This window comes from Bubalus kerabau, chromosome 4 (assembly GCF_029407905.1).
Source record: "Bubalus kerabau isolate K-KA32 ecotype Philippines breed swamp buffalo chromosome 4, PCC_UOA_SB_1v2, whole genome shotgun sequence".
In the NCBI taxonomy this organism is placed as follows: domain Eukaryota; kingdom Metazoa; phylum Chordata; class Mammalia; order Artiodactyla; family Bovidae; genus Bubalus; species Bubalus kerabau.
Genome location: NC_073627.1, coordinates 79,154,093 through 79,730,808, shown reverse-complemented (window position 1 = coordinate 79,730,808; position 576,716 = coordinate 79,154,093). Strand labels below are relative to the sequence as shown.

At 36.9% G+C, this 576,716-nt stretch overlaps 2 long non-coding RNA genes across 6 annotated transcripts; both read right to left on the bottom strand.

Moving 5' to 3' along the window:
• Window positions 1-236,525: 236,525 nt before the first annotated feature.
• Window positions 236,526-508,425, bottom strand: LOC129649877 (uncharacterized). 5 transcript variants are annotated; one of them, XR_008713346.1, is made up of 3 exons: window positions 508,158-508,425; window positions 344,622-344,737; window positions 236,526-236,751 (listed from the first exon to the last, which is right to left on the bottom strand). It is a non-coding gene; the product is annotated as an uncharacterized LOC129649877 (long non-coding RNA). The 5 variants fall into 5 exon arrangements; XR_008713342.1 differs by lacking the exon at window positions 236,526-236,751 and adding an exon at window positions 297,897-298,976; XR_008713345.1 differs by lacking the exon at window positions 236,526-236,751 and adding an exon at window positions 324,423-325,549.
• Window positions 508,426-526,376: 17,951 nt separating this feature from the next.
• Window positions 526,377-541,690, bottom strand: LOC129651476 (uncharacterized). The gene is made up of 3 exons (XR_008714167.1): window positions 541,502-541,690; window positions 530,711-530,788; window positions 526,377-526,690 (listed from the first exon to the last, which is right to left on the bottom strand). It is a non-coding gene; the product is annotated as an uncharacterized LOC129651476 (long non-coding RNA).
• Window positions 541,691-576,716: the final 35,026 nt, after the last annotated feature.

Here is a 576,716-nt window from a genome sequence, read left to right as displayed (position 1 = left end):
GAACCAGAGATCTAATTGCCAACATTCATTAGATCATGGAGAAAAAAAGAGAATTCCAGAAAAAAAAAATCTACTTCTGCTTAATTGACTATGCTAAAGTTTTTGACTATGTGTATCACAACAAACTGGAAAATTCTTCAAGAGATGGGAATACCAGACCACCTTACTTCCCTCCTGAGAAATCTGTATACCGGTCAAGAAGCAACAGTTAAAACTGGACATGGAACAACAGACTGATTCTAAACTGGGAAAAGAGTATGTCAAAGCTGTATATTGTCACCCTGCTTATTTAACTTATATGAAGAATACATCATGCAAAACACTGGACTGGATGAATCACAAGTTTTAATGAAGACTGCTGGAAAAACATTGACAGCCTCTGATATGCAGATGATTCCACTCTAATAGCAGAACATGAAGAGGAACTAAACAGTTTCTTGATGAAGGTGAAAGAGGAGAGTGAAAGAGCTGGCTTGAAACTGAACATTCAAAAAACTGAGATCATGGCACCCAGGCCCATCACTTCATGGCAAATAGAAGGGGAAAAAGTGAAAGCAGTAACAGATTTTACTTTCTTGTGCTCCAAAATCACTGAGGAGGATGCATGCAGCCATGAAATTAAAAGATGCTTGCTCCTTAAGAGGAAAGCTATGAAAAACCTAGACAGCATATTTAAAAGCAAAGATATCACTTTGCCAACAATGGTCTATCTAGTCAAAACTATGGGTTTTCTCGCAGTTATGTACAGATGTGAGATTTGGACCATAAAGAAGGCTGAGCACCAAAGAACTGAGGCTTTTGGACTGTGGTACTGGAGAAGACTCCCATTGAGAGAGTCCCTTGGATAGCAAGGAGATCAAATCAGTCAATCTTAAAGGAAATCAACCCTGAATATTAATTGGAAGGACTGATGTTGAGGCTGAAGTTCCAATACTTTAGTCACCTGAGGTGAAGAGTTGACTCATTGGAAAAGACCCTGATTCTGGGAAAGATTGAAGGCAAAAGAAGAATGGGGTGACAGAGGATAAGATGTTTAGATAGCACAAACAACTCAATAGACATGAATTTGAGGAGACTCTGGGAGATAGTGAAGGAAAGAGGAGCTGGGTGTGCTACAGTCCATGGGTCAAAAGAGCTGGACACAACTTAGTGACTGCACTACAACAGAACTGAATTAGAATGTATTAATAGCGTTATGTGTTAGAAATGTATTAGAATATATTAGTAGTGTTAGTATAAACTCCTGAAATTTTGTTCCTTTTACCTACATGTATACATCTATCTTTTTACAGTCTGTTTTTCTCTCTCTCTATCCCTCTCTTCCACATACAGGATTCATGTATCATGTTGTCTGATGATTATATATATATACACACACACAAACATTTCCTTCTCCAGGAGATCTTCCCAACCCAGGGATCAAACCTGGGTCTCCCATATTGCAAGCAGACGCTTTACCATCTGAGCTACCAGGGAAGTCCATATATATATATATATATATATATATATATACATACATACATACACACACACACACACACAATGGAATATTAGCCATAAAAATAATGCCATTTCTAGCAATATGGATGGACCTGGAGATTATTATATTAAGTAAAGTCAGAGAAAGACAAATATAGTTTTGCTTATATGTGGAATTTAAAAAAAATGTTACAAATGAACAGACTCACTGACTTAGACAATGAATTTATGATTACTGGTGGGGAGGGTGTGAGTGGGATAGGAGTTTGGGATTGTCATATACGTACTACTTTACTTAACATAGATAATCAACAAGTACTTAGTGTAAAACACAGGGAACAGTGCTTAATATTCTATAATAATCTTAAATTGGAAAAAAAATTTGGAAAAAAAAAGATACATGCATATGTATTAACTGAACCACTTTGCTGCACACCTAAAACTAACAGCAATGTTAAAGAACTATGCTCCAATATAAAATAAACATTTTTCAAAGGTCACTGGAATTTCTCCAATTAAAAGAAAGTGACTGAATAAAAGAAAACAACAAGATCTACCAAAAATTTACAGAAGAGTTAACACCTATCCTACTCAAACTCTTCCAGAAAATTGCAGAGGAAGGTAAACTTCCAAACTCATTCTATGAGGCCACCATCACCCTAATACCAAAATTTGACAAAGATGCCACAAAAAAAGAAAACTACAGGCCAATATCACTGATGAACATAGATGCAAAAATCCTTAACAAAATTCTAGCAATCAGAATCCAACAACACATTAAAAAGATCATACACCAGGACCAAGTGGGCTTTATCCCAGGGATGCAAGGATTCTTCTTTTTTTTTTTTTTTTAAATTTTATTTTATTTTTAAACTTTACATAACTGTATTAGATTTGCCAAATATCAAAATGAATCCGCCACAGGTATACATGTGTTCCCCATCCTGAACCCTCCTCCCTCCTCCCTCCCCATTCCATCCCTCTGGGTCGTCCCAGTGCACCAGCCCCAAGCATCCAGTATCGTGCATCGAACCTGGACTGGCAACTCATTTCATACATGATATTTACATGTTTCAATGCCATTCTCCCAAATCTTCCCACCCTCTCCCTCTCCCACAGAGTCCATAAGACTGTTCTATACATCAGTGTCTCTTTTGCTGTCTCGTACACAGGGTTATTGTTACCATCTTTCTAAATTCCATATATATGTGTTAGTATACTGTATTGGTGTTTTTCTTTCTGGCTTACTTCACTCTGTATAATAGGCTCCAGTTTCATCCACCTCATTAGAACTGATTCAAATGTATTCTTTTTAATGGCTGAATAATACTCCATTGTGTATATGTACCACAGCTTTCTTATCCATTCATCTGCTGATGGACATCTAGGTTGCTTCCATGTCCTGGCTATTATAAACAGTGCTGCGATGAACATTGGGGTACTCGTGTCTCTTTCCCTTCTGGTTTTCTCAGTGTGTATGCCCAGCAGTGGGATTGCTGGATCATAAGGCATGTCTATTTCCAGTTTTTTAAGGAATCTCCACACTGTTCTCCATAGTGGCTGCACTAGTTTGCATTCCCACCAACAGTGTAAGAGGGTTCCCTTTTCTCCACACCCTCTCCAGCATTTATTACTTGTAGACTTTTGGATTGCAGCCATTCTGACTGGCGTGAAATGGTACCTCATAGTGGTTTTGATTTGCATTTCTCTGATAATGAGTGATGTTGAGCATCTTTTCATGTGTTTGTTAGCCATCTTTATGTCTTCTTTGGAGAAATGTCTATTTAGTTCTTTGGCCCATTTTTTGATTGGGTCATTTATTTTTCTGGAGTTGAGCTGTAGGAGTTGCTTGTATATTCTCGAGATTAGTTGTTTGTCAGTTGCTTCATTTGCTATTATCTTCTCCCATTCTGAAGGCTGTCTTTTCACCTTGCTAATAGTTTCCTTTGATGTGCAGAAGCTTTTAAGGTTAATTAGGTCCCATTTGTTTATTTTTGCTTTTATTTCCAATATTCTGGGAGGTGGGTCATAGAGGATCCTGCTGTGATGTATGTCAGAGAGTGTTTTGCCTATGTTCTCCTCTAGGAGTTTTATAGTTTCTGGTCTTACGTTTAGATCTTTAATCCATTTTGAGTTTATTTTTGTGTATGGTGTTAGAAAGTGTTCTAGTTTCATTCTTTTACAAGTGGTTGACCAGAGTTCCCAGCACCACTTGTTAAAGAGATTGTCTTTAATCCATTGTATATTCTTGCCTCCTTTGTCGAAGATAAGGTGTCCATATGTGCGTGGATTTATCTCTGGGCTTTCTATTTTGTTCCATTGATCTATATTTCTGTCTTTGTGCCAGTACCATACTGTCTTGATAACTGTGGCTTTGTAGTAGAGCCTGAAGTCAGGTAGGTTGATTCCTCCAGTTCCATTCTTCTTTCTCAAGATCGCTTTGGCTATTCGAGGTTTTTTGTTTTTCCATACAAATTGTGAAATTATTTGTTCTAGCTCTGTGAAGAATGCTGTTGGTAGCTTGATAGGGATTGCATTGAATCTATAGATTGCTTTGGGTAGTATACTCATTTTCACTACATTGATTCTTCCAATCCATGAACATGGTATATTTCTCCATCTGTTAGTGTCCTCTTTGATTTCTTTCACCAGTGTTTTATAGTTTTCTATATATAGGTCTTTAGATTCTTTAGGTAGATATATTCCTAAGTATTTTATTCTTTCCGTTGCAATGGTGAATGGAATTGTTTCCTTAATTTCTCTTTCTGTTTTCTCATTATTAGTGTATAGGAATGCAAGGGATTTCTGTGTGTTGATTTTATATCCTGCAACTTTACTATAGTCATTGATTAGTTCTAGTAATTTTCTGGTGGAGTCTTTAGGGTTTTCTATGTAGAGGATCATGTCATCTGCAAACAGTGAGAGCTTTACTTCTTCTTTTCCAATTTGGATTCCTTTTATTTCTTTTTCTGCTCTGATTGCTGTGGCCAAAACTTCCAAAACTATGTTGAATAGTAATGGTGAAAGTGGGCACCCTTGTCTTGTTCCTGACTTTAGAGGAAATGCTTTCAATTTTTCACCATTGAGGATAATGTTTGCTGTGGGTTTGTCATATATAGCTTTGATTATGTTGAGGTAGGTTCCTTCTATTCCTGCTTTCTGGAGAGTTTTGATCATAAATGGATGTTGAATTTTGTCAAAGGCTTTCTCTGCATCTATTGAGATAATCATATGGTTTTTATTTTTCAATTTGTTAATGTGGTGTATTACATTGATTGATTTGCGGATATTGAAGAATCCTTGCATCCCTGGGATAAAGCCCACTTGGTCATGGTGTATGATCTTTTTAATGTGTTGTTGGATTCTGATTGCTAGAATTTTGTTAAGGATTTTTGCATCTATGTTCATCAGTGATATTGGCCTGTAGTTTTCTTTTTTTGTGGGATCTTTGTCAGGTTTTGGTATTAGGGTGATGGTGGCCTCATAGAATGAGTTTGGAAGTTTACCATCCTCTGCAATTTTCTGGAAGAGTTTGAGCAGGATAGGTGTTAGCTCTTCTCTAAATTTTTGGTAGAATTCAGCTGTGAAGCCGTCTGGACCTGGGCTTTTGTTTGCTGGAAGATTTTTGATTACAGTTTCAATTTCCGTGCTTGTGATGGGTCTGTTAAGATTTTCTATTTCTTCCTGATCGAGTTTTGGAAAGTTGTACTTTTCTAAGAATTTGTCCATTTCTTCCACGTTGTCCATTTTATTGGCATATAATTGTTGATAGTAGTCTCTTATGATCCTTTGTATTTCTGTGTTGTCTGTTGTGATCTCTCCATTTTCATTTCTAATTTTATTGATTTGATTTTTCTCCCTTTGTTTCTTGATGAGTCTGGCTAATGGTTTGTCAATTTTATTAAGGATTCTTCAATATCCGCAAATCGATCAATGTAATACACCACATTAACAAATTGAAAAATAAAAACCATATGATTATCTAAATAGATGCAGAGAAAGCCTTTGACAAAATTCAACATCCATTTATGATCAAAACTCTCCAGAAAGCAGGAATAGAAGGAACATACCTCAACATAATCAAAGCTATATATGACAAACCCACAGCAAACATTATCCTCAATGGTGAAAAATTGAAAGCATTTCCTCTAAAATCAGGAACAAGACAAGGGTGCCCACGTTCACCATTACTATTCAACATAGTTTTGGAAGTTTTGGCCACAGCAATCAGAGCAGAAAAAGAAACAAAAGGAATCCAAATTGGAAAAGAAGAAGTAAAACTCTCAGTGTTTGCAGATGACATGATCCTTTACATAGAAAACCCTAAAGACTCCACCAGAAAATTACTAGAACTAATCAATGACTATATTAAAGTTGCAGGATATAAAATCAACACACAGAAATCCTTTGCATTCCTATACACTAATAATGAGAGAACAGAGAAATTAAGGAAACAATTCCATTCACCATTGCAACGAAAAGAATAAAATACTTAGGAATATATCTACCTAAAGAAACTAAAGACCTATATATAGAAAACTATAAAACACTGGTGAAAGAAATCAAAGAGGACACTAACAGATGGAGAAATATACCATGTTCATGGATTGGAAGAATCAATATAGTGAAAATGAGTATACTACCCAAATCAATTTATAGATTCAATGCAATCCCTATCAAGCTACCAATGGTATTCTTCACAGAGCTAGAACAAATAATTTCACAATTTGTATGGAAATACAAAAAACCTCGAATAGCCAAAGCTATCTTGAGAAAGAAGAATGGAACTGGAGGAATCAACCTACCTGACTTCAGGCTCTACTACAAAGCCAGTCATCAAGACAGTATGGTACTGGCACAAAGACAGAAATATAGATCAATGGAACAAAATAGAAAGCCCAGAGATAAATCCACGCACATATGGACAACTTATCTTTGACAAAGGAGGCAAGAATATACAATGGCTTAAAGATAATCTCTTTAACAAGTGGTGCTGGGAAAACTGGTCAACCACTTGTAAAAGAATGAAACTAGACCACTTTCTAACACCATACACAAAAATAAACTCAAAATGGATTAAATATCTAAACGTAAGACCAGAGACTATAAAATTCCTAGAGGAGAACATAGGCAAAACACTCTCCGACATACATCACAGCAGGATCCTCTATGACCCACCTCCCAGAATATTGGAAATAAAAGCAAAAATAAACAAATGGGACCTAATTAAACTTAAAAGCTTCCACACAACAAAGGAAACTATAAGCAAGGTGAAAAGACAGCCTTCAGAATGGGAGAAGATAATAGCAAATGAAGCAACTGACAAACAACTAATCTCAAAAATATACAAGCAACTCCTACAGCTCAGTTCCAGAAAAATAAATGACCCAATCAAAAAATGGGCCAAAGAACTAAATAGACATTTCTCCAAAGAAGACATACAGATGGCTAACAAACACATGAAAAGATGCTCAACATCACTCATTATCAGAGAAATGCAAATCAAAACCACAATGAGGTACCATTTCATGCCGGTCAGAATGGCTGGGATCCAAAAATCTACAAGCAATAAATGCTGCAGAGGGTGTGGAGAAAAGGGAACCCTCTTACACTGTTGGTGGGAATGCAAACTAGTACAGCCACTATGGAGAACAGTGTGGAGATTCCTTAAAAAACTGGAAATAGAACTGCCTTATGATCCAGCAATCCCACTGCTGGGCATACACACTGAGGAAACCAGAAGGGAAAGAGACACGTGCACCCCAATGTTCATCGCAGCACTGTTTCTAATAGCCAGGACATCTAAGCAACCTAGGTGTCCATCAGCAGATGAATGGATAAGAAAGCTGTGGTACATATACACAATGGAGTATTACTCAGCCATTAAAAAGAATACATTTGAATCAGTTCTAATGAGGTGGATGAAACTGGAGCCTATTATACAGAGTGAAGTAAGCCAGAAAGAAAAACACCAATACAATATACTAATGCATATATATGGAATTTAGAAAGATGGTAACAATAACCCTGTATATGAGACAGCAAAAGAGACACTGATGTATAGAACAGTCTTATGGACTCTGTGGGAGAGGGAGAGGGTGGGAAGATCTGGGAGAATGGCATTGAAAGATGTATAATATCATGTATGAAACAAGTCGCCAGTCCAGATTCGATGCACGATACTGGATGCTTGGGGCTGGTGCACTGGGACGACCCAGAGGGATGGTATGGGGAGGGAGGAGGGAGGAGGGTTCAGGATAGGGAACACATGTATACCTGTGGCAGATTCATTTCAATATTTGGCAAAACCAATACAATATTGTAAAGTTTAAAAAAAAAAAAACAACAGTATGCTGCCTAGAAGAAACTTAGTTTAACTTAAAGACACAAAGACTGAAAGTGACAAGATGGAAAATGGTCTTGCAGGTAAATGTAACCAAAAAAATCAGGGGTAGGTATATTTTTTTCAGACAGAATATACTTTAAAATGATTTTGAAAAGTAACAAAGAAGGTTTTTATGTAATGAAGAATGGGTCAATCCATCAAGAAGTTATAACAGTGGTAAATATATGGTCAATATTGAAACACCTAAATAGATAAAACAGAAACTAACAGATATAACAAGAAAACATTAACATAACAGTAGTGGGTATGGATGTGAGAGTTGGACTGTGAAGAAGGCTGAGCGCAGAAGAATTGATGCTTTTGAACTGTGGTGTTGGAGAAGACTCTTGAGAGTCCCTTGGACTGCAAGGAGATCCAACCAGTCTATTCTGAAGGAGATCAGCCCTGGGATTTCTTTGGAAGGAATGATGCTAAAGCTGAAACTCCAATACTTTGGCCACCTCAGGCGAAGAGTTGACTCATTGGAAAAGACTCTGATGCTGATGCTTGGAGGGATTGGGGGGGCAGGCGGAGAAGGGGACGACAGAGGATGAGATGGCTGGATGGCATCACTGACTTGATGGACGTGAGTCTGGGTGAACTCCGGGAGTTGGTGATGGACAGGGAGGCCTGGCATGCTCCAATTCATGGGGTCGCAAAGAGTCAGACACAACTGAGTGACTGAACTGAACTGAAGTGAGTGGGTAATTTAATACTCTACTCTCAAAAATGAATTGATCATTCAGACAGAGAATATAAAAAACAAAACACACAGATCTGAATAAAACTATAAACCACATGAACCTATCAAGCATATGCAGAATATTCTACGTAACAGCAGTGGGATATACATGCTTTTTAAACCCACATGGAACATTTTCTAGGATAGATCACATGTTAGGCATAAAACATACCTTTGCAAATTTAAAAAGATTAAAATCTCACCAAGTATCTTTTCTGACCAGAATGACATGAAAGAAGAAATAAGTAGTAGGGGGGAAACTGGAAAAATCATGAACACATGACTATTAAACACTATGCTAAACAACAAATGGGCCAGAAAAAAAAAGGGGGGGAATTTTAGAAGTACTTGAGACATGTGTAAATGAAAACACAAGATACAAAATTTATGAGATGCAGCAAGAACAGTTATAAGATGGATATTTATAACCACAAACACTAATATGAAAAATAGAAATATCTCAACCAACTTAACTTTAGACTTATGAAACTAGGAAAAAACCAATTACATCAAAGTTAAAAATGAAGAGACACAAAAGTGTTATTCATAAGAGAAGGAATAAATAGAACAGGAAAACAGAAGAAAAGATTAAAAGAACCAAAAGATGATTCTTTGAAAAGATAAACAAAACTGATAAACCTTTAGTTAGATGAATGAAGAGAAAAAAGAGAGGACCCAAATCAATAACATTATAAATGAAAGAAGAGATATTACAACCAATATCAGACATGCAAAGGATAATAGAGGCTACTATGAACAACTATATGCCATCAAACTGGACAACCTAGAAATTCTTAGAAACCTAGAAAGTCTTACAAACTTACAACTTAACAAGACTGAATCAGGATGAAATAGAAATTCTGAATAGACCAGTTGCTAGTAAGAAGACCAAATCATGAAACACAAATCTCCAAACACAAAATGCCCAGGAACAGATGGTTCTGCTATCAAATATGTAAAGAATTAAATCCAGTCTTTCTCAAACTTTCTAAGAAAAATCAAAGAGGAGGTTACACTCCTGAACTCATTTTACAAGGGAACCATTACCCTGGTACAAAGTCAGATAAGACATTACAAGGAAAGAAAACTACAGGCCAATATTCTTCATAGATATGGATAGAAAAATTCTCAACAAAATATTAGCATACTGAATTCAGCAGCACACCAAAAGCATCTATAACGTGTTAAAGTGGGATTCATGCTTGGATTGCAAGAATGGTTCAACACAGGCAAATCAATAACTGTGATACACCACATTGACAGAAGGAAAGATAAAATTTGTATGATCTCAGTGTATACAGAAAAAAAATTGAAACATTTCATAAAATTCAATAACCATTCTTAAAATAAACTTTCAACCAGTTAGATACAGAAGAAACCTGAACATAAAGAAAGCCACAGAAGAGAAAGCCCACAGCTAACATAGTACTCACCAGTAAAAGTCTGAAGGTCTTCTCTCTAAGATCAGAAACAATAGTGTCTACTTTTACCAGTCTTACTAAATATAGTTAGACTTCAGAATTGGAAAGAAAGAAGTAAAATTATCTCTATCTGCACTACATGATTTTATATACAGAAAAATCTAAGGATTCTACCACAAAAGTTGCTAGAAGCAGCCAACAAAGTTAGTAGTTTCAGCACAAAAAATTGACATACAAAAATCAGTAGTATTCCCATACACTAAAACAAGGTATCTGAATAAGTAAAATGACTTCATTTACAATAGCTACAAGAGAATACATAAAAATAAATTAAACCAAAGAGGTAAACATCTCTACATTGAAAACTATAAGATATTGATAAAAGACAGAAGAATACACACATAAAATACAAAGATGTCTTATGTCATGGGTTAGAGGAATTAGTGTCATCAAAGTTTTTATACTATACACAGTCATCTATTGATAGGGATTATACTGAATCTACTGGAGATGATGGAATTCCAGTTGAGCTTTTTTAAATCCTAAAAGATGATGCTGGTAAAGAACTGCACTCAATATGTCAGCAAATTTGGAACATTCAGCTGTGGCCACAGGACTAGAACAAGTCAGTTTTCTTTCCAGTCCCAAAGAAGGGCAATGCCAAGAAATGTTCAAACTACTGCACAATTGCACTCATTTCACATGCTGGCAAAGTAATGCTCAAAATTCTCCAGGCTAAGCTTCAACAGTACGTGAACCCAGAACTTCCAGATGTTCATGCTGGATTTATAAAAGGCAGAGGAGTCAGAGGTCAATTTGCCAACATCTGCTGGATCATAGAAAAAGCAAGACAATTCCAGAAAAACATCTACTTCTGCATCATTGACTATGCCAAAGCCTTTGACTGTGTGGATCACAACAAACTGGAAAATTCTTCAAGAGATGGGAATACCAGACTACCTTGCCTACATCCTGAGAAATCTGTATACAGGTCAAGAAGCAACAGTTAGAACCAGGCATGGAAAAATGGACTGGTTCCAAATTGGGAAAGGAGTACATCAAGCTTCTATATTGTCACCCTGCTTATTTGACTTATATGTAGAGTATATCATACAAAATGCCAGGCTAGATGAAGCGCAAGCTGGAATCAAGACTGCTGGGAGAAATATCAATAACCTCATATATGCAGATGATACCACCCTTCTGGCAGAAAATGAAGAGTAACTAAAGAGCCTCTTGATGAGGGTGAAAGAGGAGAGTGAAAACAGTTGGCTTAAAACTCAACGTTCAAAAAAAAAAGTAGATCATGGCACCTGGTCCCATCACTTCATGGCAAGTAGATGGGGAAAAAATAGAAACAGTGGGAGACTTTATTTTCTTGGGCTCCAAAATCACTGTGGATGGTGACTGCAGCCATGAGATTAAAAGATGCTTGCTCCTTGGAAGAAGAGTTATGACAAACCTAGAAAGTGTATTAATAAGCAGAGACATTAATTTGCTAAGAAAGATCTGTATAGTCAAAGCTATGGTTTTTCTATTAGTCATGTATAGATGTGAGAATTGGACTGTAAGAAAAAGGCTGAGTGACCAAAGAACTGATGCTTTTGAACTGTGGTGTTGGAGAAGACTCTTGAGAGTCCCTTGGACTGCAAGGAGATCCAACCAGTCTATCCTAAAGGAAATCAGTCCTGAATATTTATTGGAAGGACTGATGCTGAAGCTGAAGCTCCAATACGTTGGTCACCTGATGCAAAGAGCCAACACATTGGAAAAGACCCTGATGCTGGAAAGATTGAAGGCAGGAGGAAAAGTGGATGACAGAGGATGAGATGCTTGGATGATATCGCCAACTCAATGCACATGAGTTTGAGCAAGTTCTGGAAGTTGGTGAAGGACAGGAAATCCTGGTGTGCTGCAGTCCATGGGGTTGCAGTCAGACATGACTGAGTGACTGAACAACAACAAATTCTTTGTGTAGAAAGTAGTCTGCTTTGACATTCATGACAAAGCCAGAAGGCTATTTTTCTCCCTCAAAATGAGTATATTAATTTTTATAAATTAACAGTGAAACTCTTTTGCAACCATGTCAACAACACATTTTGATTTTGTAGGTACATTCAGAGATGTTTCAACCTTATATTAATCAAAGTAGATATTTATGTGTTTCTGAGTAAGTTCCAAGACCTCCTAAATTTTGTTATAGTGCCTGTTTTTCATCAGTAAATAATCATTCTATTTTGTCCTAGAATCAAAGAATTTTAGCCAAACAAACATAAATCAGTTCCATACTCAATTTCAAGAGTTTTCTATAGCAAGTTTAAGTTAAATAATTATCTGCTATACGTCTCCTATAGTTTGAAGATTTTATAAAGACCTGTTTTTGTTTTTCTGAAAATATATGTCAATGTCCCATACTCCTAATCTTTCCCTAAAACATTGGCTCAAATAATTTAACATTCTTATCTGATTGATCTGTTTCAGGTGAATAAAAATCATGCTTGTCACAACACCTCAGTTCTAAAAAATATCATGTATATTTATACTTTTAATAGTTTTTAATAAGTTAGAGACGAAATTGCCAACATCCTCTGGATCATGGAAAAAGCACGAGAGTTCCAGAAAAACATCTATTTCTGCTTTATTGACTATGCCAAAGCCTTTGACTGTGTGGATCACAATAAACTGTGGAAAATTCTGAAAGAGATGGGAATACCAGACCACCTGACCCGCATCTTGAGAAATTTGTATGCAGGTCAGGAAGCAACAGTTTGAACTGGACACATAACAACAGACTGGTTCCAAATAGGAAAAGGAGTTCGTCAAGGCTGTATATTGTCACCCTGCTTATTTAACTTATATGCAGAGTACATCATGAGAAATGCTGGGCTGGAAGAAGCACAAGTGGAATCAAGATTGCTGGGAGAAATATCAACAACTTCAGATATGCAGATGACACCACCCTTATGGCAGAAAGTGAAGAGGAACTAAAAAGCCTCTTGATGAAGGTGAAAGAAGAGAGTGAAAAAGTTGGCTTAAAACTCAACATTCAGAAAATGAAGATTATGGCATCTGGTCCCATCACTTCATGGGAAATAGATGGGGAAACAGTGGAAACACTGTCAGACTTTATTTTTTGGGGCTCCAAAATCACTGCAGATGGTGACTGCAGCCATGAAATTAAAAGACGCTTCCTCCTTGGAAGGAAAGTTATGACCAACCTAGATAGCATATTCAAAAGCAGGGACATTACTTTGCCAACAAAGGTCTGTCTAGTCAAGGCTATGGTTTTTCCAGTAGTCATGTACAGATGTGAGAGTTGGACTGTGAAGAAGGATGAGCACCAAAGAATTGCTGCCTTTGAACTGTGGTGTTGGAGAAGACTCTTGAGAGTCCCTTGGACTGCAAGGAGATCCAACCAGTCCCTTCTGAAGGAGATCAGCCCTGGGATTTCTTTGGAAGGAATGATGTTAAAGCTGAAACTCCAGTACTTTGGCCACCTCATGCGAAGAGTTGACTCACTGGAAAAGACTCTGATGCTGGGAGGGATTGGGGGCAGGAGGAGAAGGGGACGACAGAGGATGAGATGGCTGAATGGCATCACTGACTCGATGGACGTGAGTCTGAGTGAACTCCGGGAGTTGGTGATGGACAGGGAGGCCTGGCGTGCTGCGATTCATGGGGTCGCAAAGAGTTGGACACGACTGAGCGACTGAACTGAACTGATAATGCTTTCTTTTTCTTAATTTTCATAGAGATTCTTTGTAACATGACAATAAGAGATGAGGCTGATGTGAAAAGATCTTTGGAGTTTTATATCATTCACTTACTGGCTGCTGCTAAGTCACTTCAGTTGTGTCCGACTCTGTGTGACCCCATATATGGCAGCCCACCAGGCTCCTCCATCCCTGGGATTCTCCAGGCAAGAACACTGGAGTAGGGTGCCATTGCCTTCTCCCACTTACTGGCAGGTGAACCTATTAAATATTGTTTACTATTCACAATATTTTTATTACTGATAATTTCATATAATTTTGATAAACCATTAGTATTTATCCTTAACTGGCTTATTTAAATAGCAAAGTAATGGAAAAACCTATGAATGTTTAAATTTTTCATTTTTAATATAAATTATTGAATCATATCACCAGCCATTTTAAATGTTTGTCATATATCAAATAGATAAACAGTGAATATAAGAGTGTGTGATTTTAATCCTGAACTCCTAGTTTTATCCCTTTCCCTGCTTTCCCCATTGACAGCCATGTTTGTTTTCTATGTTTGTGAGTCTATTTCTGTTTTGTAAATACACATCTGCTGCTGCTGCTGCTGCTAAGTCGCTTCGGTCGTGTCCGACTCTGTGCGACCCCACAGATGGCAGCCCACCAGGCTCCCCCGTCCCTGGGATTCTCCAGGCAAGAACACTGGAGTGGGTTGCCATTTCCTTCTCCAATGAATGAAAGTGAAAAGTGAAAAGGAAGTCGCTCAGTTGTGTCTGACTCCTAGCAACCCCATGGACTACAGCCCACCAGGCCCCTCCATCCATGGGATTTTCCAGGCAAGAGTACTGGAGTGGGGTGCCATTGCCTTCTTCGAAATGCACACTACTTTATATAAAATGAGTAAACAGCAAGGACTTATAGCACAGGGAACCAGACAAGATATCTTGTAATAACCAATACTGGAAAAGAATCTATAAAAAGAATAGATATATATGTATCATTTGGGAATCAAACTGAATCATGTTGCTGTACACCCAAAATTAATACAACATTGTAAATCAACTGTATTTGAAAAAATTAAATAAAAAAAACACTAGATAATGAATGGAAAGAAGAGAGAAAACTAAAGAGAATTTACTCATTATCATGATGCAAGTGTCTTTACTACAGCTTTAACATAACTAAATGTACAACAACAGAATCTTATGCCTTCAACTATCAACCTAGTTAGTGTTCTTTCATATGTACCATAGTATCTCTAAAGATACTTTGGGAAGAACAAAAACAGCTGAAGTTTGGGAAAGAATGTAAAGGTGGCCTTTAAATTAATTTGTGTTTTTAGTTGAAGCAATAAAGTAAAAAAAGAAAAAGGATATGTATAATCCTACCAGAACTGTTTTCTTTGCTTATTTCAAATAAATTAAACAAACACAGACACACACACACACACACCTATCCAATTGTTTATTGACATCAAAATATCATGAGAAGAAAGACACTTGAAAAGTATTAAGGCATAAGAGAAGGAAGATCAAGTTTTGACTATCTTCAAGGAAAAAAGGGAAGGAAAAGAAAAGAACTCAGTACAAACATTTAAAAAAGAGGTTCAGATAAGAGTAATTAAGAAAGGTTTGGAATCTAAAAGGTTTCTATATATCATCACAGATTTACAGTATTATGTATAAAAAGTATTCAAAAGTCAATTGGGCCTTGCATTTATTTTGTATCTCTTTTATTCCTCTGTAGAAAACAGTAATAATAATAATAATAATAATAAAAACCTGGTAAAACCACATGCTCAGTCAGATATGATTACAAAAATCTCAACAAATTAATTGGAAAGAAATTACATTTTCTACCCAGATATGTAGGCAATAGCAGTGAAAAGGGGCTTTACCATAGACTTGCTTTACTATACACTTAAAAAAATGTGCTTAATGACTTTCAGTTAAATATATATATATATATATATATATATATATATATATATGTAGTGTTGTGCTTTTATATTTAAAATATAAGTCTCAAGATGCTTAGTTTGAATCATAATATCTTACTTATCCCATTCTCCCCTTAATTAGAAAAAAGGATATAAGTTAGAAAATTTCACCAGGATATGGGCAATTATCAAAGAAGCCATGATAAAATCTGGATCAGAAGATGATCTCACTTTGTTGTCTGTGTAGTGAAACAGTGACATGCTCTGGATGGTTACTTAAATATGTTTCCAAATAGATAGGTGTTCTGCTAGTAAGATTGGACCAATCCCTTGCTTGAATAATTTTATTGTAAGCACTCGCTATGCTGAGAATTTACATGAAATGCAATATTCTTGACCATTCTAAGTGGTTTTATCCTGTCAATTATAGAGTGTTAAATTACTATGTGTGACTTCTTTGGATGCACACATATACAATATAATTAGGTCTAGGGAAATAATTCTGAAGGCATTCCACATATCAAGATTTCTAGTTTTATACAAAATATCACTTTTATATGTTCTTAGATCTGCTTTTAACCAGTGATGTGCAGTACTGGGCAAATTATGTAAATGTTACACTTTAACTCAAATATTCTTTCACACCTTAAAGTTTTTGAAAACTCATTGTCGTTTTTAGATTGAGTGGAAGAAACCTAGCCAATTATCCTGTAAATGAAAATAACCTATCATATTCTCCCCTTGTCATCATCACACAATGAACCAAGGCATTTTCTGGTAAATTCATATAAGTGTTAGCTTTCCATACAAATCATTAAAGCTCATTGGTTTATAATCAGAGTGAAGAAGAACGCCAACTGAAGTGATGAAAATCAATTTAAAACATGATTTAAAAACTTGTCTCAAAAGAATATGCTATTCATTGCTAAATAGTCTGTTTTATTGTTAAATTTAAATAATACAAAAAGCCACAAAGAAAGTTTGTCACCTCAACACCACCCAGAGAAAATGACTGCTAACAGAGATGGTCCCTGTCCTTGCAGAACACCTAATTCTATATTTATTTATTACGTGCTATCCATCTAGAGATACATATCTTTCACATTAATAAGATCTTCAGTTTTAGCATCATTCTGGGACGCTATTACCTTGAATGACCTTGAGGCACTGTGCAATGAGGAAGCGAAAGCCAAGAAATAACTGTGAACTGCTCACTGAATGTTCAAAGTGTGCTCAAATAAATAGAGCTCTTTTTAAAAGACTGGGTATTTGGCAAAACTAATACAATTATGTAAAGTTTAAAAATAAAATAAAATTAAAAAAAAATAAAAAATAAATGACTGGGAGATGATTTGGTCCCTGAAACCTAAGAAAATCTTTTTTTCTGTTCATTAGCTGATCACTAAGATAGATAGAACAGAAACTCCAGAGGTCACAAATGACAAAAATTTAGACTGTAAAATTTGTTCAGGAAAGCCACCAAACAGTAACAATAAACAATGAAAAAGAGGAAGACAATATGATTACCAGTTTACAAAATATAATGTTCAGAAAGTCCACTTTTCAGCAACAACAGCACGGAAGGTCCACTGCTGTATGGTCCACATACGGAGAATGAAGCAATTAGGAGAAATTGTCTATGAAGGAGCTGAGACATTAGGTGTAATAGTAAAAACTTAAAATATTTAACTCTCTTCAAACAATTAATGCAAATCATATCTAAAGAACTAAAAGATTCCAAGAGAATAATGTCCCTTCATATAGAAAATATCAATGAGAATACAGAAATTCTAAAAAGGATGTCTATATAAATACAAATGTGTGTATTTATATTGTACACAAATATATGTACACACACACATCATGAAGTTGCTCAAGTCTTGTTCGATTCTTTGTGACCCCATGGACTGTAGCCTGCCAGGCTCCTCCATCCGTAAAATTTTCCAGGCAAGAATACAGAAATTCTAAAAAGGATGTCTATATAAATACAAATGTGTGTATTTGTATTGTATACAAATACAAATATATATACACACACACATAGTGAAGTCGCTCAAGTCTTGTTTGATTCTTTGTGACCCCATGGACTGTAGCCTGCCAGGCTCCTCCATCCATGGAATTTTCCAGGCAAGAACACTGGAATGGGTTGCCATTTCCTTCTCCAGGAGATCTTCCAGACCCAGGCATCAAACCTGGGTCTCCCATACTGCAGGAAGACTCTTTACCATCTGAGCCACCAAATAATAGAGTTGGGAAGTACCGTAACTGGAATAAAAAAATTCACTAGGAGTGCAATGGACGATATGAGCAGGCAGAATAAAGATTTAGTGGACTTCAATATAAATTCTTTCAAATTATATCTGATCTGAGGAACTGAAAAAATATGAATGAAGATAAGTGAACACTCAGACCTGTAGGGCACCATGAAGCACACTAACTCATGACTGGACAAATTCCCAGAGATGTGAAAATATCCAAAATGATTCATACAGTAATACATGACATGAAAATGTCTATGAAAAGAGAATGAATCATTAATTAAATACTACAATCAAAGAAAAGCCCAGGACTGGATAGTGTCACTGGCTACAGTCATTTAAAGAGGATTCAGCATCTAACTTTCACTGTAAACACAGGTAAAGATGGTCATCATCATTAGTCAATCTGTTCAGTTCAGTCATTCAGTTGTGTCTGACTCTTTGCGACCCCATGGACTACAGCACACCAGGATTCCTTGGTGTGATGGACACCATCACCAAATCCTGGAAATTGCTCAAACTCCTCTCCATTGATTCAGTGATGCAATCCAACCATCCCATCCTCTGTTGTCCTCTTCTCCTCATGCCTTCAATCTTTCCCAGCATCAGGGTCTTTTCCAATGAGTCAGTTCTTTGCATCAGGTGGCCAAAGTATTGGCGTTTCAGCTTCAGCATCAGTCCTTCCAATGAATACTCAGGAGTGATTTCCTTGAGGATTGACAGGTTTGATCTCCTTGCAGTCCAAGGGACTCTCAAGAGTCTTCTCCAACATCACAGTTCAAAAGCATCGATTCTTTGGCACTCAGCTTTCTTTTTGGTCCAAATCTCACATTCATACATGACTACTGGAAAAACCATAGCTTTGACTAGATGGAACTTTGTCAGCAAAGTAATGTCTCTGCTTTTTAATATGCTGTCTAGGTTGATTATAGCTTTTCTTCCAAGGAACAAGCACCTTTTAATTTCATGGCTGCAGTCACCATATGCAGTAATTTTGGAGCCCCAAGAAAATAAAGTTTGTCACTGTTTCCATTGTTTCCCCATCTATTTGCCAAGAAGTGATGCTTATTTAACTTATATGCAGAGTACATCATGAGAAACTCTGGTCTGGAAGAAGCACAAACTGGAATCAAGATTGCCGGGAGAAATATCAATAACCTCAGATATGCAGATGACACCACCCTTATGGCAGAAAGGGAAGAACTAAAAAGCCTCTTGATGAAAGTGAAAGTGGAGAGTGAAAAAGTTGGCTTAAAGCTCAACATTCAGAAAACGAAGATCATGGCATCCGGTCCCACCACTTCATGGGAAATAGATGGGGAAACAGTGGAAACAGTGTCAGACTTTATTTTTCTGGGCTCCAAAATCACTGCAGATGGTGATTGCAGCCATGAAATTAAAAGACACTTGCTCCTTGGAAGAAAAATTATGACCAACCTAGATAGCATACTGAAAAGAAGAGACATTACTTTGCCATCAAAGGTTTGTCTAGTCAAGGCTATGGTTTTTCCAGTAATCATGTATGGATGTGAAAGTTGGACTATAAAGAAGGCTGAGTGCCAAATTGACACCTTCGAACTGTAGTGCTGGAAATACACTTCAGAATTCCTTGAAGAGCTAGGAGATCAAATCATCAGTCTTAAAGGAAATGAATCCTGAATATTCATTGAAAGGACTGATGCTGAAGCTGAAGTTCCAATACTCTGGCAACCTGATGGGAAGAGCTGACTCATTGGAAGAGACCCTGAGGCTGGGAAAGACTGAAGGCAAAAGAAGAAGAGGGTGACAGAGGATGAGATGGTTAGATAGCATCACTGACTCAATGAATATGAATTTGAGCAAACTCCAAGAGACAGTGGAGGGCCGAGGAGTCTGGCATGCTGCAGTCCATGTAGTTGTGAAGATTGGAGATGACTTAGGGACTGAACAAGAACAAACAGATGCAAAACTGGTGGACTTGAGTACCGTCAAATCCTTTGACGTTACTCAATATGCCAGTATCATTATTGTGATTCATAGAATAGGCCTTCTCTGTGTTATTTCTTATAACTCATGAGATTCTACAACTATGCCAAAACAAAGAGCTAAAAAAAATTGGTAGAAAAAAAATAGTGAAGTGGTCCACTCATTTAGGGGTAATGTCATTGTTTAGGGGTAGTAAGAAAACATAAAAAGGAAAATCAGCCCTCTTCTTCTTAGTATTATGAAATCTATTTCTTAAGATACATACATATACCTCCTGAAATGGAAACACATATAAATAGTTTCCATTTATATAAAATACCATTGTGGATTTGCATGTTAAAAGCATTGTTTTGGAAATATATATATATATATATATATATTTTTTTTTTTTTAACAGAAATGAGTATTTCTGTAATAAATCAAACTTATTTGCAGAAACTAACTGCTTCACAATTGGGAAAGGAATACGTCAAGGCTGTATATTGTCCCCCTGCTCACTTAACTTATATGCAGAGAACATCATGTGAAATGCCAGGCTGGATGAATCACAAGCTGGAATCAATATTGCTGGGAGAAATATCAATAACCTCATATGGAGATAATACCACCCTTATGGCAGAAAGTAAAGAGGAAATAAAGAGTATCTTGATGAGGGTGAAAGAGGAGAGTGATAAGTCTGGCTTAAGCCTCAACATTCAACAAACTACGATCATGGCATCCAGTCCCATCAGTTCATGGCAAGTAGATAGGGAAACAATGGAAACAGTGACAAGCTTTATTTGCTTGGGCTTCAAAATCACTGCAGATGGTGACTGCAGCCATGAAATTAAAAGACACTTGCTCTTTGGAAGGAAAGCTATAACAAACCTAGACAGCATATTAAAAAGCAGAGACATTACTTTGCCAACAAAGGTCCATCTAGTCAAAGCTATGGTTTTTCTAATAGTCATTTATGGATGTGAAATTTGGACTATAATGAAGGCTGAGTGCAGAAGATTTGATGCTATTGAGCTGTAGTGTTGGAGAAGACTCTTGAGAGTCTCTTGGACTGTAAGGATATCAAACCAGTCCATCCATAAGGAAATCAGTCCTGAATATTCATTGGAAGGAATGATGCTGAAACTGAAAGTGAAAGTGAAGTCACTCAGTCGTGTCCGACTCTTTGCGACCCCATGGACTGTAGCCCATCAGCCTCCTCCGTCCATGGGATTCTCCAGGCAAGAATACTGGAGTGGGTTGCTATTTCCTTCTCCAGGGGATCTTCCTGACCCAGGGATCGAACCTGGGTCTCCCACATTGCAGGCAGATGCTTTAACCTCTGAGCCACCAGGGAAGCTGAAACTGAAGCTCCAGTAATTTGGCAACCTGATGTGAAGAAATGACTCATTGAAAAAGACACTGATGCTGGAAAGGATTGAAGGCAGGAGGAGAAGGGGACAACAGAGGACGAGATAGTTGGATGGCTTCACCAACTCAATGGACATGACTTTGAGCAAACTCCAGGAGATAGTGAAGGATAGGGAAGCCTGGTGTGCTCCATTACATGGGTTGGCAAATAGTTGGACATGACTGAGAAACTGAACAAAAACAATTGGCAGGGAATTCTATAGATGTTCCATTTGAATTATAGTATTCCAAAATAACATACTTTTATTATTGCCTAGCATCCTGATTCCTTACTGGATGCAAAATTTCATACCCAAAGGAAAAGTAGGAAGTCAAGTGATATCTGAAGTAACAGGCAAATTTGGCCTTGGAGTACAAAATGGGGCATGGCAAAGGCTAACAAAGATTACCAAGAGAACATACTGGTCAAAGCAAACACCCTCTTCCAACAACACAAGGAAAGACTCTTCACATGGCCATCAGCAGATGGTCAATACTGAAATCAGACTGATTATATTCATTGCAGCCAAAGATGGAGAAGCTCTTACAGTCAGCAAAAATAAGACCAAGAGCTGATTGTGGCTTAGATCATGGACTCCTTATTGCCAAATTCAGACTTAAATTGAAGAAAGTAGGGAAAACCAATAGACCATTCAGGTATGACCTAAATCAAATCCCTTATGATTATACAGTGGAAGCGACAAATAGATTCAAGCAATTAGATCTGATAGAGTGCCTGAAGAACTATGGATGTAGGATGGTGACATGGGTCAGGAGGCAGTGATCAAGACCATCTCCAAGAAAAAGAAATGCAAAGGCAAAATGGTTGTCTGAGGATGCCTTACAAATAGCTGAGAAAAGAAAAGAAGATAAAGGCAAATGAGAAAAGGAAAGATATACCCATTTGAATGCAGAGTTCCAAAGAATAGCAAGGAGAGATAAGAAAGCATTCCTCAGTGATCAATGCAAAGAAATAGAGGAAAACAATAGAATGGGAAAGACTAGAGATCTCTTCAAGAAAATGAGAGCTACCAAGGGAACATTTCATGCAATGCAGGCACAATAAAAGACAAAAATTGTATGGACCTAACGGAAGCAGAAGATATTGAGAAGAGGTGGCAAGAATTCACAGAGTAACTACACAAACTCTTTTGTGTAGTCATCTTCATGACCCAGATAACCATGATGGTATGGTCAGTTATCTAGAGCCAGACATCCTGGAATGTGAAGTCAAGTGGGCCTTAGGAAGCATCACTATGAACAAAAGTAGTGGATGTGACAGAATTCCAGTTGAGCTATATCAAATCCTAAAAGATGATGCTGTGAAAGTGCTGCACTCAAATCTGGAAAACTCAGTAAATCTGGATATGCCAGCAAATCTGGAAAACTCAACAGTGGCCACAGGACTGGAAAAGGTCAGTTTTCATTCCAATCCAAAAGAAAGGCAATGCTAAAGCATGTTCAAATTGCTCATCTCACACACTAGCAAAGTAATGCTCAACATTTTTCAAGCCAGACTTCAACAGCATGTGAACCATGAACTTCCAGATGTTCAAGCTGGATTTAGAAAAAGAGGAACCAGAGATCAAATGCCAACATCTGTTGCATCATAGAAAAAGCAAGGAGTTCCAGAGAAACATTTGCTTTATTGACTATGCCAAAGCCTTTGACTATGTGGATCACAACAAACTGTGGTCCATTCTTCAAGAGATGGGAATGCCAGACCACCTGAGCTGCCTCCTGAGAAATCTGTATGCAGGTCAACAAGCAACAGTTAGAACTGGACATGGAACAACAGACTTGGTTCCACATCAGGAAAGGAGTACATCATGCTGTATATCGTCATCCTGCTTATTTAACTTACATGCAGAGTACATCATGCGAAATGCTGGGCTGGATGAAGCACGAGATGGAATCAATATTGCCAGGAAAAATATCAGTAATCTGAGATATGCAGATGACACCATCCTTATAGCAGAAAATGAAGAAGAACTAAAGAGCCTCTTGATGAAGGTGAAGAGGAGATTGAAAAAGCTGGCCTAAAACTCAATATTCAGAAACTAAGATCATAGCATCCAGTCTCATCACTTCATGGCAAATAGATGGGGAAACAATGGTAACAGTGAGAGACTTTATTTATTTATTTTGGTCTCTAAAATCACTGCAGATGGTGACTGCAGCCATGTAATTAAAAGATACTCACTCCTTGTTAGAAAAGCTATGACCAACCTAGACAGCATATTAAAAAGCAGAGACATTACTTTGCCAACAAAGGTCCATCTAATCAAAGCTGTGTTTTTTCCACTAGTCATGTATGGATGTGAGAGTTGGACCATAAAGAAAGCCAAGCACCAAAGAATTGATGCTTTTGAATTTGGTGATGGAGAAGACTCTTGCAGTCCAATCCTTTGGACTTCAATGATATCCAACCAGTAAATCCTAAAGGAAACCAGTCTTGAATATTCACTGGTAGGACTGATGCTGAAGCTGAAACTCCAATACTTTGGCCACCTGATGCAAACAATTTACTTATTAGAAAATTCCCTGATGCTGGAAGAGATTGAAGGCAGGAGGAGAAGGGGATGACAGAGGATGAGATGTTTGGATGGCATCACTGACTCCATGTACATGGGTTTGAGCAAGCTCCAGGAGTTGGGGGTGGACAGTGATGCCTGGCATGCTGCAGTCCATGGGGTCACAAATAGTTGGACACAACTGAGCAACTGAACTGAACTGAACCTGAAAGACTTGAAATTTAAAATTCCATTTAAAATCTTACAATTTGCTATTTTAAACTTGCATGAAATGGCTTCTTTTTAAGACATTCTATTGAAGCCAGGCGCAGCAGCTGGGAGGAGATATGCCACGCCCCAAGCCCGAGGCCAGGGGTGGCAGCCGGGAGGAGCAACCCCATGCCTGAGGCCAGGGGTGGTGGCTGGGAGGACCAACCCCACGTCCAAGGAGCCATGGCTGCAGGGATGCAGGAGGGCCTAGAGGAGCTATTCCACGTTGAAGGTCAGGAAGGGCGGCGGTGAGGAGATACCCCTTGTCCAAGGTAAGGAGCAATGGCTGCTCTTTGCTGGAGCAGCCGTGAAGAGATACCCCATGCCCAAGATAAGAGAAACCCAAGTAAGACGGTAGGTGTTGTAAGAGGGCAAACACTGAAATCATACTCACAGAAAACTAGTCAATCTAATCACACTAGGACCACAGCTTTGTCTAACTAAATGAAACTAAGCCATGCCCGTGGGGCAACCCAAGATGGGTGGGTCATGGTGGAGAGATATGACAGAGTGTGGTCCACTGGAGAAGGGAATGGCAAACCACTTCAGTATTCTTGCCTTGAGAACCCCATGAACAGTATGAAAAGGCAAAATGATAGGATACTGAAAGAGAAACTCCCCAGGTAAGTAGGTGCCCAATATGCTACTGGAGACCAGTGGAGAAATAACTCCAGAAAGAATGAAGGGATGGAGCCAAAGCAAAAACAATACCCAGCTGTGGATGTGACTGGTGATAGAAGCAAGGTCCGATGCTGTAATGAGCAATACTGCATAGGAACCTGGAATGTCAGGTCCATGAATCAAGGCAAATTGGAAGTGGTTAAACAAGAGATGGCAAAAGTGAATGTTGACATTCTAGGAATCAGCGGACTAAAATGGACTGGAATGGGTGAATTTAACTCAGATGACCATTATATCTACTACTGCAGGCAGGAATCCCTCAGAAGAAATGGAGTGGCCATCATGGTCAACAAAAGAGTCTGAAATGCAGTACTTGGATGCAATCTCAAAAACGACAGAATGATCTCTGTTTGCAAACCATTCAATATCAAAGTAATCCAAGTCTATGCCCCAACCAGTAATGCTGAAGAAGCTGAAGTTGAACGGTTCTATGAAGACCTACAAGACATTTTAGAACTAACGCCCAAAAAAGATGTCCTTTTCATTATAGGGGACTGGAATGCAAAAGTAGGAAGTCAAGAAACACCTGGAGTAACAGGCAAATTTGGCCTTGGAATACAGAATGAAGCAGGGCAAAGACGAATAGAGTTTTGTCAAGAAAATGCACTGGTCATAACAAACACCCTCTTCCAACAACACAAGAGAAGACTCTACACATGGACATCACCAGATGGTCAACACCGAAATCAGATTGATTATATTTTTTTGCAGCCAAAGATGGAGAAGCTCTATATGGTCAGCAAAAACAAGACCAGGAGCTGACTGTGGCTCAGACCATGAACTCCTTATTGCCAAATTCAGACTGAAATTGAAGAAAGTAGGGAAAACCACTAGACCATTCAGGTATGACCTAAATCAAATCCCTTATGATTACACAGTGGAAGTGAGAAATAGATTTAAGGGCCTAGATCTGATAGATAGAGTGCCTGATGCACTATGGAATGAGGTTTGTGACACTGTACAGGAGACAGGGATCAAGACCATCCCCATGGAAAAGAAATGCAAAAAAGCAAAATGGCTGTCTGGGGAGGCCTTACATATAGCTGTGAAAAGAAGAGAAGCAAAAAGCAAAGGAGAAAAGGAAAGATATAAGCATCTGAATGCAGAGTTCCAAAGAATAGCAAGAAGAGATAAGAAAACCTTCTTCAGCGATCAATGCAAGGAAATAGAGGAAAACAACAGAATGCGAAAGACTAGGGATCTCTTCAAGAAAATCAGAGATACCAAAGGAACATTTCATGCAAAGATGGGCTCGATAAAGGACAGAAATGGTATGGACCTAACAGAAGCAGAAGATATTAAGAAGAGATGGCAAGAATACGCAGAAGAACTGTACAAAAAAGATCTTCACGACCCAGATAATCACGATGGTGTGATCACTCACCTAGAGCCAGACATCTTGGAATGTGAAGTCAAGTGGGACTTAGAAAGCATCACTACGAACAAAGCTAGTGGAGGTGATGGAATTCCAGCTGAGCTATTCCAAATCCTGAAAGATGATGCTGTGAAAGTGCTGCACTCAATATGCCAACACATTTGGAAAACTCAGCAGTGGCCACAGGACTGGAAAAGGTCAGTTTTCATTCCAATCCCAAAGAACAGCAATGCCAAAGAATGCTCAAACTACCGTACAATTGCACTTATCTCACGCGCTAGTAAAGTGATGCTCAAAATTCTCCAAGTCAGGCTTCAGCAATATGTGAACCGTGAACTTCCTGATGTTCAAGCTGGATTTAGAAAAGGCAGAGGAACCAGAGATCAAATTGCCAACATCCGCCTGATCATGGAAAAAGCAAGAGAGTTCCAGAAAAACATCTATTTCTGCTTTCTTGACTATGCCAAAGCCTTTGACTGTGTGGATCACAATAAACTGTGGAAAATTCTGAAAGAGATGGGAATACCAGACCACCTGATCTGCCTCTTCAGAAACCTATATGCAGGTCAAGAAGCAACAGTTAGAACTGGACATGGAACAACAGACTGGTTCCAAATAGGAAAAGGAGTTCGTCAAGGCTGTATATTGTCACCCTGTTATTTAAGTTATATGCAGAGTACATCATGAGAAACGCTGGACTGGAAGAAACACAAGCTGGAATCAAGATTGCTGAGAGAAATATCAATAACCTCAGATATGCAGATGACACCACCCTTATGGCAGAAAGTGAAGAGGAACTCAAAAGCCTCTTGATGAAAGTGAAAGTGGAGAGTGAAAAAGTTGGCTTAAAGCTCAACATTCAGAAAATGAAGATCATGGCATCCGGTCCCATCACTTCATGGGAAATAGATGGGGAAACAGTGGAAACAGTGTCGGACTTTATTTTTTGGGCTCCAAAACCACTACAGATGGTGACTGCAGCCATGAAATTAAAAGACACTTACTCCTTGGAAGAAAAGTTATGACCAACCTAGATAGCATATTGAAAAGCAGAGACATTACTTTGCCAACAAAGGTCCGTCTAGTCAAGGCTATGGTTTTTCCTGTGGTCATGTATGGATGTGAGAGTTGGACTGTGAAGAAGGATGAGCACCGAAGAATTGATGCTTTAGAACTGTCGTGTTGGAGAAGACTCTTGAGAATCCCTTTGACTGCAAGGAGATCCAACCAGTCCATCCTGAAGGAGATCAGCCCTGGGGTTTCTTTGGAAGGAATGATGCTAAAGCTGAAACTCCAGTACTTTGGCCACCTCATGAGAAGAGTTGACTCATTGGAAAAGACTCTGATGCTGGGAGAGATTGGGGGCAGGGGGAGAAGGGGATGACAGAAGATGAAATGGCTGGATGGCATCACTGACTTAATGGACGTGAGTCTCAGTGAACTCTGGGAGTTGGTGATGGACAGGGAGGCCTGGCATGATGCGATTCATGGGGTTGCAAAGAGTCGGACATGACTGCGTGACTGATCTGATCTGATTGAAGCCATCAACAGGTTTATTGCAATCTCTATCAAGATTCCAATGGCATTTTTTCAAGAAGTTGAAAAAAAAATCCTTCAGTTTGTTAAGAACCACAAAGAACCGTGCTTAAGCAAAGCAATTATTAAGAATATTGAATGTAGCTTTACGTTTCATAATTCCTGAAATTTAAACTATATTACAAGGCTATTTTAATCAAGAGTGTGGCACTCATGTAAAAATAGACAACGCAGACAATGGAACATAATTGAACTCTTTGAAATGAATTCCTATATGCATGGCAACGAAAATTTGACACCTGAGCCAAGGAATATTGGAGAAAAGACAGTCTCTTTTAATAATAAAAGACAATGGAAAAATACGATATTCACATGTGAAAGAATGACTCTAGACCCTATCTTTCACCACTTACAAAAGTTAACTTGAAATGAATTAAAGATTGAAATATTATACCTGAAACTATACGACTTCCAGAAGGAAATACAGAGAAAACATTTCTTGACATGGGTCTTGGTAGTAATTTTTTCTATGTGACACCCATAGAAAAAACAACAAAATTAAACTGATGAGACTACATCAAACTAAAAAGTGTCTATAAAATGAAACAATCAATAAAATGAAAGGTAGCCTATTGAGTAGGCAAAAATATTTGCAAACCATGTATCTGATAAGGAGTTAATATCCAAATACATAAAAAACTCATACAATTGAATAACAATTAAACAAATTATCAGGTTTAAAAATAAGCGAAGAACCTGAATATACATTTTTCCAAAAACACATTCAAATGGCCAGTAGTAGATGAAAAGATGCCTAACATCACCAATTATCATTGGAATGCAAATCAAAACTACAATGAGGGGGCTTCCCTGGTGGTTCAGTGATAGTCTGCCTGCAAATGCAGAAATACAGGTTCTATCCCAGATTTGGGAAGATCCCCACTTGCCACAGGGGAACTAAGCCCATGTGCCACAACTATTGAGCCTGTGCCGTAGAGCCTGGGAGTCATAAATACTGAAGCCCAATGCCATAACTACCTAAGCCAGCTTGCCCTGCTCTGCAACAAAAGAAGCCACCGTAATGACAAGCCTGCACACTGCAACTAGAGAATAGCCCTTGGTCACCACAACTAGAGAACAGCCCATTCAGCATGAAGACCCAACACAGCCAAAAATAAATAAAATTATTAAAATAGAAAACACAAGGAGATATCACCTCATGCCTATTAGAATGGCTATTGTCAAGAAGACAAAAATAACAAACGCTGGTAAAGATATGGAGAAAAGGGAACATTTATTTACTCTTGGTGTAAATGTTAACTCTTATAACCAGCATAGAAAACAGTAGAGAAGTTCCTCAAAAAGTTAAAAACATAACTATCATACGATGTAGTAATTCTGAGTACTTTTCCAAAGAAAATTTTAAAAATTTGAGAAGATATATGTACCTTATTTTCTTACAGCATTATTTACAATAGCCAAGACAGGGAAACTACATAAGTTTCCATCATGAGATGGACAGGTAAAGAAATTGTAGTACTATTCAGTTGACCATTTAACAAGAAATGTCTGAAAATGTTGGGTCCACCTATACTAAGATTGTTTTCAATGGTATTCAGTAGTACTACTAGAGTAGTATATGATCCAAGTTTGGCTGAACCCACAAATGCAGAGTGCAGGTATGAGAAACCAAGTACAGGGAGGGCTGACTATATGTTACACATCAACTTTCAACTGTGCGTTTTCAACTCTGTGAAGCGTCAATGTCTCTAACCTCTGACATGTTTGTCAGTTATATATGCAACAGAATGCTCTTCATCCATTGAAAAGAAGGACAGCCTGTCTTTTGTGACAACATAGATCTTGAGATCATTATATAAATGAGATAAGTCAGAAAGACAAAAATAAATAGTGCATAATCTTAATTTTATATATGGAATCTAAAGAAATATAACTCCTAGAAAAAGAGAACAGACCTGTGGTTTCCAGAGATAAGGGGTGGGGAGAGGGGAATTGGGTGAATTTGGTCAAAAAGTACAAATTGCTAGTTATAGAATAACTAAGTACTGGGGATGTAATATACAGCATGGTGACTGGTTAACACTGCTGTATGGTATGTTTGAAAGTTGGTAAGAAAATAAGTCCTAGAAGCTCTCATCACAGATAAAAAAAAAATTTTTTTCTAACTATGTGAGGTTATGGATGTTCCCTAAACTTGTAGTAATCATTTTACAGTATATGTAAGTCAAGCCATTATACTCTATACCTTAAACTTATAACAGTGTTGGATGTCAATTATATTTCAATACAACTGAAAGAAAAAACAAACTATTCAGAGGTACTTACCCTTCATTAGGTGGCCATATGGTTTGTTCATCTTCTTTTCTCTCTATACTGATAAATGCAAAATATTGCATTATGGTATGTCACGTTGGTAATCATAAAAACTTGGTTGTCTAACCACATGTCTGTTTTATCTTGAATACATATGAGGCCATGACTGCAAAATTTCTTTGCTCTGTGTTTCTACTTTCTACTAGGTTAGAAACTCAAAGTATGGTTATTATTACAATACTTCATCATTCTAATTTTTATTCCAAAGCATGTAAAATTTAGAAATAGTTTTCTCTTGTCCACCCACTTCAGACAGTAAGAACTCTGGAAGTTTCTTTAGTAGACAAGGTATGAGGCTATACTTCATTGTGTAGCTTGTGATACTCAGTATAGCTTCTTTTAGGGTAACTTACCTTGTTTAGTTGACAAGCACTCTAAATTTTACAACCATAATTTAAACATATCTGAATTCAACTACTTTGTGTGAAAGAGGAGCTCAACCTCATCTATATCCTCTTCTAATTATTTCAATCCGTCAATTTAATTTCAAATCAATGTATATTTCTTGTGTTTTCTACATGTCAGGCACTAGTTAAAAGTGAAAGTGTTAGTCACTCAGTTGTGTCTGACTCTTTGTGACCCCATGGACTGTAGCCCGCCAGGCTCCTGTGTCCATGATATTCTCCAGGTGAGAATACTGGAGTGGGTTGTCATTTCCTTCTCCAGCAGATCTTCCTGGCTCAGGGATGGAACCTGGGTCTCCCACATTGCAGACAGATTCTTTACTATCTGAGCCACCAGGGAAGCCCTGTCAGGCACTATACTAGACAACAAAAACAAATAGAAAAATCTGCTTCCTAATTTCTAAAATATGTAGAAACTACCCAGGAAAAAAAATTATATTGCACAGATATTTAAAATGAAGTATGGTAAACGTTATAAGAGAAAGAAACCTCTTGCTTTTATGTTGATTACCCTTTAGTCTTATGCCAGTCCTGGATCCTAAATTCATAGTCTGTACATAATACTAAATATATTAAATCAGTATGGTAGATAAATTGAAGACAACCCTGTAATAATTTACTGATATCTTGTGAAATTCTGCTTGAGAAAAACATAGAAAAAAGTAAAACCATGATAACCCTTAAAATTTTACCTTAATAATGGATCTCTTTTTTGATACTTCTTTTTCTCATTTTGCTGAAAATGGAATTCAAGGCCACATAGAGAGAGAGAGTCAATTTCTTCTAAAATTTTAATCATCTCTCTTTCAATCTTCAATAAAAGAAGAACCTATACTCTTTTTCTTCATTGTATTCTTTAGAATGACTTCCTAGATGTTTGGTGGGAGGAATTCCAGGCTCCATTTTTTATTGCATATTAATATGTTAATTTCTAAGAATATATATTTTTGGATTCTTGGTATTAGTAAGGCAAGTACTGGCGATACAAAGGTCATAATGAGGTAGGAATTTGCTTATATTTATATATTATTTAATCCTACTGTATTTATTAGCTGTATTGTTTAATCTTCATAACAACCCCAAGTTTTGATATTTTGCATGTTTCTCATTATAAAACTAAGGCTATATTACTTAAGTTAAAATATAATCTATAAAATAAAACAATAATATGAAATAAAATACTAGAGTAAGTCAATAAGAAAAATTTTCTAGCAGAAGAAGTCACTTTTTTTTTTTTTTTAACAAATGACAGACCTGGGATTAAAAACAAAGTTCTGTTTGATGTTGAAATCTTCCTGGTATACTAAATGCATTGACAGCTCTCTAGTCACCTTAAATAAAGATGTATGCTTTGAAATCTAAAGATTCTAAAATAGAGCTAACCAATCTTTTCTGGTGAAGTCCTATAATCATTTGGAACTCATGGATCCAAATGCTTATTGTAATTTTGTATTAGCTACTTGATGTTCTTCCTTAATACAAGGTAAGCAAAAGAGCACCCTGTGGGGCAGAGTGACTTGTCCAAGGACAGAATCCATTTGATGTAATCTGAACTAACACATACAAAATAATCTAGTAAGAATAATGTAATATGGAAGGAATAGTTTTTCTTTTTTGTTTTTGAAGATGAAGTGATTTTTGGAAATTCTATTAATCCTGGCATCTTCCAAGACAGGGTTTGAGAATAGTATGTATTTTGGGGGGCATTGATACTTTGCAATTAGATCTGGTATATACAGATATAATTTACTCATTCATTTTTTTTTAGTGTGAAAAACTGTGGTTTTAACACAGTTAAATGTTAACACACTTAATTATTACATGTTCAGATCACTCAAACATGAATGTTTATAAATTAGGAAAATAGCCTGATGACATAGTCTGAAATTTCTACCTAACTTTATTTATGAAAGAATTATATTCCAACAACTTCAGAGCTTTGTAACATCTTTATTTTGTCTCTGTCAAACAAAAGTCCTAGCATATCATCCTGAAAACTTAGATATCATGTCACAGTTCATAAGAGTCATTCACTTAACACATGCTTATTGATCACTTTATATATAATGTGCTGGGGAAGGGTCTGAAGAGGCATTTATGCCTCTTGTTTCAATACTTCATTAGTTCAGTCTTCCTGCTGCGCACAGTTTAATGCCTACACTATAGCACCTTTGACATGATAAAGGTATAATTTAATAAATGAAATCTAGATGAATGTACATTTCTTTCTGAGAAAGAGTTAAAACCTGAGTGAATCACAGAATTCAGGGCAATGCCTTTTTAATGATTCTCCTTAAAAACACTGAGGGTTTCCCAGGTGGCATTAGTGATAAATAATCTGCCTGCCAAGCTGGAAGATGTAAGCAACACCCTTGGTTGGGAAGATCCCCTGGAGTAGGAAATGGCACCCCACTCTAGTATTCTTGCCTGGAAAATGCCATGGGCAGAGGAGCCTGGCAGGTTACTGTCCATGGGGCCACAAAGATTCAGACACAACTGAGTGACTGAACACACATTTTAAGCATAGAAGGGTTATCTGTGATCTTAGAACAGTCTAAATCTCCTAAGGCTTCCTGATCCCTTCTGTCTGTGGGTAACTGCCTTCAGTAGTCTTCAGAAAACAAGGTAGACCATTTCACATTGACAATTTCAGAATGCCTAAGCATTCAGAGGGATAGCTTCATGTGAATTTTGAAAGTTGAAGTGTATTTTACCAGGTGGCCATTGCTCCAGAGGGATTAGAAGAGGTCTTTTGCAGAAGCAGGAACTGATGAATTAGGTTCATCTGAAATCACGTTGGCTGTAAAAGATGCTCCTTTAATAATCAGGATGTTAGCTCTAGCATCCTGGAGACAATCCAGTTCTGCAATTATTTCTGCCTACCTCCTTTCCTCTCTGAAATTTCAATGGAATTCTTTTTCTTTGTCGTTTCTGGAAAGAAAATGAAAAAGATAATAAGGCCATGTCTAATTAAAGCAACACTACTACGATTTAATAACATTTACTGAACTTTTAAGAATAAAGTTAATTTAAATTCTTTATAAAAGATTTAATTATGTGCTTCAAATAAGATACTTACTTATGTAACAGTAATTACAAACAGACAGTTCAATAAATATGAAATACATGTGGAAATTTGAAATTTTCTATTTACAGTATCATTTTGAGAAAAAAATCAGCAAATGCAATTTTAACTTCATAACAATGCTTTATTCTGAATAGTATTAATATGTTTAGCAAGTCATGCCTCTGAGTTCTTTGGATTATTTAGATTTACCCATGTCTTTAATAATCTTGATGCTAGTGACAAAGTTACAATAGTCTATAGGTGAATTAACACATTTTAAGAAATGTAACATCATCAATTCACTTTATGCTTCAATATGTAAAGAACTGCAAAGTTTCAAAGACAGCTTTTATATTGCTCTGGCCTATTCTGAGGAACTAAAAAGTTTTTAAAATACTTGCATTTACTAAAGGTCAGCAGAAAAAAAAAAAAAGAAAAATTGCTCAGAATTTTTTTTTCTTTACATTTTGAGTTATCATCAATTTACAAGGTGCAAACTCATTGTTGTTTGCCAATTAAATTTATCATCATATATATTATAAACTAAATATTTTTATTAATGCCTTATATGACATCAATGAAAATGTAACAAGAATTATATCACAAATCATACTATTTTGTAAAAACAAAGCTTTTCACCATGTTACCAGAAACATAATCTAGAGATGAAAGTGTCATTGTTCTGCCACCATCTTATTCTTACTGAGCTTGTTACTCATACAAGTTATTTCTTGCTACCACATTTCTCAATTTCTCAGCCATGTGACAAGTGCATTCTAGAAACCATAACTTGGAGAATAATTTGGGAAGCACTGTCGAAGGACTGCCTGAAGATCATTTGAAGGGGTTGAGGAGGAAAAGCCATAGCTATAGGAGAGTCGCTTTGGATCAGAGACAATGCTTGTCAATGATTGGGTTAATGATTAAAGATGCTTGGAGGTTGACGTGAATATCATTAACTATCTTCTGCCAATGTTAATAGTATAGTACAGTATATAGTATAAAGTGGAAGCATTCTTTTTACAATGTGTTTTTTCATAGGATGCTTGAAATAGTCTCTAAAAATATCAGTGATCTTCTATGAAGATTAATAAACACAAAATGAATTCTAGATTTAAGACACTGGCCAGTGAGAATGAGGCATTCATCTCCAGCACAACTATATTTTAATCAGTGCTTTCGCTGGTTGATTTTTTGGTTGCTTCCTAGGTTGGAAATTTGGTTCCTAAAGCTGAAGACTCAGTGGCATTTTCTTGATCTTGAAACAGGAAGTGCAGGTATTTCAGGGATAACTGCTATCCTCATTCACCTTGATAACATCCATACTTCCACTTGCTCAGGCATTCCTGAATTATTTCTGAGCTCAAGTTTCTGTGTCTTCAATATGTCTGTTTGTTAAAATGCTGACTGATTCTACACATCCATTGCTTTCAAATATCTAATAAATAATACAGAATTTAATATTGGGGCCCTATAGGGCCCTTTAGGTAACTTTGTATATAAAGCTGTCATTTTTTTTTTTAGTTATAGAAATTAGGAGCCTTACTAAAATGATTTGGCCTGATTCACAGAGCTGGAGAGAATCTATCAAAGAACACTGAGTAAATGTCAAAAATTAAGGTAAAATGAGCTTCATTAAGATGATGATGTGAAGGTAAAGAAATATGCAGCTTATGGCAGAAGATCAAAGCACATTAGAATTCTATTATATATTGACAGTTGATATATAAATATATCGGAGAAGGCAATGGCACCCCACTCCAGTACTCTTGCCTGGAAAATCCCATGGATGGAGGAGCCTGGTAGGCTGCAGTCCATGGGGTCGCTAAGAGTCAGACACGACTGAGCAACTTCACTTTCACTTTTCACTTTCATGCCTTGGAGAAGGAAATGGCAACCCACTCCAGTGTTCTTGCCTGGAGAATCCCAGGGATGGGTGAGCCTGGTGGGCTTCTGTCTTTGGGGTCGCACAGAGTCGGACACGACTGACGCGACTTAGCAGCAGCAGCAGCAGCAGCATATAAATATATTTAGCATGCTCCTTGGAAGAAAAGCTATGACAAACCTAGACAGCATACTAAAAAGTGGAGATATTACTTTGCCAAAAAAGATCCATCTAGTCAAAACTATAGTTTTTCTAGTAGTCATGTATGGATGTGAGAGTTGAACCATAAAGAATGCTGAGTGCTGAAGACTTGATACTTTTGAACTGTGGTGTTGGAGAAGACTCTTGATAGTCCCTTGGACTTCAAGGAGATACAACCAGTCCATCCTAAAGGAAATCAGTACTGAACATTCATTGGAAGGACTGCTGCTGAAGCTCCGATACTTTGGCCATCTGATGGGAAGGGCGGGTGGACTCATTGGAAAAGACCCTGATGCTAGGAAAGATAAACGGCAGGAAGAGAAGGGGATGACAGAGGATGAGATGGTTGGATAGCATCAACAACTCAATGGACATGGGTTTGAACATGCTCTGGGGGATAGTGAAGGACAAGGAAGCCTGGCATGCTATAATTCATAGGTCTGCAGAGTCAGACATGATCAAGCTCTGAACAACAACAATATTTACTGGTATAAAGTAAAATATATCAGTGCTAATGGCTTGCTCATTTATTTCTTCGGAAATATAGATTAATTTATCTATAAATTTATTTACAGTTAGCAGGCTAGTAGAGTGAGTTTCAGTCTACCTAGAATGATACCCCAGGAAGCAGCCTCTCAGTAGATCTGAGGGAATTGCTCCCAGGAATCTAACTGATTTTACTAAGTGAAGTTTGGAGACACAGATGAATATAATATAAAACATACAGATTATTGCCCACCTGCTCTGAATATTAACTTTGCTTACTATAAATGGTGGTGTTGGTTTAGTCACAAACTCACATCCAACTTTTGGGAACCCATGGGCTATAGCCTCCAGGCTTCTCTGTCTATCCAATTTCCAAGGCAAGAATACTAGAGTGGGTTGCCATTTCCTCTTCCAGGGGATCGATCCAGTGGATCGAAACCATGTCTTCTACTTTGCAGGCTGATTCTTTACCACGGAGTCGCCAGGGAAGATGCCTATTACATATTACATTTAATAGGCATCTATATGGATGGAGGAGCCTGGTAGGCTGCAGTCCATGGGGTTGCTAAGAGTTGGACATGACTGAGCGGCTTCAATTTCACTTTTCACTTTCATTCATTGGAGAGGGAAATGGCAACCCACTCCAGTGTTCTTGCCTAGAGAATCCCAGGGACAGGGGAGCCTGGTGGGCTGCCGTCTATGGGGTCGCACAGAGTTGGACACGACTGAAGTGACTTAGCAGCAGCAGCAGCAGCATATGTTTTAATATTCCACAAACCTCTTGACTCCCCTGAGACTCAAGACACATTTGAACTAAATCATTTTTCCTAGTTCTGATATGTTGTAACACTCTATAAGGGAAAACCTTTATTTATTTAAAATACATACACATTTTAGGACTTCCCTGGTGGTACAATAGATAGAAACCCACATGCAGCAATGAAGACCTGGTGCAACCAAAAATAAAATAAATACATTATTTAATTTAAAAAATGCATAAACATTTTATACATCAGGAGCCAATTCAGTTTATTTATTGTGTTAACTTAACAGCTATAACTGATTTGAAATATGTTCCTTAAGTTTACATTTTATTTTTTACTTAACATGTACCTGGGGTATTAGATGAACATCATGCGTAGTTAATCTTTACTAATTAATTAATCTAAAAAATTAATCACACACTTAAACTTAAATTTTCAAGGATATGAAAAGAACCTAGAATAGCCAAAATGTTTTCTTTTTTTTCCCAGTTTTTTTTTAATTTTTTAACTTTACAATATTGTATTGGTTTTGTAATATATCAAAATGAATCTGCCACAGTATACATGTGTTCCCCATCCTGAACCCTCCTCCCTCCCCATACCATTTCTCTGGGTCATCCCAGCACACCAGCCCCAAGCATCCAGCATCGTGCTTTGAACCTGGACTGGCAACTCATTTCATACATGACATTATACATGTTTCAATGCCATTCTCCCAAATCATCCTATGCTCTCCCTCTCCCACAGAGTCCAAAACTTCTATACATCAGTGTCTCTTTTGCTGTTTCTCATACATGCTTATTGTTACCATCTTTCTAAATTCCATATATATGCATTAGTACACTGTATTGGTGTTTTTCTTTCTGGCTTACTTCACTCTGTATAATAGGCTCCAGTTTCATCCACCTCATTAGAATTGATTCAAATGTATTCTTTTTAATGGCTGAATAATACTCCATTGTGTATATGTACCATTGCTTTCTTATCCATTCATCTGCTGATGGACATCTAGGTTGCTTCCATGTCCTGGCTATTATAAACAGTGCTGCAATGAACATTGGGGTGCACGTGTCTCTTTCCCTTCTGGTTTCCTCAGTGTGTATGCCCAGCAGTGGGATTGCTGGATCATAAGGCAGTTCTATTTCCAGTTTTTTAAGGAATCTTCACACTGTTCTCCATAGTGGCTGTACTAGTTTGCATTCCCACCAACAGTGTAAGAGTGTTCCCTTTTCTCCACACCCTCTCCAGCATTTATTGCTTGTAGACTTTTGGATCGCAACCATTCTGACTGGCGTGAAATGGTACCCCATTGTGGTTTTGATTTGCATTTCTCTGGTAATGAGTGATGATGAGCATCTTTTCATGTGTTTGTTAGCCATCTGTATGTCTTCTTTGGAGAAATGTCTATTTAGTTCTTTGGCTCATTTTTTGATTGGGTCATTTATTTTTCTGGAATTGAGCTGTAGGAATTGCTTGTATATTTTTAAGATTAGTTGTTTGTCAGTTGCTTCATTTGCTATTATTTTCTCCCATTTGCTATTATTTTTCACCTTGCTTATAATTTCCTTTGTTTTGCAGAAGCTTTTAAGGTTAATTAGGTCCCATTTGTTTATTTTTGCTTTTATTTCCAATATTCTGGAAGGTGGCTCATAGAGGATCCTGCTGTGATGTATGTCGGAGAGTGTTTTGCCTATGTTCTCCTCTAGGAGTTTTATAGTTTCTGGTCTTACATTGAGATCTTTAATCCATTTTGAGTTTATTTTTGTGTATGGTGTTAGAAAGTGCTCTAGTTTCATTCTTTTACAAGTGGTTGACCAGTTTTCCCAGCACCACTTGTTAAAGAGATTGTCTTTAATCCATTGTATATTCTTGCCTCCTTTGTCAAAGATAAGGTGTCCATATGTGTGTGGCTTTATCTCTGGGCTTTCTATTTTGTTCCATTGATCTATATTTCTGTCTTTGTGCCAGTACCATACTGTCTTGATGACTGTGGTTTTGTAGTAGAGCCTGAAGTCAGGCAGGTTGATTCCTCCAGTTCCATTTTTCTTTCTCAAGATTGCTTTGGCTATTTGAGGTTTTTTGTATTTCCATACAAATTGTGAAATTATTTGTTCTAGCTCTGTGAAGAATACCATTGGTAGCTTGATAGGGATTGCATTGAATCTATAGATTGCTTTGGGTAGTATACTCATTTTCACTATATTGATTCTTCTGATCCATGAACATGGTATATTTCTCCATCTATTAGTGTCCTCTTTGATTTCTTTCACCAGTGTTTTATAGTTTTCTCTATGTAGGTCTTTAGTTTCTTTAGGTAGATTTATTCCTAAGTATTTTATTCTTTTCGTTGCAATGGTGAATGGAATTGTTTCCTTAATTTCTCTTTCTATTTCCTCATTATTAGTGTATAGGAATGCAAGGGATTTCTGTGTGTTGATTTTATATCCTGCAACTTTAATATATTCATTGATTAGTTCTAGTAATTTTCTGGTGGAGTCTTTATGGTTTTCTATGTAGAGGATCATGTCATCTGCAAACAGTGAGAGTTCTACTTCTTCTTTTCCAATTTGGATTCCTTTTGTTTCTTTTTCTGCTCTGATTGCTGTGGCCAAAACATCCAAAACTATGTTGAATAGTAATGGTGAAAGTGGGCACCCTTGTCTTGTTCCTGACTTTAGAGGAAATGCTTTCAATTTTTCACGATTGAGGATAATGTTTGCTGTGGGTTTGTCATATATAGCTTTGATTATGTTGAGGTATGTTCCTTCTATTCCTGCTTTCTGGAGAGTTTTTATCATAAATGGATGTTGAATTTTGTCAAAGGCTTTCTCTGCATCTATTGAGATAATCATATGGTTTTTATTTTTCAATTTGCTACTGTGGTGTATTACATTGATTTGCGGATATTGAAGAATCCTTGCATCCCTGGGATAAAGCCCACTTGGTCCTGGTGTATGATCTTTTTAATGTGTTGTTGGATTCTGATTGCTCGAATTTTGTTAAGGATTTTTGCATCTATGTTCATCAGTGATATTGGCCTGTAGTTTTCTTTTTTTGTGGGATCTTTGTCAGGTTTTGGTATTAGGGTGATGGTGGCCTCATAGAATGAATTTGGAAGTTTACCTCCCTCTGCAATTTTCTGGAAGAGTTTGAGTAGGATAGGTGTTAGCTCTTCTCTAAATTTTTGGTAGAATTCAGCTGTGAAGCCGTCTGGACATGGGCTTAGTTTGCTGGAAGATTTCTGATTACAGTTTCAATTTCTGTGCTTGTGATGGGTCTGTTAAAATTTTCTATTTCTTCCTGGTCCAGTTTTGGAAAGTTGTACTTTTCTAAGAATTTATCCATTTCTTCCACATTGTCCATTTTATTGGCATATAATTGCTGATAGTAGTCTCTTATGATCCTTTGTATTTCTGTGTTGTGATCTCTCCATTTTCATTTCTAATTTTATTGATTAGATTTTTCTCCCTTTGTTTCTTGATGAGTCTGGCTAATGGTTTGTCAATTTTATTTATCCTCTCAAAGAACCAGCTTTTGGCTTTGTTGATTTTTGCTATGGTCTCTTTTGTTTCTTTTGCATTTATTTCTGCCTTAATTTTTAAGATTTCTTTCCTTCTACTAACCCTGGGGTTCTTCATTTCTTCCTTTTCTAGTTGCTTCATTTCACGCCTTTTTTCTTGTTTTTTTGAGGTATGCCTGTATTGCTATGAACTTTCCCCTTAGGACTGCTTTTACAGTGTCCCACAGGTTTGGTGTTGTTGTGTTTTCTTTTTCATTTGTTTCTATGCAAATTTTTATTTCTTTTTGATTTCTTCTGTGATTTGTTGGTTATTCAGCAGCGTGTTGTTCAGCCTCCATATGTTGGAATTTTTAATAGTTTTTCTCCTGTAATTGAGATCTAATCTTACTGCATTGTGGTCAGAAAAGATGCTTGGAATGATTTCAATTTTTTTGAATTTACCAAGGCTAGATTTATGGCCCAGGATGTGATCTATCCTGGAGAAGGTTCCGTGTGCACTTGAGAAAAAGGTGAAATTCATTGTTTTGGGATGAAATGTCCTATATATATCAATTAGGTCTAACTGGTCTATTGTATCATTGAAAGTTTGTGTTTCCTTGTTAATTTTCTGTTTTGTTGATCTATCCATAGGTGTGAGTGGGGTATTAAAGTCTCCCACTATTATTGTGTTATTGTTCATTTCTCCTTTCATACTTGTTAGCATTTGTCTTACATATTGTGGTGCTCCTATGTTGGGTGCATACATATTTATAATTGTTATATCTTCATCTTGGATTGATCCTTTGATCATTATGTAGTGACCTTCTTTGTCTCTTTTCACAGCCTTTGTTTTAAAGTCTATTTTATCTGATATGAGTATTGCTACTCCTGCTTTCTTTTGGTCTCTATTTGCATGGAATATCTTTTTCCAGCCCTTCACTTTCAGTCTATATGTGTCCCCTGTTTTGAGGTGGGTCTCTTGTAGACAACCTATGTAGGGGTCTTGTTTTTGTATCTATTCAGCCAGTCTTTGTCTTTTGGTTGGGGCATTCAACCCATTTACGTTTAAGGTAATTATTAATATGTATGATCCCATTGCCATTTACTTTATTGCTTTGGGTTCGAATTTATACACCATTTTTGTGTTTCCTGTCTAGAGAATATCCTTTAGTATTTGTTGGAGAGCTGGTTTGGTGGTGCTGAATTCTCTCAGCTTTTGCTTGTCTGTAAAGCTTTTGATTTCTCCTTCATATTTGAATGAGATCCTTGCTGGGTACAATAATCTGGGCTGTAGGTTATTTTCTTTCATCACTTTAAGTATGTCTTGCCATTCCCTCCTGGCTTGAAGAGTTTCTATTGAAAGATCAGCTGTTATCCTTATGCGAATTCCCTTGTGTGTTATTTGTTGTTTTTCTCTTGCTGCTTTTAATATTTGTTCTTTGTGTTTGATCTTTGTTAATTTGATTAATATGTCTTGGGGTGTTTCGCCTTGGGTTTATCCTGTTTGGGACTCTCTGGGTTTCTTGGACTTGAGTGATTATTTCCTTCCCCATTTTAGGGAAGTTTTCAACTATCATCTCCTCAAGTATTTTCTCATGGTCTTTTTTTTTGTCTTCTTCTTCTGGGACTCCTATGATTCGAATGTTTAGCGTTTAATATTGTCCTGGAAGTCTCTGAGATTGTCCTCATTTCTTTTAATTCGTTTTTCTTTTTCCCTCTCTGATTCATTTATTTCTACCATTCTGTCTTCTAATTTACTAATCCTATCTTCTGACTCTGTTATTCTATTTGTTGCCTCCAGAGTGTTTTTTATCTCATTTATTGCATTATTCATTATATATTGACTCTTTTTTATTTCTTCTAGGTCCTTGTTAAACCTTTCTTGCATCTTCTCAATCTTTGTCTCCAGGCTATTTATCTGTGATTCCATTTTGATTTCAAGATTTTGGATCAATTTCACTATCATTATTCGGAATTCTTTATCAGGTAGATTCCCTATCTTTTCCTCTTTTGTTTGGTTTGGTGGGCATTTATCCTGTTCCTTTACCTGCTGGGTATTCCTCTGTCTCTTCATCTTCTTTATATTGCTGAGTTTGGGGTGTCCTTTCTGTATTCTGGCAGTTTGTGGAGTTGTCTTTATTGTGGAGTTTCCTCACTGTGTGTGGGTTTGTACAGGTGGCTTGTCAAGGTTTCTTGGTTAGGGAAGCTTGTGTCGCTGTTCTGGTGGGTGGAGATGGATTTCTTCTCTCTGGAGTGCATTGAAGTGTCCAGTTATTAGTTATGAGATGTCTATGATTTTGGAGTAACTTTGGGCAGCCTGTATATTGGAGCTCAGGGCTGTGTTTCTGTGTTGCTGGAGAATTTGCTTTGTATGTCTTGCCCTGGAACTTGTTGTCCCTTGTGTGGTGCTTGATTTCAGTGTAGGTATGGAGGCATTTGATGAGCTCCTGTCAATTAATGTTCCCTGGAGTTAGGAGTTCCCTGGAATCAGGGTTTGGACTTAAGCCTCCTGCTTCCAGTTATCGGTCTTATTTTTACAGTAGTCTCAAAACTTCTCCTTCTATACAGCACCATTGATAAAACATCTATGTTAAAGATGAAAAGTTTCTCCACCATGAGGGTCACCCAGAAAGGGTCACAGCGTTACATGGAGAAGAGAAGAGGGAGGAGGGAGTTAGAGGTGACCCAAATGAGATGAGGTGGAATCAATAGAGGAGAGAGCGGGCTAGCCAGTAATCACTTCCTTTTATGCACTCCACAACTGGACCACTCAGAGATGTTCACAGAGTTATACAGAGAAGAGAAGAGGGAGGAAGGAGACAGAGGTGGCCAGAAGGATAAAAGGGGGGAATGAAAAGGAGAGAGACAGATCCAGCCAGTAATCAGTTCCCTAAGTGTTCTCCACCGTCTGGAACACACAGAAATTCACAGAGTTGAGTAGAGTAGAGAGGGGTTAAGGAGGAGGCACAGGCGACCTGGTGGAGAAAAAGGAGGGTCCAAAGGGGGAGAGAGCAGCCAAGCCAGTAATCTCACTCCCAAGTAAAAAATGGGTACTGAAGATTGGGTTCTTAAAGGTACAAAATTGGTAACAAATACCTAAGAGCAAAAATTAAAAATCTAGAGTAGAGTTTGGAATTTCAAAAATACAATGTTAAAGAAAAGAAGAAGGAAAAGAAAGAGAGAAAAAGAAAAAAGAAGTCACAAAAATTATAAAGAAAATATAGGTACAAAATTGATAACAAATACCAAAAAGCATAAATTAAAAATGTAGAGTAGAGTTTGGAATTTCAGAAATACAATATTAAAGAAAAGAAGAAGAGAAGGAAAGAAAGGGAAAAAAAGTCACAAAAATTATATAAAAAAATATAGGTACAAAATTGATAACAAATACCAAAAAGCTAAAATTAAAAATCTAGAGTAGAGTTTGGAATTTCAAAAATACAATGTTAAAGAAAAGAATAAAAAAAAAAGAAAAGAAAAGAAAGAAAGAGAAAAAGAAAAAAAAAACAAGGTCACAAAAACTATAAAAAATATATATATGAAGTTTGCTTTAAAAAATCGTGTCTTTTTTTTTTTTTCAAATAGTAGGTTATAAAAGTGAAAATTAAAGGAGTTATAGAGGACCTAAATATTTTAAAAAAATTAAAAGAAAATAAAAAAAGAAAGAATGATCATAAAAATAGTAAAAATATATCTAGAACTTTCTCTGGTGTTGCTGTGGGTATTGTGGGATCAGTTCATTTTTGGCTAGTTCCTTGGTCCGTCTTATATTTCTCAAGATCTATAGGCCCCTTCCTATGTAGTCAGTACTAATGACAGGGTTTTAATCTATTGCCTGTTGCTTCCAAGGCAGTTCCCTCTGTTAAAGCTTCTTCGGTTTGCTGGTCTCTTCAGTGTTTGGTTTCCGCCCTGATACAAAGGGGGCGCTGGTGGACACTTTTTTTTTTTAGGCTCACTTGTTCAGTCGCGCTGTGGGGAGGGAGGGAGGGATGCTGCAAACAAATAACACTGGCATGTGCTTGCAGTGCCTCAGCCACACTGGGTCTTCCCCTGCTCATGGCGCGTGTAGCCTCCCTGCCCACACTGCTCAGCTCTAGGTTGCTCTGCAGGGAACCATCCGAGGCCGGCCCTGGGCTGCTTGCACCTTCCAGGTCTAAGCTGCTCAGGTTCAGGCACTCAGGTAGTCCTCAGAGGCGCAGACTTGGTTGGGCCTGCGTTTTGTGCCCTTTCCAGGTCTGAGCAGCTCAGGTGATGAGGTGTTTGGTGAGCGCAGTTGCTGCAACTTATTGCCTCCCCGCCACTCGGTTTTCTGGGTGTACAACCGGCACACCTTCTCAGGAGGATGTTAACTGTCCAGAACCCCAAGAAGTCTTAGTTAGCAAAGAAGCCTGCTTAAAGTTTTGTAGATAATGTCTGTCTGGGGCTGCAATCGACCCTTTCCGGCTCTGGCTGCCTATCACCGGAGGGGCATGGTCTGCAGTCGGCTATCTCTGTTCAGTCCTTTGTTCCGCGCGCGGGCCTGGCAGTGTCTTAGGTTAGGGCTGGCTTTTCGCGTGGTAGATATCCTACAGTCTGGTTTGCTAGCCCAAATTAGTTCGCTCAGATAGCGCTCCGGGCATTCAGGCCAGATCCTTACTCTAAGCGATGCAGCCTGCGCCTGCCTGCCCAGCCCCCGCTTTCTAGTGGCGTGTGCAGGCATCTGCACTGCTTCTCCACTGGGGGAGTTACCGTTGGACTCGTAATCTCTGGGTTTTAATTGTTTATATATTTTTCCTCCCTGTTATGTTGCCCTCTGTGCTTCCAAGGCTTGGCACAGACTTGGCAGTGAGAGTGTTTCCTGGTGTTTGGAAACTTCTCTCTTTTTAAGACTCCCTTCCCGGGACAGAGCTCTGTCCCTCCTTCTTTTGTCTCTTTTTTTGTCTTTTGTATTTTTTCTGACCTCTTTTCGAAACAATGGGTTGCTTTTCTGGGTGCCTGATGTCCTCTGCCAGCATTCAGAAGTTGTTTTGCGGAATTTACTCAGTGTTTAAATGTTCTTTTGATGAATTTGTGGGGGAGAAAGTGGTCTCCCCATCCTATTCCTCCGCCATCTTAGCTCCTCCCAAAATGTTTTCAAAAAGATAAAGTTGGAGGACTAAAGCTAGTGATATCAATACTTATAATGGTGCAATAATCAATGCAGTGCAGAATTGGTATACAGACCAATAAACAGAATCAGTTGAACAAAACTGAATAAAGAATAAAGACTCCAGAACTATTCTTGCATCTATATGGCAGCTGATATTTTACAAAAACAAAAAAAAGTTAAAAAGTACTTCAGTAGCTGGAACACTTGACAATCATATGCAAAACAAACTAAATAAACCCTTTTGATCCAGATTTCTCACCTTGCACAAATATTTACTCAAAGTGAATCATGGATCACTTTTATTTTTTATTTTTTTAATTTTATTTTATTTTTAAACTTTACATAATTGTATTAGTTTTGCCAAATATCAAAATGAATCCGCCACAGGTATACATGTGTTCCCCATCCTGAACCCTCCTCCCTCCTCCCTCCCCATTCCATCCCTCTGGGATCACTTTTAAAACCTTTAACTAGAAAACTTCCATTAAAATGTGTAGAGGAAAGCCTTTTGACCTTGGGCTATACAAATACATTTTATATTTTAGATATATTACCTAAAATGAAGCCCATAAAAGAATAAATTGACAAATTGGACTTCATTAAAATTAAAAGCATCTGTTCTTTGAAAGGAAGTGCAAAAAATATTTTTATAAAGCAAACAAGCTATAGACTGGTAGAAAACTTACAAATCATATTGCTGATAAAGGACTTATATCCAGAACTCTCAAAATAACTCAATCTAAAATAAATGGCAAAAGATTTCAACAAGACCTTTACCAAAGAAGACATAGAGTTAGTAAGCATTTGAAAAGATACTCAATATCAATAATCATTAGAAGATGAAAGTTGCAATCACAATAAGATTCCATCTCATATATTTTAGGATGGCAAAAATCAAAGAGACCGATTATTCTAAATGTTGGCAAGGATAAGGTAGAACTAAAATTCTCATACACTGATGGCCCATTTCTTTGAAAGTAAACATACACTTTCTGCATGATCTAGACATTCTATGTCTAGGATTTACCCAAGATAAAAAGAAATATATGTATATATTAAGATTTGCATGCAAATAATCATAATAGCTTTCATTATAATAGCTGGATATGCTGCTAAGTAGCTTCAGTCGTGTCTGACTCTGTGCGACCCCATAGGCTCCTGCGTCCCTGGGATTCTCCAGGCAAGAACAGTGGAGTGGGTTGTCATTTCCTTCTCCAGTGCATGAAAGTGAAAAATGAAAGTGAAGTCGCTCAGTCATGTCTGACTCTTAGAGACCCTGTGGACTGCAGACTACCAGGCTCCTCTGCCCATGGGATTCTCCAGGCAAGAGTACTGGAGTGGGTTGCCATTGCCTTCTCCAAGCTGGATATTAGATGCAATCCAAATAACCCAATGAATGAACTAGTAAACAAACTGGTATATCTACAAAATTTAATATGATTCAATAATAACAATGAAAAAGCTATTAGAACATATTTATAGCAACATGGATAAATTTAAAACTAAATACTGTACAGTAGATTAAGAGTACAATTATTCCATTTATATGATACTACAATTAGAAAATGTGAATGCATCTATAGAAAGTTTGTAGAAAGCTCATCCATGATTTCTCCAGGGATGGGGGAAGGGAATTGTTCAGAAAGAGGAAGGAGAAAGAGAACATGTGGACATTTTTAAGAATTATAAATATGACTATAAAAATTTTGGTAATGGTTTCTTGAGCATATACACATGTCAAAACCTATAAAATATACTTTAAATGTGTAACTATATCTCAAAACTGTTGTTTAAAAATGATATATGAGAATGATTATTCAGACCTAATCACTGAATGCACATTCCTGGCAATATTATTAGTAAGAAATATACACTGGTGAAAAACTGGAGGAAAAAAAACAGTTTTATATAAAAACTAACACATACATAGACATGTGGGTTTCTTGCATAGCTCAGTCAGTAAAGCATATGCCTGCAATGCAGGATACCTGGGTTCAATTCCTGGATTGGGAAGATATCCTGGAGAAGGAACTGGCAAATCACTCCAGTATTCTTGCCTGGAGAATCCCATGGACAGAGGAGCCTGGTGGGCTATAGTCCATGAGGTCTCAAGAGTCAGACATGACTTAGTGCTATTTTTCTTTTTTTTCTTTCTTTCATACATATACATATAAGGAAGTTAGTAATGCAAAATAATTGAAAAAATTTAAATCAAGCTTTAAAGGACAATGTAAATGTAGGGCAAAATGGAGACCGAATGGGCAAGACAGAACCAGTAATAAATATATTTAATTAGCACTATACTTTACTATAAATTTAAAAGAAGCAGTTTCATTAACCTCCTATTTGTTTTATTGTAAAATGGTTGTTGAATATTTTAACTACAGACCACACAAGGTCAAGTAATATTGCTTATGGTCTCTAGAGTTCTGGCAGTTTTCACCGCACATTGGAAAACCAATATGTTAATGCTTTGCAGTGTGTGTAGTGTTTAAGGAAAAGAAAACATCTGGGGTGTCATAAAATGAGAGACATAACTACAAAAAATTAATCAGCTGCTATTTTTCATTATTGTAAGACTGAATGACTTTCATAAGAGCAGGGGATCTGTGTTTATTTGGACATTAACAGTAAAATGTTTTATATATATTACAGAATTACTCTGACCTAACAATTTGCTTTATTGAAAAAATATATTATACTATGAAAAACAATACTCAGGAAGAAAGTGAGAATACCCAGGGGAAAGTCTATCAACCCTCATTTCCTTTTGCCAGGAAATATGTTATTCTAATTGTGGCAACTAAGTGGTAAACATGAAAATATTTTACAGGTTATTTTATTATACTGTATTATGCTATATTTTATCATATAAGAATTCTCTCACCTAGAATATTCTTTTTAAAGCTTTTGTTTCTGGGCTTTTATCCCTTAGCCTTTTTTGGCCATTTAAATCCTCTTCTTCAAAACTCAGCATAAGCATGATCTCTTCTAAAAATAGTCTCAAATCTCCAGGCTGGTTTTAGTACTCCTTCTGTGTGTTAAACATGTTATCTCATGTTTACCACTTCTATAGAATTTAGTCCACTACATTACATGTTATCTCTTCTATCTCCTCCACTGGTACAACCTACACCAGTAACCATGCAACTTTCACTTATAGTCATGTACATGCATGCTGCTGTTGCTGCTACTAAGTCACTCAGTCCTGTTTGACTCTTCGCGACCCCATAGACTGCAGCCTACCAGGCTCCTCCGTCCATGGGATTTTCCAGGCAAGAGTACCGAAGTGGGGTGTCATTGCCTTCTCTGTGTACATGCATAGAAGCTACTAAGTACCAGAGCTTCCCAGGGGTGCTAGTGGTAAAAAAAAAAAAAACAACCACTTGCCAATGCAGGAGATATAAGAGACACAGGTTCAATCCATGTTTGGGAAGCTCCTTTGTAGAAGGGCATGGCAACACATTCCAGTATTCTTGCCTGGGGAATCCCATTGACAGAGGAGCCTGGTGGTCTAGAGTCCATAGTCACAAAGAGTAAGACATGGTTGAAGTGACAGCACAGCACTTAATACCCAACAAATATTTGATTCAAAGGAAAGGATGCAATGCTTTTGTTTCAAACTCTTATTAAAAAGGTATGCTGAAAACCTGAAATATAAGAAATGTATAGCTTCCCAAATAACCAGGGAAGTCACCCAGTTATTTATATCAAAGAATTTTGGAAATTAAAGAGCTCTTTTGTTCAAATCAACAACATGTTTAATATAGCCAGAGGAATCAGCAAGCAGAACTAGAAGGGCTAACGAAATAAGGTATATTGATAAAACAAGACAGCCCTGGACCATGCCTGGAAGCCATTAGCTAGAGTTTATAGCATGCGTCTGAAATGGGAACTCACTGGCTAATCCTCCTTCTTCCATACAAAAACAGCTCTACCGTGGTTTACTGACAGGGTAAGTATACCTGCTGCTTCTGCTGCTAAGTCGCTTCAGGCGTGTCAGACTCTGTGCGACCCCATAGACGGCAGCCCACCAGGCTCCCCCATCCCTGGGATTCTCCAGGCAAGAACACTGGAGTGGGTTGCCATTTCCTTCTCCAATGCATGAAAGTGAAAAGTAAAAGTGAAGTTGCTCAGTCGTGTCCGACTCTTAGCGACCCCATGAACTGCAGCACACCAGGCTCCTCCGTCCATGGGATTTTCCAGGCAAGAGTACTGGGGTGGGTGCCACTGCCTTTTCTTAAGTATACCTAGTGTCAACTAAAACAAAAATGCACAATATGAGAGTTGCAAGTTAAGTTTTATTTGGGGCAATCTGAGGATTGCAGCCCAGGAGACAGCACCTCAGATAGATCTGAGAAACTGTTCCAAAGAGGTAGGGGGGAAAGACAGTATATATGTGATTTTGGTGAACGTGGAGTACGTGCAATAAAGCACATATTTTTTGTAGAAAGTTTCTGCTGGTCTCATGAAGCATCTGCTAGTCATGAGCAACAATCATCATCATGAAGTATTTTAGTGCTTTTCCAGATATGAAGACATGTAAGAATTGAGCTCATAAAATCAGCTCCTGAGAATATCTAATTATCTAAAGACCTGTCCTACCAGTTTCCTGGAGCACAGAGTGCCTCATTTTGCTCTCCACCCTGAACTTCTTCAGTGGGTGTTGGAAGTCACAGCTGCAGTGGCACATGATTTAATCCTTGTAGAGGTAGACAGAAGCAACCATGGCAAGGGCCGATTTGTGGTTGACACTAGAAGACCATCCCTCAAGTCAAAATGAAGAATTTGTGCATGGAGTCCCCTAGAAAGTAGGATCAGATCAGACCAGTCAGTCAGTCATGTCCGACTCTTTGTGACCCCATGAATCGCAGCACGCCAGGCCTCCCTGTCCATCACCAACTCCCAGAGTTCACTCAGACTCACGTCCATCGAGTCAGTGATGCCATCCAGCCATCTCATCCTCTGTCGTCCACTTCTCCTCTTGCCCCCAATCCCTCCCAGCATCAGAGTCTTTTCCAATGAGTCAACTCTTCGCATGAGGTAGCCAAAGTACTGGAGTTTCAGCTTTAGCATCATTCCTTCCAAAGAAATCCCAGGGCTGATCTCCTTCAGAATGGACTGGTTGGATCTCCTTGCAGTCCAAGGGACTCTCAAGAGTCTTCTCCAACACCACAGTTCCAAAGCATCAATTCTTCGGCACTCAGCCTTCTTCACAGTCCAACTCTCATATCCATACATGACCACAGGAAAACCATAGCCTTGACTAGATGAACCTTTGTCAGCAAAGTAATGTCTCTGCTTTTGAATATGCTATCTAGGTTGGTCATAACTTTTCTTCCAAGGAGTAAGCGTCTTTTAATTTCATGGCTGCAGTCACCATCTGCAGTGATTTTGGAGCCCAGAAAAATAAAGTCTGACGCTGTTTCCCCATCTATTTCCCATGAAGTGATGGGACCAGATGCCATGATCTTCATTTTCTCAAGGTTGAGTTTTAAGCCAACTTTTTCACTAAAAAGACGCTTTTTAGTTCCTCTTCACTTTCTGCCATAAGGGTGGTGTCATCTGCATCTCTGAGGTTATTGATATTTCTCCCAGAAATCTTGATTCCAGCTTGTGTTTCTTCCAGTCCAGCATTTCTCATGATGTACTCTGCATATAAGTTAAATAAACAGGGTGACAATATACAGCCTTAATGTACTCCTTTTCCTATTTGGAACCAGTCTGTTGTTCCATGTCCAGTTCTAACTGTTGCTTCCTGACCTGCATAAAGATTTCTCAAGAGGCAGATCAGGTGGTCTGGTATTCCTATCTCTTTCAGAATTTTCCACAGTTTATTGTGATCCACACAGTCAAAGGCTTTGGCATAGTCAAGAAAAAAGAAATAGATGTTTTTCTGGAACTCTCTTGCTTTTTCCATGATCCAGCGGATGTTGGCAATTTGATCTCGGGTTCCTCTGCCTTTTCTAAAACCAGCTTGAACATCAGGAAGTTCACGTTTCACATATTGCTGAAGCCTGGCTTGGAGAATTTTGAGCATTACTTTACTAGCATGTGAGATGAGTGCAATTGTGCGGTAGTTTGAGCATTCTTTGGCATTCCCTTTCTTTGGGATTGGAATGAAAACTGACCTTTTCCAGTCCTGTGGCCACTGCTGAGTTTTCCAAATGTGTTGGCATATTGAGTGCAGCACTTTCACAGCATCATCTTTCAGGATTTGTAATAGCTCAACTGGAATTCCATCACCTCCACTAGCTTTGTTCGTAGTGATGCTTTCTAAGGCCCACTTGACTTCACATTCCAGGATGTCTGGCTCTAAGTCAGTGATCACACCATTGTGATTATCTGGGTCATGAAGATCTTCTTTGTACAGTTCTTCTGCGTATTCTTGCCACCTGTTCTTAATAGCTTCTGCTTCTCTTAGGTCCATACCATTTCTGTCCTTTATCAAGCCCATCTTTGCATGAAATGTTCCTTTGGTATCTCTGATTTTCTTGAAGAGATCCCTAGTCTTTCCCATTCTGTTGTTTTCCTCTATTTCTTTGCATTGATCGCTGAAGAAGGCTTTCTTATCTCTTCTTGCTATTCTTTGGAACTCTGCATTCAGATGCTTATATCTTTCCTTTTCTCCTTTGCTTTTCACTTCTCTTCTTTTCACAGCTGTTTGTAAGGCCTCCCCAGACAGCCATTTTGCTTTTTTGCATTTCTTTTCCATGGGGATGCTCTTGATCCCTGTCTCCTGTACAATGTCATGAACCTCATTCCATAGTTCATCAGGCACTCTATCTATCAGATCTAGGCCCTTAAAGCTATTTCTCACTTCCACTGTATAATCATAAGGGATTTGGTTTAGGTCATACCTGAATATTCTAGTGGTTTTCCATACTTTCTTCAATTTAAATCTGAATAGAAAGTAGGATATGGTTACAAAAAAAAATAAGATAGTATTTTGGGTCACTTGAATCTGTTCCAAGTGGTGTATAAAGCTCACAGACTGAAAAACACCTCAGCTACTTATCACAGTTAGGGTTTCTCCATTTGCAACTTCATTTCCTGCTAGACAATGAATGATACATTAGTTTATAATACTGAAAATTTATTATGAATAATTATTACTGATCACTATTATCTACATGAATGGACAAAAAATTATCGCTAGATATGTGAGGACAATGAAGAGAGGGTAAACAGGAAACAAGTCAAACAAACAAAGAAACCAAAAATGTCTAGTTTATGTCATCAGAAATTCAAGAAAAGTTCATGTTCATAAAACAAAAATAGGCTTCTCTGAGTAAAAGAACATTTGTTGTTCCTTTCCATCTGTTTTATAGATAGATCTTTGGTAGATCTTGCAACTTTTTCTGTGCTTATAACAGTGCCTGGCGATGTATGTACTAAGTTTTTTCTGCCCATCTGGTCTTTTATTGCAATGTAGTCTAAAGCATTAAGAAATAGCATGCTAACTTCTTCAATGGATAAAGTGGTAAGATTTAAGCATTTATTATTCAACAAAGGAATCCATTCATTAAATATTTATTAAGCACGAATGTGTGTCAAACACTTCTGCAGTTTCTAAGAATGCATCACTGGGAGAAAAAAAAAGATTACTTATTTCCTTCATGGAACTTACATTTTACTGAGATAAAACTGAAATTATTAGATGTGATAAGTTCAAAGAGGAAAAGTAAGGGAGGTAATAGAAAGAGAGAAGATGTGTAGTTTGATTGCGTTCCTGAGGAAGAGTTTTAGACTGAAATCATCTTTAGTGTTGACTTGAGAACAAAGAGCTTGTGAGCCATGAGCAGAAGTAACAGCAAGTGTAAATCCTGTGGCAAAAATTCCTGTGATATGTTCTTGTCATGTTCAAATACTAAGTTGAAGTAGTAGTGGGAAGTGTAGTAAGAGCTAAATCAGGCCACTAACGAACAGTTGTATAAGGCGGCCTAACCACTGACTTTGAGAATCCATTCTGATGGGGCAAGGGCGGAGGCAAGGAGGATAGTCATAAAGTCACTGCAATAACCCTTTGATCTCTGGCCCTCAGATTCTGGATATATTGTGAAAGGAGAGCTAACAGAATTGGATGTGAAGTGTGAAATAAAGTGGGCAAGATTTAATGCTATTTTCCTGTCATTCTCCAAGGTACATAGTTACACACTTCACAATTGGAACTTTCTTGGATGAAGGGAGGATCAGGAGGCAGGGGAAAGAAAACAATAAGGATAGCTAACCTTTATTGAACATGCATTTTGTGCTAGCAAACTTCCAAGTGCAGTCTTGTATCATATCATTAGATATTCACAATAATTCTCTGAGATAGATACTATTATTAACTACAGCTTCAGATAAAGAAATATAATCTTAGAGATGATAGATACCAAGCTTTAAGATAGTATACCTAGCAACTGGAGACAGATGACGACATCAAAGTACTTGATTTCTGGTCCAAAATAATAACAGTATGGTGAAGAATCAAGACTTGGAGTAAAGTAAAATCCTATACACTGTTGGTGGGAAAGTAAATTGGTGGAAGCACTATGGAGAACAGTCTGGAAGTCTCTCAAAGAACTAAAAATAGGACTGCCATATGACTCAGCAGTTGACTCCTGGATATATATGGGGAAAAAAAATAAAAGACAAAAACCCCATTAATTTGAAAAGATACATGCATCCAAATTTTCACTGAATAATGATTTACAATTGCCAAGATATGGAAGCAATGTAAAGTGTACCTCAACAACAGAGAATGGATAAAGAAGATGAATATAGTAGAGTAGTACTATATATGTTGTATGTGTGTGTGTGTGTGTGTGTGTGTGTGTAAAATGGAGTAGTACTCAGCCATAAAAAGAAAGCAATTTTGCTATTTTCAGCATCATGGAGGGACTTGGGGGGCATTATGGACTCTGAAAAACACAATGAACTAGGGAATATAACAAAAGAAGCAGATTCACAGATGCAGAGAACAAACTATCAGTTAGCAGTGAGGAGAGAGGAAGAGGGAGGGCATTTTAGGGGAGGAGATGAAGAGGTACAAACTATTGATGAAAGTGTTGTGAGCCTGTTTGTGGCTCAGTTGTGTCCAACTCTTTTTGACCCCATGGACTGTACCTGCCAGTCTCCTCTGTCCATGGGATTTTCCAGGCAAGAATAGTAGGGCGGATTGCTGTTCCCTTCTCCAGGGAGTCTTCCTGACCCAGGGATCAAACCCAGGTCTCACAATGCAAGCAAATTCTTTATCATCTGAGCCACCAGGGAAGCCTACAAACTATTGACATTATATATAAAATAAGCTACAAGGATATATTATAAAAACATGGGGAATATAGTCAATAATTTCTAATAACTGTACATGGAGTTTAACCTTTAAAAATCCTACAATAAACAAATACAATGGATTTTTATAAAACAGCAACAAAAATAGTCCAACTAGTTTGTCAAAAAAGGCTATCTGCCAGGCACTTTACAAAGGCACTCCTGTTTAATCATCACTATGAGGTAACCACGTGGAAACTGATACTTAGGATATTAAACTTAACAAAATATCAGAGGTTTCAAACATTGATAATTATATTTATAGTTTAAAGTAATAAATTAGAGATACCAAGGGAACATTTCATGCAAAGATGGGCACAATAAAGGACAGAAAATGTATGGACCTAATAGAAGCAGAGAAGATTAAGAACTGGTAAGAATACACAGAGTAACTGTACAAAAAAAATGTCTTAATGACCAAGATAACCACTATGGTGTGATGACTCACCTAGAGCCAGAAATACTGGAGTATGAAGTCAAGTGGGTCTTAGGAAGCATTACTATGAGCAAAGCTAGTGGAAGTGATAGAATTCCAGCTGAGCTATTTGAAATCCTAAAAGATGATGCTGTTAAAGTGCTGCACTCAATATGCTAGCAAATTTGGAAAACTGCAGTGGCCATAGGACTGAAAAGGTCAGATTTCATTCCAATCCCAAAGAGGGGCAATGTCAACTATTGTTTAAACTACCATACAACTGTCCTCATTTCACATGATAATAAGGTAATGCTCAAAATCCTTCAAGTTAGGCTTCAACAGTACATGAACCTAGAACTTCCAGATATATAAGCTGAATTTAGAAAAGGCAGAGGAACCAGAGATCAAATTGCCAACATCCGTTAGATCATAGAAAAAGCAAGTGAATTCCAGGTAAACAACTACTTTAGAGACTACAATAAAGCCTTTGACTGTGTGGATCACAACAACCAGCTTACCTGTCTCTAAGGTAACCTGGATGCAGGTCAAGAAGCAACAGTTAGAACTGGACATGTAACAATGGACTGGTTCAAAACTGGGAAAGGAGTACATGAAGGCTGTATATTGTCACCCTGCTTATTTAACTTATATGTAGAGTACATCAAGGGAAATTCCAGGCTGGATTAAGTACAAGCTGGAATCAAGATTGCCAGGAGAAATATGAACAACCTCAGATATGCAGATGATAGCACCCTTAAGTCTGAAAACGAAGAGGAACTAAAGAGCCTCTTTTTTTTTTTTTCTTTTTTTTTTTAATTTTATTTTATTTTTAAACTTTACATAACTGTAAAGAGCCTCTTGATGATGCTGAAGAACAGTGAAAAAGCTGGCTTAAAACTCAACATTCAAAAGACTAAGATCATGGCATCTAGTCCCATCACTACATGGCAAATAGATGGGCAAACAATGGAAATAGTGACAGACTATTTTCCTGGGCTCCAAAATCAATAGGACAGTGACTCCAGCCATGAAATTAAAAGATACTTGCTCTTTGAAAGAAAAACTCTGACAAAGGTCCATCTAGTCAAAGCTGTGGTTTTTCCAGTAGTCATATATGGATGTGAGAGTTGGACCATAAAGAAGGCTGAACACTGAAGAATTATGTTTTTGAACTGTGGTGTTGGAGAAGACTCTTGAGAATCCATTGGACAGCAAGGAGATCTAACCAGTCAATCCTAAAGGGAATCAACCCTGAATATTCATTGGCAGGGCTGATACTGAAGCTGAGCCTCCAATTCTTTGACCAGTTGATGCAAAGAGCCTACTCATTGGAAAATACCTGGATAATGGAAAAATTGAGGGCAGGAGGAGAAGGGGACAACAGAGGATGAGATGGTTGGATGGCATTACCGACTCAATGAACATGAGTTTCAACAAAATCTGGGAGATAGTGAGGGACAGGGAAGCCTGGTATGCTGCCGTTCATGGGGTCACAAAGAGTCAGAGATGACTGCAACTGAATAACAACAACAAATATGATATTAATTGAGCTGTTACCAAAAAAAGAGGGAGACTTTATATTCAGATGTTTCAAGAAATGCTAAATTAGTTTGTTCTATTGACCGCAGTGCATGGGTGCTAAGTTGCTTCACTCACGTCTGACTCTTTGCAACCCTATGGACTATAGTCCACCAGGGCCCTCTATCCATGGGATTCTCCAGCCAAGAATATTGGAGTGGGTTGCCATGCCCTCCCCTAGGGGGTCTTCCCGACCCAGGGATCAAACATGTGCCTATTATGTCTCCTGCATTAGCAGGTGGGTTCTTTACGACCACCACCACCTGGGAAGGTGGGAATTCCTTGGGGATTTTGGCATAATTTGGAAGAGAATTTATAGAGTTGTGAAGGGCTTCACAGGGGTCCTGTACAATAACTTCAACCACATCATTTTCCTTGAAAGATATAGAAAACACCCCAAGTTGACAAAGAGTGGAGAGGGGAAAGAAACTTGCTATAATTCCCACCATCTGCAGCCAAGACAGAACATGATCAAATGTGTCCCATTCACACCCTATATGTGTTGAAATATGGGTATATTCACTGACTCATCAATACTGTTATTCATCAAATGGGTAACTGGCTACAAATATTTATTTTCATTGTTTGTATGGACTCAAATATTCCTTGAGAACTATCTCAAGCCCTGAAAGATGAATCAATTATTGATATAAATTGGGCCACTCGTAACTTTAACAGTCATTTTGACTCTGTAAGCCACAACACACAAAACATGTTTATAAATTTTTTTGGTAGGTATCAGTATCTACATTTCTAAGAGAAGAAGAATTCCACAGGCTGAAAAATGAGATCTGAGATAGTTCAGCTGCTAAAACACTGATTTATATCTGAGACTAATTGGTGACAATAATTGTCACAAAATGTACCAGGCTTTGTTACTTACTTGCCATGTGACATCAGCCAGGTGAATAATGATAGTACCGACCTTATAGGCTTGTGAGGCAGATGACTGATGATAATGAAGAAGATGAAGAGGGAGTGGAGGAAGAACTACTATAACTACTACTTAGAATAGACCATGATATATTGCATGTCGTATGAGTCCTAGTTATATTTAAAAAATCATTAATTCATGAATATATCATAGTAATACTATAGACAAAGTATAAATATTTGAAGTAATTATATTCCAGATATCGTTTTTAAAATCTATAAACCTCTAAAGGGTGAAGCAAATATTAACATGCTACTAACCTCTCACAATTGAGAAAAACACAATTTATAAAATAACTTTTCTAATAATGGTTTACTGGAAGAAAACACAAGTGGGTGCTTTGACTGAATTAGATAATTTTGGATGATGGCCCTACTTGAAATTTGCCCTGACACATAGCCATTAAATATTGAGTTTTTGAAATGGTTTTTGTATAATTTATAAAAACCTCTGCATTTGGAATATTTATATAATTATTGATCTGAACTAGATATTCTTTGAAGCACTAGCCCCTTCTAAGTATGTATACTAATTTAGAAAATTTCTGCTTAAAATAGAATACAGTATTAGAATAGAGGAATGATAACGTTGCTTGTAAGTTATTGTGGTGCTTATCCCTTGAATCTCACAGAAAGAAACATGAACGGGGAGTGATGTTACCCTAATTCTTTATTGTATGGCTTGTGGTTTGTTTCTTAAGCTAGCAGTGCCCCAGGATTGGATTATACACAGGCACTTTCAAAGGATGTATAATCTGGTGCCCCTTTCAGGTATGAGTTAGAAATGAAATCAGCAGTTCTGTCATATAATTATGTTCTGATGCCTGGCAGCATGGTGAAGGCAGGAAAACCGGTTGACTTTGTATCTCACATACCTTTATTCCTTATATTTTGAAACAATGGAATGAAACTGCTGGGTTTAGAAACACATAAAATTAATAAATAAACTAGTGGTAAAAATAAATTGGTTTTAATTCATACATACAATTATTTCAAGTCTGAGAAGATAATTTAAGACATAAAAATAAATATATGGTAACAATAGTCTAGTTCAGGAACTGAATTTAAATAAGGCTCTACTTCAAAAATATGTGTCTGTTGACTGTCTTTTGTTTTTAATATACCATATTCTAAAATGCTTTCATTATTTTCTGAAAACTGATTACAATTTTCTCCAGATAGACAGATAAATGGACTGACAAACTTGTTTAAAAGTGATGGTCTCTCCTCTTTCCCTGTGTGTTTTTTAAAAGGAATTATAACCCAAATTGTACTAAGGTAAACCTAATTCCTTATGTTACACCAGATTCTCAGTTCAGTTCAGTCGCTCAGTTGTGTCCAACTCTGTGACCCCATGGACTGCAGCACACCAGGCTTCCCCATCTATCACCAACTCCCGGAGTTTACTCAAATTCATGTACATTGAGTCGGTGATGCCATCCAACCATCTCATCCTCTGTCGTCCCATTCTCCTCTTGCCTTCAATCTTTCCAAGCATCAGGGTCTTTTCCAGGAGTCAATACTTCACTTCAGGTGGCCAAAGTATTGGAGGATCAGCTTCAGCATCAGTCCTTTGAATGAATATTCAGGACTGATTTCATTTAGGATGGACTGGATGGCACTCCTTGCAGTCCAAGGGACTCTCAAGAGTCTTCTCCAACACCACAGTTCAAAAGCATCAATTCTTCATCACACAGCTTTATTTATAGTCCAACTCTCACATCCATACATGACTACTGGAAAAACCATAGTTTTGACTAGATGGAACTTTGTTGGCAAAATAATGTCTCTGATTTTTAATATGCTGTCTAGGTTGGTCAAAGCTTTTCTTCCAAGGAGCAAGTGTCTTTTAATTTCATGGCTGCAGTCACTATCTGCATTGATTTTAGAGACCAAAGAAATAAAGTCTGTCACTGTTTCTACCATCTATTTGCCATGAAGTGATGGGACTGGATGCCATGATCTTCGTTTCTAGAACGTTGAGTTTTTAGTCAGCTTTTTCACTCTCTTTCACTATCATCAAGAGGCTCTTAAGTTCTTCTTTGCTTTCTGCCATAAGGGTGGTATCATCTGCACATCAGAGATTATTGATATTTCTCCTGACAACTTTGATTCTAGCATGTGCTTCATCCAGTCTGGTGTTTCACAATATGTACTCTGCATATAAGTTAAATAACCAGGGGGACAATATACAGCCTTGATGTACTCCTTTCCCAATTTGGAATCAGTGTGTTGTTCCATGTCCAATTCTAACAGTTGCTTCTTGACCTGCATACAGATTTCTCAGGAAGCAGGTAAGGTGGTCTGGTATTTCCATCTCTTGAAGAACGTACCACAGTTTGTTGTGATCCACACAGTCAAATGCTTTGGTGTAGTCAATAAAGCAAAATTAGATGTTTTCCTGTCATTCTCTTGCTTTGGGTATGATGCAACAGATGTTGGCAATTTGATCTCTGGTTCCTCTGCCTTTTCTAAATCCAACTTGAGCATCTGGAAGTTCATGGTTCATGTACTATTGAAGCCTGGCTTGGAGGATTTTGAGCATTACTTTGCTAGCATGTGAGATGAGTGCAATTGTTCAGTAGCTTCAACATTCTTTGGTATTGCCTTTCTTTGGAATGGAATGAAGACTGACTTTCTCCAGTCCTGTGGCCACTACTGAGTTTTCCAGATTTGCTGACATTTTGAGTGCAGCACTTTCACAGCATCATCTTTCATGATTTGAAATAGCTCAGCTGGAATTCCATCACTTCCACTAGCTTTGTTCATAGTGAAGTTTCCTAAGGCCCACTTGACTTTGCATTCCAGGATGTCTGACTCTAGGTGAGTGATCACACCACTGTGGTTACCTGGGTCATGTAGATCTTTTTTATATAGTTTTTCTATGTATTCTTGGCATCTCATTTTAATATCTTCTGTTTCTGTTAGGTCCATACAATTTCTGTCCTTTATCGAGCCCATCTTTGCATGAAATGATCCCTTGGTATCTGTAATTTTCTTGAAGAGATCTCTAGTTCTTGCCATTCTATTGTTTTCCTCTATTTCTTTGCATTGATCACTGAGGAAGGCTTTCTTATTTCTCCTTACTATTCTTTGGAACTCTGCATTTAAATGGGTATATCTTTCCTTTTACCTCTAAGTCACTTCAGTCGTGTCTGACTCTGTGCAACCCCATAGATGGCAGCCCACCAGGCTCTGCCGTCCCTGGGATTCTCCAGGCAAGAACACTGGAGTGGGTTGCCATTTCCTTCTCCAATTCATGAAAGTGAAAAGTGAAAGGGAAGTCACTCAGTCATGTCCGACTCTTAGCGACCCCATGGACTGCAGCCTACAAGGCTCCTTTGTCCATAGGATTTTCCAGGCAAGAGTACTGGAGTGGGTTGCCTTTTCCTATCCTCCTTTGCCTTTAAATTCTCTTCTTTTGTAAGGCATCCTCAGACAACTGTTTTTCCCTTTTATATTTGTTTTTCTTGGGGATGATCTTGATCACTGTGAACCTCCATCCATAGTTCTTCAGGCACTCTGTTTATCAATCTAATCCTTGAATCTGTTTGTCACTTCCACCGTATAATTGCAAGGGATATGATTTAGGTCATATCTGAATGATCTAGTGGGTTTCCCTGCTGCTGCTGCTGCTGCTGTGCCGCTTCAGTCGTGTCTGACTCTGTGCGACCCCATAGACAGCAGCCCACCAGGCTCCGCCGTCCCTGGGATTCTCCAGGCAATAACACTGGAGTGGGTTGCCATTTCCTTCTCCAATGCATGAAAGTGAAAGTGAAGTCGCTCAGTCGTGTCCGACTCTTAGCGACCCCATGGACTGCAGCCTACCATGCTCCTCTGTCCATGGGATTTTCCAGGCAAGAGTACTGGAGTGGGGTGCCATTGCCTTCTCCAGTGGGTTTCCCTACTCTTATCAATTTCAGTCTGAATTTGGCAATAAGGAGTTCATGATCTAAGCCACAGTCAGCTCCCAGTCTTGTTTTTGCTGACTTTTTCTCCATCTTTGGCTGCAAAGAATATAATCAATCTGATTTTGGTATTGACCATCTCTTGATGTCCATATGTAGAGTCTTCTCTTGTATTATTGGAAGAGGGTGTTTGCTATCACCAGTGCTTTCTCTTGCAAACCAGCTTCTAGCTGTATTTTTATCTAGACCCTCCACCATTACTTTTTAATATGAAATCTTAGGAACCTTACAGCAGTATTTTTCAAACTGTGAACTGCCCTATCAGTGAGTTTCAATGGAGTGCTGAGTTATGAGATCAAGTTAAGGATTAGGCAACAGTTTTTTTTTAATAGAATAGGATAGTACAAAACAGTAAAAACTAGAGTTTACAACATATAGTATACATGTATATGTATTGTCTCATGAACATTTTATTTCCTTTGTGTACATAAGTGTGTTCATGCACATAAAGTTGTTAAAGATATTTATACTATGCATAGATATTTAAAGTTTTGATAGCCATTGTGCCTATTTGTGGTTGTACCTTACCTATTTCACATGCCCTAAAAATAGCCTTCAAAATTCTCTGTTTATGCACATTTTCTGGGGAAAAGTGTTTTGGCATTCATCTGATGTTTATAATTTTTTTTTCCAAAATGTTCACAAGATGAACTTATTCTAAAACAATTTCAATTATTATCATTGTAGTTTTAGAACAGGTATAGTTTGAAATATAAAAATAATATAACATATTTATATGCCTCTCTATTATATAAATAGATGTACTCCAAAATAACTGATTTTTGTTCCCAACTTAATGTTCTAATTAGATTACATACAAAACTTATTCTTGTTCCTAAAAATTAAAGAACATTTAGATTTATAAAGGTGTAAGTAAAGCATATTATTTATTTTATTCTTAAAATAATTTACTTCTTAAAACAACAGCCTTTCATGAATTAAATTTATCTAAATATTATATTTCTATGCTAATAATAATTAGATATATAACATAATAAGTTATTAGACTTCCTGGTATAGCTCCTGGTACAGCTCAGTCAGTAAAAAATCTATATTCAATTCACGAGACTGCCTCCAGTACAGGAGACTCAGGTTTGATCCCTGGGTCAGGAAGATGCCCTGGAGAAGGAAATGGCAACCCACCCCAGTATTCTTACCTGGAAAATTCAGGGGAGATAGGAGCTTGGTGGGCCACAGTCCATGGATCACAAGAGTCGGACACCACTTAGCGACTAAACCACCACAAGTATAGAATGAGGATGGTGACCTATGAAAGGATACAGTTAAGAAAAAGAGAGATAAAGGATTATTTCTTAAAGATCTAAAAATGACCTAAGAGAACAAAAAAATTAATGCTTCTGAACAATAATTTTGTGCCACTCAGGGTGCTAAAGATTATATATCACTGTTTTTCATCACAGAGGCAACCTTGTGAAGTAGATGGTATTTAAATTTTGCAAATAGGGAAACTGAGGCTCAATGTAGTTAAGGTTTCTTTGCTATGAGTCACAAATAGTAAGCTTTGCATAGGATAATAAAAGAGGGAGAAAGAAATCTCAATTCTAATTCTCATCCACAGATCACTTAGGAATGACAGGACTGGCTTCTCTTTTACTGACACAATGCCATTCTAGGGACTAAACTGGAAGTTGAATTAATGTTGAAAACAATCTGCCCTTTACAAGGAAAATTACGTTCTTTAGTTTCATCCTATTTATTCGAGTACACTGAGGTCTCAAATGAGAAAGGGGTGATTTAGTGGGATTTGTTAAGAGGGGTGATTGAATGGAACTGGAAGAGATACAAATAAACAAGGAAGCCCATGTTCAATTTTAATGCAAATTTTTGGTGACAGAGGTATGTCTTGTCTGGGCAAACACCATCACCAGAGAAACTGATAAGACATAAAGAATAGCAAAGAACAGATCTAAGAAATCAAAATCTGGAGTAGTCGCTGTTGTGATTCACTTCCCAGATTCTTATTCAAGACAGAAGGGCTTATTTCCCCATCTGCTGTGAGTACTGCTGCCTGATGATTCTCAAACGCCAGCCCTCTCTGGAAGTTACTATGGGTTAAGAGACTGCCTGACTTCTCTGTGGGCAGCCTACAATCAATGATTGGTAGCTTCTATAGCATAAAGGCCTGGTTCTTTCTCTGTAGCACAGAATAATCTGTCTGTGGGTTCATTGGCTTCAGAAACTTCTCCTCTAACATCTTTCATAACCTGAGGCTTCTGTTATGACTACCTTGAAGCCTGATCTTTTTCTCTGTGCAACCCTGCTGTTTCTTTCCTTCCTCTCCTACAGTGATGATCTCCAAAACATTCCCTTGTTACTTCCTAGAATGTACGCTCCACCTCACACTCTGGGGAACTGAAACTTCAAGAAGATCTACCATAATCTGAGTCCATATCCACTGTCAGCTACCAAAGGATCCATAGGGATTGAGCAATCAAGACTAATTAGTCAAATAAGAAGACAAATGGTCACATGCATTCAAAAGACTAAACATGTAGGCGTAGGACAGCAATTACTCAAAGAAGAAAAAGGAAAAGCCCTGGATAGTAGTCAAGTCTGTTCAGATGAGGCCAAGTAGGGAGAAGAATGTCGCCTAAAATTGTCCACATCATAATCTCCAGAACTTATGAACATGGGACCTTATATGGCAAAAGGGACTTTGCCAATATGATTAATGTTAAGGACCATGAAATGGGGAGATAGCACTGGATTTCCAGGGAACCCAATATAATCATAGAGATCCACAGATGCACAAAGCTTTTCCTAACTGTGATCAGAAATGGAGTTGTGAGAATGGTTAGAGGGATGCAGTATTATTGGATTTAAGATAAAAGATCAGGTACAAGAGCCAAAGAATATGGTTAGCCATTAAAAGCTGGGAAAGTCAAGGATACATTCTTCCCAAGAGACACTACAAAAATAACAAAGCTCTGCTGGCATGTTAATTTTAGCCCAATAAGGTTTCTGTTTCAATTCTAACCTATAGAGCTATAAGCTAATAAATCTGCATTATTTCAACACCTTTTTTTTTCACAATTTGTTACAGCAACAATAATAAGCTAATATATATATTTGGTACCAGGAGTGAGGTGCTCCTGTAACAAATATCTAAAAATGCGAAAATGTACTTGGAATTGGGCAACAGGGAGAGACTGGAAGGATTTTGTCGAGAATGATAGAAAAAGGCTAGATTTGTTTGAGGAAACTGTTGGTAGAACTATTGATAGGAACTATTCTCAATGAGGGTTAAGAAAGAAGTGAGGAGCAGGACTGAGAAAACATAAAGCATCTTACAGAATCCAAAATCATTGTGAACAGAGTGTTAAAAAGATGGACATCAAAGGAACAGCTGGTGAAGGCTGAGAATGAAATGAAGAACATGTTATTGGAAACTAGAGTAGAGAACACCGTTGCTGCGTAGTGGTGGGATGCTCAGCAGAAGTGTGTCCTCCAGTTACGTGGAGAGCAGAACTGGTAAGTGATGAAACTGTTCATTTAACAGGGTATTTCTAAGTGAAGTGTTGAAGATATAGCTTTATTTCTTGCTGCTTACAGTAAAATATTAGAGGAAGGGGGATAACTAAGGAAGAACTACTACCATAACAAAAAAAAAAAAAAAAAAAAGAGAGAGAAAAAAAAAAGCATAAAAAGTACCCCAGTATTAGAAGAGTTTAGAAATTCTAAGCTTATTCAGATTGAAAAAAAAAAAATTACCAAAAAGATTCACTGCCTGGAAATCATGATCTATAGCCAAACCAAGCATGAATCTATACTTTTTTTTTTTTTTTTTTTACTAATACCTCAGAACAAGCAAAAGGTCATAATGTTCATTCATACAAATGTCTCCTTGAGTTATTAAGCTCTGTCTCAGGGATCACTCTCATCTAACTGGAAAGCATTTAGAAAGCTTTAGGGCATTATCCTTCAGTCATCCTCCCAAAATAGAAATCTAAACTAGAAACTGGGTTATCTGGAAGGATCTGTGAAGGAACTTCTCTAATGGAGTAACTCCCATGACACATGGGAGAGCCACCAGAGTCTGCAGAACTGTAGGCAGCAGAAGTACTGCTAGCTGGGAATTAAAGAGATACCATACAAAATTACAGATGGCTGACACAGCCATAAACTTCAACAGACAGAAAATAAGCTGGTAAAACTAGCCAGCTGCAAACATGTACTACCATTTATGAAAATGGAGGATGCCTAGTGGGCAGAGACAAGAGCCCAAACAACTGAGTCATATAGGCTTAATTCCAGGACTTAAAATTTAATGGAGCTTCTCAGCTAGGTTTTGAAACTGCTTGGGACTAGTGACTCTTTTCGCTTCCGATTTTGACTATCTTGAACCAGAATTTCTGTAACTTTTATCCTGTGTGCATCTCACCATAATACGTTAGGAACATATACCTTGCTCTTTAAGTTCCATGAGTCCATAGGTGGAGAGGAGGCTGCAGTATTATTACCAAGTTATCACTCATACCTAATTTAGGTTACTTAGATAATGAGATTTTAGACTTTGGGGCTAACAAGGTTTAGATGAGATTTTTGAACTTTAGTTGATACTGCAATGGGGTGAGACTTTTTATAATGCTGTGACGGGCTGAATATTTTTTGTATATGGGAAGAATGAAAACCTTTGTAGGGGAAGAAAGTGGACTAAAGGTAAGTGGAGTAATGCCTAAATATGCCCCACATCATTATCATTGGAACATGTAATCAGGATCTGACATGGAGAAATGGATTTTGAATATGTGATTAACATTAAGGATCTTGAGGTGGGAGATTATTCCGTATTATCTAGAGAGACCCAATCTAATCATATCAGTCTTTAAAAGAACTCTTCCTGTCTGAGATCAGAATCAGAGGGCAATTTGACTTCAAAAGAATGATCAGAGAGATGCAAGGCTGAGAAAGTGGGCGCAGAGCCAGGGAATGTAAGTGTTCATTGGAAGCTGGGAAATAGATGAAAATGTATTCTCTGCTAGAACCTCCAGGAAGAAACACAACCTTCCTCACACATTGATTTTAGTCCACTGATACCTGTGTAGGACTTTTCAACTACAGAACTATCAGACAGCAAATCTGCATTGTTTTAAACCATGAATTTTGTATAATTTTTCTGGCAATAATAGAAATATAATACAACATTTTAAACTGTAACACACTATAGTATTTCAGGATCCCCAGGTGGAACAGGGGTAAAAAAATCTGCCTGCCAAGGCAGGAGGTGCAAGATGCATGGGTTCAATCCCAGGGTTGGAAAGATCTCCTGGAGTAGGAAATGCCAACTTGTTCCAGTATTCTTGCCTGGAAAATTCCATGGACAGAGGAGCCTGGTGGGTTACAGTCCATGGGGTTGCAAAGACTTGGACACAACCTAGTGGGCATACGCACATGCACACATGTGCATGCGCGCGCGCGCGCACACACACACACACACACACACACGTATTTGGGACACCAGTGAGAGGGAGTATAGGCTTAAGTATGGCAACTGAAAATGTAATGATGAATAAATCTTAGGAGTCAATATGGTGCCTCCTTCAGAACATCTTCTCTAAAGAAAAAACAGAGAAGGAAAAAAAATCCAGATTTATGAAAATGTAAATTATGTTTTATGTGTCACTAATCCTAAATTCAAATCTTAGGTATATGTTGTAAATCTCCCTTCTCACTTTCGATCTAAATTATTCCCATGAAATCTGGGGTGCTTCTTTGTACAGATAAAGAATTCATATTCACTTTCAATACAGTTTTTTTTGTATATGGAGTATGAATGGGATTATCTCATCCTTATCATAATAATAGGTACTTCACCGACTGTAATGATAGATTTTCTTTTATAGAACACTTTTTATTTTCACTAAATTCAAAAGAAATTGCTTCTTTAATCTCATCTGATTTGACCAAAACTTATATTGTGAAAATGCTGACAGACTGTTCCTCAGAAAGAAAAATGCCACTTTTTGGGTTTGGAGGGTAGGTTGGGAGGAAAGCTTATAGAGAGTGGAGTTTCACTGTTGTGAAATTCATTGTTCTGAAGTAACTGAATATAAATAACAAGTAAATTTGGAGTAGTTATTAAATTTATACATAATCCATGTTGCTGGAAATGTTTCATACAAATACTCTGAGCATAAGATAGTCTTAACCTATCATGTAAACAGAAATGCAGAATGTTTTAAAAGCAGTGTGTCTATATCTGTATAAAAGTAAACATACACGTTTGAAGAAAAATTTTCCAATCTTTAAGGTAAGGTGAAATTTTCTGTAATCCATTTCATGATTTATTGATGTCTCAACTATAATTCATATTCAACTATAATTATTTTCTATGATATTTCAAGTCCTTTTCCAGTTTTTCACCATATAATCTCCGGTAATTTTTTAAAATATGAAGGATATGGGTGGATTCACTTCACTGAAAACAAACATGTGCACATGCTTAAGTGCTAAGTCACTTTAATTCTGTCCTACTGTGTGACCCTGTGGGGAAGGCAATGGCACCCCACTCCAGTACTCTTGCCTGGAAAATTCCATGGACGGAGGAGCCTGGTACGCTGCAGCCCGTGGGGTTGCGAAGAGTCAGACATGACTGAGCTACTTCACTTTTCACTTTCATGCATTGGAGAAGGAAATGGGCAACCCACTCCAATGTTCCTGCCTGGAGAATCCCAGGGACGGGGGAGCCTGGGGTTGCACAGAGTCGGACACAACTGTAGTGACTTCGCAGCTTAGCAGTGTGACCCTATGGGTTGCAGTCTGCCAGGCTCCTCTGTCCATGGGATTCTCCAGGCAAGAATACTGGAGTGAATTGCCATGCTCTTCTCCGTGGGACGGAGAAGGCAATGGCACCCTACTCCAGTACTCTTGCCTAGAAAATCCCATGGACGGAGGATCCTGGAAGGCTGCAGTCCATGGGGTCGCTGAGGGTCTGACATGACTGAGTGACTTCACTTTCACTTTTCACTTTCATGCATTGGAGAAGGAAATGGCAACCCACTCCAGTGTTCTTGCCTGGAGAATCCCAGGGACGGGGGAGCCTGGTGGGCTGCCGTCTATGGGGTCGCACAGAGTCGGACATGACTGAAGTGACTTAGCAGCAGTAGCAGTCTCCGTGGGATTTTCCTGACCTAGGGATGGAAACCACGTCTTTTACATCTAACCTGCATTGGCTGGTGGGTTCTTTATCACTAATGCAACTTGGGAAGCCCCTTATATGTGCACACACACATAAAAATACGGTTTTTGATTGTTATTTTAGCTAGAAAAATTTTAGAACAAATTAATTTTCTCAGAATCTTAAAGAAAATTTAACATTACTTTCTATCTTAATGTGTTATTGATTAGATGTTATGCCGATGACTTGCATTCACTTGTAGATAACCAATTTCATCCTCCTGAAAATAGTATCACAACTGAACTCATTTCACATGCTAGCAAAAGTAATGCTCAAAGGCTTCATTAGTATTTGAACTGAGAACTTCCAGATGCTCAAGCTGGATTTAGAAAAGGCAGATCAAATTGCCAACATCCACTGCATCAGAGAAAAAGCAAGAGAATTCCACAAAAACATCCACTTCTGCTTCATTGACTACACTAAAGCCTTTGACTGTGTGAATCCCAACAAACTGCAGAAAAGTCTTCAAGAGATGGGAATATCAGACCACCTCATCTGCCTCCTGAGAAACCTGTATTCAGGCCAAGAAGCAACAGTTAGAACTGGACATGGAACAACCGACTGGTTCCAAATTGGGAAAGGAGTATGTCAAGGCTATATATGGTCACTCGGCTTATTAAACTTATATGCAGAGTACATCATGAGAAATGCTGGGCTGGATGAAGCACAAGTTGGAATCAAGTTGCTGGGAGAATTATCAGTGACCTCAGATATGCAGATGACACCACCCTTATGGCAGAAAGTGAAGAGGAACTAAAGTAAAGTAAAAACGTAAAGAGTCTCTTGATGAAAGTGAAAGAGGAGAGGGAAAAAACCTGGCTTAAAACACGACATTTTTTTTTTTAAAGATCATGGGCAAATAAATGGGGTAACAGAGGAAACAGTGACAGACTTTATTTTCTTGGGCTCCAAAATCACTGCAGATGGTGACTGCAACCATGAAATTTAAAGATGATTGCTCCTTGGAAGAAAAGTTATGACAAACTTATCATATTAAAAAGCAGGGACATTACTTTGTCAACAAAGGTCCGTTTATTCAAAGCTATGATTTTTCCAGTAGTCATGCATGAATGTGAGTTAGACCATAAAGGAGTCTCAGTGCTGAAGAACTGATGCTTTTAAACTGTGGTATTGAAAAAGACTCTTGAGGGTCCCTTTTACTGCAAGGAGAACAAACCAGTCAATCTTAAAGGAAATCAGTCCTGAATATTGATTGGAAGGGCTGAAACTGAAGCTCTGATACTTTGGCCACCTGATGTAAAGAGCCGATTCATTAGAAAAGACCCTGGGAAAGATAAGAAAAGACTGGGAAAGATTAGAAAAGACTGGGAAAGATTGAAGGCAGGAGGAGAAGGGGACGACAGAGGATGAGATGTTTGGATGGCATCACCAATTTGATGCACATGAGTTTGAGCAAGCTCCATGAGATGGTGAAGGACAGGGAAGCCTGGCATGCTGCAGTCTATGGGATCACAAAGAGCTGGACATGACTGAGCAACTGAACAACAGGAAACAAAATTTCATCCTCCTGAAAACAGTATCGTCATAAATGGAAAAAATATATAATTGCATATTATTTATCATTCCTTCTATCTATGACAATAAGATGTTTCAGCCAATAAAAATACTTTTCTGTCACTGCTTCCAGACCCACTATAAAGTGTATTAATGCTTCATGTCTCAACGTTTTCATATTTTCCATTGTTTTCTTCTTGTCTTAGATTCTAAGATTTTTTTTCCCCCAGCAAAATGTGTGATAGCTGCATTCATTCTATTGATATCTACCCATTCTATTTGAGTATTATTTTATAGTTTTATTGAGATTTCAAGAACATTTTTTGTTGTGATTTTTCACTCCTTCTTTCATAGAGACAATGATTATTCACATCTTTCTGAGTATATTCTTGCCTGGAAAATCCCATGGACCGCGGAGCCTGGTAGGTCCATGGGGTCACAAAGAGTCAGACACGACTGAGCGACTTCACTTTCACTTTTCTGAGTATACAGACTAGAGTTTTTAAATTTTTTTTTTTTTCCCCCAAATTGCCAGGTAATCAGGACTGTTTGTCCTGTATTTGAGTGGAAAATCAGGCTGATCATTAGACACCTGCTATGTGTTTTCCCAGCAGGTATGCAGGTCTCTTTTCCTAATAGTTCTCTCCCCTGGATAAGCATAAATAGCAGATTCTATTAAAGTGTGTGTTAAGTTTATAAAGTGTAAATGTTAAAGTCTTAGTTGCTCAGTCATGTCTGATTCTTTGCCCATCAGGCTCCTCTGTTCATGGAATTTCCCAGGCTAGAATACTGCAGTGGGTTGCCATTCCCTTCTCCAGGGGATCTTTCTGACCCAGGGATCGAACCTGTGTCTCCTATATTACAGGCAGATTCTTTACCGTCAGAGCCACCAGGGAATAATAAATGCCAAAAAATGGATTTTGCTCTAGTATGTTATGTATCAGACAAACTAGAAGACCATTAGGTTCCAAAACAAGAAGGTAAATTTCTTTTATGTAAAGACCTCTTTTTTTCTTTTTTTGACATTTAGAAAGTCCAGCTCTGCCCGCTTTTTCTTCAGATCTTAATACCTGCATATGGGCCCATCCTTTGGATAGAACTTAGACTTGCTTTAGAAAGAAAATGTTCATGGGACAGTAAGGTAGATACAGCTTTTAAGAGTAGAATATATTTTATCTAGAACTGAGTATATCCAAAAATGTCTTTTCGTTTTGCTGACATTTGCTCCAGCTTCTGTTGTGGTATTGGAGCTATGAGGCTTTTGCTTTGCTTTTCATCTAATCTCATTTGCCTGCTATATTTCAGAAATTCTTTAATTTTCTGGCTCACTAGTGGCATCTCTTTTTATTATGGAGACATATTCTGTCACAATAGTGGAAGTTCGGGATGTCATAATTTAATTCCCACAAAACTCTGGGAAAATTAAAACAATAACTTTTAGTCAAGAGACTGACGGTCAGATAAACGTCTATGTGTCAGTTTTTGAGTGATTAAGCTATGTTTTGACCTCAGATTCTGTCTCCATATCCTGATCTCTCATCCCTAACCAGAGAAAATTTTTGAATTCCATTTCATTTTAATCAATTCCACTGATTTCACCAAAACATATTCTGAATATCTGCAATGTGACAATTCTATACAAGTAGGGAAAACACAGATTTGGCCAAGACAAACAGCATGTCTTCAACTGATTCACAATTTTGTATGTGGAATTTATTGAAGAAGGAAAATAAGGGAAAATAAAGACTAAATTTACTTACTATGCCATTTTACCTGAGATTGTCCTGGTATGGATAAATTAAAAAGCAAATATAAATTGAAAAAGCATTCACTATGAATACTCTATATATGTTGGTGAAAATAATGATCATGTTTTTTTTTTATGTCTTGATATAATTTATAAAATAGTGCCTATTTGAAGTAATATGCAAATGATAGAAATAAACCTACTCATATACACATTATAAGGATTAATTTCTTTAACTTACTTCCTACTAGTCAGAGTTAATTTGCAGCAAGGAGGCAACTGGAATAACAAGTAGTGTTATTCATAAATAAAATGCATAAAAATATATCCTGGAAAGCCAATGCTGTTTGCTTAACTATCTCATTTATACCTTACCTGTATCTGTTTGAGGTTGTTTTCAAAGTTCCATAAAATGTGAGGTTTTAGAGAATACTTAGTTGCCTGTCTTTATTTACAGGAAACTAAAATGAAAGAAAGACTTGTTCTGAAATATACACAGATGTAGAGGCATCTCCATGCCTACCCCACAAGGCACTTCTCCTAATCCCTTGTCTTAATGGAGTGGGAGAATGGGAGATCTTGAGTCACTTAACTTTCCACATTTTTTCCTTGAGGGAAATTTTTCTTCACTGTTATGGGAATATGATATCCCAGTCTATTATTCTGATTCCCTCACAAAACAACGTGGGATAAGAAAGGCTACATAATAATAAAACAAGGAGAACCTGAAGAGATTTTTTTTACTTATACATAATCAAATTAGTGTCATTAAAGGCACAGACTGGAGGGTATCTAATAAAATCACTGAGGCTTTTTTGGTTGCTGATATCTATCATATTGAAAGGAATACTGCCAATGTTTCCCCATCAGGATTTGTGCAGGAAACAGACTCATATCCTCTTATTGTACAGTACAGTCTTATTTTTCACTCATTCTTCTCTAGTTGCAACACAAATTAGGTGGCTGAGAAAAGTAAGACACTATTATTGACTGAAGGTAAGTAGTATTTTTCAAGGAATTCAATGCTGATTAAAGGAGAGAACAATATTACATTTCCTATAAGTACTGAGAATCTGAGGAAGTTAAAAAAAAAAACCAAACACTTGCGTCTTGTGAAATGTATGTGCCCTATTTACAAAAGATTCAAATTACATTTCAGTACAATATCAGCACTCAGCAAACACCCCAGACATAATAGCTGTAGACCGGACCCACCAAAGGTAGTAGGTGAATATTTGAGAAGAAACAAGATATTATCATAATTTCAAAGCATCTATTCCAAGACAGTTATTAACTACAAATGGAAAGATGGTAACCCACAAACACTATTTAACCAAGGGATAAAGTTAACATCACCAGTAAAAGGGCATATCAATATTATTTTCGATATCCTGTGCCTGGAGAATTCCATGCACAGAGGAGCCTGGTGGGCTATAGTCCATGGGGTTGCAAAGGATCAGACATGACTAGCAAATAACACTTTCACTTTTCATTGAGAACTGAGGGCACATTGTCATTTCTGTGGTTGTTATGCCCGTCATACTAGTCTAGTCATGAAGAAACATCAGACAAATGCAAATTGAAGGACATTCTACAAAATAATTAAACAGTAATACTATTCAGAAGTGTCAAGACCATAAAACAACAAGGAAAGAGTAAGGAACTGCTGCATATAGAGACTAATGGGAAAAAAATGCAATGCAGGATCCTATGTTGGATCCTGAAACAGAAAGAGGACATTAGTAGGAAAACTGGTGAAATTTGTATGCAATCTATAGTTAATTAATAGTATTGTAACAATGCTTATTTCTTGGTATTGATCATTTTACTATGATATGTCAAATGTTAACTTTAGCAGAAGCTGATGAGAGATGTACAGGAACCCGTTCATAGCTTATATAAGGCTGACATTTCAAAATCAAAAGTCAAAAGAAACTCATTTTATCATAAGTTTACAGATTTTTGAGGGAATACACTTTCTCCATCTAACTTTTAAAATTTCACAAATAGAAGAAGACTAGAGTTAGGGGGCTGCTGTTTAGTTCTATCAGGATATACAAATATTTATGTGAGGAAGGAAATTAGACCTATAGGGAGAGTGGGTGAGAGAAACCCAGAAGTTTTGAAGGCTTTTTCTTGCAAGGGTATGTCTACTTACCATTCTTCATCACAAATGGAAGGTGGTGTCCCGGAAAAATTACATGGAGCTCCAAGGGACAGAGGCAGCATGAAGTAGAGCTTCAAGGAAGCAGCATACAGAAAAAGATGGTAAGCTTCAGAAGCAGACCAATCACTTTCAAATCCTGAATCTTCTACTTGATAAGTGTCATACCAGTTTGACCATAAGTTACTACCATCACCACCACTAACACTACTACTGCTCTCCTCCATTTTTATCTTAGATAACAGTACTTTTCTTGCAGGTTTCACAGATTACTAATGTAATGTAAATACTGTATAAGAAATATTAACCCCATGTCTATTTAAAGCCATGCATTTCTTATTAAACTAATCATTACATAAAGTTTAAAAGAAGAGAAAAATCACATACGTTGTCATTTACAAAAGGTATGTGCAATCACTTTAAGTTTTATGGTTACATGTTTTAACATGATTGTGATTTTAGTGTATCATTTTTATCTTGCATTTCCCCCACATTATTTATGATTTTTTTCATGTTTGTATAATATATTTAAATATCTCCTTACAAAAGAGAAGAATTTGATTCTGATTTTTTTAAATATTGCAAACCATGCATGTTGCATTTAAAAATGTTTTTTAACTTGGATTATTCCTTTTATAAAGAAACATGCATTAATATTTGTTGTTGTTTAGTCACTAAGTCATGTCCAACTCTTTGTGACCTTGTAGACTGTAGCACATCAAACTCCTCTGTTCATGGGACAGAGGCGAGGATACTAGAGTTGGTTGCCATTTGTACCTTAGGTGATTTTCCTGGATCAGGGATCCAACCTGCCTCTCCAGCACTGGCACATAGATTCTGTACTACTGAGCCACCAGGGAAGTCCTCATTAAAATTTATAGCTTTTGTAAATTAGTTAAAATTGACCTTTTTCATAAATGCTTATTTTTTTCCTCTTACTTTATAAATATTTGAACACATGAATCTTAAATCACTGAATTTTCCTGATATTATCAGAAGTACTGATTCATCACTGGTAGACAAAACAAGGTGGATTGGCATGATCTTTCCTTCAAGAATAGAACTACAACATTGGTGGAGAAACTGTATAACTGCCACTGTTTAGATATAAGAGGCATGACGAATGCTATGCAACTTGTTAGTTCTCATTATTAATTATTCATATTGGCCTGGTGCTGAAGGGAAAGAGTAACTTTACCAGTTATTCTTACTCATGCTGTCAGCCTTCTTTAGTATAGGTTGCCACTAGTGGAGGAGCTAAGAATACCAAGTAGATGAGGTCCCTCATGTGGGAAAGTTCATCACAGCATCCCTCATTTCCCAGGGTTAGCACAGTACGAATGTCCCATTAGGTCTTTGGGTTTTGACCAGTGACTGCTTAGCTTGTCCATTTTCCTTGATCTTTCAGTTCAGTTCAGTTCAGCCACTCAGTTGTGTCCAACTCTTTGCAACTCCATGAATCACAGCATGCCAGGCCTCCCTGTCCATCACCAACTCCTGGAGTTCACTCAAACTCATGTCTGTCAAGTTGGTGATGCCATCCAGCCGTCTCATCCTGTCGTCCCCTTCTCCTCCTTCCCCCAATCCCTCCCAGCAACAGGGTCTTTCCCAATGCGTCAACTCTTTGCATGAGGTGGCCAAAGTACTGGAGTTTCAGCTTTAGCATCATTCCTTCCAAAGAACACCCAGGACTGATCTCCTCTAGAATGGACTGGTTGGATCTCCTTGCAGTCCACGGGACTCTCAAGAGTCTTCTCCAACACCGCAGTTCAAAGGCATCAATTCTTCAGCCCTCAGCTTTCTTCACAGTTCAACTGTCACATCCATACATGACCACTGGAAAAACCATAGCCTTGACTAGACAGACCTTTGTTGGCAAAGTAATGCCTCTGCTTTTTAATATGCTCTCTAGGTTGGTCATAAATTTCCTTCCAAGGGATGTCTTTTAATTTCATGGCTGCAGTCACCATCTGCAGTGATTTTGGAGCCCCCCAAAATAAAGTATGACACTATTTCCACTGTTTCCCCATCTATTTCCCATGAAGTGATGGGACCAGATGCCATGGTCTTAGTTTTCTGAATGTTGAGCTTTAAGCCAACCTTGTCACTCTCCTCTTTCACTTTCATCAAGAGGCTTTTTAGTTCCTCTTCACTTTCTGCCATAAAGGGGGTGTCATCTGCATATGTGAGGTTATTGGTATTTCTCCTGGCAATCTTGATTCCAGCTTGTGCTTTTTCCAGCCCAGCATTTCTCATGATGTACTCTGCATATAAGTTAAATAAGCAGGGTAACAATGTACAGCCTTGACATACTCCTTTTCCTATTTGGAACCAGTCTGTTGTTCCATGTCCAATTCTAACTGTTGCTTCCTGACCTGCATACAGGTTTCTCAAGAGGCAGGTCAGGTGGTCTGGGATTCCCATCTCTTGAAGAATTTTCAAAAGTTTGCTGTGGTCCACACAGTCAAAACCTTTGGCATAGTCAATAAAGTAGAAGTACATGTTTTTCTGGAACTCTCTTGCTTTTTTGATGATCCAGCGGATGTTGGCAATTTGATCTCGGGTTCCTCTGCCTTTTCTAAAACCAGCTTGAACATCTGGAAGTTCACAGTTTACGTATTGCTGAAGCCTGGCTTGGAGAATTTTGAGCATTACTTTAGTAGCATGTGAGATGAGTGCAATTGTGCGGTAGTTGGAGCATTCTTTGGCATTGCCTTTCTTTGGGATTGGAATGAAAACTGACCTTTTCCAGTCCTGTGGCCACTGCTGAGTTTTCCAAATTTGCTGGCATATTGAGTGCAACACTTTCGCAGCATCATCTTTCAGGATTTGAAATAGCTCAACTGGAATTCCATCACCTCCACTAGCTTTGTTTGTAGTGATGCTTTCTAAAGCCCACTTGACTTCACATTCCAGGATGTCTGGCTCTAGATCAGTGATCACACCATCGTGATTATCTGGGTCATGAAGATCTTTTTTATACAGTTTTTCTTTGTATTCTTGCCACCTCTTCTTAATATCTTCTTCTTCTGTTAGACTATACCATTTCTGTCCTTTATTGAGCCCATCTTTGCATGAAATGTTCCCTTGGTATCTCTAATTTTCTTGAAGAGATCTATAGTCTTTCCAATTCTGTTGTTTCCCTCTCTTTCTCTGCATTGATCGCTGAAGAAGTCTTTCTTATCTCTCCTTGCTATTCTTTGGAACTCTGCATTCAGATGCTTATATCTTTCCTTTTCTCCTTTGCTTTTTGCTTCTCTTCTTTTCACAGCTATTTGTAAGGCCTCCCCAGACAGCCATTTTGCTTTTTTCCATTTCTTTTCCATGGGGATGCTCTTGATCCCTGTCTCCTGTACAATGTCATGAACCTTCGTCCATAGTTCATCAGGCACACTATCTATCTGATCTAGGCCCTTAAATCTATTTCTCACTTCCACTGTATAATCATAAGGGATTTGATTTAGGTCATACCTGAATGGTCTAGTGGTTATCCCTACTTCCTTCAATTTAAGTCTGAATTTGGCAATAAGGAGTTCATGATCTAAGCCACAGTCAGCTCCTGGTCTTGTTTTTGCTGACCTTGATCTTTCAGTTCAGTTCAGTCGCTCAGTTGTGTCTGACTCTTTGTGACCCCATGAATTGCAGCACACCAGGCCTCCCTGTCCATCACCAACTCCCGGAGTTCACTCAAACTCAAGTCCATCGAGTCGGTGATGCCATCCAGCCATCTCATCCTCTGTCGTCCCCTTCTCGTCCTGCCCCCAATCCTTCCCAGCAGCAGAGTCTTTTCCAACGAGTCAAATCTTCACATGAGGTGGCCAAAGTACTGGAGTTTCAGCTTCAGCATCAGTCCTTCCAAAGAACACTCAGGACTGATCTCCTTTAGGATGGACTGGTTGCATCTCCTGGGGTCCAAGAGACTCTCAAGAATCTTCTCCAACACCACAGTTCAAAAGCATCAATTCTTCGGTGCTCAGCTTTCTTCACAGTCCAACTCTCACATCCATACATGACTACTGGAAAAACCATAGCCTTGACTAGACAGACCTTTGTTGGCAAAGTAACGGGTCTTTGTTGGCAAAGATCAAAAAATCTTGATCTTTAGGTTCTGCATATTTCTGGCTTGTGAGTGTTCACATAGACCTCCTACTATACTCTGAACTCTGGTTTTATGTTTTTTGTTGCTTACTTTTGTGATCTCAGATTCATGGTGATCCCAGTAGGGTCTTTCTTTTGTAGCTGGCTCTCGTGTCTTGTTTCCTTGTTCAGCTCTTAATAAATATGTTGCCATTCTTGATCCAGTACAGAAAATTTGGTCTACAGCGCCCCTGGTGGCTCAATGGTAAAGAATTTTCCTGCCAATGCAGGAGGCAGGGGTTCAATTCCTGAGTGGGAAAGATCCTCTGGAGAAGGAGATGGCAACCCACTCCAGTATTCTTGCCTGGGAAATCACATGGACTGAGGAGTCTCGTGGGCTATAGTCCATGGTTTCACAAGGGTCGGTCACATCCTAGTGACTAAACAACACAATGAAAATTAGATGTATTGGAGAACATTATTTGTTTATCAGTTTACTAGAGAGAGAAGAGAGAAAAGGTTAAGGAAATAAAGCAGATGCTATGGCTTTCTTATGCATTTCCTCAATCTGGGAAGGAAAAGTGAAGCACCCCTCCAAGTTAGAACACATGCTGTTAGTTTTTAAGTAGAAATAACAAAACTAATTTCGACTGTGTTGTTTTATTAGTATCCTGTTAAAATACATAAGACATTTACCATTTACAATATTGTAAGTGTACTGTTCAGTAACACTAAATACTTTCATATTGTTGTGCAAATGTCACCATTATCCACCTCCAGGACTATTCATTTTTCCAAGGTGAAACTCTAAATCCATTTATCAGTAACTCCCCATTACCTCTGTCCCAGACCTTAGCAACCACGTTGATAGCTTCCATCACTGTTACTACTCTAAGTGCCTAGACTAATGCAGCACTTTTTCTTTTGTGATTAGATTCATCACTTAGCATCACGTTTTCAAAGTTCATCCATTTTGTAGCACGTGTCATGACATCCTTTTTAAGGCTGAATAATTTTTCATTGAATGTATACCATTTTGTTTGTCCATCCATCCATATATGGACACTTGAGCTGCTTCTACCTTTTAGTTACCATGAATAATGCTGCTATGAACATGTGTGTACAAATATGAATCCCTACTTTTATTGCTTTTGGGTATATAATTTTGCCAATATGCAGCATGCTATTTTCTGTTTGTTTTAATACTAGCTAGTCTTATGGGTGAGAGGTAGTATCTCATTGTGGTTTTGGTTTGTATTTTCCTAGTTATTAGTCATGTTGAGTATCTTTTCATGTGGTTATTGACCATTTGTTGATCTTCTTTGGAGAAATGTCTGTCCTTTCAAGTTCTTTGCCTGCTTTAACTGGGCTTTTTTCTTGTCCACTCTAGTCTTCATTATAAAGGATTTAAACATTGAATCAAAATGTGAAGATGGGGAAGGAACAGGAGAGATGTGATAAAGAACTCTGGCCTCATTCCAATATATTTGGCTTTGACTCTATATATTTTTCATGTGTTAATCAAAAGGATTGTGTGAATTGCTGTTATTTCACAGGTAGTACTATATAATAGCTGAAGTAATGGGTTACAAAGACTCCACAGGTTATAGGGAAATTACAATATCTGGGTGCCTCCCACCCCCAATCAGAGCAGATGGCTGTTTCCCAAGGGTTATAAAAGTAACTACTTTCCTTAAATAAGCCATCTGTCTGAATAATCATTTTCACCAATTAATAAAGAAGGCATTTGAAGGGCTGAGAAATTTGTTAATTCTAAACACAGGAAGGAGAAAAGTACTATGTTTTATCCAGTTGTAAAATAATATCATTTCTAAGAAATAGGATCTACTTTTGTTGCCCTTTCTGAAACAGTCTGTGGAGCTAGATAAATTGGTAAAAAGCAAATCAATAGTTGAAACTAGTCTGTGATGACAAATTTGACTTGCTTGACAGCAGTGTATATTATTATTGATCACCAAGATCAATCAAATCAGGCAGACCGAGCAAGTCACATGCTCATATGGTAAAACAAAGCCCCAACTCATAGAGTTAATCTGATGGTGAATTTCAGTAAGGCAGACAATTGTATTTTATCTTTATGTTGTTTAACTGTAAAAATATTGATTAAACCTCAACCTACCACCTTGTCCTCCCTTCACTCCTTAAGCTTCAGCCATAAACATACATTTACAGTTCCCCTCCCCAATTTTTTATACTAACAAGAACATGTAGGTGTCAGCCCCCAGTGACCTCCACTTTGACAAACTGGAAAACCTTCCTCATTTCTTCAGATTCCAGCTCAAGCATCTTCTCTGTGATGAACTGTTTTATCAGCCAAGAAAGCTGATATTTCCACTTTAGCCTCCTTGGTGTTTCCAACATGCATTGACAGTACAGAAATTTTCTCACTGAACTAATTCACTGTAAAACATGGACTGTCTCATTAGAGTGTTATTACATGAGGAAAGAGACCATATCCTGCTTACCTATATAGTGCTAGTTCCTGAAAATGAAAGTTAAAGAAGAAATTGCTAATGCAAAAAATGGTTTAGAAATACTCTTGATGACAGCTTGCTTTAAAAAATCCTAATATATGATAATTTTATTAAAGCTTTAACTCCTTTTTGCTCGCAGTGAAAAACTATAGATAAAATTAGTTATTATTAATTTTGAAACACATATCAAAAATAAATTTTAATTAAAAAATAACTAGAAACAAAGATATTGAGATTACAAGTCTGATTTTGGGGATTTAGGGTTGGTGTTTATTCAACAGAGTTTGCTGGAATCAGTAATCCAACTTTGAACCTGGAATTTCATGGGCTCATAAATGTTTATTCCTTGTGAATTCCTTTAGCTTTGTGGCTTTGCTGCTGTACTGTGCTTATATACTCAGTCGTGTCTGACTCTTTGCGACCCCATGAACTGTAGCCCACCAGGCTCCTCTGTCCATGGAATTCTTCAGGCAGGAATACTGGAGTGGATTGCCATGCCCTTCTCAAGGGGATCTTCCCAACCAGGGATCGAACTAAGGTCTCCTGCATTACAGGCCAATTCTTTATTATTTGAGCCACCAGGGAAGCTAGTAGTGGGGAAAAGTTTTTTTCCTGATGATCAAAGTGGGTAATCTAGCATCACACATAGTTTCTTTAATTATTCTCAATGACACAAGATATTAAAAAATCCTTATACTTATCATTCTTGGTCGGCTTACAGTGCAGCTACAGGTTCATAATATTTCTGTCTCTGCCCCACTCAAATTTCCTAGAGCCAGACACATAGGGTGCAACGACATTTTAGAGTAAAGCTTGAACACCAATGTAAAGTAACAGTGTTATACAGCAAAATGCACACCTTAGCTTCCAAAACAAAGAAATTAGTTCTTAAATGATGAGTCAGAACTTACAAGTTTAGCTATATTTATAAAAGATGGCTCATTGCAATGTGGATTCAATTTGGTTCTCTCTCTCTCTCCCCTTAAATATAATTACAAATATACTTTGATATTTACCTTTGCCAAAACAGTACAGAGAGGTCTCTTTCTCTCTCTCTCTCTCTCTCTCTCTTTTTTTTTGTATTTTATCTCAAATGTTTACTCATCAGTCTTTTCCTATTTTCTTCCCCTACATTTTTTCCTCAGTAATTTTTTGATGAGTGAGCCTTTTGTTTATTGCACCCCTTAATGATGTCGCTTAAGGGAAGAAGTGCTGGGGATGAATTTTGTGTCTGCTTGCTTTAGCCAAGTAGAAAAGTACTTCGCATCCCTTTCTTAGACTAGTCCCCTTCATGCTGCAATCTAGCCCAGCTGACGGATTGTTTCGTGTCTGCAGTGACTAACCACAGTGTTTTTCAGTCTGGCTACTTACACATTAACTCACGCTCTCTCATTGTCCTGTCCTTTTAATTTAAATGCTTGTCTCCTTGCCTCTCAGTCTAATAGCTCATTTCTTCTCCTCCCCTATTACCCGGCATTGTTTCTCTATCATATCACTTGCAATTTCCAGGATGACGTATTTTACTTCAGATCATAGCTCATTTAGTCTTTTCTCCTGCTGGTATGCTAATAACATCTCAAGCTAATCATTAATTTCCACCCTGTGGTTTCAATAATTCCTTCCATGCTAAATCTTGCACAAGAAAATTGTTTTAGGCTTGGCACCTTAATTTAGTCTAAGGGAAAGATGAGCCAGAAGATGCCAAGTCACTGCAAGTGGTCCCCTCTGGTCAACGGGGGTTTTATTGCTCACCTAGTTCAAGGCTTGATTTTTTTAACAGGTGGAAGAATGAAAGGCACAGAAACAACTTTGCCTCTGTGACTTCATGTGTGTTTAATTAATGTCTTTTGGAAATAGAAGAATTTGGAAGTATTGTGCAAAATTATTGTTTATGTGACCCAGTAAAATATATTATTGTGTATATAAAAATATCAAAAGGAGGAAAATTTTTAAATATTAGTGCTAGAAGGATCTTCAGAGATCAAGTACAAGCTCTTCCTTTTTATAAATGAGACTAGTGAGGCCCATGAAGTTTCAAAGATTCGCCATGTCTGCCATGAACTGGGCTGACAAGATGTTTGCTCTACATCCCTCTATAGCCATGAAGCTAAGTTCTTGACTTTGAATTTCTGATGCCGCTCACACACACAAAACAAACATCATTATGGTGATGCTTCCCAGAGAAGTCATAAATCTGCTTCATATTTTCTTTGCTTTCAATATTAAATGCTAGTGCTTTGGCTTGGTTTAATGTAGATAAAGTACAGAATCTGAACTGTAACGAGACTTGGAAAAATAGCTTTTGGTGTTCCGTCCACCACTAAAGTGCAGTAAGGAACATTGCAAGGGAATCAGAATGGAGTTGAGTGAGCTTCTATAAAATATCTTTCATCTTCTGTCTGTGTGTAACTGAAATTCCATTAATACACACTTTCTATGGATTTACATGTGTATATGTCAGTTCTTCTTGATTAGGGGTGATTCTGCCCCTTTGGGGACATTTGACCACACCTTAGTTTTGACTGTCATCTGGAGTTTGGTGCTGACATCTAGGGCAAATAATTCTTCGACAGAGGCAAAGGATGCTGCTAAATATTCTACAATGCACAGTACAGTCTCCAGCAATAAATACTAACAGTGCTGGTTTAGAAACCCTAATATGTGAGAATACATGAAAAATGAGCAACTAATAACTATAATTATCTTTTGGGAAGAGAGACAAGGACTGGATTTAAGAATGATGATTAAAGGGACTTAGCCTTTATTTTATTCTTTTCTATTGTTTTATTTATTTTCATGAAGAGAATGTGTATCATAGTATAGTTAAAGATAAGTTAAAAAATAACAAAACATACTGAACAGGAACCAAAATGGGGAGCAGGAATATTCAAAACAGTACATTATTCAAAAATATTAAAAAAAAGTATAGATCTTTAAAGGTCCTTTGTTCTTATATATTTCAATTGAAATATTAATTTACATGGTCATTTTAGCAATAAATCAAAGTGTCTGCCCTAACTCCTGTTTCTCCACCATCCTCCACATTTAATCTATAATCAACCCAACCCATTCTAATGGTGAATAAGTTCTCTGAACCATCATTCCCTCTTCATCTCCACTTAAAATTTTAATATATGCTTTTTTCTCTCCAGTCTGGACTACAACAATCTCATTATTAGCTCTTTACTCCCTGCCTTTAAACTCTCTTTTTCCAAATAATTTCCTACATCATTGACAATTTCATTCATACATAATACATCATCATTCACAATGTCCCTTAACAAGGACCTCAATTTATTTCTTCTTGGATCAAGGATGATAAAGACAGCACTTAGTACCAGTCTCATTTCCTAGGTTCAAGGGAGCTATCACTCATAGCATTGATTAATCTCAGTAATCTTTCTGTCTGATATATAACAACTCTGACTTCAGACTCCCTCCTAACTGGATCCATGTGGCCATTCAAATTGCCTGGAGTCTGTGTGAAGATGAAACCTACCAAATGTTCTTCCACCAGTGAACTGCTGCATATTTAATACTTTTTTTTTTTTTCCTTTCAGTGGCTATTTCCATGCTGAAGAATATAAATAATGAGGGGTTACTAGCAACTTAAAGAATGGAATCAGAAACTCAAGAACATCAATTGAGTGTTCCTTTAAGATACTTTACTCTGATTATGAAAATTTAAAAACCTTAGTCACAATAATTGATCCGTACTTAACCCTATTTACTAATGCCTAGTTTCCAAGAATAGAGTCTGCTGGAAGCTGACATTTAACAGTACCAGATTTGAAAGTACTATTGCAATAAAACCTTAGAATGTTACCTAATTATAAATGGGTATTGTCTAAATGTAAAAGAGAAAACTAAATAAAGATACCTTCAGGATACAGCAGTTAAGAGAAAAATTAGGGAATAGTCAAAAAGGATAGAAAAGGGCAAAAAAATTATTCTGGACAAGTTTAAATATATAGTTGTCAAGACAATGTGTTGGAAATTACTTCAGAATAAGCAAAACTACCATATAAAATAGAATGTCATGGGGTAGAAAAATAGATCGAGGATTTATCATGATTATGAAAATGTCATCCTAAAAACATCAAATAAAATAAGCAGTGAGAAAGAACACAAAAATATAAAGGTAAAGAAGTATACAATTGAATCAGTTCTTAATAGGAATTTAATTTCTAAACACATGAAAAAATAGGAAAGAAACTAGTGAAAAAATGTGAAGTGTCAAGTGCGCCTAGGAGAAGAATAGTATGAAGAAAATAACATCAGAAATAATAAAAAAGAGGAGATATGACATTTTAAGGAAATTATTTCAAATCTTCCTCTGGAGAAAGACTATATTTTAAAAAGGATTTGTTTTCAACAACACATTTTAAGTTAATTTTATGTGGCTTCCCTGGTGGCTCAGATGGTAAAGAATCTGCTTGCAATATGGAAAACCCAGGTTCATTTCCTGGGTAGGGAAGATACCCTGGAAAAGGGAATGATTACCCACTCCAGTAGTCTTGCCTGGAGAATTCCATGGATGGAAGGGCCTGGTGGATTACAGTCCATTGGGTCACAAAGATTTGGACAGGACTGAGCAATAAACACTTCCACAGAGGCTGTGTAAATCATAATTTGGTTTCAATAACATTGTTTTTAGGAAAAAAATCATACTTTGATTATTTTTTATTATTTTACCTTAATATAGAACTGAAAAAGGAAAAAAATGTATATTCGACATTCAAACTTTTATAAAATGCCATTCATCAATGTCACCACCAGTTATGGAATCAGCACCCAACACAGCAATAGTATTTTCTGGATGAAGCTTCCAAGCTGAGTTTTTACAATGTTAATAAGTCCAGTCTCAAAGGTTTCTTGAGGTTCCCTAGACTTACAATTCATTTAGTTGGTACAATTTTCATTATTTCTTTTAACACCTCACTACAGAATCAGACAGAATAATAGCTGGGAAGAAAAGTTGGATGGCCTGAACTTTTCATCTTAGAAATAAAAACTAAGGTGTTAAAGTTTATAACTTTAAACTTTTAGTATTTTTCATACAATCACATAATGATGACATAGGAGGAGGAAATGAAAGTAAGCATAAAACCAATAGGGTTACAAAGGTTAGAGCCTACCAATATTGAGATTGATTTTTTATACAGACTGATTAAACTACCACTGTCCCCTTACATATGAATTCTTTGAACTCCAACTGTCCGCTTTTACTTCAAAAAATTGCTGAAAGAAATAAAAAGAAACAAGATCGTGACAAAGGAGACTCCGGAGTGCTGCTTCTCCCGGGGACATACAGAACCTACAGGTACATATGGAACAGTTCTCTCTGAAAAAAAAAAAAAAAAAAATTCAAAAAGTAGCCTAGAGATTCCTACATAGTGGGACAATGACAAAAAACCTATATGGAAAAGTGTAGTAAAGAGTGAATCGTGTCATAAACTTCATCCTCAACATGATAACACATGCCTAGGAGGGAACTCACCATTCCAGCTTCTCCCTGGAGCAGAAGGTTTGGACACCACATCTGGTGTCCTGGCTTTTATAACCTCCACCTGAGAGATGCCCGCCTCACCCCCCTGCCCCTCTCCCCCGACCCCACACACAACTAGCTCTGAAGGCTGAGACCCACAAGGATATAGCAAACTAAGTTCTTACTCGGCTTGTGAGGACTCTGTGGCTATTCCTCAAGCCTGCTTCCAACCCCTAACACCAGGGCCCAGTGCAGAGGCTACAGACATAAACTTGCCCAGAAGTTCCATGAAAGAGGCCTATTTGCTTATTTTAAAAGCAGTAGCCTGACAGTTAAGTTTCTAAATGAATACACATCTAGGATCCAACTGCATTCTCTCCACAATCCAGGCTGGCCAGTACTATCTTTGTGCTCTCCCTCTTCCCCATCTCAGGTCATTGGTATCCCCAAGAAAGGTGTCTGTACACACAGCTGGCACCAAGGATGCATCCCTTGAAAGCCTGCCTCTGTTGCCAGAAAGGCTGTATTGATGGGTTTAACAGATGGTAGTAAACAAAGAAATAGTTCTTAACTGGCAAAGTGCAGAGGAGTTTGAAACATCTATTTACCAGTCTTCCCCTGAATGAAGAGTATTTATATACTTTAAAAGCTGCTGCCTGAGAGTCTAGCTTCCAATAAGCCTCCATCTAGGTGCTAATTGAGATCCTCTTATTTATGACTTGCCTGGTCTTGGCACATACTCAACTATTGATAGCCATTAAGAACAAAGAATGTTGTTTGAACATTCACATAGGTTTGAGAGATAACCAAGAACTAAGGCAGTGTTGCATGCTAAGTTTCATCTTCTATAAAAAGCCACTCCTTCAAGACTGGGAGAAGAGGCTGTGTCATGTAATGTATAGGAAACAAATATATGTATTTTTCTTTCACAAAGAAAGTGAAGAAATAGAGGAAAATATTTCAAAACAATAAATAAAACCACAGAAAAACACCTTACTGAAAAGGGGATACATTATTTATCTGAAAAAAATGTACAAAAAAGGTCATGAGAATGCTCTCAAAGTCAGGAAAACAATGCACAAAGAGAATTTCAACAAAGAGATACTGTAAGAATGTACCAAGTGAAAATCACAGAGCTAAACAATACAATAACAAAAATTCAGTGAAAGGATTCAACAGAAGATTCGATGAAGTAAAAGACTCAGAATCTCCATGATAGGAGAGTGGAATTAATTTGATTTGGATGAACAAAAAGAGAAAAGAATAAAAGAGAGTAAGGATAGCTTTAGGGATTATGTAACATAAACACGTGGATCTTCCATTATAGCAGTCCCAGAAGGAGAAGAGAGGGAGAAAGAAGTAGAAAGTTTACTGGAAGAAATAATGTCAGAAAACTTTCTTAACTTGGAGAAAGGAACAGATTTCTGGATCTAGGAAACCCCTAGATTCCAAGGAAGATGAAACTAATGAGACCCACACCAAAAAATGCATTCTAATTAGAGTGTTGAAAGTAAAGACAAGGAGAAGGGGACTTCCCAGTGGTTAAGACTCTGTCTTTCCACTGTGGAGGGCATGGGTTCAATCCAGATCTATTGTCAGGGAACTAAGATCTTGTATACCATGTGGCACAGCCAAAAATAAAAATTAAAAAAAAATATATATATATATATATTTTTATAAAAAGACAAGGAGAGGATCTTAAAAGCAGAAAGACAAAAAACTAATTGTTACATACATGTAAACCCAAGAAGACTATCAGCAGTTTTTTCACCAGAAATATTGGAGCCCAGAAGGGAATGACACAATATATTCAAAGTTTTGAAAAAAAAAGAAACCTCCAAACCTTGCCAACTAAGAGTACTCTACCTAGCAAAGCTGTCTTTCAGGATTGAAGGAGAAATAAGACTTTTTTTTTTTTTTTTAAACTTTACATAATTGTATTAGTTTTGCCAAATATCAAAATGAATCCGCCACAGGTATACATGTGTTCCCCATCCTGAACCCTCCTCCCTCCTCCCTCCCCATTCCATCCCTCTGGGTCGTCCCAGTGCACCAGCCCCAAGCATCCAGTATCGTGCATTGAACCTGGACTGGCAACTCGTTTCATACATGATATTTTACATGTTTCAATGCCATTCTCCCAAATCTTCCCACCCTCTCCCTCTCTCACAGAGTCCATAAGACTGTTCTATACATCAGTGTCTCTTTTGCTGTCTCGTACACAGGGTTATTGTTACCATCTTTCTAAATTCCATATATAATGCGTTAGTATACTGTATTGGTGTTTTTCTTTCTGGCTTACTTCACTCTGTATAATAGGCTCCAGTTTCATCCACCTCATTAGAACTGATTCAAATGTATTCTTTTTAATGGCTGAGTAATACTCCATTGTGTATATGTACCACTGCTTTCTTATCCATTCATCTGCTGATGGACACCTGGGTTGCTTCCATGTCCTGGCTATTATAAACAGTGCTGCGATGAACATTGGGGTGCACGTGTCTCTTTCTCTTCTGGTTTCCTCAGTGTGTATGCCCAGCAGTGGGATTGCTGGATCATAAGGCAGTTCTAATTCCAGTTTTTTAAGGAATCTCCACACTGTTCTCCATAGTGGCTGTACTAGTTTGCATTCCCACCAACAGTGCAAGAGGGTTCCCTTTTCTCCACACCCTCTCCAGCATTTATTGCTTGTAGACTTTTGGATCACAGTCATTCTGACTGGTGTGAAATGGTACCTCATAGTGGTTTTGATTTTCATTTCTCTGATAATGAGTGATGTTGAGCATCCTTTCATGTGTTTGTTAGCCATCTGTATGTCTTCTTTGGAGAAATGTCTATTTAGTTCTTTGGCCCATTTTTTGATTGGGTCATTTATTTTTCTGGAGTTGAGCTGTAGGAGTTGCTTGTATATTCTCAAGATTAGTTGTTTGTCAGTTGCTTCATTTGCTATTATCTTCTCCCATTCTGAAGCCTGTCTTTTCTCCTTGCTAATAGTTTCCTTTGATGTGCAGAAGCTTTTAAGCTTATTTAGGTCCCATTTGTTTATTTTTGCTTTTATTTCCAATATTCTGGGAGGTGGGTCATAGAGGATCCTGCTGTGATGTATGTCGGAGAGTGTTTTGCCTATGTTCTCCTCTAGGAGTTTTATAGTTTCTGGTCTTACCTTTAGATCTTTAATCCATTTTGAGTTTATTTTTGTGTATGGTGTTAGAAAGTGTTCTAGTTTCATTCTTTTACAAGTGGTTGACCAGAGTTCCCAGCACCACTTGTTAAAGAGATTGTCTTTAATCCATTGTATATTCTTGCCTCCTTTGTCAAAGATAAGGTGTCCATATGTGCATGGATTTATCTGTGGGCTTTCTATTTTGTTCCATTGATCTATATTTCTGTCTTTGTGCCAGTACCATACTGTCTTGATAACTGTGGCTTTGTAGTAGAGCCTGAAGTCAGGTAGGTTGATTCCTCCAGTTCCATTCTTCTTTATCAAGATAGCTTTGGCTATTCGAGGTTTTTTGTATTTCCATACAAATTGTGAAATTATTTGTTCTAGCTCTGTGAAGAATGCTGTTGGTAGCTTGATAGGGATTGCATTGAATCTATAAATTGCTTTGGGTAGTATACTCATTTTCACTATATTGATTCTTCCAATCCATGAACATGGTATATTTCTCCATCTATTAGTGTCCTCTTTGATTTCTTTCACCAGTGTTTTATAGTTTTCTATATAAAGGTCTTTAGTTTCTTTAGGTAGATATATTCCTAAGTATTTTATTCTTTCCGTTGCAATGGTGAATGGAATTGTTTCCTTAATTTTTCTTTCTGTTTTCTCATTATTAGTGTATAGGAATGCAAGGGATTTCTGTGTGTTGATTTTATATCCTGCAACTTTACTATAGTCATTGATTAGTTCTAGTAATTTTCTGGTGGAGTCTTTAGGGTTTTCTATGTAGAGGATCATGTCATCTGCAAACAGTGAGAGCTTTACTTCTTCTTTTCCAATTTGGATTCCTTTTGTTTCTTTTTCTGCTCTGATTGCTGTGGCCAAAACTTCCAAAACTATGTTGAATAGTAATGGTGAAAGTGGGCACCCTTGTCTTGTTCCTGACTTTAGAGGAAATGCTTTCAGTTTTTCACCATTGAGGATAATGTTTGCTGTGGGTTTGTCATATATAGCTTTGATTATGTTGAGGTATGTTCCTTCTATTCCTGCTTTCTGGAGAGTTTTTATCATAAATGGATGTTGAATTTTGTCAAAGGCTTTCTCCGCATCTATTGAGATAATCATATGGTTTTTATTTTTCAATTTGTTAATGTGGTGTATTACATTGATTGATTTGCGGATATTGAAGAATCCTTGCATCCCTGGGATAAAGCCCACTTGGTCATGGTGTATGATCTTTTTAACGTGTTGTTGGATTCTGATTGCTAGAATTTTGTTAAGGATTTTTGCATCTATGTTCATCAGTGATATTGGCCTGTAGTTTTCTTTTTTTTGTGGGATCTTTGTCAGGTTTTGGTATTAGGGTGATGGTGGCCTCATAGAATGAGTTTGGAAGTTTGCCATCCTCTACAATTTTCTGAAAGAGTTTGAGCAGGATAGGTGTTAGCTCTTCTCTAAATTTTTGGTAGAATTCAGCTGTGAAACCGTCTGGACCTGGGCTTTTGTTTGCTGGAAGATTTTTGATTACAGTTTCAATTTCCGTGCTTGTGATAGGTCTGTTAAGATTTTCTATTTCGTCCTGATTGAGTTTTGGAAAGTTGTACTTTTCTAAGAATTTCTCCATTTCTTCCACGTTGTCCATTTTATTGGCATATAATTGTTGATAGTACTCTCTTATGATCCTTTGTATTTCTGTGTTGTCTGTTGTGATCTCTCCATTTTCATTTCTAATTTTATTGATTTGATTTTTCTCCCTTTGTTTCTTGATGAGTCTGGCTAATGGTTTGTCAATTTTATGTATCCTTTCAAAGAACCAGCTTTTGGTTTTGTTGATTTTTGCTATGATCTCTTTTGTTTCTTTTGCATTTATTTCTGCTCTAAGTTTTAAGATTTCTTTCCTTCTACTAACCCTGGGGTTCTTCATTTCTTCCTTTTCTAGCTGCTTTAGGTGTAGAGTTAGGTTATTTATTTGACTTTTTTCTTGTTTCTTGAGGTGTGCCTGTATTGCTATGAACTTTCCCCTTAGGACTGCTTTTACCGTGTCCCACAGGTTTTGGGTTGCTGTGTTTTCATTTTCATTCGTTTCTATGCAAATTTTGATTTCTTTTTTGATTTCTTTAGTGATTTGTTGGTTATTCAGCAGCGTGTTGTTCAGCCTCCATATGTTGGAATTTTTAATATTTTTTCTCCTGTAATTGAGATCTAATCTTACTGCATTGTGGTCAGAAAAGATGCTTGGAATGATTTCTATTTTTCTGAATTTACCAAGGCTAGATTTATGGCCCAGGATGTGATCTATCCTGGAGAAGGTTCCATGTGCACTTGAGAAATGGTGAAATTCATTTTTTGGGGATGAAATGTCCTATAGATATCAATTAGGTCTAACTGGTCTATTGTATCATTTAAAGTTTGTGTTTCCTTGTTAATTTTCTGTTTAGTTGATCTATCCATAGGTGTGAGTGGGGTATTAAAGTCTCCCACTATTATTGTGTTATTGGTAATTTCTCCTTTCATACTTGTTAGCATTTGTCTTACATACTGTGGTGCTCCCGTGTTGGGGGTATATATATTTATAATTGTTATATCTTCTTCTTGGATTGATCCTTTGATCATTATGTAGTGACCATCTTTGTCTCTTTTCACAGTCTTTGTTTTAAAGTCTATTTTATCTGATATGAGTATTGCTACTCCTGCTTTCTTTTGGTACCTATTTGCATGGAAAATCTTTTTCCAGCCCTTCACTTTCAGTCTGTATGTGTCCCCTGTTTTCAGGTGGGTCTCTTGTAGACAACCTATGTAGGGGTCTTGTTTTTGTATCTATTCAGTTAGTCTTTGTCTTTTGGTTGGGGCATTCAACCCATTTACGTTTAAGGTAATTACTGATAAGTATGATCCCGTTGCCATTTACTTTATTGTTTTGGGTTCGAATTTATACACCATTTTTGTGTTTCCTGTCTAGAGAATATCCTTTAGTATTTGTTGGAGAGCTGGTTTGGTGGTGCTGAATTCTCTCAGCTTTTGCTTGTCTGTAAAGCTTTTGATTTCTCCTTCATACTTGAATGAGATCCTTGCTGGGTACAATAATCTGGGCTGTAGGTTATTTTCTTTCATCATTTTAAGTATGTCTTGCCATTCACTCCTGGCTTGAAGAGCTTCTATTGAAAGATCAGCTGTTATCCTTATGGGTATTCCCTTGTGTGTTATTTGTTGTTTTTCCCTTGCTGCTTTTAATATTTGTTCTTTGTGTTTGATCTTTGTTAATTTGATTACTATGTGTCTTGGGGTGTTTCGCCTTGGGTTTATCCTGTTTGGGACTCTCTGGGTTTCTTGGACTTGGGTGATTATTCCCTTCCCCATTTTAAGGAAGTTTTCAACTATTATCTCCTCAAGTATTTTCTCATGGTCTTTCTTTTTGTCTTCTTCTTCTGGGACCCCTATGATTCGAATGTTGTAGCGTTTAATATTGTCCTGGAGGTCTCTGAGATTGTCCTCATTTCTTTTAATTCGTTTTTCTTTTATCCTCTCTGATTCATTTATTTCTACCATTCTATCTTCTAATTCACTAATCCTATCTTCTGCCTCTGTTCTTCTACTATTTGTTGCCTCCAGAGTGTTTTTAATTTCACTTATTGCATTATTCATTATATATTGACTCTTTTTTATTTCTTCTAAGTCCTTGTTAAACCTTTCTTGCATCTTCTCAATCCTTGCCTCCAGGCTATTTATCTGTGATTCCATTTTAATTTCAAGATTTTGGATCAATTTCACTATCATTATTTGGAATTCTTTATCAGGTAAATTCCCTATCTCTTCCTCTTTTGTTTGGTTTGGTGGACATTTATCCTGTTCCTTTATCTGCTGGCTATTCCTCGGTCTCTTCATCTTGTTTAAATTGCTGAGTTTGGGGTGTCCTTTCTGTATTCTGGCAGTTTGTGGAGTTCTCTTTATTGTGGCGTTTCCTCACTGTGTGTGGGTTTGTACAGGTGGCTTGTCACGGTTTCCTGGTTAGGGAAGCTTGTGTCGATGTTCTGGTGGATGGAGCTGCATTTCTTCTCTCTGGAGTGTACTGAAATGTCCAGTAATGTGTTATGAGATGTCTGTGGTTTTGGGGTGACTTTGGGCAGCCTGTATCTTGAAGCTCAGGGCTGTGTTCCTTTGTTGCTGGAGAATTTGCTTGGTATGTCTTGCCCTGGAACTTGTTGGCCCTTGTGTGGTGCTTGGTTTCTGTGTCGGTATGGAGGTGTTTGATGAGCTCCAGTCAATTAATGTTCCTTGGAGTCAGGAGTTCCCTGGAGTCAGGGTTTGGACTTAAGCCTCCTACTTCCAGTTATCGGTCTTATTTTTACAGTAGTTTCAAAACTTCTCCTTCTATACAGCACCATTGATAAAACATCTACGTTAAAGATGAAAAGTTTCTCTACTGTGAGGGTCACTCAGAGAGGTTCACAGCGTTACATGGAGAAGAGAAGAGGGAGGAGGGAGTTAGAGGTGACCCAAATGAGATGAGGTAGAATCAATAGTGGAGAGAGTGGGCTAGCCAGTAGTCACTTCCTTATGTGCACTCCACAACTGGACCGCTCAGAGATGTTCACGGATTTATACAGAGAAGAGAAGAAGGAGGCAGGAGATAGAGGTGGCCAGAAGGATAAAAGGGGGAAATGAAAAGGAGGGAGACAGATCCAGCCAGTAATCAGTTCCCTAAGTGTTCTCCACCGTCTGGAACACACAGAAATTCACAGAGTTGGGTAGAGAGGGGTTAGGGAGGAGATACAGGCGACCTGGTGGAGAAAACGGAGAGTCCAAAGGGAGAGAGAGCAGTCAAGCCAGTAATCTCGTTCCCTAGTGTAAAATGGGTCCTGAAGATTGGGTTCTTAAAGGTACAAAATTGGCAACAAATACATAAAAGCAAAAATTAAAAATCTAGAGTAGAGTTTGGAATTTCAAAAATGCGATTTTAATGAAAAGAAGAAGGAAAAGAAAGAGAGAAAAAACGAACAAAGAAAAACAAACAAGGTTGCGAAAATTATAAAGAAACTACAGGTACAAAATTGATAACTAATACCAAAAAGCAAAAATTAAAAATCTAGAGTAGAGTTTGGAATTTCAAAAATACAATGTTAAAAAAAAAAAAGAAGAAGAAAAATAAAGAGAGAAAACAAACAAACCAACAAAAACAATGTCACAAAAATTATAAAGAAAATACAGGTACAAAATTGATATCAAATACCAAAAAGCATAAATTAAAAATCTTGAGTAGAGTTTGGAATTGCAGATATACGATGTTATATAAAAGAAGAAGAGAAAGAAACAGAGGGGAAAAAAAAAGTCACAGAAATTATTTAAAAATCTATATGTACAAAATTGAAAACATATACCAAAAGGCTAAAATTAAAAATCTAGAGTAGAGTTTGGAATTTCAAAAATACGATGTTAAAGAAAAGAAGAAGGAAAAGAAAGAGGGAAAAAATGAACAAAGAAAAATAGACAGGTCGCGAAAATTATAAAGAAACTACAGGTACAAAATTGAAAACTAATACCAAAAAGCAAAAGTTAAAAATCTAGAGTAGAGTTTGGAATTTCAAAAATACAATGTTAAAAAAAAGAAGAAGAAAAATAAAGAGAGAAAACAAACAAACCAACAAAAACAATGTCGCAAAAATTATAAAGAAAATGCAGGTACAAAATTGATATCAAATACCAAAAAGCATAGATTAAAAATCTTGAGTAGAGTTTGGAATTGCAGATATACGATGTTATACAAAAGAAGAAGAGAAAGAAACAGAGGGAAAAAAAGTCACAGAAATTATGAAAAAAAACTATAGGTACAAAATTGATAACATATAACAAAAGGCTAAAATTAAAAATCTAGAGTAGAGTTTGGAATTTCAAAAATACAATGTTAAAGAAAAGAAGAAAAAGAAAAAAACAAAACAAAACACGGTCAAAAAATTATAAAATATATATATGAAGTTTGCTGAAGAAAAGAAAAAAAAAATAGTCTTTTTTTTTTTTTTGCAAAGTAATAGTTATAAAAGTGAAAATTAAAGGACAATAGAGGACTTAAAATTTTTTTTTAATTAAAAAAAAAGAAAGAAAGATTGATCGTAAAAATAGTAAAAATATATCTAGGTCTTTCTCTGGTTTTGTTGTGAGTATTGTGGGTTCAGTTCATTTTTGGCTAGTTCCTTGGTCCGACTTATATTTCTCAAGATCTATAGGCCCCTTCCTATGTAGTTCGTAGTAACCACAGGGTTTTAATCTATGGCCTGTATGTATCTTCCAAGGCATTTCCCTCTGTTATAGCTTCTTCTGTTTGCTGGTCTCTTCAGTGTCTGGTTCCCGCCCTGACACAAAGGGGACGGTGGAGGACACTATTTTTTTTATTTTATTTAGGCTCACTTGTTCAGCCGCGCTGTGGGGAGGGAGGGAGGGATGCTGCAAACAGATAACACTGGCGTGCGCTCGCAGTGCCTCAGCCACACTGGGTCTGCCCCCGCTCACGGCGCGTGTAGCCTCCCTGCCCACACTGCTCGGGCTCTAGGTTGTTCCGCTGGGAACAATCAGAGGCCAGCCCTGGGCTGAGCTCCCAGGTCCAAGCCGCTCAGGTTCAGGCACTCGGGTAGTCCTCAGAGGCGCAGACTCGGTTGGGCCTGCGTTTTGTGCTCTTCCCAGATCCGAGCAGCTCAGGTGATGAGGTGTTTGGCGGGCGCCAATGCTGCGACTTATCGCCTCCCCACCACTCGGTTATCTGGGTGTAAAACCGGCGCACCTTCTCAGGCAGATGTTGACCGTCCAGACCCCCAAGAAGTTTTAGTCAGCAAAGAAGCCTGCTTACAGTTTTATAGATAGTGTCTATCTTGGGCTGCGATTGCCCCCTTACGGCTCTGGCTGCCTGTCACCGGAGGGGGAAGGTCTGCAACCGGCTATCTCTGTTCAGTCCTTTGTTGTGCGGGGGCCTGGCGGTGTCTTAGGTTAGGGCTGGCTTTTCGCGTGGTAGATATCCCACAGTCTGGTTTGCTAGCCCGAATTATTTTGCTCAGATAGCGCTCAGGACATTCGGCCCGATTCTTACTCTAAGGGACACAGCCCGCGCCCCGCTTCCCTGCCCAGCCCCCGCTTGCTAATGCCGTGTGCAGGCATCTGCGCTGCTTCTCCGCTGGGGGAGTTACCATAGGGCTCACAATCTGCGATTTTTAATTGTTTATTTAATTTTTTTCTCCCTTTTTATGTTGCCCTCTGTGCTTCCAAAGCTCGGCACAGATTCAGCAGTGAGAAGGTTTCCTGGTGTTTGGAAACTTCTCTCTTTTTAAGACTCCCTTCCCGGGACAGAACTCCGTCCCTCCCTCTTTTGTCTCTTTTTTTGTCTTTTATATTTTTTCCTACCTCCTTTCGAAGAGTTGGGTTGCTTTTCTGGGTGCCTGATGTCCTCTGCCGGCATTCAGAAGATGTTTTGTGGAATTTACTCGACGTTTAAATGCTCTTTTGATGAATTTGTGGGGGAGAAAGTGTTCTCCCCATCCTACTCCTCCGCCATCTTGGCTCCTCCCCAAGAAAGAAGAGTTTTGCAGACAGTCTAAAGCTAAAGGACTTCAACATCACTGCTGCTGCTGCTGCTGCTGAGTCACTTCAGTCGTGTCTGACTCTGTGCGACCCCATAGATGGCAGCCCACCAGGCTCCCCCGTCCCTGGGACTCTCCAGGTAAGAACACTGGAGTGGGTTGCCATTTCCTTCTCCAGTGCATGAAAGTGAAAAGTGAAAGTGAAGTCGCTCAGTCTGTCTGACTCCCAGCGACCCCATGGACTGCAGCCTATAAGGCTCCTCCATCCATGGGATTTTCCAGGCAAGAGCACTAGAATAGTCACAGGAAAAAAATGCTAAATGGACTTCTTTAGCTGAAAAGAAAGGGTGCTAACAGGAAAACATAATACAAATATCACTGGAAAATATCAATATACATTGACCCTTGAGCAACATGGGTTTGATCTCCAAACTGGAGAGACAGAGGTCTGACTATAAAGTTACATACAGATTTTAAACTGCAAGGAGAGTGAGGTCCCTAACTCCCACATTATTCAAAGGTCAAGTGTACTTTAAAATGCAGAATAATCTAATGTTGTGATGATTCTTTGCTTATAAATCTAGCATGAAAATTGAAAGACAAAGGAAGCAAAATAACAATGAAAAAGTTTCTTCAGACCAGATCAGATCAGATCAGATCAGTCGCTCAGTCGTGTCCGACTCTTTGCGACCCCATGAATCGCAGCACGCCAGGCCTCCCTGTCCATCACCAACTCCCGGAGTTCACTGAGACTCACGTCCATCTATTTCTGCTTTATTGACTATGCCAAAGCCTTTGACTGTGTGGATAACAATAAACTGGGGAAAATTCTGAAAGAGATGGGAATACCAGACCACCTGATCTGCCTCTTGAGAAATTTGTATGCAGGTCAGGAAGCAACAGTTAAAACTGGACATGGAACAACAGACTGGTTCCAAATAGGAAAAGGAGTTTGTCAAGCCTATACATTGTCACCCTGTTTATTTAACTTATATGCAGAGTACATCATGAGAAACGCTGGGCTGGAAGAAACACAAACTGGAATCAAGATTGCCGGAAGAAAAAGCTTCTTAATGAATACAAAAGGTAAGAAGAAATAAATTGTGAAATAAAAAACATAAAACATGAAAGGGTTCTAAAATTGTAGAGCTTTACAATGCATACAAACTTTTTAAAAGACTAAAACAGAATGTTACAGTTATTTTCTGGAAGCCTCATGGTAATCACAAAGCAAAAATATATAGTAAACATGTTTAAGAGATAAAGAGAAAGGAATCAAAAATACCACTAAAGAAAATGATCAAATGACAATGAAAGAGAGTAAGAGAAGATGAAAATAACAAAGAAACTAGAAAAACATCCAGAAGATGATTTTTTAAAGTGGCATTAAGTCCCTACCTATAAATAAATATTTCAAATTAAATGGACTATATTCTCCATCAAAAGACGCAATGGGTGAATAGATTAAAAAAGAAAATCAAGACCCAAGTATATGCTGCCTACAAGAGACTCACTTCAGTGTTAAGGATGCTCAGAGACTGACAAAAGGGATAGAAAAAGATACTTCAATGCAAATGGAAACCAAAAGAAATCTGGGTTAGCTATTCAGAAAAAATAGGGGTAAACCCAAAACTGTAACAACAAAGTTATTATATAAAGATAAAGGGGACTATCCAACATAAGAATATAATATTTGCTTACATTTATGCACCCGAGGTAGGAGCACCTAACTGTATAAAGCAAATATTAACAGACCTAGGGGAAAAGAGACGGCAATGTGATAATGGTGGGGGAATCCAATATCTTTGTTTCATCAATAAATAGATCATACAGATAGAAATCAATAGGAAAATATTGGCCTTAAATTACATGCTAGAAAAGATGAACTTAAGAGTTATTTATAGAAGATTCCATCCCAAAGCAGCAGAATACATTTTTTCCAGCATACATGTAACATTTTCTATGAGAGATCATATATTAGGCCACAAAATTTTTTAATAAACTTAAGAAGATTGAAATCATATCAATCCTCTTTTCCAACCACAGTGGTAAGAACTAGATATTAATTACAAGAAAAAGATGGAAAATTAAAAAAGAATGTGGAGATTCTACAACATGCTACTGAACAATCAATGTGTCAAGTAAGAATGCAAAAGAGAAATTAAAAATATCGAGACAAATGAAAATGGAAACATAGAGTATCAAAACTTACAGGAGGCAGCAAAAGTAATTTTAGGAAGGAAGTTCACAGTAGTAAAAGCAAACAGTCATATAAAGAAATATCCCAAACAACCTAACTTTAACCTGCAGGGAACTAGGAAAAAAAAAAAAGAACAAACTAAGCTCAGAATCAGTAGATGGAAGCAAATAACAAAGACTGGAGCAATAAGCAAATAAATTTATTGGAGAAATAAATGAAATAGAGACTAGAAATATAGTTAAAAAATCAGTGAAACCAAGAACTGATGTTTTGGAAAGATAAATAAAGGTTTTTAGCTAGATCACCAATAAAAATGAGAGGAATCAAAAATAGAAATGAAAGAGAAAATATTACAACAGATATCATGGATATTCAAAACATGATTAAAACAACTACTATAAAAGGTTGTACACCAAATTGGACAACTAGAATAAATAGATAAACTATGAGAAAAAAAATAAGTTACCAAAACTGAATCATGAAGAAACAGAAAAGTAGCTAAACAGACCTATGACTAATAAGGAGATTAAAAGTCCAGGGAAAGATGGCTTTACTGGTGAATTCTATAAAATATTTAAAGGGAATTAGTACCAATCCTTCTCAAATTTCTCCAAAAACAGAAAGAGAGGCGATGCTTTCAAGTGCATTTTAGAAGATCAACAGTATCTGATGTCAAAACCAGACAAGCGTGCCACAGGAAAGAAAATTACAGGCTAATATCCCTGATGAACACAGACGTAAAAATCTTCAACAAAATACTAGCAAACTGAATTCAACACTATGATCACACAACACAATCATGTGATATTTATTTCAGGGATGCAAGACAGTTCAATATTCACAAATCAATCTATGAGATGTACAACATTAACCAAATAATTTTTATAACTATATGACCTTCTCAATAGATGCAAAAAAAAAAAAAAAAGAGCTTTTGACAAAATGTAACTCCATGTATGATTAAAAACACTCAACAAAGTGGGTTTAGAAGGAATGGCAATAATAAAGGCTATATTTGAAAAGCCTATAGCTAACAGCATACTCAGTTGTGCAAAACTGAAAGCTTTGCTTCTAAGATCAGGAACAAGACAAGGATGTCCACTATCACCGCTATTATTCAACACCATATGCTGGAAGTCCTTGCTGGAGCAGTTAGGTAAGTCTACAACATGCTACTGAACAATCAATGTGTCAAGTAAGAATGCAAAAGAGAAATTAAAAATATCGAGACAAATGAAAATGGAAACATAGAGTATCAAAACTTACAGGAGGCAGCAAAAGTAATTTTAGGAAGGAAGTTCACAGTAGTAAAAGCAAACAGTCATATAAAGAAATATCCCAAACAACTTAACTTTAACCTGCAGGGAACTAGGAAAAAAAAAAAAAAGAACAAACTAAGCTCAGAATCAGTAGATGGAAGCAGATGGAAGTAGATGTAGAAAAATAAATAGAGGCATCCAAAGTAGAAAGGAAGAAGTAAAACAATCTCTATTTGCAGATGACAAGATATTATGTATAGAAAACCTAAACTCTATTTTAAAAAGTTAGAACTAATAAATAAGTTCATTATAATTGCAGGATATAATCTCAATGTACGAAAATGACTTGCATTTAAATTCCAGTTGAGCTATTCCAAATCCTGAAAGATAATACTGTGAAAGTGCTGCATTCAATATGCCAGCAAATTTGAAAACTCAGCAGTGGCCACAGGACTGGAAAAGGTCATTTTTCATTCCAATCCCAAAGAAAGGCAATGCCAAAGAATGCTCAAACTACCGCACAATTGCACTCATCTCACACGCTAGTAAAGTAATGCTCAAAATTCTCCAAGCCAGGCCTCAGCAATACATGAACCGTGAACTTCCTGATGTTCAAGCTGGTTTTAGAAAAGGCAGAGGAACCAGAGACCAATTTGCCAACATCCGCTGGATCATCAAAAAAGCAAGAGAGTTCCAGAAAAGCATCTATTTCTGCTTTATTGACTATGCCAAAGCCTTTGATTTTGTGGATCACAATAAACTGTGGAAAATTCTAAAAGAGATGGGAGTGGGGAGGGAGGAGGGAGGAGGGTTCAGGATGGGGAGCACATGTATACCTGTGGCGGATTCGTTTTGATGTTTGGCAAAACTAATACAGTGTTTGAGGTTTGAAAATAAAATAAAATTTTAAAAATAAATAAATAAATAAAGACATTTTTCTGAAAATAAATAAATAAATAAATAAAAGAGATGGGAATACCAGACCACCTGACCTTCCTCTTGAGAAACCTATATGCAGGTCAGGAAGCAACAGAACTGGACATGGACCAACAGACTGGTTCCAAATAGGAAAAGGAGTACGTCACGGCTGTATATTGTCACCCTGCTTTGCCGGGGTCCAGCCCCGGCTGATCCAGGGTATTCGAAGCGGGGACGGCGTCGGCGACCTATTTAATTATTTATTCATCAAAGATATAAAGAGTAATAGAATGAGGATAGCTCAGTGAAGAAATTCAGTGGAGAAAAGCGGCTGAAATAAGGATAGCTCAGTAGGAAAATTCAGTGGAGAAAAGAAGCTGAGTGGCTTGGTTTACGCGGAAAATCAATATAACCCGTGACACCAGGTTAGCTCTGACCACGGAGGCCGCAGGCGCCCTCTCGAATAGCGGAAGGTGCCCCACCTTAGACACCTTCTCGAGTGGGTCTTAGAAGCCCAGGCAAATAAATGGTCGCAGAGGACATCCGCGCTCCAGATGGACACTCAGCTGGAATTTGGGAGAGAGAGTGACATGGGGAGACCAAGTTTCAGTGAACAAGGCCCGCACTTTATTTTCCAAAGTAGTTTTTATACCTTAAGTTATGCATAGAGGATAATGGGGGAAGGGGTAGAGTCATGCAGCAAGCCAGGCTTTTTTCCTGTAAACTTATCATATGCAAAAGTTCAGGTGATAGACATCATCTTCTGGCCAGGAGGCCTGTTAACATTTTAAGAAACTTATCTTTCTCTAAAGGTGATTATTCCAAAGTCAGGCGCCAGCCTTCCAAAAAGCATTGGACAAAGCTGCATTTTACATTTCTATACACCCATTATATCAATCAATACACTGCCAAGGACACAGTAGGTAAGGAGTATGGAGACTTAGCAGTAAACATTGGCCCAACAAGTGAAAAACCCTTCACCAATACAATTTCTAATCAATCTTTTAACTACTCAAAGGAATCTGTGTTTAGGCAGTTTAGAACATCTCCTGCCTCTCACAGTTGGGAGGCTCTGAACAATCACATGTGGCCGGAAAAACCTATTCAGGCAGGCTAGAGGATTTCCAAAGGAGTTTGTAGGTTAAACACTGTCACACCCAGGAATTATTAACTGGAGCTGTAAGCTAACTCTTTTTCCAGAGAGAGGCAGTGGGAGACAGCCCCCCGTAAAGTCAGAGGTGTAGGTGAAAGCACAAAGCAGAAAGTAGGCAGACTCTGGTTTTGGGGGTAGATGCTCGAGAATTTCCAGGGGGACTCCTGAGGCTCGATCCCGCCTTTGCGTATGCCGAGCCTCCTTCCTCATGACCTTTGTCATGGGCGGAGTGCTCACGCTGGCTCCCGGCAGTGATAGAATTCCAGTTGAGCTATTACAGATCCTCACTCAATATGCAATATGCCGGCTCCCAGCACTGCTTATTTAACTTCTATGCAGAGTACATCATGAAAAATGCTGGGCTGGAAGAAGCACAAGCTGGAATCAAGATTGCTGGGAGAAATATCAATCACCTCAGATATGCAGATGACACCACCCTTATGGCAGACAGTGAATAGAAACTAAAAAGCCTCTTGATGAAGGTGAAAGAGGAGAGTGAAGAAGTTGGCTTAAAACTCAACATTCAGAAAATGAAGATCATGGCATCTGGTCCCATCACTTCATGGGAAATAGATGGGGAAACAGTGGAAACAGTGTCAGACTTTATTTTTTTGGGCTGCAAAATCACTGCAGATGGTGACTGCAGCCATGAAATTAAAAGACACTTACTCCTTGGAAGGAAAGTTATGACCAACATATTGAAAAGCAGAGACATTACTTTGCCAACAAAGGTCCGTCTAGTCAAGGCTATGGTTTTTCCAGTGATCATGTATGGATGTGAGAGTTGGACTGTGAAGAAAGCTGAGAGCCGAAGAATTGATGCTTTTTTTTTTAAATCTAACTACATTTAGTATTTAATTTCATTAAACATACTAATTAAAACATTAGTTACATTATATGTAAATGGACTGAATACTCCAATTAAAGGATAATATTGTTAGAGTGATTAAAAAAACCTCAACAGTATACTACTGACAAGATGTATATTATAATACAAGTACATAGACTGACTCAAATTAAAACAATGAAAAAATATATACCATTTATACAATAACTAAAAAATCCAGTGTTAAATATCAGATGAAAGTTTTATGGACAAAAGCATTGCTAGAGACAATGACAATTTACAATGTTAAAGAGATAAATTCACCAATATGTTACAATAATTCAAAATTTTAAGTATCTAATATTTGTAACTTCAAAATATGCAAAACAATAATGAACAGAATTCAAATGAGATAAATTTATAATCTCAAAGAGAATTGATGCTTTTGAACTGTGGTGTTGGAGAAGACTCTTGAGAGTCCCTTGGACTGCAAGGAGATCCAACCAGTCCATTCTGAAGGAGATCAGCCCTGGGATTTCTTTGAAGGAATGATGCTAAAGCTGAAACTCCAGTACTTTGGCCACCTCATGCGAAGTGTTGACTCATTGGAAAAGATTCTGATGCTGGGAGGGATTGGGGGCAGGAGGAGAAGGGGACGACAGAGGATGAGATGGCTGGATGGCATCACTGACTCGATGGACGTGAGTCTGAGTGAACTCCGGGAGTTGGTGATGGACAGGGAGGCCTGGGGTGCTGCGGTTCATGGCGTCACTAGGAGTTGGACACAACTGAGCGACTGAACTGAACTGAACTGAATAGTGAAATATCAGAGACAGAGAAATTTTTAAAAATTCCATTTAATTGTATTAAAAAAAATACCAGAAATACACTTAACCAAGGAGATGAAACACCTGTACTTTGAAAACTGTAAGACATTACAGAAGGAGACTGAAGATGACACAAATAAATGAAAAGAGATTTTATGTTCATGGATTCAGAGAATTAACATTATTAAAATATCCATACCAGCAAAAGCAATCTACAGATTGCCAATACAATCTCTATCAAAATTCCAAAAGAATACTTCACTAAAATAGATCAAACTAATCTAAAATTTGATTGGAGCCACAAGAGTCTCTGAATAACCAAAGAATATTGAGAAAGAGGAATGAAGATGAAGTATATCACACTCCCTGATATCTAACAGTATTTTAAACCTATATTTATAAAAAAAGTATGATATTATCATTGAAACAGAAACTTAGATCAATGGAAAATAATAGAGTGCCCTGAAATAAATGCATGCATATATGGCCAACTAATTTATGACAAAGAAGCCAGGAATACACAATGGATACAGAATTGTCTCTTCAATAAATGGTTCTGGAAAATCTGAACAGCCACATGGCAAAAGAATAAAATGGGATCAGTGTCTTATATGAGACACACCAATTAACTAAAAATTAAAAATTTGAATGTAAGACTTGCAACAGTAAAACAACTATAAGAAAATGTAGGGGTTTACTCCTTTACATCAGTAGTGGCAATAATTTTTTTTGGATTTGACCCAAATCAAAGATTTTCCCTTTTATTAAAGGAAAAATAAACAAGCAGGATTATGTCAAATAAAAAGTTTCTGTATAGCAAAGGAAGCCATCAAAAAAGTGAAAAGGAAACCTAAGTAGTGAGATAAAATATTTACAAACTGTACATCTGATTTGGGCATGAAAAGGTTTTGAATATCACAAATCATCAGGGAAATGCAAATCAAAACCACAATGGGATATCACCCTATACTAATGGCTATTATCCAAAAAGACAAGACATAACAAGTGTTGTGGAGGAGATGAAGAATTTCCATGGTGGGAATGTAAGTGGTGCACCTACTATGCAAAATAATATGAAGGTTCCTCAAAAATTCAAAAATTTACATAACTATAATATGATTAAGCAATTCCACTTCTGGGTATTTGTCTGAAGGAAACAAAAAAAGTTTTTGTTAGGAAGAGGTATTGGCACTTCTTTGTTCACTGTGGCATTATTGGAATAACCAAGACATAGAAACCTTGGGGTCCATTAATAGACAGATGAAAAAAAATATGCTATATATACATATTTTTAAATTTATTTTTAACTGGAGGATAATGGATTTACAATGTAGTATTGGTTTCCACCATATAACAACTTGAGACAGTAAGCCTCCCTATAATTCTATTTGATGTTAATAGCTAACACAGCCAAAGTAATTTACATGAGAAAATGCAAGTTATCTTTTATAGTATTTTGTATATTTCATCAAGTTGTTCATTATATGATAATAAACACACTGCTTGGATGGCCATAACTTTTTGTTTTTGTTGCAAGGTAGGATGGTGATTTTATTTTCAAATGTCAATTAGGTTACCTTTAAATCTGCATTTTTATGTAATAAAAATTCCATGTTATCAACCCCATTGAGGTAAAATGAAAAAAGAAAATTTATGCAATGAACCCACTGTAACATGAAAAAACTTAGGTATTGTTTTTCTAGATCACAAAATATTTCAGTAATATATAAAATTCATTTCCAGAATGAGTTCTAGTACTGCCTCTGTTATTATCTAGATCAAATTTAATTCTAAAATAAACATAAAATCTATCAAATTCTCTTCATGTCCATCTTACCCTCATCTAAAGTGCCATCATCTCTCTTCTGAAATAACATAACACTAAATTTGGTTGGATTGTCAGCCTATTTCTGTGCTTAACATTCTTCAGTTTATTCTTCACACTATTACTAAGGCAAAGATTTGAAAAATTATGTAAATAAAAGTGAATCACATCCCTGCTTTTGATTCTTCAGTGATTCCTTACTAAATTTGTATAAAATTCAATCTGTATAGCCCCACATGATCTAGCACTGTCCATATTGTCAAAATTATTCTAAGCCACTTCCCACATTCTTTGATCATTACAAAGTGAACTAATGTCAGTTCTTACTACCTCAAACTTAAAAAAAAAAAAAAAAATCTCTGTCATTGTATTGTTTTCTGATCCTAGATCTATCTTTTCACTGTGTATTACTATACTTTTTAAAATCATCCTTTGGATCTCCAGTTTATTATCTGACTATTTATATGAAGTTATTCTTCCCACCCTCTTTGGTATTCTTTGTCACAACAGTCTATTTAATTGCACTGACATCAATCTGTAGGCTTTATTATTGTTAAAGAATGTTTTCTCCATGAGATGTAGGTCTACCTTATTTATCTTTATAGACACCCAGATATCTGATAGTTACATTACTGAAAACAGAGTTTAAGATGAAATCTAAAAAGCAGAAAAACATATGTATAGGGAGAACATATATTTGAATTTTATGTGTTTGTCATCAGAAATAGTGGAAGACAGAAAACAACAAAAGAGTATCTTTAAAATACAGAGAGAAAAAAAAATGTAATCTAAAATTTCTATATCTAGCAAAAATTCACTTCAACAATACAGTAAAAGAGACATTTTTAGAGCAAAAGAAAACCAAGATAACTTTTCACCAACTGACTTCTACTACAGGAAACACTGAAAGAATTTCTCCAGGGTGAAGGCAATCATACCAGATAGAAATTTGTATCTTCAGGAAAAAAATGAAGAAAGGTAAAAATATTGACAGAGGAATTGTATGTTAATTGCTCAGTCATGTCAGACTCTGCAACCTCATGGTCTGCAGCCCCAGGCTCTTCTATCCATAGAATTCTCCAGACAAGAGTACTGGATTGGGTAGTCATTTCCTTCTCCAGGGGATCTTCCCAATCCAGGGACTAAAACCAGATCTCCTGCATTGCAAGCAGATTCTTTACCTTCTGAGCCACCAGGGGTATATATGATAATTTCCTTAATATCTTTCTAATAATTATGACTAACTAATGGGAAAATTATAACATTGTTTTGTGGAGTTTATAATATGTGTAGATGTAGTAGAAGAAGGAAATGGCAATCCACTCCGGTATTCCTGCTTGGAGAATCCTGTGGACAGAGGAGCGTGGTGGGCTGCTGCCTATGGGGTCGCACAGAGTCGGATAGGACTGAAGCAACTTAGCATGCATGCATGCATTGGAGAAGGAAATGACAACCCACTCCAGTATTCTTGCCTGGAGAATCCTAGGGACAGAGGAGCGTGGTGGGCTGCTGTCTAAGGGGTCGCATAGAGTCAGACATGACTAAAGCGACTTAGCAGCAGCAGCAGCAGCAGTAGATGTAGTACAGATACAACTACAGCATAAAGGAATAAGGTAAATGGACTTTTTAGAAAAATCTTTATACATTACATCAGTTCAGTTCAGTCACTCAGTCGTGTCCGACTCTTTGCGACCCCATGAATCACAGCATGCCAGGCCTCCCTGTCCATCACCAACTCCCGGAGTTCACTCAGACTCACGCCCATCGAGTCATGATGCCATCCAGCCTTCTCATCCTCTGTCGTCCCCGTCTCCTCCTGCCCCCAATCCCTCCCAGCATCAGAGTCTTTTCCAATGAGTCAACTCGTCACATGAGGTGACCAAAGTACTGGAGTTTCAGCTTTAGCATCATTCCTTCCAAAGAACACCCAGGGCTGATCTCCTTTAGAATGGACTAGTTGGATCTCCTTGCAGTCCAAGGGATTCTCAAGAGTCTTCTCCAACACCACAGTTCAAAAGCATCAATTCTTCAGCGCTCAGCTTTCTTCACAGTCCAACTCTCATATCCATACATGACCACTGGAAAAACCATAGCCTTGACTAGACAGACATTTGTTGGCAAAGTAATGTCTCTGCTTTTCAATATGCTATCTAGGTTGGTCATAACTTTTCTTCCAAGGAGTAAGCGTCGTTTAATTTCATGGCTGCAGTCACCATCTGCAGTGATTCTGGAGCCCAAAAAAATAAAGTCTGGCACTGTTTCCACTGTTTCCCTATCTATTTCCCATAAAGTGATGGGACCGGATGCCATGATCTTCGTTTTCTGAGTGTTGAACTTTAAGCCAACCTTTTCACTCTCCTCTTTCATTTTCATCAAGAGGCTCTTTAGTTCCTCTTCACTTTCTGCCATAAGGGTGGTGTCATCTGCATATCTGAGGTTATTGATATTTCTTCTGGCAATCTTGATTCCAGCTTGTGCTTCTTCCAGTCCAGCATTTCTCATGATGTACTCTGCATAATTAGTACAATAAAAATTAGACTGTGAAAGGTTAAAGATGTATATTGTAATTGCAAGTAAAGAAAAAAAGCAAGGATATATAACAAAGAAGAATAATTAAATAGAATTATAAGACATATCTAAGTAACCCAAAACAGAAAAGTTTAAAAAAAAAATCAGTGTATCAAAAAACAGATTGAGACAGAAACGTAACAATAAAAAAGTGGAGTTAAATCTAATCATATACCAATTTACATTAAAGTTTAATGGACTAAACACTTCAATTAACAGGCTGAGATTAAAAACATGAGTATTAAGAACATAACCCCCTTTTGTGCTTTCTCAGTCAGTTCAGTTCAGTTGCTCCGTTGTGTCCAACTCTTTGCCACCCTGTGGAGGGCAGCATGCCAGGCCTCCCTGTTACTCACCAACTCCCAGAGTTTACCCAAACATATGTCCATTGAGTCACTGATGCCATCCAACCTAAAATGGCGTAATTTGAATGTAAAAATACAGATGAGTTCATTTTAAATGGAAATAATTATACACATACACTTATATATAGATATAGATATACATATATAAAACATGCAAATAAGTATAAAAGATTAGTATAGAGATTTATACTAATGTAAAAATATGGAATTCAAGGCAAATAATTTAAAAAAGACAAGCCTTTAAATAATGGCAAAGGGTAAATTTATCAAGCAAAGAAAACAATCATAAGTGTATGTGGCCATAAAAGAAATGAAAAATATATAAGGAGGTTTTCAAGTCAAGGCAAGGTAGTATATTCTTGTTTTCTCCTCTTCATTGCTCAGTAGAGCAATAAAGACTAGAAAGAATTAAATAGGCAGTTAAAGTAGAACTAGCAAAGGAAGAGTGAGAAAAGCAATCTTTTTAGGAACCCAAGACTAGAGAAACGACATAGCAGCAGCAGATTTTATGAATCCTAACACAAGAGGGTGACCCAAGCCTGGCATTTCCCAATAACCAACCTGCAATAGAAGACTATTAAGGTAGGCTAGATAATCACATGGCCAGAGGAGTCTGACAGGTTACAGTCAGTGGGGTCGCAAGAGTCAGACACTACTTAGCGACTAAACCACAACCACCACTTTCTTCAACCAAATCGAACCTGAATGCTGACAGAAACTTCAGATGAATATGGCATCTCATGTCACAACTAGGATGTGACCCATGAAGTCTCTCTGTCCTTGTAGATTTGAGACTCCTTTCTCCCTGGGAAGCATTGGGATGAATGGATTATAGCAGCAAGAGATATAGTAATCCAATGCTCAGCCTACTAAGTCCCTTTGTCTCTATGACCTTGGGAATTTTAAACCACCAAGAAACAAAGGGTATTGATGCAGAACCTGAAAAATGACAATATTTGAACCCATGGCAACTGGCTTGGCCTGGGAAGCCTTTTTTATCTCTTGAGAGTCTGACACTACCTACTCCCACTGAAATAAACCAGGTGTCAATAGCAAAGATTCTACGAAAACAACTGGATTGGGAAGCTACATCATCCCCAAAGGTCTACAACCCTATCTACTCAAAAACACCAGGAAATTAGAAGGCACTCAAAAGAGAATCACAATACAAGAAATATCCCTGCAAGCACTCTCCTTCTCTAAATTACAGGACTTGTCCTACCATAAAAAGTTCAAACATTTTCCAAGAAAAAAATCTCAGAAGTGCTCACTTTTCCCATCTTGTCTGAGGTTCTACTGTTTCACAGGGATACCAATTTACCTGGGGTCAATGGCAAAGTTAAGCTGCCTCAAGAAATCCAGGCTAAGCACCCTCTTTATCACCAAAGGCCTGAGACATTCATTTCCTACCTAGAGACATAGTGCTGGGAAGTTAGCAATGGTCCCGAAATAAGATTCAAGAATGACTTAATATTAATACAATTGACAAAACCTCCAGCTACAGTAGAGAATAACCTACCAGACCACAAACCAAAAAATTCTGAACTTTAAAGATAAGAGAAAATGATGTAATGCCAACAGTGAGCTAAATCAGATGTTGGAATTATCTGACATATTTTAAATCTGACATCACAAAATGCTCAACCAAACATTAAAAATGATCTTGAAACAAATAGAAAAAAAATCTCAGGTAAAAAAAAATTATTAAAAAAAAAAAGATACAGAAGTTATAGAACCAAGAAACATAGTACCACAAACAAATAATACACTGAATAGACTCAGTAATACAGTGAAGATGACAGAGAATAGAATCATGAAATGTGGGGGTAAATCAATGTAATTCCCAGGGGAAAAAAAGTGAACTGAAAATATATGAATAGAACCTTAGAAACATATGGGACAATAAGCAAAGATCTCAAACTTGTATCATTAAAATCCCAGAGGAGAAGAAAAAGGGAGTATGGGATAAAAAACATTCAATGAAATAAAGATTGAAAACTTTTCCAAATAGGTTCAGTTCAGTCCAGTCCCTTAGTCGTGTCCGACTCTTTGTGACCCCATGAATTGCAGAAAGCCAGGCCTCCCTGTCCATCATCAAATCCCAGAGTTTTACACAAACTCATGTCCACTGAGTCGGTGACGCCATCCAGCCATCTCATCTTCTGTCATCCCCTTCTCCTCCTGCACTCAATCTTTCCCAGCATCAGGGTCTTTTCCAAGGAGTCAACTCTTCACATGAGGTGGCCAAAGTATTGGAGTTTCAGCTCTAACATCAGTCCTTCCAATGAACACCCAGGACTGATCTTTAGAATGGACTGGTTGGATCTCCTTTCAGTCCAAGGGACTCTCAAGAGTCTTCTCTAACACCACAGTTCAAAAGCATCAGTACTGGGATGACCCAGAGGGATGGAATGGGGAGGGAGGAGGGAGGAGGGTTCAGGATGGGGAACACATGTATACCTGTGGCGGATTCATTTTGATATTTGGCAAAACTAATACAGTTATGTAAAGTTTAAAAATAAAAAAAAAAAAAAAGAATCAAATTCCAACAACAACAGCAACAAAAAAAACAAAAGCATCAGTACTTCAACACTCAGCTTTCTTCAAAGTCCAACTCTCATATCCATACATGACCACAGGAAAAACCATAGCCTTGACTAGACGGACCTTTGTTGGCAAAGTAATGTCTCTGCTTTTGAATATGTTATCTAGGTTGGTCATAACTTTCCTCCAAGGACTAAGCATCTTTTAATTTTATGGCTGCAGTCACCATCTGCAGTGATTCTGTAGGCCCCCAAAAATAAAGTCTGATACTATTTCCACTGTTCCTCCATCTATTTCCCATGAAGTGATGGGACCAGATGCCATGATCTTCGTTTTCTGAATGTTGAGCTTTAAGTCAACTTTTTGATTCTCCTCTTTCACTTTCATCAAGAGGCTCTTTAGTTCCTCCTCACTTTCTGCAATAAGGGTGGTGTCCTCTGCATATGTGAGGTTATTGATATGTTTCCCAGCAATCTTGATTCCAGCTTGTGCTTCTTCCAGCCCAGCATTTCTCATGATGTACTCTGCATAGAAGTTAAACAAGCAGTGTGACATGATACAGCCTTGACATACTTCTTTTCCTATTTGGAATCAGTTTGTTGTTCCATGTCCAGTTCTAACTGTTGCTTCCTGACCTGCATACAGGTTTTTCAAGAGGCAAGTCAGGTGGTCTGGTATGCCCATCTCTTTCAGAATTTTCAAAATTTTATCGTGATCCACACAGTCAAAGGCTTTGGCATAGTCAATAAAGCAAAAATAGATGTTTTTCTGGAACTCTCTTGCTTTTTTGATGATCCAGTGGATGTTGGCAAGTTGATCTCTGGTTCCTCTGCCTTTTCTAAAACCAGCTTGAACATCTGGAATTTCATGGTTCATGTATTGCTGAAGCCTGGCTTGGAGAATTTGGGCATTACATTACTAGCATGTGAGATGAGTGCAATTTTGCAGTAGTTTGAGCATTCATGACCCAAGATGCAAGGGTCATGGTGGAGAGGTCTTACAGAATGTGGTCCACTGGAGAAGGGAATGGCAAACCACTTCAGTATTCTTGCCTTGAGAACCCCATGAACAGTATGAAAAGACAAAAAGATAGGATACTGAAAGAGGAACTCCCCAGGTCAGTAAGTGCCCAGTATGCTACTGGAGATCAGTGGAGAAATAACTTCAGAAAGAATGAAGGGATGGAACCGAAGCAAAAGCAACACCCAGTTGTGGATGGGACTAGTGATAGAAGCAAGGTCCAATGCTGTAAAGAGCAATATTGCATAGGAACCTGGAATGTTAGGTCCATGAATTAAGGCAAATTGGCAGTGGTCAAACAGGAGATGGCAAGAGTGAACGTCAATATTCAAGGAATCAGTGAACTAACATGCACTGGAATGGGTGAATTTAATTCAGATGACCATTACATCTACTACTGTGGGCAGGTATCCCTTAGAAGAAATGGAGTAGCCATCATGGTCAACAAAAGAGTCCAAAATGCAGTACTTGGATGCAATCTCAAAAACGACAGAATGAACTCTGTTCATTTCCAAGGTAAACCATTCAATATCACAGTAATCCAAGCCTATGCCCCAACCAGTAATGCTGAAGAAGCTGAAGTTGAACGGTTCTGAAAGGTTGTTTTTGAATCACGCAAAGACAGCAGGATTCTTGGCCCCCAGAGGAGAAGAATTCAATCCGAGGCTAGAGACGAGGCTTGATTGCTCAGAGCTTTTGTGTAATAAAGTTTTATTAAAGTATAAAGGAGATAGAGAAAGCTTCTGACATAGGCATCATAAGGGGGCAGAAAGAGTACCTCTCTGCTAGTCTTCAGCTGGGTGTTATATAGTCACTAGCAGTCTGTTAATGAAAGAAAGGAATGTCTTAAAACTCAGAATGGCACCAGGCCCCTCACCCATAAGATGCATTTTGGGATAATCTTGGCACCAAATGGTTTATCCTGGGCCATAAAATGATTAACTTGAATCTTGAAGAAGGGCAGACCACCATACAAATAGTTTCATTTACATAGATTAGGGGAACAATATCTGAGTATAACATACTGGTTTGTCAAGTAGGTTCTGAGCTAAGAGGCAGAACCCACTTGAAGACAGAGTTTGGGGGTAAATTCATAGTACATTAGCATAGCTTAAGACAAACATTTCCATAAGAAAAAGGCATTGGTTATCTCTAGGTTTGAGAATAGTTAACTTCAGGTGAAACCAGGTGTCATTATGGCAACACAGTATTTTAAGAAAACCTCCTTTTAAATTTGTATAGAGAAGGAAAAAATATCCCTAGTTTGTTTCCTCCTGCCGCTTAAGAGAGATAAAAATGTCTGATACTTGCAGGCTATTTCCTCCGTTTGGAGACCCCTGGCCTTCCTGCCTGTTACCCTCTCAGTTCTATGAAGACCTACAAGACCTTTTAGAACTAACACCCCCCAAAAAATGTCTTGTTCATTATAGGGGACTGGAATGCAAAAGTAGGAAGTCAAGAAACACCTGGAGTAACAGGCAAATTTGGCCTTGGAGTACAGAATGAAGCAGGGCAAAGGCTAATAGAGTTTTGCCAAGAGAAAGCACTGGTCATAGGAAACACCCTCTTCCAACAGCACAAGAGAAGACTACACATGGACATCACCAGATGGTCAACACCGAAATCAGAGTGATTATATTCTTTGCAGCCAAAGATGGAGAAGCTCTATACAGTCAGCAAAAACAAGACTGGGAACTGACTGTGGCTCAGATCATGAACTCCTTATTGCCAAATTCAGACTTAAATTGAAGAAAGTCGGGAAAACCACTAGACCATTCAGGTATAACCTAAATCAAATCCCTTATGATTATACAGTGGAAATGAGAAATAGATATAAGGGCCTAGATCTGATAGAGAGAGTGCCTGATGAACTATGGAATGAGGTTCGTGACATTGTACAGTAGACAGGGATCAAGACCATCCCCATGGAAAAGAAATGCAAAAAACCAAAATGGCTGTCTGAGGAGGCCTTACAAATAGCTGTGAAAAGAAGAGAAGCAAAAAGCAAAGGAGAAAAGGAAAGATATAAGCATCTGAATGCAGAGTTCCAAAGAATAGCAAGGAGAGATAAGAAAGCCTTCTTCAGTGATCAATGCAAAGAAATAGAGGAAAACGACAGAATGGGAAAGACTAGAGATCTCTTCAAGAAAATTAGAGATACCAAAGGAACATTTCATGCAAAGATGGGCTCAATAAAGGACAGAAATGGTATGGACCTAACAGAAGCAGAAGATATTAAGAAGAGGTGGCAAGAATACACAGATGAACTGTACAAAAAAGATCTTCATGACCAAGATAATCACAATGGTGTGATCACTAACCTAGAGTCAGACATCCTGGAATGTAAAGTCAAGTGGGCCTTAGAAAGCATCACTATGAACAAAGCTAGTGGAGGTGATGGAATTCCAGTGGAGCTATTTCAAATCCTTTAAGATGATGCTGTGAAAGTGCTGCACTCAATATGCCAGCAAATTTGGAAAACTCAGCAGTGACCACAGGACTGGAAAAGATCAGTTTTCATTCCAATCCCAAAGAAAGGCAATGCAAAGAATGCTCCAAATAGGTAAAAGATACAAAATACATATTCAAGAAACTAAATGTACTCCAAACAGGATAAACCTAAAAGAATACACATTCAGATACATCATAGTTAGATTTCTGAAAAATAAAGACAAAAATAATAGCATAAGCCATCAGGTAAAAACAGCCCACTGCCATAGGGGAACACCAATTTGAACGATGACAGGTTTCTCCTATGAAACAGTGGTTAGAAAAAAAGTGGCATATTTTTAAAGTGTTAAAATAATTATCAACTGTAAATTCTGTATCTGGGAAAATTATCCTTCAAACATGAAGGGGAAATATGTTACTACTGAAAGAAAACGTAAAAAAAAAAAAAATTCTGATGATCAAGCCTTCCCTTAAAGAATGGATAAGCAAAGTTGTTCAAACAGGAAACAATAAAAGCAGGAATACCGCAGAATCAGGAAGGAAGGCATAAGAATCAAAAGCAGAGACATTGTTATATATGCAGTGAGTATTCTTCTTTGTTAGTTTTATAAATTATATTTGATTATTGAAGTGAAGAGTTTAACACTAACTTATGTTCAAGAAAATATATCTGAAACTGTGAAAGTTAAAGAGGAATTTAAATGGAAATGAGGTTTCCATACTTGAAGTGAGTTGTTGTTAACACCAGTAGACTATGGTGAGTCACAGTAATACCTAGACTAACCACTATAAAAGGTAGATAAAGTGATATACTCACAGTACTAAAAAAAAGAAAAAAGAAGAAGAAGAAGAAGAAGGAAAGAAAAAAATCATGAAGAAATTCTAAAAGATGCTCCAGTAACCAACAGAAAAAAAAAAAGAGTCAAGAGAGAGAAAGGGAAAAGAAAACAAATAATGAAAACTTTGACATTAAAATGTGAAAACTTTAGTTTTGACAAGTCAATAATTACATATATATGGAATATGCATGAGTGCTAAGTCACTTCAGTCATGTCCGACCCTTTGTTAAAAGGCACAGATTGGCATAGTGAATAAAAAGCATGATCCACCATATTCTGTTTATATAATTCACTGCAAATTTATTAAAATATTAGATAACTGATTTTAACAACATATAGAAAGAATTACACACCACGAACAATTCGCATTTGTTTCAGGTATGCAAGGCTATTTCAGCATTTTTATATTAATCAATAGAAGTCACCCTAATGACAGCTAAAGAAGAAAAAAAATAACACTATCAATTGATGCAGAAAATATATGTGTCATTCCATATATAAGAAATGTATAAGTTATACATGATTTAAAAGCTTAGAAAATTATTAATAGGATTAGAAGGAAATTATTTCAACATAATAAAAGTATCTCTAAAAGCAGACTGCTAACATCATAATGAATGTAAAAGACTGAAACCTTTCTCTGTAAGATCAAGAACAAGTCAAAGATGTCTTATCACTTTGGTCTCTGTACTGAAAACTCTAGCCACTGCAGTAAGGAAGTATAAAGACATAAAAGGCAAAAGTTAGAAAGGATGAAATAAAACCGTCCCTATTTTCAGATGACATAACTGCATTTCTAGAAAATTTCAAGGATATACCTAAAAGTAATACACTAGTATATGTAAGTATATTTTAATAATAAAAAATAAAATCAGTCCAGCAAGTTTGAAGAATAAAGATCATCAAACAAAAATCAGTCATGTTTCCAACTACTAAAAATGAGCATATGGATACTGAATAAAAACACAGTGTTTTGTACAATGACTCTAAAGAAATACAATTAGATGTAAAATTAAAAGACCTAAATAAATGCATAGACATATCATGTTCATGGATTGAAATAATCAACATATAAAGATGTCAATCTCTCCAAACTAATTTATAAGTTTAATACAATAAAATTTCTATTCAAATACCACGAGTTACTTTGTTTATTGGTTTTGTAGTTTTGCTGGTTTTTTGGACATAGGCATTATTCAAAACCTTATATGGGACAGTAGAGTCTTAGCATAGTTGAAAAAACCTTGAAAAGGAAGAATAAACTGGGTGATATCACTCTATCGATATTACGTCTTTCAGTGTAGCTGCAGCAATCAAGACTGTAACACAGCAGATTAAACAGAGAACAGAGAAAGAGATTAAACACAAAACACGAATATGTCCAACTAATTTTTGACAAGGGTGCAAAATTATTTAAGGGAGGAAGGATAGATTTTTGTGTATCCAGGGAGCAAGTGGACATCTATAGGTAAAAATATGAAATGCAAATATAACACCTTATATGGAAATTAGTAAAAATTAAATCACAGACTTAAATGTAAAATGTGAAACAATAAAAATTTAGGAAAAGCATAGGGAACTATTTAGGTTAATGGTTGGTCAAATAGTTCTTAGACTTGACACCAAAATCATGATCTACAAAAAAATATTAATTGAACCTCATCAAACTGAAAAACTTTTGCTATGTAAAAGACACCACAGATAAGATCAAAAGCAAGATACAGACCAGGGGAAAATATTTACAAACCACCTATCCTATAGAAGACTAGTACCTGCAATATATAAAGAAAAACAAACCTCAAACTTAAAAGAAAATCTTGTTACAATGGGCAAAAGGCATGAAAAACTATTCCACATATCTATCCTTAAGAATTAACACTGAAAACTAGAAACTATATTGATTCCTGTAGACTGAAAAACAACTCTGATCAAATAAACACATAGCGACAGATGAACTTAAACTTTGTTTTGCCCTGCATTTTAAATCTCAGTGTTCTTTTATTCTTATAAGTGAAATAGAAAATTCAGAGTCTCACCTCGTTTATATTTTAAACATGGAAATATATTTTAGTTGCTGCTGTATTCAGTTCAGTTCAGTCACTCAGTCGTGTCCGACTCTTTGCGACCCCATGAATTGCAGCACACCAGGCCTCCCTGTCCATCACCAATTCCCGGAGTTCACTCAAACTCACATCCATCGAGTTGGTGATGCCATCCAGTCATCTCATTCTCTCATCCCCTTCTCCTCCTGCCCCCAATCCCTCCCAGCATCAGAGTATTCTCCAATGAGTCAACACTTCGCGTGAGGTGGCCAAAGTATTGGAGTTTAAGCTTTAGCATCAGTCCTTCCAAAGAACACCCAGGACTGATCTCCTTTAGAATGGACTGGTTGGATCTCCTTGCAGTCCAAGGGACTCTCAAGAGTCTTTTCCAACACCACAGTTCAAAACCATCAATTCTTCAGTGCTCAGCTTTCTTCACAGTCCAACTCTCATATCCATACATGACCACTGGAAAAACCATAGCCTTGACTAGATGGACCTTTGTTGGCAAAGTAATGTCTCTGCTTTTGAATATGCTATCTAGGTTGGTCATAACTTTCCTTCAAAGGAGTAAGCGTCTTCTAATTTCATGGCTGCAGTCACCATCTGCAGTGATTTTGGAGCCAAAAAAAAAAAAAAAAAAAAAGTCTGACACTGTTTCCACATCTATTTCCCATGAAATGATGGGACCAGATTCCATGGTCTTAGTTTTCTGAATGTTGAGCTTTAAGCCAACTTCTTGACTCTCTTTCACTTTCATCAAGAGGCTTTTCAGTTCATCTTCACTTTCTGCCATAAGAGTGGTGTCATCTGCATATCTGAGGTTATTGATATTTCTGCCCGCAATCTTGATTCCAGCTTGTGTTTCTTCCAGCCCAATGTTTCTCATGATGTACTATGCATAGAAGTTAAATAAGCAGGTGACAGTATACAGGCTTGACGTGCTCCTTTTCCTATTTGGAACCAGTCTGTTGTTCCATGTCCAGTTCTAACTGTTGCTTCCTGACCTGCATACAGGTTTCTCAAGAGGCAGGTCAGGTGGTCTGGTATTCCCATCTCTTTCAGAATTTTCAAGAGTTTGTTGTGGTCCACACAGTATAGATCACATTAATTAGGGAGATGGTAAATTTTATCTTTTAATAGATACAATAGCTTCTAACATCTTTCCTGACACTCTTCTATTCAAACTGGAATCTTGATTACACCCTCTTATTTGCTTTTTAAATATATAATTGTGCTGCAAAGAGTAATGTAGTAAGCAAAGATTAATTCCCTTTTTATTATTCAGAGTCGTGTGTAGTATGATTCCTGTGTTGGAAAAAGGCCCAGGAACACATATCTTTTCCATTACATTACACTTTTATTACAAGTATTTTTAGCACTCAGAACATTTTTATTTATGGCTTTAGAAATAAAATATGAAGTTTAATTTTCCTGATTACAGAGGTAACATATGAATGTTTAGAAAATGTAAAAATGAGTAAAGAATAAAATTTAAATAGCTTTCCCCCCACCTCTAAGGGGTCCTTACTATTGTTTTCATAGTGAATTAATTACTGATAAAGGCAAAAGATTAACAAGGACAAATGACTACACTGTATAGATGAGATAATAAGATGAGGGCATGGTGGGTGGTGTTTTTGCTTTACATTGCAGTTAGTATTGTCAAAATGCACTTTAAAAAACCTCTCCATTTAGAGGTGACTCAGTTATTACTTTGTATTCCCATTAATTAGCAAACTTGCTTAGAATAAAATGTTGATATGCAATTTGTCATTCGTCCTGATGCATCCAATTATCACTTTTACCATAAAGTCATTAATAATTATGTCATATTCTTATGATTATGATTGGTGATTCAATCAATTGTTTTTAAATGTTAAATTAATTTTCAAAAATATTTATTTTATGGTTGTAAATGTGTTCTATACTTCTCTATTTTTATAATGATATCAATTACCAACTGCAGCATACAACTCCTGTTTTTGAAGCTGAGAAGAGATTAGGTTCATAACAATTATTTCTTTGTTGTATTAGGTTTGTTTAGGTATTCTTTTGCTTTTTTGTATTTTTTCTGTTATTTTTTCAAATTCATCCCATTTTTCACTTTGCTTTTGATTTTAAGACCATAGCTAGGTAATTTTTATAATACCCAAGAAATGTTTCAAAATTACTTAAAACTGAGGTTATAAGCCACAGAATCCTAGAAAGTTAAGCAACTTAGAAATATCCAAGAATAGTGATTCTAAAATTTCTTAATTATGCAAAAGTTAAAAAAATATAAACAGATTAATATTTTATTGGTACACTTGATATAGCAAATATATTGCCCTAAAACAAGTGCTTAGGTTTTTTGATACTATTTATGAAGCAAAATGTGCTACGTCCAAGGGTTCACATTTTTCTAAATCTGAAGGTAATGAGATTTGATATTTGGAGGTCAACCTATTCAATTATTGTTGGTGATGAAATACTGATACTCATTATACTCTTTGGGAAAATCTTAACTAACTTTCATAGGTTTATCACTATCAATGTCAAAATTATGTTGGTAATTTTAACAAGCTTTCACTATTGATAGTCTATAAATATTGCATATTTTTACTTTGGAAACATACTTTTCTAAATTCTGATAAGATTTACATATATTTGCATTTAATTATTATTTTTATTATCTTAGTGAACATTATTTAACAATATCATACTAATATAGTAGCAATATGCTACTGCTGCTACTGCTAAGTCGCATCAGTCGTGTCTGACTCTGTGCGACCCCATAGACGACGGCCCACCAGGCTCCCCCGTCCCTGGGATTCTCCAGGCAAGAACACTGGAGTGGGTTGCCATTTCCTTCTCCAATGCATACAAGTTAACAGTGAAAGTGAAGTCGCTCAGTCATGTCCAACTCTTAGTGACCCCATGGACTACAGCCCACCAGGCTCCATCCATGGGATTTTCCAGGCAAGAGTAGTGGAGTGGGGTGCCATTGCCTTCTCCAATATGCTACTACTTGAGTTTAAAATGATCTCTTTCTGAAATGAGTCCTTCTAACATGTAGATTGGGTTAAAAAGGTAAATAGTATTTATTTGATATGTTTGGAAAAATCATATATATATGCAAACCAGTTTAATTTTATTGATGAAGTTGACTGGATCAACTTCTAAATTTTATTTACCAGTGGACCATGAAAGATAACCAAACAGCCTGGGATTTAGGGAAGTTAAGTAGATATTTGGGTAACAAATATATTAGCATGCCTGTTCCAAAATAGATAACTGAATCATTATCATCTGCAAAGTCACTGTACAATTAATTGTTTTGAATATAGTCAATTATTAAAATCTTGACATACTTTTGACTCAAAATGGACCTCGCAACATGATTAATTTGATTATGGCCTAACTTTCCACCTAGTGTACTATGGGCATAAGTTTATCTACTAACATATATTTTACTTGTTCTCTTTCTCCTTTCTATCTTAATGTAATGTGTGCATGCTCAGTTGTGTCTGACTCTTTGTTGAGACCCCGTGGACTATAACCCATCAGGTTCCTGTTTATGGAATTTTCCAGGCAAGAATACTGGAGTGGGTTGCCTTTTCATCCTCCAGGGGATCTTCTCAAATCAGGGATCAAACCTGCATTTCCTATGTCTCCTGCACTGGAAGGTGAATTCTTTACCACTGTGCCAGCTGGGAAGCCCAATGTCATGTTACCTGAACTCAATGTTTAATTCTGAGCAGATTGATTAAACTAAAAGGCACTTTAATATGACATGAATTCTATGTCCTCCTCCTCCCCAAACCCCCACCAACACAGAGGAAGGAAGGAAAGCAAGCAGACAGGCAGGAAAAAAAGAGCAGCCGGTGTGCTAAGGAAAAGTTGAGATATTTGTTTAAGAACTTTGCAATCTGTATGAATTACTTATTCCAAAGTTTTCTTTGTAGCTGATTTCATAGGATTGTTGGAGTATAATCTAGGAATACTGTTGGGGGGCGGGAAGACATCACTCTGAAATGTTTACCTTTTGTATTTCACAAAATAACATAAAACTGTTCCTTAGTACTGTTCTGATACTCTGCACATTTTCTAGTAAACATTTAGGTGCAATGTTATCTTCACAATTAAGATGCAAATATAAATATATCTTTGTAAGCTCTGAGCATAGTGAACACTCAATTCTATTTGTACCTCTTTTTAATTGCCACAAATGTTATTATTTATTAACAGTGATAAAATGAACCATCTTTTTAATCTCATTACTTTAACTATTCCAACAGATGATTTGTGACATCTAAGATAGTGACTACATAATTTTACTGACATTAACCAGAAGAATCCATGATTAAAATATAATTACATTAGCAAAATTGTAAGATTATATCAGTAAGAATATCATATTATTTAGAGTACTATCCTAGGGGGCAGGAGTCCTGTATGACTCTCTGCGACCTCTTGGACAGGAGCCCACCAGGCTCCTCTGTCCATGGGGTTTTCCAGGAAAGATTACTGGAGTTGGTTGTTATTTCCTATTCCAGGGGCTCTTCCTGGCCCAGAGATGGAACCTGCATCTTCAACATTGGCAGGCAGACAATTTACCACTGTGCCACCTGGGACGCTGGAATGACTGACATCAGTTCAGTTCAGTTCAGTTCAGTCGCTCAGTCGTGTCCGACTCTTTGCGACCCCATGAATCTTAGATTGAAGAATGAGCTGACAAATTTCAATATCTTGCTAAGTCTCCCCAACCTGTATTTTTGCCATGATCAACAAAGGCAACCACACGTTTTAAGAGCCAGAAAAATTTGCCACAGCCTCAAAAGTTTGCATGGAGAAAAAGTTTGCTTTGGGGAAACAATTTTACTTCTCAAGTTGGTAACACTGATTTATCTTATCATATTAAGGAAGAAATATTATAGGAAACACCATAAAAATCTTAATATTATCCAATATCCAAACAAAAGAGTTTTTAATGTTTAGGTAATTAGAAATCATACATTAGCCCTCTTCACTTTTCTATGAAAAAAGTCTCTGTAAATGAAACATCACTTTTTATCTGAAATAGTATGATTTTTAGAGTTAGAAAATTCTGGGCTCCCATTTTTACTATTTACTAGTTTGATGGTATTGGACATCTACTGAATCTCTTCAAGCCTCAGCTTTCTCACCTGTAACATTTAATTTTATTGGATGTTGTGAATATAAGCTAACACAATATATGTTATAGGACAAAGAAAACTTGAGAATGACTAGCTGCTAATTAATGCATTTTTTAAATTTAGGTGAGGGCCTGTAATTAGGATTTTGAAGCTATGGGACATGGGCGTAGAAAATGTACACTCTCCCACTTTCAGTTCATTACAATAAATTTTTCATGTAACTCCCTCCCTTTTTCCCCCTTTTCTTGGTACAGGAAAACTTTGTTGAAAATGGCAAATTTCTTGTCAGTTTGGGTACCTAAATGACTAACTTGTGTGCGTGTATGCCTGCTCACTCCTGTATGACTCTCTGTGACCCCTTGGACAGGATCCCACCAGGCTCCTCTGTCCATGGGGTTTTCCAGGAAAGATTACTGGAGTTGGCTGTTATTTCCTACTCCAGGGGATCTTCCTGGCCCAGAGATGGAACCTGCATTTTCAACATTGGCAGGCAGACACTTTACCACTGTGCCACCTGGGAAGCTGGAATGACTGACATCAGTTCAGTTCAGTCGCTCAGGTGTGTCCGACTCTTTGCAACCCCGTGAATCGCAGCATGCCAGGCCTCTCTGTCCATCAACAACTCCCAGAGTTCACCCAGACTCACGTCCATTGAATCAGTGATGCCATCCAGCCATCTCATCCTCTGTCGTCCCCTTCTCCTCCTGCCCCCAATCCCTCCCAGCATCAGAGTCTTCTCCAATGAGTCAAGTCTTCACATGAGGTGGCCAAAGGACTGGAGTTTCAGCTTTAGCATCATTCCTTCCAAAGAAATCCCAGGGCTGATCTCCTTCAGAATGGACTGGTTGGATCTCCTTGCAGTCCAAGGGACTCTCAAGAGTCTTCTCCAACACCACAGTTCAAAAGCATCAATTCTTTGGTGCTCAGCCTTCTTCACAGTCCAACTCTCACATCCATACATGACCACAGGAAAAACCATAGCCTTGACTAGACGGACCTTTGTTGGCAAAGTAATGTCTCTGTTTTTGAATATGCTATCTAGGTTGGTCATAACTTTCCTTCCAAGGAGTAAGCATCTTTTAATATCATGGCTGTAGTCACCATCTGTAGTGATTTTGGAGCCCCAAAATAAAGTCTGACACTGTTTCCACTGTTTCCCCATCTATTTCCCATGAAGTGATGGAACCGGATGCCATGATCTTCGTTTTCTGAAAGTTGAGCTTTAAGCCAACTCTCTCACTCTCCACTTTCACTTCCATAAAGAGGCTTTTGAGTTCCTCTTCACTTTCTGCCATAAGGGTGGTATCATCTGCATATCTGAGGTGATTGATATTTCTCCCGGCAATCTTGATTCCAGCTTGTGTTTCTTCCAGTCCAGCGTTTCTCATGATGTACTCTGCATATAACTTAAATAAGCAGGGTGACAATATACAGCCTTGACATACTCCTTTTCCTATTTGGAACCAGTCTGTTGTCTATGTCCAGTTCAAGCTGTTGCTTCCTGACCTGCATACAAATTTCTCAAGAGACAGATCAGGTGGTCTGGTATTCCCATCTCTTTCAGAATTTTCCACAGTTTATTGTGCTCCATACAGTCAAAGGCTTGGCTTTGGCATAGTCAATAAAGCAGAAATAGATGTTTTTCTGGAACTCTCTTGCTTTTTCCATGATCCAGCAGATGTTGGCAATTTGGTCTCTGGTTCCTCTGCCTTTTCTAAAACCAGCTTGAACATCAGGAAGTTCACAGTTCACATATTGCTGAAGCCTGGTTTGGAGAATTTTGAGCATTACTTTACTAGCGTGTGAGATGAGTGCTATTGTGGGGTAGTTTGAGCATTCTTTGGCACTGCCTTTCTTTGGGATGGGAATGAAAACTGACCTTTTCCAGTCCTGTGGCCACTGCTGAGTTTTCCAAATTTGCTGGCATATTGAGTGCAGCACTTTCACAGCATCATCTTTCAGGATTTGAAATAGCTCAACTGGAATTCCATCACCTCCACTAGCTTTGTTTGTATGCACAGTCAAAAACTCAGACTTTACTGGGAGAGAAATAAACTTTGATTTCTTTTTAAACTACTGTTTTCAAAATTTCCTGTTATTTTACCAGCATTAGCTTAACTTACAAGGATCTGAACATTACTGGTTGCTCTCCAGTAAGAAAGAAGAGAAAAATATATATTTTAAATATACAGAGAGTCTATACAAACGTATAAACAAGGCACTCACTATAAATACAAAGTTATTCACCATGTTGGCTCTTTTTGCACAAATATCACCAAAACATAATCCAGTAGAAAAGACTACCCGCTGGTTTATATTATACATGCCAAAGCTCAGATCCCATGGGCATTACATTTATATGACATTTTCCCCTGATTATAGGATCAAAGTCTCGCTCTAATGCTTTAACTTCAAAAGAACTTTTTGGTACCAAAGACCAAAGACTATTTGTAAAGAGCAAAGAATATTTGGCTGTTGAATAGGTATGTCAAAAAGAGAGATGTCTGAAACTTAGAATTTTCATTTACCTGATACTTTACATTTTTAAATAGCCTATAATTCCAGACATTTATTCATTTAACTGCCCAAATTAAATGCAATTATGATAAATATTGTTAGGAAATCATAGATACCAAATTGAGTATCAGATTGTAACAAGGAAATATGCATGTATACACAGGTACACACACATATAGATACATAGAACATAAAACTTACTATCTGAACCATTTTTAAATGTAGAGCTCAGTGGTGTTAAAGATATTCACATTGCTGTGTGACCATCATCACCATCCTTCTCCAGAAAGATTTTCATTTTGCAAAACAGAAACTCTGAAGGAATAAATAAATCCCCATGACTCTATCCCGTCAACCCTGGAAAACACCATTCTATTTTCTCTCTTCATTAGTATTATTTTTTAATCTCTTTCCCCCTATATCTCAGCCTCTGGTAACCACTATTCTGATTTCTGTTACTATGTTAAGTTTTATTGTATTTAATTTTTTAAAATATTCCACGTATTAGTATGATTGTACAATCTTTGTTTTTTTATGTCTTGTTTATTTCACTTAGCATAATGTGCTCCAAATTCATCCATGTTGTTGGAAATGTTAGGAATTGCTTCTTTTTAAAGCTTGAATAATAGCTTATATATATATATATATGAAGTGAAGTGAAGTCCCTCAGTCATGCCTGACTCTTTGCGACCCATGAACTGCAGCTTACTCCTCTCCTCCGCCCATGGGATTTTCCAGGCAAGAGTACTAGAGTGGGGTGCCATTTCCTTCTCATATATGTATATATATATATACCCTATATTTTCTTTATCCATTCACCAATGGACACAAGCTTGTTTTCATATTTTGGCTACTGAGAATAAGACTGTAATGAACATGGAGGTATAGTTATCTTTTCAAGTTAGTGTTTATTTCCTTTGGATAAATATCTGGAAGTGAAATTTTTGGATCAATTCTGTTTTTTATTTCTTAAGGAACTTCTATACTGTTTTCCATAGTGGTTGTACCAAGTTACATTCCTATCAACAGTATGCAAGGATCCTCTTTTCTCCATATCCTTATGAACACTTATTATCTCTTGCTTTTTGAGAACAGCTGTGTCAACAGGTATGAAGTGATAACTCATTTTGTTTCTTATTTGCATTTCCCTGATGATTAGTGATGTTGAACATGTTTTCATATACCTGTTGGCAATTTTATCTCCTCTTTAAAAAAATGACTTTATTTTTTTCTTTTTATTTTTTAACTTTACAATATTGTATTGGTTTTGCCATATATCAACATGAATCCGCCACAGGTATACACGTGTTCCCCATCCTGAACCCTCCTCCCTCCTCCCTCCTAGTACCATCCCTCTGGGTCATCCCAGTGCACCAGCCCCAAGCATCCAGTATCGTGCATCGAACCTGGACTGGCGACTCGTTTCATATATGATATTATACATGTTTCAAGGCCATTCTCCTAAATCATCCCACCCTCTCCCTCTCCCACAGAGTCCAGAAGACCGTTCTATACATCAGTGTCACCAATGCAGTATACTAACGCATAATATGGAATTTAGAAAGATGGTAACAACAACCCTGTATATGAGACAGCAAAAGAGACACTGATGTAAAAAATTACTTCAAAAACAGCCTATTTGTTTTATGTGGTCCTTGTGAGTGAAAGTGAAAGTGTTGGTTGCTCAATTGTGTTCGACTCTTTGTGACCCTATGGACTGTAGCTTGCCAGGTGTCTCTGTCCATGGGATTCTCCAGGCAAGAATACAGGAATGGGTTGCCATGTCCTTCTTCAGGGGATCTTCCCAATCCAGGGATTGAACATGGGTCTCCTGAATTGCAGGCAGACTCTTGTGGTCACTGGGGACTCAACAATGCCAGGCTCCATTGGCCTTGACGCTAGGGGATTTAGGAGCCAGTTCCTCAGGTGGCACTCATAAAAGTCAGGGGCTAATATTCCAGGGAGATGCTGCTGCTGCTGCTGCTGCTAAGTCACGTCAGTCGTGTTCAACTCTGTGCGACCACATAGATGGCAGCCCACCAGGCTCCGCCGACCCTGGGATTCTCCAGGCAAAAGTACTGGAGTGGGTTGCCATTGCCTTCTCCAATGCATGAAAGTGAAGTTGCTCAGTCGTGCCCGACTCTTGGCGACCCCATGGACTGCAGCCTACCAGGCTCCTCTGCCCATGAGATTTTCCAGGCAAGAGTACTGGAGTGGGGTGCCATTGCCTTCTCCAGGGAGATGCTGAGGGTTAGAAATTCTCTCTTGATACTCTGGCACTGTCCCAGGGGTGGGATTTATGGCCAGAGTAAGTCTCATCTTTTCTTACCTGTTTAAATATGGGTATTTTCTCAGTTGCCCAATGTATAGGAGTCACACAAGTAGTTTCTGGACTTTTTCTCAGATAGTTCTGATCTATAAATATATTTGGTGAGTCCATGGAGGAGAGAGCATCAGTAGTAGTCTCCTATTCCACCATTTTGCTGATGTTTCTATATATGGATTTTTATAAAAGTGTTTTTCTCTCAGTTTGGAAGGAAAATGATAAAATAGTACCATAGGAAGCCATCTATCAGTGACTCAGGCTAAGTGGTGATACTCTGGTAATTCAAGGTTATTGGTCTAGAATCTCATAGAAGACAGATTTAGTTAGTTGGATCCTGTCAGGATTCTTACATTCCAGCTCTACATAAGTTACTTAAAATAGTAACCCTCCACCTTTTCTTTCCACTTGATTTATAAGGAAAAGTTTTTTTTTCTTTTATTTTTTTATTGAAGGATAATTGCTTTACAGAATTAGTTGTTTTCTATCAAATCTCAACATGAATCAGCCTTAGGCATACATATATCTCCTCCCTTTTGAATCTCCCTCCCATCTCCCACCCCATCTCACCCCTCTAGATTGATACAGAGCCCCTGTTTGAGTTTCCTGAGCCAAACAGCAAATCCCCATTGGCTATCAATTTTACATATGGGAATGTAAGTTTCCATGTTACTCTTTCCATATATCTCACCCTCTCCTGCCCTCTCCCCATGTCCATAAGTCTATTCTCTATGTCTGTTTCTCCATTGCTGCCCTGTAAATAAATTCTTCAGTACCATTTTTCTAGATTCTGTATATATGCATTAGAACATGACATTTATCTTTCTCTTTCTGACTCACTTCACCCTGCATAATAGGTTCTAGGTTTATCCACCTCATCAGAACTAACTCAAATGTGTTCCTTTTTATGGCTGAGTAATATTCCATTGTGTATATGTATCCAAACTTCTTTATCGATTCATTTGGCGATGGTCATCTTACACCAGTCAGAATGGCCATCATAAATAAGTCTACAAACAATAAATTCTGGATAGGGTTGTGGAGAAAAGGGAATGCTCTTGCACTGTTGGTGGGAGTGTAAACTGATACAGCCCCTATGGAAGATGGTATGGAGATTCCTTAAAAAACTAGGAATAAAACCACCATATGACCCAGCAATCCCACTCGTAGGTATATACCCTGAGGAAACCAAAATTGAAAAAGACACATGTATCCCATTGTTCATTGCAGCACTGTTTACAATAGCTAGAACATGGAAGCAACCTAGATTTATAAGGAAAATTTTTATACATCCTAATTTCCAAAACTCAAAACTATATAACTCAATATTTAAGGAGGTTATCAAGATGTTGGTAATGTTTTATGACTTTCATATAACTCTAACTTGATCAAAGTTGATAAATGCTTCTTTAAAATGACAGGAAAATGTTTTTTGTGAGATTGTTGTACATTATACCTAGAAAGTAAAAATAAAGAGATGAAGGACATCCTATTCTAGAAAGGAGGCATAGACAATTTTTTTTCCTATCCTTCTAAGTATAGCTAAGAAACATAAACATAATACATAAAACAAATAAAAGATGTCTCTAAAATATGGAGAAAAGAAAAATTGACTAGGGTCCCCAGGTTCCCCAGGTTTAAAATTCCCCAGGAATAAAATGAGTATTTTGGGTTCTGTTTTTACTATATATAACCTAGACTTGGACCTGAGGAATCTGACAACTTGAAAATGCCAACAAATAAATGGACAAATGAGAAATAAATTAACCCACAAGTATAGCTAGAGACTTCATACTTCTCACTCAACAAAAGATACAGCAACTAGACAGAGAATTGGTAAAAATATGAAAGAACTTAACATTACCAACTTATCAACCAATGGAACTGAATTAATATTTTTATAACATCCCAGTCAGTGACAGCAAAATACACATTCTTTTCAAGTGTTTACAGAACATATACCAAGATAGACCATATCTTAGACAAGAAATCAAATCTAAACAAATTTACAATAGTGAAGTCACATGCCATGTTTTCTCCACGGTGTAATAAAACTAGAAATTAGTTACAGAAAGATAAAAGGATAAAACTTCTAACACTTGGAAACTATACATCACACTTCTAAGCAATCCATGCATCAAAAAGGAACTATCAAGAGAAAATTTTAAATATACTTAAATAAATGACAGGTAAAATGCAATACATCAAAATTTGTGTGACACAGCTAAAGCAATTTTGCAAAGGAAATTTATAGCCATAAGTGTACACCTCAGAATAGAGAAGTCTTAAATCAATAATCTAAGCTCCCACCTTAAGAACTTAAAAAATACAGAGCAAAATAGCCTCAACCCAGTAGAGGAAAGGAGGCAATAAGAGCACAAGTCAGCAACACTGAAAACAAAAAAAGCAATAGAGAAAAATCAATGAAACAACATTGAATAAACAACAAGCCCAATGCGTCTCATGAATACAGATGCAAAATTTCTTAATAAAGTATTATCAAATAGTAATCTGCATATATACATACAAAAATAAAATATAATATGACCAAGATAGAATTAATTCCAAGAATGCAAGGTTCATTCTATACACTAAATTTTAAAAATTGTAATCCACTATATTGACATGCTAAAAAATAAAACTCACACAGTTACATAAAACCATGCGGAAAAAGCATTTAATAAAATTCAACACAAATTCAAGTCATTGCTTTTGTAGGGGTGCAAAGTCTGGAGATAACCTGCTCTGCCGTCTTGCAGACCCTGCTAAGATTCTTTTAAATTCTATTTTCTAGCTATTTATTACTGATATTAAAAACAACAACTTTTTCAATATGCATTTAGTGTTTTGCTATCTTAGTAAACTATATTATCAATTATAAAATGTATTTGTTGATTCTGTTTTTCTACATATCAACAGATGAATTGTATGATTTGCAGATATTCCCACCTCTTACTTTGTTTTTGCTAATAAGTGACATGTTGTATTTATGTTTTGTTGATATTTTCCACCATACTTTTTATGTTTTTGCTTCCAAAAATTAGCTCTTTATTTTATTGAACACTTTCAGCATTTTTCCTCATCTGATTATACCTTTCATTCAATTTTTCTTTTATTTGTTGATTTTTATTTTAATGAAATGATTGCTTGTTTTGTAACTTTTAAATTTTGATTTCTAACCATCAATATTTAAATTTGTATGGACATTATGCTGCATCCAGCTGTGGCATTTCTTTTATTCCACTGTAGAGTGTATGGATTATAATATTTATTATTATATTGAAAGTATGTGAACTTCTGTATGACCACTCTTGGTGGAGTGATACTCATGGACAGCTGAAAACACTGCACTCTGTAGACTACATTATTACTTACATAAGTGTGGATGCATGTATTTATAATAAAGGATGCTGCTAAAATTAATACAATCTTATATGTATACTTATTTACAACCTATCTATAAAATTCTTAGAGAAATTAGTTATTCTTAAGTCTTGAGTAGTCTTAAGAATCAGTAAGTATAAGAGAGCCACTCTAATCCTTCTCATTGTCTCTCTGAAAGTAAGAAATAAATCTCTCCTGTGAGAGATGCACACCCATCTTCTGGAGCTGGAAGGGCACTCTTATCACCAGAGACAGGGAATCTGGTGTGGGAACCCTGTATGAACAAATCTTGTTATTCTGTAATTTACTACCCCAAGCCCAAATTCAATTTATATTCTTTGCTAATTGAGCATTCAAAATCTAAGCTTCTTCATTCTGTTAATTCCTCACAGATTTATTGTTTCTTTATCTAAAAAATATAAAACCTGCCTTCTTGGTCAACTTCCTAGGGCCTCCTTTTATGAGACCTCCTCACACACAAAATTTGTTTCTTTTTCTCCTGATAATCTGCCTTGTGTCAATTTTATTCTTAGTGGACTTCCTTGGTGGTATAATGAATAAGAATCCACCTGCCAAGAAACCCCATGCAGGGGACATGGGTTTGGTCCCTAGTCCAGGAAGATTCCACATGGCACAGAGCAACAGGGCCTATGCACCATTAACTACTGAGTCTGTGCGCCTAAAGCCTATTCTAGGCAACGAGAAGTCACTGCAACGAGAAGCCCTCGCATTGCAATGAAGAGTAGACTTCACTTGCCACAACTAGAAAAAAGCCTGCAGCAACAAAGATCCACTGCAGCCAAAAAGAAATAAATACATACATAAAATTTATTCTTAGTCCATCTACAAGAATTTAACAGAGGCAGAGAGGGAAATTTACCCTTGATAGATAATACTACAAATTTGAAAATCATAAATCATAAATCAGTAATATTACTGATAAATCAAATTCATTAATATAAAATAGCTTTATTTAAACTATATATTGCTCTGTTTAATTCTATTGTCTTGAAATAATTTTGCTTACCTCACACTTTTGTACCTGACTACTTTAACTTTGATCATTCCTGAAATTTTAACTCTTCCAATATGTAAGGTAATTATCCAATTTACTTTTATTATGATAACACTCAACTTTGTGCATGTATTTAATTTTCTGTTTTGGTTTATAATATTTTGCTTTTTTAAAAAAAATTTCCCATTGTGTTTTGTATAATTTTGTTCAAATGTCTTTTATCTCTCTTTCCTTCTCATTATTAGTGAAAACCACATCCCACATTTTGTATCAATATCAATAATAAATTAGGATAAATGGCAACATACTTCTGAAATTCAAAGTTGTGCGTTTATCATGGTTTTCCTTACATTATCTCAAAAGTTTTGTCCTTAATGTTAATTATATTGTCTCCTGCAATTTCTAAAGTGTTATTGCTTTGAATTTAAAAGGATGTGGCCATTGTACTTGCAGACTCATAAGTGAGTTTTTTTTTTTTTAAAGAGAGTACAAGCAAGACATTGACATCACAAGCAAATGAGTTGGCACCACAATGACTAATGTGAATTCTAGATGATTTAAAAATATATATAAAATTAAAAAAATTAAAATTCAAATAAAAAAATATATATAAAGCTCTACCTAAGTGGATCAGGTGTGGGCTCTGGGCTCTTGGAAGGATTAACTAATTATTGAGGCAATGCTTGCAATGGGAGTCAGAAGAAGAAGACATTCCATGTAAAGGGAGCAGGACGTTCAAAGGCCTGGAACCATTAGACTTGAAAGCACACTAAAATATAAATATTATAATTTGATGTGGTTGGATTAATGATTACACAGTGCAGAATCATAGAACATACTACTCCTACTACTACTGGCAGTTTTCCTAGTGATTTATTCATAGCATCATGCTTAATCATCACAAAAATCTTTTGAAGTAGTTACTATTATAATGATCACTTTATGACAGGAAATTGAAAAGACTTTAATAACTTATTAAAAAATTTATATTAATAAATACTTGTTCAGGGTCAATTGTTTGGCCTTAAAATCTATGTAAGATGGTAACATTTCAAAAATACCTTAACTTTAGAAAAGCTTCTCATAAAAAAATTAAATAAAATTAGTTCTTATCTTAAAATTTATAATATTCCTCAAGGATTATTCATAGTTACAAATATATGGCACTATTTCAAGGGTTAATTTTTATCTTTTTACAGATTTTTTCACTTCTCTCTTAATCTGTATTCCAAGAAAGATTTTGGGTTTTCCACAATCCAACAGAACTCTTTAGATAAAAAGCTCAGTAAGATGGCTTTGTTGTAAACTAATTCATGGCTGGGTTTCCCAGGTGGCTCATTGGTAAAGAAGCTGCCTGCTTCTGCAGGAGATGCAAGAGACGTGGGTTTGATCCCTGGGTCAGGAAGATCCCCTGGAGAATGAAATGACAATCTACTCCAGTATTCCTGCCTGGAAAATCACATGGACAGAGGAGTCTCATGGGCTATGACCCCCATCCCAGTCCATGGGGTCCCAAAGAATTGGATGCAACTAAGCACTCACACACACACAGCACACTGCTAGGGGAGATGGGTCAAGTAAAGTTAATTGGCCTTGTTTCCCAAGTAAGGCAAAAATGACAAAAGATAAATAAAGTCAAGTTATCTATTCTAGGATGGTATTCTCCTGATTCTGAGAAATATGTGCCATGTCTCCGACTTCTATTTATAGACACTCAATTTATGGGCTTTTTGGTGATATCAATACGAGTTTTTAAATGGAATAACATTTGCATTGTTCTTTAAATTTATTTTTATCTGCTCTATTGCTTCAGAGGGCAAATAATTCATAGTTCACATGTTGATAATAATCTTAACTAGAATGTTGGCCAAAGGTAGAACCTATTACTGATTTTAATAGTATATTAAATTGAGATTATCCATAGATTGAGACAACACTGGGATAATCAACATTTTTGTTTAGAATGGTTGTAAACGCTGAGAGAACTTCTGTAGTTATGCGAGTGTGTTTGTGCAAGGAAGAGTTAGAAGAAGCCTGACAAATGAGCCAGAAATTGTATTTGGACTGATGTTATAAAAATTCTGTGAAATAAATATTATCTCAGTTCACTGATGAGTACAATAAATGATTTGTCCTCAGACAAAACTAATAAGCAGTGGTTACAATACTCAAACAAAGACTAAGCTTTTTGCACTTGAACTTGATACCATTCATTCATCCTGTGTGAAGGATTTCCCCTATAAAGATGATCTCCTTCATAAGAATACTTGTTATGCAAATTTTTCCTCAAACTTAAAAGGCATGTGTACAGGTTAAGGATTTTTATTCCACTTCACCACTAAGTATTGAGCATTTACTATGAGCCAAAATTATTTCTGAGGTTAGAAGTTGAGAAAGCACTGTTCTTGTCCTTCCAACTGTTCACTTGACTCAACAACAACAACAAAAATACAATTTAAAAAAATGGGCAAAGACAGAAATTGACATTTCTCCAAATAAGGCATGTAAATGGCCAATAGGCACATGAAAAGATGCACAACATTGATAATTGTTGCTGCTGCTGCTGCTTCTGCTAAGTCGCTTCAGTCGTGTCCGACTCTGTGCAACCCCACAGACGGCAGCCCCCCAGGCTCACCCGTCCCTGGGATTCTCCAGGCAAGAACACTGGAGTGGGTGGCCATTTCCTTCTCCAAAGTATGAAAGTGAAAAGTGAAAATGAAGTCGCTCAGTTGTGTCCGACCTTCAGCGACCCCATGGACTGCAGCCTACCAGGCTCATCCATCCATGGGATTTCCCAGGCAAGAGTACTGGAGTGGGGTGCCATAGCCTACTCTGATGCTAATTGTTAGAGAGATGCAAATCAAATCTACAATGAAGCACTTCTCTGGTGGCTCAGTGATAAGGAGTCTACCTGGCAATACACAGGTTCAATCTCTGGTCCAGGAAAATCTCACATACCTCAGAGCAGCTAAACCCATAAATCAAAACTATGTAGCCTGTGCTCTAGAGTCCAGGAGCCTCAACTACTAAGTCCACATGCCTCAACCACTGAAGCCGGCATGCCCTAGAGTCCATGCTCTGCACAGGGAGTCCGTGCTCTGCACAGGAGAAGCCACCGCAATGAGAAACCTGTGCACTGCAACTAGAGTGTAGCCCCCACTCACCAGCAGCTAGAGGAAAGCCTCTGCAGAAACGAGGACCAAGAACAGCCAAAAATAAAAATAAATAAAATTCCAAAAAACTACAATGAAGTATCATCTCACACTGGTCAGAACAGCCATCCATAAAAGGTCTACAAATAATAAATGCCAGAGAGTATGGAGAAAAAGGAACCCTCCCTACACTTTTAGTGGGAATTTAGCTGTTGCAGCTACTATGGAGAATAGTATGGGATGTTCCTTTAAAAATTAAAATTAGAGTTACCGTATGATCCAGCAATCCCATTCCTGGGCATACATTCAGAGAAAACTCTAACTTGGAAAGATATACACATCCAAAGTCTCATAGCAACACTATTTACAATAGCCAGGATAGGGAAGCAATCTACTGTCCATACATAGGTGAACGGACAAAGTAGATGTCACACACACACACACACACACACAATACTACTCAGCAAAATGAAATAATGCCATTTTCAGCAACATGGATGAACCTAAAAATTATACCAAGTAAAGTAAGTCAAAGACAAATAATATGATATCGCTTATATGTAGAATCTAAAATACAATACAAATGAACTTATTTACAAAACAGAAACAGATTCATAGACAGAAAACAAATATGATTGCCAAATGGGAAAGTAGAGAAGGGATAAAATAAGAATTTGGATTAGCAGATACAAACTACTACATATGAAATAAATAATAAGTTCCTAAAAGGTATAGTATAGGGAGTTACATTCAATATCTTGTAAAATACTATAGTAAAAAAGAATGTGGAAAAATATATCAAATATATCTGAACCTATTTGCTGTACACCAAAAACTAACACTTTAAATCAACTATACTTCAATTAAAAAAAAAGAAATTGAGTAAGCCAAACACATAACTGCTATTAATGAAATGTGTTACTTATTGGGAAAAACCGGAGAGATTAATGCATATTACCAAAGACAATATTATGGTGGTGTATAGCTATATCTATATTGCCTTCTTCTCACATAAACGAAAAATAGTTCTAAAGTTTTGATGTATCCATATATTAAATGAGCTAAAATATCTTTTAAGACTTAGTGAGAAATTAGGGCTGTTTTATAGTTAAAAATGCATCATAGCATGAGACACAAACGTCTGGCTGACTGTTCATTAGTGATGCATAAAGAGGTTATTTTATTATAATTATCAGATCAGATCAGATCAGTCGCTCAGTCGTGTCCGACTCTCTGTGACCCCATGAATCACAGCACGCCAGGCCTCCCTGTCCATCACCAACTCCCAGAGTTCACTCAGACTCACGTCCATCGAGTCATGATGCCATCCAGCCATCTCATCCTCTTTCGTCCCCTTCTCCTCCTGCCCCCAATCCCTCCCAGCATCAGAATCTTTTCCAATGAGTCAACTCTTCGCACGAGGTGGCCAAAGTACTGGAGTTTCAGCTCTAGCATCATTCCTTCCAAAGAAATCCCAGGGCTGATCTCCTTCAGAATGGACTGGTTGAATCTCCTTGCAGTCCAAGGGACTCTCAAGAGTCTTCTCCAACACCACAGTTCAAAAGCATCAATTCTTCGGTGCTCAGCCTTCTTCACAGTCCAACTCTCATATCCATACATGATCACAGGAAAAACCATAGCCTTGACTAGATGAACCTTTGTTGGCAAAATAATGTCTCTGATTTTGAACATGCTATCTAGGTTGGTCATAACTTTCCTTCCAAGGAGCAAGCGTCTTTTAATTTCATGGCTGCAATCACCATCTACAGTGATTTTGGAGCCCAGAAAAATAAAGTCTGACACTGTTTCCACTGTTTCCCCATCTATTTCCCATGAAGTGGTGGGACCAGATGCCATGATCTTCATTTTCTGAATAACCTCAGATATGCAGATGACACCACCCTTATGGCAGAAAGTGAAGAGAAACTAACAAGTCTCTTGATGAAAGTGAAAGAGGAGAGTGAAAAGGTTGGCTTAAAGCTCAACATTCAGAAAACGAAGATCAGTGGAAACAGTGTCAGACTTTATTTTGGGGGGCTCCAAAATCACTGCAGATGGTGATTGCAGCCGTGAAATTAAAAGACGCTTACTCCTTGGAAGGAAAGTTATGACCAACCTAGATAGCATATTCAAAAGCAGAGACATTACTTTGCTAGCAAAGGTCCATCTAGTCAAGGCTATGGTTTTTCCAGTGGTCATGTATGGATGTGAGAGTTGGACTGTGAAGAAAGCTGAGCGCCAAAGAATTGATGCTTTTGAAGTGTAGTGCTGGAGAAGACTCTTGAGAGTCCCTTGGACTGCAAGGAGATCCAAGCAGTCCATCCTAAAGGAGATCAGTTCTGGGTGTTCATTGGAAAGACTGATGCTGAAGCTGAAACTCTAATACTTTGGCCACGTCATGTGAAGAGTTGACTCATGGGAAAAGACCCTGATGCTGGGAGGGATTGGGGGCAGGAGGAGACAGGGACGACAGAGGATGAGATGGCTGGATGGCATCACAGACTCAATGAACATGAGTTTAGGTGAACTCTGGGAGTTGTTGATGGACAGGGAGGCCTGGTGTGCTGTGATTCATGGGATCACAAACAGTTGGACATGACTGAGGGACTGAACTTAACTGAACACCTTTATTATGTAACTTGTAACTAAAAATCATTTCTACAACTTGTATAATATTTTGGTATCATATGAATGTGTCTATTTTGCTTTTAAACATGTAACTAAGGCTCTTAACACCACTTGGCAACTTTTGTCTAAGTAAATATATTCAATTGGTGGTATATAAAGATAATATTCTACTGTAAGCAAGAATTTAATTACCTCAAATCTTTTCTTTGTCTAATTTCCAAAACAGTTACCCTACCCTATAATTTCTTGTAAGACTATATATTTTGAGTACACAGATATCAGTATTTCATAATATTTTAGTTTAATTTTAACTATGGTATTTTCACTTAATCTACTTGATTTTATAATTGCATTTCATTTATACTGAACATATTTATTCATAACATAATTAATGTAATTACTTTATTCTCCATTGTAAGGGAATTTTAAAATTAAAATATTGAGATTACTACAAACAACCAAAGTACTGAGTGAAGTACAAAACTTCCTTGTGTTCTTTTAATTCCTAGAATTTTCCACTCATTCAAATCCCGAGGGTAGTATGATAGGAGTGATCAAATCTGACTGTAGGTAACAAAGGTATGCTTTTTAGAGAATTTTAGATTAATAATTACATTTACTAACACCTAATCTACTTTTTATTATCATTAGGTGTCAGCAGTTTCAATACTGTAAGCAAGAATTTAATTACCTCAAATCTTTTCTTTGTCTAATTTTCTAAAGAGTTACCCTACCATTGAGATTTAATTGCATACACATAAATATGCTTCCCAATAACACATATATTACTTATCTTTAATAAATATTTTATCCTTGGAAATTACTTTAGAGAACTCTGTTGTATAACTGGCCTGGAAATGTGCAGACTCAGCCACATGTAATCCTTTCAAGAGTAAACTTGTAATGTTTCAAAATCATTCTAGGTATCATCTGACTTCCCTGGTGGCTCAGTTGGTAAAGAATCTTCCTGCAATGTAGGAGACCTGGGTTTGATCCCTGGTTGGAAAGATCCCCTGAAGAAGGGAATGGCAACCCACTCCAGTATTCTTGCCTAAAGAATTCCATGAACAGAGGAGCCTGGCAGGCTACAGTTCAGGGGTCGCAAAGAGTTGGATACAACTGAGCAACTAACACTATCTATCATCTGATTCAGTTTGTATCTCTAATCTTGGTGGTATCACATGGCCTTTTCTGTAAACAACAAATTTAAATGAACAATGAGTGCAGCAATTGTAAAGCCAAAGATGCAGATCTTGAAATACTCTAACGCAGTTCTGCAGTGTGACCATGTTGCAGATTACTGATGTAAAAGTAAAGGACCTTCCCACAAAAGCTGCAGCGCTGCGAACACCAGAGAGAAAAATTTGGCAGAGTTCATCTCAACCTTTGAAGCCCTGTTATCCAAAATAAAATTTGCATGCAAAAGAACTGGGTCAGTTTTTTCTGCTCTCTATACGTGATTTTGTCTTTCTGAGTTATTATGTTTTCCCCTGGGATACAGTTTTATAATACTTGTAAGGGGCCAAATGAGTCTTTTTAAAGTGAACTATCAAGATTTAAAACTGCTCCTTGAAGAATGAAAAGCAGAAATTAAATAGAAGACCATTCATTTTGTAATGACAACAACATCACAGAAGAAAGAGAGAGTTATAGGTACACAATAAGAATCAAATTTCCAAAGATACCAGAAAAACAATGAAAGAAGTTTGTCTTAAATTTCCAGTCCTAGATACTCATTGTAAAGCAACAAATCATCTCCATGTTTACTGTCATTTAGCTGCTTCCTCTTGCTTTTTTTCTCCCCGCTCAGAGAAAGAACAGTTTCGAAAGTTTTTTTTAAATCTCCAAGATATGATAGAATATGTTGGACTATGGAGATATAGAAAAGCCAAGGGAAACAATCCAGAAGAAGCAAAGACATCAGAGACCAAGACAGTGCTGCATTACCAATTTCTAGAATTTATTATGAAATGGGAATTTAAGCAATTTCTGCCAAGCTTATTTATATATGATTTTGCTATTCATTTGTATATCCGTTTCTTTCTGCTAAAAAAAATCCAACAAATTTTTTCAAACTGTTCTTTGATCAACTATTAGTGAAGATGGAAAAACATGCAAACTATATTTTCTAAGAAACATGAATATTTGAAGATCATTGGACAATTTACAGAAGTTTTGAAAACAGGAATTATATTATTATATTACTGTTAATGACAGATTATCATACCTCTGTTTCCTTTTTACTTTCTATCAACATATCTTCATCAATGTGTTTTAGAACTAGTTCATTATTTTTAGTATTTTATATTAGTTTTTATTTTACCTACATGATTATAAAAACTTCAAAAAATTGTCTGAATCTCTTTTCTGATCATTATATTCTTCATTTTATTTCATTATTATTGACATAAAAGATATTTGTCACATAAACAAAGGGATATTAAAAATGAGTATTCTAGATGTTTGAATTCTTCTCCAAACTCCTTTAGTTTTTTGTTATTCTTTCATAGTTCCAATGCATGTATATTTAAATTGAAGCTATGGCCTGTTAGTTTTTCCTTTATTTCATTTCAGCTTTTCTTTGGTGATTTATTTTTTTCTTCATGGTGAAAATCTCCAAATTTATTTATCTATTTTCTTCTGCTTTTATTTATTATTTTATTTTTGCATCAGTTTCTGCTGTACAACTAAGTATCAATTATACATATATCCACTCTTTTTTTAGAGTGTTTTCCCAGATAAATCATTACAGAATATTGAGAAGAATTCCTTATGCTATATAGTAGGTCCTTATTAGTTATTTTATATATATTACTGTGTATGTCAATTCCAACCTCCCAATTTGTCTCTCCCTTCTTCCTCAATAAGTTTTCTACATATGTGATTCTACTTCTCTTTTGTTAATAAATTTGTACCATTTCCCATTTTTTTCAGATTGCACATATCAGTGATATCATAAATTTGTCTTTCTCTGACTTCACTCAGTAGGACAATCTCTAGGTCCATCCGTGTTGCTGCAAATGGCATTATTTACTTTTAATCTTTAAAAATATCTTTGTATGGTCATGAATGTTTTTAAAACATGTATCCATATTTAAATAATTCATATTTACATGCTTAGGACTTTCTGGATCTCTTGGAGGAGGAGGGGAGAGATTTAAAGATCTCGAGAACTTTTTCTGTTGCTCACATGATGGGCAGTCTTTAATATCAGGTCCTCTTTTGCCATTTTTTTTTTTTTTTCTGTACGTTATCATACCTCTTCCCCTTAAGCCATTTTCAAGAACTCCTTTGCTGTCCTATTCTCAGAATTAAGTCACTTTCTCCTGGGGGTGTGAGTTCAACTTGTGGCGTTCCCTGGCAACTACTTTCACTAGGTCTGCTTGAGACCTGCATTTTCCCCATGAGATCTGCTACACCATCATAGATACTGGCCGTAGTTCTGTGAGGTTTGGATATCTCTGTCTTTTGGATCACTTACATCTTAACTGGGGATTTTCTGGAATCCCTGCCTCCATCTTACTCATGGTATATATTGCGGGACTTGTTTTCATTCCCATGGTTGGTATCTATTGCCATTAGGTGAGGAAGTAGAGAATCGCCTCAAAGCTGCTTCCTTGCTCTTGAGAAATATGGAAACTCTAAGAATATTGTTCAAAATAAAAATTATAGTCAAGAGAGTGACTCAAAAAATAAGTATTAGAATCATGAAGGAAGAGAAGTGGCTGAGGAACAAGAAGATGAAAGTTAATTTTTATTAGGGAGAAAATAGTTTATTATTGAAAGTTTAAAATATTTAGCAACATGGAATTAGGTATCAGGGAAGCAGAAAATCCAAATTAATAAAAGTTAGTTAGCTGCCAGTGGGAAGAAGAAAAGTGGTAAAGGAATGTAGCAGAGGGGCTTTTAAGTTTTCTTCAGAAACTATTCTTCACTACATATTTCAGATAATGTGCTTGTGTTGCTATATTCTCTCTCTTTCTTTCTTTTTGCCTCTGTCTGTGTTCCTCTCTGTATTTCAGGTCATCTGTCTTTGAAATGGTTTGGGGCATTCTGATCCTGAAATAAGGAAATAGAGAGACTGATTTCATATGTAACTAGGAGATTTTATGGCTGTCATGACGCTTTGCCAGACACCATACAAGCCAAGGTCATGGACAATTACTCATCTGAATTTCAATGACAGACTTTTATTTCAAAGACATTATGAATTATTTAAAAGACCTAAATGCCTTTTCCTGTGATATCTAATAATTCAGGTATCATTGAATATTTTCAATTCAGATAATCCTGTGATCAGTTTTGAGACATTTCTCTAAACACATTTAATTATCACTGTGTATTCTCAAATCCACATATATTATATTTGTGGGTATATGTTAAACATTTAGTTGTTGAAAACTCATTGATCTCCTGAGTGGTCTATTACTCTTAAGGCAGATTCATATAGTTTGATGTAGCTGTGTCATTACCATGCCAGTCAGATTTAATTTTTCTTAAATGATGTTTAGACTTTGGCCATTTAGGGTTTGTGTGTGTGAGTGAACCTGACCAGTCATTTTTAGACAGTTATTCTGGACCTGTTTTCTCCCTCACAGTAAAACAATATATCTTAAAATCAAGAGAGATGATAAATTCTATAAAATGTCATCTATCAAATTTGGAAACATTTAAAATCTGTGATATTCTGTTTGGTAGGTCTAAGTCCCGTTCAAGACATATGTTGGCATTTATAAGACATATAATCAAGTCACTTATATTGAATGTTAAAATACTGGATAATCGAAGAGACTTTTGTCTTTATTACAATAGGAAAACTTAATTTTGTTGACTACCAGAATAAAGTTCTGCTTTAGTCAGAGGCTCATTGTGAAGGTCATACTGGAATTTCTCTATTTGCAAGAATATAGGGACAATGTGGTTCATTATATTTCCCATCATATTTAAAAAAACAAATATAGATTTTTCAGCAAATCTTTTTTTTTTAATTTTATTTTATTTTTAAACTTTACATAATTGTATTAGTTTTGCCAAATCTTTTCGTAACTGAGGCATATTTCCAATTCAGTTTTTGGCACTGTCAATTCTCATTTTTATTCTTCCCAGTTGTCAACTTTAAGCTGGGGGGGGGGGTGGGGGAGGCATGCAACTGATATGTCTTCATCCTCCCTCCAGTTTTTCTCATGACTGTCCTTAGAATGATCCCTAGCCTGTTAATATAGATCCATTGTCTTCTTTAATTTTACTAATGATGCTAAATTGTTCTCTGTCTCTTCCCGTGGTTCATGCAGTGGATGATTTTTGGAGTTATAATCTTTTTTTACATTTTCAAGATTCTCTTTTCCTTTCTTATTTTGTAGTTCAACTCAATCCTGTGCTCCAAAGATTTGGTGTTTTCCGAGAGACCAATAAATTAATGCCTTTTTTATTTACAATTTCAGTGAGTGATAGTTGGCTTTAATATCTAGTCTGTAAGTTAGAAGCATAAATAAACATAGTTCCCAACTAAAAATATTTTACTATTCAAATTTTCCCCCTTTCTATATTCTCTGATTCATTCATATAAGGCCATCAACACACTGAATCAGGCCATCATCATAAGCTCACCTAAACCAGACCGTGACCTTGTCTTCTTGCAGCAAATCTTGTATCACTGAGTCTATATACATTATGATCTGGCCCTGCCTATCCCCCCAGATTCATTTTACCTACTTTTATTAATACTTTGTATCCAGTATATCTTTCAGTTTTTCAAATATGCCATGCATCTTCTGGGCTAAGTTTTAACCTTGCATAGAGTCTTATTTTCTCCTCTTTTTCTCACTTCTTGTCACTACATACATACGGCCTGGGCCAACTCATATCCACCTCTGGTACAATTTTAGCAAAGCTGAATGATTTCCTCAGATCACTACAATAAGTTAGAATGTAAGTAATAAATACATAAATAGTACCCTTGGAACTAAATCTCTGTTTGTTTAGTCTGTTTTTCCCATTTAATTTTATACAATTATGTATAACTTATCCATAGAAATTCAAGGAAATAACCAAAGTTACAGATAAAATGAAATTCAATGCAACCTCCTTAAGACTATATACTTTTTCTCACATTCATCCCTGAATCCAAAGATTCTAGACATTATTTAGTATCTAACAACACTGTGCTTATGCTCAGTTGCTAAGTTGTGTGCCACTCTTTGAGACCCCATGGACTGTAGCCCACCAGGCTCCTCTGTCCATGGGATTTCCCAGACAAGAATACTAGAGTGGGTTGCCATTTCCTCCTCCAGGGGATCTTCCTGACCCAGGGGTTGAACCCATGTTTCTTGCATTGTCAGGTGTATTCTTTACCACTGAGTTACCTGGGAAGCTCCAATAACAACACATTCATTCTATAAGAAAATGTCTTCTTACAAATCTCCTTGTAAAATCTAACTCTTTGCAATTAAAATAGCTCAGATATGTCTGCCATAGTTTTAAGAAATTCTCCTGACTCAGATCTTAAAAATACATTTACACTGAAATATTTTTAATGTATGTAGTTAATTTTGAGTATCTGTCCATTATCTGGTGATTAAAAATACATTACTAACAAGTATTATTTCAGACAAAGTTGTATAAAAGCATGTAAATCTAATAAAAAGCTGCTGTATCTAGCATTTATTAACTGTAGATCTCCATGCAGTTGTTCATCTACACATCTGTAGTCAAATAATGATTAATATTCACAAGGCTAATTAAAGACACAACAGGATTCTGGGGTAGCTTCTAGTGATCAAAGATAGGTTTAAATAGTGTTTATCAGAGTTCTAATGGCCATCATCATAATAATAGCTGCTGTAAGTGTTCCACGAGCCAGACTCACAAAATTTTATCTCATCTTTACGAACACATTGATATATACGCAACAGCATGCCCATTTTCTACAGGAAGACAGCCCCAACACCGCACAGCTGGGAAGTGGCAAGATCGAAAGTCAAACCCAGGCTTGTCTGATTACAAAGTTCTGGCTCTTAAGAACTAGTGCACTGGGACAACCCAGAGGGATGGCATGGGGAGGGAGGAGGGAGGAGGGTTCAGGATGGGGAACACATGTATACCTGTGGCGGATTCATTTTGATATTTGGCAAAACTAATACAATTATGTAAAGTTTAATAAAAAAAAATGAAAAAAAAAAAAGAACTAAAAAGCCAGAGGCATTAGAATCAGGTGAACCAAAGTTGTTAGATAGAGTCTCCCTGGGAATCCATTTCATACTGGGTCCAGGATCTGTCTTTCAGCATTTTAGGATTAGGAAAAATGTTGATCAAGTCAGCTCCCTTAGGGATGATTTCATAAAATAAAACTCATGAGAGACTTGTTTATAGAACAGAATGACAATTTATTATTTTACCCTGAGAAATATTACCGTCAAGCTGGCTTCAATACTCATGTCTGGTTGTTTGTGTATGTTTTTATGACAAATTCTATGCTAGGCTATAAAGCCTAATCCTTTGAGAACTGTCTGTTAACTTGAATGACTAGAAGAAACTGGCATACTTAAGTGCTTTTTTTTTGGATGATGCTGATAACTGATATCTCCTTAGAAATAATTCTCTTCACTAGCATTTTTACATAATTCTCAGATAATTGTAGGAAACATTGCCTTTATATTACTCCTTTCTTTCCAATATTCAAATTGAAAAAAAAAAAGATTTGAATTCTATAATGAAGTGAATGTCATTCTGTCTTACAGGCTTAAAAATATAATTGCCTCAGATCTTAAAAGCGGTTCTACCCTAAAGGGCCAGATAACCATTCACCAGCTTATAGGACTGATTTATCATTCAGAATATCTTCTGTCCTGTATTTTAAAATGCAAACACACATACAGGTACAGCATACCATTTCTCTGCATAAACTAGTGCATTCTTCCCTACAGGCAGAATAACAAACACAAATCAAAGTTGTAAAGTTGCTGGATGAGCATCTAATGTGAATAAAAGGTCTTAGTGAGATGTATTAAATGTTTAGCAGCACCAGAATAAGGTAGCCTCTTTTGTCCTACACATTTGGAATGATGTTAATAATGCGCCTAAATTTTAAAATAGTCTGAACACCCAGGGTTGGACACTGCTCGTCATCATTTCCTTTATTGAACTCCTTTTTCTTTTTGCCTAGGCAGATTCCACACACTCTCTCTCTTTTTTGTTCCATTTTTAAAGATTGCCTACATTATCTTCCATTTAAAATTGGAACACTGTATCTGGTCACTGAAAATGTTCCAAACTCTCTTCTGGCTCACATTGTGATGATTTACAGTTTAACTCTCAGAATGTCACATATGCATTTTCAAGGTTTTTCTGACCAATTCTATGCAGTCTCCATGCATAGATATATGTAGGCACCATTACCTACATTCACTACACAGATACCACATGAGACTGTCCTGATTCAAATCCTTAATATATCACTTTTTAAATTAAACTTGGGGTGTTGATCTTTCTGTACTTGTGTTTTCCTACCTGTAAAATGGGGGAATATATTATAGAAGCAAGAAACAAAACAGTTAAAGAGACATTAACAGAGAAACAACTTATGGAGGTATATTTAGAGTTAAAAATAAACAAGGGGTGATGAGGCAGAAAAATCTAACCAAGGACGAAAGCTGTTATCATCATTGTGATTGATGGAACAAGCAGACAAAGTAGTTGGAGACCAGTGGAAGCACATCTATAAATCTGAGCCACATCGCAGAAGATTATTTCAAGGAAGGATGCATCCAAGTAAGTGACACCATGGCTAAGCAGGAACAGAGTTGGAAATGAAAACCCTGACTGCTCTGTCTTTTCTCCCTAAACCAAGTTCTTACCATTGCCTCATTCTGCCTTAGAGGGCACAAAGGGAGGCAAACAACAGGTTAGGCAAAGAGGAGAATAGAGAATAATCAACATACCCTATATTCACAGCAATTTAAGAGATTAGAATGAGAAACAAATGGGCTAATGTATGTGAATTGGTTTATAAACTGTTCCGCTAAGGACAGAAGGCAATCACAATGTTTATGTGGGTGAGGCTGATATAACAGAACTTTGCAACATAGGAGGGAAATTGAATAAGGGGAAACACTGACTCTTAGCAGCCCCTCAATGATTGGGCCTCTTTTCAATCATGGTTCATGTCTCCAATATCAACCCCTCTATAATTCTCATTTTGTTTCCCAGTGTACTAGACTTTTTTGAGGAATGCTGTGAATTCATGAAAATGATAAAATTTCCATGATAAAAAATGTCATGATTTCTGTATTAGTAGAGGACAATTAAGTTGCTTGTGAATGAGACAGCCAAGATCTAAAGGATTACACAGATATAGATATATATCTCACATACATACTAAAAATGATCCAAGTGAGTATCCCAAGTCTAGATGTCTCTGCTCCCTCAGATCATTTATGCCCTCAAGTTCTTTCTGTCCTATTTCTCTGTCATCCCCTGAGGAACCATATCTGGTGGTATGACTAGAGTTACATCCTGCTGCTGCTGCTGCTGCTGCTAAGTCGCTTCAGTTGTGTCCAACTCTGTGCAACCCCATAGATGGCAGCCCTGTCCTTGGCATTCTCCAGGCAAGAACACTGGAATGGGGTGCCATTTCCTAGGCCTCCACATATTAGCTTCAGAGGAAGGCGCATGGTGGAAGGAGTGTTTTGTTTGAAAGTGCTGGCATAGAAATGACACTCATTGTTTCTGTTCATATTCCACCACCAAAAACTGTATCATTTAATCTCATTGCCACACCAAATGATAGGGAGGCTAGGAAATATGTAGCTTATTAGGCATGTACCTATTTTTTTCAAAATAGTATTTAAGTAAGGAGTGTGAACGAATGATGATGTCTGACAGCCATCTCTCTGATATTACTTGTCTTTTTTGATCCTCTTTGAAGGAATAATTAATACTGTCTGAGACATGAGTATACATACTTCAGCTTACTCAAAGAATGCATTTCAGAAATTTCTGAGATACAGATTATTTGGTTCAAGGTAATTAAACTAGATGGTCTATAAAGGAGGGGTATGTTGAAAGCATATAGCATATATACTGAATGTATATATAAGGATTTTAAAGAACACCTCCCCCAAGCAAAAGCCCTTCCTGCCTTCCCTCCCTTCTTCCTGATGACAGTCTGCAGTTTTTCCTTTGTTTTTTTGTAGTCATATTCATTCTTTTCTCATTGAAAGTTACTCTATGTGTTCCACTTGAACGTATAGATTCCTGATTGACTCACTTGAGTCAATTTTATATCCCAGTCCTTATCACTTGTGAGACTAGTGCCATATGCAGTCTACAACCTATTAATTAATGATCATGGGGGAGAATCACATATGATTATATGTGAGAGGTGGCCCACTGCCATGTTTCAATAAACTACTTTATTACTTTATACTTAATTGGAGTGACATCTCTAAATGTTAGCAATTTATTGAGAGGAAAAAAGCATGACTATACCTTTTGAGAGTTAAATGAAGGAATTTAAATCAGTGCTATTAATTTGGAGAACAGAGATACCACTGTGGGTTTCCATGGACTTTGATGGCTTCGTGAAGCAGTATATACCATGATGCATTTTTGTGAACAGATTGAGATTTGAACAGGTAGAAAAAGGAGGAGAAGATACTCAATGGTTAGTGAATAGAACATGTATAGACAGAACATAGATGAAAGAAGTTGTATGCATAGAAAAGTCAGATCCTACTATAGCAAAACAGCTCATGTAGGTAAATAATATATGAATGATAGAAATATTGAATGTTTAATTCAATTGACATAAATATATTTTGCCTTGTAATATTCTAGTGCTTTCACAGATATTTTAAAATATCATTTTATTTAATTTTTTAAACAGCCCTTTTAGTCTGTTTCATATTACTCTTTCTCTTCAAATGATGAAAGAACTGTTCAAAGTGGTAAAAATAACTAGCCCAAGTAAAACAGCTAGTGAGTGACAAAATCAGAATTTGAATTCCATTATTTTGACTCATTCAGTGGACAATGGCATTTGCCTAACATCAAAAATACTGCTTTTCTTCTCTGGCTTAGATTTATTCATCAAATATGCCTAAATGTCCTACAAAATCTAATGAATTTAGAACATATTACATTTCAAAAGACTTCCCCATAGTACATCTTGGTTATGTGGGCTGTGACAAGATATTTCATGACAATATTTGACAAAATATTCAAAGAAGAGATCATCATTATGTTCACTACTATATGCATATTTATGGAAATCACTGGCTTTCAAATGAAGCAGTTTTCTATTTTTAATTGTTTATTGTTTTCAATTTTATATAATATTATTCAGCTTTTTTTGGTAAGAAATTATTTAGATAAGGATATATCTCACCATTTTAAGACTCCACACACTCCAATATAGAAATATTAATAATAATAACAAAAATAATACTTTAAAAGCCTATAAAATTTAATGTTCACCAAAGTTTAGAAAGAAAAGAAGGCATTATGTAAACAGACTTTAGCATTTTTAAAACAGTATACTTATTTAATATGTCTACTCATCTGTTTGGTTTATTTTTCATATTGGAAAGATAGTAGTATCTGAAAGTTAAAATGTTCTTAAAAATTAAAGGGACAATCCATATTTATAAGAGCATTAAATGAAATGCTCCTTGTACTTTGCTTTTAATGGTTTATTAATAAATACTTCAGAGAGAAGATACAACAAAGCATGAATTACTCTTATTCAGTGCTTACTGTTTTCATTCTTTAACATATATTAGGCATGCCCAAGTGCGCAGAGTGCTATATAGAATGAATAAAAATAGAGTGATTATTAGGCTATATTCTGCGGAGGAATTTACAATAGGTGGTTGATAAATGTGATTTGGCCTCCAATTTTTATGCTAATGTTAAAGGGAGGTCAATAATATCTGAACAGGAATGTGGAAGAAAACTCCAGGTTCATTGTGGAAAAAGGAATTCTATATTTTGATTCACAGATAACATGACATAAGCCTCTTAATTTTCAAAGCAGTAAAAAAAGTTTAACAGACTGTAAGTCCACATCCCAAATTCCTTCATAAAACTTTTGATTCTGGTTCCTTTCCTCATATAAGCAAGACCCAGCTAGTTCATATGAAAGATATAGAGCTCCTTCAACAGCTCACAATGGAAGACCTCATTTTCTTGCAACATCAGCTTAAACAAGGGGTAGGAGGTGGTAGAATCATCTCTGTAGTTAACCACCTCCCAACTTTGGACTTGGAGAAGGCAATGGCACCCTACTCCAGTACTTTTGCTTGGAAAATCTCAAGGATGGAGGAGCCTGGTAGGCTGTGGTCCACAGGGTCGCTAAGAGTCAGACATGACTGAGGGACTTCACTTTCACTTTTCACTTTCATGCACTGGAGAAGGAAATGGCAACCCACTCCAGTGTTCTTGCCTGGAGAATCCCAGGGATGGGGGAGCCTGGTGGGCTGCCGTCTATGGGGTCGCAGAGAGTCGGACACAACTGCAGCGACTTAGCAGCAGCAGCAGCAACTTTGAACTATGTATCTTTGGGCCTCTTATTTAAACCCTGAAGTCAGTGTTTTCACTTGCATTAAAAAGTGATAATAATCAATTCTGAGAAAGACTGAAAGAATTAAATGAGAGAACGTATGGGGTAGTATCTCCTAGAATGGTCATTTAGTAAGTGCTTGCTCAGTATTGAAAATAAAATGAAGAATTTAGTCTTCAGAGACAGAAAGTTCTTGAATGACTGACTTTATGTGATCTCCCTCACTCCTGATGTATAAAACCCATTCTTCTTTACTCTCATTCAATTTCTCTCCACGTGTTTTTATTCAAGGTGTTATATTACTGAACAATATATTCATCTGTTTTTCAGTGTACAATGTAATGACTTTTGATGGAGTTTAAACCCATAAAACCATACTAAGAACTTCACTCATATGCATTGCATTACCCCATACCATAACTAATATTTCATGTAAGATTTGACTTCTGCCACTATACTTGGTAATTTTTGTTTGTACAGTTTTATATTAATGAAATCATATACTTGGCTTATTTCTCTTATTTAGACTTCTTTGGCCTAATATAATTTTGAAACTTCATCAATTTTGCATGCACCAAAAGTTTCTTCCTTTAACTTGCTAAATACTTTTCATTTTAAGAATAGTCATAATTTATCATTTTACCTGGAGATGAATATCTGAATCATTTTCAGAGTTTAATTTTTATGAATAAAGCTGTTCTGAATATTTATGTAAGTCTTTGAAGGGGTATATGTTTTCCTTTCTTCTGAGTAAATACCTAAGAATGAAGTTTCTGGATCCTATAGTATATATTTAAATTTTAAGAAACTGCCAAATGCTTTTCTTAAGTAGTATTAATATTACACAATGGTAATGGTAGCAATTTACTAGAGTTCCAGTTGCTATACATTATTATGCTTGATATTATTTAATATTTTAAATGTATGTGAAGTGATAGCTTTAGCTGAGCTTTGCCCATTCATAATGATTAATGATGTTATGCATCTTTTCATACACTTCTTGTGCATTTGAACATCTTAATTAGTGAAAGCTTTTGTTTAAATTATGTATCTTATTTTAATGGATTATCTGTTGTTTCATTATTTAGTTAGAAGAGTTAATATTCACCAAACAAGTCCCTTGTGGATTGCATTACCAACATGAAAAGTTACCATTACTAATTATCAGGAAAATGCAAATCAAAATCACAATGGGCTATCACCTCACATCTGTTAGAATGACTATTATTAAAAATATAAGAAACAGCAATTGTTGGTAAGGATGTGGAGCAAAGGGAATCCCCATGGGATGTCAATGGGAATGTAAATTGGTGTAGACACCAAGGAAAACATACAGAGTTCCTAAAAATTAGATCAAAAATAAAACTGCCATATGATGCAACAGTTCCACTTCTGAGATTTTATTCAAAGGAAAAAAAAAAAAACTCTAACTGAAAGAGATAATCTGTATCCCCATTTTCATTGCAGTATTATTCATATTAGCCGAGAGATGAAAACAACCGGTGGCCATGTATGAATGGATTAAAAATGTTGTATATATACACAATAGAATAATATTCATCTTATCTCATTTTCTATTCATTTAATTTCATTCAAAGAAACAAAATCCTTGCATTTGCAACAACATGAATGGGTATGGAGTGCATTCTCTTGAGATAAGTCAAAGAAACACACACACTGTATGATCTCACTTATAAGTAGAATCTAAAACATATACACACACACAAAATTCATAGATACAGGAACAGATTGAAGTGTGTGTGTGGGGGAAATGGGTAAAGGTCAAAAGGTCCAAATTTCCAGATATAAGTAAACCCTGTAGATGTAAGGAACAGCATAGAAAGTCTGAAAAATGAATACATAAGCTATCAAAACTGACAGGATTCAACAAAAGTAGTTTAAAATATAGCAATACATGTCTACAGGGAGAAAAAAAGAAAGATCTCAAAGAACAATCTAATTTTACACTTTAAAGAACTAGAAAAAGAACAACAAATTAAGCCCAAATTAGTAGAAGAAATAAAGAGAGCAGAAATAAAAACTAAAAAGACAACAGAGGGAGTGGGAGGGAAGCTTAAGAGAGAGGGTAAATACGTGTATATATTTCTAACGGATTCATTTTGTCGTACAGAAGAAACTAGCAACATTGTAAAGCAATTATATACTCTAATATAAAAAGACAATAGAAAAAAAAAAGAGCTGACTTTTCAAAAAAATTAAAAAAAAATACCTTTACCTAAACTAAGTAAAAAGTATTTAAAATTATAATTGAAAACTAAGTAAAAAGTATTCAAAATTATAATTGAAAGTGAAGACATTATAATTGCTATTACATAAATAAAAAAGGATCATAAGATTCTTCTATGAACAATTATACATGAATACATTGTACGACCTGCAAGAGTTGAATGAATTCCTAGAAACTTTCAACCTACTAAGAATAAATCATGAGAAGTACAAAATCTGAACATACATATTAATAATAGGGAAACTGAATCAGTAATCAATAAATTCCCAAAGAAAAGTCCACTCTCAGAAGGCTTCATTGATGAACTCTACTGAATATTTAAATAATTTATACCAATACTTTGCAAGCTCTTCAAAAAACTAGTGAAGGAAAGAACAGTCCCAAGCTAATTTTAGAAGGCCAACTCCACCCTGATACCAAAACCAGGCAATGTCAGTTACAGTACAATTACAGTACAGTATCTTTAATGAAATGTAGATGCAAAAATTCTCAAACTATTAGAATAACAATTTCAACTATATGTTGAAAGGACTGCATGTCATAATTAAGTGGGACTTACATCAGTGATGAAAGGATGAATCAACACTCTGTGAATCAATCAATATGATACACCACATTAACAAAATGGAGGTAAAAGTAATATGATCATCTCAAATGATACAAAAAAGCACCTAACAAAATTCAACATCTGTTAATAATAAAACTGCCAATAATGAGGTATGGAAGGGACATTAATGTTTTTGTTTATTCGTTGTCTTGTCAGACTCTTTGCTACCCCAGGACTTGACAGGACCCCAGACTCTTTGGACACCAGGCTCCTCTGTCCATAGGAGTTCCCAGGAAAGAATACTATGGTGGGTTGCCATTTCCTTCTCCAGGGGATTTTCCCGATCTAGGGGCTGAATCCATATCTCCTGTGTTGGCAAGTGGATTCTTTACCATTGGGCTACCAGGGAAGCCCCCTAGAAGGGACATACCTATAATAATAAACAACTTTTATAAGAAGCCCACAACTAACATTATACTCAGTAGTTAAATGTTGAAAAGTTTTCCTCTATGATCAGGTACAGGGCAAGGATGTGTACTCTGACCAATTTTATTCAAAGTGGTACTGGAATTGATGACAATTAGGCAAGGCAAAGAAATGGCAAGTATATCATAAAGGAAGAAGCAAAGCTCTATTTGCGGATGACGTGATATTAAATATAGAAAACCCTAAAGACTCCACCAAAAAGCTGTTGGAATAAATAAAATCAATAAAGTTGCAAGATACAAAATCAACTATAAAAATCTGATGCATCTTTATGCACTAGCAAGAACTTTTCAGAAAGAAAAACTTAGGTAATAATCCCCTATACAATTGCACCAAAAATTGTAAAATATTAGTAATGAATTTAATAAATGAGATGAAAGATCTATACATAAAATCTCTAAGACAGTTGATGAAAGAAACTGTAGAAAATACAAATAAGTAGAAATATATTCCATGTTCTTAGAGTGGAGGAATTAATACTGTTACCTGTCCATATTGCCCAAAGCTATCTACAGATTCAATGCCATGCCTAATCCAATTCTAGTGGCATTTTTCACAAAATTAGGAGAGAAATTCTAAGATTTGTATGACACCAAATATTGACAAATAATTCTTAGGAAGATACTTGGAGTCATCACAGTTCCTGACTTTAACCAAATAGCAAAACTATAGTAATCAAAACAGGATAGTAGAAACCTAAAACAAATACAATGATCAAAAGAACAGAACAGAGAGCCCAGAAATAAACTCATGCATATCTGAACAATTAATTTTAATGAAGAAGTCAAGAAAATAAGGCAGAGAAAGCACAAATGGTGATGAGAAAGCTGGACAGCCAGTTGCAAGAGAATGAAATAGGTACCCTATTTTAAATCACTCACAAAAATTAACTTGGAAAGAATTAAAAACTCAATCATAAGACATAAAAGATTAAAACTTTTAGAAGAAAATATTAGGGAAAAAAGTCCTTGATTTTGGTCTTAGAAATGAGTTTTGGGAAAACACACCAAAACCACAAGCAGAAAGGCAAAAATCTCCAAGTGACCCAATGTCAAGCTAAGAAGCTCCCATTCAGAAGTAACAAACAAAAAAGCAGCCTACAGAATGGGAGAAAAAAAAAAAAAACTGCAAATCTTTTATTGAGTTAAAGGTTAATATCTTAACTATATAAAAACTCATATGAATAAAAAAAATCTGATTTGAAAGTGGCAGAGAAGAACAAGATGGCAGAGGAATAGGTGGACATGGAGTACATCTCTCTACATGGATACATCAGGAATACACCTTCAGACACAGAAGTTCATACAGAACACCAGCTGAGAATGGACAGGAGTACCTGACCTGTGGAAAAGAATATATAAACCACACAAAACTCGGTAGGACAAAGGAACTAGGGGGAAAAACCCAGGAGTGTTAGTAGGATTGGACCTGCTCTCAGTGGGTAGGGGAACTGAAGCTGGGGTCTGATCCCCACATCCAGGGCAACTCTCTGAGTGAAGGAGAAACATTTAAGGCTGAGAGTGAAACAGCTGATCTGTGGCAGCCTAAATGAATGAGAATCAGACAGTCATTGCTGCAGCCATACATACCCCTGGACAGGGATGCAGGTCCTCTGGAAGGCACAGTGGCCAGGAGCTGGAATTTAGGGATTGTGGAGCAATCCCAGGGTGAGGGCTGCTGTTGACTGCGGAGAGATGGGTCGAAGGGATGTGGGGAGGAGACTGTGGTGTGAAATGCCTGTGGAGGAAAGCCGGGCAGCCATGGAAGCAAGGCGATACTGCTGAGTCACACTGCTGTATCATACTGCTGAGTAGGGGATGGAGCTATCACCATAGCCTCTCCCTCTCCACACACCAGCCAGCATCGCAGATGAACAATAGAGAGGCAGGCCCATCAAACACCTGACACACTGAACTAAAGAGTAGGAGCCTACCCAGGGTGCTCCCTTAAGTGACTGAAGTGTCGATCTACAGAGTAGGACCCCAGCCGGAGGGGGGGCCCTCTATGTGCCTGATGTGCTTAACAACAGAGAAGCACCCCAGGCAAGGGAGTCCTCTAAGTGCCTGAATGGGCAGAGCTACGGAGAAAGACTGGCCAAAGAGGCCTTCTGATTGCCAGCTACAAGAGGCTCAAAAAAAGACTCAAGATAAAGCCATAACTCCAAGGGAGGAGGCAGACCATGTCCCTCCACACTTTGAGCCACCAGGATCCCTGCAAGACAAGCAGCTGCACCACCTTCACACTTAAATCTCACTGGGACAGAGCTGCCACAGGCAAAAAATAAATTCTTGAGTCTATACATGCAGGGTCAATTTGTTCTTATCTAACTCTTTGTGACCCTGTAGACTGTGGCTTGCCAGGCTTCTCAGCCAGGGGGCTTCTCAAGGCAAGAATACTGGAGCATATTGTCCAATACTGGTTGTCATTCCCTTCTAGAGCACTGCATTTCCTGCTGCCCTAGCTGCCAACTCCCCTGAGTACCTGGTGCTGCCAGAACCCCTGCAATCCAAGCAGCTGCACCACGTCCACACCTGGCTCTCATGGGGGCAAACCTAAGTCCACCAGGGCAGCCTCAGTAGCAAACCCCAGTGGACAACCCACATGCAGAGGTAGAAATAAAACCACAATTGAAACCCAGGAGCAGTGTGGCTAGGGAAGAAGATCCAAAACCTTCCCACCAGCTGTACAAGCTGCAGATTAAATGCACACAATCAACGAGGCAGACTGTGTCTATGGAATATATAAAAGGACATGGAGAGCTCCCACAAAAGAAAACACACTAGTTCTGGTAGCTGTGGACATTGGAGGCAAGAAAACACAGGAGCAGGACCAAGTTAGAACCTGAGCTGCCGCCATAACAGGTCCAGAGATCAGCACAGTGTTGGAGGGTATCCTAGGGAGGTAAGGTGGGCTGTGACGCCCAGCTAGGGAAAGGACTCTGGCAGCAGTGACTGAAAAAAAAAAAAAAAAACCAACAACAACAATTTATTATTCTCATATTTTCATTTGTCCTGTAGATTCTTTTGAATTTTTTCCCCTTCCCCCCCTCTTTTTCCCCCTCTGTTTAGTTGTCAATTTTATTGGCACTATGAAATCTAATTCAACTTTTGAGCTTTTTTTTTTCCCCTCAGTCACATTTCTTATTGTTGTCATAAACCTCTGCCTCTATGTTGGACTTCTGCATTTCAGTGGCGTCTTTATTTTTTTCTTTCTTATTTTCTTCTCTTTTTTTATAATTTTAATTTTTTAAACCTATTATATTTTTTCTACACTTATTCATTTGTTTACCTATCCTACTGTCTGTTTCCCCTTGCAGTTAGTTATATTTAATGTATATAAACCTTCTTCATCTACCTCTATTTAACTTTGCATATCTATCTTGATTTCTTTTCTTTCTTTCCTTTCCTCTCAACATATTTGTTAGTTTTGTTTTCATTGCTTTACTCCTCACTTGGCACCATGTTTTATTTTTGTTTTCTGGTTCACGCTTTAGTTAGTTTTCTTCTTAACTGGTAAATATAATTTTTGATATCCTTTGTTCACTGGATCAATCTACTGTACTTTATTTTTGTTGAACTGTTTTCACTTTGCTCATGGGTGTATATGTATATATGTATATTCCATTATTTTAATTATTATTTGCCTGATTTTGTAACTGCCATTTGTCTGGGGTTCACCTTTGGGTTTTTGTTTTTGGGTATTTGTTTTAATCTCACTTAATGCTATAACAAATAATTTGTGCAATCTTCATTCCAGACCAGAGATCAAGCCCTGAATCTTTGGAGTGGGAGCACTGACTCCAAGACCCTAGACTACCAGAGAACTAACCTTCAGTTCAGTTCAGTCGCTCAGTCATGTCTGACTCTGCAACCCCATGAATCGCAGCACACCAGGCCTCCCTGTCCATCACCAACTCCCGGAGTTCACTCAGACTCACGTCCATTGAGTTAGTGATGCCATCCAGCCATCTCATCCTCTGTCATCCCCTTCTCCTCCTGCCCCCAATCCCTTCCAGGATCAGAGTCTTTTCCAATGAATCAACTCTTCGCATGAGGTGGCCAAAGTACTGGAGTTTCACCTTCAGCATCATTCCCTCCAAAGAAATCCCAGGGCTGATCTCCTTCAGAATGGACTGGTTGGATCTCCTTGCAGTCCAAGGGACTCTCAAGACTGAGAACTCACACGAAGGAAACCATTTGAACACAAGACCCAGCATCACCCAACCACCAATAGCACACTCTGCAGGACACCTCATCTAAATAACAAACAAAACAAAAATACAAACCCAATTATCAGCAGACAGGATTACTACATCACACAGCCCTGACCATCAGAGGGAAAACAAACAAACAAACAAAAAAACTCAGCACAAATCTTACCATATACAAGCTTACACAAACCACTGGACCAACCTTAGGAGGAAGAAAGAATTCAACCCTGAAGCCTGGGAAAAGGAGACCTCAAACACTGTAAGTTAAAAAAAAAAAAAAAAGAAAAGGCAGAGAAATACTACACAAATGAAGGAACAAATTAGAAACACAGAAGTCCAAATAAATGAAGAGGAAATAGGCAAACTACCTGAAAAAAGAATTCAGAATAATGATAGTAAAGATGATCAAAAGCCTTAAAAACAAAACCGAGAAAATGAAAGAATCAATTAACAAAGGCCTAGAAGAATTAAAGAATAAACATACAGAGACAAACACAGTTTGTCTGTGTTTGTCACATACAGAGACAGACACAGTTACTGAAATTAAAAATACTCTAGAAGGAATCAATAACTCAATATTGAAGCAGAAGAACAAATTGGTGAGCTGGAAGATAAAATGGTGGAAATAACTTCTGAAGAGTAGAATAAAGTAAAAAGAATTAAAAGAACTGAGATAGTCTCATAGACTTCTGGGACAATATCAAATGCAACAACATTGGAATTATAGGAATCCTAGAAGAAGAAGAGGAAAAGAAAGTGTATGAGAAAATTTCTGAAGAGATTATAGTTGAAAATTTCCCTAATACAGAAAAGGAAATAGCCAATCAAGTCCAAGAGGCACAAATAGTCCCATACAGGAAAAACCCAAGGAGAAGCATGCCAAGACACATACTAATCAATCTAACAAAGACTAAACACAAAGAAAGAATATTAAAAGCAGCAAGGGAAAAGCAACAAGTAAAATACAAGGAAAACCTGATATGTTTCACAGCTGATCTTTCAGCAGAAACTTGCAGGCCAGAAGGGAATGGCAGGATATATTTAAAGTACTGAAAGGGAAAAATCTACAACCAAGAGTACTGTACCCAGCAAGAATCTCACTCAAAATTGATGGAGAAATAAAAAGCTTTTCAGACAAGTAAAAGTTAAGAGAATTCAGTACCACCAAACCAGCTTTACAAAAAACGTTAAAGGGACCTATATAGTCAAGAAATACAAAAGGAGAAAAAAACTCTACAAAATCAACCCCAAACAATTAGAAAATTGCAATAGGAACATAAATATTAATAATTACTTTAAATGTAAATGGATCAAATGCTCCAACAAAAAGAAACAGACTGGCTGAATGGATATGAAAACAAGACCCCTATATATGCTGTCTACAAGAAACCCACTTCAGACATCAAGACACATATAGACTGAAAGTGAGAGGATGGAAAAATATATTCCATGTAAATGGGAAGCAAAAGAAAGCTGGAGTAGCAATCCTCATCAGACAAAACAGACCTTAAAATGAAGATTATAAGACAGAAGGAAGGACACTACATAATGATCAAGGAATCAATCAAAGAGAAAGATATAACAATTGTAAATATCTATACACCCAACATAGGAGCATCTCAATTCATAAGACAAACACTAACAGACATAAAAAGAGAAATTGACAGTAACACAATAATAGTAGGAGATTTTAACACCCCACCCACACCAATGGACAGATCAAACAGAAAATTAATAAAGAAATACAAGTCTTAAATGATATATTAGATGAGATGGATCTCACTGATGTCATCAGGACATTCCATCCAAATGCAGAATACACCTTCTTCTCAAGTGCACACGAAACATTCTCCAGGATACATCACATCTTGTGTCACAAATCAAATCTCAGTAAATTTAAGAAAACTGAAATAGTATCAAGCATTTTCTCCAACCTCAATGCTATGAGACTAGATATCAATTACATGAAAAAAAATGTAAAAAAAAAAAACACATGGAGATTAAACATTCCTATGTAACCAACAGGTTACTGAAGAAATCAAAAGGGAAATTAAAAAAAAAATCTAGAAACAAATGACAATAAAAACACGACAACTCAAAACCTGTGGGATGCAGCAAGAGCAGTTCTAGGAGTGGAGTTTATAGCAATACAATCCCAGTTCAAGAAAAAAGAAAAACATCAAATAGACAACCTAACTTTACACCTAAAACAACTGGAAAAAGAAGAAGAACAACAACAACAAAACCCCCACAAAATTAGTAGAAGGAAAAAAATCATGAAGATTCAAGCAGAAATACATGAAAAAGAAATGAAAGAAACAATAGTAAAGATAATAAAACTAAAAGCTGGTTCTTTGAGAAGATAAACAAAATTGACAAACCTTTAGCCAGACTCATCAAGAAAAAAAGAGAGAAGAATCAAGTCAACAAAATTAAAAATGAAAAAGGAGAGGTTACAACAGATGATGCAGAAATGCAAAGGATTATAAGAGACTATTATGAACAACTATATGGCAATAAAATGGATAAACTGGAAGAAATGGACAGATTCTTAGAAAAGTTTAATCTTCCAAGACTGAATCAGGAAGAAATAGAAATTATGAACAACCCAAATACAAGCACTGAAATTAAAGCTGTGATCACAAATCTCCCCAAAAGCAAAAGCCCAGGACCAGATTGCTTCACAGGAGAATTCTATCAAACATTAGAGAAGACCTAATGCCTATCCTTCTAAAACCTCTTTCAAAAAATTGCAGAGGAAGGAGCACTTCCAAACTCATTCTATGAGGCCACCATCACCCTGATACCAATACCAGACAAAGATAACACACAAAGAAGAAAACTGCAGGCCAATGTCACTGATGAACATAGATGTAAAAATCCTTGACAAAATTTTAGCGAACAGAATTCGCCAACATATCAAAAAGCTCATACACCATGATCAAGTTGGGTTTATTCCAGGGATGCAAGGATTGTTCAATATACACAAATCAATCAATGTGATACACCATATTAACAAATTGAAAGGTTAAAACCGTATAATTTCAATAGATGCAGAAAAAGCCTTTGACAAAATTCAGCATGCATTTATGATTAAAACTCTTTAAAAAATGGCCATAGAGGAAATCTACCTCAACATAGTAAAGGCCCTATAAAATAAGCCTACAGCAAACATTTTTCTCAATGGTGAAAAAGTGAAAGCATTCCCCCTAAGTTCGTGAACAAGACAAGAGTGTCCACTTTCACCAATATTATTCAACATAGTTCTGGAAGTCCTAGCTATAGCAATCAGAGAAGAAAAAGAAATAAAAGGAATCCAGATTGGAAAAGAAGAAGTAAAGCTCTTACTGTCTGCAGATGACATGATTCTGTACATAAAAAACCCTAAAGATAGTATTGGAAAATTGCTAGAGTTAATCAGTGAATTTAGCAAGTTTCAGGATACAAAATCAATACACAGAAATCACTTGCATTTCTATATACTAACAATGAAAAATCAGAAAGAGAAATTAAGGAATCAATCCCATTCAGCATTGCAACAAAAATAATTAACTATCTAGGAATAAGCTTACCTAAGGAAACAAAAGAAGTGTACACAGAGAATTATAAGATACTAATGAAAGAAATCAAAGATGACATAAACAGATGGAGAGATATTCCATGTTCCTGGGTAGGAAGAATCAATATTGTGAAAATGACTATATTACTCAATGCAATCTACAGATACAATGCGATCCCTATCAAATTACCAAAGACATTTTTCATATAACCAGAACAAAAAATTTCAAAACTCATATGGAAACACAAAAGACCCTGAATAGCCAAAGCAGTCTTGAGAAAGAAGAACAGAGCTGGAAGAATCAACCTTCCTGACTTCAGATTATACTACAATGCTAGAGTCATCAAGACAGTATGGTACTGGCACAAAAACAGAAATATAGACCAATGGAACAAGATAAAAATCCCAGAAATAAACCCATGCACCTATAGGTACCTTACTTTTGACAAAGGAGCCAAGAATATACAAAGGAGTAAAGAGAGCCTCTTCCATAAATGGTGCTAGGAAAGCTGGACAGCTACATGAAAAAGAACGAAATTAGAATACTTCTGGATTCATTTCAATATTTGGCAAAACCAATACAATATTGTAAAATTAAAAAAAAAAAAAAGAATACTTCCTAACACCATACACAAAGATAAACTCAAAATGGATTAAAGATCTAAATGTAAGACCAGAAACTATAAAACTCTTAGAGGAAAACACTGGCTGAACACTTGATGACATAAACCAAATCAAGATCCTCCATGACTCACCTCCTAGAGTAATGAAAATAAAAACAAAAGTAAACAAGTGGGACCTGATTAAACATAAAAGCTTTTGTGCAGCAGAGAAAACATTAATCAAGGTGAAAAGACAACCCTCATAATGCGAGAAAATAAAAGCAAATGAAACAACTGACAAAGGTTTAACTTCCAAAATATACAAGCAGCTCATACTACTCAATACCAGAAAAACAAACAACCCAATCAAAAAGTGGGAAAAAGACCTAAACAGGCATTTCTCCAAAGAAGACATACAGATGTATAATAAAAACATGAAAAGATGCTCAACATCATTCATTATTAGAGAAATGCAAATCAAAACTGCAATGAGATATCACCTCAAAGCAGTCAGAAAGACCATCATTAAAAAGTTTACAAACAATAAATGCTGGAGAGGGTATGGAGAAAAGGGAATGCTCTTGCACTGTTGGTAGGAATGTAAATTGATACAGCCACTGTAGAAGACAGTATGGGGATTCCTTGAAAAACTAGGAATAAAACCACCATATGACCCAGCAATCCCACTCCTAGGTATATACCCTGAACAAAGCAAAATTGTATCCCATTATACAAACCATGTATCCCATTATTCATTGCAGCACTATTTAAATAGCTAGAACATGGAAGCAACTTAGATGTCCATCAACAGATGAATGGATAAAGAACTTGTGGTATATACACACAATGGAATATTACTCAGCGATAAAAAGGAACACCTCTGAGTCAGTTCTAATGAGGTGGATGAACCTAGAACCTATTATATAGAGTGAAGGAAGTCAGAAAGAGAAAGATAAATATTGTATTCTAACGCATATGTGCTTCCCTTGTGGCTCAGCTGGGAAAGAATTTGCCTGCAATGCGAGAGACCTGGGTTCAATCCCTGGGTTGGGAAGATCCCCTGGAGGAGGGAAAGGCTACCACTTCAAGAGAGCTTCCCTGGTGGCTCAGACGGTAAAAGTGTCTGTTTGCAATGTGGGAGACCTGGGTTCGATCTCTGGGTGGGGAAGACCCACTGGGGAAGGAAATGGCAACCCATTTCAGTATTCTTGCCTGGAAAATCTCATGGACTGAGGAGACTGGTGGGCTGCAGTCCATAGGGTCACAAAGAGTTGGACACAACTGAGCTACTTCACTTTCATTTTTTCAATGCATATGTACAGAATCTAATAAAATGGTACTGAAGAATTTACTTACAGGGCAGCAGAGGAGAAACAGACATAGAGAATAGACGTATGGACATGGGAAGTGGGGAGGAGAGGGTGAGATGTATGGAAAGAATAACATGGAAACTCACATTACCATATGTAAAATATATAGCCAATGGGAATTTGCTGTATGGCTAAGGAAACTCAAACAGGGTCTCTGTATCAACCTAGAGGGGTGGGATTGGGGAAGAGATTGGAGGAAAGTTCAAAAGGGAGAGGATATATGTATATCTATGGCTGATTCATGTTGAGGTTTGAGAGAAAACAATAAAATTCTGTAAAGCAATTATACTTCAATAAAAAAGTAATTAAAAAATAAAAATAAAAGAAATAAAGTGGCAGAGAACCTAAATATTTGTCCAAAGAAGACATACAAATGGTCAAGATGTATATGAAAAAATGCCCAACATCACTAATCATTAGAAAAATGCAAATTAAAAGTTACAGTGAGATATCACTGCATACCTGTTGTTATTGTTGTTCAGTCACCAAGTTGTGTCTGACTCTGTGAAACCTCATGGACCACACTCAGCATGCCAGGCCTCCCTGTCCCTCACCATCTCCTGGAGGTTGCTCTAGTTCATGTCCATTGAATCACTGATGCCATCTGACCATCCTGTTCTCTGTCACCCTCTTCTCCATTAGAATACCTAATTATCAAGACAAGAGATAACAAGTGTTAGCAAAGATGTATAGAAAAGGAAAGATTGTGCACTACTGGTAGGAATGTAAATTGGTTCAGCCACTATGTAAAACAGTACAGAGGTTCCCCCAAAAATTAAAAATAAAAATACTATATGATCCAACCATCCCATATTTGGATATATATTCAATGAAATAAAAACAAGATATCAAAAAGATAATTGAACTCCCATGTTTATTGTGGCATTATTCACAACAGCCAATCTGTGTCTGAGAATGGATTAATAAAGAAGGTATGGTATATATTTTACACACACACACACACACAAAGAGGAATTTTATTCAGGCATCATAAAAGGAAAATCCTACCATTTGCAACAACATGGATGGAACTTGAGTGTATTATGTTAAGGAAAATAAGTCAGTGAACAATATGATGTGTACATGAAATCTAAAAAATAAGAGTATAACTTATATAAACAGATAGTAGAAAAATGGCTATAAGGGACTGGACACAGGGAAAATATGGATGTTCTAAACAGTGCAAACTCCCCCCAGCTTAGTTGATATCATTATTACTGCAATATTATACTATTTTTGATATTGATATTACCATTGTGATATTATCTCCCCATCTCTGATTCTAGCAATAGAGGAATACATAAATGAACTGTTTGCAAACTCAAAATCACAGGATAAAAGTTACATAAGAGAAATAACCATCTTCAAAGGGGATTTTAGTCACTTTAAGAATGAATATGGAATCTAGCATCATAGGTAATCTCAATGGGAATGCATCCTCATCATTATGTTCTTCCTGTGACAGATTTAAAGAGGGCTTCTCATTGGCCATTGGTATAGAGAAAAATTTAACTCCAGCTGTAGGCTCTCCATAATAAGTAAATAATTCACTCTCTTAATTTCTTCAGCCTTGAGACAAGTATCTAACTTCCAAGTTTATTTGTGTTTAGAAAGTTAAAATGCTGGGAAACAAACCACTTGAGAAACCAGAAATGGCACTGAGAGATACAACATTGGTGTTGATCTTGTTTGTTTTACTGATTTGATTCCAACATATTCATTTTACTTTAAATACTTAAAAAAAAATAAGTAAATGAAGCAACTGCTTATAGAAATCATCTAGGTTTGAGTACTTAAAGCAGAAGTATTATTTCCAAGTGGTCTTTTCATTGCTATTGATTTATCTTCAGCAATTGTGACTGTAGCAAGGATATGACAGAATGCCCTGTGATAGAAGGAATACATACATATCTTAAAAATGTCAAAGTACTTCAAGCACTTCCTAAGTGTTTGATACTATGCTAAGTGTAGGAAACACAGTAATGAAAGAGTGAAGAAGACTGATAAATATTTGCAGTGCAGTGTGACACAGTTAGGTGCTGTAGGTTGAACAACGGCCCCCAAAGATACCCATTTCCTAATCATCAGAACCTGTGAATGCTACATTAAATGGGAAAAGATTTTGCAGATGTGACTAAGGATCTTGAAAGGGGAGATTTCCTGTATTGTCCATCTGGGTCTGATATAATCACAAGGTTTCTGTTGGTAAGAAGAGAATTTTTCCTCTACCCTTCTAAGTTCCTCTGGACAGTCTAAATTAAATTGACCTGAATTAAACTGATGTAAGGGCTTCCCTGGTGGCTCAGTGGTAAAGAATCTACCTGCAACGCAAGAGACACAGGTTCAATCTCTGGGTCAGTAAGATCCCCTGGAGGAGGAAATGGCTATCCACTCCAGTATTCTCCCTGGGAAAATCCCATGGACAGAGGAGCCTGACGGACGACAACCCATGGGTTACAAAAGAGCAGGACAAGACTTAGTGACTAAATAACAACAACAAACACACGAGAGAGACTCAGGAAAAGTAACCTGTCAAAACGGCCAAAACCTTCATCTTAAATATCATCTTGAATGAAACACAAAATAGAATGTTGAAGGTAGTGGTTTGGGACTTCAAATGGGAGGAAGTCAATTCATCAGAAGATGGAAAAGCAAAAGTTGAGCGAACAAGTGTTTGCTGGACCCTACAGAGATAATGGGACACAGAATGGACCCCAAGCTCTAGGTTCTGTTTCCCCCACCACACGTAGCTTATATTCTTTACATGTATCTCAGGTGACAGCTTTATTCCAGGAACAGGCCCTCTAAGATCTTTTAGGCAGTGAGGGGAAGGAATGAATGTTCTCCCTGAGTCTTTTGGGCTTCGATTCTTTTCTGTGCACAATTATCTACATGCCAAAGAGACATTCTGAAGCCGCAAATTTTTCTCTCCTACAGTGCTAAAAAGAGGCAGACACTGGGAGTTTGGGCACTGAAGACCATGTGACTACAGAAGCAAGATGTTATTTCTCTTGGCCTTCAGTACAGGAGAAAGGCAGCATGAACCAAGGACCATGGGGAATACAGCTCTAAAAGCTATACAAGGGCAAGGAAGTTGCCTTTCTCTTAGAGCCCCCAGTAGGAATCAGACTCTGCAGACACCTTGACTTCAACCCAGCAGAACTTGTTTTAAACATGTGCCCTCCAAAATTTTATAAACACATGTTGTTTTCAGTCAATTCTGTATTAAATTGTTAGGACAGTCATAGGAAAGTAATGCATAAGACTATAGCATATTTTAAAATCTCTACTCCAAAGCTCTTTCACTATATTTTAATGGCTATTTTTATTCTCTTAAAATAGCTCAGCTGGAATTCCATCACCTCTGCCAGCTTCGTTTGTAGTACTGTTTCCTAAGGCCTATTTGACTTCACAACCAGGACATCTGGTTCTAGTTGAGTGCCTTTCAGAAAAGTGCAGAAGAAGGAAAGGTGTTGGTCATTTGGCTCACCAAGAATTTTGCTTTACAAAGTGCTAACTATATTACCGGCTCAATGGACCCTCATAATCATAGGAAAGTGGCATAACCCTGTGGGAAGGGAATTTGGAAACAGAAAGATCTACAAATTCTGACTGTTCTATGATATAACCAACTTTGGTTGGCCTCTGATGCATTTGTAAAATGGAGGCAATACCTATAATATATCAGTACATGTTAGACTTCCAATATCTATAGCTATATATAAGGTGGAAGGGAAATCTGTTACTGATGCACTCATTTAATGATTGGGGAATGTGGAAGCAGAGAGAAATTGTTACATGAATAGTTGAGAGCAGAGCTGGGGCTGGATCTGAGGTCTTCTGATGAGAATTACAGAAAGTTACCTGCCAATAATTATGGGCCAAATTTTTAACTAAATTTAAGTTCAAGAAAAAGAGTCCTCTTCAAGGTGAAACTTCCAAACACAAAGAAACATAAATTATATATTTTATTTTTCAAATGAACTCTGAAACCATTAACAATCAGAGTCCATACTTTAAAAAGGCTCTTGTTTTCAAGGAAAAAGTTCAGATGAAGGAACTTCATGCCAGATCTTTGTTGAAGATGGAATCCATAGAAAGAGTAGCAAAAAAAGGGCAGTGTTTTTTCTGATATAATATTTGTAGATATTTATTTAGAGTAAGGCACCTAAACTGCTTTACTGAGTGACATATTCATATTAGTAAAGGTAAATCTAACTGTTTAAAGTTATTTCAATTACTTCTTACTGAAGAAAATGCCAAAGAATGCTCAAACTACCACACAATTGCACTCATCTCACATGCTAGCAAAATAACACTGAAAATTCTGTAAGCCAGGCTTCAACAGTACGTGAACTGTGAATTTCCAGATGTTCAAGCTGGATTTATAAAAGGCAGAGGAACCAGAGATAAAATTGCCAACATTCATTGGCTCTGTTGGATCGTTGAAAAAGCTAGAGACTTCCAGAAAAACATCTACTTCTGCTTTATTGACTATGCCAAAGCCTTTGACTGTGGATCACAACAAACTGTGGAAAATTCTGAAAGAGATGGGAATACCAGACCACCTGACCTGCCTCTTGAGAAATGTGTATGCTGGTCAAGAAGCAACAGTTAGAACTGGACATGGAACAACAGACTGGTTCCAAATCGGGAAAGGAGTACATCAAGGCTGTATATTGTCACCCTGCTTCTTTAACTTATGTGCAGAGTACATCATGAGAAACACTGGGCTGGATGAAGCACAAGCTGGAATCAAGATGCTGCAAGAAATATCAATAACCTCAGATATGCAGAGGACACCAGACTTTTGGCAGAAAGCGAAGACAGACCAAAAAGGCTCTTGATGAAAGTGAAAGAGGAGAGTAAAAAAGTTGGCTTAAAACTCAAGATTCAAAAAACTAAGATCATGGCATCCAGTCCCATCACTTCATGTCAAATAGATGGGGAAGCAATGGAAACAGTGACAGACTTTATTTTGGGGGGCTCCAAAATCACTTCAGATGGTGACTGCAGCCATGAAATTAAAAGATGCTTGCTCTTTGGAAGAAAAGTTATGACAAAATTAGACAGCATATTAAAAAGCAGGGACATTACTTTATCACCAAAGGTCCGTCTAGTCAAAGTTATGGTTTTTCCAGTGATCATGTATGGATGAGAGTTCAACTATAAAGAAAGCTGAGTGTCAAAGAATTGATGCTTTTGAACTGTGGTGTTGGAGAAGACTTTTGAGAGTCTCTTCGACAGCAAGGAGATCCAACCAGTCCATCCTAAAGGAAATCAGTCCTGAATATTTATTGGAAGGACTGATGCTAAAACTGAAACTCCAATACTTTGGCCACCTGATGCAAAGAACTGGCTCACTGGAAAGACTGAAGGCGGGAGGAGGAGGGGTTGACAGAGGATGAGACGGTTGGATGGCATCACCGACTCAATTGGCATGAGTTTGAGTAAACTCTGGGAGTTGATGATGGACTGGGAAGCCTGGCGTGCTGCAGTCCATGAGGTCTCAAATAGTTGGACACAACTGAGCAACTTAACTTAACTGATGAAAATGTTTTATTAGCAAAAGGTGAAAAGTGTAAAAGTGTTAGTCCATCAGTTCTATTTGCGAACCTACGGACTGTAGCCTGCCAGGCTCCTCTGTCCGTGGAATTCTCCAAGCAAGAATACTGGAGTGGGTAGGATCAAGCCCAGGTCTCCTACATTGCAAATGAATTGTTTACTGTTGGAGACAGCACAGAAGCAGAAAAAGTTGAGGGGTTATTTTAAGGGAACATCTTTTGGTGTGTGTGATTTCGCTTTGTGTAAGTAGTTTAGATGAACTATGTGCATTTCTATTCTACAGGGTTAGTGTGAAGTCATTGATGCTGTGAGCTGTATTGATAAAATTCTGTGCAATGACAGCCTAATATCTTCATGTGTACTATATGTCTCCAATATAGGAATAAGAATAGGCATTCTGAAAAACCTTTCAAGCATGTTTTTCAACCTTTTACCTCTTAACATGTAAAATATATATCTATGTTCTTTTCATAAGTTACAAGTAAAATACAAATATCTAAGTGTGATACATTAAGCTTGGGCATATTTTATTTAGGGCACTTTTCAGGGTGAACTGATTTAGAATTACCTATTTTCACTTTTATTTCCTTAAAAATTTATTTTAATATCAAATGTATGCACACTGGAAATTTAAAAAAATGTTCACTGTGCTAATGTTACTACCTCTGATAATACTGAGTGTTTAGTAGATACAAAATGTTTTAAAATGTCAAATTAAAACAAAAAATTCTAATGCATGCTTTTATAGTAAGAAATAGAGGAGGGGTTCATAACTAGTTATTGCAAACCATATATTTATTATGCTTATTTGCTACTATATCTGAATGATGAGTTGGGGAATTTATTTCAAAGAGAAATTAAACACAGAGTTGCAGCTCTAAGGCATGAACCAGCTTCAGATCCTCTCATACATTAGTATATTTTGGGTCTCTGGCATTGCAGGAGGATTCTTTACCATCTGAGTCACCAGGGGAGCCCTATGAAGATCCACAGTACTTGTCAAAGCATTGGAACTGTTTTCTTATTTTACTAGAGTTGTATACATATTTGAATTAAACAGTTCTGCTTTAACATTTGCTGTAAATACAAATTCAAGAATCTAGCTGCATCTTCATACAAAATTTTTTAAATATTAGGTTTTGCAGGTAATAGAGTCAATATTTTTTTCAATGCTGAATACAGATAGGATTGCAGTGGGTACAGTGGTTAAGAAAACCAATTTTAGAATCAGACTGTTTGGGATCAAATCCAGGCTCAAATACTTCTTCCCAAATCTGAATGAGCTTCCAACTTGGCGAAGGAGGGTGAAATCCTTTATATGGTTTTAGCAGGAGGGAATAAGCAGTATTCACCTTATTTCAGGATTAGTTGGTCAAGGTCAATTCTCAGGAAATGGACAAATGTTTCTTGTCGATTTATCAGCCATTGCTTGGACACTTAAATTTTACCAACAGGCAAGAGAAGATTTAGTGACTAAGTCATGCATGAGTGAATTCAGAGACACAGGCCACAAAAGAAAAACAGACACAATGGATTGCATCAAGATAAAAACTCCAGTGCATCAAAAAACGTAGCCAACAGAGTGAAAAGGCAAACTATGGAATGACAGAAAACATTTGAAAATCCTATGTTTGATAAGGGATTGGTGTTCAGAAAATAAAAAGAACTCCTACAACTCAATAATAACAAACAAGCTGAGTAAAAACTAGGCAAAGGACTTGACTAGACATTTCTTCAAAAATGTATACAAGTGAATAACTGGCACAGAAAAACATGCTCAACATCGCTTGTCAGGAAAATGCAAACCATAAATACAATAAGACACTACCTATATCTTTAAAAGATGGCTACTTGAAATAAAAAGCACAAAATAGGAAGTATTGGTAAGGATATGGAGAAACTGGAACTCTTGTGCCTTGTTCAGTTCAGTTCAGTCGCTCAGTCGTGTCCAACTCTTTGCGACCCCATGAATTGCAGCACACCAGGCCTCCCTGTCCATCACCAACTCCCGGAGTTCACTCAAACTCATGTCCAGCGAGTCAGTGATGCCATCCAGCCATCTCATCCTCTGTCATCCCCTTTTCCTCTTGCCCCCAATCCCTCCCATCATCAGAGTCTTTTCCAATGAGTCAACTCTTCGCATGAGGTGGCCAAAGTATTGGAGTTTCAGCTTTAGCATCATTCCTTCCAAAGAACACCCAGGACTGATCTCCTTTAGAATGGACTGGTTGGATCTCCTTGCAGTTCAAGGGACTCTCAAGAGTCTTCCCCAACACCACAGTTCAAAAGCAGCATTTCTTCGGCACTCAGCTTTCTTCACAGTCCAACTTTCACATCCATACATGACCACTGGAAAAACCATAACCTTGACTAGATGGACCTTTGTTGGCAAAGTGATGTCTCTGCTATTGAATATGCTATCTAGATTGGTCATAACTTTCCTTCCAATCAGTAAGCATGTTTTAATTTCATGGCTGCAATCACCATCTGCAGTGATTTTGGAGCCCACAAAAATTAAGTCTGACACTGTTTCCGCTGTTTCCCCATATATTTCCCATGAAGTGATGGGACCAGATGCCATGATCTTCGTTTTCTGAATGTTGAGCTTTAAGCCAACTTTTTCACTCTCCTCTTTCACTTTCATCAAGAGGCTTTTTAGTTCCTCTTCACTTTCTGCCATAAGGGTGGTGTCATCTGCATATCTGAGGTTATTGATATTTCTCCTGGCAATCTTGATTCTAGCTTGTGCTTCTTCCAGCCCACCATTTCTCATGATGTACTCTGCATAGAAGTTAAATAATCAGGGTGACAGTATACAGCCTTGATGTAATCCTTTTCCTATTTGTTACCAGTCTGTTGTTCTATGTCCAGTTCTAATGGTTGCTTCCTGATGTGCATATAGGTTTCTCAAGAGGCAGGTCAGGTGGTCTGGTATTCCCATATCTTTCAGAATTTTCCACAGTTTATTGTGATCCATGCAGTCAAAAGCTTGGTGGGGGTATAAAATCCTACAGCTGCTATGTAAAACAATATGGTGGTTATTCAAAAAATAAGCAGTAGAATTCCCATCAGTTCCGTTCAGTTACTCAGTCATGTCTGAATCTTTGCGACCCCCTGCAATTCCACTTTTGGGGACATTTATTGCTAAAAGAATTGAAAGCTGAGTCTCAGAGAATTGAACAGCCATGTTCACAGCAACATTCATGATGAGGTAGAGGCAAACCATTACTTTGCTAACAATGGTCCATATAGTCAATGCTATGGTTTACCAGTAGACAGGTATGGACGTGAGAGTTGGACCATAAAGAAAGCTGAGGGCTGAAAAATTGATGCTTTTGAACTGTGGTGTTGGAGAAGACTCTTGAGAGTCCCTTGGACTGCAAGGAGCTTCAACAAGTCCATCCTAAAGGAAATCAGTCCTGAATATTCATTGGAAGGACTGATGCTGAAGCTAAAATTCAAATGCTTTGGCCACATGATGCAAAGAACTGACTCACTGGAAAAGACTCTGATGCTGGGAAAGATGAAGGCAGAAGGAGAAGGGGATGGCAGAGGATGAAATGGTTGGATGGCATCACTGACTCAATGGACATGAGTTTGAGTAAGCTCTGGGAGTTGGGGATGGACAGAGAGGCCTGGTGTGCTGCAGTTCATGGGATCACAAACAGTTGGACACGACTGAGTGACTGAACTGACTGAGAGGCAGACCAAGTATTAATTTATGGATGAGTGAAGTGAAGTGAAGTGAAACTCACTCAGCCTTGTCTGACTTTTTTTGATGCCGTGGACTAGTCCATGGATTTCTCTAGGCCAGAATACTGGAGTGGGTAGCCTTTCCCTTCTCCAATAGATATTCCCAACCCAGGGATTGAACACAGTTCTCCCACATTGCAGGTGGATTCTTTACCAGCTGAGCCACAAGGGAAGCCACCTGACAGCTCAGTTGGTAAAAAACCCACCTGCAATTCAGGAGACCCTGGTTCAATTCCTGGGTTGGGATGATCCACTGGAGAAGTGATAGGCTACCCACTCCAGTATTCTTGGGCTTCCCTTGTGGCTCAACTGGTAAAGAATCTGCCTGCAATGTGGGAGACCTGGGTTTGGTCTCTCAGATGGAAAGATACCCTGGAGAAGGGAAAGGCTACTCACTCCAGTATTCTGGCTTGGAGAATTCCATGGACTGTATAGTCCATGGGGTTGCAAAGAGTCGGACACGACTGAGCAACTTTCATTATGCATGAGAGGATAAATTAAAAGTGGTATATTTATGCATTGATTATCATTTAGCATTAAAAGGGAAAGACATTCTGACACATACTATGATACGTGTGAAACTTGAGGATATTATGCTAATTAGCCAGTCACAAAAAGACAAACACATTTCCACCCGTATTCTGTATCTAGAGCAATCAAATTCATGACAGAAAATGGAGTGAATATTACAAGGACTGGGGAGAAAGGAAAGAAGAGTTGTTTAAAGGGTATAGAGTTGGTTTTTTAAGATAAAAAGACTTCTGAAGATTGGCTTCACAACAATGTAAAGGTACCTAATATTACTGAACTGTACACTTGAAAATGATTGAGACGGTAAAGTTTTTGTTATGTGTATTTCACTACAATTAAAGAAAAAAAATGGGTGAAAGAAAAATGAAGTGTAGGTGGGGACCTTCTGTTATCTCTCAAGGCACTATTAGGCAAGCTATTCAGCTCTCTGCCTTAGTTTTCTCATATTTAAAAGAATAGCATCTTCCTTGTTGAGAAGATTAATGAGTTTATACAGGTAACATTCAAACAATTTCTGAACACAATAGCACTACAAAACTGTTCACAGTTACCACTACTATTCAAACAAAATTACTTTCAGCAGTAGAGGACAGCTGTAGGGAAAATTGCCTATGGATGCAAGAGGAGTGAAAACCATTAAAAGTTGGATCATCATCTCAGTAGTATCAAAAAAGTTATCTCCTCAAGTATCTTTTATCAATTTATGATGAACTTTTTATTTGTTAAAAGTAATCTGCTTAGCTTCTAAGATACTTATCAAAATATGTTGGGCAATACTTCATTCCAAACTTCAAATTTCTCTTAAAGCTTACTTAGTATGTCAAAAGAACTTTACACCCGAATTTGATTTCTATTTAATTCACTGTGGATAGAAGTTTCCATGAGTCTGTTTTGGAGGTCAATTTTCCATTGTGAGGGAAAAAAAAAATAGTGCCAATAGTATTTTCAGAGAAGCAAAGTTTGGGAATGTAACTGTTTGCTATCACAGAAATTCAGTACATGGCAACTGGTCACAGAACCACACAATTCTCCAAGGAAACATCCTTGCAGAACATTATGGCAGGAGTAACTATGACTCTTTTAAGGTACCCAAATTCCTGGTCATCCAATTAGTGTGCACATGAATGGACGAAGAGCTTCCCAGGTGGTGCTATTAGAAAAGAAACCTCCTGCCAGTGCAGCACATAAGAGACATGGGTTCAGTCCCTGGGTCAGGAAGATCTCTTGGAGAAGGAAATGGCAACCCACTCCAGTATTCTTGCCTGGAGAATCCCATGGACAGAGAAGCGTGGCAGGCTACAGTCCATAGGGTCACAAAGAGTCAGACACAACTGAAGCAACTTAGCACACAACATAATGCAGAGGGGGACATAATTTATAGGGGGATATTTCTGTGAGTTTTAACATGGCCAAATTTTCCTAAAATTTGAAAATAGTGTAAGTGAACTAAAGATGTAACAGGTAAGATGTAAACATGTAAATAGCTTTATAGTATTTGTATCACTTTAGGAAAAGGTCGCATTAATCTGTTTGTAAATGCTATCTCATTTTCTAAGTGCTGTGCTTAGTCGCTCAGCAGTAATCTCAATAATAATGAATGACTTCATATACCTTCAGAAGCTGTAATTAGTACTATTGCTTTGGGGATGAAAATAGTGGGCTTTAGCATGCTTTTTTCCTCATAATTTTTTCTTGCAATATAAAAAAAATTAGCTGTTCATTACAATTTTAAAAGAAGTAATTTTTGAAAACCACCATTTACTTTTATCCATCCTATAAAATTCAGCATTGCCTTTCATTAAATGTTTTCATAAGTCCATAAAAAGAACTGAATTGATTGTTTCATCTTATTTCCTGTATTTACCCTTTGACAGAGGTGCTAATGAGCAACAAATTGGTGCTAAAAACAATCCTTAGGAGGAAGGAAGCTGGAGTCTGAAGACTGGTTTGAAAAAGTTATCAACAGAGTAATCAGTCCCTAAATAAAATATGCAGTTTATTCCAAATTAAAGTCAAGAATTTCTGTGCTTCATTTGTTTTTTTTTTTTTTTTTTTTTTTTTTTTAAATTCATAAAGTATTTTATATTTTTTGTGGCAAAGATTCAGACATGACTTAAGAGACTGAACAACAACAAATGGCATAAGGATTATATCTCAGTGAAGCTGTTACCAAACCCCCCCACAAAAACCAAAAAACCAAACATGTTTTTCCCTCTAAAGCATTATGGTAAAACAAGTTTCATAGGGAGAATTTTATTTAAGCTTTTCATATCCATATTTACCTGTGATGTGTGATTGTGTGCTCAGTTTAACTCTGCAATCCCATGGACTGTAGCCCTGCTAGGCTCCTTTGTCCATAGGATTTCCCAGGCAAGAATACTGGAGTGGGTTGCCATTTGCTTCTCCAGGGGATCTTCTCTAACCAGGGATTGAACCTGTGTCTCTTGCATTGGCAGACAGATTCTTTACCACTGAGCCACCAGGGAAGCCCCTCATTTGTGATATGTGCTTATAATTTTCTTTTTGTGTGTTTTATTATTATCAGACTTTAGGAAGAAGATCATGCTTGCTTAATGGACCTTAACGTAGTCTTACCTCTTTTTGCATTCTGGATGTTTTATACAATATCGAAACCATCTGTTTCTTAAAAGGATGAAAATTGTTCTGGTGGAAACATTGGGACAAGCTGCATTTTTTTATTGTTATCAAATAATTTCTTCATTTTCTTCCTTGCTTATTATTCTTTTCTGATGTATATTTCTTGAGTTATTTTTAGTAATCTGTATCTTTCTAGAAATTATTCATTTTATGGAGCATTTCAGCTTGTTTGCCTACAAGTGTGCATAACATTCTCTTTGGGTTTAGAGAAAAAAATCTATTTTCTGTATTTTGTCCTATCTCCTTTCTCATTTCTAATTAAAAATGTTCCCCTTAATTATATTTGTCAGAGGTTTGTTTATTTTAGTAGACTTATCAAAAAACCAACATTTGAACTAATTTATCATTCTACAGCTTTATGTTTTACAATGTATTTATTTCAGCTTTTATCTTCATCTATTGCCTCTTTTGAAATTACTTTGCTTCATTTGGAATTACATAAACAGAGAATTAAATGGCCTGAGTGACATTTTACTTTTTTTGGAATTTTTCTGACTTGACCATCATTGACATCATCCCTCAAGAGAAAACAGGTTCTATTATGTAAAAAAACAGGGCTATTGTTTCACTCAGGGAGTTCTCAAGGAGGGAGACCAAGATATCTGCTATTAACATATCCAAAAATGTCTCACAGTTTGGGCTATCCTATTTTTGCAATATTACAACCAGAATATCTAATGAACATGGAATTAACAGTCGAGCCTGGTTCATCTCTAGGTAAATTCCACCATTAAGTTGTATCTAGTGATCACATCCCTCATTTTTATGTTCTGTGCCATTTTACACATTATACGGAACACTCTTCTCTTCTTCCAGAGATTTAGAATCTTTGTGTTTTTGTTTGTTTGTTGCTGTACTGCACAGCTTGTGGGATCTTAGTTCCCTGACCAGGGATCGAACTCAGGCCCTTGGCAGTGAGACCACTGGACCACAGGGAATTCCCAATCTCTGTGCTTTTTAAAATTGTGACACTTTTCTCTTTGCCTTGTATATATTTTCAAACCCTGTTGTCCCCAGTAGCATCTTTTACTAGCCACATATTTATGAGTATATATTCAGATTACCAGTAGTTTTCACCAATGTCTAACTGTAACATAAAACATTCTTTTTTTTTTAATTTTATTTTATTTTTAAACTTTACAATACTGTATTAGTTTTGCCAAACATCGAAATGAATCCGCCACAGGTATACCCATACTCCCCATCCTGAACCCTCCTCCCTCCCCATACCCTCCCTCTGGGTCGTCCCAGTGCACCAGCCCCAAGCATCCAGTATCGTGCATCGAACCTGGACTGGCGACTCGTTTCATACATGATATTATACATGTTTCAATGTCATTCTCCCAAGTCTCCCTACCCTCTCCCTCTCCCACAGAGTCCATAAGACTGATCTATACATCAGTGTCTCTTCTGCTGTCTCGTACACAGGGTTATTGTTACCATCTTTCTAAATTCCATATATATGTGTTAGTATACTGTATTGGTGTTTTTCTTTCTGGCTTACTTCACTCTGTATAATAGATTCCAGTTTCATCCACCTCATTAGAACTGATTCAAATGTATTCTTTTTAATGGCTGAGTAATACTCCATTGTGTATATGTACCACTGCTTTCTTATCCATTCATCTGCTGGTGGACATCTAGGTTGCTTCCATGTCCTGGCTATTATAAACAGTGCTGCGATGAACATTGGGGTGCACGTGTCCCTTTCCCTTCTGGTTTCCTCAGTGTGTATGCCCAGCAGTGGGATTGCTGGATCATAAGGCAGTTCTATTTCCAGTTTTTTAAGGAATCTCCACACTGTTCTCCATAGTGGCTGTACTAGTTTGCATTTCCACCAAGAGTGTAAGAGGGTTCCCTTTTCTCCACACCCTCTCCAGCATTTATTGCTTGTAGACTTTCGGATTGCAGCCATTCTGACTGGCGTGAAATGGTGCCTCATAGTGGTTTTGATTTGCATTTCTCTGATAATGAGTGATGTTGAGCATCTTTTCATGTGTTTGTTAGCCATCTGTATGTCTTCTTTGGAGAAATGTCTATTTAATTCTTTGGCCCATTTTTTGATTGGGTCATTTATTTTTCTGGAGTTGAGCTGTAGGAGTTGCTTGTATATTCTCGAGATTGGTTGTTTGTCAGTTGCTTCATTTGCTATTATTTTCTCCCATTCTTAAGGCTGTCTTTTCACCTTGCTAATCGTTTCCTTTGTTGTGCGGAAGCTTTTAAGTTTAAGTAGGTCCCATTTGTTTATTTTTGCTTGTATTTCCAATATTCTGGGAGGTGGGTCATAGAGGATCCTGCTGTGATGTATGTCAGAGAGTGTTTTGCCTATGTTCTCCTCTAGGGGTTTTATAGTTTCTGGTCTTACATTGAGATCTTTAATCCATTTTGAGTTTATTTTTGTGTATGGTGTTAGAAAGTGGTCTAGTTTCATTCTTTTACAAGTGGTTGACCAGTTTTCCCAGCACCACTTGTTAAAGAGATTGTCTTTAATCCATTGTATATTCTTGACTCCTTTGTCAAAGATAAGGTATCCATATGTGCATGGATTTATCTCTGGGCTTTCTATTTTGTTCCATTGATCAATATTTCTGTCTTTGTGCCAGTACCATACTGTCTTGATAACTGTGGCTTTGTAATAGAGCCTGAAGTCAGGTAGGTTGATTCCTCCAGTTCCCTTCTTCTTTCTCAAGATAGCTTTGGCTATTCGAGGTTTTTTTGTATTTCCATACAAATTGTGAAATTATTTGTTCTAGCTCTGTGAAGAATACCGTTGGTAGCTTGATGGGGATTGCATTGAATCTATAAATTGCTTTAGGTAGTATACTCATTTTCACTATATTGATTCTTCCAATCCATGAACATGGTATATTTCTCCATCTATTAGTGTCCTCTTTGATTTCTTTCACCAGTGTTTTATATTTTTCTATATATAGGTCTTTAGTTTCTTTAGGTAGATATATTCCTAAGTATTTTATTCTTTCCATTGCAATAGTGAATGGAATTGTTTCCTTAATTTCTCTTTCTGTTTTCTGATTATTAGTGTATAGGAATGCAAGGGATTTCTGTAAAACATTCATCTTTATAAAAATATTTACAGTCATAAAAATGCAACAGAATTTTTGTACAGATGCTACTGTGGAATACATTGTTTCCTTCTACCCCTTAAAGGTGTAGGTTTAAGTCACAATACCCCAGTACCTCAGAATATAATTGTATTTGGACACAGAAGCTCTAAATGAAGTGATTGCATGCATGTGTGGTCAGTCACACAGTCATGTCCTACTGTTTACAACCCCATGGACTGTAGTCCACCAGGCTCCTCTGTCCATGGGATTCTCCAGACAAGAATATGAAGTGCATTGTCATTTCCTTCTCCAAGGGATCTTCCTGACTCAGGGATTGAACCTATGTCTCTTGCATTTTATGCATTGGCAGATGGATTCTTTACCACTGCACCACCTGGTAAGCCTCACATGATGTGATTAGGGTGGGACCAAATCTAATATAATTGGTGTCCTGTAAAATGATGACAATGTGAAGACAGGGAGAAGACAACCATCTATAAACTATGGACAAAAGCCTAGCAGAGATCCTTCCCTCGGGGCTATAAGAAAAAACCAAAACTGCTGACAGCTTGATCTTGGACTTTAAGCTTCCAGTCTGAGACAATAAATTTGTTGTTTAAGCTACCTAGTCAGTGGTGCTTTGTTAATGGTAGACCCAGCAAAGAAGCAAAATCACCCATTTCAATATTCCTGAAAACACATCACAAAGGTCACAGCCTGGTATGTCTATAAGTGCAGACAAAACTCTTCAGGGAGGCAGGCATTGCAGTCTCCTATTCTTGTGTATATACAACTCCGTGGGATAAAATTAAATAAATATATATTTATTTAGTGTATATTGTGTTTAAAACAGAACAACACCATAGAGGATAAAAATTTCCTCCTCTCAAGAAACACAAGCCCAAATGAGAATGAAAAACATGCAAATCATTCATTTATTCTTAAATATGTACAATTTTAGAACAATGTTGATGGCAATAAACTTACTACAAGGCAGATCAAAGCTACCTGAGAAGAGTAGTTATTGTAAAAGGATTGGGGGAAAGATTATTTCCAAATGGATATATCTAGCTATGCTTTCTAGAAAGGGTATCTAAACTGAAACTTATGAACAATTTTCCACTTCTTAAGAATTATGGAATAGACAAAAAGAATGGCCTGTGATAAACTATAGGTATTAAATTAAGGAGGGCATGTTTAAGAAAACAAAGTAAGGATAGTCATTTGGAGAAATAATGAAAAAAAAAAGAATGAAAATATCAATACTTCAGAATACTTAAATTTACTAGGAATAAGGCAAAGAATAAGGGAGTGAGTAAGATACTAGAGAGATGAAATACTATTCAGTATTAAGTATTAAACAATATTTTTATCAACAGTGTTTTTTAAATCTTATAGAAGTTGTTTACAAAAGCAGCTGTCTGCCTTTCACATACAAAATAAAATTCAGGTAAACGTATGTATTTGTGGAGCTTCCCTAGTGGTCCAGTGGTTAAAAATCTGCCTTGCAATGCAGGCAACATGGGTTCAGTCCCTAGCTGGGGAACTAAGATCCCTCATTCCCCAGAGCATCTAAGCCCAGGTGCTAGAGAGAAGCCTGATCAACTCAACGAAAGATCCTGCATGATGCAACTAAGACCCAACGAGTCAAATAAACAGACTACCTAGGCTACTTACAAAGAATCTATTTGCCTTGCAACGCTGTATTGAAACCATGCCCCATTTCTGTGACTGAGAGAAATCCTTGAGCTTGTTTTATAGGACAGCAGAAAAGGAAGGAGCTTTTGAAACTCCCTCCTCTTGCAATATGACAAATCTGGCTGAAACTGGTAGGAACCAGTATAGCTGATTGGAGTCTGCACAGAACAAATGTGCTTATCCAATGGGTGACGTTTTGACATCTCAGCCTGAATTGCCTCATGTTACATATGAACCCTCACTTCCGACGTGCACACGTGATTCCTGAAGAGGCATAAAAAGCAATGGTGCCTGTGCAGGAAACACTTGAAACTCACAAATTCCTTTCTACCAATCATTTCTGAGCCACCTTCTGCCCACTTACTCCTTGCTTCCAAGATAAATATCGCACTCAATGGAGGATCTTAGCTTCGCCCCTGTCCCCTGGCTTGTCTGCCCTTTAATAAATCCTCTTCTCTCGGCAAAAGACTAGTATCTCAGTGTCTGGTCTTGTGCAGCACGCAGTGAGCCCCTGCTCTGTAACAATAACAAGGCAAGCTTTCTGTACCAAGATTGGAAGCTTCCTATAGAGACATTAATCTTGATTTTGTTATTTAAAAGAGCGTTTGGGAGTAAAATCAGCGTATCTAAGTAATGATAATAATGTTTGTAGGAAAGTTGTGTCTTTACTGTCTTTATGCATATTTTCTCATTGTGGATTTAATAAGTTTAACAGAGACTTTGAATTATATTCATACTAAAATTCACATAATAGGGATATACATAATTTTGGTACAAGCTTTTGTTTCTGTTGTCTAGGTTTCCTTAGTATATCTTAGGTACTTGATATAAAAGAAATACATTCACATAAGGCAAGGTAATACCCAAGGCTGGTTTGGTAACCATATATTTGGCTAAGTGATACTAATAAGAAACTATTTATTCAGCCTTGGTAACTACTAACCTGACAAATATTTAAATCGGCCTTCTTGTAACTAAACCTTTAAAAAAAATTATGTGGCAAGATTTCAATGTCATGAGAGAAGAAGGCTAAGTAATCCTTCATTGGAAGAAGAGTAAAAGTCATCATTGGGACAATTAACCAAATGGATTATGAAGGATAGTTGAAAGAATGTTCTCGGTTTAACTTGTTGAATTTGGTAATTGTAGAGAGGTTGTATATGGAAATATCCTTACTCTTGGAATTGCCATTCTCATGCAGTCTGTGTAAAAATAAGTGATATGAGCAATGTACACTCAAACACAAGGGGGGTGGGTTGCTTACATGTCTCGGCTATTGTAAACAGTACCGCAAAGAACAACCAACAAAAACGTCCATCAGCAAATGACTGGTAAAGAAGATGCAGTGCATATCTATACAAGTAAAGATATGTGTGTACACACACACACACACACACACACACAATGGAATATTACTCAGCCATTGAAAAGAATGAATCAATGTCATTTGTAGTGACATGGATCAATCTGGAGATTATCAAACTAAGAGAAGCAAATCAGACAGAGGAACAAATATATGATCTCACTTATGTGGGATCTAAAAAAATGGTAAAAATGAACTTACTTTACAAAACAGAATTAGACTCCCAGACTTAGAAAACAAGCTTATAGTTACCAAAGTAGAAAGGTTGGGGGAGGGATAATTTAGAAGCTTGGCATTGACATGTACACACTATTATATCTTAAATAAATAACCAACAAGGACTTAGTCGATAGCCCTGGGGAATTCTCAATATTCTGTAACAACCAGAATGGGAAAAGAATGAACAAGAATAGATACATGTGTATGTATAAGTGAGTCACTTTGCTGTACACCCGAAACTAATACAACATTTTAAATCAACTATACTCCATTATAAAACATTATAAAAAAAGATAAGAAAATATATAAGGATGGAGGAGAAGTAGAGAGAAGGGAAGGGACAAAGAATGTGGCAAAACAGTAAAAGTTGATAAGTCTGGTTAAAGGGTACCTAGGAGCTCTTTATTATTCTGTCAAAATTTCTCTAAGTATAGAATTACTTCAAAAATCAAAGCATAATCATGGTATGGCAATATCTACCATCAGACAAAGTGAGAAATGCTTCTCACAACTTCCTCTTTTGTGACTCTGCTCCTTGTCATCCAACCTTGCATGATGTTTTTGACCACTTAAACTTATTGACGGACAGTTTTAAGAACAAAAGCTAATAAAAGAAATGAAAGCTCCAAAGGCTTCTGAGTTATTGTTATGAAAAGGCAAAGCTTTTGCAATTTCTCTATCTTGGTGGATAACTCCTATTGCTTTTCTCAGACCATCTAAACTTGTCAATTAAAAGCTCAGATTAAAGTTTCAAGAAGGTACAAATGTTTGCTGTTTTGGAAAAATCTATTTGGAATTGCATACCTCATTATTTTTTTTAAAGCAGTAAAATAACAACAATACAATTATCCTGGACTCTTATGGTGCTTACTTTATGTTTGGTATTTTAAAACATTTGGCATTTGAAGTCATTGTAAATGAGACACTTTTTGACTTGTCTTGCATTTAGTATTCTAACTGAAAACTTGCTGTCATCATAAAACATTTTTATCCTGAAGATTATTTCATGAGTGGGTGCACTGGAGCTGGAGCTCTGAGGGGGGGGGGGGGGAATAAAAAAGAGAGAGAGAGAAAGAGAGAGATTATGTGAATTCTGACATTTTTAGCCTATCTGTAACACAGACCTCTTTCACCTCTGTTTAAAAAATAGACTTGACCCATTACTAACTTAATGAGTCTGATACATTTAGTTTCTTTCTCATGATGGAATTATTTCTTGAAAAATAACAGAAGGCAAATTGAATGACTTATCTCCCACTTCATTCAAAAAAGAAAAAAAAAAAAAGATACAAAGCTCAAGTGGTTTATACGATTGGAAAAACTTTACTAAATTTGATTACAGTCACTCCCATATTTTCTCATAATACAAATATTTGTCTTACTAAAGTGTTTAATAGAACTTTAAATAAGGAAATTAAGCCATAGTCAAAAAGATAATGGAAAAAATGTCTCTCCAGACTGGAAAATGAGCCTGGCATCAGAAAAAAATGCAATACTTTTTCCAATAAGAATATGTAGTTTCAAGTCTTTCCATCAGCAGATGACTCAGATTCTCATATAAGCATACTTCGCCTGTGTTTTTAGAATGCTATGACTGCAGAAATAAGGTTCAAAAATTTATAGCTAGAGCAGTTTATAACAGGACAGCATGAGGAGCTCTATAGATCAACTCCACATTGAATTGGTGAAAATTTTTAACAAAAGAAAAAATAACTCAAGTTCTCTATAAATGGTTTTAAGTGATACAGAAAATGAAGAGACACCTATTCAAGAAAGTTTGATTAAATTCATTAAAAAAAAGAGAGAGAGAGAGTCTGTAGTATTTAACCCAAGACTGCTCCTTCGGGCCACCTGTCAGCAAGATGAAAACCCCAGACTAGTGTATCCAAGAACAGAGGGCTCCCTCTCCTGCTAGCTCCCAACTAGAGGCTTTATTCCTGGCAAGATTGAGACATCAATATGTCTCAGCCTCTCCTATTACCTACTGGTGAGGCCTAGTTCAGGGTTTGTACGGTTGAAAGAATGGCACTCTTTCCTTCTGTCCAGACTCCACTTATAGAAGAGAACGTCAACCTACCCTTAGCACCATGAGAACACTGGGCCCTTAAACAGCCACTCCCTGGCTTCTAAGACTGGTTCCATGGCAAATAAAACAAGCCAAGAAGACCTCAGGCTATTGTCCACATCCCTTCCCCCACTGAAGGATTAAAAATTAAAGACAGAGTTTCACTCGAAGAAAAGTATGATGTTCCCATTTCCAGAGTCTTTGACTTGTCTCTGCAATTTCATCTAGGGTGAGAAACAGGACATACAACCAAGAGAGCCTACTGTATGGCACAGGGAACTCTACTCAATCAATGTTCTGTGGGACCTAAACAGGAAAGAAATCTAAAAAACAGTAGATATACGTGTGTGAATGTGCACAGTTGTGTCCAACTCTTTGCGACCCTATGGATTATAGCCTTCCAGGCCCTCAGTACATGGAATTTTCCAGGCACAAATACTATAGTGGGTTGTCATTTCCTACTCTAGGGGATCTTCCCCACCCAGGGGTTGAAACACAGTCTCTTGTGTCTCCTGCATTGGCAGGCAGATTCTTTCCAACTGAGCCACCTGGGAAGCCCACGGATATATGTGTAGGTATAGCTGATTTCCTGGTGGTTTAGCGAGCAGTAAAGAATCTGCCTGCCAATGCAGTAGACACTGGTTTGAATCCCTGGAGAAGGAAATGGCAATCCACACCAGTATTCTTGCTTGGGAAATCCCATGGACAGAGGAGCCTGGTGGGCTACAGCCCATGGGGTCACAAAAGAGTAAGATGTGACTTAGCGACTAAATAAGCAATGACAAAATACAAACAAAAAAATCAGCTGATTCACTTTGCTGTGCAGCAGAGACTAACACAACATTGTAAAGCAACTTTCTGCATGCTCAGTTGCTCGGTCTTGTCTGACTCTTTGCAAATATACAACAACAACAAAAAATTAAAAATAAACAACAACAAAAACAGCTCCTAATCTCTTTCCAAAGGATCCAATTTAATTTACAATAGGACCTAAAGAATTTCAAGATTAAGGATACTCCATATTAACTGAAGGTTGAGGTGAAAAGCAATTGGGAGGAAATTCCCAGATTACTAAAGATTCAGGATAAATTGGAGGCTGGCTAATTTGCAAGAGAGAACCACTGAAGGCATCTGGGAGGAGCCTTCATGGGATCTGAATAAATATCAAACATCTTGTGGAAGAATAATTTAATGAACTTAAATATTATGTTATACAATCTGAAGATTGTATAAGTACAAGATTGTATAGTATAAGATATTATGCAATCTGAAGAACAGAGAGAAACAAGAATGCAGAGAGATAAATGGAGATTCAGAGAAATATGGGACACTGCTGCTGATGGACAGGAGTTTTTGCAAACTCTGGGAGGTAGTGAAGGACAGGGAGGCCTGGCATCCTGCAGTCCATGGGGTTGCAAAGAGTGGTGCATGACTTAAAGATTGAACAACAATAACCGAATGCACCACATATACACAATAAGAGTAGCAGAGGCCAGGAGACAAATAAAGCAGAAAAAAAATATTGAAGGAATAAGGCTGAAAACTTTTCAAAACATACTGAGCAAAAAATCTGCATATATGAAAAGCTTAATGAACTCAAAGAAGGATAAATACAGAGATCCACAACACTTCATCATAAACATACTGACAGTAAAAGACAAGGAGAAACTCTGGAAACTAGCTGGAGATGAAGGGCCCATCACTTACAAGGGAATATGCTAATAAGGATAACAGCTCTCTTCTTAGAAACAATGTAGATCAGAGGATGTATCATAACCTATTCAGAGAGATTAAAGAAACAAACTGACAGCCGGCAAAGCTATCTTTCAAAAACGAAAGCAAAATGAACACATTTGCAGGCAAAAACTGGGAGCATTTGTTGCTAGTTTATCTCTAACTTACAAGCAATATTTAAAGAAGTTCTGTGGGCTAAAAGCAACTGACTCAGATATTAATTTAGATCCACACAAAAAAATGAAGAGCATCAGTGAAATAAATCATATATTATAAAATACAGCATAAATGCAAACTCTCTCTACCTAATGTAAAAATCAATTATATAAAATAATATGTATATAATGTCATTGGATCCATGATATGCAGAACAGTAATTTATGTATAAAATACTTGCCAGTAAAAACATGAAAGACATAGGTAGGAGCAAAGCTAAAGAAATGACTACAAATGGTATGGTAATAATTATAAGAATATATTGTTGCATTTGCAATGCTAACAGATATAACATAAATATAACAAAATATCACAGAAGGATGATAAAGTAATAGTGATATATTGGAGTTACATTTCTTCATCACACTGATATTAAGCTAATATAAAGCTGTTGCCAAAGATATAGATATGAAATGAGATACATATGGTAAGCTCTATGTTAGCCACTACAAAATGACTAAAAAATAATTAAGGTAAAATGCTTCCTGGGAAAATACTCAGAATGTAAGCAAAGTAGTAAAGGAGAGATAGAGGAACCCAACAAAATCCTGGAAAAACAGAACAGATATAAAATATTTTTATATTTCCAAATAAAATATAAAAAATAATTAGACCATTTTCTCACACCATAATTAAAAATAAACTCAAATGGATAAAAGATATAAATATAAAACCGGAAATCTTAAAGCTTCTAGAAGAAAACTTAGAACATACTTTAAAATAAATTGTACCAATAATTTTTGAAACCTGTCTTCTAAGCCAAAAGAAACAAACAGATGGGACCTAGTTAAACTAAAATCTTCTGCACAGCAAATAAAATCGTCAACAAAATGAAAAAACAACCTAACGAATGGGAGGGGATATTTCCAAATGATATGACCTATAAGGTGTCAATATCCAAATTATATAAATGACTCATAAAACTCACCATCAAAAAATCAAACAAAATGGGCAGAGGTCCTAAATAGACATTTTCCCAAAGAAGACCATTAGGTACATGAAATGATGCTCAACATGGCTAACCAGAGAAATACAAATTAAAACTACAATGAAGTATCACCCTACACTTGTCAGAATAGTAGTGTTAGTGTTAGTCACTCAGTTGTGTCTGACTCTTTGCAACTCCACAGACTATAGCCCACCAGGGTCCTCTGTCTGTTGGATTCTCCAGACAAGAATATTGAAGTGGGTTGCCACTCCCTTCTCCAGAGGGTCTTCCCAACCCAGGGTCTCCTGCATTACAGGAAGATTACATTACATTACATTATCATATGAGCTACAGAGAAGTCCCACTTGTCATGATGGTTCCCATCAAAAAGCCACATATAACAAATATTGGTGAGGATGTGGAGAAAGGCAACCTTCGTACTCTGTTGGTAGAAATGTCAATTGGTACAGCCACTATGGAAAAAGAGAACAGTTTTCTCAAAAAAGAAAAAAAAAAAGAAATAAAACTACGATATGATCTAGCAGTTTCACTTTTGGATATATATTTGAAGAAAACAAAACACTATTGAAATATTATATTCACCACAATGTTCATAGCAACATTATTTATAATAGCAACCTAACTATCCATCAATAGATGAATGAATACAAAAGATGTTGTGTGTATGTCTATGTATACATATAGACACAGAGTGGAATACTACTCAGCCATAAGAATGAAATTCTGACATTAGCAAACATGGACGGACCTCAAAGATATTATGCTTTGTGAAATAAGTGAGACAGAGAAGACAAATTGTGTATATTGTCACTTACAAATGGAAAACAAAAAATAAAATGAGTGAATATAACACAACAGAAATAGCATAACAGATACAGAATACAGCCTAGTGTTTGCCAGTGGGGAGAGGAACACAGGAAAGGGCAGTATAGGGTTAGTGGCTTAAGAGGTACAAACTATCATGGATAAAATCAATAAGCTGTAATAAGATTACATTGTAAGCACAAGGAAATTGAGCCACTACTTTATTATGGAGTATAATCCATAAAAATATTGAATTATTATATTATACACTAGAAGCTATAATATTGTAAATTGACTATAATTACAAAAAAAAAGAGAAATCAGCAAGAAAGATAAAAAGATTTTGGAAACTCACCGATATCTGAAATTAAAACAATCTTAGGAATGTTATTAAATTATTAATGAGTCAAATATGATATCAAAAAAGTAAATCAGAAAATATCTTGAAATGGATGGAAATGAAGGCAAAGCATACTAAAATTTAGTCAAATATAATTCAAGAGGTTTTCACCCAAAAATTCATAGCTACAAATAGATATATTAAGACAAACATATTTTTAATCTAGCGTAATTCCCTCAAGGTCCATCCAGGTTGTTGCAAATGGTGGGATTTCCTTTTCTCCTTTCTATTTACTGCAGAATAATATTTCATTATATCTCTCTCACATTTTCTTCATCCATTTATCCACCAATAAGCACTTATGTTGTTTCCGTGTCTCGGGCAGTGAACATGTCCATACAGATATCTTTGAGTTAGTGTTGATTTTCCTTCCTCTGATGTTTACTGGTTTGAGCATTATTTCAGATACCTGTTAGCCATTTTTATATCTTCTTTAGGTAAAATGGAGATTTAGATCCTGTGCTCATTTTTTAAAATCGCATTCTATTTTTGCCATTGAGTTGAAAAAAAATTTAATCGATAATTAACCTTCTACACAGAGACACTGGGAGAATGAGAAACCTAAAACTAAAACAAACATAAGCAAGGAAATAATAAAGACAGGCAAAATGATTAAAGAGAGAATACAAAAGTAGAGGGAAATCAGAGACCAAAAGTTTATTTTTTTAAAGAGAACAAAATTAACAAAATGTTAGCTACATTAACAAGGAAAAAGGGAAAGCCTAAAATGACTGTTATCAACTATGAAAAAGACAATACTACTGACAATAAAGAAAACATTGAGAAGAAATAGTATAAACAATTATGTACCAATAAATGAGATAATTTAAATTGAATGGATGTTTTTAATAAAGACACAACTACCAGAACTGGCTCTAAAAGTCATAGACTTGTAACAAGTGAAGAGACTGAATTATTACTATTGCTACTACTACTATTATTACTACTACTATTATTACTTATACTACTAATAAAACTACCCACAAAGAAAATTCAAATGCATAGACTTCACTGCTATAATCTAGCAAACATTTAAGGAACAATTTATACCAATTATTGAAAAATTCTTTCAGAAACCAGAGAAGACAATTCCAACTCTATCTCTAGGTGTTACCTTGATACCAGAGCCAGAAAAAGGCATCACAAGAAAGAAAAATTACAAACCATTATCTCTTATGAATAAGGCAAAATCTTTAACAAAATACTAGCAAACTGAATCCAGTAACCTATAAAAATAATTTTACTAGTAGAATTTATTTTATCAATGCAAGGTTGGTTTAACATCTGAAAATTAATGCAATACATCATATCAGTAGAATAAAACAAATTGTGTGATCCTCTCAATAGATACAGAGGGACAAACCTAAAGTGACTAATGAAAAGACTCTTGATATGTTATTATCCTATTGTTGCTATAATAAACTACAACAACATATTTATTATCTTAGAGTTCTGGAGGACATGAGCCCCAAATGACTAAAAGTCTAAAATCAAGGTGTCCATTGGATCCTTCAGGAAGCTCTAGAGGATAACTTGTCTTCCTTGCTTTTTTCAGATTCTGGAGACTGCCCACATTCTTTGTCTTGCAATCCCACAGAACTTTGACCTCTGTTTCTACCATCACATCATGTTCTTTCTCTCTGTTTCTATTACCACACTGCCATCTCTCTACCTCCCTCAGTTCAACATTACTGTTTCTTCTGGTACTGCATTCTCAAGAATATTGTCTGTGTAAGTCACAGGACACAGTTCATTTGCTAAGAGGCTTCTCCACAGACCTCTTGTGGATAATCCTATCCTTATTCCCGGGTTCTGCTTAAGTGACTGAGGGGAGCCAAGAATGACACTCAGAATCTCTATAAAAAGCTCCCTGTGTGGATACTCTATTTGATTCTACCAAAGCACCAAGAAAATGTTGTTCAGCTACACCTTCAACTTTCTCTTAAGAGCACACTCACTTTTATGCCATTCCTCATTATATTTCTTTTTGTAAGCTTAATAGGCTTGAAGTGAAGTAAAGTCGCTCAGTCGTGTCTAACTGTTTGCAACCCCATGTACTGTAGCCTACTGGGATCCTCCATCCATGGGATTCTGCATGCAAGAATACTGGAGTGGGTTGCCATTTCCTTCTCCAGGAGATCTTCCCGACCCAGGGATTGAACGCAGGTCTCCCGCATTGTAGGCAGACGCTTTACCGTCTAAATTTCCCCGTTTCTCTAATTATCAAGTTCTAGTTTCTTTTTGCTTAACATTTCTTCTCTCTCTCTCTCTCTCTTTTTTTAATCTTTCCTGTTGTATTTTACTCTAAGCAGTAAGACCACCACAGGTCACAGTTTCAATAATTTATTTGGAAATTTCCTTAGCTGAATAACTACTTTCACTGCTTGCTGCTAAGTCGCTTCAGTCGTGTCCAAGTCTGTGTGACTCCAGAGACGGCAGCCTACCAGGCTCCCCCGTCCCCGGGATTCTCCAGGCAAGAACACTGGAGTGGGTTGCCATTTCCTTCTCCAATGCATGAAAGTGAAAAGTGAAAGTGAAGTCGCTCAATCTCTCCGACTCTTAGCGACCCCATGGACTACAGCCTACCAGGTTCCTCCGTCCATGGGATTTTCCAGGCAAGAACACTGGAGTGAGGTGCCATAAGTTCACTGCTTACAAGTCTTTATTTCTACTTTAACTAGGTGGTGCAGTGGTAAAGAATCTACCTGCCACTGTAGAAGAGGCAGGAGACAGATGTGGGTTTGATCCCTGGGTTGGAAAGATCCCCTAGAGTAGGAAATGGCAACCTACTGCAGAATTCTTGCCTGGAAAATTCCGTAGACAGAGGAGCCTGGTGGGCTACAGGCCATGGGGTTGCAAAGAGTTGGACACGACTGAGCACGCACGCATACTAGGGCACACAACGCAATTCAACCAAGGCTTCTATCACTATATAACAAGGATACCCTTTCCTCCAGTTCCAATAGCATGTTAACTCTTTTCCTTCTGAGCTCCTACCAGCAGTGTCTTTATCATCGTGTTTAGCAGTTTGTTCAAGGAAATCTGACTTTTTCTATTATGCCCCTCAAAAATCCTTCTGCCTTTGCCAACTGATCAATTTCAAAATCACTTGAACATATTCAGATTTCTGTTGTAGCAGCACTCATTTCCAGGTACTAAAAATCTGATTAGACTTCAACTAGAGAAACAGAACAAATTTTGATATATGGTAAAAAAAATTTATTGTACATAACTGGCATACACAATTGTGGGGCTGCCAAGGCAAGTCTGAAATTCACAGAGCAGGCTGTCATAAAGGGCAGGATGGAACTCTCAGGCATAATCTGGCCTACTGTCTTAGTCTGTTTGAGCTGCTATAACAAAACACCACAGGATGGATAGTTTATAAATGACAGGAATTTATTTCTCACAGGTCTGAGGGCTGAGATCAGGTATCAGGGTGGTCAGGAAGGATCCTCTTCTGGGATGTAACTTCTTTTATGTTCACATGGTGAAAGTGGGTGAGGATGCTTTCTCAGGCTTTTTTTTTTTTTTTTTTTTTTTTTACTACGTGCATGTTCAGTCATGTCTGACTCTTTATGAGCCCCTGGATAGTAACCCACCAGGCACCTCTATTCTTTTATAGGGGCACTAATCCCATTCGTGAGGGTCCTGCCTTCATAACATAATCATCTCCTAAAGGTGCCCACATCCTTGGGGTATTAGCATTCCTTGAGCATGTTAATTTTAGGGGAAAATTCAGAGCATAGTGTACATCTACAGTTATTCAAACATTTTTTCTAGCTATTGCTGTCAAGTTATTTTATAAATGAAACTAAAGTCCATAATCAGCTGATTTCAATAAGGAAGATTATTCAAGATAATCTTGGGGATCATTCAATCAACTGAAAGGCCTTACAAAGCAGAGCAGAAGTTTCCAGAAAAATTGTCTGTAAAATGAAGGTGTAGTCCCCAACTGAAAAATCTAACCTGTCCTTCCTGGCAGTCTGCCCATATGGATCTCAGGGTTATGGAGCTAGCACCTACAATTTCATAAGTCAATTCCTTATAGTAACTTTTATTTATTTTTTTTTAAATTTTATTTTTAGACTTTACATAACTGTATTAGTTTATAGTAACTTTTAAAACACATATCCGCTACTGGCTATTTCTCTGATTGAACCCTGACAGATGGACCTGAATTTAGATCAAAAATTTGTTTTCATAAACTAAACTAAAATCAGTTTGAATAGATGACAAATGCTTCCAATAATCAGCATCTTACTTGAATTTGACTTAGAATACTTGAGTTTTGAAGACATAAAATACCTACATGTAAAGGCCAATTCAGAGTTAGTATTATTCTTCAGATTTAATGTTAATAAAGTGATATAACCAGCTTCTGAATGGTCCTGTTTTATCATGAAAAGTAATCATTGAAACCCCTATAAATGTCTTTGAATGTTAGCAGAGAGTCTATATTTGTGTCTTACATAGACTTATTTTATTCAAAATGGTATAATGAGTCACAAAAACTCAATGCCATTTTTCAAAATAAGTGATCTAGAGGCCTTTAAAATGATCCTATAAAGATCATCTTGGATTGAGTATTTTCAAGTGAAGAACCATTTAGATCCAATGTTATTTCATGATTTTAATGAGGAAAACCAAACAACCTTTTCTAACTATTAACGTTTTTCACTGCCTGAGGCAGCATAGGCTTCTTGATGGACTGTGACTAAAACAAAGCAGCAGCAAAGTTTCTTATTTTTCCTAGAGAAACAATTTAATTTTTTGTAATGAGCCAAATTTAGAGAACATTAAAACTCCAAATATAAGCATGTAAACTATGATTATTTAAGCTCTATTTTTTTATAAGCAGTTAAATAACAAATTTCAAAATTTCAGATAAAATTTGAAAAACATTAGTAATAGTGTTTAGCCATTTTAGACCAAAAAAATAAGCTATTATAGATGGAGGTTATTTGTTGGGGGATTCTGATGATGTCAAGATAGTTTTATGGAACAGGAAACAAAATGTTATTCTATACAACCAATATATATTGAACATTTTAGATAGAAAAATATGCATAAGTCTGCTTTCAGATAAGACACTGATATTATATTTTTTTTTAGGAAACAAACAACTCTAATGCAAGGCAACATATCTGAGGCACTTGCTTGCAGGTCATGAACAGCAGGCAACACAGGACTACGATTCTTACAAAACGAAAAACACAAGAGATAAGCTTCATGTAAATCATATTAACCTCCTGCATGGGATGCTTTTCTGAGATGAGTAAAGGAGAACCTTGACTGAACTAAGCAGGGAGATGTTAGAGTTCCAATTAAAATGATAGGATTCCCAGGAAAGATAAAGCCATGCATGATGCTGCATAGGACTTGAAGGCTGTTTCTCAAGTGCTGGCACAGACTCCAGGTACCTTTTATTTCTGGGCAGAGAACTTACTGATGATATCAGAAGTTATGCATCCCTGAGGAATGGATATTGGAGTTCTGAGATAGTGTAAGCAGAGTCTTTGCTCAGTGCCATATATTCAGATTAAACCCCAAATAAAGGCACGCCTAATACTCTAGTATTAGGCCTTACTACTCCAATAGTAAAGGCCATTCCCTAGGAGTCAACCTCAAATTATTGTACATTTTCTCTAACAAAGAATATAAATCTATCAGAGAGGAGCCAAAATATCTTCTAGTAATTTCATGACCAGTGAAAACACGTCTCCTCACTCCTCACAATAAGAAGACTTAATCCAGATGCCTTATGGGAGGTATATCACTGTATCAAAGCAGTTCATAGAAAGGACCAAAAGTTTCCCCAGATATTCAAATTAGGAGGCACTGAATTTGAGACACATACTATAATATCCCCAAGAATATTACAGAAAACTTGATCATAACAAGTGAACAATAAGGAATTCAAATAGAGAAACATAAATTAAAACAAAACAAAACCAAAATCTAGACCTGAGTTGAACATGTCATTTACTGGGCTTAACAGCAATGAAGAGAGTAAAATACATTTTTAGTGAAATTGAAGCCATACCAATATAAAGCCTTCAGTCTAAAGATACTTATACCTCAGTGATCATTGTAGCACTATTTACAATAGGTAGAACATGGAAGCAACCTAAATGTCCAACAACATGAGGATAAAGAAGATGTGATCCATATATACAATGAAACATAACTCAGCAATAAAAAAGACATAATGCCATTTGTAGCAGCATGGAAGAACATAGAGATTGTCATAGTGAATAAAGTCTTACAGAGAAAGCCATATATATATCATTTATATGTGGAATCTAAAAAAAAAAAATGGTACCAATGAGCTTATCTACAAAACAGAAATAGATTCACAGCTGTAAAGGGTGTGGTATAAATTGGGAGATTGGGGTTGACATATACATACTACTATATTCATAAAATAGATATCAAATATGGATCTACTGTATAGCACAGAAGGCTTCCCTGGTGGCTCAGATGGCAAAAAATCTGCCTGCAGTGCAGGAGACCCAGGTTCTGTACCTGGGTTAGGAAGACCCCCCTGAAGAAGGGAATACAGCACAGGGAACTCTACTCAGTACTCTGTAACCTATATGAGAAAAGAATCTAAAAAAAGAGTGGATATATGTGTAACTGATTCATTTTGCTGTAAATCTGAAACTAACATGACATTGTAAATCAACTAAAGAGTATATAGTCAACTATAAGGAGGATATAAATCAATTAAGGAGGATAGAGTGTAAGGAGATTGAAAAATATGAAGAGTCTCAGTGACTCCTGGTATCGTATCAAGTCAAATATATGGGTAATTTAATTTCAAGGTGGAAATGATACAGAATAGGGAAAAGTGACTGAGAATATATTTATGCAATGCATTTGAAAGTTTATTTTAATTTATCTAACATCTAGGTATTTTGCACTAGAAAGACTATTTTTAGTCTTTCTAGTTTTTTGTCTAGTCTTTCCATTTTTGTCTAGTCTTCCATACTGTTACAAGTAGAAGTTCAATATGTTAACTTCTGAATTGATGTTAGTTTGTTGCAATATTTTTATACCTGCCCATTTCTACCCTTCAGAATATTATAGATGGTAGACAGATAAAAAATAATTGGTGCATTTTCATAACATGCCAATAAGGGATAAAGTGGGTGCTTGATGAACCAAATCTCTTTGGGCAGCAAGTGACGGATATTCTAATCTCAGTATTTTTTGCCAATGGAAAATTAGGCTATCAATTGTCATGTTCCAAACTGTGCATGTCTTATGTACAATAATGATACTTATGACTCATGGTTAGGGGAAATCTATGTGAATTGCTTTTCTAGTAAGAAGCAAAAGACATTTGGTGATAAGCCAAAGATATTGCTATAAATTTGCAAATACTGTTTCAGATCACCTTCCTGTCTTCATCCTTGACATGGAGGTAAGAAGACAGTGTGACTCCAGATGTGCCCCCATTTTTGACACTAGAGTATTATTAAAAATATACTATATAAGACTCAATTCATTTCTATAAAAGTACCACTTGTAAATAGTTAACAAAATCATTAGGCATTAATTATATTTTGGCTCTAGAAATTTTCAAAATAGGTATTTTTTTCTTTCTGTTCATATTACTGAGTGCCTAAGACAGTGGGTCTCAGACTGTGATCCTACCAAGGTTTCTTGGTGACATCCTAGGATGCAAAGTATGACTATGCATACTATCCTATTCTCCTTGAGAAGAAAAACACAACTGAGATACTAATCTAAACAATATATACTATGGCATGGAATAAAATGCAAAATTAATCTTCATATTCTGAAATAAAATACAGTGTTCAAAGGCATTCTTGCAACAGAAGCTTAGACTATACCATTGTTTTTCTTTTTTTTTAAGATTTTTTTGATGTGGACCATTTTTAAAGTCTTTATTGAATTCATTACATTGCTTCTGTCTTATGTTTGGGATTTTGGTCTCAAAGCACATGGAATCTTAGCCGACCCGACCAAGGATTGAACCCACACCCAATGCACTGCAAGTTTTAACCACTGGACCACCAGGTAAGTCCCATAGACTATACCTTTAAATGGTCAGAGAAGGCATTTACTTTGCTTATAGAGATACTTTAAAAGCAACATTTAAAAAGTCCTTGGTTAAGAGACTATATTCCATTTTGTTATTAAATTTTTATTTAAAAAATATTGAAGTGTTTTTAATAAATATACTGTATAGTATAGTATGACTATGAAATGCAGAATTAGTAATTTTTAAAAGATGATTTCATTAAAACCAATAAAAATATCAGGGTAAGAACAATATCTTTCCCTCTGACTTGGACCTGATCATCTCAAACAGAGAATTTTTTTTTTTTTTAAGATTATGTCATAGTCTGGGTCTTTAAGGGTATGTATACAGAAAGAGTGAAAAGGTTGGCTTAAAGCTCAACATTCAGAAAACGAAGATCATGGCACCCAGTCCCATCACTTCATGGGAAATAGATGGGGAAACAGTGTCAGACTTTATTTTTCTGGGCTCCAAAATCACTACAGATGGTGACTGCAGCCATGAAATTAAAAGACGCTTACTCCTTGGAAGGAAAGTTATGACCAACCTAGATAGCATATTCAAAAGCAGAGACATTACTTTGCCAACAAAGGTTCGTCTAGTCAAGGCTATGCTTTTTCTTGTGGTCATGTTGGATGTGAGAGTTGGACTGTGAAGAAGGCTGAGCACCGAAGAAATGATGCTTTTGAGCTGTGGTGTTGGAGAAGACTCTTGAGAGTCCCTTGGACTGCAAGGAGATCCAACGAGTCCATTCTGAAGGAGATCAGCCCTGGGACTTCTTTGGAAGGACTGATGCTAAAGCTGAAACTCCAGTACTTTGGCCACCTCATGTGAAGAGTTGACTCACTGGAAAAGACTCTGATGCTGGGAGGGATTGGGGGCAGGAGGAGAAGGGGACGACAGAGGATGAGATGGCTGGATGGCATCAGTGACTCAATGGACGTGAGTCTCGGTGAACTCCAGGAGTTGGTGATGGATAGGGAGGCCTGGCGTGCTGCAATTCATGGGGTCACAAAGAGTCGGACACGACTGAGCGACTGACCTGATCTGATCTGATCTGATACAGAAGATCATGTCATCTGGTCCCATCACTTCATGGGAAATAGATAGGGAAACAGTGGAAACAGTGTCAGACTTTATTTTTCTGGGCTCCAAAACCACTGCAGATGGTGACTGCAGCCATGAAATTAAAAGACACTTACTCCTTGGAAGGAAAGTTATGACCAACCTAGACAGCATATTCAAAAGCAGAGACATTACTTTGCAACAAAGATCTGTCTAGTCAAGGCTATGGTTTTTCCTGTGGTCATGTATGGATGTGAGAGTTGGACTGTGAAGAAGGCTGAGTGCCGAAGAATTGATGCTTTTGAACTGTGGTGTTGGAGAAGACTCTTGAGAGTCCTTTGGACTGCAAGGAGATTCAACCAGTCCATTCTGAAGGAGATCAGCCCTGGGACTTCTTTGGAATGAATGATGCTAAAGCTGAAACTCCAGTACTTTGGCCACCCCATGTGAAGAGTTGACTCATTGGAAGAGACTCTGATGCTGGGAGAGATTGGGGGCAGGAGGAGAAGGGGAGGACAGAGGATGAGATGGCTGGATGGCATCACCGAGTTGATGGACATGAGTTTGGGCAAACTCCGGGAGTTGGTGATGGACAGGGAGGCCTGGCTTGCTGCAATTCATGGGGTTGACAAAGAGTCGGACAGGACTGAGCGACTGAACTGAACTGAACTGATACAGTATGTAGGCAGAAATGCTCTTCAAAATCCTCACCCAGAAGCAAGTTGAGTAGATTTTTTGCAAAACATATTAATAATTTTTCTGTTTATGCATCTCCTTTTAGGAAGCTTGAAGGTGATTAATCTCACATAAAAGTGAAAACATTTACACTAAGTGAAAATAAGAGCCTTTAAGTTAGTTATATATACTTGTTATCCCCTTACAAGAAATCTCAGCTGAGTGATAAAATAAAGAAGAGCTCATAAACCACATTTCCTTAAGGATTGTTGGTTGATGCTATTTAATTTAGCCCTGAGAATAGAATTTTAGCTGATAGCCAATTATGTTTATTTTCTCTGACTTAATGCAGACTCAGGAAGAGACTCATAGATACTGACCTACACTTACTGGTAGCAAGAAAAATAAAATCAATAAACAGAATTTACCATAAGAGGTCAAGAAACAACATCCATTATTTTGCCTATTGCCAAAAAGTTAAAATAGATGTTTAAGAATAATATTATATAAAGCCATTCCATATTTTAAAAGCTAAGTCAAAGTAAATGCAGCACTCTGTGCTGGAAAAAAAAAAAAAAAAGTCCACATGCATTTTAAAAGGACCTTCAGTTCTCCAAGTCATAACTTGGTAAGTTTTGCAGGGTTCTTAAAGTTCATTAGTAAGCAGTCTTAAGGTTAATTAATAATAGCAGTAATTTTTGATAGACATTAACTTTTGCTAACAGCTGATGAGTTACTATCAATGGGGTTAAAACTGAACCTTATTCAACTATATACTTATAGATAAATACAGAAAAATATCCCTTTTGAATATACTTATCTATCACAGGTACCAGTGAGAAATATACATATATTTTGAAGAGTAGGTATACAAGAAATGTGACCTTTAGTTTGAAATACTCTATATTCAAATTTAAATATTAAATTGATTCATACTCTTCTTAGTTATGATTTGCTCAAATGTAACAAACCCCCATAGTGTTTGGGTTATTCCTGTTGCGTAGTAATTTCTTGCTGTAAACCAGTTTCAAGACTCTTCTTACTTTCACTTTGGGCTCAAGAGCATAAAATATGTCAACCACTGCTAATCTTCTCTTTTGATTTCATGACTTTACACATGGGTATCCATTATGCACTTCTCAGTAAATTTTCTACTTTGGCCTAAGATTGTCACAAATAGCAGTAATCAAAAAGGATTCATGTACTTATCAGTATCAGAAAAAGGATTAATATAAACATAACCAGTCTGTGACCAATTCAATTTCAACTGAATTGAACAACATAAAGACATAGGTTATTTTTTGTGCATATGTTCATGATGGAGGAGAGAAAGGTAGGAGTAGGAGCTTCTAATTCTTTTTTTACTCATGAATTGAAGTGAGATTAACTATTGTGTCTATATCAACATTGTCTCCTCAACTGAAGCTATAATCAGTGTCAGTATAGGGCACAATGTATGCTGATGATTCCTTCCAGCACAAGGAATAAATTCCATCTTTTCCAGACCAAAATCTAAGTGGCCAGCTGCAGAGACACAAAACTTATAATCAGTCAACTCCGACACGTATTTGTCCTTCTGTTATCCTTGAGAAATAAAAATGAATCAAAGTCCTGACTGATATTTCTGCATGAAACTGAAATACATTTAAAAATTTGTGAGGCACACTTAGTTTTTTAGTTATTGAATATTTTTTGTGAAGTGAATATCACAACATGCTTACCTATAAAATCAGATCACTCTTTCTGAAGAGAACATTGCTGTACAAATGTGGCTTATGATTATCATAAATAACGAACACAGATAAAATTGTTATGAATACTTTAGAGCAACTGATCAAAAACTACTTGATAAAATAAATACATTGCAAAAACAAACAGAAATTAACTGCCTTTGTACAAGAAAATACCACTTCTCAATTTTCAACATTTTCTTCATTTGGTGAACAAGCGCTTAGCGCAAGCACATTTTTTTTTTTACTTTTTAGTGGAACATACGTATTGGTGTCCTTACAAAAAATGATGCTTTTAATTCAATTGAACTTATGGTATTCTATACTAACTAAAAGATTTTTGAACTTGAAAAGCAACATATATAGTGGAGAAATTAAGATGTTCTAGGATCAGGCCGGTTATATCTTGCAATGTATTGATTGTTGCAGTGGAGTTGGTAGGAGGCTAGACAACGCCAATAGTGTGATTTTAACAAATGACATAAACTTCTAGAAAGTGATACTAGTATAGTCAAGGACAAAATAAAAATTTGCCTTTGGATAAAAGGAGGGATGTACTTTCTCTCCATATGGAATGGAAGTTGGAGAAGTGAAGAAAAATGGTGAAGCAGGGATAATTAGGAAATATAAATCATAACTACTGGTTATTTTATGAGAAACAAGGTCATAATCTGAGGACCAGGGCAGCTCTAGGCATAAAGCTGGGAAAATGTGGTTCATAATTGGATTCTCCTGTTAGACCAAGAATCTTAAAACAATGTTTTGTGAGGCCCTGGTCAGCATTACTTAAAGGACAGCCACAGTCCTTTTGGGGAAAGTGCTGAGAAGGAGGCCTCCAGGGGCTCTCCATTCATGGCCTGTATAATTCTCTCTGATGCAACCTGTCATATTCCAGTCAATAAAACAGAAGCCCTAAGGCTATTATTGAAAAAGAACAAAAATCGGTTATGGTACTTTTTAGACGAATGGTTGTGTATAAATTCAATCTAATTAAAGTATTTGTTCTTTTTTGCTGTTTATTTGCTAAGTCATGTCCAACTCATGGACATGACTGTAGCCCTCCAGGCTTTTCTGTCCACGGGATTTTCCAGTCAAGAACACTGGAGAATGTTCTATTGCCTCCTTCAGGGTATCTTCCCAACCTAGGGATCGGTTGATTCTTTACCACTGAGCCAACAAGGAGGCCCAGTTAAAGTATGTCTCTACCCAACACAAACCTTAATACCAGCAGTCACTGCCTGCTGTTTTTAATCACTTTCTCCCCTTTGCCATAGCCCAGGAGGACTGGGCCTGCTTACAGTGGGGAGAACTGGAAAGTAACTTCCTACATTAAGCAACTCAACTGCTCATGGAAAGAGTTCTGTTTATATTATGGGGTCTTGGGCCCATAATAATGAGATAATGAGAGAGTGCCATCCAAATATATATATATATATATATATATATGACTTTCTTTGAGACTTACAATGATTCTTCCATTTTTTTTTTAATCTAAAAACGCTTTAGGATTCTATGAAGGGTCAAGTGATGCTTTTGCATGCCTTGCCCACTGGTACCTTTGGGAACTGCAAATTTTGTGTGTTGCCTGCTTTAGCAGAAGTGGAGCAGAAAAGATGTTTGACCCATGGTTGGCAATTGGAAAGGCAGTGGCTAGAATGAGTGAGGCCATCCTGCGAACTAACGAATGTACCAGTGATGCAACTTATTACGTGGTTTAGGCTGTGTGGATTGAAAAGTAAAATCGGAACATGCTTGGATTTGTAGGAGAAAATGAAGTAATCAAGTGGATAAAATTCTTGGAGTAGGTATAGTAAGACAAAGTAATGAGTGAAAAGCCTGAGCAGTAATTTGTGCCCCTTAATTTGAACTTGTAAGAAATTAAGCAAGAAGCATAATGACCTCCTTTAGAGAACTTAGAACAGATAGGAAGAGAAAACTGGCTGGGATTTGGCAGTTGTATACCCATCAAGTTGGTTATATACAGGCTGAATCATAGTCCACTATCAGTAAGTTGCGTCAGAGAAAAAAAACATGTAAGAAAAAAGAATTTCAGCAGAGTGATCTAAAGAGTCACTGGATTTCATGCTCATTAAGCAAAGTTGAAAAACCAGCTTTTTCCTCTTCAGTGAAGTCACTCAGTCATGTCCGACTCTCTGCGACTTCATGGACTGTAGCCTAGCAGGCTCCTCCATCCACGGGAGGAGGATGGAGTACTATTTTCCAGGCAATAGTACTGGAGTGAGTTGCCATTTCCTTCTCCAGGAGATCTTCCCAACCCAGGGATCGAACTCGGGTCTCCCGCATTGTAGACAGATGCTTTACCATCTGAGCCACCAGGGAAGTCCTAGCTTTTTCCTCTAGCACAGCTTAAAGAGTAGCATTGTGTATGATATCCACCTATTCTCCTGTATGGTCCAGATGGAATTTCTATAGGAATCATAGGAATTCTATTTAAATCCTGATCCCCAGAAGTCACTGATTTTCTGAAAATGGCCATAATAATTTCCAACTTCACAGTAACCCATTCATATAATATAAACCCTATTAACAATTTTAGCTGTCCATTTAAGACAAACTGAAGCAGTTTTTTTCCCCACTGTGTTGGATATTTTTTAAATGAATACTTTGCTTGTTTGTTTGCACTAATTCACTGATGAATTTACTTGAAATGGTCAATCCAGCTGTATAATTATGCAAAGCTAATGGATTTCTTGGACTAGGTCATTAGATAATTATATTAGTTAATGTTCTTTGGGTTGTAAACAATGAAAGCTGACTCTCTTAGCTCAGATGAAAGAGGAACCTCAATGGCAAGACATTGAAATAGTTTATGTCATCAAAGGAACAGTTGTGCAAATAAGACTTAAAAAGGGATTGAACCAGGACAGCTCTTTTTTTAGTGTTTTCTACTTAACATTTTTTTCTTAATTAAAAATACCCATGGTTCTCTCCTCTAGACTATAGTAAGCAATTTATTTCTTCCTCCACAAAGAGACAAATAGAAAACATTATGCTTTGTGGACGATGCAGACTTTGTTATATTAATCATTGCTACCAATGCAGTGAAAGCAGCCAATCACAATGCACAAATAAATGAGTATCTGTGTGCCAATAAAACTATTTATATACACTGAAATATAAATGCTACAGAATTTTCATGTACCATGAAACACCATTCTATTTAAAATTTTTTTTTCCATTAAAAAATCCAAAAACCATCCTTGCCTGCTGATCAGACAAAAACAAGCAGCAGGCTGGACTGGCCTGTGTATCTTACTCTGTCCACTTTTTCTCTAGAAGGCTGCATGAATGCTCAACAACTTTCAACCTCTCTCTGTTCAAAGTTTAAAATTCTGGGACAGATAATCCTATTAACATTTTTTGAGTCAGTTTCTACTCCTTGCTCAAATGTTCTCTGCCAGATGGGAAGGGCTACACAAGGCAGACATGGTCTCTAAAAGTCTATCAGGGAGTACTAGGTACAGTTTTTTTAAAAGATTGGGCAGGGATTATTTGTAGCTAAGAAGCCCCTCAACAAAAAACCTACTGCAATAATACTATTTCTTTTTATTTGTCTTCATGTGCTGTGCTGTGCTTAGTCACCCAGTCGTGTCTTGGATTGTAGCCCACCAGGCTCCTCTGTCCATGGGGATTCTCCAGGCAAGGATACTGGAGTGGGTTGCCATATCCTCCTCCAGGGGATCTTCCCAACCCAGGGATTGAATCCCAAGTCTCTCGCATTGCAGGCAGATTCTTTAACATCTGAGCCACCAAGGAAGCCCAAGAAAAACTGGAGTGGGTAGCCTGTACCTTCTCCAGGGGATCTTCCAGACCCAGGAATTGAACGGAGAAGGCGATGGCACCCCACTCCAGTACTCTTGCCTGGAAAATCCCATGGACGGAGGAGCCTGGTGGGCTGCAGTCCATGGGGTCGCTGAGGGTCTGACACGACTGAGCGACTTCACTTTCACTTTTCACTTTCATGCATTGGAGAAGGAAATGGCAACCCACTCCAGCGTTCTTGCCTGGAGAATCCCAGGGACGGGGGAGCCTGGTGGGCTGCCATCTGTGAGGTTGCACAGAGTCGGACATGACTGAAGCGACTTAGCAGCAGCAGTAGCAGCTCCTGCCTTGCAGGCAGATTCTTTTCCAGTTGAACTGCCAGGGAAGCCTATTTGTCTTCATACTACTAAGTAAATGTACATATTTAGTAGGTAGGGACTTGGTTAATCAGTGCGTCCACACTTAGACTTTGTTTGGCTCTTTATGTTTGCTTTACTTTGAGGTAATAAAGAAGTTTCACAGATGGGATGATAAGAGGTCCAAACAATACATAAAGACAGCCTTTCTTTGAGATACTCCAAGCTCCATGAGATCTTAATTTAAAAATTTCAAAAGTTAAAAAAAAATTCAACTGCTTAAAGATATTTAAAGCTTCTTCTTACATGAAAACACTGAACTTGTGGAGAATGACATAGAGAGCCTTTATCAGTTTAGTTCAGTCACTCAGTCATGTCCGACTCTTTGCCACCCCATGGACTGCAGCACGCCAGGCTTCCCTGTCCATCATCAACTCCTGGAACTTGTTCAGACTCATGGCCATCAAGTTGATGTTGCCATCTTTCATAATCTGACCTCAACATAGAGTAGTATTCTGTCAACACGCAGTAGTATTCCGTCACCCAAGATATGTTCCACGTATCTGCCCACGTATCTGTTTGTGCTTAGTTGCTCAGTCATGTCTGACTTTTTGCAACCCTATGGATTGTAGTCCACCAGGCTCCTCTGTCTGTGAGAGTTTCCAGGCAAGAATACTGGAAACTATTCTTGCCAACCCTTCTCCAGGGCATCTTCCTGACCCTGGGATCAAATCCATGTCACCTGTGTCTCCTCCATTGCAGGCAGATTCTTTAACAATGAGACATCTGTGAAGCCCCCACATTCCTGCCCTACTGTTCTCTAAACAGACTGTACACAGCTTTGTATCTTGCAGCAAAATCTATCCAAAACACATTTTCTCCTTTTTACCTGAGAACTCCTGCTTGGAATTCCTTAACCCACACAGTTGTTTCCCATCCTCTGTGCTTTTAAAGCAGTTAGCTCTTATTATAGATTTATCACACCTGCCCAAATTTCTTTGAAATATTGAAGTATTACTATTGGTTTAAACTTTTATTATTTGCTTCCCCTTTGGTCTTTCCCACCCACATGCATTTTGATTAAGTACAAGATGCTCTTACTTCTACATTGTGCCATTAACACCCTCCCGTCTTAATCTGAGTTGAGATCAGTTCAGTCGCTCAGTCGTGTCCAACTTTTTGTGACCCCATGGACTGCAGCACACCAGGCCTCCCTGTCCATCATCAACTCCCGGGCTTGCTCAAACTCATGTCCATTGAGTTGGTGATGCCATCCAACCATCTCATCCTCTGTCATCTCCTTCTCCTCCCACCTTCAATCTTTCCCAGCATCAGGGTCTTTTCCAATGAGTCAGTCCTTCATATCGGGAGGCCAAAGTTTTGGAGTTTCAGCTTTAGCATCAGTCCTTCCAATGAATATTCAGGACTGATTTCCCTTAGGATGAACTGGTTGGATCTCCTTGCAGTCCAAGGGACTCTCAAGAGTCTTCTCCAACACCACAGTTCAAAAGCATCAATTCTTTGGTGATCTGAGTTCCATAATAACAAAAATAATTATTGATAATATTTGGAATTATATTTGAACTACCTAAAAAATAAGAAATAGGTCATTTTTTCCCTGCCTATAGGCTTCAAGTTTAAAATGAATGTGGGTTAATAACCTTATTTTTGTATAACCTATTGCAGTAGGCATAATTCTAAAATGGCCTCTAAGATTTCAATCTCCTCCTATACACATTACATGCATTACTGCTGGGTTGGCCAAAAAATTTGCTAGGGATTTTTGGTACCATATTAGGGAAAATCCCAAACCCACTTCTTGGCCAAACTAATACATCCATTTAAGTGTGAGCTCTACCTGTGTATATCATGTATTATCATTGTTATGATATGTTACCTGAATAAAGAAATTCTGCAGATATACTTAAGATCCTTATTTAGGTGACTCTGATCTAGTAAAAGAGTGATGTTATCCTGGGCAGGCTTGCCTTAATTGAGTGTGTCCTTTAAAAGAGAGAGATCTCAGAGAAATGCACTTATGCTGGCCTTGAAACAATGAATGGATAAATTACAAGTATACTGAATAACTAACTGTATTCTTTTGGCAGGAAAATGATCCAGAAACAGCCAATTCTAATTTTATTATACAATTCTCCTCTATTGTTTTTCCCCCCCCCAGTATCTTGACATCACCACACACACACACACACACACACACACACACACACACACAGTAAATGGGATATCGTCTAGCCATAAAGAAGAGGTAAAGCCTGTCATTTATGACAACATGGACGAAATGGAAGCACATTATGCTAAATGAAATAAACCAAGCACAGAAAGACAAATACTGTATATGTGGAGACTGATGGGGGAAAAGGCCAAGTTGATAGAAATAAAGAGTAGAATGGTGGTTACCAGATGCTGGGGGGTGAGCAGAGGAAATGGGAAGATGTGGTCAAGGATACAACCTATCAATTACAAAATAAAGAAGTTCAGGGGATCTAATGTATAGTATGGAAATCACAATAATACTGTATTATAGACTTGAAACTTACTAAGAGAATAGATCTTAAGTGTTTGAGACATACACACACACACACAAATTACTATGTGAGGTGATACATGTGTTAACTTGATTATACTAATCATTTCACAACATGCATGCATATCAAATCTACATAGTGTACACTTTAAATATCTACAATTTTATTTACCAATATCACTTTAGTAAAGTTGGGGGGGGGGGAGAGTGGAAAATGAAGCCATTTTCCATTTTCAATAGGCTCTGTGAATGGGACCAGGTAGACAAAACCAACGGACAGAAACTGTCTCAGGGAGCTGTATATTAAAGGACTACATCTAGGAGCTACAACTGCATCTGATTTATTATAATAAATAATTAATCACTATGTAGATGGTTATGAGATTTGGGTCACTGAATTAGTGATATTTAACTTTGATTTTAGACTTTGAGTTGGAAATAATGGGATTTAGACTTAGATGACAAGATATGGGATTTTGAGCCAAAAATGTGATAGAATGAGAGTCAGGAATTTTGATAGATGGTGGAAATATTTTGCATTTGTGAAGTATGTGCATCTTTGGGGGGAATGGAGGGAGATTGTAGTAACCAGGATTCTGTAGAGCTCCCAAGATTCCCACCACCTGATGTGTATGTTTTGTATTATCATCTTCCCTTTAGTGTAGACAAAATGTGTGGATCTGATGAAATATTGCTCTAATGATAAGGTGACATGGAAAAGGTAAATGAATTTTCACATGCGATTAGGTATTTAATTAGTTGACTTTGACCTTGAAGGAGATTATCCCAGGTGGTGCTAGTGGTAAAGAATCCTCCTGCCAATGCAAGAGACATAAGAGACGAGGGTTTGATCCCTGGGTCGGGAAGATTCCCTGGAGGAGGCCAGGGCAACCCACTCCAGTATTCTTGCCTGGAGAATCCCATGGACAGAGGAGCTTGGTGGCCTACAATCCATAGGGTCACAAAGAGTTGGACGTGACTAAAGTGATTAGGCACAGCACAGCACGTCCATAGTGGGGCTGACCTAATTAGGTAAGTTGTTTTAAAAGAATAACATCCTTACTGATGTAAAAGAAAAGAAATAACCATGTCATGAACTGCCTATGGAGGGGCCACGTGGATAGCTTCTGAGGGACGAATGGAGCTGAGAGTGGTACCTGCTAAGTCACTTCAGTCGTGTCCGACTCTGTGCGACCCCACAGATGGCAGCCCACCAGACTCCCCCATCCCTGGGATTCTCCAGGCAAGAACACTGGAGTGGATTGCCATTCCCTTCTCCAATGTATGAAAGTGAAAAGTGAAAGTTAAGTCGCTCAGTCATGTCCGACTCTTCGCGACCCCAAGGACTGCAGCCTACCAGGCTCCCCCGTCCATGGGATTCTCCAGGCAAGAGTACTGGAGTGGTACCTAGCTGACAGGAAAAAAAGGAAATATCAGATGTCTAGCTACAAGAAATTGAATTTTGCCAATAACCACAAGAGCTTAGAAGAGAACCCTAAACACCAAAAAGGAATGGAACCCCAGCTACCATTTTGATTTAAGCCTAGTGGGAGCTCTGCAGAGGATTCAGGTAAGCAGTATTCAAACTTCTGACCTGCAGAAACTGAGATAGTGTATGACATGTGTGTTCAATCATGTCCGACTGTTTGTGACTCCATAGACTAGAACCCACCAGGCTCTTCTGTCCATGGAATTTTCCAGGCAAGAATACCAGAGTTGGTTTCCATGTCCTTCTCCAGGGGATCTTCCTGACTCAGGGATCAAACTCACATCTCTTGCCTCTCCTGCACTGGCAGGCAGATTCTTTACCACTGAGCCACCTAGAAAGCCTGAGATAATAAACAGATGTTGTTTGTGGTATCACTTAAGTTTGTGATAATTCGTTGCATAGCAATAGAAAGCTAATACAACTGTGTTGCAATTACTAGTCTCAGTTCCCAGATGCCAGCCTGATGTGCTTGTTGACAGTATTTTATAATCTATATCTAATTGTAAGTTTTACCAAGAAAATTTAGTACACATTTGCATAATTCCCTCACTAGTAAATTGAATACATTGTTCCTCTCACTCATTCCTTTATAGGAAAGCTCAGGTCTTTCTATATTCATTGTCTATTCATTGTTTCTATCTTTGCACTGAAATTAGTATTATTTTTCATTGTTGTCTTTTTTCTTCACAATCTGATAAATGTTTATGTTTGTTTAACTGCTAATCCAAAAAAAAAAAAAACATATTAGAACTTTCATTTGTATATGAGACTATTTTATGTCCCTGTTGCATAGAACAACTAACTATATTCCCTTAGCAGGAAAAAGATCCAGAAAGAGAGTCAATTCTGATTTCATTATACACTTGTCCTCTATTAGTTTTCTTCAGTATCTTGAAACCACTAACTGTGCCTGAGTTCATTTCACCAATTATTGCTTCAGCCAAAAAGCAGGAGCTAATATCCTCAAGCACCAAAACATTTCAAAATTCAAATATATAAAAGAAAGCCTATTACAAAATGATTCACAAAAATAAACTCACAAAGTAGAATAAATTATATTACAGTTATAAACCATCTTTTCTGAGCTTTTAAATAAAGCTATTCTTGAAATATCCATAGAATAAGTATATCTGAAGGATTTTTTTTAAAAAATAATTACACGTGATTTTCACTAGAATATGTACTTTGCATTTCCTTAAGCATTAATAATGGATATTAATAGTTATTATAAAAATGAATGACATTTTAAGATTGAAAATATTTCTGTAAAAGAAGGTACAGAGTCTGGAATGGTAATTATCATTGTTAGTAAAATCTGGAGTTTTCTGTTTGTTTTCTTAAGGTGGCATGGATTGGATCATGAGGAGAACGCACAGTTCCAAACATTTTCTGACATATACATGTGTGAGATTGTTAGGGTGAAGCCAGAAGAAGATTTATTAAGGCCCATAATTCTTCCCATGTCAAGGGGAAGGATACTGGTGAACCCCATCAGTAATGGCAGCCTTGCTATCCCTAAGCCAGTCCCATGACAGCTGTCTTATCCTTTTATTGAGGTACTAGGATTTTGTGTCCAATTACACTAGGTTTTACTTTGATCTTGGGTTCTAAGTCCCATTTTCACTCACAGCATCTTAGATCTAATTGCCTCCTACTCCTATCCTAAGGAGCATGGTGAAGTGCGGGTCTGACCACATGTTGCTTCTAGTCTCACTCCTTGAATACTGATGATGGCCTGACTGGGTCTCATGTCTGAGTCTGAGCTGATTCTGCAGCTACCTGCTTTGTTGCCCAGATCTTAGTCCTGGGTCTCCGCTTCCATGTGGCTGACTTCTCTCTGTAACACTCACCTCACATACATTTTCATCCATTGTCTCCATGTACCACTAACACAAGCGAAAAATTCTGATGAAATATATGGGGGCTTAGGAGGAATTTTAAATAGTGAAAAAATATTAGAATCAAATTCCAAGCTTCCTAACCTTGCCTTAGGTCAATTTTCCTTGCAAGGTTTCTCCCATATTATTTTCCTTTTCTAGGTAAGACTTCATATCCCTGATATTTTAAAATACTGAATAGTTACAGTTTTCATTCTCTGTCTTCTGCATCCTGATCTCAATCCACTTAATTGATTTCACAATGCACTGAGTTTGGCTTGCAGTCTGTAGAAAAATTTTCAGATCAAGCCACAAATTCCTCACCTATCATGACAAAAAATATTTTTTCCCCAAAATATCCAAGTCATCTGCCTCTGAAATGAATCCAGCTGCTGTATCTAGAATATAGAATTAGTAGATTTATTATTAGAATATTAAAAATATTTTTCTTTCTTTTAGATTACTTTTATTGTTGGACTTGTTATTGTCATTGCTGCTGCTGCTACTATTATCATGGTTACTACCACAGGGCTTCTTTGGTGGCTCAGATGGTGAAGAATCTGCTTGCAATGTGGGAGACTTGAGTTCAGTCCCTGGGTTGGGAAGATCCTCTGGAATAAGGCATGGCAACACACTCTAGCATTATTTCCTGGAGAATCCCATGGACAGAGGAGCCTGGTGGGCTGTAGTCCATAGGGTTGCAATGAGTCAGACATGACTGAGCAACTAAGCACAGCACAGCACCACAGCTCGTATCTTTACTATATTTACCATTCATTATTACACCTGATTCCACAGTAAAACTTAGGTCTCTGATTGCTCCACTGTTTTAAGAAATCTGTAATTAGCAACTATACTAGGCAGCCTCTAAAATGGCTCTTAATGTTTCCTGATTCCTGGTACTTATGACCTTGTATAATCTGCACGCTCCCCTCCGCCCACACCTGTGCATTTAAAAGAGAGTGTATGGCCCACTTCTAAACACTAGAATACAGCGATAGAAAACAAATGTCACATCCAAAGTCAAGTTACAAAAGACTGGTTTATGTTTTGCTGGCCTTCTCTTGCTCTCTTATTTCTGACTTTGATGGAATCCAGCTGACATTTTGTGAGCTGAGCTACAGAGAGACCCAATGGAAATGACTGAGACTGGCTTCCAGCTACCAACCACAGGCCTGAAGTTCTCAGATCAATGGCCTACAAGAAACCAATTCCTGCTAACAACTCTGTGATTGAGTTTGGATATGAATTCTCCCTCAGCTGAACTCCAAGATGATTATCAGTTCAGTTCAGTCACTCAGTCGTGTCTGACTCTTTAAGACCCCATGAATTGCAGCACGCCAGACCTCCCTATCCATCACCAACTCCCTGAGTTCACCCAGACTCACGTCCATCGAGTCAGTGATGACATCCAGCCATCTCATCCTCTGTCGTCCCCTTCTCCTCCTGCCCCCAATCCCTCCCAGCATCAGAGTCTTTTCCAATGAGTCTACTTTTCACATGAGGTGGCCAAAATACTGGAGTTTCAGCTTTAGCATCATTCCTTCCAAAGAAATCCCAGGGCTGATCTCCTTCAGAATGGACTGGTTGGATCTCCTTGCAGTCTAAGGGACTCTCAAGAGTCTTCTCTAACACCACAGTTCAAAAGCATCAATTCTTTGGTGCTAGCCTTTTTCACAGTCCAACTCTCACATCCATACATGACCACAGGAAAAACCATAGCCTTGACTAGACAGACCTTTGTTGGCAAAGTAAAGTCTCTGCTTTTGAATATGCTGTCTAGGTTGGTCATAACTTTCCTTCCAAGGAGTAAGCATCTTTTAATTTCATGGCTGCAGTCACCATCTGCAGTGATTTTGGAGCCCAGAAAAATAAAGTCTGACACTGTTTCCACTGTTTCCCCATCTATTTCCCATGAAGTGATGGGACCAGATGCCATGATCTTCGTTTTCTGAATGTTGAGCTTTAAGCCAACTTTTTCACTCTCCACTTTCACTTTCATCAAGAGGCTTTTTAGTTCCTCTTCACTTTCTGCCATAAGGGTGGTGTCATCTGCATATCTGAGGGTATTGATATTTCTCCCGGCAATCTTGATTCCAGCTTGTATTTCTTCCAGTCCAGAGTTTCTCATGATGTACTCTGCATAGAAGTTAAATAAACAGGGTGACAATATACAGCCTTGACGTACTCCTTTTCCTATTTGGAACCAGTCTGTTGTTCCATGTCCACTTCTAACTGTTGCTTCCTGATCTGCATACAGATTTCTCAAGAGGCAGGTCAGGTGGTCTGGTATTCCCATCTCTTTCAGAATTTCCCACAGTTTATTGTGATCCACACAAAGGCTTTGGCATAGTCAATAAAGCAGAAATGGATGTTTTTCTGGAACTCTCTTGCTTTTTCCATGATCCAGTGGATGTTGGCAATTTGATCTCTGGTTCTTCTGCCTTTTCTAAAACCAGCTTGAACATCAGGAAGTTCATGGTTCACGAGATGATTATAACCCTAGCTTATAACTTATGTGCAGCCATGGGAGAAATTCTGAGTAAGGGATTCAGCTACATGGTGTGTAGACTTCTGACCAACAGAAGCTCTGTTGTTTCAATCTACTATGGTTTGAGGTATTTAATTATGCAGCAGTAGATAACCAATAAAACATTGCACCTAACTGATTTTTTTTGTCTCTTTCATGGCTCTGTAACTCCATATATTATCCCATCAATAGTAGTTATCAGTTACAATAGTAATTGATATTTATTTCTCCAACTAACCTATACGACATTAAGCAGAATAGGAACTGCCCTGATTACTTCTGCGATCAGCTCTGTATTCTGTCACTATCCCCTCAGAACTCTACCAAGTATGACTTAGTCAGTTAACAGGAATCCAGTAAATATTACAAAAAAGATGAAGTTGTCTAATATGTATCAGCTATAATAACAGTACTTTCTTCTCAGATACCTGATACGAGGAACTGACTCACTGGAAAAGACCCTGATGCTGGGAAAGATTGAAGGCAGGAGGAGAAGGGGATAACAAAGGAAGAGAAGGTTGGATGGCATCACCGACTCGATGAACATGAATTTGAGCAAGCTCCAGGAGTTGGTGATGGGCAGGGAAGCCTGGTGTGCTGCAGTCCATGGAGTCGCAAAGAGTTGGACATGACTGAGCAACTGGATTGAACTGAATGACTCAGAAATTGGATAATGTGAAAAGAGAAAGAAAGACTATCTTGCTACCTATTTTAGATTCATAGGATAAAGAAATAAAGAGAATGTTTTCTCATGTGAGAGACAGAGAAATGTCATCAGATAAAAGTGGCAGTGTAGAGTTTAATCTCGAAGTGAAGAAATCTGAATCAGATGGTGCAATTCAACTACTGGTAGTTCTCTAATGTTTTTTAAGACCACCACTTTTGTCAGCATTCTGAGATTGAGTTATGTACTTGCTAAGCATCTGGTTTCTTATGTTCCAGGTGTCCTGCTAAGGTTATAATTATTCTCTTCTCAGTTCTGTCCTTTTAGTCACTCCCATATTAGATTTTAAGAATGATTCACAATGATACAGAAAGGAAAATGGATATTCAAACGATATGGTTTTCTCAGACTGACACTGCATCTGCTTCTACTGGAACCCTGTTTAGCAAAGTAGTTTAAGGTCTGTCAGCTTCTCTTTCTAATGAAAACTCCCAGGAATATAATCCCTGATGCTACTAAAAGCAGCAGCTCCCTGTTGCTTCTTGTGATGAGTTTCATTTCCTCCTCAATTCCTGATCAGTTTCATCTTTCACCACACATTTCAGTATTGCTCTTTAAGCACTATTCAACAATTGTCCCAATAGCTGAAATCTATTATCAGACTTCTCTCTTACATATTCTGATTCTGTAGGATATGTATGTTTGACAAATATCAAGGTGAGTCTTACTTGGCAGGGAAGTTTCAAAATCACAAGACGACAGCTTAAAACTAAGACCATGCTGAAACTATCTAGAAATAACAAGGGTGCTATGTAGTTTTATCAAATAATCTATTTCAAGCAATTTAAACTTTGAATCTCTTTTAACTCTACACAATTGAAACAATCCTAAAAGGTTACATTTTAATAGTCACAAAACTAAAATTCAATGCATTTATTCTACAGGCACTAGAGCACTTTGGGATACAGAAGAGTCAGACATATTCCCTCTCCTTGAGGAGCTCAACCAAGACAGTTGAAATCAATGTGGAAATGGAGATAAAATCCTTCAGATAAAGGAAAATCAGAAGTATTAAAAATTTCATGCCAGGGTATGTGATCCAAACCATGTGTAAACATGGTAATTACATCTAGATTTCCTAAAATCTAATGCAAAAATAAATAGATAAAACCATATAATTTTCATGGAAGGAGGGGGAAACTAAAGTCCTGTGGAACTTATCTTTATTTCACCCTAGACACTGCAAGGAGTTAAATTCTTGGCTTTTTTTTTAAATACAAAGAATATTAAATGACATACGTTGTACTTATAATGAAAGACAGGGTTATTCCTGATGGTTTCGACTCTTATCTAGGAAAAAAATGTCAGCCAGGAGGAAGAACAGTGGTAAAGAGACAGTTAAATACTGAAGAGTAGGATCTGTTTTAAAAGGTGCTTGCAAGTCATGTGTCTGTAATTCAGCCAAGCAAACATACTTATTACATGCTAATAAGCTTGTCAATAACAGAAGTTGATATGAGCAGAAGATCAGAGGCTTTACTTTGTAAGTGTCTAACCCTGAATTCTAAAAAGCGACTCTGACATTAGCTTTAACTGTACATTTTGCCAAGTGACACATAATTATGATCATTATAACATTAGGCTGTGTCATTGTCTCTATTTAAAATTTACAGGATATGGATGGCTTTTTGAGTAAAATTCTCTGAGCATATCAGTAAAATGCCCACTGACTTTTGGGATGTAGCTGTGTCCTTCACATAGTGTCATTTCAGAGAGACCTTATTTCACAACCAAATGAAGATTCATTGGTGAGTCTCTACCAATGGTTTATTAAATCTAAATCCTGGATTTGCAGAGGTACAGCATTCCCATACAGTACTTTGTGCAAAATGGATTGGAAATCTGCTATGGTCTTACATCTCTTTGACAGTCAATTTTGTGCCTTATTCGCAAATGTAGCACTTGGTGTGAAGTCGTTCACCATCAATGTTACAAATCCTAATGAAGTGTTTTACCTCCTACCAGATTTCAGTGGGGAAGGCTTTCAAATGCATTTCCATTTATATATGCCTGCTTTTTACTCTCAGTGCACAGTGAAATCCTTCTGAATAATGTGCTTTATTTTCTATTTCCTTTCTTTGGGAATGTGTGTTGAAAGACAGAAAGTAGATTGGTGTTATAAACGCAAAGAGAGAAGCAATTAAGTCATAAACAATTGGGTAGGCTCTGCCTAATATAGATGTATTGTTATAAATCAGCGAGTCAACTTTGGGATTTTGTTCTCCATGCCACTGGTTTCAGTTTTCTATCAATGTTGAGGAGGCAAGGACTCTGTTTTCTTTTTTTTTTTTGCTAGACCTCAAAAACGATATATACAAGCTTGTGTGCTAAGTCATTGCGATCCCATGGACTGTAGCCCGCCAGGCTCCTCTGTACATAGGATCCTCCAGGCAAGAATACTAGAGAGGGTTGCCATGCCCTCCTCCAGGGGATCTTCCCAACCCGCATCTCCTGCATTGGCAGGCTGGTTATTTGCCATTAGCACTACCTGGGAAGCCCTATACAAGCCTGTAGTTTCAGTGTTTTAGAGCGCTCATTCTGTATTTTTCATCTTTCAAGCTGAATGCCATTAAGAGGCATAAAGTTTAGGTACTAAAGGGAGAGTGTTAACCAAAAAAAAAAGATAAATTGTGTCAAAAAATAGTAACAAATATAACAGAAAAAATTAAATAAAGCTACTTGTTTTGCTTTCAGACTAGTCAGCACAATTTGATATAATGATAATAAGTTAACATTTATTTACATTAGTTTGGTAAACAACAAAGGCTTGACAATTATATATGTGACTTGTATCTTTCAATATTTTCAAAATAAGTTACAAGGTATCTTAATTGATTGTGAACATGATTTTGATTTAAACTACCATATTTAGTCACTGATAAAATGGCACCCCACTCCAGTACTCTTGCCTGGAAAATCCCATGGACAGAGGAGCCTGGTAGGCTGCAGCCCATGGGGTCGCTGAGAGTTGGGCATGACTGAGCGACTTTACTTTGCTTTTTGCTTTTATGCATTGGAGAAAGAAATGGCAACCCACTCCAGTGTTCTTGCCTGGAGAATCCCAGGGACGGAGGAGCCTGGTGGGCTGCCATCTGTGGGGTCGCACAGAGTCAGACACGACGGAAGCGACTTAGCAGCAGTAGCAAAATGATTTTATCACCCAGCACTAGTAACATTTAAAACCATGCTAATAAACCACGAGTTTTAGCATTTATTCATTTCTATAATTATTGCTATCATTTGAAAACTTACTAAGGAAGGCATGTATCTTTTGCCTCTGTTGCTACAAGTATGATCAAGATGTAATAAAAATGCTGACTGCAGATTTCAAAGCAATTGGTACAATATTATACCCTTGGGTTTCAAAGATAATAATAGCCCTAAACTCTATGCCAGGAGCTGTCCTAATTGCTTCTTTGTCGTTTTATTGCACATTCTCAAGGTATCATTATACAGATGAAGAAAGTAAGCCCTAGAGAGTGACTCAAGGTCTCCAACACATCCAGTAAAAAGACAAAACAAAACAAAACAACCTGGGATTTAAATCCAGACAGCTTGTCCCCAACATCAAGTCTGTATAAGTGCTATCATCTGCCACCTCTCCCGTTCCCTCAAACCCTTACCTAATATCCATTACTACAGCTTCAGCAGTCAAGGCAAGAAGGAATGAAAAAACTTACAAGCTGGGATCTACTCAAGCACTGATAGTTAGGCTTATTGGACTGCCTTGTAGCAATGATGAATGAGCTTAAAAAAAAAGGAATTATTTTTTAATAAAGCACTGGGACAGCAACTCATAATAAGCCCCTACTATCTTCCCCTTGGAGAAGGCAATGGCAACCCACTCCAGTACTCTTGCCTGGAAAATCCCATGGACAGAGGAGCCTGGTAGGCTGCTGTCTATGGGGTCGCATAGAGTCAGACACGACTGAACGACTTCACTTTCACTTTTCATTTTTTCATGCATTGGAGAAGGAAATGGCAGCTCACTCCAGTGTTCTTGCCTGGAGAATCCCAGGGAGGGCGGAGCCTGGTGGGCTGCTGTCTCTGGGGTCGCACAGAGTTGGACACGACTGAAGCGACTTAGCAGCAGCATCTTCCCCTTAACGTATTTGTGCAGACACAGAAAAGAGTGAAAACACACAGCATTTTTAATAGATCAGATATATAGGCCATTTATTGCCGTGATCTCTGAGAAATTTTATCAGCCATTGAAAATAGCTGAATACACATGACCTTCACATCACAGGACTGGTGTAGAAAAAGGAGGAAGGGGAATATAATATTCCCATGGACAATGTGCTATGGATTCTTATTTAGTCTCAGCTCTTCTGGTCATTAGATATTGTCAGTAGTTTATAGGGTCTATAAAATAACTGAAAACAAAAAGAGTATCATCCATAAAATACAAAATAAAGAAAATAAAGTGCAAAGTTCGAAAATATACAACTAACATATTTGTATATTACATATGAATGGGTTAGAATTTAACTGCATTTTTAACGCACAAGTACATAAGCTATATTTATGCGGGTAGGAAGACTAATAGAGTGGCCATGGATTCCTGGAGACATCCTTGGATTGAATAAAACTTTGCCAGATTCTCAGCTCCTGATTCTGCCACCCTTAGTTCCTCACACTCAGTCCTAATGACCTCCTGTCCTACAGGTTCAGTATCACTGTTTCCAAGGTCAAATGGAACTCACAAAACCAGAAAGAAAGGCACTCTCATCTTCTCTGAAATTTTGCAGTAATTTTAAATTATTCTGGGGCATGGGGTAGAAGTGGTTTACTGTATGTAAAAGAGAGAGCCAGTGGGAGTTTGCAGAATGACTAAGGGAACTGAAAGCTAGGCTCTGTGATAACCTAGAGGGGTGGGAGGGGTATTCAAGATGGGAGGGAGGTAGGAGGGGGTTCAAGAGGAGGGGACATTTGTATCCCTATGGCCATTTCATATTGATGCATGGAAAAAAAAAATCACAATATTGTGAAGTATTTACCCTCTAATTAAAAATAAAATAATAAAAAAAGAAGATAAGACAAAACTAGGCCCAAGTTGGTAGAATATTTGGCTCCCACACTTAGCAGCAGCAGCAGCAGACCTTGAGCCTTAGTATAAGTACATTGTAATATATTAGCATGTGCTCAATAACCCATAGGTGCCATGAGAGTTTGGAGAAGGCAATGGCACCCCACTCCAGTACTCTTGCCTGGAAAATCCATGGACAGAGGGGCCTGGTAGGCTGCAGTCCATGGGGTCACTAAGAGTCGGGAATGACTGAGCGACTTCACTTTCACTTTTCACTTTCATGCATTGGAGAAGGAAATGGCAACCCACTCCAGTGTTCTTGCCTGGAGAATCCCAGGGACGGGGAAGCCTGGTGGGCTGCCGTCTCTGGGGTCACACAGAGTCAGGCATGACTGAAGCGACTTAGCAGCAGCAGCAGCCATGAGAGTTCAGAGGTCTACCAGGAAAGACCAAAAAGTGGGTGTTGCCTCAATTCCTGGAAATCCCAGCCCTCTATTCAGAATAGTTAGCCTTTGAAATTACTCAACTCATAAAAACGAATACCCCCACACCTCAGGCTCCCTCTCACTTTCTGAGATGGATCCCATTCTGTCTATTGAATGTGTTTCTCAATAATTATTGAATTATTTCCTGTGCAAAGCCAAGGGCCCTCAGTTGGCAGCCCATTCTAGGGACACACTTGAGACTTGATACATGACCATCCTCTGGTGACCCATTTTTCCTACAAAAATCCTTGGCCACATCTCTGTACCACATCAGAACTAAGCATTAGATTTCAGCTATAGCTGACAATTTAATTTTTTTCTTTTTCTTTTTTTTTTTTTTTTTTTTTTACTGACAGGTCCACAGTAACACAGCTTCTCTGAAAAGATTGGTGCTAATATACTGTTAACTCTTGTGCTCCAAGTCCCTCACTGTGTCCCAATCTGGACAAAGCTTCTCTGGTGATCTCTAAGTGTTGTTTGGATGGCCCATCCACCACCAGAATATCGTTCCTCTTACTTGACCTTTTACCTCCTATAGATTCAGAACATGACCCCTAGAGTTCTGTTATACCTGGGCTAGAGCGATTCACAAATCACTTTAAGGTTCAGCTGCTGCATTTTGGATCTCTGGAGATCTCCATTCATCTAACTTATTATGATGGGAGAGGATGGTCATCCTTGTCCAGATGAATCTCTGGTCAGCCAGGCTCAAAGGCATTTGTAGCAGAAGAGCAGATTCCAAGCTTTATCTATTCCTGGATATAACTTTCCATAAACAAAAAGCATGATTTCCTGACACTTCCCAAGATTATACTTGGGAACTCTCTTCTGTAGATGAATATATAACTGAACTCTCTTCTGTAGATGAAGGTGAAGATACATGTCTTCGTTCTCCTTTACCTCATTTTTGGGAGCACATCAGTCATTCTGCTCTATTTAGTGAGAGGCATACTCTCAAGGTTTTTACTAATTTCTTGAGAACAAATTTAAAACAGTGATAGCTAAGGCTTCTTCTTTTCTTTTTTAATGGGTAACATGGTATTGTATAAAGTAATTTTTAAAAATGTTTCTTAAAGTTTATTAGGCTTGGGATTTAGAATGACTTCCTAGGTCAATGAATCATGATTTTTTTTAAAAAAGAGGAGAGGAAAAAGAACATTTAAAAACCTTTGAAGCTTTGAGTTACCACAGTTGTGGAGGGTATAAGGGTATACCAATATATACTTCCAATGAATATTCAGGACTGATTTGCTCTAGGATGGACAGGTTGGATATCTCTGCAGTCCAAGGGACTCTCAAGAGTCTTCTCCAACACCACAGTTCAAAAGTTACCACAGTTGTAGAGGGTAAAGAGACTTCAAGAGAAAAAACAAGTCATTATCTCATAGCAGGGGTGAAATATGGGCCTCGAATAGGGAAGATATTTCTTATATACTTTCTTAACTGAATTTCTTGCCCTTTTCCATGTCTTATGTGTGGCCATCAGTTCAGTTCTGTTCACTCAGTTGTGTCCAACTCTTTGCCACCCCATGGACTGCAGCATGCCAGGCCTCCATGTCCATCACCAACTCCAGGAGCTTACTCAAACTCATGTCCATTGAGTTGGTGATGCCTTGCAACCATCTCACCCTCTATTGTCCCCTTCTCCTCCTGTCTTCAATCTTTCCAGCATCAGGGTCTTTTCCAATGAGTCAGTTCTTTGCATCAGGTGGCCAAAGTATTGGAGTTTCAGCTTCAGCATCAGTCCTTCCAATGAATATTCAGGACTGATTTCCTTTAGGATTGACTGGTTTGATCTCCTTGCAGTCTAAGGGACTCTCAATAGTCTTATCCAATACCACAGTTCAAAAGCATCAATTCTTCAGCATTCAGCTTTCTTTATAGTCCAAATCTCATATCCACACATGACTACTGGAAAAATCACATGTGGTCATTATATATCCTTTTTATCATAGTGATTAATTGGTAATTTAGAGGGTTATAGTTAAGGTAGCAAAGGGTTATAGTGAAGGGTTAAGGTAGCTTAGAGGATTATAGTTTATGGTAGGAAAGATTCAAATGGCCTAAACACAGAGAAAAGCTGTATCTTTATTATTCAGTTCTCCATTTTGGCTTAAGTCTAAATAAACAAGCAATAAAATTGGATAGACTGTCTATGTACTGCAGACTGTGGTTAGTTTAGGGTGTAAGTGAAAGTATAGTTATAAGAACGTTGACTCGAGGCCCTATTTTCTACCCACTTGTTTTCTTTTCTAGTTTCTTTAAAGTACAAAATATTATCAGTAGACATTGATACGAGGTATGCTGGCCTCTGGTTATTTTATACCTCAGCAAAGAGGATACTGCTGAGATGTGCACTGTTGTAACAATTCTGTCCTACATAAATGCATCTAGACTTTCTTACACATTTTTTTTATGTTCCCAGAGAACTGGGCTGACCTTATGAGCTTTTTAATCTTGTGTGTGTGTGTGTGTTATATAAACTCCAAGGCCACTGTAAAAACCTGTAACTATACTTATAATTTTTTCAAGGCAGTATTACTTTCAAAAATCAAAAAAAGCCTTCTTATAAATAAATTAACAGCAGAAATATTTCCCTTGCACAGTTCTGAGAAAAGATTTCAGATGAATTCAGAAGAAGCTGATCAGAAGAGACGTAAAACAATCAAATAAACAATCATAATAGAATTTTCTCTATTCATTAACATGATGTGGCAATTTAAACATTTCACACAAGAAAAGCTTATATGTTTATCAGCTGTTTGTGATAAATACTTTGAGTTTCTTTCTTTGGGGGGCAAATGCCTTTTTGCAAATGATTTCTTTATTTCTAATTTTATTTTATTTTTAAACTTTACAATATTGTATTAGTTTTGCCAAATATCAAAATGAATCCGCCACAGGTATACCTGTGTTCCCCATCCTGAACCCTCCTCCCTCCTCCCTCCCCATACCCTCCCTCTGGGTCGTCCCAGTGCACCAGCCCCAAGCATCCAGTATCGTGCATCGAACCTGGACTGGCGACTCGTTTCATACATGATATTATACATGTTTCAATGCCATTCTCCCAAATCTCCCCACCCTCTCCCTCTCCCACAGAGTCCATAAGACTGATCTATACATCAGTGTCTCTTTTGCTGTCTCGTATACATGGTTATTGTTACCATCTTTCTAAATTCCATATATATGCATTAGTAACTGTATTGGTGTTTTTCTTTCTGGCTTACTTCACTCTGTATAATAGGCTCCACTTTATTCCACCTCATTAGAACTGAATGTATTCTTTTTAATGGCTGAGTAATACTCCACTGTGTATATGTACCAAAGCTTTCTTATCCATTCATCTGCTGATGGACATCTAGGTTGCTTCCATGTCCTGGCTATTATAAACAGTGCTGCGATGAACATTGGGGTACACGTGTCTCTTTCTCTTCTGGTTTCCTCAGTGTGTATGCCCAGCAGTGGGATTGCTGGATCATAAGGCAGTTCTATTTCCAGTTTTTTAAGGAATCTCCACACTGTTCTCCATAGTGGCTGTACTAGTTTGCATTCCCATCAACAGTGTAAGAGGGTTCCCTTTTCTCCACACCCTCTCCAGCATTTATTGCTTGTAGACTTTTGGATTGCAGCCATTCTGACTGGCGTGAAATGGTACCTCATAGTGGTTTTGATTTGCATTTCTCTGATAATGAGTGATGTTGAGCATCTTTTCATGTGTTTGTTAGCCATCTGTTTGTCTTCTTTGGAGAAATGTCTATTTAGTTCTTTGGCCCATTTTTTGATTGGGTCATTTATTTTTCTGGAGTTGAGCTGTAGGAGTTGCTTGTATATTTTTGAGATTAGTTGTTTGTCAGTTGCTTCATTTGCTATTATTTTCTCCCATTCTGAAGGCTGCCTTTTCACCTTCCTAATCGTTTCCTTTGTTGTGCGGAAGCTTTTAAGTTTAAGTAGGTCCCATTTGTTTATTTTTGCTTTTATTTCCAATATTCTGGGAGGTGGGTCATAGAGGATCCTGCTGTGATGTATGTCGGAGAGTGTTTTGCCTATGTTCTCCTCTAGGAGTTTTATAGTTTCTGGTCTTACGTTTAGATCTTTAATCCATTTTGAGTTTATTTTTGTGTATGGTGTTAGAAAGTGGTCTAGTTTCATTCTTTTACAAGTGGTTGACCAGTTTTCCCAGCACCACTTGTTAAAGAGATTGTCTTTAATCCATTGTATATTCTTGCCTCCTTTGTCAAAGATAAGGTATCCATATGTGTATGGATTTATCTCTGGGCTTTCTATTTTGTTCCACTGATCTATATTTCTGTCTTTGTGCCAGTACCATACTCTCTTGATGACTGTGGCTTTGTAGTAGAGCCCGAAGTCAGGTAGGTTGATTCCTCCAGTTCCCTTCTTCTTTCTCAAGATAGCTTTGGCTATTTGAGGTTTTTTGTATTTCCATACAAATTGTGAGATTATTTGTTCTAGCTCTGTGAAGAATACCATTGGTAGCTTGATGGGGATTGCATTGAATCTATAAATTGCTTTGGGTAGTATACTCATTTTCACTATATTGATTCTTCTGATCCATGAACATGGTATATTTCTCCATCTATTAGTGTCCTCTTTGATTTCTTTCACCAGTGTTTTATAGTTTTCTATATATAGGTCTTTAGTTTCTTTAGGTAGATATATTCCTAAGTATTTTATTCTTTCCGGTGCAATGGTGAATGGAATTATTTCCTTAATTTCTCTTTCTGTTTTCTGATTATTAGTGTATAGGAATGCAAGGGATTTCTGTGTGTTGATTTTATATCCTGCAACTTTACTATAGTCATTGATTAGTTCTAGTAAATTTCTGGTGGAGTCTTTAGGGTTTTCTATGTAGAGGATCATGTCATCTGCACACAGTGAGAGTTTTACTTCTTCTTTTCCAATTTGGATTCCTTTTATTTCTTTTTCTGCTCTGATTGCTGTGGTCAAAACTTCCAAAACTATGTTGAATAGTAATGGTGAAAGTGGGCACCCTTGTCTTGTTCCTGACTTTAGGGGAAATGGTTTCAATTTTTCACCATTGAGGATAATGTTTGCTGTGGGTTTGTCATATATAGCTTTTATTATGTTGAGGTATGTTCCTTCTATTCCTGCTTTCTGGAGAGTTTTTATCATAAATGGATGTTGAATTTTGTCAAAGGCTTTCTCTGCATCTATTGAGATAATCATATGGTTTTTATTTTTCAATTTGTTAATGTGGTTATTACATTGATTGATTTGTGGATATTGAAGAATCCTTGCATCCCTGGGATAAAGCCCACTTGGTCATGGTGTATGATCTTTTTAATGTGTTGTTGGATTCTGATTGCTAGAATTTTGTTAAGGATTTTTGCATCTGTGTTCATCAGCGATATTGGCCTGTAGTTTTCTTTTTTTGTGGGATCTTTGTCAGGTCTTGGTATTAGGATGATGGTGGCCTCATAGAATGAGTTTGGAAGTTTACCTTCCTCTGCAATTTTCTGGAAGAGTTTGAGCAGGATAGGTGTTAGCTCTTCTCTAAATTTTTGGTAGCATTCAGTGTGAAGCCATCTGGACCTGGGCTTTTGTTTGCGGGAAGATTTTTGATTACAGTTTCAATTTCCGTGCTTAACAGATGGGTCTGTTAAGATTTCTATTTCTTCCTGGTCGAGTTTTGGAAAGTTGTACTTTTCTCTAAGAATTTGTCCATTTCTTCCTCGTTGTCCATTTTATTGGCATATAATTGTTGATAGTAGTGTCTTATGATCCTTTGTATTTCTGTGTTGTCTGTTGTGATCTCTCCATTTTCATTTCTAATTTTATTGATTTGATTTTTCTCCCTTTATTTCTTGATGAGTCTGGCTAATGGTTTGTCAATTTTATTTATCCTTTCAAAGAACCAGCTTTTGGCTTTGTTGATTTTTGCTATGGTCTCTTTTGTTTCTTTTGCATTTATTTCTGCCCTAATTTTTAAGATTTCTTTCCTTCTACTAACCCTGGGGTTCTTCATTTCTTCCTTTTCTAGTTGCTTTAGGTCTAGGGTTAGGTTATTTATTTGACTTTTTTCTTGTTTCTTGAGGTATGCCTGTATTGCTATGAACTTTCCCCTTAGGACTGCTTTTAAAATGTCCCATAGGTTTGGGTTGTTGTGTTTTCATTTTCATTAGTTTCTATGCAAATTTTGATTTCTTTTTTGATTTCTTCTGTGATTTGTTGATTATTCAGCAGCGTGTTGGGCAGCCTCCATATGTTGGAATTTTTAATAGTTTTTATCCTGTAATTGAGATCTAATCTTACTGCATTGTGGTCAGAAAAGATGCTTGGAATGATCTCTATTTTTTTGAATTTACCAAGGCTAGATTTATGGCCCAGGATGTGATCTATCCTGGAGAAGGTTCCTGTGTGCTTGAGAAAAAGGTGAAATTCATTTTTTGGGGATGAAATGTCCTATAGATATCAATTAGGCCTAACTGGTCTATTGTATCATTTAAAGTTTGTGTTTCCTTGTTAATTTTCTGTTTAGTTGATCTAGCCTTAGGTGTGAGTGGGGTATTAAAGTCTCCCACTATTATTGTGTTATTGTTAATTTCTCCTTTCATACTTGTTAGCATTTGTCTTACATATTGCGGCGCTCCCGTGTTGGCTGCACATATATTTATAATTGTTATATCTTCTTCTTGGATTGATCCTTTGATCATTATGTAGTGACCGTCTTTGTCTCTTTTCAGAGCCTTTGTTTTAAAGTCTATTTTATCTGATATGAGTATTGCTACTCCTGCTTACTTTTGGTCCCTATTTGCATGGAAAATCCTTTTCCAGCCCTTCACTTTCAGTCTGTATGTGTCCCCTGTTTTGAGGTGTGTCTCTTGTAGACAACATATGTAGGGGTCTTGTTTTTGTATCCATTCAGCCAGTCTTTGTCTTTTGGTTGGGGCATTCAACCCATTTACGTTTAAGGTAATTACTGATAAGTATGATCCCATTGCCATTTACTTTATTGTTTTGGGTTCGATTTTATACACCGTTTTGTGTTTCCTGTCTAGAGAATATCCTTTAGTATTTGTTGGAGAGCTGGTTTAGTGGTGCTGAATTCTCTCACTTTTGCTTGTCTGAAAAGCTTTTGATTTCTCCTTCATATTTGAATGAGATCCTTGCTGGGTACAATAATCTGGGCTGTAGGTTATTTTCTTTAATCACTTTAAGTATGTCTTGCCATTCCCTCCAGGCTTGAAGAGTTTCTATTGAAAGATCAGCTGTTATCCTTATGGGAATTCCCATGTGTGTTATTTGTTGTTTTTCCCTTGCTGCTTTTAATATTTATTATTTGTGTTTGATCTTTGTTAATTTGATTAATATGTGTCTTGGGGTGTTTTGCCTTGGGTTTATCCTGTTTGGGACTCTCTGGGTTTCTTGGACTTGGGTGATTATTTCCTTCCCCATTTTAGGGAAGTTTTCAACTATTATCTCCTCAAGTATTTTCTCATGGTCTTTCTTTTTGTCTTCTTCTTCTGGGACCCCTATGATTCGAATGTTGTAGCATTTAATATTGTCCTGGAGGTCTCTGAGATTGTCCTCATTTCTTTTAATTCGTTTTTCTTTTATCCTCTCTGATTCATTTATTTCTACCATTCTGTCTTCTAATTCACTAATCCTATCTTCTGCCTCTGTTATTCTACTATTTGTTGCCTCCTGAGTGTTTTTGATCTTATTTATTACATTATTCATTATATATTGACTCTCTTTTATTTCTTCTAGGTCCTTGTTAAACCTTTCTTGCATCTTCTCAATCCTTGTCTGCAGGCTATTTATCTGTGATTCCATTTTGATTTCAAGATTTTGGATCAATTTCACTATCATTTTTCAGAATTCTTTATCAGGTAGATTCCCTATCTCTTCCTCTTTTGTTTGGTTTGGCGGACATTTATCCTGTTCCTTTATCTGCTGGGTATTCCTCTGTCTTGTCATCTTGTTTAAATTGCTGAGTTTGGGGTGTCCTTTCTGTATTCTGGCAGTTTGTGGAGTTCTCTTTATTGTGGCGTTTCCTCGCTCTGTGTGGGTTTGTACAGGTGGCTTGTCAAGGTTTCTTGGTTAGGGAAGCTTGTGTCAGTGTTCTGGTGGGTGGAGCTGTATTTCTTCTCTCTGGAGTGCAACGAAATGTCCAGCAATGAGTTATGGGATGTCTATGGTTTTGGGGTGACTTTGGGCTGCCTGTATCTTGGAGCTCAGGGCTGTGTTCCTTGCTGCTGGAGACTTTGCTTGGTATGTCTTGCCCTGAAACTTGTTGGCCCTTGTGTGGTGCTTGGTTTCAGTGCAGGTATGGAGGCATTTGATGAGCTCCTGTCAATTAATGTTCATTGGAGTCAGGAGTTCCCTGGAATCAGGGTTTGGACTTAAGTCTCCTGCTTCCAGTTATCGGTCTTATTTTTACAGTGGTTTCAAAGATTCTCCTTCTATACAGCACCATTGATAAAACATCTACATTAAAGATGAAAAGTTTCTCTACCGTGAGGGTCACCCAGAGAGGTTCACAGCGTTATATGGAGAAGGGAAGAAGGAGGAGGGAGTTAGAGGTGCCCCAATTGAGATGAGGTGGAATCAATAGAGGAGAGAGTGGGCTATCCAGTAATCTCTTCCTTATGTGCACTCCACAACTGGACTGCTCAGAGATGTTCACGGAGTTATACAGAGAAGAGAAAAAGGAGGAAGGTGACAGAGGTGGCCAGGAGGATAAAAGGGGGGGATGAAAAGGAGGGAGACAGATCCAGCCAGTAACCAGTTCCCTAAGTGTTCTCCACCGTCTGCAACACACAGATATTCACAGAGTTGGGTAGAGTAGAGAGGGGTTAGGGAGGCGACACAGGCTACCTGGTGGAGAAAAAGGAGAGTCCAAAGGGAGAGAGAGCAGTTAAGCCAGTAATCTCGCTCCCTAGTGAAAAATGGGTACTGAAGATTGGGTTGTTAAAGGTACAAAATTGGTAACAAATACATAAAGGTAAAAATTAAAAATCTAGAGTAGAGTTTGGAATTTCAAAAATACGATGTTAAAGAAAAGAAGAAGGAAAAGAAAGAGAAAAAACGAACAAACAAAAACAAACAAGGTCACGAAAATTATAAAGAAAATATAGGTACAAAATTGATAACTAATACCAAAAGGCAAAAGTTAAAAATCTAGAGTAGAGTTTGGAATTTCAAAAATACAATGTTAAAAAAAGAAGAAGAAAAAGAAAGAGAGAGAGAAAAAAAAACAAACAAGAACAAACAAAGTCACATAAATTATAAAGAAAATACAGGTACAAAATTGATAACAACTACCAAAAAGCATAAATTAAAAATCTAGAGTAGAGTTTGGAATTTCAGATATACAATGTTATTTAAAAGAAGAAGAGAAAGAAACAGAGAAAAAGAAAAAGAAAAAAGAAAAAAGGGTCACAGAAATTATTAAAAAAAAAAAAAAAACACTATAGGTACAAAATTGATAACAAATACCAAAAAGCTCAAATTAAAAATCTAGAGTAGAGTTTGGAATTTCAAAAATACAATGTTAAAGAAAAGAAGGGGAAAAAAAAAGTTCAAAAAAATTATAAAAAATATATATATGAAGTTTGCTTTAAAAAAAAATTAGGGTCTTTTTTTTTTTTTTTTTTTGCAAAGTAATTGGTTATAAAAGTGAAAATTAAAGGAATAATAGAGGACTTAATTTTTTTAATTAAAAAAACATAATAAAAAAAAGAAAGAATGATCGTAAAAATAGTAAAAATATATCTAGGACTTTCTCCAGTTTTGTTGTGAGTATTGTGGGTTCAGTTCATTTTTGACTAGTTCCTTGGTCTGACTTATATTTCTCAAGATCTATAGGCCCCTTCCTATGTAGTTGGTACTAACCACAGGGTTTTAATCTATTGTCTGTAGCTTCCAAGGTGGTTCCCTCTGTTATAGCTTCTTCTGTTTGCTGGTCTCTACAGTGCCTGGTTTCCACCCTGACACAAAGGGGATGGTGGAGGACACTTTTTTTTTTTTTTAGGCTCACTTGTTCAGCTGTGCTGAGGGGAGGTAGGGAGGGATGCTGCAAACAAATAACACTGGCGTGTGCTCGCAGTGCCTCAGCCACACTGGATCTGCCCCCGTTCACGGGGCGTGTAGCCTCCCTGCCCACGCTGCTCAGGCTCTAGGTTGCTCCGCCAGGAACCATCCGAGGCCTGCCCTGGGCTGCCTGCACTTCCCAGGTCCAAGCCGCTCAGGTCCAGGCACTCAGGTAGTCCTCAGAGGTGCAGACTCTTGGTTGGGCCTGCGTTTTGTGCCCTTCCCAGATCCGAGCAGCTCAGGTGATGAGGTGTTTGGCGCGCGCGATTGCTGTGACTTATCGCCTCCCCGCCGCTCGGTTATCTAGGTGTGCAACCAGCGCACCTTCTCAGGCAGATGTTGACCGTCCAGACCCCCAAGAAGTTTTAGTCAGCAAAGAAGCCTGCTTACAGTTTTATAGATAATGTCTCTCTGGGGCTGCGATTGTCCCCTTCCGGGTCTGGCTGCCTGTCACCGGAGGGGGATGGTCTGCCACCGGCTCTCTCTGTTCAGTCCTTTGTTCCGTGCTCAGGCCTGGCGGTGTCTTAGGTTAGGGCTGGCTTTTCGCGTGGTAGATATCCCACAGTCTGGTTTGCTAGCCCAAATTATTTCGCTCAGATAGCGCTTGGGGTATTCAGGCCAGATCCTTGCGATGCAGCCCGTGCCGCGCCTCCGTGCCCAGACCCCACTTGCTAATGGCGGATGCAGGCATCTGTGCTGCTTCTCCACTGGGGGAGTTACCGTAGGGCTCACAATGTGCGGGTTTTAATTGTTTATTTATTTTTCCTCCCTGTTATGTTGCCCTCTGTGCTTCCAAGGCTCGGCATAGATTCGGCAGTGAGAAGGTTTCCTGGTGTTTGGAAACTTCTCTCTTTTTAAGACTCCCTTCCCGGGACGGAACTCTGTCCCTCCCTCTTTTGTCTCTTTTTTTGTCTTTTATATTTTTCCTACCTCCTTTCAAAGACTTGGGTTGCTTTTCTGGGTGCCTGATGTCCTCTGCCGGCATTCAGAAGTTATTTTGTGGAATTTACTTGGCGTTTAAATGTTCTTTTGATGAATTTGTGGGGGAGAAAGTGTTCTCCCCATGCTACTCCTCCGCCATCTTAGCTCCTCCTCCAAATGATTTCTTTTTAATATCATAAAAAATAAAGACTGCAGAAACCAAAAAGATGAAAAAAAGGGAACCATTTCATGTGTATTATAAATTTAGGAGATGCCATATATATATATATTTTAGACAATTTTTGTAAAGTAACTTTTGAAACACGTTTTAAATATGCCTTTTGAGTAATTGTATATCACTTTAAATTTTAATTGTCATACTTCTAAAAGCCTTTAAATATTTCCAAGTCTTAAGACAATGTATAGAGTGTTTATTATTTGCTATATTTTGGAAACAAAGAATTCAATTAAATTTTTATACTGAGGACTAAAATTGTGAATGAAATATATTATTCTAACTTTTCTTCATTTAAAAAAATAATCAAATGTCACTCTGCATTTCTTTCTAGTTTGCATTTTTCTCTTTTGGCAACTTTTCCATTTTTTTTTTTTTTTCTTCTGTAAGATTTGCAGAAAATGTCATGAAGAAAGAGAAGAGATCTTGAGACCCTTTAGAAACAATTCAGCAATAATTAATAAAACATACACACTTTTTATAACTGGCTAAAGTTGATAATTAAGCAAAAACTCTCAAAAATTCAAATGGAGTTTTGAAGTCATATACATTGTGAGAGGAGAATGAATTCAGTATTTTGGATTTGAAATTCTGAAATATAAAACATTTTCTTTTCATTCTATTTTGAAGTTTCTACATAAGTCCTACTGCTAATATTCAGAATACATTCTCAATTATTTATTTCTGGCCTAATGTGGGACTCATTTCTTAACCATAGTATGTACTAACTGACAGAACCAGAGCTATGTCTGCTAGTGGATGAATAAATAAATGATATTTTAAATACCTGGTCTGCTAAATTGGAGAGAGATGGAAGAAAAGGTGAATTGCACTGCAAAGAGAGAAGAGTAATTCACTTAACAATGAATATAAGAAAAGTAAAAACCACTGCAGATGGTGACTTCAGCCATGAAACTAAAAGACACTTGCTCCTTGGAAGAAAAGCTATGACAAACCTAGACAGCATATTAAAAAGCAGAGACATTACTTTGCCAACAAAGATCTGTCTAGTCAAGGCTACGGTATTTCCAGTAGTCATGAATGGATGTGATAATTGGACCATAAAGAAGGCTGAGTGCTGAAGAATTGATGCTTTTGAACTTTGGTGTTGGAGAAGACTCTTGAGAGTCCCTTGGACTACAAGGAGATCCAACCAGTCAATCCTAAAGGAAATCAGTCCTGATCATTGATTGGAAGGACTGAAGATGAAGCTCCTATACTTTGGCCACGTGATGCAAAGAACTGACTCATTGGAAAAGACCTGATGCTGGGAAAGATTGAAGGCAGGAGGAGAAGGGGGTGACAGAGGACGAGATGGTTGGAATGCTTCCCTGACTCAATGGGCATGTTTTGAGCATACTCTCGGAGATGGTAGAAGGACAGGGAAACCTGGTGTTTTGCAGTCCATGGAGTCGCAGAGAGTCAGATATGACTGAACATGTTCAGCAACTGAACAACAGATAGAGAAAGAGGTTAGAGGAAGTGATGATAAAAAAGAGCAAAAATATGATAAGATACAGGACAAAAAATATTAAGGAAGTGCCATTGTCAGTAAAGATGGCAGAGATCCTGTTTAGTTCAAAAGTCTATGGAAATTTGGTGGTGTTCTCATCACCCAGTCTTCTGTAAGATAGTGCAGTTGGCCTCTGAACAACAGGAAGGGTAGGGGCACCTATCCACCACACATTTATCCTTGCTTTCTTTGTAATTTGCTTTCATATCCTTAGAGTCAACTAATTATAGATTCAGGAAACCTCAAATCCTGTAATGCCATAGAATTTACTGAAAAAAAAAAAAAAGTGTGTAAGTAAGGTAAGTGGTGCTTCATAGTTCAGACTCATATTGTTCAAAGGTCAACTGTAACTCTTATTTTGAGAGACACTATACTATAATATGGGCTTCCCAGGTGGCACGGTTGGTAAAGAATCTGCCTGCCATTGCAGGAGATTCAAGAGATGTGGGCTCAATCCCTGGGTCAGAAAGATCCCCTGGAAAAGGAAATGGCAACCCACTCCAATATTCTTGCCTGGAAAATACAATGGACAGAGGAGTCTTGTGAGCTAGCAGATTGCAAAGAATTGGACACGACTGAGTACATACATGCACGCATGTAATAATAAGTATTAGTTTGTGGAAATTCAAAAAAATGTGTGTGTTTGTGTATATATGTATGTACTTACATATGTGTATGAACATAAAATTTAATTTTGCTTATCTAAGTATAAAAACATCATTATATAGTGACTGTACCAAAACTTTTGCTAATTTTATTTGTATTACTAAAAAAAAAAAAAAGAAAAGAAATAAAGATAACTTTAAGGGAGTAAGTTTCAATTTAAAGCAAATACATTGTCTATGGCCATAGCACCCTGAATGTGCCCGATCATGTCTAAAAAAAAGTACGTTGAAAACCCAGTTTTTTTTTTTTTTTTTTGATAACCTAGCTAATTTTATTTACAAATACATGTCAAATATTTAGAAAGGAATATGGAAGATAGCAATAACAACAACAACAAATACTTAAGAAAATGCAGTACTGTGCAACAATTAAAAGAAGGCAAAGAACTATGCATATTTCTATAAAACATGTAAACGTATCATTACTTTAAAATAACAATTTAAATAAAAAAAAATAACAAAAAACAGATAACAATTTAAAACAGAGGAAATCAGTGTAGATCTACCTTTTTAATGCACAGCTGGGCTTGAAGGTAGGCGAATTCACCAACAATGTATGCCAAGTTCAGAGTGCTTAAGATAGATGTTTACACAAGAAGAGTTTAAGGCACAACATCAGCCATGTAGAGAAGAAGGCTTCAACTGTCACAGATAAATTACTGGAAAGCTAGTGAGAAGAAATTCTGTTCATTTGAAAAGGAATGCAATTCAATGAGGATTGCTATGTCTATGAGTATTTCTGTTAAGTTTTGGAAAACTCATTAAGGCTGTGATCAAACTTAGGATGTGAAAACACTAGGAAATTCTCCTTTCAGATGACTAAATAATCATAATTCAAATTAAAATTTTCAAATAAATTGTCATGCTATAAAGTAAAACATCACAGCCTCAAAAAAAGTTAAGTTTTCCATGGTCTATAAATGCACAGAAGTAAACTAAAGATGGAGTAGCAGGGCACTTGGGTAGCAGAAATTGAAAAACTTATATGAGCAGCAGAGGTGTGAAATAAGACTGACTACTTGAACCACGGAGGCTGAAAATAAGTGGAAAACGTTGCCCATGGCTACAGCTGACATCAATCTGTGTACTTGTGGTTGTAGGAGAAATCATCGCAGAGCTTGAGTCAAGTTACTCTCTGGTTGGATAAATAGAGCTGGAATATCAACAATATTACTGTGAGACAAATTTTAGTCACTGATAGAACACCTGAGTCTGGGTTCGGAGTTACAAGAATGTCCACAAAATCTATGAAGAGATAACTGTTAAATGCAAAGGAGGGAAATAGTGCACAAAAACATCTTCCCACAGAATTAGACCCAAATTCTCAAACTTCCTGAGAAAAACAATGGAAGGCACTAACAATATAGAGCAATCGTGTTTTAATAGACTCACAGAACAATCTCTAAACGTCTTTAAAACCAATTAGCTCTATAAACTATAAAATGAGAGCATAATAGTCCTAAGAACAAAATAAGATATTAACAGCAGTTATTTATAGATTAGAATTATATAGACACGGATTTACAACACTTAGACAAACAGAGACCATATGTTGTTTAATGCTATTATCAGGCTTTTACATTTGTAAATAACCATATAGGTGCTTATATACTTGATTTTGCCTCTCGGCCTGCTTAGAGAAAAAATTTGCCTACTTTTGGTATACAAAATAGTAAAGCATATGCAACTTTGACCAATTTAGAGGAGGAAATCATCAAATCTCTTGTTAAATTTCCAACATTTCCAACAGAACAACTAATTCAAGAGTTCTAAGTAAGTAGAACCTGTAATCCATCCCCTAGTATCTGTACATTTTTGTTACATAAATTAATAAAAAAAAAAAGTGGATCAGCTCCAAATCTGGATGGTATCAGTAATTTTATTTTAGGCAAGGACTATACAAATGCCTTCAGAAGCAAGGTAAATACCTCTTCTTTCACTTGATACAAAGTTTATATACTTGGCAGGTTCAGGTGATCAGCTGCTAACAGAGATGTCATTGATCTTGACTTCAGAGAGCCTACTGATTCTGTTTTAACTTGGCATACTTCAACAGGTCAGGATAATCTAGACATACCACACTTAGGTGACCACATAACTGGTTAATGCCCAAAGTATTTTCAGTGTAAGATGCTGGCTAGAAGAATTTAATATGCATTTATTTCTAAAGGAAAAGCCTCAAGCTTATTTTAAACATTTCTATCAGTAGAATCTGGATAAAAATACAATTTGCTACATCTGCAAATTAAACCAAAGATGAGGAATATAATATAGAACCACACTGTGGCTAATTAAACTTCAATTTAAAGTTAACATAATTTAACACAATTAAAAATTCAGTCCCTCATTTCTATTAGCCATATTTCAAATGCTCAATAGCTGCATGTGTTAGTGGTTAGCATTTCGTATAGCACAGACTTAGATTTCCAGCACTGCAAAAATGTGTACTAGACAGGGGAGTTGTAGAAGATAAACTAGGATTCAGACTGAACTTCATCCTATCTAGAAGCAGTATGAAGAATCAACTAACTACAAACTTGTTGCCTTAGCTGATAAAATACATCTGATTTTGCCTATGAGGTAGTGAGTACAGTTTTGAATACATTTGGAGAGGGAAATGGCAACCCACTCCAGTGTTCTTGCCTGGAGAATCCCAGGGATGGCAGAGCCTGGTGGGCTGCCATCTATGTGGTTGCACAGAGTCGGACACGACTAAAGCGACTTAGCAGCAGCAGCAGAATACTTTCGGTAAATACCTATGTGGAGATGACAAATAAGTGGAGATATAGCATAATGCTCAAATGTCTGATGTCAAAGACAAAAATAAATATTAACTTCTAGGTTTTTTGCTGAAATTGTGAAATGGTTTTACTGATGACTAGAATAGAGACCTTTAGTTACTAAATCATGTCCAACTCTTTGCTATCCTCCACTATCCATAGTTTGTGGCTAGACCTTTGAGGGACACTGTGTCAGTCACTTACTAATCTCCGTTACTAACAATATAATAGAAAGCACTGTAGCTAGTTAGAGGAGAAAAATATTAAGAAATTAAACTAAAAAAATTATAGGTGACTTCTAGAGATTCAGGCTTAGAGATGATGCAGTCAAACATTTCCTGACTATATCATGGGAATGAACCACCAAAAACTCTGACACTGTAATTGGCATCACTGGCACCAGCCAAGGAGGTGGACTCTTTGTCTTGTGCTTGTAGGGTGGGTGCTTGTAGGGTGGATGCTTCCAGCTCCATTCTCAGCCAGCCTTGTTCCTCATTTCCCAATTAAAGTCCTATGGATGTACTTGACCTGGCAGAGCCTAATTTCCATGTCTGCTTTGGCCCCTGGAGGCAAACAGCTGATTCATTGGAAAATACCCTGATGCTGGGAAAGACTGAAGGCAAAAGAAAAAGGGGGCAGCAAGAAGGTAAGATCCTTTAACAGCATCACTGACTCAATAGACATGAATTTGAGCAAGCTCCTGGCGATAGTTGAAGATAGAGGGACCTGGCATGCCACCCATGCCACCCCAGCTCATGGGGGCGCAAATAGTCAGACATGACTTAGTGAATGAACAACAACAACAATGCCTTCTTAGCTTAAAAACCAAAACAGGGTTTTCCTAAATTCTACCTTAAGGATGCACAACTCATACTGTATGAAGTGTACCAAAACATGGGATGCATTTTTTAAAACAGCCAGAAATCTTGACTGAAGTTCATGATAATATGGATATCCTCAGCAAAGGAAGAGTACACAGCTAAACTACCTAAAAATTGTCAGAATCAAGAAAGTCATGGGACAAAGGATTTTTAGAAATGAAGGGTGACCACCCATGTCAAATGCAATAGGGAGACAATTGAAGAAACAACTATTTTAAATTTAATTTTGTAAAAGATGAACCAGTTGATGTTAACTCATGAGCTTTGTGTGAGAAAATGAAAATGTTAAGTAAAAATTAACTCTGGAAAAACACTCATTTCACTTGTTTGTCCAGTTACTGGGTTAACAAGCCATCTACTTTGTGCTGGTGGTACATTACATGAATGATCTAATTGTGTCTCTGCTTCAAACCATATTTATTTCCTTTGTATAGATAAAGCAAACTGAACTTCAGAGACATTAAATATTTTGCCCAAGGGAACAAAACTGGTAGGTACTAGAGCTGGGCATCAAAAGAGAATACAGCAGCTCCATTGTTCATTATCTTTCCATTGTGTTTTGCTCCCTAATATTATTAGGCTTTGGCCTCAGCAGGCTGTAGGACAAGTATAAAAGCATCTGAAAGAACAAAAAAGAAAAAAAACAATGTGCTGGATGTTAAAATAAGTTAACTGACAGATAAATGAACAACCAATTCCCAGAGAGTACTTATCAAGTTAGATCAATTAATAAGATAATATTAATTAATAAGATAAACTATTTGGTTCTCTGCATATGTTGCTATGTTTTTACAATAACAAAGTTGAAAATTTGGGAGATAGCATGTTTAATCCTGTTACTGTTGTTTTTATTTTTATTTTCACATATACTTCTAATTTTGCTATTCTCCTTCATTTTACTTCCTGTTTCTGTTGTGTTGACTTAAATCATAGCTTTGGTTTAATTCCTAGTTTCAGCATTCAGTACAAATTAGTTGACAGTCTATTGATCCAATCAATGAATGATTATTTACTGCTCACCATGTATCAGGTCTTTTTCTAGGTTCTGGGAATATAACTAATGAGCAAGGTAGTTGCAGACTCCGGCTTCATGAAGTCTGGGTTTCTAAGCTAATGTTTCTTCATCTATAAGGTGGAAATTGTACTCCGCACTTAAAATTTACTGTAAATGAATAAGCAGATGCATCTAAAAATATTAGCACAGTGGTGACTAGTTTATTTATTTATTAACTACTAATTTACCCATTACAACCACTGTTTCTGTATGCTTATGTTTTATCTTGGTAATTTCTCCTCACTGTTATGATTAAATATTCCTGACAACCTATTGGTCTAGTACTCTGATTATGGTATTCCTGGGTTGCCCTATAAACTAGATTTACTCATGTCTGTTGCATATTCTTTTTACCCCTTGATGAACTTCTTTGAAGGATTGGTATGTCTTCCTTTGACCTAATAGTAAATTCTAATGCCTTTCATCATCTGCCTCCATAAATGCCCCATTATTTTTTCTGCTGGATCTACTCCATAGGTTCACAAAGTTTTGAGTACACAGGATTCACCTAGGGAACTAGTTCAAATACATTTCTCCACCACCACCTTCAATTGCTGGATACCGACTATTGGAATACATTCTTACTAAAGAACAAGCCTTGAGAGATCCAAGACTTAGATAATTATAGGTTATTATAGGCTGAAATGTATCCCTCTAAAATTCTTATGTGGAATCCCTAGCCCACGATACTTCTGAATGTAAGTGTATTTGGAGGCAGAGCCTTAAAAGAAGTGATCAACTTAAAACAAGGCCATTAGGATGATCCCTAATCCAATCTGACTATGCTGCTGCTAAGTCACTTCAGTCGTGTCTGATGCTGTGTGACCCCATAGATGGAAGCCCAGCAGGCTCCCCCATCCCTGGGATTCTCCAGGCAAGAGTACTGGAGTGGATTGCCATTTCCTTCTCCAATGCCTGAAAGTGAAAAGTGAAAGGGAAGTTGCTCAGTCATGCCCAACTCTTAGCGACCCCATGGACTGCAGCCTACCAGGCTCTGCTGTCCACGGGATTTTCCAGGCAAGAGTACTGGAGTGGGGTGCCATTGCCTTCTCCGATCTGACTATGGTGCTTATTAAAAGAGGGAATTTGGACATCAGCATGCACACACAGATACAAGAGGACATAACAAGAAGGTGGCCATACACAAGCCAATGGAAAGAACCTCAGGAGAAACCAAACCTACTGACACCTGCATCTTGGACTACTAGCCTCAACATAAAAAAAAAACAAAAACAAACAAACAAAAAAAAAAACAAACTGTTGTTTAAGCCAGACTGTTTCTGGAAATCTAAGCAAACTAATACATATGATAAAATTTATATATAGTAAATAAAGAGTGCATGTACTTTCCCAAGTTCAATGAACTCAAAAAGAAGTAGAAATATGATTCAAACATAGATCGTTTAATCTAAGTAAACTTTTTTTTTACATTATGCTACATTGGCTCACATAAACAGCAGTACAATTGTCAGGTTATTAAACATAAGTCTTGGCTAACAGTGAGACTTCTAAGATATTCTCAAGGGAGATCATGGCATTTTCCCATATAGAGTTGCACATGTGGTAGTTGAGTAAGGATGAAAGGACTGACAAAACGATCCATCATTCAGAGTTCATCCCTATAATCCTAGTCTACGGTTCAATGTTCCCCTCTAATATCTGCTAGTCATACAGACTTTCTCTTTAAATTTTCCAACTGATGCGGTTACTTGTCAGTGAAAAAAGAGCTGCACTGATTTTCAACTGTTTTATTTCTTGTCTTGAAATCATCAGAATGAAGAGGGTAAGACCAAAATCTTTTCTGTAATCTGTGATGTAAATTTCACCTGCCTGTTTTCAGTCATCACAGTCAGTCAGTCCACAGTCTAAGTTGAAAACTGATTTCCAACAGACAATTTTTTATTATAACTCATCTAACCTTTACTGTATAAGAAAAACTTATCTCTGATCTCACTTTTTGTGTGTGTGATGTGTTTTGGGATTGTAAAAAAGTCCTTGAGATTTTCCTATTTTTGTGGGTGTCAGTATTTTCAGAGACATGATTCACAGAGGAAAGAATCATTTTCAAGGAGTATGAAATTCTGAGTCTGCAGCCTCAATAAGACAAAGGTGAAGAAAAGGAATAAATGAAAATCTCTTGTATCTATAATGAACTTCAAAAGGCAAATTATAAATAACTCAGAATTTTTACCCAGTTATTACATAAGCTTACATTATGCTATTCAAGTTCATAATCAAAATAATGAAGGTGAAACCTTCTATTAGAAAATAATACATCCTTCAGATTAAGACACTGCACTGCACCCAGTTGCAAAAATAAAATGTCCTAATGAAGCTAAAGTTGTGAGATTAATTGCTGTCATATAGTCATTTTTAATGAAGAGTAACAATTGACTTGACAGGCTAATTATTATAACATCCTGGGTCCACAGTATGCAATAAGAGTGTAATGTACCAGTCAATCAAACTCTTTCATTTCTGTTACTGTGCTTGAAATCCTCAACTTTCTTTGTTTGTCATATTAACTAGATGACATATGGAAATTACTAAAGGTGTTACCCTCAAGAGAGAACAGAAACATGAAATATTCTGCTCATATTTCTACTGCAATTGATGCTGTGAGATGGCTTTGGCTACACTGAGGAAAAACTCTTCCCAATTTTATAATAATTATTATATTACCATGGGGCATACTGACATGGAAATTTTGATAAGAATCACTAAAGCTTAGAGCATTCCATTGTTAGTATAGGTTCTTGTAGAATAGAAAAAGATTAGAAAAGCTTTAAAATAAACTCCCTAATGAAAGGAATGTTAGAAGATACTATAATATGTAGAAGTTATTGCTGGTGTTGCTAGATTGTTTTAACAAAATTTTTCAGTCACTCTATTCTTTCTGTATATAAAGTGTTAGCTGCAAAGTCATGTCCAACTCTTTGCAACCCCATGGGCTCTAGCTCTCCAGGATCCTCTGTCCATGGAATTCTCCAGGCAAGAATACTGGAGTGGGTAGCCATTTCTCCAGAAGATCTTCTGGACCCAGGAAACAGGGTCTCCTGCATTGCAGACCAAAGAAAGTATATCTTCTGGGGAGTTTTATTTTTTAAGAGCTTATGTTTAAAATTTATTACCTGAATGTGTGCAATTCTTCCTTTTAATGCAATTCAACATTTCTAATGTACCTACCCAATCATGTTTGCATATTATCCTCACATTTATACTGAGAGATCCTGCCATCAAAATATACAAAGAAATCTACAGTGAAAGGAGGAATGTGAAGCAACTGGTCCAGAAGTCAAGCATGTGAAAGGACAGAAATGGAAAATACTGTTTAGCAATGCAGCGTGGGTGAGAATTCAAAAATGATTTTCAAGATGTCATTGAGATACTACTATGATAAAACAGTGCCGAAGTACTTATACGAGGTGTCTGTGCATCATATCTGATGAGAAGAAATTGAATTTTGTGCATCTAATCTAAGATGGTGTCAGTTGTAAGAGTACCACTACCAACGTTACTGACTCAACACTTTATCATTTAGAAATTTTATAATCATTGGAAGAGCTTTCTACACATATTCTAATAAAGATATTTATCACATACCTCTTGGTTAGATATCTATAAGAATAAAAGAAAAAATAACTGATCAAATGATTCCTAAAATTTATATCCAACTCAAGATTTCTGAAATATTCTTTGACTTGATGTAAAAAGTGTCTCTATGGTCTTCACAGTATTGTTCCCTGGAACACCAAGAGAGTTGGTAATGCAGCATTTTTAAGAGTGCTAACTATTGTCTTGGTTTTTAATGTATGTACTCAGTCACATTTGACTTATTTGTCATCCCATGGACTGTAGCCCACCAGGCTCCTCTGTCGATGGAATTTTCCAGGCAAGAATACTGGACTGGGTTGCCATTTTTTTACTCCAGAGGATCAGGAATCGAACCCTCATCTCTTTTGTCTCCTGTACTGGCAGGCAGATTATTTACCACTGTGTCACTTGGGAAGTCCCACTGTCCTTGTTATTTCCTCCTAAGTTTCTGGCGATTCTTTATCTGTTGACACTACTCTTTGTTCCTTTCACTAAGAGATATCAACAGGTTCAGTTAGTTCAGTTGCTCAGTCATGTTCGACTCTTTGCGACCCCATGGACTGCAGCACGCCAGGCCTCCCTGTCCATCACCAACTCCTGGAGCTTACTCAAACTCATGTCCACTGAGTTGGTGACGCCATCCAACCATCTAATCCTCTGTCATCCCCTTCTCCTCCTGACCTCAATCTTTCCCAGCATCAGGGTCTTTTCCAAGGAGTCAGTGCTTTGCATCAGGTGGCCAAAGTATTGGAGTTTCAGCTTCAGCATCAGTCCTTCCAATGAACACCCAGGACTGATCTCCTTTAGGATGGACTGGTTGGATCTCCTTGCAGTCCAAGGGACTCTCAAGAGTTTTCTGCCATACCACAGTTCAAAAGCATCAATTCTTTGGCTCTCAACTTTCTTTATAGTTCAACTCTCACATCCATACATGACCACTGGAAAAACCATAGTTTTGACTAGATGGAACTTTGTTGGCAAAGTAATGTCTCTGCTTTTTAATATGCTGTCTAGGTTGGTCATAGCTTTTCTTGCAAGGGGCAAGCAGTCAACAGGTTATCAAATAGCAATCAAAACTCCTATATCTTTCACATTTGTATCCGGACTGGAACATGGTGGGGTTGTCTTTGTCTACTCAGATAATAGGAATAGTAGCCAAGTTTCTGCATGAACAGAGCATAACTACATCCCAATGTCACTAGACCAACAGAGACCATATTACACCACTGAAGGATAAGATGCAGCTCAACTTCAGATATTAAAATGTGAAAAACAATGTCACAAAGTTGAAGAACATGATAGGCTTCACCAGGGTTATTCCATTCCTGTAAACAATTCTAAAACATATCCTTTTTCTAGAAACAACTAAGAAATAGAGTTTCTGTAGCTATTCCATTTTTCTTGCTTAAAATAATGAAATGAAGAAAGATGGGCTCTATCATGGGGTAGAACATAAGATACCATTTACTGTAGCTCACAGAGTTCTAGTCATTCTCCCACATGCAAAGGGTATGATTAGTCTTCATCAAAATAGGGCTCCTTTAATTGGAAATTCAGATCCAAGACAGTACTTGAAAATGATCAAATCATGTTATTGGATGGTGGTACATGCATATCTGGAACTTCCCAGGTGGCACAGTGATAAAGAATCTGTCTGCAATGCAGGAGACATGGGTTCGATCCCTGGGTCAGAAAGATACCCAGGAGAAGGAAATGGCAACCCACTCCAGTATTCTTGCCTGGGAAATCCCAAGGATGGAGGAGCCTGGTGGGCTATAGTCCATGGGGTCGTAGTCAGACACTAATGAGCAACCGAGCACACACACGTGCATTATCTAGCATAATTGAAGCATATACTTCAAATAAGAATGAGGGTAATGGATTGGTTTGATTCTGATTATCTAATCTCTTCTCTTTAGGCTGCTGTTAAAAATACACTAGCTATGAATAAATAAATAAATATCTCAGGCCCGATCTTGGACCTCAGTGTTTTAAAATTTTGCCTATCTTTGGTTCTCTTGTATACCTTTCAGGGAATAACAAATGCACTCCGCACTATAACGTCTTATTGCAAGGTCTTTGCTACATTAAATATAAAAGCACTGCTTTGCTTCTGCCCTTTAGTCAGTTGTTTCTTCTGATCTCAGGACTACCTTAACTCCATTTTCCATGTTTCTCTTATAATGTCGCATCCCTTCTCAGCCTTTTTTTTTCTTCTAAACTGTACATCTGTGTTCACTATGTATTTCACCTTTGGATACTTTTTCCTGGAGAACTGGTTCAGTCTACCTAGTTCTCCAAGCCTATGATTTCCAGGCAATTCCTAGACTCTGTCAGTAAAATAATTGTATGTGGAGGTATAATCTTTCATGTGTATATCTGTTTAATACTTTACTAATTTTTAATAATGGGTTTTTTAGCCCAACTTCTAATAAATGATTAAGTCATTGGTGAACTGTCTCCTGCATTACAGGCAGATTCTTTACCATTTGAACTACCAGAGAAGCCCCTTCTTAATTAATATTACTGATAGAATAGTTGGGAAGAGGAGGGAAACTGTCAATCCTGCTCTTGTATTATTATTTACTTATACTTATATTAGTTTAGTTTTTAATCTATAGGTCTTTAAATGGATATTTTCAAACCATTTTTTTTGTGATGGTAAATGTAGTTAAAATTAAATAACATAGACTTTAAGTCCTCTTAACTTAGGCAACTATAAATTGCAATGTCCTAATAAACTAAAAGAACCACACAGTAAGTAAAAGCCTCTAAAGCCCCAAATTGTAGATTTCGCTTCCTTTACTTAGATTGCCTCCCATGTGTTGATATATTCGACCAAGGGCCACTTGACAAGTTAAATGATTCCAATCTTCCATTAATTATAAATGAAACTTAATTTCTTTATTTTCCATAGATATATAGAAGTTATTACTGTGCTTTCTTTCCTAATTTTAATGGGTCATCTCACATAGTTCCTAGCATGCACTGATTCCTCTTGGAGGTCACTGCTCTGAAATAAACCCTTTGACCTCTTTGTCACAAGGTCATGACCCCACTGCTTGCATCTTTCTTCCATTCCTCATTCTGATGATCTCTGTCTACACAAGCTTTACTGGCTGGGAAGAAAATCTAGCTTCCTGAAAAGAGCAGACCAAAGAGAAATAAAATAATTCTGTCTCCATATAGCTTTCTTGTTTCTGAAAGAAAACACACCCCCTCAGGTACAGAGCAAGGAAAAAAATGAACATATACCAAAATATGCCAACTTGCTTTGAATTCTTACAGTTGCTGATGAAAAGTAATTCACCTTTAGCTCTTCCTTATCTACTCTAAATCGTATAGGCAAATTTCTCTTTTTTTCCTAGTTTTCTTTCTTACTGGGAGATGAATAATATCAATGAACAGAGATAAAATCACTCCTTTTTCTCCTTTACTACTTTCTTTTATTGCTTTGCAATTTTTTTGAACCTAAGTACCATTACATATTTCCAAAATAAACCTGGCTTTCTTATTTTGATGAGAAGTGCGTCAGTTCTCAATATTTAGTTAACATTGACCACCTACTCTCCGTGACACATATGTTAAGAACTGGAAATTAAAAATATGCTCATAAAGTCTTCAAGGACTCAGGGTCTAGTGAACAAGACATGCACACTATGCAATTCTAATAAAATCTTCTATGCATATCCTGCAAGTAAGTATACAAGTAAGTGAAGTTACTCAGTTGTGTCCGAATCTTTGTGACCCCATAGACTGTAGCCCACCAGGTTCCTCCATCCATGGGATTTTCCAGGAAAGAATACTGGAGTGGTTACAAACAAAAGAATAATTAATTTTGCTTAAAAAGAAGAGATTTTGGTCTTAAATGATGAATGATTGTTTGGAACTTTATAGGGAGCATGAAAGCTAAAAAAAAAAAAAAAAAATGCCTGGAGCATAAAAACAAACAAACAAACAAATCCTTGGCTCCAGGTCATGTATAATGAGTAAGAAAGAAAGAGAGAATGACTACACACAAAACTCAGCTTAGTTAAAAATGTTTTGTCCAAAAGATAAAAATCTCAAATTCATCCAAACTGAGATGTTTTATTAACAATATTTCATGAGTCAGCTGTTTATCTTTATAATTTGGCCGGGGGTATAATCCATATATAAGTTAGAGCTGTTTTTGTTTTAAACAGCAGAATAAATATTTTTTGCTAATTCCATCATACATTTAACGATGGAATTACTATTTGCCTTCAAACTTAATTTGAAGGCAAATTAAGTAGCTGAGAAATTATAATAAAATCTAAGAAAAGGAATAAAACAGAGTAGGCTAATGATTTGTATCAAATAACTCACACATACTTTATTCTGTTTCCATAGAATAGCTCAGTTTCAAATATTTTATATCACATCTTTCTCATAAAGATTAACTTTTGCAAGAGTAAGAGTCTAATTCATTTAACATGAGTCTTGGTACCTGGGAGACAAAGGAGCAACCCACTTAGAATTGGGCAGGGTAGTTTTCTAATAAGAGGCATTGTGACCAAAGGAGCATGGAACAAAAGGTGTCTGCAAAAATAACACTAGTCAATTTCACTACTTGGTATCTCGGCATAAACACATTTTATTTCATACTGCCAATTCAACACACACATAACATCCTTTACTATGGCTTAGATGGTAAAGAATCTGTCTGCAATGCAGGACACCTGGGTTCGATCCCTGGGTTGGGAAGATCCCCTGAGAAGGAAATGGCAACCCAGTATCCTGGCAACTTCAGTATTTTAGCCTGGGAAATTCCATGGACAGAGGAGCCTGGAGGGCTACAGTCCATGGAGTCGCAAAGAGTCAAACACAACTGAGCAACTGACACTTTCACTTTCATATCATACAAACATATACATTATAAATGCATATGCATTAAATCTGTAATATATCTAAATATATAACATATGAAAAAATCTCTTCCTTGTGTCCCCCAAAGAGGGGCAACTCTAACCAAGTTAACCATGGCAATTTCATGATCTCTGAATGACTCACATTCTTTTTTCTCTTGCCCTGACTTTTTCTTTCCAGATATCTTCTAATCTATGCCATGTATGACTATAATCACTATGCCTCTTATTAATAGTATGAGTAAAGAAGAGGAAAACTATGATTTTTGTTTTTCAGTGTAACCTAATAAGAAAACATTATCATTTTGCTTCTACTGCTGCTGCTAAGTCACTTCAGTCTTTGTCCGACTCTGTGTGACCCCATAGACGGCAGCCCACCAGGCTCCCCCGTCCCTGGGATTCTCCAGGCAAGAATACTGGAGTGGGTTGCCATATCCTTCTCCAATGCATGAAAGTGAAAAGTGAAAGTAAAGTCACTCAGTCGTGCCCGACTCTTAGCGACCCCATGGACTGCAGCCCACCAGGCTCCTCTGTCCATGGGATTTTCCAGGCAAGAGTACTGGAGTGGGTTGCCATTGCCTTCTCCGATTTTGCTTCTAGAATTGTCCATATCTATAACTTTACATTTATGGTGCTCCTCCTTCTATTTCATCTATATTTTGCTTAACAACCCAGCTAATTGGAGTATGTGACCAAAATCTTATTTTAAGAAGATCTGATAAGATACTCTGGAGTAGGAAATAGCAACCCACTCCAGCGTTCATGCCTGGAATATTCCACAACAGAAGAGCCTGGCAGAATAAAATCCATGGGTTACAAAGAGTCAGGAACAACTGAGCAACTGAGCACGCACACACACACAATGCCTAGATTACACTTCAGTGGTCTTCTTTTAAAAATTACAGTTGTTTAAATAATGCCCCCCTCTCCCCGACACACACACATAGAGATCTTGAAGAAGGCAATGGCAACCCACTCCAGTGTTCTTGCCTGGAGAATCCCAGGGACGGGGGAGCCTGGTGGGCTGCCATCTATGGGGTCGCACAGAGTCAGACAAGACTGAAGCGACTTAGCAGCATCAGCAGCACACAGAGATCTTACATTCTTCTCATAGACCTTTTTCTAAGAGAAAAATCTATTTCTCAATGATTTAAGTTATCTTGTCGCTATAGAGCTAACTGAAGCAGAAGATATTAAGAAGAGGTGGCAAGAATACATAGAAGAATTATACAAAAAAGATCTTAATGACCTGGATAACCATGATTGAATTCAGCTGAGCTATTTCAAATCCTAAAAGATGATGTTAATGTAAAGAGCTGCACTCAATATGCCAGCAAATTTGGAAAACTCAGCAGGGGCACAGGACTGGAGAAAGGTTAGTTTCATTCCAATCCCAAAGAAGGGCAATGCTAAAGAATGTTCAAATTTCTCCACAATTATACTCATTTCACATGCTAGCAAGGTAATGTTCAAAATCTTAAAAGCTAGGCTTCAACAGTAAGTCAACTGAGAACTTCCAGATGTTCAAGCTGGATTTGGAAAAGGCAGAGGAGCCAGAGGTCAAATTGTCAACATCTGCTGGATCATAGAGAAAGCAAGACAATTCCAGAAAAACATCTACTTATGCTTCATTGACTACACTAAAGCTTTTGTGCGGATCACAACAGACTGTGGAAAATTCTTACAGAGATGGGAATACCAGGCCACCTTACCTGCTTCCTGAGAAACCTGTAAGCAGGTCAAGAAACAAGAGTTAGAACCAAACATGGAACAGACTGATTCATATTGGAAAAGGAGTACATTAAGGCTGTATGTTGTCACTCTGCTTATTTAATTATATGCAGAGTATATCATGCAAAATGCCGGGCTGGATGAAGGACAAGCTGGAATCAAGATTGCCAGGAGAAATATCAATAACCTCAAATACGCAGATGACACCACCCTTTTGGCAGAAAGTGAAGAAGAAATAAAGAGCCTGTTGATGAAGTTGAAAGAGGAGAGTGAAAAAACTGGCTTAAAAGTCAACATTCAAAAAACTAAGATCACGGCATCCAGTCTGATTACTTCATGGCAAATAGATGGGAAACAATGGAAACAGTGACAAATTTTCTTTTCTTGGGCTCCAAAATCACTGAGAATTGTGACTTTAGCCATGAAATTAAAAGATGCTTGCTCCCTGGAAGGAAAGCTATGACAAACCTAGACAGCATATTAAAAAGCAGAGACATTAGTTTTTCAATATAAGTCCATATAGTCAAAGCTATGGTTTTTCCAGTAGTCATGTACAGATGTGAGCTTTGGACCACAAAGAAGGCTGAGTGCCAAAGAGTTGATGCTTTTGAACTGTGGTATTGTAGAAGACTCTTGAGAGTCTGGTGGACTGCAAGGAGATCAAATCTGTCAACCTAAAGGAAATCAACCCTAAATACACATTGCAAGGACTGATGCTGATGCTGAAGCTCTGATACTTTGGCCATCTGTTCTGAATAGCCAACTCACTGGAAATGACCCTGTTGCTGGGATAGATTGAGGACAGGAGGAAAAGAGGGTGACAGAAGGTCAGATGGTTTGATGGCGTCATTGACTCAATGGACATGAGTTTGAGCAAACTCTGGGAGATGGTGAAGGACAGAGAAGCTTTGTGTGATGCAGTCCATGGGGTCACAAGGCAGCCAGGACTGGGGAGGTGATTAAGACACATGGCCCACCTGGGACAGTGCACTCACCAAGCACCTGGTCACCTGAGCTGCTCAGACCTGGGGAGGGTACAAAATGCATGCCCAATCCAGAGTATTCAATTCAGTTCAGTCTCTCAGTCGTATCCAACTCTTTGGGACCCCACGAACTGCAGCACGCCAGGCTTCCCTGTCTATCATCAACTCCCATAGCCTACTCAAACTCTGGGAGCCTACTCAAACTGGTGTTGGTGATGCCATCCAACCATCTCATCCTCTGTCGTCCCCTTCTCTCCCAAAGGCAGAGAGGCAGGCTTGTGACAGCCAGAGCTGGAAGGCAAGGGGATGCTACAATCTCGGCCCCAGAGAGGGCATCTTCCACCAAACTGTGAGCAGGCTCCCAGCTGCTAACCACGTCTTCCTGAGATCCTGGATGGTTGACATCTGCCAGGAGGGTTGCAGCCTGAGATCAGCTCTGTGAAGGAGACACATGGCACACCTGAGACAGTGGTCTTGCAGCACACCCAGGAAACTGAACAGCCAGGACTGGGGAGGTGATTAAGACAAATGGCCCACCTGGGACAGTGCACTCACCAAGCACCTGGCCACCTGAACTTCTCAGACCTGGGAAGGGCACAAAACGCATGCCCAATCCAGAAAGATTGAATCAGAACTGTGTTTGGGTGTCTCCTGTGGAGGTATGGGTTACCAGTGGCCTGCCACAGGGGCTCTGGGTGCTGCAGACCTGGGTATGGCATAAGCCCTCTTGGAGGAGGTCGCCATTAACCTCACCATAGAACCACCAGAACTTACATAGGACTGGGGAAACAGACTCTTGGAGGGCACAAACAAAACCTGTGCGCACCAGGACCCAGGAGAAAGGAGTAGTGACCCCACAAGAAACTGACCCAGACATGCTGATGAGTGTCCAGGAGTCTCTGGTGGAGGCATGGATTGGTGGTGGCCTGCTTGAGGGTCAGAGGCACTGAGTGCAGCAGTGCCTGCATGGGACCTTTTGAAGGAGGTCACCATTATCTTCATTACCTCCACTATAGTTTGGCCTCAGGTCAAGCAACAGGGAGGGAATACAGCCCTGCCCATCAACAGAAAATTGGATTAAAGATTTACTGAGCATGGCCCAACCATAAGAACAAGACCCAGTTTCTGCCTCAGTTAGTCTCTCCCATCAGGAAGCTTCCATAAGCCTCTTATCCTTCTTCATCAGAGGGCAGACAGAACGCAAACCACAATCACAGAAAACTAACCAAACTGATCACGTGGACCATAGCCTTGTCTAGCTCAATAAAACTATGAGCCATGCCCTGTAGGGCCACCCAAGATGGACAGGTCATGGTGGAGAGTTATGACAAAATGTGGTCCACTGAAGAAGGGAATGGCAAACCACTTCAGTATTCTTGAACAGCATGAAAAGGCAAAAAAAAACCCAACAACAACAACAAAAAAAAAAAAAACATAAGATCTATTTTGCTGTACTCTCTTACTTTGTGATACTCTTAAACACCTTCACATAGCACAAACTCTTATTTTCTGGACATTAACATCACAATACTTTCATTGTCACACAATAATGACTGTGACATTAAGTTAGCCAACAGAATGAATTAAATTGAGACAAAAACAAGAATACAAGAGAGTGGCAGATTGAATGCTGCTGCTGCTACTGCTGCTAAGTCACTCAGTCATGTCCGACTCTGTGCGAACCCACAGACCACAGCCCACCAGGCTCCACCATCCCTGGGATTCTCCAGGCAAGAACACTGGAGTGGGTTGCCATTTCCTTCTCTAGTGCATGAAAGTGAAAAGTGAAAGTGAAGTCTGAAGTCGCTCAGTTGTGTCTGACTCTTTGTGACCCCATGGACTGCAGCCTACCAGGCTCCTCCGTCCATGGGGTTTTCCAGTCAAGAGTACTGGAGTGGGTTGCCATTGCCTTCTCTGGCAGATTGAATAAAGGTCCCCAAATATGTTCTCATTCTAATCCCTAAAACCCATCAGTATATTTCTTTACATGGCAAAAAATCTTTGCATGGGGTGATTAAGAAATTTTCAATGGTAGATTATCCAGGTGGGTCCAATGTAATCATAAGAATTCTTACAAAAAGTATACCAGGAAGGTCAAAATCAGACAAAGAGTTGTGATGAGAGATACAGGGGTTGGAGCAATTTGTGGCCACTAACTAAGGCATTCAGGCCATCTCTGGAAGGTAGAAAAGGCATGGAAACAGAGTCTCATTGTAGAGTTAAACATTGTAGTCTAATTGTACAAGTTACACGTTGTAGACTTCTGATTACATATTTTTTTGTTGTTTTAGTCCACTAAAGGACTAGAAGTTAGCCTGTCTTTTGTTTTTCGCTACCAAATTTGCAGCAATCTCCCATAGCAGGAGTAGAAAACTAATACAAACAGTATAAGGATATTATTGATTTTGCTGGGAAAAAAACAAACTACTTTGTAGTTGATACCAACAGCAAGGAGCAGCATTACTTTATCCAATAAGGCTACAACATTAAGGAGAGTGTACAGGGACTGAATCAATTTTTTAAAAACTAAGCTTCCATAGTCCTATTATTTTCTAAGTCTCATCAGGAAATTTCACAGATCAAATTAAAGATTTGAACAGGGATAGTATGGAGGTTTCCACCTTGATTTTTTTTTTATTTTTTTTATTTTTAGGTCTTTGATGGTGAATAATATCTTGAATTTCCCAAGAATGTTATTACTTTTGTAGGGAGAACAGTCTCCAATAGTTTCTTCATCATTTCTTCAACAATAATTCTTACAGTAGAGCCTGTGGATAATTTCCCATTTTCTGAGAATATCTATTCAGGTTATTATTCTCAGTGTATGTGAAGAAAAAAAAAAATCAAATGGCTGAGTTTGAGATCAGAATTGGGCCTCTTCTATTTCCTGAACCCTCATAAAACCCTGTTCTTTTCAGCAGGTCATAGTAGTACATTTTATACCCAATTCTTTCCAAAATTTTCAGCTAGTTCTCATTACACAGTATTGTTTTGGATATTAATCCAGGTCTCTCTGTGTGGCTTCCCTGTTGGTCCAATGGCAAAGAATCTGCCTGCAATGTAGGAGACCTGGGTTCAATCCCTGGGTCAGGAAGATCCTTGGAGGAGGGCATGGCAACCCACTCCAGTATTCTTGGCTAGAGAATTCTATGGACAGAGGAGACTGGTGGGCTACAGTCCATGGGGTTACAAAAAGTTGAACATGAGTGAGCAACTAACACACAATGAAGGATTTATAGTACATATGATTGTGATACACATTTACAGTTTCCTCTATCATTAAGACACCACAGCAATTGTATTTCATTTCTAGTAGCCTCCTGGCTGTTTGTGGTATATATATGCAGACCATACACCATATGATCTGGTTACCTTTCAATCCATTATGCTCAATATGATAATCACGATCAGTGAACAGACGCACATGAAAGATACAATCCAGCTTTCCAACAATCAAAGTCTGTGACAGTACTTCTAGAAAGATATGGACAGGGAGTTTAGGTCTTTCAATGTCAGTTAGCAAATTGCATTCAGGTTTGCTCTTCCTAAAACAGAGGCAGCAGCTGTCTACTTAAGCTGGCTCAATAAATGTAAAAACTTTATTGAGAATAACAAGTTTGATAAGTTCAGCCTGATCCAAAACTATGTCCCCCTCCTCCATCCTTGGATAAGCATTCTCAAAATCCAGTCTTACAAATAATTTCCAGGTTTTGACTAGACAAATTAGCAAATTCCTGTAAATCCTCTGGGACTAACTCTTAGCTTAACTATTCTAATTCTGCATTTCAATCTCTGTACATATTCACAATTATGGCCAGTAGGCTCTCAACAATGCAGATTTCTCTTGCATGAGAAACATAGATTCTTTCCAGAAAAGGATGTTTCACAAGGATTTGAGAGAACTGGGTTCTCCAGCTGGTCTTATTCCCCATAATCTGGGCCCTACTTGTCCCAGCTATTGGGGATTTATTAGTTCTAGAGTTGTGCTCGATCTTCACAAAGGAAAACTGAAGAGGTTGTAAATACAACTAATTTATAATTCAGTAATCTACAGAACCAATCTATAAAGATTATTCTGATGATTTCAGCTTTATGGCTATACAAGGGAAGAGATTTTTTTTTTTTTTTTTTTTTTACAGAAAGGCCCTGAGTTTCAGTCCAAGCCTCAGGGTAAGAATTTAAAGATTTGAACTTGTCATTTTTTTTGTTTTAAAAATATTGAATATTGTCAGAAACGACTATTGTTCCCCTTGCTTTCAGGATTATTTGACCTTTCTGTGCCATTCTGTGACAGAAGTTAGTCACCCAAAGCCTTGCTCTTGTTGAGCACATGGTACTAGGTGACCACAGGGAAATATTTAATTAGCTGTTAGACCACAGATTACCCTGAGGCAGTTATTTTCCAGTTCTGGAATGTTATGGGACTCTCAATGTCATTTCCTGCATTTCAATGTCATAATCCATTATAAATACCCCATATTTCACTGAGAGTCTATTGTGTGAAATGCATTCTAAATCTTTATTTCAGTTTCCTTGTATATGTGTTCTGGACAAATTTATCCTGTAAAACCTAACTTCATAATCAAATATAAAACTACACAAATAAGCTTTGTGTAGTTTATTTGAAAGGAGAAATATCAGGAGAGTTTCTGGGATTGGGTAGAGAAGGCAATGGCATCCCACTCCAGTACTCTTGCCTGGCAAATCCCATGGACGGAGGAACCTGGTAGGCTTCAGTCCACCGGGTCCTAGGAGTTTGACACGACTGAGTGACTTCACTTTCACTTCACTTGCATGCATTGGAGAAGGAAACGGCAACCCACTCCAGTGTTCTTGCCTGGAGAATCCCAGGGATGGGGAACCTTGGTGGGCTGCCGTCTATGGGGTTGCACAGAGTCGGACACAACTGAGGCAACTAATCAGTAGTCCATTATAGTTCTAGTAGTTTTCCACCTTTGGGGAATGCTCCTTAAAATTCAAATATCTAGATGTGATTTGCCTAATTTTGGTCACTGTTTGCTAGTGACCACTGTTTGCTAGTTCACTCCACCTTTGCTAGTGTTGGTGGTGGAGGATATCATCTGGATTTGTAATTCCATCAAGAACACACTGACCGGAAAAAGTAGTGTGCTAAGGGAAGAAACAAAGCGAAGAGAGAAAGGAGTGAGAGAAACAAAGCAAAGAGAGAAAAGAGTGATCTCAGGCAAAAACAACAAATGACCAATAAAGCTTTGAAACATTATTGCACTCAGCTCTCAGATTCAACAGACTTGTATACATCTGTCTCTCTCATTTTATATACAATTTGTATACATAAATGAGAAAATCATTATTTCTTTCAGGGTGTTTGGCTTATATATAACAATCATATAAAAGCTAATTGAGAAGGCCATCCAATAACTAGCCTATAATCTATAAACATCCTAATTATTTAAATTATATCTTACCACATAAGTATCACATTTACTTTTATATCATTTGCAAGACTGCGTTCATAATATAATTATAGCATATGCATAATAAGTGATGTAATTTACATGCTCTAATTTAAAATGAACAAAACCTCAATTCTAGGTGGTTATAAAAATGCAGAAAGTATAGAAATTCTAGAAAGTAATATAAATGCAGCAAAGTATAAGGAAAGGAGGAAAGAATCTAGAAACTGCAGAGCTGGAATCAGTATCTGGCTGCTTCACTTTCACAGACTTTATAAATCTTTAAGATATATTTTTATGCCTAATTTAAAAAATCTTTCAAAAAATGGGAAAATGAAGACCAGCCTCCTACTTACTGGTTAAAGGTTGATGTCAGTGACTTAGTGAGCATGGACTGGACAGTGGTATCAGATACTGTCCTGTCAGAAAACAATTACATACACATGCTGGTGTGTAAAATGCAGGGGAGTAAAATGGGCCACCTCCAAATATGCCATTTTTGCATGTGGATTCTTACAAGCGGAAGACAACCAAGGTCGCATAACCCAGGAAGACTGCTTATATTCCCCTTAACTGTCTAAAAGAATTTAGATAGAGGGCTTGTACCAGGAAGAGACCTAATATCAAAGATGATTTTTATCTGCCAGAAAGACTTGTCTGTTTGGCATGACAAACATTTGTTTACCACACACCTTCTCTTCTCGTTTTCCTGTAATTTATCTCTCTTCCTTTTAAAGCCCCAAACCCCTACCCACTTCTGCTTAGCTCAGGAAGGCATATCAGCCCCAATCACCTGATTTTCCTTGGGTCTCATGACTTTGGTACTCTTATATATAGGAAATTTGTTTTTCTTCTTTGAATCTGTCTTATGTCAGTTTAATTATTAGAATGTTCAAAGAACCTAGAAAAGAAGGGGAAAGTTTTCCACCTCTACAAATACAGTGGTTAAGATGATGGGTGTTTAAGAAAGGCTGAATGGGATCAAAACGTGATCCCACTATTTGTTGGCTCTATGATGTTGGGAGACCTCTGGTCCTGTATGACTTCTGTCAATTTCAGTTTCTTCCTCAGTAAAATGACAATTATGATACTGAACATGGTAGTTACCAGGGTCAAATAAATTAATGCAGTTAGCACAAAGGGGCTACTCCAAATTAAGTAGGTTCAAAATGTATGAAGATTTTTCTATCCATTGATTTATATTTGTAGTTATACACACACACACACACACACACACACACACACACACACACACACACACACACACACACATGTAAATAGAATAGGAAATGGCAACCCACTCCAGTATTCTGGCCTGGAAAATTTCATGGACAGAGGAGCCTGGCAGTCTACAGTTCATGGGGTCACAGAGAGTCGGACATGAATGAGTAGGCATAAAACATACATATATATAAAATGATATGTGTTTTATAGCATTGTTCTAACACATATTACCCCATAGTCTAGATATGTTTAATCCATAAAGTAGCATGACAGGACTGGATAATATGAGAAAAATCAAAATCTTTTTTCAACTTTCTTACAACTTCACAAGTAACTAGAGGTAAAAAGGAGCAGCTATTAAGCTCAGCAATTCTCAGTGGTGTAGGGGATTTTTGAGTAATTTTTTTCCCTTTCTTCTTAAGTAGTTTCTCTCTTATTAAACTGTCGAACAGAAGGATACATGGGTATCAAGTCTGATCTCTAAAGCAAAAGCAGAATTTACCATCTACCCTCCAGCATGTTTTTTTGTAATGCAGATTAACTGTGTTCTCTTGTCTTTTTTTCCCAAGGTAAAGAATCAGAGGACCAATAGGAGTTGAGGAAATACACTTTGTTCTTTAAAAATCAGCACAATAGAGACAGAGCACATAGAGACAAGGTATTCAGATTACCTTTATTTATCTTTCACTGTACCTAGTGACAAGGTGATTAGTTTCCACTTCCATCCTGAATTTTCTGGCAAAATAATTTTTAAAAGGCCATCCTTCGAAAAAAGGATGAAATGATAAAAATCTCAGAATTTGAAAAGAGATGAGGTCCGATTCACTCAGAAGACTAAAATGATAAAATTTAGATTCCAACCTGTTTCTAAACTACCAAATACATGATTAGATACAACCAGATAATGCATGATAGGTTCCTTTAGTAATTCATTTACCACTTGTGTTACACTGGATGCTTTTAAGTAGTTAGTAATAGAAAACCCAACTAAAATTGAATCAAATAATAAGGGCTTTTATGACTCAGGACATTAGAAGGCAGGCAGTCCAAAGTTTTGTCTGATGACTGGGAAGGTCAGCAGCCAACCCAAGATTTTCTGATCCTTTTGCTAAATCCCATTCAGTTTGATAGTGATGTCTTTTTAAATGTACTGTATCAACAGGGCAGTATGACAAAGTAGGAAGAAGGATGAGGTTGGAGATAGCAGATGAAGATCTTTCTTCCATCCCTAGGTGATTTCTCTTTGAATATCATTGATCATAACTAGGTCATGTATCTGCCCTTAGTTGAGAAAAGAGTGAAAAAGCTAGTGTTTACCTTTTGAATGTCTTAGGAGGCATCACTTAGATTGCACAAAATAACTGGAGTAAGAACAATTAGTTGAATAAGAAATACATTGACATATCACATGCTTCCTTGACAAGAAAAATAGAATCTTAAATTATTTCTAGTTTGCTACATCATTTACTGGTTTGCTCCTCAGCACATTATGACCCTGTCAACCTATGGTATATTTAAATCTCAAAATGCATTTGGATACAGCCAGAAAGATTTAAACAGAGAAGGCAATGGCACCCCACTCCAGTACTCTTGCCTGGAAAATCCCATGGACAGAGGAGCCTGGTGGGCTGCAGTCCATGGGGTCGCTAAGAGTCGGACACGACTGAGTGACTTCACTTTCACTTTTCACTTTCATGCATTGGAGAAGGAAATGGCAACCCACTCCAGTGTTCTTGCCTGGAGAATCCCAGGGATGGGAGAGCCTGGTGGGCTGCCATCTATGGGGTCGCACAGAGTCGGACACGACTGAAGTGACTTAGCAGTAGCAGCAGAGAGATTTAAAATCATTTAAATGGGAGCCCACATGTTCTCTCATTCACTAACATTGTGTGTATTAAGTCGCTTCAGTCATGTTTGACTCTTTGTGACCCCATGGACTGTAGCACTACATAATCCTCTGTCCATATGATTCTCCAAGCAAGATTACTGGAGTGGTTTGCCATTTCCTTCTCCAGGGGATCTTCCTGACCCAGAGATTGAAACTGCCCCTCTTGCATCTCCTGCAAGATGCATTGGCAGGAAGACTCTGTACCACTAGCACCACCTGGGAGGCCAACATTACATGACTACACAGCCCATTCATCTCCTCTGTTATCCCAAGTTTTCATTTCAGCATATTTCATCCTACAATAGTAATATTCCAATCAATCAGTCTCTTCACGAGAAAGCAATGGGAAAACAACAAATTCTGCTTGTGTTCCTGATTGTAAAACTAAAGTCTGATTAAAAGAAAACACTTTTTCCCTTCTAGTTCCACATCTCATTTTTCTAATTCTTTACCAGGTAACATAAGACATGTAACTGGTACAAATGCAGATACAGTGAACCATGGTGCAGATAGTCTCTATTCCATTGTCCCGTGATCTCAAAGCTCTGGAGCAGAAAAAACACCAGAGAATTGGATTCTTTGTGATATGCCTCCCACCTTCCTGCTCTTATCTTCCTTCCCTTTTCTAATTTTCCCAAAAATCAAGAAGGTAGATGTTACAAACAACTGGTCAAGTTTAAAGAGATATTGCTATGGCATTATGGAGGGAAATGTTCTTTTATTTTTCTACTAGAAACCTCTGTAGTATAATTTTTGAATTAAAGCCTAGATTCCTGCCATTTGAATTTTAACATGTATTTTTAAGACTAGAAAGCACAGTAATATGATATAGAGATTCTTTCAGTTACACTATTAAAAGCTTATTTTCTCAATCTATCATCTATTACATATGTTGCTACTTGACAGATACTTGAAGTTTATAACTAGAATACATGAAATTCTTAATAGAATTTTGAGTATCTCAGATATCATTTAACTGCATAGCTGAATTTAAGAGGAAATAAATATTTCATATTTGAGCAAAAGTTTTGTTGCTTAGGATGGTTTCCTGAATTATGTAGGCACTTGCCTTCTGATCCATCTTTCTTTTAATAAAGATTGAGGCCACTGGGTGGCCCACTGAAGGCTATCTTTTGCAGCCTTGCTTTTGGATTTTGGGTGTGTGATTCTCTCCATCTTGTTAAATCTTCCCCTGAGGGGAAAACATTTGAAGTGCCCCCAAATGTATTATTAAATTCTCTTTCAAAGGGATAGTTGAGGAAAATATAAAGTATTTTATATTTTCTTTTAGCACCTAGGGCTAATGCAATATTTTCTCTTCTTCTCCCATAAGATCTCTAGGTTTGTAACTGCTGAGGTGGGTGTGACAAAAAAAAGCCATCAGCATCAAGATTTGCAGTGGTCTGAGTGGGCGAGTGCCTCATTTACTCTGAACTCTGCCCCTAGCTTCAGGGCCTTTCTTCATGGCTCTGATCCACGGGCAAACACAGCATTGACAGGGTTCAGCCCAGACAGCTCAGATGCAGATTTCAATGGGATGTAACCATTTTCTTCAAGTTAAGAAAACATTACAGTAAGTTCCCTACATATAAACTAGTGCTGTACCATGAGCAAGTCTGTAAGTCCAATTTGTTCATATAAGTCCAACAATGTTAGCCTAGGTACCCAACTAAGACAACTGTCTGTTCTATAGTTCTGTATGGGCTTCCCTGGTAGCTCAGACTGTAAAGAATCCATCTTTAATGCAGGAAACCTGGGTTTGATCTCTGGGTGGGGAAGATTCCCCTGGAGAAGGGGATGGGTACCCACTCTAGTATTCTTGCCTGGTGAATTCCATGGGCAGAGGAGCCTGGCCAGGGCTACAGTTGATGGGGTCACAGAGTTGGACATGACTGACTTACACACACACACATAGTTCTGTACTGAAATAAATTTATAATAATTTTCACACAAATAAATGGACCTAATAAGCAAAAATATGAAAAAAAAATTTTAATCTCACAACGCAGTACCTTGAAAAGTACAGTGGTACAGTACAATAACTGGCATACAGGGGTTGGCATGTACGTTCACATATTTGAAACTTCACAACCTAAAGGTTTGTATGTAAGAGCCTTACTGTAAAGACTCCAATCTTGCTAGGGTTTTTAAAACCTCACAGAATGGCATACAAGAGGTCATAGAAATCCCCCTTGTGACTGTCCTTGCTAAACTTCTACACTAGAAGCAAATCCTAGATGGGGCAAATCACAGCCTCAAACCAGGCTGTATTTTGTGAAGTTCTCTCCTAATAGGGATCAGCAGTGTGCTTCCTTGGCTTAACTAATGTTGCCTGTGTATCTATGCATCTCTCTGCACACGTGGTCCCTCGTGGGTACTCAAACATGGAATCATGCTTCATGAATGGAAAGATGAAAGAATGAAGACTGAAAGCTGCTTTACCCTTCCTATCCTAAGTTCTATACCGTGCTTCTAGGGAATTTTCCTCAGAGGTTTATGTTCTCATTTGTTTGTTTTGTCCCAGTAGTCACAAAGTTGTCTCAAAATGAGTATATATCCCCAAGTAACCTGTGTTCTTTTTCCATTTTTAAAAACCTGTCTCTCACCCTCTGGTTCCTGTCCTGATAAATCTATGCAATCATTAAAAAAAGTTTGAATTGCTTTACTTTTTTGGTTTATTTAGTGTCTAAGTACCTTGATTCTTGCTTTTCATGTTTTCATATATTCACACGCTTCACCCACCCTATCTGTCAGTGCTCTAGTTTAGGGACATGCTGCATTTTACTTGGGCAAGTGACACAGTATCCTAAAAATCTGGTGCTCTGCAGCCTCAGAGCTCTCCCGCACTTTCCCTGCAATGTTTAAAGAAAATGAAATAAAATGGGAATAAGACCCCATCTCTCTCTAGTTAAAATCTTAGTTTATCCTCATTACAAAGGAGATAAAATCAAACTTGCTGCTGTCATAAAGATTTACCTATTTTCCAAAAATGTTGTCAAGTTCTATCTTTATTATGAACATATTATTGATATCTATATGTTTGATTCACAAATAAATACAACACTGTTCCGAGAGTTAAATTATTCCAGAAAATAAGAGGTACTCAATAAATGGGAAATAGATGGGGAAACAGTGGAAACAGTGTCAGACTTTATTTTGGGGGGCTCCAAAATCACTGCAGATGGTGACTGCAGCCATGAAATTAAAAGATGCTTACTCCTTGGAAGTAAAGTTATGACCAACCTAGATAGCATATTCAAAAGCAGAGACATTACTTTGCCAACAAAGGTTCATCTAGTCAAGGCTATGGTTTTTCCAGTGGTCATGTATGGATGTGAGAGTTGGGCTGTGAAGAAAGCTGAGCACTGAAGAATTGATGCTTTTAAACTGTGGTGTTGGAGAAGACTCTTGAGAGTCCCTTGGATTGCAAGGAGATCCAACCAGTCCATTCTAAAGATCAGTCCTGGGTGTTCATTGGAAGGACTGATGCTGAAGCTGAAACTCCAATACTTTGGCCACCCTATGTGAAGAGTTGACTTTTGGAAAAGATCCTGATGCTGGGAGGGATTGGGGGCAGGAGGAGAAGGGGACTACAGAGGATGAGATGGCTGGATGGCATCACTGACTCGATGGACATGAGTCTCAGTGAACGCCGGGAGTTGGTGATGGACAGGGAGGCCTGGTGTGCTGCGATTCATGGGGTCACAAAGAGTCAGACATGACTGAGTGACTGAACTGAACTCAATAAATGACTGACAACTAAATCAGTGAAAAAATATAGATGATATTGTACTGAAATCTATTTCCTGACAACTTATTTTCATTTATCATAGATATTACCCTTGGATTTAAGACTCTAATATATTCCTTTTGCTTTTTTTAATTTTTGGTCCATGACAATTTTCTAATAATTTAAAAGTACTCCTTCATAAATTTGTCAACACTAGCTAAGAATCACCTCTTTGCTATGCTGATTTTCCTAACTTTTAATTCTTTTCTTGAATTATAATATGTATTTTTTGAATACTTCTATAATTAATAAAATTAAAATACATGCAAAAGAAAAGGAAACAAATTGAGTCCCAAAGAGCTGGCTTTAAGAATGATCAAAGTCAGTAATCAAGACACTATTGTACCAGCCCAAAAACAGGAATACAGATCAATGAAACAGAAGAGAAAGCCCAGAGATAAACCCATGCACCAATGGACTCCTAATCTATGACAAAGGAGTCAAGAACATACAATGGATAAAAGACAGTCTTTTCAATAAGTGTTTCTGAGAAAACTGGACAGCTATATGTAAAAGAATGAAATTAGACCACCCCCTAACACCATACACAAAAATAAATTCAAAATGGATTAAAGACCTATATGTAAGTCCGGACTATAAAACTCTTAGAGGAAAACATAGGCTGAGCACTTTTTGACATAAGTCATGGCAAGATCTTTTTTGACCCACATCCTAGGTTAATGAAAATAAAAACAAAAATAAACAAAGGGTGACTAATTAAACTTAAAAACTTTTGCACAGCAGAGTAAAAGTGAAGGCATAGTCACTCAGTTGTGTCCAACTCCTGGCAACTCCTTGGCCATGGTATTCTCTAGGCAAGAACATTGGAGTGGATTGCCATTCTATTCTCCAGGGGATATTTCTAACCCAAGGATTGAACCTGGGTCTCCTGCATTGCAGACAGATTCTTTACTATTTGAGCCACAAGAGAAGCCACAGCAAAGGAAACCATAAACAAGACAAAAATACAACTCTTGGAATAGGATAAAATATTTGCAAATGAAGTACCTGGCAGGGGATTAATCTCAAAAATATACAAACATCTCATGCAGTTCAATATGAAGAAAACAAATAACCCAATCTAAAAATAGGCGTACAACCTAAATAGACATTTCTTCGATTTAAGACATGCAGATGGCCAAGAGACATACGAAAAGATGCTCAACATTACTAATTATTAGAGACATGCAAGTTAAAACTACAATGAAGTATCAGCTCACATCTGTCAGAATGGCCATCATCAAAAAATCTACAGACAATAAATTCTGGAGAGGGTGTGGAGAAAAGGGAACACTCTTACACTGTCGGTAGGAATGTAAATTGATACAACCACTAAGAAGAATTATGGGGGTTCCTTAAAAAACTAAAAACAGAAGTACCACGTGACCCAGAAATCTCTCTTCTGGGTATATACCCAGAGAAAACCATAATTCAAAAAGATAGCCATTCTTCAGTGTTCACTGAAGCACTGTTTAGAACATCCAGAACATGAAAATATGTCCATCACTAGAGTAATAGATAAAGAAGACGTGACACTTATACACAATGGAATGTTACTCAGCCATGAAAAGGAATAACATTGTTCCATGTGCAGAGACGTGGGTGGACTTAGAGACTGTCATACAGAGTAAAGTAAATCAGAAAGAGAGAAAAAAATACCATTTATTAATACATAAAGAAAAATGGTACAGATGAAGCTATTTGCAAAGTAGAACATAGATGTACATAACAAATTTTTGGACACCAAAGGGGGAAAGGGGGAGTGGGATGAATTGGGAGATTGGGACTGATGTATATTCACTACTATATATAACACGGATAACTAATAAGAACCTACTGTATAGTACAGGAAACTCTACTCAATGTTCTGTGGAGATGTAAAAGGGAAGGAAATCCAGAAAAGAGGGGGTATATGTTTACATATGGCTGATTCACGTTGCTGTACAGCAGAAACTAACACAACATTTTAAAGCTCCAAAATACTCCAATGAAAATTATTTCAAAAACAGAAGCAACAAAGCATGGGTCAAGTTGTTTCATCAATATCATCACCTTTCCAAACAACTTTAACTTTCACGAAGTAAATTCCAGACACAATATAATTTTTATCAGTAATGATGGGGAAAAAGTGGAAACAGTGTCAGACTTTATTTTTTGGGCTCCAAAATCACTGCAGATGGTGACTGCAGCCATGAAATTAAAAGACGCTTGCTCCTTGGAAGGAAAGTTATGACCAACCTAGATAGCATATTGAAAAGCAGAGACATTACTTTGCCAACAAAGGTCTGTCTAGTCAAGGCTGTGGTTTTCCAGTGGTCATGTATGGATGTGAGAGTTGGACTGTGAAGAAGGCTGAGCGCCAAAGAATTGATGCTTTTGAACTGTGGTGTTGGAGAAGACTCTTGAGAGTCCCTTGGACTGCAAGGAGATCCAACCAGTCTGTTCTGAAGGAGATCAGCCCTGGGATTTCTTTGGAAGGAATGATGCTAAAGCTGAAACTCCAGTACTTTGGCCACCTCATGCGAAGAGCTGACTCATTGTAAAGGAGTCTGATGCTGAGAGGGATTGGGGGCAGGAGGAAAAGGGGATGACAGAGGATGAGATGGCTGGATGGCATCACTGACTCGATGGACGTGGGTCTGAGTGAACTCCGGGAGTTGGTGATGGACAGGGAGGCCTGGCGTGCTGCGATTCATGGGGTCGCAAAGAGTCGGACACTGGACTGAACTGAACTGAACTGAAAAGTTTTGGCATATATTTTCAAAGTGTAAATTTTTTACATTAACACGGTTTCATGGCCCACTCATTATTCTGGTCAATATCCTCTGAGTATGTTTGATTCTCCTTGTATCCCAGCATGACATACGCATAACTAGAATGAGACAATGAGCAGAGCAAGAGTATTAGTACTACCCTAACTCCACACACCCATTTCTAAATAATTATATTCTTATTTACCAAAAAAAAAAACCACACACACACACACACACTATTTTCTCCTTTAAAAGCTATTTTTCAACATTTATTCATATTAATTTAAGGGAATGGCAACACACTCCAGTATTTTTGCCTGAAGATTTCCATGGATGAGAAGGGTCTGGTGGGCTACCATCCATGGCGTCACAAAGAGTTGGACATGACTGAGTGATTTTAACTTTCTTTTTTACTTTTCACCAGATAGGATACCTCTGACATTTTGTCATGTTCTAGAATAATCTCTGAGCCCGTGCATGTTAGAAACTCCAAGGGGCAAAGTTCATCTTTTATTATTCAGAGAGAATTTTTGAGAAAATCAGATAAGAGTGTAAATGGTTTTGGCTTCTTAAACAGTTTAAAAATTGCTGTAACTAGATGGTAAAACAGCCAACTCATTGGAAAATACCCTGATTCTGGGAAAGACTTAAGGCAAAAGGAGCAGAGAGGGGCAGATGGTGAGTTGGTTGGATAGCATCACTGATTGAATGGACATGAACTTGGGTGAACTCCCGGAGATAGTGAGGAATATGGAGGCCTAGTGTGCTACAGTCCAAGGGATCACAAAGAATTGGACACAACTGAACAACTACAAAAGATAATAAAATAGGATTACTCTGAAGAAGGAGGATAAACTAAGTGGGGAAAGTTAGTGGAAAGGGAAGAATTAGGACTTTCAAAATTCCTTGAATTTAAACCATTCGTTACATATTATTATTTAACTTTAAATACAATTTCAGTCTTTCTAGAGTAGAATAGAGCCATTCTAAAGGCACTTCTTTGTACAAAAGGACCGTACAAGTATTAACCTCGTAGAGTTCCAGTTATCAGTACCTAGCCTCTTAGCTGAAGGCTCTCCTTCCCCAAAGGACAGCATCCCTTTAAACAGCTTTTTCACAGGGATCACAATGCTCGGCATTCTTAGGATGGCAAAATACAAGGACGTGGCAGAAGGAAGGATTCCTCTTGTGCAGTGGGTCCGTGTTGTTGTGTGAGAAATATTGGGAATACTGATTTGTTCACCTAGAACTCTGCCTGGCCTGATGATCACCTTTCCACCACTTTCTAGACATGGACACCAGCATTGTAAATTCCCTCCTGCCTACTCTGGCACCTTTTCTTTCTCTGGAGGCCTGTGTGGATGGTTCCTCCTGAGCATTTACTCTCTGCACACCTAAGCTACAAGTTCCTGATTGCCTACACCCCACATGACTTTCCAAGAGCTGCTTTCTGCTTGCCCAGCAACAGCAAGCTAGCTCTAACTGGGGCACACCAGCAAATGTCCCTGGTATTCAAGGGGTTGAGCTACACCTCTGCAGGGAGGTCTGAACTCCAGCCTTGGGAGGGGACCCTTTCAAGTCTGCCTGGCTTTGGTGCCCTCCCCAAGTCCTAGGGTACAATACATAGTGTCTTTGTATGTTATGGCCATGCCCTTATCAGAGCTTAATTGCTCTTTATCAGAGCTTAATTGCTCTTTATCAGAGCTTAATTGCTCTTTATGTTAAACTTCTCTGGCTTAAAAACAATTAAAGGTGCTCATCAAACATTAAATCCTTTATAGATGAGATATAACAATATCGGCAACAATTCCGTAAGCTGGAAAATTTATCCCAATCTAACATACAATAAAACTGGGTCTTAGGTTTCTCTGATGGTTCAGTGGTAAAGAATCTGCCTGCCAATGCAGGAGACACAGGTTCTATCTCTGGTCCAGGAAGATTCCACATGCCACAGAGCAACTAGGCCTGTGCACCACAGCTAGTGAACATGTGCTCTAGAGCTCAGCAACTACAACTATTGAGCCCATGCACTGCAACTAGATTAGCCCCTGCTCGCTGCAACTAGAGAAAAGCCTGCACAGTGAGGAAGACCCAGCAGAGCCAAAAAAATAAAAAGGCAAAATAGTCTCATGGAATTAAACGTGTCCACAGCCATTCACTCAATTACCTGATGAACCTGGTTTTCAATCCAGGTCATCTTTACTCTAAAGTCATGCTTTGTCTGTCTGTCTGAGCTATGGATAATTCCTCTGGTCAAAGCAGACATTTATGATGAAAATACATGTGATATATAATATGCTCTCTCTAAACTCTCTCCTCTTCACACTAGCTCTAGAGAAGTTAGGGCTTCCCACGTGATGCAGTGGTAAAAAAAAAAATCCACCTGCCAATGCAGGAGACTCAAGAGACTCAGGCTTGATCCTGGGGTCAGGAAAATCCCCTGGAATAGTAAATGGCACCCTACTCCAATATTTCTGCCTGGAAAATTCCATGGACAGAGCAGCCTGGTGAGCTTGCATCCATGGGATCGCAAAGAGTCAAATATGACTGAGAAAACATACCCTAGAAAAGCCATATATCCACATTCCCTCCCAAGCAGTGGATCAAACTCTCTCAGTGTTGCGGTGTCACAGTATCAAATCTATAATAATAATATTTTGACTATTCTCTGATTACATGTTATGTTTTAATGCCATTAAAATGAATGATCTGCCATATAACACATTTTTGGTATGTGAATTTTCAGTCAGTACAACCAAATATTCATACCGGCCACAGTTTTATTTTTAGTCTTGCTCTTGCAAAATGAAAAAAGTCTTTTAATGTTTTTAAATATGAGTGCTATTCAATATACAGAAAGCAATGTTTTAAAAATCACAGAAATTCTTAAACCATTATCAGTTAATAGGACCACTGGTGCATCAAGGTTTCTAATACAATTATAGACCAGTACCTACACTGTGTAGGAAAGGAAAATAAAAGCTGCAGAGGCCAAGGAATAAATTCAAAAAGCTATGAATAATAATCTGAATGGGATATGTGCAATCTATTGAGTGGGTTAATTTAGCAGCAAAACCAGCAATAAGAAAGAAAAATGACTGAACATATCTAATAGATTTGCTCCAGATTAGTTCACTTAAGAGGAAAATAGGTGTTTTTACAAAAGGGCATCTCAGGCAGTATCATTAATGGTAAGATAAGAGATAGAAATCCAAAGGATATGTATAACTTGTCATATACTAAATTATATAATTAAACTCCTTGGAAAATTGCATTTTCATTTTCTTTAGACTCTGGTTGTGTTATGTGTGTGTATGTGTGTGTGTGTGTGTGTGTGTATGTATGTATATATCAACAGAATAGCTCAAAGATCTTTATTCATGTCAGGTCTACAGAGTTGATCAGTTTTCCAGTCACAGTTTGATTATTGAAAAATGGATTACCGTACTTAGAAAACAACATTATCTCATGATAGCAGCCATAAAATCCACTATACAACTGGGACTATTAAAAAGAAGAAAGCTAAAATGTCCTGTAAAGATATCATATAGTAGGTGTGTGTGTGTGTGTGTGTGTGTGCTCAGTCATGTCTGACTCTTTGCGACTCCATGGACTGTACCCTGACAGGCTCTTCTGTTCGTGGAATTTCCCAGGTAAGAATACTGGAGTGGGTTGCTATTTCCTACTCCAGGGGATATTCCTGACCCAGGGACCAAACCTGTGTCCCTTGTGTCTCCTGTATTGGCAGGAGGATTTGTTACCACTGTGACAGCTTGGAAGCCACACATCAGATCAGATCAGATCAGATCAGTTGCTCAGTCGTGTCCGACTCTTTGCGACCCCATGAATCGCAGCACGCCAGGCCTCCCTGTCCATCACCAACTCCCGGAGTTCACTCAGACTCACGTCCATCGAGTCAGTGATGCCATCCAGCCATCTCATCCTCTGTCGTCCCCTTCTCCTCCTGCCCCCAATCCCTCCCAGCATCAGTCTTTTCTAATGAGTCAACTCTTCGCATGAGGTGGCCAAAGTACTGGAGTTTCAGCTTTAGCATCTTTCCTTCCAAAGAAATCCCAGGGCTGATCTCCTTCAGAATGGACTGGTTGGATCTCCTTGCAATCCAAGGGACTCTCAAGAGTCTTCTCCAGCACCACAGTTCAAAAGCATCAATTCTTCGGCGCTCAGCCTTCTTCACAGTCCAATTCTCACATCCATACATGACCACAGGAAAAACCATAGCCTTGACTAGACGAACCTTCGTTGGCAAAGTAATGTCTCTGCTTTTGAATATGCTATCTAGGTTGGTCATAACTTTCCTTCCAAGGAGTAAGCGTCTTTTAATTTCATGGCTGCAGTCACCATCTGCAGTGATTTTGGAGCCCAGAAAAATAGTCTGACACTGTTTCCACTGTTTCCCCATCTATTTCCCATGAAGTGATGGGACTGGATGCCATGATCTTCGTTTTCTGAAAGTTGAGCTTTAAGCCAACTCTCTCACTCTCCACTTTCACTTTCATCAAGAGGCTTTTGAGTTCCTCTTCACTTTCTGCCATAAGGGTGGTATCATCTGCATATCTGAGGTTATTGATATTTCTCCCGGCAATCTTGATTCCAGCTTGTGTTTCTTCCAGTCCAGCGTTTTTCATGATGTACTCTGCATATAAGTTAAATAAACAGGGTGACAATATACAGCCTTGATGACCTCCTTTTCCTATTTGGAACCAGTTTGTTGTTCCATGTCCAGTTCTAAATGTTGCTTCCTGACCTGCATACAAAGTAGTTAGAAATACTTAATTCATTCTTTTACAAGTGGTTGACCAGATATCATGTATGAAATGAGTTGCCAGTCCAGGTTCGATGCATGATACTGGATGCTTGGGGCTGGTGCACTGGGACGACCCAGAGGGATGGAATGGGGAGGGAGGAGGGAGGAGGGTTCAGGATGGGGAACACATGTATACCTGTGGTGGATTAATTTTGATATTTGGCAAATCTAATACAGTTATGTAAAGTTTAAAAATAAAATAAAATTTAAAAAAAAAAAAGAACTAACACCCAAAAAAAAAAATAAATAAAATAAAAATAAAATAAAATTTAAAAAAAAAAAAAAAGAAATACTTAATTCAAATAATTTATTTTTCTAAGTCAAATATACTCTAGAGGAAAGCTTTGGTCAAATAATCTTTATTTTTTCTCCAATCAACTTAGAATCTTCATGTAGTGTCACTTAGGGTAACTTTCTTAATTTTTTCTGGGCCTGAAACCTTTATCTCTATAATAAGTGTTTATTCTGGACTTTTCAAAAATCTTCATTGGTATATATTTTCTGCCAGGCAACCACATAGTGTGTTATGTGCTTGGAAAAACAACAACAACAAAAAGAAATTAAAAGATATTGTAGTTTCTCCTATAAGTTTCTGCCGTAAATGGATTTTTTGGTTAAGTTACATGACAGATCAATAAGAGAATTTTATACCAACACTGTTCATATCAAAACCAAAATGTCTCATTCCTAGATATGTTCCTCATAAATTATTACCCAATAACAGAAAATGATGTCGTCCTATGGCAGTTTTAAGGACATACAACTACACCTGCCCAAATAGGTTCAAATTATATTCATGATGATAATGAAAATATATGGCCATTTTGAGGCAAAGAGCTGACTCATTGGAAAAGACCCTGATGCTGGGAAAGATTGAAAGCAGGGGGAGAAGGGGATGACAGAGGATGAGATGGTTGAATGGTATCACGGACTCAATAGACATGAGTTTGAGCAAGCTCTGGGAGATGGTGAAGGACAGGGAAGCCTGGCGTCCTGGAGTCCATGGTGTTGCAGAGTTAGACATGGCTGGGCGACTGAATAAACAAATTTAAGCTTGTGTACGTATTTTGTGAGCCTATGTAATATCTAAAATTCTTTCCCTAAGGTTCTAAAATTTTATAATAATGCCTTGAAAAGAAAAACATCATCTGGTATAATCAGCCTGGCTTAAAATTGATAGAGCTATGTGACGCACTACCTTGAGAAGTTAAGATGATAAACTTATAAACATCACAGGGTTTAATTTATTTGTTAGTATAATGAAGACTGATGACAACTCATTCTTACGTTTCTTGAAACACTTTAGCACTGTAGTAAAACCTGAAACATTTTCCAATTGGGTTCTTATATTTTCTTGCTCTATGCATTTTTCATCTGTAAGATAGTCTGTCTTGAATCCTCATACTTAAAATGAGCTCTTTATTGAAAGCTACAATCTTCTTCATTGAATGGTCTAAGACTATGAGATAAGTTCTTATTGATCCTCATTTTTTCTCTTTTATCAGCTGAAATATGATTGAACATGATTTACTTAGATGAATTCACTGATTTTGATTCATTCTGTACTGAAATTCTTGAGGCAGTCAGATAAATTCAAGATGAACTACTGGGGACATTCAAAGTTCCAATAAAACAGACAGAAAGTAAAGATGTAATCTAAGACAGAATTCCTACCTAAAGAAGATGGGCCACCAATGCTTCCATTCAATCTTCCTTTGGGGACACTCTAGATGGTACAGCTTATCTTCATTTACTACCTGTGAGAGATTGGCTGCCTACCTGAGTTCCTATGTCAGGTGTTGGCACGTTGACTACAAATATCAGGGTATTTTCTTCCTTCTTGATTTGGAACTTTCTTTTTAAACAATATTCAAGAAGAAATCTGCTAGTGGTTTTATGAAGAATATCAAACATAAAACTATTCATTATTTAGTATTCACTTAATATGACTTAAAAATTCACTTAGAATATAAGTCAATGTATAACTAACATAAACACAAATATGCTAGAAGTCGATGTTTAAATTTGTTAAGCTACGTGGTGGTATCATGAAATGCATGCATGTGTCCTCAGCTGCTGAGTCATATCTGACTCCTTGTGACTTCATAGACTGTAGCCCACCAGGCTCCTCTGTTCATGGGATTTCCCAGGCAAGAATACTACCGTGGGTTGCATTTCCTTCTCCAGGGGATCTTTCCAACCCAGGGATTGAACCTGTGTCTCCTGCATTGGAAGACAGATTCTTTACCACTGAACCACTTGGGAAACCCAGTATTACCAATTACCAAGTATCTTCTTGTCATTAGCACCCAGAGTATACAACCATGTGAAAACATAGAAACTCTAAGCCACACACAGTTCCTTGTGTGAGATCAAAGACAGAGTAAAAATAGAAAATAGAGAACGTGCATGCAGAATAAGGATGCATGTGAACCAAAACTTGCAAGTATGTGACAGCTTTGCTACCACTTTTCCTTCCTGCATTTGTTGTGAAATTGTTCTTAAATCATTCTTCATCACTGAGCTTTGAGAAAGTTTAGAAGACTTTTAAGACAATAAACCCCATAGCTGCTAACAATCAGTAATAACATCTGCTATGAAACCTATCTTCCCTCCCCTATCAAAAGAAATCACTGATGCTAAAACATCACACAAGTACACTACCATGAAGATTGCTTGAATAAAGTGGGAAGAGCCGGTTCAGCTACCCAGTGTATACTGATGTTTATGTACATTAATAGCAAGTAAGGTAGATGCAGAAAAGTATTTCATGATGCTAATGACAATATCAATGATTCTTATCTCATTCAAAGGCTTTTGTCAAGAGTATTTTCAGACTGAAGTGTTAGTCACTCAGTTGTGCCCAACTCTTTGAGATCCCATGGACTACAGTTCACCAGGCTCCTCTGTCCATGGGACTCTCCAGGCAAGGATACTGGAGTGGTTTGCATTACCTTCTCCAGGTTCCAAACTTAAATTGCTATTAAAAAAAGAATGTCTTACCACACTAGAATCTAATTAATTTTGAAATTATGAATAAATGAGTTTCATGAGGAACCAAGATGAGACTAAATTTTGGCAAAAACTGACAAAGAAGATGATTTTAAAGCAATAGAGCCAAGGAAAATATCACAACTCAGTTCAACAAATCAGCCTTGAGATTTAGAGGATTTATAATAACAAAAGTTCTTTCATTTATAAATGGTGATATCTATTCCTGAAAAATACCATTATTCTTAGTTATTAAGAGAAGTTCCTATCTAAACATCAAACTCTAGCTCAAGTATCATCTCTCCAATTAAACCTTATCCAGTCTTTCACTTGATGTCAGGTAGGCATCTCTCTCATCAGGACACAGTGCATTGCATTCTTTCCCTGTTTGTTTATCTGCATACAAAGAGACAATAGATTTTAAAATTTTTCTTTACATTTTCCAAGCATGAGACCTGTTAAATAAAATGTATGTGTGGATGTGTTTGTGTATAAATGAATGCACCTTAAAATATTCAAAGTAGATGACAATTATACAAGATTACAGGCATATCTCAGGTAAGGTGGTCTGGTCTTCCCATCTCTTGAAGCATTTTCCACAGTTTGTTGTGATCAACACAGTCAATGCCTTTGGCATAATCAATAAAGCAGATGTTTTTCTAGAACTCTCTTGCTTTTTCTTTTTCCAAACCATCTTAACTGCCACCTTAACTGCCTTAAAATCTGCATGCAGGTCAAGAAGCAATGGTTAGAACTGGACATGGAACAACAGACTAGTTCCAAATTGGGAAAGAAGTACGCCAAGGCTGTATATTGTCACCCTGCTTATTTAACGTATATGCAGAGTACATCATATGAAATGCCAGGCTGGATGAAGCACAAGCTGGAATCAAGATTGCCAGGAAAAATATCAATAATCTCGGATATGTAGATGATACCACCCTTATGTCAGAAAGTGAAGAGAAACTAAAGAGCCTCTTGATAAAAGGGCAAGAAGTGACTGACAAACCTGGCTTAAAACTCAACATTCAAAAACTAAGATCATGGCATCAACTCCCATCATTCCATGGCAAACAGATGGGTAAACAATGGAAACAGTGAAAGACTTTATTTTGAGGAGCTCCAAAATCACTGCAGAGGGTGACTGTACCCATTAAATTAAAAGATGCTTGCTCCTTAGGAGAAAAGCTATGGCCAACCTAGACAGCATATTAAAAAGCAGAGACATTACTTTGCTGACAAAGGTCCATCTAGTCAAAGCTATGGTTTTTCCAGTAGTCAGGTATGAATGTGAGTGCTGGACTATAAAGAAAGCTAAGCACTGAAAAATTCATGTTTTTGAACTGTGGTGTTGGAGAAGACTCCTGAGAGTCCCTTGGACTTCAAGGAGATCCAACCAGTCTATCCAAAATGAAATCAGTCCTGAATATTCATTGGAAGGACTGATGCTGAAGCTGAAACTCCAGTACTTTGGCTACCTGATACAAAGAACTGACTCATTGGAAATGACCCTCATGCTGGGAAAGATTGATGGTAGGATGAGAAGGGGTGAGATGGTTGGATGGCATCACCAACTCAAGGGACATGAGTTTGAGAAAGCTCTGGGAGTTGGTAATGGACAGGGAGGCCTGGCATGCTGTAGTCCATGGGGTCGCAAAGAGTCAGACATGACTGAGTGACTGAACTGAAAAGGTGTACCTCAGAGATATGGTGGATCTAGTTTTAGACCACAATAAGAAAGTGAATACCTCAATAAAGTAACACAAATGTTTTCATTTCCCAGTGTATATATAAGGTATATTTATACTATTCTGTAGTGTATTAAGGGTACCATAGTATTTTGTTTAAAGAAACAGTGTACATACCTTGTACTTTCTTGACTTAAAGAGGGTCGGGATAGTTGGTGATGGACAGGGAGGCTTGGCGTGCTGCAATTCATGGGGTCGCAAAGAGTCGGATGCGACTGAGCGACTGAACTGAACTGATAGCTGATTCATGATACAGTAGAAACCAATACAACTTTGTAAGGCAATTATCCTCCAATTAGAAATTTAAAAATACTTTGTTGCTAACCAATACTTAGTGTCAGCTAAGACTTAAGCAAGTCAATATTTTTGCTGGTAGAGGGAACTGCCTCAATGTTGATGGCTGCTGACTGACCATGGTGCTGGTTGCTGAAGGTTGGGATGGCTGCAATAATATCTTAAAATAGACCACAATGAAGTGTTCTGCAATGATTTGACTATTGCTTTCATGAATAATTTGTCTCTAGCATTCAATGATGTCTGATAGCCTTTACTCACAGTAGAACATTGAACAAACTCCTGGAGATAGCAGAGGACAGAGGAGCCTGGCATGCTACCCCTGATGGGTCTTAGAGAGTCGGACACAACTTAGTGACTGAGCAACAACAGCAACAACAATATAATTTAAAATTCAAGTCAATCTTTTCAAACTTTGCTACAGCTTTACCAACCAAATTTTTATAATATTCTAAATCCTTTCTTGCAGTTTCATCATTTTCACAGCATCTTCATCAGTAGTAGTTTTCATCTCAAGGAACCACTTTCTTTGCTCATCCTAACTCAGAGCAAGTTTTGTGAATTGAAATATAGATCTCAAATCACACTCTGCTTTAAAAGTTGTAACAAATACAGGTGAAGTAAACAGGAAAAGATGCAACTTTAACAATTTGTTAAAGTTTTATCATGAGATTGGAGCAATTCAGTCACATTATCAGACTCCCCTTCTATTTCTAGTTCTCTTGCTATTTGTACCACATCTGCAGTTACTTCCTCCAGTGAAGTCTTGGACCCTACAAATACATCCGGGGTGGGGGGGTTGAAACCAATGTCTCCTAAACTACAGTTAATATTGATATTTTGACCCATTCTCATGAATTTGAACAAATGTTCTTAATGACATCTTGCAATGGTGAATCCTTTTCAGAAGTGCTTCAACTGACTGTTCAGATCCATCAGAGGACTCACTATCTATGGCACCTACAGCATTATAAAATGTGTTTCTTAAATAATAACACTTGAAAGCCTAAATTACTCCTTAATCCATGGGCTGCAAAATGGATATTTTGTTAAGACATGAATATACTAATCTTCTTATATGTATCCATCAGAACCCTTGGGTGACCAAGTGCATTGTCAATGAACAGTAATACTGTAAAATGAATATTTTTTTCTGAGCATCAGGTCTCAAAAATGTGCTTAAAACTATTCAGTAAACTGTGGTGCAAAAGGAAAAAAAAAAAAGAAGTGCTGTCATGTAGGCTTTGTTGTTCCATTTAAAGAGCACAGAGTAGATTTAGCATAATTCTTGAGGGATATAAAATTTGGGGCATAGTAAGTGAGCCCTGACTTCAACTTAAAGACACTGGCTTCATTAGCCTCTAACAAAAGAGTCAGCCTGCTCTTTGAAGTTAAGTATTGACTGCTCCTCTCTAGCTATGAAAGTCCTAGATGACATCTTCTTCCAATATATGGCTGATCCACTACAGTGAAAATCTGTTGTTTAGTGTGGCCATCTTTATTAATGATCTTAGCAAGATCTTCTTGAAACATGCTGCAGTTCCTACATCAGCACTTGTTGCTTCAACTTGCAACTTTAAGTTATGGAGACATTTTCTTTCCTTAAACCTCATGAACATTTTTTGATTTTTTTCATCTTTTATGGGTGCAGTTTGCCCCCCCCAAAAAAAAGCTACAATAGTAACATCAAAAGTCAGTGAGCACCATAAAATTATAATAAAATGAAATGGTTTGAAATATTGTGAGGATTACCAAAATGTGATAAAGCAAGCACATACAGTGGGGAAAAATGGCTCTGACAGAGCAGTTCAATGCAGGATAGCCACAAGCCTTCAATTTGTTTAAAAAAAAAAAGAAAAAAGTAAGATCTGCTAAGTGCTGCAATAAAATGCGAATTATACCTGTATTTCTACAACATGATAATAAGATGAGAATGAGCTATTGAGTTATATCAGGTGTTCACCGTATGTAACTCTTAGGAAAGCTATCTATATTGGCAAACTATTCCCTGTGGGCCAAATCTGTCCTGCTGCCTATTTTGGTCAATAAAGCTTTATTGGAACAAGGCCATGCTCATTCACTTATGAATTGTTATTGCAGCTTTCAGGCTACACAGGCAGAGTTGAGTATTTGCAAGAGAGACCACATAACCCACAAAGCTGAAAATATTTACTATCTGGCCCCTAAGGGGGAAAAAATTACTGACTCCTGTATTCTATAAAAACATGTCATAGAGGCATAAATACATTTGGATATTCATGGAACAGGTCATTTGGCAAGAAGATTTGTTTGTAGAGCAAGCTCACTCCTTTTTCCCACCTGATTTTCTATTTTCATTTGGGATGTCTGGTAGAATATTTTAGTTTTCTTGGCCTTTCTCCCAAGCCAGCTCTTTATGATTCACTGCTTCAGAATTATATAACTTCAAGTTATAAAGATCCCTCTATTTCTAGGTTCTAGATCTTTCTGTGAGCCTTACTATTGGAGTCACTGGTAGTAAACCAGTTATCTTTGGATCTCACTTCCTACCTCAGTCAAGTAAGAGGGTTAAATGGCATATTCTTGTGCTTTCTTCTAGCAAGGCCGACTGTGGGTTTTTGACCTGTGTAGTCACATAGTTTTATTAAAACTTTCATCTGTAGAATTCACTGACAAGGTCTCCCAGGCTCGAGCAACTTTGATTTATACTCAGAGGGCTCCAAGAAGTATCAGAACACTGGAAAGCAGTAAGCTAAAGTGTTTCTTACGGATTGTCTTTGCATCACTTTGCTTCTTTCCCATTGTCAATGGCAGACCAACACTTCCTAGGTTCTCAAAGCTCCTATAATTTCCTGAAGATTCACCAGCCATGAGCAAGAAGTGCCTTAATGTTCTTTATATTCCAGGAATATTTCCACTCAAAACAATTTTGGAAATTAAAAACAAAGCTAAAGAGATATGAGAGTTGGACTGTGAAGAAAGCTGAGTGCCGAAGAATTGATGCTTTTGAACTGTGGTGTTGGAGAAGACTCTTGCAAGTCCCTTGGACTGCAAGGAGATCCAACCAGTCCATTCTAAAGGAGATCAGTCCTCGATGTTCATTGGAAGGACTGATGCTGAAGCTGAAACTCCAATACTTCGGCCACCTCATGTGAAGAGTTGACTTACTGGAAAAGACCCTGATGCTGGGAGGGATTAAAGGCAGGAGGAGAAGGGGATGACAGAGGATGAGATGGCTGGATGGCATCACCAACTCAATGGACATGAGTTTGGGTGAACTCCGGGAGTTGGGGATGGACAGGGAGGCCTCGCGTGCTGCGATTCATGGGGTCACAATGAGTTGGACATGACTGAGCGACTGAACTGAACTGAAAGAGATATGCCAAACAGAGCTCTATTTTTCAAAGCAGTCCCAAGCCCAATCAGTGTCAAGGAGAGGGGTATAGAGCAAAGCTAACTCATGGGAGAAACATCAAAGAATTTGGGGGTTATAAATTAAGATTCTTGATAAAACAAAACATACTGATAAAACAGGGACAAAAGTTGATGACATTTAAGTAGCAGATTAAAGCATCCTCTATAAAGCCAGCCTATCTCCTTTTCTGCATCTTTCAATCTTTAACTTGTTATAAAAACTCCTAACTGTATATCATCCAATTTTCATCTTTCTAAGAAGTGATATCTATTTTGAGCTCTTCATTGTTTACTAATATCTAATCCAGTTTATGACCTTCATTTGTACTTTTTGATCTCTTTCCCAGTTTCATCTGTCAGTTCAATCCCCTTCCCTCTGGTGACCACCAGATTGTTTTCTGTAAATATTAGTTTGTTTCTGTGTTTATATTTGTTCAGTTTGTTTTTTAGAATCCATGTAGAAGTGAAACCAAAAGTTTTTTTCTTTTCTCTGACTTATTTCACTTAATACCTTCTGGTCCATCCATGTTGCTGCAAATGGTAAAATGCTATTCTTTTTTGGCCAATATTTAATTTTATGTATACATATAAATACATAAACATTACATACATATATATATATATGTATATATAAAAATATATATAAAACATCTTACAGAAAGACTCAAATGACCTTTTTGGCCAACCCAATGCATCAAAGTATTATCCTGTTTTGAATAGCATATGATTGTTTAGAGCTAAGAGGGTATAGAAATCATGAAGGAATATATTCCCTTGAGTAGCTTCTATACTAGTTTTATAGAAAGAATTGTAAAAATAATTAAAGAAATATACAGGATATATAAATCAAGTGATGTAAGCAATATTTTTTCAAGTTGATCAGTGTAGAGAAAAGCTTTTTTGGTCAAATATGTGAGAAGGGCTTATTTAAATCCCTAGGATAACATGCATTAAGTGTGAAGAAAAAATTTCCTAGAACTACACTGACTGATTCTCTGCTTTCATGGAGAGAAACCCTTCATTTGCTTGTGATCCAGGGCAAGTTTTAAAATAGGGACCCTGCTCCTATAACAAAGCCCAGACTTATGAACTTCTGATCTGAGAGGTTTATGTGACCCTTGCAAGTAGCATATTATTCATCACAGCTCTAGCTTTTGTTTGGTGGTTGTTGGAGATATTTGGAAGACAGGGCCAGTTTGCCTAGCTGAATTTTAGAATGTCTGTCTTGTGACACATGCTATCATTTAGTCTAGCACAAAAAATAACAATACAACACACCCTTCAGTTTCACAACATCTCAATCTCATTACCATAATAAACGGGAAGCTTGTATCTAGCTGTTTTGAAAATCAGCAACCTATTTCAATTCACCATCAATTACATAGGACATTCTGACCTAGAAGGAAAAAAAAAAAAAAAACTATACATTTCCTATTTACCTGAGTGCATGGATATTCATGTTGGCACTGATACTATGATCTTTGGATACATATATTTGGTGGCATGGTTTTTACTCCAAATCCTGGGATTTCTCTGATACATTTTGCTGTTGTCACTAGTTTTTGCTTGCTTTTCTCTATCAGTTCAAAAACCATCTGCTATATCCTCCCTCGATCATGCAGTCTCATGTTTTATTTTACTTTAAATTTTTAATTTTTCTAAAAAAAAATTTATTTAGGCTAAGTCCTAAAATGAAACAACACGAGGAGCAGAGCCATGGCCTGGAGCAGAAGCACAGCTAATTGGTTGCCTACATATGCCAAAAGAGATAAATATTTGGCAAGGAAATCTACTCAGATTTCTCTTCGTACTGGAACAAAAATGACTTAATAGACTTCCCGAGCTATTTGCCAGATAAACTTAACTTAAACAGAGAACTGCTCAATTTGCCTTTCTTCATTGTCCTAAATGGTGCAGGAGACATGAGTACATATTTATTTTCCTTTTTTGTGCAATTTTTTCCATAGAGCAACTTTAGAATAAGTTCATCACATTACTCCCCTGGAGAAGGGAATGACAACCCACTCAGTACTCTTGCCCGGGGAATTCCACGGACAGATAAGCCTGGCTATAATCCGTGGGGTCACAAAGAGTCGGACACGACTGAGCGACTAACAATGTCACTGTTATCACATTAATAAACTTCAGGTGGGACCATATGAAGTGCGTTTACAGTTATCAGAGGAAACAATAAGCTTTGGGTGCTGTAATAGATCTGGGATTCATACGTTTTCTGACTTAGCTGATATTTCAGATATGGTATTTCTCAGTTCTACAATTTCTGCTTTCCATCTTTTCTTCTTGCTCTGTTGAGATGTCCTCTATTTTCACTTGTTAAAAGCATATTTTCATTTTGATGTTGAGCACAGTTATAGTAGCTGCATGAAAATCCTTGTCAGCTTATTCTAACATCTTGGTTATCGAAGGGTTGGTCTTTACTGATTGTTCTTTTCTCTTGAGAATTGGCCATGTTTTGCCTTTTTTTTTTTTTTTAATTCCCCTGTATGTTGAGGAGCTCTGTATGGTACCTTGGGCACTGTGAATATTATTGTAGAAAATCTAGATTCTAGTATGGTCTTCCCAATAATATTCACTTTTTAAGCAGGCTGAATTCAGACTACAAAACACATCTCTTTTTTTGATAGGTGGCAGCTCCAACTGCAATTGAGTTCTTTTTGCTGGGCTGTTTGACATTAGTCTCACTTATGCGTGGTTCAAGGTGAAATTAGACATTTGAGTAGTGATTGTGCACAGGACTTGTTACTCTCATCCTCTGGCTTTTACACTTTTCTGGAAACTCCCCTAGCTGAGATTTCACTGAGTTTTATTTTTCCCTATAGTTGTAGTTGCTCCAAACTGTCTCCTCTGGTTCTTCAAGCCAGCAAGACTGTGGGCTGCCCATTAGAGTGCCTTGAATGATGCAGACTTGTGCCTGTTCTCAGAATAACAGCCATAGAAAAGAGAAACTCAGCGCTATTTTCTTCATTCAAAAGTTAACTCTCTTTGGTGTGTGTATATGTGTGTGTGTGTGTGTGGTCACTTCATGTCCAATTCTTTGTGACTTAATGGACCTTAGCCCACCCATAGGGCTTCTCTGTTGATGAAGGTCTCCAGGCAAGAATACTGGAATGGGTTGCCAGGCCTTTTTCCAGGGGATCTCCCTGACCCAAGGACTGAACCTGAATCTCTTGTCTCCTGCATTGGCAGTCTGGTTCTTTACCACTAGGGCCACCTGGGGGTGGAAACCTAACTCTCTTCTACTTTCTGTTTATTTTATTACTCTCTGGTGCCTTCATTGAGGTCCCCTAGCCCCAGGTTTTCGGTTGCTATATTCAGAAAGGTTGTTTTGATAGGAGCTACTCAGCCAAACCAGAAGCAAAATTTTCAGGTAATATTTGAAATGCAGATGGAGGTTTGTTATCTACAATTAATATCCATAATTGAACTAAAAGCTTATTTTTAATTATATTGAATATATTGTTCCTCATATTCCAATCCTCTCACACTTTATTGATAGAATTTTGGAGATTATTTTTAAACAAAATATTCTTTATAAACTAATTTCTAGAATATTAATTAAAAGATAAAATTCGCAGTTGTAATTTAAATGACTTATGATCTGCTTCTTGTGTGATCTCAGTATAAAAGATTTAAAACTCTTCAGAGTATTCATTTAATTGAGTAAGGATGGGATTTGAATTCTTTTGAGGTACCTCTTGATATGGCTAATTCTTATAAGGAATTACATTTTCAAGTGACTTAAAAGTATTAGTGAATAAAGCTACATATACTAGAAGAAAGTAAAGAGAAAAAAAAGCACAGCATTTTAAAAGTGAGTTTTATTAATTAGTACCAATTAGTATTTAGTTACATATATGAGCCTAATATATATAGGCTCACAAAATACATTTTGATTATTTTACATTAGGTTTTCCGATTTTTCATGGTGAGGGCAACTTTCTATAAGAATAGAAGTTTATATTTCATTGTTGGTAACAAAAGATCAGAAGAGAAGGTTTTAACTCTAAACTTAAATTCAAAAGAACATGTATACCCTGCTTCTCTTCCAGACTAATAGTCTTTGCATAAACCAAGCATACTCTGTTGAGTCAATATGACAAACAAATTGAATTCATGACCAAACTAATAAATTGTACACATTTACCGACACTGCATGTACTGTTTCATTTCTCTTGATACATAATCACTATAAATACCAGCTATTTTCAGTACAAAGCATAAGTTATCTAGAAAACCATTACTTATTCACACTGCTATCATTTATATGAAAAACATTCTGTACAGTTGGAACAGACCAATTTATTCTTATATACAGAAGAGCTCATCATAAATTCTGTTTTTGCTTTCATGTTGAATCTTGTATTTCTTGTATTCTCCAATTTAAATCAAGTTTCATTGGCAAAAAATCATTTTGTGGCATATATCATTATCTTATTTACTATTCTTAGGATGTGAAACAAAACATCATCTTGAGTAAAACCAATGCAAAAATAGTCACGAACAATTCTTTCTCTATTTTGTAATTTCTGTAATCTTATTAAAGTATATGTATATCATATGCTAAATTTACAAGAAATATGTTTTACATACTTATATGTGTATATGTTTTTTGATATGTCTAAGTTTGAAGTCAAATAGGAAAGAGCCATGGTTATTCTGCTTGAAGCAAGCACATTTTATTCCTATTATTATTACTAGGTTTTTAAAAGAATTTGTATTTACCTTAAGGCACACAGTTGTAGACACATGTGAACTACTTCAGTAACACACATTTTTAATTTGTGTTAGCAAATCAAAGCGATGTTCAAAACCAGATGCCCATAGTTAGCCAATCATTTTTTACTGTATCTAAAATAATTAGATAGAAGATGCAAAAATTTACATAAGGACTTGAGAATTTTGTAATAGTTATCAACAAGCTGCTGCTGCTGCTGCTGCTAAGTCGCTTCAGTCGTGTCCGACTCTGTGTGACCCCATAGACGGCAGCCCACCAGGCTCTCCCATCCCTGGGATTCTCCAGGCAAGAACACTGGAGTGGGTTGCCATTTCCTTCTCCAATGCGTGAAAGTGAAAAGTGAAAGTGAAGCTGCTCAGTCGTGTCTGACTCCTAGTGACCCCATGGACTGCAGCCCACCAGGCTTCTCTGTCCATGGGATTTTCCAGGCCAGAGTACTGGAGTGGGTTGCCATTGCCTTCTCCAATCAACAAGCTAGATATACTATAATAGCTCAGAAATCAAAGAAAACTCCTTTTACATTTTTCGTAAGGTGTGTTGTTGTTAAGTCACAAAGTTGTATCCAACACTTTGGATAAAGACTGCAGCAGGTCAGGCTCCTCTTGCCTGTACTATCTCTCAGAGTTTTCTCAAATTCATGTCCACTGAGTTGGTGATGCTATCTAACCATCTCATCCTCTGCCACCCCCTTCTTTTGCCTTCAATCTTTCCCAGCATCAGGGTCTTTTCCAATGAGTTGGCTGTTCGCATCAGGTGGCCAAAGTATTGGAGCTTCAGCTTCAGTCCTTTCAATGAATATTTGGGGTTGATCTCCTTTAGGATTGACTGGTTTGATCCTTGCAGTCCAAGGGACTCTCAAGAGTCTTCTCCAACACCACAGTTCAAAAGCTTCAATTCTTCAGTGCTCAGTCTTCTTTATAGTCCAACTCTCACAACCATACATGACTATTGGAAAATTTGGCTATATGGACCTTTGTTGGCAAAGTGATATCTCTGCTTTTTAATACTTTGTGTAGGTATGTCATAGCTTTTCTAGGTTTATCATAGATTTTCTTCTAAGCAGCAAGCATCTTTTAATTTGGGGGCTGGAATCACCATCTGCAGTAATCTTGGAGCCCAACAATATAAAATCTTTCACTGCTTCCTATTTTTTCCCTTCTATTTGCTATGAAGTGATGGGACCAAATGCTATGATCTTAGTTATTTGAATGTTGAGTTTTAAGCCAGTTTTTTCACTCTCCTCTTTCAACTTCATCAAAGGGCTCTTTAGTTCCTGTTCACTTTCTGCCATTAGAGTACTATCATCTACATATGTGAGGGCTTTGAAATTTCTCCTGGCAATCTTGAATCCAGCTTGTGCTTCATCCAGCCCAGCACTTCAGATGATGTACTCGTATATAAGTTAAATAAGCATAGTGACAGTATACAGCCTTGACATACTCCTTTCCCAATTCCGAATCAGTCCTTTTTTACATGTCTAGTTCTTGACCTGCATACAGGTTTCTCGAGACAAGTAAAGTGGTCTGGTATCCGTATCTCTTTTAGGAATTTTCAGTTTGTTTTGAGCCACACAGGCAAAGACTTTAGCATAGTCAAGGAAGCAGAAGTAGATATTTTCGGGAATTCCCTTACTTTCTGCATGATCCAACGAATGTTGGCAATTTCATCACTGGTTCCTCTGCCTTTTTAAAATCCAGCTTGTATATCTGGAAGTTCTTGGTTCACATACTGCTGAAGTCTAGCTTGAAGGATTTTGAGCATTACTTTGTTAGTATGTGAAATGAGTGCAGTTGTACAGTAGTTGGAACATTCTTTGGCATTGCCTTTTTTGGGATTGGAATGAGAACTGTCCTTTTCCAGTCTTGTAGTCACTGCTTTTTTTTTCCCCCCAAATTTGCTGACATATTGAGTGCAGCTCTTTAACAGCATAATCTTTTAGGATTTTAAAGATCTCAGCTGGAATGCCATCACCTCCAGTAACTCTGTTGTGATTCTTGCTAAGGCCTACTTAACTTCACACTGCAGAATGTATGACTCAAGGCATGAGACCACCCCATCAGTTATCCGGGTCATTAAAATCATTTTGCAGTTTAGCAGTACATTTGTTAAGTATATATAGTATGTGGTTTATACATTTCCACGCTCTCTAATCAGCTTTATCCCCCTGGGATTAATGAGATTTTTTTTTTTTCAGAACTGCATTTTTATATGACTGTGATTGCGGACTTTTAATAATAACTGCAATGAAACAAAAATATATTTATGGTGGGTTGAATCTTATAATTACAAGAGCTTATTGGTTGAAGGCAGCTTTCAGATTACAGCAGAAGAAGGGGATACCCAACAATAAGCCAAAGAGTTGAACACCAAAAATCAGAATTTGTGGAGGTGAAGATGGGTAGAAATTGGGGTGTAAAATATTGGAGTGTGTGGGGTCCTTAGCCTAGTAAGTTGCATCCAGCCTGCCTATAATTTTCATTCCCTATGAATGACACTAAACAGCAGCATTGTTTTAAGAGTCGTGTGCATTCAGTAATGACTACAGAATGGCTCCTGCCCTCCTTTTTTTTTTTTTTTTTTTTTTTGGTTTGTTTGTTTGAACACAAGACAGACTCAGCATTTTGTGAGATACTATGGAGAATGAACCTTAGAGCACCCTCTCAACCACCTTTATAAGACTTGATATTAAACTTCCATCTAGCTTGTTTTGAAGGAAGATAAGAGCTTTACTTAATTAAGAACAATAAAGTAAAGAAATGTAAATTCTTCACAAATGATTGAAGACAGATATCACAGCTTTTAATTTGGGCAGTTATGAATCCCACACAATAACTGTTAATTGTGAAAACAGTGGATAGGAAATTTAGGAAATTTGGGAGTATGAAAGAAAAAAAATAAACAGAGATGTGGAAGAAATACCTGACACAGAAAATTAGGAAGTAGTAAGTAGATAGATTAAAATAGCTGGACTAGGAGGTTAAGACTACAAAAAAATCAGCAAGTCACTTCAAAAATTAAGTCAAGCCTAGGTTATAAAGATTAAGGAATATGCTCTATCATGAGTAGATAGCTTGGGACCACTGAAGCCTTTAAATCTAAATATTGAATAACATCATGAATATAAAATGTTAGAAAGATTTGCCACTGTGGGAATACAGTGAAAATTATCATGTGGAGAAATTAGAGATGAGGAGTTCAGAGATACTGTCTGCAATTATCAGAGCCCAAGTCAGCATGAATACATGAAAGATGGAACTGGGAAATAATATTTAGCAAATATGTTGAAAAAACAATGGACAGAAATCAGTGAATTAATTGACTTAAGAGATGAGAAGGGTAGACGATAACATAGTTAGGTGTTCTCAGCCCAGAATATTAAGAAACTGTTAAGGGTCACTAACAAAAGTAAATTAATTACTAGAATTTAACATGGAAGCTATGACTATAAGCTAGGCTTTAATCACATCAATATTTCTTAATCACATCATTATTTCTTAATAAAAAATAAACAGATAAATAATACTTCAAAAAATGTGCTACTGAATCTATTATTTTATTTTTATTATCTTAACATTTTACTATATTAAGAGCAGAAATATTTGAAATATATATATATGTATGTATGTGTGTGTGTATATATATATATACACACACACACACATATTGTTATTCAGTTGCTAAGTCCTGTCCAACTCTTTGCCCCATGGACTGCAGCATGCCAGGCTTCCCTGTCCTTCACTATTTCCCAGAGTTTGATCAAACTCAAGTCCATTGAGTTGGTGATGTCATCGAACCATCTCATCCTCTATCACCCCCTTCTCCTGCTGACCTCAATCTTTCCCAGCATCAGGGTCTTTTCCAGTGGGTTGGCTTTTCACATGAATATATAAAATATTATACACACACACACACACACACACACACACATATGTGTATATGTGCACATATACATATATATATGAAACTAAGGAAAAGAACAAAAGTTTTTTGTTGTTAATGTTATTATATTAAGGCAAGAAAGGGCCTGGAAATGTATATTTTGATGAAAGAAAAAAAACTAGATGAATCTAATAAACAGCAATGGTTCAAGAAATATTTCCTAAATTATCTTGCTGTCCTAAAAAGATAAACTAGAAAAAAAGTATAAATAATAATATTGCCACCTGCCTAGAATTTTCTTAAATATACATATATATTTGATAATAAAGATGAATATCAACTTCTATGTAGAATCATTAACAGATCACTTATAAATTATCAAATTGATCCTGACACAGAGTCAAAGTAAAACAGTCTATTTGTTGCTTTACAAGACAAGCCAACTCCAGACTAAATTGGGTTGTCATTTCCTTCTCTAATTCAGGAAAGTGAAAAGTGAAACTGAAGTCGCTTAGTCATGTCCGACTCTTAGCGACCCCATGGACTGCAGCCTACCAGGCTCCTCCATCCATGGGATTTTCCAGGCAAGAGTACTGGAGTGGGGTGCCATTGCCTTCTCCGAGACTAAAGGTAACACATCTTATTGTGACTCTACCTATTGACTTCATTTTGTAAATAGTGACCTCTTGCAGGGAGATTCATTTGAGACTAGAGAACAGATTATGTGAGGCAGTTAACTATAATAATTAATAACAGACTAATATTCTAATAATTGAGTATTCCAGTTTCATATTATATAATATATATGATTCAATTGGATCTTGAGAATTACTGAGATACAATTAACCATGAAAAATAACATTGAACACTGGCATACGTGAATTATAAGAGGAAAACAAAGGATCTGTGACATTAACAAATTACTGGTGAGAATTTTAATTTTCTCAGATCAAATAAACTGTTTTTAAATTAACAATGACAGAAGGTGAGACAAATGGCAGGAAATAAACATGATCACTTCCAAGTACCAAAGAGTAACAGGAACTAAAGAAAAACAAGGAAAGAGAAAGGACACAATTCAGTGTTTTCAAGAAAAACGAAAAGCAAAGAAATTTGACTTTACCAAAATTAAATTAAATAATGAGAAGAAAAGCAAGAGTTTCTAATGTTTTCATTGAAATATTAATTGCATATCCTTATAGTATCTTTAAAATGGATAAACAATAGCTCTCGGTTATAAAAGTATTTCCAAAGAGATAAATTAATATTCCTTTATATCATTACTTGGAAGCTGGACTTATTTACAATTTTTGTGATTTGTTTATTTTTAATAAATTCATCTTTATTAAATATTTTACAAAATTTCCTATGTGAAAGCATGGATGATGCTTACAGAAATGTAAAATACCTGTTAAGAATTCACACTCGAGATAAATCATACAAGCAAACTAGAATAAAGTGAGTGCATCATGATAAATCCTGGGCCTATGCATATATAATAAATAAATCTACAGTGAGCAATATAGATGATTTAAAAGAATCTTAGAAAAAGTATTGTTATGGCTACATTTTATACCATTCAGTGCATAAACAGATATATACAATCCAGGGTGATCACTGAATATATGTAATCTCATGAAAGACAGATGAAATATTTCTAAATATCCTACTCAATATTAAAGTACTTTTATATATATTCTAGATTGGCTTGGATGTTTATTATAGGGATATTGTTAAATATCTGAATTGAGAGATTCAGTATTTATAAACAATTATAATAATTAGACAGTTATAGAGTAGTTATGGGTATAACTGATACCTTCTTTATAAACAGTTTGGGGCTTTGGGATGCTTCTGGTGTATTCTTAGGGCAAGTGAGTTGCTTCTAATATCATGAAGGTCTAATGTCTTACAAGAAGTAAGTAGGAACACTGGAGAACCATGAGGTCAAATGAAAGTACCAATGGCAGAGGTTCTCTCTCTCATAATAACCACACAATCTATAAAGGTTTTGAAATGCTGTACTGATGGAAAAGATGAAAAATCAGCTAGTCTTATTTTCACTATTTATTAAGTCATTTCATTTTCTTTCAAATCACAAGATGGAAGTGAAAATATGCAGCAATGTAACTATGATAACATGATCAAGAGAGGAAGAACATTCTGTAGGAAACCAATCCTTCATCTTATTGGCAGAGGCACAGCACATAATTTTACAAAATTATTAAGGAGCGATTCTGTATATAAATAAGCAGTTCATCCAAATCATTTAGATTCTAGGAATAGCAAAACAAGTTTGAAATTTTAAAATAATATATTGTAAGAGAGATGAAGGGGCTTCAAACATGCCCCTACTGTGTGGCACAGTTTCCTGCCAGATAATGAATCTAAAGAAATCTTAAAAATGAATCAATATGTGTGCTCTGTATTTGGTTAGAAATGTCATTCAAAATCGATGATGAGATTTATGACCAAGATATATTTGGGGCTGTTTTATCACAATATTCTCTGACCTCACACATGATGGTTCCTTGACCTATATTACAAACATGGGGAATTAGAGATGAAAATTTAATGACTGTGCTACACATATAGGGTGCCTTTCCAACACTGTGGCAGTGAACCTAGAGGTAACTCCAGGAAAAGAACGGGTTTCTCTTAAAAACAGCCCTGAAAATATATAACCTCAGTGGGCATAATTCCTTATTAAACTACGCATTATTTTGTCTAGTCCTCTGCTTCCTACATTCCTGATGCTAATCAGAAACATATAAATTCTAGTCAAAAGAACACAGATTGAGATCAGTCCACCATGCTTGAAAAAGAGAAGACCTAGAATAAAAATTTTTCTCCAACTTATGACTTAATACAAGTGTGAATATTATTATCTTGTTTTAAATGGAGAAACAATTTTATTTGAAAGCTTTGGTCTTTTATTATTTCAGTAAGGAAAATATAAGCGATTTAGAAAAATCTTGGAAAAATTATTATCATTGCTACATTTTATAAAATTTGGTGCACAGATATATGCAATCCAGGGAAATCTTTTAATATATACGACCTCAGAGAGAGAGAGACAAAACATTACTAAATGACCTATTCAACTATCAAAGTACTTTTATATTTTAGAATGATTCAGATACTCAAACACATCAGAAATAAGTCAATATGCACTCACTCAATAAAAATTAACTTGTCTGTTTTCAGATTTATTTTCTTTAAGCACTTCTATATTAATCTCTTCATGTATGCTCAAGTTTCTAACAAGTGTGGATAAAATATTTTAAAATTTCAGAACACTTTTATAACAGTTTGGCCACAATTGGCTGACAGAATCCTTATTTTTAGAGTCTTGATGTTATGAAACTTTATGATGATGTTGTTGTTCAGTTTTTAAGTCGTGTCCAACTCTTGTAACCCCATGAACTGCAGCAAGCCATGCTTTCCTGTCCTTTACTGTCTGCTGGAGTTTGCTCAAACTCACGTTCATTGGGTTGGTGATGCCATCCAACCATCTTATCCTCTGTCACCTGCTTCTCTTTCTGTCCTTAATCTTTCCCAGCATCAGGGTTTCTTTTCCAAAAAGTCGGCTCTATACATCAGCTGGCCAAACTATTGGGGCTTCAGCATCAGTTCTTCCAATGACTATTTAGGGTTGATTTCCTTTAGGATTGCCTTATTTTGTCTTTGATCCTTTTAAAAATTTTATCAGTGATACTCTGAACTTCTTTGGGTCTGTTATAAATTTTATTTTATTTTTAAACTTTACATAACTGTATTAGATTTGCCAAATATCAAAATGAATCCGCCACAGGTATACATGTGTTCCCCATCCTGAACCCTCCTCCCTCCTCCCTCAAAAGAGCATTCCTGGGTTTCTCCTGATTAGACTTTGGCTCAGTTTCTTTCAAGATCCTCAGTTTTCTAACATTTGAGTGTTTCCTAAAACTACAATCTCTTTTTCTTCTTATATTCTTATTCATTTCACGACTTATGCTCCATGGCTAATTTCATCTTTTCCGTTATTTAACTTCCTTTATATTCTTTTGGGGCTTCCCTGGTGGCTCAGAGGTTAAAGCATCTGCCTGGAATGCAGGAGACCTACGTTCGATCCCTGCGTTGGGAAGATCCCCTGGAGAAAGAAATGGCACCCCACTCTAGTACTCTTGCCCGGAGAATCCCATGGAGGGAGGAGCCTGGTAGGCTACAGTCCATGGGGTCGCAAAGAGTCGGACACAACTGAGCAATTTCACTTTCATATTCTTTTGAGTTCTAAGTCCATTATTGCAACAATCTATTAGTCTTTCAAAACAATGTTTTTCCAATGTTCTCTCCTGATTGGTAAAACCACCAACGATATAGTTTCTCAATCCATAAATATGTACCTACTTGTTATTTTCTTTCACTGAATTTCTACACCTAGTAGGTCTGTAATCAGTTGGGAAAAAACATTCATTTACTACTGCTACAGAATTATTTTCTAACATCATAAATCATTAGAATCCCAATTCATTAAAAAATGCTAAATCCTATGCCACTGTAGCTATTTAAATGATATTTGTTTGAAGATAACCTATTATTTTATCATAGAAATATAACTGAAGATGAGACAGCATATATATATATATATATAGTAATTTATAACTCATGAAGTGAATTAAATTTAAGAGAGCACTTATGAATACCAAAGGGAAGAAATCTTCTTTAAATTACTTCATCACACATGTAAAGCCTATTGACTGTTGATACTCCACTTACTGGGAATTCTGTATTACTAAACAGCATTGGACTCAATTGTTTTTACTCACTTTGTGATTTACATGTACATGTACATTTACACGTACATTAACTTACATGTCTACTGATAGAATGGTGATTTCAAAAATGTGAAGCAGTTTAGATATAATTATATCTAAATGGTAAGTAATACACCTTGTTCAGTCCTTTTGTTCTCAGGCTGATCTCTGGGGTCATTTATACACTTCTTGTTCTGCCTCCCCACCCCATTTTCCATTCTGGATAAAGTCAGATGGATTTTCTCCATGGAATACAAAAGCCCTTTGCAATAGAGAAGATTTTGCTTGGCTCTGCATTCCACAGCACACAGGATATTTCCTTAACTTCCTTGGTGAGAACACTCTTGTGAATGAATAATAGTAAGTCAGTATGCTATAAGAGAAGATGGTTATGAATAATTATTAAGAAGGATTGGAAAGACAAACACAACCAGGTGTTCACAAAGGTCTATTTTTTTTAACTTCTGTTTGGTCTTCACTAAACCTTAGTCTCTGATAGCTCAGTTGGTAAAGAATCTGCCTGCGATGCTTGAGACCCCGGTTTGATTCCTGGGTTGGGAAGATCCCCTGGAGAAGGGATAGGCTAACCACTTCAGCATTCTTGGGCTTCCCCTGTGGCTCAGCTGGTAAAGAATCCACCTGAAATCCAGGAGACCTGGGTTCGATCCCTGGGTTGACAGGATCCCCAGATCCCCTGAGGAAGGGAAAGGCTACCCACTTGAGTATTCTGGCCTGGAGAATTCCATGGACTGTATACTCCATGGGATCTCAAAGAGTCGGACACAACTGAATGACTTTCACTTTAAACCTTAGTAAGGCTTTTCAGTACAACTACAATTTTCTGGACTCTGCTTCCCTCAAAGTCTGGGTAAGCACTAAAAAAAGCAAAATGTGTACACTTATCAGCTTATTCTAAGTAATTAACCACAGTAAGACACTTTTTCTCTCAGGCCCCACTGGTCATTTTCTTTTGCTTACCCAATTTTGCTTTAAATGTTTCTGCTGAAGCATTGCCCACCCCTCTCTCTAAATAAAAAACAAACAAACAAAGCCTTTCCTGTTTGTTTCTGAGACACTTGCCAATTTCTGATTGCAAAAGTCTCATTTTAAATGAAGTCTCTCCTTATCTAGGACTTCTTGGTGTCTTAGACAGTAAGGAATCCACCTGCAATGCAGAAAACTTGGGTTTGATTCCTGGAATGGGAAGATCACCTGAAGAAGGGAATGACAACCCACTCCTGTCTTCCTGCCTGGAGAATTCCAGGGACATAGGAGAAGGCAATGGCACCCCACTCCAGTACTCTTCCCTGGAAAATCCCATGGACGGAGGAGCCTGGTGGGCTGCAGTCCATGGGGTCACTAAGAGTCGGACACGACTGAGCAACTTCACTTTCACTTTTCACTTTCATGCTTTGGAGAAGGAAATGGCAACCCACTGCAGTGTTCTTGCCTGGAGAATCCCAGGGACGGGAGAGCCTGGTGGGCTGCCGTCTATGGGGTCACACAGAGTCGGACACGACTGAAGCGACTTAGCAGCAGCAGCAGCAGCAGGAGCCTGGTGGGCTACTGTCCGTGGCGTCACAGAGTTGGACACAACTGAAAGACTAACTAACACTTTTACTTTCAACCCTTCTCTAAGTCCAGATTTGCTTTTATTCAACAACATGAAGCCTTAAAAATAGAGTAGAAAGAATAGTATAAAATACATTTAAAATCCAAACCATTTTATAGAACTAGATTGGAACTTTTGCTACAAATAATGGAAACCTAGATAATCAAGGATAATTCTGAAAAAAAAAAAAATCCTCATAATTACCTCAAATTTTAAATGGGATAGTAAAGATTATTTCAAGTTAAGAACAGAGAGATATTCCATTTTCATATTCAGCAGACTTAATAATATAAAGCTGTCATTTTTTCTGCAAAACTCCCAAAGATCTCAAAATTCTCTGTGCATATATTCATATGCAAATTCTAAAATTTATATTGAAATATAGGAGGTCAAAAATGCCCAAGACAATCTTCAAATTGTAAAAAAATAAAAGAAAAAAAATTGCATTGGTCAAAGTGTTGAAAAAATAACCAATGGAATAGAAAATAGTGACCAGAAGCAAAGCAATCCATGTACGACACTTGATCTATCACAGAAGTTGATACAGCATGGATATGAGGAGCAGGGTCTTTTCAATGAATGATTGAACTTGTAATTTTTTTGCATATTAAAAATATCATGACCATGTATCTAACATATATATTTACTTCCATTACTATGCTAACGTAAAAGTAAAACAAAAAACAATTTTTATGTAAAAATATACAGGATTATATTCATGCATGAAGACTAGGAACATATATCTTTTGACAAATCACAAAATGCACAAAAGGAAAAATTAACAAATTTAACTAAACTGAAATTAGAACTTCTGTTCAACTAAAGACAATGTTAAATTTAACCTTTAGTATTGACAAATATGTTTGGAGCACACAAAACTTACAAATAATTTACAACCAGAGTATTTGTCATATAAAAATAATCAATATATAAAGCCTACAAATCAATTCTTAAAAGATAGAAATCCTAGAAGAAATACATGAGAAGAAAAAAAAATTGACCAGTGTTCTACACAAATGAAAGAAGATACCCAAAGAGACATTAAATCTATGTAAAGGGGTAGAATTTCATTAATAAACAGAAAAATATGAGGGGGATCAAGATGGCAGAATAAGAGAATATGGAGCTCACCTCCCTCGACAAACATATCAAAGATACATCTACATGTGGAATGATTCTCCTGGAAAACTAACTGGAAACTGGCAGAATTTCCATACAACCAAGGTTGCAAGAAAGACTGCCATGTATCTGGGTAGGATAGGGAAAAAAAGCAAAAGTTTAGAATCTGTGATTTTGGGAGGGAATCTGAAGCAAAAAGAAGAGTGCACGGGATGGACACTTACCCTACAGAGTAAGCGGATCAAGCCATAGCTTGGATGTCCCTGTTCTGGGGTCCTACACAGAGGAGACAAGCCTTCCAGCCTACTGGGAGAACTCCTGGAACAAACAGGAGGGCTGGTGCTGGAAAAGCCGAGGCTCCACTCAGGAAGTGCATAGGTGCTGGCTTGCCAACAGACAGGACAGACAGCTTTGCATTAGATGCCGTACTTCAATTTCATTCCCCAACCCAAGCCGGGCAAACACCCCAGCCTCACTCATTTCACGAACAGCACGGTGTGGGATCTAGGACAGTCACATCCCGGAAAAGACTAAATCTGGCAAAGCTGAGATGGTCAAGGTGTGTGGGGTGTGGTCTTGGTGGGGCAGGGGTGGCCACTACTGGTGATAACACAAATAGCACCACAGAGGCAGCCCAGACCTCTGCTGTCGGCAGAACAGTCCTCCAGCTCCAGCAGCCACACTCCCACTTGAGCAAACACTTCGACTCTGCCACTCTGTGCCACAACCCTGCACTGCATCTGGGATGATCATAACAGGGAAAAGGAAAACTCATGCTATTTGGGGCTATGTCTGAGCGGAGCCACAGACACGTTCACAGGCAGCCCATCAGACCTCAGTGAGCACACAATCCTCACTTACTTCAGCACTCCCCTCATATGGGACAAAGTGTGGAAGGAATTTTCCACACTGAAAGGTAACAGAATCTGCTCAAGCCCAACACACAAGGATTACTCTCTAATAACTGGTAAAGAGACCCTGCCCCCCAAAAGGGCAGGAATAGTCATGGAAAAGATGGGAAGTTGAGTCTCACACTTTGTTCAGGCTTTAGCAGCTCCAGCACCAACCACATTTCCTGTCAAGGTGTTAGTGGCCAACACACCTTGAGAAAAGATGTGGCTGGCATCTACACCAAAGACGTTGGGCACACACTGTCCACGTAGGGATGTTCCCACATACAAATGCCCTTCAAGATCAGAAGACATAACTGTTTCCCCTAAATTCATAGAGATGGAAAGTAAAATGAAAAGGTAGAGAAAATACTTGCAAAACACCAAGAGAAAACCTGTGAAAAAAATTATTTAATGACACAGAGATAGTCTACCAGACTCTAAATTTTAAGAGTAGGTAATAAAAATGCTAAATGAAAAGAAAGATTAGCAATATAAACAGAGATCATTAAACAAGGAACTAGAAACCATAAAGATGACGGAATCAAAAATTGATAATTCCATTTCTGAGACAAGCAACAATCTAAATGCAATGAATAGTTGATAAAATGACACACCCTTCTGTGTGCATAAGTGATCCAGAAGAGAGATCTAGAAGAGAGAATAATGAAAATCATCCAAATAGAACCATAGACAGAAAAAAACTTTAAAAAAAAAAAAAAAAGGAAAGAAAGCAGAAAATGATATGTATAGGCTGCTATAAAACATGTCAATAAACATAATAGGAGGTTTCAGAACGGGAAGAGAGAGAAGAGGATAGAAAACATATTTGAAGACATCATGGCTGAACATTTCCCAAATGGAAAGAAGGAAATAGATATCCACATACAGGAAACACAGATGGTCCCAAACAAGAAGAACACAAAATAACACACACCAAGATATATCATAATTAAAATGGCAAAAGTTAAAGAGATTTATAAAGCCTGCAAGAGAAAAACAGAGTCATATACAAGGAAACCCCCATTAAGACTATCAGCTGATTTCTCTGCAGAAACTTTGAAGGCCAGAAGAGTGTTACAATATATTTGAAGTCCTGAAAGTGAAAAAGCTGCAACCCAGAATACTCTACACAGCAAGACTATCATTTAGAATAGATGGAGAAAGATTCTTTCAACAATAAAAAAATAAAAGAAATTATAAATATTAAACTTATCATTAAATAAATGATGAAGGGTTGTTGCTAAACAGAAAATAAGCAAGAATCTATAGGACAGGGAAAAATATCAATAGCAAATGCAAATATATAGTAAGAATCAAAGATTACTTAAATAAGCCAGTACATAAATTAAACAACAACAAAAAGTTGTAAAAGCGAATATAACTGCAATAAACAGTAAGAGATAAGCATGAAGATGTAAAATATGACTTCAAAAACACAAAATGTGGAGGGGAAGAGTAAAAAATTATTTTTAGAATGCATTTGAAGTAAAATATTTATCTAAATTGATATATATATATATAATTATGATTATACATATAATTATGGGTCAGTTCACTTCAGCCACTCAGTCGTGTCCAACTCTTTGCAACCCCATGGATGGCAATATGCCAGGCCTCCCTGTCTATCACCAACTTCTGGAGCTGACTCAAACTCATGTCTATTGAGTCCGTGATGCCATCCAACCATCTCATCTGTAGTCGCATTCTCCTCCTGCCTTCAATCCTTCCCAGCATCAGGGTTTTTTCAAATGAGTCAGCTCTTCACATCAGGTAGCAGAGTTTCAACTTCAATATCAGTCTTTCCAATGAACAATCAGGAATGAACTGATTTCCTTTAGGATGGACTGGTTGGATCTCCTTGCAGTCCAAGGGACTTTAAAGAATTTTCTTGAACACCACAGTTCAAAAGCATCAGTTCTTTGGTGCTCAGCTTTCTTCATAGTCCAATTCTCACATCCATACATGACTGCTGGAAAAACCATAGCCTTGGCTAGATGGACCTTTGTTGCAAAGTAATGTCTCTGCTTTTGAATATTCTGTCTAGGTTGGTCATAAGTTTCCTTACAAGGAGTAAGCGTCTTTTAATTTCATGGCTGCAGCCACCATCTGCAGTGATTTTGGAGCCCCCAGAAAATAAAGCTGGTCACTGTTTGCCATGTTGGTCATCCATTTGCCATGAAGTGATGGGACCGGATGCCATGATCTTCATTTTCTGAATGTTGAACTTTAAGCCAACTTTTTCGCTCTCCTCTTTCACTTTCATTGAGAGGCCCTTTAGTTCTTCCTCACTTTCTGCCATAAGGGTGGTGTCATCTACATATCTGAGGTTATTAATATTTCTCCCAACAATCTTGATCCTAGCTTGTGCTTCATCCAGTCCAGTGTTTCTCATTATGTACTCTGTATATAAGTTAAATAAGCAGGGTGACAATATACAGCCTTGACATATTCCTTTTCCTATTTGGAACCAGTCTATTGTTCCATGTCCAGTTCTAACTGTTACTTCCTGACCTGCATACAGGTTTCTCGAGAGGCAGGTCAGGTGGTCTTCCATTCCCATCTCTTTCAAAATTTTCCACAGTTTGTTGTGATCCACATAGCCAAAGGCTTTGGCACAGTCAATAAAGCAGAAATAGATGTTTTTCTGGAACTCTCTTGCTTTTTCTGTGATCCAGCGGATGTTGGCAATTTGATCTCTGGTTGACAAACATTAATTCCAATGGAGGCACAAATCAAAAACCTGCGATATATACAAAAATAAAGGAACTACAAAAGAAAATCACCAAATCACAACAGGGACAGGTAAAAAAGATGAAATTTAGAAAGAATAACTTTGTACAAAACAACCTGAGAACAGGAAATAAGAAGGTAATAAGTACATACCAATAAATAATAACTTTAAATATCAATGAAATTAATTCTCTATCAAAAGACATACATGGCTGATTAGATTAAAACCCAAGAACCTTCAATATGATGCCTAGAAGAGGCAAAAAACATAACAAAACTAAAAGTGGAGGAATAAAAAATATTTCATGCAAAAGGAAAGGACAAAAAAGAGGGTAGCAATGCTCAACAGTTAGAACTGAACATGGAACAACAGACTGGTTCCAAATAGGAAAAGGAGTACGTCAAGGCTGTATACTGTCACCCTGCTTATTTAACTTCTATACAGAGTACATCATGAGAAACACTGGGCTGGATGCAGCACAAGCTGGGATCAAGATTGCTGGGAGAAATATCAATAACCTCAGATATGCAGATGACACCACCCTTATGGCAGAAAGTGAAGAGGAACTAAAGAACCTCTTGATGAAAGAGGAGAGTGAAAAAGTTGGCTTAAAGCTCAACATTCAGAATACTAAGATCATGGCATCTGGTCCCATCACTTCATGACAAATAGATGGGGAAACAGTGGAAACAGTGTCAGACTTTATATTTCTGGGCTCCAAAATCACTGCAGATGTTGATTTCAGCCATGAAATTAAAAGACACTTACTCCTTGGAAGGAAAGTTATGACTAACCTAGACAGCATATTAAAAAGCAAAGACATTACTTTGCCAACAAAGGTCCGTCTAGTCAAGGCTATGGTTTTTCCAGTGGTCATGTATGGATGTGAGAGTTGGACTATAAAGAAAGCTAAGTGCTGAAGAATTGATGCTCTTGAACTGTGGTGTTGGAGAAGACTCTTGAGAGTCCCTTGGACTGCAAGGAGATCCAACCAGTCCATTCTGAAGGAGATCAGTCCTGAGTGTTCAGGGAAGGACTCATGTTGAAGCTGAAACTCCAATACTTTGGCCACCTGATGTTAAGAGCTGACTCATTTGAAAAGACCCTAATGTTGGGAAAGATTGAGGGCAGGAAGAGAAGGGCAAGACAGAGGATGAGATGGCTGGATGGCATCACTGACTTAATGGACATGGGTTTGGGTGGACTCTGGGAGTTGGTGCTGGACAGGGAGGCCTGGCATGCTGTGGTTCATGGGGTTGCAAACAGTCAGACATGACTGAGCGACTTAACTGATCTGAATTGAATACTCATATCAAATAGATTGTTAAACAAGTCAATAACAAAAGATAGAGATGAGCATTATGATGATGATAAATGGGTTAATACAAGAAGATATTGTATTTATTGACATATCATCGATTGGAGACATATCAATACACTTTTAGAGAGTGATACAATTAACATCACAGTGTGAAGTTGTTAGAGCTCTAAATTGATCACAGGTTCATAATACAACTTATGACTGTTGCTATCATTCACATTTTGCTCCATTAAATTTCTGTTCCAATTTTTTGCATATTATAAACACAAGTTTATTACGTAAATTTTTTAAAAATGATGCATTGTGAAATGTCTTGTTTGTAAAGGAACCCCCTCCAAAGATCCACTTTGTCAACTATCAGATAAAATAAAAGAACATATTCTAGAGGAAATAATACCCACTGGATTAAAAAAAAAATTCCACCACACTTGGAAATATAGAGTCTGCTCTATCAGAGGAAAGCACAGTGAAACAGTATATTTATAATAGATGTTGTTTCCTTTTCCATAGAGGTGCCTGCCATACTGCCTATCACACTCTAACGAAATATTAGGATGCTTTAGTAAGACATGTACAAAATTTCAAATAAATACATTTAGTTAACAATAATTTTAGAATATTTCCTCAGCTATAAACAGATATAGGCAAACCCTTTTTCACAACAATAACAGCAATATTTTATTGGATCAGTCTCCCAAGGCCAAAAATATAAAGCAAAAATAAACAAGTGGACCTAACTAAACTTAAAAGCTTTGGCACAGAAAAGGAAACCATTTACAAAATGAAAAGACTACCTACAGGATAGAAGAAAATATTTGCAAATAATGCAACAGCTGAGATTAATATTCAAAACAGATAAACAGTTCACACAACTCAATACCATAAAAACTAGAATACAAGAGAATAGGGCAAGAGATTTGAACAGACAGTTTTCCAAAAAAGACATACAGATGGCTAAAAGGCAAATGAAAGGATGTTCACTGTTGTTAAAGTGAAGTCACTCAGTCGTGTCCAACTCTTTGCGACCCCGTGGACTGTAGCCCACCAGGCTCCTCCGTCCATGGGATTCTCCAGGCAAGAATACTGGAGTGGGGTGCCATTTCCTTTTCCAGGGGATCTTCCCAACCGAGGGATCAAACCCAGGTCTCCTGCATTGCAAGCAGATGCTTTAACCTCTGAGCCACTAGGGAAGCCCAAATGTTTTGTTTGTTTGTTTGTTTTTAATTTTATTTTTAAATTTTACAATATTGTATTAGTTTTGCCAAATATCGAAATGGATCCACCACAGGTATACATGTGTTCCCCATCCTGAACCCTCCTCCCTCCTCCCTCCCCATACCACCCTTTGGGTCATCCCAGTGCACCAGTCCCAAGCATCCAGTACCGTGCATCGAACCTGGACTGGCGACTCGTTTCATACATGATATTACACATGTTTCAATGTCATTCTCCCAAATCTCCCCACCCTCTCCCTCTACCACAGAGTCCATAAGACTGATCTATACATCAGTGTCTCTTCTGCTGTCTCGTACACAGGGTTATTGTTACCATCTTTCTAAATTCCATATATATGCGTTAGTATACTGTATTGGTGTTTTTCTTTCTGGCTTACTTCACTCTGTATAATAGGTTCCAGTTTCATCCACCTCATTAGAACTGATTCAAATGTATTCTTTTTAATGGCTGAGTAATACTCCATTGTGTATATGTACCACTGCTTTCTTATCCATTCATCTGCTGATGGGCATCTAGGTTGCTTCCATGTCCTGGCTATTATAAACAGTGATGCGATGAACATTGGGGTACACGTGTCTCTTTCCCTTCTGGTTTCCTCAGTGTTTGTGCCCAGCAGTGGGATTGCTGGATCATAAGGCAGTTCTATTTCCAGTTTTTTAAGGACTCTCCACACTGTTCTCCATAGTGGCTGTACTAGTTTGTATTCCCACCAACAGTGTAAGAGGGTTCCCTTTTCTCCACACCCTCTCCAGCATTTATTGCTTGAAGACTTTTGGATCGCAGCCATTCTGACTGGTGTGAAATGATACCTCATAGTGGTTTTCTTTTGCATTTCTCTGATCATGAGTGATGTTGAGCATCTTTTCATGTGTTTATTAGCCATCTGTATGTCTTCTTTGGAGAAATGTCTGTTTAGTTCTTTGGCCCATTTTTTGATTGGGTCATTTATTTTTCTGGAGTTGAGCTGTAGAAGTTGCTTGTATATTTTTGAGATTAGTTGTCAGCTGCTTCATTTGCTATTATTTTCTCCCATTCTGAAGGCTGCCTTTTCACCTTGCTAATAGTTTCCTTTGATGTGCAGAAGCTTTTAAGTGTAATTAGGTCCCATTTGTTTATTTTTGCTTTTATTTCCAATATTCTGGGAGGTGGGTCATAGAGGATCCTGCTGTGATGTATGTCGGAGAGTGTTTTGCCTATGTTCTCCTCTAGGAGTTTTATAGTTTCTGGTCTTACGTTGAGATCTTTAATCCATTTTGAGTTTATTTTTGTGTATGGTGTTAGAAAGTGTTCTAGTTTCATTCTTTTACAAGTGGTTGACCAGATTTCCCAACACCACTTGTTAAAGAGATTGTCTTTAATCCATTGTATATTCTTGCCTCCTTTGTCAAAGATAAGGTGTCCATATGTGCGTGGATTTACCTCTGGGCTTTCTATTTTGTTCCATTGATCTATATTTCTGTCTTTGTGCCAGTACCGTACTGTCTTGATAACTGTGGCTTTGTAGTAGAGCCTGAAGTCAGGTAGGTTGATTCCTCCAGTTCCATTCTTCTTTCTCAAGATAGCTTTGGCTGTTTGAGGTTTTTTTGTATTTCCATACCAATTGTGAAACTATTTGTTCTAGCTCTGTGAAGAATACTGTTGGTAGCTTGATAGGGATTGTATTGAATCTATAAATTGCTTTGGGTAGTATACTCATTTTCACTATATTGATTCTTCCAATCCATGAACATGGTATATTTCTCCATCTGTTAATTTCCTCTTTGATTTTTTTCACCAGTTTTTTATAGTTTTATATATATAGGTCTTTGGTTTCTTTAGGTAGATATATTCCTAAGTATTTTATTCTTTCCATTGCAATGGTGAATGGAATTGTTTCCTTAATTTCTCTTTCTGTTTCTCATTATTAGTGTATAGGAATGCAAGGGATTTTAATTATTAGTGAAAAAGAAATCAGTACCACAATGAAATGTCACCGCACACTTGTCTGTATGGCTATCATTAAAAGGCCTACAAATAAAAAAAATATTGAGAAGATGTGGAGAATAGGTAACCATTTGTAAACTGTTAGTGGAATATAAATTGGTTCAAACACTATACAAAACATTATTGAGGTTCCTTAAAAACTAAAAATAGAGCAAACATATGATGTAGCAATCACACTCCTTAGTGTGTGATATATCTGGAAAAATGAAAATGGTAATTTTAAAAGATACTTGTACCCCTAACATGCACCCCAATGTAGATAGCAGCACTACTTACAATAGCTAAGACACAGAAAAAACCCAAGTGACCATCAATTAGCTTAAGAATATATGTACGTACACACACACACACACACACACATACATACATACAATGAAATGTTACTCAGGCATAAAAAAGAATGAAATATTGCTGTTTGGAGCAACATAAATGGACCTAGAGAATATTATGCTTTTTGGAGTAAATCAGAAACTAGAGAAAGACACTATATGATATCATTAATAGAATCTCAATAATAATAGAAATGAATTTAATCAAAACAGAAACAGACTCTCAAACATAGAAAACAAACTTGTGGTTACCAATGACAAGAGGGGAGGGGAAGGGGCAAATTAGATATATGGGATTAACAGATATAAACTGCTACATATAAAACAGATAAGCAACAGGGATTTACTGTAAAGCACAGGGAACTATACACGCTAGCTTGAGTTAACCTGTAATGGAATAAAATCTGCAAAAACACTGATCTACTCTGCTGTACATCTAAAATAAACTATCCTTCAATAAAATCAACTATCCTTCAATAAAAAAAAAAAAAAAGAAAAGAAAAAAAGAACACAATGGAATCAGCCAGCATAGAAATGTAAAACTCTGAGTAAGGAGAACAAGTGAACAGAAAACTGAGGAGCACATAAAGGAGGCAGAGAAAAGACTGGAGATGAAGACAGAGAAGACAGGGAAGACTCCACTTCCCCGAGTCTGCATCTCCATCCACAAAATGGGAGTGATTATTGTAAAGTCCTGAATTTAGGTGTAAAAATGTCACCTGCACAAATATATAGAAGGGAATTTCTGATGAGAAACAGGGGTTTTAGCTGACTGTGTGTATGGGTACTGAGTTGCATCAACCATATTTGACTTTTTGCAACCCTATGGAGATCCAACCAGTCCATCCTAAAAGAGTTCAGTCCTGGGTGTTCACTGGAAAGACTGATGTTGAAGCTGAAACTCCAATACTTTGGGCACCTGATGCGAAGAGCGAGCTGACTCAATCGAAAAGACCCTGATGCTGGGAAAGACTGAGGGCAGGAGAAGGGGATGACAGAGGATGAAATGGTTGGATGGCATCACCCACTCAATGGACATGAGTTTGAGTAAGCTCTGGGAGTTGGTGATGGACAGAGAAGCCTGGTGTGCTGCAGCCCATGGGATCACAAACAGTTGGACACGACTGAGTGTCTGAACTGATTGAGAGGCAGACCAAGTATTCATTTATGGATGAGTGAAGTGAAGTGAAGTGAAAGTCACTCAGTCTTGTCTGACTCTTTGTGATGCCGTGGACTAGTCCATGGATTTCTCTAGGCCAGAATACTGGAGTTCATAGCCTTTCCCTTCTCCAGCGGATCTTCCCAACCCAGGGATTGAACCCAGTTCTCCCACATTGCAGGTGGATTCTTTACCAGCTGAGCCACAAGGGAAGCCACCCAATAGCTCAGTTAGTAAAATGCCATCTGCAATGCAGGAGACCCTGGTTCAATTCCTGGTTTGGGAAGATCAACTGGAAAAGGGATAGATTTCCAGGCTCCTCTGTCAGTGGGATTTTCCAGGCAAGAATAGGAGAGTGGGTTATCATGCCCTCCTCCAGGGAATCTTCCCAACCCAGGAATCAAACCCATGTCTCCCACATCTTCTGCATTGGAGGCAGATTCTTTACCCACTGAGCCACCTGAGAAACCCTTTAGCTCACTACAAGATCAATATGACCCATAGTGTGGTATATGCAATTGTTAAAAAAAAAAAAAAATAGATTCCAGCTGTGTGAATAGAAGTAAAACTATTTGCAATAAGACAAGAACAAAAATAAATACATAAATAAATTAAAACCACAACTGATACCATTGGACCTTTGATGGGAATGTTTTTATTATTCATGAACCCCTTGGATCATATTTAAGTTTATAATAAATCACTGGAATTTTAAGAAAATAAAAATAAGAAGCAATTAAAAAAAACAACAAGTTTTGTTTATGAAGGGATAAGGACTCATAAAAAGCTTGTGAGAGAGTGGCTTGGCAATTACTTTCAATAATAATTTGAATCTATGTACAAAATAAATGTTAAATAATGGGAAAAAAAATCCTTTGGTGTTTGTTCTGAGTTCTTGGTGTAGCTTCTAAAATCCTGGACCTTTCCCAGTTGATGGGAATGTCTTTATTATTCATGAGCCCCTTTAACCAGATCTGAGTTTATGATAACCAGCCAATTTAAGATGGGGCTTGTGACCAGAAAGACTAACCATATGGCTAGAGGGGGCTTTGAGCCAGCTCAACTTTCAGGAAGGGGAGGAGAGGAGGGGGGCTCAGTTTCAGTCATGTGGCCAATGATTTAATCAATGATGCCTATATAATAAAGCTGACAAAATAAAAACTCTGAACACTGAGGTTTAGTGGAATTTCCTGCCCGGTAACCACATCAGTGTGCTGAGAGGGTGAGGCAATCTGATTCTATGGTGAGAAGGCACAGGAGCTCTACCTTTGGGAAACTCCTATTCCTTGTCCTGCATATCCCTTCATTTGATCCCGATTTGTATCCATTACTATAAAACTGCAACTGTAATATAGAACTTTCCTGAGTTCTTTGAGCTGTATCAGTGTATTTTCAAACTTGATTGAGATTGTGCAAACATTTCTGGACTTCTAGCCAGTTGGTCAGAAATATGGGAGGCTTTGGAAACTCACCCTTATTGAGCTCCATGCCATTAACAAACAGGGTATACAATAACTTGCAGATTGTTAGAATCAAAACTTCATTCCCATGCAGTAGGCATATACCATGATCTTGCAATTATACTCCTAAGTGTATTCCCTAGAGAAATTAATCCATGCATGCACTACAAGACATGTATTGTTAGCAGCATTATTCATAAAGTAAAAATCTGCATAAGCCATAAACCCAACTGCCTATTGGCAGTACAAACTATAAGATGCTTTATATTCATAAATAAATACAGGCAATGAAAATTAATGAACTACAACTACATATGAAAACATGGTTGAGTCTTAAAAGCACAACTTTTGAGTGATAGAAGCTTATCACAAAAGAATACATGTCATATTGTAATTCATTTTATGTGCAATACACACACAGTCTGTAGAAAAGAGAAACCTTAATTAAAGCTGGGAGACCAGAAAGGGGAGTTCTCACACTCTATGGCCACAGCAGAGCACGATAACAGGAAGAAAGACTCTTCTTTTCAGGCAAAGACTCAGTCACTGAAAATCCATGGACTCTTTCTTTACCATAGCCCTTCCAATTCCTTTTCCCCTCTGTATAAGAGTTCTCCCTTCCTTTCCACGTGGGACTTGAACATGGCTCATCATGGTTGCAGAACCCAAATTGCAATTCTCTGCCGATTCCAAAGAAATCCATCTTTGCTGGAAACATATCTGACAGTCTGTTTTAGGACATTTTGGTGGCCCACATGGGGACCAGAGAAGACTCCGGTGTGGTGAACAAACAGGTAGAATATCTATTGAGCTCACTGATTTTTCTTGCTAACTCTGAAGTTTGAAGGCATGTCTCTTTCTTGGATCTGAGTGGGTGTCCTTTTAGCATTTGAATCTCCCTAGGTTTTATTCAGGGACTATTTTAAGGTTTTGTTCTTTCCGTATGTGAGTACTTGTTAGGGGCTTAGATCTGATTTCAAGATTATACTATTTCAACTGAAACAGGCTGAGAAGTTGCTGGCTGATTCCTTTAGGGACAGGGGCTGATTCATGGAACCTATACCAGGTTTTCAGTCACTGGCCCATTCCTTTGGAGTAGGGGCTATTCTACAGAAAATGGCTGAAAAGCCTTTGACTTGGCTCCCCTGAGACCAAACTGCATCCTTAGAACTGGGTGGTATTAGCTTGCAAGCAGTTTAAACTGAGCTGTTTGAGTTGTAAGCTGTTTAAGCTGTTCTTTTACTCTATAGTAATAAACCTCTAAGAAATGGGATCCCAGTTATTTAAATACTTTTAGGGCACCCTACCTTCAGGGACTTTAGTCTACAATAATTCTTCCTCATATGCATTTCTAACTTAAATGAAATGACCTGACCAAAGGCAATTTTGAATATCAGTGACTATTATGGGGGGCTTTTAAAATCCCCAAACTTAATTTCCTGGAAATTGAACTGGACTAAAATAGCTCAAAAATTTCCAGTAATGAGTGGAATGCTTATTTTTATTGGTATTTTGAGGTTTCCCAATATTATGAGAAGTCTAAAATTGCCTCTACCCAAAATAATATTTTAAGATTAACTGAGGCAAACAAATGATTAAAGAAAGATAAAATGTCTCCGAAGCCTCAGCTTCCTTTGATTTGTTCTGTCTTGGGCTCTGCCTCTGTTGCCATCTGTCTCTCTTCTTCAGATCCTCATGACCAGACTCCTCCAACACCATTTTCCTCCTCCCCTTCTACACTGCCTATGCCTCCTCTATGCCCTCAATTACCTCATACTAATTCTACAGCCAAATTTTCCCTGTTCTCTGAAACTGTCCCCACTACCTTTTCATTTGAACTTAACAGAGCCTGTCTCCTTAAAATTAAGTCTTCTGAGGATCCAGAGGTTAAACTCTTAATTTCTTATATTGTCTGGACTGTGAACCACAGTCAAAGATTTTCCAAAAGTAGTTGAAGATCCTCAAAGACTTGAAGAGGAATTTAATAAAGTCATTCAAACTTATCAACCTGGTTTCTCTTGACTTATATCAGCTATTTCATATGCTGGTTGGTGAAGTTCAGGCTTAGCGTTGGATGAAAATCACAAATTGGGAAAATCCCAAAAGGTCTCTAGTATTACACCAGGAGACCAACCTGCTATCTTAACTACATGATGAAGCTTGGACAATCAGTAGGTAATTCACTGAGTAATTTCCAGGACTTTTCCAAAGCCTGTTGGTTGGAACAAAGTTTAGGTTTAGGTTTGCACGCAGAAATCTGATGAACCTATACATAATTACTACAATTGATTTCAGATCAGTTTTCAAGAAAATTCTGGAAATTTATCTCCAGATAAAAATTCTGGAAGTTTATCTCCAGAGGTTGATTCCACCAAGGTAGCTCTTACCTCTATGTTTATTAATGGGCTGAACTGGGACTTTTCCTTTCTAGTAAAAAGGAGCAGGGTGGAATGGGACATTATGTTCATTCCAGATTTAGTTAATCTGGCAAATCAGCTCTCTCACAGTTTAGATGAGTGACCTCAAAGGAAGACTAACATAACTCCAGCAACTGAAGCCTCCTAAACAAAATCAAAACCCTCTGAGTTTCTGCTTTTAGTGCAAAGATTCAGGACACAGTAAAATAATTTACCCAGAGGAGTTTCTCTTACCCATGAGAGTATATATTTGCTGGAGAAATATCTAGCAGCCTGTTTATTCTTATGTCAACGAGTCAAAAGTAATCCATATTGTTTCATAAAACATCTGTAGATTGTTAAAATATATATTAAAGGTAGTGGTTACCATAGATTTGAGAATACTGATTACCTTTAGAGAGAAATGCTGTTACCAGGTTGGGGCAATTGTAGAAATAAAGTTGCCTACAAATTTTCCTTTTATTGTCTGAAGTGGTGATTGCATGCATGTGTGCATGCTAAGTCACTTCAATCATGTCCAACTTTTTTTGACCCCATGGACTGTAGCCCACTAGCTCCTCTGTCCATGGGATTCTCTAGACAAGAGTACTAGAGTGTGTTGTCATTCTCTCTCCAGGGGATCTTCCCAACCAAGGGATGGAACCCACATCTCTTATGTCTCCTGCATTGGCAGGTGGGTTCTTTACCACCAGCATCACTTACATGAGTGTTTTGTGAAACAATTCTGCTGTTTGTTTTATGAACATTTCTATATGTAGGCTACACTTTGCTAAACAAAAAACAGAAGGATTTCATAGAAACAAAAACTTGTGTCAAAGTTTTATCAACTTCCTTTGATTTGCTTTGGTCAATATTGACAATGAATCCATTGTGTTTATTACATAAATGTTTGCTTCTAAATCCACTGAAGCCAGTTATTATGTAAGGGACATTTTGTTTCATGATGTTATTTTCATGATATACTTGAAAGGACATTAGTTATTCATTAGCAAAGCTGAATGGAGCTCTGGCCAAGCCCCAGACAAAAGGTAAATAAAACAATAGAATCAAGGGAATCCAAATAACTAAGATTTTAGAAATGTGTTTTTTTTTTTTTTTTCTATTTTCAGAAGGTTGTGTGATCTTGTCACTTAAGCCAGGGTCCAGTAAGTTAATTAATTTCATAGAAATCAAACTTGAAACTTCCCAGTTAATGCACAGTGTTGTAAACGTCTATGACATTTGAAATCAGAGCAAATCAATGTTTTGCCAAACACAATCAAATAATATAATAAAGAAAAAACCTAAGCATTATTTTGAGTCAGAAATATATGAGTGCTCATTCACTTTCACTTTTCACTTTCACGCATTGGAGAAGGACATGGCAACCCACTCCAGTGTTCTTGCCTGGAGAATCCCAGGGATGGGGGAGCCTGGTGGGCTGCCGTCTATGGGGTCGCACGGAGTCGGACACGACTGAAGCGACTTAGCAGTAGCAGCATTCTTTAATACTTATTAAAATGTTTGAATGAACTCTCTGAAACATTCTAGTCAGTAAGTTTTGAGGTTCACTTGTTTTCATTCATCCCAACCTCTCCGAGACTTACTTTAAAAATGCACTATATTTTTCATAATATGACAATATATCATGACAGAAATGTTTATTGTTTTCATCTATTTTATAATCCTGTTCTTCAAATTGTTGTGAAATAAATGCATCAAAATATTTTTGTGTGTTTTTGAAAATGTTAGTGAGTCATAATCTAGAACCGTTTTTCAAAAGTCTGCTTGTTACCGAGCCCCTGTTTGAGTTCCCTGAGTCATGTAACAACCTAGAGGGGAGGGAGATGGGAAGAAGGATTAAGAGGGAGGGGACATTTGTATACCTGTGGTTGATTTCTGTTGATATTTGGCAGAAAGCAACAACATTCTGTAAAGCAATTGTCCTTCAATTAAAAAAATATTTTTTAAAGTGTGCTTGTACACAAATTTTATTTCTAAATAAGATTTCTAATTCAGTAGATTTGTGGAGTGGTCCAAGAAGAACTAAAAAGCCTCTTGATGAAAGTGAAAGAGCAGAGTGAAAAAGTTGGCTTAAAACTCAACATTCACAAAACTAAGATCATGGCTTCTGGTCCCATCACTTCATGGCACATAGATGGGGAAACAATGGAAACAGTGACTGACTTTATTTTGGGGAGCTCCAAAATCACTGCATATGGTGACTGCAGCCATGGAATTATGATGCTTGCTCCCTGGAAGAAAAGCTATGACCAACCTAGACAGCATATTAAAAAGCAGAGACATTACTTTGCCAGCAAGGGTCCATCTAGTCAGAGCTGTGGTTTTTCCAGTAGTCATGTACAGATGTGAGAGTTGGACTATAAAGAAAGTTGAGCGCCAAAGAATTGATGCTTTTGAACTGTGGTGTTGGAGAAGACTCTTGAGAGTCCCTTGGACTGCAAGGAGATCCAACCACTCAATCCTCAAGGAAATCATTCCTGAATAATCACTAGAAGGACTGATGCTGAAGCTGAAACTCCAATACTTTGGTCACCTGATGCAAAGAACTGACTCCCATTCCAAAGTCGCTCATTGGAAAAGACCCTGATGCTGGGAAAGATTGAAGGCAGGAGGAGAAGGGGATGACAGAGGATGAGATGGTTGGATGGGATCACTGACTTGGTGGACATGAGTTTGAGTCAGCTCTGGGAGTTGGTGATGGACAAGGAAGCCTGGCATGGTGCAGTCCATGGAGTCGCAAAAATTTGGACATGACTGAGCGACTGAAGTGAACTGAACCAAGTACCTCTGTTTTTGGAAAGCTCTATGAAAAAATTTCATATTCAGTGCAGTTTGGGAATAAATAAACTTCACAGAAATTCCTATTATCATAGTTCCTTCCATCCATAGGTGTTTGAGACTATGTCCTGGATGAAATAGTTCAATTTGTATTATATGTAATTTCCTCTTGTTTCCTAATTTTTAGGATCATTGTAACTTTTATGGAATACCAAAGTTAGGATATGCAGCTTTCTTTTTTATTCAAGGGTAATGATTAATACAAATTATATCTCTCCTTTTCCATACTCTACTTCTTTGGAACCAATTGAAAATTATGGCTTGGCTTCCTAAGAGATTTCTACATTTTTATTAAAACATTAACTACCATTTGAATGTAAGCATTCCCAGTGGATTTTCAAGTCAACCTTCTGAACAATTTAAATCAGTTACCCCACACATTATACACAGCAATGAAGATAAATTTTTACATTCATGAGCCTCAGTTTCAATACCACTGTCTAAGAAAGGGTGCTGTGTGCTGTGCTTAGTCACTCAGTTGTGTTCGACTTTTTGCAAACCCATGGACTGTAGCCTACAGGCTCCTCTGTCCATGGGCTTCTCCAGGCAAGAATACTGGAGTGGGTTGCCATGCCCTCCTCCAAGAGATCTTTCCCACCCAGGGACTGAATCCAGGTCTCCCACATTGACAGTGGATTCTTTACCATCTGAGCCATCAAGGAAGCCCAAGGCTTTAAGAAGTAAGATATTTGGGACATAACATGCCTATCCCAGTACATTGGTTTGCCTGACAATAAAGTTAACCCCATTCCTCAACCTTTCTGTTTTCAATAGAGTTAGAATAATAGAGTCCTTTGTAGTCATGTATTGACAGAGTTGGCAAAGCACAAATTTCAAGTCAAATAGGCCCACATTCAAATTTACAAGTACGCTTGCACTCTCTGAGCCTCATTTTTCTCATCCTTAAATAGGAATAATTGTGCCTTTTGTGTGGAAAGTATTGACCACAGGAAGAATCTATTATAAAAGAGCAAGGGAAATGGCATCAGGAGTAGACATAAGAAAAAGAGAAGGTTAACTTAATAAATTTAGGAGAAACTGGAGGACATTAAGGGAAGAGAAGAAAGACTGATTTTTTGAAAAGACAATATTTTTTAAAAAGTCCAAAAACCCAGGAAAAACCATGTAATGGTTCTTATTGCCTTAACCAAAGTAATAAGGAAAGCCAAGAACATAGTAGGGATCTAACAAGTAGACGCTAAAACTACTGTCAAAACAGCCCTGTAAATTCTTAATTTCAGGTGCCCACAGTATATCTGTCTTATAATAAGAACTTATATTTACACAAAAATATTTAAATACAGTAAACAGTTTTTAGATTGGAGGAGTAACAAATGTCTATCTAGTGCCATCCTGGGAGCAGGGAGGTTAATGTCTGGTCTACAATGAGAACTGTTTATCTTGTAATACCTAATATTCATTGAACACTTATTCTATGGAAGTTGCAGTTCTAAGTAATTTACACATGTGGACTTATTTAAATTTCTTTTTGCATTTGAGGAGTCTGAGACAAAGAGCTTAAGTAAATTATTCAAGGTCATGGAGCCTGCATGCAGATACACATAAGTAATATTAGCAATTACAGGATATGAAAGAAATCTTTTTGCACTCTAAGTTTTCCTATAATGTCTTAGTCATTTTTTGTTTGATTCCCTAGAAAAAAATAAAATTGCCAAAGATTACCTCTGTATGAAACTGGAGCTATCTTTTACAAAAAATATTACCTTTGAATATACTTAATTTTAAGATTTACATGCAAAGATAAATTCCTCATGCATTGACAGAAAATAGGTTTTCCAATCCACTTAATAAAAATAACATAAATTGGCAGAAAAAAATTAAAACAAACAGTATCATTTTACCGTAAAAATAAACTAGAGTTTTGCAATTGATATTTTTCTCCAGGTAGAAGACACTTTGAGTTTTTTGACCCTAACTATTTTGAAGTATCTGACTTTTTCTCTCCCCTTTCCCTTCCTTCTTTTATCATCTTAATTTCACAGACAAAGCTACGATAGGGATCATGGTAAACATTTTGATACTACTCTCAGAGAAGACCCCAGAACTTAAGGTATTGAATAGACACCCTTTTCCTTTTCCCATTTAGCTGAGATTTTTAAGATTTTAAACTTGCTAAAAATGGGTAAAAGGGGAACTAATTTGCAGAACTTTCTATTTATAATTTTGATGCATCAGCACATTACAGAACATCCCTCCACAGATATATAGACACCCTGCAGATGGAGTTCCATCTGTTCAGCCTGATTTTGCTACACGCTTAAGAACAAAGCCCAATCTTCGACCTTTTAAATTGCTGCTGCCTTAAACACTCACTACATTTCTATACAATACAGTTTGAATGCTTTCCTGCCTTGACTATTGTTTTATTTCTCCTGCAAAATAGTTGTTTTGCTGGAAGCTTTACCTCCATAGACAGTGTTACTTTAGGCAGGTATTGCCAGTTACATGTTTTATATGAATTTTAAATGTAAATTTATTCATTAAAATGCCTTTTGTTTGCACTAAAATTTAAAAAATAGTATACTTTGAATCAACACAATGAATGCATAAATGCTGTCTTAATAATTCTTTTGTTATTTTAATTAAAACTGTTTTTTTTCTACTGGTGTCTTTCAGTACTGAGTAAATGGACAAGGCATTGCATTAAAACTGCAAAGGCAAAAGAGTAGATTAAATCTCCAGGACACCTCAGCGTAAACATATGTCAGGCACACCGCATTGCCCTCTACTGTCCTGAGATACAGAAGCTAGGGTCAGGATGAACGATTTCTTGCCTCCCTCTGCAATCTCTTCCATCTTCTTTTCTAAGTGACTTAAAATGACAAATATAAAACAAAACAAAAATGACAGATGAAAATACGAAGTCTCTGCTAGCTGTTCCTCTACTTGAAGACCTAGAATTTGGGCAGTAGGTGGGGAATTTCTATCTTCAGGAATGAAGGCATCTAATTGCCTACATCCCTCATCAGTAGTAAATTTATGGCAGTACAGAACTTTTTTGTGCAATAAAATGTGATATACTGGAGACAAGTTTTAGAACATATATGAATAGGCAACAGTTTTATATAGAATAAATAGTGTTAAGTGTTTCTAGATCAATGGTTTCTTACTTTATAATTAATAATGCTACAGATCCACTTCTTCCCATCTGAGAATAGTCTGCTCATTGTATTCTTTACCTGAACAGAGGAGACTTGTAATTTCATTCAAACCTTCACTCCCTCTTTCTGCCTCCTTCTCTTTTAAACTAGACTGCTTCTCCTGAGAGTTCATAAAGAGATTCCTGTGCGTCTCCTTACTCTACCCATGAATAAACAAAAACAGCTTTTCTGATAATCCTCACTGTGCAAAGAATACCACTTTCCAAATCACACACACACACACACACACATAATCTCTTTGAACTTTTTGAGCTACCTCCTGGCAGCAATTTCAGTGTGATTAAATTCCCTACTTTTTTCTCCTGCCAAGTGTACTTAGCAATGCAGTAGGAGCTTAAGGAGTTTTGGCTTAAAACTCAACATTCAGAAAACAAAGATCATGGCATCCAGTCTCATCACTTCATGACAAATAGATGGGGAAAAAATGGAAACAGTGAGAGACTTTATTTTGGGGGGCTCCAAAATCATTGCAGTTGGTGATTGCAGCCATGAAATTAAAAGACGCTTACTCCTTGGAAGAAAAGTTATGACCAACCTAGGCAGCGTATTAAAAAGCAGAGACATTACTTTGCTGACAAAGATCCGCTTAGTCAAAGCTATGCTTTTTCCAGTAGTCACATATGGGTGTGAGAGTTGGACCATAAAGAAAGCTGAACGGCAAAGAAATGATGTTTTTGAACTGTGATGTTGGAGAAGACTCTTGAAAGTCCCTTGGACTGCAAGGAGATCCAACCAGTCTATCCTAAAGGAAATCAGTCCTGAATATTCACTAGAAGGACTGATGCTGAAGCTGAAACTCCAATACTTTGGCCACCTGATGTGAAGTACTGACTCATTAGAAAAGACCCTGATAATAGGAAAAATTGAAGGCAGGAGGAGAAGAGGGCAACAGAGGATGAGATGTTTGGATGGCATCACTGACTCGGTGGACATGAGTTTGAGTCAGCTCTGGGATTTGGTTTGGACAGGGGAGCCTGGAGTGCTGCAGTCCCTGGTATTACAAAGATTCGGACATGACTGAGCAACTGAACTGAACTGAGGAACTTAAGGGCTGCCGTCAGACCGATGTGATTCTGAGTGAGATATCTGAAATTCTGTGAGAGGCGGAACCACCTGCCAAGAAGCTGTTAAGAACCAGTGATCTTCTAGTGGTGGACTTCAGTTCTCAGACCTTCTGAGTGGATCTGGTCACTGTGCTAGGCAGGTACAATAGAAGAACAGGCCGCTTCACAATTTGTACCAAACAGTACAGGGCAATGGAAACAATCACGTTTGAAACCACAGAATCCTGGTTTGAATACTGGTTTGCCAAGTATTTGTTCTGTGTTCATAGCTTTCTTCTTATACATGTAAATCCCATTTTTGCTCACATGAAACTGGCTTTCCCTAACACCTGCTACACACTTCCTATTGAACTGGCACCTTTATTTTCAGTTCTAGAACTCTTATTCTCAATGGGTTTAGCATACTTTTAGTATATGCACAAACACATGAGATTTTAAACAAATACAAAATTATGATCTTGCCACATGTAGTGAATGTTTACAGTATTTTCTCTCCCTTATTTTTTTTCCTTTTCTTTCTAGGCTTGGCTCTCACATTCAGGGTTCCAATTTTGGAGGTTTTTTTGAAACAGCCTATAAGTTAAACACTTTACATTTTCCAAAAAAAATTCCATGAACAAGTTTGTGATATCTTAATTTCTGATATGTATTGATACTATTTCTAAAGTCTCTATGTTTTTCTGATATACGCTATTTTTGTATCAAATATGATCCATTTTGAAACACCTCACAGTTTAATGAGGGATAATAAATACCATTTAATAGCAAACATTTTATCTCATTTAACATTGAAATGTTTATTTTATTGTTTTATAGTAATAGAGGTCACAAAGAGTCAGACACAACTAAAGTGACTTAGCACAAACACACGCAAGTATATTTTTATCATTATATATAATTGCATCAAAAAAAGAAAATCACTGGTAAAATTAAGAGACTGAAAGGAATTATTGTGCAAAGCTAACGGGCCTACAAAGTGAAAATGAATGTCGCTCAGTTGTGTATGACTCTTTGCAACCCCATGGACTATATATTCTCCAGGCCAGACTGCTGGAATGGATAGCCGTTGCCTTCTCCAGGAGATCTTTCCAACTCCAGGATCGAACCCAGGTCTCCCACATTGCAGGCAGATTCTTTACCAGCTGAACCACCAGGGAAGCCCAAGAATACTGGAGTGGGTAGCCTATCCCTTCTCCAGGGGATCTTCTGGACTCAGGAATTGAACCAAGGTCTCCTGAATTGCAGGCGGATTCTTTACCAGCTGAGGGCCTACAAAGGTCTTTGACAGACCAAATAGACACTGACATATAAGGATGCTTCTGCTTCTGCTTTCAAAAGTAGTAAGTTGAAATGAAATTTCTCTTATACTGTAGGAAGAACAAAGCAGATAACATCTAAAATTACAGACTTTTTTAAATCTATAAAAGCTCCAAGAATCTAAGCAAACTGTAACTAATTAAAAATCCAAAAATGATCATCTTTCAGGAGAAAAGAGACACACTGCTGCTTTGTTCTCTGCAAAACAGTGGGGAAAAAGGAAGCTGCCATCTTTAGGAATTAGGAGAAACTAGCTGAATGTTTTACAATTGTTTAAAGTTGAGAGTAGACTGGTCTGAGTGTTTAGATTCTAGAAGAGTCTGAAGCTCAGAAGAATTTGTACTGACCCATCATCAGTTTCCCACAGGCCTTCATCAAGGGCTCACTCTGAAAACAGGGGTTCAGCAAGGTGAACAGCAAAGACGCATCTGAGCATTCCAAGTCCTGAAATAGTAGGGAGAGCTCACCTATGCCCAGGAGAGAAACCTATCATGTACATAATTTATATGAATCAATCTACCTACCTACCTACCTGTGTGTGTGTGTGCGCGCGTGTGTATATGTGTAGAAAATGAGAAAGTAAAATTGATTCTAATCACAGGGAATCTAATCATCTACCACAAAGTCCTAAGATCATATCAGTCTCTCAGTCATGTCCGACTCTTTGCAACCCCATGAATTGCAGCACACCAGGCCTCTCTGTCCATCACCAACTCCCGGAGTTCACTCAGACTCACGTCCATCGAGTCAGTGATGCCATCCAGCCATCTCATCCTCTGTCGTCCCCTTCTCCTCTTGCCCCTAATCCCTCCCAGCATCAGAGTCTTTTCCAATGAGTCAACTCTTCGCATGAGGTGGCCAAAGTACTGGAGTTTCAGCTTTAGCATCATTCCTTCCAAAGAAATCCCAGGGCTGATCTCCTTCAGAATGGACTGGTTGGATCTCCTTGCAGTCCAAGGGACTCTCAAGAGTCTTCTCCAACACCACAGTTCAAAAGCATCAAGGGAGTTAACAAAAAGTGTTTTAATTTTAGTAGTATTTGTTAGTAGCAGTAGTGCTCTAGTAATAGAATTAGCAAGAAATTAAGCAGCAAGTTTTAAAGTCAATACCTAAAGTCAAGAGCATTTCTATATATCGGTAAAAAAACAAATTGAGAATGGAATTTGTAAAATACCAGTAATGTATGTTATATCACATATTCATTAGCTTCAAGGCCTTTAGACAAGGACTGACCTCCTGGAGGGAGGGATTTCAGCCATCAGATGGCCTCTGAATTCCAGCTGCAATAGCAAATCTTTCCTGAGTCTCCAGCCTGCCAGCCTTTGTGGATTTTGGACTTTCCAGCCTTCAAAATCACATGAGCAAATTCCTTAATATTTATTTTTAGATTTATCTCACAACTTCCTGTTTCTCTAGAGAATAGTGACTACTAGAGCCACACATGCCTATTTTCATTTAGCAATGAAAATTCCTTTCAATGTATTTCATAAAGAAATGCTATTCATCCTTCCACTGAAGTCCATTTATGCATAGGTCCAAAACCCAGGATGATATGCTTCTTAGGAAACAATGTAGAAGTTGGATTGAATAATTATGTATTAACTTTATAACATCATCACTCATAAAAGTGTATCATTCTGATACTAAATGAGGGGTATTGTGTTTAGAAATTCATATGATGTGGGCAACAATGTGTCTCACACCATGAGAGAGAAAGCAGCAGCACATTTTAAGGAGGCTTTTTTTTTTTAAAGATAAAGTGACTCTGAAGCCTTTGAATACATGTCTTAGATGAATGAGCTCAAACTATTGGACACTGTATTGTGCTCTCTAAGCATCTGGTCAATATTTCTATGATATCATTTGACTCATCACAGTTGGTCAGGAATCCAAACCTGGGTAACCATTCACTTGGCTAATTGTTCTAACTCATGAGATAAGGTTTTGAAGAAGAAAGAATAACCATAGTCAGTCGAGATTCTCTATGTCCCAAACTATTTGAATTTTGAATCCAACATTTTCTCCCCACTCCCATCACCTGCCTAAGGAAAGGATGAGTTCTTTTTTAGCAAAGTTTAAAAATCTGGTGACTTAATTTTGTGACCAAAATAGTCATTCTTGATTTAATCCACTCATAAGAGGGAAACTTCTCAATTTTTCCATCCCCAAATATTGTTTCATTTTAAAGTTTAATAATTCAGAAAGAATACTACTTTACTATTTAAAAATAAAGGTAGAAAGGTAAAATGCTGAAGATGAGAAAATCTGTAATTTTTTAAAAGTGATTCACACTTAGGACACTTCAAAATTAGTTTTCAGTAGAGACATAGTGAGTCTGAGTGAACTCCGGGAGTTGGTGATGGACAGGGAGGCCTGGTGTGCTGCGATTCATGGGGTCACAAAGAGTCAGGCATGACTGAGTGACTGATCTGATCTGATCTGAAAGACATAGTAACAATAAAATTTTTCCTTTACTCATGAAGTTATGAGAACATCATCTTCTCTGAAATCCTTCCTAACTTGGTTCAGAAAGTCATGGAATGTAGATCTCTAGTGTACTACGAAGTGGGGAATCCTCTCATCTCACTCTCTCTTCTAGATTTGTATATATTAATCCTTACAATTCCCTCAAAGCATGCTGTTCTGTGGTATTTTTTTTATATTCCCAACAATGGCTGACACTTCCATGTTGGTACTTTGATATTTCTCATTAATCCAAAGTAGGCTGCATTGTTCAAGACCGCAAATAATCTTCGTGCCTTATATTGACCATTTATTAATACACTTGTTTATTACTGCATATATAAACCAAACATATTCTTATATCCTCATTTAATACTCAGTTTCCATGTTCTCAAACTGGCATTTCAGTATACAAGAAGAATACTCTCCTTTCATTCTCTAAATGATTGTTATTTCTATTTAATTGGACTCTACAAATTAGGAAAAAAGTAAAAATATTTGAATTATATACCATGATGCACTCAAAATAATCTTTTCATATTTTTGACACTTTGTCTCTGAGTCAAGGAAGATTTCCTTCTCCTGAAGACATTCAAAGCAGTAAAACAAATAAAAATGAACAAATATGAATCACCCCATACAGTGAATTTGTCCTGACAGGACAATGTAGGCTAAGTTTCTATTTATAATGAGTGCACAGCCTTACAGATTCAATGTCTCAATTATTTTCCAGTTTCCCCACTATACAAATAAGATGAGTGGGTAAGGATTGGTTTCCTTAAAGCCAGTAGCCAAATTTTAGAAAACGGAAGTGGCATTCGTATTCTTTTGAATAAAGAAAGGATACATCTCAAGGGGAGAAGGAAAGGAGGTAGTTTACCTCACTATAAACACCTATTCAGTATTAGAGTATTCTTTAACTTAGATACTGCATGACATCACTCTTACCAATCTAACATTTGGATGGAGATACAGTTTTATAAATCTGAGTTTTTAAAACTCCTCCAAGGAAAGAAACTCTAGGTAGCCCTATTCTGTGTTCCAACAAAATAGCTGTAATTCAGGTGGTATAGGGTCCATCCCCAAGTCAGAAAACTATAGTAAGTTATTATTCTATGAGCATCTTCTAGTGCTAGGCTTAAAGTATACATATTATCATTAAATATTCAAGATCTATAAGATTTCATATCATTTACTTTGTGCCAGGTATTAGCATAGGTAGTATTATTATTTTGAGTTTAAAGATGAAGAAACTGAAGTATAGAAAGTGAGGTAATTTATTAGCTAATGTCCTGGCTAGTATAGCAAAAGCCAAAGTTAAAAGAGAATTTTTGGCAGTGATGCTAACATATTTTAAACCGAAAACATCATATGCTTAATAAATATTGAACTAAACTGAGCTGAATTTCACTATGTTCACAATTTTAAAATGTGGTTTTGACCAAGTTACATATATTTTAGTTTGAAACAAAGAGAAAAATGAATTGGCAATAAAAATGCCATTATCTAGCTGTCTTTCAAGCTCAAATCTCTGAGGATCAAAATTAAAAGCCTTTCTGAGAATACAGGAATCAAAAATAAAACACACACACACATACATACACACAACTCTTAAGGCTACTTAAGACATATTCAATTACTTTAAAATATATTACAGCATGAGCTATGAATCTGTTTTTTTAAGAAAATAACTTTCCATATGCCTAGTAATTTATCATAATTCATTGCTTTTTTCATGCAATATTTTATTCACTACTTAAAGTACAAAAGCACATAGTTCCCTTCATCTAAAATCTAACATTTAAGTAACTCATGATGTCGGGTTCAAATACTCAGAGTGGTGACATCACACATTCTCAGGAGGGTATGAAATGAATCTTTTTCATGTGTTTATTTTCAAATTGTATTTATTTTTTATTTTCTCCAGTTTTTTTTTTCTACTGGGGGCATTTTCAATTAATTCATATGGTCTTTTTATATATGAAAACTTTGCCTTTTCTGTTGCAAATATTTTTCTCATTCTCATTTCTTTGTTTTCTGACTTCACATTAACCACAGAGAAATGACTAGTGTTTATGTAGTCAATTCTGTCTTTAACTCATATACATAGCCGTATCTCACCATGCTTATATTTCTAATTGCCTAATATCCACAACTGAATATTACATAAATACTTCTAGTGTCATTTCATATCATGTCATCCTTTTACCTGTATACAGTGCATGCTTAGTCGCTTCAGTCATGTCTGACTCTCTGCTACCCCATGGACCATGGCCTGCCAGGCTCCACTGTCTATGGGATTACCAGGCAAGAATACTGAAGAGCCTCGGCCAACTGCCTTGCCTTGGTTATGGAATAAATTTAATCTTAATTCAGCCACTGGCTGAGGCAACAGACTGCACCTAGAAAAACTAGATAGCACTTTTGCATTTGCCTTTTGTGATAGGCTTTGTTTTCTGCTCTTGAGTTCCCTACTGACACTGAAGTAGAAACCAATGTGGTTTTAGTGCCTGTAAACACGAGCTATGAACATGTAGAACAGTTACTGTCCTCTGTGTGAATCTGTGATGGGAGTCAGTCTTTTGGTGGATAAATTCCTTTCCTTTCCTCCTCCTCCTGGACTTCCTGTTTCTAGTGTTCTATTATATCTGACCTGTTGGAAATTCTGTACAATTGAGCTATTGCTTATGCTTGATCCAGTAGGTGACCAACTCAGTCATGCACCAGATACATGTTGCTCCTTCCTATCTCTCTCTCCCTCATATTTGCTTCTCAATCACTGTATTCCCTAACAACGTATTAACATGCAAATACCAGCTTCAGGCTCTGATCTCTGGGCATCCCATACTAAGGCAGATGTGTAAGAGAACTAGTTAATATGGCAAAAGCGGGCTTCCCAAATGGCACAGTGGTAAAGAATCCACCTGCCAATGCAGAAAACGTGGGTTCAATCCCTAGGTTGGGAATATGCCCTGGAGGAGGAAATGACAACCCAATCCAGTATCCTTGCCTGAAAAATCCCATGGATAGAGGAGCCTGGCAGGCTACAGTTCATGGGGTCACAAAGAGTCAGACATGACTGAGCAATTGAGCACTACAGGGATTACAGAAAGACTAATATGTCCAAAAAGTGAACAACTGTTTCCTTAAACCTATTATTCACATTGTTTTCTGCATCTTAGTAAATGAAAACTCCATTTTTAAAGGCCTCCAGCCCACAGTTTTGAAGCAATTCCTTTCTTCTCTCTTTTTCTCATACTTCACATCTAATCCATTAACATGCATTGGTGTATATACCTTGAAAATACATCTAGAAATTATCCTTTCTCTCCACTTACACCAACCAAAATTATTCACGTCCAAGGTACCAACAAGATTCCTTAAGATTTTTTCAGCATTCTTCCAAGTGGTACCCAGGTTTCTGCATTTGACCCCTGCAATCTATTCTTCACATATTAGAGGATAAATTATTTTATAAATGTATATCATATCATGTCCCTACTCTTCATACAACCTTTCACAGATTTTACATTTACTCAGATTGAAGTAAACACCTTACAATGGTCTATAAACCCTACTTGTTTTAAATACTTGGTTTTTCTGTAACTTTATTTCCCTGGTATACATCCGTTTTTTCTCCTAATCACAGATCTTCTTACTAGATATCAAACATACCAAACATGCTCCATTGTTATGACTCTTTCTACTTGCTACATACTATTAGCTTGTCAAAAGCATTTAAATAGATATCAAGCCACTTTTGAGCCCAGCCCCTGATACATAGTAGGATCATAATAATTGTCAGTTGTTATGACATTTTCAAGTAGAAACTGCTATTATTCTTAGTGCCTCAGTCTTATTAGTAAAATGAGTACAATGATTATATCACCAGTGATAAAAATGAGACTATTTCCTTCTGAGTTCATGTGAGGAAATATGATGGGGTAGCATGAGACAGTGGTCCATAGCCTGGAAAGCATTACACAAATGCTGGTAATTATTTAATATTTAATGTATTCATTGCATTATTTTTTCACATCTCTAAATACTTGTCATGTCTTTGGATGACTGTGTCATGGTTACAGATTTTTTAACAGATTATGTTAATATGTCACCAATATGTCGCCACATTCTTGCCTTCTCCTCTCCTTCCATTCCCTTCCTATTATCTAACTGACATACATATTTCTGGTCCTGTTTCATCCTTCCTTCTAGCAATTATTCTACTGATTTGTTTCAAGTCCCTCTCACCATTCTTTTCCAGTCTCATTTTTCTCTCTCCTAGATTCTCTTCCATTTTCTCTTTTCATTTTCTAATATAACTTTGGGATTTCTAAGCCAATGTTTGATGTCAGGGTTTGGAGTTGTTTGTTGCCATGGATACCGTTTTAGCTACTTGCCCACAGGAGGGAGCCCTCTACCTGTTAAAAGGTAGGTTAGCAGCAGCATTTTGTTTTGTTATGGAAGAGGACAGTGGCAAAGGAATCAATTAACAACAGAGGCATAAAATGATTTATTTTCTCATAGTGTATGACTCTTACTGGGTACAAGTACGGCATTTGACTTACTCTCTAGACATAAATTAGAGGCACCGTAGACAGTTACTCATAAAACACAATAAGAAAGACATCTAACCTCTCACTGAAAAAATATTTCTTCTCATTTTTTTTTTTTTTTTACTATCCCTATCTCTTTGCATTGAAACTCAACATGAAATACCTATCAAGAATCTCATGCAACTAGATCTCAGTTCTTATAGGAGAAAGAAAAGTCAAAACCCCTGGTTCTGAAAGAACACAAGGTCTAAATGGTCAAAGCAATGGAGTTCCCAGATAACTGCAGTGTTTTGTAAGATTTGCTTAGAAGTGTAGCGTCCTTGAAACCAAGGGGATTTCAAAAAATCTCTTCACTTTCCCAATGCTCTTTTGGGACAACTATGTCAAGGCAAAAATAATTTCATTCGGGGCTAAAGAGTCTTTTCTAACCCAGGAACCTTGAAAATATCTCTTCATAGTTCCAGCACTAACAGCCCCACAAAACACACCACGCCTAAGACCTTGAGATTCCTTAAGATAGACGAGATCCTATGGCCTTCTGAGGCAGTAATCTCTGTTCATTCATCCAACCTTGATTAGTATGACCAGACTTATTGTCAGCTTCTTGCTTGAATCTTTTTCCTTGGCTATCCACTTTTAAGTCCCAGCTATTTAGAATTTACATTGGTAGAAAACACCAAGTTATAGTTATACCTAAAATAGCCACCAAGCAAATGTTACTTCCTATAGACAAAAATAAAAGAAACAAGCTAACACTCTTAAAGATGATGTTTTAGGTCAAATATGAAGAAGAGAGCTTTGAGTAGTCAAAGCTGGTGGACCAAGGTCACGGTACTTTCAAAAATATCAATTCTAACATTCTATATTTCTTAAGGAAAAGAAATCTATATGTCCAAATTAATGTGGAATAAAGTTGACATGAAAAGAGAGCAGCAGTTTAAATTACTTGTGTGAAGTTTTCAGCTAATTTATCATATATCAAATGCTCATTTATTATAAATAATATTAATTAAAATTCAAAGATTAGACTACACTCACATAAATAAAATCTAAGCTTCATTAATGAAAAAGATACTATAGCTTTTTAGGAGGATAAAGATCCAGCTTCAAAATGCTTCATTTTTGTCAACGTTTATGATGGAAATCTTTTATATGAGGGTCTAAAAGTAATTTAAGAGCAGAAAGGTGATCAGTTGTGTCTAACTCTTTGTGAGCCCATGGACAACCCATGGGATTCTCCATGCCAGAATACTGGAGTGGGTAGCTGTTCCCTTCTCCAGGGGATCTTCCCAACCCAGGGATCAAACCCAGGTCTTCCACATTGTAGGTGGATTATTTACCAGCTGAGCCACAAGGGAAGCCAGGGAATACTGGAACAGGTAGCCTATCCCTTCTCCAGAAGATCTTCCCGACCCAGGAATTGAACCCACATCTTCTGCATTGCAGGTATATTCTTTACCAACTGAGCCACAAGGGAACCCCATCTGTTAGACAAGCAGGGACTAAAGGAAGAATTTCTTCATAAAATCAGAATCACTGTGGCTTTTGCCACTGTTTCCCACATTTAAAGTCCTTATCTGTTCTATAACTCAATGAAGAAGTCAAAGACTGATTCTTTTTAGGTCTCATTTAACACTGCAAGTCAGAGCAAAGCTGAGAACTTAAAAATAATGATAAATAGAGCATAAATTTATATAACAAAACTATTTTTGTTTTGTACTAAAGCAATATAACAAAAGAATTAAGTTCTAAGATCTGCAAAGAGCTATCAAAAGATGATACTATTTATAGCTAAATATGGAAAATATAGCTAAATTTGGAAGAGGGTCAAGGCCTGAGGGGTTAATTAAAATCTCCTAATATTTAAAAACAAACAAACAAACAAACATGCTAGCCATAGACAGTGCGTTGATCCTAAAATGCTTCATTCCAAATGCTGTGAAAAGTGAAAGTGAAAGTTGTTCTGTCCTGTCTGACTCTTGGCGACTCCGTGGACTGTAGCCTGCCATACTCCTCTGTCCATGGAATTCTCCAGGGCAGAATACTGGAGTGGATAGCTGTTCCCTCTCCAGGGGATCTTCCCAACCCAGGGATCAAACCCAGGTCTCCCGCATTGTGGGCAGATTCTTTACCGTCTGAGCCACCAGGGGAAGCAAAATGCTACATGTAAGCCAAAGAAGGAAAACAAAAATAAACTCAAAAAAGCAAATTATCTAAAGGACATTAGCTACTAAATAACTCACCAATATGGAGAAGGAAATGGTAAACTACTCCAGTATTCTTGCCTGGAGAATCCCATGGACAGAGGAGCCTGGCAGGCTACAAACCATGGGGTCACAAAGAGTCAGAGTGACTTAGCGCCTAAACAATAACTCACCTGTATCTCTGTGGAAAAGAAAAAATGTGCCACCAGCACCAAAACAACAAAAACTAGTAACATTTGGAGCTTTAATGATGAAAGCTGTTTCAAAATTTTCACTGAAATGTTGCAGTTTTACCTGAGCAAACCATTAAACCACTACTAAGAGAACTGAGCTGACTGCATCTCTACACATAACACCTGTGAACCTAGTCTTGTTTTGAAAACATATATTTACATACATGTATGGATGCATGCATACATTATATTATCTATCCTTTATTTAGTCTGTAGCTATTTAATCTTACTTTTATTCGAACCTACTTGTTTAGACTTGCTCTGTGACTTTAAATTACTTTTTTTAAAAAATTTTATTTTATTTTTAAATTTTACATAACTTGGATCTACTTGTTTAACATTAGAGTAAAAGACAATTCTAATACAAATTTATGTGTGATTGTTGATCCAAACTGTCAAGAATATTTTTAAGCATGCCAAAAAAAAAAAAAAGACAGTCATTTACAAAGTCTTGGCTTCGGGCAGTGAGTTATTGACTCAATCTTTTGTCCTTTCCTACATGAATCATCAATTACACATATGGCTTTTGAAAACTAAGGTGGAGATATAAATTACCACAGGTTTTCTCACTGACCTCTCTTACTTTGCTCTCAGGCTTTGCAAATATAATTATCATTTACATCAAAATCCTTTTGCTAGGTTATTTGAGAAACAAGATGTTTACCTCTCTTTACAAGGGGAAATGATCCAGATTTGTTGGCCTAATACATAAAAATACTAAATGAAAGAAGTCTTTGCAATCTCTCTGTATTCTTCCCAACATATCTGTGATGATGCAAAAAGCTGGCCTAAATAAAGGAGCACAGCATAAAGATTAATTTCCCTGTTAAGGCAGCCAAAAGTTAACATTTAGCTAAAAGCAGTATCTTGGATTTTTCTTCCTCAGAGGCATGACTGTTGCACATTTATTCATAGGAGATTTATGGTGGCAATACTTTTCTGTACCTACATGTTTGTTGCCCATCCACATTTGCACTTTTTTTCTACTTTAATAATATTTCAAGGGGTATGTGTGTGTGGGACATGCGGAGATGTCCATGCTCTGAACCTTGTTACTTGTCCTTAGTTTTTGAACCTTCCCTTTGATGTTCCTTCTTTCTTACTCCCTTTGCTTTGTGATAAGGTATACGTTTCTGCATCCCTCTTTCTTCTTGACAGTCCTTATGTGAATCTTGGCATGAAGTCCTCTTTCTGCATGCTCCACCTAGTCCCATGCTCCGGCCTGAATTTAAGGTTACAATCTTGGCATGATCCCAGCTCCATTCCCCTTGTAAAACCTTGAAGTTGTACAGTAAGAACACTGTCATTTACAAGCACAACTATGATTCAGCAGGTTTCTATTTGTAGCCCATTTAATTTCTTGTGGAGGATATGTCATTTATTCTGAAAAGCTATTTTAGAAGGAAAGAACCCGCCTTGGTGGATCTACTGAGCCTATGTGTATATCAATCATAGTTGCTATTTCATAGATGTGTTTACATTTTATTTCTTGCTGCTCGAATCTATAAGCTCTTTGAGATCTACATTAACTTGTTTTTATATGCCCCTTAGCCAGAACTATACTAGGCATATAACAGAATCTTAATAAATATTTACAGAATGAATAAATCCTCACAACAAGCCAGTAATGTAGGTATCATTAGCACATTTTAAATTAAGAAACTCATGAATGGGAGATGTTAAATAACTTGTCCCAGTTCTCACTGTAGATAAATAGTAAAACAGAGACTTAAACTTCAGGTAAGTCTGACCCTGTGGCTTACTCTTTATAGCATCTTGTTATACCCTGTATGAACTCAGATACTTTTTTCATTATTCACAGAATTACATTTATATTGACACTGTTTTCACTGTTGCTGTTATTTTTATTTTTATCCCATGTGAAAATTCAAGACCGAAAATAATGATCTGTAAATACAACTGTATCTAAATGAAAGTTAGTTTGCTTTGGGTTTTCTGAATAAGGAGAATTTTTATTTGGATGACATCAAATTAAGACTAGTGATAGTAAATACTAAGAATAATAAATTAGAAATGAAAGTGCAATGTTGTATTTAAAATCAGAGTTCATGATCATAATCACACTAGAAGAGATGTTGAAATTAGCCTAGTAGCCAGCATAATTTTACCTAGGAGCAATATTCCTAAGGCATTTACTATGACTCTGAATCTGTTGTTTTGCTTTGCTATAATTGTAGTTCTTTTCCCCAACCTTTCAAAATGTGGCTATAGGGAAATGTTATTACAACTTATTTAGTTTAGCTGGGCTTCATTAAAGGCTAATCGGCTCTTGTAATCTATTTTACATGTTTCTGTACCACTTGCTGAATTGTATCTTCTCAAAATAACATTTTAATATCTTTATCAATAAGAACCACAAGTAAACTTGGGAACTTTATAAAAACATTCAATGTTCATGTCCCCAGGCATTCATGAAAATAAAAGAAAATAACTTCCCAGGGAATACCATATAGAGAGGGATTCTGCCTGTATTTTGTGGGTAGCAAAATTCTGTACAAAATTCTGTTTGTATTTTGTCTGTATTCTGTCTTATTTTGTAGTAAGAGGTGGCAAGCCATTCTGAAAGGAAATGAATAGGATGTTGACACATGACATGTATTTTTGAAAATGTTTTTCACTTTAAGTCTTCTTTTAATAAGTACATACAGTTTCCTTCTCAGGATATTTATTTCTGTAATTTTGCCTTACATGGACCCAGTATCATAGAGAATATTGTTATACTAAAAACAATACTCCAAAAGGCTTAGTGGTAAAGACAGTAAGAGAAAAATGAACTTTTGACCCTAATCACAGAAAAGCCTGTAGAAATATACTCATAGCTTCCTTGAACGTGAAAATGAAGTCGCTCAGTCCTGTCCAACTCTTTGTGACCCCATGGACTGTAGTCTACCAGGCTCTTCCATCCATGGGATTTTCCAGGCAAGGGTACAGAGTGGGTTGCCATTTGCTTCTCCAGGAGATCTTCCCAACCACAGGGATTGAACCCCGGTCTCCCTCATTGTAGGCAGACGCTTTACCATCTGAGCCACTGGGGAAGTCCCTCATAGCTTCCTTAGATATTGGTTATACTGGAGGTCTATTTAGCACTAAACGTTGCTTTCCTAATATTTGGCAAAATTTTGATGCTACACAATTTTCACATTGAAAGTGTTTCTTTCCCAGATATAGTAAAAACATTTACTTCTATTTTCTAATATTTTAATAGACTTTCACCTTATAATAAATATGTAACTGTTCAGCTGCATTATCATAATTTTTAATTGTTGAGGGACAGTCTCACTTTTATAATGTAAAAAACAAGACCTATATACTCAAATAAAAGAGAATATTGAGGTTCTTTTCACTTAGCTGTAGGGTGATATTTCCTCCCATGGAAAGTTTAGAGTATGCCAATAGACACTTTGTTATTTTCCCTGCATCCACCATTATTGACTAACTATGTAGCTATGTTGGTGTACTCAGATTCTGATCATTTTCATCATTCTTTTTTTCCCCTCTGTTCTTTAGGCTGCAGAGCTTATATCCATCAGTTTTCATACAGTTATAGCTTTCGTCTGTCAGGTCAAAAACTATTACTGAGATCCTCTAATGAGTTTTCCATTTCAGTTACTGTACTTTTCAACTCCATAGTTTCCATTTGGCTCTGTTTTGTCATGCCTATCTTTTTCTGGATAGCCTTAGAGATGAGACATTATCATCGCACCTTCCTTACTTCCTTGAGTTTGGTTCCATTTAGTACTTTGAAATGTATTTGTAGTAGCTCCTTTGGAGTCTTCGCCTGTTAAATCTGACATCAGCACCCTCTTACTGGCAGTTCCTGCTGCCTGCTACTTTTCCTGGGTATGTATCACCCTTCCCTTTCTTATAGCGTGTTTCATAATTTTAATCCATTTGGATAGAGCTTACTCTCGTTCTTTATTTATGACAGGCTGGGCTATCTTTACTAAAAATATCTACCACCATCCTGGGCACAACAGCCTTTGCCATGCTCACTGTCGCCTGGGACTTGGACGACAGTGGTCTTAGCAAAATTCTCGTTGACCATCTCACTTCCTGATCACAATCAGTGTTAGGGTCCACCACCCACCAGCTGATTGCTCCAATGTTTTTGATATTACCTGACATAAATTGCTCCACAGTCTGATTCACTTAAATTTGGTCTCCTTTGCATGGGAAGTTTTTGAGCACAATGTTGTAGGATTCTCTGAAACCAGGATGGTTCTTCTTAGCTATTTATATCCCTGGTTCTCTCTTTTAAACTAACGGGCTGATAGTTTACTTTCTGCACTCTCATGAACCTCCCCTTAATTCTTTCCCAATAAGCCCTCTTCCCATCTTTGTGTTTTGTTTTTTGAGAGTAGCTATAGGTTTGAACTTCCCTAAGACTTTGCTTCAAATACTACCAGTTCCTTTAAAGTAAACCCAAGAGCTTAAGGCTTATATTCTACTCTGAAGGAAAAAAGTCTTTGAGACATGGCTCTGGAGCTAGAGGTAATAAAAGTGGTTTATTTCCCTAAATGTCACCCACACTTTAGACAGAGAGAGACAGTTCCAATGGTACTGTCTCTTACAATTTTTATTAAGTTGAAGTAGATTTCCTTGAGTAAATGCTTCTTTATTTGTTATAAACTCATAAGAAAATTTTCAGAGAAATTATATTTTTTTTCAATACTTTCACCAGCTATACTTGTTTTGCTTAAGGGTAATCTACAGAGACCCTCATACTGATTTTCAGAAGTAGAACTTTAGAGGTCATATAATTTAACCTCAAAAGAAAAAAGTATCCTCTAAAGCAAAGGTCTCCAACCTCCAGGATCTAATACCTGATGATCAGAGGTGGAGCCAATGTAATAATGACAGAAATAAAGTGCACAATAAATGGAATGCACTTGAATCACCCTGAAACCTTCACCCACCCCTGAGCTGTGGGGGGGCGGGGGGGGACTGTCTTCCATGCAAAACTGGTCCTTGATGTCAAAAAGGTTGGGGATTGCTCCTCTAAATTATTTAATCATTGTAACATTTAAAATAGAATAGATAACCAAGGAAGATTAATAATTTTCTAAACTAAAAACTAGTGAAAGAACAAGAAATTAATTCAAGTTTTCAATCCTCTAGTGTTTTCATTTCACTATATGCTGTTTTAAACTTGAAAATGTACAAAACAGAAAATCATTCCATTTAAAAACTATACTTTTCAAAGAAGATTTTACAATTATTAACTACAATAAAGAGTATTCATTTAGAGATTGACAGATATAACAGTTATAACCAATGTAACTAAATATTCTAAAGATTTACAGACATATAATTTGATTACTGAGTACAGTAATCCTCTATGTAATATTCTCTCTTGTTCACATTACTATTTTATAATTGCTTATATTGGTTTTTCAGTATTGTTTTTAATAAGAGAATGATTCTAAGCTTGTAACTCCAAACAGAAGTCAAATGAGTTCTTTCTGAAAATACAGTGATTTATGAAGTGGATTATCACACAGGATTGCTATCCTATTTGTTTTCTTCAAAATCTCCAAGGATGTCTCCAAACAGAATGAACAAAAATTACTGAAAGGTGATAAATTTATTATGAAGACTGAAAGATAATACCAGCAATAGCAAAAATCATAACACTTGTGAACTTTGGCTGTAGAAATGGACTATACACATGGTAGATAAATAGATATATTGATGCAAATATATCTATGGATCAGTGCTTCTCGATTAAGGATGATTTTGTCTCCTAGGAGACAAAATTTATTAATTAGGTAGACATCAGAAGTGCTACCATATACCCTGCAATGCACAGAACATCCCCTCACAATGAAATATCTGTAGCCCCAATGTCAATTGTGACATGGTTGACAAATCTTGTTACAGATAATTTTAATTCAAACAAAGGCTCCATTCCAATACTTCATAAATGTATTCAACTCATATTTCTTGTGTATATCATGGATCAAGCACTGTCCAAGGCTTTTGGGAATTCAGTGATAAATAAGATATTGTTAGTTTCATCATGAAATTCACAATTTCATAAAGAAAACTTTGCAGGAAAACACCTGTAGGGAATCTAAGAAGCTGAGAGAGCAGAATAAGGATTGTAAAGATCTAAAATGACTTCTTTTTTTTTTTTTTTTTACTGGAACTTCTATTCCATTTTATGATCACTTAAGTTAAGAACTGTGAGCTTAAATTTCAGTCTTTCATGACACAAGATATTAAAAAAGAAAAAGAGGTCTCATTTAGAGACTAAGGTTTTTCACCTTGAGTAATCCAAAATTTTGGATCTATCTAGATGATTAGAGGATCAAGTACAATGGATTTAATTTTTCATTTAATAAGTAATTTTACTTTCACAATTAACAAATAAGCATACTAAAGTGATTTAAGTGGGGAGAGGTAACAGTGAACAGATTTTGGTTCAGCAACAATGTGCCAGAAGAAAAGCGTAATTCTAATATAGCATTTGGTTATCAATTTCCCTTAGACCTCTCATGTCATCCTTATGGACTTATTTAGGAACACCGCGAGGGGAATGAAAGCAGAGTCAGCAAGAACAATACTAACTCTCTCTCTCTGGAAAACTTGAGGACACCTTGGTGGCAGTGTTAGAAGTCTTAGAAATTGCTCTAAGTACATTCCATCATGGTATGGGTAACAGCGGCAATATCACTCAGGTCTAAATTGTGACAATAGTTAGCACAGTTCTACATTTTTACTCCTCTAGCTGATAGGAATCTACATCCAGCAGGTTAGAGAAGGGGATGAGAAAGCCACCAGGCCATCTGCAGTATACAAGGACTTATGTAATGACTTCAAGATTCTGAGGAGAAATGTAATTTCTAAGAAAAAACTGGAGTAAACAACTGAGCCAGTCTTTTTAAACTATTACTGTAGCCTTGTTTTACTTTCTGATTCATGCAGCATAAGAAACATTTGTTTAAAATACCTTTTATCTTTCCTCCAGTATGTCTTTCAATTTACCAAACTCACAACTAAAAAAAAAAAAAAAAAAGAAAATTGAACTAATATTTGTTGTATGATTAAATCAGCAATAAAATTTTTCTCATGTGTAGAAACCTAAAGTCCATTGGCCCATATATTAAGCCTGTCATAACAACAAAGAATAATGCAGATTAAATGTAAAAATATGCCATTTGATTGCCTGGAAATCATAATCTGAAGACTCACAAAGATACTGCACTTTATTGGAGTTTTTTGTTCTTCAATCTTGCTAACATAGGATTGATGTTTTCATTTAAATTTACAAAGCTTCCTCCCACATGCACATCAAAAGCAATATTCAATATTGTTATCATGGATTCTATAAATGTGGGCTGTCATTTTGTATTCTCCAGCATGAGAGCAACCTAAACACAGGACCAGTCGATAAAAAACAGTCTGACAGATCACGTTGCTTTAGATTTTATATTTTCCCTAAGAATTTAATAAAGCAGAAGATGAATAAGAGAAATTACTAAATTGTTAGCAGAAAAAAATTGTACTACTTTATCCCTATCATTTTATCCATTGATTTCAGTAAAGGACTTGTAAGAGACCATCTAAAAATCTAGATTTGAAATTATTCCCAGTACCCCATTTTATTGCAATAATGTACAAATTAGGATGAAAGTAGGGAACATGCTTATTGATTACTTTTAAAAAAAATAGAAATTCAATGAAGGAGGTCTAAATTTATTATATCGTTAGATAAATCATGTTTTCTAAACATAAATGTGAGAGAAACAAAGACTGAGTCACCCTTTGAATCTTAAGGAGTATGTCAAGGCTGTATATTGTCACCCTGCTTATTTAACTTATATACAGAGTACATCATGAGAAACGCTGGGCTGGAAGAAGCACAAGCTGGAATCAAGATTGCTGGGAGAAATATCAATAACCTCAGATATGCAGATGACACCACCCTTATGGCAGAAAGTGAAGAGGAACTAAAAAGCCTCTTGATGAAAGTGAAAGTGGAGAGTGAAAAAGTTGGCTTAAAGCTCAACATTCAGAAAACAAAGATCATGGCATCCAGTCCCATCACTTTATGGGAAATAGATAGGGAAACAGCGGAAACAGTGTCAGACTTTATTTTGGGGGGCTCCAAAATCACTGCAGATGGTGACTGCAGCCATGAAATTAAAAGACACTTACTCCTTGGAAGGAAAGTTATGACCAACCTAGATAGCATATTGAAAAGCAGAGACATTACTTTGCCAACAAAGGTCCGTCTAGTCAAGGCTATGGTTTTTCCTGTGGTCATGTATGGGTGTGAGAGTTGGACTGTGAAGAAGGCTGAGCGCTGAAGAATTGATGATTTTGAACTGTGGTGTTGGAGAAGACTCTTGAGAGTCCCTTGGACTGCAAGGAGATCCAACTAGTCCATTCTAAAGGAGATCAGTCCTGGGTGTTCTTTGGAAGGAATGATGCTAAAGCTGAAACTCCCGTACTTTGGCCACCTCATGCGAAAAGTTGACTCATTGGAAAAGACCCTGATACTGGGAGGGATTGGGGGCAGGAGGATAAGGGGACGACAGAGGATGAGATGGCTGGATGGCATCACTGACTCGATGGACGTGAGTCTGAGTGAACTCCGGGAGTTGGTGATGGACAGGGAGGCCTGGTGTGCTGCAATTCATGGGGTCACAAAGAGTCGGACACGACTGAGTGACTGAACTGAACTGAATGCAATGGAGGCATAAATTTGAGCACATTTTTGTTCTTATCCTGTTTTCTGATAATTGTTCAATGTTATATTTTAAAAAATCATTAAAAGAAACAGTTCTGCATTATGAGTATAATACATTTAAATTGAACATTTAATCTAAATAAATTTACCACTAAGAACATTTACTCCTTGGTTATCTGGTAGAAAATAGAAAAAGAAAAAAATCTATTCATTCATGAATCAGTCAGTTCAGTTCAGTGGTTCAATTATGCCCAACTCTTTGTAGCCCTGTGGACTGCAGCACGCCAGGCCTCCCTGTCCATCACCCACTCCCGGAGTTTAGTCAAACTCATATTCACTGGGTTGGTGATGCCATCCAACCATCTCATCCTCTGCAATCCCTTTCTCCTTCCACCTTCAATCTTTCCCAGGATCAGTCTTTTCAAATGAGTCAGTTCTTCACATCAGGTGGCCAAAGTATTGCGGTTTCAGCTTCAGCATCAGTCCTTCTGAATATTCAGGACTGAGTTCCTTTAGGATGGACTGGTTGGATATCCTTGCAACCCAAGGGACTCTCAAGAGGCTTCTCCAATGCTGCAGTTCAAAAGCATCAATTCTTTGGTGCTCAGCTTTCTTCACAGCCCAACTCTCACGTCCATACATGACCACTAGAAAAACCATAGCCTTGACTAGACGGACCTTTGTTGGCAAAGTAATGTCTCTGCTTTTTAGTATGCTGTCTAAATTGGTCATAACTTTTCTTCCAAGGAGTGTCTTTTAATTTCATGGTTGCAGTCACCATCTGCAGTGATTTTGGAGCTCCCCAAAATAAAGTCTGCCACTGTTTCTACTGTTTCCCCATCTACTTGCCATGAAGTGATGGGACTGGATGCCATGATCTTTGTTTTCTGAATGTTGAGCTTTAAGCCAACTTTTTCACTCTCCACTTTCACTTTCATCAAGAGGCTCTTTAGTTCTTCTTTGCTTTCTGCCATAAGGGTGGTGTCATCTGCATATCTGGTTATTGATATTTCTCCCAGCAATCTTGATTCCAGCTAGTTCTTCATAGCCCAGTGTTTCTAATGATGTACTCTGCATATAAGTTAAATAAGCAGGGTGACAATATGCAGCCTTGACATACTCCTTTTGCTATGTGGAACCAGTCTGTTGTTCCATGTCCAGTTCTAACTGTTGCTTCCTGACCTGCATACAGATTTCTCAAGAGGCAGGTCAGGTGGTCTGGTATTCCCATCTCTTTCAGAATTTTCCAGAGTTTGTGGTTGTCCACACAGTCAAAGGCTTTGACATAGTGAAGAAAGCAGAAGTAGATGTTTTTCTGGAACTCTCTTGCTTTTTCAAATATCCAGTGGATGCTGGCCATTTGATCTCTGGTTCCTCTGCCTTTTCTAAATCTTATGCAAAGCTGCTTATCGGTTTATAAATATTGTTTGTCAAATTTTTATTCACACTAAATTCTTTGCTAATTTATTTTGTAGAAATTCATGTGAGGATTAAGGTATGATATGGAGGATAATATCTTTTAAAGCAGTCTTGTAGAAGATGAAGACTGGGTCATTTTCTAATTTTTTGATGAATCTCAAAGATAAAGCCAGTCATGTTAATTCATGATTTATGGAAGCTATTTCTTAGACATACAAAAATATATTTGAGGCATGTACTTTCTGGTTCTCCATTTCCAGGGTAAATGGAGAATGAATTCATGGTAATTAATGAATTGGACAGTATAAAATTTAAGATATTTAGGACTGTAAAACATTAGTATGCTTTTTCAGGACCAAATACTCTTTATATTAACTGACAATATTTTGAAATTGACACATTTGCTAATGGCCTGAAATAGAGATTCCTTATTAATTGATTGAAAACAGATTCACATGTTTTAGGTGTAGGGGTTATCATTGATATTTTGTTTGAAGAATTTAAATGTTTTGCTCATAATTTTGCAGGGTGTGCCAAGACTTTTCTAAATGAACAATTTTAGTTCTATTCCAAATGTACACATGCTGAGTTAACCAAATTGTGAATTACATGGCAGTGCTGAGATCAATTTGTTTGCAAAGATATTAAGAGATACAGCCTCTGAATAATCCTTAGCATTGCCCCCTAAATGATTGGTTTTTATTGTATTGCATGACTAGAGTGATTATCTTTGTTTGGATTCCCTTTTAATGGACCCTGAAGCAAGGACTCAGGTGTAGTTGTAAGAAAACAGGACATGTGAAAGTAGGAAGAAAAAAAAAAAAAAACCAACCCTGAGGATGGTGTAGTAACATGGTCACAGCTGTAGGCTTTGATTCTAAGTTTCCTCCGAGCAAGTGAAAAGTCACACCACCTCTCAGAACGGTCCATTCAACCAAAGAGAAGTTGGAGCTCTTAAGCAAAAGCTTCAGTTACCCATGGTTTGAGAATGGCCTCACAGGGCACATCATCCTTGTATTTCTGGGCTGCTCCTATGACCAAATCAAGCCATTTTTTGCTAGGATAGGTTGTTGGAAGAGGCAATTTGCTTAAAATGGACAACAGCAACCAAAGGTGAATCTGAATTACAAGAAATTTTCCACCACAACTGAGGCTGAATTAAAAGATGGGCAGAGACAATGTGATATAGAAAACAGAGGTATGTTTCACAATGAGTTTTGAGGGGAAGAAATATGCAAACTGATATTTTTTATCATCCCAACTGAATGTCAGTTAGTGCCTGCTAAAAAGTAAGTACTGAAGCTTCTAAAATCTGCAGTTGTTTTTGAAACTAATCCAAGCAATATGACACTAAGATGACATCACCAGGCATATTATCATATTATTGGATATTATATCTGTTATTCCTGAACGATTTGCCCTTGGAGTACAAAATGAACCAGGGCAAAGGCTAACGGATTTTTGCTAAGAGAAAACACTGGATATATCAAACACCCTCGTCCAACAATACAACTCTAAATATAGACATCACCAGATGGTCAATATCAAAGTAAGACTGATTATATTCTTTGCAGCCCACGATGGAGAAGTTCTATACAATCAGCAAAAACAAGAGCAGGAGCTGACTATGACTCAGATTGTGAAATTCTTGTTGAAAAATTCAGACTTAAAAAAAAAAAAGGAAAAATTCAGACTTAAATTAAAGGAAGTAGGGAAAACCACTAGGCCATTCAGGTAAGACCTACATCAAATCCCTTATAATTATACAGTGAAAGTGACAAATAGATAGAAAGGATTAGATCTGATAGAGTGCCTGAAGAACTATGGATGGAGGTTCCTAACATTGTACTGGAGGCTGTGATCAAAATATCCCCAAGAAAAAGAAATGCAAAAAGGCAAAATGGTTGTCTGAGAAGAACTTACAAATGGCTGAAAATAGAGGAGAAGTGAAAGGCAAGGGACAAAAGAAAAGATACACCCATCTGAATGCAGAGTTCCAAAAATAGCAAGGAGAGATAAGAAAGCCTTTTTAAGTGAACAATGAAAATAAATAGAGGAAAACAACAGAATGAGAAAGACTAGAGATCTCTTCAATAAAGTTAGAGATACCAAGAAAACATTTCATGCAAAGATGGACACAATAAAGGACGCAAATGGTATGGACCTAACAGAAGCAGAAGATATTAACAAGAGGTGACAAGAATACAGAGAAGAGCTATACAAAAAAGATCTTCATGACCCAGATAATCACAAAGGTGTGATCACTCACCTAGAGCCAGACATCTTGGAGCATAAAGTCAAGTGGGCCTTAGGAAGCATCACTACAAACAAAGTTAGTGGAGGTGATGGATTCCAGCTGAGATATTTAAAATCCTAAAAGATGATGCTGTGAAACTGCTACACTCAATATGTCAGCAAATATGAAAAACTAAGCAGTGGCCACAGGACTGGAAAAAGTCAGTTTTCATTCCAATCCCAAAGAAAGGCTATGCCAAAGAATGTTCAAACTATCACACAATTGCACTCATTTCTCATACTAACAAGGTGATGTTCAAAATCTTACAAGCTAGGCTTCAACAATAAGTGAATTGAGAACTTCCAGATGTTCAAGTTGGATTTAGAAAAGGTAGAGGAACCAGACATCAAATTGCTAACATCTCAATGATCATAGAACATCCTCAATGATAGAAAAAGCAAGAGAGTTCCATAAAAACATCTACTTCTGCTTCATTAACTATGCTAAAGTCTCTGACTGTGTGGATCAAAACAAACTGTGTATTCTTAGAGATGGGAATACCAGACTACCTTACCTTCCCACTGAGAAATCTGAATGCAGGTCAAGAAGCAACAGTTGAACAGGACATGGAACAAAGGACTGCTTCCAAATTGGAAAAGGAGTATATCAAGGCTATGTATTTTCACCCTGCTTATTTAACTTCTCTGCACAGTACGTCATGGGAAATGCCAGGTTGGATGAATCTGGAATAAAGATTGCCAGGAGAAATATCAATAACCTCAGATATGCAGATGACACCACTTTTGTGGCAGAAAGCAAAGAGGAACTAAAGATCTTGATGAAGGGGATAGAAGAGAGTGAAAACCTGGCTTAAAACTCAACATTATAAAAACTAAGATCATGGCATCTGGTCCCATCACTTCATGGCAAATAGATGGGGGAATGATGGAAACAGTGAGATACTTTATTTTCTTGGGCTCTAAAATCACTGTGGATGGTGACTGCAGCCATGAAATTAAAGACGCTTGCTCTTTGGAAGAAAAGCTATGATAAACCTAGACAGCATATTAAAAAGAAAGACATCCCTTTGTGGGCAAAAGTCCATCTAGTCAAAGCTATGAGTTTTCCAGTAGTCATGTACAAATGTGAAGTTGGACCATAAAGAAGGCTGAGCACCGACAAACTGATGCTTTCAAACCGTGGTGCTGGAGAAGACTCTTGAGAGTCCCTTGGACTGCAAGAAGATCAGACTAGTCAGTCTTAAAGGAAAGTAACCCTGAGTATTCATTGGAAGGACTGATGCTAAAACTGAAGCTCCAATACTTTGGCCATGTGATGCAAACAGCTGACTCATTGGAAAAGACCCCAATGCTGGGAAAGATTGAGGGCAGGAGGAAAGGGGGGCAACAGAGAATAAGTTGGCTTGATAGCATCATCAACTCAATGGACACAAGTTTTAGCAAACTCCAGGAGAGAGTGAAGAGCAGGGATGCCTGGAGTGCTGCAGTCCATATGGTCACAAACAGTTGGACACAACTGAGTGACTGAACAACAACAAATTCCTGAAAGATTGGTCAGATATTGATTTATAAATAAAAAGGAATTTACTGAGTCATGGACCAGTTTCACATCATTAAGGATGACAACCTGCTTTAAGAGCAAAGACTTTCCTATGCTGAATTCTGGAGTACATAGTCATAGGAAGCTATTTCTACATTAGGTACAACAGTAGAGAAAACTTAGCTGAAATGTACCAACTAGTTGTTCAAGATATTCAGTTGAGATACCAAAATCTGGAGTTTTGAAATCAAAACACAACAACAAAGTATGGAGTTTTAATGGGGTAGCTAAGTTGATTTTAAATTAAAAATCAACTAAAGAGGATTTCAGAAGGTGAATAATAAAACTTAAAACTAAGCATCTAAGTCTGAGGTTATTGCTGAAAGCATTTTTGATAACAAAGGGGACATTCTTTTATTCATATTTTAACAAATATATATTTACTATCCATATTACTCTTATCACCTTTTTTAAAAATAAAATTAGCACCCACATATTTTGCATCAGAGAAGGCTTATCTTGAGCCAAAATATAAAGACCAGAATATCTATATCCACATTTTTCAGATACTTATATAAACATACACACACACACAAACAAACAAAAAACTATTCTCACAGTAATATTTATATATGGCATCCCAGTATCTACATACAGGTTTCTGGTATGCATTTATAAAATTAATCTAAGTCTCCTAGATTTAGCCATGGGTCACAATATCACACAAATAGTTCCTGTGGCATAAGCAGCTCCTGCTATAAATTCAAAGCTTAAAAATGTCAATAATTTTGCCTCCTAGTTTAACAGATATTAAATTAGCTGAAAAGAAGAGAAAGTCGCCATGGTCACTCACTAGGGCAGTAGGCCAGAAAAATAATTCAGAGAGCAGAGATGGAGCAGAAGAAGAGCACTGTTTTGTTCTCTGGGTTCCACTGACAGCTAAGTGAATTGTCAGGGCAGTTCTCAGCCCTTGGAGTTTTCTGCTGGAAACGGACCCTCAAACATATTCTGTTCTCTATAAAGCAGGCACTTACTGGTCTCTTTCCACAATGCAACTTTTCAATGTATCTTGGCTCTAGGCCAAGCAGTCAACGAAAATTCATTAACTTTCAGAGAATCATCTAATGCTGAAATTGGAAGGAACTTTAGAGGTCAGCTAATCTAATCTTTTTATGATGCACGATTCACCATCTATTGACTATTTGCCTGCAAGGCGATATATTGGGAACATTTTATCTGGCCTTCCTTCTGGAATCTGAGAAGCAGATTCCACTCTGAGTGTCACTGTAAGACTGTGTGAAAAGAAAAATGTGATAGTCAGACTGCTGATGTTTAAATCCTGTCTCTGGCTGGTCTTCTGTGTCACTTTGGGTAAGTTCATTGCTCTGTGCTTCAGTGTTTATATCTGTAAAATGAGATGCTAATAATTCTCAACTCATAGGGAGGTAAAGTTTTTAAGGCTATTTCTTGGCACTCAGTAATGCATAGTGAGTTTTAATTATCATTTGCACTGAACTCTGCTGACTTAATATGTCCTCTTTCTCACAGCTATCTCTTCTAACAAAACTTTAGTACTGATTTACACCATTTCTCCATGAAAAAGAGGTTAATAAACCCTTGCTCTCTTTTGCCTACTGTTTAGGAAGAACACAAAGGATATCTTATCAGTTAAGTTGAGCTTGCTGGAAGTTGTATTCAATGATGGAGCAATAATATCTATGAATCCCAGATATCAATATCTTTTTTAGCACAGAATATCTCAAAGGCATTTTAGTTATGTTATCACTAATATGTTCAAACATTTTATAATCACTTCCAATTTTTATATGTTCTGCAATGTCAAAAATTTGTGAAATGGTGAAATTATAACTTAAAAATAATAAACCTGGCATTATAAAATTGCATGTTACTTTAATGCAACTGGAGGCTATTGAGTTTTGTTTTAGTTGAAATAGGAAGACAGTGGTAACAGAGACCACCTATATTTCATTTATTGCTATATTTATAGTTGATATCTGCATATAGTAAGTTCTGAATAATGCTGTTGAATGAGTGACCTAATTAATGATTAAGCTATAACTTTTGTAGTAATTAAACATTAAAAGAATCAGTAAACATGTATTTTACTAAAGCAAGAGAACTGGCACTAGGACAATTAATTGCTATTGTCATCAGAGTGTAGATATTAAAAAGTTAATGCATTAAAAAACTATTAAAGTTTTAACAGGAAAATCATACTTAGTATTCATACTTAAACGTACATATCTGCTTGCTAAATAATGTGCATATTTTAATTTGCAACTAGTTTATTTTTGCTCACTGAGCATCTGCATGGTTTATGTACTCTAAAAACTATACATTTTTAACAATTGATATATGAATGTAAACTATATCTTCAGTTAACAGCAAATGGAATATTATTTCAATATTCTCATCTTGATAATTTCTAGTATAAATACTTGAGGCTTAACCAGTGACAGATTCCATTTGTCTGTCCCACAAACTGAGTAAATTCTTTCAACTTTCTCAAACTTCACAGTTTTCTCCACAATGTCTCAAACTCAAAAATGTCTGGACTAGAAATTTTTACTGTGAGTTCCTTATAGAGACACATGCTATTTTTATTTTCTATAAATGATTACCTGATAGAGTAATTTTATTATCCATGCTTCTTTTAACACTTGGCTTTTTATCCTTCATGTTTTTATACTGTAGTATACTTTTATACTTCAGAATCTCACCGTATTAGAGAGTATAAATCAGGATTAGACATCTTTATGCTGTGTTCATAAATAAATAATTTGTAGTTGTTTTCACATTAATATATTTATACATTTACTATCCTATTTGATTAAAATAAACATTTTACTGTGAAAGTTGTTGTTTAGTTGCTAAGTTTTGTCCAACTCCTTTGAAATCCAATGGATTGTAGCCCCCCAGGCTTCTCTGTCCATAGGATTCCCTAGGCAAGAATACTGGAGTGGGTTGCCATTTCCTTCTCCAGGAGAATCTTCCTGACCCAGGGATTGAACCCACGTCTCCTGCACTGCAGACAAATTCTTTACCACTGAGCCAGTGAAAGATACATAGATATATATTTAGCATGTAGAAATATATACATACAAAGCCATAGATGTAATTTCTTTCATATGACCAAAGAAGACAACAGTGTTTACAAAAACTTTCAATTCTATTTGTTTTACAATAAACTTGAGTTGTTATTGCTTTCTCTTATTCTACTATTTCCAAGGTGCTTTTTACTCCTCTGGTTAATTTTGACTTAATAACTACTCTATGAGTTCAAATCATTCTGCCATCTCATGTGATCTATATCCACAAGGACATAATTATCATATTCTTACTCTGTTCTTTTATATCTTAATTACACTTCATATTTCTTTGAGCTCTAATTTGAATATTCAAACTTTCATTACTTGGAGGCATAAAATACGTTATACTTGCATATTCTATAATTTATACTGTTTTTTAAGAACAGGGTTTTTCACCGACTTTGTACTTAACCCTGTCATCATATCAGATAAACCCATAACTTCAATGTACATGGTACACAAATTCTATTTGAGACACTATTGGCATTCCATATAAAATTCCATTGGAATTATTCCTACCTTTTAAAAATATATTTCCATTTTTGTTTTTGAATAATGGAAATGATACATACCATTTTTATAATATCTATTGCATTTTTAACATAAAACATATATATATATAGTATATATCCAAATATATATATATATATATATATATAGGTATATACTGTATATATATGCATATATATAGTAGAAAGTAAAAGTCATCTATGGTCCCTTCAAGCTTCCTACTTCTACACAATTAAGTTTAAAATTCCTCCATTTTTCCCCACCTAAAATAATGTTAAAAAGAAATTTACCTTATAGAGTGTGTGAGCATCTATAAGGGTTGGGGTGAAGGATTCTTGGGAGATTTGTTTAGCTATCTTCTCCTTCATGCATTAAGAACTGTATTTTGGCTACTAGGCCCTCACTACCTCCCAGATCCTGAACCTGGCTGACATTTAGGTACAAAAGACTGGTGGGAAGAGGCTTAGTTGCTGGCATATGTTGAGCACATATGAGGAGTGTTAGATTATCAAAGTCTCAATAAATATAGGTAATAGGACACTGGCATGTTCTAAATCATGCAAAAAAAAGTATTCATATTTCTCTTTGGTATTTTAGTTTCTTAAAAAGTAAATGTACAATTATCAGTTAAAAATAATAGTTTCCCATCCTGAAACAAAATCTAATTGTCCTCATATGTAGACTATTACTGGTATTTTATTTGTCACATATATATATTTTTTTCATTTTCTTTCCCTATCTAGACCTTTTCAGGAAGGTCTTGATTTTAACATAATAATAGTATATACATTGAATACCATGTATATTTTTAATTATACTGCTCTTGTTTCAAAACTAATTACTGATTTTATTAATTACAGTAAATTAGACTGCAACTATGTTAATCATTTAAAAAGTCTATATAGCTTAAACACTAGCAATGATTAATTACTTCATACACACTGTCCAATTTATGTCATTTACATGCATATTTGACTAGCATGATTGACATACTGAAGTTTATTTTTGAACATATTAATAAAATTGAAAAAAGACATTAAAATTTTTTTTAGGTTTTTAACATTTTCAAGAAATTCTTATATAACATTCTGGTTGTAAATAATTAAAAGGAAGAAAGCTGTTTATACTAATTTTCCATGGTAAATAATTTAGAATGTGAAATTGACTGTCTGTATACAAGATGTGCCCTGAATAGGTGCTGAAATATATATTTTGTATTTCAGTCTCCCTGATATTATTTGTGCTTTTACTTGGGCTATTTTGTTACATACTATTTGTATCCTAATATGTGACAGATATTACAAAGAAGTCTTTGAAATAACAAATCATAATTTTTCCAGTATCATTTTGTGTCTGCTATATACTATTTTTTAAATTAGGAGTTAAAATTTAAAAGTTTTTAAGTCTATATAATGACAAAGTAATATACATCTTTAAATTTCATTAAGAAATCATATATTTAAACTCTTTACTTCAGATACATTCCTAAACCAGTAACTAAAAAGAGTTGATCTGGCAGCATCTAAGATCTAGTATTTCTTGGTTATTCTCAAAACCTATTCATGGAGATTCTAGCATCTAAGGATTGAGTATCAACACTTTCTCCTGCAATGTTTGCATTTCCCAGTTTTTCTAAGTATCCCTACCTAGCCATTTCTAGTAAGACAGTGATGAGATTCTGCACCATCTACCCAGATTGAGATCTACTTCATTCAGGAAGTTCCACTGACATAGAGTTGGAAGCCCACATAGTAAAAGTCATGGGATACTCAGCTTCAAAGTGTTCCTACAAAGGGTCTTTGGAAATAAATATCGAGTCATACTTACTAGTATTATTTCAGAAGAATAAAATACAAAGGGAAACATCTGTCAAACACTTGATCTCTCTGTCTTAGTATGGATGTGAGAATTGGACAGTGAATAAAGCTGAGCACTGAAGAACTGATGCTTTTGAACTGTGGTGTTGGAGAAGACTCTTGAGAGTCCCTTGGACTGCAAGGAGACCCAACCAGTCCATTCTGAAGGAGATCAGCCCTGGGATTTCTTTGGGAGGAATGATGCTAAAGCTGAAACTCAGTATTTTGGCCACCTCATGCGAAGAGTTGACTCATTGGAAAAGACTCTGATGCTGGGAGGGATTGGGGGCAGGAGGAGAAGGGGACGACAGAGGATGAGATGGCTGGATGGCATCACTGACTTGACGGATGTGAGTCTGAGTGAACTCCGGGAGTTGGTGATGGACAGGGAGGCCTGGAGTGCTGCGATTCATGGGGTCACAAAGAGTCGGACATGACTGAGCGACTGAACTGACTAACTGATCTCTCTGTCTTATCCTTACTATGAGGATTAAGATTATGAAGTAGATTAAGTATTAGCTCCATTTTATAGAAGAGAAAACAAAATACTCCTGAATCTAACAGATATAAAATGACTTATTCAAAATCACATGATTCCTTAAAGCAGACAATAGTTTAAATCCTAGTTCTATCTTATTATATAGATTGTTTTTTTTTTTAAAGAAAAATATATATATATATTTTTTCAAAAATAGTCTAATGCATGTTTTACAGATGACCACATTTTTGATGTTTGTTGACTTATTTTTAACTCTCAAAATTTCCCCCCTTCGGCCCCATTCTGGACCAGCTTATAAGAGAGTCTGTGCATACTTTCTTCTTTGAAGCAAATGAGAATTTAAATTTCACAAGTCTCTTGCCAAGGTATGAGAACTTTCCCTTAGTTATACCCCTTAACAACTATAAACCCACTCCCTTTGCTTTGCCCAAGCCACTTCCTACCTGTTTCCACAAACTGATTTCCTCAAGAGTCCTTTGTGTGAAGATTTTCTGTCAACTCTCTTGGTGTGTGAATTGTCTTCAGTATCAACATATTAAGTTTGGGGTGAGTGTCCATCCTGCAAAAGAACGAAATATTTATAATTGTACAAAGGAGTTTCCAGGTCAGATTTGAACCAAGTTAATGATATTACCAAGAGATTCCAAGGAAAATACCCAAAACATAACTTGCTTGTTACAAGTAGTTGAGATATATCAATATTCTCCATAGGTACAAGTTTGTAAACTAAAAATTTGATCCTCAACTCATTTTCCTATTTCATATTTTCATTGGACATTTCTGTGAACATGATAACATGCAGGATGTAAATGCTGTTCATTTTTAAATATCCTTGTGTCTAATATACAACCAAGTGTTATTAACTCAGATGTGTCTGACTCTCTGCAATCCCACGGACTATAGCCCAGCAGGCTTCTCTGTCCATAGAATTCTCCAGGCAAGTATACTGGAGTAGGTTGCCATTTCCTCCCCCAGGGAATCTTTCTGACCCAGATGGCTCAAATGGTAAAGAATCTGCCTGCAACTTTGGTCTCCTGCACTGCAGGCAGATTCTTTATCATCTGAGCCATTAGGGAAGCTCAACATACAGCAAGCACCCAATAAAAACTGTTTGAATAATAAATTAACAAAAAACATTACTGATTTATTCTACTTACATTCATTCTTAATAAAAGTGATACATCATAGAGGTCTACTCAAGAATCAAAAATCAGATTGACCATGTTCATACTATTTTAGATTTTTGACAGAACTAAAAAGTAACATTTTCTGAAGATAGTAAAAGAAATGGTATATATATTCACAAGCCCAAAATACACATCCATGTGGAATTATCATCTAAAATGAGGGCAAGATTCAACAAAGATTGTCAGAGCTTGGACCAAGAGAAGCTTGATAGTGATTTTAATACTCCAAAATCAACACGGAAATATAATTGTGCTATTAATAGGCTAAATCAGGCTATGGTCCAACTGATTAAAGTAATTAGATGCCTTAATTCAGTTATGCTATTAATGAACTCTGATCCTTTTCTAAGAAATTAATTGAAAATAACAGCATTACACGTATATTCTAACTCTAAAACAAACACATAAAGAATTGATCATCTGTTAATTTTTCCTGCTTTTCCAAATAATGAAAGTGAAAAAAAAAAAGTTACAAGGAAGCTTGTACATGGATATTTGGAGTTTCATGCATTTGCACAGAATTCTTTGCCTCAGGGAATATTGCTTTTTAAAAACTCACTCTGCTCTAAATGGTGCAGATATTAATCGGTATAATGCCCCGTTAAATCACTCTGCAATAATGATTTGTACAACTTGTTTCAAATTAATACATTAACATTTAATGAGATAATTAAAATTCTTTAAAATCATAACTTTTCTGGTTATTTTCTTAGCTCTTGTTGAAGATGCATATAATCTGTATGAAGAAATGGAGAGGATCTCCCTTGTAATATATCTAGTATAATTCTTAGAGTGTTAATATAAAAAGTGGCATTCTCATGCAATAAATATATTAGAAACAGATGGAGTCCAAAAATTAAGTATTACTTCCTGATATACTTGTTTAATTCCAAAACAGCATGGAAGAGACTTTCTACTTTGAAAATGAATTTGCAAAAGCTGAAGAAGTGAAACTAGTAAAAGGCCATTAACTCAAACCTATTTGAATGTTGCAACATGAAAACAACTCACAATAAGTGGAATTGCAAATTAATAGAAATGGGGAAAGGAATTAGGCGGGAAAGGGAAATGAGGATTTTTTTAAGGTATAGCAATCATTGGCCCCTGACATGTGGAAGGTGCTGGTCTTAGAATTATGCTGCTGCTAAGTCGCTTCAGTCATGTCCAACTCTGTGTGACCCCATAGATGGCATCCCACCAGGCTCCGCCGTCCCTGGGATTCTCCAGGCAAGAACACTGGAGTGGGTTGCCATTTCCTTCTCCAATGCATGGAAGTGAAAAGTGAAAGTGAAGTCGTTCAGTCGTGTCCGACTCTTAGCAACCCCATGGACTGCAGCCCACAAGGCTCCTCCATACATGGGATTTTCCAGGCAAGAGTACTGGAGTTGGGTGCCATTGCCTTCTCTGAGAATCATGCTACTTGAGTCAATATTCTTGAGAATCTTTATTACTGGGATGCCTTGTCAGCACTGAACTCTTGGAAATGCAAAACACAACTTTTTTTTTTTTTTTTTATCATTTGATTTATTTTTTTTTAAATTTTATTTTTATTTTTATTTTTTTTTTTTTTTTTTGCTGCTTGTAAATTCTTTTTTTTTTTTTTAAATTTTATTTTTAAACTTAACATAACTGTATTAGATTTGCCAAATATCAAAATGAATCCGCCACAGGTACACATGTGTTCCCCATCCTGAACCCTCCTCCCTCCTCCCTCCCCATTCCATCCCTCTGGGTCGTCCCAGTGCTCCAGCCCCAGGCATCCAGTATCGTGCATTGAACCTGGACTGGCAACTCATTTCATACATGATATTTTACATGTTTCAATGCCATTCTCCCAAATCTTCCCACCCTCTCCCTCTCCCACAGAGTCCATAAGACTGTTCTATACATCAGTGTCTCTTTTGCTGTCTCGTACACAGGGTTATTGTTACCATCTTTCTAAATTCCATATATATGCGTTAGTATACTGTATTGGTGTTTTTCTTTCTGGCTTACTTCACTCTGTATAATAGGCTCCAGTTTCATCCACCTCATTAGAACTGATTCAAATGTATTCTTTTTAATGGCTGAATAATACTCCATTGTGTATATGTACCACTGCTTTCTTATCCATTCATCTGCTGATGGACATCTAGGTTGCTTCCATGTCCTGGCTATTATAAACAGTGCTGCGATGAACATTGGGGTACTCGTGTCTCTTTCCCTTCTGGTTTCCTCAGTGTGTATGCCCAGCAGTGGGATTGCTGGATCATAAGGCAGTTCTATTTCAAGTTTTTTGAGGAATCTCCACACTGTTCTCCATAGTGGCTGTACTAGTTTGCATTCCCACCAACAGTGTAAGAGGGTTCCCTTTTCTCCACACCCTCTCCAGCATTTATTACTTGTAGACTTTTGGATCGCAGCCATTCTGACTGGTGTGAAATGGTACCTCATAGTGGTTTTGATTTGCATTTCTCTGATAATGAGTGATGTTGAGCATCTTTTCATGTGTTTCTTAGCCATCTGGATGTCTTCTTTGGAGAAATGTCTATTTAGTTCTTTGGCCCATTTTTTGATTGGGTCATTTATTTTTCTGGAGTTGAGCTGTAGGAGTTGCTTGTATATCCTCGAGATTAGTTGTTTGTCAGTTGCTTCATTTGCTATTATCTTCTCCCATTCTGAAGGCTGTCTTTTCACCTTGCTAATAGTTTCCTTTGATGTGCAGAAGCTTTTAAAGTTAATTAGATCCCATTTGTTTATTTTTGCTTTTATTTCCAATATTCTGGGAGGTGGGTCATAGAGGATCCTTCTGTGATGTATGTCAGAGAGTGTTTTGCCTATGTTCTCCTCTAGGAGTTTTATAGTTTCTGGTCTTACGTTGAGATCTTTAATCCATTTTGAGTTTATTTTTGTGTATGGTGTTAGAAAGTGTTCTAGTTTCATTCTTTTACAAGTGGTTGACCAGAGTTCCCAGCACCACTTGTTAAAGAGATTGTCTTTAATCCATTGTATATTCTTGCCTCCTTTGTCGAAGATAAGGTGTCCATATGTGCGTGGATTTATCTCTGGGCTTTCTATTTTGTTCCATTGATCTATATTTCTGTCTTTGTGCCAGTACCTTTTAAACTTTACATAACTGTATTAGTTTTGCCAAATATCAACTAAGAGATATGAACTCAAGGGTCAATTCTTTTTAACTAGAATCATGAATCTAAGTGTTAATTCCATAGATTTTCAGTGCAACTGTTAGTATTAACAGAATCTATGAGGATTCTTCTAGTAAGATTAAAAAGGAGCCTTAAATAATAGATATTTCTAGTTCTTGGCTAAAGGTCACACAAGGAGTCCATATTTATCCTTTTGAACTTTATTAGTAATAAATTTGGTTGTATGGGTGTGTGGATGCTCAGTCGTTAAGTTGTGTCCAACTCTTTTGTGACACTATGGACTGTAGCCTGCAAGGCTCTTCTATCCATGGGATTTTCCATGTAAGTACTGGAGTGGGTTGCCGTTTCCTTCTCCAGGGGATCTTCCTGACCCAGGGATGTAGTCTTTTCTCCTGTGTTTCCTGCATTCACAAGCAGATTTTTTACCATACAGAGCTTTAAAACTTTATAATAATACATTAGATAATTGTGAAAGCTTTTAAGTATCTTTTATTCTCCCAATTTTTATTGTCGATTATAGATGATAAAAACAAAGGTGTTTGTAGATGATGAGTAGCATTGGATAAAATGCTAATATTTAGTCTATTTATATTATTCTGAAAGCAAACATGAAAGTTCCAGAGTAAAATCAGACTATTATTAATGACAGCAAATAACCACATCAGTTTCCTGTACCTGACTCTCAGAAGTATGTGATGAGAGGCAAATGGTTATCCACACATATACAGAAAGTGATTTTCTTTAATACATGAGAGAAAACTGAAATTATGAGTTTTTATGAGGACTGGTATATAGTTATACTCCTTTCCACTTGAGAAAGAGAGAAATCTTGCCTCCCTAATGAAAGCAAATCTCAGAGGCAAGAAGAGGAAGGGCCCTCATTTAGAACCATTTCTATTGTGAACATTAAAAAAAAAAAAAAATGGCTCAGGGATTCATCTCGCTATGAAATCTGAAGCATACCTCTGTTTATAATACACTTAAAATGTGAAAGAACAAATGCTTCCAGAGAACAAAAGGAGACAGTCTCTATATTTAGTCTGCTAATTTTCATTGCTCAGGCCAGAACCCTGAAGGATCTCTGAGAAATTTAGGAAGAACGACATTCCTGGTGCCTTGCAAAGCTGTTTTTAAATATAAAAATATAACATGAGTGTCTTCAGTATTGAATATTTAAGTTAGATAAGCCAAGGTGTAAACAGTCTTAATGTTTTGAGGTTTTCAGGTTACACTGAGATAGCTGTCTTTTGATTGAGCAAACTTTCTAGCCATCCAGATAAACAATTATGATGCATTCATGTTCGGGTGAATGATACAACTGTATAAAATCCCCATTTGCTATCTTTTCCAAAATTCTGAGGTTGGCAGATGGAACACGTACCAGAGAGAAAGTCTTAAGAATTCTGAGTGAAAATGCCTAACAGGTAAGTTGCTCACTGCAACCTTATCCCCAAGCCAACCCTCTGTGTGGCCCTTGGTGACAGCCTTTACTTACTCAAGTCTTTCACCTATCTTGTATTCATCATCAAAAGAATCTTTAAATTTTATAAAACAGATGGTAGAATCCTTATTTTAGGAATGACATTCAACTAATTTCTAAGAATATAGTCATTAATTATTCTTGAATAAAAACCTAAATAAAGAACACTGAAAAGGCTTTTGAATCAAATTAAAATCAATCAAATCATATAGCATATATCATAAGCTGATCTATACCAAATGTCACTTTTTATACCTGAGTAACACGTATAATAAATCTGAAAACAAGAATTAATAGGTAAATAGTATCTAGTCTTTGGGTTTCAGTATGAACACTTTTCTTTTCACATGAGAAGGCTACTTATGCATATAAATTATGATAATGGAACTATGTTTTGGGAAACAAATAATTCTGAAAATAGCTTTGTGTTTATTAAAATTTGGAGAATATCAAAGCTTACTTTCTTTTATTAATCATTTTAATCTCTTTATAAAAACACAGAAAAAATCTGTTTACTGAGCCATTTCAAGAAAGTCCATATTAATATCATTCTTGTTTCATACTTGATATAATCTCAATTATTTATATTAATTATCATCTGAACCAAAGTAACCAATTTTTGTTCCCTACAGACACAAACATAGTGACAACTAAATTACAAATCCATAAACTCTTCATCTTTATGAGCAGATATTTCTTATAACCTTTCTAACCAACAATTCTATTGTAGCAAAAAAAAAGATAAATAAAGGTGATAACATTTTGCAAGGCATTTTCACATTCTATATGGTAAAAGTAAACAAGGTGAATTATGCTTAATGACCAAAACTTCTATTTTTCCTTGCCCTCAAATTATCCAAGAAACCAAAGATTATTTATTAAAAAACCTTAATGTTAGTCTAAGGTTTTAAATTTAATTAAGAATTTTGAAATTGTAATTAAAGTCAATACATTATTCTCTTGTTATTCCCAGTATTACTAAAATTTATGGGATTTAACACTTTAAGAGATATCCAATTATTACAAACTAATTTCTTTCTACACCATTTAATAATTTGAAAGCTTAAACTACTATGAGAACAATGATAGCTTCTTTAACTCAAAAACAAATGTTGGAACTTTCCAAAAATTTATATGAGAAGTTTAGACATACTTTTGTATAAACTGGAAATTCTGTTGCTATTAATTTATGTACTAAAACATGGAAAAAGACATGCCCATTACTCGACTTCTGTTATTCATTAAACAGTAATATTACATGTACTTATTTGTAAGACAATTTACAAGCTTATGTGTTTAGAAAACTGAATTTTAAAGAGTTTTAAATCACACTTAAGCTTTCTTCTTCATTTGTGGAACTAGAGACCATATTTTCCCTAAGATTTTGAGCAAGGTCACTATTCTACATTTCCACGTTATAGGGCTTTAAAAAAAAAAAAACTCACATATTTTAAGCAAAATAATTTCAGTTTAGTAATTTTTCTTTACCTTTTTTTTTTTCTTTTTGAAGACAATATATATCTAGACTGGATATTTTTGGAGTGAACATGTAACAGTTTTTGATTAACTGATATCCAAAAATCCCCAAGGCAAAGGATAGGAAAAGGAACAAAATAAAAAGAATAAAAAGAGAAAGTTTTGAAGAAGCCAGTTTCAGACAAATGTGAAATTACTATTCTCAAGGGAAAGATTAGATGCACGAATCCTCTTTTGAGTACACATACACATGTATGCGCACACACACACACACACACGCATGCACACACACACACACGAGTCATTATAGCTCATTTAAGTAAGTGAACGCTCATATAAATTCTCTTTAGACAAACAAATATACAATCTGTCTTCTCCTTTTTGAGCTAAGTTGTCTAAAATGAAGCATCTTGTTTGTCAAAAATGTCTCCAAGTGTCCATTGTAATTTTAGATTTTTCTTTATGAAATCCTTTCAAAAATTAAAATTTGTGTGCTATTGGCATCCATACAAATAGGCAGATGGGAATTGGCTTAGTGGCAAGCTTATTAAATGATGGCTGTCCTTTTATCCTTTTTTATTTATGAAAAACAAATATTATTACTGAGTCCTCTGAAAATCAAAACCAACACTGCTCTCTTATCTATTGCATAAAAGCTCTTAAAAGTGATAAAACAACAACAACAAAAATAGACATTGTAGTTAATTACTGTCTGCTAATGCTGCATTTACAACTATAAAGAAATTGTAAATATAGCAATTAAAAAATACCTGGAGAAATGGAAATTATTCAATTATTTCCTAAAAAATTCTTGGATAAAAGATGTAATCAAAATTTACTTTTCAAATAGTGAGTACTATATTTAAAACTATGAAATTGATGACAATTTTACTGAGGGGAATTAACCATCATAAAAACCCATCATTACTCACAAAAGGAAAAATGAAAACAATAAAGGACATATTCGATAACATAAGAAAAATACTAAAAAAATATAAGGATTATACTTCATGAAAGAAAGCAGAGGGACTTCCGTGCTCAGTGGTTGAGAAACTGCCTGCCAGTACAGGGGACACAGGTTTAATCCCTGGTCAGGAACTAAGAACTCTCAAGCTGGAGGGCAACTAAGCCTCTGTGATACAAAGGCTACAGGAGCACCTAGAGATCAGGCTCCACAACAAGAGAAGCCACTGCAATGAGAAGCCTGAGCACAGCAACTGAAGAGTAGCCCCTTCTCGCTGCAATTACAGAAAGCCAGTGCATAAATGAAGACTCTGCAGTCAAAAAATGAATGAATTAAAAAAAAAAAAAAAACTCCCCGGGTGATTCTGATAAAATAAAGATAGCAGACATTTTGAAATGGAAAGAAAAGTGCAACAGAACTAAGAAGTGATTCTTGAAAAAATATAAATTAATATTGTTCTTGTTTAGTTGCTCGGTCATGTCTGACTCTTTGCAAGCCCAGGGGCTGCAGGATGCCAGGCTTCCCTATCCTTCACTATCTCCTAGAGATTTCTCCAATTTGTGTCCACTAAGTCCGTGATGCCATTCATTTCATCCTCAAACTAATAGTGGTATATAAAAATGAGAAATATGAAAAAGATACTGTCTAAAGTGACAATTGTACCGGCCATACATGAAAAGCCTAGGGTGAGTTCAAGAGCCTGTTAAAACAAGGGAGAGAACTGGATTCTCAACTCAATTCTGCTGTAACAAGGGGTTTATGAGATGAAGTGAGGGAGATTTTATGCCACCTTTATTTGCTAACTGGTCTTACTATAAAAACTAAATTTTCTCCTGTCTTCATGGCTGGAGGAAGTTTTACAACTTGGAGGTAGGCTCTTACTCTTCCATTGGGACTGGGAGATTAGGGTGCTCTTAAGCCTGTTGATTATGTTTCACTGGGATAGCTCTAGGTCCTTGAGAAAGACATTCCTGGGTTGTAAAACTGCCAAGAGACTTTTAAATGATTTATAGCTCACAGAGCAGAGTCAGAATTTGCAATTATAAATTTTCTAAAATAAATGTTCCAAGAAAAGAGAGGCAGATAGCTTGAGTCAGAATCCTATCTCAAGGGTAGGTGAGCTAAAGGGAATATTAAGGCCCTGTTGGTCGATACTCCAAGATGACATGGTCCCACAAGTCATTACATCCAAATTTTAATATAACATAACATATACTACCCCTGGAGAAGGCATAGGTTATCCACTCCAGTATTCTAGGTGGCTCAGACAGTAAAGAATCTGTCTGCAATGCAGGAGACCTGGGTTTGACCCCTGGGGTTGGGAAGATCCCCTGGAGGAATGCGTACACCTCACTCCAGTATTCTTGCCTGAAGAATTTCCATGGACAGAGGAGCCTGGGAGGCTATACAGTCCATGAGGTTGTAGAATCAGACACTGCTGAGCGACTAAACACAGCAAAGCGTATATTAAACAACGTATACTAAAAATGTTATCCCATGATAACTAAATTGTTTTATAGCACAAAAAAAGGAAAAACACATCCAACTTTGTAACCACAGCATAACCCTTATGCCTAAGCATTACAAAGTACCAAATGTAAACTACCAGTCAACTTAATTTCTGAGTATTTACTGACACAAAGCATACACCAAAACTAAATTTAACATTAACAGGCTAATTTCAGCTGATATTAAAAAAAAAAAAAAACGCACAGAAAAAACTGGGTTGTGTGTCCGTTGGGGTTCTACCACGAGAGAGATGATATACTTAAGACAGGTTAATTGAAAAGAGATCAATGAAGGGTCTATTTGCAAAGGTTTGAGCAGATTTAAGAGATCAACATGGATTCTGAAACTGCAAGGCATGAATTCTGAAATGGTGGGCAAAGGCATAGGTGATATCACTTAGACAGAAGGAAATACATTACATCTAATTCTGAAGGGAAAAAAGAGGTAAACCGAATTCCCGGAGTCCAGTGAAAACTTGACCCATGGACCACTACACAAACCTTCTGTTGTTGCTGTTCCACGCTACATCCTTTCTGATGCTTTGTGACCCTGTGGACTGTAGCACTCCAGGCTGCCCTATTTCCTGGACTCATGTCCACTGAGACAAACCTTAGGGCCATAGAGAGATAAAGCCTTTGCCAGATCTGTAGCAAAGTAAAAGATAGGAGGTGCGGGAATAACCATCTCCCCTCCTCTTCTCCTCCCACTCTAAGACCTTCTGAATATTGCTCCTACTGGTCAAACACAACATGAAGGCAGAGGGCAAAGAAGCCTTCCAGGCAGGGCAAGCGGTGTTGGGACACAGACGTGGGGGTGGGGAGGACTGCGAGGATTGTATGTTAATTGCCAATGAGCAGCAAGATCAGAAGTGCTACATTTTTCTGAACTGAAGCCTAAGTTGGTTGGAAGATGTCATTTTAAGTGTTAATAAGAAATAAAAAATGCTGGCAATTAAGTTATAACACAATATTTATTATCTGATATGTAAAAATATTTCTACTAACTTAAAATTATTTTACATTTAGACAAAAAATGTTAGTATTTATCACTGTATGCCTACATAAAGACAAAAATATGTGCAAAAGCCAGCTGAGAAATTCTTTAAGTGTCACTATTTACTCTGATTATTCAAAATTACTTTAACTCAGCTTTCCTATACTCTACCACCTGTACCATTAAGAACATTAATGAGGTGACTTTTTTTAAGAATGCCTTAACATCATTTTAAGGAGTTTCTTCCAAGACACAGACACTTGTTTTTAAGTTTTGATGCTGGTATTGGCTCTACTGTATCAAAATTATCAATTGGAAAGTTTCTAGACAGCTCTCCAAATTAATGTTCCTTCCTTAAATGATCCACGAATGGATTATGAGAGAAAAGAAATAAAAATCGCTCTTTGTGAAATCAATAATATTTTGAGTCACTGTTATGCATAGATGAACCTTTATTACACTACACTAAGATACCATGTTAAGATGGATCGCAATTTAAAGGATTATACAAGAATCCTAGGAAGAAATTATGTTTTTAAATGTACCAAGGAATATATGAAAGTGAAAACTGTCAGTCGGTTGTGTCTGACTCTTTGTGACCCCATGGACTGTAGCCTACCAGGCTCCTCTGTCCATGGAATTCTCCAGGCAAGAATACTGGAGTGGGTTGCCATTCCCTTCTCCAGGGCATCTTCCTGACCCAGGGATCAAATCTGGATATCTGGCATTATGGGCAGATTCTTTACTGTCTGAGCTGCCAGGGAAGCTAAAGAAATATATCAGATCAGATCAGATCAGATCAGTCGCTTAGTCGTGTCCGACTCTTTACGACCCCATGAATTGCAGCAGGCCAGGCCTCCCTGTCCATCACCAACTCCCGGAGTTCACTCAGACCCATGTCCATCGAGTCAGTGATGCCATCCAGCCATCTCATCCTCTGTCGTCCCCTTCTTCTCCTGCCCCTAATCCCTCCCAGCATCAGAGTCTTTTCCAGTGAGTCAACTCTTCACATGAGGTGGCCAAAGTACTGGAGTTTCAGCTTTAGCATCATTCCTTCCAAAGAAATCCCAGGGCTGATCTCCTTTAGAATGGACTGGTTGGATCTCCTTGCAGTCCAAGGGACTCTCAAGAGTCTTCTCCAACACCACAGTTCAAAAGCATCAATTTTTTGGCGCTCAGCCTTCTTCACAGTCCAACTCTTACATCCATACATGACCACAGGAAAAACCATGGCCTTGACTAGACAAACTTCTGTTGGCAAAGTAATGTCTCTGCTTTTGAATATGCTATGGAAACTAGGAAAAAATTAAGAGAGATAACTTGTATTCCTTCAACAAGTAAACATTAAGAAAAGCACTGTGTATATTTTTAATCCATATTTCTTTCTGTTTCCAGGGAGTTGTATCGTCTATGTTTTATGGGGAAGAATTATGATCCTTGACTATTACATCCAAGAAATCTTCAGAGGTTACCAAAAAGACAATTATTCTGAGAATTTCTACAGATCTGAGAGTGAAGAAAGTGAAGGTAGTAGGCAGAGGAGCTGTGCAATCTCCTGCCAAGTGGGAAAAATAAGGCAGAACTGCAACATGTCACTGGGATACAATTTTTCTATTTTTCCTTTTTTTTTCTCCCCCAGAGGGAATGCTGAGAGTTAACTACCATTAAAATACTCTTCAATAGCTTCTCCTTAGTAGGTTCTAAATATGAAATTAAAGGTCTGTTTTCTAGAAGAAGGAGATACTGAACAAAAGCAACTTGCCAGGGTACTGGACACAATAGGGCTCTTGATATCAGGAGGAGTATTTGAATATAGGATTAAAGACTCCTTTTGAGGGACTTTGCTTCTAGCAGAGTGTGCTGGCCAAATTAAATGCCTGTTTCCTACTTAAGTACAGGGCAGATGACAACATATGTTTGCCTACCTAAATGACCCATGTAGAAGACCTCCCCCCACCCCATCCCGATTGATATCAGTTAACGTTAAAAAAGAAATACTAAAGCAAAACTGGGGATATTTACTTCCATTTCTTGTTCTGCACTATAGTGTCTTTTAAAATATGGCAAATTAATGTTAGCAATGCTTCAAGACTGAACTTTTATCAAAGACTGCTGTTTCTATGGGAGTGAAAGAAAAACATAAATCCATGGGTTTTTGAAAAATGTATAGCTATGAGAGTTGGACCATAAAGAAGGTTGAGTGCAGAAGAATTGATCCTTTTGAATTGTGCTGGAGAAGATTCTTGAGAGTCCATTGGACTGCAAGGAGATAAAACTAGTCCATTCTAAAGGAAATCAGTCCTGAATATGCATTGAAAGGACTGATGCTGAAGCTGAAGCTCCAATATTTTGGCCACCTGATGTGAAGAGCTGACTCACTGGAAAAGACTCTGATGCGGGGAAAAATTGAGGGCAGGAGGAGAAGCAGGCAGCAGAGGATGACATGGTAAGATAACATCACTGACTAAATGGACATGAAATTGAGCAAACTCTGGCAGATAGTGAAAGACAGGGAAGCCTGGAGTGCTGCAGTCCATGGAGTCACATAGAATTGAACATGACTGAGTGACTGAACAACAACAACAAAATTAACTCATCCTTTGAGTTCCTAGCTGCTTTAGTTTAAAACACACACACACACACACACACACACATAATGCATGTGTATAAACAAAGAGATACAGATAGTTGGCTTTGTATTTAATTTATCCCATGCAAGATCCTATTTGATAAGGGTATAAAAGCCATAAAATGCAATCTTCACCCTCATACCATCATACCACAGTGGCATCCATTAAAACAAATAGTAGACATAATGAAAATGAGCAGGACCCTATGGGGACCTTTCAAGTACAAAAGTCCCTCAGTGTCCTCAATTTCCTATATGTAAAATAATGCTTTAGTCTCCTAGCCCTTCTTTGAGTTTCAAATAACAGATCAATGCAGTTACTAATTAGGGAAGTGAGGAAACATAGAAACAAAGGAAAAGCAATCAAATACATGCTGACTTAAAGAAATGCACAGTGTAAGAGTTGCAAGCTACGTTTTATCTGGGGCAAAATGAGGACTGCAGCCTGGGAGATAGCCCTCAGATAGCTCTGATAAACAGCTCCAAAGAGGCAGGCAGAGAAAGGTCAGTACATAAGTGATTTCAGTGAAGAAGTTCATGCAATCAAGCACACATTTTGCAGTTTTTGCTAGTCACTAGAAGCAAATGTCACCATGAAGGAACTTAGTGCTCTTCTAGATATGAGAAGATGAAAGAACTGGGCTCATAAAATCAGTTCCTGAAAATATCTGTCTGAAAACACATTCTGCCCCTTTTTGAGAGCACAGAGAGCCTCATATCTGATCTCCACCTTGAACTCACTTTAGGACATGTCGAAGGTCAGCAGTTTCAGCAGCCTATGATTTAATCCTTACAGAGGTGAACGGCAAGTGCCAATTTGTAACTGACACAAATAAAGTAATGACAATAGTTCATTAATAAAACAGAATCCTAGTTCCTCTTCACTGGTATATACATAACCATCTGACAGATATTGAGTTGTTCTTCAGGATCTAAGACCCTCCCACCCTCTAAGAGGATGGTTACTACATGCTGACCATGGCACTGGACCTGATTGGAACCCGAACGCCAGTAATTGACATTAGTGAAACACCACCCTGTTACCTCACCACCAACCAATCAGAAGAAAGTTATGTACCCCCTGAAGCCCCATCTCCAAGTGCTGTCTTTAAAAATTCTTCCCTGAAAGCCATCAGGGAGTTGGGGCTTTTGACCATGTGCTACCCATACTCCTTGCTTGGTGTCTTGCAAATACAAGCTGTACTTTCCTTCATCACAACCTGGTGTCAGTAAATTGGCTTTGCTGTGAGTTAGTGAGTAGATCCAAGTTCCTTCAGGTGACAAAGTGACTAAGAAAGCAACATCTCCCTGCATGGCTAGATTTTTGCAGTAGTGAGCAAAGTGAAACACAAAGAATGGGAAATATGAACCTAAATGATAATCTCCCTTATCTCTCCCTTCTACTTTTGGCTTGCTTCTGATATAGGATAAAAGGGGCCAGGGTGCCACTTTTAACCGAACGACATAACCATTGAGGGCACAACATAAACCGGTTAGAGACAACTAGGCCCGAGATGGCAGAAAGTGCGACTTCTGGTAGACCTTGAGCCTCATGATATGCTCATTGTAATACATTAGCACACGCTAAACAACACACCTACATGCACCATGTCAATTCTAAGTCAATGGATAAAAGGCCAAAATGGGCAGTAACCCAATTCCTGGAAATCCTCACCTGCTCTGCCAAACAGTGATCCTCTTACTCAGTTTATGAAATTACACAATCCATAAAAACTGACCAGCCCCACACTCAGGCCCCTTGCCTTTTGAGACAGCCTATTCTTTATCTGTGGAGCGTGTATCTCCCAGATTAAATCAGCTTTCCCTTCATGTGGGCTCCCTCTTGAATTCTTTTCTGCATCAAGCCAAGTAACATCACTTGGTGGCCTGTCCCAGGGGCTCTCCGAAGACCTAGGACAAGACCATCCTCTTGCATCCCATTTTCCAGCAACAGTTGTGCTCACACTAATATATTTCCAAATGATCATTTTCTATTTAGACTTTCTAATTGTTTTTGCTAGGAGGATTAGTTCAAAACGAGTTAACTCTAAATTATCAGAAATGGAAACTTCATATTTTTGATCTCTTCAGGGGATTTTAATGTGTTCTGAGAATTTTGATTTAGCCAAATGCTGACCTATTAGCTTAAAATTGTAAAGATTTTGTTAACTGGATTATGAATTGAGTTTTCATATTTACCATTAGTATAATAGATTACCTCTTTAACATTTGTTCAAAATTTCTACCAACTGGTAAGTTCTGAGAAACAAGATAAACTTCTTAGTGTGTTATTTTTGTCCTGTAAACAACTACAGTTCTCATAATTTGAAGCAGCTTGTGAACTTTAGACAAGTTTCATTGCTGGGGACTCATTCATCTTTGTGTCTTTTGTAAAGAATTTAGTATATTGTGGTGTGTCAGCATATCATCTTCAACAGGCTGAAATCACTTCTGAGATTTTAACCTGTAATCTTTGTTCAAAAAGGCAGGTGTGAATTCCCAATTTAATATACATCTGAAGAACTAGCAGTAGGCATTATGCATCCCTAAACATTTTAAATAAAATGATATACATCTCTAACTTGATTAAACATATTATTCTCCTAACAACCCTCTTACTTCAAGATTGATTTCTATAGAACTACAAAACTTACAGATTATGTAACCTGACTTTTCTCATATAATTCATCACTGATATTCCTATACAACAGGCCAAGTGTTTAAGAAGAAGGGCTTCAGAATATCCTTTTATTTTTTCTTTTCTTTAAACTTGGACTTGATCTCTGTTTGGGGCTGTATTTGTTACTTTAAATGTAATCATCTGAAATCTTTCTTTACTAATTGAAAGGACATCAGTACTGTTGCTTAATTGGTACTTTGCTGATGAAACTAGAATAGTTGAAGGGCAGCAATTCATATGCAAACAACATACATCCCCATTCCTAGGCAATTACTTTTAAAATTCAAAACCGTGTATCAAAGACTATACTGCAAAGAGCAGAGTTCTCCATCCTTGTTGTTCCATCCCTAAGTCATGTCCCACCCTTTGTGACCCCATGGACTGCAGCATGCCAGGCTTCCCTGCCCTTCACTATCTCTTGCCGTTTGTTCAAATTCAAGTCCATCCTTAGCAAAAAAGAAACTTCACACAAACCCTCTTTAAAGCATATCAAAGAGCCTTTAATGAGAAAAATTATATTGTAATCTTCTAAAAGGACCAGTTTAGTAGCGAAATGAATTTCTAATGTGTGGGTCCTATCATTTTTCTATTTGATAATAATTCAGCTTCTTTGCAGAGCACATTAACTCTTTCAGTCTTTGAGGAAAATTTATAAAACTTACTCCCAACAGCACTACAGTTGATGGGCACTAAGTATTTAGAGTCTAACACACTAACCATGTTCCAAAATGTCTTATGTGGGAATGATGAACTACTCCCTGCAGGGCAAAGTGATGCACTGTCCCCTACTTCTGAAAGCTCAAGCAATTTGGTTCAGAAAGGGTGATGTGTTTGTGTTTCTAAGGTAGCAAAATTTTGAGTTAAACTTCTACATTTCTATATATGTCTTCAACCGTCTGCCTGCAATGCGGGAGACCTGGGTTCAATCCCTGTGTTGGGAAGATCCCCTGGAGAAGGAAATGGTAACCCACTCTGGTATTCCTGCCTGGGGAACCCCACAGACGGAGGAGCCTGGTGGGCTAGAGTCCACGGGGTCGCAAAGAGTTGGACATGACTGAGCGACTTCACTTTCCTTTCCTTTCCTTTCTACATATTCAATCCTCAAAAGAACATGAACAGAAATAAAGCTGTGATGAACTATATCAGGTTGTGCTGAGTATTTGGCCCTAAAGAGCTTATCTTAGACAATTTAGTAGCATTTAAATATAATTTTTTAGATGAAGTAAGAAGTCCAAGGTCAAATTCATGCCTTTAATCAAAATACAGTTTGGTCATTCATTATATAGAAACACAGTAATGTTTCCAAACATTCTATTTGTGAAAGAATAAAACTGGATGTGTCTCTTTTTTATTATATCTAAGGTTCACAAGGTCAACTTTTTGAGAATGTACTTTCTTCTGTGTTTATTTTGCTCAGCCTCTACTTTACACATGTAACAAAATTCTAGCAGTACATTATAATTGTATCTTGTCAAGCAGCTATTTGAAAAGCACAACAGCAAAATATTTGCTGTTTGGAGCAAATATGACATGATGGTGATTAAATAACTGGGAATTGAACTTTACTAATAACCACAGATGAGGCTGAGAAGAGGTAATGGGTGGACTGCAATGTGTATCTGATGACATGAATTAGCTTGTATTTATCTTGTTGAAGAAAAAAAAAGAACAGAATGTTTTCCAAGATACTAAGACAAAACAAATCCTAAATATGCTTTATTTCTACAGAAAAAAAAAAAATGTTGCTTTTCCTTTCAGTAAAGGAAAAATGTTGCCCCCATCAAGCCATCAACCAATGCAGCCATCACCAACGATGTGCTGTGATGGGAATCGAGGATAGTGAAAAAGTATGAGGATAGAGACAGTTAAAATGCATATTTAAGGAATAGTTTCAATGATTTCAGACTCTTAGATCTTCCCACATGTGGAAAAGCACTAGAATTTAATTGAGATGTCTTTTGCTGTGGTTGGGCTTCCCTAGTGGCTCATCTGCCTCCAATGTGGGAGGCCCGGGTTCGGTCCCTGGGTTAGGAAGATCCCCTGGAGAAGGAAATGGTAACCGACTCCAGTATTCTTGCCTGGAGAATCCCATGGACGGAGAAGCCTGGTAGGCTACAGTCCATGAGGTCGAAAAGAATCGGACACGACTGAGCAACTTCACTTCACTTCACTTTGCTGTGGTTAGCAGTAATTTTTTGATGTTCAACTACATTTTTTTTTTCTTTTTTGGTATTTTAGCAAAAACTCAGGTATATCCCAGGCTATAGTTCTCAGTAAGGCCTCAAATGAAACATAGCTTGCAACTTTTAGGCTGTACATTTTTCTTCAGTCAACACTTTCCTCATTTCTCATGCTAATTCTGGGCATTATGCTGTATACAAGTTTGGAGCTATTTTTCTATTCCCCATACCTCTTTTAAAGTGTCATTTACTTATTACCAACTACTTTGATGACTGAAAATAATTTTTATCAACATGTCTGGTAGATTAATCTACATTCAATCAATTAGAGACCTATTATATACCCAAGATTATTAGATGCCACATGAAATGAAGCAGCATAGGAAAATCCTGTTGCCTTTATAAAATTTACAATTTAGTTAACAAACACAATGACAACATTAAAATAAATAACATGCCATTTTTCTATCCATTTGACTGTCATCAATTAAAATACTAACAGTTGGAGATGATGCAGATCAGTAAAATATTTTTATATTTTTATAGATTTTTGAAGGTGGGAAATCGCCCTGGAAAAGTGGTACTATTTTACAAATTAAAATTGTATTAAATGGAGAAACACTATCCTCTCCAAAGGAATTTCTTATGATGTACATTGGAAAACAAGATAATAGCAGTCCAGTCTACAAAATAAGGCTTCCCAGGTGACTCAGCAGTAAAGAATCTGCCTCCCAATGAAGGAGACACAGGAGACATGGATTAGAACTCTGGATCAGGAAGATACCCTGGAGGAGGAAATGGCAACCCACTCCAGTATTCCTGCCTGGACAACTCCATGGACATAGGGGCCTGGTGGGCTACAGACCATGGGGTAGGAAAAAGTCAGACACAACTGAGCCAACTGAGCATGCACACATACAAAGACAAAACTCAGAAAAAACTGAATGCCCTTCCACAATAGATCATATACTCTAAAATAATTTTAAAAAATGGAAGTATTTTTTAAAATAAAAATACATAAGCTAAAACCATATTCAACAAAAATGGATGAATATTAACAATGTGATTGAAAGTTTAACAAGTTATAGGAGATTATATTTCATGATACCATTTTTTAATTAAGCACAATTAAAAAAATTATTTTCAAGAATTTTTAGGAATGAACACATACAAAAATATCTGCAATAACAAACAGAACCATAGGTGGCTTTTTGTTTGGTTCGTTTGGTTTTTCAGTTTGAAGGTGGCAGGTATCTGGATGGGACAGGACCCAACTGGATGATGGAAGTCTTTGTTAGTATCCTAGATTTTGTATTGGTTAGTGGGTTTATAGATGCTTATTTAATTACTTAAAACAAATAGATAATAGACATATAGATCAAGGAATAGACTGATCAGCAGAGGGATGACAGACTATCAGAGTCTGTCATAATAATCAAAGTGAAATAGGCTGGGATCTGGGATCCTTTATTGCAATGTGTGCATCTAGACAAATGTCTCCTTGAGCAACAGGATACAAAAGATGATAAGGGACTCAAGATAACTGGGTGCATGCCTATGTACACATGCTCAGTCACTAAGTGTCTGCCTCCTTGCTACCCTATGGACTGTAGCCCGCCAGGCTACTCTGTCCATGAGATTTGCCAGGCAAGAATACTGGAGTGGGTTGCCATTTCCTTCTCTAGGCAATCTTTCTGACCCAGGGATAGAACCCCCATTTTTTGCTTAGCAGGAAGATTCTTTGCCATTGAGCCATCAGGGAAGCTCTGTGTACATGCCCAGTTGGTGCAAATTGTGAACAATAAGACACAAAAGGCAAAAACCCCAAATGCCACTTCTAAGATATTAGGAGCAAGAGCAGGTGTTGCACATGATTCCTGCACACAGCACCACCAAGGAGGAAGGCAGATCACCTAAGCCACCGCTCTGGTGGTCCACCCATGGCTCTATCTCCACCCTCATCCCATTTGAGGGACCAGATTAACCACCCTAACCCTACTCCACCTACTGAGTGAGCAAGACAACCTGTTGCTTCTCACCCCTTAATGCTATATGAGGAGTCCCAAGGAAGCCTGGTCTGAATTTCTCATCTGTCCTCATCAATTTCTATTGATTAATGAGTTCAAGAACCCACATTGGTAACAAGCAAACAAAAAAAGCATGGCTCTAAGTTTGTGTTCCTTTGTCCATAAAAATAAATTAAGAAATAAAGAAATCAAAGATAGTCCTCAAATAAGTAAAAAAAAAAAAAAAAAAAAAAAAATCCTACTTCTAATTAGCACTTGTAATTTGGAATACCAATCAGAAAATTTTATTGAAGGGAAAATGTGTTTCTTGAGTTGACCCTTCTTTATTGCCTTTACTAAAAGAAATAGGGGAAAACAATAGAATGGGGAAAGACTAAAAATCTGTTGAAGATAATTGGAGATATCAAGAGAATATGTCTTGCAAAATGGGCATGATAAAGGACAGAAATAGTAAGGACCTAACAGAAGCAGATGAGATTAAGAGGTGGCAAGAATTCACAGAAGAACTATATAAGAAAGATCTTAATCACCTAGATAACCACAATGGTATAGTCACTCACCTACAGCCAGGCATCTTGGAGTGTGAAGTCAAATGGGCCTTGATGGAATTCTAGCTGATCTATTTAAAATCCTAAAAGATGCTGCTGCTAATGTGCTGCACTCAATTATATAAGTAAATTTGGAAAACTCGGCAGTGGCCATGGGGCTACAAAAAATCAGGCTTCATTCCAATTCCAAAGAAATGCAATGCCAAAGAATGTTCAAACTACTGTACAATTTTATTTGTTTCACATGCTGGCAAGGTGATGCTCAAAACCCTTTAAACTAGGCTTCAACAGTACATGAACCAAGAACTTCCAGATGTACAAGTTGGATTTATAAAAGACAGAGGAACCAGAGATCAAACCACCAACATCCACTGGATCATAGAAAAAGCAAGGGAATTCCAGAAAAAAAGAAAAACATTTGCTTCATTGACTATGCTAAAGCCTTTGACTGTGTGGATCACAACAAACTGTGGGACATTCTTAAAGAGACAGGAGTACCAGACCACCTTATCTATCTCCTGAGAATCCTATATGCAGGTCAAGAAGAAAGAGATAGAACTGGACATGGAACAATAGATTGGTTCAAAATTGGGAAAGGAAGAAATCAAGGCTTTATTTTGTCACCTTGCTCATTATCTTATATGCAGAGTACATCATGCGAAATGCCAGGCTGGATGAAGCACAAGCAAGAATCAAGATTGCCAGGATACATATCAATAACCTCAGATATGCAGATGATACCACCATTATGGCACAAAGCAACGGAGAACTAAGAGTCTCTTGATGAGGTTAAAGAGGAGAATGAAAAAGGTGGCTTAAAATTCAAGATTCAAAAAACTAATATCATGGAATCCAATCCCATCACTTCATAGCAAATAGAACCATCACTTCATAGCAAATAGAAGGGGGGAAGTAGAAAGAGTGACAGATTTTATTTTCTTGGGCTTTAAAATCACTGCAGATGGTGACTGCAGCCAGGAAATTAAGAGAGGCTTGCTCCTCAGAAGGAAAGCTACGATAAACCTAAAAAGGGTATTAAAAAGCAGACTAAACAACAACATCAAGACTGAGTTCCTCAAATAGCAATGCACTTGATCTTTATGCTGCTATAAAAGTATAATTTTTGAATGTCAATCTCATTTGTTTCTTCACAAACCCAAAATATAATAGTAGCATTAGCGTTCTATGCAGACATTAACCTATCATCTAACAGAACAGTTTAGTCTTTCCTCTTTTAACTTAATTATTTGGCTTTCATTCTGATAATATACTTGGTGTTCAATTATCCTTCCCCAGCCGCTCATAGAGGTTAACTCCATGAGTGACAGATTGTAAAAAAGCTCCAATTTAGAGTAGGGACAACTCGTATATAGAGGTTAATAAAGGAAAATTAGAAGGTGTTATAGAATAGCTCCATGAGCTTAGTTAGATTTTAGTTTTCTGACATATTAAAAATATTTTTTAAAAAGTTGCATAGCTTATAGTATATCTCTATGAAAAATCCTATTTATAAGACTCATCAATTTAAGAATTTTCAAGTAGAAATTTAAGAAAAATTGTAGAATGTTATTTTTGGCACTACATTTTTTAAATTGTTAATTATGTTATATTCTTTCATAATCCAAATGGTAGTGTGTGTGAGTTTCACACTACTATTTCCAAACTGTAAAAATTTCAAATTTATTGCTGATAAAAATATTATTTTTCTAAGAATTTTATATAACAATATATTCAAAAAGTAACTTTTTTTTAGTATTGTTAAACTGAAATAAAATACATTGGTTAATATAGTTTTTCTGTATTTTATGCTTTCCTACTTTACTTCTCTTTCATATATTCAGTTCAGTTCAGTTGCTCAGTCGTGTCCAACTCTTTGCGACGCCATGAATCGCAGCACACCAGGCCTCCCTGTCCATCATCAACTCCCGGAGTCAGTCAAACTCATGTCCATCGAGTCGGTGATGCCATCTGGACATCTCATCCTCTGTCGTCCCCTTCTCTTCCTGCCCCAATCCCTGCCAGCATCAGGGTCTTTTCCAATGAATTGGCCAAAATTTGTTAAGATTCCATAACATCTTACAAACATAAATGAACTTTTGGTCAATCCAATATTCACTAGTGAATTTAATTGTCTAAGAATACATTTATTAATGTATATTAATATTATAAACCAACTACATTTTCAAGGTTCCAATCATGAAAATTAAGAATTTTTGCCTTTTTCTTTGGTGAAATATAGCCTAAGAATTTTGAACGTAATGTCGTGTTCAATACAAATTCTGCTCTAGAAAGGCTTTTATAATAAGAACATCCACTTAAAATATATGTTTACAATATTTGCCAAGGTCTATCAGTGCTTTCCTGTGTCTTAGTTGTGTCTCACAACACACCTGTGAATCCTAGCTTCGTCCTCTGTAAGTTGAGGATTAAATATCCCTCGTCTGTTATCATTAAATTATATTTATATTGTAACTTATTGGCAAGAAATTACTGCTACCTACTTTTCTCTGTTTAAAGATGCATTATTCATGTTCTAATAAATTCACATATTATAAGCAATTAAGCAAAAATTATGTAGTTGAATTCTAACTTTTAATTGGTTATTCAGTATTGTTGATGGTAAAGTCAGACTTAGGTCTAATGTTAAAGTGACAAGATTATACCAAAAATATTCAAGAGAAGCCTCACTATTGTCATAAATGTTCACACCAAATAATCTGACAGCATAAGTACTGGACAAAAATATACCCAACTGTGTCAGTGGCTGCCGGGAGCGAGCTTCGCCTGTGGCAAAGGTCATGAGGAAGGAGGCTCAGCATACGCAAAGACGGGATCGAGCCTCAGGAGTCCCCCTGGAAATTCTCGAGCATCTACCCCCAAAACCAGAGTCTGCCTACTTTCTGCTTTGTGCTCTCACCTACACCTCTGACTTTACAGGGGGCTGTCCCCCACTACCTCTCTCTGAAAAAAAGAGTTAGCTTACAGCTCCAGTTAACAATTCCTGGGTGTGACAGTGTTTCAACCTACAAACTACTTTGGAAGTCCTCTAGCCTGCCTGAATAGGTTTTTCTGGCCACATGCGATTGTTCAGAGCCTCCCAACTGTGAGAGGCAGGAGATGTTCTAAAACTGTCTAAACACAGATTCCTTTGAGTAGTTAAAAGATTGATTAGAAATTGTATTGGTGAAGGGTTTTTCACTTATTGGGCCAATGTTTGCTGCTAAGTCTCCATACCCCTTACCTACTGTATCCTTGGCAGTGTATTGATTGATATAATGGGTGTATAGAAATGTAAGTAGTAGCCTCAATGTTTGTAACCTTGGACCCTTGAGTTAATTATTTTCTTGATTGAGCCCACCTCACCTTTGCCCTATAGGAATGCAACTCTATCCAGTGCTTTTTGGAGGCTGGCACCTGACTTTAGAATAATCACCTTTACAGAAAAATAAGTTTCTTAAAATGTTAACAGGCCTCCAGGCCAGAAGATGATGTAAATCACCTAAACTTTTGCATATGATAAGTTTGCAGGAAGAAAGCCTGGCTTACTGCATGACTCTACCCCTTCCCCCATTATCCTCTATGCATAACTTAAGGTATAAAAACTACTTTGGAAAATAAAGTGCGGGCCTTGTTCAACGAAACTTGGTCTCCCCATGTCATTCTTTCTCTTACCTTCTGGCTGAATTATTCAGCCTCTTTTCTTCACTGAATTTTCCTACTGAGCTATCCTTATTTCAGCCTCTTTCCTCCACTGAATTTCCTCACTGAGCTATCCTCATTCTATTACTTTTTATATCCTTAATTAACGTTTAATTAAGCAGTTGTTTCCTGATCCTCGCTGATGCCGTCTCTCCTTCGAATACCCTGGATCAGCTGGGGCTGGACCCCGGCAAGTGGCATTGTGAAAGTAATACAAGCTGAAGGCAGGAAACTTGAATTCAGATTTATAAAGTTTACTAGTTATATACTGTCAGGCTTCCTTTATGGTTCAGATGGTAAAGAATCCACCTGCACTGTGGGAGACCTGGATTCAATCGCTGTGTGGGGAAGACCCCTGGAAGAGGCCATGGCAACTCACTCCAGTATTCTTGCCTGTAGAATTCCCATGGACAAAGGAGCCTAGCAGGCTACAGACCATGGGGTCACAAAGAGTCGGACATGAATGAGCAACTGGACAACAACTATAACAATGACTAAGTCAAAGTCGGAAGCAGTAGTATATTTTAAAGGTGTATGGGTTAATGTGTTTTATAATTCATCAGATCAGATCAGTTGCTCAGTTGTGTCCAACTCTTTGTGACCCCATGAATCGCAGCACACCAGGCGTCCCTGTCCATCACCAATTCCCAGAGTTCACTCAGATTCATGTCCATCGAGTCAGTGATGCCATCCAGCCATCTCATCCTCTGTCGTCCCCTTTTCCTCTGGCCCTCAATCCCTCCCAGCATCAGAGTCTTTTCCAATGAGTCAACTCTTCACATCAGGTGGCCAAAGTACTGGAGTTTCAGCTTTAGCATCATTCCTTCCAAAGAAATCCCAGGGCTGATCTCCTTCAGAATGGACTGGTCGGATCTCCTTGCCATCCAAGGGACTCTCAAGAGTCTTCTCCAACACCACAGTTCAAAAGCATCAATTCTTCGGCGCTCAGCCTTCTTCACAGTCCAACTCTCACATCCATACATGACCACTGGAAAAACCATAGCCTTAACTAGACGAACCTTTGTTGGCAAAGGAATGTTTCTGCTTTTGAATATGCTATCTAGGTTGGTCATAACTTTCCTTCCAAGGAGTAAGCGTCTTTTAATTTCATGGCTGCAGTCACCTTCTGCAGTGATTTTGGAGCCCAGAAAAATAAAGTCTGACACTGTTTCCACTGTTTCCCCATCTATTTCCTATGAAGTGATGGGACCAGATACCATGATCTTTGTTTTCTGAATGTTGAGCTTTAAGCCAACTTTTTCACTCTCCACTTTCACCTTCATCAAGGGGCTTTTTAGTTCTTCTTCACTTTCTGCCATAAGGGTGGTGTCATCTGCATATCTGAAGTTATTGATATTTCCCCCAGCAATCTTGATTCCAGCTTGTGCTTCTTCCAGTCCAGCGTTTCTCATGATGTATTCTGCATATAAGTTAAATAAATATACAATATACAGCCTTGATGAACTCCTTTTCCTATTTGGAACCAGTCTGTTGTTCCATGTCCAGTTCTAACTGTTGCTTCCTGACCTGCATACAAATTTCTCAAGGGGCAGATCAGGTGGTCTGGTATTTCCATTTCTTTCAGAATTTTCCACAATTTTCCACACTATGAATTTTATAGTTCATAAAGTCCTACAAAGCTGTAACAAATTATAAAGTGATCAATTCAACCAAGTTGTTTTTTCTATTTTGTCTATTTTACCACCAGAGAGCTCTAGGCCTTCAATGATTTCTTTTAAAAGGATTTTTTGATTATAATAGTTTCTCAGGTCCCATTGGCTCTTTCATTCTATAAAATTACATTACTGCATTGATTCATTCACTCATTTAATTTCTACCTTTATCTATTTGTATATTTTTATTATAGTACAGACATTAGTCAAATGCTTTTACTGCATCTATCGAGATGTTCATATTTTTATTTTTCCTTTTGTTAAGGTGCAATAACTCACTGATAGATTTGCATATGTTGAACCTTTCTTGTGCCTCTGCAATAAATCCAATTTGATCATGGTGAATGATCCTTTTTCTATATTGTTAGGGTTTGGCTTGCTAATATTAGATGAGTTATATCTGCACCTAGTCGCTCAGTTATGTCTGACTCTTTGCGACCCCATGGACTGTGGCCTACCAGGCTTCTATGTCCATGGGATTTTCCAGGCTAGAATACTGGAGTGGGTTGCCATTTCCTTCTCCAGGGGATCTTCCTGACCCAGGGATCAAATTCAGGTCTCCTGCATTTCAGACAGATGCTTTACCATCTGAGCCACCAGGGAAACCTTCATCATCAAAGTTAGGTACTGGCCTATAAATTTTTTTGTAGTGGCACTGTCTAACTTGATATCAGGTTGATGATGGCCTCATAGAATTAACTTGAGAGTATTCTGTCTTTACTTTTTTTGAAATAGTTTGAGAAGGATAACTGTTAGTTCATATTATGTTTGGCAGAATTCCCCTGTGAAGTCATGTGGCCCAGAACTTTTGAATGTTGGGAGATTTTTTAGATTACAAATCTAACTTCACTATTAATGATTGGTCTGTTCAGTTTGTATATTTCTTCTTGATTCAATCTCAGCAGGTCATATATTTCTATAAATTTGTCCATTTCTTCTATGTTGTCCAATTTGTTGGCATGCAACTGTTTGTAGTACTGTTAGGATTTTTAGTATCATTAGAATTTTTTGTGTCTCTGTAATATCAACTTTTATTTTTCTTCTTTCATTTCTTACTTTGTTTATTTGAGTTTTTGATCTTCTTGGTGAATCTGGCTGAAAGCATATCTATTTCACTTATTTTTTTGAAACAGCAGGTCTTGGTTTCATAGATCTTTTCTATTGCTTTTTTAAAATTTCTATTTCATTTATTTCCTCTCTGCTCTTTATTATTTCTTTCTTTCTACTGACTTTAGACTTTGCTCTCTAATTCTTTCCGTTGGTAGATTAGGTTATTTGAGATTTTTCTTGTTTCTTGAGGAAGGCCTATATAACAAAAACTTCCCCATTAGAACTGCTTATCCTTTGCTCCACAAATTGTGGTGCTGTGTTTTCATTTTCATTTATCTAGAGATATTTTCTGGTTTCATGTGAAATGCTGGGCTGGATGAATCATAAGCTAAAATCAAGACTGCCTGGACAAATAACAATCTCATATATGCAGATGATACCACTCTAATGGCTGGTTTCCCAGCCTTTTTATCTGTCCCAACTGTCCATCAGCCACCCAATAGGTAGGATCCCACACTTGTGATTCTTAGTCTATGGCTCAAATGACTCACTCCCCAGAGCAAGTGTCTGCCCGTGTTGTCTCTCTTACCCTGAGTTCTTTCCCAATGCTACAGGTCCTGACCTGATTGCTTTTTCACTCTTCCTACCTGATTACATGTATGCATTTCATATAGCCTTGGTTATACAGGAGTTCTGTCAGCTTTCGGTTAGTTTCAGATAGAGGTGTTCCATACATACATGTATTTTTGATGTATCCTTGGAAGAATCGAGCTCCACATTCCTGCACACCATCTTTATCTCCGCTTCCATCTGTGTATTGTTAAGAGGGAAAAAAAAAGTTTTGTGGCTTTTTTCAGGTAATAAATGTTCAGTACATTCTGAAGATGCCACTATATGCATTTTACACAGTTGAGGTCAAAAACTGTTTCTAGAGGACATTAAATGTTATCCTTTTCCTCTCAATTGCTGTGTCTTTCTTTATAAAGTTTTTCTTTCTTTCATTGTTCAATTATGAGAAAAAGATAATTTGAGAATAGTATCTTCTTTGTTTGAACCCTTTTTACATCAGATAATACAGCTTCACATTGTCATTATAGGGTTTCCAAATAGGTGTGGAGTAGGTGTAGGCAAAGATAAAGATGATGGATTCTTGAGGACAGTACGGCCATGTATGATGGTTCTAAAGGTCACTTAGAACTCTTTAATGGAACAAATTATCCTATAGTGGGGTAAATGAATTCAGACCCGGTGGATATTAAATTTAAGAACAAACATCCTATCATCACTATTTCATTAGACTCAAGAAGGCTGGAAACTTACTAGTTGAATACAATTAATATGGATAAAGTATGGCAATCACAAAATAAATAGACTGCCTACAAGGTTTTAGAGACATACATATATGTGACTGTGATTTAAGAGGACACCAAAAGTAGTATTTTTATAAACTAAAAGCAGCTTCTGCTACAATCAAGATTTTTTTTTGTTTTACTTTTTAATTATTTCATCAGTGCAAAATTTACATAATATAAAATTTAGCAGTTTAAGTTGTAACAATTCAATGGCATGGAGTAAATTCATAATATCCTGGAACTCTCCCATCTAATTCTGAACATTTTCATCACCCCTGAAGAAATTCCTGTACCAGTCAGAGAGTTGCCTTCCATCTACATCTTCTACCAGTCCCTGGCAATGATCAATCTACTTCATGTCTTAACATGCTTACTTTTTCTGGATGTGCAGTATAAATGGATTCAATTTTTAACTATAGCACTTCATGCTTTTTGTGCTTTATATACTTTTTGACACTTGTACATCTTCAGTTCAGTTCAGTCGCTCAGTCGTGTCCGACTCTTTGTGACCCTATGAATCGCAGCACACCAGGCCTCCCTGTCCATCACCAACTCCTGGAGTTCACTCAGACTCATATCCATTGAGTCAGTGATGCCATCCAGCCATCTCATCCTCTGTCTTCCCTTTCTCTTCCTGCCCCCCAATCCCTCCCAGCATCAGAGTCTTTTCCAATGAGTCAACTCTTCGCATGAGCTGGCCCAAGTACTGGAGTTTCAGCTTTAGCATCATTCCTCCCAAAGAAATCCCAGGGCTGATCTCCTTCAGAATGGACTAGTTGGATCTCCTTGCAGTCCAAGGGACTCTCAAGAGTCTTCTCCAACACCACAGTTCAAAAGCATCAATTCTTCAGTGCTCAGCCTTCTTCACAGTCCAACTCTCACATCCATACATGACCACTGGAAAAACCATAGCCTTGGCTAGATGGACCTTTGTTGACAAAGTAATGTCTCTGCTTTTCAATATGCTGTCTAGGTTGGTCATAACTTTCCTTCCAAGGAGTAAGCATCTTTTAATTTCATGGCTGCAGTCACCATCTGCAGTGATTTTTGAGCCACCAAAAATAAAGTCTGACACTGTTTCCACTGTTTCCCCATCTATTTCCCATGAAGTGATGGGACCAGATGTCATGATCTTCGTTTTCTGAATGTTGAGCTTTATGCCAACTTTTTCACTCTCCACTTTCATCTTAGAGGACAGCAATACTATTTCTGTGCATCATAGTATGCTATTACTAACATCACTGCAGCAGATGTAGTGAGAACTTGTCTCACATTTACACAGTTACTTTAGTTTTAATTGCCCTCATGTTGTAGTTAATAATCCTTAATGATTCTAGTCATAGTAAAATTCAACTTCATTTGTGATGGATCTAGGTGACTGCCAAGTAAACGATTCTTTTAAAAACACAGGGCTGATGTCTTGAGCTTCAACAAAACTCTTTTGAAATAATATTTCTCTTAATATTTCATTCAGTCAGTTCAGTTGAGTCGCTCAGTTGTGTCTGACTCTTTGCGACCCCATGAATCGCAGCACGCCAGGCCTCCCTGTCCATCACCAACTCCCAGAGTTCACCCAAACTCATGTGCATCGAGTTGGTGATGCCATCCAGCCATCTCATCCTCTGTCTTCCCCTTCTCTTCCTACCCTCAAACCCTCCCAGCATCAGGGTCTTTTCCGATGTCAGTTCTTTGCATCAGGTGCCTTGGGTATTAGCGTTTCAGCCTCAGCATCAGTCCTTCCAATGAATATTCAGGACTGATTTCCTTTAGGATGGACTGGTTGGATTTCCTTTCAGTCCAAGGGACTCACAAGAGTCTTCTCCAACACCACAGTGCAAAAGCAACAATTCTTCAGCGTTCAACTTTCTTTATGGTCCAACTCTCACATCCATACATGGATACTGGAAAAACCATAGCCTTGACTAGACAGACCTCTGTTGGCAAAGTAATATCTCTGCTTTTTAATATGCTGTCTAGGTTGTTCATAACTTTTCTTCCAAGGAGCAAGCGTCTTTTAATTTCATGGCTGCAGTCACCGTCTACAGTGATTTTGGAGCCCCCAAAGATAAAGTCTGTCACTGTTTCCACTGTTTCTCCATCTATTTGCCATGAAGTGATGCGACCAGATGCCATTATCTTAGTTTTCTGAATGTTGTGTTTTAAGCCAACTTTTTCACTCTCCCCCTCCACTTTCATCAAGAGGCTCTTTAGTTCTTCTTCACTTTCTGCCATAAGTGCGGTGCCATCTGGATATCTGAGGTTATTGATATTTTTCCTGGCAATCTTGATTCCAGCTTGTGCTTCATCTAGTCCAGCATTTCACATGATATACTCTGCATATAAGTTAAATGAGCAGGGTGGCAATATATAGCCTTGACATACTCCCCAAAAATGTGCAGTAAGATAGTTACTTATTCTCCAATTCAGTGGACTTCAAAGGTGTACTCTTATGGCTCTAAGGACTCCTAGAAATAGTGTAATATTTCCTTGAATTATGCTATATTTCCAAGTTTCCTACATGCTTCTGTAACCGTCTGTGCTTTTATCCCTACATTCTAAGTGTCTGGCTCAATAACTTGACCCAGGTTGTGCTAATAATATGTGGAAATAAATAAAGAAATAAAACACATTTTATTTTAATGTGCTCACCTGAACATAAAGATGAGTTGTAAATTTTCTTTTCGATGGATCAACAAAAGGGTTAAGATATTATGTTTTTTATTTTGAGTTGTAGATAAATAGAAGAGTGGAATGTGGCTTCTAGATTTAGCTCCAAGTTATTGATCTCTGCCTTTGAGGTATGAAATACTTGCATGGTTGTTCATCTTAGTCTTTTTAATCCAAATTTGTTGCTTGTTTTGTGTAATATTCTTCAGAGAAAATTAGTGCTGTCTAATAATTACTATTAAACAAATGGCATTTGTTTTTACTGAATAAAATGAGTGAATATATAAGCACCAATTCCTAGCTTATATCATCTAAGCAGCTATCTGTTTACTGGTCTACCTCTCCTGACTGCACTGAGGATACTAAGGACAGGTAAACTGCCTTTAATATATTCAACTCCATTGCTGAGTACAGCACCTACAAAGTACAGACATAATCACCTGATAACTAAAAAATGTAAAGATATTATTTTAAAACATGTATTTGCTGTACAACTTAATTTGCAACACTTTTGTTCTGGATAACAAAATACAAACATTCTAGGAAAGTGTATGTGTATGTGTGTGTGTGTGTGTATATATATATATCATACAAAATGTATAATTTCAACTAGCTTTACATTCCAGCTCAAGAAGCAGTGATAGCAGTGATATTGGCAAAAATGATAACGAGGAGGCCTTAATGGCTTATCTCACCCCGGAAACATCAAAAGCCTGACATCGATCAGAACCTATGTTATAGTAACTATAGAAAATAGTTAAAAGTTTACAGCACGTGAGCAAATGCTTAAACAGGAATAAAAAAATAAAAGATGACACAACAGAAATGATTTGCAGCATTTTAACTTAGCTCCATGTACCTTCCCTCTTCCAGACCTGAGATGGCTATAAAGATGGCAGCATTCCCATTGTGGGTCCCTGGCTCCTTAGAGACCACAGCAGACCTTGTTTCCAAAGAATTGGGTTTGTCTGTTTTGATCTGTGTGCAAGTTCCCTGAAGAACTGACACAAGGGACCTGCCTTTGCATTGCCTAACTCAGAAGTCTCTCAGGGAGGAAAAGCCACAACATGGATGATGTCTCTTGAAACCATTAAAAAAAAATCGAGGCCACTATCCCAAGGCAAAATGTTAACAGGGCAAACAGCAGATACAACTAAAGCCAGGGAGGAACTGGAAGTGAGCAAGTTTGGGGAATAAGGCTTTGAAAAGATCCTGCATATATAGAGAAATCTACAAAGTCATGGACATGCCCTCGACAGAATGCATCCTCACTCTGCCTGATTTTTATGCTCAGCATGATCAGAAAGTGAAAGCTAAGGTAAAGCTTGGGGAAAAAACCAGCATGGCTAGGCAGCGAAGGAATTTCCCAAAATACACTCAACGTGCAAAGACCTGGAAAGTACTTGTAATAACTTTAAACAAAACAGTGCAAGGCTTGTACACTTAAAACTATGAAAAATTGCCAAGAGAAATTAAAGAAGACCAAAATAAATGTAAAGACATTTTGTGTTTATGAATTGGAAGAATTAATATTGTTAAGACAGCAATACTACTGAAATTGATCTACAAATTTGAAGCAATTCCTATTAAATCCCAGTGGTCTTTTCTTTCCAGAAATAGAAAAGCCAATTCAGAAATCCATAGTGAATTTAAAGGACTCTAAATAGACAAACAGTCCTGAAAATGAAGCACAAATTAGGAGGATGGGCATTTCTCAAATGTGATCTCAGAACATACTACTATAAGAATACAAACTGCAATATTAAAATCAAAATCACAATGAGGTACCATTTCATGCCAGTCAGAATGGCTGCGATCCAAAATCTACAAGCAATAAATGCTGGAGAGGGTGTGGAGAAAAGGGAACCCTCTTACACTGTTGGTGGGAATGCAAACTAGTACAGCCACTATGGAGAACAGTGTGGAGATGCCTTAAAAAACTGGAAATAGAACTGCCTTATGACCCAGCAATCCCACTGCTGGGCATACACACTGAGGAAAACAGAATTGGGGTACACATGTACCCCAATGTTTATCGCAGCACTGTTTATAATAGCCAGGACATGGAAGCAACCTAGATGTCCATCAGCAGATGAATGGATAAGAAAGCTGTGGTACATATACACATTGGAGTACTACTCAGCCATTAAAAAGAATACATTTGAATCAGTTCTAATGAGGAGGATGAAAGTGGAGCCTATTATACAGAGTGAAGTAAGCCAGAAAGAAAAACACCAATACAGTATACTAATGCATATATATGGAATTTAGAAAGATGGTAACGGTGACCCTGTATGCAAGACAGCAAAAGAGACACAGATGTATAGATCAGTCTTTTGGACTGGGGGTGGGGGGGTATGATTTGGGAGAAAGGCATTAAAACATGTATAATATCATATAAGAAACGAATCGCCAGTCCAGGTTCAATGCAGGATGCAGGAAGCTTGGGGCTGGTGCACTGAGATGACCCAGAGGGATGGTATGGGGAGGGAAGTGGGAGGGGGGTTCAGGATGGGGAACACGTGTACACCTGTGATGGATGCATGTTGATGTATGGCAAAACCAATACAATATTGTAAAGTAAAAAATATTAATAATAATAAAAAAAATTTTTTTAAATAAAAAATAAATAAATAAATAAAATAAAATCAGAGAGACATACAGACCAATCGAGGAGAACTGACTTTCCAGAAACACTCACATTTAAGGACAATTTATTTTTGACAAAGGAGGAAAGAAAATTCAACGGGAAAGAAAAGTGTTTTCAACAAAAATTGCTGAGTCAACTTGTCAACACCTGCATTCATGTGTGCATTCATACATCTTGCATACAATTTGACTCTTAACACATAAAAATGAACCCAAAATATATCAAATACATAAAATCAAGAGCAAAAACTATAAACTATTAAAATAAAACATGGTAAAAGCTAACGATCCTGAACCCAATAATGGTTTCTTAAATATGATATGAGAAACAATGCCCAGAGGCACCGAAGAAAACTACTAATGACAGACTTGATTCAACTTAAAAACTTTTGTTCCTTAAAGGACACTGTCAGTAGAATGAAAGAACAACTCATGGAAAAGAAGACTTTTTTTTTTTTTCAAACCACGTTTATCGTAAGTTATCTAATATCCATCCACATAATATAAAGAGTACTAACAACCCCACAAAATAAAAACAAGCGAATCCACTTGAGGCAAAAGATCTGAATAAACATATCACAGAGTAGATATACTAGTGTCTGATAGGCATGTGAACAGATGATCAGTCATTAGAGAAATGCAAGTGAAAACCGCAATGAGATACTATTTCACAATCAGTAGGATGGCATAATAAAAACCAGACAAAAACAAGTGTTTATGAGAATGTGGAAAAATAGAAACCCTCATAATATTAAAATGGTCACCCTGCTTATATACCTTATATGCAGAGGACATCATGAGAAACGCTGGGCTGGAAGAAAGACAAGCTGGAATCAAGATTGCCTGGAGAAATATCAATAATCTCAGATATGCAGATGACACCACCCTTATGGCAGAAAGTGAAGAGGTACTAATAAGTCTCTTGATGAAAGTGAATTTGGAAAAAGAAAAAGTTGGCTTAAAGCTCAACATTCAGAAAACGAAGATCATGTCATCTGGTCCCATCACTTCATGGCAAATAGATAGGGAAACAATGGAAACAGTGACTGACTTTGTTTGACCTTCAAAATCACTGCAGATGGTGACTGCAGCCATGATATTAAAAGACGCTTGCTCCTTGGAAGGAAAGTTATGACCAACCTAGACAGCATATTCAAAAGCAGAGACATTACTTTGCCAACAAAGGTCCATCTAGTCAAGGCTATGGTTTTTCCAATAGTCATGTATAGATGTAAGAGTTGAACTGTGAAGAAAGCTGAGTGCTGAAGAATTGATGCTTTTGAACTGTAATGCTGAAGAAGACTCTTGCGAGTCCCTTGGACTGCAAGGAGATCCAACCAGTCCATCCTAAAGGAGACCAGTCCTGGGTGTTCATTGGATGGACTGATGCTGAGGCTGAAATTCCAATAATTTGGCCACCTCATGCAAAGAGCTGACTCATTGGAAAAGACCCTGATGCTGGGAGGGATTGGGGGCAGGAGGAGAAGGGAACGACAGAGGATGAGATGGCTGGATGGTATCACCAACTTGATGCACATGAGTTTGGGTGAACTCTGGGAGTTGGTGATGGACAGGGAGGCCTGGCGTGCTGTGATTCATGGGGTTTCAAAGAGTCGGACATGGCTGGGCAACTCAACTGAACAGTAACTTTGAAAAACTATTTGGAAGTTCATCAGTAAGTCAAATACTGAATTACCATTTGACCCAGTAGTACCATTTCTATGTAAATATACCAAAGGATTCAAAACAGACATCCATCCGAATATTTATATCTGAATATTTACAGTAGCACACTTTACAATAACCAAAAGGTGAAAAGAATGTATAAATTAAATGTTATAGCTGTATAATAGAAGATTACACAGTCATTAAGAGAAATGAAGAACTATGATATATATGAACTTTGAAAATATTATGCTAAGTTAAAGAGACCAGGCACAAAAGGGCATATATAATTTCATTTGTATTAACTATCTAGAACAGACAAATTAAGAGAAACAGAAAAGAGATTTGTGTTTGCTAGGGATTAGGGGGAGAGTAACTGATTACTGGGCACTGGATTACATTTTGAGTGGAAGAAAAAGTTCTGGAACTATGCAGTGATGATGGTTGCTCAATCTTATGAATATACTTAATGCTACTGAACTGTACACTTAAGACACACAAATAGTAAATTTCATCTCACATATTTTACCACAATTAAAACAATATAAAAAGAAAATAACCTATTTTCTCATTTCTATCTAAAAAACTAATTATATTAGAAAGCCTAGTATAATTAATCTCTGCCATTAACTTAAAAGATGATCTCTATCTCAGTGAACTCCGGGAGTTGGTGATGGACAGGGAGGCCTGGCGTGCTGTGATTCATGGGGTCGCAAAGAGTCGGGCGCGACTGAGTGACTGATCTGATCTGATCTGATCTAAAAGTAAAATAGGTAATTCCTAAGACTCAAATGGTGATGTATTTTGAGAGCTAATGGAGAATAGGACAAATCTGAATAGCTACTCAGAATTTTTAAAAATGATTCCAATGTAACCACATAGCACTCTTAAGAGAAAGTTAGTGATGTCTTATTTAAAATTTTTTCCAAGTCATTTGTACAAAAAGAACATTTTTTTTAGTAAATAAAATAACATCTGTGATTTATGAAATAAAGAGAGGGATAACTATATTGTTAGGATTCAGTTCAGTTCAGTTGCTCAGTCCTGTCTGACTCTTTGTGATCCCATGAACTGCAGCACGTCAGGCCTCCCTGTCCATCACCAACTCCTGGAGTCCACCCAAACCCATGTCCATCAAGTCGGTGATGCCATCCTATTAATGGCCCTATAATCTCAGTTCCGTAACTTAAACGTTATTTATGTCTTGTAAAATAATGAGAACATCCCTAGTTGCTACACCTGGGAAAAAATCTGAAATTATCACAACAAAAATGTTTGATTCACAGTAGCTTCTAGCACTTATACTTGGTGTGGTGCCTCGCAACTCATGCTACCTCATGATAAACTGCCCCTGCGATAAATAATGTGCTTACCTTCAACATGGTATTTCAAGGGCTAAACACTTTATAAATTCCAGAATTCCAATAAAAGTGAAATGGAATACATGATAGAATATCTGAATTAGAAGAACCCTTAGTGATTTATAGAGTTCACTAATCATTTTGCAAAACTGATTCCTAGAGATTTTAAGTGTATTATTTTTAAAGTCACACAGCTGATTAGTAGTCAAGGGGCACTATGCATCCAATTCAGTGTGGGATTTTTTCCCCTCTGTATTTCTCTCCTTATTTCTACTGCTGCTCACTAATAATCCTTCCCTTTTAGCATTGAAAAAATCTCTTTAATAAAATGTATTAGGTACTTTTTATGAACGGTTTTACCTAGGGTCATCAAAAAAGGCCTCTCTGAAGAGATGATATTTGAGTTTGGCTCTGAATTATGAGAAAGAAATAGCTATGCAAATACTTGAGAGATGGTCCAAATGAGGAAGAAGAATAAGTAACCTTGGAGGGAGTGACTTTTAAATATCTCTGATTGAAAGTCACTGCACCTAGAGCCCGGTGAAAGTGGGAGAAACATGACATAGATGAGTTGGGAAAGGTAGGTGGTAGCCATGGCAAAGATTTTACTTTTATTTTCTAAAATAAAACATGATGGATTTTAATAAAGGATATCACATCTCTGCTTAAAATTAAAGAAATGAATACACAGATGTCTGTTCTATGGCTTTCAGAACAGGGTTATAATCCTTTTTGAACAGGATATTAGCATGGAGATACATGGGGATAAAATGCTGCAGGGTACAGTCTGCAGCTAATACCAAAGACCAAAATCCTAGATGCAGATTTTAAAAGAGAGAAGTAAATTACAACTCCTTTATTTATAAACAACAAAAAAAAATAAAACCCAGGTAAACGTTGTTGACATTAACAGATTTCAAGAAGGAATGTATAATTGATAGCTTCAATTTCATGTGGCCAAAATATAACAAGTGATTCCATTTTTCAAATCATTGAGAACTGTGAGAAGATATAAATACAGAAGCCAGAAAAGGAAAAGTAATAGAATTCCCATTAGGAAGATGGAAAACCCCTTCTATTTCAAAGAAGGAAGCAGGGAGCTGTGTCAAAGGTGCTCAGAAGTCATGGAAGATGAAGATGGAGAAGGAACCATTGTGTTTGCCACAAAAGTAGATTATAAAGGCTTTTAAAGTGGAGTGGTAGGATTAAAAGCCCAAAAGTAGATAAATTAAGTATGTATATCAGATGAGAAGGAAGAGATATTAAAAAAAAAAATGTTTAGTTATGTGTGACCCAGGGAAATGGAGCAAATGCTAGAGTCAGAAGTACGTGAATAAAGGCATATGAAGGCATGCAATTTATTGGCAAGGATGATTCCTCAAAAAATTCTTCAGAGTATAGATATTTTTTTCGTAAAGTTTGCAAATGAAGAATCTGTGACCCAGGGACTTTGCTGAAGCCCTACTGACTATTAGAGGGGCTTTATTTCTGAAACTTGAATTCTAAGCATCATTTCTCCACAGATCACTTGGTCTATGATCTAAGGTAATCAAGCTGGTAAAGGGTGCTTTTTCCAACATGAATATCCATCAACAGATGAATGGATAAAGAAGATGTGGTATGTATATGGCATCATAAATATATATATAATGAAATATTATTCAACTATGAAAAAGAATGGAGTATTACCATTTGCAGCAAAAATCACAGACCTAGAGATTATAAGACTAAGTGAAATAGGTCAAAGACAAATATTATGTGTTACCACTTTTATGTGGAATCTAAAAAAGTAATATAGATGAATTTATGTATACAAGAGAAACAGACTCACAGACTTTGAAAACAAATTTATAGTTACCAAAGGGGAAAGGGGGGGATAAATTTTAAGTATAGGATAAACAGATATACCTATTATGTGTGAAACAGATAAACAATAGGGATTTCCTGTATACACAGAGAACTATATTCAATATCTTGTAATAACCTATAATGAAAGGAATCTGAAAAAAGTCTGAACCACTTCACTGTACATCTGAAACTAATACAATATTGTAATCAACTATACTTAAATAAAAAAGGTGCTTGTTACTTGATTTTTGAGAGTTCCAAATTCTATATCTGTGAGTGTGTGTTCCTCATAAGATGAAAAAACTGGACACAGGTTTTTGCTTAACCTGCCAGTGAAGGACTAGAGATAAGTGTACGTAAGTTTGTGCTGATTGGTTGAAATGACTGATTGCTTGTATACAGCTATTTATATGAAAGAGATGACCAGATGCCTATCAGAATTTTGTAAATTCCTACCAGAGTATAGGCATGCTTAGTAGTAACATTCTGGTCTCAATTCCACCTTCTCTTGCATCTAAGTAATATCATGTAAATAATCCTTACTACTGCATTTTGGGGCTTCCCCAGTAGCTCAGCTGGTAAAGAATTCACCTGCAATGTGGGCGACCTGGGTTCGATCCCTGAGTTGAGAAGATCCCCTGGAGGAGAGCATGACAACCACTCCAGTGTTCTTGCCTGGAGAATCCCCATGGACAGAAGAGCCTGGCTGGCTGCAGTCCGTGGGATCGCAAAGAGTCAGACACGATTGAGTAAATAAGCACACAGCACAGTGCATTTTGAACAGAGATGTTCATCAGTTTCCACTCCAAAGTGATTAAGGAACAGATACACATAGACTCATCATGGTTTTCCATTTCCCATATACCTGATACACATGGAGAAATCTGACACCCTAGAAATTGACGTTCCTTTCTCAGAGTAAACGTCTGGATCCCTGAAATGTCCCTGTAGAAAGCCACTTACACATAAGGATCACTAGTATTCAACTTTATATGAATAGGAAACAAACATCTTCTCTAATAAATCAGAGACATTTAGAGATTTAGGCATTATAGCACTTACAGTTACCTTAACTAATACACTCAGCTTATGCTGAATCACTGTAACAAATTCTTTACAATTCAAGAATAATAAATACTTTAAGGATATTTGGACATGCTAGTAATGGTGTTATGTTCAATAACAACAACAACAACAGCAAAAAACCCTGTTGCTGAGAGAATGGAAGCTTTTATACATTCTTTATATGCTGTTGCCAATTTCTGAGTATCACAGAGCAGAACTATCAGAGTACTGATAAGAAACTGAAAAATACAACTACTCTATGTAGCAACCACACTGTTTCCAGTAGATGTCAGGCAATTTTTCTTAGCGACTTTGAAAGAACAAGTTAAATGAAGAAAATGTTCCTCTAAAACTAGAAATTTATAAAATTAATTTGCTTTCTGAATCTCTCTTTACCCTGTGACTAACACCATTTTTGCATATTTATCTTGACCAACTGGAAATAAGCAGAGTATATACTATCCTTTTTTCTCCCTGGGAATAAACACATGTATTTTACAACCATAGCACTGTTATCAAAACCAGGACATATAAATTAGACACAAATAATAATCCATAGTCCATTTTCTGATGTTATCATTTGTCCTAATAGTCTTCCTTATAGGTTTCCTTACATTTTCACTTTCTTCCTTTTATTTATTTATTTTCAATGAAGAATGATTGCTTTACAGTATTGTGTTTGTTTCTGCCAAACGCCAATATGATCAGCCATACAGTATATATATATGTCCCCTCCCTCTTAAACCTCCCATGTTACTTAGGTTGGTGCAAAAGTAATTGCAGTTTTGGACCATGAATTTTAAATTATTATAACTATGCTCAAACACATCTTTATTAATCAAAACAGGAAACATTACAATCAACACATTTTTGCCAATGAGAAATAAATGTTCTTATTCCTGTAGCATAAAAATCCATGTTTAAGTATTCAAGGAACTCTTGAAATGCATTTTCTGTTTTCTGCCTCCTGCCGGCTGCAGAAGCATTTTCCCTGCAAAAAGTTGTCCAGATACTTGAAGAAGTGGTAGTTGGTTGGCAAAAGAGCAAGTGAATATAGCAGATGAGGCAAAACTTTGTAGCCCAATTCATTCAACTTTTGAAGCATTTGTGCGACATGCATTCAGGCATGCATTGTCGTGGATAAGAACTGGGCCCTTTAATGTTGACCAGTGCTGGCTGTAGGTGTTGCGATTTTCAGTGTATCAGTTTGCTGAGCTTACTTCCCAGATATAATGGTTTTGCTAGGATTTAGAAAGCTGTAGTGGATCAGATGGGCAGGAGACCACCAAACACTGCCCATGACCTTTCTTTGGTTCATGTTTGGCTTTGGGAAGTGCTTTGGAGCTTCTTTTCAGTCCAGCCACTGAGCTGGTCATTGCCAGTTATTGTATGCAATCTACTTTTCATCACACATAACAATCTGATTGAAAAATGGTACATTGTTGTTGTATAGAATAAGACGACACTTCAAAATGATGTTTTTATGATTTTCAGTCAGTTCAGTTCATGAGGAACCCACTTATCTAGCTTTTCCACCTTTCCAATTTGCTTCACGTGCCAAAAGACCATAGAGTGATTGACACTGAGTTCTTTGGCGACTTCTCATGTAGTTATAAGAGAATCAGCTTTCATGACGGCTCTCAGTTGGTCACTGTCACCTTCTGATGGCTGTTCATTACGTTCCTCATCTTCAAGGTTCTCGTCTCCTTTGCAAAACTTCTTGAACCACCACTGCGCTATACATTCGTTAGTAGTTCCTGGTCAAATTCTTTATTGATGTTGCAAATTCTCTCTTTCTGACAATTTGTGATTCATTTTTAACTCGAATTAGAAAATGCTTGAATTTGCTTTTTGCCTAACATCATTACCATTGTCTAAATACGTATGAAATAACTTGCAAGTAATAAGTCATTAGCAAAAAATAAAGTGAGAAATGCACATTAAAAAGATGGATAACATAACCACATTTATTTATGAATGCGTTCCAATATCAAATGGCAAAGTTCAACAGTGCAAAACTGCCATTATTTTTACACCAACCTAAAAAGAAAAATACAGAAATGGTAGAGTTTTTCAATAATTAAGAGAGATAGCAACATTATATATGTGTGTGTATATGTGTGTACAAAGATAGCTATGCATATATGTGTGTATGTAACTGTTGTAGATTGTGTGCTCAGGAAGATAATTCTTTGATATCAGGGATATCCCCTTGTTTCAGATACATAAGTTCCTTTGTAAAAGAAAAGGAAAGGAGGAGACAGATGTATCCCTTTCCTCTACTGTGTGTTCTGTATTTTCATATTAAAGCCATACTTTAAGTCCTAGATTTTAACTGTCTGTTATAAGTAAGGGGATTTCTATGAAGTGATATCATATTGTGCAGATAAATTTTTCTAATTTTGCTATACAATTTAGGGAGTCAATTATTTGAAAGTCCCAATTCAAGTATCATGCACTTTATTAATTTGACTTAGGGAGTCCTAAACAGAGAAACATTTAGTAAATCTACAGTTAATTACAAAGTAAAAGCACTATTTTCCTTCACTTTTTAGATAAAATCATTGAGTATAGATGTAGCCATGAAATGGTCAGGATAGTATTTCTCCAAATATTGTGACTTAAAACATGAAAAAATAATTCCATTAGCAGTCAAATTGCAATAAAAGCTTCTGTTCCCAGTGCCCTGGAATAGAGTTATCCTTTGGTACTAGAGGGAGATTGATTCTAGGATTTCTTGTAGACACCAAATTCTAAGGATGCTCAAGTCCCTTATATAAAATAATGCAGTATCTGCATACAACCTAGATATTCTCACATATATTTTAAATCATCTCTGTAGTACTACTACTAACAGCTACAGTGAGCCTTGAACAAAACAGATTTGAATTGTGTGGGTGCACTTACAGGAGCATTTGTTTTCAATAAATACATACATAGTACTGCACAATCTGCAGTTCGCTGAATTCTTGGACATGGAAATAAAGACATGGAGGGTTGACTACAAAGTTTTAGTCGGATTTTTGATTCCATAGGAGTTGGTGCCCCTAATTCCTTTGTTGTTCAAGAGTTGAAATGTACCATATAAATGAAATGTAAATACCAGCACATGGCAAATGCAGGTTGTATTTTTGGAACTTTCTGAAACTTTCTTGGAATATTTTAAATTAGTGGTTGGTTGAATCTGGAGATTAAGAACCGTGGATAAAGAGGACCAACAGAATCACCATATTTCTCTCAAATAAAGCAAGTATATTCTTTCTTCTTCGGTGTGTGTGTGTGTTAATTGCTCACACACTAATATAGCATGTTAGTTGCTCAGCTGTATCCGATTCTTTGTGATTCCATGGACTGTAGCCTGCCAGGCTTCCCTGTCCATGGCATTCTCCAGGCAAGAATATGGGAGTGGGTTGCCATGCCCTTCTTATATGTATATGTGTGTGTGTGTGTGTATACACACATAATAACATAAAATGTCCATGAAGAGAACCACAAATTAATCTTATATTTAAGTGTGTGCTAAATTGCTTCATTTGTGTCAAACTCTGTGTGACCCTATGGACTGCAACCTGCCAGGCTCCTCTGTGCATGGGATTCTCTAGGCAAGAATAATGGAGTGGGTTGCCATGCCTTCCTCCAGAATCTTATATGTACTATCAATTAATTGTAAATATTTAGCAAATTATTTACACTAAACCTCATGTACTTTATCTCATAGGTAAATTGAAGGATTTTGCTAAAGTGATTCTGGAATCCATCAGCCACAATGTTTAGTAATTCTATAGGAAATTTAATTTCATCTTTTACAGTTTATAAGCCATTTTATCATCGGTTCCTTCTTACTCTTATGAAAGTTTTAACTAGATAAATTAAAACATTCATTTTACTAGTAAAAATAAACCAAATCTGGGAAACTATAATTGCTTAAGATGAATAACCTCCTAGTTATTTGGGAAGAGTTCTAACCGAAAAGTTTTAAGTTCAGAATTCTTTTTGTTACATGATACCATATTTCTGAACACATAAGGTTCCTACAGCAAAAGGAATGTATCGTTTTCAGAGCCAACTAGATTCCTGAATGTTATCAAAAAAGTATCATTGCGGTAGTGAGAGTTCAATGTTGGAATGCTTGCAATGATAATTCCTTTGTATTTCATTCCATTCAAAACTTTGCAAGCTTCAAGTTAGTATTCACTAAATGAGTACAGGTCATGTGAAGAAAAAAAAAAAGAAAAGGAAATCTGATTTATTAATCTGAAAATTTTTTTCTTTTGCCTAGCAATCTCAATAACAAATTTTACTGAATCACTAATTGAATAGAGCAAATAACTTATACATTTAAAGCCAGAAGAGCATGTACCTGAAGGCATTACTTGTATAATTAGCTTCTCTAGGCCTACCTTGCTTCAATTGCCAAATGAGGCCAATATTAAGAACTAATTATACAACTTTTACTATGTATGTGCTTTGTATTATCTTCAGCTCAAAAAGACTGATTCAATTTAAGGCAACAATTCTAAAAATTCTGATTTTACAAATGAAGGAATGAAGATAAGAGTGCATTAAGTAATTTGGTCAGGGTCCTATAGTTGGGACATGTCAGAACCAGTATTCAAATTCAGATAGTCTAACTATAAATCCCATGTCTTAACAACTACTCTGTAAGTATTTCACAAAGTATGAAGATTTGATGAAAAAAGATAATGAAAACAATTTACAGTGTCAATCAAAGAATCAGAGATCAGATCAGATCAGATCAGTCGCTCACTCATGTCCGACTCTTTGCGACCCCATGAATTGCAGCACGCCAGGCCTGCCTGTCCATCACCAACTCCCAGAGTTCACTGAGACTCACGTTGGTCGAGTCAGTGATGCCATTCAGCCATCTCATCCTCTGTCGTCCCCCTCTCCTCCTGCCCCCAATCCCTCCCAGCATCAGAGTCTTTTCCAATGAGTCAACTCTTTGCATGAGGTGGCCAAAGTACTGGAGTTTCAGCTTCAGCATCATTCCTTCCAAAGAAATCCCAGGGCCGATCTCCTTCAGAATGGACTGGTTGGATCTCCTTGCAGTCCACGGGATCTCCTTCAGAATGGACTGGTTGGATCTCCTTGCAGTCCAAGGGACTCTCAAGAGTCTTCTCTAACACCACAGTTCAAAAGCATCAATTCTTCGGCGCTCAGCCTTCTTCACAGTCCAACTCTCACATCCATACATGACCACAGGAAAAACCATAGCCTTGACTAGACAAACCTTTGTTGGCAAAGTAATGTCTCTGCATTTGAATATACTATCTAGGTTGGTCATAACTTTCCTTCCAAGGAGTAAGCATCTTTTAATTTCATGGCTGCAGTCACCATCTGCAGTGATTTTGGAGCCCAGAAAAATAAAGTCTGACACTGTTTCCCCATCTATTTCCCATGAAGTGGTGGGACTGGATGCCATGATCTTCGTTTTCTGAATGTTGAGCTTTAAGCCAACTTTTTCACTCTCCACTTTCACTTTCATCAAGAGGCTTTTGAGTTCCTCTTCACTTTCTGCCATAAGGATGGTGTCATCTGCATATCTGAGGTGATTGATATTTCTCCTGGCAATCTTGATTCCAGCTTGTGTTTCTTCCAGTCCAGCATTTCTCATGATGTACTCTGCATATTAGTTAAATAAACAGGGTGACAATATACAGCCTTGACGAACTCCTTTTCCTATTTGGAACCAGTCTGTTGTTCCATGTCCAGTTCTAACTGTTGCTTCCTGACCTGCATACAAATTTCTGCATACAAATCAGGTGATCTGGGATTCCCATCTCTTTCAGAATTTTCCACAGTTTATTGTGATCCACACAGTCAAAGGATTTGGCATAGTCAATAAAACAGAAATAGATGTTTTTCTGGAACTCTCTTGCTTTTCCCATGATCCAGAGGATGTTGGCAATTTGATCTCTGGTTCCTCTGCCTTTTCTAAAACCAGCTTGAACATCAGGAAGTTCACGGTTCACATATTGCTGAAGCCTGGCTTGGAGAATTTTGAGCATTACTTTACTAACGTGTGAGATGAGTGCAATTGTGCGGTAGTTGGAGCATTCTTTGGCATTGCCTTTCTTTGGGATTGGAATGAAAACTGACCTTTTCCAGTCCTGTGGCCACTGCTGAGTTTTCCAAATTTGCTGGCATATTGAGTTCAGCACTTTCACAGCATCATCTTTCAGGATTTGGAATAGCTCAACTGGAATTCCATTACCTCCACTAGTTTTGTTCGTAGTGATGCTTTCTAAGGCCCACTTGTCTTCACATTCCAGGATGCATAGGAACCTGGAATGTCAGGTCCATGAATTAAGGCAAATTGTAAGTGGTCAAACAAGAGATGGCAAGAGTGAATGTTGACATTCTAGGAATCAGCGAACTGAAATGGACTGGAAGGGGTGAATTTAACTCAGATGACCACTATATCTACTACTGTGGGCAGGAATCCCTCAGAAGAAATGGAGTGGCCATCATGGTCAACAAAAGAGTCTGAAATGCAGTACTTGGATGCAATCTCAAAAATGACAGAATGATCTCTGTTCGTTTCCAAGGCAAACCATTCAATATCACAGTAATCCAAGTCTATGCCCCAACCAGTAACGCTGAAGAAGCTGAAGTTGAATGGTTCTATGAAGACCTACAAGACCTTTTAGAACTAACACTCAAAGAATAACCCCCAGTTAATATTAACTTTCATTAATATTATCAATTTGTAATGCTTATGCCTACTATTATAATGAAATGCAACAGTATGCAAATAATAAATAGTTAATATGATAACTAATATCCTAAAGGGAAAGCACATAAATTAAGGTATATTGTATACAACTCTGGTTTAAATTTAACTAAGCATAAAAACTGATGGGGTTCAATTTGCCCCATAATGTATCGCAAGGTCCAACAGACAAGAATAGTTTTTAACCTCCACCTTAATTGTCTAAAATATTTTAGATAGGAAGCCAAAAGCAGGAAGAGAGCTATTATCAAAGATAATTTAACATAAGAAAGGCTTATCCATGTGGTATTACAAAGATTTGTCTACCAAGTATTTGCTCTTGGCTCTATCTTTCTGTGAACTGTCTTTCCACCTTTTGAAGTTCCAGCTGTTTACCCCAGACTCCTTAGCTCAGAATGGCATATAAACTCTAGTTGCTGATCACTGAGCTTCTCAAGTCTTTTGGGATTCCATCTTTACATAATTAACTTTGCTCTTTTCTTGTTAATTTGTCTCCCATTAATTTAATTATTAGGTCAGCCAAAAAATCTAGAAGGAAAATGGTGAAAATTTTTCCCCTCTGCAGAAAAGACAAGCAAATATTTATCAGCATCACAAAAATCATTGATGTGAAAATAAAAATTAAGTAGAATAAAACATAAAGAGACACTGAATAAAAAAGGCTATATAAACCTATATTGTCCCTAGATATTTAAAATATTAATACTTTCTATTTAAAGTAAGTGTTTTAGTCAAGATTTAAATTGTTGATAGGTTATTTGTTTTTTCCTTGTAACTCACTGCTTTCCCTGAAAACTTCCTTCTACTCTCATCTCTACTTCTATGTGGTAAGCAGATGATTTATTTTCTCCAAATATCAAAATATTGATTATATATATATCAAGGTGAATAAATATTTTAAATAATGGATTGTTGTTATTGTTTAGTCGATATGTCATATCCAACTCTTTTGCAACCTCATGGGCTATGGCAAAATGGTTGTCTGAAGAGGCCTTACAAATAGTGAGAAAATAAAAGAAGCTAAAGGCAAAGGAGAAAAGGAAATATATACCTATCTGAATGCAGGTTCCAAAGAATAGCAAGAGGTAAGAAAGCCTTCCTAAGTGAGTGAAGTGAAGTGAAGTTGCTCAGTCATGTATGACTCTTTGCGACCCCATGGACTGTAGCCTACCAGGCTCCTCCATCCATGTGATCCTCCAGGAAAGAGTACTGGAGTGGGTTGCCATTTCCTTCTCCAGGGGAATCTTCCCGACCCAAGGATCGAACCCGGGTCTCCCACATTCCAGGCAGACGCTTTAACCTCTGAGCCACCAGGATTTATGCAAAGAAATACAGGAAAACAATAGAATGGGAAAGATTATTCAAGAAGATCAGAGATACCAAGGGAACATTTCATGCAAAGATGGGCTCAATAAAGGACAGAAATGGTATGGAGCTAACAGAAGCAGAAGATATTAACAAGAGGTGGCAAGAATCTACAGAAGAACTACACAAAAAATCTTAATGATCCACATAACCACGATGGTGTGGTCACTCTTCTAGAGCCAGACATCCTGGAGTGCAAAGTCAAGTAGGCCTTAGGAAGCATCACAATGAACAAAGCTAGTGGAGGTGAAGGAATTCCAGCTGAGCTATTTCAAATCCTAAAAGATGACACTCTTAAAGTGCTGTACTCAATATGCCAGCAAATTTGGAAAACTCAGCAGTGACCACTGCTGGAAGAGGTCAGTTTTCATTCCAATCCCAAAGAAAAGCAATGCCAAAGAATGTTCAAACTACTGCACAATTGCACTCATTTCCCATGCTAGCAAAGTAATGCTCAAAATCCTCCAAGCCAGGCTTCAATAGTACATGAACCATGAACTTCCAGATGTTCAAGCTGGATTTAGAAAAGGCAGAGGAAGCAGAGATTAACTTTCCAGCATCAGTTGGATCATAGAAAAGGCAAGAGAATTCCATAAAAATCATCCACTTCTGCTTTATTGACTACATCAAAGCCTTTGTGTGGATCACAACAAAATGTGCAAAATTATTAAAGAGATAGAAATACCAGAACACCTTGCCTGCCTCCTGAGAAATCTGTGTTCAGGTCAAGAAGCCACTGGTCAAGTTAGAACTGGACATGGAACAATGGACTGTTTCCAAACTGGGAAAGGAGTAAGTCAAGGTTGTATATGGTCACTTTGCTTATTTAATTTATGTGCAGAGTACATCATGTGAAATGTCGGGCTAGATGAAGCACAAGCTGGAATCAAGATTACTGGGAGAAACACCAATAACCTCAGATATGCAAATGACACCACCCTCATGGCAGAAAGCGAAGAAGAACTAAAGGGACTCAATGAAAGTGAAAGAGGAGAGTGAAAAAGTTGGCTTAAAACACAACTTTCAAAAAACTAAGATCATAGCATCCAGTCCCATCACTTCATGGCAAATAGATGGGGAAAATAGGAACAGTGAGAGACTTTATTTTCTTGGGCTCCCATATCACTGCAGATGGTGACTGCAGCCATGAAATTAAAAGACACTTATTCTTGGAAGAAAAGCTATGACAAACCTAGACAGCATATTAAAAGGCAGAGACATTACCGACAAAGTCCGTATAGTCAAAGCTCTGATTTCTCCAGTAGTCATGTATGGATGTGAGACTTGGATCATAAAGAAAGCTGAATGCTGAAGAATCTATGCTTTTGAACTGTGGTGTTGGAGAAGACCCTTGAGAGTCCCTTGGACAGCAAGGAGATCAAACTAGTCAATCCTAAAGGAAATCAGTCCTGAATATTCATTGGTAGAACTGAAGATCAAGCTCCAATAATTTGGCCACCAAATGTAAAGAACAGATTCACTGGAAAAGACCTTGATGCTGGGAAAGATTGAAGGCAGGAGGAGAAGGTGATGACAGAGGATGAGATGATCGGATGGAATCACTGACTCAATGGACATGAAGTTTGAGCAAGCTCCAGGAGTTGGTAATGGACAGGGAAGCCTGGCATGCTGCAGTCCATGTGGTCATAAAGAGTCAGATACAATGGAGTGACTGAACTGAACTGGGATATAGCTCGCCAGGTTCCTCTGTCCATAGTATTTCCCAGGCAAGAATACTGGAGTGGGCGGCCGTTTCCTCCTCCAGGGGATCTTCCTGACCCAGGGATCAAACTTGCATCTCCTGCATTGTCAGGCATATTCTTTACCACTGAGCCACAGGGAAGCCCAAATAATGTATTACATCAACAAAAAACTGTGTATTATACATTCTTGTCTTCAGAAGCCCTTTACTCAAATCAACAAGCACTTTCCAAATTTTGGAATAACTGGCAAGCACTTGCCCAGTTATTGTTTAACACACTGAACCATCCAAACTCAGCTCATCTTACCTTACATTCTTTCCCCATCTTTATTCACATAAATTTGCATGCTTAATTCTCTCCAACTGAAAGTTTACGAATTTTAGATTTACTTTGGTGTAAAATCTTAGGAGGTGCTAATGGTGAAGAATCTGCCTGCCAATCTGGGAGACATAAGAGACACAGGTTCAATCCTTAGGTCAAGAAGATCCCCTGGAGAAGGGCATGATAACCCATTCCAATATTGTTGCCTGGAGAATCCCATGGATGGAGCAATCTAGTGGGTTACAGTCCATAGGGTCACAAAGATTTGGACAGGACTGAAGCGACTGAGTATACACACACTGGCTTAAAAAGGCCATCTTCTGTGAATTTCCCTTTAGTGAGCCATACCACTTCCAAATCTTAGTAATTTCAGGGAATATTTTTCTTCCTCTTCCATTAATTGAAAGTCTACAATCCAGAGATTTATTCTCTCCCTGATGTAAATAATGATAACCCTTTTAAAAAGCAGGTACATTTTTGGTCAGTTTTGATCTTTCTTGTGTCTCTAAGGCAAAGCTTGCTATATAACATGTGGGGCTACTGCAAGATAAAATGTGAGCTTTCTTGTTCAAGAAGCAGAGAAAAAAACAGACACAAAAGGCCACGTGCTATATGATTCCATTTATATGAAATAAACAGAATAGGCAAAACATAAGGAGGGAGAAGGCAATGGCAACCCATTCCAGTACTCTTGCCTGGAAAATCCCATGGACGGAGGAGCCTGGTGGGCTGCAGTCCATGGGGTCGCTAAGAGTTGGACACAACTGAGCGACTTCACTTTCACTTTTCACTTTCACACATTAGAGAAGGAAATGGCAACCCACTCCAGTATTTTTGCCTGGAGAATCCCAGGGACGGAGGAGCCTGGTGGGCTGCCGTCTATGGGGTCGCACAGAGTTGGACACGACTGAAGCAACTTAGCAGCAGTAGCAGCAGCAGACGTAAGGAAGATTAGTGGCTGCTAGGGGTAAGTGGGCGAAGATGATGGAGCATAAATGTTTGAGTCAGGAGATGATGAGTATAAATGTTTGAATCAATTTCTGATCCCCAGGTATCCTCTACAGACATTTAACGAAGTTCCTGGTCATTTAAAGTTAAATTTCAAGGAACAAATGCTTGTGGTTAAAAGAAGCTATTTAATTAATAAATTAATATACTTTTCTGAAGTTACACTTATTTTTTCTTTTCTCCTTATGGTCTAATCTAAAATTTTCCACATTCCATGTGTATTTATTTTTAGGCTTTATCTCCCTTAATCCTCAATTGTACTTATTGTTCTATGATGAGATTGTTTGAATACCCTCCTAATTTTTCTCTCTGCTTCTATTAATTTCAACACACAATCCACATTGTTTCAAGTGGGATTATGTTCCAAATATGTGTGTGTATACACACACACACACACACACACACACACACACATATATATATATATATAATTTGGCAAAACTAATACAATTATGTAAAGTCTAAAAATAAAATAAAATTAAAAAAAAATTTCTGACACTTTCCTACTTCAAAATTTGATACAGACTCATTGCCTGGTGCATAAATTCAGATTCAACTAGCATAATTTACCTAGTGTATTAAACACTAGTGGAAAGTCAGGATTGGTCAAAGGGAGATTCAATGTGATTCAGTCTCTAGAGCATCTCCTCTGACTCTAACTCCATAGGAAGATGAGTTAACTGGTAGTTACTTGATCGATTTCAATTAGAAAGCAAGGAGAAATAGCTATAACTGAAAAGAAATTGTGGAAAAAGATAGGACAGAAAACAAAACAAAAGGGTAGACTATAAAATATACTCTTGCCACCATAAATGTCAGGGTCACCAAAGATGACAATTTTAACTAAGAAGGTAAAAGGAGTCAATAAAAACTGCAAGCATGTATTTCTCTTTCAGTTGTGCTAGCTATAGAAATTCTTTTCTAACTATCCCCTGCTTAGGATGAGTGAGAAAAATCACAAAGGAATTAGGCAAATCACAATAATAATCAAAGCTAAATATGATCCACTTAGCATTGCTTGGGGTAAGATCTATGCAGAATTTTGAAAGAGAACTATGCCTCAAGTAAGTGATATAAAAATTAAATATTCAATTTTCTATGAAAAGCTTAATTTGAATTTTACACCTCACAATATTTGCAGACTTCCAAGACCCATATTTCTCCCACTGAATTGCAGATGCAAACTCATGTTAAACCACCTGTTCCAATTATAAGCACTGTTGCCTCGAGGGACACTCAGGAAATCCAAGGACTGATACTAAGCAGAAGTTTATTCCCCAAGACGTATTTGTCATTTGGGATGAGACTGGACTAGCTACACCTACCAACTGCATACCTTAAACTCCTTGCTCTACCTTCCAAAAATGTTGAACCTCCTCAGGGCATGACAAGGAGAAAATAGGAAGCCAAAACAAACCTGAATTCTAACAATTTTAGGAAACTTTCCTCACATATGAAACATTCTATCACTTCTCTCCTATTTTTCATTTTCTGGATAGTTCCATTTCATCCTTTAAGATCAATACGAGATCATTTGCACTGTTAATTCTTATCATTAGAAGTAACCATTTTCTTTACTGCTCCATAATATTCTATATGCATCGATGAAACAAAATTATTCTTAAGGCAATATGAGAAAATTTGCGATTTGACTGGCTGCCCCCTCCCCTCTAGTGTGCACTGTGCATCTGAGTTACACATTAAATACCTTCCCTTAGACAGGAATTCTTCAGTTCAGTTCAGTCGCTCAGTCATGTCCGACTCTTTGCGACCCCATGAATCGCAGCACTCCAGCCCTCCTTGTCCATCACCAACTCCCGGAGTTCACTCAGACTCACATCCATCGAGTCAGTGATGCCATCCAGCCATCTCATCCTCTGTCGTCCCCTTCTCCTCCTGCCCCCAATCCCTCCCAGCATCAGAGTCTTAATTCACCAAAAACAGAGAATTTCCACTGGCTTTAGGAAGATAACTTCTTAGGATGTAATAGTCCTTTGTCAATCCTGTAAAGGGTTACAATGACCCACTACTCATCTGCTGGATTATGTAAACTGTCAATATATTACTCTGATGTGTAACAATTTGTCTCAAAAACTTAGATGACTGTGGTTTGGTCTCCAGTGGGTGGGATGGCCCTCAAAACTTTCTGAAAGACTATCTCCCAGGTTATAATCCTCAGGTGGGCTGCAGTAAAATTTTCCATGTCGTTCTTAAACTATTATTTTTTTGGTTAACAGCAACATATTTATATTATCACAATGAAGCTATTTTTTTTTTTAATATCTCTTTGTGTGTTAAGTCACTTCAGTCAGGCCCAACTCTTTGCGACCCTATGGACTATAGCCCACCAGGCTGCTCTGTCCATGGGATTCTCCAGGCAAGAATACTGGAGTGTTGCCATTTCCTCTCCAGGCGACCTTCCCGACCCAGGGATTGAACCCGCGTCTCTTATGTCTCCTGCATTGGCAGGCAGGTTCTTTACCACTAGCGCCACCATTTATTCGTTTGTAACAGCTTTACTCTGGATAAAATTCAAAGTCCTTACCACAGATGTAAAGGTTCTGCCTGACCTGGCTCCATGCTATCCTCCTGATCTAATTTCTTTCCATTTTCCTCATGTGGGCTTTTGCAGGCAAACTGGCCTTTTTCTGCTACTCCAGGATATTTCAGTTACTTACCATTTTATCGAACTACTTTTTTTAACCTTTAGATATATGATGGGAGAAGGAAATGGCAACCCTCTCCAGTATTCTTGCCTGGAGAATCCCATGGACAGAGAAGCCTGGGAACTCTCCATGGGGAACTATCCATGGGGTCACAAGAGTCAGACACAACTTAGCGACTAAACCACCAGATATATAATTGATTCTTTCTTTTTCTCCTTAAATTGTCTTATCAGAGAGGCCTTGAATGATGATTTCACCTAAAACAGATCTATTCCTAACTGCATCAATAAAGTTCTTTTTGTTTACCATCTTCTGTTTTCTTCCTAGCACTTCTCTTTCGATTTTTGAAACATACTGATTTTTTTGATGCTGTTGTCTACCCACCAACCAATACAACATATACTTTATGAGAGAAGGGAATTGTTTTGTTTACTGAAAGCTCTCACTATCTGGAACACTTTCTGGAGCACAATAAATACTTGATAAATAGTTGCTGAGCATATAAATAAGGCTCAGTCTTGTCTTATGAACTATAGATTCTGTAAAGGCAAGGACCGCATCACATTTCCCCAGTGTTTGGGCCCCTGTCATCCATAGTCATGAAAATATAATGAGTTCTTTCTAAGAAGAATTTTTCACACAATTTTAAAGGTCATTTTCCATTTACAGTTATTACAAAGTGTCGGGTGTATTCTGTATCTTGTACAGTACATCCTTGAGCCTATCTTACACCTGATAGTTCATATCTCCCATTTCCCCTCCCCATATTGCCTCCATGAGTTTACTGAAAATCTAAGATACTTTTTCTTAGACTATGAAAAAATTACTCCTGTGTACTATTATGAATTTAAAAGACTCAAACTAATGAAAATAAAGAATGAACTGGTTCTGTTTTCAGTTTTTGATGCTTCTCTTTCCTTCTGGATCTCGGTTTCTTAAGCCTCTAAGAGCACAGTAGGTGAAATTTCAATTTTTTTCTTTCCAATTCACATGAAATTATACAACAAAACTAAACTAAACTATAAGTGTCTCTATCTCTTCATAGCTATCCTCTGTAGCTTTTATGTATCTTATCCTGCAACATTTAAGAAAGCAGCAAATTCACTGACAGGAAATGGAACAGATGGAATGTTGACCATACCTCAACGAATACATTTTTTTTGATGTTGTGACTCAGAAGATTCCTGCTACCCACATTCAGATTTGTTTTTGTGTATATACACATTTCACCTATGTTTTCCAGTTATCTTCAGTAAGATCAAGCTATTTCTTCATAACAAGAAATAAACACACATATTATTTTAATACTTCAATCAAGCAAACTAAATTATAGGCATGAGATTCTTTTATGGCTTCTTTCAGGATGGGAATTTTTCCATATTGTCACAAATAAAATATTAAAAGAACAACATGGTCGATGACACTACAAGATTATGCAGTTAAAAAAAATGAAGATAAAGAATTCGATGCATTTGTAACATAATCACCTTTCTGTCTTATAAGTTTTCAGGTCATAAATAAGGACCAGTGCATGCATTAGTAGAGAATTAGAAATCTTGATGCAAACAATTTAAAAATAGTAAGTACTAAATGTACTGGAATGTGTGAAAACAAGCACCTAACTTGTTCTGCTCCAGATCAGGGTCATTACACTACTCAAAAAATAATCATAATGTAATGGAAATGGTTGATACAGTTGTTCCCAGTAGACATTGTAAAACATTTAGTATGACATTAGACTAGAAATGAGTAAGAAACACAGTCAAGGAAGTAAACTAAAAAAAGGAAGATAAATCTTACATTCACACACACACAAAGTGTTAATGATATGAATTGGCATCACTTAAGTTGTGAGAAGTCAATAAAGTTTAAGCTTCAGCATTTTTACAGAAGTTTCACTCATGCATGCATTCATTCAGTCAATATTTGTTGAACAATGGCAGTCATTCAGGCAATGGGGATTCAAAAGAAAACAATTGCTTCTGTAAAAGCTAAATGTCTACCAGAGAAAACTCAAATTGATTGGACAGTCACACAAATGCATTTATAACTCTAAATTCTGAGACCTAGTGGAAGGAGAGAAATATGGCATAACAGGAAAAAAGAAAACACTATTGTTGCCTATCCAAGAGCCACTATCCCTTCCTCCTGTTTAACAGAACCACATGTTCAACATGCTTAAATTTTTTTTTTGCCACAGACCACTTCCTTCCTGCTGGGATGTTCTTGACAAGGAGTGTGAAGCTTGGCACTTCAACGTGTACCTTACCAAGGTGACCAAGCTGAGGTACTGAGGATGGCAAGTAAGATTTCTATTTCTATAAAAATTTTTTTTTTCTTGGCTGCACTGTACTGCATGATATATCTTAGTTCCCAACCAGGGATCAAACCCATGTCTGCTGCAGTGGAAGCACAGTCTTAACCACCGGACTGCCAGGGAAGTTCTAAGAGGCTTTATTTCTTAACACTGCTTAGCCACTAGATTTACCTTTGTGTAAAACTGATAATATTAATACAACTATTTGGGTCACCATTATTTAAAGCTAAATACATTCCATTTAGAGTAAAAACAAAACAAAACTCCAACTGATGTTTCAAGACAGATTTGATTCTCAGTGCTTCAGGACATGTATCACAAAGTTAGATTTTATTTCCCCAAAGCATCATTCCACTTTGCATTGTCTACTTGTGTTGTGCTTAGTTGCTTCAGTCGTGTCCGACTCTTTGTGACCCCATGAACTCCTCTGTCCATGGAATTCTCCAGGCAAGAATATTGGAATGGGTTGCCACGCCCTCCACCAGGGGATATTCCCAACACAGGGATCAAATTCATGTCTCCTGTGGTTCCTGCATTCAGGCAGATTCTTTACCATTGAGCCATTGACTACTTATATTTTATCAGAATCCCATATATTATTTATAATCTTTATAAAATTTGAAGAGATAGATACTATCCATTTTTTCCAGATAAGAAAACTGATATATAGTCAAATTAAGATTTATACAGTTTATAAAGTTACTGATAGAGCCAGAATTCTAACCCTTGTCTCAATGAATTTAAAGCCCAAGAGTTTCACAATAAATAATGGTAAATATCTCATCATTCTGATATTTAACTGATTCAAATATTAAATTATTATTAGGAAAAGAGAAAACTGTACAATTCAATTAATTAATTTTAGCCATAGAGTTAATTAGCAGAAAATCACAGATTGAATATTCACAGAGATACTTATAATTGTCATGTTGATTTAAAATTAATACATTATTCAAATAAGGGATAAATCCAGAGGTTAAATCTAGATATAATTGATAAGCAAATCTTATTAAATCAGAAATAGTATAATAGTAATTTCAAATATACAATGCAACTTAGGTTGCTTTTCTGTTCCTGAGTAGACTAGAATTCACTATAAATTCATATCTTTTCTAAGAAGCTAAGAAAGTATGAGACAATAAAATACACACATTTAGATCCTAAAAGTTCTAATCACAAGAAAAAATATTTTTAAAACTGCCATCACTTATGAATATATGTATTCCTATAAACCCAAACACAGTCATTATGGCTATTAATTGCCTCCATATGATTGTTCCCATTTAATAATATCACATTATCTAATTATTTGAAGTGGATATTTCACTCAAAGAGTTAGATGTTTATTAGAAAGAAGAATTTAAGATTTAAGGTTCCCTTGTAGCTCAGCTAGTAAAGAATCTGCCAGCAATGCTGGAGACCTGGGTTCGATCCCTGAGTTGGGAAGATCCCCTGGAAAAGGGAAAGGCTACCCACTCCAGTATTATGGCCTGGAGAATTCATGGACTGTATAGTCCATGGGGTCACAGAGTTGGACACGACTGAGTGAATTTTACTTCACTTCACTTGTACAACAAAGGAAATTTTACTTTTTAGTCATTTCTATTATCATCCATAGAAATTTAGGCTATTACATTTTGAAGGTTTTAAAAACAATTTCAAATGGAATTCTGATCTCTCTCCCTCACTAATCCACCTGTTAAAGCTAATACAGCTTTCTAGAACTGTTTAGGAGTAAGTGACCTCAAGGGAACGCTATTTTCCAAAGAAATGATAATGGGATACAAAGCCTTTCATTTCTGGGTCACTAGTTAGAAAGTAGTTCCGGTTGTAATTGTTGGAAAGTCATTACCGTTCAACAGTCTATGTGAAATTAGTTGGTTTCAGGCCAGTTCCTAGTGAATAGGTGTTCACATCCCGATTGCCATTAATTGAAATGCATGTTGATGGCTTTATTATGAAGACCGGGTGATATAAGCATTGAAAATCTGATCTTGGAGCACAGGACAAATAACAGCATGGCTGGGGAAAAGCATGTTTCTGAAAATATAACCATGGAAAGAGTTTGAAATTTGTTTCTCTTTAAGAGCCCCTTTGGATAGTTTCTTTGGTACTCAGAATCCTTAAACGAGAGTGCATGTGTGCTAAGTTGCTTCAGTCCTGTTCGACTCTTTGCGACCCTATGGACTCTAGCCCACCAGGCTGCTCGGTCCATGGGATTCTCCAGGCAAGAATACTGGAGTGGGTTGCCATGTCCTTCTCCAGGGGATCTTCCCAATCCAGGAATTGAACTTGAGTCTCTTGCGGCTCCTGCATTGCAGGAAGATTTTTTTTTTTTACCACCGAGTCACTTGGAAAGCCTTTAAATGACAGAGATGTATCTATTATATGGCACAGTGTATCTCTAACACTGTTCAACATTCTCAGAATTATTTTTTTTACTCTTTAATTATTACAAACATCTATCAGCAAAACCAATAATTATTACTTAGACTATTAAAATTAGTTCTTAATTTTCTAGGACCAATGAAGTAATAATCTGGCTAGATCCAATAATCAATATTATTTGCTTTTTTAGATGATGCCAAAGAGAGACAAACAACTTTCCAAATGGAATGTACCTTATAAAGGATCAGCAAAATTATTTGACTCAAACAGTACTAAAAAAGATTTTTTTAATACAGAAAAGTTTACAGTTATCTGTATCTGATATTTCCTAACTACTTGACAGGTATATCACTAGAGCTGAAAAACCAATTATATCAGAATCTGATAGTCCATCAAACAAATACGTAATGAAAAGAAGAACATGCTTACTAAATGTTATATATGGTAAAAGTTGAATAGTAATATCTATAAGACACAATTCTGTAAATGGGTATATCTATCTATGTCTCTCTTTCTCTCACACACACAGATACATGTGCACATGTGTGCATCCACGCACACCAATTTAAAAACAAGTCATGTGGCATTTATTGAGTACCTATTACTCCATTGTTTTCTAGGAACTTTAGGATTCTTCAAAGTAATAGCTCATTTAATACTGAGACAGTATGTGAAGGTTGTCATTATTATTTCAACTTCATTACTGAGGAAAGAGTCTTACAGAAATAAGTCAATTTCCACTTGACTTCAAAATCCATGTGTATGCCACTACATTAACATAGGAACCTATATCAAGTTACACTTGAGTCTATAAGCCAGTCATTTCTCCTCTTTCAAATATATTATATATGGGAGTGGGCCTGATTAAAGTGAAAGTAAAGTCGCTCAGTCGTGTCCGACTCTTTGTGACCCTATGGACTGTAGCCTCCCAGGCTCCTCCGTCCATGCAATTTTCCAGGCAAGAGTACTAGAGCAGGTTGCCATTTCCTTCTCCAGGGGATCTTCCTGACCCAGGGATCAAACTCAGGTCTCCCGCATTGTAGGCAGACACTATACCATCTGAGCCACCTGGGAAACCCATTCAGATATATTTCTCATATGCAACTAAGAGAGTTGAACTAGATGCATTTCCCAAATTTCTGTTAACTCAACTATCATAAGTTTCTGAATGTGTTTTAGGTGGATGATGCAGACAATGATTGGAATCATGATTGGAATGATTGAAGAAATTGTTCTAAGGCACATCTTAACAGTAGGTCCTACACAGATTGCAAAGGGAAAATAGAAATACTTATTTAAATAGTAAGAAGCTTAGATTAGTGACTACTGAAAAAAAAACACACAAATTTTATGTGAGGAACTTTCTTTCATTAAGAATGAAAATGGACAGATATTCACTGCTAGGAGAAGAAACTAGTTAGCAAAACTTAGGCAAATGAAAAAAAATTTTAAATCAATAATATAAAGAAGGAAGACACATATAAGTGAGAATACAAGTTTCACCATATATGAAGTTCAGAATCATTCCTGGTTGGAATCTGCTGCTACTACTTCCCATTTAAAGGCTCTGGGCTAGAAATCTCAAGATTTCATGTACTTTTTTCTTCTCTTGTCTCAGTAAGAAAGACTACACTGTCAAATTTCCATTTAAGACAGTATCATGATACTGGCAGAAACTGAGTTGGGTCTCAAATCATAACAGGAGCCACCAAAGAAATATGAAATAGTTTCTTAGAGTATTTCTAGACTTGTTGTCACTTTGGCCTCAGAATTACTGATTCCTGGTGAAAAATGTCTTTGATTTCTTTGTTTATTAAATTGGACAGTATATAAACCATTGCTAGGAAATAGAAGAAATAAACTGTTAAAATCAGCCACACAGAATACATACAAATTTTTCACATGACTAATATGAGTATCTGAATAAAAGCTGTTTACAACATAAGACATATGATGCAAATTTTTCTTAAGCATGTGAAAAATTAAGACACTTCATTCTGTCCAGTTCATTCACTTGTAAGTAAATATCAAAACAATATTGAATTTGACCCAAAACTTTTAAACTCCTTTGTGAAAATTTCCTATAGAGTCCATTGAACATTTCTTTAAAAATAATATAACTGAGAGAAAAAATTTCTCATTTGAGGATAGGTTTCATTTGGGGAAACAGTAAGACACAGTTTAACACCAAGCATGATAAATTAAGTAAAAAGATTCCAGGAGGAAAATACTATTTTGATCAAATTGAAGTGTGCCTAAAAGATAATACAAGTGATTTGTGTGTCTGTGACTTATAAACTATCACTGATGGCACTTCTAAAGGAATAAGACCTAAAAAACTTAAGCACTGTTAGAATACTGAACAGTGTCTAAAATCCTCTTGAAATAGATATTTTCCAAGAAAAGAATTTCTCTTTCAGTTTTTGTATGTTTATATTTTCATATGTTTTAAAGGTTTCTTTTATACAAGTCATTATGTACTACAGAAAGCAAAGATAACAAATGCAAATTAGACATAATAAAATCCACGTAGTCATCTGCAACAAATCAGAAGGATTATCTATAAAAAAAAATTCATGATTGAGAAACCAAAATTAGGAACAGGGAAAATAAATCCACTAGACTAGGTAATCAAACCCTGATTCTTTTTCTTGCTCAGAACTTTCAGCAAGATGATATCATTTTTAATACTTCTAACTAATATCTTTAATTTTTATAACAGTGATACATATTTGAGGTTAAATTTGAGGCTTATTTTGAGGTTAAATACTATATGGGAAACTTTTTTCAAATGAAAAATGCTACACAAAAATTAGTATGTAGTTTTCCTCTCATTTTTATTTTTGGTTCTATATTAGGTAGCATTGGTTTATTCAACCAATTATAGTAATCCATTTCAAAGAAGCTTAAACTGTAAATAAATGTTCATGTCATATAACATCAAATCCAATTATTCAACTCTAAAAATGACAACATTAGCGACTCAATGAGGTCACCATAAATCCATCATCCTTTCATTTTTATCACCTTGCCATTTTTTGGAGGGCCCAACTATGCTTTGCAGATGGCTATAATATTCCCGAGCATGACATCCAAACATAGCAATGGTCAGAGAGATAAAAAATACTCTTCTCCTATCAAAGTATAAAGCTCTGTGTTTTTATTTACCTTAGAGCACAAGTTACTAGACATACCCTGGCTTACATGGCAAGACCAAAATAGAAACTGATGAAAGAAATAGGTTCATCATGCGACCTTAGACTAAGGATTTTCTCAAAACTGGGAGAAGCTCAAATTTCTCTGAGAGAGGATTATCTAAACAAAATTATGGCATTTTCATAAAGGTTATCAATAATACCTGTTGGTAAACAATAATGTTCAGGGCTTTGGTAGTTATTACTGGAAGGCATTAATTTATCTTTAGTATCCTGAGCATTGCTAAGTCGCGTCAGTCATGTCCGACTCTGTGCGACCCCATAGATGGCAGCCCACCAGGCTCCACCGTCCCTGGGATTCTCCAGGCAAGAACACTGGAGTGGGTTGCCATTTCCTTCTGCAATGCATGAAAGTGAAAAGTGCAAGTGAGGTTGCTCAGTCGTGTCCAACTCTTCGTGATCCCATGGACTGCAGCCTACCAGGCTCCTCCATCCATGGGATTTTCCAGGCAAGAGTACTGGAGTGGGGTGCCATTGCCTTCTCCAACCCTGAGCATTAGTGACCCAATAATTGTGTAATAGTATAAAGTTCATGTCTGTTACTTGTAAAAATATTCCTACATCTTTGCAGACACAAGGGTCCCTTTTTTTCCTACCCCAATAACAACCAAAGAGCTGCCGTTAGACTTGCATATTTTTTATATAGGCCCAGTCTACTATCAGTATCTGGTTGACCAAGCCAATCTGAACTCTTTCTCATAAATTCTTAGAATAACTGTTAAGTGCAAAATATGTTACATTTTAACAAATATAAATTCAGTAGCTGCCAAACAATCACTATCATGTAATCATGATATGAAACATTTTCATTTCTCTAAAATGTTCCTTCATGTTCCCTTTTATTCAGTCCCCTCTCCCACTTCAAATCTTTGACAACCACTGGTGAACTCTGCCATTTTAGTGATATCTTCTTTAGAATTACACAGATCTCTTTTATATCCGGCTTCTTTCATTTTCCACAATATTTATGTGGTTCAATCATAAAACATCTGTCCATTTTATAAGGCTGTTTTCTCATTATTGAGTTGTAACTGTTTTTTAAATTTAAAGGAAACAAGTCTTTCATTAGATGAATGTATTTTGAACATTTTCTCATAGACTGCGTGTGCCTTTGTATTTTTTAAATTAATGGTCTACAGGGTATAAAAGTTGTCTTTTTTTTTTTCTTTTATGATTCATGGTTTTCACCATCTGAAAAAAAAAATAACTACCTATCAACTGTCAAGAAATATTTTCTCTTATGATATATACTAGGAGTTGCACAGTTTCAGCTCATACTTAGGACTATGATAGATTTCAAATTAACACTGGTTGTAAGAGTAAAAATGTAATTTCTAGGTATGGATGTCCAATTTTTTCAGGTCTTCCCAGGTGGTGCTAGTGATAAAGAACCCACCTGCCAATGCAGGAGATGTAAGAGATGTGGGTTCAATCTCTGGGTTGGGAAGATCCCCTGGAGGAGGAAATGGCAAGCCACTCCAGTATCCTTGCCTGGAGAATCCCACGGACAGAGGAGCCTGGAGGGCTATAGTCCATAGGGTTGCAAAGAGCTGGACACGACTGAAGCAAGTTAGCACATACACATATGTCCAATTTTTTCAGCATCACATATTAAAAATAGTATCCTTTTTTCTATTGAAATCTCTTCATATTTTTGCTCAAAATCAACTGTCTATATATGTGGGGGGCTATTTCTGGATCCTGTTCTTTCCTATCCTTTTCTATCCTTTTACACATAGCACAGTCTTTACGAAAATAGATCTATTGTAAATTTTGGTGTTGAAGAGCATATCTTCCAGTTTGTCTTTTTTTTTTTTTTTTTATCTGTCTAGGCCTTTTGCATTTCTATAAAAATTTTAGAATTATCTTGTCAATTTTAACAAAGATGCCAGCTAAGACTTGGTGAGGATAAAAACTGAGTCAACAGATTAACTTATGGAACTGACATCTGAACAACGTTAAATCTTCTGATTCATGAACATGTCCTTATTTAAGTCTTTCTAAATGTCTCTCAGCATTGTATAATTTTCAGTGTACAAATCTTGCACATATGCTGTTAAATATTTTCCTAAATATTTCATGTATTTGATGCTATTATAAATTCCCACTTTTTCATCATTACTTAAAACAAAAGGACTTTTTTTTTTCAATTTGTCTATGTGCTGAAACCTTATTACTTTGAGTAGCTTTTTCAAAGTCCTCAGGGTTGTCTTTATAGACAAAAACACCATCTACCAAAAACGACTTCCTTATTTCCAATCTCTAGGCCTTTCAAATTATTTCCCTGCCTCACTGAAGCATAGAACATCTGGTACAATGTTGAATAAAATAGTGAAAGTGGAAATCTTGGCTTTTATAAGACTATATTAATATTTTCAGTATCCCACCATTAAGTATAATATTCGTGGTAGGTACTTTGTAACTATCTCTTATCTGCTTACACCATCCTTCTTATTCCCAGTGTGCTGAAAGTGTTCAGTGATGTAACCAAAACCACCTGTATGCTCAGTCATGTCTGACTCTTTTGTGGCCTTATGGACTCTAGCCACCAGGCTCTTCTGTCCATGGGATTTTTCAGGCAAGAGTACTGGATTGGGTTGCCATTTCCTTCTCCAGAGGATCTTCATGACCCAGGGATCAAATCTGTGTCTCCGGCATCTTCTGTATGGGCAGATGGATTCTTCATCACTGAGCCACATGGGAATCTTCTCAATGATGTAAGGAGACTGAATTTTGTCAATAATCTTTTTCTTTGTGTGTTGAGATAATATTATAGCTATTTTATTTTTGTAGAATGAAGACTATAGTTAACAAAATTAATTTTTATAGGTTAACCTTGTATCCTTGGGATGAATTCAACTTGGTCACAAAGTTTTTGGCTTTTTATATATTGCTAGATTTAATTTGCTAAAATTTTATTAGGGGTATTTTGCCTGAGTACATATGGGATATTGACCTGAATGATTTCTCAAGTTTTCCCCAATATTTTTGTTAAAAATTCCATGTGAGTGTGAAGCTAACAAGTGAGCTTCAAAAGAAATGATGCAAAAACTGAAAATCTAAGGAAGAAATGGGAAATCAGTAATTATAGAGTTATATTTTAATAAGACTCTGCCAGTAAAAGAGAGAACAAGTAGAAATAAATAGTACAGGAGACTTGAACTACCTTATTAACAATCTTGGTCTGATATTTTAAAACACTCTACCAAGAAATAACAGAATATACATTACTTTCAAATGCTCATGGAACTCTAGAAAGATCAATTTCAATACACTTAAAAGATTGAAACTATACATGTCATTTGACTATGTGAAATTAAATTGGCACTATTAATAACAAAGATATCTGAAAATTCCTGAATATTTGGCAATTGAACAACAAAATTTTTATTAAATAATGATCAAAGAAAAAAATCATTCAAAGAATTCCAAGTTAAATATATGAGAAATTATATTTAACTTAATAGAATGAAAATACAACATATCCATATTTATGGAATGGGGCTTTAACAGTGATCCAAAGGAAATTTATCTTGTTAAATACTTCTATTAGGCAGTAAGTCTCAAATCAATAATATAGGCTTCTGCTTGAGGAAACTAAAATGATCAAAAACAAACAAAAATTAAATTAAACTCACCACTGGTAGAAAGAGAAGAAATAAAGGCAAGATAAGAAATAAATTGAAAACAGAATCACAGTAAGGAAAATAAAGGAAATCAACAAGTAGTATTTTGAAAAAGATCAAGAAAATAGTATTTAAAAATGTAGATAGAGAAGACACAAATTACTAGCATCCAGAATAAATGAAGGGAGATTGCAACAGTTTTCATAAATATTAAAAGCATACTAAGGTATTATTAGGATGTATTCTGCCTGTATGTTCTAAAACTTAGATGAAATGGACAGCTTCTTTGAAAGATAGCAATTGCAAAACTCATTCAAGGAGAAATACTTAGCCTGAATAACCCCACATCCAAGAAACTCAGTTAAAATTTTCCTACAAAGCTCCCAATTGCACATATTTCAAAATAAATGTTCATCGCCATCACTATTATTACTAACTTTCCACTGAATTATTCTATAAATATTTACATAGCATACTTTAATTCAGGGACAGCTTGACTCTAGCTAACTAGTCAATATCTTTTTAAGGCCATCATGACTTGATCGAATATCTTCTCTAATTTTGTTGGCTCAGGGGTAATCTTTATATTCTTATTCATTTAATATACTTTTGATACTCTTTATTTCAATAACTGGTGATATTAGAAATCTTTTTTTACATATTTTTATCACCTCATAATTCTAAATACTGATCTTACTTTTATTATTTTTTCACTGACATGATTTTTGTCTCATTTAACATACTATACCATTGGGCAAAACAATGCACCTTCTACATAAATTGATATATCTACACATGCCAATTGGTATATCTTTTAGTTCCCAGAATTATTTCCATTTCACTATTTAGCATCGTTTAAAATTATGTGAATAAATTCTTTCAACTACTAGGGAATGAATCTGGAATACAAACTTGACAAATGCATGGGGATTTCTTCAAAATATGGCTATAATGTTATAGGCATATTAGATGGTGTAAGGCAATAACAAATCTGGAAAAGGCATGTTTAAACGTTGCTAAGTAGTGTTTTTGAAAGGAAACAAATCTGCCTTTAAATTTGATTGAAAATGCTTAACTACTCAATTTCTTCAAGTAGCTTTGTTTGCATATAATTTGGTTTCACTGCTTTGTGATTGTACATTTGCATTTAAATAGATTCATCTTCAAATACTATGCAACATACAATACAAATGTGGGAGTGTGAGGCCACTTTGTAGAAGACATTTTTACTGACCCTATAGTCCAAAATACTTTAAAGCTCTCTTTGACATATTAAAAATTGCACAATGAATTTTGTCACATCTATAACTCATGATGAAATTACAATTTGGAATGATTTCTCACTGTGTGAATCTGACTTTTTCCTCCATTCTTCACCTCATTCTAAAGCAGATTTATGAAACTGAGTGTCTCAGCCATTTCTCTAACCTCAAATCCAGGTAGCTGCTGCTGCTAAGTCGCTTCAGTCATGTCCGACTCTGTGCGACCCTAAAGACGGCAGCCCAACAGGCTCCACCATCCTTGGGATTCTCCAGGCAAGAACATTGGAGTGGGCTGCCATTTCCTTCTCCAATGCATGAAAGTGAAAAGTGAAAGTGAAGTCGCTCAGTCATGTCTGACTCTTAGCGACCCCATGGACTGCAGCCTACCAGGCTCTCCTGTCCATGAGATTCTACAGGCAAAAGTATTGGAGTGGGGTGCCATTGCCTTCTCCAAATCCAGGTAGAGGACTATGCTATTTGAGATAAGGGAAATGACATTATGTTCTTTTATTGATTTTTCCTTTTGAGTAACAGTGTCTACATGACTTCTAATATTGGTAAGTAAAATTCTTCCACACTATATATGAGGAAGATGTTTAAGCTACACCCAATAAAGTCTTAATAATATTTCAGAATTGAAACACAGATAACAATACAATCATTGAATATATCTAAACTCTCACTACATTTTTATATGTATGTGTCATAAAGTAGTAGCCACATGAATGTAATTATAATTGATATAGACGAATTTATTCATTTGAAAACCACCTCTTTCTAAAAGGTCTTTTTAAAAAAACTATTTTAAATTGTAGTATAGATGATTAATAATGTCATGATAGTTTCAGGTGTACAGTAGAGCAACTCAGCCATGTATATATATATATATCTACTCTCCCCCCAACTCCCCTCCTATTAGAAAGTCTACCTTTTGTTGGAAGCTCATCTCAGGGATTGGGGGAGCCTGGTGGGCTGCCATCTATGGGGTCTCACAGAGTCGGACACAACTGAAGCTACTTAGCAGCAGCAGCATCTCTACTATACCAGGAGGTAGGTGAGAGGACTCAGCCATAAGCTAATCAGTGAAATCTTAACCTCCTGGCCAGAGCAATTAATTCAATAATACATACTTGAATTAAATATATTCAAATTTGAGTGAAGCTCAAGAAATAATTCCCATAGACATTCTCCCTTTCCTCTTGAAATAAATTAACATAAACTGTTGATAATCACCTTCAGATGAAAAGGAGGCAGCCTACTGATAAAAGAGCCAATATCTAAAAAACCAAAAAAGGAAATGAACACCCTGGTCATATAAAATGAATGTTTCATTAAGCTGTATCTGACAATGGGCTCTAAAAATGAATTTTAACATGCTGCAAGAAAACTGCATTTTGCTTAAGCAATATGTGGCTTGAATTGCCCTTCACACACTAGTAACTTAATATGAATTTTCCCAAATGAGAGTATATATGGTATGCTGATATATATGTAATAGTCAGATATACAAAATAATGTTTTGATTTATATTCCTGACTATATACAAATAGTATAAAGTGCAGCATCATTGAACATGGCATTAGAAAGACTTCCACTTTTTTATTTACCTGTAAATAAAAAAGCAGTGTGAATCACTCTAGTCCAACAATGAGGCTAAGTTGTAGCTGTGTCATGGATAATCTCCTTAATTTTAAAAAGTGAGTAGGGAATTTTTGTCTGGATTATGAGAAAATTTGAGAAAGTAATTAAAATATAATTTTAAGGGCCTTGCTTCCTGCGCTTCATTGTTTGCATGTTATTATTTGAATTGTGGGAGTAAAGAGCAAATTATTATTAATAATATATGTGCAGTATAATATGGATGAAATGTAGAACATGGATTAGAAAAGGAGAGGTAAATTTCCAAAATATACAAATATACAGTTTAATAACAAACAAAATAAAAACCCCTAAATTACCCAATCAAAATACGAATAGAAGACCTATATAAATATTTCTGTAAAGAAGACATACAGATGGCCAACAGGCACATGAAAAGGGCATAATTGCTAATTATTGAGAAATGAACATCAAAACTATGGTGAGATACCCCTTACGCCAGTCAGAATGGCCATCATTAAAAAGTCTGCAAATAAATGCTGGAGAGGGTATGGAGAAAAAAGAACTCTCCTACACTACTGGTGGAATGTAAATCAGTTACAGCCACTGTGGAAAACAATATGGAGGTTCCTTTAAAATCTAAAAATAGAGCTACAATATGATCCTTCAATCCGCTCCTGGGCATGTAACTGGAGAAAATCATAATTCAAAAAGATATATGCTCTCCAACAATCATAGCAGCACTATTTTAAACAGTCAGCACATGGAAATAACTTAAATATGCATTGACAGATGAATGGATAAAGAAGATATAGTATGAATTTATAATATATTGAAAATTACTAATAACACAATGGAATATTACTCAGCCATAAAAAAATGAAATAATGCCATTTGCAGTGTTTTGGGTGAATACAGATATTATATCGTGCTATGTGAAGTACAAAAGAAACAAATATTGTATGATGTCGCTGAAATGTGAAATCTATTATATGATACAAATGAACTTATTAACAAAACAGAAACAGACTCAAAGATACAGAGGACTTGTGTTTGCTAAGGGGAAAGGGCATGGGGGAGGGATGAATTGGGAAATTGGGATTGGCAGATATAAAATATTATATATAGAATGGACAAACAATAAGGTCCTATTGTATAGAACAGGGAACTATATTCAACATCCTATAGTATAAAGTGGAAAAGAATATAAAGAAAGTACACATATTAAAAAATATATATATATATATGTAACTGAATCACTTTGCTATACAACATAAATTAATACAATTTAGTAAATCAACTATACTGGAATAAAATAAACTTTAAAAAAAGAAAAGGAGAGGCAGAGGCATATGATGAAGCAAATTAAGTTTCCGGATTTTTATTTCCACAGGTCTTTTCCTATACCAGGTGTATCGTACATGTATGTAGAGGATCATATGCTTCTATAAAATTAACAATGCTAAAATATTTAGTCAGGGTCATTTAAGAACACCATCTTGTGCAACCTCAATTTTCTTATACTTTCTATAATGGAGGATGCATGGAAAGGCCACAACTGTTTTGCGGTACAGCTAATTTCCAGGTAGACTGAGGCTGAGAGACATTATGTAAGGATTTAGGAGGGTGGTTGGTGTGGCTATGTAAGAATCAGTAGCACATAAAGGTTTCTTGAATTCATGAAAGAGCCTGACAACTCCCCAAATATTTGCAAATTAAAAGAAAGTGGCTAAAATTAAAATTGGAAATAGCATCATTGAAGAAATATGGAGCAGGTACTCAGGGGAAATAAAATAGAAACTGGCAGTGGTGTGGAGGTTACTGGAGGTCAGTTTCAAGTGGAGACTTGATAGAACGATCTCAAAATAAAAAACAAAAAATGAGAGGCAATTAGATATGACCAACAAGAAATTAATTTAAAATAATTATTTCAACAGAGTTCAAGAAAAAAATCAAGTGACAATAAGACAAGGAAGTTACAGTAAGAGCTGTAACAAGAAAAGTGGGCAACTTTATAAATACTTTATTGAAATGCAGGTATATGGAAATGCAGCACATGGAAAAGAAATGCAAAAAAATAAAATGGCTGTCTGGGGAGGCCTGAAAAATAGCTGTGAAAAGAAGAGAAGCTAAAAGCAAAGGAGAAAAGGAAAGATATAAGCATCTGAATGCAGAGTTCCAAAGAATAGCAAGAAAAGATAAGAAAGCCTTCTTCAGCAATCAATGCAAGAAATAGAGGAAAACAACAGAATGGAAAAGACTAGAGATCTCTTCAAGAAAATTAGAGATACCAAAGGAATATTTCATGCAAAGATGGGCTCGATAAAGGACAGAAATGGTATGGACCTAACAGAAGCAGAAGATATTAACAAGAGGTGGCAAGAATGCACAGAAGAACTGTACAAAAATGATCTTCACGACCCAGATAATCACAATGGTGTGATCACTGACCTAGAGCCAGACATCCTGGAATGTGAAGTCAAGTGGGCCTTAGAAAGCATCACTAGAACTAAGCTAGTGGAGGTGATGGAATTCCAGTTGAGCTATTCCAAATCCTGAAAGATGATGCTGTGAAAGTGCTGCACTCAATATGCCAGCAAATTTGGAAAACTCAGCAGTGGCCACAGGACTGGAAAAGGTCTGTTTTCATTCCAATCCCAAAGAAATGCAATGCCAAAGAATGCTCAAACTACCACACAATTGCACTCATCTCACACACTAGTAAAGTAATGCTCAAAACTCTTCAAGCCGGGGCTCAGCAATATGTGAACCGTGAACTTTCTGGTGTTCAAGCTGGTTTTAGAAAAGGCAGAGGAACTAGAGATCAAATTGCCAACATTCGCTGGATCATAGAAAAAGCAAGAGAGTTCCAGAAAAACATCTATTTCTGCTTTATTGACTATGCCAAAGCCTTTGATTGTGTGGATCACAATAAACTAGAAAATTCTTCAGGAGATGGGAATACCAGACCACCTGACCGGCCTCTTGAGAAACCTATATGCAGGTCAGGAAACAACAGTTAGAATGGGACATGGAACAACAGACTGGTTCCAAAGAGGAAAAGGAGTACGTCAAGGCTGTATATTGTCACTCTGCTTATTTAACTTACATGCAGAGCACATCATGAGAAACGCTAGGCTGGAAGAAGCACAAGCTGGAATCAAGATTGCCGGGAGAAATATCAATAACCTCAGATATGCAGATGACACCACCCTTATGGCAGAAAGTGAAGAGGAACCAAACAGCCTCTTGATGAAAGTCAAAGGGGAGAGCGAAAAAGTTGGCTTAAAGCTCAACATTCAGAAAACTAAGACCATGGCATCCGGTCCCATCACTTCATGGGAAATAGATGGGGAAACAGTGGAAACAGTGTCAGACTTTATTTTTTTGGGCTCCAAAATCACTGCAGATGGTGATTGCAGCCATGAAATTAAAAGATGCTTACTCCTTGGAAGGAAAGTTATAACCAATGTAGATAGCATATTCAAAAGCAGAGACATTACTTTTCCAACAAAGGTCCGTCTATTCAAGTCTATGTTTTTTCCAGTGGTCATGTATGGATGTGAGAGTTGGACTGTCGAATAAAGCTGAGCGCCGAAGAATTGATGCTTTTGAAAGGTGGTGTTGGAGAAGACTTGAGAGTCCCTTGGACTGCAAGGAGATTGAACCAGTCCATCCTAAAGGAGATCAGTCCTGAATGTTCAGTGGAAAGACTGATGCTGAGGCTGAAACTCCAGTACTTTGACCACCTCATGTGAAGAACTGACACATTGGAAAAGACTCTGATGCTGGGAGGGATTGGGAGCGGGAGGAGAAGGTGATGACAGAGGAAGAGATGGCTGGATGGCATCACCGACTTGATGGACGTGAGTTTGAGTGAACTCCAGGAGTTGGTGATGGACAGGGAGGCCTGGTGTGCTGCAATTCTTTGGGTCTCAAAGAGTTGGACACGACTGAGCGACTGAACTGAATAGCACTAGGATGACTTCCAAAATGTAATCCTAGATTTAAATATCCTACACACACACATTCTCTCTCAAGTAATATAGACCATTACCTTGTATAACATATGTATACAAAATTAATATAAGGTAAATGTAATTACTTTATATTCAGGTAAAAACCAAAGCAATACTAATCAGAATATGTTTAAAAAACACACAAAAAAAGCTTAAGGGAATAAACATTTACAGGTAGATTGTACATGCACTAGTGTAATGTTAGGGTTTTGTATACTGTAGCTTTTTATAAAATTGTTTTTATATATTACATTTATTTGCTTGAAGGAGGTGAAAAATGAAAATATAGAAGGTAAATTGCAATAGTCAATTTTTCAAGCCTATTGAAAGCTAGATAAGGTATGTAGATTTTCTGTGGTTTGTTTTTTTTAAACTTCTTGATGTGGACCATTTATTAAAATTTTATTGAATTGGTTACAATTCTGCTTCTGTTTCACGTTTTGGTTTTTTGGCCATGAGGCATGTGAGATCTTAGCTCCCCAAACAGAGATCGAACCTGAACTCTGCATTGAAGAGCAAGCCACTAGACCCAGGAAAGTCCTAGCAAAGACAATCAACCTAAATGCCCACGGTCTACTTGCTCTACAAACAATTTTTATTTCAAAACTGCATTTAACATATGAAAAATAATTACTAGGTGTATATTTACCAGTATCTATTTCTCCATCACAATCTAAACAAGAAATATAATCCCTTTTCAAAAAGGTTTTCCTTTCAAATTTCTCTACTTCTGAAAAAAAGATACATTTTTGCCACATTTACAAAATACAGAAAAAGAAGACTGTTTGAAGTTGTGACATTTTATTCATAGAAGATGTGACAAGAAACAGTTTTATTCCACCCTATCTTCCCCTGGTACAGTGCAAGCACATTCGGAAATGGTGCATTTATTATTATTTCCATTACAGCTGCTGTCAGTTTGGAAAACATTACTTTTGTCTAAATACACAGCTTGCAGATTTTGAATCATAATTTATGGAAATAAAACACATGGTCCCAGGCTTAATGCTATGTTGCATATTATCTGAGCACTCTGCTGCTGCTAAGTCACTTCAGTCGTGTCCGACTCTGTGCAACCCCATAGACGGCAGCCCTTCAGGCTCCCCCATCCCTGGGATTCTCCAGGCAAGAACACTGGAGTGGGTTGCCATTTCCTTCTCCAATGCATGAAAGTGAAAAGTGAAAGTGAAGTGCTCGGTCGTGTCCGACTCTTAGCGACACCATGGACTGCAGCCTACCAGGCTCCTCCGTCCATGGGATGTGCCAGGCAAGAGTACTGGAGTGGGGTGCCATTGCCCTTGGTTCTAAGATTTTTGGAGTGTGGTTAATTCGTTTTTTGCTTAGTAAGCTAAATGCTTCAGGACTTTCACAGGCAGGGATACACTAGACAGTGCTATTGCAAAACTGAGGCAAGGAGAGGCCACAGGAATCATTACTAACATGGGAGAAATTTATTCTTAAGGGGACTAAATGGAAATAAAAAAGCTAAACAATTGTGATAACACCACGACCTTGAAGCTGTGTGGGCCATAGAATCAAGGAAAGCACTGTCTCCTTTCACTGGCTACTGGCAAATTATATAACTTCTATAAAGCAAAGATGGCATTATAATGCTGCTTTTGTAGCATTTTCTGACTTCTGTTAAGATTAAATAGTAATTACAAATAAAATATTTTGTATTTTACCAGATCCATTATTAACAATAAATATCAACTATTTCTATCATCTACAGTAAACCTTCAATGAAGATAAATAGATTCTGAGACCAGGGCAAGAAGGGAAAATGGTCTATCAAGTACTTAAAATATTCTACACTCAACTGTGAGATCTCTAGAAATTTGGGAAGACCTAATAGGGAGTACACTTAACACCCATTGATAAACTTGGATAAAGTCTTAGTAGTTACTGTTGCGGTAAATGAATGTGTACACTAAATTATACCTAGGATTCCCAAGGATTATTTTTAGCTTATCCACTGAATGATGGATATACTAATGGTATATTTTTCCTTTTCATTTACTTACATGTTCTTTAGTCAAAAGTTTTTGTGAAGATTTAAGGTTGCCAATGCACTCATTTTACATGCTAGCAAGGTTATTCTCAACCAGTTGTACAAGCTAGATTTAGGAAAGACTGAGGAACTAGAGGTCAAGTTGCCAGCATCCACTGGATCATAGAAAAAGCAAGATAATTGAAAAAAAAAATCTACTTCTGCTTTACTGACTACGCTAAAGCCATTGGCTATGTGGATCACAACAAGCTTGGAAATTTGACTGTGTGGATCACAAACACTTGTGGAAAATTCTTAAATAGATGGGAACACCAGACCATCTCACTTGCCTCCTGAAAAACCTTTATTCAGGTCAAGAAGAAACAGAACTGGGGGTAGAACAATGGACTGGTTCAAAATTGGGAAAAGAGTATGTCAAGGCTGTATATTGTCACCCTGCTTATTTGCAGAGTACATCAGGTAAAATGCTGGGCTGAATGAAATACAAGTTGGAATCAAGATTGCCAGGAGAAGTATCATTAACCTCAGATATGACATGATACCACCATATGATACCATTGTAATAGCATAAAGTGAAGAGGAACTCAACAGCATCATGATAAGGGTGAAAGAGGAGAGTGAAAATGCTGGCTTGAAAATCAGCATTAAAAAAACTAAGATCATGGCATCCAGTTCCATCACTTCATGGTAAACAGATGAATAAAAAGTGGAAATAGTGACAGATTTTATTTTCTTGGGCTCCAAAATCACAGTAGATGGTGACTGCAGCCATGAAATTAAAAGACACTTGTTCCTTGGAAAAAGAGCTATGAAAAACTTAGACAGCATATTAAAAAGCAGAGACATCACTTTGCTGACAAAGGTCCACCTAGTCAAAGCTATTGTTTTTCCAGTAGTCGTATACAGATGTTAGAGTTGGACCATAAAGAAGGCTGAGTGCCGAAAATTAATGCTTTCAAATTGTGGTGCTGAAGAAGATTCTTAAGAGTTCCTTGGACTTCAAGGAGATCAAACCAGTTAATCCATGAGATGGTTGGATGGCATCGCCAACTTAATGGACATGAGTCTGAATAAACTCCAGCAGATAGTGAAGAACAGGGGAGCCAGACGTGCTGCAGTCCATGGGGTTGCAAAGAGTCAGATATGACTTAGCGACCAAACAATAAAGGATGGCAATAATTGAGTGAAATATATGTGATATGTTCTAAATACTAATGATAACATTTATAATCATCTGCTGATAAAAGACCTCAGGACCTGTACGTAATTCTCTAAAAATCATAATTACAAACTATTTTCCATCTAAGAAATAGATGATCAATCTCAAAATACTCTCTCAATACTTAAAAATTAAGGGTCTCATTATGTGTAGTTTTGCATTTTTCTATATTGAGAAAAGTGTAGCTGAATCTGGCAATTTAGGCCTGTCAATTCATTTAACAGAAACAATCTTTCCAAAGCCAATTTAATTGCTAACATTTTTATTATTTATAATTTCATTTAATTTTCTCATCTCCAGTATGGTATAGGTCAATAGCAAATGCTTACAGAACTGTTTATGAGGAATGAAGAGCAGATATCAGTGCCTGATAGTAATTTAAGTAAATCTGAGTTATTCTTACTGGTGGAGGTACCAGAGTAAATATTAAGTTGTGACCTCCTAAAAATTATACCTATAAAAGTAGATATAGACCAGTTCTATAAGAGCTGCAGTAAAGAAAAAAATGAGGGGGCTGACAAGAGAAACAGGGTATAAATATATCTGAATAAATGCTTTTGAATCTTAGTTCCTTTATTAGGTAGAGATATTTAGAACATTTAGCTCTTCAAAGTTTAAACTATTATGGATTTCATAATGAATTTGTAATGCAGGGGATTATTTGCCTAGACTATGAAAAATATCCAAAATATCCTTTAAGTTACAGTATTTGAACATCAAATGCAGTTGAATTTGAACTCCGTGTACTAGGCAAATCACATAAAGACCTTCCTTCCATCTATCATTTCTGACTCAATCTAATAGCTTGAACCTCATGAATCCTCACCCTTATATAAACTGTTAGCATCCTCATATAAAATTTCTGTTTTCAGTAGTGCCATTCCAAACTAACAAAAGCATATGATTTACTCTCATTTCTTTCCAGGTAAAAGAATTTTGCTGTGAACAATATAAAATATTTCAGAAAACTCTAAAGCAAAAGCAAAATATTACAAATGATTTCTTTCTTTCTCTAGCTCCAGCATCCCCATCTGACTTCTTACCTCTTGTTTAAATGTCTGCACATGCTTTCCCTGAAATACTATAATGAAGACTTTATCAATTCCCACCTTAAATTTAGAAAAGTTCTATTTACCTTGACTTTTTCTACAAGTTAAAAATATTTATTTATCTCAATATCAGCCATGTTTGTCTCTTCTTTTTTCCAATAATATCCACCTTTCATAAAGACACAAATTTACCTACTTACTGTGTAGATAACATTTTTGCCAATTTGTTAGCCCCAAAGATGAATGTTTTCCAAATGAAAGTGAACAATCCTGTATTCCTCACCTCCTTGAAAGATGAACTGTGTGTCTTTTATGTAGGAGGTAATATTAAATAGGTGATATCTGTCCTAGGCAGCCTTGCTTTCTTCTCAAATTTCATGACTTTACTTCCTTTTGACAACTCCTCAGTAATCACCTTTTGGCTGTTTTCTAAATTGTTAAGTCTATATGTATTAGCTCATCCCTCTCAATGTTACTTGCAGACACACAAAAAATATTTATGTTCTATGTTGAACCAAGAACTAAAGTATCTAACCTCGGAATTTCAGAAAACGTGAACTAAAGTAGGGAAGGTCTTTGGAAGCCTTATAATAGATACAGCATCCATCTCCTTTTCATACCAAAAATCTCAACCATAAAGAGTACAGATCTCAGCTATAACAACAGACTGTATAGCCTTATAAACTGACCTCAGTTATTATAAAAGATCTGATTGCAATTCCCAATTAATTCACTGAACTTGGTAGCCCTAAGAATGGTACACTCTTCTCTAGATCTCAGTTTCCTTTTTCATAAAATTGATTGAAGATTCAATGAGATAATGTATAATACATGCCTAGGATTATGATATAAGAATAAATGATCAATGGACAGCCACTTCAAAGATAATGATAATATAAATAATAATGTGATAATAATTATGATGTAAATTTTCTTTTGATCACTATTACCCTACATTTCTATTTACTTATAATTAGTAAAAAAAAAAAAAATAAGATGTTATTATTAACTTTCTTGTATTTCTTATCCATTTTTTCATCTAAACCACTCAGATTCTACTTTTACCTTCTTGTTTCACTGTGTTGTATATATTCACGGAGGCTCCATAAAATCTTTGGAAGAATGAGACAGTACATACAAGAGAATGCTTATATGACTATATTTGTAAAATGGAAAGTGAAAACTGCTCAGTCGTGTAACTCTTTGTGACCCCATGGAATAGTCCATGGAATTTTCCAAGCCAGAATACTTGAGTGGGTAGCCACTCCCTTCTCCAGTGGATCTTCCCAACCCAGGTCTCCCGCACTATAATATGGAATTATATATAAAGTAAAATAACACTGACCTTAGGGTCACTTGGAGAAGGAAATGGCAACCCACTCCAATATTCATGCCTGGAAAATCCCATGGACCGAGGAGCATGGTGGGCTACAATCCATGGGGTCGCAAAGAGTCGGACACAACTGAGCGACTTCTGTGTGTGTGTTAGGGTCACTTACACCTTTATGCATAGGTACAATAGATATTTCCCTAATCTATTCAACACATTTCTTTTTCTAAATTTGTTATTGAGTACTGAATAATTACTAAGTATTTGTTGGTTTTGCAAGTGCAAATCAGAGAAATCCTGTATGAAAGCTTCTTTTGTCTTCTGTCCCAAAAACCTAAATTTTGAAATAGGTTACTATAAAAATATAGGCTATATCATAGACTTTTATACAACATTATTGTTGGAAATAGAATGACTACTTTAATGTTATCCACAAAATAATAATTTTCTCTAGAAATTCACCATCACTGATATGTCCAGGCTTGCCTCAAAGATTACAGAAGTTTACTACCTCCAGAACCAGTTCACAAATATACTGCTCTGATAACTGAAAATTACTTCCTCTCAATAAGTGTAAAATCTGTTTCCCTGTACCTACCAATGTGAGGTATTAGTTCTGCTCTCTAGAGTTCTACAGTACAAGTCTAATCCATCTTCCACATGACAGCCCTTCACATATCTGAAGACAGCGTGCACTACTCCTCTAAATCCTTAATCTATATATTCCTGTGGTTCAACTATATTTTTGCCAATTCTAGTTTTTCCTTCTTGACACCCCATGTGGTTATTTTCTGTTGCACTCTAGCTTCATTTGTCAATTATTAGTTTCAAGACACTCTTCTCTTGGAATAATCCTCCACTGAATGAGCATAATATCAAATAGGGATGGTTAAAATGTTGAAAAAAAATTTTTTTTAAATCAATTGTAACTTTCTAATGCTTTATATCTGTTGCTATGTTAAAAATGGTTCCAAACTTTGTGGTTTAACACAAAGCTCATTTTATTAAGTTTCTGAATTCTTGGAAGAAATTCAGACAGGGCACGATAGAGTGGATTACCTCTGCTCCATAATGCCAAAGCCTCAGCTGGAAGAACTACAACTAGGGTGATACAAATGAATGGGGCCTGACACAATATGAAGACTTCTTAACCAACACATATCTGTGCTCAGGCTGGGATAACTCAGACTTCAGTTTCCATGTGGTCTCTCCATGTGGCTTGAATTCCTTAGGGCCTATAAGTTGAGTTCTTAAGGGAACTTGTAAAAAGCACTAAGAAACAAACAAACAAACAAAAAAAAAACAAGGCAGGGCTTCCCTGATGGTGAAGAACCTGCCTGCCAATGCAGGAGACATGGGTTCCATCCCTGGTCCAGGAAGATCCAACATGCGGTGGAGCAACTAAGCCTGTGGGCCACAACTATTGAGCCTGCACCTTAGAGTCCAGGAACCTCAACCACTGAGCCCACGAGCCCCAGAACCCAGGCTCCAGAACAAGAGAAGCCACTGCATTGAGAAACATGCACGCGGAAACTAGAGAGTAGCCCTCACTCCCTATAACTAGAGAAAAGCTCTTGTAGCAACAAAGACCTGGCACAGCCAAAATACATAAAATTTAAAACAATTTTATAAAAAAAGAAAAAAAAGCAAGGCAGAAGCTTAAAAATTTCTTGTGACTGTCCTCAAAATATGTGCAGATGACTTTGAGGCGACCCAAGTTGGAAATACTATAATAGACACTACCATAGAAAGGGGGAAAGAAAAGGTCCACAGCAGCTTGCCTCCAGAGCAACTCTGCAGTCTAACTGGACATATACGTTTCCAGTTCTAAAGACCTCCACAATTCCCACTGCCTTTATCACTTAGTGCAAGCTGATAAAAATTCTTTTAAAAAATTCAGGATATCTTATGTATCAATTTATTAATCCACTCCATTAGAAGAAAACCAGATTCACAAATCTCATTATAATAACTTTTCTCAGTCTTGGGCTTTTTATGAGACAGTTGTGGGCCACACCCTTAAGAATTAACAGAAAACTATTTTTAACAGGGAGTGTGTCAGAGGCACATATAAAATAAACTTAAACTTTCTGTCTCTGAAAGAACCTACAAAGTATCACTTTAAATTTTTTGGAGACTTAAACAAAGAGATTTTCAATCACACTCTGGCTTTATTTTAACTCTGATGCCATATTTTCCTGACAATATTGAAGATTTGATACTTTCCCTGAAGTCCTTTATAATTTTGACATCTTTGGCATTCTGAAGAGCCTGTGAATGAATAGGATTTTTTCCCCAAAAGTTCACCATGCCTTGTCTCAATACTTTTTTCTAAAGTTTGCCCTAAACTGAACAACAAACACCTTTTTAGCTGATTTCTATCTTTTCTGTAGATCTGTGCTTTTTTATTACAATTGTTTTTACTTTTCAAAACAACATTTGTGTATGAGCATGGTTGAGACATTTCATGCCATGTGAAAAATTCTACAAATAATCCCAAAGGCAGCTTTATTAATATTATTAAACATTTCCTTAATAAAATATTATATACAATTTATAACAAAGAACTAAAACAAGATTAATTAACACAAATATTTGTTATAGGTACAATAGGAAATAATTTTTCAATCTTTTCTTCATGTTCACTTATTTGCTTATATTGGAATATAGCTATATTACTTTGTTTTGTTAGTTTCTGCTATACAGCAAAGTGAATCAGTCATATGTGTACATGTATCTTCTCTTTTTTGGATTTCCTTCCCATTTAGTTCACCACAGAGCACCGAGTAGAGTCCCCTGTGGTATACAGTAGGTTCGCACTAGTTATCTATTTTATACATAGTAATGTATATATTTGCTGGAGGAGGGCATGGCAACCCACTCCAGTTTCTTGCCTGGAGCATCTCCATGGACAGAGGAGCCTGCTGGGCTACAGTCCACGGGGTCACCAAGAGTCAGACAAGACAAACTGACTAACGACAGCACAGTGTATATATTGGCATATATGTAGATCCCAATCTCCCAGCTCATCTCACCGCCTTCCCTCCCAGTAACCATACTCTTGTTCTCCACATCTGTGTCTCTATTTCTGCTTTGCAAATAAGATCATCTCCACTATTTTTCCTAGATTCTGCATGTATCCATTAATATACTATTCTGTTCTTCACTTTCTAACCTACTTCACTCTGTATGACAGTCTCCAGGTCCATCTGCATCTCTGCAAATGACAATTTCTTTCCTTTTCACAGTTGAATAATATTCCAATGTATATATTAATCCATTCCTCTGTTGATGGACAGGTTGCTTCCATGGCAATGTTAAATAATGCTGAATTTACAATTTGTATGGAAATACAAAAGACCCTGAATAGCCAAAACAATACTGAGAAATAAAAATAGAGCTGGAGGAATCAGGCACCCTGACTTCAGACTATACTACAAAGCTACAGTAATCAGGACAGAATGACACTGGCACAAAAACAGAATATAGATCAATGAAACATAATAGAAAAGCCCAATGATAAATCCATATATCTAAAGTCACCTAATGTATGACAAAGGAGGGAAAAATATACAGTGGAGAAAAGATAATCTTTTAAAAAAGTTCTGCTTGGAAAACTGAACTGTTAAAGATAAAAAAAAATGAAATTAGAACTCTACCTAACATCATATACAAAAATAAACTCAAAATAGATTAGAGACCAAAATGTAATTCCAAACACTATTAATATCATACAGGAAAACACAGGCAGAACACTCTTTAACATAAATCACAGCAAGATCTTTCCTGACTCAATTCTGAGAGTAATAAAAATTAACAAAGGAGTCTAATTAAATTTAAAAACTTTTGCATAGCAAAAGAAGCCATAAACAAGACACAAAGACAAACCTCACAATGGAAGAAAATATTTGCAAATGAAGAAACTGAGAAGGGATTAATCTTCAACAAATACAGGCCCATCAACAGAAAATTGGATTAAATATTTACTGAGCATGGCCCCACCCTTCAGAACAACACCCAGTTTCCCCTCAGTAAGTCTATCCCATCAGGAAGCTTCCATAAGCCTCTAATCTTTCTCCATCAGAGGGCACACAAACTGAAAACCACAATCACAGAAAACTAAGCAATCTAAACACATGGACCATAGCCTTGTCTAACTCAATAAAACTATGAGCCATGCTGCGTAGGGCCATCCAAGATGGGTCATGGTGGAGAATTCTGACAAAATGTGGTCCACTGGAGAAAAACAAAAGTGAGAATGAAGTTGCTCAGTTGTGTCCGACTCTTTGCGACCCCAATGGACTATAGCCTACCAGGCTCCTCTGTCCATGGGATTTTCTAGGCAATAGTACTGGAGTGGATTGCCATTTCCTTCTCCAGGGGATCTTTCCAAACCCAGGGCTGGAACCCAGGTCTTCCGCATTGTAGACAGACACTTTACCGTCTGAGCCACCAGGGAAGTCCACTGGAGAAGGGAATGGCAAATAACTTCGGTATTTTTGCTTGAGAACCCCATGAACAGTATGAAAAGGCAAAAAGATAGGACACTGAAAGATGAACTCCCCAGGTTGGTAGGTGCCCAATATGCTACTGGAGATCAGTGGAGAAATAACTCCAGAAAGAATGAAAAAACAGAGCCAAAAAACAAACAAACAAACAAACAAACAAAAAACAAAAAAACAGCCAGTTGTGGATATGACTGGGGATGGAAGCCAGGTTGATGCTGTAAAGAGCAATATTGCATAGGAACCTAGAATGTTAGGTCCATGAATCAAGGCAAATTGGAAGTGGTCAAACAGGAGATGGCAAGACTGAATGTCAACATTCTAGGAATCAGAGAACTAAAATGGACTGGAATGGGTAAATTTAACTCAGATGACCATTATATCTAATACTGTAGGAAGGATCCCTTAGAAGAAATGGAGTAGCCATCATGGTCAAGAAAAGAGTCTGAAATGCAGTACTTGGAAGCAATCTCAAAAAGGACAGAATGATCTCTGTTAATTTCCAAGGAAAACCATTCAATATCACAATAATCCAAATCTATGCCCTGACCAATAATGCTGAAGAAGCTGAAGTTGAATGGTTCTATGAAGACCTACAAGACCTTCTAGAACTAACACCCAAAAAAAGATGGCCTTTTCATTATAGGGAGCTGGAATGCAAAAGTAGGAGGTAAAGAAACACCTGGAGTAACAGGCAAATTTGGCCTTGGAGTACAGAGTGAAGCAGATCAAAGAATTTTGGCAAGAGAATGCACTGATCATAGCAAACACCCTCTTCTAAAAACACAAGAGAAAACTCTACACATGGACATCACCAAAAGGTCAACATCAAAATCAGATTGGTTATATTCTTTGCTGCCAAAGATGGAGAAGCTCACACAGTCAGCAATAACAAGACTGGAAGCTGACTGCCTCAGATCATAGACTCCTTAATCCCAAATTCAGATAAAAATTGAAGAAAGCAGGGAAAACCACTAGACTATTCAGGTATGACCTAAATCAAATCCCTAACAATTATACAGCAGAAGTGAGAAATAGATTTAAGGGACTTGATCTGATAGACAGAGTGCCTGATGAACTGTGGATGGAGGTTCATGACATTGTACAGGAGACAGGGAGAAAGACCATCCCCAAGAAAAAGAAATGTAAAAAAGAAAAATGGCTGTCTGGGGAGGCTTACAAATAGTTGTGAAAAGAAGGGAAGTAAAAGACAAAGGAGAAAAGGAAAGATATGCCCAGTTAAAGGCAGAGTTCCGAAGACTAGCTAGGGAAGATAAGACAGCCTTCCTCAGTGATCAGTGCAAAGAAATAGAGGAAACCAATAGAATGGGAAAGACTTGAGATATCTTCAAGAAAATGAGAGATACAAAGGGAATATTTCATGCAAAGATGGGCTGAATAAAGGACAGAAATGGTATGGACCTAACAGAAGCAGAAGATATTAAGAAGAGATGGCAAGAATACACAGAAGAACTGTATAAAAAGATCTTCACAACCCAGATAATTACAATGGTGTGATCACTCACCTAGAGCCAGACATCCTGGAATGTGAAGTCAATGTGCCTTAGGAAGCATCACTATGAATAAAGCTAGTGGAGGTGATGGAATTCCAGTTGAGCTATTTCAAATCCTGAAAGATGATGCTGTGAAAGTTCAGAACCCAATATGCCAGCAAATTTGGAAAACTCAGCAGTGGCCACAAGACTGGAAAAGGTCAGTTTTCATTCCAATCCCAAAGAAAGGCAATGCCAAAGAATGCTCAAACTACCCCACATCTGCACTCATCTCACATGCTAGTCAACTAATGCTCAAAATTCTCCAAGCCAGGCTTCAGTGATATGTGAACCATGAACTTCCAGATGTTCAAGCTGGTTTTAGAGAGGGAAGATGAACTCAAGATCAAATTGCCAACATCCACTGGATCATGGAAAAAGCAAGAGAGTTCCAGAAAAACATCTCTTTCTGCTTTATTGACTATGCCAAAGCCTTTGACGGTGTGGATCACAATAAACTGTGGAAAATTCTGAAAGAGATGGGAATCCCAGACCACCTGACCTGCCTCTTGAGAAACCTATGCAGGTCAGGAAGCAACAGTTAGAACTGGACATGGAACAACAGACTGGTTCCAAAATACATCAAGGCTGTATAGTGTCACCCTGATTATTTAACTTATATACAGAGTACATCATGAGAAATGCTAGGCTGGATGAAGCACAAGCTGGAATCAATATTGCCTGGAGAAATATCAATAACCTCAGATATGCAGATGATACCATCCTTATGGCAGAAAGCAAAGAAGAACTAAAGAGCCTCTTGATGAAAGTGAAAGAGGAGAGTGAAAAACTTAGCTTAAAGCTCAACATTCAGAAAACGAAGATCATGTCATCTGGTCCCATCACTTCATGGCAAATAGATGGGGAACGAGTGGATACAGTGGCAGACTTTTTTTGGGGGGTGGGGTGGGGGGCCTCCAAAATCACTGCAGATGGTGACTTCAGCCATGAAATTAAAAGATGCTTACTCCTTAGAAGAGAAGTTATGTCCAACCTAGACAGCATATTAAAAAGCAGAGATATTACTTGCCAACAAAGGTGCATCTAGTCAAAGCTATGGTTTTTCCAGTAGTCATGTACGGATGTGAAAGTTGGATTACAAAAAAGCTGAGTGCCGAAGAACTGAAGCTTTTGAACAGTGGTGTTGGAGAAGACTCTTGAGAGACCCTTGGACTGCAAGGAGATCCAACCTGTCCATTCTAAAGGAAATCAGTCCTGAATATTCATAGGAAAGACTGATGATGAAGCTAAACTCCAATACTTCGGCCACCTGATGTGAAGAGCTGACTCATTTGAAAAGATCCTGATGCTGGGAAAGATTGAGGACAGGAGGAGAAGGGGACAACAGAGGATAAGATGGTTGGATGGCATCACTGACTCCATGGGCATGAGTTTGAGCAAACTCTGGGAGTTGGTGATGGACAGGGAGGCCTGATGTGTTGCAGTCAGTGGTCACAAAGAGTCAGACATGCCTGAGGAAATGAACAGACTGATACATACAGCTCATATAGTTCAATATAAAAAAAATAATAATAACTCAATCGAAAAATAGGTTGAAGACCTAAATAGATATTCAAAGAAGACATACAAATGGTCAGAAAGATATGAAAAGATGCTCAACATTCCTAATTAGACAAGTTCAATCTAAAACTACAATGATGTCTTACTTCAAACCAGTCAGAATGGCCATCATCAAAAAGTCTACAAACAATAAATGCTAGAAAGAGTGTGGAGAAAAGGCAATGCTCTCGCACTGTTGATGGGAATGTAAATTGATACACCCACTATGGAAGATGGTATGGAGATTCCTTAAAAACTAAGAATAAAACCACCATATGACTCCTGTGGTCATGTATGGATGTGAGAGTTGGACTGTGAAGAAGGCTGAGTGCTGAAGAATTGATGCTTTTGAACTGTGGTGTTGGAGAAGACTCTTGAGAGTCCCTTGGACTGCAAGGAGATCCAACCAGTCCATTCTGCAGGAGATCAGCCCTGGGATTTCTTTGGAAGGAATGATGCTAAAGCTGAAACTCCAGTACTTTGGCCACCTCATGCGAAGAGTTGACTCATTGGAAAAGACTCTGATGCTGGGAGGGATTGGGGGCAGGAGGAGAAGGGGACGACAGAGGATGAGATGGCTGGATGGCATCACTGACTCGATGGACGTTGAGTCTCAGTGAACTCCGGGAGTTGGTGAGGGATAGGGAGGCCTGGCGTGCTGCGATTCATGGGATCGCAAAGAGTCAGACATGACTGAGCGACTGATCTGATCTGATCTGATGACCCAGCAATCCCACTCCTAGACATATACCCTGAGGAAATAAAAACTGAAGAAGCCACATGTATCCCAGTGTTCATTGCATCAGTATTTACAATAACTAGAAAGTGAAAGCAACCTAGATGTCCATTGATAGATGAATGGATAAAGAAGCTGTGCTACATATACACAATGGAATATTACTCAGCCATAAAAAGGAACTCATTTGAGTCAGTTCTAATGAGGTAGATGATCCTAGAGCCTATTATACAGAGTGAAGTAAGTCATAAAGAGAAAGATATATATTGTGTTCTACTGCACATATACAGAAATTAGAAAAATGGTACTTAAGAATTTATTTCCAGGGCAGCAGTGGAGAAACAGACACAGAGAATAGACTCGTGGACATGGGGACGGGGGAGGAGAGGGTGAGACGTATAGAGAGAGTAACAGGGAAACTCACATTACCATATGTAAAATAGATAGCTACAGTGAATTTGTTGTAGGGCTCAGGAAACTCAAACAGGGGCTCTGTATCAACCTAGAGGGGTGGGATGGGGTGGTAGATAGGAATCAAATTCAAAAGAGAGTGGATATATGTATACCTCTGGCTGATTCATGGGGAGATTTGAGAGAAAACAATAACATTTTGTAAAGCAATTATCCTTCAATAAAAATTAAAAAAATTAATCAGACAAAAGACTAAAAGAAAAAAAATAAGGAAGGAAATGAGTGAATATTCACGTATCTATCGTCAACATTTTTTAGTTAAAACTTCACATGTTCCGTAACTTGTCACAATTAAGTTCAGGTTCTGCCTAAGTTTGTACACCAAATTAGGCAGAGAACTTTCTTTCTACAAATTTAAAAATTTAAAAGCAATTTTTATAACTGTTGGTGTCTAATATATAAACGTTTAGAATAGGAATATTTGTCATTTATTTCAGAAAAACTTGTTTGTCCAAAGCTTTAAACTATGCTTGGCACAGAAGGTTGGTTTTCCTAAGAATAACAATTGTCCCTTGAGTATGATTTGCCTGATCTACATATGGAGTCATTTCTACGTATGTTATGATGTTATCTAATTATAATTTTCCTCACCCAAAAATATAGTTTGAATTAAAAACAATGAATTTAACAGTTATCTTGTAAATCTCTTCCTTGAAATATCTGTTGACTGAAAAAAAAAGCACAATCTAAAAGTTGAGAATTATGTTTTATTTGGTGGACAAAACTGAGGACTTATGTCCAGAAGACAGCCTCTCTGAAAGCTCTGAGAAACTGTCTGAAGAGGTAAGGGAGGAGGCAGGACAGAGCTGAGTTTTTGTAACAAAGGCCAGCACTTCAAAAGATTACTGCTATTTAAAGAAAATCATGAGACACAGGTTAGATCACTGGGGTTAGACACAGGTTAGACCTTCTGTAGGCAAGATCCCCTAGGGAAGGACATGACAACCCACTCCAGTATTCTTGGCTGGATAACCCCATGGACAGAGGAGCCTGGTGGGCTGCAGTCCACAGTGTCACAAAGAGTCAGACACAACTGCAGTGACTTAGCATGTACACAAAGAAAGTCAGGTATCTCAAGTTGACCAACTCAGCACTTTCTAGTATCGGAAGATATGAGAGTGTGGGCTCATTGAAATATTACTTTGACATGCACCTTAGATATCAAGGGCCAGTACCTGTTCTTCCTTATCCTGAGTTTCCTGGAGTACACCGTTGGGAGTGGCCACAGTGGCTTGTTGGCAGCAACATCCTTTGTTTACTGATACAGCAGGCAACATTTTTCATTCACACATTATTTCAGTTCTGAAATCACTATATTTTATAGGATGTCAAGTGTTTTTTTTGTTTTAATGTGTTCAGGTGTATACATCATACCAATGTATTTCATCCCAACCTCAGTATCCTGAACCTTGAGAAGATTAAAGATACACTTAAATGTAGTGAGTTCACACATAAAGCAATTTCACCCACTCCTACCTATTTGCCTTCAAACTGCTATGTTGAACTGTTCGTCCCTCTTGTATAAAACACGGAAATTCCAAAGCTTTCATTATCATACTCTCATATTTGCAAGTCCATATGGTCTAATGACAAAACTTTCCTCTCATCTGAATCAAAGCTGTTCCATTTTCAGGCAGCTTTAATCTGAAACTCTCAAGTAAGCTTTCATATACTCCACATTCAGCTTCTTTCTCCTGTTTCCTTTACTTCCTCTTCTACATTCTAATTGATGTTTGTATTTATTCTCAGACTTAGGGAAAGGGTAATGATTTCTAGGAAACAAGCATACTGTTATGTGGTTGGGATAATTGTAATTTAACATCAGGACCACCTTTGTGTCAAATGTTGAAGCAATGACAAAGGATATTTTCAGATTTCTTCTAAAATACTCATGATTAGAGATCACTTTTCCTATACTTCCTTGATGAATATAGGGCTTCTTCCCATTAGAGTTTTAAGACTTGGCTTTCGCAGAGTCTAGATTCTGGGTGTCTACCTGATGCACACACTCACTCTTGATCCCTTCCATGCTCCCTTCCACAAAGTCCAACTCTGGCCCATAAGAAACTGCCTTGTGGAATTTAAGTTCTATCTGTTTCTCATTAAGTTTTCTTCTCTCTGCTGCCACAGGCCATTCCAACCTACAGATTTTTCAGGCTTGGATTAAAAGTTACTTCTAACATTTTATTTTGCACTTCTAGTGCCAATTAATATTGTTGTGACAGTGTCAGATAAACAGCAAAAGGACTCAGCCGTACGTATAGGTATATTCATTCTCTACCGAACTCCCCTCCCCTCTAGGCTGCCACATAACACTGAGCAGTGTTCCCTGTGCTATACAGTAGGATACTGTAGGTTACCCATTTTAAACATAGCAGTGTGTACATTTTGATCCTAAGCTCCCTAACTATCTCCTCCACTCATTGTTCTGCCCTGGCAACCATAAGTTCATTCTCTAAGTCTGTGAGCCTGCTTTGTAAATAAGTCCATTTCTTTTTAGACTTTATAAGGAACATCGTACAACATTTCACTTCTCTGACTTACTTCACTCAGTATGACAATCTCTGAGTTCATCTACGTTGCTGAAAACGGCATTATTTCACTCTTTTCAACGACTAATATTAATTGTATATATGTACCACATCTTCTTTATTCATCTTTCTGTCAAGAAAATATTTCTTGTAACCTTAAAAATCTCCCTCCCAAAAAACACACACCTAACATCTCTAAGTGGTTTTCTGACTTTCACTTCACATGATGTGGTGGAAGGAAGAGGAATTAGCAGCTTTCTCTCCAAATAAGTTCCCAATTTGTAGGGGTTTTTTTTTTGTTGTTGTTGATACTATTGTTACCTTCTCCCTTTATTTAGGCTGCTGCTGCTGCTAAAGTCACTTCAGTCGTGTCCAACTCTGTGCGACCCCAGAGATGGCAGCCCATCAGGCTCCCCCGTCCCTGGGATTCTCCAGGCAAGAACACTGGAGTGGGTTGCCATTTCCTTCTCCAATGCATGAAAGTGAAAAGTGAAAGTGAAGTCGCTCAGTCGTGTCCGACTCCTAGCGACCCCATGGACTGCAGCCTACCAGGCTCCTCCGTCCATGGGATTTTCCAGGCAAGAGTACTGGAGTGGGGTGTCATTGCTTCTCTGTTATTTAGGGAAGAGTTGATAAATGGCTAGTTTTACAGTATCTTGCCATATTCTGCTTACTACTTAGCACTTAATGAGTCTTCTGGCTCACTGGAGCCACTTCCCAAGGAATAGAAACTCCAAGACCATAGGAAAAGTCACATTTGACATTAAGTTTCATAGAAATAACTCTTAAGGAGGCACTAAGACTTTTAATTGTAATTCGATACCCCCAAAGTGGTTATGGAAAAACTAAAGAAAACCTAGCTAAGATTGACATACAATTTTAACTACATCAATGGTAATATTTATACATTTTATATTTGGTGAAGTACTTTTTATGCAAATACAACAATGCACTAAAAAAATCAGTTCAGTTCAGTTGCTCAGCTATTTCCAACTCTTTGAGACCCCATGGACTGCAGCAAGACAGGCCTCCCTGTCCATCACCAGCTCCCAGAGTTTACTCAAACTCATGCCCATTGAGGCAGTGATGACAGCCAAACATTTCATCCTCTTTTGTCCCCTTCTCCTCCTGTCCTCAATCTTACCCAGCATCAGGGTCTTTTCAAATGAGTCAGCTCTTTGCATCAGATGGCCAAACTACTGTAGCTTCAGCCTCAAAATCAGCCCTTCCAATGAATGTTCAGGACTGATTTCCTTAAGGTTGGACTAGTTGGATATCCTTGAAGTCCAAGGGACTCTCCAGAGACTCTCCAACACAACAGTTCAAAAGCATCAATTCTTCAGCACTCAGCTTTCTTTATAATGCAACTCTCATATCCATACACGACTACTGGAAAAATCATAGCCTTGACTAGATAGACCTTTGTTGGTAAAGTAATGTCTCTGCTTTTTAATATGCTGTCTAGGTTGGTCATAACTTTTCTTCCAAGGAGTAAGCATCTTTTAATTTCATGATGCAGTCACCATCTGCAGTAATTTTGGAGCCCCAAAAAATAAAGTCTGACACTGTTTCCCCATCTATTTGCCATGAGAGATGGGACCAGATGCCATGATCTTAGTTTTCTGAATGTTGAGCTTTAAGCCAACTTTTTCACTCTCCTCTTTCACTTTCATCAAGAGGCTTTTTAGTTCCTCTTCACTTTCTGCCATATGGGTGGTGTCATCTGTATATCTGAGGTTATTGATATTTCTCCCAGCTATCTTGATTCCAGCTTGAACTTCATCCAGCCCAGCATTTCTCATGATGTACTCAGCATATAAGTTAAATAAACAGGGTGACAATATACAGCCTTGACTTACTCCTTTTCCTATTTAGAACCAGTCTGTTGTTCCATGTCCAGTTCTAACTGTTGCTTCCTGACCTGCATACAGATTTCTCAAGAGGCAGATCAGGTGATCTGGGATTCCTATCTCTTTCAGAATTTTCCACAGTTTATTGTTATCCACACCGTCAAAGCCTTTGGCATAGTCAATAAAGCAGAAATAGATGTTTTTCTGGAACTCTCTTACTTTTTCAATGATCCAGTGGATGTTGGCAATTTGATCTTGAGTTCATCTTCCCTCTCTAAAACCAGCTTGAACATCTGGAAGTTCATGGTTCACGTATTGCTGAAGCCTGGCTTGGAGAATTTTGAGCATTAGTTGACTAGCATGTGAGATGAGTGCAGATGTGTGGTAGTTTGAGCATTCTTTGGCATTGCCTTTCTTTGGGATTGGAATGAAAACTGACCTTTTCCAGTCTTGTGGCCACTGCTGAGCTTTCCAAATTTGCTGGCATATTGGGTTCTGAACTTTCATAGCATCATCTTTTAGGATTTAAAATAGCTTAACTGGAATTCTGTCATCTCCACTAGCTTTGTGCATAGTGATGCTTCCTAAGGCCCACTTGACTTCATATTTCAGGATGTCTGGCTCTAGATGAGTGATCACACCATCGTGGCTATCTGGGTCATGAAGATTTTTGTACAGTTCTGTGTATTCTTGCCACCTCTTCTTAATATCTTCTGCTTCTGTTAAGTCCATACCATTTCTGTCCTTTATTAAGCTCATGTCTGCATGTAATGTTCCCTTTGTATCCCTAATTTTCTTGAAGAGATCTCAAGTCTTCCCCATTCTATTGTTTTCCTCTATTTCTTTGCCTTGATCAGTAAGAAAGGCTTTCTTATCTTCCCTTGCTAGTCTTTGGAACTCTGCATTCAACTTTCCTTTTCTCATTTGTGTTTTGCCTCTCTTCTTTTCATAGTTATTTATGAGGTCTCCTCAGACAGCAATTTTGCTTTTTTGCATTTCTTTTCCATGGGGATGGTCCTGATCCTTGTCTCCTGTACAATGTCATGAACCTCCATCCATAGTGCATCAGACACTCTGTCTATCAGATCTAGTCCCTTAAATCTATTTCTAACTTCCACTGTATAACTGTTAGGGATTTGATTTAGGTCATACCTGAATGGTCTAGTAGTTTTCCCTGCTTTCTTCCTTTTACATCTGAATTTGGCAATAAGAAGCTCATGATCTGAGCCACAGTTAACTCCCAGTCTTGTTTTTGCTGACTGTATAGAGCTTTTCCATCTTTGGCTGCAAAGAATAGAATTCGGCTGCAAAGAATATAATTAAAAAGATCATGTCTAAATTATTTCTTAAGTTACCAAGATTATTCATCATTTGAAAAGGAAACTAGACTTATTTATACTTATGCTTTGTACAAGTTTAAAACTATTAAAATGGGTTCATTTAAAGCCACCAAAATAGGTAAAGTCCAGATTTATAATCCTCAACTATTTAAGAGAACTACTAACTAGAAAAGTCACCTGAAGTGTAAATATCACATTGGATTGTATCTTTTTAAAAACATCCAGTAATTGCCTCCTGTTTATCACATTAAATTTAAACTCCCTAGTTTAATGTAACAGGTGCTCTCTTTTTATATTCTTCCTACTTTCTTCAACAAACTTAACTTCACACTACTTCCACACTTAGTTCTTCCACTTAACCATATATTCTTCTTGACCTAAAATATTCATCACACAATTCCCCCACATATCTTCCCCCTTAATCCCTACAGCTAATTTTACTCTTCTATTTCCGGTCAAGATCTATGTCACTATATGTACTCACTTGTTTAGAATTTTCTAGGCTAATTTCAAATATGTATCTGCAGGTTTACCTCAACTATATTTTAAATTACTTAAAATTGTTTTCCCTCAGGTTTTAGTGCCTAGAAGAGGACTCTGTATGCACAGAGTAGGCTGGCAGCACATTATATTGGTGATAATTTATTATGAAACCAAACATAAAACACTACCAATATAGTGGAGCTCTTAAATCCCACCAATGGAAAAGAGTGATGTGACTTGTTGATATAAGTTATGCAGTAGCACACCATGCCTTGCTTTATTTCTCTTTGTTTTCACATATATTTATTTGATTTCTGATACATATACAGAGATGCTTTTCTGTTGCCCTGAAAGGGCACTTATTAATATTTCAGTCATAACTCGTGTATGTTTGTAAATAAATACATCATATGTGTGTATATATATACACACATATACTTAAATATAGCGGATTATATTGACTTGCATATGATATTTGAAATACATGTGTGTTCATATATGTGTGTATGTGTACAGAATGTGTTAGATTGCAGGCACAATATTTTTCTTCTTCCCAAGAAATTGAGTCTCTCTCCACTGACTTGGATCTGGGCCATTGCTTAGGGCAAAAGGATAGTAGTAGCAAGCAAGATGCAAGCCAAGTTATAAAAAGTAGTTTCACTTTAAGATTCCTTAATGTGCTGGAAATCTTTCTACCATCACATAAAGAAGCCTGAGCTGGCCTACTGCAGGATGAGACCATATGGAATAGAATCAAGTTAACCACCTGTGGCCCCAGAGACCAACCAGACTCAGAGTTTAAGTTAGGACATCCTAGACAATTGAACCCCTAGACATCCTGGACATCCTAGACCCCTGGACATCCTAGACAATTGAATTGGTCTAGACATCCTAGACCCCTGGACATCCTAGACAATTGAGTTGGTCTAGACATCCTAGACCCCTGGACATCCTAGACAATTGAATTGGTCTAGACATCCTAGACCCCTGGACATCCTAGACAATTGAGTTGGTCTAGACATCCTAGACCCCTGGACATCCTAGACAATTGAGTTGGTCTAGACATCCTAGACCCCTGGACATCCTAGACAATTGAATTGACTGTGGTGGCAGAACAGAAGGGCTCCCAAGTTAACTCATAAAATTGTAACTAAATAAACAGCAGTTTGTCAGGCCCTACTCTATGTGCTTTAAGTGTTTGTGTCTGGGCTCGGTTGTTAAGTCATGTCCAACTCTTTGCTACCTCATAGACTATAGCCCACCAGGTTTCTCTGTCCATGAGATTTCCCAGGCAAAATTACTGGAGTGGGTTGCCACTACCTCCTCCAGGGGATCTTCCCAACCCAGTGATCGAAACCACACCTCCTTTGACTTCTGGAATGCCAGGCTGATTCTTTAACACTGAGCCATCTGGGAAGCCCTATGGGTTTAAAGTATGTAGCATCAACTCTTGAAGCTTCACACCAACCCAGTGAAGCAGGCATTGATATTATGTATCATAAAACTGAGACAAAGAAAGGTCTCATGATTCCTAGATAGTAAGTGGTTAAAAAAGGGGGGGGGGGACCCAAACTCTGGCATTCTATTCTCTTCATGTGGATACCTAACGTCTTCTTCCCTGCATGATGGACTGAGCTGCAAATTATGTATGAAGGATCAAATAGCTTGCAAGCTCAAGCCCTAACTACTTGATTTCTTAAATTGAGAGTTAAAAGCAATAAAGTCTGATGTAGGTTTAAGCATTCCATTTTAACCTTTGAGTATCTGAATAAAGCTAGCCAAAAAAATATTTACCAAAAGTTAGATATTCCTCTGACTCATTTTCAGTTTTTAAAGGCAGTAGGTAAAATCCCATGGATGGAGGAGCCTGGTAGGCTGTAGTCCAGGGGGTCGTGAAGGGTCAGACATATCTGAGTGACTTCACTTTCGCTTTCATGCATTGGAGAAGGAAATGGCAATCCACTCCAGTTTTCTTTCCTGGAGAATCCCAGGGATGGGGGAGCCTGGTGGGCTGCCGTCTATGGGGTCACACAGAGTCGGTCACGACTGAAGCGACTTAGCAGCACCAGCAGCAGCAGTGGCCAAAACATGTCCCACTTCTATAGTATGATTGCTACCCCAATAATTTTGCGAGAAAAGCCTGGATGTCCCCAAAGGAAATCAAGGCTTTAAGGGGATAAACAATTTGTTATGTGCACCTGTTGGGAGATAGATTTTTGTCTTCCTCCTCTTGCATCATGTGGCTATCATCCAAGCATGCATGTGTACTCAGTCACTCAGTCATGTCAGACTCTGTGATCCCATGGACTGTAGTCTGATAGGCTCCTCTGTTAATGGAATTTTCCAGGCAAGAATCCTGGAGCAGGTTGCCATTTCCTACCCCAAGAGATCTTCCCAATCCAGGTATCAAACCCGTATCTCCTGCATGTCCTGAATTGGAAGACAGATTTTTTTTTTTTTTTTTAACCACTGAGCCACCTGGGAAGCCTCGTCTGAGCATAGGAACCAATGAAAACACTCCTTTAATGTTGTAACACCCAGCAAGTCCCAACCCCCCACCTACTTCTCTCTTCTATTTCTTAAGTTTAGAGGCACAGATATCTGACTCATATTTTCATGATTATCTGTAACCTCAGGGAAAAATACAAAGTATGACATTCATCTAGAATATTGGTAAGTAAATTCATGTCGATTTAAATTCCTCTTCTTCCTTCATAGATTAAGCTACTTGCCTCCAAGCAATACTGCTTCTAATTATATTAATAAGTGATCAAATTAAATTCCTAGATATTAGCACTGGAAATTGACTTTTCTTGTTGGCAATCAGTGAAATATATATAACTTATTTGGCAGTAATTCTCTAGAGTTTCTTGAAAATGACCTCTAGCTTTTAGTGTAAATTAATTTTATAAAATGCTTTTACACTTAAAGAACAGGATTGAGACCTCTGGGTCAAAGATAAAAGAACATTAAATTTTTAACATTTCAAATTTTCTTTTCGTTCTGTGATTATTTGAACTTATAAATAAATGGATTTTTGTGAGTAAAATAAATATTGTATTTTGCTTTTAATATTGGAGAAGGCAATGTCACCCCACTCCAGTACTCTTGCCTGGAAAATCCCATGGATGGAGGAGCCTGGTAGGCTGCATGCAGTCCATGGGGTCGCTAAGAGTCGGACACGACTGAGCGACTTCACTTTCACTTTTCACTTTCATGCATTGGAGAAAGAAATGGCAACCCACTCCAGTGTTCTTGCCTGGAGAATCCCAGGGACGGGGGAGCCTGGTGGGCTGCCGTCTATGGGGTCGCACAGAGTCGGATACGACTGAGGTGACTTAGCATAGCATAGCATAGCATTGCTTTTAATATAGTTAACTAAAGGCAGTTTAAGTAGGGAAGATAAAAGAAACCTATTAAGGATAAATTAAAGTAGGGTTCAAGTGTTGAAGCCTAGTGGTATTTTATTTTGAAATAGCAGTAGTTGTAGTTTAATGTGCATGAGGCTACAATTTAATCAACAGGTTTAATGAGAACACACTTCTTAAAAATACATGGGAAACAACTATAGCATAAGGTAGTATTTGAAAAGTGTTAAGTGAGAAACAAAGCAAGTGAAACAGGAAAGACATACAAAGTAAGTGAAACTGGATGACAGAGATAAGAGGGACATGAGAATTGAAGAATTCAAGGAAGAAGTTGAGTTGTAGAGTGGATTGCATAGCCTGGAAAGAAAAAGTAATTCAGATAAAAGAAAGAGCATCACTATGGCACAAAATTCTTGGTAGAGTACTCTTGCCTGGAAAATCCCATGGACGGAGGAGCCTGGTAGGCTGCAGTCCATGGGGTCGCTAAGAGTTGGACACGACTGAGTGACTTCACTTTCACTTTTCACTTTCATGCATTGGAGAAGGAAATGGCAGCCCACTCCAGTGTTCTTGCCTGGAGAATCCCAGGGACGGGGGAGCCTGGTGGGCTGCCGTCTATGGGGTCGCACAGAGTCAGACACGACTGAAGTGACTTAGCAGTAGCAGCAGTAAGACAGTGTTTATTGCGGGTGTACCTGGAGATTTCCAAATATTTCCTCAAGTATCTGCTAGATCTAGGAAATGGAATGGCTACCAGTGTGTGTGTGTGTGTAAATATGTAGGTGCGTGTACCTTGCATAGAAATCATGGCTGATCCATAAAATATATCTAAGGACAGTAAACAGCAGTACTGTTTTCTCCTGTGGATAAAATTTGGGACTGTGTGGGAGTAAAACTTCTTTTATGCTGATTATGAACATTTTAACACCTGACACTAAGCAGATGAGAAATTTTTTTGTCAATTAATATAAATTGAGTAAGGTCTAAGAGGAACTGAAGTCAACCTTAAGCCAATTTTAAAGATGAATTCTAAGGAAACACTAGAAACACAGGGTCACTGAGGCTATGCTTAAATTATCTTACAGGAAATTTCCTATAACCATTTAGTCAAAAGGCTAATGTGGTAATTGCCAGCAAATTTATCCATTCATTAAACTGTCATTTCTAATGACTTAAACTTGTAAACACCTCATATGCCAAAGTTACAAATATGTTTTTAATTTTAAAATTTTATGACTTAAATAATAAATGTCTTTATTTTGCTTTTCTCACATTTAGTTTGAATAATGGGGAGTACTTAATGTATTCTACTTTATCATTGTTGTGACAGCAGATTCTTTTTGGAATAGTGGTAGAGGAAAATAACTTTTTTCTCTCCTTTCTATTTTAATGATGCTGTCATTTAATAGTAATGCTTATAGAATAAAACAATTTATAATATTTATTGCATTAGTGCTATATATGACAATTACAATTGCAAACTAGGGCATCAGTTCAGTCACTCAGTTGTGTCTGACTCTTTGTGACCCCATGAACCGCAGCACGCCAGGCCTCCCTGTCCATCACAAACACCCGGAGTTTACCCAAACCCACGTCCATTGAGTGGGTAATGCTATCCAACCATCTCATCCTCTGTCGTCCCCTTCTCCTCCTGCCCTCAATCTTTCGCAGCATCAGGGTCTTTTCAAATGAGTCAGCTCTTCACATCGGGTGGCCAAAGTATTGGAGTTTCAGCTTCAACATCAGTCCTTCCAATGAACACCCAGGACTGATCTCCTTTAGGATGGACTGGTTGGATGTCCTTGCAGTCCAAGGGACTCTCAAGAGTCTTCTCCAACACCACAGTTCAAAAACATCAATTCTTCGGCACTCAGCTTTCTTTATAGTCCAACTCTCATATCCATACATGACCACTGGAAAAAACATAGCCTTGACTAGATGGACCTTTGTAGGCAAAGTAATGTCTCTGCTGCCTTGGAGTATAGAATGAAGCAGGGCAAAGGCTAATAGAGTTTTGCCAAGGACTGCACTGGTCACAGCAAACACCATCTTCCAACAACACAAGAGAAGACTCTACACATGGACATCACCAGATGGTTGACACCAAAATCAGATTGATTATATTCTTTGCAGCCAAAGATGGAGAAGGTCTATACAGTCAGCAAAAACAAGACCAGGAGCTGACTGTGGCTCAGATCATGAACTCCTTATGCCAGATTCAGACTGAAATTGAAGGAAGTGGAGAAAACCACTAGACCATTCAGATATGACCTAAATCAAATCCTTTATGCAGGGACTAGATCTGATAGACAGAGTGCCTGATGAACTATGGATGGAGGCTTGTGACATTGCACAGGAGACAGGAATCAAGACCATCCCTCTTACACTTATAAAAACTATTATTCACCAAAGGATAAATTAAATGTAGTAAAACATACAGATATTGCTAGTACATCTAAAACACAAAAAACATGTGCCCACACTTCTGTCAAGATAGACTATTTCCATAATCCAAGAAATATTTTTCTTGCCACTCTCCAGACAATTCCTTCTTACTCTCCACTGCCAAGTCCATGAGTCAACCAGTGTTTTATCTTTCTCTACAGATAACTGTTTTCTGTTTTAGAATTTGATTCAAATGAGATTAAAAAGTAAGTATTATCTTTTAACTAGTTACTCTTGCTTAAAGCTATGTTTTTGAGGTTAATCCTTATTGTTTATATCTACAGAATATTTCTTTTCCTTAATGAATAGTATTCCAATGTATGAATAAATCACAATGTTTTAATCCATGTTGTTGTTGATAGAGATTTTGTTTCCAGTACTTCTTTTTATAGACTTAATTTTCATATCTCTTGGGCAATACAAAAAAGAAAAATTACTGCCTCATAAGTTAGGTATGTTCTTAACTCTTATTAGCAGTTGTAAAAATCTCTGATGCTATTTTATCACTTTATACACCCAGCAGCATATGTAGACTGTTCTGTGTCTGTCAATATTTGATATTATCAGTTTTTTTTTCTTTTACCTCCTCTATTAGATGTAGTAGTATCTCATTGTGATTTCAGTTTTAATTTCCTTAGAGTAGTAATACATAATCATAAAATTATTAGCATATGTGTATTTTCCTGTGGGAATTCATATTCATTTATTCTGCCCATTTTACTGTGCAATTTGTCCTCTTTATATTAATTTTTGTGTTGTTTATATAATATGAATAAAACTTTTTCACCAGACATATATATCATGAATATACTATCCCATTCATTACTTGTGCTTTCATTTTGATTAATGTATATTTTTCAATAGACTTTTTTAATATAAATTTATATATTTTAATTGGAGGCTAATTACTTTACAACAGCATTTTAGGGCGGAAAATCACTCAGAATGTATAGTAAGTTTCCATATATCCACATGTCCCTTATTATTAATATTCTCCACTAGTGTGGTACATGTATTATAACTGATGAAATTATCCTGATACACTATTATTAAGTAAAGTTCATAGTTTCCATTTGGGATCACTCTTCATGTGGTACAGGTATATGGGTTTCAACAAATGCTTAATGTCATATATCCACCATTATACTATAGTACAGACCTGCTTCACAATCCAAAAAAAATGCCCTGTGTGCCACCTATTTATCTCACCTTCTCCCACCAAACAATTGGCAATCACTAATATTTTAGGAATGACTCTACAGCTTTATGTTTAGCATCAGTTTGCTGATCTCCACAAAGTGACTTGTCAGGATTCTGATTGAGACTGGGTGTGATATAGATCAAGTTGCAAAGAACTGACATCATGTTAATAACAATATTGACCCTTTACGTCCATGAGCATGGAACCTCTTTCCATTTATTTATACTTTCTTTGATTTCTTTCATTAGAGTTTTATAGTTTTCCTCATATAGATTTTATACATATTTTATTGACTTTATATCTAAGTATTTAATTTTTTCTTGGTGGTAACACAAATGATGATATGTCTCAAGCCCCTCATTCAAGGCCAGAGTGAGTATGGAAAACTGTTCCTCTATAAAGCTGAAATGTCTAAAATAACTACATTTAGAAGATATTTTAAAATAATATATTAGAAAAGTTAAAAATCTAAAATCCAAAAATTTACTGTCTATAGCATCATTGCTGAAAAGAAAATTTCTTGAATTCCATATCATGAAAATCCAAATTTCAATATATTCAAGCCATAGAAAGATTACTGTTTTGAAATTAACACAAACTAATAGGTTATTTAAGTCCTCTTCTTTATAGCTTCTTTCCTTGAATTTTATTAGTCAAATCTTCATCAAAAGCACCCATAAACAGAAATAAGGCAATGGTTGACAAAACCGTAAGTTATATGAGCAAGCACAAATGCAAGTTAAATGAGATGTTTAATTTCCAAGACTTTAAATGGCACTGCGATGTAAATACTGAAAAAAATGACTGCTTCAATAATTGGGTTTTCTGAGGCTATTTATGAAAGTTACAGTCCTGCCTTTGAATAGCTACAGGGACAATATCAGAGTGGCATCTATAAGTCAATGTGGAAACAGCAGAGATGAGAACCCACGTGAACACTTTCCTCTGGTTTTCAGTGTGTCATGTTATGATAAAGCTGTAGTTCCTCTTATTTTACCTTTATTTAAAATCTGTCATTTCTTATTTTACTTTAAGCTTCACCATTTTCTCCTTGGCATTCTGTCTTCTATGCACATTTGTCTCTATACTTAGTCACTAGCAGTTCTACATTATTGAGCTTAACAAGAGAGATAGGCAAAGCCCTTACTGAAAAGTAGTTTCGGTTAAAATTGGAGGTAAGTGTTAACAATAGCAGCTTGCACAAGGTGTAAATGGAACAAGAAGAGGTAGAGCTAACTTCCAGAAGCATACAGATAAGGCATCATCTTTCAAAGCAGGGTCCTTTGAAGGAAGTTAGGGAGAAAGAAGGATGGCAATATTACACCATTAAGGAATGAAAATAAAGGCATAGAAACACAGACAGTCATTGGAAACAGCAAGCAGCTTGGTGCACTAGAGGATTTGGAGTAGTTGAGAAAGAAAAATTTCTAGATAACATAGAAAGCACTCTGCTAAGAAGATTTCAGTTCACTGTAAAAGCTTTTGAACACAAGATTGACAGACAGTGGATTATCTTAATAAAACTGGTGTAAGATTAGGGTATTAAATTTGGAAGTCAGCAAGAGAGACATGTAGAGAAAAGAAAAGCAAGAGACCAATTAGGAAAGTATGATTGTATCTGGGCAGGAAGAGAAACTAAGGTTCTACCTTCTCAAATGCACTCGTTTATTTCAGATATTGTAATGTTGATTATTAACTATAATGATCAATTCAGATTTATTTATAAGAGATTTATATCTAATAATAGATTTATATCTAACAATTTAAGTGCAAATCCTCTGGTACATTTTGGAAAAACAAAGCAATTAGGACATGGTTCCTGACCTCGTATACCTCATGGTATCATGGAATATAAATAGGAAAAGAGATAGGTATTATACAAAACCTGGGATTTTAACAAAGATAAAGGTCAATTAAAAGGGACACATCATTGTTCAGGATTAAAGACTTACAGAGACTCTTCAAGAGACAACTGAAATTTTGAAGTCTACTTCTGAAATATAATTTGGTTCACCCTCACACTATCATTTTGTCTAATTTTGAATACCACTCCCTTTGCTTCAAAAAATTTAATGTCATTGATCCTAATATAATCTATATTAAGTAATTATGCAAAATAATGGATATGCATTAGACTGCATATAATCAATGGAAAATACTGCTTTGTTTTGAAGTCTTTAGAAAAAATATTTCTGTATTTCTAATCATTTGTTTTCTTATTTTAATACACACCATCTCAATTTTCTTGAGAGAGATTAAAAATTTTATATATATATATATACACACACACACACACACACACACACACATACATACACACACATATATATTTAACATTCGGAGAAGGCAATGGCATCCCACTCCAGCACTCTTGCCTGGAAAATCCCATGGACGGAGGAACCTGGTAGGCTGAAGTCCAAGGGGTCGCGAAAAGTCAGACACGACTGAGCAACTTCACTTTCACTTTTCACTTTCATGCATTGGAGAATGAAATGGCAACCCACTCCAGTGTTCTTGCCTGGAGAATCTGGTGTAGAGCCTGGTGGGCTGCTGTCTGTGGGGTTACACAGGTTTGAACACGACTGAAGCAACTTAGCAGCAGCAGCATCATTTAACATTATTATAGCAATATGAAAATATAAAATCAAAAGGGAGTATAGAAAATATCAGAGGATAAATACAAACTGTCAAGAGAACAAAGAGTATAACAGAGTCCCCTGCTGTGTCTTGCTAATAATAGATGCTTAGTTAATGATTAATGACTTAAAAACAGATTATGTTTCACGAAACTCATTCTATGAGGCCACCATCACCCTGATAGTAAAGCCAAAGATATCACACACAAAAAAGAAAATTACAGGTTGATATCACTGATGAACACAACAGTTCAGTTCAGTTCAGTCCCTCAGTCATGTCCAACTCTTTGCATCCCCATGGGCAGCAGCACACCAGCCTTCCCTGTCCATCACCATTTCTTAGAGCTTGATCAAACTCATGTTCATCGAGTCGGTGAAGCCATCTAACCACCTCATCCTCTGCTATCCCCTTCTCCTCCCACCTTCAATCTTTCCAGCATCAGGGTCTTTTCCAATGAGTCAGTTATTTGTATCAGATGGCCAATGTACTGGGGTTTCAGCTTCAGCATCAGTCCTTCCAATGAATATTCAGGACTGATTTGCTTTAGGATGGACTGGTTGGATCTCCTTGCAGTCCAAGGGACTCTCGAGTTTTCTCCAACACCACAGTTCAAAAGCATCAGTTCTCCGGTGCTCAGCTTTCTTTATAGTTCAACGCTCACATCCATACATGAATACTGGAAAAAACCCTAGTTTTGACCAGATGGACCTTTGTTGGCAAAGTAATGTCTCTGCTTTTTAATATGCTATCTAGGTTGGTCATAGCTTTTCTTCCAAGAAGCAAGCATCTTTTCATTTCATGGCAGTCATGGCTGCAGTCACCATCTGCAGTTATTTTGGAGCTCCCCAAAATAAAGTCTCTCACTGTTTCCACTGTTTGATGAACACAACAAAATACTATCAAACTGAATCTAACAACATATTAAAAGCATCATTCACCATGATCAAGTGAGATTTATCCCAGGGATGCAAAGATTCATTATATGCAAATCAATCATGATACACCATATTAAGAAGGTGGAGAGTAAAAACCACATGATCATCTCAATAGATGCAGAAAAAGCTTTCAGCAAATTACAACACCCCTTTATATTAATAATAAAAATTCTCCAGAAACTGGGCATAGAGGGAACCTACCTCAATGCAATAAAGGCCATATATGAAAAACCCAAGCAAACATTATTCTCAGTGTTGAAAAGCTAAAAGCATTTCTTCTAAGGTCAGAAATAAAACAAGGGTATCCACTGTCATCACCATTATTCAAGATACTCTTGAAACTTCTAGCCACAGCAATCAGAGAAGAAAGAAAAATAAAAGGAATCCAAATTGGAAATGAAGAAGTAAAACTATCAGTGTTTGCAAATGACATGATACACATAGAAAATCCTAAAGGTGCCAGCAGAAAACTGCTACAATCAATGAATGCAGTAATGTCAAAGGATATAAAATTAATACACAGAAATCTCTTGCAATCCTACACACTAAAAATAAGAGGTCAGAAACAAGATTGACTTGGTCTTTTAAAGTAATATTTCAAATTATTTAATCTCTTTATGGTTATGTTTAAAATTAATTTATAATGATATTCTAATTTACTTGAAAACTTTAATTTTCAGTTTAATATTTATTAACTTTTTTATGAATCATCTGCTTCCTCAAAAAGATTGTTTTATAAATTCAATTATAACTATACAAAATATAAACAAATTTAAGATGAACAGCTAAATATGTAAATTGAAATATTTTTCAGATTTTTTCCAAATCAGTATTCAATGGAGTTTTCAAATGAAATAGTACTTGTTTTAAGAAGGAGTGATTAATTTAATGCGGACACAAATTGATTTTTTAATTTACTATTTTTATTTCTTAGTTAACATTGTAACCTAATGGGCTTAGGAAATTTATCATTAGGTTACAACATTAAAACTAACTGTAACTATTAGTTGATTAATATCATCCAAATTGAAATTTATTTAGGTTAAAATTATTTGCATTATCTTATTTATATCCTTATAAAACTACTTCAATTTATTACAATATATCCAGGTTACATATCCAGGTGGAGAATCTTTGCCTTATTCACAGGTAATTCTTCAGCCTAATTCCAAGCAGAGCAACCCAAGCAAATAGATCTGAAGATGGCTACAATTCTTCACTTTGAGAAAACATAAACTCACTAAGAGGAATATTAGAACCAATACCATCTCAGATATTCCACAATTATTTCCTCTGCTATCTTATTCATGAAAATTCATTTCTTCAATGCAAATCAAAACCACTATGAGGTACCAATTCACGCCATTCAGAATGGCTGCGATCCAAAAGTCTACAAGCAATAAATGCTGAAGAGGGTGTGGAAAAAAGGAAACCCTCTTACACTGTTGATGGGAATGCAAACTAGTACAGCCTCTATGGAGAACAGTGTGGAGATTCCTTAAAAAACTGGAAATAGAACTGCCTTATGATCCAGCAATCCCACTGCTGGGCATACACACTGAGGAAACCAGAAGGGAGAGACACGTGTACCCCAATGTTCATCGCAGCACTGTTTATAATAGCCAGGACATGGAAGCAACCTAGATGTCCATCAGCAGATGAATGGATAAGAAAGCAATGGTACATATACACAATGGAGTATTACTCAGCCATTAAAAAGAATACATTTGAATCAGTTCTAATGAGGTGGATGAAACTGGAGCCTATCATACAGAGTGAAGTAAGCCAGAAAGAAAAACACCAACACAGTATACTAATACATATATATGGAATTTAGAAAGATGGTAACAATAACCCTGTGTACGAGACAGCAAAAGAGACACTGATGTATAGAACAGTCTTTTGGACTCTGTGGGAGAGGGAGAGGGTGGGATGATTTAGGAGAATGGCATTGAAACATGTGTAATATCATATATGAAACAAGTTGCCAGTCCAGGTTTGATGCACGATACTGGATGCTTGGGGCTGGTGCACTGGGACGACCCAGAGGGATGGTATGGGGGAGGGAGGAGGGTTCAGGATGGGGAACACATGTGTACCTGTGGTGGATTCATTTTGATATATGGCAAAACCAATACAATATTGTAAAGTTAAAAAATAAAATAAAATTTAAAAAAAATACAAAATTCCTAATCGTTTGAAAAAATTAAAAAAAAAAAAAAAGAAAGAAAATGCATTTCTTCAGCATATTTGAGGGGGAAAAAAAGTAAACTTTTATCCAGATAGTGTTAGGCTATTTATCATTAACCAAGTTGATTAGAATGCAGCAAATATAATTATTCTGGCCATTTACAGAAAATATTTCCTGACAAGGAGTAATTTTATTTAAATTGTTGCGCTCTTCATCAATAAGTGTCCAACTTACGACCACTTAAGGAGTAAATCTTTCTCAGGTATCTGTAGCATGGAGATTTGTATTAATCTGAATACTTTTGGTTTTTAAATTGTGAACTCTGCAAATTAACAGACAACATAGTGTTTTTCTCTTGGCTATTGCCTTAATCATACTTACGATATTGTATAACAGTTTCTATCATTTGGATAGGATAAAAAGGCATGCATTTATGTTCAAAAAAATCATTCTGAATTTTTCTGGTTAGTTTGTTGTGTATCTTTTCATTTCCTTTCAAGTGTTGATTTTTTTATTTAGCATTTTACTTTTTGTTCATATTTTGGAAAGTTGTCTCAAATAAACTGCCCTCTAACTCCAGGTTTAACTTTGTGTATCGAAGTATATACATTAAGTGAATAACATTTTTAAAATTACCACTGACAGTGTCTGGTAAAATATATTTTATCCTGAGATTTACATAATTTATTGTCCTATTTCAATGATCTATTACAAAAACAAGTTAAACATTGGAGGAGATTTGATCTGCTTGACAAAATATCTCCTGAAATTTAACTTTCCCTTAAGGTTGCATACTTTGAGTCTTAATATACTACCTTTGTACTCACAGCTTTAAAATGCAGCACAAATATACAGTTAAAGCATTCTTTTGGAGCTCACTGCAAACCTGTGATCAGTAGTGTTCAACAGCACATTCAGTCTCAAGCCTCATTAAATGGACACTGCTTCACAGTGACAGTGCAATACGATAGCACTCTGTTAATGTATTTATACACAAAATATACATCAACGGTCAAGAGCAGCTAGTGGGATGGGGAACTTTATTCAATAACAGCCCAATATAAATTCTATGGAGTTAAGCTATTAGTTTTTCCCCAACTTTATGGGAGAGTCAATGACCAAATGTCTTAAAGGAAAAAGCTAATACTAATACTATATTGCTCTGTTTAATCTAAGTGGCTCTGCTTTAACCAATGTTCATCAATATGAACCTGACAAATACTGAAAAGCAAAAAAATAATACATGAATAAAAACTTCAAAGTCCAACAAAAATTAAAAAAAAAAAAAAGCTAACTTTTTTGGTAGACCTAAGGTTTTGTGCCTTGAGCCATTCCTTTCAATTATTAAACAGAAGTATCATGTTCAGGATTAACAAAATAATATGAGATGGTTTTACTTTTAAAAAAATGGTAGTATGGAAAAAAATCTTTCACAGTAATGCCAGAAATCAAAGAGTTATGCTTTGAAATGTTAGCAAAGATAGGCCTTGTGAAAAATAAAACCAGTTCTAAGTCTGTAGGTATAAAACAGTACAGCAAAGTTGTATCTGGCAATTAAGTTGAATACCTTGGAAAAATCAAACTCAATATTACATAAAATATTTTCAATGATAGAGGCATTGCTTCCATTATCTTCTCTGCATGCTGCATAATTTATAATTTCACCTTTATGTTTGTGGTCAATATGATCTGCTTAAAGGACTGGAAGGTCTAATATTCTATACAGCAGCTACACAGTTTTGTAAAAAATCAATGCCACTAGCATTCAGGTCAAGTTGGAGCACAGAGTTCATGCTTTGATCACCCTCTCTGTTCTAAACATACAGTAATGAATGATGAAATATTAAAGAAGAAAACCTAAAAGGCACTGTTGGACTCAAATGCAATCTCTGTGTCCAGAAATAGAATAAAAACATGCAGTAACAAGCCAGGCTGAAGCTGCAGACTTGTTGAGCTCTAGGTACAAAAAGAATGGAGTGTGGGCAGGAATTAAGTTTCTCCAGGGTAAATTGCTTCTTGTAAAATGGTAAGTCGAAACCATATTGACTATATAAAACCAGGGAATGAAATATGATCCTTCTACCAAAAACTTTGTAAATGGAGACAAAAAAGTAAAATTTTTAAAAAGATAAAGTAAAATGATATCAATCATTCCTGGCCTGTAAATCCTGGGACATTTCAAACATAATCTCTGAACCAAGAATTGAGCCAAATCATTAGCTGTGTTTAGTCTGTATCTGCTAAACAGAACCATAGGATGGAGAATCATAAATTTGTGGAAGATTTGGTTCTTTATTGTGGGCCTGTAAGATTGAATGGAGGCAACTGAAATAGTGCTACAAAGCAGGAAGTGATCCAAGAATGGTGAGGAGGGAGAGTCCAAATCCTCAAAGATCCTAACTACCCACACAAGATAATAAAATACCTGAAAATAATCTAAAGCATTGATAGACAAAACAATAAAAATTCCTTTCCATTAGGATGTAAAAACTTTACACTTGAAATTAATTTTGTAACTGAATCTTATACAAACTTTAAATATATGGAAATATTTAAAGAGAAATATGAGTAATAATCTTCCCTGGTGGTTCCACAGTAATCTCCCATCAAAATAGGAGAAACGGTTCGATCCCTGGGTCGAGAAGATCCCCCAGAGTAGGACATGGCAACCCACTCCAGTATTCTTGCCAGGGAGATCCCATGGACAGAGGAGCCTGGCAGGCTACAGTCCATGGAGTCTCATGGACACAACTTAGAGACTACACAATAACAACAAAATGAGCAATAAATCCTAGTTTGAAAAAAGAAGTACTTTTTAAAGGAAAGCAAACAAAAATGAAAGAAAAGCAAATATTAAATAGGAGATTTTGAATTGAAAATTACTGAAATAAAAGTCTAACACAAGACTGCCAGAGGGAGAAGAGACAAAGAAAGAAGGAGAGGAGATAGAAAGCACAGAAAAAAATATTGGAGAGAATGGTTGCAATTTTGTAAAACAAATATCCCAAATCACAGATTCTGAAAAGAATAGATGGAAAAAATATTCATACTAAGACTTTGCAGAGATAAACTAAAGAAAACCAAGGATAAAAAGAAATGTTAAAACAGGAGAGGAGGGACAAATTATCTTTATAGAAATGACAATCACATCGCACAGATCTCTCCATACAAGATGCAAGGCAGAAAACAACAGGAGGTATATCTTAATTCTGATAAAAGAAAATGACTGCTTTATACAAGTCTAAACTCAGCCAAAAATATATTTTAAGAATGAAGGGAAAATTCAGGTGAACAAAAATCAATCAGAAGCTACTGACTGATGCACAATAAGGAAAATCTGAAGAATGCACTTTAGTCAAAAAGAAAAATTCCCTAATGGGAATATATAGAAAGTGTATAATAAGATGTTAGATTTAAACTCAAATGCATTAGTGCTAAAACAAGTTGAAAAAAGATTAATTACAGTAGAGTAGTTTTTATCTAAAAGTGTATGTGCACAAAAATAATGAAAAATAATAAGTGGAAATAAGACATGCAAAACAAACCAAAAGAAATTCGGTGTAATTACTGAAACATAAGCCAAAGAGAAATTAAAAACAAAAAACAAAACAGGATTCCTAGATATGGAAAGATCTTTCACTGTCATAAAAACTTTCTAGCTACCAGGAGGTATAATAAATCTAAATTTGTATGTTATTATATAGCAGTGCTATATTCGGGGATGATAGAAGTGTTCTGTTTCTTCACTAGATTAATTTAGTTAATTTAAATATAAATAGAAATATGAGACTAGCAGCTATTCTACTGGATAGAATAGTTATACATCATCTAAAACCATAAATAAAATATCTGGAAAGGTCAAAGAAGAAGTAGGGAAATCTGAATTATAGTTGAAGATTTTAATAAACCTCTATATTTTACAGATAAGTGGAAAAATTAGATACTAAAGATAAGATTTGAACACCATTAAGAACAAATTCAACAACTTGATATGCATAGACCACTACATCCCCCATTTGGAGAGCAAACATTATTTTCTAGTGTAATTTTTTATAAAAAAAAGATTACAAAAATGGGCCAAGCTGGGCAATAAGCAAATCTCAGCAAATATAAGATAAAGTCAAAATATGTACACAAAACTGCAGCCCTTCACAGATATAAGGTAGCAGAAACAGTCAGATAATTAGAAAATATTCTAGTTTGGAAATTAATCTCTTAAATAAAACACAGGTCCAATACAAAGTAATGGGCTTTAGAAACAGATATATAGTATAATACAGTAAAATATTAAATGCGTTGCAGCTAAAGTTTGTTTACAGGTAAATTTTTAGGCATAATGCACATACTAGGGGATAAGGCTAAAACTCCAGAAGGTAAGGTTTTTTAAAATAAATTTTGAACCAGTATGCCTATTAGCTCCTCAAAAATCAGAGAAAAATAGCAAATGGAGCAATCAAACTCAATGAAAAAGAAGATAAATCTACAATAAAGAAAGAAGACAAATGAAAATTAGGTCTTTGAAAAGATTAACATAATAACAATAGTATGTGCAGACTCCTTAAAGTAGAAAATTGAAAAAAAATATGCAAATAAAACATTTCAGGAATATAAAAGTGAATATAGCATTATAAACCTCAATGTAATTCAAAACAATATGAGAATAGTATGAGCAACTTTATACTTATAACACAGAAAACTCAAATAAGAAGAACAAATTACTGGAAAAATGTAAATTATCTAAACACAAGAAGAAACTGACCTCTAAATATCCTAAATATTTATTTAAAAAGTAAATCTATAGACAAATATTCTGATAAAACAATAATAGACCTAGATATATTCATGAATGTATTCGAGTAACATTTAAGAAGAATTAACATCAATAATCCACAAAAGCCTCCAGAGACTATATAAAAAAGAAACATTGTCCAACTTGTTTTCTGAAGTCAATATTAATTTGATACTAAAACCAGTGAAAAGGAATGTATAGGCCTATATTACTCATAAACACAGATGCAAAAATTCACAACAAAGTATTAGAAAATCTAATGCAGCAACATACAAAAACATCATGAATGAGTTGAGTATATCAGGAATGCAAGGTTGCTTTGTAAATTTCCAAACTGTGCATTAAAACATTGCTTTTCAGGATAAATAGTGGGAGGAATTTCCATGCATGGTAATGAAAAATAAAAATAATATAAAGTACATAATTTTAAGTTAATTATAGCAACCATCTGTCAGCATGGATATATCTCATAATATAATGGCAATCATAATTGCAATTGTGACATGTATCAAAATTTTAAATAGCAGAGAACAATTTTCATTTAATATTTAAGGGAATATAAACAAATAGTAAGTATGCATGGAAACAAATTCTACTAAGAGAAAAGAAAAATGAGACTGGGGAAGGCTTATGTGTTTTTTGTTTTGTTTTGTTTACACATTCTTTTCCCCTCAGCTTTAAAGTGTCAAAAGTCATGGCTTAATATTAAGATACTTATAACATTGAGATACACATATACATATGAAAAAATTTCACAAAATATTAAATAACTTAATTCAGTAACACATAAAAACATGCATATTTGTTTTACATATACATGTGTATATATGTATGTTATATATATATATAGGCAATGGGAAGCCACTCCAGTACTCTTGCCTGGAAAATCCAATGGACGGAGGAGCCTGGTAGGCTTCAGTCCATGGGGTCGTAAAGAGTCAGACACGATTAAGCGACTTCACTTTTACTTTTCACTTTCATGCATTGGAGAAGGAAATGGCAACCCACTCCAGTGTTCTTGCCTGGAGAATCCCAGGGACGGCAGAGCCTGGTGGGCTGCCATCTATGGGGTCACACAGATTCGGACACGACTGAATGACTTAGCAGCATATGTATGTTATATTATCTATTCTTGTGTGTACATCTGAAATATTCTACATGTGACATAAATAAAGAGGTAAAGATGCCAAAATTTATAGAAGAGTTTACACTATGATTTACAATTACCACAATGTTCCATCATATATATCATATACCAATTTGAGACATCTATTCAGGCTAATTCTTAAATATGCTGATATGAAACTTTATGTGAAAAAAGTAGTTAAACATGTTAATAATTTTAGCTGCATTTTATATTCATTAAATTTTGAGAACATTAACTTTCATTCTTCTCGAAAATAATTGATGCAATCATTCTTCCTTCAGTTATCCAGAAAGAATCCATGTCTGTTTCTGACAGGCTTTGATACTGTATCATTTTAATTAAAATCAATTGGCCATTTTGTTCTAGAAATGGAAGCCCATTATCATTATTTTGATGGAGAAATTTATGAGGAAAACAATTCAAATTGATAAATATATAATTGTTTTTGCTTCCAATATACTAGAAGCCTTGCCAGTAGGGGGAAAAATAAATAAATTATTTCATGGCTCCTATTTGTACACAGAACTATCAGCTTTTCAGAAATCAAGAGCTATTGCCAAAGCCAATGAACAAATTTTGTTCCATATTTTGTTGGATCTTTGTCGGAATGGAGAACAGTAGTTACAAAAAAGTCAAAACTGGTATTTAGCAAATATAAGTGAATTAGAGATTTTGCTTTTATTAAGGTATGATGTACATACTGGGTTAGCAAAGTCAATTGATATTCATTGATTTAGTCACAATAGAACGATAATGGATTTATGATGCAGTTGACTTCATCTTTGTGTTTCATTATCTCTATGGCAAGGGCAATGGTAATCATACAAAGACACTTCGGGTTGAGTTGAATCAATCTGCAATACAAATAAGTTTGAATTCAAATCTAGTGACTTGTTTAGTTGCTAAGTCAAGTCTGACTGTTCTGTGACACCAGAGATTGCAGCCCACCAGGCTCCTCTGTCTATGGAATTTTCCAGGCAAGAATACTAGTGCCATTTCCTTCTCCAGGGGATCTTCCTGACCCATCTCCTGCATTGCAGGTGGATTCTTTATTACTGAGTTACCAGGGAAGCCCAATCTAATGACTATTAACATGATAAAAATCTGAGTATGTAGGAAAATAGCGGGGGCCAGATGAGGGGTAATGATGCTTTTGCATTTCTTGAGGTATTCTTAAATGGTGGGGAAGCTAAGCAGTTTTTAGGTAGTAAGAATTGAGGGTTCAATCCTGACCACCCACCATTTCATAAACTTATATTGCATTGATCTATATAATGGACCTTCAATTACACCTCTCTTGAAACTCAGTTGTGTCTGGATGAATCTACTGATACTTTCCTGGTGGCTCAGATGGTAAAGAATCCACCTGCATTGCAGGAGATCTGGGTTCAATCTCTGGATTGGGAAGATCCCCTGGAAAAGGGAACAGCTACTCCAATATTCTTGCCTGGAGAATTTCATGAACAGAGGAGCCTAGCGGGCTACAATGGGGTCACAAAGAGTTAGACACAACTGAACTGCTAATATACGCACACAGTCACACACACACACGCACACACACACATACACACAGATATTTTATCTAGTGAATAAGAATATGAGAAGGAATTAGTACTATTCTTTTTTCTCCCATTGTATTTGTCAAGTTAGGTCTCACTCAATTCATTTAAGATTGTGCATTTTATGTGCCCCCCCCCCCCAAAAAAAAAGGAAAGGAAGTGCCACCATTGCTTTTCTCCGATTTACTGAATTTTGACTCATGAAATTGCTCATTGCTATTAGGACACAGGAGAGTAATGGCTGAGTATATAGAAGAAGTCAAAAAGGTAGTGTATATTCTAACTATTCACATGACTAAGATCAAAATTCCCTAGGGTTAAAGTAGCTCTCAACAGTTAAACTGTCTTCTAGGTACTTAACCCCAAAAGGCCAGCCTTTGGAACATCAGTCCCCAGGAACAAAACCCCTGGGATGGACTTTTTGTGACTAAGGCTGATTAGGAGAAAATAAGGTTGAGACTGAATCAGCCTCCACCAGAGCCTGCATGGTTAGATGTTCCTTTAGAACTGTGCTTTCAGCAAAGGTACAAGAGGATCTCAATGCAGATTTCCAGCATCATTTTTTTCTTCAGATCTCTTTCCTTCCTGCAACTTTACTCCACAATACCTAGTCCCCTCAGACTTTCTGAGCTTTTCTGCATTTGTTTCCACAACTCAACAAGACTGCTCTGGAATCCTGGCCCCTGTTCTATGGCTGGAATAAGCCTTGAGACAGCAAATCTGTGCCTTTGGGTCTTTGTCTTACAGATTGCTGTCTAGTTCTGCCTCTTGTCAAATATGTGAAAATGATTATTCCATACATTTTTCATTTATCTAACTATTTTATCTGAGTGAGTAAATCCAGTTACTACTACTATATGTGTGTGTGTGTGTGTGTGTGTGTGCACGCTCAGTTGCTCAGTTGTGTTGGACGCTTTGTGACCCCATGAACTGTAGCCCGCCACGCTTCTTTGTCCCTGCAAGGATACTGAAGTGGGTTGCCATTTCCTTCTCCAGGGGATCTTCCTTACACAGGGATCGAATACATGTCTCCTGTGTCTCCTGCATTGCAGGAAGATTCCTTACCACTGAGCCATCCGGGAAGCCCCTGCTACTATATAATGGCTAAAAGTCAACACAGTCTCTATATTCCAATAGTAATAAATCATTTTATATTGGTAAGATTTTTACTGAGATATTTAAAAAGTGTTTAAAAAGTGTTTTTGCTTTGTACAGTGATTTTTACATTAATAGATGTAATAATAAGTTGTACTATATCATTTATTAAATGCTCAAAATTCTCCAAGCTGGGCTTCAGCAATATGTGAACTGTGAACTTCCAGATGTTCAAGCTGGTTTCAGAAAAGGCAGAGGAACCAGAGATCAAATGACCAACATCCACTGAATCATCAAAAAAGCAAGAGAGTTACAGAAAAACATCTATTTCTGCTTTATTGACTATGCCAAAGCCTTTGACTGTGTGGATCACTGTAAACTGTGGAAAATTCTGAAAGAGATGGGAATACCAGAACACCTGACTTGCCTCTTGAGAAACCTATATGCAGATCAGGAAGCAACAGTAAGAAGTGGACATGGAACAACAGACTGGTTCCAAATAGGAAAAGGAGTAAGTCAAGGCCATATATTGTCACCCTGTTTATTCAACTTATATGAAGAGTACATCATGAGAAACGCTGGGCTCACTGAAGCACAAGTTGGAATCAAGATTGCTGGGAGAAATATCAATAACCTCAGATATGCAGATGATGCCACCCTTATGGCAGAAAGTGAAGAAGAACCAAAGAGCCTCCTGATGAAAGTGAAAGAGGAGAGTGAAAAAATTGGCTTAAAGCTCAACATTCAGAAAACGAAGATCATGGCATCTGGTCCCATCACTTCATGGCAAATAGATGGGGAAACAGTGTCAGACTTTATTTTTTTGGGCTCCAAAATCACTGCAGATGGTGACTGCAGCCTTGAAATTAAAGGACGTTTACTCCTTGGAAGGAAAGTTATGACCAACCTAGACAGCTATGAAAAAGCAGAGATATTACTTTGCCAACAAAGGTCCGTCTAGTCAAGGCTATGGTTTTTCCAATAATCATGTATGGATGTGAGAGTTGGACTATAAAGAAAGTTGAGCACCAAAGAATTGATGCTCTTGAACTGTGGGGTTGGAGAAGACTCTTGAGAGTCCCTTGGACCACAAGGAGATCCAACTAGTCCATCCTAAAGGAAATCAGTCCTGGGTGTTCATTGAAATGACTGATGTTGAAGCTGAAACTCCAATACTTTGGCCACCTCATGTGAAGAGCTGACTCATTTGAAAAGACCCTGATGCTGGGAAAGATTGAGGGCATGAGGAGAAGGGGACGACAGAGGATGAGATGGTTGGATGGCATCACCAACTCAATGGACATGAGTTTGGGTAAACTCCAGGAGTTAGTGAATGGATGGGGAGGCCTGGCATGCTGCGGTTCATGGGGTCACAAAGAGTCAGACACGACTGAGCAACTGAACTGAACTGAATGTATTAAAGCTAAATGAGATGAGGAAACATATAAACTTTGAGTGTTTTTATTTTTTAAAAGCAATTATTAAATTTAAAATAACATTGGATTTATCATTTTGCATTGATTTGAAGTATATATTTAATGAAAATATTTTTAGCAAAAACCAATACATTAAAATTATTGACATATATTCAATAATACATATTACCTTAAAAAACTATATTCTTCAAAATTTATAGACATGAAAGGAAAAATGCAAATGGCTTTCCAAAAAAAATATATATATATATATATTTAAGGTTTCATGGCTCCAAAGCATAATTTTGATGAGTTCTAAGTACAATATTTGGGGTAATGGTGCAGATTTTGATGCTTGGTTTTATAACCTTATTGCTTTCATATTCAATATTTTTGTTGCTATTGTTGAAACTAAGAACATAGAACCAAAGCTGAAGATTTGATCAAAGAGAAAGTTTAATAAAAAGTTTACAATAAAATGTGATGCATGACAAAAAGCCAAATGGTTACTTGGAAATAGCCAAATTGTTGCCAGTGGAGTAAATAAGGGAAGATAATATTAGTAGCAATATTGAAACCAATAAACCTAGTCATAGATTCACTTGTATTTCTTAATATTTATGTAAATTCATGTTGATAGAACTTTTAAGGCTATAATAAGTAAGAAATTTATATTTCCTCTGAGAAAAGTTGTAGAGGTTCATTAGATTTCAGGTTTTTATGACTTTTAAAAAGAAAGTAATTTCTTTTTATCTAAACAAATATAAAAATGTAATACATGGCTGATAAAACTGTCACAGTTCTCTAACCAAGTAATTTGGTTCATTTTCTTTTTATTGCTCTTATTTTATATATTTTCAGAGAATGAAAAAAAGATATTTTTTTATTCAATGATGTGTATGGCAAACCATCATTTACAAAGACTTAACTCCTAAGTGTTAATATTCCTTTCATCGAGTATATCCTCTCTCAGTTTTTAGGAAGAAATATTTCCTTGGAAGAACTAGATTTCTTATATGTCAGATTCACTTTGTAGAATCTTAGCTAAGACTGCTTTTCCTCATTGCTGATTTCAGTTAAGAGATTTCTTATATGCACTCTCTGGGCTTCTTCCAACATACTCAACACCTGAGGAGGGGCTTATTTTCAGCTAAATCTTCTCTTCAGCTTAGCACGATCTGGTGTGTGCTAGGGCAGGGGTCACCAACTTCCAGGATCTAATGCCTGCTGATCTGAGTTGAAGCTGATGTAATAATAAAGTAAATGGAGTTCACAATAAATATAATGCACTTGAATGATATCTAAATCATCCACCTCACCTGGGCCCATGGAAAAATTGTATTCCACAAAACCAGTCCCTGGTCCCAAAGAGGCTGGTGATTGCTGGTCTAGAGGATAGCTCTGCTTTGCTGGTGCTGTGTAGGGAGGTTCTGCCCTAGTCCTTCTTTGCCTGGACTAGGCATTTCAGTCAACCTGATGCAGGGGTTCATCTAGCAGCTTCAGTGGCTATCATGATAAAGGTATCTTCTAGCCTTGCCTTTTTCTGTAGTCAAGGTAATGTGTTAACCATCATCACATCATCATCATCTATTCAGTGCATGCAGAATTAGGTTGGAGTTAAAAAAAAAATACAAAACTATTCAATGAAGACCACTTTAAAGAGTCCAATGTGAATAATGGTTAAATATATGGAAAATCCGGCCATGTAGGTATCTGTTTAAATCCTATCTTCATGTGCAAGGTGTTGCCTTATCTTAGGCAAGGCATTTTCTCTGAACTTCAGTTTTCTTATCTTTATATGAAATCAAGCTATATTGTTTACTATAAGGATTTAGTGAATTACTATTTTGTACGTATACTTTTTTTTTTTTTTCTTTTTTTTAAATTTTATTTAACTTTACAATATTGTATTGGTTTTGCCATATATCAAAATGAATCTGCCACAGGTATACATGTGTTCCCCATCCTGAACCCTCCTCCCTCCCCATACCATCCCTCTGGGTCATCCCAGTGCACCAGCCCCAAGCATCCAGTATCGTGCATCGAACCTGGACTGGCAACTCGTTTCATATATGATATTATACGTGTTTCAACGCCATTCTCCCAAATCATCCCACCCTCTCCCTCTCCCACAGAGTCCAAAGGACTCTTCTATACATCTGTGTCTCTTTTGCTATCTTGTATACAGGGTTATTGTTACCGTCTTTCTAAATTCCATATATATGCATTAGTATACTGTATTGGTGTTTTTCTTTCTGGCTTACTTCATTCTGCATAATAGGCTCCAGTTTCATCCACCTCATTAGAACTGATTCAAATGTATTCTTTTTAATGGCTGAGTAATACTCCATTGTGTATATGTACCACAGCTTTCTTATCCATTCATCTGCTGATGGACATCTAGGTTGCTTCCGTGTCCTGGCTATTATAAACAATGCTGCGATGAACATTGGGGTATACTTATTTTTAAGTGCATGCATGCTCAGTCACCTCAGTCATGTCTTTTTGTGACCCTATGAACTATAGCCAACCAGGCTCCTCTCTCCATGGGAATCTTCAGGCAACAATACTGGACTGGGTTGCCAGGCTCTTCTCTAAAGTTATTTTTAAGTATAACAATATAAAAAAATATATAACAATATATAATACTCCTTTAACACTAGCGTACAAATAAGTGATCTATTTTATACAGATATAAGATATTTAACATCAATTATATAACAGATATTTAAGGTTATTGTATTTATATGACAGACACAGAAGGCAGAAAACTTTAGTGTAATAATTTATATATAAAAGTGTCTCAGAATATTAAGTATTAATCACTGGAAGGAATAATGGAGGAAAAGTTTTTTTAATACTACAAGCCTTACTTTTTTGTGGAACATATTCCACAAATATTCCAGTTGTCAGTATAGAACAAAATAAATAAGCAAGCAGAGCATGTACAGCATGATTCTCTTTTTATTCATAATACCATTTTTTCTTAGTGTTTCTTAGACTTGCCAATCTATGTTTTCCTTTTTTTTCTCTCTTTTAGCAGTCAGCACTTTATATTGCAACTTCTTATCTATTTGGTACCATGCTATTAATATTCTGTTCACTGTAGTATAATCATTAGCTATGAATATTGAGATAGTTGATATAATGAATTATCTATGTCACTTTTCATTTATCCAAAGTAAGATGGAACTTCTATGTATAGGTGATGTTGAGAAACTTGTCATCTTTTTTAAAGAAAATTAAAGGGCTGGGGGAAATATATCCTCTCCCAATTTCAGAAGTTAGTGAAAAAAAAGGAGATTTAATCTACCTGCACAACTGCAGCAGGAGAAATTAAGATGAAACTCAAGACAGTTTAGAAACAACAATTGGCCTTAAAGAGAGAAATTCAGTAATGCTGCTCATATTAACAGATGACAAATAAAATAATGATTAATATTTCATGAGTCACAGAATGGTTCCTTGGATATCATGAGACTGTGGACAAGTCTCTAGTCAGTGAGTAGCAAATTAATATGTGTTGTCTGTTATCTATGTATTTTTTGATCCATTGAGGCCATACATTTCCTGAAGCATATTCATCTGAGGGAAACAAATGCAATGATTGAAAATTATCACCTTAAACTTCTTCCTCATTCTCTATCCAATTACCAAATACAATTTTTTCTCTGTGCTTAGCTTGTCTCATACGCAGTTCAGTGGTATGATTTTAACAAGAAAAAGACACTAATTTATGGTCAGAGATGTTATAAAGGTACAGCTTAACATAGGTGAATTAAAAACCTTATAAAATAAGATATCCTATAAAGCATGTAGGTTTCTCAGATAACTGTATGCAATAAGGAACTCTCTGATCATCAAAATAAAATACAATTAAATGATACATTAGTAAACTAACTATTTTTAACTAACTATATTTAGTTAGTTATATAACTATATTTAATATAATAACCAAATATATAACTAACTATATTTAACTAACAATTACAAACTAAAACAAAACAAAATCATAAAAATATTAACAATCAAATTGTGCTTCTCAAATAATACTGGGTGATAGACTAAATGATAAGCAAAACTCATACTTGGAATAGTTTTAAAGATGATGAAGATATGTCCCAAATATACTTTATGAATATGGTACTGTAGTTTTAAAATATGAAATTCTCTAAGTTAAAAAGGGAAACCTAAAATATCTAATTTGAAACTTCTATTCTATATGCATATTTTATTAACACACAAATAAGGCATGGATGCTACTTACTTGAATCATAAATGAAGGGTTTAATTTATATATAAGCATATATGTATACATATATATATGTATGTGTATATATAAGCATATATGTATACATATATATATATATATATGTATGTGTATATATACATATGACTTCCCTGGTGGCTCAGATAGTAAAGCATCTGCCTGCAATACGGGAGACCCAGGTTCAATCCCTGGGTTGGGAAGATCTACTGGAAAAGGAAATGGCAACCCACTCCAGTATTCCTGCCTGGAGAATCCCAGAGATGGAGGAGCCTGGAAGGCTACAGTCCATGGGGTCGCAAAGAGTCAGACATGACTGAGTGACTTCACTTCACTTCATATATGTATACATGCGTTTATATACAAATGTCTATTCACATGTAATAGGAATTATATACATGCATTTGTATATGTACATGCACAACAATCAACACAAAGAAATGCTATATCTATGTCTATATATCTTACATCTAATAAGCATGTGATCAAAAATATAAGGAGATATATATACACATATGTATACACATATATATGCGTGTGTGTTTGTATATGTGTTGCACACACACACACAGAAAGGAAAATGTGATTAGGGGAAATTATCCTATGAACCTTTCTTTGCTTTAGTCATTTTTATCATTTAACAGTAGTTAATCTATTCCAAATTATATCTGTCTTTGTGTAAATATGAGGCAGAGATTTAATTACAAGAAATCCTTTCTTATTAGGGTAAACAACAGATAATTGTGACATGATGCTAATTCAATATGACAGAGGCATGTAATGAAATAAGACTTTCAAATCACATTAGTGTAGGATACTATGCTCCATGAACCTTTTCAATGGCATTGTAGTTAGTGCTTAATGACATGCACGTCCTGGAGAGACAACATATTTTGTTTGATCAGGTAGGTTAAGAACTGACAAAACAGTTCAGTTGTGAGACTGTTCATTATTGGGAACATTTCTGTTACTTGCTGGTCACTTACGAAGAACTGCACAGATTTCTTAAAAGAGGCTAATTGGAAATGAATGAGTTCTCTGAGTTTATTGACTTAAGCAGCAGCATAAATTATCCTTGTCCGTGTACTCTTCACAATGCCAGTGGGTGGTAGTGTAGGGGTGGAATTTAACGGAGTCATTTCATAATCACAGTCAAACACATGATGTTGTGATGGTGTCTCATGTTAAAAGTAGGAACAGGTTGTTTAGAATCTGCATAATACCCGCAGGTCAGTGTTTCCTTTCCTTTTTTATAAATGATAGCTGTTATTCAATGGAAAATGGAATTAGGAATCTGGCTATTTAAAAACACATGACATACTCTTGTGTAAAAGGTTTGGAGGACCAGCATTTTCAGCAACATTCACTCATGATTCCTGAGTGAGAAGTACCTCCCAAGTAAATCCAGGACTGCATGAAGCAGCTGAAAATGTGAACTTCTGAAAGCTTTACATTTAGCAGCTTAAATACTACATCCATGCCAATTACAGATTTAACCACAGTTACTTTTTTGAGTGTGAATTTTCCATATTGCCTCAGAATTTTTAAAATTGCCTTTTTATCTTTTACTCTGTGTGTGTGTGTGTGTACAGTTCTTTGAAGTGTACTCAGTTTTTAAAGAAGAGCATACACAGTTTGTGTGAGAAATGAAAAGATTTCAGTTCTGAGCTGCATTTTTGTTTTATGTTGGGCTTCCCTTGTGACTTAGCTGGTAAAGAATCTGCCTGTAATGGAGGAGACCTGGGTTTGATCCCTGGGTTGGAAAGATTCCCTGGAGAAGGGAAAGGCTACTACCCACTCCCATATTCTGGCCTGGAGAATCCCATGGACTATATAGTCCTTGGGGTTGCCAAAGAGTCAGACACAACTGAGTAACTTTCACTTTTTTTTTTTTTTTTAAGTAGGCATCAGTGTCCATATGTACATCTCAAACTGTGTGGAGATCATGTATACCTCATATTTCTGAAAATGGTTTCTAAAGCTATCATGAGGCTACTAAATAGGTTTTTGATCCCCAAATATAAACAATCTTAAATTTAGAGTCATCTTTCCTTTTCACAGAGTGATAGATCAATTTTGATAGTAAAGTATCTGTAATTTGAGAAAGCGCTTGTTTAATGGATATATAACTTGAGTCTCTTGAATGACAGAAGTGTCAACATTCTGATAGCTATTCGTCTATAACTCCATTTGTGTTCAATTTCAATTTCACTTTAAGTTTTGTATCTTTTTGTTTCTTGACTGCACTTTCATCAGTGTTGACCAGCTTCCTTTCCCAAGTATCTGAATTTGTAAAATGTCAGAAGTTTATCACCAAGGCTCAGGAATGTGACGCACGGGCACACTTTGCTCCCCTACTTGAGTAACAGATGTGCATTCATCAGTCACCGAATGACTTTGGAAGAAACAACATGACTGATTGCTAATTCTAATATGCATTTCTTACTGATACAAAGATTTGTGGATTGAAGAGAGAGCAGCAAAGTTTGTACTCACTCCTAATACACAGTGGTAACTGAAATGTGGGGGACTGGTATTATTTAACTGTGGTAAATGAAACTCATACATATCAGAATCATACAGAGTGAGGATTACCTTCATTCAATATCCAATGAAAATATTATTCAAATATAAAGGCAAAAATGCTTTTCCAGATTGGACAAAGACCAAGAGAATTTGTAACCACCATATCTGAACTAGTAGAAGTATGATGGAACTTCTTCAGGCTGATGGGAAATGATAGCAGCCTAAGTGATAGGGAACATGAATCTATACAAAAGAAAAAAACACCACCAGAAGGAAGATCTCCTTGAGTAACTTTTAAAGAACACTTTTTTTTCTTTTTGTCTATCTAAAAGTCAGTTAACAGTTTAAATGCAGAAAATCACCTATTGTGAGTTGTAAAATATATGAAATAATATTACCAATAATGTGATAGTGTAAAGGGAAGTGAAATGTGCAAGGTTCTTAAATTTTACATGATATCACTGGTATGTAGATTCTGATGAGAGAGTGTACAATTCCCTAAAATATATAGATATAACTGATGATACCAACAGAGTACTTAAAATACTAAACATTTTTTATTAATCCAGAGGTGACAGTTCAAAGGAAAATAATAAACAATGGGAGCTTCAAGCCCAATCAGATCTGTAATTCCACCAAGTGTAAATTGACTAACTAGTCCCATTAAAAGTAGATAACAAACTAGATAAAATAGTTAATCCCAACTACATACTGTCTGAAAGAGATTAATTTGAAATATAAAGATGTTAGGTTTGATAAAGAAATGAAAAAAATTAAACTGTTCAGAAAGTAAAGAAGGTTGTTTTGTACAGGTTCATATCAATGTAGATCTCTAGAGAGGAAGTCTTAGAAGAAATACAGGGCGACTCATGAAAAGGTGAATTCATCAGAAATATATAAACCTTAAATGTGTGTGGGTGCCTGAAAAGAGAGCTTCAAAGTTATACAAAACTGAAAAATAGAGAAATAGGCAAATCTATGAGTACAGCTGGAGATTGTAACACATATTGCACTGTAACTTTAATGAAGTTACTTTGTCTCTTAAAGCCAGTCTCCTAGCATGTTAAATATGTACATTTCCTGTCTTAAAATATGAAGCTTAAATGTGATAATATATATGAGGTGTTCAGCACAGTTCTATATGACACATAAAAAGGTTTTTGTGAAGAGTTGATACTAATGTTTCTTTAAAATACCCAACTATAACAAAGAATAGTCCACTCTAAACCTCAGAATTGATTATAATGCCTACTCATTTCAAAAGTAACTTGCTTGGACATTGCTACATATTCCTTTGATTGCTAAAATTTTCTACTTTTTTCAATAACCTTTCTACTGTCTTAGTACTTTGGATTCTGGTCCTTCCATTCTACAGAAATTGATCCCTCAAAGGTTGTGTCATTCTCTTCTGGAAAAATTGATTATTCTTCTTAAGCCCCATGATCTTTGATGTGCTGTCCACAGTTGCAGAGACTGAACAACCTTTCCTCTTTTGAAATGCTGTCCTCAATCTGCTTCTGTATCATGCAACTCTTTGAAATACTCTCCTGTCTTTGATTTATTCTTCTCTCTACCATTTTACTGTACCTTTTTCTTCTTCTCACTTTGAGATGATGACTCTCTAAGGGTCTGATTAATCGTATGTGCCCTCTGTTTCAATATATATACTTGTAGGATTTATTAATCATCATTATCCAAGTGATGATTATAATTTACATTTTCAGCATCCAAATAGCATTTTGTTCATTCACCTTATATTTAAAATATTGAGTTAATGGCACTATGATTCATTATATGCAAGTTCTTCTTTCTCTTTGCTCATATTAAACAAATTTGAATGTCAAGCTTTTTTTTTTTTTTTTTGGTATAATTTCAGATTGAGATTTGTTAGCACTGACTCCCTTATGGCCATGTTCATTGCCATAATTATATAAGAACAATTCCTACACTGAACTCCAAACCATTCTCCTCTTCTATCCAATTATCCTAAAACCTGTAATCAATAGGCCTTCCTTAAGCAAGAGTGTCTACTCACAGTAACAGTCTGTCTTAAAGCATTAATGGCTGCATAGTAATTGTTTATCCAAATCACTATCTGATGTTCTTAGGTTTTTATCATCTGACACTCTTTTTCAATCCAACCAGTTTTATCCACATCATCTTTCAAATATACATTCCCATCATTATTCCTGGTAAATCACTCATCTTAGATTTTCCTTCTAGTGAACCATCCTTCTTCATGATTTGCTGTCCTAGCTCATAATATTTCTTACCTCATCCTGGGAAACTCCTGCCCATACTCTCATCCTCAGTTCAGGGTTCTCTTTTTTGTGAATTTTTTGCTCATTTCCCCATCTTTCACTTCCTTACATTTACCTGCTCTGCCAGCTGATGAACTATTTCTGCGATTAAAACTCACTCTCCTGGGCTCAGCAAGGACTCTGTAAACTGTACTTCAGCTCTGCTGCTTGGATCCCTATTAGCTTCTGCCACTGGGAGAATTAGTGGGATATTAGAAAGTGAGAGGAGGAAGAAAGGTGTTAGTCCTTTTTGTTTTGCCTTCAGTTTCTGACTTGCTTTTTGATCTAGCCAGCATCCCCACAGTAGTGAGTCTTGATTTTGAGGGTGACAATTCACTTAATGATCACATTTGGTTTCAGAGTCCAGTTTTCAACACTTTCATTAAAGTGAAAGTCACTCAGTCGTGTCCGACTCTTTGTGACACCGGGGACTATACAGTCCATGGAATTCTCCAGGCCAGAATACTAGAGTGGGGAGCCTTTCCCTTCTCCAAGGGATCTTCCCAACCCAGGGATCGAACCCAGGTCTCCCACACTGCAGGCAAATTCTTTACCAGCTGAGCCACAAGGGAAGCCCAAGATACTGGAGTGGGTAGCCTATTCCTTCTCCAGCGGATCTTCCTGACCCAGGAATCAAACCGGAGTCTCCTGCATTGCAGGCAGATTGTTTACCAACTGATCTATCAGGGAAGCCCCAACACTTTCATGACTACTCTCGTTGTAACCCCTTGGAGATACCAAACATCCTCTAGTAGTTCTCCTTCAAGGTCTGAGTCCCTACTCCTTTCTCTGTGCTCCTGGGACATCTATCTCATGCGTGTAGTGCCTCCTCCTTAAAAGTCTTAGTTCCAGCTCCACAAAGCCCGTCCTCTGGGCTTTTAAACTTTTATCATTTCAACATCCTCTCTTTTAGTTCAGTCTAAGAGGTAATTACAGGTACTACCACTGTAAGGGTTTCCTAGGTGGTGTTAGTAGTTAAAAACTACAGGCTGTCATTCTGTCAAAGCAGGCAATGTAAGAGATGCTAGTTCAATCCCTGGTTCGATGCCTGGGTCAGGAAGATCCCCTGGAGGAGGGCATAACAACCCACTCCTGTACTCTTGCCTGGAGAATCCCATGGGCAAAGGAACCAGGCGCGCTACAGTCCATAGGGTCACAGACAGTTGGACACGACTGAATGCAGCACTGTAACACTTCAATGTTTATTATAACAGTTCTCTAACAATACTAACAATTGCTTTTCTTGAAGGACCTTGTTAAATAACTGAAGCTGTAACTGTCTCCTGACTGGACCCCGTTTAGTAGAGCTGCCTATAAGCCATCTCTCCTTTCTTTGTTTCACGCTTCATTATGACACGTGTCAATTTAAGGTACTTATTTTCCATTTGCTTTATTCCAGAATAGACCCTGCGTCTTGAATGCAGGATAATTTCCTTTCCTATCTTCACTCTTGGAACCCAGCACCCTATATGCTTGCTACATGAACAGAAGAATGAATGACAGCATTGAGTTTTCCCAGCTTGCTATTTCTGTCACGTGCTGATGGAGTATTCTAGAAGTCTGGCTTTTTTAGCTCCATATCAGAGCAAAGCAGGAAGCTGTCTAGCTGGAGGCTATGAGGAGCACCAACTTCCCAATCAATGCCTCACCACTTACCAGGTTTTTATCATTGTCTAGGAAAAGACACGGAGAAGGCAATGGCACCCCACTCCAGTACTCTTGCCTGGAAAATCCCATGGACGGAGGAGCCTGGTAGGCTGCAGTCCATGGGGTTGCTAAGAGTAGAACACGACTGAGTGACTTCACTTTCACTTTTCACTTTCATACATTGGAGAAGGAAATGGCAACCCACTCCAATGTTCTTGCCTGGAGAATCCCAGGGACGGGGGAGCCTGGTGGGCTGCCATCTATGGGGTCGCACAGAGTCGGACACGACTGAAGCGACTTAGCAGCAGCAGCAGGAAAAGACAAAATGACCATTTTCCCTCCTCTCTGAGAGTGTGTGCTACATGATTTTTCTGAGTAAAGGAGGTCACATCATAATTTCATCCAAAAACCTTCATATATTAAGCCAGATTTCTCAGCTCTCTCCTCTGGTTTAAAAATACGGTGATGAAACATGCAATATTTCTATATAAATAACAGAAATTATGCTCAAGTAATATTCTTAAATAAATGGTAATTTTGTAATAAAAATCAATGCTGCTATGCAGCACTATAATTAATAATTTTTTGTAATTGACACACAATCACTTATAAGAAGCTTTCCTCAGATAACATGAAAATTGGATGTACACTCTTCATTCAACAATGAACTTATTTATCTTTTTCTCCCTCTAAAGAGATGATAGCTTATGTAACTCATTCTCTGGTTTTATGGGTACAACACTGCCTCTGTAGGAGGAAGTTCTAGATCAATGTTATGGGTCCTAGGAGTTTTCCTCTGGAAGCAATTGAAAACAGTTAGATATAATCTGTACTCTCCTTTCCACTGTTGTGACCTCCTTCTCTAAGTCAACTAGGCTTCATGCAGTAGGATTCAGCAAGGTCACAATTAAACATCCTGAACTTTTCTGGTCGTCCACAAGCCCGTGACTTGATTAAATGGTAAGGCATCAAACACACATTAGGAGTCTAGTGAGGTGGCGAGTATAAAAGGAAAGACACAAATTACAAAATCTGTACAAATCAATGGTACTGTTTTAAGAAAATCAGTATTAACATGGTGGCTGGGAGAACAACATTCTTCCCCAGGGGTTGATAAGTGTAGCATAATGAGTAAAACCTTTATAGCCAGCAATTAGTCTGCCATGCAATGCCTTCAGCAGAAAATGGAATTACCAAGATCCATCCTGATCAAAAAGCCATATAGGCTGTTAATGAGCAGTCTATATCTTCTCGTTCTTATTGCCCTTATGAAGTCAAGAGGAGCCCTAGTTGAACTATATAAGATAGGAAGAAAGAGTTGCCTCTACTAAGAGTCAGGAAAAAAAAAAAAAAAAAGTCGATGGTGGATATATTACTAAATTGTTCTATAGCTGTTTAAACTCTTATTTTTTCTTATCCATTCAGTTCATGAGAAAATATATTTAAAAGTAAAATGTGCTCCTGAAACTGAGTTATGTGTTTATGATATCATTATGTGCCAACCACATCTAAACTAAATCTTTCTACTTTGTAAGCAAGGGCAGCCCAAATTACAATTGGAAGAGGAATAAATACATCTCTTTATGTTTTGTCTTCCTTCTATGTTTCCTCTATTTTACAGATATTAGTGTTGTAACCCTGCACCAAAAGAAATGATCTGGGAGAGGGAAAGTAAATTCATTAACTCTGTAATATGAATATGCCAAAATCCATCATGATTTCATGACCTTTCATTTTTCCAAGTTTGCATGCATTGTGCCATTTTTTTTTTTTTTTAATGATATATTCCCCCTTGTCTTACTGGGGCAGGGGGCGGGGGTGGGGAGCTCATCCTTCCTCTTTTAGCTCAAAGTTCAAACTTTTTTGTGGCCCATGTCCCTGACTGAAGTACAGAGAAGTGCTTCTATGTGTAGTACCTCGAGTATAAATTGTTTCCATTTTAACATTTACTACCTTTAGACTTTGAGTTGTTCTTTCATCTGTTTTTGTCTCTGTATCCATTAAACTAACACAGTGCCTGGTACATAGTAAGCAGTTAATGAAATATACTCAATGGTTGCATATATTCATTACAGTGAGCAATATTTTATATAAGATGACTTCATCATGTGCATTTTCTTTTTTATTTATTTTTTTAATTTTTTTTATTTTATTTTTTTTTACTTACAATATTGTATTGGTTTTGCCATACATTGACATGAATCCGCCATGGGTGTACCTGTGTTCCTCATCCTGAATCCCCCTCCCACCTCCCTCCCCATCCTATCCTTCTGGGTCATTCATCATGTGCATTTTCAAAACAGACAGCAGATTTTAGAAATTTAGACTGTAGAATATTTGACTTGGAAAATATATCCATAAGAGGGATCCTTGAAATTTAAGCTTGCATGTAGGACTATGTCTGAGATATTTTTCCCTGAAAATTCTGGTAAGCTTTGACACTGTATCATTGCCATGCAACTGCACTAGTCCTAAGGTTGAATTTGCTGTTAGTTACCCTTCTCAGGACACACAGTTCTAATGCATCTAATGAACTCAGCACCCTTCTAGCCAACAATCTAGATCTCGGTCTGCTGTGTCTAGAACAGCGCCCAGGGCTTCTGCTGTTCACACAGTGTAGTTTCCTTCCTCTAGTAACTTCTACGTAAAGGTAGTCCTTCTTTCCTCTTACATGTTCTCTACCTAGAGCAATAGTTGTAAACCTTTAAATGGCAATTTGACTTTTACTGCTCACGTACAGTCTTCTGTTTTCCATTATGTTATTTATATCTGGGGAGACTCCTTGCTTCTCCTAGAAATCACAGTACTTAGCTTTTGAAAATATGGTAACTGGCATTAGTGATTTATCGCTGAGATTGGGCCTTGATATGTGATATGTGACATGTTACATGTTAGACTGAGCAACATGGCTAAGTTAAAGATCAGAACTATTTTAATCTATTAGAAGTACCTTTTGGTCAACTTAAAATTCTAACATGGAGATTTTAACCTAATTAATTTGGTCCATATTTCAAAAACATTTTTGTTCACTTTTCTACTTAAAATATCAAAAATAATGCCCCAAATATTGTAATTAAACAGCCACCACTATATTTTCTTTTGTAAATTCCATTCAGTTCTATATAATTATACTCATTTCAATAATATTTGATTGCCTAGCAGTTCTTTTCACTCTACCATCATCTGTAGACTAAAAGAGCCCTGGCTCAGCCATAAAAAAGGAATAAAACTGGATTATTTCTACAGACATGAGTGGACCTGGAGACTGTCATACAGAGTAAAGTAAATCAAAAAGAGAAAGACAAATATTGTATATTACTGCATATATGGAGAACATAGAAAAACGGTATAGGTGACCTTATCTACAAAATAAATAGAGACACAGACAGAGAGAACAAACCTATGGACGCCAAAGAAAGTAAAGAGGGTGTGGGAAGAGTTAGGAGACTGGGACTGACATAATACACTATTGATGCTGTGTATAAACGAAAAGATAACATGAGAACCCACTATATAGTACAGAGAACTCTACTCAATGCTTTGTGCTGACCTATATGGAAAAGAAAACCAAAAAAGAGGGGATATATGTATACATAAAGCTGATTCACTTTGCTATATAGTAGAAACTAACAATATTGGAAAGCAACTATACTCTAACAAAAATTAATTTAAAAAAAAAGAAATCCCTGAAAATCCTGACTCAGTTCAGTTAAAAATTCTAAAGGAGTCTGTTTATGATATTGAGGTCAGCTTCCATTAGGAATGATCTACTCATGAATTCTATTTCTTGCAGTACCGATAGTCAAGGGGAAATAAAATACTTCAATGATATTTCTTTTTTTTTTTTTTTTCCTCCTTCTCTCTTCTACCTATAGCTTTTAGAAGAGGGCTTCTGGCTAATGTGAGAGAGAAAAGAAAAACTATGGTTTGATAAGATTGAGTGGTTCTAAATAATTTATTATAGCAATCAACGTCAGAATGGAGGCAAATGGAATTCTCTTTTTGATATATGACAGATAACTATTTCATAAGTATTAAGTTGAGATTATCCTTAGGCAAAAAACATATTATAGACAGTAAGTAGGACACTGACAATACTCCAGGGTCCTTCATTCACTCAGCAAACTCTATCTTAACTGTCAAAATGATGAGGATTGCTTAATCTAGGATTAAAACCTTATTAAATATTAATTTATTGAAAGTTAGGACAGTATACATTAAAATTAGTAGGCTTCTATCTATAATGAAACAGGTAAAAACATTCTCCTGAAACCTACTAAGATCAATAATGTTTAATTTGTCTACAATGTGGCCTGGAGAGATTTGTCTTCTAATTTCTTTTTTTAAATTTTTTTAACCGTCAGCTCTTTCCTTCTTGTGAGCTTGCTAAACAGGATAATTTTTACAAAAGCATTATGTTACTTAGTATAATAAGAACACCCATGCATTCTTATTTCCATTAATTCTCCTTTTATAAGGAAGAGGATGATCCTTGGAGCTACTTAGTGGCCATCTGGGAAATATTAAACCTGGTTTTCATATAAAAGTCAAGTTGATAGTATTTTTCTGGAGCCTATTTTTCTTGGGGCCTAAATTTAAAAAGGGCAGTAAGCTGTGAGACAACAGTGCTTATTATATAAATATGTACATATAAAACAAGATTTGATTACTTTAAAATTTTTTCTTCATTATCATCTTCATAGAAATTGTATAGGCAATTCAAGACCTCAGGTAACCAAAATAATAATTTCTTTGTTTTTACTTAGTCAGTTATTAGTCTAAAGTTCTAAAATCATTTGGGGCTTATAGTTATCAAGAAACAAAATTACACTAAAATCTTGTCTAAGAGATGCCATACATATTTTAAGATAGTTTATGTGGAATAACTAAGTCTACATGCAGCACCCGAGATTTATAAGTGATATATCTTTAAAAAAGTCATTTTAGTTAAAAATATGTTCACATTCTCATGATTTTATATAAAATTGAATGTTATACTTCTATCATGTACTGTGAAAAGGAAAGAGAGAAGATATATAGCAATTTTTAAGACAAGTTATCAAACAATATTAATTTTTCCAATAACTTGCTTTCACTAGGAATACTACATAAACAATAGATTTTTAAAAATTGTCTATTGATGTGCCAACTATTTAAAATATTGTAGAAGTTTATATGACAATTTTATGACTACTAGATTTCTAGTCATTTACATTAGTTTGTTTTTCATCTAACACTTAAATACTGTTATCTAACTTCATGGTTTTTGAAAAGTAAGCACTACAATTTGAAGCTGTTCCTTTTCTTAGTATCCTCCAGAACTTCAGATTTCATCTGAGGTTTAAATAAATGCTCAGTGTAAGTGTCTACTTATGTTATTATTCTATCAGAAAGAGAGCTTCCTTACACTTAGGAGATTTCATCTGATTTATTAATTATTCATTGAAGTGGGATACTTATGACAACATGTCTCATTAAAAGATATTTCACACCTACATGATGAAAGAATCTTATAGAACTTCCAGAAAAATAAGTTTAAGGTTGCTTTTCTCTTCATGATGCAAGCCATTTCGTTGGTGAGGAGATTAGAGACCTTAGTGCAGATGCAAAACTATAACCTAGAGACTTCTAACAAAGACTATGTGATCAGATGGTGAGTCGAGGTAGAGGCTTAACTCAAAATTTCAATGCCTTGTTACCGGCACATAAAGCTTTACTGCACATCTTGACTGGGCTCACTGGTGTACGAAACTTTATCACTACTTACAAGAGAAAAAGATAAAAACTCATGACCTCAGATATGAGTAGTGTGAGATTATGAGATGCTAGACAAGTCAGATACTGACAAGCATATCCCTTCTAACACTTACAGCCAATTATTTCACACATTCAAGTGCATTTCGACAGATGTCACAGAAGCAGCTAGTGTTGAGAAAGCAGAACTTTCTGATCTCTACATTATGCAAAACTAATTTCAATTTAAGTGTCTACTTCTGTTTTCCCTCTTTAATGGTAGCATTTCTGTGTGATTTAGCTATTCCCAGAGTACAAGCAAACACAGATCAATCTCCAAGAATGTCCTCAATATGCCATGTTTATTATTAAAAAAAGATATTTCTCTAATATTAGTGATGTTGAACATCATTTCATGTTTTTTTAGCATTATATATGTAATTGAATAAATATCTATTTAGATCTTCTGCCTATTTTTTGACTGTGTTGTTTGTTTGATACTGAGCTGCATACATTTTTTATATTTTGGAGATTAATCCCTTTTTGGTCACTTTCTTTGCAAATATTTTCTCCCATTTGTGGGTTACCTTTTTGTATTGTTTATGGTTTCTTTTGGACATTGTAAGTGACCTAAATGTCCATCAACAGAGAGTAGATAAAAAAGTATAGTAAATAGATATAATGGAATACTATTCAGCTTTAAAAAATAATGAAATAATGCCATTTGCAGTAACATGGATGGATTCAGAAATTGTCATACTGAATGAAGTCAGAAAAAAAGAAATATTACATGATATTGCTTACATGTGCAATCTAAAAAAAAGGTACAAATGAACTTACTTACAAGATAGAAATATAGTCACAGATGTAAAAGAAACAAACTATGGTTACCAGGGAGGGAAGGATGGGTAGGAATTAATTGGGAGATTGGGACTGACATATACACATTATGATATATATAAAATAAATAACTAATAAGGATCCACTGCTAGTTTCTAGTACAGGAAACTCTACTCAATACTCTGAAATGAGCTATATGGGAAAATAATCTAAAAAACAGTGGATATAAGTATATGTATAACTGATTCACTTTGCTGTATAGCAGAAACAACACTGTAAATCAGCCATATTCCAATAAAAATGTTTTAAAAAGATAATCATGACTGGGTGTTTATTTTGCTTTAGGAAGGGCTAAAGATTATCTTTACTAGCATGTGAGACGAGTGCAATTGTGCGGTAGTTTGAGCATTCTTTGGCATTGCCTTTCTTTGGGATTGGAATGAAAACTAACCTTTTCCAGTCCTGTGGCCACTGCTGAGTTTTCCAAATTTGCTGGCATATTGAGTGCAGCACTTTCACAGCATCATCTTTCAGGATTTAAAATAGCTCAACTGAAATTCCATCACCTCCACTAGCTTTGTTCATAGTGATGCTTTCTAAGGCCCACTGTACTTCACATTCCAGGATGTCTGGCTCTAGGTGAGTGATCACACCATCATGATTATCTTGGTAGTGAAGATCTTTTTTGTACAGTTCTTCTGTGTATTCTTGCCACCACTTCTTAATATCTTCTGCTTCTGTTAGGTCCATACCATTTCTGTCTTTATCGAGCCCATCTTTGCATGAAATGTACCCTTGGTATCTCTAATTTTCTTGAAGAGATCTCTAGTCTTTCCCATTCTATTGTTTTCCTCTATTTCTTTGCATTGATCGCTGAGGAAGGCTTTCTTATCTCTTCTTGATATTCTTTGGAACTCTGCATTCAGATGCTTATATCCACACGCTAGTAAAGTAATGCTAAAAATTCTCCAAGCCAGGCTTCAGCAATATGTAAACTGTGAACTTCCAAATGTTTGAGCTGGTTTTAGAAAAGGCAGAGGAACAAGAGATCAAATTGCCAACATCCACTGGATCATGGAAAAAGCAAGAGAGTTCCAGAAAAACATCTATTTCTGCTTTATGACTATACCAAAGCCTTTGACTGTGTGGATCACAATAAACTGTGGGAGATTCTGAATGAGATGGGAATACCAGACCACCTGACATGCCTCTTGAGAAATCTGTATGCAGGTCAGGAAGCAACAGTTACAACTGGATATGGAACAACAGACTGCTTCCAAATAGGAAAAGGAGTACGTCAAGGCTGTATATTGTCACCCTGCTTATTTAACTTCTATGCAGAGTACATCATGAGAAACGCTGGACTGGAAGAAGCACAAGCTGGAATCAAGATTGCTGGGAGAAATATCAATCACCTCAGATATGCTGATGACACCACGCTTATGGCAGAAAGTGAAGAGGAAATAAAAAGCCTCTTGATGAAAGTGAAAGAGGAGAGTGATAACATTGGCTTAAAGCTCAACATTCAGAAAATGAAGATCATGGCATCTGGTCCCATCACTTCATGGGAAATAGATGGGGAAACAGTGCAAACAGTGTCAGACTTTATTTTTCAGGGCTCCAAAATCGCTGCAGATGGTGACTGCAGCCACGAAATTAAAAGACGCTTACTCCTTGGAAGGAAAGTTATGACCAACCTAGAGAACATATTGAAAAGCAGAGACATTACTTTGCCAACAAAGGTTCGTCTAATCAAGGCTATGGTTTTTCCTGTGGTCATGTATGGATGTGAGAGTTGGACTGTGAAGAAGGCTGAGCACCGAAGAATTGATGCTTTTGAACTGTGGTGTTGGAGAAGACTCTTGAGAGTCCCTTGGACTGCAAGGAGATCCAACCAGTCCATTCTGAAGGAGATCGGCCCTGGGATTTCTTTGGAAGGAATGATGCTAAAGCTGAAACTCCAGTACTTTGGCCACCTCATGCGAAGAGTTGACTCATTGGAAAAGACTCTGATGCTGGGAGGGATTGGGGGCAGGAGGAGAAGGGGACAGCAGAGGATGGCTGGATGGCATCACCGACTCGATGGACGTGAGTCTGAGTGAACTCCGGGAGTTGGTGATGGACAGGGAGGCCTGGCGTGCTGCGATTCATGGGGTCGCAAAGAGTCGGACATGACTCAGTGACTGAACTGAACTGACAGAATACAGTTAAAGTATTCAAAATACAGTCTTAGAGATTATGGGGCCTCCATTCTACATCTTAAGTCTTAGGTGGAAAGCAAATGCATACATACTTCAACAACTCCTGTGTAATAGACATAAACAGTCAAGACAATTTGAAGATTCTTTCTATAACCAAATTAAAATGCTGGTAGTTTTGTAGGATGTGATATGGGCCAACATTTTGGCTTGGGGTCCTGGTACCTTTAAATAACAAATAAATCATAATGGAAAATGTCAAAAGTTCATAAAAATTAAATTCCAGAAAAAAAAAAACCCAGACTGTTCATAACTCAAATTAACATAGACATAAGGTTCAGCTTTGATTGAAAAATACACAAACTCCTTTTCAATAGTCAACAGTTTTTCAGTCTATTAAAGAATATAAAACTTTTAGAATGACCCTGTAATCATGGTATATATCTTAGAACATGAATCTTTTCTGTGCCATAATGGTCCCTTGCTTCATTTCTCACAATCTGTTGGACCATAAGCATTAATGCCCTATATGTAATTTCTTTGATCAGAAGAAGAAAACCATTAACATGTAATAGTCATTGATTTAGTAGAAGAATTACACAATCATATTGTTGCTGTTGTTCAGTTGCTAAGTTGTGTCCAACTCTTTGTGACCCATGGACCAAGAATGCAAGTTTCATGGTTTTTTTCCCCAAAAAATATAAGTGTTCAGCATCCTTTGGATACTCTTTTAAAAATTTACAACCTCAAGATCCAAGCATTTCTTCTCTACAGACTCTAGCTGGATAAATAGTTTCATTGTTTTAATAAGTTTCACCATAAATGCATTTTCTGTCTTAATTGGGACAGAGCTTGCAAGACAAGAAAAATCTTGGTTACTTTTCAGCATATTCCCTCTACATTTATATTCCAAAAAAGTTTTTTTTGGTTTTTCTATCTTGAGTCACATCACCAAATCTTTCCAACTAACTACTGACATCAATTTTTGCTAGCTAGAGAGCAACTGATAAAGTAGAAAAAAACAAAAATCTTATCTTGTTGCATAGTCCAACTACAATCAATTCTGCTATACTGTTTTGAAACATGAATTTGTTGCAATGAAACTGATGTATTAGGAAACATTTGAGCATAACTCAAAATTCACATCTACTTAAGTTCAATTTTTTTCCTGAGAAACTCCAAGAGGGCACAGTGTCCTGTACCTACCTGAACCAAGCTGTGTAGGAATAAGCAAATTTCACACAGTTAGGATAGCTATTTACTTCAAAAATTAACTTTATCTATTATGAGTGACATCTATGTGTATTTGGTAAAAACCAAATGTGTATGATGGTAAAAACCTTCATTCAATATCAGATGGCCCTTTCTCCAAAAACTCACTATAATTCACAGTTTCATAAAGGAAGACTATACATCACTCCTTCAAATTTTTAAATTATTATTACAGTTGATTTTTACCCCTAATAGAGAGAATTCACTTTTCTCAGCAACTCAGAAACACAAATATATATGTAGTTCCTATTTCAACTATGGTTAACATTTATTTTAAAAAAAAAATGCTACTAAGTAACACATTTTTCATTAAGTTCCAGGAAGTTGGCAGCTGTGCCCAATATGTATGACTATTGTAAATTCTAGAGTAGTCAAGTGATTATACTACTGGGGCTACAAATAGCATAGTGATGATTCTATAAATAGAATTCAATTACCATTATCAAAATTTTCAGAGGTATCTTTTGAAAATTCCAGGATTTGTGTGGAAGCCAAATGACTATGCCTTTGAAATGTGCATGTATATTTGCAACATACACACACACACACACACACGCAGATTTGGATGGCATCACTGACTCCATGGACGTGAGTCTGAGTGAACTCCTGGAGTTGGTGATGGACAGGGAGGCCTGGCGTGCTGCGATTCATGGGGTCGCAAAGAGTCGGACACGACTGAGTGACTGATCTGATCTGATCTGATATATATATAGAGAGAAGTAGACAGGTAATAGAGATAGATAGCTATTCTACTTTTTTTTTTTTTTTTAATGACTCTGAGTTTTTTACTACTATTAAAGGACAAAGAAACCTCTATTGAGATTGACCTTTAAGAACAGGGATCAAGGGTTAGTGTTTAGCCTGTGCAATCTTTGTTATTTTAAGTTCATGCAACTTTATCTTAGGCTTTTCAGATGATGAACATTTATTGTTTAAATAGAGCAAAAGCAAAAGCAAAAACATTTTGATTTCTGTATGCTGGAAAATCCCACTGTTTCAGTGGGTGAAAGAGGAAAGTCCAAGGATACATCTCTAACAGCTCTAACAAATGTCAGGCTTTTATCATGTAAATCTCATTTGATCCTCACATTTTCCATTGTGTGTGAAGCATCACAGCTTTCAGTTTACAGAAGAAACTGAGGTTTTGAGGCTTTTTTTTAACCCACGTTTTTATTTAATAGTATCTGTGCCAACTCTGAGGCCTATGTTCCCTTCTTCTGACCAGTAGACCTCCCTCAGAACTTTCTAGTACTTTGACAAATAAAACATATATTTTGTCATTAATTTATAAATGGTAGAAGTCAATTTGCTATCTAAAAGTTTCTAGAATATTATTAGCCAAGAAAGTAGGATGAAAAACCTTTTTCAGGTTTTAACTTATGTAAATATAGTTAAAGTGACTTAATTTAGTAATAACTTCAGAACTTGAATATTAATGAAAGGTAGTAGGTATAGCAAAATATTAGCCAATCTGATAAATTATATCACAGTTTCACATCTAATTAAATTTTCATTTATTTCTCTGTTACATATTGGCATGTAATAAGAAGGTAGTTGAAAGGCAGTGACAATGAGAATCTCTGAAATATACAAATGAATAATTTTACACAGTCTGAAATTACTTCAGAGAATCTCATTTAGTGTGTTTATATAATAGCCAAATCTTGCAAGCACAATTTTAAATTTTGTGAATTTTTGTACTAAAAGGGTTATTAGATTGGACTCAAAACTTCTCCCTTTTCAAATTATGCACTATTTTTCATGTCACTTAACCACTGTAACACATTTATCTGTTTTTACTTTAAGAATAGCATCTGCCTGTTATGGTATTCTGAGGAAAAACATATTTTCAAAGGTTTTCATTAGGCTCTATATAATGAGAAATATCACTGCTATTTTAAATAAAAGACACTTTGTTACTATACATTCATTTCCTTGATGTAAATATAAGAAGTATGTAATCAACAACCATTTGTGTAAATTCAAATATACATTTACTTATAGATTTTAATAGCTATATTTAAGAATCTAAAGGACAATAGAATTGTTAAGCATTACAGAGTTCTCAAACAACATTCACTGCTATCAGCATATATTAATAGACACTGTTGCTGTATTATACTTTGAACAATCATGGTACTGCTTGGTCAGGTTTACCATCCTATGAAAATATGATTATTTAAATAGTTGTGTCATTCTCTAAATATTTATAAGAAATACTGTTTTTCAACTATTTTTGTTGCTGTTGTTTTTTGCCTTCCCTTGGATCTGAGGTGGAACATACAGAGGATAAGGATTTGGATGTGGACTTTGGAAGGGAAGGGAAGTTATATAAATATGTCGTTAGCTTTGACTATAGGGCCATCTTTTAACTCATTTAATATTCATTTAGAATGGTTAAGCCAGGATACAAACCCAGTTATTGCCCATTACAAAGCTATTCAATGCCATGGCACCTCATCAGTTCCTAAAAGGAGATTCACTGGTACACTGAATGTACAAATGAATTGGTAAATTTAAGAAATTTCACTTCAGCAATACATAAATTATTTATATATTGATACAGTACACTATCCTAGAAATTTATTGATCTGTTTAAGGGAGGAAAAAAATAAGGGGTTAAAAAGGGAAACTGAATACATATTCAATATATATTCCAATATACTAAAAAAAATCAGAATTTGATTATGATGTGCAAAAATGGAAAACAGCGTTCTTTATGAGTCTTTGCTTCCTGCTAGGCTTCGTAGTCTTTATGTTAAATACTAAGCTACTGATAGACCCACACAGCTATGGTCAACTAATCTATGATGAAGGAGTCTAGGTTCGATGCACGATACTGGATGCTTGGGGCTGGTGCACTGGGACGACCCAGAGGGATGGTATGGGGAGGGAGGAGGGAGGAGGGTTCAGGATGGGGAACACATGTATACCTGTGGCGGATTCATTTTGATATTTGGCAAAACCAATACAATTTTGTAAAGTTTAAAAAAAAAAAAAAAAAAAGAACATACAATGTAGAAAATGAGCAGTACTGGGGAAGCTGGGGAGCTACATGTAAAAGACTGAAGTTAGAACACTCTCTAACATCATATACAAAAATAAACTCAAATGGATTAACGATCTAAATGTAAGGCTGGATACTATAAAACTTTTAAAGCAAAACATACATAGAACACACTCTGATGTAAATCACAGGAATATATTTTTTTTGGATCCACCTCTCAGAGTAATGAAAATAAAAACAAAAACAAACAAATGGGACCAAATTAATTTTAAAGCTTTTGTACAGCAAAGGAAACCATAAAAAAAAATCAAAAATCCTCAAAAGGGGAGAAAATACTTGCAAATGAAATGACCAATAAGGAACTTTTCTCAAAAAATATACCAACATCTTATGCAACACAATAAAAAAAATCCAATAAAAAAATAAGCAGAAAATCTAAAAATATATTTCTCCAAAGAAGACACACAGAGAGCCAGAAAGCACATGAAAAGATGCTCAGCATAACAAATTATTCAGTTCAGTTAAGTCGCTCAGTCGTGTCCGACTCTTTGCAAACCCGTGAATTGCAGCACACCAGGCCTCCCTGTCCATCACCAACTCCTGGAGTTCACTCAGACTCACGTCCATCGAGTCAGTGATGCCATCCAGCCATCTCATCCTCTGTCATCCCCTTCTCCTCATGCCCCCAATCCCTCCCAGCATCAGAGTCTTTTCCAATGAGTCAACTCTTCGCATAAGGTGGCCAAAGTACTGGAGTTTCAGCTTTAGCATCATTCCTTCCAAAGAAATCCCAGGGCTGATCTCCTTCAGAATGGACTGGCTGGATCTCCTTGCAGTCCAAGGGACTCTCAAGAGTCTTCTCCAACACCACAGTTCAAAAGCATCAATTCCTCGGCGCTCAGCTTTCTTCACAGTCCAACTCTCACATCCATACATGACCACTGGAAAAACCATAGCATTGACCAGATGGACCTTTGTTGGCAAAGTAATGTCTCTGCTTTTCAATATGCTATCTAGGCTAAAGAAGCTGAAGTTGAATGGTTCTATGAAGACCTACAAGACGTTTTAGAACTAACACCCAAAAAAGATGTCCTTTTCATTATAGGGGACTGGAATGCAAAAGTAGGAAGTCAAGAAACACCTGGAGTAACAGGCAAATTTGGCCTTGGAATACAGAATGAAGCAGGGCAAAGATTAATAGAGTTTTGCCAAGAAAATGCACTGGGCATAGCAAACACCCTCTTCCAACAACACAAGAGAAGACTCTACATGTGGATATCACCAGATGGTCAACACTGAAAACAGATTGATTATATTCTTTGCAGCCAAAGATGGAGAAGTTCTATACAGTCAGTAAAACAAGACCAGGAGCTGACCGTGGCTCAGATCAGGAACTCCTTATTTCCAAATTCAGACTTAAATTGAATAAAGTAGGGAAAACCACTAGACCATTCAGGTATGACCTAAATCAAATCCCCTATGATTATACAGTGGAAGTGAGAAATAGATTTAAGGGACTAGATCTGATAGATAGAGTGCCTGATGAACTATGGACTGAGGTTCATGACATTGTACAGGAGACAGCGATCAAGACCATCCCCATGGAAAAGAAACAAATTATTAGAGAAATGCAAATCAAACCTACTATGAGGGATTACTTTACACTGGTAAAAATGGCAATCATCAAAAAAAAAAATAAATAAATAAAAAAACAGTAAATGTTGGTGAGGATGAGGAGAAAAGAGAACCTTCCTACACTGTGGCAGGAATGTAAATTGTTAAAACCATTACAGAGAACGATATGGAAGGTCCTTAGAGACAGGTGGAACATCCATATATTCCAGCAATCCTACTCCTCAGTATATATTTGGAGACCATAATTCAGACAGATGCATGCTCCCCCATGTCATTGCAGAACTATTTACAATAGCCAAGACATGGAAGCAACCAAAATGTCCATCAACAGAAGAATGAATAAAGGATATATGGTACATATATACAATGGAGTATTACTCAGCCATAAAAAATATTGAAATAATGTCATTTGCAGCAACATGGATGGACCTACAGATTCACTAAGTGAAATAGTCAGAAAAAGACAAATATATGACACTGCTTATACAGAATCTAAAAAAAAAAATGATATAAATGAAAAAGTGAAAGTTGCTCAGTCATGTCTCATTCTTTGTGACCCCTTGGACTATAGCCTGTCAGGCTCCTGTGCCCATAGAATTCTCCAGGCCAGAATACTGGAGTGGGTAGCTGTTCCCTTTTCCAGGAGATGTTCACAACCTAGGTATCAAACCCAGGTCTCCCACATTGCAGGTGGATTCTTTACTATCTGAGCCACCAGTGAAGACCAACTTATTTACAAAGCAGACTCACAGATACAGAAAACAAATTTATGGTTATCAGGGGAAAAGGAGGGGCGAGGGATAAATTGGGAAACTGGGATTGACATATACACACTATTATGTATAAAATAGACAACTAATAAGGACCTACTGTATCACACAGGGATTCCACCCAACACTCGAATGATCTACACAGGAAAAAAAAAAAAATCTAAAAAAAGAGTAGATATATGAATAACTGATTAACTTTGCTGGATGCCCAAAACTTCCACAATATTGTAAATCAGCTATAATCCAATAATTTAATTAAAATTAAGCCTATAAGTAGACTTTCTTCTTTAAAAATAAAAATATTTTTAAAAAATGATTTTGATATTTGGCAAAACTAATACAATTATGTAAAGTTTAAAAATAAAATAAAATTTTAAAAATTACAATAAAAAAAATTGATTTATTTTTTAATTGAAGGATAATTGCCTTACAGAATTTTGTTGTTTTCTGCCAAACTTCAACATGAATCAGCCATAGGTATACATATATCCGCTCCCTTTTGAACTTCCCTCCCATCTTCCTCCCCATGCCATCCCTCTAGGTTGTTACAAAGACCCTGTTGGATTTTCCTGAAACATGCAGCAAATTCCCATTGGCTATCTATTTTACACATGGTAATGTGAGTTTCTATGTTACTCTCTCCATACATCTAAGCCTCTCCTCTCCTCTCCCCATGTCTGAAAGTCTATTCTCTATGTCTGTTTCTCCACTGCTGTCCTGTAAATAAATTCTTCAATACCATTTTTCTAGGTTCTGTATATATGCATTAAAATATGATATTTCTCTTTCTCTTTCTGACTTACTTCACTCTATATAATAGGCTCTAGGATCATCCACCTCATTAGAACTGACTCAAATGCATTCAGTTTTATGGCTGAGCAACCCACTCCAGTACTCTTGCCTGGAGAATCCCATGGACGGAGGAGCCTGGTACGCTGCAGTCCATGGGGTCACTAAGAGTCGGACACGACTGAGCGACTTCACTTTCACTTTTCACTTTCATGCATTGGAGAAGGAAATGGCAACCCACTCCTGTGTTCTTGCCTGGAGAATCCCAGGGATGAGGGAGCCTAGTGGGCTGCCATCTATGGGGTCGCACAGAGTTGGATACGACTGAAGCAACTTAGCAGTAGCAGCAACATTCCATTGTGTATATGTACCACGACTTCTTTTTCCATTCATCTGTCGATGGACACCTAGGTTGCTTCCATGTTCTAGCTATTGTAAATAGTGCTGCAATGAAGAATGGGATACATGCGTCTTTTTCAATTTTGGTTTCCTCAGGGTACAGGCCTAGGAGTGGGATTGCTGGGTCATATGGTGGGTTTATTTTTAGTTTTAAGGAATCTCCATACCATCTTCCATAGTGGCTGTATCAATTTACATTCCCATCAACAGTGCAAGAGAGTTCCCTTTTCTGGACCCCCTCTCTGGCATTTATTGTTCATAGACTTTTTGATGAGGGCCATTCTGACCCATTTGAGGTGATATCTCATTGTAGTTTTGATTTGCATTTCTCTAATAATGAGCGATGTTGAGTATCTTTTTATGTGTTTGTTAGCCATCTGTATGTCTTCTTTGAGAAATATCTATTTAGGTCTTTTCCCCACTTTTGGATTGGGTTTGTTTTTCTGGTATTGAGTTGTATGAGCTGTTTGTATATTTTGGAAATTAATTCTTTGTCAGTTGTTTCATTTGCTATTATTTTCTCCCATTCTGAGGGTTGTCTTTTCACCTTGCTTAATGTTTCCTACGCTGTGCAAAAGCTTTTAAGTTTATTCAGGTCCCACTTGCTTACTTTTGCTTTTATTTCCATTACTCTAGGAGGTGGGTCATAGAGGATCTTGCTTTGATTTATGCCATTGAGTGTTCTGTCTATGTTTTTCTTTGAGAGTTTTATAGTTTCTGGACTTTAATTTAGGTCTTTAACCCATTTTCTGTTTATCATTGTGTATTGTGTTAGGAAGTATTCTAATTTCATTCTTTTACATGTAGCTGTCCAGTTTTCCCAGCACCATTTATCAAAGAGGCTGTCTTTGTCTCATTGTATATTCTTGCCTCCTTTGTAAAAATTAAGGTACCCATAGGTGCATGGGTTTATTTCTGGGCTTTCTATCTGGTTCCATTGATCTATATTTCTGTTTTTGTGCCAGTATCATACTGTCTTGATGACTGTAACTTTGTAGTATAATCTGAAGTCAGGAGGTTGATTCCTCCAGCTCCATTCTTCTTTCTCAAGGCTACTTTAGCTATTGAGGGTTTTTTGGGTTTCCATATGAATTGTGAAATTTTTTGTTCTAGTTCTGTGAAAAATGCCCATGGTGATTTGGTAGGTATCGCACTGAATCTGCAAATTGCATTTGGTATTATAGTCATTTTTACAATATTGATTCTTCCTACCCAGGAACATGGAATAGCTCTCCATCTACTTATGTTGTCTTCGATTCCTTTCACCAGTGTCTTATAATTCTCTGTGTACTGTTCTTTTGTCTCCTTAGGTAAGTTTATTCCTATATGTTTTATTCTTTCTGTTGCAATGGTGAATGGGATTGATTCCTTAATTTCTCTTTCTGATTTTTCATTGTTAGTATATAAAAAGGCAGGTGATTTCTGTGTATTGATTTTGTATCCTGCAACTTTGCTAAATTCACTGATTAACTCTAGTAATTTTATGATACTATCTTTGGGGTTTTCTAAGTACAGCATCATGTCATCTGCAACAGTGACAGCTTTACTTCCTCTTTTCTGATTTGGATTCCTCTTATTTCTTTTCTCTGATTGCTGTAGCTAGGACTTCCAGGACCATGTTGGATAATACTGGTGAAAGTGGACACCCTTCTCTTGTTTCTGATCTTAGGGGGAATTCTTTCAGTTTTTCACCTTTGAGAGTAATGTTTGCTGTAGGCTTATCATGTATGGCCTTCATTATGTTGAGGTAGATCTATTTTATGTGCATTTTTTGGAGAGTTTTAATCATAAAAGGGTGCTGAATTTTGTCAAAGGCTTTTTCTGCATCTATTAAGATTATCATATGGTTTTTATCTTTCAATTTGTTAATAAGGTGTAGCACATTGATTGGTTTATACTAAAGAATCCTTGCATTCCTGGAATAAAGCCAACTTGATCATGCATGAGCTTTTCGATGTGTTGCTGAATTCTGTTTGCTAAAATTGTGTTAAGGATTTTTGCATCTATGTTCATCAGTGATATTGGTCTGTAGTTTTCTTTTGTGTGTGTGTTGTCTTTGTCTGGTTTTGGTATCAGGGTGATGGTGGCCTTGTAGAATGAGTCTTGGAAGTGTTCCTTCCTCTGCAATTTTTTGAAAGAGGTTTATAAGGATAGGCATTAGCTCTTCTCTTAATGTTTAATAGAATTCTCCTCTGAAACTATCTGGTCCTGGGCTTTTGTTTTTTGGGAGATTTTTGATTACAGCTTCAATTTCAGTGCTTGTAATTGGGTTGTTTGGCCACCTGATGCGAAGAGCTGAGTTATTTAAAAGACCCTGATGCTGGGAAAGATTGAGGGCATGAGGAGAAGGGGACGACAGAGGATGAGATGGTTGGATGGCATCACCAACACAATGGACATGGGTTTGGGTGGACTCTGGGAGTTGCTGATTGACAGGCAGGCCTGGTGTGCTGTGGTTCATGGGATCACAAAGAGTCAGACATGACTGAGCAACTGAACTGAACTGAATTGTGTTGTTCACAATTTCTATTTCATCCCGGTTCAGTCTTGGAAGATTGAACTTTTCAAAGAATCTGTCCGTTTCTTCCAGATTATCCATTTTATTGCCATACAGTTGTTCATAATAGCCTCTCATAATCCTTTGCATTTGTGAACAGTCTGTTGTAACCTCTTTTTCATTTCTAATTTTGTTGATTTGATTCTTTTCTCTTTTTCTCTTGACAAGTCTGGCTAAAGGTTTTTCAGTTTTCTTTATCTTCTCAAAAAACCAGCTTTTAGTTTTGTTAATGTTTACTACTGTTTCTTTCATTTATTTTTCATTTATTTCTACTCAGATCTTTATGATTTATTTCCTTCTACTAATTTTGGGTTTTTTATTCTTCTTTTCCCAGTTGTTTTAGGTGTAAAGTTAGGTTTTCCATTTGATGTTTTTCTTCTTCCTTGAGGTATGATTATATTGCTATAAACTTTCCTTTTAGACCTGCTTTTGCTGCATCCCATAGGTTTTGAGTTGTCGTGTTTTCATTGTCACTTGTTGCTAGAAATTTTTTGATTTCCCTTTTGATTTCTTCAGTAACCTGTTGGTTATTTAGAAACATACTGTTTAATCACCTTGTGTTTGTGTTTCTTCTTGTAATTGACGTCTAGTCTCATAGTGCTGTAGTTGGAGAAAGTGCTTGATACGATTTCAATTTTCTTAAATTTAGTGAGGTTTGATTTGTGACCCAAGATGTAGTCTATCCTGGAGAAGTTCCATGTACTTCATAAGAAGGTGTATTCTGCATTTGGATAGAATGTCCTGAAGATATCAATGAGATCCATCTCATCTAATGTGTCATTTATGACTTGTGTTTTCCTGTTAATTTTCTGTTTTGATGATATGTCCATTGCTATGAGTGAGGTATTAAAGTCTCCTACTATTATCGTGTGCTGTCAATTTCTCCCTTTATGTCTGTTAGTGTTTTTCTTATGTGTTGAGGTGCTCCTATGTTGGGTCCATAGATATTTACGATTGTTATGTCTTCCTCTTGGATTGATCCCTTGATCATTATGTAGTGTCATTCCTAATCTTTAATTTTATTTTAAGGTCTATTTTGTGTGATATGAGGGTTGCTACTCCAGCTTTCTTTTGCTTCCCATTTGCATAGAATATATTTTTCCATCCTCTCACTTTCAGTCTATATGTGTCTTAAGGTCTGGAGTGGGTTTCTTGTAGACAGCATATATATGGTTCTTGTTTTTGTATACATTCAGCCAGTCTGTTTCTTTTGGTTGGAGCATTTAATCCATTTACATTTAAAGTAATTATTGATATATATGTTCCCTTGCCATTTTCTTAATTGTTTGGGGTTGATTTTGTAGATCTTTTTTTTTTTTTTCTCTTGTATTTCTTGACTATATAAATCCCTTTAACATTTCTTGTAAAGCTGGTTTAGTGGTACTTAATTCTCTTAACTTTTGCTTGTCTGAAAAGCTTTTGATTTCTCCATCAATTTTGAGTGAGATCCTTGCTGGGTACAGCAATCTTGGTTGTAGGTTTTCCCCTTTCAGTACTTTAAATGTATCCTGCCATTCCCTTCTGGCCTGCAGAGTTTCTGCTGATAGATCAGCTGTGAAATGTATGGGGTTTTCTTGTATGTTACTTGTTGCTTTTCCCTTTGCTGCTTTTTCATATTATTTCTTTATGTTTAGTCTTTGTTAGTTTGATTAGTATGTGTCTTGGCCTGTTTCTCCTTGGGTATATCCTTCATGGGACTCTTTGTGCTTCTTGGACTTGACTATTTCCTTTTCCACGTTGGGGAAATTTTCAACTATAATCTCTTCAAAAATTCTCTCATACCCTTTCTTTTTCTCTTCTTCTGGAACCCCTATAATTCAAATGTTGTGCATTTGATATTGTCCCAGAGGTCTCTGAGACTATCTTTTTTTCTTTTTACTTTATTCTGCTCTTTAGAAGTTATTTTCACCATTTTATCTTCCAAGTCACTGATTCATTCTTCTCCTTCAGATATTCTGCTATTCATTCCTTCTAGAGTATTTTTAACTTCAGTAATTGTATTGCTTCTCTCTGTATGTTTATTCTTTAATTCTTCTAAGTCTTTGTTAATTGAGTCTTGCATTTTCTCCATTTTGTTTTCAAGGTTTTGATCATCTTTACTATCATTATTCTGGATTATTTTTTCAGGTAGTTTGCCTATTTCCTCTTCATTTATTTGCACTTCTGTGTTTCTAGTTTTTTCATTCATTTGTGTAGTATCTCTCTCCTTTTCATTATTTTTTTTTTTAACTTATTGTGTTTGAGGTCTCCTTTTCCCAGGCTTAAAGGTGGAATCCTTTCTTCCTTTTGGTTTCTCCCTTCCTAAGGTTGGTCCAGTAGTTTGTGTAAGCTTCATACAGGGTAAGATTTGTGCTGAGTTTTCTTTGTTAGATTTTCCTCTGATGGGCAAGGCTGAGTGAAGTGGTAATCCTGTCTATCGGTGACTGGGTTTGTAATTTTGTTTTGTTTGTTGTTTAGATGAGGCATTCTGCACAGGGTGCTACTGGTGGTTGGGAGATGCCACGTCTTGCATTCAGGTGGTTTCCTTTGTGTGAGTTCTCACTATTTGATACTCCCTAAGGTTAGTTCTCTGGTAGTCTAGGGTCTTGGAGTCAGTGGTCCCACTCTAAAGGCTCACAGCTTGATCTCTGGTCAGGAATGAAGATTCCACAAGTGGTTTTTTAAGGCATTAAGTGAAATTAATACAAATACCCAAAAACCAAAGATGAACCCCATACAAATGGCAATTACAGAATCAGGCAAATAATGATTAAAATAGTGAAATATACACATACACATATACACTCATATGCAAAATCAAAACAGTCTGACAAAAATAAAGTACAATAGATTGACCCAGCAAACAAAGGAAACCAAAAATTATATCTACCAGTTAAGGGTAAAACTAACTAAAGCACAAACTAGAAAACAAATCTAAAGGAAGGTACCAAGAGGGGATAAAGCAATGAAAAGAAAACTAACAAATATGTTGACAGGAAAGGAAAGAAAATAGATATGCAAAGTTAAATAGAGGTAGATAAAGATTTATATACATTAAAGTTTAACTGCAAGAGGAAAAGAATAGCAGAGAAAGCAAACAAAGGAATAAATGTAGAAAAATAATAATACCTTTAAAAAATAGAAATTAGAATGTAAAAAAATAAAAAGAAAAAAGGAAGAGAAAGAAAAAAGGGAGGGGGGGTGGCAGGGAGAAGAAAGAAAAAGGAAAATTCCAAAGAACTGCAAAAGTCCAATCCAGAGGCAGAGGTTTATACCAACAATAACATGCGTGACTGGAAAAAAAAAATCTCAAAGCTTAATTAGATTTCATAGTGCCAATAAAATAAAAAAACTACAACGGGGGTGGGGGGCGGGAAAGAAGGGAAAAAGTCCATAGAAGAAGTCAAAACATAAGAATAATAATAAATGTTTTTCTTGAGTCACTGCTGTCAAGAGTCCTTTCCCTCGCTGGGAGTCACAGTCCACCTCACCTCCCTAGGATGTCCTTCAACACTGTTCTGGTCTCTGGACCTGCTGTGGGGGCAGCTCAGATTCTAATCTGGTCCTACTTCTGAGTGTTCTAGCCTCAAATGTCCACAGCTATCAGAACTAGTGCGTTTTCTTTTGTGGGAGCTCTTGTCCTTTTATATATTCCATAGACACAGAGTCTGCCTAGTTGATCATGTGGATTTAATCTGCAGCTTGTACAGCTGGTGGGAAGATTTTGGGTCTTCTTCCTTAGCCACTTAGTACTAACACTCCTGTTTTGCCCTCTAGTTCCTTTGTCCTACTGAGTTTTGTATGGTTCTATATATTCTTTTCCGCTGGTCAGGTACTCTTGTCCACCCTCAGCTGGTGTTCTGCATGCACTTCTATGTCTGAAGTTATATTCCTGATGTATCCATGGAGAGAGATGTACTCCACGTCCACCTACTCCTCCGCCATCTTGTTCTCATACATTTACTTTTCTTAAAGTTGGCACAGAAGACATATTCCTCGGGTTATTTACTTTCATCAACGTATAAATTTGGGGAAAAGTAAATCTTTAGCTAAACAGACATTACAAAGCAAACATAAATGTTAAACTATCAGGAAATCAGTCTAAGAGAGTTTTTCTCTTTTTAAGAGCCTCTCTGAATTAAACTAAAGGATCATCAAATAAAATCTTAACCATGAAAATTGTTTTCAAAGACATAATTAAATTTTTATTCCAACATAATAAAAATTCACTGATCGACTTAAGTTTGAATGTGTATGTATTTTATCAAAAAACATTCAAACTGCATTATATTGATTTTAAAATCAGTCACTGAATGTATGGTTATACATATTTATTCAAAATGAAATTTCTAGAAAAATATCATATTCATTTGTTAGATACAGACCTAAGGAATACAAAGACTTGTACAGTTCATAGTTTCTCACTAACCGTGCAAGTGAAATACATATTTCTCTTAACCCTTTGCTGGGCTCAATGCCTGTGCCCTTCTCAGTGTTTATTCTGACAGTTGCTTGTCACCACTGAGAAACAAAAGAAAAAATATGGAGTTCCTGATACTAGTTTCTCTCTCAACCTGGGCTGTATCAATATATTAAGTAGTCTTGAAGACCAGGCTAGAAGTGAAAAGGGCCCTTGTGTGGGATTCAAAGGTCAGGGAAGACCAGACATGTACCTTCCATCTTTCCCTTTCACACCTGTGTTCTATCAAATAGGTAGTTCTCCTCAAAACTTCACAGGTTTAGGATTTGACAGAGATAGGGGAAGTAACACTACAGGTTCTCTAAAGACCATTGTAAGTGTTTGACTCTACTGGGGCCTACATGTCTTCCTCAGCAAATCATCAACTGCAAGATTTGAAAATAAAACAGGGCATGTAACTACTGTATCATATTTTATTTCTCCATTCCCTCATGAATGAACCATCTCTTATTTTGGATTTGTGATATGTCTATTTTTTTGTATCTATTTTGGACATATTCATATTTTTTGAGCCATTCTTTATCATCACTCATAAAAGGTACTTTGATCATGTGGACATGGCATAGGATTTTCCAAGGCACTAGCACAAAATCACTGATTAGTATTTGGCAAATCATTCTCTTGCACACAAATAACTACCATACTTCACTACTCTCACTTCACTGAAAAACACCAATATGGGCCACAACTATTGCACTTCTCCTGAGGCAAAGCAGGAAAAATTTATAAGTTGATATATCACAAGCATTTCAGCCTCTGATACTTCAACTACATTGAGACACTACCTAGTAGTGATTTGTTTTCCAACTGCTGACCAATTGAACATTTTCATTAATCATGAGCAAAAAAGGTGGGGGAACTGAATTTTCATAAGCACAGCTATTATTCTCATACATAGTTACATGCACAAAAACAAAACTATACAGGTCTCTATACAGAATTGTATCATGTGGGTTACACAAAAACAGGAAGGAAATTATGCAATGAAAAAAAAAGGTCAAATAATATCTAGCACAGTGGGCCCTCTATATTCACGAGTTCCACCCCCACAGGTTTCATATTCATGGATTCAGCAAACTGCAGATCCAAAATATCTGGGAAAAAAATTACAAAACGTTCCAAAGAGCAAAATTTGATTTTTCCATGAGCTAGCATTTATTTATGTAGCACTTACATTGTATTTACAACTATTTACATAGCATTACATTATTGATATTGTATTAATATAATATTGCATGTTATAAACAATTTAATGATAACCAAGTATATGGAATATTATCTATTGGAGCTCAGTCAAGATGGCAGATTAGAAAGACCCTGAACTCACTTCCTCTGACAAGTACATCAAAATCACAACTACCACCAAAACAACCATCTTTGCAAAACAACAATCTATGCAAAAGACTGGAACCTATCAGAAAAGATCTCTGCAACTTAAAACATAGAGAAGGAACCACAGTGATATACAGAGGAGTGGTGGACTCACAATATATTCAAGTCCCATATTCCAGGGAAGGAGACCCACAAAAAGTAAAAAATGAAAGTGGTCAGTCATGTCCAACTCTTTGGAACCTCATGGACTGTAGCCCGCCAGAGTCCTCTGTCCCTAGGGATTCTCCAGGTGAGAATACTGGAGTAGGTAGCCATTCCCTTCTCCAGGGGATCTTCCCAACCCAGGGATTGAACCCAGGTCTCCTGCACTGCAGGCAGATTCTTTACCATCTGAGCCAGAAGTGAAGCCTAGGAGACCCACAAACTGCAGAATAATATACTGCAGAGGTTCTCCCACAGGAGCAAAAGTTCTGAGAATCTGTCAAGCCCTGGAAGATCTGACTTCTTATGCCAGTAGGTTTAATTTGAGAGACTCACAGAACTGGGGGCAACAGAGACTTCACATTTAAAGGGCACATGCATAGATCTCATACACTCTGGATCCAAGGCAAAGGTAACAATTCAATAGGAGCCATGGTAGACCTATCTGCCTGTCTTGAAGAGTCTTCTGGAGAGGTGTATGGGGCAGCTGAAGCTCACCCTGGGGACACAGACATTGGCAGCAGCTATTCTTGGGACATTGGGCATGGACAGAGGTGCTGGCAAGCCCCATTGTGGAACCTCCATCTTGCTCATTAGCTCCAAGACCTAACCCTACCAATAGCCTATAGGCGCCATTGTTAGGATGTTTAAGGCCAAGCAAATAACTGGATGGGAGCTCAGCCCCACCAGTCAGCAGGCAGGTTGTCTCAAGTGTTTCTAAGCACACAAGCCACATCTAGACTTTCCTATATAGCCTTTCCCACTAGAGGGCCAGGACCCAGCCCTACCAACCAGTGGGCAGACAGCAGCCCTGTCATCCAAGATGCCCGCCCTAACCTCTGGATCAGCCTAACCAACCAAAGGACGGACACCAGACACAAGAAATTCACAATCCATAGCCTGTGGACAAAGTCTGGCCACAGCAGGCCAGACCCTGCTCTGGGAGCAACTTTCCCTGTTCCCGCCCACTAGTACTTCACCACAAGCTTCAGGGCACCCTTGGACTCCATACTCAACTGTGCTAGCAACCCCCCACCCCAGTGGTCTGACACAAGCTCTGGGATACCTGGCCCTAGAGCAGACTCCCACTGCTGACTCTGCCTGCCAGTAGTCTGGCACTAACCCCAGGACCTGGCTTCACTCACCAGTTACTGGGAAGCAGCCTCAGTCTCTTCCAGACCATGACTCCACCTACCAGCGAACAAGCACTCACCCCAGAGTTCCCTGGGGCTCTGAAGTCAGTCACCTTTTGACCATGCCCCACCAACAAGCAGCCAGCAGCTTCTTCAAAAGATAAGAATCCGAAACCAATCAGCCTAAGGGTAACCAAGCCTATCAGACCACCTACATTGTTGGCCTGCCACAACAGGAAAACTCATTGCTCACAGGGGGAAACCCCAGAATATGTAACTTAGTTGACAACAGGGGATAGGGTATCTCCTACAGAAGGCCATCTCATCAAAGTTGGGAAATGTTATCGACTTACTAGATAAACAAAATTACAAACAGCAACTTAGGCAAAATAAGGTCAAGAGAACAATTTCCAGATGAAGGAACAAGATAAAATTCCAGACAATGAATTAAGTGAAGTGAGATAGGCAATCTACCTGAGAAAGAGTTCAGGGTACTGATCATAAAGACGATCAAAGAACTCATGAGCAGAATGTATGCACACAGGAAGAAGTTGGAATTTTTAACAAAGAGAAAAAATATAAAGACTAACCAAACAGAGATGAAGAGTATAATAACTAAAGAAGACACAAGAATGAATCTATAGTAGACTGAAAAAGGAACAGATTAGTAAACTGCAAGACAGAGTAGTGGAAATCACTGCCATCAAAGAGAAAAAAGAAAAAAAAAAAATAGGACAGTTTAAGAGAACTCGGAGACAATATCAAGCACATCGATATTCACATTATAGGGCTCCCAGAAGAAGAGACAGAATGGTGCATAAAATATATTTGAAGATATAAAGCTGAAGATTTTCATAACTTGGGAAAGAAAATCATCAAGTCCAGGAAGCACAGAAAGTCCCATATAGGATTAACTCAGAGAGACACACTGTAACTAAAATGAGAAAAATCGAAGAGAGAATACAAAGGATCATAAAAGACTATGAACAGCTATACATTAATAAGTTAGAGAATCAAGAGGAAATGGACAATTCTTAGAAGTGTATCATCTCCCAAGAATGAACCAGAGAGAAATGGAAAATATGAACAAACCAGTTATGGGTACTGGAATTGAATCAGTAACTTAAAAACTCCTTATAATTTAAAAATGTCTGAGACCAGATAACTTTACAGGTTAATTCTATGAAACACTTAGAAAAGACTTAAAACCTATTTTTCTTGAAGTATTCCAAAAAGTTTCAGAGGAAGGAACACTCCTGACCTCATTCTGTGAAGTCAGCATCACCCTGTTATCCAAAACAGAACAGTATCATATATATTATGGAAAATACAGGCCATTATCATTGATAAATACAGATGCAAAAATTCTCAAAAAAATATTAACAAATCAAATTCAACAATGCATTAAAAATATCATACACCATGATCATGTGAAATTTATTCCAGAAATGCAAGGATTTTTCAATATATGTGAGTCATTGTGATATACTACATTAACAAATTGAAAAATAAAGGCCATAAAGTCACTTCAATGGGTGTAGAAAAAGGTTTTGACAAAATTTGACATCTATGATTAAAAACTCTCCAGAAAGTGGGTATAGAGGGAAGCTACCTCAGCATAATAAACGGAAGATATAGACAACCCCACAGCTAACATCACACTCAATAGTGAAAAGCTAAAAACCATTACCTCGAAGATGAGGGACATAACAAGAATGCACTGACTTTCCACTTTTATTCAACACAGTATTGAAAATCATAGCTAGTGTAGAAAAATAAATATAAATCCAAATTAGAAAAAAAGAAATAATACTGTCAATGCAAATGACATGATACTACACATGGAACATTCTAAAGATGCTATCATAAAACAACTGAAGTTCAATGAATCCAATAAAGTTGTAGGATTCAAAATTAATATACACAAAGATGTTCATTTCTATACACTAATGACAAAACATCAGAAAGAGGAGACAACCCAATATAACATCACATCAAAAAGAATAAAATCATACACCTAACTAAAGAGATAAAAGATCTGTACTCAGAAAACTATAATACATTGATGAAAGAAAATGAAGATAACATAAACATAAACATATAGAAAGATGTGACATTATTACAGGTTAAAAATTAATAGTTAAAATGACCATACTATGCCAGACAATCTATAGAAACAATGCAATTTCTATCAAAATAACAATAGGGTCTTTCATAGAATTAGAACAAATTATTTTATAATTTTTATGGAAACACAAAAGTCCCCAGATAGCCAAATCAATCTTGAGAAAGAAGAATAGAGCTGGAGGCATCACCCGCCCTGACTTCAGACTATAATACAAAGCTACAGTAATCAAAACTAAACGGCACTGGCACAAAAACAGACACAGATAAATGGAGCAGAACAGAAAACCAAGAAATAAACCTGTGCACTTATGGTCAATTAATACTTAATAAAGGAGGAAGAATATACAATGTAGAAAAGATGATCTTTTCAATAAGTGGTGAAGGGAAAACAGCGACATGCAAAATAATGAAACTATTGACATTCTCTAACACCCTACAAAAAAATAAACTCAAAAGTGGATTAAAGACCTAAATGTAACACCAGAAAACATAAAAATCTTAAAGGAAAACATAAGTAGTTTTTAACATAAATTGTAGCAATATTTTTCAGTACCTGTTTACTAAAGCAAAGGAGATAAAAGCAAAAATAAACAAATGAGACCTAATTAAACCTAAAATCTGTTGCATGACAAAATGCAAAAGCAACCTACCAAATGGCAGAAAATATTAGCAAATGATATGACCAAAATGGGTTAATATTCAAAATATATGCAAAGCTTATACAACTCAACTTCAAAAAACAAACAACAAGGCTTTTTAAAAATGGCAGAAGAGGTGAATAGATATTTTCCAAAGAGGGTAAGTATATGGCCAATAGGCACATGAAAAATTGGTCACCATCACTAATCACCATGGAAATGCAAATCAAAACTACATTGTTACATCACCTCACACCTGTCAGAATGCCTATCATCAAAAAGAACATAAATAACAAATGTGGGCAATTATGTAAAGAAGAGGGAACTCTCATATACTAAGAATGTAAATGGGTGAAGCCACTGGGAAATCAGTATGGAGGTTTGTCAAAAAACTAAACAAAACTACAATATGACCCAGTAATTACACTTCTAGACATATATCTAAAAGAAACAAAACTACTAATTCTAAAGAAGGCATGTACCCCAATGTTCAAATAGTATTATTTAAAATTGCCAAGATATTGAAGCAACATGAGTGTCCATCAACAGATGAATGGATAGATAAAGAGTGGTACACACACACAGGGATACTACTAAGCCATACAAAAGGAATAAATTTTACCATTTGCTGCAATATGGATGGACTGGGAGGGCATTATGCTAAGTGAAATAAATCAGACAGGGAGAAAAATAAATATTGTATGATATCACTTTTATGTGGAATCTAAAAAGTAAAACATGTTTGTGACTATAACAAGAAACAAATGCACAGAAATAGAGAATACACTTGTGGTTATCAGAGGGAAGAGGGGAGCAAGATAGAGGCAGAGGATTAAAAGGTACAAACCATTATGTATAAAAGAAGCTACAAGGATATATTGTACAATGCAGGGATTAGACAGTATTTTATAATTATAAATGAAGTAAACCTTTAAAACTTGTGAAAAACTATATTATACACCTGTAAGATAGTTAACATCAGCTATATCTGAATGAAATAAAACAATGTATTGTCTCTACTGGAGATGAAAAGACAAATCAAGCATAGTTCCTTCTCCTAAGGATTACACAAAATACTCCGGGGGTTGTAGATACTAAAATAAGGGGAAATAATCAAAATAGTGTATATTTTAGTCCCTGCATGGACTATCAATGGGGCCCAAAGAAAGTTGCCAGTGAGGAAGAGTTTTATGGGGAAGATGATAATTGAACTATGACTATGCCCTTTGGATACAAAAGGCAGGAAAAACATCATGGAAAAAATATACAGGGGATTGGGGGTGGGATTTGAGTAGATTATACACAAATACTACAGCATTTTATATAAAGAGACTTGCGCATCTGCAAATTGTGATATCTGTTGAAGGCCTTGAAACCAATTCCACATGGATACAGAAGGATGTATATGTGGGAATTGATTAAATATTATGATAATAACCATTACATTTTAAAAGTGTGGTAATTACTATAGTAGGATGGCATAATTTGGGGGGCCACCAACTGTTTGTGTTCTACCTTTAAGATTTTAATAGTAATATCAAAGTACTCAGTACACATCACTTTAGGGCAGATGCCTATTTTAAGACACAGTACAAAATTATATTAAGCTCTTAGACCCTCAAAAAGTGCATTAAAATATAAAAAAAAAAATTCCTTATGCAATCATAGCTGTAGTCTTCTCCAATTTTAAAGCATGCTCCATTGGTGAAAACAACATAGAGAAAGGATGCTCAGCAGCAGATAATTTTGATATTTAACTGTGTTCAGAAATATACATATTAAGAAACCATTTACTCATCACTTTGCCTTTATCCCCCAGTCATGGATGGTTGGAAAAGAAATGAACTGAGGTATGGAGGTGATTGATCAAGTTTTAGAATTATACATTAAAAAAAAAATTACATGGAGCTGACTTGGGTTTTAATTTTAAGGTCTCCTTTCTGAAATTCATTTATTATTATTATTAACATTAATATTAATGACACTACATTGAGATAATGTGTCAAAGGAGTTTTAAACTCTATTTTTTTAAATGTAGACCAAAAGATTGATAGATATATGTTCTCTCACAGACAAAACTATACTTTGATTACAAGGACTTCTAAATCCAATCCATTACCTTCGAAAAACTGAAATTGCGGATTTGATGACCTACTTTTATGTCCCCAGGATTATAACAGAAAGCTAAATAAAATGTACGAATAAGTATTTCCATGAATTATAGAACATTTGTAAAATGTGAAGACCAATAGTCTACTTTGAGGCTATGCCTTATCTTCAAGATGCTAATGATGAGTAAACTTCAGTGACAGTTTAATCATAAATGCAAATTCCAGAGCTAGACTCCTACTTGAAAACCTGCTAACAGGTTGATTTACCAGTTTTTCTCCCTTCTTCTTTTTATGTTACTTTTCTGTTTTTGAATATGTTTCATAAACTAGTTCATTAATGTAATCAAAATTGCATTACATATAATAATTTTAGGAAGGACAATTATAGGAATGGAAGTGAAAAGAACTAAGAAATACATGACTTTCCAAGAGAAGCTATTATATAGAGAGAATAATTTTGGTAATCTATTTAACAGAATCAAAGTGTTTTTTTCCTCTTACTGAAAGCCTTTTTTTTTGTACTCCCATAAATGCTTTTAAGACTTTCTTTGGAAAACCTGTCATTTTCAAAGTACCCTTAAGAGCACATAATCCCTACATAATTTGAAAAAAAAAAAAATGCACTTTTCTGAAATAATAGCAATTTTCTAGATAACTAGTTTATACAATAAGGAAATGCCTCAGACTTGCATCGAAAAGGGGAGTGCATTACAAATGGACACTTTGTTCCATACTTGGATGGAGTACATTACCTACAAATATAAAAATATACAGAGTAACATGCATTAGGTGGTAATCTATACTTTTTTCAGGAAAACATGCAGCTAGGAAAATACCTGGGAATTTTAGGGGAGAAGAAGGTGGTATTACAAAGCAATAGTCTTAAAGCCTTGTAAGAAGAAAACAAGAGCTATTGGGAGTAACATAGTCACAGTGGTATTTTTAAAAGGCTTTTTTTACACTGTATATAAGGTGAGCTACAAAACAGAAATATGTAAGGCAGGTTGATCCCGACTTACCTCAACAAATTATACCTATCTCATTTGCAATGAAAGTTTGAGGGTGTTCTTATGCTACCCAAAGCAGGGAAGGAAAAAATAAAAGAGCAAGAGATAAAATGAATGGGTTTATAATCCACTTTTCTAAAAGACAAATATGGTAATCATTTCCCATCTTTTTAAGAGCAAAAAATCTGTTATCAAATGCACTACCATAGGATGAGCTCACTTAAATTGTCTACAATTACCATTCATCAAGAAGTGACAAGTCAGACCTGCTTCCTTCAGTCATTCTTAAAGAGAACATCTAGTCTAGAAGAATATTAGAAATTTCTACAGTGGAAATCTTCATGCAAGGATATTAAATCTTTGGTTAGATTATTACCAACTTTTTACTTATTAAGTTGGTTAAACATTTTTTGAGTCAATTTCCCAGGAATCAAATAGTCACTTGGAATAGCTGAATAACAGATCTCTTACACAGAAGCAGATAGTGGTGCTTGAAAGGTATACTTCAAATCTTGAAAATATATCACTGTCATTCATAGACACACTCAGTTACAACTGATAGAAGCAATGGAGATAAAGCCTTTCCTTTCGGCTATATATTGCAGAATACTTTGGAATGAGAAGACATTCGTTATTCTTGGAATAGGAACACAAAATACTAGCTCAGTTAAATAGTATTCTCATGCAAACATGAGGCTCAGACTTGTGTTTGAAGACTCAAAAAATACTTTTTCTGTGAGTAGTTGACATACTAAAATAGATGAAAATAGTATATATAATTAGTTGTCATTAGCTTATCCTTGTATCCTTAAGGATACAAGGATATTAGAATACTATTCTTGACTCCAAACCAAGATAATTTAAAAGCATGAACATCTGTATACCTCAGAGCCATACATAACAATCCACAATTATATATGTTACATGTAATCTATACTAAAATGATATGAAAATGCATTTGCTTAAGGTAAGTAACATTTTAATAATATAACCACCTAAATAATAACACTATCTTAGATAACTCAAATACAAAATTTCATGTAATTTAATAATTACATGATCAAAATAATCCATGCTATGTTAAGTATGGGATTAGAGCTGAAACTGGTATTTAACATGGCAGTTTATATAACTATAATAGAATTATCAGACTGTTGAATGTTTAACTTAATTTTCTTACAGATAACAACAACATGCATATAATTTAGCAATAGAAATGAGAGTTGGAACACACTAAATTCTAGGCACTGTGCTGAATATAGTAAAGGTGTATTTCTTTGAATTTTAATCAGTATCCTGTGAGCCTGGCATTTTGGACAGAATAGAATTATTTCTTCCAGTCATTAGCTTGCAATTAGGTGAAAATTCCATGAAGTCAAAATTTCCCTGCAAAATGTATGAGGTGCCATGTCAGATGTCACACAATTTCTCCACAAATCCTTATAGCTGGGTATTGCTCTGGTGGTAGGTACTCATTCATGCTTTCTGGGTACCATGGTAGGGTTCAGTAGTTGCTTTAGAGATGCTATGGCCAAAAAAGCCTAAAATATTTACTATCTGGCTCTTTAGAGAATAGATTTGCTGACCTTGAACTTTGAAGAATAAAATAGAGATTTTAATGATTGTTTAGTGATCTCTACACTATTTAGGAAGCTTCCTGGGGGGAATATTATCTGTTTCATACTCAGTTTAGTATAGAAATATGAAGTTAAAGCAATGCAACCGATTTCATAAAAAGCACTGAAGAAGTTAGGCATCTATCGGTGCTATCTCCTGTGGAATGTCTATTTATATCCTCTCAATGGTGAAAACACATTTGCCCTTTAACGCTGGATTTAAAGTGTGGAAGCATTTGAAGTTTTTTCAGAGGTAAAGTGACTGAATAATAAGTTTGACAATTGACAATAAAATTCTGGTTTGAACATTTGAAGCAATGATAGTTATTTCATTATGTGGCCTATAATCTGACTCTGAAGAGAACATCAAAAGAAGCATCAGGGAATAAATTTTTGTCTCCAATGTTAAAAAAATCCCCAAATTGCAACACATAAGGATTTAGAGTCACATCTAGTATGAACAAGGCATATAAATATGAAGTTCATTGTGCAAACTGCAATATCTTTCATTTTTGTATATCAATCTTCATCTTGATTCTATTTTATTTTCTTATGAACATTTGGATCAAATAGAAAAAAACACCACATAGTAATAAAAAGAAACTCTTTGAATGGTCAAATAAATTAAATATTCAAGTTGACCCACAGCAAATTAGAGAGCATCAGATAACATCCCTAATGTTTAGTAAATCTGACAACAGATTCTTACTCTGTTCAGACAGTGTGGCATTACACATTTTAACTACACTGGTTGTGAAAACATGTGTCAGCTTGAACATAATTTCTTAGGAATGTGAGAGTATTAAATATTGCCTTGCAGATGCTCACAAAATATGGACCCATTTTTGCCATATGGGAGAGACAAATGAAAGTCTTCAAGGATCAACAAGGAAAAAACAAACCACTCCATTTGCAGATTAAATTAAGTGCCAACTTGGGATAATATCCTTCTTTGAAGAGTCAGGAATGGTTACAAGACTTTAGAAAGTGATCTAGGAAAATACAACGGAACAAACAACAGACAACATCCTCTCATTCTGAAATAAACAGATAATCTATTTTTATGTTTAAAAATATTGAGTCATGATGTAAGGGATACCATAATAATTTTCTATGTCTCAGTTTTAAGCAGAATGTGGAAACAAAACCTCCGAACATCCTAGTGTGTTTTTTTTTTTTTTTTTTCAATAAAAGTAATTACTAAACATCCAAAGAAACTACTCAACACTCAGTTCTCTGCCAACGACTGAGAGATGCATAAGAAAAGCTAACATTTACAGTTCAATCAATCTCTCTCCTCTTCCTATCTCCTGCATTGGCTTCCTTCCCTGTATTTAGCATCTTAATCATTGGCAGCTCTCCAGACTCCTCCCTTCTCACTCCCCACAGTTAGTCAACAAATACTGTTAATAGTACTTGATAACAACACCTCCAGTCCTTCTCTTGTCTTCACTTCTACTGTTTCCTTTCAGTCAGGATCATAGCACAAGTGACACAATGTACTCATGATTACAAGCTCCTGTATAATATTTCCCCTTTCACTGGACTTCAGTTATACAGAATGCAATGAATAATAATCTTCTTTTTTAAGGCATACTCGTGGTTTTTCCATGTGAACAGTGCTGCTATAAAATTTGTTGGTTGATGGTAAATAACTAAAATTAGAATTACTGGGTTATATAGTGTATGAATATGTTAGAGTAATATGTAGAGTAATGCAATATGTAGTAATATGCAGAGTATGTTAAAATAATCCCAGCTTTATGTAATGGCTGTACTAATTCATATCCCTACTGGCAATGTATAAACAAGTCTAGTGATTTGCATTTTCTGCCAGATTTGATATTATCAAACTTTTTAATCTTTACCAATCAAAGGGATGGAAAATATTATTTTGGTCTTAATCTTCAGTTTTATTATCAATAATGAAGTAGAACATCTCATATTATCAGCTACAGTTTTGCCTCACACCCTCCTGAATGTAACCACAAAAAGCATTCATGCAAATACACACAGGTACACACACACACAGACTCTCCACTCATGATTTTTATTCATCATATGTATGTTAGTCGTGCTTGACTCTCTGTGACCCCATGGACTGTAGCCCACAGGGTTCTTCTGTCCATGGAATTCTCCAGAAAAGAATACTGGAGTGTGTAGCCATTTCCTTCTCCAATTCATCATATAACAGTGTGTATATATCGTGATCCCTTAGAAGGTTTTATTTACCCATTATTTCCATATATCAGGTTTAGTTACACACTTACGTACTTCCTACATTTTTCTATGTCTTTTCCCATGGCAGTGGACTATTCCATATTCAAACATAATTTTTCTGGAGCTTATGAAATCTGTAACTATCTCACATATTAGTGGATCCTCAATGCATAATGAGCTGAACACTAAATGCTCTTAAAATAAATTTGTGCTGATTCTAGTAGGTTGAAAATATGAAAAAGTGCTTTTCCACTTATGGTACTGAGTATTTTGGCAACTAACATGCCTTATTTTTTCTTAGCTTTCAGTAATTGAAAATGTGTGTGTTTAGATAAGATTCAAATAATAGGGGTTTACACATATAAGTACATAATTTTGTCACTATATTCTCATCAAATTTTGTATTGGCGACTTTCAGCTTGATTACCAGACATTAAATATTCTGTGAACCCCAACTAAAGCTAAATATTCTGTGAACCCCAGCTAAAGCTGAAACTCCAGTACTTTGGCCAACTCATGCAAAGAGTTGACTCATTGGAAAAGACTCTGATGCTGGGAGGGATTGGGGGCAGCAGGAGAAGGGAACGACAGAGGATGAGATGGCTGGATGGCATCACTGACTTGATGGACGTGAGTCTCAGTGAACTCCGGGAGTTGGTGATGGACAGGGAGGCCTGACGTGCTGCGATTCATGGGGTCACAAAGAGTCGGACACGACTGAGTGCCTGAACTAAACTGAACTGAACCCCAACTATTCCAAATGATTTCCAGTAGCTTCAAAATGGGTGCCACACAAAAAAGTTCCCAAACTATCCTATCCACTGGTTTATTTCATACCACTGCCACATTTATCCACTTTTGATCCAGCTCCCCAGATTATTTATTCAATTATTCCATGAACACTTTTGAGCCCTTGAATAATCCTGGGCCTCCACATCCAGACACTTTCAAATGCTGCTGCACCCTATAGTTGCCACAGTCGTGCTGGACTCTGCGTGTTGGCGACAAGAAGGGCTTCTCCCCTGCTCCCTGCCACATTGGCTCCCAAACAGCAAGGCTTCACAACTCTCTTCTACTCATCATCTCCTGCAGACATCTTCCAAAACTTCAACAACAAAATAAATGCTCTCCACAGGAAAGGTTTCTATGTAGTTCAGACTCTTTGTGTATAAACCTGGGAAACTAATATCTCCCCACCACCCACCCTCTCAAATAAGCTTCAAGGTAAAGTTTTACCACAGTGAAGAAAGTACCTAGACTTTGAAATTGGGAAGATCTGTACACAAAGCCTTACTTCATTTCCTTCAGTGACATTTGAAAAGAGGGATGCAATTTAATGTTATGTTTTTTTTTCTTTCTTTTTTTTTTTGTATCACCGACTAATCTTTGATGAAATACATTAAGTGTTGCAAACTCAACTTTAAATAGTAATCAACAGGTGAACTGTAACAGAAGGGAACAGATGCCCTGTAACAAACCTTACAGACTCTGTTGATACAGATTTCAGTCATCTCAAACAAACGTCTAAAGTACATACTAAATTTGAGAACTTGTGTTCTCTGTGGCAGTAAGAACAAGAGTGGGACTCAAGCTCATTCAAGAGGAACACAAATAATGTTATGTTTCTTAAGGCTGGTGTGAAACGTACAACAAACTGGGTAGCTTAAAATAACAGAAAACTCACTTTCTCCCCTTTCTGGAGTCTTGAAATCCAAAAACAAGGGGTTGGCAGAGTTGGTTCCTCTGGTGTGCTCTGAGAAAGAATCTGTGCCACTTCTCTCTCCTACCTGCTGCTGCTGCTAAGTGGCTTCAGTCATGTCCGACTCTGTGCGACCTCAGAGACGGCAACCCACCTTCTGAGACGTCAGCAGTCCTTCGTGTTTTTGTGTTGTTGATGCATCAATCAATCACCGTATCCCCCTTCACCTGGCATTCTCCCGTGTCTCTCACTTTCCTCTTCTTAAAAGGACCGATTATATTGGCTTAAGGGCTCACCTGACTCCAATCCTATCTCATTTTAACTAATTTCACCTATAACAACCCTATTTCCAATTAAAGGTCACATTCTAAGGTCTGAAAGATTCAATATATTTTGGGGCGGCAATATAATTCAACTTATAATAATAATATTTATTATTTATTTTATTATTATTATTTTAAATATTATTATATATTTATAAGAGCCAAGTGGTCTCTTATGACCACATGAATCAGAATCTTCTGGGGAGTAAGATAACTATGCATATTCCAAGCCACACTCCAAGACTTTCATCATTGTAAACAGATTACTAATGTTTCTATGGTAATGGTCTGTGCTATTAGAACATCTTTCTGACACTGAAACTTGGAGTCAAATAGACTACAATATTTTAAGTTAGCCAAGTAACATTAAGTATTGCTTGTATGAGGTTGCTATGATACAAAAGGCAACAAATCCTTTGAAAGTGATTTCATCTGAAACTGAAGTTTCATAATGGATTTATATCATAGTTTTAATGCACATCTTTGTTCCTGTTTTATATTAAAGATATAATATAAAAAAGAACAAAGATAAAACATCTTTATCTTCTCTTTTCTTTATATGTTTACATTTCTCTTCTGTTCTGTTGGGGTAATAACAATTGTTTTACAAGTATATCTCCAATTTATTTACAGTGATACTTATTATGTATTTTTGTGCTAAAATCTGAGAAAATAATGTCTTCTAAGACTCAATCTCAGTTTAGGAGAAATCCTTGTTTTACTGAAAGAGAGAAAAAAATAGCTACTGTGAAATGTAAAAAGCATTTTTCAAACTTCAATGTGCATCAGAATCAACTTGGGATCTTGTTAAAAATTGATTCTGATTCAATAAATTTAGGGTGGAGCCTGTGATTCTTCATTTCTAATGAGCTCCCAGTTGATGATGATGCTTGTTTGTGACCTATGCTTTGAGTAGAAAATCGATAAAAAAAATCAAATAAAGACACATACAAAATGCTAATGGAACACAAAATGGCAAAATATTATTACAGAAAAAAAGGATATAGATTTTGGGCTTCAAATATCACTAGGAATTAGCTTCCCAAAAGGAAAAAGAATATTGTGAGCAATGGGAATGGAATAAGTAAGGATTCAGAAGAGAAGGGTGATGACCAAAAATGAGTGTGGTTAGACCAGTGGCCTTTCAACATGCACTTGATAAAAAAGCAGATTCTTAGAACACAACTCGGAAACAATGATTTAGAATTTCTGAGACGAAAGGTATAGGAATCTCCCTGAAGTAATTCTCAATTCCACTGTCTCCGCCCCCTCAATTTTGACAGCCCTGAGCTAGTGTGTAACACTAGGCTTCAGGGCTGTATGACTGGAGGAGGGAAGGAAATACAGTCATCCCTCAGCAGCACTGGGGGAGTGGTTCTAGGACCCCTGTAACAAAATTCACAGATGTTTAAGTCCCTTATATACAACTGTATATAGTACACTTGGCCCTCCCATCAATGGTGGGTGGTTGAAGGTTTGAATGTGAATCTGCAGATATGGAGGGCAGACTGTAGTGTTCTTGAACATAGCTTAGGGCCAAGTGGAAAAGAGCATTCTGTGCCTTGTCCATAAATTGTGGTTTGTTTTTCAAAATAGTATCTTGACTTTTTTCAATGCTTTGGTTTCATTAGAGAGAGAAAAAAAAAATGAGCACACCTCTCACATTTAATATAGCGCCATTATTTAATATATATGCAAATACAGTCATATGTGTATTTGTTGTGGTTTAGTCACTAAGTCATGTCCCATGCATTTGTGACCCCATGGACTGAAGACCACCAGCCTTCTCTGTCCATGGGATTTCCCAGGCAAGAATACTGGAGTGGGTTGCCATTTCCACCTCCAGGGGTTCTTCCCCAACCAGGGATTGAACCTGTGTCTCCTGCTTTGACAGGCAGATTCTTTACCACTTAACCACCAGGGAAGCCCCATATGTATATACTAGTTCATTTTAATCACAAGCCTCTAACTGATAGATGCCCTGGACATGTCTTATGAGTAGCCCAATAGTGAGCCACTCTTTGTCTCTGATTTTAAACAATGTTGATACATTGATTCCTTTTAAATGCTTTAGAAATTTTTGTTAATATAAGCATTCTCTACACCCTAAATCCCAGTTGCTGTGGAGATTAAATTAAGGTAAGCCAAAGGTGCTTAAAGCTGCTTTAGAAGCAACTCTGTGTGTTCCCTTCAGCTTCAACAGCGGAAATAGGAAAAGAGACAGAATAAAATTGAGCTTCTGGATTCAATAATACTCCCCCACACATCCTATTCACCTTTTTATATTAGAGCAGGAAACATTTACATCCTATTGGCTTACCCAGGGAATTTATTTAGAGCTGACATTAGCTGTTAGTTTATGATAATTTTAATGAAATGTTCTCCAGTCCCTCCAAATATAAAGGATGTTTAAAGTATATTATAATGCTCGACAATTGAAAGGATATAACCAACAGGGGAAAAGTGATGCAGTAATAATCAAGCTGAATTGTTGTAATGTGACTGTTCTCTTCCAACAGCCTTATTCGCTTCTTTTTATGCTCTGGATAAACTATCTTATATAGTAGTGAATAAGTAATAATGAATCACATCCCAGCTGTGAGAGGTATTGTGACTGGTAAAATAGGGAGCAACCAGGGAGTTCTGATCTCGAATAGCATTGTGTATGACAACAGAAACTTTAGTCATTGCAGTGAATAATTCTACACAAGAAGAACAGGAGATTATGGTTATGAGGCTCATTTCTTTAAATATAATTGGATACGTGTTTAAAACTTGAGTCTTGGGAATTTATTAACATAGGGAATTTATCCTAGTTACTTTGATTGATGATACTAAGCAAGTTGTTTAACTTCCCCAAACCTTGGTTGTTACCATCTGTAAAACAGGAAATTGAATGAGATTGTTTTTGGTGGAAATTACATAGAACATAGAAGAAGACAGAATTTGGTTACACAGTCCTCCAAAAGCACCATTTCCTTCTTTCTTCCCATGGTCTCGGCTTTGGAAAGCTCCAGGACTCAGTTGCAGGGCTTTGCTCTTCCCTTTACTTCACCTTCTCCCTAGAAAAACTCTTTTCGACCTAAACTTTTCTCTTCCTTGAACCCTGGCTCTGCTTATGGAACAATGGCAAGGGCCTTCTCACCAACTCCTCTGAGATATCTGATGAGCATCATCAACTTCACATATTTACAACTGAGATCTAATTTACCTGTTCCTCAAACCACTATCTATTCCTCAAACCTACTGGTTGCCCTGGCTGATGCTACATAAGCAAATAAGACAAACCCTATTCTTTTCAATTCATGTTCAATCCATTAACAAATCTTGTCAGCTCAACCTTCAAAATATCCCTGAACCTCACAAAGTTGTATTATCTTCACTGTTTTTAATCATGGTCCAAACAACCATCATCTTTCACCTGGGTTCTACAGTAGTCTTCTAAGGAGTTCCTACATTTACCCCTGCCCAGCTGCAGTCTATTCTCCGTTTAGCAGCAAGAGTTCTTAATTAAAATATAAATCGAGTGATGCAACTGAGTGGCTTTGTCTTTCAACAAATATCATATATTTATGTACAGATGTGAAATCTGAAAAACTGCTATAGATTATCATATTTACAAAGCAGAAATACAGACACAGACATAGAGAACAAATGTATGGATACCACGGGGAAAGAGGGTGGGATGGTTTGAGACACTGGGATTGACATACATACACTAATATGTATGCTGCTGCTGCTGCTAAGTCACTTCAGTCATGTCCGACTCTGTGTCACCCCATAGACGGCAGCCCACTAGGCTCCCCCGTCCCTGGGATTCTCCAGGCAAGAACACTGGAGTGGGTTGCCATTTCCTTCTCCAATGCATGAAAGTGAAAAGTGAAAGTGAAGTCACTCAGTTGTGTCCAACCCTCAGTGACCCCATGGAATGCAGCCTACCTCCTCCGTCCATGGGATTTTCCAGGCAGGAGTATTGGAGTGGAGTGCCATTGCCTTCTCCAACTAATATGTATAAAACCTAACTAATGTGAACCTGCTGTATAGCTCAGAGAACCCTGTTCAGTGCTCTGTGGTGACCCAAATGGGAAGGAAATTAAATAAGCAGGGGATATAGGTATACATAGAGCTGATGCACTTTGCTACAGTAGAAACCAACACAACAATGTAAAGCAACTAGACTCCAACAAAAATTTTTAAAAAGAATAAAAATAAATAAATAAATATAATATGTCAGATGATGCCACTTAGTGGCTTCCCTTATCCTTCAAAGTATAATCCAAGTACACCCCATGGATTCCCTGGCCTTGTCATTCTTGTGATCTAATCCCCTGCTACTTGTCCTTTCCTTACTCAGTTTCACTCAGATAGTTCAAACTGTGCAAGATCCCATTTCAAGGCTTTTAGCACTTCTGTGTGTTTTCATGAACTTGGGACATCACTCTTATGGCTGGAAGGACTGGGGCATCTAGGATAACTGAGACCTCTATCAGTTATATTCCTTTATCATCAAAGATGCTAGTTTGGCATTCTTCACAGGGTAGTGGATACACGTTTTCCAGCTGCAAAGAGGTACAAATTTTAATATTCACAATTTTCTGGTTGTATTGTGTTTGTTAATGTATTAATATCATTGGTCAAAGTAAATTCCAAGTTTGAGCCTGATAATGATGTGGAAGAAGGTCATAGAGGAGCATGAAAATGTGGATGTAGAATTTAATATTGGCATTACTGTAACTATTAGTTTCCCATTGCTGCTGTAATGTTATCACAAACTTAGTTACTTAGAGAGACACAAAAGTTATAGCATACAGATCCAAGGAGCCTTAAAGGTATCAGACATTTGTGTTCCTTCAGGAGGAAGAACGTCTTTCCAGGTAAAACTCTGTGTCTCTGTCTTTTCCAGCTTCTAGAGGCTGTCACTGTTCATTAGTCTGTGACTTCTTCCTCCATCTTCAAAACACATCATTGTAAGTTCTACTTCTATCATCATATGCTATCTTCTATGAGTCTCCTTCCTCTCTCTTATGAGTAACATTTTAATCACACAGTGCCTATCCAGATAATCCAGAACATTTGCCTTAAGAGCCTTCATTTAATCATATCTGCAAAGGTCTTTTTGCCATATACAGTAACATACTCACAAGTCCCAGAGATTAAGGAATGGCTATCTTTAGGCTTCATGATTCAACATATCATACCTATAACGAAATGTATTCTAGGACCTAGAAAGAAATTCTGGCAAGGAGTGGGTGCTCCTTAGATGTGTGTTGGATGAAAGAATAAATTATTGGAGCAAATTTTTTAAGACATTTTTAAGCTTATAAGATACTCTAAAGAGATATTATGTATGCAAGATAATTCTTCATATATACTGATCAAAAATTATGTGTAAAAGTAAGTCATTTTAATTATTATGGATTGGCATAAAAAGTGGAAAGCAATATCCATGTTTTAATACATTTTTTGTGTTTGTAGGCCTATGCACATGTGTATTGCAGAGAAATTTGTTGGTTGATGATGCAAATAATAAAAATTTGAGTTTAATACAACTCTAATATATAAATAATTTAAAATATTATGTATTGCTAATATGCAAAGGGTCATTCTAAGTATTTACTTTTATTAGCCCAATTGATTTTTGAAACAATCTAATGAGGTAAATTAATATTCATCATTTACTAATGAATATACTTGAAAATAAATTGGTTACATAATTTGCCCAACATGTCATAACTACTAACTAGGGGTGATATGAATGAAGCCCAGGCAGCTGGTTTCAGATTCAGCTACTTTAATCAGTAAGGAATAGCACCTTCATGGAGAAACAGAAAGTTTCAAGGGAAATAATGGAAAGGAAAAAAATCACATTTCATTGGCATTATGAGAAGAACTTCAAGTTAGTGTCATTTATATTCAGACATATTATCCAGAGAAAGAAGTATTCCAAGTTGAGAGACTAGCCTTACATGAATCACAGAGGCAGGGAAACATGATTTCTCCATGAGAAACAGCAAATATTCTTGTTTGATTGGAGCATCTGAAATATGTTTCCCTGTAGGAAAATTAGCCTAAGAAAGTCAATCAAGAACAAGTTATGAAAGAACTTATAGAGGTGTGACATCTACCTTAAATTTGGTAAACAATGGGAAGGAAGCCTAACAAGGGGAATAATCTGATCAGATTGGCTTTTCAAAGTCTGATCTCTCAGTGACATATGGGATAGCCTGTAACACATGATAGTACGCAGGGAGAAAAGTGAAGCATTTTGCATAATTATAGATAAATCATCATTTATATGAATTAATGGGAATTAGTGAAGAAGGAAAGGGATAGAGAGATGAAATAAATTTGAATAATTTAGATACTATATGATCTGTCAGATTTATGAATTTTCTCTTTTTTTGACTTTTCAGAATTTATTATTATTATTATTATTTTACTTAACTCCTACAGCTCAATTCCAGAAAAATAAACGACCCAATCAAAAAATGGGCCAAAGAACTAAATAGACATTTCTCCAAAAGATTTATGAATTTTCTACAAAGAGTTAAAGAAAAATCTAAAGATACTTGATTTTTTAAGATTGCCTCTTCAGAAGAAGTAATTCTTAAAAATTTGTTCAATCATTTGAAAATATCTATCAAGCACCTACTGTGTATCATTCATTGTTCCAGTTATTAAAGATTCACTGATGAAAATGCAAACATCCTGAAATGAAAAAGGGGGAACATTATGGAAATAATCTGTTATTAAAATATAATAATTATTATGTTCTGTACAGGAGTACAGGAGTTAAGAAAAAGAGCTAGTTATTAAGGAGAAAAAAGCTATCACTTAATATTCAGAACCAAGAAAATAAGAAGTTAAAGATATCCACAAAAAACTGGAAATATGGATAGGAGAGAAAAGATCAGAGTTAAAGTCTGCCATACTGGAAAGGCAAGATAGACTGCTACATCAAAGAAGCCCCACATGTAGTGTCTTCAAATGGTAACTATTTGTTTCTTTCTCATGGCTGACTTTAATGTTGGAGAGCTTCACAGGAGGCTCAGTGGCAAAGAATCCACCTGCAGTGCAGGAGATGCGGATTTGACCCCTGGTTTGGGAAGATCCCCTGGAGAAGGAAAACGCAACCCACTCCAGTATTCTTGCCTGGAGAATCCCATGGACAGAGGTGGGCTACAGTCCATGGGGTCACAAGAGAGTCAGACAAACTTAGTAACTAAACAACAACAGACAACCATGTTGGAAGGATGGGAGGTGGGTTGGTTTTAAGTAGAATCTACTCTGACACTCCTTCAGGGACTTAAGCTATTTTTATCTCATCCTCTTTCAGGACTATGAAACTATCCACTTAATAAACAACGTAAGTTTAGCAGCCAGAGAAGAAAGAACCTGTGGAAAGTATATTGGATGTTTTCAGGGGACAGATAGGAATTGGTGACTATTATGTCCAACATAGCCCTGTGGATTTGACTCAGCTTCCTTCAGAAGGCTGGAAAATGCAGTTTAAGAGGAAAAAAAAAAATGTGTTTGACCCAGTAGTGGCTTTGCTACAGTGGCATTTGCATATATTCAGCATTGAAGATGCTGGAAACAAGGAGAACCACCACAGGACTGACTACAGAGGAATATATGATGTCATAGCCTTAGAAAGTGAAGTCACTCAGTCGTGTCCGACTCCTTGCGAGCCTATGAATTGCAGCACGCAAGGCCTCCCTGTCCATCACCAACTCCCGGAGTTCACTCAAACTCATGTCCATCGAGTCAGTAATGCCATCCAGCCATCTCATCCTCTGTCGTCCCCTTCTCCTCCTGCCCCCAATCCCTCCCAGCATCAGGGTCTTTTCCAATGAGTCAACTCTTTGCATGAGGTGGCCAAAGTACTGGAGTTTCAGCTTTAGCATCATTTCTTCAAAGAAATCCCAGGGCTGATCTCCTTCAGAATGGACTGGTTGGATCTCCTGAAGTCCAAGGGGCTCCCAAGAGCCTTCTCCAACACCACAGTTCAAAAGCATCAATTCTTCGGCACTCAGCCTTCTTCACAGTCCAACTCTCACATCCATACATGACCACAGGAAAAATCATAGCCTTGACTAGACGGACCTTTGTTGGCAAAGTAATGTCTCTGCTTTTCAGTATGCTATCTAGGTTGGTCATAACTTTCCTTCCAAGGAGTAAGCATCTTTAATTTCATGGCTGCAAACACTATCTGCAGTGATTTTGGAGCCCCAAAAAATAAAGTCTGACACTGTTTCCACTGTTTCCCCATCTATTTCCCATGAAGTGATGGGACCAGATGCCATGATCTTAGTTTTCTGAATGTTGAGCTTTAAGCCAACTTTTTCACTCTCCTCTTTCACTTCCATCAAGCGACTTTTGAGTTCCTCTTCACTTTCTGCCAAAAGGGCATACAAAAAATACAAGGGCATACAAAAAAGATCTTCATGACCAAGATAATCATGATGGTGTGATCATTCACCTAGAGCCATCCTGGAATGTGAAGTACAGTGGGCCTTAGAAAGCATCACTACGAACAAAGCTAGTGGAGGTGATGGAATTCCAGTTGAGCTATTTCAAATCCTGAAAGATGATGCTGTGAAAATGCTGCACTCAATATGCCAGCAAATTTGGAAAACTCAGCAGTGGCCACAGGACTGGAAAAGGTCCGTTTTCATTCCAATCCCAAAGAAAGGCAAAGCCAAAGAATGCTCAAACTACCACACAACTGCACTCATCTCACACGCTATTAAAGTAATGCTCAAAATTCTCCAAGCCAGGGTTCAGCAATATGTGAACCGTGAACTTCCTGATGTTCAAGTTGGTTTTAGAAAAGGCGGAGGAACCAGAGATAAATTACCAACATCTGCTGGATCATCAAAAAAGCAAGAGAGTTCCAGAAAAACATCTATTTCTGCTTTATTGACTATGCCAAAGCCTTTGACTGTGTGGATCACAGTAAACTGTGGAAAATTCTGAAAGAGATGGGAATACCAGACCACCTGACCTGCCTCTTGAGAAACCTATATGCAGGTCAGGAAGCAACAGTTAGAACTGTACATGGAACAAAAGACTGGTTCCAAATAAGAAAAGGAGTACGTCAAGGCTGTATATTGTCACCCTGCTTATTTAACTTCTATGCAGAGTACATCATGAGAAACGCTGGGCTGGAAGAAGCACAAGCTGGAATCAAGATTGCCAGGAGAAATATCAAGAACATCAGATATTCATAATATGACCTATTAAATCAAGGAAGGGTATAACTTTAATACTGGACCAAAGTATTAATGGTTCATGAACATAATATAATGAAGAATGCATGAGAACATTAGATTTGGTAATAAGCAACACTTTGGTGAACACCAGAAGTCCAGTGACAGCACTAGAGAACCAACTGTGTTTTCTTCCTATACTACAGAAACTGCAGAATTTATTTGGATGTGATTCATAATACAGAATTCTCAATTCAAATTAAGATATTTGTTGACATGATCAATTGCTTTATGCCTCTGTCAGTCAACTGCTATTCAGATTTTCCAGAATCAGAATGAAACTGTTATTTCCCTTACAAAAAATAATATTAAATAATATTAACCATGTTTTCCAAGCAGGGACTGGACAAAAAAATTTACTTACCTCTTTGAAAAAGTGTGTAAACACAAGAATCAACTGAATGGTTTCTACCCCTTTTTCACCCTTATCTTTTTGGTAGGAAAGAACCAAGGTGGGGCAGAGAAAAATGATGAAGATTATTTTGATTGTGTAACTGTCAAAGGTTTAATTATCACTAAACCCATCTTCATCCTTATCTTTTCTGTAGTTTGGCAATTTATTTCAACATATCACCCATTTTTGCTTGATCTAATTCAAATTGTGTTTCTGCCCCTTGAATTGAGTGCTAACACACTTCTAGATTTTCATATCAGAAATCGGGGGAATAAGTTTTGTTTTGCAAAAATTTCTTTAAATGTAAAGGAAGCTAAGAAAGAAGGATTTCTAGTACAAATTAAAGGTTTGAAATGGAATATAAAAGAAACCCTGTGAACATCAAGAGAAGTTCTCATATGTCTAAAGAGTGTGGAAGGATGGCAGTCTTCAATGGATGCTCCTTTCTCTTACATACCAAATGGAAGATCATTTTTGCTTTGCTGTGTTAGTTAGGTCTTTCCTTCCTTTTACATTGAAGTGCTTATCTTTTCAGTATGATTATGACAGCTGTCACGTGTCTTCATGTCATTACATTATGTGATGACTCTTGATATATACCTAAGATAACAGTGTTGAAAGTCTTTCTCATAAATCTCAGAAATTCATTTGGTGATTTCCAGGTGGCATCTTATACTAACATATATGTGTACAAATACTTTATTGGTTTGTTTTGAAATGGTGGTGTTTCACAATGGTAATCCCATTAAAATAATAGTTAATTGCCAACAGATTGTCTTTCACTAACACTCTAAAACATAACAAGAAAATAATTTGCTATTCAAATAGGCAAAGTTGTGCATTGTTATATGAGAATATACATTTGAAGGAGCTTATATAAATGAGAAATATATTTTTAGGCAATTGACTCGAATTTCTAGAAAGCATTTTGCAATATTTCCAAAGAATCTGCAAAGTGTTAAAGGATTCTGACTGAACAATGTCTCTTAAAGATTCTGCTAAAGAACATAATTCAAAATAGTTAAGCAAGGTAGAAAAAAATATTAATGTACAAAAAAATATGTTGCAAAAGTGTTTATGTTAAAAAGTTTCAATACCCTATATAAGAACTGGTTTAAAATATGATCTATCCATAAATATTATTTAACAGTCAAATGTTATGCATCAAATGATATTTGATGATAAAATCTCATCATCAAAATTATTTTCAAATTGTTATGCTAAAATATACGTTAATAAGATAATTTAGAGAAGCAGATCAAAATGTACACTCTGATATTTTTCTTAAAAATAATGTTCTCAAACACTTTAGAGTCACAACATAAGGTAGTCAATTGACCTTATATCTGCAAGATTGTTGTAATGGCTCAGACAGTAATATCAGATAAAACTGGGGAATCACTTGGGAAAAAAACAATTTGAAGGGAGAAAAATCTATCAGTTAATACAGTTATTTCCCCAGTTGATGATACAGAAATGAACTTTCCAACTTCAGCATGATTGAATAAACTGAACATCACAGAACCTTAAGAATGGAAAGATCACTGATAATGTCACTCATTCCCTCCCTTGGTATCTATAAACAGCCTTCAGAATAAATGAGAATGTATTCAGTTCTTTATTATAATTCTCAAAAGAAAGCATTGCTATAACTTCCCACTTTAATAAGCTTACTCAATATTTCAAAGTTCATTTAAGGAAAACTTTTTCTCTTAAAAACCCAAAGTGGAAAAAAAAAAAAAGACTTTCTTAATGGAGACTTAATTTTCTAACCATCACTGAAGTTTTAGTCTTATGGATGGCTATTTAGTAATTTTCTAGTTTTCTACTTCATTTAAAACAGTTTGCATTCTTCAGCTTTCCCTTATGCATGCTATTTTTATTTAAAACAGTTTTACATTCTTCAACTTCCCTCATATATGCTATTTTTCAGTCCATTAATTACTACTGATCTCTTCTCTGAATAATCTCCAGTTCCTCTCTTGCCAAGTAGTGTGTAGCAGATAATTAGTCAGATTCTAATTCCTTACTTTATAAATTCTAGTAATCACCAATTTTTACTGTACTTCTCAAACTAAAATTTGTATGAGTTAATTATTACCATAACTAATATTTTGTTACTGAAAAGTTTACTGTTAAGAATAGCAGCATTCAATGACCATCTTGATGTATATGTTACCAAATTTTTGATTATTATTTCAGAGTAAGCCATAATTTCAAATTTAATTCCTTCATCTTTTAGTTAAATTCCTAAAAGAGCATACTAACTTGCTAAAGGAAAACATACTTATATTGCATATTTCTTCCAAAATCAAATGTAGAAATGTAATATTCTTTAAATGAAGATGTAAATTTTCATACTCCTAACAAAAACTTTATAATCATGACTACATGTTCTTTAGATTATTTTGTGTATATGTGTGTGTGTATTTTGTAAGAATACTTGGGCTTCCCAGGTGGCTCTAGTAGTAAAGAATCTGCCTGCCAATATGGGAGACATAAGAAACACAGGTTCAATCCCTGGGTTGGAAGGTCTCCAAAAGGAGGGCATGGAAACCCACTCCAGGACTCTTGTCCAGAGAATCCCCATGGACAGAGGAGCCTGGCAGGCTGCAGTCTGTAGGATGTCATGGTCAGACACGATCGAAGTGACAACATGGTAAGAATACTTAACATGAAATCTATAAACAAATATTTATATACATTTTATAGTATTTACTATAGGTACACTGTAGCAGATGGCTAGAATTTTTTCATTTTGCATAACTGAAATTGTTAGTGTTGTTTAGTCCCTAAATTGTGTCCAATTCTTTTGTGACCTCATGGATTATAGTACAACAGGCTCCTCAGTCCATGGGATTTCCCAGGCAAGAATACTACATTGGCTTACGATTTCCAACAGGCAGTGAACCTGCATCTCCAGGATTGACTCAAGAGGATTCTTTACCACTGAGACACCAGGGAACCTCATAACTGAAATTACATACTCATTGAAAAGCAACTCCCCATTTCTCTTTCCCCACCGCCCCTATAAATTACCATTCTTCTTGGCTTCTCTTGTGGCTCAGCTGGTAAAAAAATCCGCCTGCAATGTGGGATACCTGGGTTCGATCCCTGGGTTGGGAAGATCCCCTGGAGAAGGGAAAGGCTACCCACTCCAGTATTCTGGCCTAGAGAATTCTATGGACAGTCCATGGGGTCGCAAAGAGTCAGATGCGATGAGTGACTTTGCCCTCACTTCACTTCACTTGTTTCTATAAGTTTGACTGTTTTAGATACTTTTTAATTGGATCATGCACATATGCCTTTCTGTGATAAACTTATTTTACTTAGCATAAAGTTGTCCAGGTTAAGCCATATCGCACCATGTTGTACTGTCTTTGCTAAGGCTGAATAATATTCCACTTTATGTATGGGCATTTTCTTTATCCATCCACCCATTTATGGACATTCAGTTTGTTTCCATATCTTAGCTATTGTGGAAAATTGCTGCAATGAATTTCTGAGTGCTGATATCTCTTTCAGATCCTGACATAAATTCTTTTGGACATATAAAGTCCCAAAGTGCGATGGCTGAATCATATGATAGTTCTGCTTTTAATTTCTGAGAGAACATCATACTATTCCTGTAACAGCTACATCATTTTACTTTCTTACCAACAGTGTGAAAAGGTTCCATTTTTTTCATAGACTCACCAACATTCTTAATATCTTTTTTCTCCTAATAACTGTCCTAAAGTGAAATGAGGGGTATCTCATTGTGGTTTTGATCTGTATTTCTCTGATGGTTATGTGGGGAATATTTTCCTATACTGTTGGCCTCTTGTATGTCTTCTTTGTAGAAACACTTGTTCAAGTATTTTAGCACTTTAAAATCAGGTTATTTGAGTTTTTGCTATTGAGTTGTGGCAGTCTCTTACAAATTTGGGAAATATACCTCTTGTCTGAAATATTTTCACCCATTCTATAGGTGGTCTTTTAACTTTGTCAGTTATTTCCCTTGCTATGCACAGACTAGTTTGGTGTAGTGCCAATTTATTTTGCTTTTGTTGCTTGTGGTTTTGGTAGCATGTCAAATAAATCGCTGCAAACAAATAAAATGAAGCTTCTTCTATGTCTTCCTCTCAGTTCAGTTCAGTCGCTCAGCCATGTGTGACTCTTTGCGACCCCATGAACTGCAGCATGCCAGGCTTCCCTGCCCATCATCAACTCCCAGAGCTTGTTCAAACTTACGTCCATAGTGTAGGTGATGCCATCCAACCATCTCATCCTCTGTCATAACATTCTCCTGCCTTCAATCTTTCACCACATCAGGGTCTTTTCCAGTGAGTCAGTTCTTCGCATCAGGTGGCCAAAGTATTGGAGTTTCAGCTTCAGCATCAGTGAATATTCAGGACTGATTTCCTTGAGGATGGATCGGTTGGATCTCCTTGCAGTCCAAGGGACTCTCAAGAGTCTTCTCCAACATCACAGTTCAAAAGCATCGATTGTTCAGTGTTCAGCTTTCTTTATGGTCCAATTCTCATATTGATACATAACTGCTGGAAATACCATAGCTTTGACTAGATGGACCTTTATTGGCAAAGTAATGTCTCTGCTTTGTAATAAGCTGTCTAGGTTGGTCATAGCTTTTCTTTCAAGGAGCAAGCATCTTTTAATTTCATGGCTGCAGTCACCATATGCAGTGATTTTGCAGCCCCAAAATATAAAGTCTCACTGTTTCCATTGTTTCCCCATCTATTTGGCATGAAGTGATGGGACCAGTGCTATGATTTTAGTTTTCTGAACGTTGAGCTTTAAGCCAAATTTTTCACTCTCCTTTTTCATTTTCATCAAGAAGCTCTTGACTTCTTCACTTTCTGCCATAAGGGTGCTGTCATCTGCATATCTTAGGTTATTGATATTTCTCTCAACAATCTTGATTCCAGCTTGTGCTTCATCCAGCCCAGCAATTTGCATGATGTAATCTGCATATAAATCAAATAAGCAGGGTAACAATAGACAGCCTTGACATACTCCTTTCCCTTATTGCAACAAGTCTGTCGTTCCATGTCCAGTTCTAACTATTGCTTCCTGACCTGCATATAGGTTTCTCAGGAGGCAGGTAAGGTGGTCTGGTATGCCCATCTCTGTCAGAATTTTCCACAGTTTGTTGTGATCCACACAGCCAAAGGTTTTGGCACAGTAAATAAACCAGAAGTAGATATTTTTCTGGAACTCTCTTGCTTTTTCAATGATCCAACAGATGTTGGCAGTTTGACCTCTGGTTACTTTTCCTTTTCTAAATCCAGCTTGAACATATGGAATTTTGTGGTTCATGTACTGTTGGAGCCTGGCTTGGAGAATTTTGAGCATTACTTTGCTAGTGTGTGAGATGAGTGCAACTGTGTGGTAGTTTGAACATTCTTTGGCATTGCCTTTCTTTGGGAATGGAATGAAAGTTGACATTTTCTAGTCCTCTGGCCACTGCTGAATCTTCCAAATTTGCTGGTATATTGAGTGTAACACTTTTACAGCATCATCTTTTAGGATTTGAAATAGTTCTACTGGAATTCCATTACCTCCCCTAGCTTTGTTCGTAGTGATGCTTCCTAAGGCCCACTTGACTTCACACTCCAGGATGTCTGGCTCTAGATGAGTGATCACACCATCGTGATTATCTTGGTCATGAAGATCTTTTTTGTACTGTTCTTCTGTGTATTCTTGCCACCTCTTCTTAATATCTTCTGCTTCTGTTAGGTCCATACCATTTCTGTCAGGTCCATACCATTTCTGTCCTTTATCGCGCCCATCTTTGCATGAAATGTTCCCTTAGTATCTCTAATTTTCTTGAAGAGATCTATAGTCTTTCCCATCTGTTGTTTTCCTCTATTTCTTTGCACTGATCATTGAGGAATGCTTTCTTATCTCTCCTTGCTATTCTTTGTTTTTTTTTTTTTAATTTTATTTTATTTTTAAACTTTACATAATTGTATTAGTTTTGCCAAATATCAAAATGAATCCGCAACAGGTATACATGTGTTCCCCATCCTGAACCCTCCTCCCTCCTCCCTCCCCATTCCATCCCTCTGGGTCGTCCCAGTGTACCAGCCCCAAGCATCCAGTATCGTGCATCGAACCTGGACTGGCAACTCCTTTCATACATGATATTTTACATGTTTCAATGCCATTCTCCCAAATCTGCCCACCCTCTCCCTCTCCCACAGAGTCCATAAGACTGTTCTATACATCAGTGTCTTTTTTGCTGTCTCGTACACAGGGTTATTGTTACCATCTTTCTAAATTCCATATATATGCGTTAGAACTCTGCATTTTTATGGTTATATCTTTCCTTTTCTCCTTTGCCTTTTGCTTATCTTTTTTCCTCAGCTATTTGTAAGGCCTCCTCAGACAACCTTTTTGCATTTCTTTCCTTGGAAATGGTCTTTATCACTGCCTCCTGTATAATGTCATGAACCTCTGTCCATAGCTCTTCAGGAACTCTTCCTCTAGAACTCTTCCTCTAGAACTCTACAGTTTCAGGTCTCATGTTTACATCTTTAATCCATTTTAAGTTACACTCTGTTTATGGTTTAAAACAGAGGTCTAATTTCATTCTTTTGCATGTGGACTTCCAATTTTTTCAACACCATTTATTTAAGAGACTCTCCTTTCTCCTTTGTGCATTCTTGAATTCCTTATTCAAGAACAGTTGACCTGACATGTGTGGGATTATTTCTGGGCTTTCTATTTTGTTTCATTGGTCTAGATGTCTGTCTTTATGCCAGTTCCATGCTAGTTTCATTATTATCATTTTGTAATACATATGAAATCAGAAATGTGATGCCTCCTTCTTTGTTCTTCTTTCTCAAGATTGCTTTCAAAACTCATGTGGTTTTATATGAAACTTAGTATTTTTTTAACTATTTCTATAAAATATTTCATTGGGATTTAGATAGAATTTTTCTTGAATCATAATATCATTTTTTGTAGAATAGATTTTTAACAATATACATTCTTAATTTCTGAACATAGGGTTTTCTTTTTGCATTTATTTTTGTCCTCTTTAATTTCTTTCAGCAGTATTTTGACATTTTCAGTGTACAGGTCTTTGCCTTTCTTGGTTTTGTTTCTACCAAAGCATTTTATTCTTTTTATGCTATAATAAATGGAATTGTTTATTAATTGCTTTTTTGATAATTTGTTGTTAGTGTATACAATGACTTTTATATATTGATTTGTATTTTGCAAATTTACTGAACTCAAAACTCCTCCACTAACAAATGAAAATCCAGAACCAGGTAGCTTAGTGAATTCCACCAAGGATTTAAAGAATGACTAACATAAATCTTTATCAACTCTTTCAAAAATTTTTGAAGAACATAAAATGTCCCCAAACTCATTTTTATAGGCCAGCATTTGGGGCTTCCTTATTGGCTAAGATGGTAAATACTCTGCCTGCAATGCAGGAGAATGAGTTTGATCCCTGGATTGGGAAGATCCCCTGGAGAAGGGAAAGGCAACCCACTCCAGTATTCTTTTCTGGAAAATTCCATGGACAGAGGAACCTGGTAGACTACAGTCCATGGGTTCACAAAGATTTGGATGCAACTGAGCAACTAACATATTACCTTGGTATCAAAGTCAGACAGTTATATAATAGAATACAGATATATAAAGATATATAAAAAATACAGGCCAATAACTCAGATGAGTATACACATAAAAATTCTCAGCAAAATGACCAAACCAAATCACACTGTATATTTAAATGCTCATACTCCATTACCAAGTAAGATTTAGTCCCTGGGATATAAGGACAGTTCAACATATGCAAATCTATTACTGTGATATATAACATTATACAAGTAAAGGATAAATATTTAGTTAATGTTCAAACTTTTTGAATAACAGTTTCTTGAGCAAAGATAATACTTGCTAAATCCTTGATTAGGGGTAGGAATATTCACTTCTTTGAACATAATATTTTTATGAATTATATTACTCGATTTTAACAACAAATAAATTCTAAACAACAGTGAGTTCAGAGCCTCAAGACAGAAGCAGGATTTCTGGTAGGTATTAGAAGTGTTGGTGAGACAGATATAGGAGAATTAAAAAGAAATAACAGATTTTAGTTACATATCCATAGACCAAATACCATGAGAAATATTTAACATCTTCCATTTAAGGTTTTTTATTGTCTCACCATTAGAGGTCTAATTAAAGTACTGTAAACTGTATAAATTTAAGTCACAATTTGATGGCCTATGTATATATCAATGATGTCATCAGCACAATCAAGAAAACCAACACACACATCACAGGCAAAGTTCTATCACAATCCTTGGGCTTCCCTGATAGCTCAGTTGATAAAGAATCTGCCTGCAATGCAGGAGACTCAGTTCAATTCCTGGGTAGGTAAGATCCACTGGCAAAGGGATAGGCTACTCACTCCAATATTCTTGGCCTTCCCTTGTGGCTCAGCTGGTAAAGAATCCATATGCAATGAGGAAGACCTGGGTTTGATCCCTGGGTTGGGAACATCCCCTGGAGAAAGGAAAGGATACCCACTCCAGTATTCTGTCCTGGAGAATTCCATGGATTGTATAGTCCATGGGGTTGCAAAGAGTCTGATGCGACTGAGCAACTTTCACTCACTTTTAATTTCTTACATCCACCACTTCCTACTCCCAGTTTCCCATGTGACATATAAACTGTTTTCTGTTAATTAGGGATTAAGTTCACTTTTATAGAATTTAATATGCATAGAATCATACATTATGTACTTTAACTTCTTGCATTCAACACAAGATGGAGATCTATCCATGTTGTGATATGTATCAGTTAGCTTGTGTGCAGACACCATAATTTCTCTATTTACTTATCATTGGATATTTGGATCATTGTAAGTTTTGTGACTATTACCAAAAGCTTCAATGAAGATTTGCATACATATCTTTGTATGGATGTATCATTTTTCTCTTGGGTTAATGTCTAGGAGTGGACTAACTAGGTAGTGCATATTTATATTTGTATTTTTAACAAACTATCAACCTATTTTCTAAAATAGGTATGAATTTACATTCCATCAGCCAGGTATCAGAGTTCCAGTTATACCAAACCCCTGCTGCTACTGCTGCTAAGTTGCTTCAGTCATGTCCGACTCTGTGCGACATAATGGACAGCAGCCCACCAGGCTCCCCCGTACCTTGGATTCTCCAGGTAAGAACACTGGAGTGGGTTGCCATTTCCTTCTCCAATGCATGAAAGTGGAAAGTGAAAGTGAAGCTGCTCAGTCGTGTCCGACTCTCAGCGACCCCATGGACTGCAGCCTACCAGGCTCCTCTGTCCATGGGATTTTCCAGGCAAGAGTACTGGAGTGGGGTGCCATTGCCTTCTCCGACCAGACACCTAGTAACACAAGAAAATTTCTTTTAAGTTATTCCTAGTGGGTGTGTAGTAGTATCTCTTTGCTGTTTAAATGTGTATTTTCCTAATAGCTAACTAAGAAGGCTGATCATTTTGTGTGCTTATTTGCCATCCATGTAACTTCTTTCGTAAATCATATATAAAAATATTTCTGCAAATTATAAATTGGATTATCTTCTGGTTATTTAGTTGAAATAAACCTCTATATATTTAAGATATTATACATATAAATTACACATGTGAGTAAAGATGTGAAGCAGCTAGATTACTTATACACTGATGTTGGGAATGTAAAACAGCACAGCCAATCTGAAAAATAATTTGGCTGTTTCTTAAAATTTCAACACATAAGTACAATATGACCTAGCAATTGCATTCTTAGGCATTTATTTCAGAAAAACAAAGACTTATGTTCATACAAAGATGCAGACATGAGTGTTTACAGTAGCTTTATTTGTAAAAGGGGAAAAACAGGAAACAACCCAGGTTTTTCAAGGGATAATATTTAAACAAACTATGACATATCCATACAAAAAATGAACTTCTGGTTCAAATAACAATTTGGATGAATCTCAAGGGAATTAAACTAAATGAAAACAGCCATCTTCAAAATGTTCATCTATGCTTCCAGTAATTTCATTCTTGAAAAGACGAAATTTTAGAAATGGAGAACAGATTAATGGTTGGTGGAGGGTAAAACTCTGTGTGGGGGAGAAGGAGGACCTGATGGGAGAGCAGTATCTTTATAGAAGGACCACATCAAAGATCCTAGTAGTGATTGACTATGGGGGAAGATAAATAACCCTATGCTGTGCTATTCTGTGCTGTGTTTAGTAGCTCAGTCATGTTCAACTCTTTGTAATCCCATGGCCTATATATAGCCTGCCAGGCTCCTCCATCCATGGGATTCTCCAGGCAAGAATACTAGAGTGGGATGCCATTCCCTTCTCCAGGGTATCTTCCCAACCCAGGGATTGAACCCAAGTCTTGCATATTGCAGGTGAACTCTACTGTCTGAGTCACCAGGGAAGCCCATACACTTTATAAAATTATATAGAACACACATAACTGTAAGTACTATTAAAATTGGGAAACCTGAATAATATTGGTCAATTGCTTCATGTTAATATTTAGGTTGTGACATCACTCATTATCAGAGAAATGCAAACCAAAACCACAATGAGTTACCATCTCACGCTGATCAGAATGGCTGCTATCAAAAAGTCTATAAACAATAAACTCTGGAGAGGGTGCAGAGGAAAAGGAACCATCTTACACTGTTGGTGGGAATGCAAACTCATACAGCCACCATGGAGAACAGTGTGGAGATTCCTTAAAAAACTGGAAACAGAACTGCCATATGACCTAGCAATCCCACTGCTGGGCATACATGCCAAGGAAACCAGAATTGAAAGAGACATGTGTACCCCAATGTTCATCGCAGCACTGTTTACAATAGCCAGGACATGGAAGCAACCTAGATGTCCATTGGCAGACGAATGGATAGGAAAGCTGTGGTACATATACACAATGGAATATTACTCAGCTATTCAAAAGAGGCATCTGAATCAGTGTTAATGAGGTGGACGAAACTGGCTCCTATTATACAGAGCGAAGTAAGTCAGAAAGAAAAACACCAATACAGTATATTAAAGCATATAGATGGAATTTAGAAAGATGGTAACGATGACCCTATATGCGAGACAGCAAAAGAGACACAGATGTAAAGAACAGACTGTTGGACTCTGTGGGAGAAGGTGAGGGTGGGATGATTTGAGAGAATACCATTGAAACATGTTATTAGCATATGTGAAATAGATTGTCAATCCAAGTTTGATGCATGAGACAGGGTGCTCAGGGCTCTTGCCCTGGGATGACCCTGAGGGATGGGATGGGGAGAGAGGTGGGAGGGGGGTTCAGGATGGCGGACACATGTACACCCTTGGCAGATTCATGTCAATGTATGGCAAAAACCACCACAATATTGTAAAGTAATTAGCCTCCAATTAAAACAAAAAATAATAAATAAATAAAATTAAAAAAAAAATTAGGTTGTGATAATGTACTATAGTTTTTCAAGATATCACCATGGGGGGAAACTAAGTTAAGAAACCCATGATAGCTTCACTATTTCTTAAAATTCCTTTAAAAAAAACTGTAATTATCTTATAAAAACTTCAGTTAAAAAAGGATTTTATAGCTAACTATAGCACACAGCTCTAATATAAAGTTGTCCTATGTCTATTTATTAACAAAGGGCTTTTAGTTTTTATATTTGGTATAAACACCCCTGAATGATGAGTAAAAACTAAAGCTATAAAAGACTGCAGGATTGCCATTGTGATATGATTATCCACATGTAAAAATGAAATTTAAAAGCCTTCTCAGTCTTCAAAAACAACATACATTTTGAGTTCAGGTATATGGACTTTGATATAAATACAGCCCTCTTTATATTGGGAGATGGGGGCTGCTTGATCTTCTATGAATCTTTATTGGTGAAGACTGAAATTTTGACATTATAATAGACATTCTCCTTGAGCAAACTAGTTGAGATTATGTAACAGCAAAAACTGCTATATATTCAGCCTAGATAAGAACATACTTGCTACTTCATTGGACATCAGCCTGCAAAGAAAAATAAATCTGGACAGAGATCTTACACCTTTCACAAAAATTAACTAAAATGGATCATAGATGAAAACCACAAAAAATATAACTTCTATGAGATAATAAAGACAGAAACCTAGATAAACTTGGGTATGGCAATGACTTTTTAGATACAGCATCAAAAGTATAATCCACAATAGAAATAATTGATAAATTGTACTTCATTAAAATTAAAAACTCTGCCCTATGTAAAACCAAGGAAAGAGAATAAATAAGCTATAGAGTGGAAAAAAGTAAAATTACAAAGACACATCTGATAAGGACAGTTATCAGAAACATAAAAGACTCTTAAAGCTCAACAAACAATAAGGAAACAACCCAATTTTTTAGAAAAAGGAGGGGGGCCAAAGACCTTAACAGACACCTCACTAAAGAAGATCTATGGGTGGCAAATAAACACATGAAAAGATGATATGTGTATCATCAAGGCATTTCAAAATAAAACATCAGTGAAATACCATTACCTACCTATTAGGATGGCCAAACTCCAGAACACTGACAACACCCCAGCGCTGCTTGTGGAGCAGCAGGATCTCTCACTCATTGCTGTGGAAATTCAAAATAATACAGTCACTTTGGAAGGCAGTTTGGCAATTTCTTGCAAATCTACACACACTTAACATAGGATCTAACAATCAAACTCTTGTGTATTCACACACAGTATTCACACAAAGTAGTTGAAAACATGTCTACACAAAAACCTGTACAATGATGTTTATAGTGATTCGAGTAATTCACTGATAATCACAAAAACTTGGAAGCAACTAAGATGGCCTCCAGTAAATAAATGGCTAAATACTGCAAAAAGTATTTATTCATTTATTCAGATACTGCAAAAGTATTCAGTGCTGAAAATAAAATGAGCTATCAAGGCACAAAAAGACACGAGGGGATTTTAAACGCATTTTACTAAGTGAAAAGAGGCTGTTTGAAAAGGCTACATACTGTTTGACTCTATTTATATATTTTAGAAAAGGCAATAGTACAGAAAGAGATCTATGGTTCCCTGGAGTAAGGGATCAACAGACAGAGCAAAGAGGACTTTTAGAGCAGTAAAAATACTCAGTATGATACAATATTGATGTCATTTTACATTTGTTAAGACTCAGAGAAGGTACAACAATAAGAGTGAACCATAATGTAAACTATGGACTTTGGGTGATTATGATAGTTCATGTAGGGTTACCCTTTGTAACCAATGTTCCACTCTGGTGAGGGGGGTTGATAATTGGGGAAGTTGTGAATGTGTAGGGGCTGGGATTATTTGGTAAATTTCCATGCTTTTCCCTCAATTGTCCTGTGAACTTTAAATCGTTCTGGAAATAAGAAAATCAATAAAATGTTTTAAAATAAATATAACATCTGATTTGGAAATATGCTTCCTTCAGAAGGGTGATAAACTGTCTTATTTTAGTTCAACCCAGTTCAAACTGAGAATTTCTATAGGTCTATTGTGAATTACCACTTCTAAGAAGGAACTGATAACTGTGTGCTTATCCTTATGGTTACATTTCCACTGCTGCTTGTCTTGTAAAGAATTTATTTGTTCACACTTTGCAACTAAATTATTCTAGCAGCCTGCCTCCTTTTCCTTCAACAGCTCCTGAGCATTACTTGTTTTATAACACCTTTTTAGTCTCATCACTTCCACTTCCAAAATCTATTGCCTTTAAAATAAAGACTTTCAATTCTCTGTTGTGACATTAACTGATCTACCTCCCCTTTTGTAGACCAATCTTTAGCAAAAACTGTCAGTCACACTGTGGCACTACCCTTATACATTTACACCTCAATACATTTGCCTATGTCAATCCCTATTTTGCTTTTATACCCACATTATCCCAAGTTTCACCTTCAAATTCTGTATGTATTTTATAGACTGGCTCATATTTAGAGACTGGCATCTTCTTTATGAAGCCCATTATCACTTTAGGTGAAAATGACTTCTTCGTTTTAATTTCTGAATTTTCATAACTGTTCCAGTAGGTCCTGGACATAATATCTACTATACATTTCTTACAGTTATTTAACTGATCTTTTCTCCCTATGTCGTAAAGTCCTTTAAGACAGAGACTGTGTTGTAACTTCCTTCAAGATTCCTGATAGATTAAAACTAAGGATATCACATCTACAAGGATGGCTTGAATATAATAACTACTATATATTTGCTTGACAAGTATCTCTAAAATTGTGATTTAGTAATTTCACATTATGGGAGGTTTATTTGGCTTTGGACAAGGCAGAAAAATTACAGATGTGATTTTAATAGGCCATATACTTTCAAGGATTTCGTTCTGGCAAGAGAGTCAAATTAAAGTCAAATTAACAATAAAATAAGATGCTGATTGATACTGATAAACTGTACATGCATAAACAAAGAGAGATTTTACTAAATCTTGGGACCATAGGTGATGCCTGACTTGAATAAAGTTGAAGATAATCAGGAAAATATACCATATAAAACATTCCAAGAAGGAAGTAAACAAACACGAAATTATATCATCAACAATGACATGCAAAATTCATGTGCAGAGAGGGCTGGAAATGAAACACCTGGAAAGTAAGTAGTGGCCTCCAAATTATAGAATCTGGTTCCAAACTACAGGTCTGAATGGCGAAATCCTAGATATCCATCCCCCTCATCCAAGATTAATGTATAAGTCGGTCCTTTTGTCAAAAGTTACAAGTCATGATTCTTCCTTTATCTTTTGCATTTTTCCTCAATCATATCTCTAAATGACTGGAGAAAAATTATGTTCTTTTTTTATTATCAAAGCTTTAGATTAATATTTTGTCTAGTATTAAAACCCATGTATTGGGCTTCCCTGGTGGCTCAGAGGTTAAAGCGTCTGCCTGCAATGCGGGAGACCCCGGTTTGATCCCTGGGTCTGGAAAATCCCCTGGAGAAGGAAATGGCAACCCACTCCAGTATTCTTGCCTGGAGAATCCCATGGAGGAAGGAGCCTGCTAGGCTACAGTCCACGGGGTCGCAAAGAGTCGGACATGACTGAGGTACTTCACTCAAAACCCATGTATAAACAATATTTAACTTGAAAGAAAAGTGAAAGTGAAGTCATTCAGTCATGTCCGACTCTTTGTGACCCCGTGGACTCTAGTCTACCAGGCTCCTCTGTCCATGGGATTTTCCAAGCAAGAATACTGGAGTGGATTGCCATTTTCTTCTCCAAGAGATCTTCCCAACCCAGGGATTGAACCCCGGTCTCCCGCATTGTAGGCAGATGCTTTACCATCTGAGCCACCAGGGAAGTCCCTAATATTTAACTTAATATATAAATTAATATATACAGTTAATGTTTATTAATCAATAAAGCAAGCTCTTTGCAACCTCATGTAGCCCACCAGGCTCCTCTGTCCATGGGGATTCTCCAAGCAAGAATACTAGAGTGGGTTGCCATGCCCTCCACAAGGGTATCTTTTCAACCCAGGGATCAAACCCAGGTCTCCCACATTGCAGGCACATTCTTCACCATCTGAGCCACCAGAGAAGCCAAGGAACACTGGAGTGGGTATACTATTCCTTCTCTAGGAGATCTTCCCAACCCAGGAATCCAACCTGAGTACCCTGCATGGCAGGTGAATTCCTTACCAGCTGAGATACTAGGGAAGCACAGTCAATACAGCAATCTAGGAAAATGCAAGAGCCCTAGTTGTTGGGATTCAGGAAGAATTCAGAGTATGCATGATACAATAAGCATTGAAACATGTATATTACCTTATGTAAAATAGATGACCAGTGCAAGTTCAATGCATGAAGCAGGACACTCAGATCCGGTGCTCTGGGACAACCCAGAGGGATGAGATGGGGAGGGAGGTGGGTGGGGGGTTCAGGATGAGGAGACACATGTGCACCCATTGATGATTCAAGTCAATGTATGGCAAAAACCACCACAATATTATAAAGTAATTAGCCTCCAATTAAATAAATAAATAAAATTAAAAAAAAAAATATGGCTTGACTAAGAACACTGATATTTGGGCCAAACAAAGATGTTAGGTGAAGGACCACATTTCATGAATAGTATACTTTGTATATTATATTTGTATATAATAGTATACCTTGTAATCTTAGTGGATTTTCCTACTAAAATTTATATGAGGAAAGCATGCCAAAAAAGTTATGATACTGCATAAAAAGTAAGTCATGAAAATTGACATGTATGCAGTTTGGCCACTTTCAAGGAAAGAATGGGAGATGGGCATTTTTGCCTGCTCCTTCTATGCTGAGCTTATGGGAGATAGCCAAGGTGAGTGTTTTTAGGCTGTTAGGAATTGCATCTTCATGTAGCTGGTGGCTTTCAGAGCTATACATTTGGGGGGCATATCACTTGGGTGGGAGTCTACAAGTTGGAGATTTTCTATTGTGGTCCAAATGCTTTGTTCTTCAGGGAGAAGATAGAAACTGGGGATTTCCTTTCTATTGTAGGTGAATGTTCTGGGGTGGGGTTTAAGGTGAGAGTGTATCTCAGCCTTTCATACCATTTCATTATGTGCATGTTTTTATTTGTCCAATGTGTAGTAGTTGGTCATCTAATTTCTGGATTTCCCTGAGGAAATTGTTCCAAGTACAGCTGTACCTTCCAAGTGCACTCCTGGGAGTTCATTAAAGTTCTGGAGCCTCCTATGTTTCCATTTTGGTTGACCCTTCCATCCCTACTCACTCATTCATTTATTTACTTTGGCTGTGCCAGGTCTTGGCTGTGGCATACAAGATCCGGTTTCCTGACCAAGGATCGAATCTGGGTCCCCTGCATTGGGAGCATAGAGTTGTAGCCATTGAACCATCAGGGAAGTCTCCCTACTCATTTTTCAACCTAAACAAACATGATTTTAAATTCCAGTTCTGTTACAGATTTTGTCATAGATTCCCAGGCTTCTCAGGTGCTGCTAATGGTAAAGAATCTGCCTGTCAATGCAGGATAGGCAAGAGATGTGGGTTTGATCCCTGGGTAAGGAAGATTCCCTGGAGTAGGAAGTGGCAACTCACTCCAGTATTCTTGCCTGGAGAATCCCTTTTACAGAGGATCCTGGTGGGCTACACGATCCATCAGGCTACAGAGTCAGACATGACTGAGCAACTGAATGCAACACTCATATAGATCCCAAGGATACTAATCAACCTTTCTAATACTCAGTCATTTCATCTGCCATCATAGGAAAAAGAGTACCCTCAACAACAAAAAAATTCATATGGTTATTTGAAGAGTAAAAGAGAAAATATAAAGGAGAGAGAAGTTTCTGGCATTTCAGTTCAGTTCAGTCGCTCAGATATGTCTGACTCTTTACAACCCCATGAATCGCAGCACGCCAGGCCTCCCTGTCCATCACCAACTTCCAGAGTTTACCCAAACTCATGTGCATTGAGTCGATGATGCCATCCAGCCATCTCATCCTCTGTCGTCCCCTTCTCCTCCTGCCCCCAATCCCTCCCAGCATCAGAGTCTTTTCTAATCAGTCAACTCTTCGCATCAGGTGGCCAAAGTATTGGAGTTTGAGCCTCAGCATCATTCCTTCCAATGAACACCCAGGACTGGTCTCCTCTAGGATGGACTGGCTGGATCTCCTTGCAGTCCAAGGGACTCGCAAGAGTCTTCTCCAACACCACAGTTCAAAAGCATCAATTCTTTGGCGCTCAGCTTTCTTCACAGTCCAACTCTCACATCCATACATGACCACTGGAAAAACCATAGCTTGACTAGACAGACCTTTGTTGGCAAAGTAATGTCTCTGCTTTTCAATATGCTATCTAGGTTGGTCATAACTTTCCTTCCAAGGAGTAAGCGTCTTTTAATTTCACGGCTGCAATCACCATCTGCAGTGATTCTGGAGCCCAAAAAGTAAAGTGTGACATTGCTTGCACTGCTTCCCCATCTACTTCCCATGAAGAGATGGGACCGGATGCCATGATCTTCATTTTCTGAATGTTGAACTTTAAGCCAACTTTTTCAGTCTCCACTTTCACTTTCATCAAGAGGCTTTTTAGTTTCTCTTCACTTTCTGCCATAAGGGTGGTGTCATCTGCATATCTGAGGTTATTGATATTTCTCCTGGCAATCTTGATTCCAGCTTCTGACATTTAGTAACTGTTAAATAGATATCATGATGATTATTAGTATTTTAATATGTTCTTTACTTCCAAATGTGCATTTTCTGAGTTTTATCTCAGAATATTCTCTTTGAAATTTTTATAGAAAATGTTTATTTTCCCCTTAATTTTCCCAATAGTTTCTATTATTTTAATATAATATCTCATATCTTTTAAAATTACCTCTACCTATCTTTCATTAACATCAGATATTTTAAGTTGACATTTCTAGAGTTATCATAAATATTTGCTCTTAAGCTCTTTTTCTAACAAAAATTACAGTTATATTTATAATGAATACAAAAATGGAAAAACTGGCCATGCTGTATGTAAAATTAATCTTTAAATTAATTTAAGATGACTGAATGCCATCCTTCAGATGTCTAATCTTCATAAACCTTGAAAAATATAATTTAAAATTAGTTGAAAATACAATTATATTATTTCTGTGTTAGAAAACATAAAAATTAGGCAAACCAGCAAAAACTATGCTTGTGTTCTATAAAAATAATTTATTTTCTTTTAAATTTCATTTTCAAACGCATATGAAATTTTATTTTCATATACATATGCATTTACATATGCCTATGTAAATTTTATTTTCATATGCATAACCACCATGATCAATTTTGTTTGGCACTTGCTTTCCAGTCGATGGATGCTAACATGAAGAGCTAAGAAAGTTTAACATGGTCAGAATATACACAGAAATAATTAGAGGTAACAGACTGTAATAACCTTGAGTATATGGTCTCAGACTACAATATAAAATGTTTACCTTATATTTCATATTTTTAAAAGACGAAAGGACATGCTCAATTTTTTTTTCTGTTTGAATAATATCAATATTATAGCAATCATATTTTTGCACACCTTGCTGTTCTAACTTTCTGGGAATTAGACCAATCAGTGCTTTAACTGTATTGTGTTTCTTCATTATCAGCATTATATGTTTCGATGTGTTAATTAGAGGAGAAAAAAATAGGAGTGGACTAAGGCAATTGAAATAATTGGAGACTCTTGGATAAGCATGTTATTTTATTCACCTCAGTATATCCTCAATGACAAATATACTGGGCTATACATCCAGAGAACTGTGTGATTTCAGCATAGTTTAGTGAAAATTCTTTACATATATTTCTTTGTATCAGTGAATATTCATTCAGAAAATTAATTTTCAGCAGTCAAAAACTAACATGTTGCAGTCAATCAACATATCATATTGGAAAGTCAGTTTAAGAAAAATATTTAATGGCTAATGACACCACTACAGATGAATAATAATGACAAACTAAAAGGCTTAATGAGAACTGAGCACTGCGTACCCTCAAACCTCTAACACTATAATCACATGCTAAGAAGTTAATCAGAATGCACGTGTTATTTTACAATGGACATTTAAAATATGGGAATTGAAACATACACTATATAACTTTCCTACAGAGATAATGAAATGTCAACAAGGGATGCTACAATGGTGAACAATGAAATACACTCACAACACAAAAAAGTGGAAAAGGGCAATTGAACCTCTGATGTCGATTCTATGACCAAAGTAGGTATATATCCCACATGAAGTAATTATATAGTATTATAATGTACACACATATTTCATATAATAAAGTTGATAAGGGGCTATAATAGAGAGTAAGGAAGGTTGGAAAAGAAAAGGAGAAGTTGAAAACATTTCACATTCAGATAAACACTATCTGTAAGATATTAATTTAACAGCATACAAAAATACTTTATAAATAATATTCTCCAATTCTCATACTAAGGTACCCCAATAAGTAGTGTTACTTAACACTACAATCTTTTATTCATCCACAATGCCCCAATGATAACCTTATTTTACCTAATATAAAACAAATTCTTCAGTTCAGATCAGTTCAGTCGCTCAGTCGTGTCCAACTTTTTGCAAAGCCATGAATTGCAGCACGCCAGGCCTCCCTGTCCATCACTAACTCCCGGAGTTCACTGAGACTCACGTCTATCGAGTCAGTGATACCATCCAGCCATCTCATCCTCTGGCGTCCCCTTCTCCTCCTGCCCCCAATCTCTCCCAGCAACAGAGTCTTTTCCAATGAGTCAACTCTTCGCATGAGGTGGCCAAAGTACTGGAGTTTCAGCTTCAGCATCATTCCTTCCAAAGAAATCCCAGGGCTGATCTCCTTAAGATTGGACTGGTTGGATCTCCTTGCAGCCCAAGGGACTCTCAAGAGTCTTCTCCAACACCACAGTTCAAAAGCATCAACTCTTTGGCACCCAGCCTTCTTCACAGTCCAACTCTCACATCCATACCTGACCACTGGAAAAACCATAGCCTTGACTAGATGGACCTCTGTTGGCAAAGTAATGTATCAGCTTTTGAATATGCTATCTAGGTTGGCCATAACTTTCCTTCCAAGGAGTAATCATCTTTAATTTCATGGCTGCAATCACCATCTGCAGTGATTTTGGAGCCTAGAAAAATAAAGTCTGACACTGTTTCCACTGATTCCCCATCTATTTCCCATGAAGTGATGGGACCAGATGCCATGATCTTCGTTTTCTGAATGTTGAGCTTTAAGCCAACTTTTTCACTCTCCAGTTTCACTTTCATCAAGAGGCTTTTGAGTTCCTCTTCACTTTCTGTCATAAGGGTGGTGTCATCTGCATATCTGAGGTTATTGATATTTCTCCTGGCAATCTTGATTCCAGCTTGTGTTTCTTCCAGTCCAGCGTTTCTCATGATGTACTCTGTATATGAGTTAAATAAGCAGGGTGACAATATACAGCCTTGATGAACTCCTTTTCCTATTTGGAACCAGTCTGTTGTTCCATGTCCAGTTCTAACTGTTGCTTCCTGACCTCCATACAGGTTTCTCAAGAGGCAGGTCAGGTGGTCTGGTATTCCCATCTCTTTCAGAATTTTCCATAGTTATTGTGATCCACACAGTCAAAGGCTTTGGCATAGTCAATAAAGCAGAAATAGATGTTTTTCTGGAACTCTCTTGCTTTTTCGATGATCCAGCAGATGTTGGCAATTTGATCTCTGGTTCCTCTGCCTTTTCTAAAACCAGCTGGAATATCTGGAAGTTCATGATTCACATATTGCTGAAGCCTGGCTTGGAGAATTTTGAGCATTACTTTACTAGCATGGGAGATGAGTGCAATTGTGTGGTAGTTTGAGCATTCTTTGGCATTGCCTTTCTCTGGGATTGGAATGAAAACTGACCTTTTTCAGTCCTGTGGCCACTGCTGAGTTTTCCAAATTTGCTGGCATATTGAGTGCAGCACTTTCACAGCATCATCTTTCAGGATTTGGAATAGCTCAACTGGAATTCCATCACCTCCACTAGCTTTGTTCGTAGTGATGCTTCCTAAGGCCCACTTGACTTCACATTCTAGGATGTCTGGCTCTAGGTCAGTGATCACACCATCATGATTATCTGGGTCATGAAGATCTTTTTTGTACAGTTTTTCTGTGTATTCTTGCCATCTCTTCTTAATATCTTCTGCTTCTGTTAGGTCCATACCATTTCTGTCCTTTATCTAGTCCATCTTTGCATGAAATGTTCCCTTGGTATCTCTCATTTTCTTGAATAGATCTAGTCTTTCCCATTCTGTTGTTTTCCTCTATTTCTTTGCATTGATCACGAGGAAGGCTTTCTTATCTCTTCTTGCTATTTTTTGGAACTCTGCATTCAGATGCTTTTGTCTTTCCTTTTCTCCTTTGCTTTTCGCTTCACTTCTTTTCACAGCTATTTGTAAGGCCTCCCCAGATAGCCATTTGCTTTTTTGCATTTCTTTTCCATGGGGATGATCTTGATCCCTGTCTCCCGTACAATGTCACGAACCTCATTCCATAGTTCATCAGGCACTCTGTCTATCAGATCTAGGCCCTTAAATCTATTTCTCACTTCCACTGTATAATCATAAGGGATCTGATTTAGGTCATACCTGAATGGTGTAGTGGTTTTCCCTACTTTCTTCAATTTAAATCTGAATTTGGTAATAAGGAATTCATGATCTGAGCCACAGTCAACTCCTGGTCTTTTTTTTTGTTGACTGTATAGAGCTTCTCCATCTTTGGCTGCAAAGAATATAATCAATCTGATTTTGGTGTTGACCATCTGGTGATGTCCATGTGTAGAGTCTTCTCTTGTGTTGTTGGAAGAGGGTGTTTGCTATGACAAGTGCATTTTCTTGGCCAAACTCTGTTAGTCTTTGCCCTGCTTCATTCTGTATTCCAAGGCCAAATTTGCCTGTTACTCCAGGTGTTTCTTGACTTCCTACTTTTGCATTCCAGTCCCCTATAATGAAAAGGACATCTTTTTTGGGTGTTAGTTCTAAAAGGTCTTGGAGGTCTTCATAGAACCATTTAACTTCAGCTTCTTCAGCATTACTGGTTGGGGCATAGACTTGGATTACTGTGATATTGAACGGTTTGCCTTGGAAACGAACAGAGATCATTCTGTCATTTTTGAGATTGTATCCAAGTACTGCATTTCAAACTCTTTTGTTGACCATGATGGCTACTCCATTTCTTCTGAGGTATTCCTGACCGCAGTAGTAGATATAATGGTCTTCTGAGTTAAATTCACCCATTCCAGTCCATTTTAGTTTGCTGATTCCTAGAATGTCGATGTTCACTCTTGCTATCTCTTGTTTGACCACTTCAAATTTGCCTTGATTCATATACCTGACATTCCAAGTTCCTATGCAATATTGCTCTTTACAGCATCGGACCTTGCTTCTATCGCCATTCCCATCCACAGCTGGATATTGTTTTTGCTTTGGCTCCATCCCTTCATTCTTTCTGGAGTTATTTCTCCACTGATCTCCAGTAGCATATTGGGCACCTGCCGACCTGGGGAGTTCATCTTTCAGTGTCCTTTCTTTTTGCCTTTTCATACTGTTCATGGGGTTCTCAAGGCAAGAATACTGAAGTGGTTTGCCATTCCCTTCTCCAGTGGACCACATTCTGTCAGATCTCTCCACCATGACCCGCCCGTCTTGGGTTGCCCCACGGGCATGGCTTAGTTTCATTGAGTTAGACAAGGCTGTGGTCCCAGTGTGATTAGATTGACTAGTTTTCTGTGAGTATGGTTTCAGTGTGTTTGCCCTCTGATGCCCTCTTGCAACACCTACTGTCTGACTTGGGTTTCTCTTACCTTGGACGTGGGGTATCTCTTCATGGCTGCTCCAGCAAAGCGCAGCCGCTGCTCCTTACCTTGGATGAGGGGGTATCTCTTCACTGCCACCCTTCCTGTCCTTCAGTGTGGGATAGCTCCTCTAGGCCCTCCTGCGCCCACGCGGCCAGGGACTTGAGTTTGTCCTGAGCCAGGAAAAATAGAAATAGGACAAGAAAAGTGAGTTTCTGCCAGACAGTAAGATGCACCTTCAGGGATGAAATGGGGTCAGCTGAAAGGAGCCTCCCTAAACAAGGTATGACCATATAAAAATTAAGTAAGAAAATAATTATTTGAAAAACCATGAATATATGATGATACTCAAGATATTTTAAATAATAGATATATTCTCATATTTCAGGTATTTCTAGAAATTGCTGAATATGGTATTTTCAAGTTAAGGGCTTATCTCATTGTAGCCAGTGTTTAAATCTCATTATACTTAGTTGATGGCAAGTGACTACTTCTACTTCTAAATGGGATAGCAAAAATCTTAGTAGGTGAAATCAATCAACAAAAAAGTTGAGGACAGTGTAAAGAGTTATACTGAATTTTTTATACCCATGCAAATATGTTTCTCCAATTATTGGCTTTCACATTAGAAAAATTACATCTTTAAAATTTAAAATTTTTCCTGATGAGTTTTTTTTTTTTTTCCACCTGATAATTTGGCCACCTGATGTGAAGAGATGACTCACTGGAAAAGACCCTGATACTGGGAAAGATTGAGGGCAGGAGGAGAAAGGGGTGACAGAAGATAAGATGGTTGGATGGCATCAATGACTTAATGGACATGAGTTTGAGCAAACTCTGGGAGATAGAGAAGGATAGGGAAACCTGGTGTGCTGCAGTCCATGGGACATAGCAAGTGAACAAAAACAATTTCAAATTATACTGGATAAATGTTGATGTGAATAAATGGATTTTACTCAGCACCTCCATGACCTACTCTTTACACACACAATCAACCTCTACCACTCCCAGTTTAGTTCAGTTCAGTTGCTCAGTCGTGTCTGACTCTTTGCAACCCCATGAATTGCAGGACACCAGGCCTCCCTGTCCATCACCAACTCCCAGAGTTTGGTGGGAGTTGGTGATGTCAACTCACGTGCATCGAGTTGGTGATGTCATCCAGCCATCTCATCCTCTGTCATCCCCTTCTCCTCCTGCCCCCAATCCCTCCCAGCATCAGGGTCTTTCCCAAAGAGTCAACTCTTTGCATGAGGTGGCCAAAGTATTGGAGTTTCAGCTTCAGCATCAGTCCTTCCAGTGAACATCCAGGACTAATCTCCTTTAGGATGGACTGGTTGGATCTCCTTGCAGTCCAAGGGACTCGCAAGAGTATTCTCCAATACCACAGTTCAAAAGCATCAATTCTTCAGTGCTCAGCTTTCTTCACAGTCCAATTCTCACATCCATACATGACCACTGGAAAACCATAGCCTTGACTAGACGGACCTTGTTGGCAAAGTAATGTCTCTGCTTTTGAATATGCTATCTAGGTTGGTCATAACTTTCCTTCCAAGGAGTAAGCGTCTTTTGATTTCATGGCTGCAGTCACCATCTGCAGTGATTTTGGAGCCCAGAAAAATAAAGTCTGACACTGTTTCCACTGTTTTCCCATCTACTTCCCATGAAGTGATGGGACCAGATGCCATGATCTTACTTTTCTAAATGTTGAGCTTTAAGTCAACTTTTTCACTCTCCTCTTTCACGTTCATCAAGAGGCTCTTTAGTTCCTCTTCACTTTCTGCCATAAGGGTGGTGTCATCTGCATATCTGAGGTTATTGATATTTCTCCCGGCAATCTTGATTCCAGCTTGTGCTGCTTCTAGCTCAGTGTTTCTCATGATGTACTCTGCATATAAGTTAAATAAGCAGGGTGACAAAAATACAAACATACATACACACATTCAGCAAGAGTATACAGGAAAATTGTATGATATGAAAAGAGTATGTGAAATAACTCAGGCTGAAAGAAAATTTATTCCTTGAAAAGTTGCACTGTATAAAAAATAGTAAAATCAAGTCTGGGTAGAATTTTCCTGGAAGTTATACTATATTCAAAAGATAAGCATAGGCCATTAATTGCAGTATAAAATCAAAGTTGCCAAAGCAGGTATGAGATGGCTAGTATGCTTCACTTCACTAAAAGAATGTACTTGTAACCCTGTAATGAAGAAATTAGTATATAATTGAAAGCTTTATGTATTTTATGTTAGTAATATAAATACAGTAATGGATTTTTGGTCATTGTCTGTGTGTATATACCTGTTTAAAGTTGACTTGAATGGTTAAATTAATCTATTACACAATTTACAATTATAGTTTATCACACTTACAAGCACTGCCTAAGTATACAGGAATATTTTGCTCATATAATTTATATACTACCTTGTTAGTTGATCAAAGTGATTAAGATAATCAGATAAAGTAAATTTTGATTGTAGATTAATGTCTAAGTGAATTTGTTTAGTTAAGTATGTAAATAGAGGTAATTTTAAGCAGATTTTAAACTGCTCAAATGTCTAAGTTACTTGAACATAAATTGAAATCAAGTAAAATGACTATATTTTATATAATTGCGAGATAAAAAATCTTAGAGGCTCAAGAAAAATAATTAAAATATTTTACAATATAATAACTGAAATAGTAATTTTAAAAGTAATTGAAACTATTCCTTACTGTGTAAAAATGCTCTCCTTAGACATTAAAAAAAAGGGTCAAACTTAAATTGCATATATTTTACATTTGCTATAGATTTACTTTATTCATGTTGAAGTAGCATTAGGATGCTCAACAGTATTTTTTTTTTTTTAATCTTGGGTTTCTAATTGTGAAATTCTGTCAACTGAAATCTTTCACATTAATATTCTACAACTAAGAACATACTTAGGTGGCCATGAGATAAAGATTACAACCTACTTCTGAACCAAACTAAGAGTGAAATGAAACAAGAAAAATAAAATAAGTTGAATATATTTAGTTTTATTAATACAACTATGTTTAGACTATGTCAGATCAGATCAGATCAGATCAGTCGCTCAGTCGTATCCGACTCTTTGCGACCCCATGAATCACAGCATGCCAGGCCTCCCTGTCCATCACCAACTCCCGAAGTTCACCCAGACTCAGGTCCATCAAGTCAGTGATGCCATCCAGCCATCTCATCCTCTGTCATCCCCTTCTCCTCTTGCCCCCAATCCCTCCCAGCATCAGAGTCTTTTCCAATGAGTCAACTCTTTGCATGAGGTGGCCAAAGTACTGGAGTTTCAGCTTTAGCATCATTGCTTCCAAAGAAATCCCAGGGCTGATCTCCTTCAGAATGGACTGGTTGAATCTCCTTGCAGTCCAAGGGACTCTTAAGAGTCTTTTCCAACACCACAGTTCAAAAGCATCAATTCTTCAGCGCTCAGCCTTCTTCACAGTCCAACTCTCACATCTATACATGACCACTGGAAAAAACCATAACCTTGACTAGATGAACCTTTGTTGGCAAAGTAATGTCTCTGCTTTTGAATATGCTATCTAGGTTGGTGATAACTTTCCTTCCAAGGAGTAAGCGTCTTTTAATTTCATGGCTGCAGTCATATATATATATATATATATATATATATATATACATACACACTATATATAAATCACTTTATATATATATAAAGGAATATATAAATATATATAAATGCCTTATATATATATAAAGGGATATATAAATATATATATATATATAAAGGGATATATAAATATATATATACAAATCCCTTATATAACTAGATGTGTTTAGTTGCTCAGTCATGTCCGACTCTTTGTGGCCCCATGGTCTGTAGATTGCCAGGCTCCTCTGTCCATGGGAATTCTCCAGGCAAGAATACTGGAGTGGATTGTCATGCCCTCCTCCAAGGGATCTTCCCAATCCAGGGACTGAACCCAGGTTCGCACATTGCAGGTGTATTCTTTACCATCTGAGCCAACAGGGAAGCCCATATAACTAGATGAAGTAAAACCAAATATTTTATAGCTATTTCAGGAAAGAAAAAAATAAAGAAAAAGCATATTATCTCATTTTTATAATTGAGATACCTGAAACATCAAAATTTGTATATTCTAGTGATTTCAAGATTAATCAAAGTATGTCTACATCCTTCTAAGAGGAATATAATGAATTCCTCTCCTTTTTCCTTCCCTTCCTCTATGCTTTTATTTCTCTTTCCTTCTTTCTCTCTGTCCTTTTCTCCTTTCTTTCGCTTCCATCATTCCTTCCTTCCAATGACCACTTCACTTTCCAAATATACAAGATTTGGGTAGTTAAGATTTATTTTGCAGGTGTGCTGCGATTCATGGGGTCACAAAGAGTCCGACTGAGCGACTGAACTGTTATGCACAAAGGGATATTATTTCTCTAACCACTGGTTTACCATTGGAAAAATCACATCTTTTAAATTTTGAATGTTTTATCTGCTGGAATTATTTTTTTCTTTTTACCTTGTGTAATTTACAAAGTAAATAACCCACTAAAAATCGGTTGAACAGTACTTCTCACAGTGCATAGGAATCTGCCTGGCAATGCAGGAGACACAGGTTCGAACCCTAATCTGGGAAGATTCCACATGCCGCAGCGCAACTAAGCCCATATGCCACAACTACAGAGCCTGTGTGTCGCAGCTACTGAAGCCCTCACGCCCTACAGCCCGCACAGCGCAACAGTTGAACCCAGGCACCTAGAGTCTGTGCTCTGCAACAAGAAGCCGCTTCAGGGAGCAGCCTGGGCACCGCGACCAAGAGGAACCCCCACTCACCGCAACGAGGGAAAGCCGGCACAAAGCAACGGAGACCCAGCACAGCCAAATATACCTCTACAAATGAGGTTGAATGGATTATTTGACTCGAGTCCTTTACTCTGATTTACACAAAAATCACAAGGAAAAATAAAAACCATTTTTATTGATATGAGACAAATATAAAGCCTAGATAGAAAGGAGTATATCACTTCAGATTTTAAGTAATGTAGTAACATCAACTGATTTATTTCAAAAGGCAAATTCAGTGATACTCTCATTGTTGCAGTGATGCCTAGATAACTGGTCAGACAACTGGAAAGACAGGGCATGGCATTTTAAAGAAAGATTTACCGGTTTGGAATAACCTTATAGGCTGCCTATCATTAGGCTTCCTAATTGAAAGAGAATTTAGAGAAGTTCCTTTTAGAATGAAAAATAAGTACGGTGTATTAGTATATCATTTTATAAACTTTGATCATCTTTCCTGCACATGCCCAGTGCAGAGTGAAATGATAGAAGAAGGATTTTCTTGAGACAATAAGCCACATTAGCATCTGTAGACAGACTCAGTTGAATTCCCTTTTGCTTTCGCTCTCCTCTCAAACTCTTTAACAGCTTATAAGGGAACCTACATGAATTAATCCATAAAAAATTCAGAAACTAAAGTTTTAAGTTAGGCATGTATTAAGGTATTGTTTATCAGTTTCAAGTCCATACTGTCAACATTCCGCTCTGTGAGTAGAGGACTGCTGCTGCTGCTACGTCGCGTCAGTCGTGTCCAACTCTGTGCGACCCCACAGACGGCAGCGCCCCAGGCTCCTCTGTCCCTGGGATTCTCCAGGCAAGAACACTGGAGTGGTTGCCATTTCCTTCTCCAATGCATGAGAGTGAAAAGTGAAAGTGAAGTCGCTCAGTCGTGTCCGACTCTTAGCGGCCCCATGGAGTGTAGCCTAGCAGGCTCCTCCTTCCATGGGATTTTCCAGGCAAGAGTACTGGAGTGGGGTGCCATCGCCTTCTCCGGAGTAGAGGACAGAACTCTGCAAAAACACCTTTTGCCAGCTAACTTTTTTAGCCTCTACCAGCAGGAGGCAGTGGTTAATTTCAGTTTGCAGTATTTCCAACACTCAGAACCAGACCCAGTACATACTGTCAGAAATATCTCATTGTCAGGGGTCTGATTTTCAGCCCCACAGGGAACTTTCTCCAACCTCAGAGACATCAGTAGTAAGGGAGCAGCATCTCTTTCAAATGGGACTAAGTTCCAGTTTTCTGGATGTCCTCCCCAAAACATTTAGGTTTTAGTAATTCACATCTCTTTTCTTTGTCCCCATTGTCCTAAGGGAATGACTATTTTTCTGCAGTGGCTATTACTGCAATATCTTATTGTTTAATTTCTATATTTTAAGATCTTCAACAACTAATGAACAATTCTTTATTGACAAAAAAAAAATAGGGTTAGGGTTAGGGTTAACTATAAAGAATTCTTTTATCTCTATAGTATAATAACTGACATGATTATATCACTTGACCAAACCTTGGCTAATATGCCATGAATTAAAAGTTTATTTCCACAAATTCTCATATTCCCTATATCTGCCCTAATAGATTTTTCTTTATATCTCTAGTTGAAGAACTGTATTTTCTCCTTGATATTTTTTCTAATGTCTCCTACTACTAAATTTCATGGACATAGAAATTTTTGTATGCTATGCTCACTGCTATATCAATAGTGACTACAACATTAACAAAAGTATTTAAACAAGAAGCATGTATTGTGTAAATAAATAAATGCATATGCTATAAAATTTAGTCAATATAGAAAACTATGAAGAAACAAGTAGAAAATAGCTACGTTAAATTTCTGACTGGGAAATTAAGCATCATTAACCTTTAGAAAGCATCATTCTTAGACATCCATGTATAAGAACCATTGATAAAAATCCATTTAGATAGAAAGCACTTAGTAAAATGGAATAAAATTATGAGTATCTTTATAAAATATTAAATTCATTTTAATGTAACTAAAGAAACACAAACTAAAGTAAAAATGATAGAATTACTGAACATGAGGTAAATGTTTATCATGTGAAATATTTGTTCTAAAAAAAAAAGGTTGAAAACTGGCAAGCAGATTGCATGAAGACTTTGTTCTACTGACCTTTCTATGTGTACAGAGTTATAAATTTCTAAAATAAGCATATGGACTCCTCATAGTTCCACCCTCTCCCAGTTGTCTTAAATCCAATTACTCTATCCCTTTTATTATATGCTTGGAATCTGATAGTATTTGCCTGTCTGACTCCTGTTTAAAAAACTCTACAAAATTAATGAAAAAGTGGTTTCATGGATACCTGAAGCCTTTATTATTTAATAAATGTATCAGGAACAAAACTGAAATGTATTGTTCTTTAAAAATTAAACCTATAAGAGTTGTCTCTATAATCCTATCAATACAACAAAATACACCTGGTTTGCTACAGCTACTCAGAAAAAATGCTTCATTTTCTCAAATTTCCTTAGCAGAGACATGGCTTTGTTCGGGGTTACAATAAAAGTAAAGTTTATTTTTAAAAACATATCTTAAAAATTACTTCCCATAATGCTAATATGCCAGGTATAACCATGTATACAATTCTGTTCTTCAGTTCTGTTCAGTGGTTACTGATTGAATATTAACTATATGTCAGTCTCTGTATTAGGAAGAGGAAATGCCAAGTACTATATGAATGTGTCTTGGTCCTCAAAGAAGTATGTTTTGAGATCTTATGTATTAACAAAGCAATGTAAAATAGACATGGAGTCTGAGACTCCCTTGACAAGGTTATTCTATAATCATTCCCTTTAATATAGAGTGGATAGGCTAAACCAGTCCACAAATATCTCTTTCTCCTAAAAACAAAACAACAACAAAAAAGACTATAGCAAATTCTGTTTGGCAACTAGGTTGTTTGGTAACTGTCTATCAACCTATTCTATCAAATTTTTGTTACAAGAGAGAGAAGGTGAATAGAAATATTGAGACTACTTGATTAAGGCAAACTCTATCAAGTCACTGAATATATCCATATACATTCAAAGTGTATATCCAAGGATTTTCCATGAATAATCTGACACATTGAAAGAAAAAAAAAAAAGCGAGAGGTCGGGGGTGGTGTTACTTAGACATGCTTTCATGCCCTCTCCCAGTCACCAGTAGGTGCTAGGGGGAAACTGGTGTTAAGTTGTGAGCAGCCTCCTTCTTATGTTCTCCATGGATCAAGAAGTCTTTTATACACCAGCTCAGAGATTTCGGGAGATGGCACAGTCTAGTTCTGCTAACATCTACCACTGTAGCAGAGGTAAGAGACTGGGAAAAGTGCAGCCTATCTGAACTGAGTGTCTTGATTTTGTTTTTAAATTTAAAAATAATTTCTAGCCAATTGTAGTAACTCCATGGTTATTATTCCTGAATTAGAAGGCCCTCATGCGAAGAGTTGACTCATTGGAAAAGACTCTGATGCTGGGAGGGATTGGGGGCAAGAGGAGAAGGGGACGACAGAGGATGAGGTGGCTGGATGGCATCACTGACTCGATGGACATGAGTCTGAGTGAACTCCGGGAGTTGGTGATGGACAGGGAGGCCTGGCATGCTGCGATTCATGGGGTTGCAAAGAGTCGGACACGACTGAGCAACTGATCTGATCTGATCTGATCTGGTAGTGCAGTGGTTTAGAGTTCACCTGCCAATGCAGGGGATGCTGGTTTGATCCTTGGGCCAGAAGATTCCACATGTCTCAGGGAAACTAAGCGCATGCACCACAACTATTGAGCATGCAATCTAGACCCTGGAAACCACAATTTCTGAGCCCATGTGGGGCAACTACTGAAGATCAAGTGCCCTAGAGCCTGTGTTCCACAAGAGAAGCCACCACATTGAGAAGCTCATTCCCAGCAATGAGGAGTAGACTCTACTTGCCAAAACTAGAGAAAGCCTGCATGCAGCAAAAAAGACTCAGTGCAGCCAAAAATAAAATAATTATTTCCGTTTTAAAGAAAGGCCTCAGACATCAAGATATTAGCATTTCATTTAAAATCATTATGAAAACTTTTGGGCAAGTTAACTATGGAATCAAGTTAACTAGTAAACATTTGGTGATACTTAGGAAAGAAAAAAAGTGTCAATGTTTACGGAGTAACTATTTAATGTTGAGTGCTGAGCTAAGTTCTTTACATATATTTTGCCTTGTTCACTGATTAAAACAATGCTGATTTTATGAGTGTTATTCTTATCTCAAATTTTAGATCAAAATATAAAAATGTGAATTTTAGCTAAATTTCCCAAAGACTCAAGATGTAATGGAGTTGGGATTAAAATTAAGATCAGACTGGAAGCCCAGTCCATGAATTTCACATTCTTGTTTGCCCAGCTATAAAATTAGGAAAAATATCTCTTAGGTTTTTTCAGCTCTGAAACACTGATTCCTATTGAAATAATATATCCGATGAATATCAGTAAGATTCTTTACATTTTTCCTATTATTAGCAAGTTGATTTATTCATATCTTTAAGTACAGATCTAGAAGAGTAGATCATTAATTGGACTAAAAAAGGACATAGTTTCTTTTATATTCCCCTTCAGATTCTTGAACATATTTTTACATCATAGTGAACAAAGAAACGGGGCAGTAGATAGAGCTTTAACCAAGTTTGCGTCTACAATCTCCTTTTACTGAAGGATCCTATGCTACCTACAATCTAAACATTCATATAACTGCCTGGAAGGCTAGGCAACAAATGTCTTCAACAGCTAGAGACATAAATGCATCATTTCTTCATTTACTTTTTCTTTATATTTCACCCATGAAGGTGTTCGGCTGATCTCCTACCTATAAAATAAGCTGGAAAAGTCTTAAGAAAGTTTTTTCCCGTTTTTCACTTTCTCTTAACCAGAAGTTATTTGTGGTGTCAGAGAGGCCTAATACACAGTTCATGAAGAGCGAAACTGAAAGTGTCAGAATCTCAGTCGCGTCTGACTTTTGCGGACCCCATGGACTATAGCCTGCCAGGCTCCTCTGTCCATAGTATATCCAAGCAAGAACACTGGAGTGGGTAATCATTCCCTTCTCTGGTGGATCTTTCCGACTCAAGGATCAAACCTGGGTCTCCTGCATTGAAGGCAGATTCTTTACCACTTGAGCCACCTTAATATCAGTGTATTATTATTGTTTGGCATTTGGTATTTGTTTCCAGAGTTTTTGGCACCAGAACATTTTAAACACACACACACATACACAAGACAATTTAGCCTGAGGGAATTTTTGTTTATTAGGTTTCCGGTGTACAATTAAAATGAAAATAACCTGCTAAAACAAGTGCGCATTGCTGATTTCAATCTGCCTCAACAGCAACCATCTGTTAAGGTAAAACACACTGCTGCTCTCAGCAGTGCACGTCTTTACCTAATGCCTCTGACAACAGAAGGGGAATCTAAATTCCAAAAGAAATTTTCAGTGAGATACAGGGAAAGTCCTCTGAACAGGTCAACAGCCATTGCTCTAACTTCCTGGCTTGATAATAAACAGGTAGCATGTTATGGCACTATTCAAAATATGACTGGAAGAACTTCTTTACTTACAGTTCAAATGGCCATGCTTTCCTTAGAAGGCTAAAAAAAAAAAAAAAAAAAAAGTCTAGCATTCAGATGTTCTTTATATGTCTCCTAGTATGCTTCTCTTCCTTGTGTTGCCCCATAAGGATATATTGGATTCAGAATCTAAGTTAATTCAAAAATCCCTAATATCCTCTGGAAAAAATCTTTTGCTATTTTGTTCATTTCCTCCTTTGGATAATTTTTGCAGTTCTATACCTCTGTTAATACTTTCTTCCTTGTTTCTGCAATACTGAAAAGTTCCAGGTCTCCTCTAATCAATTGTAAATTTCCTTTTGTAGGAATGCTTTTCTGTTTGTTTCCTATTTAATAAATGCAGTCATTACTCGCTCTTTTTTGTATTGCATTTTCTCCTTAAATACTTGGAGATATTTTGATCCCTTTATTTAACTGTTAGAATTAAATTTGTGGTATTATTCCTGACTTGTGTTCTGAGTCCCAGTATTGTCAAGTGACAGATATCTCTACCTTATAATAGAACTGATATTCCATTGATTATCTAAATTTAATGACTCACACATTTTTCTTCACAAAGTGCATGTATGATAATTCATAAAGTACATGTATGATAATCATAAAGTACATGTATGAGAGTTCCAGAGATACCTTGACCTCCAGAATAGCTTAAATTGGAACTCTACTCAATACTCTGTAATGAACTATATATGGAAAGAGGATAAAAAAAGTTTACATATGTATAACTGATTCACTTTGCTATATACCTGAAATTAACACAACATTGTAAATCAAGTATACTCTAATAAAAACTAGCAAAGATTTGGTTAGTCAGTGACGCCTGCCTCTCCACTCACATACCATGGCACTGGCCTGGACTTTAGACTGGTAGTGAAATAACTTCAGTAGCTCCGAGCTCACACTTAGACATGAACCAGCTTTACCTATGATTTTTTTTTTTACCAGGAAGAAATAGTCTCACACAAAATTAGCTTTATCCCATCCCACCACCAGATTTCCCTTCTCTTGTAACTGGCTGTGACTGAGACTAATCTTTGAGACATGGAAAACAAAGATTGGCTTAGACGAATCACCTGCTATTGAATGGCTATTGGGGAGACAATAACAGTATCCACTATTACATGATCTCCTGTCTATCTCCACTTGCCAAAATTCCACTAATGCTTCAAAGTGCACATCTTCTATTGAACTTTCATGTCTACTGAAGGCAATAGCAACCCATTCCAGTATTCTTGCTTGGAAAATTCCATTGATAGAGGAGCCTGGAGGGCTATAGTCCATGGGGTTGCAAAGAGATAAGTTATTTTGTAGACAGTATTGGGATATTGATTCATACATAAAAACAATATAAAACAGGGTCACTTATAGTAATGTATACTATATAATACACACTGTATGTGAAAGGTCAAATTAAAAGATTATTAGAAAACAATACAGAAACTTACATCAATGATCAAGAATGAGAAATAACTCTTTTCCTTTTTTTTTTTTTATAATTAAGAACACCATGGCTAATACTAAGCAGATTACAGAAAGGGAGAACACACTTACAGTGTATAAAGTCAATAGGGACTCATTACTATATATAATATGCAAGAAATTTATACAGATCAACAAAAATCTGACAGTAACCTTAAAAGATAAATTGATATAATATATAGATAAATATTAAAATGGAATCCCAAAAGTTAATCAAGAGCTGATCAGATTCTTAATGAGAGAAATTCAAACTGAAAGAAAAATCTGCTTTCATGTTATACCCATTGGGTTAAAAAAACTTGGAAAATACATACTACTAAATGTTGATGATGATGTGCAATATAGATGCCCACAATCCTACCAATGGCAACTTCTCCAGAGAACCAAGAGAAGCCCTTAAGTTAATTAATGTACTGCTGCTGCTGCTAAGTCACGTCAGTCGTGTCCAACTCTGTGCGACCCCATAGATGGCAGCCCACTAGACTCCCCCATCCCTGGGATTCTCCAGGCAAGAACACTGGAGTGGGTTGCCATTTCCTTCTCCGAAATTAATGTACTACAAACCAACAATTCCATATTCAAGTACACAGCACGTAGAAATTTTCACACTGTTCTATAAATGAAAATACACAAGGCTCTTGATGGTACAGGAGTATCCACAACAACAGAAAAGTGGAGTCAAATAGTCAGTCATTATTGGGAGTATGCACAGTCATATCATGGAGAATTATGAAGTAGTTAAGTGTAACAGAGACATGCAATATATCAAAAAAAATTATATGTTACTGTTATAGCTGAACCAATGGCAACACTGATGAATATGTTTAGATAATTCCCTGAACTATGTTGTCAGCTCACGTTCTACCGTCAGGGTGTTAGTCACTCAGCTGTATCTGGCTCTTTGCCACCCGATGGGACTGCAGGGGGCCAGACTCCTCCATCCATGGGATTTTCCAGGCAAGAACACTGAAGTGGGTTGCCATTTCCTTCTCAGGGGATCTTCCTGACCCAGGGATTGAACCCTGGGATGTACCTGCAAGATATTTGTTAAATATGGTTGTCTTAGTTTGTTCAGGCTGCCATAGCAAAATAACATTGACTCTGTGGCTTAGATAACATAAATGCATTTTCTCCCAGTTCATTAAGCCAGAAGTTCAGGAGCAAGGTGCCAGCATGGTTGGTGTCTCATGAAAGTTTTCTTTGTGGGTTATAGATGGCTGTCTTTTCACTACATCTTTATGTTATGGTGAAAGAGAGAAAGACAAGTCTTTTGATGTCTTCACTTAAAAGAATACTAATCTCACCATGAGGACCCCACTTTATGACCTCATCTCAATCTAATTACCTCTCAAAGATCCCTTCTTCCAAATACCATCACAGTAAGGGTAAGGCCTTCAAGATAGGAATTTAGGGGTGGCACAGTTATGTCTCTAGCAATGGTTATTACAGAATTTGTGGCACATGGCTTGATAGAATTTTCCAGCTCTTTCCTTATGCCTCATAGGGTCAATTTCTTTGAAAAATACTTTAAGTGCTTTTTCATTTCAGCTTTCAATTTTATTTGCCATAATTCTAAAGTACTCCAGGGTTCTACAGAATACAATTTGATACCCACTACATAAATTATCAATAATTTTTAATTCATATTTTCATTTTCATAGGAATTAATATACCAGGGTATACAAACTATTGATAAACTATAGTCAATTTATCAATAGATCAAGAAAGAAAGTGAAAGTGAAAGTCACTCAGTTGTGTCCAACTCTTTGCAATCCCATGGACTATACAGTCATGGAATTCTCCAGGCCAGAATACTGGTGTGAGTAGCCTTTCCATTCTCCAGGGGATCTTCCCAACTCAGGGATCAAACCCAGGTCTCTCACACTGCAGGTGGATTCTTTACCAGCTGAGCCACAAGGGAAGCCCATTTTCATTTTAATAGGAATTATTACATCAGGGTATACAAACTATTGATAAACTACAGTCAGTTTACCAATAGATCAAATGCTGCATAAATTCCAATATGGTCCCTGTTTTGTTGTTGCTTAGTTACTCAGTCATGTCTTACTCTGTGACTCCATGCACTGTAGCCTGCCAGACTCCTCTGTCCATGAGATTTTCCAGGCAAGAATAATGGAATGGATTGCTATTTCCTTCTCCAGGGGATCTTCCCAACCCAGGGATTGAAGCCATGTCTCCTGCATTGGCAGGCACATTCTTTATAGCTGAGTCACCAGGCAAACAATGTGGACCCTACTGTGTATATAATTATGCATAAGATGCTAAGTAGTGTTTATATTTTAAATCATTCTAGTTTTAAATTGACCTCAGTTCTCCATTATTAAAAATACTTGGACTTCCAGAGAATAGGCTAATAAATTATCAAATGTACACACGAAAGAAACAAATACAGAAATACAAAAAGGGGGAAAAACTTCTTAAATATGCTTTTATCTTACTGCTCTACAGTTCATTTTTTAATTACACACAATAAAAGTTTGAGTACATCAAGCATGGAAATCCCTTTTATATTTTATTAAAGACAGCACAAAGACATACAGATGTGTTTATACTGAAAAATTTTTATTTGACAAATAAGACCAATAATGTGGTGGTCAGATGAGTTAAAAACTCAGATGAATTAAAAACAGGAACTGGTATATAGTGGTGTTGCTAAGGTTCACATGATTTTTACAAAAATCAGTAATAAAATAGGAAAATATCTCCCCAGGATATTATAATCCAACATACAGAGTCAGAAATGGCAGAATACGAACATTCTATATGTCAGAGTGGCCTTCAGATGACCTTTACATATCTAACTTTTAAATATATTTTTCTGTTCTTTTCAAGTTAAGCATTACTATTTAATATTGCAGAGTAGACAAAAGGTATCTTTTTCATTCATGAGAGTTCTATAACTGTTTGAAAATAAGACTTAAATGAAAAACATTTGCAAAGTAGAAGTGTTAAATAAGTTTCTGTATTTTTACATTTAAACATTAAGTATATAACAATTATCAAAGCAATTAAAAGCAAACATTATCCAACTAGAACTACAGTTTATATGTAAATATTGCATTATTACATTTCTGAGGTAATTTCTACAGTCCCAAATTCACTATGGGCATTTTTACCTTTGTTCTTTTGCACATTTTTCTTTCTTTCTGGAACATTTCTCTGCTCTTGTCTGCCCGATAACTACTTGAATTTTATTAAGAGTGAAGTTTCCTTTTGATTAATTGTGGATATGTCTAAGATACTCTTTAAGAGACAGTGAAAAAGTTAGTCTCTTAGTCTTGTCCAACCCTTTGCAATCCCATGGACTGCAGCCTGCTAGGCTCCTCTGTTCATGGAATTCTCCAGGCAAGAATTACAGGAGTGGGTTGCCATTCCCTTCTCCAGGGGGATCTTCCCTACCCAGGGATTGAACCCAGGTCTCCTGCATTGCAGGTGGATTCTTTACTGTCTGAGCCACTAAATGTACTGTTTACAGAGCTAAAAACATGGGCACCCTTGCCTCAATTGAAGATAACTCTGTGAAGCCATTTATGCTAAATTTTACATGAGAATACAATTTTAGTTCCTCTTCCTTTCACTATTTTGCTGTAATTCTTCAAACAGACTAAAAGCACCTGATTTTTTCCCTCAGGTTCTTTCACTAGGGAGCCTGACCCATTATAGGTTTAATTTATTGTAAACACGAATTAAATGACTTTTTTTTCCCCCCTAGCTCTTTAATGCCTACCCTTGATTCCAGATGCCAGGTCCTTATTATTTATAAGAATTCTGAGTTACAAATTAAGCTCCTTTTTTTGTTTTCTTTTCCCTTCAGCTAGATAAAGATATTGTCAATGCAAATAATAATAATTATAATTGATAATGCCTTAAAAATTCCTTCCCATTACTACACTGGTGTTTCAGAAGGCCAAAAATAAATAAATAAATAAATAAAAAGATGTGTAGATTTATCAATGCTATTCTCCCAAATGTCCTACACATCTCTTCCCCCGCCACCCCATATCCACATGTCCCTTCTCTATTCCTTCCCTGCAACTAGGTTCACCATTTTTCTAGATTTCATATATAGACATATAAGTGTTTTCCAAAAATATTTGCAGGGCAGGGATAGAGAACAGACATGTGGAATATCCTATATATGTGACATTTGCTTTCTTATTTCTGACTCACTTTATTCTGTATGACAGACTCTAGGGCCATCCTTAAACAGCCAGTGGGAAGCTGCTGTATAATATATGGAGCTCAGCTCAGTGCTCTTTGATGTCCTAGACAGGTGAGATGTGGCGGTGGAGGGTGGCGGGGAGCTAAAGGAAGGCTCAGGAGGGAGGGGATATATGTAAACTTACATCTGATTCACTGTTGTACAGCGGAAACTAATACAACCTTTTAAAACAATTATGCGCCAATAAAAAAAAAGTGGAGGTATGTGTTCAGAATTACTCTATTATTGAATTATGTTTTTCTAAACATTAAAAAAAATAAATACTTGATTTTGCTATGGATCCACAGTGTGAATGCATATATTTGAGTTTAATTGGGGAAAGTAAATTTCCCCATGAAATTCATAGTTCTTTCTTCAGTCTAAGCCTTCTACTCATTGCTATAGGGTTGGAAATAACCAAGGATTCAACCGACCATGGACCTTGTAGGACTGTAGTACACTACTGAAAAATATCCATAAATGAGTGAACCCACACAGTCCAAACTTGCATGTTTCAAGGGTCAATTCAATTCATTATTATTATTTGATTTGACAGTACATTTTAACTACCACCTTCTTTTCTCTTTCCCATCAGTAACCCTATTTGTCTTTTTCTGGCCCCAGGCTAATTTGGGGGTTACTCCTTTGTTGTTTTATAATCCAGTGCAAATTTTAATCATTTATTTCCCTGAACTGCATAATTATTTTTCATGTTAGCATATATCTGTGATACTCTTCTGCAAAGAAACACATGTAATTCCTCAAAACCATTAACCCTGTTGGCAAGTGTGATCTGTTTCTGTCTTACTAATACCATTCTCATAGAAGCTGAATTTTTTATTTCCCTCACATGTCCTGCTGCAAACTTAATGACTAGCACTTTCCTTGGACGATTTTAAATGTCAATTTTTATTTTGTCAAGACAAACTGTTGGAAGACTTCACTAAGAATTTTACATAATACAAACCAATGTCACAAATTATCTAACAAAATCTAAAAAAAAAAAAAAACTGTTGAGACAGACTTTTTAACTTCCACATTATGGTAAAACCCACATATTTGTGTATTCCTTTATAATTCACAATTTTTTCATACAACATAATGCTTTATCCTATCAACAGACTTGTAAAGATACTATGTTAAGTTTTAGTTCCAATTTATTGAAAGGATACTGAGCCTCAGAGGTACTGATGATTTATCTAAGGTATTACATATTATATAAATACGGGAGCCTGGATTCTAGAATCATATACATTCTCCTAAATCTCAGAGCTTTCATTTAATTAATATTTTATATAATTACAGTTATTATCTAATAAGCAGTCTCCTAAGTTCAGAAATACTATATGGAATGTGAGAGAATATGCTTGGAGCTCAAGTTATCAGCATACCACACTTAAACACACGTGATTATCAATGTCCAACTATTACAGTTTTATTGAACATACAATAAAAGGATCATAGCATATAGATTTATGAATCTTAATATCAAATACTAACAAATAGCCACAAAAAGCTCATCACTAGGTTACGATTCAGATTCCACAAATACATATTGAATGCTTATTCAAATATTCAGTCATATTCTATCCTTAAGCCAAAACTATGAAGTAGATGATGCTACCTCAGTTTTACAGATGAAGAAACTAAACCTGAGAAAAATAAAAAGCCCCATATTGTCTATACTGCAAATATGAAAATCAAATGCTCATATTACGATTATTCCTCTGTATGCCAAACAATGTCAAATAGGTCCTGAGTTCTGTGAGGTTGTGGACTAAAAGTGTTTTAATTCAACAAGTGGTTCTTTCATACTTTTCCCCTATGGGAGTGCTATTGAATCTGGAGCTCCACTGTACTAAATTGACACAATATAAACTTTTTCATGATACATTCAAAGAACACTTAGTATAATTTGTTTTAGAAGGAATTCACCTTTATTTCTTTCTATGAAGTTAAAACTAGCAGAACCGAAACTTGCTGTATCATCAATGTACAATATTTTGGATTTAAGAAAACGCAGATTCTTTTCTTTAACATAAAAATCAGTCATATTCTTCCTTCCTGTTAAAGAGTTGTCTTTAGATAGTGCTAAGCTGAAGAAGGCCAGTTTTCTAATCAGACTTTTTCAAACTAGTGTCTTAAACTGCAGAGAAGCAATTTTGGTAAACATAGGACCTTAACGCTACATTCCTTGTTGGTTCAACACAGGAAAGAATCACAGATTGAAACAATCAATAGAAAGCAGACAGTTAAGTCAGCAGCTAATGCCCACCCTCTTATAAGTTCCAATAAAAGCTTATGTCAGCAAAGAAAGGCATGACAGCATGAAACTCAAAAATTAAACGGCAGTCTTCTGCTCTTGGGGTATCTGAAGTCTGTAATGATCTAGTTAAACCTCTCAGGAATTCCACCTAATTCTAGATTATTCCTCTCAAGTTTGGGAGATGATTTTCCATTTTATCCACTGACCTGACATTGATTTATACTATAGCATATCTTCCAATTTTGATTCCATTTCATATTATCTTCTGGCATTTCTCAAAATACTCTAAAAACATATAAGGATCAATTGCTAAGATAAAACATGACAGGGTGAACTCTAGTCCAGACATAACTGAGTTCTCATGTTTTGAACAAAAGTAACCATCTTCACACCTGCTTCGGATAAAGGGCTTTGCCTTGATTAACCAAATGTTATATAACTGCCATATTATTTTTGCAAAAAACTATGGCAAGGGCAATGAAATATAATCTTTCTTGTTATTTCCTTTCTTAAAATTTTCATTTGTGATTCAGTGGCTGTAATCTCCCCATGAAGATACAGTATCTTGATCACTGGAGAAGCTAGTACCTTCCCATCCAACGTCCCACACTGACAGCTATGAGACTGGAAGAGGAGAAAACAACACACATAGATTGTTGGGCACTAACTTGTATCACACAGTGCTCTTGAGACTTTAATTATGCCACCAAAGTGACCCTCACAGCTTCCATAAGTGTATGGCATTAATATGAATACTAGTTCATAGAGGAGGAAAGAAAGTCTGGGTGACTAAGCACATGCATCAGTTTCTCCAGTAGCAAGAAGCACAAGTCATTTCTCCAGACTTTCATTTGTTCATCTGAGTCGGTTTAACTAGATTCCTGCTAATAATTGCTTTATTTTAATCTCTCTCCTGTGCTGGGAGAAAAGATGCTCGTTGGTACTTACATATCAATTATTTTGACATTTGCCATCGAGTCTCAAGTTCCCCATAAACCTAATGTACTCTTAAGTTGGAAATATGAATCTGGAATTTTAAGTAGAATCTTTTTTTTTCTTTTTCTTCAATACATATGTTTCAGAAAAGGTAATAATTCCCCCTTATGCTTTGGTGGTGTTGCTTTTTATTTACCTATGTTTGATAGTTTTGCTGATTTTTTCTCTTTCTTCATTTTACAGAGATATCCTTCATGCTGGTTTTCTGTATATTGTACCTATCTGGGGCAAAGCATTGCTGTGCTTTTCTTGTATGTTCTATAATTTTCTGAAATAAAAGGAAACATCAGAAGTCACTTACAAAAAGTAAATAATTCCCTAAATTAAGTTCTGATATTCAATGGTGATGACTTACTTTTTTATTCAGATTCTAATCATGGAATGAGGAAGAGACATTTAGCAACATTACTTAAGTGAAAGCCCTCTCTTCATGTCTAGTTCAGTTCAGAGGGTTTTATGTCCTAATATTCTTGATTCCCCAGAACTAGTTGTCATTTCTCATGTTTGGAGACACTTCTAAAAATAAACTACCTCAAAAAGGGCCCAAAACCACAAGAACCAAGAACTTCTGTTTTCCTTTCTTCCTTATAATAAAAAGTTCCATCTCAGAAAAAGTAAGATCTTTTAAACATGTTAAAATTTTACAAAACAATGAAGAAAACTCTTTGAAAGCAATTTTTAAAGAAGGAAGTTTTGCCTCAAGGTAATTTTCTTTTCATGACTACAATGTGAAATAATGGGCAACTTCTGTGCAAGAGAAGAAAAAATGCACACACGTTTGATTTATGGCTGTCATTCTTTTACCAGTCACTGTTCAAAAGTATTTAATCATAGTTTGCCATGCATTAAAATGATACTTCATCTTACGGTTTTTACTAATTTCAGAATGATTATTTCCATCCATAAATATTAAAAGAGTAGTTAAAAAGCTTGCAAAACTTCAACACACTTTGGATACAATTCCTCAGGGTTCTCAGATCATCCCTCTAAAATTATGGAAAGAAGAAACTGTTCTATAAATGTGTTTACAAATGTCTGCTTGCTAAACAAGCATGACTTATAATAACAACAGCATCAAAATATGAATCTTTAATTTTCTATTTTTCTATTTAAAGTGTAAATTATAAAACATTGTAAAGACTTTAAATTGAAACTCTACATATCTCCATGGGAGGCTTTCAAAGACCTGTGCTAATACAAGGATGACAACCCTTTTTCTCGTCTACTGGCTTCAATTCTCTTAGAGAAGCAGATGTATCCTGAAGAGAACTGTTGAAAATGTCACAACTTCTACTAGAAAAACAAAATGATATCATATACAGGAATTCCATTATCTTCTCTTCATTCTAGCAGCTGGCACTAACAGATGGTTGCTTTTTCTTCTTTCTTTTTTTTTTTTTTAATTGAAAAGAACAATAAAAAGGCTGTGGCTCAATCAAAAACCTGTGCTTTCTTTCATTTGTTTAACTGCATGCAGAGGTAAGGAATTAAAATCTTAAATTTACTACAAAAAATCAAATACCAGATGGTTTCATAATTGGATAATTTTTTTTTCTCCCACAGCACACCAGACTTTCAAAAAGATGATGATATGGGCTAAAAATATGTGTGCATGAAATATTCAATCTTTGCACTTGAAAGTAAAAAAAAAAAAGAGAGAGAGAGAAATATTTATTATTTAAATTCTGGAGAGTTTGACCAAACTAAGTTTCATAGTAAATTACATCAGTATGAGCCACCATGCATTGATTTACGCTCAGCCTGTTTTTTTAAGTATTTCATACAACATAATAAATCACATTTTTTGAAATGAAAAAATATTTTGAAATAAATCTTACAGAGTTTTATGTTCCATTTGAGGCAAAGTTAGCATAAAATTATAGATTTTAGTCAAGGTAATTTCACAAACGATACAAGATAATGAAAATATACACCAAATAAAAATAACATATCAAGTGAAATAATCATCATCCAAGACTCAGTAAGAACACAATTACAGATATGTTATTTTGAAGTTATTGAATTTTCCTTTTGGGATATGCTCAATAATTGCCTTCAAAGAAATCCATATTCTGGAGCTTGTTAATGTTACCTTATATGGCAAAAGGGAGTTTGCAGATGTGACTAAGTTAAGGATCATGATATGGAAAGATTATCTTGGTTCATCTGGGTGGGGTCTAAATATAATCACAAAACTTAAAGAAGACATATATGAGTTTTAAGTACTAAAATAAAATTTCATTTTAATAGCCATAATAAGTAAAGCTAAAGCTAAGTCACTTCAGTCGTGTCCAACTCTGTGAGACCCCATAGACGGCAGCCCACCAGGCTCCCCCACCCCTGGGATTCTCCAGGGAAGAACATTGGAGTGGGTTGCCATTTCCTTCTCTAATGCATGAAAGTGAAAAGTGAAAGTGAAGTCGCTCAGTCATGTCCGACTCTTAGCGACCCCATGGACTGCAGCCCACCAGGCTCCTCCATCCATGGGATTTTCCAGGCAAGAGTACTGGAGTGGGGTGCCATTGCCTTCTCCTATAATAAGTAAAGTTGAATAAAAATGTATCCATGAATACTTTTTGGGAATATTGATTCACCATTATCAGAAAATGATGGTATAAACATGAAGTAGTAATATTAATTAGCCCATTTCTTAAGAATCTTTCCATAATGAATACCTTGTGCTGTGCTTGGTTGCTCAGTCATATCCAACTCTTTGCAATCCCATAGACTGAGCCTGCCAGGCTCCTCTGTCCATGGGGATTCTCCAGGCAAGAATACTGGAGTGGGTTGCCGTGCCCTCCTCCAGGGGATCTTTCTGACCCAGGGATTAAGCCCAGGTTTCCTGCATTGCAGGAGGATTCTTTACCTTCTGAGTCACTAGGGAAGCCCAAGAATACAGGAATGGGTAGCCTATCCCTTCTCCAGGGGTTCTTCCCGACCCAGGAACCAAATCAGGGTCTCCAGCATTGCAGGCAGATTCTTTACTAGCTGAGCTACTAGGGAAGCCCAATGAATACCTTAGGATTAATGAAAATATTTCATACATGATTTGGGTTTTATGATAAAGCTCTACGCTATAATATAAAACTTCAAATAATTGATATTTCATAAAACTTTAACACTTTTGCAAAATGCACTCAATAACCATTTTGCATGTATAAAGTCCTGCAAGTTTCTTAACTGAATGAATTAATACTATTACACAAGTTCATTTTTCCTAATTATTTTAGTGACAACATTAAGTTATGGATACATTAAAAATAATTTAAGAACTACTACTATTGATTGATTATATTACTGCATAGACCTACCTGAGACTTGTTAAGATTGCCCTATTATGTTGCTACTGGACAACATGCAGTGCACTTACTGTAACACTGAGTTCATTCAAGGCAGCCATTCATACATTTGGAAAAATGTCTGCCTCATTATAACTTTGAACGTTTATATATTGATCTAATTTCAATCACTTCTTCTATCATTTTCTGCAACCTGCTATGATCCAAGTAAGCCCTTCTTGAACCCCTGTTTCAATTTCCTAAGAACTAGTTTGACCACCACTTTTATATTAACACCCAACCTTACTGTCCAATTCATAGAGAGCATGCTTTCATGATGATGGCCAGACTAGATCAGTTTAGTAAAATGTTAGACTAGCAGTAAGCAGATAAATGACTTCCTAAGAGATACTGAGGGCTTCCCAGGTAGCTCAGGGGTAAATTATACATATATAATTAAATAGTATGTACAATATATAAGTCAATCATATATTGGAACACAAGTGCTACAGAAAGACTAGATGGGATAAAAACAATAAAAGTCTTGGAGGGGGCACTCTTTGAATTTTCTTGATAAACAACTTCATCAATAAGGTAACATATAGAGAAGTAACTTACATTTTGAAAGGACTGCTCTAGCTGATGGGTTGAGGATACACTACATTTTCTTGGATGGAGTAGGGTGACAGAAAGAGTTTGGAATCTGAGTCTAGTTGGGAAAGGAGTTCTAAAACCATGCTGGAAATATTTGCAATTGGACTAAGCTTATAGCAGTGAAGGCGATGAGAAGTATCCAGATTCAGGCTTTATTCAGAGGGGGTAGAACCCAGGGAATTTTCTTGCAGAAAAATAAGTATTCGTAGACATCCAAAGGATTGCTTTAATTCAACAAGGTTAAGAGTTTGAAGAAAAGAGTAAGAAAGGAAGGAAAAGGGCTAATTTAGTAGTAATATAACCATAAGATATTGGTATCTTGGACATCAAATAAAGAAAGTGCATTGACTTAGAGGGACTAACAGTCGTTTGAAGTGTTAAATGCAAAGTTAGAAATGACTGGTGGTACTAACAAAAGGAGTCATATAAATGAAGTCCATTTATCTATTCCTCAAGAGTTTTATTCTCACAGCTGCAATCACCTTTTTATTCTCTCCTTGTATCAAATAATAAACACTAAAAATTATATTGTAGACTAATTTCCTCAGCAAACTTTTTTAGTATTTAATACTTGATACAAAATGATTGGGCAATTGACCAATTATTCATTTACTGATAAGGCCATAATAAACGCTGATTAATCAGGAATTCTGAAGACTGTGTCTCAGGCACGCTTTCAGTCTACATTCACTCTTAGGTTCAGTTCAGTTAAGTTGCTCAGTTGTGTCTGATGCTTTGCAGCCCCATGGACTGCAGCATGCCAGGCCTCCCTGTCCATCACCAAATCCTGGAGTTTATTCAAACTTTGGTTACATCCTCTAATTGCCTGGCTTTAAATTACCTCATATAAAATGGAAACTACTCAATTTATATTTTCAGCTCAAACTTCTAACCTAAATGTCAGAAATACACACACACACACACACACACACACACACACACACACACACACAAATACCCATGTAACACTTTACGTGAGCTTTAAAAAGATAGCTCATTTTTTCTGATATCTGGATCTACCATAATTGAAATGAATTCAACTGTACTCTAATAAAATTAAGTTGGAGTACCCACTGGAGCTCATCAGTGTTTTTGTTCACTTTTCTTTCTCCAAAATCATTTTTAGTTGGAATACAGTAAGCAAGATTTTCTGATTATTGCCTCATGAATACAGTTTACCATAAGTTGGAGAAGTTCAAGACAAAGAAAAATTTAGTTGCTTAGGCTTGACAATAAATCTTATGCTCTAAAGTAAATAAGAATCATTTGCTTAGATTTTCAGCTCAATTTAGATTTGAGAATGAGACTACTGCAGTTGAGTGTGACAGAAAATAAACTCTTGAATAAATTATCATGACTGAAGAACAATTCTGCAAAAAGGCTGAAATAGGGAGAAATATAGAAATAGAGAGGGAATGACACTAGCTTATCTACCTATCTAGCCAGCTATCTTTTTTATATTGAAACTTCTGCTTCTTCAGTTGGGAGCACTGCAGAAACTAGACATTTCAAAGACTAGATTCATCCTAATCTATAAGAAGCAAAAAGAAATATGACAAAAAAAGTTAAAGTGTATATATCCAATGACAAACAGTAGACTATTAGTTTTCTTCAACAGTAAGCAAGCCTGTGTGCTGAAAGTATAATGAAGCTTAACTAAGATGAAAGTGAGCACTTTTTCATTGAGAAGTAAAATTGTCTAAGAAAAAAGTAGAATTCATAGTGTTTTTTCTTTGCTTTTTCCTTAAAATTCTAAGGTTAATTTCCAATGTGTCTATAGAACTTCAACAATGAATGATTCTTTTCATCAACATAGGTGACCACTGCAGAATGTTGGCCAACCATTACATCTCTTTTAATGGCAAGAATCATTATGTGGTTCATGTCAGTAATCAGGGTACCAGATACTGCCAGGGCAATTCATTTAACTTGCAGTTTATTTCACTGAGCTACTTTTGCCTTTCATCTTTACTGATCCCCTGGTGCCAGCCAAGGAATTGTGCATCTGTTATTAGCAAATCTGATTTTGCCTTATGTCAGACTGGAGAAATGAACAATTGACAACATAACCTTTTATTTCAGAGAGATCCAAGGTACTATGTTTCAATAGCAGTGATATAGCACATGTATTAGCCATACTCAGCTTAACAGGAAGTGAATATTGTACTTTCAGTTCAGTTCAGTTCAGTTGCTCAGTCGTGTCCAACTCTTTGAGACCCCATGAATTGCAGCGCGCCAGGCCTCCCTGTCCATCACCAACTCCCACAGTTCACTCCGACTCACGTCCATTGAGTCAGTGATGCCGTCCAGCCATCTCATCCTCTGTCATCCCCTCTTCCTCCTGTCCCCAATCCCTCCCAGCATCAGAGTCTTTTCCAATGAGTCAACTCTTCACATGAGGTGGCCAAAGTACTGAAGTTTCAGCTTTAGCATCATTCCTTCCAAAGAAATCCCAGGGCTGATCTCCTTCAGAATGGACTGGTTGGATCTCCTTGCAGTCCAAGGGACTCTCAAGAGTCTTCTCCAACACCACAGTTCAAAAGCATTAATTCTTTGGTGCTCAGCTTTCTTCACAGTCCAACTCTCACATCCATACATGACGACTGGAAAAACCATAGCCTTGAGAAGACAGATCTTTGTTGGCAAAGTAATGTTTCTGCTTTTCAATATGCTATCTATGTTGTCATAACTTTCCTTCCAAGGAGTAAGCGTCTTTTAATTTCATGGCTGCAGTTACCATGTGCAGTGATTTTGGAGCCCAAAAAAATAAAGACTGACACTGTTTCCACTGTATTGTACTTTAAAGCAGCTTAAAAGTTAAAAAAAAAAAAAAAAGGTGAATGCCTTGTTTTTCAGTTAACATTGAAAATGTCAGTTTACTGGCTATTATTTATTTTTAATATAAGAAACAAACAAAAAGAATGTGATTTCTAAAACATTTGAAATAAATATTTGCCAGTATGAAATGGACAGGCATTACACAACAGGTTTCAATGAAAATAAAAACTGAAATTCAAAAAAGGATTTTCCCCCTTTTTAATTGCAGCAATTTATTAGAAGCCCTTATTCACTTTTTCTTCTGCACATATTTGTGAACTATTCTTGAGTATCCCAAAGATTTTTGTGAAAGATACAAAATGTTGTCATAAATTTTTTGATCATATTTATACTGAGAAAAGCAAAAAGGGTAGCAATATATAATGTAACCTTTGAAGGAAAACAGGGTTGAAATGCATTAACCATGGTAGTATATTTAGCAAATATTGTACACACACATACACAAAAACACACACTTCCCATCTTTATTACAACTCTGTTAAGCATTTAAATGCCAAGGACTTTTTGAAAAAAATGGAGAAAAACAGTTTTAAGTGAGCTTTTTCTGTAAATATGAGAAATTTGTGTTAAAGTGGAATATTTTTGTATAGAAATCTGGTCAGCCAAGGAGGTTGGAGAGGACAAAACCATCATCTGTTTGTCATGAAGACATCAGTGTTCAGTAGCAAAAAGAATTGCTCCCTAGATCCACAGATTTCCACCTTGTTTACCTAGAGTAGACTACATCCAAACAGAAGAGCATGAAGGAAATCACCACCAGCCAATAAGAAAAATGTGCTTTCTCTGATTCCATATTGTTAGGTTGTTAGACTAGTAGTTCTCTACTATGGTCTCTCAATGATGAGAAGTTTGAAAAATAGATGCCTGTAGAATTTAACTCAGATGACCATTATATCTACTACTGTGGTCAGGAATCCCTTAGAAGAAATGGAGTAGCCATCATGGTCAACAAAAGACTCTGAAATGCAGTACTTGGATGCAATCTCAAAAATGACAGAATGATCTCTGTTCGTTTCCAAGGCAAACCATACAATATCACAGTAATCCAAGTCTATGTCCCAACCAGTAATGCAGAAAAAGCTGAAGTTAAATGGTTCAATGAAGACCTACAAGACCTTTTAGAACTAACATCAAAAAAAGATGTCCTTTTCATTATAGGCGACTGGAATGCAAAAGGCAGAGAAGGCAATGGTACCCCACTCCAGTACTCTTGCCTGGAAAATCCCATGGATGGAGGAGCCTGGTAGGCTGCAGTCCATGGGGTTGCTAAGAGTCGGACACGACTGAGCGACTTCACTTTCATTTTTCACTTTCATGCATTGGAGAAGGAAATGGCAACCCACTACAGTGTTCTTGCCTGGAGAATCCCAGGGATGGGGGAGCCTGGTGGGCTGCTGTCTATGGGGTCGCACAGAGTTGGACAGGACTGAAGCGACTTAGCAGCAGCAGCGATGCAAAAGTAGGAAGTCAAGAAACACCTGGAATAACAGGCAAATTTGGCCTTTGAATATGGAATGAAGCAGGTCAAAGGCTAAGGGTTTTGCCAAGACAACAAACTGGTCATAACAAACATCCACTTCCAATAATACAAGAGAAGACTACACATGGACATCACCAGATTGTCAACACTGAAATCAGATTGATTATATTCTTTGCAGCCAAAGATGGAGAAACTCTATACAGTCAGCAAAAATAAGACCAGGAGCTGACTGTGGCTCAGACCATGAACTCCTTATTGCCAAATTCAGACTTAAATTGAAGAAAGTAGGGAAAACCAATAGACCATTCAGGGATGACCTAAATCAAATACCTTATGATTATACAGTGGAAGTGAGAAATAGATTTAAGGGCCTAGATCTGATAGACAGAGTGCCTGATGAACTATGGACTGAGGTTCATGACATTGTACAGGAGACAGTGATCAAGACCATCCTCATGGAAAAGAAATGCAAAAAAGCAAAATGGCTGTCTGGGGAGGCCTTACAAATAGCTGTGAAAAAAAAGAGAAGCAAACAGCAAAGGAGAAAAGGAAAGACAAAAGCATCTGAATGCAGAGTTCCAAAGAATAGCAAGAAGAGATAAGAAAGCCTTCCTCGCGATCAATGCAAAGAAATAGAGGAAAACAACAGAATGGGAAAGACTAGAGATCTCTTCAAGAAAATTAGGGATACCAAGGGAACATTTCATGCAAAGATGGGCTCAATAAAGGACAGAAATGGTATGGACCTAACAGAAACAGAAGATATTAAGAAGAGGTGGCTAGAATACACAGAAGAACTGTACAAAATAGATCTTCATGACCAAGATAATCACGATGGTGTGATCACTCACCTAGAGCCAGACATACTGGAATGGGAAGTCAAGTGGGCCTTAGAAAGTATCACTATGAACAAAGCTAGTGGAGGTGATGGAATACCATCTAAGCTATATCAAATTCTGGAAGATGATGCTGTGAAAGTGCTGCACTCAATATGCCAGCAAATTTGGAAAACTCAGCAGTGGCCACAGGACTGGAAAAGGTCAGTTTTCATTCCAATCCCAAAGAAAGGCAATGCCAAAGAATGATCAAACTACCGCACAATTGCACTCATCTCACACGCTAGTGAAGTAATGCTCAAAATTCTCCAAGCCAGGCTTCAGCAATATGTGAATCGTGAACTTCCAGATGTTCAAGCTGGTTTTAGAAAAGGCAGAGGAACCAGAGATCAAATTGCCAACATCTGCTGGACCATGGAAAATGCAAGAGAGTTCCAGAAAAACATCTATTTCTGCTTTATTGACTATGCCAAAGCCTTTGACTGTGTGGATCACAAGAAACTGTGGAAAATTCTGAAAGATATCGGAATACCAGACCACCTGACCTGCCTCTTGAGAAACCTGTATGCAGGTCAGGAAGCAACAGTTAGAACTGGACATGGAACAACAGACTGGTTCCAAATAGGAAAAGGAGTATGTCAAGGCTGTATATTGTCACCCTGCTTATTTAACTTATATGCAGAGAACATCATGAGAAACGCTGGACTGGAAGAAACACAAGCTGGAATCATGATTGCTGGGAGAAATATCAATAAACTTTGATATGCAGATGACACCACCCTTATGGCAGAAAGTGAAGAGGAACTCAAAAGCCTATTGATGAAAGTGAAAGTGGAGAGTGAAAAAGTTGGCTTAAAGCTCAACATTCAGAAAACTAAGATCATGGCATCTGATCCCATCAATTCATGGGAAATAGATGGGGAAACAGTGGAAATAATATCAGACTTCATTTTGGGGGGCTCCAAAATCACTGCAGATGGTGATTGCAGCCATGAAATTAAAAGACGTTTACTCCTTGGAAGGTAAGTCAGGACCAACCTAGACAGCATATTCAAAAGCAGAGATATCACTTTGCCAACAAAGGTTCATCTAGTCAAGGCTATGGTTTTCCCAGTAGTCATATATGGATGTGAGAGTTGGACTGTCAAAAAAGCTGAGTGCTGAAGAATTGATGCCTTTGAACTGTGGTGTTGGAGAAGACTCTTGACAGTCCCATGGACTGCAAGGGGATCCAACCAGTCCATTCTAAAGGGGATCAGTCCTGGGTGTTCTTGGGAAGGACTGATTCTAAGGCTGAAACTCCAATACTTTGGCCACCTCATGCGAAGAGTTGACTCATTGGAAAAGACTCTGTTGCTGGGAGGGATTGGGAGCAGGAGGAGAAGGGGATGACAGAGGATGAGATGGCTGGATGGCATCACCGACTTGATGGACATGAGTTTGGGTAAACTCCAGGAGCTAGTGATGGACAGGGAGGCCTGGCGTGCTGCTATTCATGGGGCTGCAAAGAGTTGGACACAACTGAGCGACTGAACTGAACTGAACTTAGCTGAGAATGATTAACACCAGCTCTCATAAATTATGCCCTATTTACAAGTAGTTATCTGACAGTTAATCAGTATAATCTATATAATCAGTATATCTGGCATAATCAGTCATTTCTGCCAATTGCACTAATTTGCAAACAATTTAATCAATTGAAAGACAAGTTAATGATCATTTTATGCTCCATAGTGTTTTAGATTTCTCAAGTGAATCATATTTTTCTCACTGTAACCCAAGTTAAGGAGGCACACATCTGTATTATTTTTGTTCTTTTCTCTCTCCCTCTCTCTCTCTTTTTTTTTAACAGATGAGGGCATACAAACATAGACAGATGTTTATGATCACACATATGACAAGCAGCAGTAGAAGAATCCTAATGCAGATAGCAATGTATTATCTAGTTTCAACCTGTTTCATTTCTAATGATGTATATTTCTAATGTATTAGCAATACATATTACTAATGTACTAGTAACCAGAGTCAGAAGTTTATGGATTAATTTATTAATCAAGTCAGCGATCTGACTTGACAGTGTTCTTTTCTTCCTTATGAGAAATGAGTCACTTGCTAATAGATTAGAGAAGGAGGTCCTGAGTCTTGAGTCCTCCCCACTGATACTGATAGTTCACAGTCTGTTGGAAAATGTTCATTAAAGTTTTTAAAAATAACTTTAAGCAAAATATCTCAGGAATCTGAACTTGCACAGAATTAGAAAAGGTTTCCCTAGTAATTTACCACAGGCAAGCTAGGGAGATGACAGAGGTGAAATTCATTTGCCCATATTTATGTACATCAATATAAGAATAAGTAAAGTAAATTGAATAGTGAATACTTAAAAAGTAAATTCTGTCATCAAAATCTCCTGCCACAACAGTCTCTAAATTAATTGAACTTTTAAGTTCAATTTTAGGTGTAATAGATATTGTTAAGATAAGGAAGAAAATTATATGAGTACAGGGTAATTGTAATTCTTGGAATACACATTATAATAAAAACATCCAATTACAAACCATATTTACATACTGAATAATGCCTTTAGTTAATTATTTGCACCTGATAATATTGTATAAACTCAGAAAATGGTATTTTTAGAAGGGTAAATTTGCTATAAATTAGGTTCAGTGAAGAAAGTCATTACAATCTATAAGACAATCTGAATTCAATATTCCTAACCATAGCATTTACAAATCAAGTAAGACTTTAGCTTATACCAATATTAGGATATCTGGAGCCATGGGAAGTAACTGTTTGTTGAGAAATTATTTGTTTAGACCATTATAGTGCTCTTCAATTATCAGACTAGAAAATTCAAAGAAGCAAAATGTGAGCTCATGGTACACATGGTAATTTGTACTATATCCAAATTAGCATAAGATTTTGAAAGCAAAATTTCACACAGCCTGCCACCCAAGGAAACAGAAATAGATCCGCAGATTCAATAGGACTCTTACCTGACTTAGATATACACTTGCAGCTATAACTACCTATAGTGGCTCAGATGGTAAAGAATCTGCCTGCAATGCAGGAGACTTGGGTTTCATCCCTGGGTTGGGAAGATCGCCTGGAGGAGGGAAAGGCCACCCACTCCAGTATTCTTGCCTGGAGAATCCCCATGGACACAGGAGCCTGGTGGGCTACAGTCACAAAAAGTCAGACACAACCGAGCAACTAAGCACAGCACAATGATTATTTTAGAAATTTATGAAGATGATTTGAAGGATTCATTGAGAATGATCATAGAAATATATGATAGAATAAACATAGAATAAACATCATAGAAAAATAGCTATATGTGCTTGCTATATAATTGGCATGCACAAATTTACAAATAAATCTATTAGTCACAGGAGGGTATAAGCTTATCACAATATATAAGCCTCCACAGTTTCTCATTTTATATAGACACAGTATATAGCCTTCAGCTAGGAGTGAGTTAGGATTTGTCTTGCACATTCATTTCCTCAACTGTATGATGCAACAGGTTGTCTTTCTTCTGAAAGTCTTTATAAAACTAATTGCAGACACTTTGTGTAATATGTGTTTACTCAAACTATACATAACATAAAATGGCGGTGGTATTCCTAGGCCTATTTTGTTTTTTTTACAATTCCTGCCAATTATTGTTCACAGAAGTTTTCTCTTGTCAATATTCAACTTTATATGTTTTTCTTTGAAATTGTTGATTTCTGATTTTTTCCTGTATTTTGCTACCAATATATCAGCAAGGTATGAGGACAGAGAGAATGGAGATCTGGGTTCATAATATCAGCTGAAGTCTAAAAGAGAACCTAAAATGGAATTCAAAATAGTAATAGGTCCTCCTTTATTATTAAAAACCAAACAAAAAATTAAAGAAACAAAAAAAAACATGGGAATTGTTTTCCAGACAATGTTAATAGTGATCCTATTTGGTTACAGTATTTTGTAATAACATTATTTGAGTATATTCCCACTATTGGATAAAATACTAGTACCTTTCCAAATTCTTCTATTTAAAAATCAAAGCATGTCATATCTTATAACAAATGTACTAACAGTGGACCAAGATGCTAATAACAGTGGAAACTGGCTAGATAGGGGTGGGGAGGTATGCAGGAAGTCTCCATTATTTCCACCTACTTTTCTATTAACCTTACAGTTCTGTAAATACTGAGTTCATTAAAGGATGAAAAATAATGCAAAGTATCACCTGTACAAATGGCCTGCACTTTTTTTTTTTAGCACATTTAAGATTTTCAGGAATGAGACAGTTCTATTAATAATATTAATAATTACTTTACAACTAATGGTATTTTGACTGGTTGCTTTAGTTGCTAAGTCATGTCTGAATTTTTGCAACCCCATAGACTTTAGCCCTCCAGTCTCCTCTATCCATGGGATTTCCTAGGCAAGAATACTGGAGTGGGTTGCCATTTAATTATTGTTATTCATTTTAGATTTAATGGGCAATTTTATGACACTTTATAGTTTATTTAAAATTACCCCAATTTTTGATGCTTTTTTTTTTTTTCTCATTTATGAGTTCACAAATGTAGAGAAAGCTCTTTCCTAACTTTCCTTATAAAAGACAGTGGCACTCAGCATATCTAAAAGTGCATAATATGACAGAATTACCTGCAACGATGCTCAGCTAAAACACAGTAGATTTACTGAGACTATAAATTAAGAGCTTTCCTCAATGGCAGGCCCAGAGGGTTAGGTATGGATTTTTTTTTTTTTTTTTTGGAAAAAATCATTCCCAGTTTTTGCTTTGTTTTGTGTTTGCCAGACTTCCTTAACTATTGGATGCCAAGTAGGGAAAAAGTTTCCTTAGAGTTGTTTAGGAATGTTTGGTTGATTTTATAAATAGAAATAGAAAGAAATGATGAATACGAAACTAATTTGTAAATCATGTGTACTTTATGCTAAACAAGTCTTCAGTAACTGCTTTCTAAAAATGTAATTTAAAATTGCACTTGATTTGACAGCTGCCATTCTAATCAGTCAAAATATTGAAACGCCAGCCTCTCAGTTATAAGAAAACAGGAAAATTCAGGTTAATCAACATATTTATTGAACAAAAAAGGACACATAAGTGGAATTTCCATGTCAAAATATTTCATTTTTAGTAAGGACTTATCTGGCATGCCTTTGGTAGTACTAAAAATGTTACCAATTATTCTTGTCATTTAAATAATCATATTTTATCATAAGTGTTCACATGCTGCATGATTGTCTGAAGGAATTTCAATTGATAAATGTTGCTATTTTCATTTTCTTTCCCACTTTCCTAAAGATATTTAACTGTCTACTTCTAGTTGTTTTCCAAGGGTAGTGTTTCCATCTGTGGAAACTGAGTTCTGAATTTCATCCTTTCAACCATATGCATATTATATACAAACTGGTTGAAAGCTGTTGGATGTCATTGTTCTCACAGATATTAAAATGCTACTATGTTATACTTCCTTTTTTGTTGTTTGTAAATACAATAAATGTGGCATACCAGATGTCTACATGCCTGTAAGAAATCATTTTCTGAAAAGAATTCAGTTGGCTTTAACTCACCTCAGTAACAACTTAATTGAAAACAAGTAAATGGGAAGAGATTAGGAATAAAGTGGCAAAAGAAATGAAAGCCAGTTAGTGAGACAGTATGTAATACTACACTCCATTTAATTAAATTGTTATTTATTGATTTCCTATTACTTACTGTGCTTGGCAACATAGACAATCCAAAGATCAACTGGATATAACTTTTGTTGTCAGACTCAATTTACTGAGAGAGATAAGAAAAGTATATAAAACAAGGTCAACTCTAAAAAACTATGTAACTGAACCACAGACAAAGAGTAAGGTGAACAAAGGAAGGTCAGAGATTGCATGTGATTGAATAATTTGGGAATAATTTACTAAGGATAGGTTATGAAAGATGTATGGAAATTTTAACGGTAGGGAAGGCAAATGAGACAGAAGGAACACTATGAGCAAACTATGAAGACAAGAAATATTTTATTAAAGAAATCTAAGAAAGTTCATTAGAGCTATAGGTTACTACTAGTACATTTCTTTCCACTAAACAGTGCACTAAAGACACTTAAAGCCATACATATGTGAGAACTGAATGAGTTTGCTTTGAGAATTATAATCACACTGCCATTAAGCTATTTACTCATTTACACAACAAATGTATTGAGTTTTGGGGCCTGCTCTGTAGTCTCCCAAATATAGTAAAAAATATTAAAAAGCTGAATAAAATTGAATTTGATGGGTTCCCTATAAGGAAAACATGAGAAGGCAATAACGTATACAGCTGATAATGGATAAATGTACTTACTGCTAGTTTTTTAGAAAAGTGAATATTTGATATTGTACAGCCAATTCTGAGATAATACGATACAGCCTGCTACAATTTTTTAAGTGCTGGAAAAAGAAACAAAAATTCTGGGTCAAATATACAGGACAGTTCATCACTCATAGTGATATCACGAGTGAGAATACCCATCTTGCACTGATTCCCTTAGCCATCACTGTCCCTGAGTGACACGAGTCAAGTGACCTGACAGGGGTACACATGGTAGGTTGTGTTAGAGGAGAGGAAACGTGAGCTTAGGGAACATGAATCTTTTATAACGTGTACTATGCATACCTACCCTTTGTTTCAAAGACAAAATACTATCTTGGTCTATCAGGGCTGGTGTTATACAAACATCCAAAACAGACAGT